This window comes from Falco peregrinus, chromosome 1 (genome assembly GCF_023634155.1).
Source record: "Falco peregrinus isolate bFalPer1 chromosome 1, bFalPer1.pri, whole genome shotgun sequence".
Taxonomy (NCBI): domain Eukaryota; kingdom Metazoa; phylum Chordata; class Aves; order Falconiformes; family Falconidae; genus Falco; species Falco peregrinus.
In genome coordinates this window covers 6,590,464-7,167,179 of record NC_073721.1, presented here as the reverse complement: position 1 = coordinate 7,167,179, position 576,716 = coordinate 6,590,464, and the positions used below count along the sequence as shown (strand labels likewise).

Here is a 576,716-nt window from a genome sequence, read left to right as displayed (position 1 = left end):
ACAACAACCTTCCAAGGTAACTTGGAAGGCACAGCAGGTTTCTAACATCTAAGCTCTTTCTCATTTTAAGAGCCACTATCTGAATAATTGGTAGGGAGGAGCTTGGCTGCTCTGAAATACAGGAACTTGGCTAAAGCGATGCCGTGAGCATAAAACAGCAGCAGATCCAATGCCCAGAACTTGAACTGAGACTGTTTGTTATTAGTTCACATCTGTATTGCATGACCACGTCTGGTCCTGGTCCTTCTGGGACGAACTTTAATCTTTCAAACAAGACAGGGAATGACAAAGGTGGTTGGAAGGAGCTGAAGTAAGACTAAAAGTAACTGACATAGTCAGGGACTTGTGTCCCTCTGAAAATCCATGGCACCTACTGTGGGACTTGGATACTTCGGAAAAAACACTTGGGCAACCTGCAGCTTTGGTCAGGCACAGGCATTTGCATTCACTGAAGCCTCTTTCCGTCCTTGCAAGCGATGAGGAAGGTTCCCCAGTGGGTGCGCACCAACCGGCTGCCTTCTGCGTGCGCCGGGGCGAGGGCAGGGAGCGCTGAGAGCCAGGCAAGCAGCACACACAGGTCTGCCAGGAGAGATCACTCCCACGATGGTCAGCTCAAGAGAAGGGCTGGGAGCCCCAGAAGGCAGGGACGGAGACCAGCGGGCTACTGCCCGGTCTCACGCGCTTGTCCTGACTGGTCTCTGCCTCCTCCCCCCGCTTGCAGGCAGAAGGCAATGGACCTGAAGAATTTCCCCTGAAAAACCTCAATACTCATGTGACAGCTGGAGCTTCTTATCTCATTGCAAGCCTGGCTCCAGCAGCACTCGTTACTCTTAATGAAGTCGTCCAAGCTGGCCACACTGAGGCAGGGTTTGCTACGGAGCAAATGCTTGGGGAGAGCACAGTGTGTGCCAGCTCCTTGCACGCGCTGACCCATCCCCGAGGCAGGCAGCCCTGCCGGCCTGGAGGTCGCACTCCTGCAGCAGGTGAAGCGCTGGAGTGGAAGAGGTTTGGCCCTGGCATCGGGGAACCAGATTCCATCTTTGATGAATACGGCCATAGCTTACCGCGCGAGTCTTAGGCTGTCTTCAGCCGGAAGGCATGGAGCTTTTCAGGAAAGCTTTTTAGGGGAGTAAGGCATTTTTCCAAGGTTGGAGGGTGGACCTCTGCCTCTTTTTGGCGAGCTGTGCCCATGTCACCAGAGCTGAGCACCGTGCCGCTTTCTCAGCGGGAAAAGGCATTCCAGGAGTCAGAGGGATAATGAGAGTGGCAGGGCTGAAGGAAACCGAGGCAAGGGAAGGTGGCCTTCTGGTGGTGCAGGTGCGAGAGATGGGGACCTTGTCAGGTTGCCACCTTTCCCGTTGCCATGCCAGTGCCAAATCCCTCGTGCCAAGCATAACAGGCAACAGCAGGGCAACGCTTCTAACCCACGTGCAGCAGGAAGTGGAGCATCGGGCTTGACAAGGGGACAAGAAGATAAAGATGAGTTTTGTTTTCTTGTAGTCGACACGCAGGCATCACATAACCTTAGTCATACCAAGGCTAGGTAACTGACTTGCCAGGTTTAATGTTTCAGGTCACATCAGGGAATAGTTTTACAAGCAGATGTAAAGATCCTCCTTTGGAGTGGGCATCACTCAAGGTCAGAGTCAGCAAATCCTCCCCTAAAAATAGACTCTCGTTGCAAAGTTGGTAAGATTTCTTTTGTCGTTCTTTGTGCCATACTTCACAGGACCGAGCTGCCTCGAGCACCCACCTAAGCTTACAGGTAAGGCTAAGCAATGCACGTTTTCTGCTGTACCTGTGCTCCTTTTTCTTGCTTTTATAACCTAGTTTAGTAAGCTAAACTAGGGAGAGGACTGAGAGCTGGCAAACTTTCTAAGGTAACTAATAACTTCATAAACTTGTTGCAGAGGAGTTAAAAAAAAAAAGCTGAAAATACTGCAGAGTCAAAAAGGGTTTTGGAAGTATAATTTTTAAATTTCAATTTTAAATTTCTTTAATAAATCGGTCATGTTACAGAAGTGACTTTATAAAACAGGAAATGGGGTACCATAACTGTATTCACCTGAGAGATAAATTCCATTTAAAAGTTAGGAACAGAAATAGAAAAAACGAAAAGCAGTTTTTCAAGCTTTTGTAACATCCGTCCCAGAATATTTTGCTTGTTCTTTGGTAACTGCTCCACCATCCAGTCAAATCTAACTTTCCCAGCTGAATTGCAGTTCTCTCAGATGATGCAGTGTTTTAAGTTTCTTTGGGCACTCTCATAATATTTAATGAAATCTCAGCTTAATCTGTTTTAAATTAACCAGTTCAGTCAACAATAAAGAATGAGGGCAAAAATAAGTTTTTAAAAAGTCATCAGTGGCTTAGAAATTCATTGAAATAGCTGGTTAGTTTTGAATAGTCACAGCAGGAGGGTCTGGGAAATAATTGCACAGATGCTATGATTCTTCTGGTTTTAAACTGTTTAAAGACGAATGCATTGGATGAACTATTTTACAGTCCCTGAACGCTTCCAGCGTAAGAATGCAGGGTGAAATACAGGGACTGGAGTAAGTGGCAGTTTTCGGTGGACGCTAAGACAGGAATAAGAAACACAGGGTTGTGTTATTCTTCACTTAAATACACTGCAGGTACCCCGGGGGGGTCCAGTTTTGGATGTACAACACTGGTTAATTTTTTAGGGCTCCTTTAGAGAAAGGTTTTTTTCAGACTTACTCCTCCCTCCCCCTCCTAAGAGGTATCTGTACTAAATTTTTTTCATCTAGTGTTAGGGGAAAAGAAACACCCAAACCTACCACGCAGGGAACCTTTGCAGCACTGTCCCTCACTGCAGCACCCTGGGGTGCAACAAGTAACCCGAGTTACACGGGAAAGCACAGAGCTCTTCATGGTTATTGCCAGTGTCTGAAGCCAGAGCCAAATGTCACGCGGATGGCGTATCAGGGAGCACCATTTAAAATTAATTTAGTTAAATCATCTGACAAAGCAAGCTTTTGTTACCGCAGCTAACCAACCCTCAGCTCAACTGATGTACTTTTGAGTCATTAAAAACTTAGAAACCAAAGCACTGTTTAGCCTCCCCCCGCAAGCGCACACACTGCGCTCCAGACAGCACAGGCACCGGCTTCTGCAAAGAGAACTTTCCAGTTTATAAAACCACCCTCTGCTTAGTCATACTCAAAAACGGGTAAGTACTTTTTCACCCTGAAGGGAGGAATGTACCTGGCATGCTGGCTGGAAATGGAAGAACAGAACATTTCCAGAGGATTCAGGAACTTGCTCAATAGATCATCCCTCACTATTTCTGAAGACCCTCAGTCATGAGATCTGACTTTTGTCTGCCCTGGGCACCGGGAGAGCGCTTACCTGCAGACAGGCTACTATGCTGGATTCAAGCCTTTTGCACATTTTTTTGAAAGTGTAGGAGAACTGGTGCCCTCCATCCTTGCCTGCTCTCCGGTGCTTCCCTCTCTTGCAGACACTCGTTACAGACACCGTTTCTCCATGAAGGTTTTGGATAAGGTAGTTATTAAACTTAAAGAAGTAAATAAAAGCATTATTTTTGCAGTTGTCTGGAAGCCAGGCAGGTCTCAGGTTTGGACCACCTGGAAGGCAGACGTTCTTTGATTTCAGCGGTGCTGAATTCTACCTGATAAATAAAAACATTCAAATAAGTCAGCTCTCCATACATCAGAGAATGGGACTCTTTGCTCAGTAACATGCATTTCGTGCACAAAAATAATTTCTTAATCATAATTTATTCTACTTTTTTGTTCTTTCAAATCTAGTGTTCACGGCAGTAGATAAATTCAGTCCCCAGACCGGGTCAAACCACTGACTAATTTCAAGGGCACCGTGTTTATCTCCTGCTGCACTAGTGTGGGCATAAAGTCTACTGGAAACATCATTATTTCTGTAGACTTCTCAGGAAAGGCCCAGAGCCCACAGATAGATGGTCCACTTTGGTTATTTTCTTTCCCTCCCTTTGCATCTTTGAAAAAAAACACAACCCAAATCCCCTGAAACCAACCTTCAGATATCACAGCCCCGCTCCTTTTTCAGAGCTGTCATGAGGGAAGAGGCAGGAAGCAAACTCTGAAAGCATCAAAACAGGAATAAGATTAAAATCTGCCTCCACATTTACAAACAGGTTGTATATTTAGGTGCTTGCTGGATGCTGCAAACCTTCAATTCCCAGCTAAGCCAGAAAAATTTGGGATTGCTTGGTATTTTCAGGGAGAAGGAGCTTTTAGACCACCGAGTACAAACCCGAGGCTGGTACACTTGTGCACAGCAAATTAAATTTAATAAAGCCAACATCAAAAGCCCCACTAGCACAGGTGATTGATGACATATGGGCTGGGAGAACTCCCAAGAGCAGAAAACATGGGTGGTAAAGAATTTAAACTATTCTACTATATAAATATGGACAGAAGCGGGCAGAAAGGCAAGCAAGCCCTCTGTGCCCTCCGTCAGGCAGGACAGAACAGCTAACAGGATTACAGTTGTTCCTTCTGAAGGAAGGAGCAAGGAAAATTGTCTTCTGTCTCCATTTTTCTTCCCACCTTTTATTTGGTTAGCCTGTCTCGTTGCATGTTTGTACCAACACCGTTGGGCTCTGACCTGATTGGGGATTTGCAGCTTCAGGCACACAAACACAGCTACAAACTGGCAGCCAGAGCCAACACGCCTGGGACAACAGCGGTGATGGAGGGACCCCCGGCCAGGGAGGGTGCAGAAAAGGTGGGGAGAGGGTACATAGGTCCTTGCAAAGGACAAGGGCAAATGCAATCCTTCTCTGTGTGGGTCTGCTTTTTTCTTTTTTTCTTTTTTTTTTTTTTTTTAAACCTCTACAGCTGACTGGATCTTAACTCCCAGGCATAAATCTTGCCAAACTTTGGCATCTTTATACACAGCACTAAGGCTTGCACAGCACACTGAGCTCAAAATATTAAGAAACATAGTATTTTAATGTAGATCACGACTTGGAGCTTTCAAAGTACTCGGAAGCTTCCACTACAACTGGAAAACCAGCATTAGAGATGGCACCACCGCTGAAGCTCTGACACTCGCCTCTAGACGCGAGTCTCAGTGTTTTCCCCCGTCTGTGGGATCACCAAACCGTAGAGCTCACGACTGATGTTTCCAAAAGCATTAACTAACCTCCTACAAATTTTGGGGTGGGGGAAGACACATCCCTCCAGCTGAACACATCTGAAAATGGGCCACTATGTTCTGTGGCTTCCCAGGGCTTGCCTGGAAATTTTGGATTAATTTGAGTAGTTCAAGGGACTCGGCACAAGGTGCAGAAAGGAAATCCTTCCCTGCTGTATCACCGCTGCAGCCATGGACTGTTGTTCGCTCTCCGAATTAAACAGCAGATAGGCTGGCAGATTTTCCTTCCCCCCTACCCTCTGCACTTTCTTTCCTCCCTCCCTGTTTTGTTAAAAATAAAATGAAAAAGCTGAAGAGGTCTGTAAGAAATTCCATTTGGCAGCTGTAGAGTGGATAGCGAACATAAAGAAGAGATTCCTTTGCTGTGCCTAACGCATGCTGCTTATCCAAATTAGCCACACAATTACTTCTATCAATGCAAAAATAGTTTAATGTTTTTTTTCTAGTGCACAGCACTTGAGAACGACTTAAAATGCAGTGTAATTTGCCACAGTGTTATGTCCTGAAGTGGCTCGCTAATGAAAAGAGGATTAACTCTCCATTATTCTGAATTACCATTTTGTGAAATCACTAACAATATTTTCATTTATATACATATAACCCAAGGGGGAGAAATATTCCAGCCAACCAAGTGATTAACAAATAAAATTCATTAGATAACATGCACTTTGGTCTTATTTATGAAGAGAAAGATTAGGGTATAAAAATGCAGATGACTGAATTTTTATCATCCTTGTTCTGATAATGCACTGAAGCCCACGACAGTGTAACGGGTGGGCTGGGCAGCGGAGCGTTACAGGCGCCCGCTGGGCTGGGAAGCGGCGCCCGCAGGACGCCAGGCCGGGCAGGGGGAACCCCACAGGCCCCAGCAGGGCCTGGGCACAGGGGAAGAGCAGGATGATGTCCCTGCCACGCCGGGAGGGAACTCGCGGCCCCAACGCAGGGCTCTGCTCCACACGACGCCCCGAAGCCGTGCTCAGACCTCCCCGCTGAGAACTTCCCTGGGACAAGGGCAGCTCCCGCTGGCTGGGTCCCCCTTCCTCCCTGCCCCGTGCCCCAGGGCTGCCCCGGGGTAAGCAGGGTGTGGAGTCCCTTGGGCGAAGGGCACGAGGGCCGTCCCTGCTCCAGGGTGCTTTCCCACCACGGAGCGACCGCCGGGCTGGTGCAGGGAAGCCACAGCGGCACCTCCATCAGCCTGCGCAAACTGGCCTGGGAGGCAGAGCAGTCGGCCCCAAGGCAGCACGGCGCGGGCTGGCAGCCTGCTCAACCAGCCTGTGCAGCGGCTGAGCGCCCTGCCAGGGATGCCCTGCCCTCCCCAGAGCCTGCAGAAGGGATCCCAGCTTTCCCTGCCTGCGCTTCCGCTAGGCCGTCAGCCTTACAGCCGCAACAGCATTAAGAACAACCACCAAAACTAGTAATGAAAAAAAAATATCCAATCCGCTTTTAATTTTTTAATCTAAGAGAGCAGGGCAGGCCTAGGAAACAGTCCTCCCTCAGCTCCATTTGGTGTGCTCTGAACGCTCCGTAAAAGATGAGGTTAGACATCTTTGGTTTCCGGAAAGACATGAGCCTTTCCGTCCTTCTCCCCCAACCAAATGCTTCACGGCAATTAATTCCAGAGCTCAAGTAGCAAACCAGCCCCCTTTCCCCCCTTCCCCTCCTCCTAGTTAAACTCTATTACTTCTTACTTAGTCTAGAGTCAAATCCAAAATACCTATTTTAGAGGAATTTCAACTGACGCTTTCCTGTGCTCTAATTCAATTTAAAAATCCCTGCAGCAGATAACATTGGCAAGGCATGAAAGAACATAGCTCGCTTGAAAGTTCAGGGAGCACATGGCTTCCCAGGACAGACAGAAATGAGTATTTCTCGGCAGTGGTCTAACTTTCAGAGTGCTAACCAAGCTTCACACCGAGGTGGTGTTACCGCACCACAATCGATCACGTGCAGATGCAACTGCCCTGTTCTGATGCCTGCAGTCTACACGCAGGAGCAGCAGTGTAACAAATCAGCGCGCTGAGGCCACCGAGCATGATAACCCCCTGCATTGCTTTCTCTTCTTCATTTCCTCCCCTCCCATTTCACGGAGCCATGAATAGAAGCGCAGTCAATCCTTCAGCATCAAGGCACCAGGCTCTTGGTTAAGATCATTCCTTACTGGACAAAAAGCAGTTCTTACCGAGTTCTAGATAACAGCCTATTTGCTCCAGAAGTCAGACTGCGTTAGATTTCTGTCTCTGATGGTTTTAACATTATCTACGCTGCTGAGTCCGCATATGGAATTAGCATAATTCTGGCACGGGAAGGAACAAGGCTCTCCCAGGGAATGGCTGCAGGGGGCACAGAGATGGGACTTGGTGCTACTCAGAGGCACGCAAGCCCGAGCCCAGGGTAAATTGGCTAGAGGCTGGAATTCTCAGAGCCCTTTACAAATCTCAGCAGAGGACCACTTAGCTAAACATCATCATCACATTTTAGGAAGCTTGGCTGAAAGATAGATCTTCTTGCCAGTGAAAGCAAGCCAATTTTTGAACAAAGGTGTACGCATGCCAAACAGAAACCGACTCCACAATCTTGCCTAGCTTTGGAGCTGGAAAACGGGAATCATTTTGCTTTCTCAAGTTTTGCGGAGAAACAGAACATGACAGGCACAAAGAGCCCAAACTGAAGAAACAAACCCCGTGGGTACACAGGATGTCAGTGAAAAATGGTCATCCTGCTTTCCGGAGAGCTCTGCAACAGCTGCATGAAGGCATTAGCCAGATTTTTGTAATTACAAGGACACAAACGTCACCAGTGGCCAACACAAAAAAATTGTGGGAATCACTACAGGATGTGTTGCCTGCAAGAAAGGTGGATTTTTGGCAGGCTCTACTCGCACACTTCATATCAAGCCCAACTCCACCTCCTCTTGTTACAAGTCTCTATCAGAGCTGCAAGGTTCAACTTCTCCCTTCAAGGGGGATGAGAGATGGGAGCAACCACTGACCTGAGACATCAGGGACCCCAGCAGGAGACACAAGACAGACCCAGCAGGGAGATGGAGCCGACAAAGCCTGCAGCAGAAGACTGGCACCATGGAAAAAAGGGAAACTTGTTTCAGAGGACAAGAGGGGAAGGCCGTCAAGCGACAACTGGCAACAGGGTAAACAGGAGGTCAGGCACGTGGCCAGCCCCAGATTCTAGTTCCTACAGGTCTACTGCAGCGTAAAGATCAGCCGCACAAGTGGTTTGACTTCCTACTGACAACTTGCAGAACACAACCTGCCTGGCCTTCAGAAACGTGCACATCCACAAAAGAAAAACGAAAGAGACACTGTAACACCCATGTCCCCCAGAATAATCCTTCTCCAACACCGCACCTGGACCTGTGACATGAGTATTTGGTAGTGTGCAGTTTCTGCTCTTAACTTGGACTGAAAAGCTCTCATCGACACCTTTATTGCTTGTCAGCCACTCCCTTGTTTCTTCTGCACTCAGAATACATGGATGTGCTGTACCTTAGCTCTCCCCCTGCAAAGTTTTCTTCAAGTAATCAAAAAAAATAAAGTAAAAAAATAATCCGAAACACCCTTGAGCTAACCACACCCAGCACTGCCCATGTGGGGACACCAGCTGCCTCCCTGGCAGGACAGCGCGGTGCCACACCTGAGCGAAGGAGCACAGCGTCGCGCTTGCAGCTGTACTGCACCTGCAGCGGCTGGTACGGTTGCTGCTGCTGCTGCAAGGGTTTCTCCATCACATGTATTTCAAGGGGCTCATCCCTGGGATACTTCACCTGCAGGGGATCAGGAAAGGTAAACACAGATGCAAAAATCCCACCTATCCAAGAGATAAGAACATTCTTGCAAACCCAGAGTTACCTGCCACGTCCTAAGGCAGTGCCTTCATAAAGGCATGGACTGGGGATGCGTGGAGACTCAGGTTAGTCTCTGGCCTTTAACTTCCCTCACCAGCTTTGCCAAAAGCCCAGGCTCTGAGCTCCCACTGCTCCCGGGGCCAGTGCCCAGCTCCCAGGTAAGGCACAGCCTTGGGGAAGTGTGGGAGGAGGGAGATCACCTAACTGGGCTGCAGCTGTTGACCTCAGAGCTGAGAGGCAAACGCTCCAGGGCAAAGCCTCCATCAGGACAGCAGCTGAGAAAAAAATCACAGCAAGCAGGAGAGAATCTGGAGCTTCGAGAGATCTGTAAAGCTGACACCAAAGGGTGCAATACTAACAGAGAGCTCAAAACACAGAGGACGTCAAGGTTGTCAGTTCTAAGCAACACAGCTCTGACAGCATGGCTGAGCTAACGTTACTCTGATTTTAGCCACAAGATAACATTACTCCATTGCTCCCTTCTCTGTGTTCATCAGTACTTCTTCCTACCCACTTGGTATGTGTGCACCTAGGTTAAAACAAAAAAACCAAACCCCAAGCCAAGGAAGTCCTTGAGCCCCTCCTGGCTAAAAATATGGAGTCGATCAGTCAGTAGTGCTGCAAAAAAGGCAAACTCTCATTCCTGGAAAAAGCCCATGAGGCTCAGTGTGCAGGGCTGCGCTAAGATATAAAACAGGTACCCCCAGCATTCACCTGAATGGACATGTTTAATTTCCATGTGTTGCTGAGGAAAAAAATAATCATCACATAAAAGAGAAGCCTTTAGGAGATTCACCATTAACAATAAAGAAACATCTTATATTTCCCCCACTCAGTTCCCCTAGCCACTCTAGATCCCTTGGATTGTGCTGCCAGACCTACCAAATCCTTACCAGTGGATTTTCCAGGAAACTAAGTTCCCAGTGGAGACCAAACTGCAGTGGTCACAAACCTGTGGCTTTTGTTCCCGTTGCTAGTGAGCTCATCCAACAAAATATTCCTCGCCTAGTTCAGGGGAGGCAGAAATCCAGGTGCAAGTCTGTGGCTCCCACCGAGCAGGTACATTCACCTCATCTCATTCCCGAGCCCCATCACACCTGGCCAGTGCTGCTCCCCATGTCCCACAACTGGAGAAGAAGTCGCTTGCTTTGTGCTTCCTCGGGTTAACATTCTTTTTTTGGTTGCATTCCAGTTCCTTGGACATCCTGAGCGCACTACTCCATGGACAAGATGTCATCAGCAGATTTGAACGCTGGGAAGAAAAATGCATACACAGCAATCAAAGTAGATCCTGAGGAGGATTACTGTACCCCAGGTGCATTTGAATTGGAGCGACTCTTCTGGAAAGGATGCCCAAAGTACACTCACGTCAATGAAGTCTGGCCCAACCTCTACATTGGAGATGAGTAAGTGTACATTGCACCTCTCTACACAGCAGATAAGCGTACATTGCACCTCTCTACACAGCAGATGAGTAAGTGTACGTAGTGTATCTTTTCTACACAGAAGATAACTAAGCTGTACTAAGTAAGCTCACCAACACAGCAAGGTGTTTCTTTCTTCCTCCTACCCACTTGTTAGTATTTAGCAGTGATGATGAGGTTTGTTGAGCTACTGACAGATGACAGAGTACAACAGAGCAATCAGAGCCTGGCGTGGCCTGCAAAGATAGAGGTGCACACACATAAAGATATATTGGTGATAAAGATACTCTTGAGTGCAGCGGGGTCTGCTGCTACAGACTGAGTAACAGGAGCAGTTGTGGCACCAGAGTAAGCTGCAGAGGGTGAAGCTAGTCGTGATCTATTTTTAAATGGCTCATTTCAAGGAGTAGCTTGTCATTTATCTTGAAGTGAAAGTCCTTCCACAGCTACGCTGACAGAAAGGCATGGCCTCGACGTGCCGGACCGCAGCCTAGATTGTTTAATCTTAAAACTTAATTCTCATCAAGCGACTGCAGGGACAGCTCAAGCTGCAGCAGTATTTCTGCATTCCCAAGCCTCTGCTTGTGTACGTGGAATACTCCCCATCTCCAAACCGCTCAAGAGATTAAAACAAACAGAACCCTGTGGAAGGCAAAGCAGCACAGACGTGTCTCGCTGATGAGACCAAGTGTGATTTGGAAACAAACCAAACCCACAAACCAGACTTCGCACCGCTGAGCACAGGACTGAACTAGACACAGCCCATTCTGACAAGCAGAGATGAGTGCTGCAGCAGGGAGACAAGCCACCAGAAAATCCCCCAGCCCCAACCCCGAGCAGAGCAAGAAAGCTTTTCTTACCCCTTAGGCATTATTGGTCCACTTCCCATTTTCCTCTACACCCCGCACTAACATGACATTTATTTTACATCATCACTGTAAGGCACAAGCAGGAGCCCCACTGGCTCCAAAGTTCTCAATAATTTTTTAAAAGGTCCTAAAATTCATCTGTTGCCAGCTTATAAAAAAGGAAAGATATACAGCCTCGAAAGTTACAAGACTCCTAATATCATCGACCAATTACTTCTGTGGCGCCAGAGGCAACAGAAAGACACATAAGACTTCTGGGCTTTAACCAAGCGGGGGCTCCTACTTTAAGAGACAGAAATAAAAAAAAAATAAAATAAAATATTAAGCCATGGGAAAAGCCTGGCCAAATGACTCAGGAACAAATTAAAAGGGGGTTGAGCTGTCCTCTCCCCATCCTATCCTGCCCCTCTTGTTAGATTTTCAAACTCAAGACTCTGTGTAAAGAACAACCTCTTCTGGCATTTATTTGCTCCTTCCCCGTCCAGAATCACCAGCAAAATTAATGTGAATGAAGCCCTTGAGAGAATTTCCCTCGCAGCTCTGTGATGAAGTTGCAGCTCTGCCCTCAAGCAAAGGGACCTGAGGAGACAGCAGGTCTTCAGGCAGCCAGTCTCCAAGCCCAGGACCACCAGCCCCCAACTCTCTCCTGTATGGGTCCCTGCAGCAGTGGCTTGCTCCACCTTGCAACTGCAATCGGTGCTCGGAGGTGCAACTCTGCACGCACACACATGCCCGCGCTAGCACAAACTAACCGGAGGAACAGAAAAGCAGGCTCCTGGAGAGGTACCTGCAGCTGCATCCACTTACGCTGGGCAGCAGGTTTCTGCAGGGGACTGCTCGGCAAATCAGGAGGGAAAAGCAATGGCGCTTCAAGGGAAACGGGTTCCCCACATGACTGGGACAAGAGAACAAGAAAGCCGATGAAGAAGCAAAAAGATGTTAAGGAGCAGGTGGCGGGTGAACAGAAGTAAAACTTCACCAGAAAATGGGGCTCCCTGAAAGAGAACAACTATGGTCAGCTGGGTAAGGGCCAACTCAACACCCAGTAGCAGAAAATCTGAGATGAGAACTGGTCTACAGGCAAGGTGCAGCTTTCATCGCCAGAACTGAAATCTGATTTGAGGCAGGCAAAGTCCAGGGACCTCTATATCCTCCCTCAGCCAGCTCCACATCTTACTTCTGACCAGCAGCTTCCCCCTTCAGTGTGGCAGGGTTTTTTAGTAGTTTTATTTTAAGATCTTGCTGTAGCACTGGTCGCCAAAGAGCTGCCATGGAGACGTGAACAGATGTTGGGTGCATTTGCATCCTTAGCCATGCTAAATTAAGGTTGATCTTGAAAGAATTTAGTGGAGCTCATCAACAAAAATCAGCGAACACACACATGCAGAGTTTATCTTCAGAGCCTTTACATCTGTGCTTCATTCCTGCCTCCTGCATTTACAAGGTTAACAGGACTTGTGACTGCTTATGGAAATGCTAATTAATTACCCTGACTACGTAACCACATCTTCCTTCTAATGCAATACAGGCTATCAAGGAGCCCTGTGAGGCCACTCAATCCTTTTGTTACAAGGCTTTGCTGCAGATGTTGCCCAGAGGCAATGAAATCTCCATGAGCCTGTCAGGCCCAGAATAATCAAAGCCTCAAAATATAACATGCTGTGTTCAGCTCCAATTGAAATTTTCCTCCAGCAAGTTCCAAGGACTTTTAAAGACCAGACACTGGAACTCGTAGGAGACAGCCCAGTGATAGGAATAAAACATGCTTTGCCAAGATTTTGATTCATCTGCTAGCAGGATTAGTGCTTGCGTGTATCCTCCTCACATCTAGACGTCTTCTAAAGGGGTAGAAAGCGGCTTTGCCTTGCTCCCTTCTCTCTCTGGTCACCAGGTTACTTGCACGGGCAGTTTTGCTGCCTAATCCCAAGCCTGCCTGGCTCACTGCAACCACAGGGAAAACCTCGGCCAGTTGCACAGCTTGTAGTTTGCAGCTCTTCAGTGATCGCCTTATTACCTGAGATGCTGCTCACGGTTCCACATTTCTAAATTTCAAAGAATATTTCAGCTGAAGACAAAGGCCTCCCAAGATTTTGCTTTCCTCTTAACCGTCCTCTAGCTGTCATTAGGATTTAAGGCCTGGTCACAACTTCAGACCTTTCTGTGTTCCCAAACTACTCCCAGAGAAAACCAAGTCCTCTAGAGCTTAATACCTTACAGGTTAAATACAAAATGTAATTTTCTGGATATGCAGCTGAACTGAGCATGCACTTCAAGGTCTGTGCTTGCCCCAGCTGAGCCCCAGGGCTTACGGTCTTGAGAACTAGCACAGGTGAAGTTCAACAAGACACAAGAGTAACTCAAGCCTACACACTGGAGTGTATGATAATTAAAATATGTAACTAAACCTTAAATACATGCCAAACTAAACCTCATTCTCTACTTTTCCCTTGCTCCAGAAAAAAACAAGACGGTATGGCTTTTTCCAGGTAGCTAAGCAGAACGACAATTTATACTAATGTAGAAGAAAACAGATGGGACTCACTCAGGGTAGAAAATAGTTACCTCCCACTCTTTAGTATTATGAACTCCTAGGATCTACACCAGTATTATTCATACAGAAATAGGAGCGTATGCGGATTCAGATTATAACAACACTCTTGAGGACAAGGTTTCAACTCCGTTAGTATGAGAACCTGCCAATTGTAACAACAGTTTTAACAATCCAGAAAATCGGATCTGTAACACCGGACCATAAACCTCTTATGGCAGCAACGGTTTCCAAGACAAGTAACACTTCCCCACGCAATGCCACCTCTGCCTACAGGATTTCTAACGCTGCGAGCGACCAAAACCAAGAGCAGGAACTGACCGATGACACCACAGGCGTTTGGTGCCTTCACCGTACAGAGAGCAGAGAGGCATTCCCTGCATCCAGGTTGTATCACTTACAAAACCAACATCCACCGTTCTGGGTGAGAGGAAAATGGACTCATAAATCTTTCTCTACCGTGTACGATCAAGATCCTATTCAGTCTTTTCCATGGTACCTCAAAATTCTTGTAACTCATGCTGAACAGGAGGCATCCACAGAAATGGAGCAACACCTCAGAAGGAAAAGGGGATACAATGCTACACTATCTCTAGACTCCCTCAGTGCTGGAGTTGCTGAAGGAAACTGGGTCAGTATTATTGGAAATTCGCAACATCTCTCCTCAGAAGGGAGAACTGCCAGATTTTCTTAAGAAAGTGTCAGTATTGCCTATATTCAAGGAAGCTTCTTACTGCCACTGACCATCTGGTAAATTATCATCCTGCATCGATCATTCCTTCAGCGTTTAAGAAAATGGAAAAGTTTGAGAGAGACTATTCTTCTAGTTACACGTTGCCTCAGATTTCCCCGAGTTTTGTCTATGTGGGTCATGTCAATCTGTGGCTTTAACAGTCCATACTGAAACATGTTTGCATCGCTCAACCTTTGCATGAAGCTTCAGAGACGTGGCTCTGCCAGGGAGTTTACAAGCATACCAGTTGTCTGGTTAACCGGTACCAGCTGTAAGGCGCTGACTTACCCATGGAGGAAGCTGCTCTGCCCGCAGCCTCCCAAGGCATTTTGGTGGATTACTTCCCTTCCTTCAGATGCACTTGGCTTTTCATTGTGAGCCACCTTCTCTTCCCTTTGTTAGCTGTTCTTAGTACACTTAATGCCTGACGTGGAGGCGCAGGCTGCAGTGCCTACAAGCTGCTTTTCCTGCGCTTCAGCTCCATCGGTTTGGGCAACTTCCCGATGAAAGCAGCTGGGACTAATGCTTGCTACAACAGTATATTTGAAATGAGAGAGAAGGGATTTGGTACGCCACAGACAGCAACTTGAAAGGAAGGATTTTCTTTCGTGTTACAGCTACTTACATTGTTGCTTCCAGAAGAAGGCAGAGTTTGCTGCAGCACCTGCTTTTAATCCTATGAATCTTAGCTTTAAAACTGACAGGCACAGTTAAAGCCTTGGACCAGCCCTTAACTTGCCCTTGCACAACCCGAGATGTAAATAGCCTTTTGGGAACCGACTGAAAACAGATGACATTTTTGTTTGGGTCCGTTCTCCCTCTTGGTGGTAGTCTGTTATTATCGATATATCCCTGCGTGAAGAGATTTTTATCTCCAATTTTCACCATTTCGGTGGCATTCCCATATCAAAGTACTCCCCCTTGCCTCAGAACTTTAAAAACATGTTTATGAGTCCATCTGTCCTACAGTAAATGCAGGGTCTGATTCAGCAAAGCACCGAGCTTTTGCTTAACATGTTCTGCTGTAGAGAGGAGGACTTCTGGGTATGCTTAACTTTTAGCATATGTTTATGTGCTCCGAACTGAAGAGCTGATAGTTTTACACGGGACCAATCTGCCCAGTTCATCTCCTACTAAACTGAATTACACTGAAATTTTCACTGCCACCTCCCAGTGCCACACTTCACCTTCTCTGCACAGGAACACATTCCAGGCACAGACTGGAGACCACAGTTGCACCGTGTAAAGGGAAATCAAATGCTAATAGCACAGATGGTGGAGATTTGCAATTGTTTTTGTTTTGTGTGAGTCGTCAAATGTTTATGGCTTCACCTACACTGGCATTTGTAGCCAACTCTTCTTCACAATGGCTACTTAAAATTCAACCATAATCACAAAAATGAAAATATTAATTGCAATGTATTGGGAAACAGCAGCAGCCAAAAAGAGGGAAGAGAGGAATACTGTTAGAGCTTGACTATTAAACTCTGTAGTGAGCCAATTGCAAGGGAAAAAAAATCTGTGCCATTTCTAGCTGAAAGTGAACTAGAAATAAGAGTTATAAATCCTCCAGTAAGGTAGATGATTCATATACCCCTGAATGATCCTATGCTATTAGTCACCTCAACAAATTGGATGTTTAGAGATATTTATGCTTGATTTATTCCTTCCTTTCATCTGAAATACTGATACCTCAGGCACAGTAAAAACTGCAAGGAAGACCAAAAGCATTCCCCTCGCCTTGGGACATGACCAGGAGTATCCATGCATGCTGAAACCCCAAAAAATTAAGACTCTGATTAAAGTAAACAGATAATGAGGGATGCTTCTGCTATGGCATCTACATTAGCGATTCAACTGAGGTCAGAAAGCAAGGCAGTCCTTCACACAAAGCCAGAGTTCACTGATGGCTAAAGCCAGTCCAAGCCAACCAGTATTTGATCAAAGTACGAGGTAAAAAGGTGGCTGATGGGAGCGAAAAAGAAAAGAAAAGCCCAAGTATGACAAGTACTGGTCCAGCTGGGCTGTCTGCCTAGCTTTTGGGGAAAGATTTTATAAGGGAGGTGTGGGTGGGGGGTGGGGGTCGGGGGGAAGGGCAATTTTTGAAAGAACAGTAGAGATTTTTTGTGAAAACACAGTTAGCAAGTGCAAGACTAGGGGGAGAGAACAGAGAAAGAGCATGCCTGCTTTCTAACCTCCATACCAAGTCTGAAACCAAGCACTTTTGCTCGAGTGTCATTTCAGTTTTATTCAGAAGATGCAGATGCTAAAGGCAGGCACCTCTTGCAATCCAGTGAATCCATTTTGTATTGCACAGTAACTGCTTCCTCCGATGTCTGCACAACATTATGTACTAGAAACCCTGGGAAAAACCTTCCATAAATAATACTGTCCAGGTACCTGCTGGAAGGAAGGTACTTGACATCCTCGTTACAGATGACGTGCAATAGCTCAGCCTGCAGATGCACAAGCCACACACCCACAGGACCTCCACTGACCCTGCTCCACTTAGCCAGGGCAAACGTTTTAGGTCTTGGTTCAGCTAAGCAGCTTCTACAACACCTACGCACAGCACAGTCTGAGTATCTATTCCAGTGAAAATGTCACGATCTTAACAGATTTGAGTGTTTAACGCTGAGCATTCATTTCTGTAAATTTTCCAGATTAGCAATGTCAGTAGAAAATGTGCAACCATATTATAAAGAAAAACATTACATTGGGCAAAGTTACACTCTAACAGGCCAAGGGCAAAAACATGGCTAATGCCAACTGTGAGGCAAAATGAACACCTAACTGTCTTGGCTTGAATTGATTAAATAAAAATGAGAACTATTAATTCCATTCTGGGCCTGAAATTCACAGCACGAAGCTACAGGCGAGACTGGGAGGTAAAGGGGGAAGGTCCCAGGAGCTTGGCCAGACTGAGCTGATTGCTCATGCAGTAACTTAGTGAAAGTTATCCCTTCTTTCAGAATACCTATCAAAATGCTTGGGCCACCGAATATTTAAAAAAAAAAATAATAAAAGAAGATCAAAAGACATAGAACAAGACTGTAAGCGTGACCATCAGAAACAAACGCATTAGTTGCACCCACTGTGTCAAAAGGCAATCTCCTGAGAACCTAATCAAGGCGACAGGAAACCTGGATTTCAGATGAATGTGTGTCAGATGTTAATGACTGTCATGCGACCTATTGTTTGACATGGCCCTTGCTTGGAACAACTTCATCATTTAATTCAAATGCTATTTATTAGCCTGAGCAGTGCTTGCAACAGCTGACAACTAGTAGTATCCACAGCCTGTCAAAAGCCTTATTTTTCCTCCAGCCCCAACTACACTGCTGTCCTACTCACTATTCAGCATACAGGGGTTCCAGTTGAGCCCAAGATCTCTGACCTGAAACCGTCAGTCTTCCATGGTTGTTGGATACGTGCTTTGGGCCAAGTCTGTTAAATGGAAAATGCTTTCCTCTGTCCCAGCATCCGGGAGGCAGAAGAAAATAACGACTATTTGAAAGCAGAATCTGTAGTTCACCTTAAGCACATCAAAACCAAAAGTAAGTAATTACTCATTGCACCTTTACTCTTTGGCCAGGACATTTAATCTGGTTTTCCTAAGTACTTTTAATTACTTATTTTTTAAGTACTTTTGAGGTACTTTTAAGTACTGGCCATCCTTACAATCCAGAACTGAAGTGCCTGAGCTGGTGAAGTGTGTGGAGTTTATGCACCTGAAAAGAATCCTAAGGCACACATCTCCTAAAAGGAGGGAGAAGAACCCAAGCTTTTCTAGGTGAATCGCTGCCACAGGAATACAACGGGAAGAAGCGAGCATTATTTAACACGCGGTGAAGGTGGCGAGTCACAGCACCACCAGCAAGATGCTGCCGCTTCTCTGTCCTTCAGCACACATCACCACACTAACTGGGAGTTTTTATTTACTTTTCAAATCACCACATAGGAGACTTGGGACATCATTTCATGGCAAAAATGCCAGTAGGGTCAAGACATCATGCCTGTTCAGAAAGGAATTTTCTGCAGGGAGGAATACCTACTCAGAACAGCTAATTGTCATGAGCTTAATTTAAAGATGAGTGAGCATAAGCAGGACCTTCGGCACCCATACCCAGCTAAACTCTCGCATCACTATGTTCTTGACCGCTCAAAGGGGGATTCTGACTTCGGCAGCAGCTGGGAAGGTGGAGCCAACCTCAAGCTATTCTGAGCTGTCAACCACTAGAATTTATGAAACACAACAGGTAGCCCACGCTGTCCTGTGTGACAGCAGCTGCATTTACACATTGAAATGTTCAGGAAACATTCATGGAGAGAGGTATTTTTGGCTGGAAAAAGCTGTTGCACATCATGCACTAATTATGGAAGCAGTAGTTATGTGCAAATACATTAACAGAATAAAGCCTGCACAGTTTTTTGCAAAAAGCTCGGTACCAGCTAGGCACTAATGAAACCCGACAGCTTTTCCAGAACAAAACTTCTCAAAACTAAAAGCCTTCTGTAATGGAACAACAAAAAGTTTCTACATGCCTGTCCACAAACTCTGCGCTTTTGAGGCATTTCAAGCCATCAGCAAGTGCTACGTGTGTATTGGGCACACAAAAAACTAGGATTTTTCTCTCCTATCTGACTTCTCTTGTCCAAGGGAACAGAGGACAAGAATAAATTAAGAGTATTTGTCTAAATATATGACTTTCAGCTTTCACTGAAGGCTAATATCCTATTTCCATATCTAGTTCTTTTTGCTTTAGATCTCTGTTTTAACCAAACATGACAGCAAAAGGAAACCTGATAGGGAGTTGTGATCACAGAAGGGTGATTTTTTTTTTTAATTTTTTTTTTATTTTTAAAAATAAAAATAGAGAAAAAAACCTCAGTAACTTCTTTTAGGGATGAAAAGCTTCTTTTTGAATCCCAGATGAACTTAGCACTCACATATCACTGACTCTTTTATTACTTCTGCAATATCAATTGATGGGACAGAAGGGGAAAGCAGCATTCACGGGTCCTATTTCAAGTTCTGCCACTTATTTGCTTTTATGACTTTAAATAATTCATTCTATTTCTTTCTGTATCTCAAGTTTCTTCTTGTACAAGATGGATAGAAGCCAGTATGCCTACTTTACAAAGGCACCAGGAAAATAAATTAATTTTTAAGGTGCTCTAAGGACCTGGGAGAGATAGTTACGAACTCCAGAAGGATCATTCACTCTGAATGACAGTATCTTAAGATCTTCACAATGGTAAATGATGCATTTTTGAAGCATTATCAGTTTCATTAACATTTAGAACACACCAAATCAGAGATTTTTTTTTTCCTGGCTTGCTGAGTGAGAAGCTTCTTCACTTACATGACAGCTCTTGTTTTAACAGGAAAACTGCATTAGATCGCTACAGCCTTGAGAAGGCGGGCTTCACCCACATCCTCAACGCAGCCCATGGTCAGCGGAACGTGGACACAGGACCAGAATACTATCACGACATGACTGTGGAGTACTATGGAGTGGAAGCGGACGATCTCCCCACTTTCAAGCTCAGCCAGTTCTTTTACTCAGCTTCTAAATTCATTGATAATGCACTTCAGGATGAAAGAAGTAAGGAGGGTGCTGAAAATGGGTAAAAACAGTACAGTATTTACCTGACTATAAGCTAGTTCCATGGCATTCAACCTGGTGGGAATGAAAGAAGTCCAATACCATTTAACAAAGAATATGAAACTAGTAACAGGGAACTAGTTTAAGAGAAGGTAGTCATGTAACTAGGACCATTCTCGCTGCAGAGCTAGTACCAGTCCGAGAGCCCCTTACCCAGCGCTGACAGAAGTCCACATTGCAGCTTGCATTAAGGTCTCTCATCAGATAGAGATTTTTTTGTTGTTTTGACTCCTTTGTAAACACATCAGAGACAACTGGACACTGCAGAAGTTCCACGAATTAGCTGTCTTTTCCTCAAATTAGTCCCCATTAAGAAAGGTTTAATGAATATTGGTTGCATAGTGGTGGGAGTGGAACCCGAGTGCTCTGCAGAGATTCCAGGCTGTAACTCCACAGCTTCGTGCTTTGCAGCACTCAATCCACTCTACGAACAAAATCCATCTTCCCACCTGGCCATCAGATCTACCCCAAGCTGTAAAATTTCTCTCTGTGCCATCTTCCAAGCAGCAGCGGACCCACACAACTTAGAGCTGAGGTCTAGAAACATTTCATTAAAGCCTTTGTAATTTCTCAGCTTGATTACTACAATTCATTATTTGCTGACCTCCAGCAGCGTTCCATCAGAAAGCTTTACACTGATGTGAAGTGCTACAAGCCTAAGCCTCACACAGGCTTTCAGTACTACTCCTACTCCATCCCCACACAACTGTTTTTTTATCGTTTTGTTTTCTGTTTTTGTTGTTTTGGTTTTTGTTGTTGTTGTTTTTTGGGGTTTTGTTTTTTTTTTAACAACAACAAAAGAAATCTCTACAGGGTATTTTACTGGAAACCAGCAGAGAAACTTTTACTGGAAACCAGCAGAGAAACTTAACTTTCCTGCTGACCTATAAAGACCTTAATATCAGAGGGTCACATATAGAGTTTCCAGCCTCATGTCAGCTTCTGTTCCTGGCTGTTTAGCTCAGCTGTAGCCAGCTACTGCCTGGCTTGCCCCCAGTAGCCAGCCAGATCTTTATAACTTTATCCTTTCAGCAAGAAGAGTCTACAGCGACAGTCCCTTCCCTCGTTCAGGAAAAAGTCTTGAAAGCAGTTTGGTTTTAAAAATCAAAGTCCTAATAGCAGGCGAAACTGCTTGAGGAGCTCACGTGCTTGGAAGAAAGGAACCTGGCATTTCAAAAAAGTCTGTCTGAAGCACTGCCTTTGGGCAGGAGCGGATAGCTAACACGCACCCTGTCTAGCCACGGCTGGGGGCCAGGGGCCACAGCCAGACTGCAGGAGCTGAAGTAAGAAATGCAGACTTCCTCACTCCTACCACCCGCCCGTTCCTGCAAGACCTTTGCTGTACTGAGGTAAAGAACCAAGCACAAGGGAAGCAGCACAGGCAAGGAAAACACCTTGCATCCCAATAAATACTGGGGCAGGGAAAGAGGAGACAGGGGTGGGGGTATTCACCTTTTCTTTCCAAAATCACATCAAAGTCCAGGAAGTTCTGAGACTGTATCAAGCACCAGTCCAGCACTCAAACACAAGAGCACAAAGAGCCACTGGATGAACTTCTACAAAACAAAAAAAATCTGCATTTACGTAGATACTACCAACTGCAATCATTTCAGTAGCTGCGTGCTGCCTGCCACGTTCACACAGTTTCTACACAAAATAGATAGGATCTTTTCTGGTGGAGATCAATAAAAAAAAAGAATGTTCTATAATGCCCATGAAGAAAAAGAGCAAGCTCTTAACTTTCTCATGGAGCAAAATAACACTAAATGTACATCTCCGATCCCAGCCAAAGATATGCATAAAGGCACATCTGAATGGCCCCTGAAAAGATGGAGGCTGAATGCATGACAACGGCTTTCCACTATGCATTTGTAGAACCACAGGATGACTCCAGAAGCTGAAGAGCAGACTGAAGACTCTTACACTCACAGAAGACTAGGAACAAGTAACTAGTGCTTTCCTCCAAAGATATAAATGCAGTATTTATGAATACACAGCTAGTGTAGAAAGGTGCTCTGTGTTTCAAGTGCCTAATGGAAGGCCTGTTCTGGCATTTTCCTGACAAAGAGCATCCAGATTCCTGCACAGCAGTTGATAGCGAGTGACAGAGTAGTTACCTCCAGTGGTAATAACAGGGCACTTCGGTATAGGATGCTAAATGCTTCTGATGAGTAACACAATTACAGTCATTTGCTACTTTGCATTAGAACCCAGCCAATGCAAAGTGAGGGAAAAGGGGAAAAAGAAAAAAAAACTTTCTACTTTTGTAAACAGAACGTATGTATTATTGAATTTAATTGGGCTGTATGACACCGCCTGGGGTGTGACCTTCAGCCACCCAAGTGATCAGATCACTGAATAGATTGATGTCTTCACCCAAAGCTCTCTGCTGGGAAGATGCTCAGCAGTCAATGTTATGGAAACAAGTTGTCATGCCCATGAAGAAGCCTCTTTCTGCTACAGGCCAGAAAGCTTGGCAATTTGGATGCTGTCAAAGTAAGTCCTAACAGGGTAATTCTGACAACCACTGAAACCACCTTTGTGATAGCCAAGAAACTCCCTGATCAGAGCAGGATTTGCAGAGTTTAAGCATGGGCAGATGGACTTCAGAACAGTGAAAGCAGCTCAGTTATAAGTTTTAGAGGCAAACTCAAACTGTTCACAATTATGCATGCTATCACCCAAAACATGCAATTCAGACCATAGGACAGCTTAAATTTTAAGTCAGTGAGGCTTGATTCACCTGAAGGAAGACAGTATTTTAAGAGGTTTTTAAGCTCCCTATTATGCTGTGGCTTTAGTAATCATTCCCTTGGTGTCTTAGTTCCTCGGAACGTAAAATAGAGGGGAATAGCATTTTGCTTTCCTGTGAACATGTAATGGGAAAAAATACACTGAAGATGGAGATAAAAAAGGCAATGTGGGAAGAAACACGTGGGACAAAGACTCTAGGCATTTGACCAAAGACACATTCATCACTCCGTGTGACTCTGGAAAGGGGACTGCTGAATCTAGACAGATTTCCAAGAAACACAAACCCAAGCTGAATGACCAGAACAGTTTAGGGACCTGTCACCACTGAGCAGACCTCTGGCTCTGTGCACCGGTATTTTTTATTCAGCCACAGCTTGAAGGATGTAAGCAGTCAGAATCAAAGAGCAGACTCCCTCTTGGGGAAAGGTTCAGACTGGTCCTCAGGTCAGAACTGAAGAGACTACAAAATAGTACAGAGGGGACGTGGCTCTGCAGAATAGTACCCGTGTTTTGCTCTAACAGTCACTCACATCTTGACTATTCACACCCAGGAAAGGACAGACGTCGTTTTACTACAACCAGGGGGCATTTCAGCAAATTGTATGGCCATTTCTCGCCTTTGTTAACACAAAATGAAAGTGTACATTTTCTCCTAGATCCCCTGCATTTGCCACCCACACAAAGCAAAGCCTTCCTTGTCCTATCATGTATTTTATCACCTCAACAGCAACCCATTTACAAGGTGGGAAGCTCTAAAGAGAAGCATGAAGGGCTGAACAAATGAGAGTTTCCATCCGTTTCAAATATTTGCAGTAATAATAGAAGGGATTATCATTTTCCAGGAGAGGAAGAAGCACTTTTAGTTATCAGAGAGACTGGAATTTTGCCAAGATGCCTCTAAGACTATCTGCTGGGATTAGGATGCAGACTGTAGCCATTAATCCTCTACTGTTGGCAATTCTTGATGCATCCATTACACAGCAATGCTGCTTGTGCCAAGACATCCTCTTGTGCCTGGAAGCAAAGGAGTTAATCGGCAGGAGCCATAGCTTTGCACCCAACACTTCTCACTAGGCATAGCTGACAGAGATAAACTATTATTGGCCCTGATAGGATTTTTTTTTTTTTTCCTGTGGCAATTCAGCTTAGCAGGGTGTTAGAGAGAGTGCTCCAAATCTACTTCCTTCAGCAGTTCAACCCTTTGTGAGACCCCCTCAAGGGCTCCGAATCATTTTTGGAAATCTTCTGAAGTGTTTCAAAACCTGTCAATCAGACCTGAACCCACTTACTGTTCTCTTCCTCCACCTCCCCCCGACACAGCAAATGGGGAAGGTTCCACTTTGGCTTACGTCCTTGCTAGTACCTGAAGCCAAGGACTATCTGCCTATGAAAGTCCAAAGTTAAACCAAGCGATGTCACAAAGCTAAATCTTGAGGCACATTTATTCACAGATGAAAACTATTAGCAAAGACTCTGCGTTCACAGCATACGAGGCAGGCCACTACTGCGAGGAGATGATCATATAAAACATGCAGGGAGGCGGTGCTGAAATGTTACTTTCATTCAACACAACAGGGTAAGGGTGACAAGCCAGTTTTCTGTAGAAGCTTTTCTACAGTTTAATAGTTGGTTTCTTTCTATCCTTCCTGTTATATGCCTGTTAACTTCTGTGGCCTTTCTTATCCTCTGTCCTCAAAAATATCACCGAGCCTTAAAAACCCTTGTTAGCTCTAATTTACAAATCAAGTATTTGGGCATCAAGTGATGCAATCTAGATCTTGAAGGACATTACTGTCAGAACAAAAAATAATCACATTCTGTTAGTTTTTCTGTCTAGCTAGTAGACCCGAGAAAGACACCTCTGTGCATCCCATTTCTCCCCACGGAAAGGCAGTCCGACAGCAGACCCAACCTCCCACACCCTTGTGCTCTGATTGCTATGCCCAAACACAGAATTACATACGTGCTGCTGGTGAGGCACATACAATCAGGCTGCAGCGGAACTTGCTACACTACCTCATGCAAGGCTACAGCCCCCAGGCCTTCTCTGCAACCTTTGTACACAAACAGTACAAAGATACCTGGTTTAGGATTAAATGGGTAATGTCCAGTGTCGATAGCGTTCAGCCACTGCAACAAGATTTACACCTGGAAAAAGATGGGCGTTACAAAAATGCTGGTATGGGTAGTCAGACTGCCAAACAGAGCTGGGGCACTGCAGAAACCCTCACTGTCAAAAAAAGAAACTCCCCAGCATCATCTCTGCGTCATTTCTCTTTGTTTCCACAGACAAGGTTCTGGTTCACTGTGCTATGGGCCGCAGCCGCTCAGCCACATTGGTCTTGGCTTACCTGATGATTTACAAGAACATGACAGTAGTGGATGCCATTGAGCAAGTATCAAGACATCGATGCATCTTGCCAAACCGGGGCTTCTTGAAGCAGCTCAGAGAACTGGACAAAGCGTTGGCACTGCAGAGGAGGAACACCAAAAACAGCCTACCATCTCATGACGAGGAGAACAGCACCACGATCTAGTGTTGTTCCTGGCAGGGTTGCGCTACTGGAAAAGAAACCCCCAAAACAGGAGTGGAGGGGAAAAGTGTAGTTAATTACAGTCACAAAGATCATTTCTTATTTGGAAGAAAAAACAAAGTAATTTCAAATGCTGTCAAGATGAGAAAGAAGGGAAACAAAATTTAAAACCCATCTCCTTATAATGTTCCAGCCTTAGCAGAATTCTTTGTTACACATCAACAAATAAATGTTACCCTCTACAAAATTTTTTTCAGCACGAAAGCAAACACAACTTAAAGAAACCCTCTTCTAGCTGAGTACCCACAAAATCCTGATCCTAATACAAGCACATGACTTTTAAAAGAGCAGAGCTAGGCATTCCTGAAGAAATTTTGCAGGAAAAACACCAAGATGGTGGCAGCACAAATTAATCACGTTTAGTCCCAGAGTCCTGAAGGATTTTGCAGGAGTTTGCCTTTTTGTGTTGTTTCCTGGTATCTCCATTTCTTCTTTCACAATAATGACCCAGAGCAGCACAGCGTTCAGAGATCCTTCAGAGGAGGATCAACTACCCAGCCATCACCATGGACTTTGCAGCAGACCATGCAAACCAGAAACAAAGCAAGACCCTTGGAGAAGGTCAGATGCCTAAGCAGCTATAATGCACAACAATTCAAGGAGATACATACACATGACATTTTAACAGTTTCAGTTTTAACTTGTTTTTCCTAAATGCTTCAACTGCCTGAATTTTAAAAAGGTCCTAGACATACAGTATCCAAGTCAATTTACTAGTCCACACAAAAAATAAAAAAGGACTGAGAAAATAATTTATTGTGACTGTTTTCCTGCACTTGGAAAAACTAACAGAACAATAAACGAGAAAAAAAAAAGGATGTCCTTTACATTGCCAAGAGGGAGTTCAACACTGAACTTGTGCAGCCCTGATAGCCTGTTAACTCATCACAGATTAGAACCAGTTCCAATGAGATTTTAGTTTTGATTAAAAAAGCAAGAGACACAGGTGAAGCCTTTAAGAAAGTAATAACCTCACTGTGAGCTGCCTAACTAGGAGAAAGCTGCTGCTGTGCTTCCAGAATCCACCGTTTATATTTACCGGTACCGAATGATTCTTCCTTTTGCAGCTTTAGTCACCTTAATACATTACTGTGTTCCAGTACAGTTGCCAATAATTGCATTTGTTGACAGAAGTAGTCCAAATACAGAAGTGGGGACACTCCATCTACTGTTCTGCCTAAACGTACGGAATTTACTTTATTTGATACAAATTATCAGTTACTGTGTTTTGACACAATGAGAGTTTTGCCACCTCAGCAGTATTTGACATTCTTAAAATATATCGTGGAGGAGGATCACAATTAAGCCTTGTTTACCTTTTCTGCATCTATGAAAAGGTCAAGTCAACACCCTCCACACTGGAATTTTGCCTCATTCAATGTATCAGGTAAAGCTATATACTGCCTCAGTGGCTGAGAGGGACAACCTAGCCACTAAGAGCAGGGAAGAGTTCTCTTAGTCTTTACCAGCTGACAAAGACTTTGTAACTCTGGTGCAGTGGACTGCACAAGGCTCGGATACTTAAAAAACAGAAAAAAAGAACAAACACAGGGCAGAAATGTGCCACTGAGAACTGCGAGTATACACTACAAATCAGATTTGAGCACAACTTGAAACCATATTTTGTAATGTTAACAGCTCTTTACAGACTTAGCATCTCTAGTGTGAAGGTTTTCCTACTCCCTTCACTTTCTTTTGGGCCCCAAAACCCAGTAAATCATTCCTCTCCAAACAGTAACCCTAGCCAAGGCTGCTGGCACCGTTAAGGCAACGCTTTTGACTTATTTGTATTTATCTGTATAATAAATATCTTATCTTCAAATTCTCAGACACAGCAGAACATAACAAACACAACGAGACTACTGTTGTAAGACAAATCAGACATCACAATGTGAACATTATTCATGACAGATACACAAACTCCAAGACTTAGAGCAAATTAAACATTCCTACACCTGGATTCGAAAAAAAGCCACCCCCAGCCCACACACACACCCCCAGAAATGAAAGGGAAACTCAAAGAAAGTCATTTGAGATTTCACAAATTAGCAGTCACAATTTGGGTTTAAAAAGTAAAAAAATAAATAAATTTGGATGGGGTCCCTCAATTCTTTCCACCTACTCCCACAGACCTCCAAACGCAGCTTTTAGAGCACCTTGCTGCCTGCTGCTATTTAATTCACAACCCAGAGAGGGTACAGCTCTCCTGGCCTTGTGCCTGACCAAGCTGCCCTTCAGACACACAGCCCCTGCTCCTTCATTTACTCCGACGGAGAAAGCTGAACTTTGTCACTTCTATGGCAGCAGGGTTCCTTAGCATTAGCCTTACAGACAGGCATTCTGTACCCAATGATACGCTGAAATACAGCGAATACCTACCAGGATTTCCCTCAGTCAAGTTACAGGTTATTTTCTGTCTTGTATCTTGTATGATGGTTTGATAACTGCTGTAACTGGAGGAGGATTTGTAGCTGATTTACATGCAGAATTGTATTCAAACAAGGTCTTCTGGGGCCTGGAGATGGGTATTTCTTTTGCAGTCTGAGACGTGCAAATACACAGGAAAAATTTTCATTTCCTGAGGCCCAGCTGCTGTTGGTGGAGACTGACAGAGCTTTCAAACAGCTGCCTCCCAGCTACTGATAGAAAGCAAAATACTAGAAACCTTAAGTAGTTTCCACTCATTTTGTCCTGCATCGGAGATTAGGAAACCGGCACATGGCAACACTGACATAGCGGCAGAAGAATACATCAACCGTTTCCAAAGGACAGGATTCCAGGCTGCTCAAACTAGAAGCTGCTGTTCTTGGGTAAATAGCACAACACTGATTTCTCGAGAATCAAACCAACAGAACCCTGTATTCCAGTGTTCCTACATGCTTGAAGGTCTTAAACATGCTTTAATTCAGCTTATTTATACTTATTTAGTAGCTGGGAAAATAAACTACCAAGAATTTAAATTCTCAACTAAAGTTACGATAAAGCCAAAACTGTAATCCTACCTTGTATCTTCTTATGAGCTCCCTCTCTACTCCACAAAGCTCAAGACAACTTTCGATCAATGCACAGCCCAGAGCTTCACCATAGAAGAGTTGACCTCTATGACTATGTAGGTCATACACAATGCTGGAAATACACGGTTTTAATACAGAGAACTATTTAAAGGGAAGAAGAAGAATAAACAGTCATAGGTCATTACTACAGTGGTCAGCTGGCTGGCTGCTCAAGGGGTCGGTCCCTACGGGACAGGCTGCATTAGGATCACCCGCACAGCGGTACAGATAGTTACCAGGCCCATTCTTCCTATTTTACCACACGCTATATAAATGGAATTTGTTTCCGTCAGCTAGCCTGCCTGATGGGACAAACTGAAGAGCTGATAAAACTGAAAGACATAGACAGTGATCTAACATGAAAGTTTTACACATTTGGAAGCCCTCTGTTTCTGCTCCTATCACACTCCTCCTTACAAAGTTAGTTAAAAAATAGGTTTTATTTTGACCACTGCTTGGAGATCAGGTAGCCAGAGTGCAGCACCACTTACCCTTCTTGCCTTTGCTAGAGGGCTAGAGTGCAGCTTTCAGGAGTACTGTCATTCGGCAGCTTCCAAGCGAAGTAGGTTCTGCTCCAAGGACTAGTATCTTCCCTAGAACCAGGTCCTGCCTGAAGCACCCTGCTGGTACAGCTATGCCAATTAAGCAATTCTGAAGTGAACATACTTCTTATTTACTTCCCAGCTTTTCTCCCTATGATTGTCCCAGGATTAAGTAGATTAAATCAGAAAAAGCAAGAGTTCTGGAACATGTAGCTACCACAAAGTGGGCAACTTGCAGGTTGCTAATGGCTCGCTAACAAGCCTTAGCAGCACCAGCTTCACCAACAAGCCAGGTCTGCAAGCAACATACACGCAGATTAATGCAATTTTATTTCCTTCTTGCAAATAAATCACTAGTGGTATGGAGTATTCTACTTGTCAAACCAAGTAAGACTGCACGGGCAGGGAAACCTGCATTTCACAAGAATCATCTATTGCAACTCTGAAGAATTCTTTGGAGAGATTTAAAGAAAGAACTAATTCTCAGCTGGGATGGTGCTAGAGCACACAGTCAAAGCTGACACTGCAAAGGGCACGGAGTACACAGAACAGGTTCATGTGTCAAGGAATTAAGACAGCTGCCTTATAAGACAGAAATTTTAGTGCAGTAATGCAATTCACAGCTAAATAGTCACTATGGGAAAAGATTCAGGAGAGGCATTTGTCCTGAAAAGAATTCAGTTCTGAAATAAATTTAAAAAAATAATAATAATTGGAAACTCGCCTCTTGTGCACACACACCACATCATTTTCTGCCCAACTTTTAGTCTGTATATTGCAAATACAGCATTTTAGCAATATGCTGGAGTCGGGACGATCTGTTTCAGGTTAGCACATACTGAAATGGGAAGAAGGTCTGATTTGCCCGTATGGTACAGGCTTGGAAACCTGAAACTAAACAGCAGTGGATAAAGACCCAGGTGTCTTTTTTGCTGACTGTAAACACACACAAATGAAAACTCAAATAACATGGCGCTACTTTGAGATACAATTATTCAACTAAGACACAAGGTCCTTGTCATACACACTCGAAGACTGCACGTTAACTGTGTTGAGTTCAACTTTCCTTTTCCTAAGCATAAAAAAAGGTGACAGCGACTTTGTGAAGATGAACACACATACAATTTTAAGTACTATGAATACTCTCTGCCTTCAAAAAAGCAAATTTGACAGTCCAAGTCCATGAACAAAGATCCTCATTAGACTGTGCTCTCCTTATCGAGCATTCTGAACTCCTGTAAGTTCAAGAATTATCATTTGACCAGCAGTTTTAGCTCCCGTTCAGGTCCACTATTTTAGACTGCTGCCCCACCACGTAAACCAGAACAGGTTATGCACATGCATCTGTAGCATCAATTTCTTGATTTGGCAACACCACACACTTTAAGGGCTTTATTTAAATGAAGACACATTTCTCTGACTTCTGAGCACATAAAATATCACCTATAAAACTGCTTTATATACTGCAACAGGGACATAGGAGTTTTCACTCAAGATGACCAATCCCTTCACATTAGCTAGCAAGTTTCCTGCAGTGTCAGTGGGCTAGAGGGGGGATTCAGTGGTAGCATTCACATCAGAAGTGTTTTGAAAAATTCTTGCAAGGATTTTTTCTGGTGCAGATTCACTCACATCCAATTTAAACTCGGTCCACTCAAGAGCTCCACATATCAACAGCCTTCTCAATTTTTACAGGCCTTCTATTGATAAATTAGAGGTGTTCATATATGAGTGTTTGTGTGCACACATATACATGCATATACACAGGACTCTGAGGTTCAACACAAGATCTGCATTGTCTTGTAACCCAGCAACAGTGACAAAGGAAGAGATTACAATTCTATCATTAAGATACAGTTCAAACACCACGTCTGTTACTGTCATATACCCTCTTACATATATATTAACACTTTCTATAGGAAAGAAGTTTCATACATTAAATATTGACAACCTTGTAATGTATTAAATACATATTTATTCAATATTTTATTAAGATTATTAAAAAAAATAATCTTAGATACTCTTTATTTTCACAAGGTGTATGCAATTATGATGAGTAACCTACACTTAGGCTCTAACAGCCTAATCCAAACCCCATCAACTTTAATGGGCTTTAGATCGAGCATGTGAGAGCACTGTAACAAACACTGTTTCAGGAGGTAATTCCCATGCAACATCAAACTATGACAAGACACAAGAGGCTAAAAATGGCTCATCATAATTTATTTTATGTTAAAATGTACAGCTTGGGGGGGGTGTTTTTTGCAGTTTTTATTTTTGTTTCTTGGGTGGGTTTTTTGTGGGTTTTTTTGTGTGGTTTTATTCTTTTAAGTGACTGACTAAAAAGATAACAGATAAATACAAGAGTGTCACTGGGTCCTATTTTTACATGTATCAAGCCTCTTCTGTTCGGCCCTTACAGTCACTCTGTACAGGTACAAAGGCTACAAAAAAGGAAGCAATATAAACAGACACAAATAACTTTTGCCTTTTTACATGCGATCTGTAAGCTTAGTTTGAGCTATTCACACGCTACTGCTCTATTTTTTCCCTTAAAAAATAACTCCAATATTTTATAAAGATAGAAAAATCTACAGATGGAATGAAAATGTAAAGTTAGAGGCATTTCCATAAAATAGCAACTTTACACCAAATTCACTACTATTTTTTTTTTAAATCCTGCCAAGTATTTGGACATATATGAAAATGTTTCAAAACTTGACAAATAAACACTGAGATGTTTCAATCAACAAAAAACCGTAACAGTATTTATAAAACAGAAAGCTGCCTTTTTTCCTACCCCAGCCCCAAAGAAACTGGTCACAAAAATGGAAAAGAGTCTCAACTTTACACTAAACATACAGCAATAAAACCCTTTGAACTAACCAAAATGTGAATAGCTTTCTCAGCTTTTTTTATTATTTTTTACAAGTTTCATAATTAACAAAAATATAGTTCTGTTTTTTTTTTTTTACCCCTCAAACTAGGGTAACCTAATCAAGGCAAAAAAATTAAGAAATGGCTTACTGTTAAGCACAACACTTGTACAGTACTACAAAATGCACTGTCACTAACAAAGACATTAGCGGCATGCAGAAGTGTCACCTTCAGAAACAAAATAATACAATAAAAGAACTGCTAAAAGGCATTTACATGTGGGGAAAGGAGAGAGAAAAAAGCTCACGATCCAGTACTGTCTGATAGATTTGGAGTCTATTTATCCACATTTTTAATGGGAGCAGGCACATAAAATGGCTCTGAACCATCAGCTGCTGTGTAATTGCAGTTCAAAGAAAGAGTTCTTCCTTTCCAGAGAACTTCAAGCTCAATGAAATAAACAAAAAAATGGAAAACCACCTAATTCCCCCCAAAAGAAGTTAAATCCCACAAAGTTAAAAAAACCAAAATAAAACAAAAAACAAAACAAGAAATAAAGAAAAAAGAAAAACTTGTATAAGGCTTTCTGCTGCATACAGCTTTTAAATGGTGCCAACAAATGTTTTTGCATTCACACCAATTGCTGGTTTTGAAATCGTACTCTCCGAAAGATATTTGTGCAGGTCAATCCAATACGCCAGTTTGGTAGTCCGTCTCTCCAAAGGGCCTACCTTCTCATGTAGGATCCATTAAGAGACTGTTTAGACATGCCTGTATTCATGTAGCCATGATGCCCCGGAGGAGTGTACATCATGTTACTGTGGGGTGCTGTCTGCATTGGTTGCTGTGCATATGGCTGAGTTCCCATCATCCCCATCTGCATCTGCATAGGGTACTGGGGCGTTTGATTCATATACCCATGATTACTGTGGTATCCACTATTCATCATTGGCTGGGACATACTATAACCATTCATAGCATTAAGGGTATTCATATTCATGTTCACGGAATTGACATTATAAGCTGGGGCTGGCATCAAATTTACACTCATGTTCATACCACGTTGCATCGTTAAGGTCCGCGCGGGCCCTTGCATGGCCACAGTCTGTGAAGCACGCCCATAAATTTGTGGCTGATGGGCTGCGGCAGCAGGTGGCAGAGGCGTGGATTTGGTTCTTACAGAAACATGACCTTTGCTGGCCATTTGAGTCTGCAGTCTTTGGGTGTGGGATATGCCAATATTAGATGAAGTCATATTACGCTGCAAAAGGGGAGGTGGCAAATTCATGGGAGGAGGAGTAAGGTTGGGGGGAGGGGTCATGGTAGCCTGTGCTTGGGGTCCTCCAGGAACAGCGTGTGGAGACTGAGAAAGCTGAACAAGCCCTGTATTACTTAAGGGGGTGGACAAAGAGGCACTGTTTGCATAGGAAGTTACAGCAGCTGAATGGCTGTAAGGCAAAGAATGATCCATAAGCGTGTTAGTTAACTGTTGCAGTTTGGCAAGGCTGAAGGTGGCAGATGGCTGTGAGTAATGCCCCGCTCCGAATTCACTCTGCCCCATTCTTTCATATAATCCGATGTTGGCATTGCCAGTCTCGGGGATTTCAGTCAACTGCATAGGTGGTGTAAAATTAGTGGCCATGCTGCACTGGGATAACTGTTGGTTGCTGCTTGGAGGCCTTTCAACAACACAACCTTGGGGAGATTTTACGTTACAAGTGGGAGGAGAACTGATGTTTGTTTGTTGCATCATACTGCAGCTTCCATTAATGCTAGACATCTGCTGTGTCACTGCACAGCTACTCTGCGTTAGGTTACTAGATGTAAGGCTACTGTACGAGCAACTGTTTTGAGAAGAATTGTTCCCACAGATACTACTACCCATTGTGGAATCGTAACTGCTTGGGTTTTCGTAGTTTTCCGTTGTGCTCTCGATGCTCCCCAAGTCACTAAAGCCACTGTCCACAACTTGTTGCGAATGATCAGAAACTGAAGGAACATCCATCATTGGGCTGGTCTCCATGTTCTGCAGAGACGGCACCGAAATGGCACTTTGATCTGGGCTGATCTGAGCATAGCTGTTCTCTAATGGAGCAACATTTGGGCTATTCACAGAACGAACCGACTGGCTGGGATGAGAGTGCACGGATGAAACTGGGCTACTGTGGTCAGATTGCTGACAATCATCCAGTGTGGTCATTTGGGGACTTTGGTCATTATGGGCATAGTTTTGCAAACTTCTACAGGCCTCTTGAGTCTCTGCACAGTCCTGAAACGTATCTTCATGCTCACTTGATTCTTGAGTTAGAGACTGTACCGCTTGGACCGTTTCTGAATCAATTTCCATGGTCTCAGTACTCTCTCCCTTGAAATCGGAATGTAATTCTTCACCACCTTTTTGGTCCTGGTTGTTATCGGTATGATCATCATCAGATTCAGGCACTGGGTCTGAATCTGTAGCAAGTTCTTTCTGGTCACTGTCACACTCGTGAGCTGCAAGGTCAACACCACAGCCCATTAAGTCCTCCTGATTTGAATTACCAGTTTGAACATTTACGTCTAAAAAAGACTGCTGTGTTTCCAGCATTTCTTTGAAAGCTTCACCAGGCAATTCCTCTTTCTCCACTTCTGTTGAACCCATGTGGCTATCGTCTTCATCGTCTGCATCATGATCCTCATTGCGAGACGGTTCTTCATCCTCCTCCTCCTCTTCCTCCTGATCATCCAAATGCATGGACTCCTCTTTTTGCAGGAACACCTCTTCTGCTTTGTCTTTTTCTTGGTCTTTTGCATTGATTCCACCTTCTTCTACATTCCTTTCTTCTTCCCCAGCTTTCGTCAGATCATTTTCCTGTTTTTCAAAGTGTTCACTGGGTAGATGCCGAGGTTCAGGTTCGGCCTCTTTTACTTCATTATCTGGTGGTGGTAATACTTCAACTGGCTCTTTAACCTCTTCCTCCGTAACAGCAGGAACTGAGCAGGGCTTGTCTTCAGCTACTTCTTTTTGCTCCTCCACCAGCACCTGATAGTCAGGCTCCATAGGAGTCTCAGGTGGAGTGTATAAATTAAGCTTAAAGCCAGGTTTTCTTTCCTTGCTTTGCCTCCATTTAGACGGACCACGCTTAACTCCTTTGGGCCAACCCTGCTTACTCTTTAAAGGTTCAAGATTGTCTTTAGTGCTGTCTTCCAACACAGCTACATCCTCTGTGTTATCTTTGGGAGGCAATAAATAGAGACAAAGGAAAGTCTTAGCTTGCACAAACTAATCAATATTTTCAAACATCAACCCAAAAGTAATACATGAACTCAAAATGCATCAAGAAACTCTGGAACAAGAGCTCTAAACACATCTCAAACCACAAGAGAATGACACACTGCCTACAGCTCAAACACACTTACACAAACACGTAAAGTTCCCCTTGTTCGGTGCCTCTCAACAGTGACCATCAGAGCCACCATCTATACTCTAGAAGAATCCCAGACATTTAAATCATCTGGCATGTAAACTACAGTGAAAATATTGCCCAAGTATTTGATTATCAACCTTTCTTTTTAGAATAGAATCGCTTTATATAGACATCGATTTAATGCATATTCATCTTCTGTGACAGTAATAACCCATGAGAGCCTGGAGTTTCCCATTTGATCATTCTGGAGGACAAGGCATCATCATGCTTTAGTACCAACACTGAAAAAAAGGTGGTTCATACTAGTATCTTCTCAGGGGCAGCATATCATGATACAGCTCACAACACATGGCAACAGGCAAATGATAATTGAAATTCAACACAAGATGGGTCAGAACACTAAATTAATCCATTGACTATAAAGAACCACCCAAACACACTCACTCCTCTCCTCTCCTTTGTTCCCAGATACCACTTACATATACACCAGAAAAAGGGAGAACTCTCAGGATGTAACATGCTGCACTTGGGAGCGTAATGGCTACAGCGATAGTCCTTGGCCAAGTTCTGCCTCTCACTGTAGCGCTGTAACACTCTTACAGTTGACTGATGTGATGACATGGTCCGTGGACAAAGACACAATACCAGTTTAGTTAAAGCAGTGCAAACCTGACCACTGGGGCACAGCTGGAACACTGAATTTTCTACCATTAGTTTAATTAATTTCTGTTAAGAGGCAGGAAAAAGTGGTAATAGTCTAATGTACTGTGCACTGGTTTGTAACAGCACCGGTATTTGTAAGCATGGTTGCACTAGTCACACAAAAGCTGTTTAAAATAGAAAACAGCGCATGAACCCTCTACTGAGGATCACAAAAATTAATCTTCCCATGCAATTATGAAAATACTAAAATAATACCCACTGGCTTCTTAGAGAAAATATATAGACCTGAGAATCCAGCCATTCATTCTGGAATTAAAACTTTAAAGTGTAATTTGAGAGCCAGGAGGTCAAGGGATGAGCATACGTTCAGAACAGCTTATTAATAGTTTCACTATCCATCCATTAGCTTTTCTGCCAGGAAATACCCTTGAAATCAAACTAGATAAGCAGCTTTGAAAGAACACAGTTAAAACCATCCCTCCTTTGTGGAGAAAAAATTAGGGACCCTAGCACTGAGGACATACTGTGCCTCAGAAACAAACATTTCCATGAATTACCAACAATGCTGAAAGAGATCTGTGTAAATCCAATCTTACTTTTTGCTTGCACCCTTTACCAAAGGTACAATACCAATATTGGAGAATACTCCAGTGATACTCTTGCTCGGTTGAGTATGAAATGCCCTGTTGCAGGGACATAAAAGTTGGTTTTGGCAACATGAGAAGGACTGCAGCGCTTCAGACCAGAAAACATTTGTTTTCTGAATAGAAAAACCAGATTATAATATTAATAGGTGGGGAATAACCAGTGAAGTAAACACAACAGAAACAACAACAACAGGAAGTACCTGAATCCACCACTAAATTCTAATAAACTACGTGAGATTAATGGTTCTGATAGCACCTCTAAGCAGACAGCATTGTTAAGATCATAAGGTTCTAAGACCAAAATGGCTAAATAAGTCTTGTTAAAAATTTCCAGATTTGTGTCAAAACTAAATGCTTCCTTTGAAGGTCACCCAACAATTAATGTTGTGAAGATAAAAGAACACTTTCAGCTTACTTGTACAATTGTCATCACTCCGATAACAGCTAATATCTTTCTCCTCCTTGTTTTGCTCTCGCTCTTCCTCCTCCTCTTTCTCCTGTTTCTGCTGCCCAGGTTGATATTCAAAAGCTTTTCTAATCACAGGCTTCAAGTCATCATCTTCCCCATCCATCTCACAGGTCGGTTCCAGCTGTGGCATGGGACGCTCTTCATCAGAGTTATCAAATGGCTCATTCAACACCTCTGTTGTTTCTGAAATGGTCTCTGTTGTAACACTGCTATTAATCCTTCTGCGTTTACGGCCCCTTTTCTTTTTCAGTATGAAAGGTCTCTGAAAAATAATGCCACAAATCTAACTTTTACTACATTCCTGTTTGTTAGCTGACTCTGGACAGACGTAAAAAAATTTCTGTAAAGCAAGTACACAATAATCTATTTACTCAATTAAAAAAAAAATATACCTTACCTTGATTCAAATTCAAATATAGACAAAATCTAAAAGTAAAATGTTTAAACAGTTAAAATCGGCACGTATGTATACATGCACACAAATCTTTCTGTAGGTGAAAGTTAAGACTAGAGTTTTCTTCACGTTGTAGTGACTTTTACCTTCTGTCATATCATATTCATAGCAATATTATGTAAGTTGTACTTACACATTTTTCCTTCGTGGGTTTATAACTCCCCAACCACCTTCACAAGTATCAAAGTTTATTCTTCTACATTTCTCGTTACTGCTATTTTAGAAATAGTATGTATACAGAAAAATAGGTAACAGCAAAGGAAGTGCACTTTAAGCTTTACATGGGTCTCCGCAATACACTAAAAGAATCCTACAGTTGGCTGCTATGAAGAAATATCTACTCCAACAGTTTATATTTCTTTTATTAGGCATTCTCACAGTTTTCTAGTTACTTTTCAAGTTTGCTCACCTAAAGTATAAGCAAAGGGACACTCCAGTTCCCTAATTCTCACCAGATACACCTAAACACATGTGCTAAGGTGATGGCTTTAAAATTTTGGGATGCTTAGTTTACTAACTTACACCATTCATAGAGCTGATTTTTCAGTAAAATTAAGAATTACGTAAACATTGCAATCACCAGAATTTAACATTTAAATCTCTTGACAATTAGAAGAATATGGGTTAAAAACTTCCTAGTTTGCTTTAACAGCATTTGCTTTTGAAAAACAGTATACTCCTTTTTCCTATATTAAGAACAAGAAAAAGGCAAACCCCACAAGCGGGACTCCATCTTAAAATGAGAAAAGGAAGAACCATTAAAATATTGAACCAATACCAATGCCAAACAGCAGAGGGCAATCACTAGTTTCAAAATTAACAGGAAATTCTGATTTTTTGTATCACCAGCATTTTAAGAGTTCTGTGAAAAATCCAGAAGATAAAAAAATTGGACAGAGGGTGGAAAAAGCAGACAGGCAAGTGTTCTGTGTCCAAACAGTACAGAAAGGATTAAAACAGTCTACCATACATTTATATAAACCCCCCAGATTGTTATTTCGATAATAGCGATTTGATTTAAATCAGAGAGGAATGGCTATAAACAAAACCATTCAAGTAACACACCTTTCTTTTTATGGCCAGCGACTGTGGCTTTGTCAGCCGGGGAGGCGAACTCTGCTGATTCTCATCCCCGCCATCCTCCTCGCTGCTTTCCTTAGATTGCTCTGTGGATTGCCCTCGCTCCCCCACCACCGCCACACTTTCTGGAGATCGCAAATATTTATTTTTAGATTGTACTTTTGCAGGTGATTGCCTACTATTACTTCTCGTGGAGAATATTTCTTGCTCTTCCTTTTCCCAGCAGCTAGCTTGTTCCATCAGACGCTCAGCCTGAAGGGTTGAGGTTAAAATAATGGGTCACTGAAACAGCATTTACTTAGCCATATCCTTTACATTCAGCTAAAAAGTTACAATAAGTCAACCCTGATTAGCACTGCTGGCTAACCTAGCAACAACATTTCAGCTGAATCATCTAGTAGCTCCTTTACAACAGTTAGTATAACAAACCAAAGAAGATTGCATTTCATGGGATATTTAGCACTATTAATGATGCAGCGAATTGATTTAAGTCCTTTAGCACTACATTACATGCCCACTGACATGGATCACTTTGAGCAAGTTCATAACACAAAGAATCGATTGACACCGCAGCCCCTGAGCTCTGCACCAAATTTGATCTGATTACATGCTCTTCGACTACCTCGAGAGTGATAAATACAGCTCCATGACAAGTGAGTCCCGTTTTAAGTTCTCATATTCATCCCCCCAAAGTTACCATGTCTTACTGCACAGCTTCCAAAAATTGTGCTTTACAGTAATATCAGTACCCTCTGCCGTTAAGCAGGGGTCAAAGTTAAAACTGCTCTATTTAAGACAGCCTAACATTAAATATTCACAGTGATGAAATCCAAAGGAAGGGAAATTCAGAAGAAGTTTCTGCTCTTACCTCCTTTTCTGCTTCTCTCTCTTCTTCAGAAACCGCAGCATTAGAAACTAACAAAGGAGTCCATCTCAAGCTTTCGGGATCTACTTCATTGATACGCGGATTTGCTTTCAGTTTCTCCATATGACTTGAAATCAGCTTTTCCCTTCTAATAATTACAAATCTACAATCCAATAAATAGTAATTTATTTTAGAAAGTGGTCATCTAAAACAGCTTTCCTACAGTTCGAATGCTTTTGCGCAATAACCTCTGAAAATGGATGGGTAAATAAATGGATACATCAAATTCAAAGTATCAGCTGACACACACAGATAACATGCTTACACTACTGACCGTTTACTAAGGGGAAGTAAGGAAACAACAGTTTACGCAGTGAAAGCTCAATACTGAGTATCACTAGGGCAACAGAGGAAAGTAACAGTTGTATAGTTGACTGCTCTAAACCCATGCAAGAGATCTACTGTTGGTATTTCAGCCACTGCCAGAACAATTTCCAATTTTAATATGACATACAAGCATAAATAGCGAAAACTGTGGATCATCAAGTAAAGAGGGAGAAAATCATTAATATTACAACTGAAGATAGATGAAACATTGGTTTTCTAATGGAGCATAAAAGCGTACCTTAGTCTTATGCTGATGCAGTAGAAAACAACTTTCTAATTACTATGAAAAGAAGTAGCATGTCTAAAGTAGATAAAGAAAGAATGTAATAGCCGAGTATGCTAATATACTAGCGCATAGACCACCAAAGTCCCCTGTTACAAAGCACTATACAGTAACAACCAAAAATATGTTGTTTATTTAGCAAGGATTTCAAACGCTGTAAAGAGTCAGGCAGGTTAAGTGACAACACTGCTTTTCACTGAGAAAATGCTTTTAAAAAAAATCAGATATAGGTGAACCCTTTTCACAGAATTGTGACTAACTCCTACTTCACTACATGTAAGAAAAATGAACAAAATGTAGGAAATCTTAAGAAGCCACACCCGATTCCCAAGTTAAGTGTCTGGTGGGAATTTCAAAGATAGGATTTCTTTTCCTGGCTCAACCACTGACCCTCTGGATGCCTTTGGCCAGGCCAGTTCATGTCCCTGACTACACTTTATACATGAGAAAAAACTAACGGACCTTGTTCATAAGGTATTTTGCATTCTGTAGATGAACAAAAAAATATGTTATTTTGTAACTGGGTGTCAGTATTCAGGGCCTATAATAGTTTGTGACAGGGCAGAAGCTGCATGTAAGTAATGAACACATATTTGATTCTTCCTTAAAATGCATTTGTCCCATCAAGTTGTCCATAAATAAGCATCCCAGTAAGTTAGAAGTTTTAATGCAATGACAGCATTCCTCTTACTCCTAACACTATCCTGTAAAGCCAGTCTCCTTTTTGAAGGCTTGCATTTTTACCAGTTCAAAACTTAGTAGTTTTGAATACTAGTGCTTGATGTACGTACAGCTTACTGAGGCTGAGCTGTTCCTGATCTTAATTTTATTTTTTGGCAACCTGCTGTTTGTAAAGGCAGTTGTGCTTAATTATAAAGTTTGTATGATTGGAATATCCAGTAAGAATTAAGAAGCTCTTTAGAAACACAAATACCATTGAAAGTCATTTATAGCATTTTACAGAAGGAAGAAAGAATAAGTGCCACACAACAAAACCAAACCACTTAAAATCTAAAGTATCTATCAAGATCATTAAGAAAGAAGATATTCACCAAATGAAACTCACCTTTCCGGTGCACTAATTTTCAACACCGTTTGTAACATTAACCAGAAACTTGCATTCCCAGTACCTTGGGCAGGAGAACTTGATGTAGAGCTGCTGTGATCCCATGGCTTGTGTGAGTTCAGTAATGATTGCAAAAGAGGGTGTCGGAAGAGAGACTGCCACCCACGACCCCAAATTTCTCCCTCACTGGTATGCAAAGCAATAGTCGGGAACTGTACTTACGGAAGATGATACTGAATGAAACAAAATTCTTCACTGAAAATGTTTCAAGCTGGCTGCACCCTTCTAATAATCACTAACATGAAAGAGGATCCAAGACACCACCATTTGTTTGGGGAGAAAACCTCTTTATGTAAGACCCCATTAACAAGACCCAGCTGTACTGACTCAGTATGATGATTATCATTCATTTTCCAGTCAATTTTACACAGACATTTTCCACATCAACTGCTTTGTAAGTAAAGAAAATGTTTTGTCTTAGTATTTTTAATTTATCTTTTTTTAAAAAAATAGATTCACTGACCTATCTTCTCTTTTATCTATCATGCTATGTTGCTGCAGGGTTGTGGCAATATCATGTGGACACATTCCAGTAGCTCGACTCATTCCTTTGATGCTGATTTGTTTTTCATGGTGGCAGTTAAGATATTCTAATATGACACTTTTCCAGTAAGCCAAGTATGAGAGACGACCCAGATCAGACAATGGCTTTTCAGGAGATCCTGCTTGACCCTCTCTTCTAGAAAGTAAATAGCCTAGAAGAAAAAGAAACAGAATACCTTACTGAGGTAACAAAACTAAAGAACTTGAACTACCCCTTAAGAAAGCTGATATTAACGGACAGGATCAGCATGACTGACTGCATTATTGGTAACTCTTGCAATTAGAGAAATCCTTTCCACAGAAGAGAACTGTTTTCATAGTGGCATAGAAATTAAAACCTTGAAAGAGACTCAGATGTGATGAGATTCAAACATTGACCAACCCCCCCCTCCTAATCCTAAAGCAAGGAGGAAATAATAAGCCAACACATTTCACAACAGGTCTCATCATCCATGGTCTCACTTAGAACTACAACTGTCCAGCCTTTTGAGAAACATTTATACCTGAGTTATATCACTGAAGCTAAGAATTTTCAGAAGAATCTCAAGAGGAAGTGTCATGGGTAAAATCAGTTAAGTCATTTTTCTTCAAGAAGCCCCAGGTGACATCAGTTTCTGATTAAAGAGTTAGTTGTTGTATTTCAGAGGTGACATAATTCACAAGTGGAATTACTAGGAGAATTACATAGCAGAAATAATTAAAAAATAATCTCCCTTAATTCACATTTAAGAATATTCACAGAATTCCAGTCTGCAGTCTTCAAGACAGTAACCGATCAGCTACTATACAATACACTACCCTCATTTGATATTCTGTGTATGTTTTAAGTCCTTTTTAACTCTCTTCAGCTTTAAGAAGCTTTCACAATTTCAAGTAGAACCCATCTGCTTGGCAGTAACAGAAGTCTGGGTTTTGCCACCATTAAAACAATGCAGGATAAAAAAAAAAAAAAAACATAACACAATTAATAAAACTTATCCTTTCACAGTAATTCATCCCTCCATGATAAATATTCTGCACTGTGCCTTTACCAACACTAGCAAAACACAAGCCTTGAACATCAGACTTACAAAAATGCTATTCCACCACAAGCATGGACATCATGCTTATAGAATTACATTACTCTGTCATTTGGAATCCATCAACATATGCAGTTTTTTTCCCCTTCCAATATTTTTTTTTTTCCAAGTTGGAAAATCCCTCCTTTTATTTTTCAAAGACTGCTTTAAAACATATCTGGTACAGCCACGTCACATTTGCTAAACAAATCCTCCTGACTTCTTCACATAGTTTCTCCTAATCAAGTTAGCTATAAATTAAAAGCATATGATTAACATCCAGCTTTGAGCGAAGCAGTGGCTGTTTCCTTATTTTCTTGTATGTCTACCATATACAAACGGTATACACACAGACATCTAGTTTTGTTATAAATACAAACACTTGAAATGCACACACACATACATACCTGCATATTTACTCAGTCTGCAACAACGGTCCTCCCTTTTTTGGGGGCAATACAAAAGGTCCACAACAGAATTTGGAAAATACATATGCACTGGTCATCGTAACTAACCTCCAGTTTGCATCAAAATGTTTACACAGAAAAGCAGACTTCCTACTGCATTTCAGGCGATCAATAACACCACAGATACTGAAGTCAGTAGCGTACCCTTCATTGTTATCAGCACGATTTATAATAAAATGCCAGAACTTCAGGAGGAATACCTTCCCACATCTGCCTACTACCACACAGCGCACAGATGCCTACGTAAAAGCCTGCCTGGTACTACTCAGTACATAAATTTATTCTGTTTTAAAGAAAAACTACCTTAAAAATTAAGAAAACAAAAATGTGTTAACATTTGAAGCTGCAGCATGTTAGATTTTTTTTTATAACTAGATGATACATCTTAGTACTTAGGATTAAGATCTATCAAAAACACTTACTTACTAAATATTGACAGGAAAAGCCAAACTTCACAATCAAAACCACACTGCATCCCGAATCGTTTGAAGGTAAAGAACTACTGTTTCACTTCCAACTGCACAAAGATGATCTATAGTGCATAGCCTATTCTGCATAATTTTAGACAAAGCTTCACTTGTACCAAGAAAGAATTTTGAATGAGCTTGTTTAAAACATATAAAGACAAGTTTTACACCAAGATGTCACTGCCGATAGAAAAACATGCAAAACGGTAGCAGTGCAGGTAGGGATACAAGTCTCAACGCAAGAAAAGAGAGGGAGAACAACCTAGATTTTTAAAAATAAATCTATGAGAGAACTTACAGTTGCTTTAAGTAACTTGACAGTTTAACCTACCAACTTCACAATAAAGAAAACTTTGGCACTAACAGAAAGCATTTGTAGGCTCTTTGCAAGACCCGGATTTCATTCTTGTATTTCACTATACTTTGTAATTACTTTGTCAAGAAGTCTTCCTCCTCTTCCATTTTCCTCATACATAAACAGGGTTGTTAATAATATAACTATACTTTCTTGCTAATCATCTTATGAGGCTTAGTAAGAATCCACTATCAAGAGTTTGGAATCAGTTAGGCAACCACATGTAGCTTTAGTTTTACTAGTATATCCTTGCTCATCAGATACTTCCAGTGGCTGGGGACTTTGAGACAAGTTCTTAGTGGTCATTTCCACAGATTTTTACTCTACATGAAAGCAGTGAAACTTCACCTGCGTGGCAACTGCATCTGTCAGTATTCTTAACGCACCCTACAACATAACCTATGCTTATCCAAAATACTCACATTCTACAGGTTCAAAAATGTAAATCAAAGGTAACAGTCTCCGTTACATGTAACGAGCACTGAATGGAAAGTTTCTCTTAACAGATTCTGTGATTTGAATGACATCTATTAAATTAAACTTACCAAAGAGACGCCAAATAATTGATCTAAGTTGCAGGTAAATAAAAAACACTGATCTTGGTAGTTCGTGTATCTATCCTGAAGCATCTGAAATGAGTACAATATGCCCCTGTTAAACAGATACCTCCAGTGTCATTGTGTCTACCTAATCTTAATAACGGACAGCCTCAAAGTGGAAACTTGAAAGAAACTTTCTTAAAACTATAACCCCTGATATCAGACTATGAACATCAGTAACATTCAGAGAACAAAGTACAGCTCCTCTCCACCCCCCCACCCCCTCCGACAGTCAGACATGACTAGTATGTTACACAAAAACCCACCCACAACAAAATATAAGACCTAATCTAGAAGAACAAAGAGTTGTCTATTTTATCTTCTGGGCATATGAGTGATGGTATCACAAAATTAAACAGCCAAATACGATTAATGATTTCTATTTCTGGCATTATCTGCAGCCTTTATAGTGAAGCAACATGGCACATGTGACTTGCAGCCTTTGATTTTTGTCATGCAAACCTCCCCAGGACCACTAAGGTTTTATCTTCAAGATTTAAAACAATTAGAAGAAATTCAATTTGAGAAAGGGGAAGTTAATATGAAGATACATATATTTTTATGCCTTCAACACAATTTTAGGAGGTAATCAGACGTTAAAACATACATTTAAAGAAATTAACTCGTGCTGTATCTTGTTTTAATCTATAGCATTCCTAGTCTGTAACTCCCCTGAAATAGCTACAGCAGAGCCCACAACATACTATTGTTAAAACAGTAACTTTAATACATCCATGTCAGTCTCCAGAAACCGACAAGTTAGTTAACTACTGGTTTTGTTATGCTCAGTTCTGTCTCTCAAAACAAATTAAACAGCATGAGATCAGGAGTCCAGTTTGACAGTAGCATGTTCTGACAGTGGTCAACATAAAAATCCAAGGGACAGACTAAAACCAGGCAACCATCTTGTGAAACTCCCATGCAAACAAAATTCCTCTGGCTCTCTCCAAACAAATGGAACCCGCCAGATGCGTATCAGCCTTCCACTTCTGGCATTTTCTAATAACTTTGTAGGATTTGTTAAGTATCACTGTCTTTTGCAAGCAGCACAGAGTCCATCTTCCTCCTCCATTCACTGCACTCACTTATGTGTCCACTAGTGCTGCTCTTTATTGTCATGCCCACTAATATGCCTGGTACTGACATGAAGTGAACCTACTTGTCTCTCCCCAAAAATCTTCTAAAAATTGGGATCATATCAGCCCCCTTTCAGTCCTATGGCACAAAAGCAGTGTTACGCATACTTCAAGTTTCAAACTGCCATAAGCAGCTATTTCATTATTGTCTCTTTTTATCTCCAAATGCCCGAGACACATCCTTCTTTCCTTGCCAGATACACTTCCAAACTTCACTACTTCAGCTTTCTAACATTAAATGTTAATCAATCCACAGTTTCCAATAAGGCAGATGATACAATTTAGCTTGAGACAGTTGAATTGAATGTTGTTAACTAAGGAAGGAAGAGAGACTTGTCCCTTTGCTTTTAACATGGTAGCCACAGCGGGCTAGCCCTCACAGGTTTAAGACAGGTGCAGATTACAGAGGCCGGTATCAGAGGCAGAAGCAGCAAAGACACTAAACAAATTAACTGGTATACTGAGAAAGACCCAAGTGAACAAACTAGAATTGACAAAAGGAAATTAAATTAAGTTTGAAGATCTTCTTTAAGGACTCTTGAATGACAGAACTTGTGTGCTCTCTACACATGCTTTATATCCCATGGCAACTAAATAAATCTATTTATCATTTCATTTCTGATGAATGGTCGAAGAAAAAAGTTCTAAAGAAGTTCAGATTCTTTGAGTCTGTTTAATACTGACCACAACCATTAAAAAGCTATTTGGTTTTCAAGTAAGCCGAGTAATTTAACTTAAGTAAACCACCAAACCAAAAATCCCAGTCCTGTCCTCCCTTCCCTCCAGTCCATTTGTGACCTGGATGTAGGTGTCTGAATTACACTTGTCTGTATCCACACAAGAGTGCATGGCCACACTGTGGCTCAGTTACACACAGAAGTAACTATGTGTGGTAGGCATATTACACAAGACTGAACGAACACTTCATTAGTGGTTTCCTATTCACCTGAGAGGCAAGAGAACTTCGCTAATATGAAGGTTCTGAACAAGTATTTTTGCTATAATTACATTTACTATTTCTATTTTAAAAAAAAACATTATATTCTGGAACAATCCTAGAAATGCTATACTGTGCTGGTTTCAGCTGGGATAGAGTTAATTTTCTTCTTCGTAGCTGTTGCAGTGCTGTGCTTTGGATTTGGTGTGAGAACAATGTTAGTAATACACTGATGTTTTTAGTTGTTGCTGGTGATGTTTCTACTAAATCAAGGACTTTTTGGTTTCTTGGGCCCTGCCAGCAACAGGGCTGGAAGGGCACGGGAAACTGGGAGGGCACAGAGCCAGGACAGGTGACCTGAACTAGCCAAAGGGATATTCTGCACCATATGACATCATGCTGAGTACATAAACTGGGGGAAGAAGAAGGAAGGGGGACACATCTGACATTATAGCATTTGTCTTCCCGAGTAACTGCTACACGTGATGGAGCCCTGCTTTCCTGGGGATGGCTGAAGACCTGCTTGCCGATGGGAAGTAGTGAATGAGTTGCTTGTTTTGCTTTGCTTGCATGCATGGCTTTTGCTTTACCTATCAAATTGTTCTCATCTCAACCCTTGAGTTTTACATTCCGTTCCGATACTCCTCCCCATCCCTCTGGGTGAGGGGGAGTGAGCGAGCAGCTGTGAGGTGCTTGGTTGCTGGCCAGGGTTAAACCACGAGAGTTTTTGGCACCCAATGTGGGGCTTGAAGGGTTCGAGGTAACAACAGATTTGATTGGAACATGCTAGGTAACATTTATAGCTGTTATTGCTGTTTAGCTATGAAGGGATAGGTTTCTGTGCTTACCATGGGGCTTGCTTGCCTTACTGTATATTCGTCTAGTGCTTGTTAGTGGCTGCCTCTTGCCTTTGCTGCTCACTGTACTGCTTATCATCTTACTGTGCTGTGCCCGGGAACATTCTGATAACAGCCATGGCGATGCGGCGGGGCTGGCAGGTGGCCAGCGCATGGCTGCTGTTCCTGTGCTGCTGTACTGGACAGGCTGGAACTCCAGTGTGAACTCGAGTCAAAGGGACTGTGACCTGTGGATGAGTCCACATAGGAGCAGAACACCCCAAAGCCCCTGTGGCCATGAATAAGCTCATGCCCAAGCAGGTGTATATTGGAGCGTCTGTGGTCATGGGTGTCTGTGCTGCAGCAGGTATGCCTCTGAAGGGATTGTGGCCCAAGGACAAGTCTACGCTGCAGCAGGTACACCTCGAAGCATCTCTGGCTGCGCATGAGGCCGTGCTGGAGCACCTCAAAGTGTATGGCCATGGATAAGCCCGTGACAGATCAGGTACGGCCCTGAAGGGATTGTGGCCAGGGATAAGGCCGTGCTGGAGCTGATTTACCTCTGAAGGGACAGTGGCTGTGGATAAGGCCATGCTGGACCAGGGCTATGGTCATGGCCCATGGATAAGGCCATGTTGGAACAGGTGCACCTCGAAGTGACTGTGGCTGTCACAGCAAAACAAAAAAGCAAACTTAAAACGGTTCCAAACTTGTTCAAGCCTTGCCTGCACAGAAAGCCCATTTTAAAAACAGGTTTCAACTCACAAACAGGAATGACATCGCTTATAACAACTGTCAGGTTGTCAGTTCTCACAGAGTCATGAAACAGCTACTGAGCTGCTACAACATACAGCATGTCATAATAAGGTAAACTGTCACCAGCTTCAGTTCGCCTACGAGACATGTCATCTGTATGTACTGGCATTCAGCAGCTCAGTTGTAAATGGCTTAACCGCCTGTGAATCAAGGAGAAGACAGAAAACAAAGACAGAAGCACTGTTGCCATTCTAAGGGACACGCTTGGTCTCTAGCCATGTACTAAGGCCACTGCAATCAAATTAATTTGCCAAAATTGCCGTCAACGCACAACTAAACTCCGTTTTATCTTTCTGGACCTGTTCAGCTACACTAACAACAGAAACACATCGCCAATCCAATAAATAGGTTTGAAGAAAGCTGCCAGCGTTGCATACCACATCATCAAGTCCAGGTCAAAATGCACCTATGCAACACAGTTCTTAAAATGACAGCCTGCTGACAGCATTTCACTTCCAAACTTCCTGAAGTTTACTTTCAAATAAGTTCTCCTACCACGAGCCAATCTAATGCTAACAGCGTAAGTTTCAGAAGACAGCATATGTAGTAGTATTTGTAGACAAAAGTTATACAGATCCAGAACCATCTCGGTGTTTGTTACATGAACTTATACAAAGCCAAATGCTCTATCATCTTTCTCATATCACGATGATACAAATCCATTTATTTCACCCATTGTTGTGGTTGTCCACTCTCCCTTGTCCTTTTTGAAGATGCACATAACATTTGCCACCTTTCAGTTTGAGGATGCTCCCCAATTGCCATTACTTCTCAAAGATGATAATGAGAGCTCTCGCAACCATGTCAGCCAGTTCCCTTGTGTGAATCTCACCTGGTCCTATGAGTCTGTGCATGTCCGTTTTACTTAAGTACTCTGTAACTTGATCTTCCTCTACCATGGATGGCATCTCTCTCTGCTCCTTAATTTCTGCCACACCTGAGAACAGGCCCTGTCAGTGAAAGCCAAGGCAAAGAAAGTACTGAGTACCTCAGATCCCTTCCGAGATCCCGACCGCGCCCCCATGCTGTCACACGATGCCTACTCCATTCAGCAGCAGGGCGATGTTCTGCTTACTCTTCCTATGGCTGTCCACATACTTGTAAGAGCTCTCCTCTTACTCTCCACATCCCTCACTTTCAACTCCAACCAAACTTTGGCTTAATTCCATTCCTGCACATGCGGGCAATACCAGTGCCTTTGGCAGACTTTGTTTTTGCTCAGATCAGGAGGTTCTCCTAGCAGCCTTACTGTCGTGCCGGCTATCTTCATTAACATTAGAACGAGTCTCTTCCACAGTTTTGAGGAAACTGTCTCTGGAGAACGACATGTACCACGCTGTTCTGCCCTTCACAGCAGCCCCTAACAGGACACCACTTACTAGTTCTCTAAACAAGGTAAAATTCTGGGCTTTAGTCTGCTAGTTGCCCTCCTCACTTCCCTCAGGATCTGAAACCCTACTATCTCATACATGCTACAGCCTGGGCTGCCACAGCCTGGGCTGCCACTGACTGTTACCTGCCCGACCGATTCCTCTTTAGTTTCAAGAAGCAGATCCAGCAGAGCATTTGCCCTAGCTAGTCATTCCAAAATCTGTGTCAAAATATTGTCCCAAACACTCTGCAGCAATCCGCTGGATTATTGCTTTTACCCTGCTATGCTTCCCCCTCCCAGCACGGTGTTTCCAAGTAGTTCTTGAGAACAAGGGCCTTCCACTAGCTGATGTCATCCACCTGTTTGGAAGGTTCATCCTCTTCCCTTTTTGATCAGGTTGTCTATAACAAATGCCCACCACAGTACTCAGGATTGCTGATGTGTCCTCTGATTCCGAGGCATACGGATGTGACAGGCCTATCACCCTTCCCCTAGCAGAGCTCCATGCTTCCAAGTCATTCCCTTGTACAGAGCACAACCTCCACTCCTTGGCTTCCCTGCCCTGTCCTTCCTGAAGAGACTATTATCCATCTACTGCAGCAGCCCAGCCTTCTGAGCTACCCCACTGCATCTCTGTAACCCCAACGAGATGACAGCTCTATGACAGAGCACAGTCTTCTAATTCCTCCTCTCTCTTCAGGACTTGAGCAACTGGAATAGTGGGATCTCAAATGCAGTGCGAGAGGGCCCCCCCTTCCTTGTCCACCCCAATCATATTGTCTCTTGCAAAACCCACTCTCCAAGAAGCTCAAGACCTGGATGGCTGCTTAGTCCCCTAGAAGTTCTGTCCAAGTTAGTTTCTGATGTGCCAGTGCAGCCATTCCAGCTGGTGCCTGTGACACATCACCATCATGGTTGTATCAACTCCAAACAGCTCTCTGGACCTTCAGTTCTGGGCCAACTGTTCCATTCAACTGCCAGGTTTGCATGTCTTGGTCACTGGTGCCACCCATGGGTTTGCTAAATCAGAAGCTGGACATAAGTCTATGCCTCACTTCAAGACTTCCTACTTGACAAGCAACTTCACCTGCTGTCTTTCAGCTTCCAAATATAGTTCAGTCACCTTCCGACATAAGGATCCATCTACATGCTCCCTCCCATGCTGTGCTCCAAAATATTCACGCTGAATTAGGAACCAAGTTAGTTGTACACAAACTTATTTCTCCTTAACCACTATCACACGGTTCTAAAAAAATGCAGTTCCATTTCCTACCATTTAGTATGAATAATGCTCAGTACAAGAAGCTAACATAAATATTCTATCATATCTTACAGTTTACTGAGTTTACAGCAAAAGTCACTGCATTTGTTATGTTTTTTCTACTGTTACAAAAAAGTGGGAAAAAGTATTTTAAACAAGTATGGGTCTCCATTAACTGTTAAGATAGACAATTTTAAGAAGCCTCACCAAGAAGCAAATGTATTCTCTTACTATTTAGGATTCATCTTGGAGAGCACTTCTATGATCTTCTGTCCAGACAAAGGCTGGGGAACATTCAACACTTTTGTGTTTTCTGCATTAACATTGTAGATGTGTTTCTGCCCATTTTAAATACTGTTTTCCTATCAGGCAGTACTATATCCAGTATGAATATGCCCACTAAAGTATAAAAACTTGCAGCTGTTTAAATAACATGACAAACTCAGAGGTATTCCAACCAATCACTTGGGCCAGAACAATTACATAATAAACAGGAACATCTGGACCTCAAACGCACGGTGCATCTCAGCACCAGCTCTACAGATTAACTGCACTGCAAATCAGAGCAACAACACATGCCTTTAAGCATTTGGATCCTATCGGTTATTCAGCTCATCACGTTACGCACTTAAGCAATCAGCAATGAAGTCCCCTGCTCTGGTCTTACCTGCCAGTGAAGTCAGATCAAACGCATCACGACCAACCAGAGCTGCTGGAGGACAGCAGAGGGAGAGGAACAGTGTACTGATGTCATGAAAATGGGAGTCAAATAGGAGTAGGTTGCTTAGATCATAACAACAGGTTTTAGTCTACTGATCTTTCCCCAATCTTAGACTGAAAGAAGCCTTCGCAGCAGAAGTCCATTTAGAAACATACACGCTACACCAGTAAAATGAAAAAATAACACTGTGTTAGCATTCTGGACTTCAGTCTCATTTGCAAGGACAATAGCTTTCCCTCATGCATTGTATAGCTTCAGCCTGTCAGCCTCAGGTCCACAGTTACGCCTGCATAGCACAATCACACATATAAACGTTTACATACACTTCCACACGTAGCAAAAGCATCCCAACACCACCGAAGTAACTCTCACACAGGAGACAGAATCAAGTTACTTATGAAAGCTTTCCAGATACTCCTATAAAAGATGCCAATGCACTGCTGAAAACCCGGAGCAGACAAGAGAGCCATAACAAAAATCAGACTACTGCCAGAAGTTGGAAACAGCTTGAGATCTACTCCTCAGAGGCCCCTAGTCATAAAATGGAGCCTTTCTGAAAGTCGTAAGCAGACTGCCCTTATGTAATCAGCACTGTTCAACTCCTATTTATATTTTGTTAATATCTGTGTCAGAAGAAAATGGATTCATGAGAATCTATCCAGAACAAAAGAAGCAACCAGTGAACTATTTGCCCTTGCACGTTTCGAGTCCTTTTCGGTCTCCTTAAAGGCCAGCCCCCACAAATGAATTACCAGACTCAGACAGATGGAATCAAACACTTCTCCATTAAACTTTGTTTTGCTTGAAACATAACCAAGTAAAATACGTCCCTTAATATGGAAAGGAAGAACTCCTAAGTTTTCATGCAACGTTCTGTATCAAACCAGAGATCTGAAAGAACAGCAAGTGCTAGTAACTGTTCTTATAATACACCAGTATCTAAAGTGAAGAGATTTCCTCAAACCAACATTTTGAGTTACCCTAAGGGACTTCATTTTGTCTTATAAAACATCAAATACTTTGTTTTGAAATTATATGAACAAGATTTGAAGACACACGTTCAAAAGGGTAGTCAGAAAAATCCATACAGCTGAGTACTCAGACAGGACAGCTCAATGCAGTTCAGTCAGCTCAGCATTCCAAGTTCAGAGGTATGACCACGAGTGGAAGGCAAAAATAGGTAAGGTGAAAGCGTGAGCTTATTAAGACCTAAGACTCCTAAAACGATAATTCATGTTACCGTTTTTTCCATAACTATTCTGCGTGCCTCTGAACTGTTCTTATCTATGTCAATGGAAGGAAGGTCAAAGATAGAGGACCCTGAACAGGTGTTAGTACCCTCTTTGAAAGCACTTTTCAGGCAGCTTCAAAGGACCCCAATGCCAAGATCCACACAAACACTACAAAAAAAAGACAGACTAGCTGTAACTTGAGATGCTTAGATCAGTGAACAACCTGCTACATTCTCTTTTCTTCTTTGTCTGGTTAAAGAAAAGCTTTCTTCGTGATGAACAGAGTAAGCCAAAGATTCTCTCATTATTGTTACAAGAAATAATGACAGCTCTCATTCCTCTCCACATCCTCAAGTAAACTCAACACAGGGGGGCCAAAACCTTTAGTGCCTTTATGGAAGGCTTCACAGAAGAGGTTACAGCTAAACAAATGCCCTTCATGAAGGGAAGGAAAGGTAAAGATGACTGCATTACAGTCAGACCAACAAAAGGCACCCTTTGAGTGAATTAATTGGCTAACACTTATTTTACCTGTGCCAGTTGCCAGTAAACCCCTTGAGTGGAGGTTCTGTGTACAAAGTGGACTACTTATAAGCCAAGTGAAAGCATAAGCAAGAGAAAAGAAACTGAAGTACCCTTAAAAGCAAGACGTGCACACACAGAGGGCATCAGTCCTGACTACCAACTGGATGAATAAATTTGTCAGTAGGTTAAGTAGTTCAAAAGTTCATTAACAAGGTTGGTTTGTTCTCCGTTTTATAAGCAATGTTTTAAGTTATGACTTCACTTACATATTTTAATTATTAAACAAAGGATACTGAACAGTAAATTGTTTATACAACTAAGAGTTGAATGAATTTCCTTTACTAATTGCCATTACCTTCTGGTGCTTAATGTTGACAGCACATGAATACCATTGTTAGAAATATATCAAAAATACTCATTAGAAAATACTACCTGTTTGCCTCCTTATAAACCCTATGTTCTCTAACAAGCCTCAACTTCCTCCCCTGTCAAGACTTCAATTGACAAGAGAGGAAGATGGACCTGCGAGGCTATACCTGACGTAACAAGTAAACTGAATACAGCCAGAACCTTTACAGAGCACTGAGGCCAACCAGCACAGACAGATGGCATCCACACCACCAAGCCCCCTCTCAGCTAGAGTGTTAACCTGGCTGTTAACGTAATTCTCCAAGATTCATGGCTCAGGCAGATTGTTACCACACTTGGAAAGCGAGAGATGCCCTGGACCAAAACTGCATCAGGGATGCTTTTAACAGTTTTACAGTAGACAACCAGAGCCCAAGTGCTTTTCCTATCGTTGTTTTGTTCATACCTACGAGGGATAGGCCAGTAGTACTAAAGAACATGAACAAAAGGTAAGTGGGGAGTCAGTACTGAGAAGTCAAAAGCCCCACCTAGGAAATAATTGAAAATACTGTATTTGTTCAGGTAAGTAGTCACAACACACATACTCTGTTGCATCAACTGAAGATGCAAACTGTGTTTGTCTTGAGCGAGCAGCAAAATGTCATTGCAGCTCATATGCTCTATTAAGGCATGCTGTAGAACAAGGAATTAACCAAGTGCTATTTAGAAGAAAGAATCAACAGGATGAAGGAGATTATTAGGGAATCTCACGGTGATACCTGGTGAGCCAGCAGATACAGAAACAGAGTGATGAAAAAGCATGCATTATCTACCAAACACTGAACACAAAAAACCACCTATTACAGCACTCTTTAAAAAGCTAAGGCCAAGACATGGCAATCTGCTAAATACCTACTGTTAACTCAAAAGAGCAGGAAAAAAAAAAAAATCTTTACAAGAAGGTAGAAATGCCTGATAAAAATGATGGCACTGGAAAAGACAGACACCTCTTAAGAAAGCCACAAGGTCACTTCATTGAGGTGAGGCATCCCACTGTGCCTCAACAACAGGGTGACAGGCTACAAAATACCCACTTTGGTCACTGACTTGCTGCAACAGAACTACGCTCTGCAGCCAGAAGTAGAAAATCCTGATTGTTAAAGATGCATGACTTAATTAAAATCTGTTTTCAGCCACCAGTCTTCAGCAGATGGCTTCTCCTGTTCACTAATGCCCTGTAAAGACAGCTTTGTCCAACAAACATTTGTTTTCATTGTTACCATCCCTGGCCTTGCCTTTTAGCTATTTTCAGTGCTATCTGAAATAAGATGCTCTTCAGTTAAAACAGTCTTAGCTTCTGTATCTGAAGTGACATGCCTGCTTTCTTTTGCGGTTCTGATAAATGCACAGTGTCTTGCAGCTATATAAAAGTGATGCCAAGAAATCCCAAGAGGCTGATTTTCTTGGAATAATCTTAAGTCAACAAAGCTTGATTCAAAATCCATCTTTATTCCCCCCTCATCTAAATCTCAGCTTGACAGAATGCTCCTTACTACTTATTTAGGAGAGGCCAAACTCATGCCTTCAGGTCAGCAACATAATCAATCATCAAGAAAAGAACATAAAATAAGCAGCAGCATTTAGGCTCCCTCACAAATTCACAGCTCCCACAGACACACGCTTCCAACTCCCTCTTAAAGGAAAAAAAGAGAAAAAAGGCAGGTAATTCAACCCTTCATTTGGACACAACACATCCGTGAAAACACCAACAAAACTGACCAGAAGACTGACACAGTGTTCTGTACTGGGGTACACAGGTCAGTCGGTAGTTTAAAAAAAAAACAAAACAAACAACAACAAAAAACCAAAACAACCAAACAAAAACCCCCAACCAACCAGAATGATTCAATATGGACCACCACAGATAATAAACGACACAGGCTTATTTTATAGAGATCCTTAGATTTGTGGTGTTGACTTCACAAGTGCAGTCTGAGAATACATTTTTCCAATAAAGCCTATTAAAAAAAAATCCTATTCCTTTACACCCTCAGCCTCTCATTTTCACCCTGCTTGCCACACCCTCAGCAGTAGCCAAATCATTCTTTCAGGACTCTAATGTGAAAAAGGGAATGCTAAAATGCTTTTGGTTAAGATAAATTTTATCTTAAAAAAACAAATGGTACCACTTCACCTCCATCTCAATTCTGTTCACAGAGCATAGCATAAATGTAAACATGTTGGGTTTTTTTTAAAGTGTGTTTATTCCTAGATTGTAGTTCTGCTATATTTCAGTATTTGTAACAGCAAACTGTAAAATATCTTAACAACAGGCTTTGGAAGAGAACAGCATAAGGGCTGTTTACAGAAAGAGTTCACCATTCCACAGACACCCGAATTTTTTGAATGTTATTTCTATTTCATATCCATATTTGATTATAAGTACTTCTAATTTAAAAGAATTCCCTCTGATTTTCTTCAAGTAGGTTTTTGAAAACATTACTTTCAGACAAAGCATTATTTCCCACGACCAGATTAAGGGATTTAGACTATCAATTCTATATAAACACACACCAAAGCAGTAGATCCAACCACTTAGAGCCTGTTGCAGCTTGGGCCTAGCTCTGAACAGCAGGCAGGTACCAGAAGTGGTTCCCAGTAGTTCCATAAGCATACCACAAGCCACAACTTACATGCCATATAAGTGAACACACAGATATACTCCATTACAGCATCCACCCTTACCTTTTCTTTTTTTCCTAGTCTGCTTTGGTTTTCCAACGTTAAATTTATGAATTATTATAAAGAATGCAAGTTCCCTCAGTTCAAGGTTGTGTCTTCTTTCCAGCTGAATACAGATTTTTACATCAGTTCTCCTTGTTACTACAAGGCTACTTTACACAAGCTAAGGCTACGCAGCAAAGAAATTGTGTGAACTCATCATAATGAAGAGGAAACCGATACAATTTGCTACCTTTTCCAAGGCTCTTCCTTTCCTGATACACTAGTTCCCCAGAGCCACTGTGAAAACTTCAGGTGGCATTTTTTTCTCTATTCCACCACTTAATTCCATTACATTACTCGTATTTTTTTTTTAAAGTTACTTGTCTTCAAAACAGGGATGACATTTTCTCAAATGCTAGTATCATCTATCAGCCATAAATTACCTAAATGACAGGCCATGTGTTATTCATCACTAGTTTCAAGTTTTGTTCAGCCTGGTTTTGGGGGATAACTGCACAAACATGGTGGTTCACCAGAAGCCACTGCTTTACAGGTTTCCACAGAGGAGTAACCTAATTTGCTGTTAAACCAGAAAGCCTAGAAACACTGCAGCAGGAAAATAGGTAAAAGTTATGAAATCAATCTTCTGGCACAGCAATGTTTCCAAGCCTTCCTAATACACCAAAGCACCACAAAGCCAGTGTGGAAGACTGATTTGGAAGAGCAACTTGCTGTCCAAACTGCTACTTGCCATGGAAAGCCGAACCCTGACTCCTTCCGAAGACAATGCAAAAATCCAACACACAGTAACGGATATGAGTGAGAAAACTAGGCCCAAAATTGTGTAAAGGAGATGCTTTTTTTTCAATTAAAGAAAAAAACACACAACAAAACAACACTTTTTGTCTCTATCAGAAGATAGCGCTTTTAAAGTATTGGAGCCACGAACTGGTTTAAAGTAACTAGGTGATCCTAGAAGAGAAAATGCTTTTCGAATTGAGCATATTTAGAAATCAGCGGTTTTATTTTTGAACTGTATTCATGTTTTTCTTCAACCTTAGCAGAAGCCAAACCTCCTCCCTTTCACAGAAAAACTGATTTTACAGGCTAGACCAAGTCTTTACCAAATCTGTAGGGAGAACAAATTTGCACTACGGACCAGAAGAAAATCTCGTACTCATGAGTCTCCTTAAACTTTGTCTGAAGACTATCCTAGGTTTCATGCAATGCAGTTTTCTCAGCTTGTTTCAAAACTCTCTCAAAACTACTGGTACTAGGAAATAAATGAAGTGCCCTCATTCCCATCAGCACAGGTTTGTGTCACCTGCCAATGCTTGTGGGTCAGCTTTTATGCCCCAAGTAATCCTGTGGACTTAATCCACAAGATTACCACTTCTGCATGACTGATCCCTAAGCAATGAAGATCTTCCACATTTCCACAGAGATCTTCTGAAACAAGTACAAACTGGAAGAATTCAAGAAGGCACTTTGCAAATGTATCCCTCCTTTTTTGCCTATTCACTACCCCATCACCATCCCTTATTCTCAATGGAAGCCGCATACAAGATCGGGACATGATCTGGGTTTAACTAACACCTTTGAGGACATCTGTCCTTACCCCCCCCCCCCCCACCCACTTCCAGCCCAGAACTGACTCAGCTTTTGCACATAAAAGCCCTTAAACGATTGCAGATGGGCAAGTGATTGTAGGAATTTGCAGGGGAGAAGACTGGACTGGAACAACCAAGTTCAAAGAAACAAGCTGTAGTTCCAGATCTTCAATCAAGCTTTTCAAAGCTGTAAATGGCAAATGAATACTCCACCCCACCAAATTTTGTTCACAAGCCTTTGCTGAGCCATCTCCTACTGAGAAGCAATGTAGGCTAATGAATGTTGCCACTAACCTAACTGACTTTGAGCTAGAAAGTGGGTATCTCTCTCTGTTACTGATTTATAAATACTTGGTAATGGTGCTGACCCCCTTTATCAATTGCTCTGATGCTTACTCATGAAAAGTATTTAGGAGGAAAGACATAACTCTTCATTAACAGTTTATTTTCCCTTTACTTGTACAGCCAACATTTTACTCCTCTCATCCCTTGGAAACTTGCCTTCCCTGGGGTTATACATCAGCTGTTGCACGAGTGCTGCCACTGCTGGTACTCTGCTGCTTCTGCAAATCAGGACTTGCAGATTTACTCACCCATTTGAACAGAGCAAGAAAAAAATACTTGACCAAGGAACAGGTATTAGATTTGGGGAAATGAGCTAACAAGGACATTCAACAAAGCCATTTTTCCTACAGCAGAACACAACTTCTCAAGTAAGACAAATTCTGTTTGTTTCTTCCACTCACAGACTTGAATTGACCTTCCCCATCATGGTCTCCTGACTAAAACAGTAAAAATTAAAATAAAATAAATAAATAAATAAAAAGGCTGAGCTACACATCCTGAAAGGAATCGGGGGTTAGTTCAAGCTAATGGGGCTGCACCGACTTTTGCAAAGACACAGACAAGTGAAACAAAAAAACCCCCAGACAATTAGGATCCAAGCATCATTAAAACACATTTCCTCTCTCAAGGAAGAATAATCATTTCACAATGACAGATAAACCAAATGAAAAGAAGGAATTCTGAAGGGCAGGAAGAAAGTGCTACAATCAATTGGACCAGGAAAACCCTCAAGATAGATAACAAAAGGCTATCAGGGGCTTTGCTCCTCTGCATTGAGCCCAGTTGTCACTGTGATGCAAATGAACCATCAACATACTAGCCAGCAGTTTGAAAGGTTTATCCTAATATTGTCACACGCAGTTTTTTTCCTCCAGCTGCTGCTAGGCCTCCAGCATGGCGTTTGCAATCCAGTAAGCAGAAGTATGGGGACTGGGCTGAGATGAGCTTTGTGAGGAAGTGAGAATTCCAAGATGGCTTTACACTTACAAATATGAAATACTGCAGTATTACATTCCAGTAATACTGAACTCTCTATTAAATATGCCAAATAAAGAAATACTAATATGTTCTGGCATGGCAGCCTAATGACTAGAAATAAAGCATATGAAGATTTTAAGCTTTGTGAGAGCTCAAATCAAGAAAGTAAAGAAAAACTTATCTCTGATTTATTTCTGGATCAAAATAAGCTGGAGTCTACTTGTCCAAATCTTAATTTACGGCAAATACAAAAACCTGATGCACAAGTCAATTATTCTCCCTCAGGTACAACCCTGCAATCACAATCCAGTCAACCTCACATAACGCAAGAAGAACAAGGAAATGCAAACCAAACAAAGAGCCCCAACCCAAGAAGTTTGGCAAGAATTACCAGTCCTGTAAAAGACAGGAAAGTAAAAATATAACAAGGAAATTAAGACCCTTATTCATTTGCAGGAACTGCTTTTGTATATTCAGGTACACTCCAAGTAAAAATTAGGTTCTCTATATGAAAGATCAGATTGTAATAAAATAATATTTAACAAAGCATACTCAGTGTAAACAAAATGAAGACTTTCATATAAACTACTTTGTCTTCAGTATGACCTGCTTCTAGAAAATAAAACAGGTTAAACTGATTTGATCTTGAAACAAATTAAGTGAAATGAAGGACTATCAAGTCTGCAATTTTACATATCAACAGTTTCACCATCTGATAAATATTTACAAGTAAACGTCTCGTCTTCTCATTTTTTAACAGCTCAACAAGTTTCTATCAAACTCTTAACTTCTCTACAAAAAAAAAATATATCTTTCAAGGCTTTAATAGACAGAATAGATACAGACACAAGTATTGTTTTTAAAAACAACATTTCTATTTAAATGACCAATGACATACAGAAAACTACATATAAAAAAATCTGCTGAAGATGATCAGACTAAGAACTCTGGCATTTTTCAGCATGCTTTCTTCTCACAAAAGTTAAAGTACACTTCCTAAATATCTTTTTTCCACATGTGAAGTTATAGATTCCTGTAGAGACAGACCTTACACAAAGCTTTATGTTGGCGTCTACAGAATAAGTAGTAACAGCATTATCAGTTTCTATTTGAAATATAGAGAAGTTTAAATGTAGTTTGCAAAGAGTTAAATTGAAAAAAAATTCAATGGTCAGAAAACATACCTATTTTTCTTTTAGCAGAATAATTTATTTTCTCTTGCAAGTTATAGGGATGACCACATAGACTCATCTGTACAGGTTAAGTTGGTTCAATACAAAAGAATGCATCACAATATGAACAAACAAATGCATTTCACTTACCGAAAAAGCAGCATATTCTGTACCACAAACTACATTTTCATGAGACTGCTGACAAAGCAGAAGTTGTGTAGTGGCTTAAGGCTACGTTCTTTCCAGCCTTTCTAACTGTCAAATGTCTAGATACAGACAAAGTAACGTGAGCAGTCCGCTGCTTGCACACAGTTCTTGAGACCTTCCCTTTTGTGGTTTTTAACTATCATTTTCTGAAAATTACTTGCTCAGAAACATTTTTATTATTTCAGTCTAAACACTGTTCTAGTTACAGTTATAAAAAAGGCAAGTACCAGCGACCACTTCACAGAATTTAAGATAGAGCAGTTCAGATGTGTTACCTGCATAACAAAGACTTAACATGCAGAGCATGAAATTTATCATCCAATAACTTAATGAGAACATGACAGTCTAGATAGTTTAAAATATTTGTTGCCAGTAACACTATGATAAACTTGCTCTGTTCAAGTTTAGAATAGTAACTGGGGTTTTGTTGTATCCCATCTTCCCAGGCCAGTTATCAGGAGGAGACCGCAAGTGAACAAAATGGGTGAAGTACAAGAAGATGGTACTCAGTCAACTGCAAACCAGGAGGTAGAAATGCAAATAAAATTTGAAGGGGGGGAAAAAAGTAGATAACTGATTTTGAAGGGTTTTTTTTTGTGCAAAGACAGATTTTGTGCTCACTAATCCAGATCAGGCTATGGCTGCCTCATTTAATGGCATTCAGCCTCCATCCTGCAAAAGGATATAAATACAAGCCACAAAAAGAGGCCTTGCAAGTTTTACCTTCTTTTCTACACCTAGGCAAAACCAGCCACAAGCAGTTCTCTCTCACTACCTTTCATTTAGTTTGCACTTCCTTCTCGCTACAGAGCCAGAATTTCTCAGTCATCTCTTGGTTCCTTATTCTGCTGGAAACTCAGACAGTCCCATACCAGTTAGTTAAGGGAACCTCTGTCCAGAAAACAAAGGGAAAGAAAGGTACGGAAGGGCTGACTGCACTCACAAAGCGGGCAGTCTGTTAGCTACAGTGAAACTAAAGCTGGTCTCCGGACCATGCCCAGCACGCATACAGCTGTGCCTGTATCTGCAAAGAGGAAAGACGAAGAGTAGCACCAGACAAGCTTCAAGCTAAGGATACCATTAGATCATGTTGCAAGTTATTGCAGAAATGCTAATGATTTGAACAATCCAATGTGCTTCTTTTCCCAGAACAGTAAGCGGGACAGAACACCCTACTGATTTTTTCCAGATTAAGTACCACATGGCACAGTGACAGAGCATAGTTCCAGAGACACAACATACTCATATGCAGACCTTCTGTGGAATCCACAGGTTTCACAGCCACATCATCAGTTCTGAAGACACAACTATCACAAACTCAACTAAAGTTTGTTGAGAGTGCTTTTTTTGAAAGACATCGCAGAGTAACAAACAAAAAGCCCAGAAGTACTTACCAGCTGCGCTCAGTAAAACCTCCCCATCTCTTTTTGCAAGAAGAGATCCTAATCCTAAAACAGGTCCAATTTCAACCTAAGCAAGCTTAAAGTTCACTCCACAGTTCCACAATATGCAGTACTTCTCACTGCCTTTCCTATAAGCTTGCAGAAGGCACACAATGGAACAGCTGTTGCGTTCTGCTCCAGCTACATTTCAATGGTGCATTAAGTGGTCCGCAACCATCATTACCTAACTCACAGGAGTATAGCAAGGTCTGTTTATGAAGCCAAGCAATGATGAGACATACTAAGTATCCTTACGAACTCTAGCATAGCCAAGGTGGGTAGAACACACTACAAGACACAGAATTTGCGAACTCCACAGTTACTAATTACTGTCTTTGTCCTGCCATTATACTACAATGCGTTATTATTTGCATTTTAATGTTCTTGCATACACCTTCAGGGCAGAAATCCTACTGTCTTAACTATCTCTATTGTCATGTGATTCTACAGCACTTTAAAAAAACCCATAGGTAATAGTGAAGCCTAACCACATAAAACAGAAACTAATTCCTTATCTCCCCTCTAAATTACAGTAGAAAGCTGGATTCAGTAGTACTGAGGACACTGATCTGAGAGTTCCTTTAGACATTTTTGTCTGGAGTTTCATTGCAGCTTAAAGATTTGGGGAATAACAAATCTATATTTAAACTAGTGTGCCTGAACTTTCTAACAGGTCAGACAACTCAGCAAAATAAAGCAGCAAGTACATATGCAGCCATGAGCACCTACGCTTGTCTCTGGTAACAATTTCCACAAAGAAAGTGATGAACTTCAAGACAAAAACCACGATACATTCCTTCTATGTGGCAATTCTTCAGCTAAAACAGTTTTTTAGCTAAAAGAAGATATAAGTTAGAATATTAGAATGTAGAGAATGCCTTGGACTAACACCTTCTTAGCTATAATCACAAATAATTGCCTCTTCTTATACTAATGAGCAAAGCAAAGTGGAAAGTAATTTAGACAATTCATTCAGGATAATAGCTTTGTGAGCTGGTATTACTGCTGAGAGATTCATTCTCAATTTCCTCGAGTACAATAACAGAGCAGCAGTAAGTTTTTCACTTCAAGGAGCTTTTCTATCCTACATAAATATAAACAGAAATTCCATTATCTATTGATAAAAACGACAAAGCAAGTTAAATAAAGTTTCATATGCTACAATTTCTTGTAACAGCCATCAGCTCCTTGGATCACAAGTGTAAATAAAACACTTCACTTACTGAAATCAATGAGAAACCTTCCAAATCCTTGCCTTTGGTACTGGGGCATGATCATTATGCAGGAGACATTGTACTTCTGCTGGCAAAGCTTTTCCTGTGGGAAGGAGAAACAGATCAAGTATGTCAAAGCACTGCTGAAGTGGGCAACTGCCTGCACCTGCCACTGTCCTTGTAAAATATCCCAATAAGGTGAACAGATGCATGGGGTCAATACCAAAGTCAAATAATTCCATGTTCATATTTAATTATAAGGAGGAATTATCAAACATAACAGTCAAGATTTTTCTAAATTAGTGAACTACTCAGCATCTTATTGTCCAAACAGCATAATGAAGTTCAAGTGCTGCAAAGGAGGACAGGAAGAAGAGGGAAATATTTTCATGCTTCACTGACAATTCTGTCAAGGATATGAAAGTGGAAAGTAATATCCATACACACAGTGAAGTTGTATTTTCTGCAACTGCTACACTAAGCGCCTGCCAGTTCCCATCTTTGTCTTCTCTGTCAATGAATCTGGAGTCAGGCTGGAAGGGAAGAACCCCATACCCATAGAACTAAGCAGTTGCTACTTGAAGCATACTAACTTTTTCAAAGCTGAAGGCTTCTCACCTGGATCCAAATCAAGGCAGAACACTCAGAAGCCAGAGCTCTTTCAGACAGAATGCAGTCATATAACATACAGGCAACGAAGGCAAATATTACACTGATTGTTTAAGACAACAGAAGGGAAAAACTAAATTAGGAAAGCTGTTCTAACAATGTAAGGTTATAGGTTTCTTTCAGATTTATTGATGAAAGGAAGAGCCTTCGAGTCTTGTTACCTTTAACAGATTACACACACAGAAAAACAACCCCAAAATCAGCACAAGATAGTTTTGAGCAAGATCAAATAAATCAACCAAAAATATCCAGGTCAGCACAACTGACAAGAAGTTGTGGCAAGCACGTATATAGTTCAAGACACCTCCTATCACTTCAGCCTCCACACATAAGATGGCACTGACAGCATCACATTCCAGTATGTTCGTTTCCAAACATTTCTCCAGCTCTGAGAGAGAGCAGATACCAAAGCTGTTATTTCCCAAGGTCTCTTAGTTTCCACAGCACGGTGAAGTATTTTCTCTGTACAGGCTTCCCAAACTCTCAAGACTGCTGCTAACATGAAGTTCACATCCTGGCAACGTATTTGTAATCAAGGAAGAAAAGCCAGAGCATTTCTGCCAGCAAGAGCATACACCTTCAAAAAAACAACAACAAAACAACCAAACCAGGAAGGGGACAGGACAACACCTGCAACTGAGTAAATAATTTGAGATGAAGCTGAGGTTTTTTCTCCCAAAGTTTAGATAACTAAAACATTTATGATCATCAAGTCTGACAAACAGACTGGCCAGAAGCAACAGGGGCGAAGCAGGGGAAGCAAATGCATCCTTGCTGAAAGAAGGAACAAACAGCAAGAGACACACACCTTAACATGTGCAGTATCTTAAATACATCTAGAAAATACTTGCTTATATAAGAATGGACGCATTTGTATGCCACAAAAGCTTCTGACTGACATAAAAGACAAAGCAAATTGTACCTACACATGTCACTGTTACTTTAATCCCAGGAAGGCTCACATGTTAGAAGGAATTGGTCACACCCCCAAGAGATGCCTGCGTAATATGCAGGTACTCTGACAAGATTTTTAGACTTCAAGACAGTATCTTCATACGAATCACTTCTTAAAGAAAGAAGATCATATAGGTGATAGGAGGTGGTGATACTAGGGGCAAGTAGTACTGAATTTCTGACTAATTGTATCAATTCATCACATTTCTTACGGACAATATTTGGAATCTTTTCCTGTTGCAGGCACATCTAATACTCGAACATTATTTTTGGTCATCTTTGTCCACATCCGTATTATTTTTGTCTATAGCAGCCACCTATTGCTTCAAAAATCACAGCCAAACCCGAACCAATAAACATCCACCAAAAAACATAAAGGCAGCATCCACTATAAAGTTAGGCAATGCATTCTTACATGCTCTGCAATGAGTAACCAATTAGATCAGATCGTACACAAGAAATGAACACAGCTGGCCTTTTATGGCTAAATAGCCAGCCTGAACTCCTAGCAGTAAACCCATGAAAACACATCACCACTTCAAGTAGCTAGCACTTTTAGAAGTTAGACTTGCTATATATACTATTGCAAAAATGATGGGGGGGGGGGGGGGGGGGGGGGGGGGCGCAAAGATTTAACTTTCAACTGAAACCACAAGACACTTACCTTTTTCCCAATTCTCCCCATCCCGCTGGCAGGGGGAGTGAGCAAGCAGCTGGAGAAGTTTAGTTGCTAGCTGGGGTTAAACCACAACACAAACAAACCAACCAAAAACTAAACCAAAAAACCCCAAACCAACAAAACTAAACCCCAGTGCTTGGTGCTGCAAGTGCATGAAATTTCTCAATTTGCATCACTCTTTGAGACAAGAAAGTATGAGTGTATCTGATCTGAGACAATGCACACTGTATTTGAGATTTACAGAGATGATTTCAAGCTCCAGAACTGTTTTTCTTTGCTGTTGGCACAGGTATTAAGGACAGCGGGAAGTTACAAATGATTTAAAGAAACCCAACAAAAACAAACACTTTTTTTTTTTTACCTTAGAGAAATATCCAACTAAATGGCAGCCTTTCTCATCATTTTTTGTAAGGACATAGAAGAGGAATGGTTCAACATCGTAATATAATGTTTTGTGGTCCAGAAAGAGCTTAGCTAACAAACACAGATTCTGACAATAAATTTTGCTCACATTTCCATCAACCTAGAAAGCAAGACAGATGCAGTTACTTCCAATGTCTCAAACATGTTAGGACAAAACAACGTATTGAATCAATGTTATCATAGAAGGAAAACATCATCAATATGGCGTTACATTAAAAAAAACAAACCCAAAACCAAACACCACATTAGGGTTCGGAAGAGAAATGCCCTAGCTTGTTAAATAAAAGTTCTCCAGTTTTAGTACCGATTACTGTGCATTTGTATGTACCCTCTGAGTATCCAGTTTTACCAAACAAAGTAACTTCACCTTTTAATTTTCAAGTTACACTTACCTCTTTCACTTCATTCCAGGAATGAAAATGAATATGACACAGACAACAATAATGTACTAGTTAAAACTACAATAAACTGTAGTTTGCTAGAAGGCAGTGGTGTACAACAATCAAAAAAACCCAACAAAAAAATCAAGTGTGCTATGCTGAATCCTTAAGGTGTAAGGCCAATGAATGAGTTGCCAATTACCTATCAATCACAGCAATGTTTTAGATAAATCAGACAAGATAAAATGTCTATGCCAGACTAAACGCTATCGAGTAAGAGAAGTGAATTTTCAGGCTAAGTACTACAATTAGTCTAGGTATGTTATATGAGTGTAAAGAGTCAAGCTGTGACTCAGCTACAGAAAAGCCAGACAGATGCAGATTTCCTAGATCAATTAGTTACTCCATGAAAGGGAAGGCTCAGTCAAAGGCAACAGCATTTTTAAATAATCTTCTTAATGGAAAGGTTTGCTTGTGCTGACGTTCTTTGATAAAGTCACTAGCTGTATTTCATTCACACAGCCAGCCATATGGTACGCACGCTGTGCAGAGAAAGAAGCCATATTCTGTTCTAATTTGGTTTTAGTAAAAATCCTACTTACAAATCTGAGTAAAACCCAACCTTTGGGATATACTTAAGAGATTTCAAGGTGACTTCTGTAATATAGTTGAATTATCTGGATTAAAGAAAAAAACATTTAATGGACAGCTATTGCTTCTAAAGGTATCAGAATAAACTTGCATACAGCACTTGAGATCCCATCAAATACATTAAACTGTCATAGAACTCACTCCACAGTCCAGATGCTTTTTATTCCTTGTAACACCTATTAGTAAGCATGGAAATTAAATGCTAATATTAACCAAGCAGAAATCATCACTAAGTAAGCCATAACCCCCAAATTATGTAAGCTTTTTCAGTAAGAATGCTTGTATAGAAATGTAAAAAACTTAAATGCCAGGCAAACACAGCTTGTTCATCAGTTTTAGATATGACAAGAGGAGAAAAAAGGAAAACAAGAAAAAAAATAAAGAGGGTCTGCAAGTTCAAAAGCAAGTATCTGTCAAAAGCTCCTTGACTACAGCATAGTAGTAAACTATGTCGAAGTCTTCTCTCAAGTCTGTCAAAAGTCATGCTCTGGGCAGAGGTACATACATCTTAAATGCCAAACTCATTTCTATTTCTCTCAAAACAGAAAGCATGAAGGAAACCACAACCCCTTCATTCTGCCTAACAGAAAATGGGTGAACAAAATTCCTGAAATTATCTATCAGGAAGGATATCAACTGATGAGTAAGTTTCTCAACTGATGAGTAAGTTTCTCAGTTACCAGAGCAACAACTGACATTAACATTTGAAATAATAAATAAAATAAAAAAAAAAACCACACCACTTTATTTCAGAAGTTTTAACCTAAGTGCTTACTGGAGCACCTAAAACAGAGAAAGAGAATAAGAGCAGCAGAGAAAGAATCAGGACATTGCCTTCACATGCACTTTGTCTTCCATGTGTTTTTTGTCAATCCCCCACCTCCTCACTCCCTTTCCCAGAGCTTTACTCAAAAAAAAAAAGTTTTTATTCACTTGTTGGCAGTAGCTAATGAAAATAAACTAGAAAGCAGGATTTGCCTATTGAATGCTGCATAGTTCTTAACACCCGCTAGTAGAGAAAACATAAGACATTTTGGACCGACCAGGACAATTTGTTTTCTTGAATAGGAAGAGAGTTAAGTCTGTTTACATCTTAAGCTTTTTGCTGGCAGATCTATGATCTTCATAAAAACTGCCCAAGTCAGGAAGGAAGCAATCTTGACGCAGATAGCTATTTTTTAATAGCACAAAACCAAAAACATGGGAACCAAATATTAAGATCTTGTTCTAATTTAAGGACTTCAAGACTGCATCTACCATTGTTTGAACAGATAATGGCAATGGCCAAGCACAATAGACACTTATACAATATGAAAACACATGTTCAGGTAGAAGCTATACCTGCAATTAAGAAGTTAACAATATACACATCTGAATTTTGCTGTTGAGTAACAGCCTCAAAAGAAATCCTGCAGTCTCTTCTGTTAATGCAGTTGGTAACAACTTGTGAGAAACAGGAACGTGGAGGTTAATGTATAGCTTTAGTCACTACAGCAATGCTATCTGAAACAGAATTCTATTGTCCAGGATGCCTTTAAAACATCAAACTTTAAAAGAAGTTGTCTCCCAAGAGAATAGTTTTGATTATAAAAGACGACATATCCACAAGCTCAACTCCAGGCTTTATAAATGAGAAGCAGTGCATTCTGGCCGAAGTTGGGACTGAACCTCTGCCACTGAGCCAGCATGTTTCAGGGAAAGTTTTTCAAGCATCCAAAAGCAAGGTAAAAGCACTTAGTAGCTAAATTTGTATTTTTAGAACAATACAGAATAAACTGCTTTGCTTGGTTTTCTACATTGGAAGCATCTACAGATCAATTAGTATTGTCCCTACACCCAAGACACTCAAATGTAAATGGGTGCAAGACATACTTTTCCTGAGAAGGGAAAGGCAATCCAGTCAAAGGGCTTCCACTGCAATCCTCATTTAAGATACATGTTATGCAAGTATCTTAAGAGGCTGGCTAATGCATGAAGTACAAGTAAAGATAGTAAGAATCGTGAGACAATGTGGCAGGGTGGAACAGGACAGGGAAGATGGACTTGGTTTTGCAGTATAAGAACAATCTCCAAGGAAGTATTTAAGTATGTTAAAGTTTTCAATAGTTCTACAACTTGTCTGTATTATCTGCAAACTGGTTACTTTCAGAAATTTACATTTTTGATATACCTACCTCAAATACTGAAAGGTCATTTCTTCTGTAGATTTCATTGGCTGGGGGATGAAACCAGCCACATTTCTCTGAGTGCCTTAACAAAATGTTTTTACTTTTCATGTATTTAAGACAGAATTCACACAGGTAAAGCTTTGGTAATCTGTATGAAAATTAGAAAGATATTTTATACTAAAAATTTGTTAAATTCCATAAACAAAACAGTTGCCACAAAGTGAAAGGCCCTCCCCATTTAAACATAAGGTACCATAAGTAAATGCTGCTTTAGTTTAAACAAATAAGTATCACATTGGAGTGCATGACTAAACATAACACACGTCAGCCATTAGAAAAGGCAGGCACCATCAGAATTAATCAATCACAGTGAACCTAATTCAACAGACTCGGACTGTGGTCAGCTGTTTGTGGTCCAGCCTCCAGCAGACCCCAGTTACTTCCTGCTTCCCACATTCCCCCTAAGCTTTTGCTGTGGTTTCCAGTATGCTGGAGTCATACCTCAAATTTTACCTTTCTTCTTCCAGTGAAAAGAGGCACACAGCAGCATATAGGGAATCTCCTTCCCTTTAGTTTTCCTTACTTTGTATGTGGGGAAGGTTGGGAGACAATTTTTCTTTCCACTGTCTTCTGTGTATGTGGGTGGGACAGCAAACTGCAGAAGGATCGTACCCTGTCACCTCCACCTCAACGATCACTTCACTTGACCACAGAAGCCCATCCTAACAGTTTCTGTTTAGGCAAATCATCTCCCTTCCACACATCTCCACAACAAAGACGGCTGTACTCATCTGGGGAGGATTCAGTTCAGACTACATACAAGTAACCCACAAGCCCTGTGCAAGACAATGCTGACAGGTGTTCCATGTACCAGAAACCACTCTTTTCCAGTTAATTTTATGGCTATTTACCTTCATTTCTAAACTACTGAAGCAGTGGAAGACTGCTGCAGAAAGCAGTCAACCAAGTTTTACAGCAGAGGAGAATATTTATCTGCTCTGAAGCTACTGGCACATCCTGGGATCATGCTGGGATCACTGTCCTGGTTTACACTACTCCAGAATTTTAAGGAAGTTTATCAACAGCACAAAAAGTAGCTTGTTCCAAGATGTAATCCCACTACACTCAGAGCCAAGAACCACACTGCCTCATACAGATGCCATCCTGCTGTTGCCTCATACTAATAATTATCCATCACTACGCCTTTATCTGGCATTAATTTACTTGATGGAAAAGGAAACTTTTTAAAAATATGATCTAAATTGAGGGAATGAAAAAGAAACTGAAATAAAATATTAACACTTTAAAAGCAGTGGTACTAAGAGGAAACAGAAATGCTCTATACACTTTTGTTATCCCTTGATTTTTATACTACCAATTCACAACATATCCCTTATTCGCACTGCATAAAGATGACCGTATCTAGGAATGAGAGGGAAAGAGAGAAAATGCAGTTTACAATAACGCTGCTCAAAGGTATTTTGGAACAGACCACATAATTTGGTTGCTTCTTACTATAGTAGTAGAGCTTGATAAACATACAGTTCTCGAAAATCTCCACGTGGGCCAAGGATCCAATGAATGTGTAAAACATGTATTTTCAGTAAACGCAAAGATCAGCAGAGATCTGCTGAGCACACACACTAGTTTCATGCTCTCTGCCTGACTCCAAGGTGCACCCCAGCAAAGGTGGCCAGAAACAAGATGCTGTTGCCACATCTTGCTCACTTTGACTTTATTTATCTAGCATGTTCAAACTTCTCCCTGGTCCCTAGAAAAAGGAGGTTAATGAATTCTGGATGACAAACAAGATTAATTCTCTGAATGGCCAGAAGTTCGACATACCTGGTTGCAAAGGTTTAAAAAAAACCAAACAAAACCCCTAACAAAAGAAAAAAAAAACCACAACACAAACACAAAAACCAAAACCCCCCAAATAAACAAGAAGAAACAAAACCATGCCAACACACTGCAAGATTACGTTCATGCAGGACTAGGAAAAATCAGTCTTTTTAATGCACCTTTGATTAGAATTAGGGAGAAGAAAAAAGACACACAAATCCTTGTTCTTACTTATAATTACAAAAGCATATTTACTTTTAAAAGTTTAAGTTATAAACAGTTACATGAATACAAAAATTAATTATCACATTAGAAAAAAATCCCACTATGTACTGCAATCCTGACAACTCACTACCTTGCATATTCCTGTGGGTAAGGTGAAGAATACCAGGTCTGGATCTCGTATTTTCCAAACTCAATCACTGATGGGTATCGCCCACTTGTTTCACCAGTGTTTTTACACCCGATTTTCTGTCAGGTGCAATAAAAACAAAGTACTAGTTATAGAAAAAGTAAAAGGAAAGTTAGCTTTACATCATCAATTTCACCCAGTGAAGGTGTGAGAAACATGAAGTATTCAAAGCAGTTGCTTAAGTTTTCCAACCTGGACAGATGACAGTGTCTGTGAACAGTCAAACAGTTAAAATTTCCTTCAAGATACCAAGCAACTGAACATGAAGTTGAGTGAGCAATGCTTAAAAGTACGTGCATACATATAGGTGGTGCACGGCCCAGCCATGTAAGAGGCATAACCACCTCAGTTCCTTTTTTTCCCACGTCTCCTTTACAGTTCTGGTTCAAACTCAAAGCTGTCCTTTTGTCAAGACCATGAGAGAGAATCCATCAGCAGAACCCTTCCAGAGTCCTTGGAATTTATCTCTTAACAGTCAACAGTACACTAACACACATTGATCTCTGCTATTGTACTGAAGTGGAGCTGATAAGAGAAGGACTACTGGACTTTAAAGGGCTGGCAAAACTCAAAAAAAGGAAAGGAGGGAGTAACTTCAATGCCACAAATTTTAGAAATCTTACTACCTAACTTTTTTGGACTGCGTATGAAAGACAAAGAAAGGATGAGGTGGGAACCATTTCCACTACCCAGCAGAAGTACAAATTAATAATGAAGTTCAATCTTTAAACTTGGTTTGAGTTTGTTGGTTAACACTCTCTAAATTGAAACTATAAAAAGGTCACCACATCGACCCATAGCAAGTAATGCCAGCTCTTGTACACTAAACCTGAAAAAAATTAAGTTAATTCCATTACGGGAAAAAAGTACAACATGTATTCATTTATGATGCAATTTTAAGAACACATCAGTTGAAACATTACATACATCTCCCTTCTGACCCAGGTTCTCAAAGACACCAGCTGTTCATTTCATAGACACAGAAAAGCCTAAGTGTCTTTTTGCTATAAGAAAATTCAGCTCCCACATCCAACTTCCTAAAAACCCCCTAACAGAAAAAGCTCAGTCTCCACAAGCTTTAGATCACCACTGCATACCTTAAAGAACAGCATTAACACCAGCTCATATAAACACTTTTCGTCAGATTCAGCTCAAATATTTTCATTGCTAGAAAAATCTATGGTATTTAAACTCAAAGTGCATTAAATCATTGGGCAAAATGAAGTTATGAACTCTCTAAACCCAGCTTCCCAATAAACAGTATTTGCTGGGACAGACTTAACTTCTCACAGTGGCTGCTTTATGTACAGAGGAAAATCATCAGGCACAGTCTTACCAGCCAGCATCCTCTCAGCCCTGACCACGATGTCATCTACGCTTAATCTCTGTGCTTAATCAGTGGTAGCCCTGTGTCCAAAATGCCTAAGTGTATCTCTCACAACCTATCACGAGCGTCACTTATCTGACCCATTCCAGCGTGATGCCTCGTCTCCTATCTACAAGAATCGAACTGTATATATAGTGTCTTCCAAATTAAATTCACAGCAGGCATGACACATTAGCTCAAAAGAAGGATATTCAAAATGAAGATGAATAGACTTATGAAAGTGAACCGAGTGTTTATGTACAAAAATAACTACATTTTATGCAACATGGTTCTTACCTCCAGGGAAAGCTCTCGAGCCTGTTTAAACACTTCCAAATCCTCCTGTGTAACAGTGTCCTTGCTTCCCACCAGAAATACATCCGTATTTTCTTGTTTGATGCTTAGTTTGATTTCAGTATCTGTTATTTAAAACCAGCAAAAAGTTTATTCACAGACATGAAGGTTACACGTGCCTTACCAAAGTGATACTCCTAAATCGAATTGTAGCAACTATAGCTGTCATGAGTCCCCATTTTAACTAAATTTGGGATTACTAAGTAACAGAAATGAAACCTTCCCCCCTTCTTGTTTTGTAGTTTGCTGTTTGCATGAGCTATTTTAGGTACTTGCTTTTGCCTGTCTGTATAAGCCTTTAGAGTCCAGTTCTACTAAATTAGGTTTGAACCTCATGAAATGGAGTATATTCTATCACTAGAACTATGCCATCTGATAAATTCCAGTACGCTCTACAAGGTAAAAATAAAAATAAGAGAAAAAAAAGTTGCCCTTTAAAGCTGGAGGCCAATGCTAAGCTAAGTCTACATTCAAACATTTATAAATATATTTTTTCTTAAGTAAAAGTAATTATAAAGAAGGTAGTTCACAGCAGTACAGATCAAGTGTTGTGGAGACTGTAGCAGGATGGAATTGTTCATGAAAAAGCAATGGAGCAGAGGGAAATGAATTGAAATGCCCACCATTATAAGCACTGACAGCACACAATCATGACGACAGCACTACTGCCAGAGAAAGGGCAGGGGAAGAACAAGGAAGTAGCATGAAAAGTGGCTACTCATGCGGTACTACACAGCCATAAGCAACATCATGAAGGCATTTGGGGCTCCTAGTGTCACTACAGATGCAAAAAATAATAAATAGGTGGTGTGGTATTAGTCAGAAAAAACATTTTGGAGATTTAGTCAGCATTAGATAAAAGGTCAAAGTTTTGTTGCTTTTGTATGAAAGTGAAGTAAGAACAAGAGAAATAGCTAAGACCTATGTGACAATATTAAGAACTTTGGTTTTGGACGGGACGCAGGTTGGGTTGGCGCTTTGACCTTTGCTTACCATCATCCTGATCAGGTTTAATCCTTCCGTCTGCCAAGCTCCCCTTCCCTGGTGAGGGGGGTCCCCATCTGAGGGGTCACTTTATACTTTAATCTGCCTAGAATCCTGTGCTTTTTAAGGAAAGTTGTTCTCTTGAAGTGAGCAATTGCTTTAAAAGCATGTCCTCTAGACACACCCCATCCAGAGGTACAGGCATGAGAAACAAACCTACTCCTAACCTCTTTTTTTCCATAGAAATGGCTATTAGATTTTGACATGGAAGATAATTCTGGTTTACGACGCAAACGCTTGGGTGGTGCATAGCTTGGGTGTCCCTTTTTTCGAGACTGTCCCTGAGCAGTATAGATATGAGAAAGTCCATCAAAGAGTCCCTTTAGCTGACTGTTATTAGGAAGGCTACTAAAAGAGGGTACACTTGACTGACTGCAAGAACTTTGGGGAGAGTTAGAAGAAGTGGAAGTGCTGGATTTTTGCAAACTGGGGCTCTGACCAGAGATGGGGGTTGGGGGTAGAAGTGAAGAAGGTGGAGGTTTTAGCTTTTGTGTGGTACCTGTAGCCAACACAAGAGAAGTGCATGATTGTTTCTGAGAGACCTTTTTCCTTGGACGATAGTGCTTTGAAAAGTCTATTATTTCACCTCGTGATCTGCGACCATCAGGTGATGGTGTAAAGAACTTAGTAAGGCCATCAATGAGCCCTTTGGTTTTCTTGTTAACTTTAAGTGTAGAGGCAGATATGTAGGTGGAGGTGGTGGTGATTTTGGTGGTGGCACCAGGCCGAGTGGGGTCTGTAACAGGCAATCTGCTGCTTGAATCCTTCACAGATGCAGCATGACCAGATGAAGGTGTGGTACAGACTTTAGTCTTTTGACCCCTACCAGGTGACCCCCTTCCTGTGAATGCATTCACGGATCCTTCATCACTGGTTACAGACCTATGCAAAAATTTGGAAAATAAAAGTCAGTATTAAAAATCTGTAACTACCGCCAAATAGTACTACAGTTTATACAAGTTACTTATGCCACTGTACTTAATCTTTAAAGACATACACACTTTGGAAATACATTTCACACTGACATAACATTCAACTACTTTTTTCCCACCTTTTTCTTTTCAGCCCCCTGCCCGCCCGCCTGCCCGCCCCCCTCCCCCCTTTTCTGTAAAAGATAGTCCACAGTCCATACAAACAGAAGCAGCTGCGATAGCAACATCTCACAAGTATACAGCTTCCCCACCTACTTTTGGGCACGACAAACGCATGCCTCTTTGGAGAAAACCATCAGCGTGCTGTCTGAGTACAATAACTATTCCATCACCTCAGAGGTTATTGTACACACAAAGGAGATGCGCATATTCAGGGTTAATAAATTACTGCATATCAAACCACTTCAGACTACGTTTGCTTAAACTGTAGAGAAAGTCTATTAGTCCTTTAAAGCAATACAATCATTTTAAAGATACTACTAATTTTTCCATACTCTGGCTGGGTTATGTATGTCAACACTAGTAGTAAAAATTACCACCAAAGACCTAAAAGCGAAATGAGGTAGTTTATGAAGAGCATTAGAACAAAGCCAAAGAAATAAACTCTTTTCTTTAGAAATTGTAACAATTGCAGAAACAAAAATAGCAAAGGAAAGGAAAGAGCAAAACTGTAAGACCAAGCGGTGTTTGTAGAAAAACCATAAACCTATCAGGCCTAACACAGAAGGTGTTAAGAAGGAAGAGTGGTGAACGTCATTTAAATACCAGGAAGAAAAAAGGCATGCTGAAAGCCAACACTTGTGACAGCAGAAGTACAGGTTTCACTGGTCACTAATGACCCAAGGGAGAAGCAACACTGAAGGATACGCTGAAGAGTGGTATATTGTAAGCATGTATGGACAGAACATTTAAAACTACTTGCAGTAAAAGAAATGGGTATCGCGAGGCACGATCAAATTGCAAATCCAAACAAAGCTATATTGTTGCATCAAATGCTCCCATTCCCTTTTCCATCCTGCTCTTTGAAGTTTGCTTATTGACTTTGCAGTGGAAAGTTTTCTTCCACAGATTTTGCCTTCTTAATTGAGATGCTGAAGTAATTAATTCCAACAGGTTACTTCTAATTAGAGACTGAACAGCCTGGGGCTACCATCTGGTTTACTGAACTCCAAGGGCCCACCAGTTTAAGAACTAGCCCCTTTTCCACTCACACATCCTTAAATTTGGTTACCTCCTAGAAGGCCACAAAACCAAAAATTTCTAAGTCTTTTGAACCCTTTAGTGCCATAAACTTATGTCCATCACAAGACATATTCTCACTACCAGATGTAGTAATCACCATCACTGCCAGAGGCCAACACACACATGGTTTTAGTTAATTCTACACAGTAATTTGCCTGTGAAGGGCTTCCTACAGATGGTCAACAGTCAAAAAATTATTCCAGTACTACTGGACACATTTCCTCTGTACTACACAAAAAGAACTAAGTGGCATTAGCTAACCTTCCTGTATTTCATGTGGCCACACACTTTTATGTGTATGATGCTGTTGTCTTCTGTACCCCACGATCACTTTTAAATAGGATTCCATGAGGAAGAGTATCTTCTCTTATCCCATCGCCTACCTACTATTTTTCCAAAACAAAAATCACTTCATTTTATATAGACATTTAAATGACAGAAATGTGCCCACAGTATTGTAAATATTTATTATATAAAGAGCCCACACACCTATTACTATTCTAACATGCTCATGTGGCTCCCGTGCTACAAAGAATATAATTGGTTTTATAAACTTCATAAAAATATTCATAATCATAATCCAATGCTAAGAGAACTTCTGCATCCTTTAGTGTGACATTTATTTTAAAAGTTGTGGATCAAAATCCCATTAGAAAAATGCAACAGTAAAACCCTCACTACCTTTCCAACCTTTGTTTTACACGTATGAGGAAGGAGGATACGCAGAATTACTGTGTCACACAGATATTCCTGCTAAATTCACTGTGGGAACCCAAATTAGGGACATGTTTTTAGGAGAAGTACAATGGTAGTACTGTGTTAGAACCCTAACCTCCACTGGAAGGCTTAGGGGTTTCCAAAGGGGTAAAACCAGAGGTTTAGCTAGAGATACAGGGAATATTTTTATTATGCACGCACAATGATATATAGGAAATTCAGCTAAAACACTGAAAGTTGTATGGCTATTTCAATTACTTTCAAATGCCTAAGTCACTTAGTCAGGAGGAGAATGGAGAAGTAAAAGAATGTTTCACCCACTCTTCCTTTACCAGTGAGCTCTCACGAGCCACTACAACTACATCTTTTACTTTCATGCAGAGCCACACCTCATTCTTGTCCTGTACTAGAGCTTGTACCTTGTCCTAGAGCAACATACGCTGAACTTTAAGACAAGGTCCAAAAAAGCAAGAGAGAGAGGGGAAAGAGGATGCAGCAAGCTGCACAGCACCAGGTATATCAACTTGACTAGTGTGCTGCACTCCAGTAGTGCAAATATGGGGGTTTTCCTTCTCTTCTTATATGTTGCCTCCACTAGCTCCAAAAATTCTCATTTTGCAAAATGCGAAGTTTTACACCAGCTACTGTGCAACTCTGAAGCATACCAAACACATGCTTAGACTACAGAGAATAATGGTTGGGTAACAGCCACATGACAGAATGAGAAGTAGATAAAGCTGGAAAGCTTTTCAGCTGCTGAGTTGACATGGCCAAACAGATAGTTAAACAGGAAAAGAAAGGCATATGTGGATAGGAACATGTGATGGAGGGCAACATGCTACTGGAGTTAACACAGAATCTGCTCCTGTTTTAACACTCAGTGTAAGGTCAACTTGGTATTTGAATGCTACTTAAACAATCCTCTAACCAAGCCTTAACATGTCCAACTACAGTGTTCCATGGAAAGACAGATGCCAGAAGAATTACAGGACTCTCTTGTCTTATATAAACACATTCCTGAGAAGCAAGAGGAATTGCAACCTCTTTCCCTAGTAACCAGTGGCAGCTTAACAGCAGAACTCAAGGAATACTTTTTTTCGAGTACCACCGAGACCAGAACTTTTGTAGTACTTGCACAGTTTGCTTTTTGGAATGGATTTTGTGAGCTGATACTAACTAATAAAGTCTTTTTTATGCAACTTTTGAACAGGTCTTCGAGCAGAACAGTCTCCTGAAGTTGTATACAAGTAACTCGCTATTATCGAGTAAAGGTAGCTGCGGCGTATGTTACCATACAGACTTCTATTTGCATCTGCTATAGATACAAGTTCTGTTAAAAAATTATGGCATCTAGAAAATTAAGTTACAGGAGTTTTTTCATCACCTTCTGACATGACACAGAAAGCATTCACTATAATTAAGAAGTTATTGACCATTGGGCTGAAAGGGATATACTAGAAAACGCATCTCCTACTTTCCCCAACTTGAAATACAGTTAAAACTGTAGTTAAACCTGCATCAACTCTTATTTGACAATGGTCTCAGAAACATTAAAAACAATTCAAGAGAAACCTACAACATTCGTTGCTTTAGTTTATTTTTCGGTCGTCCAATAGGCTTTGCATATCGTCGCCTTATTTGGGCAGCTTTCTCATGAAGTAGCTTTCTCCCTTTCTTCTTTGGTCTACAGACCTGGCAAATCCACATCCCTACATAAAAGAAAAAAAAAAGTTTAATTGTACACAGTTTGTTTAATTGGTATCACAGGTGTCTACCAAGATACATGACCAATACACAAGGTCAACAAGTTATGAACAGGAGATAGAGAAGGTGAAGTGGACAGAGAAAAGTGATCCATTTCTACCCATGTTTTGAAATTTTTGAAAGCAAAATGCTCATGGCAAGTGGGGGGAGGCAACAAGGATCACAGAAAAAATTGTGATCAAACAGGTTCTTAGAAGAATTCCTGTTCTAGCTTGTTCCTCCTTGTACTACCTAGATCTTTCTTCAGACACAATTAAGATTGTTGTGGGGGGGAAGGGGGGAATTACATGTGGGTTACACAGCAATCTAGGCTACAGTGTGCTACACAAAACACCAAATCACATCTAGATATCTTTGCTTTAATGTAGAACAACTTATTTGGCATCCTTTTAATTTTAGGTGACCATGTCTGAACACTTCATTTATTCTAGATAAGGCTAGGGATTTTGGAGGGGGGAAGGCTGAAAAACCTTTAGTGTAACTTTAGGATTAAATAGAGAAAGCCATAAAGATGTGAGAGCAGAAGTGAGGAGTGCTATGTATCAAAAATTTATAGAGATCAGAAAACCTGAAAACACAGGTGTTTTGTTTGTTTGCCTGTTATTTTAAATTACTCTTACAAAAGGCATGAAGCAGCAGGCTCTTTCACCCACTCTAAGGATTTCTTTGTCCGTGCATATACACCAAACATTTTACAGACTTCGTAAAACTTCATCTTCAATAAACTGGTCAACAGCTCAATACACAGTGAATTCATCTGGTCAACTAACCACAGACATTTACTATTTTCCTGAGAAAGAAAATATCTCAAGTAAAGAAAAATAACACTGGCTTTGACATGATTGAAATAATAATGTTTACCAACGCAAAAAAAAAAAAAAAACCAAAAAAAAACAAACAGCATGCTCAAGACCTTTTGGTCACTTAGTGTATGAAAAGACTGTGAAGGAAAGTATTTTCATTGAATGGATTTTTATTATCACCTTTTGGCATTCTGGAAAGTGGTGGGTCACAGCACTCCATGTGGAACCCTCTATCACAGGAGTCGCAAAAAAGCATGTTATCCTGAAGGGAGGCAAAGGGAGAAGGGGGGAGGAAGAGGAGAAAACACACTTAATACAGCATTGCTTTAAGTTGTACATCAGTGATTTGTATTTGGATACGTGCTAAGTGCAAAGCTACAGTAAACAAAGAAAAGTCACGTAACATTCAACAATCTAACTTACTGCATTTTTGCCTTGGATCCTACATGCACTGCATGTCTTGCATTCAATACACTGCCATCTTAAGGCCTTCACATTTGTTGTTAACTCAGGACAGAATTTCAAACATGATGGATGTCCTAAAAAAGCCAAAATATTTAAAGCTTGAGATAAGATTGGCAAGATTGACCAAGTTCAACAGGACGTTACCAGCACCACCACAACCATGCGAGCACCAGCTGTTTTTAGCACTTTGGAACACATTATTTAACTTATCTACTTCATACAAAGATACAAAATAACTGCCGTAAAACTCACTTATGAAGACGGGTAGAAAGTTGACTTCTACTCTAACTGACACCTGTGAATGGTCTACACAAGCACCTGAAATGGAATTTTTATTTTCAATAGTAATTTCCACAGCATATTAAACTGCCATTTGTTCTGAAATTTTTTTTTCAAAAAAGTTGATCCCACTCTCCTTCCATAGCAGCGCAACATAAACAGAGGAAATCTTTAGATAAAACAGTGTTATATTTTCTATACATATGAAGTGTCTACCAGAGAAACTTAACAGTCAAACTATACGAATTTTTCATTCCAACTTATTTAATTCTATACAAACAACAATTTCAGAGCAGTAAAAAGGAGGAAAAAAAGAAAAAAAAAAGGGAAGCTGGCAACTGGCACAAGAAAAACTTGCTGCAAAGGAAGATTTAAAACAACGTAAGGGAGAGTAGCTGAGCTACCACCTCCATGAAACTATGTTTTATTCCCTGGCAGGACCATCCTCTTTTCATGGTAGCCCAGAAGGCCTACGTAGCTTTTCCAATTAATGCAAGAGAGCAGACAACCGAACACATGCAACACCTTAAGCAATACTGGCAGTGATTTTTCACATCTTCAACAACCTCAATACAGCTTACCTGTAATCCAGAAAAGAGAAAAGCACTGCTAAATAGGAAGGGATAAACCTTCCCAGGGAAACACTTTTTACCAGTACTATATTCAGAGATTATCAATAACATGAACCCACAAGCTGTCAGAGGGATAAGAATCCCTGATGCCATGCTGCACTTATAGATGGCTGCAGAGATGTGATGCACATGAAGGATGCTTTCTTCTCACTGTCACTCAGGATATGTGCCTTCTTCTAGGTAATGGCCTAACCATGGCGATTCACACTTTCTCCATCTGCTGTTTCTCAGTTCAAGACTGAGCTAAACCATCCCAAAGAATACAGGCTAACCCATGAGCATTTGCTATGAGCATGAGCTCTTCTGAGGCATGAATGGCGAAGACGACCAACATAAAAGCCACCTCAGTAAGTAGAAACTTCAGATTTTATTTCTGTTTATTTTGTGTACCCAAGGCTTTAATCCACTTTTTGTTGGACTTTAAAAGACAACTTAAATTGTGTAAACATAGCATATTCTCAAAATAAAATGCAGGAATGTGATCTATTAGTAAAGAACAATCAATAAAATTGAAAGAGTAATGTCAAAACCAAATACATTGGAGAAACATTGACATTTGATTCCTAATATACAATTTAAGACAATATTTTTGTGGTTAAAACCAACTATGCACTTAAAGTGACAAACATATTCTTTAACTGCATAGTTGAGTTCAATGCTACACTGATCCCTTCAATGAAGCTTAACAAGTGCTTCGTTTAAAAAATACATGCTAAGAAATAAGAAAAAAGCTCTCTAGAGTGGCTGACATTAATAATCAATATCACAGAAAGACTTATTTCATCAACCATGATTTAACAACTATATTAACACATTAAAGTGCAATCATACACCAATTACCTCCATATAAGCACATTTAATTCCCGTTATCTACCCTGCACAGAAGCGATTTACTTCAAGTAGCAAGTAATTTGTCATTTAAGTTGTTGACTTTTACTTTGCCTTAAGTAAATAACTAAGAAGTATAAACATAAGAAACACCCATTCTCAAGGCTTGGTAACTATGCACCATTTAGGTCTAACAGGGGTTACTTTATTTCTCTGTCATCCACCAACGTAACATTGCTCATTCAAGCAACCCCACAGCTAAATACATTTGTTAATATCCTTAAGTGTTAGATTTTATTACCTGAGAAAAAAATAAAGGAAAAAATAATCCATTGGTACTAAATACGAAGATTCTACCTGCAACTCCAAGTCCTTGAGCCACAAGTAACTAAAGGCTGGAAGAGTACAAATGGTAGTCATCGCTATGCATTTGCCATGCTCTTTTACTGTCATTTAGGTATGCACTAGCAGAGACAGCACAGAAATGTTCAGATTTCAATATACCATACAGTATTGTTCTTTAACATTGTGTAATACACTCAATTTTGGACATAAATCAACATAAGTGCAAACATAACAGTAACAAGTAGAGAGTAACGTCTACCAGACATGAAGTGGTGAATCAACACTGGTTTCACTTTTAAAAGGGACTCTTTTTAACTGCTTTTGTAGTTTAACAGATTTCTGTAGTCAGTTAAATTGAGTCTCTGTGACCTTCAGTGATTTTACAGCTAGTTTCTTTAAATTTGAAAGAGCTGTAGAGGGAAAGCATGTTTCTGGCTTCAAAATTCGCACTATTTCAGCTCTAACTGATCTAAACTGAAATCAAGAAGTTACTATCTTCTCCATATCCAGAAGCTGGTGCATCTGCCAAGAGGTTTTCAACACTTGATCAGACTCCAGTTTGAAGTGTTTCAGATGGTAATTTCTCCCGGTTCAATCACTTGACTTTCATTTAAACCTCAGCAGCATCAATATTTTAATGTAGCACACACATTTAACAGATCATTGGAAATTCAGACCTTTGAAAACTGGCACTTTCCAACACGAGTATATATAGCCTTACTTTAAAATAAAGCTATTAAAAATTAAACACTTGGAAATTCATTCCTATCCATCCCAGTAAGAAAATGTTAAAAGTTTGTGATACATTGATCTGGCAGAAATAGTTGAGATCAGGAAGTTAAACCGGAATGTCTCACTCCTTTTTCACCGAATGCAACTCCTTTTATCTGCCCACTTTTGTTTCTTCATTGCAAATTTGGGTCTTGTATATTCTTCAAAAAGTTTGACAAAACAACTAGGTTGTTGTTTTTTTTTAACTACAAGTATTGTATCAGTGACAACAATTACATACAATGCTAAAATTAGATATGCCAATATCTCCAGTTATTTTAAACTTTGATACAAGTGTTGGGTACTAATGTGTAAGACAGTTCACAAAAAAACCTTTGTGCTCGATGACCTTTTAGGCAGAAAGCATTATTTATTTAGGGTAACTTTAGCTATAAGCAGTGAGGATCACTGCACCTACCTTGGGCACATAGCAGGTTTTTCCACCTGTGGGTTTCTTAGCAGTTAATTTCATGCAACTAGCCAACATCCTTCCACAGACTGCAATTAAGGCAATTCCCATATTCCCTTATTCTTAAAGCATACCCTAAATCTCATTTATAAAGCAATCTCTGCACAGTCCTTCCCAAATGTTTTCTGACCCTATTCCTCTTGACCTGAGGACCTGAGTCCGCTGTCTTTGTTCTGCTTTCCTGCCCCCCCATCCAATTTTCATCAGTAACCTTCTTGTCTTCTCAGCCTAACATACTATTAGTTTGAAAGGACAGTAACCACAGGTATTCTTAGTTTTAGCTGTTTTTTCCCCTTTTTTAAAACATCTATTACAGTTCCTCAGTAACTCAACATTTTTTTAATCCTCTAAAACTTCAACTCCCTTTTAAAATCTGTCAGCAGCAGCTCTTAAAATTGCTTCTGCACCACTCAATTGGCAAAACAGAAGTAGAGTTCAGTTCCAGTTCTCAAGTCTACTTACTGACTTTTCAAAATCAAAAGGTAGGGGAAAGGGGGGTGGGGGGTGGCGGGTGCAGGGAGGGGAGGGGAGCGGGATGGGATGTCAGACGGACAGACAAGGGATGGACATCAACCTACCAAAAAAAAAACCCCAACCCAACAAACAAACAAAAAAAAAAAAAACCACACAAAAAACAAACAAGGAGAGTGTTTGCTTTTGTAATAGGATTTGTTTTCTCACATCTGACATCCCTCATCTTACTCCTTTAGAAAATACCCTGTGCAACATGACACAGCGGTCCATTTCCACCACTCAAATACATTAACCATCCAAATGCCACAAAATACAAGCAGTACCAATGACATTTCCATCTATCCAGATAGTTTCTGCTTTCAGAATGCAGAGGCGTTACCTGAAGAGACACAAGCAACTCACACAGAAACGTTAAGGAGAGCAGACGTGCCAGTAGTGGGCACTGCAATTTAATCTCTGATCAACTGAACAATATACTTGAACACACAATTTCTCTTATGTTTTGTTAGACAGCAAGACCAGCTTTGAGATTCACTGCTATGTGCAAAATCACAAATCCAATTACAATAAACCTCCACTTGAGTGAGGTTTTGTTATTTATAACTTGCACTGAGATTGGTTTTTATTTTAGTGTAGGCATCAGTAGCTAAAGTTTAACCATCCAGCAATCCGATTGGCAGTCTCAACATTTCATTCTTTTTATCTAATACATCTGAGGAACTAATTAAAGATAATTTAGTCTTAATGAGGCAGAGAGAATGTATCAGTGTTAATTCAAATGGAAGCTGATCCATGAAAGTCAAGACTTGCAGTTCTAAAGCATCTTAGACATACCAGGGGATTATTACACAACAGAAAAATAGCTGATATCTAAGCTCACCTGATTTATGTAAACTCTGCATACTAAATTCTAGCCAAACACAAATCCTATTAAATATCCAAATACTAGAATGCATACTGGAAAATACAGTCAATCTGTAAGCCATTGAAGGAAGACAGTTTAAAGTCTATGGGGTTTGGTTTTGCACACTGGGGTGAAAAAGCCACTTCCTTACTTCACCGTTTAATCATTTGCTTGAATATACTAAAAAACCAATACACTGGTTAAAATACAAAGTATCTGTCTGGGGCGACAGATTCAGAAGCACACAATCAAGAGCATATCCTGATTAACTGAAGACACATTTGTGATCCGCATCGTTTTGCTTTTACTCCAGTACTTAGGCAGCTATCACCATACCCAAGACAGACTATCTTCAGCACACCTACAAAACGATAACACACGTGGACTCTGAAGGCAAAGACATCAGAACAGTATTTTCACTTCCAGCCTTCTCAGAAGCAGCACTGACTTACACGGACCCTACTGTTTCTCTACTCACTTCCCTCCTGAGCACTTCCCTCTTCTTCATTCTGGCATATAAATTGGTACAGCTCTGCAGTGAACTGGACTGGGAAACCTATCAGACTTGTCTTTCCGATCAGACTTGTCTTTCAACCACATTTGTCCCTCAATCCAGTTTATATGTGACCAGGTGCCACCACAATGGGGTAGCAGCAAGCAGCTGGATGGTGCAGCTTGTGACTTTAAGCAGCGCTGGTATTTCATCTCTGAGCTGGGATGGGATGGTCTACATCACAAAGCTTTACCAGAAGTACTTCCCAATGTAGCTGTAAGCTTATGGAAGCAAAAGTCTTCTTACTGGCGCAGCTAAACAAAAGCAGTCCACTCACCTGACAAACTACACTAACCAAATAATTCCTCTTCCAGCATAATGTTATTTTCCACAGGGGATTTTTTCAGAATAGCTAAACTGATCATTTTCACATCCAGAATGCTACAGCTGCGCCAAACAAAAGCTTTATGGCATGGAGTTGCTGAAGAGATCCGCCCAAGTTTTTTAGCCAAATCCCTCTGAAAATCAGGAATAACCTAGGCCAAGAATACGTTTGGTATCATCCATACACAAACACTGCACAAAGCAACAGCATGCATACAGTACGTTAGAGTATAGTCGTTTTCCAAATTAACCTAGTTGCTCACTTTAAGGGAAGCACCTGCTTTCAGAACAGCCACACAGAATCTGCAAGAACTGCTGCAACACACAGGAGCAAGGTCATATATACATATGTATATATGATCAGTAGAGAATCGCTCTCTTGTGCCTGACAAGTAGCAGGTGCCTAACAGCTTTACTATGTTATTTGAAATACTATTCAAATTCCCACCTGAGTAACAAAATAATTTTATTTAAAAAAAATGAATTGGATACATAAGACAGGCCAACAGCAAAGGCTGCTACACAGTCTTTATTATGATGATTATTTCTCAGCTTCCGAAATGTTGCAAATCCGTGCAAGTAAAATTCTTGACCATCATTTGATGTCACAAGGCAGAACTGAGTTTTCAGATCAAACACAGATCCCAAACAGTAACAGAATACCTGTATTTTACAAGTGTGGTGCCCCTATTAATCTACTCAGCAGATCTATACTTTTGGCATAAAGGTGAATTCACCTATCTCATTCATGGCTACTGAGATGACAAAATTTTAGTTAAAAAACATAGTTCCATCCCCCACTTTGTTTCAGTTCTCAATCTATGTCTAAAGAGAGGATGACATTAAGAAATCTAAAACAGTTTTAATACCTTACACCCAAACTTAAACAGAAACATTTCTAGTATTTAAAAAGTCAGCCAACTTACCGCTGCTGCCACAGTCTGCACAAGATAACAGCTCTTCTGGTTTTTTTTCACGATTTGACTCTTTCGTTCCCAAACAAAAGCTACATATCGGGATGGGATCAGCTCGTGGCTAGATTTAAAAATAAATAAGACAGAGTTAGCTAGGGGGGAAAAAAAGCCTCAGTGATCTTTTCTTTCACTTTTACCTGACATTTTGTTGTACCAGGTATTAAGACATACATCCATTTTACTAACTCTAGAATAACAAAAATTATTATCTTATTTCATAAATGTTAACTTGGCCCATAATAAACAACCTTGTGTACTAATCCATGTAACCCTCTCCAAGACTAGTGGTTCACAAACATGAGGCAAAGTAAGAACTTAGGATACTATTCTTGAAGACACAACTTTGACTCCAGAACACAATCACTTGTTCTTCAAGATGCAGTAGTGCTCAAAGATTAAGATGCAAACTGGTCTTTATTATACATCAGTATATAGCTCCTGTCCACAAGAAAACAGGAACTTTTACAAAGACTCTCAAACATAAGACATACTTTTATTACTTTTCCATCCAACACAACTCACATCTGAGAAAATATGCCATTTTAGGATAACATTCAACAGATTAACAGTTATCCTTTCCAGTCTGATGGGTCCCATCAGCTATGACACATAAACAGAATAAAAAACCATGCAATTTTTTCGAAGTCTGGAACCAAGACACAGAACCTTTTTCAAAGACTTAAGAATGGATACAAGTTTACTTCCTGATCCTCCTCATCTGCTATGTGACAAACTATCAGAACAAATACACCAAAGCAGTTTCTGCAGTTTTAGAGCTTTCATGTTACCTGCATCATCCAAAGGCTTCATGTATTAATGGCTACACAGAAGTTTACCTGTAAACAGATCTGAAACCAACAGAATGATACACAACTCTTGCTTCAAGTGGGATACTTTTACCTTCCCAGACTAGCTTCTAGCAGCTAGCACCGCAACAACTCAAAAATTACCAGCTTTTCCACAAATCCATGGTTTCCAGATTCAGCTAAGCAATGCCATTAATTTTCTGTATCAGAGTAATTATTTGTTGGTTTCACCTTCAATTTTTACATTTCCAGGCTATGTCACAAAAGCTGACAGACTGTCTTCACTTGACCTAATTAATCTGTGTCTCATTACAGTTCTGGGAAGTAGGGAATGCTTGTTTTTAAGGGTATTCTTGACAAGGCATCAGTTCCATGGAGATATGCCCTTATACCTCAACACAATGCAATACAGAAATACTGAAACTAGGTTTACTTTATTAAGCTTCAGGATCATCTTAAATCAGGTAGCAGATTCCAAAGAATACTGACACCAGCAAGGTAAAGTTGCCCTACCCAGACAAGAGGAGCACATGTATCCTCACCCTAGCCTACAAGAACTTCCCATATAAACATAGCCTGAGGCATAGTACTTTCTCTGAAAGCTTAGCCTTCAGAAGGTCTGCTCGCTGTTCATCTCTTCACAATCCAGTTATCGGGACATTGACGTACTCTTATACCCCAAAGAATATACATAGAAGATGACCAGAGACTAATACTTTTTGCAAGTGTGGAGATGTTTGTTCTCTTCCATAAACTACAGAAGGGAACCGCACTATTGCCTTCTTGTAACTAAGAGGAGCAAACATCATCTGCGGTCCTTAGTCCTATTAAAACCACCATTATGGATTATATGGACAGCTGAAATATTGAATTACTATCTGGACAAAAGTAATTGTTGAAATTATAAAACTGGCAGTTCTCCTATTTAGTCATGCTGCAAAAATTTTTTTAAAAAATTACTGATATTCTTTGACTGTTTTGGCAGGACAGCATTGAACGAGATCAATGTTTCTACAGGTGGGAAAGGACATGCCAACTACTTGCAGAATTCTTCACCGGCAAGTTAAAAACAATGCATATAGAAATAAAAGAGAACGTGTTACTTACTCATCTTGCCAGTAAGATATCGTAATTCAATGTATCCGTTCCATCATTATACTTTTAAACAGACTTGTATTTGGAGCAAAGTGATATTAAAAAAAATAAACTACACCAATCATCATCATCATCAGGAAAATGGCCCAGAGCTACCCGAACACAACTGTTCACTTGCAGCATCTTGTGGACACTTCTTAACTGCTACTTAAAATTTAATACAGATAATTTTAAAAGGAAGATTAGTCTTTTAGTGGAATCCAGTAGAAAAATCTCCTCTTGACAACCATACCATTCTCTCTCTCTTTGATATAACAGTGCTTTAGCCACTTCAGAAAGGGTTTGCACTGATAAATAATTTACAAAACATCACATATCATTCAAATCCAGGTCCGCAATCTCATTTATCTTTCCAGGATTCTTTTTTTTCTTGCTCTAGGAAAAGACATGGCCATTAGCCAACATTCATTTAGTTCCCTATTTCAACCCCCACCCACCCCCCACCCCCCCCCCTTTTTTTTTTTTTTTTAAACGGAAGGTAAAATAAAGGACAAAGGTTGTTGGCAGTTCAGGGCTACAAAGACTGATGTTCCCATACCAAACCTAATAATAGAAATCTTGCAAATCCTATCACTTCACACACAAGTTTTCAAAAAACTTACAGGCTCCAGTATATATTTTGAAGCCATTTACATTAATAACTATATTACTGAGTCTGATCTCTGAGCTACTGAAAGTTAAATACACATTCTTGTCAGCTCAGTAAACAAAATATAGTTTCATATTGCTTTAGCTTGCACAGTCAAAGCAAAACTATATTCATACTGGTAGTATTATTTCTGGCTTACAACTGCCTCAACTAGGATAAATTAGGTGGGGTTTGGGTTGGTTTTCTTCTGTTTTCTTGGGGGTGTTTTTGTTTGGTTGGGGGTTTTTTGTTTGTTTGTTTGGATTTTTTTGGTTGGTTGGTTTGTTTTTTTGACTGGGTCAGAATACAATCCAAACAGAAATGCATCTCCTACCTGTGTATCGTTTCTTAATCACTCGTGTATCTTCTGAAGTATAGCAATAAAGTACTGAAATATAGCAATGATTAGTCACCAGGAAGGTTAAATCCATTTCACCTCTTACAGAACTAGTACGGCCAGTTATTCAACACTGCAGTATTTTCTACCAGAAAAACTAGAAATATTTTTCTTGTTATTCAACCTCAGTTTAAAAGGAAAATAATTTTTTCATTTAATATTAATTACATTGATTTACAAAAAGTTTAAAAGATACAGCTTCCGCTCTGTCACTGAAGACAGTATGTTACCGGATCAATGTTATTCAGACCTATTATTTCTTCAATAGGCCTAATCAATGAGAAGAATGGTTCTTTGCTTTAATTTTGGGTAGAAGGTAAATTACAACTTTCAAAAGGGTATACTTTTCAAGGTCACTAGAATTTGTACAACCAAATTTAAAAGGCTGCCCTGTTCACATAACTGTATTTCCAATTGTAGTAAGGCAAATTTGCAGAAAATTCATACCTTACGCCAACATGCAGTTGCATCAAATAACTGAAGCATCACAAAAAGCAGTCAAGAAATAGGCTTTAAAAAAAATTATTATACATTGTAGAACAATAACAGACCATCAACTCAGCACCTGTAAAGCTGTTTTTTAACTCCCAATTAGAAATTAAGCAATACTTATTTAAGCATCATACGTCCAACTATCATAATCAATCCTTTAAAAGATCATACATTTAACCATCACAATGCATCAATCCTCTAAACAGCATTAAAACCAAGAACCACATCACAGTATTTTTACTGCCATGAGTAATTCTGGCTCAGAAACCCTTGTGATGCACACACTGTGATCATCTGCCCAAGTTTACATCCTCAGTTTCCTACACGAAGTAGGAAAGAAAGGATTATGTTGTAAAATATCGAATATCATTAGTTCTAAACAGACTGTATTAGTTTACGCTGACAGTTTGGTAGGAGATACCTATTTACTCCTGCTACTCACGTAGCACAAATGTTAAACCAGACATTATTTTTAACATTCACAATAGGAAGTCTCAAATGTATCTCCCCTTCCCTTCAGGCAAAAATGCAGAGGCCAGGTTATTCCTATAAACAACCACCGACTGCAGCTGATCAGAACACTGTCATAAATGCTGCGTGAACCAGAAAAGCTATGCAGGTACATCATCAAGAGACTGGCTTACTAAAACGAGTATCACAGGCTATTTGGCAGGCCCCAGTCAGTGTCTCTGCTTTAGGCATTATATAAACCCATGCTCTGATCTCATAAATGCACCACCTTCCTAAAAAGGCCACTGAAAAGATAAAGGAAGAAGCAAGGTCTTCTGCTCAGTTGTGGTATACCACATAGCCTACAATTTTTTTGTGCTGCACAAAAGACCCCACGAAACAACCAAATTATTGGAACAAGTATCATGTTCAACTGCCTGTCATTAAAGCATATAGAAAGACTGAAGACCATCAGATGTCCGGGTCTGAAAGTGACTGCCTTTTATTGGGAGGGCAATGCACATCTATTAATGATTTCACCTCAGCATGCCTATATAACCTCAACCTGAGTGATGACAGAAGGAAGATATCTGAGCTGTTACCCCACCATGTAAAGTAGGAATGCACAAACAGCAGAATAAATCATGGGATCAGGGGCGGGCGGGGTGGCAGGCAAGGGGAGACTGCAGGTTGGTGCAGTAGGTGAGGTGGAGAAAGGTAACATCACAGCTCATCCTCCTGCATGCTTTTGACACACAGTAGAAAAAAGTAAGGAAGAGCAACCACCCGCATAACAAAGGAAAAAAGAAAATGCATGAGTGACATCATTCAACCATAAAGAATCTAAAATATCATCCAAGTTTAACATCTGGCAGAGCAGAAAGACCAGGAATTAAAGAGCAGAGATTAGTGTTTCCAGATTTGGGTTACTGCAGCAATTGGGGGGGGAAGCCTACCCAAGGAATACTGTGAGGTTTTCAGGCCTAAGAAGGATGCTAGCCCCATGTCCACCGACTGGTAAGGACTCAGAGTGCCAAAGATGTCAGTGGAACACTGGATGCTACAGCAAAACCTTACCTTAAAAATTTTGTTCTTCCCCTACACCCCAATCTTTATGTTAGAATAAGCACCCCCCCAAATGTAATTTCACAACATTTACAGTTTTACACCCATTTTAGACAATAATTGCTAATGTTTATCCTAACACTTAAGACTGCTTTCACTGAAAATTAAATGAAAATGTGCACACTGTATTTTGATTATAGTGTCATTGTTTCAGTCACTTCAGAAAACGACAAGAAAAACCATGCTTAGTAAGTTTGTCCTACAGAGAAAGACTTGGTAAATAACAAAAAATACTGGTTTTGGCAACTTCAGGAAGTATTTGGTCATTGAACAAAAAAAACCAAACACACACACACCATAACAAACAACCACAAATTTCAACTACGTAGCAAAGTTTACAAGTTCTCAAAGATTAGGGACCCGCTATCGGCACTGCTTTCTCACAGTCTTCATGCATACTCAAACCCTGAGATTGGTCCACACAAAAATCATACTAATTTAGAAACAACAACATAGTCTTAGTATTTGGATACACTACAGCAGTTGCCATATTGAAGCAAAGACTTAGAAGTAATTTATGCAACCAGTAAATTATGTTGTTTATTTTAATGAATCACAACTATCTATTCTGAGAAACTAACAGGTTTTGCTACTGCGTAAAATGAACCCTTGGTAAAAATTCAGCTGGACTTCTGTTACCTTGTGCCAGAATTTGTCTCAAAACTCTGGTCCAAACATCACAATTTTTTCCTACTGTAGTTTCTGTGCTTGTGGAATTTACATGCTCATCTGACTACAGTTACCATTCCCATGAAACTCTTAAAGCATTTAGCACGTTCTAACATCCCAACCCCAAAAAAGTCATATTGTTAAGTCCTGAGAAGTCTTTTTTCAGTATGCCAAGTTACCTACAACTGTAAATCTCACTGAAAGCAAGAGATTACTATTTGCATTGCTATAGCACTCTGAGGCTTTAAACAGATTGTCTGAAAACTGTTCGGCATTAGCTGTGTACACACAATTATGGTTTCATTTCATTTCATTTCAAAAGAAATGAAAAGTTTCATGCACAGTCCCAAGAAACTTAAGTTTGAAAAGTAACCCAAAACCCTCAACTATTTACACTTGCAACTGTGTCTCAATGCCTTTTCACAAACATCTCACTATCCTCTGACAACTTGCTGGAAGACACATCCTTATGCATGATGCACAAATATTACATCTCTATTATCCTATGAATACAAGCAGCATGCAAGTAATTTCAGGGTTAACAGGGTACAGAGACAATTTTTAATGAAAACAGAAATTGCCATGTCCTTCACTAGGGATCCACTGTTCTGGTCCCAAACTTCAGACTACTTCAATTACTTAACTATTTAGAGCCTTAGAGGGGACAGAGACAGCAAGCTTGCTTTCTCAGAACACTTACATTTTCACAAAGCACATTCATGGGCTATCTACTTTTTCTTTTTTCTTTTCTTTTTAACCATCACACTGTATTTGAAAAAAAGGAAGTCTTTGGACAAGAACTACCACCAGTAGCATCTCTAAATACTGTGTTTTAAAAATTAGTATTGAAAACCAAAAACTGAGTAAGCCACAGGTCCGACTTCTAGACTCAGCTACTGAAGCAGTTGCTTTTGGCCATGGGCAAGGCAAGGTATTATGAGTGCTTTCAGCTGAAATCCCCCTACTCCAACCATTCTGTGGGTGAACGAAAAAAAGTTTACTCTCCACATCTAAAAACCACCACCATTTTTCAGAAACTAGTTATTATAAGGTAATCTGAACTTTGATTTTAAGACAGCTTATTATTGACAAATGTCCAAGAGATCCCGTGTTAGCTCTACAGTACTGCATAGGTATCACATGGTAAAAAGTATACACCGATTCAAAATAATGGTAAAAACATGCTGACAGGTTGTTACTGCAGAAGCGTGAAAACATCAGTCCTGCTACAAACCTTAACGTAGCACCTAGACACTCAGAGAGCACAAAGCAAAAGCCAGCTCAAGGGCAGTTCTGAGAAGACAGTCCAAGGTACAAAATACTTGCCTTTTCCTTCCCAGCCTCAAAAATATGGTCAAGCCTACAATGCAAACTTGCATGTTTAAAATACTCTGGGAGAGAAATTTCTAACTAGCTCTTACAGGAAAATACATCATCTGTCTCCCTGGACCTGATGCATCCCACTTGAACACAGCTCTCCACATCCTTTTGTGTGCCTTAGTATTAACCTCATCAGTCAACAAGCATCACTACAGCTGATGGAACTCAACAGACAAAAAGCTAAACTGCATCTTCATAAAGGAGCACTGTAATGAGGAAGATGTACAACATAGCACAAGCTACTGGACAGGTTTCTCAATACAGTTTCCATTTTTAAATTCTGAAAGAAGCATTCCTGCTCCCTCTTCCAAACTGGGAAACAATACAACCTAGAATAAAGGAGCTCACAACTATTGCTTCAAACTTCAAAAGTCTCTTTTCCTTGCAATACAGAAAAGACAATAAAAGTTAAATTCTATTTCAGATTAAAGACTTTTTTCATTTCACATAATATACAAGATATTAGAACAAAACCAAAACTAATTTCTTTTTACTGAAGTTGCTTCAGCTGTACTCAAACCAACTATGATTAGTGCTCTGCGTAGTGTATGTTAACACAAAATGCAGGGAAGAAACAACTCTCAACAAAACAGTCACAAAAACCCCTACAGAAAGACATGTACGTGCGCATACACGTACCTTTTCTGGAAAGGTGTTTATATTAATTTGCCCTTGTCCTCTTCATAAACTTCACATAAAACATGAATGCAGGTTGGCTTATTTGCAATATATAGCCACTGAAATTTTTTTAAAAATCCACTTTCCGTTGAAAAACCAGCACCCAAATAAAAGGATACATCTCCTGGAGAAGGGTTCAAAGCACCAACTCAGAAACATAGATAAGTCTCCCAGTCCTCTGGAGGCTCAGCCTTCATTTTTAATAGAATAAATCTTAAAGCCTCTACGCACAGAGGGGAGGCTTTCAAATCATAATCCAAGTTTAACAGACACACAAGACTATCGCACACAACCTAAAACCACCACTTTGGATATGCGTAGGCCCTGCTATCATTTAAAAAGTTACTGAATTTGTATACTTCACGTATTTAAATTGTATCCCTTCTGTGATCTTTTGTCAATTCCTATGGTAGTACTATAGGAGAAAGAAGGCTCTTCCCTCCTAAATGGGAGTGAGGTTTTTTTTTTTGTGTGTGTGAGTTTCCTGCTTCGGTACTGCACCTGGGACTAAACAATTAAAAGCATTTTATTCATCTTTCCATTACTGTAGCAGTAAGAGTATTTTTAAAATAATAAAAGGAGTCCTGTAAATAAAGCTATTAATATAACTGGGCTATGAATCCTATCCACAAGTCCCCCTTTCTGCATTCTCCACTGTGAGATGAGAGCCCAAATGCAGATCCTGCCCCTACGGGGTACTTAGGCTTACCAGCCAAGTTACAAGTAGCTCAAGCTGTAAAGACATCCTATATACACTGCAGTTTTCTACATATAGCTTCCGGTAATGCTGATGACCATCACCTGCATTGTGCAAATCTAACCTTGGGCCAAGCAGTCTTCAGACTTCTTGAAACTATCTCTTCGGTTTTGAAGTGAAAAGACCAAGAGAAGAGGCGGGGTGGGGCAGTGAGAGAGAACTTAGTATTCTTCAGCTGTGTTATGATAACCTGTGACAATATGTTCTCTTCAGGGATACACATTTAGAAGTTGTCTCTATCAAACAGATGAGACTGAGACAACCATGCACCATCCGTACTGCATGTAGACAATGCTCCCCAGTTCCACATTCAGCTCCTACTGGGTTTGCTTCCTTCTTTCACCTTCTGCAAAGTACCCTTGGGAAATTAATTCAAACTGTGTTTTTAAGTCAGATTTTATATAAAGGTAACTCAAATCAATTTTCTTTACACTTACAGTGTAAAAAAACCCTGATGTCTTCAGAGTCACCCAAAGCGGTATTTCAGAAACAGTTAAAATTAGGAGGGGTCCTAAAAGAAAAAGTGTTTCTTTTAAAATCCAAACTTCATCCTTTCTGTTCCCTTACTTGCCTACTATGAGACCAGCAAACGGTTCAAATAGCTTGAACTCCAGGTGGGTCTTTTTTTGTTTGTTTGTTTGAGCTTTTCATGTTTGGTGGTTTGTTTTTTTTTTTTGTTTTGTTGTTTTTTTTTCCTTTTGGTTTGAGGTTTTTTTCTTAAACTAAATTCTTCTGGCATGCAGTACAACCTCAGGTGTACCAACAACAGGCTTGCTTTTCTTCATTCCCTCTCTGAATTTGCTCCTTGGCTCCCAAGAACAAACTGAAATCACTACTGCAGATCTAACCAAATAGATTATACCTAAAGTTGCGTTACTCCTTACATAGCAGCCACTAGTCGAAGCATGAAGTCATTTTCCAGGTGATACCTTTACCGTCTATGTAGCTCAAATTCTTCTTTTTCAAAAGTAATAAAGAGTTTTCACTCTTCGTACCTCCCTCAAAACTCACCCCCTTAAATCCCTCTAGACGTCTTAAGAGCACCATACATTTCTGTTACTCGCCATGCACTATCTTTGTCACAAAAAACAATGCACTTAGACCTTATAACAATTACTTATCATTAGCAACCTCACCATGATCTCATCTTCTATACCATCAACAATGCCACCCATTGTGTTTGACACAGTTAAAAAATACACCTCATCCATATCATTAGTCTGTAACCCTTCCCAGAATCTCACCTTTAAGTATACTTTTAGGCATTCACTCAGAGGTAAACTTAATTTCTACAACCATGACCATCACTTGCTTCTTATTTTCACATTTTCTTCCTCTATCTCAGTTTCTTCATTTGCTTAGGAGATTCCCAAACTTTTTGGCATGGAATACATGGTTTTTTGTCACATGTACATATTGTTCTTTGAGTAGGGCTGCACTTCTTAACTCCAAATTCTACCTGTTAACTGCATTGCAGCTAGGATGAAGCAGGTGACATGTAATCACAAGCAGGTAAGCAGTGGTGCAATTCACAGACCATAATCCCATGGGCATGTCCATTTTTACATTCTTTGGGCAAAAGTGTTGCTTTTAAGCAAATTAAACAAACTCCAGTATGAAAAGCACACACTTTGTTGCCATAATATTATGTTTACTCAGATGTTTGTATATATGCCTATTTTTTTCTCATAACTTATTACCAAAGTCATCCAACATAAATGCGTTATAGCATGTTTACAGTGTGGCACAGGATAATTATTAGTTGTCTTGATGCTAATTGCTCAGGGAAAATGTTTAATTGCATATTAAATTGATCATATGCATATTTTATTTAGTTTACTCTTTGGGGAAAGTTTACTGTCAGCACTATCTAGATTTGAGCAGTGCTATACTAAATATAGAAGTAGGGCTTTGTGAGACTGGACTACTGTCCAAAATGCAATTTTATATAAAAAGAGCAGAGCCCTGTTCTACTTCAAGATGAAGCAGATGAATTTCTGCACAAAGTCAAGAAATATCCTGCCTAGTTGCCTTACATACCTGAAGGGAAAAAATATTAGGACCAAAAGCAAAATGATTAAGGCTACAAACTCCAGAACCTGATATGGGATTACAAGAGAACTACTAGTTTAGATTTCTTCCACTAATGCAATTAGGAAATGGAAGCTTTAAAGAGTGTGCTATGTTTGGGGTTTGTTGGTTGTGTTTTGGGGGGGTTTGTTTGTTGTTTTTTTTGAAGGACTTCATTTTGACACAGATACGTATAACTTGACATCCTTCTGCTCAAACTATTATTTTAAAAGCAGATGTAATACAAATAATGTCACTGCAAATAACACAGTTACTTGTCTTACTGAGGCCTAAGTAGCAGAGAACCAACAGAGCTAAACACCTATATTCCTACGGGCAACAAGTGATAGCAGCTAGGCCATCGGCCTTTCTGTTGCTGAGTCACTGCTTTTTGTTCAGTAAAAACACTGGCACTAACATACTATACCAGGTGCTACAGAGGAATACAAGTAACAAAAAACTATTTTTCATGCATGTACTTATTTTAAAATACACAGTCAGTTCTGGTCTCCTTTCTGAAGGGGAAGAAACCTGGACAAATAGCTGATTAAATGTTAACAGTGTCATTCCCCTGCTCCAACAGGAACTGAACTTCATTCCTGAGAGAAGTGGTTTAGTCAACAGCCAAGACACTGAAATTGCTTACAGGCGTTTACCTTTACAAGCCATCCCTCATGACACAATGCCGCTGAAAATCTGCGATTCATAAAATACGCTGTATGTATTTTATACAAGACCTACAACAGCAGTTTTTAACTTGATCAAGTGCTGAAATCCATGGCAGAGGGGTAATAAAGGTGAACAGGCAAAGTAGCCCTATACTCCAAGGAGTTACCCAAGAGGCTGGCATTTCAAACAAATGAAACAGAGATTGCTCTATTAGTCCCTGCTTTTTTATATGTATAAGTAATGTTCAATATTGACATACTGTGAAGAAATGACCTCCTCAATCAAAAAGTAATTCTGTAATTAAAAACCCAGACCACTGTAGTTCATTTTACAAATACAGTAAAATTATCTCTATTAGAATATAATAAAGCACTGTTACCTAGCCATGCTACATAAACCAGAGCTCAGAACAAAATCAGTATTTCACAGAAGACCAGCTTTTCTTAGCAAGTTTTCAAGCAGGCCTATTAAAGAAAGTTAAATAGAAGGCTCTCTTGAAGGCTTGAGATTTGCCTTCAACTATTATATTTAAGCCAGGGGGTGTGGGGATGCAGGTGGTCCGGGACAGAAATTACTGCAGCAACTTGTATTGCAAGGCTTCTGGAAACAAATCTAGTCAGGGTCTCAAACCTGGGTTTTAGTCTGTCTTCTACATTATTTCAAAGTCTGTAGTATCAATCAAAGCGCATGAAGTCCAAGAGGCCATTCTCTGTCCTACCAATAACATTAAATTGCCATACTGCTCAAGTAAAGTATATGACTCCTAGCATCAGAAGTCATTACAACAGAAGAAAGGGATAGGAGAAGGGTCATAGCAAAATTCATTCAGCCAGCAGCTTGTTTACTGTAATTTTGTGAGGGATTTTTAAACAGTGCTTGAAGGTGATTATGCTCTGCCTCAAAAAAAGGCAGCTGTATCGCTGATAGCCTGCAGAAGGTGCTAAGAAACCTCCACTTCAACAAAAAGGCATAGCTGAAGGAAAGAATGTATTGAAAAAAACATCACTTTGCAAATCCATCCAACAATACTATTGGACCATGCCCAAGTCTGAAATTGAAGTCTGCCAGCATCAGCCTCCCTCCAAGACCGACAGGATTATTTAATGTAGCAGGAAGTTGTTCCTGTTCACTTCCATTCAGTAACAGAACTTATGAAATAACCTGTGCCTACAGCATCCACAGTTAAGGGCCACTGTCTATGATAACAAAAGTCTTATCTGTAATACTCAAAACTATTTCCACTGCAAGTTTTCTTGTGAAGTGCAACCACAAAAACACTTTCTCTGATGTAATTCCAAGTAAGTGCAAAGCATGGCTGGGACATGACACACCGATAAACTCATGTAAGACATACTTGCAGGAATCCACTTAACGAGAAGATTTCCTGCGCAGAAATTTTTCCCTGCCTCTTCCTTGACAAACAGGAGAAAATGCAATATCCCAATGGAAACAGAGAAGCAGCCTAACAAAAGCTACCCTGTATAAGTCACTGAACAGTCTTCAGGACTCAACTAACCTCTAAAGCCAAGGGACAAGTCAACAAGTAAGACAATTTTTCACTTCGTGCACTCATGAAGTGCAGCTGGTTTAGCACCAGGAAATAAATACAACAAAAATCTCACTGGGTCCTCTTACAAGGAAGCCTGCAGTTCTGATCCCTACAGACTCTGCCTGTTTTCAGCTCCCTTACAGGCTAGCGTGAGAAAATCATCTCCCTTAACCAGACAGAAGTAGCAAGTAGACAGTGGATCCTGAGGCATAAGCAAGATCGGCTACACCACTGTTTCTTAGCAGTCTAAATCAAAGCATTATTTACAGTTCTCATCCTTCGGTGACTTAACTCTCCAGTATTTATTTGCAATGCTTACAACTAAACTTCTATGCTTATAGCATAAGAAAGAATGCTATCAATTTAGTGAAAATGAGCAGTTACATGCGGCTTTTTTAACAGCAAAGCTAATTTAAATGAGTAATTACACTTAGGATGAGCACAGTATCTCCCTCAGTTCTGCAAAAAGCAAGCATTTGTGAAACGTCAATTAGGCAATGCAAATCAGAATTTTGGAAAAGTGTAGAAAAGGTTTTGAAAACCACTTGTCTAAAGCACAACACTTCAATAATAGCCTATAAAGATTTCTATATAACCCAACCCACAGAAGGGGCCCATTCTCTGTATCTCTACCTTGATACTGACAATATAACCTAAGCACCTTCATCACTAACAAGAAGCCTCGTTAACAAGTCAACATCTGTAAGATTAAACATCTACACCTTGGAATTTCTGGGACATAAATTAACTGTACCGGACAGATTTCTTTGAAACAGGAACAGGAACTAAAACAAAAAAAACCAAATACACAAGGAAAAAAACCCAACACAGACACCCCACACACCCCCCAAAAAAAAAACAAACCCAAAAATCTCCCTGCAGTATAAGTTGTACAGAAAGTACTATCCAGACTTAAAATTCTGGTTGAGATCTGGACTCCACTGCTATCTGAGAGCTGTGCCACTGATGTCAATGGAGTTTGGATATAACATATAATTCCCCCGTTTTTTAACTTCTGGCAAGATTTTCTTTGAATATGCCATTTAAAGGGTGCTCAGCTTTAAGCAAACTACTATAAATTTTACTATTTGGGAAATAAGACATATTTGCAGCCCAAGCTAGTTTCCTTTAAAGTTTATTTGAACCTAAATGCAAGGTTCACATTAACTGACCAATAAAAAAGACATATATTTCATGTTCCAAATGTAATCAAGTCGTGTACATAGTACTTAATCCAAAGCACTCTAACGTTACTTGATCTGACCAGAGTACCTCCTACCACTGCCAAATAAATAAAAAGTATGATCTGGTTATTCCACACACACTAAAATAGTTCCATGATAGGCTAATTAATCATGAACATAACTTTTCAGACATTACATAATTTCACACAGACTTGCTTGTAGCTCCTGCCAAAAAAACCAACAATTTGTATGCGAAATAAATCTGCACTTGAGGAGAGATGACAGTGACAAAACATGACGAGAGGAAGAAAGAGAGGGGGAGAAAGGAAGGGGAAAGTATTAATATCACACAAAAAACCCTGTATAATTTTATTACTGAAAACACAGCAAAGCTTAAAAGCCAAAATACATGAATCAAGTGAACCCAGCAATCAAAAGTAACTTTTCACTCTTTTTTTTTTTTTTTTTTTAATTAAATTACAGACTATGGCTTGAAATGATGTTTGATAAAACTTCAGAAACACAAATCTAAATCACGCAGCTTGTTCTGTGACACTTACCTGAGATCAGGAATCTCCTAATAACAGTGGGTTTATTTCTCACCTGGGATAGATCTAGTAGTGCACAGATAACTCTTATATTTCATCAAAAGTTTCAGATTTACAGTTCCAACCTGCCAATAAGTTTATGTGATTAGTTCGAATTATATGTTAAAAATATACACAAAGAAAGTTAGATACCAAGAAAGCCAAAAAACAACTTTTCCCTGCAACATATTTTTAATCCCCCTTGTAGGCCCCTCTGATAATGCATTTAAAACCCAAATGGCCAAGGCACTTGAACTGATAACATAATGACCATGAAGGCAGATAGAAGGGGCAGGGGGGCATCAAACCGATATTCCAGAATCATTAATTTCAATTCCTCCAAGGGTGTACAGCAGCTACCTAGTTACTTACACCACAACGCAGACATGCAAACATGGGACTCTGCTCCATGACACACAAAACCCCCACAAAGCAAAGTTATGAAACAGCTATATATTACCATGTACATTTGTACAGTGACCAGCTTGCTTTCTTTCATTAAAAAAGAGGGATAGGGGTGGGCACATGCATCATGCATGTGGAAGAGAACATGTTTCCAGTCATTCAGGATATCCGTAAAGGTGTTATATTTCTACTACTCTTACATGGTGTATCTTCGATTACACAGAGAGAACAGCACCATTCTTGGGTGCTGGCTGGGAGACTTGAAGGCTGTACAACATCTGCCTGGTTCCGATGCAGGAATTCCACAATATGTTCATCAAGTGAGTTGAGAGCAGGCAGAAAGACCAAGTACTTCTGCATCACAAGTACTATTTTCTCTACAGAAAGAACACTTAAAATGTTACTGGCCACTCAGTATGGATTTCAGTTAATATACACTGAGTTTGTTTAGCAAAATCACAACGTGCGTACTAAGGAACAAAGTAATGCATTCTGAAGAGGATTTTCCTTGAAAGACAAGTCAAGTCATGAACTATTATCACAGAATCACAAAATGGCTTGGGTTGGAAAGGACCTCCAAGACTATCTTGTTCCAGCCCCCCTGCCATGGGCAGGGACACCTTCCACTAGACCAGGTTGCCCAAAGCCCCGTCCAGCCTGGCCTTGAGCACTGCCAGGGATGGGGCACCCACAGCTGCTCTGGGCAGCCTGGGCCAGTCCCACACCACCCTCACAGGGAAGAATTTCTTCCTAATATTTAATCTAAATCTACCCTCTCTCAGCTTAAAGCGATACCCCTTTGTCCCCTTGCTACATGCCCTTGTAAAAAACCCCTTGCCAGCTTTCTTGTAGGCCCCCTTTAGGTATCAGAAGGCTGCTATAAGGTCTCCCTAGAGCAGTCCCTCCGCCAGGCTGAACCCTCAAGCTCTAAGCTGTCCTCATATGTTCAGGCTATATAAGCCCAAGTTTATGACATTAGCTTACGCAGCCCATTTCTCTTAAATGCTTTTAAAGTTACATTATACCTGAGAAAACAAATTTGCACTTGTAAAATATCTGTAAGATAATAGTTATCACTGCTGCTGTTTGGCAAAGTTAATGAGCTTGTGGTAACAGATGTCTTTGCAATTTCTCTGCTACATACTAAATTCCTAGTGACAGCAACCCATTTTCTTCTGCTGGGGAAATTCATGGGTTGTAGTTCTGCTGCTACTGACTACTTAACACAGCTCTCCTTCTATCCTCCGTGCTGTCCATCAATGAATCAATAAAAATACAGTTAAAATGCACCCACGAAGAACACCATGACTGCAGTCACTCTAGCTTCTGCTTTCATAGTGGGAGCAACAGTCCCTTCTTTCCTGGTTACAGCAGAGTAAGAAAACTTACTCCTACACACACAGCAACAAAACTCACCTCATCCTGAAAGAGTCAGGATTTTCTACTGTTAAAAAGGCTCTCAAAAGTTCTCTCTTCAAATCCTCGATCAGCGACAGCCCACACAACCTTCAGATTTATGTACCTTTTAATTATATCATTGCAATTTAATGATTCTGTATTCATATGAGCACAATTACAAGTTTGACAGTTTATCACTAAAATAAAGTTTCTTGTTCAAAGTGTGCTGGAAAAGACTGATGAGAACCTCATTACGTATTATATCCTATTCCCTTTGCCACCTTAAAAATAAGACAAAGAACAACTCCATACCAAAAGCCACCAGTAGAGAAAACAGCAGCTGTAAGCCAAATTTGCCATTAATACCATGATTCTGCAAGTACTTCCTAACATCTTCCCTCCCCCAAAACTCAGAAGAAAAAAGTTGCACTGTAACATCCCCAAAACATCTCATAATTTATGTTGATCTTTCATGCATTCACAATATGAAATGCTGTCTTAGGGGTCAGAATGGATGACAGGGTAAAGGAAAAATGGATACAACCAGGTATGTTTTACATAAAAACCCAACTGTAAAGAAAAAACACTTAAAGGCCTGCAAAATTTAAGTTTAAACTAAAAATGCATGAATTTCTGCATCTCTGCAAAATAAAATTTTAAAACCACCACCAAAAAACTACACACATGTCATAAAGAAAACACCATCTATTCCTTCACAACTACTACAGATAATACCCACAGGTACAGAAGGAACTAGAAAAAATAGGACATCTGGCAAATTCATATTTTTTACTGTTGTATCTTGTCATCTCTCTCCATTACAACTGCAGGAGAAAGGATATTGAAAGAGTCTTTTTCTACATTCTAAGACTTTGTTTCCTGGGAGAAAGTGATGTTCTCCTGCCCATAATCCTAGCTAATCACACAGTATAGTCACTACTCCAGCACTGCCTTCTAGGAAAAAATCAAGACCTTCACAAAGACACCTGCCCTCCTCATTAGAATTCACAGAACCTGCTGATGCAGCATCCCCTAGAGCAGGGGTCCTCAAACTTTTTAACCAGGGGGCCGGCGCGCGGATGAAGTGGCAGGCAGTCATCTGTGGCTGCTTGGTTTCCCCCCCAAACCCCCGGCGGGGGGGTTGGGGGGGGGGTCTGTAAATACCAGGTGCCGGATTAAGGACCCTGGAGGGCCCTATCTGGCCCACAGGCCATAGTTTGAGAAGCCCTGATCTATAGCATCTGCACCACTTGGCGGGGCAAGGTGGAGTGGAAGTAGAATGCCATACTGAAGCTATCACCTTAGGCACAAGGTATTCCCCATACAGATCTACACAGCCTCCTGGAACCATTTTCTCCTAAGTTCACTGTCTTTCCCCAGAATATTTCTGTGCAATCATCTCTGTCAAAGTAGAAAGAACTTCTATGGCGTGGCCAGAGGAGGAAACAAATTCACAGTAAAAAATAAATTTGTGTCAAGTCAGACATCAGGGAAACATGGTAAACCAGTATCAAGAGTCCTGAACACTGCCAAGGATGGATGTTCAACCAGTCTGGGCAACCTCCTAAACTTTTTCAGAAATAAATCCTTTCTGCTATCACAAGCACATTCTCTAAAACCTTGAAACTTCTGAATTCAAACAGAAATAAGAATCATACGTAACCTATCAGCAAATGGATCACGATGGTACCACCCAACAGAGCTGCATAAGATGTCAGAGCCATTGCTGCAACTTTTGTTTGTTCAGGGGCATAAATTTATTGCTGCACTAGTTAATCCTCCATTCCGCCACTTAACTGTATTTCCACTACAATACTAAATAATGTACCAGAGCATTTTTACAAGCTTTCTCAAAGTCCCACTTAATTGAAAGCATCTGAATTAAGCTAGAAACAGCTGTCAGAATACTAATTCAATGAAGAGATTCAGCTTCTGGTTTGGACTGTGATTTCACTCCCTTCACAGTGTCTTTGGATAGCTGATCATAGTATCACTGTTTAAAAAAAAATAAAAAAGAAGAAGAAAATGTTGCTTATAGAACTTGATGACTGTTCTCTCCTTTTCTAGCAATACTTAAATGCCACTGAAGAGAATCCAGCACCTCGGAACTCTGACCCTGTCCCTTGAACTGGGGATGAATATGCAGCTGGACTATAGTTCTGCATGCAGAGGGTGTTAATGAGCCATGGTTGGCTGAGAAACATATCCTCTAAATGATACGTGACCGGGAGCTGGGGGGGGGGGGGGGGGGGGGGGGGGGGGGGGGAAGGAAAAAAAGAGAAGCCTACAGCACAGTTAGTCAAAAAGTGTCAGCGGGGGGGGGGGGGGGGGGGGGGGAGAGAGAGAGAAAGAAAAAAAGAGAGAGAAGCCTACAGCACAGTTAGTCAAAAAGTGTCAGCTCTGAGAAAGTAACATAAGATTTTCATATTAAATTCATTCCAAGCAATGGTTACACCAAGAACTTTGCACCTTCAAGATTTTAAGTTTCCAGAGACAGAGAGAACCTCCTCCCCATCCCAAACCCTCAAGTACACAGGAGACAAAGTGAGAAGACTGTGCAGTAACAGTTAAAGTGAAGAATTTCTGGAATACCTGCAATATGAAGCAGTTTAGAAGTGCTCTAATGCAGCAGAGAACATGCATTCATCTGTACCTGATCTGCTCAGAGATCAAAGCAAGCATAATTTCTCTGAGAAAACTTTACTATTTGCCCTAGATGTCAGTTTACTATTTTAAAGCAATTCTAAAGCAATTCTATTCTTAAGACAACACATCCCAAAACATTCAAAATGTTCAAAAAGCTATTCATAGTTTTAGACTATCCCACCTTGGTTCACAGCAAAAAAAATGTAGTACCTTTCTTAAACTAAGCCTTCCGCTCATTCAGATATATCTGGAAGAAATAAGGGTGATGCCTTCATTTTATTTCCGTTTGATCACCTGACAACCAAACCCTCTCACTTACTTGTAAGAATAGATGCCCATTAGGTAAGCATAGAAGCTGTATGGACTGTTTAAGTTCATAAAGAAAAATCAATAAAAACACATGGGCATACAAATGGCGGGCACAGGGACACACCGTTTGGTTTTGAGCACGGCAGGGGAAATGGAATTTCTCAGTGTCCCCAAAACAAGTTCCTGGGCCCAAAAATCATCCAGCATTTGTCAACTACAGTGACACATAGTCTCAGCATACACAGTTTATGTGGACAGAAGCACTCCAATTTAGCTTATGCTACTTCAGCAAATGAAGTAACTAAAGCCAGAAAGAGCATTTCTGCGTAGCAATGAACATGTACAATAGTCTTAAGCCCATTAGACATGTTTTTGAAAACAAACTTGCCATTGAAACTGTTCTTTAAAACAGCATGCACCTCTTAACACAGACCTCCCCACTGTGTGAAAGGACCTTCTCCAAAATTTAGATCATAAAAAAAAGGTTTTGTCTATACATTTACATCGTGAACTATGTGTAATACATGTTGAGAGCATTAAGTGCATCAGTATTTTCTTCTATATGCTTTACCCATCTCTTCTAAGAGGGAAAAGCATAAAAAGGAGCTTCAACGAAAGTACTGAAGTCTTGTGTATATTGTTTTGCCTTCTGAACAGTTTAAGGTTACACCTTTCCCCATAGTTCCTCACTATAGTAGCTCTGCAAAAGGAAGAGCACGCCACAGCTGCAAACTCGTACCACTGCTAAGCACCAGTAATCCAATCACAAATCAAAAGTTACAATACTTAATGATGCTAGAAATAAGACAGATGAACGACTTCTGTGAACGTGCAGGCTTAAATTATACCAAATTGACCTAGTGTAATGTTACTTTAAATCCCCCAACTACATAAAACAAATTGTGTTGGAGCAAGAACATATACAACAGGCAACAGAACTGGTTTATATCCAAATTAGCAGGGAGGCAGAGGGAGAGGGGGAAATGTGCACACAGGTGCATACATGCAAAATTTAAATATAAGTCAAATAAGGAGGCAACTGACTGATACAACCAGGTCCCACTACAGTACCACCACAATTTTGATACTGACAACAACTGTAGCCAAATACTTAAACCAATTTGCCATGTCTAGCTTTTCAATTAAAGACACAATCACCAGATCACAAGAAGCGTATAAAGCAAGACTAGTAAGTGTATTCAAGATCAGCAAACAGTCATACTTTAGCAGAAAACTGGAGGGAGAAGATATGCAAAAGGGGGAGTGTCCCCATCAAGATTAACCTTCCTGGAAGACTATTAGATCTGACTGCTGTTAAAAGAGCAGTAGAAAAATACACTGAGAGGAAACAGCGTCAGAACATACTGCAGGACAGGAATGATACTGAAATCACTGTCACCTCTACAGCTTAGTACCGTTAGTTTCTGTATGAAGCTACTAAAGCATACAGCTAAAGTAAGGAGGATTAAGTCTAACAGAAATACAACTCTCCCCAAAATAAGCCACTGATAAAATGGCAAGATGTGTCTCCTGGATACATCTTTAAGTAACAGTTCACAGCGAAGAAACTTTCAACTTAACATGGGATCCCCTCACTCACCAAAAAGAAAAATAAATGAATCACAAGTGATAGTGTGAGCCATGTTTAATGCTTGGGCTTATGAAGAACATCTCCATTTGGAAAAGTTCTTACCCATGGTTATTATGGCTTCCTGGAAGACGTAAACATACCTGAAGTAGTAAAATGGGTGTTACCACTAATTAGCTATCATTACCTTCTGTTTCTTTATTTCTTATTATACTTAAAAGGCATACTGGTCAGAAAGCAATGCAAAACTAATAGTAAAAGTATGTTTTTAATATAAACTTTTATGACTATTGGGAGGGGATATTTTTGTAAACACATAAATAAACTTAGCATGTCACAAAGAAACAGAAGTCAATTGTGAAAATATGGGACCGAGTTGTTATGTACCCTGATCCTGGATACAAGCATGCAGTAAACCTATGGACCTTTCATACTTACAATCAAGTGTCTAAGAATTGATTGCAAAAGTAAATGTAAAGCAGCTTTTTATGAAAAAAAAAAAAACAAAAAAAACCCCACACAACTTTGAGAACCCAAATAAATGCACAAGTGTGTTAGACTATATCATTCACCACCTTTTTTCTAGACCTATTTCTCCCACCATTTTTACTTTCACTGTCAAAACCAAGTTGTTCTTTTTTGCAAATGAAAAATTCTAACAGTTTAAATTAAAGCATTGAAATTACAATCTTATCAGGAAATGCAACAGATTGTTGCATTTATTTGGTCTGGTCATCCTTACTGGTAGCTGTTTCATCAGGGTAAAAGGACCAGTGACAGGCAGATACAGAACACAATCATCCTGTGCAACTAAACCAGGTGAGTGCTCACGTCTGTAACTGCTCAGTTCTGGCAAGCAATGAAGTTGGTGCAGTAAGGTCCTGGTATGGTCCAGCTGATGAAATTCAAATCCCCTTCTCCAGCTGCCAACAGAAACAGGTATGACCAACATTTGCTTCATTAGCCTACTACCCTATAATTTTGCACGCTACGGTTTGTGGTCCCCCCCTCTTCCTCTTTCCACTTTCTATCCATAAAAGGAGGCAGGTAGATTTTGGTTTCCCTTCAATTTACTACCCTAACATCTAGAGTGACCTCAGTTTTGCTGGATTTGTCAGAGAAGAGTAATGCCTTTCTGGCAATATATGCAGGAGTACATATTACAAAGTCATCTGCTTTCCAAACAAGCCACTGAAATCAAACATACGCCATAATCAAACCACTTTCAACTGCTCAGATCAAAAACCTCTTCCCCAATTTTTAGCTTGTGCCTTGAGCTTTGGGCTAGCCTCTCTTTAGTTGTGTTGTAATAGCTATCAGATCTCCTACACTAAGGACCATTTGAATTTTTCAAGAAAACAGATACAAGCTGAAACAAAGGATCCTTCACCAGTTGCGTAGATTTATCTCTAACAAACACAACCTGCCCAAATAAGTTACAATGCCGAAAATGCAAGACTGCAACATTCTTGTAGGAGAGGGTCCTGACTTGTAATATCTTGAAGAAGCCCCTACTCCCAAATCAACAACAACAAAGTATATCCTACCACTAGCTGACTTGATTTGTTGGAAGAATATATAATGTGAGAAGGGTGGGGGTTTTGTTTTTTTTCTGGTTGGTTGTTTTTTCATTAAAAAAAGAAAACAAACCACCAGCAGATTATAAACCTGTTTTCTTCAAAATAACTACCCTATCTCTAAAGCTCATGCACTTAGACAACCCAACCACTTCAGAGACAGATGTTTTAGGGGGGCAGGAAAGGCAAAAGTAGACAGGAAAGGAAGATGGGTTTCAGCATTTCTGAAAAGCTGACCTGCAATCTGTTCTGCCAATAGGATTTCTTAGTGTAAATTACAGGTGACATTTATTTGGAAAAGGCTCTGTGGACCACACTGAACAAAGACATTTAGATCTCCACATTCAATCTTTCCATGCTGTCTTTATAGAAGTGTGGGCAACTGTAGCTTTACGGAAGTAGAAAATAAGTACGCAGTGCAAGAAAAAGAAAGCCTCTTAATCCTATCCCCTAGTACTGCAACCCTATGAACTGGTGAGCTGTAGGGGTAACAAGCAGTCAAGAGCACAGTGTTGCAAGCACAACCTTCTGAGATGTGGTCACCCCTCACCGAGCTAAATCACATCAGATTCCAGGCTGAACAAGCACCAGTGACACTCAGGTAGCCAGGTGCAGCCATTCACCACTACTGCTGCCAAAACATACGCTAAGCAATAAAACAGTGGCATTCAGTCCTCGCCTTAACCAAAATGTATCAAATGCCGCCTGCGGAAAAGGGTCCTCCCATCCCATATTCCACATGTCTGTTCCATTCCTTAAACAAGCTATGTGAGAAGCATCCACCCCAAAGAGAAAGATTAAGAGTGCAAAACTCAAAGCAGACACAAATCCCAGAAAACACCAGCAATGCCATCTCATTCATCCAAAGCCTGGTAATATCCAAGAATCAGGAGATCAGTGTTGGAAGAGTCGCTTCAAAAGTTAACCCCCCAATATCCCAAGATCCTTCATTTCAGAAAAATACAGAAAACGTTAACCTTCCAAGGAAAAAGTAACCCGGTTCAGATAGCTTTAGATGTAAAAGAGGGATGACATGGGGACAGGGAGATGGGACTTAAATATGAATTACTGACAGAGGCTGCAAAACATATACATGTTTGTTTGCGTAGCTCAGTTCCAAACATAACCACCAATCAGGCACCAAAATACTGGAAGTGTAACACCCCCACCCTCCATCATCAGTGAAGATCTCTGCATTACTTACCGTGCCCCAGACTAGACAGAGAGTGCAACTATTTTGGGAATTAGAGAGAGGAGACATATGTCCTTTCACCATTATTTACATCTGTTGTACAGAAAGATCTGTTTCATATTTATTAGTTGTATTTAATTTAGTGGAGATCTATATAATAATACATCTATTTCTAAAGTATCATTAGCCTATTATTAACTACACACAAAAACAGTATTGGATTCCCCCCACGCCACCTCCCCCCAGCAATACTTCACTTGATACTCATTCATCTCCAGGATTATCATATAACTACCAGTTTAAAGCTGGATCAATGTTTTTTCACTTCACTGAACAACCTAATCAATAGCAACAAGGACATTCTGCTGTCAAAAGCAAACCGCTGCTCATGCTGCTAGTCCCCCCTGGGCTTGGTGTTACAGAACCATGTTAGACGGATCCTACCACGCAGCACTCAATGTGACACTGATCACTCTGTAGGCACAGTGCAGGGTATCGATACAAGCTACACAGCTAAATCAACACAGCTAATTGCTTGCATCTTCAGAAAAATGAAGCTGTAGTCATGACAAACAAGTTGTAGAATTATTTGCACCTCCTACCGAAGAAACTAACCTAGTCCAGTTCCTGGTGTAACTACATATGCATATATTTATTTTTCAGGAAGGCAAAGCAAATGCAGAAGCTTACAACAAAATAATGCAAGCACATTTCTCTAATCAGAACTACATAAGTAAGCTTTTGAATTTTTCATTCCAACCACTGGAAAGAGCACCACCCTTTTTACAACCCTCCACCTTCCGGAGAGCTCTGCAAATCAAAAATATCACTGTATGCTTTTCAGAGAAGAATCATGTTTTGTACTTGTATTACACAAGTTCGAAGAGGATGGGGGAGCTGTATATACAAGAGATTCCAAGGGTAATCTCTTAATACATGCCAAACAGTGTAACCAAAGCAAAATCCACTCACTGGGCTGTCTATTTTGTATTCAGTCTGCCTGTAGCCAAAAAAAAGAGCAGCTTTCATTTGACTCTTGGATCATCCTACTAAATAAAATTAAGCAATGCCTGGCTTTGATGCAACTAACGTTAAGGTACACAAATGGAAAAATGTGTTTCTTGAAACCAGTTTTGTGTAATGGGAACAAGATGGGAGACGACAGAAAGGCCAGAGACATCACACCAAAGAAATGGAAGTATTTTTCCTCACTATGTCTGGCTATCCTAGCAGGCTAATTCTACAGCCTATGCAAAGGGACAGAATACGCAGACCCTTTGTTTAAACAAGATCATGAAATCTGCATCTGTTGCTATAAAAGAAAAAAACAACACTCACAGATTTCCTGTTTTATTTTATGCTATGAAATATCCCTTAAACCCATGAGATTTTTAAAGTAGTTTCATAATAACAAAGTTAGCTTAACCTCAAGTCTTGGACCTTTATGAACAGTTCATTTCCCAGAACAACACATCTAGTGAAATCTGGCTTCTGACTGGATTACCTAGCTTGTATTTCCTTCATGACCTCCTCATCTCCAAATTCTCAGACTACATCCCTCATCCCCAGCACTCCTCCTCCTCTCCCTCTCTATTGACCCTGGGTATCCAGCTTACCCAGAAGGAACATATGACACATCTAGTCCTGTATCATACATGAATTATTTAGCTGACTACTAACTCTACCATTATCTGAAATACCAACAAAGATTTAAATAGAGCTGTCCTTCCTTTTCCTTCAGCAGTAATGCTTCCACAGGCATTTCCTTGCCACTGTCAATTTCCATAAAACCTACTTGTCATTTTTGGTTGAGTACAAGCTATTTGAAACTGGCCATTAAGTTAAACTTGACTGAGACATCTGACTACAGCTGCATTGCAACTGCAACTTTTTTTTTTGTTTGTTTTTTTGTTTTGCTAAGATGTAGGAAAGCAGAAAGAAAACCAGCAAGCAGATAAGCTTGCCAAACATACCATTTTCCCCCTCACAGAAATTTTAGGTCCAGTATTTTTCTTCTCCTGTATATTGGGCCAGCCTCACCTTAAGCATCTTTACCGATTCTAGCAGTATATATCCAAGATGAATGTATTTCAAAGCACTGTTGAAAGACGCATAGAAACTACAGACTTCCCATCCAAACAAAACCTGTCAATCTGCTATAACACTGTAATTGCTTTTCCCTCCCCCCGCCTCTTCTCCTCAGACCCAACTACACCCAGAATTATCAAGCTGTCAATTTTTAGATGTAGTTAATCTAACTTTTAATAACCACAAGATAAAGGAAGTACATAATGAACATTCTGGCCAACAGCAGCATTCATATACTACAAGGCACATAAAGATGTGGCCTAGAAGCTTCTTGAGATTTTCACAGCAATCCAATCTGCCCACACACTTAACTCCCAAGGAAATGTTTAATACTTTAGTGTCACATCTTCATGAACTACAAGCTCGTTTTGAGAGACTGAAGCCTGTGTTCCCCCTTTTGTTAGATTCAAAAAATAACCAGCAACAAGCAGTCTGAAAACTCATAGAACATCCATTTTGAAAAGATAAATTAGATCTTGAGACTAGTCTGTTCTGGTGGTTTGGGATTGGGCAAAGCTGAGTGGTGGTTCAATCACATCCAAATCAAGTAAGACTAAGTTCAAGCCTCTCTCCTTCTACTAGCAAAATCAATTGCTACACAATACGTGTATCTGCCAACAGTGCACCCTACCTCTACACATCTTGGGTCTAAGCAGCAGCCACACCTGTCACCAAGCCAAGCAGCAGTTAAGAGGCTGCCACCTGCCAAGCCCCAGGTCCTACCAAGAAAATGAGACAACAGAAGCAGCCTACCAGCTTGACTTCAGACACATTCTAAGAAATCAAAACAGGGGTGACTGTGTTAAAGGGCAATACCTTCATCTATTTCCCATGCTACAGGAAATCAACAGCCCAGACTCTCAGCTGAAACTTGCAAGACCACAAAAAATCACACTGATTTAAGTCTAAAATGAACACCTGTTCATGAAGAACTGGACCGAGACTCCCTGTCATTTACATTAGCCTGCAAGCAGCCAAGATAGCCTCCCACAACAAAGGGCCTGAAACATATTTCAAATAGTCACTTGGAGGTGAAAAGCATCACATCACCAACCTTCTAGGCTAGAACCAAAAAACAACCTGACAAAATGCTGTCAGCTAACATTTCAACAGCCGAAGTAGAATCTGAAGATCCACAAAGACACAGACTGAAAATGAAGACAAAGTCTTGCCACAGATTCCCAGCACTAACACAGAGTTGACAGCTGCTTCCCATCACCGGTGTTCTGATACTCATGCTAGAGTTTTAGTAGAAATGCAAGCTTTAGAAGCAGCAGGCTACTGCACAAAACAATAGTGATGACAGCTCAGAGCAGCAAACTCAAGACTGACAAATCATTACCAAGCTCTCAAACCACAGAAGTAGTTAAAAATCCCTTAACACAAGGTGTCAATAAAGTAACTATTAGATGAAAGAACACTTATTTTAGAATTTGTTTTACTTTCTCCACCCACGTAAGTCAAAGACCACCCACAACTAGCTATGCTTCAGTGAAGTTTAGCAGAACTCTCAACAGCTATTTCCTTTTAATGTCTCTGAAAAAATTGACGATTGAAGAAATCACAATGTGCTGGATCTACTCTGGGGCATCAGTCAGTTTTAGCACAATTCTCTGTAACACATGGTCAAGCTCACCCTGATCCATTGCTTGACTCCAGAACAGAAGTGCTGAATGCATGCATCCATACATATCATGTTTATCAACTACATCCCAGGAATATGAAGAAAGCCATCACATCCTACATTAATGTAAATTTGATTACATTAAAACTGGAATCATCTTACTGAGCTTGAGAATAAGGCACGTTTTGCTAGAGTGAGAAAAAGGCTTTTAATGAATGATTATTTTGTTTGGCATTGCGAGGCATGTTTTTTACAACATGTGGTAGCTTTCTGTGAGTATATGCAGTCCTTGCCTGTATGTACTTTCAAATTATATTAATACTCTTTTAGCAACAACCATGTGATATTTTATAACAACACTGTAGCAAAATTAAGTGTTGCTGTATTTCAGAATTAAAATGATTTCTAATTAATTCTCATTTTACTACTGTGTTTTAGTAATTTCAGAGTTTAAATAGTTAAAATAACATGCTTAACCTAGAGAAGCAAGAGAAAGAAACTGTCAGCAGATCTGATGGCAAATCTTAACAGCAGCACAGTTCTGCCCAGTCTTTAAGTCTGACAATTTTTTTAAGCCTTAGAATATACACACAGAATGAGACACGTGGATCCTGATGGTGTAACTATCCAAGTTTCTGTACTTCGACTTCTTCCATTTTTCTTGTTAACTGGCAGTTCCTTGTCATTCGTCTCTTAAAATCCTTATACATGCTACAGGTAATGCTCAACCTATGCCTATAATTATCTCCAGTTTTACTCAGACTACCCACAGACGGCTTTATTTATTTTTTTGAAGGGATTCGAAAACGTGTTAGATACACCTTAAAAACAAACAAGCAAACCTCTGTGGAAGTGTAAGCAAAGCAGAAAACATGGAGGGGTCGGGACACACTATAACACCCACGTACATGTACACTACAGAGTATTTCTCTATGTTTGACCTAAACGTTGCTGTAGAATTTGAACCAACATGTAAGCCCAATTCCTTTGGAAAAATGAGACCAGAAAAAACAAAGTGTTCAGTATATGCAAGACATATTTAGTAGAACAAGATGGACAGTTTTACATCTCTCATTTCATTCCTAGTTTGGTGATTAAATCTCACAAGTGGGAACAACTCCCGTCTTAGGACCCCCTCCCTCAATATTACATAGCCCACTTCACTTTAGACCCCAGACACCATGCTGAAAACTAATCTGATGCTCACTGGTTATCTTTCTTCTACTCCACTGCCACCACTTTTCACAAAAGCTTAGCTATTTCAGTGACACTTGTCCATAAACATTGTGTCCTGGGTCCCACTGTTTTGAGAAACATGCCAAAGTTTAGACATATTTCTGCAGGCACAAGCAGGGGGGGGGGGGGGGGGCAGAAAAAAAGCATTCCATTTGCCTTAAACTGATGCAAGTTCTACTGATTTTACCGAGGCCAAACCAACATATACCATTTGATAAACAGCTCCCTAACCCTAAGAAAAGTTCTGGCAAGAGACGAGCTACAGTATAGTGATTGCCAGGGACGTGTCACGAGAGAATGCCGGAAGACATCTGAAGAAAGTAGCTCTCTTCTGGAACCCCTTCTTTAACTATAATCTAGGACTAGCAACTGTCATACAAAACTTATTTTGTTATTTATTTCATTTTTATTACTTCATCTGATCAAAAATCTTTTTAAGAGCAGATAGGAAGTTTTTCTCCACTGCAATAAAAAGCAGTCCTGGCCAAGAAAGGATTTGCCCATTAGCCACACTATCTCCACAAAGACAGCAGCCTTATTAAATTACAACTGTTTGAACAAGGTCAAGCACTCAGGGTTTAATTCAAAGCGTTTCCAGGTATAATGCTGTCAGGTCAACTTAAACAAGCCAACAGAGGCTTTGAGCTTGATTAAATATTAAAACAGAATCTTTCACATCTGTTTTTACCCAAGGATGAAATTACTGTACATCACTTCAACCAGCTCATTAATACACTAAACACATATCTTGCCTCAAAAGGTTACAGGAATACCAATGCTTTCAGAGTGCCTGCAGTGAAACCTACACAACTCAGCTAGAAGTGAGGTCATTGCATACTTTAGCAGGATGTCAATATTTCTTTATAAATGTGAGAGGTAATCAGTTAGACACAGATACATTTTAAATTAAAAGATGGGAGCCTCCAGTGAAGCTAAATCAGTTGCCTTTGATCTGAACCTTTTAATCACTCATCTCATTTTCTTTGATAGATAACTTGATAACAGACGTGGAACAAAGTTTGATCCAACAGTAATTATTTTTCAAACTCGAGGGCTGTCATGTCCAACTAGAAATCTGCTTTTTTGAAAAAATTTGCACATCACAATTTTTAATTGAAACATAAAAAGGTCTATCAGGATCATCTATTTCAACACCTATCATTTCTAATGATACTTTGATGCTGTGTTAGGGTAGGGGAGAAGAGAATGCATTTGAGAATACAACTTTCTTGACAATGATAAATACACTGTATTAACTACTCCACACGGCATCTGCTGCCCTTTAAAACACAACCAAAAAATAGATACTCCTCTAGCATTATCTTTGCATGAGACAGGAGACATTAGTCAAATCATGTTTCCTGACTGCAATCCATAAAATACACAGAGACAAATGAAAGTCATCTATTTAGAGCAACAGATGTACAAGACAGGACTTGGAAGGCAAGCAGTGGGAATTGTTTTGTGTCTAAACTATGCTTATCCCAGATGAGAAAATGGTCTGTAAATTTGTACACACTGAAATTGAACCTAAACATCTTATCACTTGCAAGAGAAAATAAAAACCCTAGCTAGTGAGTTTGCCACAAAACACTCAAACTTAGCCCTAACAGCACTTTCTTAGGCCAGGGAAGGGGGAATATGGATGCTTGAATATGGATGGTCTTACATAACAAAGAGGAGAAACCCACTTAAAAACACTTCTGAATGCCCTAGCATTTCTTCCAAGAGTCAGAACTATGCATTTTAAGCACTGGTAGTTAATAAGGCATGAGACAATTTGCTTAAGACAAAATAAAATTCCAATACAATACAGTCTTCTTACCACCCACTAATTTACACTTGAACAATATAATCAACTAGACCAAACTATGCTTAATGTAAAGTCAATAAATTCCCTTTTGGCTGTTGACACAAAAACCTACTGGGAATTAAACACTTGAGGAAATTAATCATTATAACACTCTGGCTCAATGCACATCTATATTGAAATAATTTGGTCTCTAATTCACTTTATTTGTAGTTGGGTTTAAAGCAGTAAATTTGATAGAAGCAGGCCTCATTAAACTGATCCAGTTCAAACTGCCTTTCATTAAGCTTGGTATATTTGAACAAAGTCAAAAAACCCAATTCATTTCCTTTAAAACAATTGTGCATTATAAAGTAACCCAAACCAACCAAGACCATTAATACTTAATACAATAAAGGCATTTACATTTGATCTGAGCAAAAGCCAACATTAACGATCTATTTGCCTTCAATACATTTTCTTGAGGCACAGAGACACTCCTCTTACCAACTGCAGAAACTCACATTGACAAATAGCAAGACTACCAAAACAAAGTCTCTAGAAGGCCAGGCTGTTATGACAACCTCCCAGCTTGCTGTTTTAAGAGTTGAATCTAATTTTTTTAACACAGATGGGGTTTAGCATTGTGTCTCCCAGACTTAGCTGGCTTGGAAATCAACAGCAGCAAGTGGCTTGTGCAAAGCCACTTTGGAAGACATCACATCCACGGGCTGAGGAAACTTGTGTAGAGTCACTTGACTGCACAAAAGTGACAGACGCAGCTAAGAGAACTATACCAGCACTCCTCTCTTACATGAATTCAAAAGCAGCAGTAACTCTGCAGAAAGTGGTAGCAATCACAGCTCCATAAATAGGTGCCAGGACACACCAAACAGTTCAGCAGTCTGGGCCTGTCTCCAGCTCTAAGTCTTTATTTACCCCAGTCTATTCTTCCACAACAGGGCACGATGGTCACTGTGTATTTTATTATCACATGAGCCCCGACACCTGCATAATGCAGTATGAAAACCTCCGGCACAATAGAGATAGCTAACACTAAATATGTGCTTGAAGATGCATGCAGTAACTCAAGGGCATAATGTTGATCACTTCTACACACATTTACCTTCCTACTCTGTTCCAGTTTAAGAGACAAGGCAGGCAGTACACCACGCAAAGGGACTGCTTGCTCTCAGATAGGCACTCAAGCAAAACCCTGGATTATAGGAGTAAACTGATTTATCCAGTGAAGATTTACATTCTCTCAAAGTGCACACACATCATCTTCTTCAGCTAGATTAAATCTCTGATGTGATTTCAAGAGGTGAAGTTCGTAAGTTTATCTTCCCAAGACAATGCCGTGTCCTGTCCCATCCCCCCTGCTTTCACTACACATAGTTTATGCCTCCACATCCTCTTGGAAGCAGGCACATGCACCCATATAATTTCGGGCCTTAATATGAGAAACAGTTCAACTGCATTGTAAATAGCAGTCACATGTTAGACTAGGTGGGAAGGAAGAGAAGGATAACCTAGCACAAAATACAACAGTATTCTTAGCAATTAAGAAAAAGCAAAAAACCCCACTCACCCTGAGCCGTTATGAAAAGGTTTTCCCATTCTTCAAAACAAACAACTACTACTATCCATAGCTAATTCAGTCATGCTATTTTCAAACCAATCCCAGTTACCACTACAAGGCAGGCAATGAAATTAGTCTACATGAGAAAGTACAGGACACCACAAGTAACAAAGGTGTGCTACAACATCCCAGCGGGCAGAATCCCCTCAAAAATAAATCTTGATCCTTGCAACTTTATAGCACAGTTTTCAAGAACTATCTGTAAAGTAGTCTACACAACAGCAAGCTGCTGCTTTACAGACTGAAGGCAGACACCACCTTTCCACCCTTACTACTCATCTCCCTTGTAGTTGTAACTGGAACAGAAAGGACATTGGCTCCTCCATGCCGTTTGCATGTCAGCAGCAACAGCACTGCCTATGGGGAACTTAAGAGATCAGACCGTTACAAACATGGCACACAGAAGACACCTAATGAACTCTGGCTGTTGATACTGATAAAGTAAAGAGTTCGAGGGAAACAAGAAATCAGCAGAAGATTCATGAAATTATGTGTCTTGATAAACTTGTCCTTGCCTGAACAGACATAGCCAATAGGAATTAGCGCTGTAGTTCAGACAAGACAAGTATACTGGTTAGAACTGCTTTTTGGTTTGAATGACGGCCTTGAAGACACTGTGCACGCTTCGAGGAACAAGCTAAGAAGTTCAACATAGAAGAAGGCTTTGAGCCTTCATCTTTAAGGCCCTCAATAAAGACCACCAGCAGAGAGCACGCAGGCCCAAGGAGGAGCAGCTGTGTTCCGGGAAATATTCTACTCCTATAACTACGTATGTCCTTCCCATGGATATGTTTATGCTATATAAATTCCTAGTAAAGTGCGCAGTTGGTGTGCGTGTTAGGAGGAGCGATCTCCCCCACACCCAGTGCTGAATAAACAAATACCTGCTTAATAGTCACTTCGGCTATCGAGTAATTTTTTCAGAACTTTCCTGGTATCACTATCACCAAGCCAGGCTGGTAGTAGGAAGTCTTCTGGCAGGAAATTAGGTTTGGAATTTAAGGTCTTTAAGATGGACCAGAAAACCAAGGACCAGCTCTGGAAGAAATATAAAAATATCTCAATGCTTAATTTTTCAATAAGGAGAACTCAGTAAATGCAAAACTTTACTGCAAAAACTAAATTGGAAGGTGAAGAAAAAGCAGCAGTTAAGCTCATGATCAGAGCTTGTTACTTAGGATCCTTAGGTGTTAGAAAATGACAAGTCTGGAAGTTCTCAGATGTTTGCACAGCATCAGCTAATTCTCTATCACTTTAACCAGCAGAATACTTCAGGTGTTCCAGGTAAACATGTAACTTCACAAATTATGAATATTAGACTGAAAGAAAGAGGAAAAGACATAAGTAGTTTGTAGTCTTCATAACCTTTAACCCCTCGTAAGACTTAGTCTGGTATAGTTTTGCAGGTCTGAGTTTTGAACTTGGATTCAAGCACCTAGAAATCTTTGCCCACCTCCAAAAACAGACATCCTAACACAGTTATTTGACCACCACTTACACCATAAATGAGCACTAAGGAAGTGTGATAAGAACTTAAGGAATGGTCTTTGCATTAAGACAAAAAGAAGAATCCATAATCACCTGAATGGCTGTCCTACTGTGCTTCTCCCACTCCTCACATGACTTTCTCATAAAACTATCTCACTGGTGAGTAACACACTGACACTACAGATTCCAGGACAATTTTCCTTGTGATTTCAGAAGCCCATCAACACATCAGTAACAAAAGTGTGGTTTATTGCAATGGGACATGGTGCCATGCCATTTGTTACAGCAACCCTACATCTTTTGGCCCAAGCATCTGCAGCTGGCTGCAGCTATCACTAAGTTACTCAACTAACTTGAAAAGACAAGTGAAAAATCAACAACACTGAATGGCTGCCAGTACCTGCAGAAAGGAAGCTGCTTTCAATGATAAATGTCACCATTACAAAGTTAACAGTACACAGAGCATTTCCTTCTTTCACTTTTCTTTCATTGCCTGTAGTCATTTTTCCCTTCCATCCTCACTGAATTTTGTACCCTATTTTTCTGTTTTTAAAATCAAAATCTGTCAGCCTTCACAAGACAACAAGGTTGCTACATCACTGTATAAATGAGGATGATGCAAATAATACATTTATATACAATACATGTATATTCCTGTACGAATACAACATATGTGTAAAAATAGAGTACCCCAAGGCACACAGAAATCACTTCTCAGAAGAAAAAAGAAAAAAAAAAATCTCTTCCCTGGAAGCTGTTTATAACAGTTATTTGCATCAATTCCTGAATCGCAACTGCTAAGTAGCACTAGAATGTAAAAATCACACTCCTACAGTTTTCTCCTCTTGAGATTTACAGTTAAATTACAAGAAAAATACTTCCTGGTTAAATTGCACAGATAATGCAATACAGCTTTTATCAAACCAATAAATATGTTATAATACACAAGCCTCTGGCCCTAAGAGACTTCCTTCTTCAGGTGCTGGCAGTTTATAAATTAGCTCATTTGTAGCATAGAAAAAGCTTCGTAATTAGTACCTAGTTCATCATTAAAACCTTGCATTCACTGTATGATGTCACAGACTAATGAGTCTGGCTCTCATTTACACACTCTATTTTCTGGCATCTCAGTACAGTCGATCCCATTATTTCCTATATACTTGACCAACTTCAACAGCTGCAATTCTTCTCTTGTAAATACAGAACATATTGCACAAGACAGGATCATAGTTATCACTCTTAAAATAATTCTACATAACGTACAGTTTACGTTTGACAAGGCTTAAGATGCTTTGCCCTGCAGCCAGCAAAAGTTTGATTTAAAAAGCACTGTACGGTAATTAGATTTAAACCACAGAATTACTTAAAGTACCACACTCATTGACTGGTAGAGCTTCTACTGCAATAGATTAGACTCATTACTTATGAGACTGAAAAGCAGCGCAAGATTCACTTACCTCCTATACTAGAAATTAATATATTTACTTCTGATTACAGCAGTGAAAGAGACATGCAAATAGAAATTTGGCATGTCCAGCCACGCCATCCAGATACTTGTCCTAGCTGACTCAAATCTCAGTTAGCAACCAACATGCTAAATCCTCCTAAATCCTTCTGCAAAAAACTGGAATTCACGTTCTTAGAATTTCTTCTAGCCAAACAGCTGGAAATGGCAACCCCTGTAAGCATAGGCATGGAAGACAATGGACAATTCAGTAAGTATTTCATTTGAAATAGCCATGAGAAATCCTAACATTTTTTATCTACTTCTTGGTCTCGGAGAGAAAGATTTTGCAGAAGACCTGAAAAAATACCCATATCTTGTTTAGCATAAAAGGTCTGAAAGCCAAGAAGCCCTTTCTTATTAGCCCTCAACAAATGTCACAGAATGGTCTTCAATGAATCAAAGGAGAAAGCAGTAGTAGAAAAGACAGGACTCAACAGCCTGCAACTGCACTGTACAGTACCCTTCATCCCTAACAAAGCAACAAGGAAAGCATCTTTTTGAAATCTAAGTTTGTATACTATCATGCATACACACAGCAGACAAACTTTCATATGAAGGTAGTATCCACCTCCCCACCCCTCCCTTATTTTTTGCATGAAAAGTAAACAACACTCCATTTGTGGTTTCTCTGCATCTTACCTGTAATTTGAAGGACAACACTGGCTAACTGCATAATACAGCTTTTTCTTGCATACTTTTAAGGTTTTGTTAGTACTGTTTTCATAACACATTTCCATGACTGCTTAGAATTTCAGATAATCTGAAGTATTTTATTTTGTATTACTAGGAACAATGACAACAGCAAAAAAACCCAACCACCACCCCCCAAAAAAAACCCACCACAAACAAAAAGCAACAAAGCTTCCTCCTGTTAGGAAGCAAAAGACTCTGCCTTTTAGTTGCTGCACTTTCAACACGTGTCACTTGTCAACCCTCACAGCCAGCACAGAAAAACCTAACAGCATTTAGGACATTTTCCTCCAGAGAGGACATATTTTAGAAAGGATAACACTCTAGACAAATGTCTCCAGAAATTTTCACAGGTAGGTGCCCATCAGTACTGATGGCAGATGAAAAGGTGTCTCTAGCATCTGCTGGTACGGTTGCGTTGTCTGAAGCATCATTCAAATTAAGCTATATAATCCATGGGGAAAGGAAAAAAAGAGAGGAGGGAAGATTCCACCTCAAAACCTGTACACCACACTTAAGTTTTGATTGGCATTCCTGTTTTACACCATTAAAGATACTTTGGGTTTTCACCCCGTAAAAGAATGGCGATACTTAAAAGTCACTACGGATCTTGCACATAAAAATCTGTACTGAACAAATTTGGCAAGTCTTCAAAATCAAGGCAGACACCTCACCCAGTTCTACAGCATGGCCACATGATATAACTGAGCTCTGTAGCCAAGCACCTTTTTCTTCTGGCCCAATGTTTCATCATTGAACATAAATGATTTTATCATTTATTGATGTATTAATTATGACACATTTGTGTTAATCTCCTAAAACAAAACAAAAAACCAACAAAAAAAGCAAACCTGCAGCAAAGTCTCAGAAGAACAGTATTTTTATTATATGGCATTACAGTTGCAGCATGGTCTAATTTGAGAAAGAAAATTACCTTTGTGGTAGAACATTAGGCACAAACCAGGAAGTTTTTAGCACTCCACTAAAGAGATTTGGGGTCTTTTTTTCAAGACAGAGATTCAAACAAGACAACCTGAAGAGAAATTCAATCTTCAGACATGGATACAGCAGCTAGGGAGGCTAGTCTTCAGACGCCTGTAATCAGTGACCACAAAATGAATTCCAAGTATTTAACCAGCATTCATTAGTTAGGATTATATATGGATAAAGCTGACGATAACAGCTTGGTACTCTATAAAGAGATATTACTTTATAACTTGTTACATTCTGGAAATGAGTTAGGATCTTCTTAAATCAAGTAAATAATTTCAGACATTAAACAGAAAAAACTACAGTTCTACAGAAGTGCTTCTGCAGGACAGATCAGGCTACTCAATTCTGAGTAATGTTCTATTAACAAAATTCCATCTTTTTTATTTGCTGGCAGATCAGCTCTCTGCTATACTCTAGGCAAAAACCTTTGCATCCTCAAACAAAATACTTGCTTGACACCTCTCAAGACAGAATCTTCTCTCTTAAATCAGAATAATAAAGCATTAGGCCCTTAACAAATACCCCAAAAAACCACAAACACACACACCTACCCTGTATCTTCACTGCATCCATCTGGCCTTTTGATTCTACTATAATGGATTAACTATTTAACTTAGTCACAATTTAATCCAGTAATAACTGGATTAATATAACATAATATAAAATAACACAAGATAACCCTATTCTAAAGTTTCACCTGTGATACTACTGCTGCAGACCCCGCAGCACAAAATACCATAGACAAGACTCATCAGTCCCTTCCCAAAGCTTTGGAAACTTAAGCACCGCCTTAAGCCTGCATTTGCTAGTCAGTTCTACTCTAGACAAGAAATACATACATTGTAGTCAGGGCCTCAGGCCAGCTTTTTTTTTTCCCCCCTAAGCTGTGTAAACTGACAGTGGCAGGCAGGTAGGTGGGTGGGAGAAGATAGTCTTGATGAAATAGAAAGGCGAGAAAAATATTTTTTTCCTCCTTCAGCAGATGTAAAGTCCAACACTTACCACGTATGTTTCCCATTTCCCAAAATTATTAAGCTAAATATTAAAATATTTAACTCCATAAAAGAACCTAATAAAGATTATGACATGACAGGAAACAGCATGAACTATAGTGTGTCCTATACCACAATGGTAAACTCACATCATAGTTGGCTTTTTCCTTCCCCTAATTATGAGCAGTGAAACCACAAAACCCATGCTAAGATCTTATCAGTTAAGGTCCCCTCATGGGCAAAGTTCAGAAACAGCTGCATGAAGAAATGAACACTGCTCAGCTTGAAGTTTCTGAAGTAGCCACAAATTTAGAAGAAAAAGAATGAAATCTGTCCGTCTTGACACAGTATCTGGGCCTCGTCTATCACTTATGCTATTTGTATTAGTGACTTCCTAATTAGCATTCAGGAGAAGCATTCAAAGTGACTCAAAAGTAACAAAACCCCCCACATTATACTATTTTCACTGATGCTCATAGCACCTCAGAAGTATGGAGTCTGAATACAAACTGGTAATTTGGGCAAAAGAACCCTGAGAATTTAGCTAAACTGTATGGAGTGTGAACAGATTTATATAGATTATACATTACTGCCTCCCACTTTCGTAACAGGATGCTTCTTAGTACTTCCATGGAACCTGCTAATCAAGTATTTACTATAGCTTTTCCCTCAAGCTCTACACTGATGAGGCTAAACAACAATCCCCAAAAAAGTCTTCAAGGCCCTTCTAAGTCAACATAAAAAGCATGTTTTAAAGAATAAACCAAAATGCCCCCCTACATTTTGCTATTGTTTTCACTAAGTGGGTTATCTGTTCTAGATTGTGCTGCTCTCAGAAAAGCCTCAAAAATACTTGGCATCCTGCACCTAGGAAACAGAAAGCCAGGCATACAGCATAAATACCAAACCTGTCTTCTGCGGTAATAGCAATGGAAGGAACAGGTGCTGACAGCAAGCATAAACTGTATCAAATAGACCTGTGATGGAATTCAGTAGATCTACTATGAAAAATATTTTTGTTGACTAAATATTACCATTTTGTGAATACAAATGAGTTAAAAGGGCAAATAAACCACAAACATTACTTTCTCGTAATACTACTTTAAAAAAGCAAAACTGGTATTTTTACTTCTATGTAAAAGTCAACATCTTAACAGGCTACAGAAGAATGACAGATTAATATAGCCCTTTAAAAGCAATAGCTGCTGTCTTAGTTTGCAATGCAGTTCCAAGTCGTGCTTCCCTGTTGCTGTTTTGCTTGTACCAAAACATATGTCCTTGTACCTCAGCTAGTATCAGCCACAATTAAGAATTTAATTACCCTCTCTTACTGGCTTTATAGTCTAACAGCCTGTTTTCAATAAAGAGTGATCTAACAAGGTAATATGCAATACTCCCTGTAATACCTCCTCCTGGTGAAACTCCTTCCAAGTAAACTTTTCAAATTTAATATTAAAGTCGGTTTCTTTCTCCAACTGCAGCATTTTTCAATACTTTGTTAAAAAGCTGCCTACTACTCCAAAGTATCCTTTACGACAAGACTGAAAAAGACCGGAGGTGAATGTGACCGCTAGATTACACAACCAAGTAAAAACTTCCTAAATTCTAACACAGGTTTGCCCAATACTTATCTGTTCTATTTTTGGCCACATTATAGCACCAGCAAGAAACAACAGTGCTGTACCCAAGGCTGCGCCATAAGCTGTCATTTTGAGCTCCGATACTAGAAGCTGGTACTTTTGAAGCTATCACGCAGCCTGCACATCTTCATCCTTGCCCCCAAAGAGGCCACACTCCCTCACAACTAAAAGATACCACTGCAGGAGCTATTATATTTTGGTCTGGTTTGCCTGAAGAAGCCATTACTAATCAATCCACCTTAGACACCCACTATATTCTAGGAAAGGTTGCTAACAAATGAATGGCTTGATTTTCACATATACTATTAAGCAATAGTTAGTTCTAACATTGGGACAAATCAGATAGATGCTAAGCAGACCACTTTTTAAAGCTATTTCTCTATGACCGTACCTCAGATTTTTATACCCTATGAACATGATTAACTTCCATAACATGAACCAGGTCACAAAAGAAGCCTGTCAGATACTTAACAGAAATGGAGGGGAATTCTTGGAAATGTACTGGAATTAGATGGCAAGATTTCAGTAAACTAGAAGGGGGTGGGATGGGGAAGGATCTATAAAGAATTCCATTATGTACAAGAGAAGAGCGACTTCCTCAGTCTGAGAAGCTATCTCAAGCATTGATGATGGAATATATTCCTTCTAAGCGTTAACAATGTATTCAGAAATGGAAACCAATTTGATTATAAGGGCAAACATACATTGGGGGTAATCAAACCAATATGAAGCCGCTTCCTTTTTTCTGTAATTCCCAAGAGATATCCTATGACTGTGGCATTTTTACAGCAGGGAAAACATTTCAGCTCCCAGGCTTCCTGCAAAGATTTCTTCAGATTATCATATGCCCATCTTATTACAGTTTTATTTAACAAATATAAATCATTCAGCCTAAAAAAAGATTCATTTCTGAATTCCGTATTTCAAATACTGATTTTTTAGTCAGCTTTTTCACTGTAATCCTGGCATCAAAATAAGACTTTCTAGTTTTTGAACAAAGTAGTTTAAACAGAAACAGCCCAACAACACCCCTAGAAACTGCATGGAAGATGGGCAACTATTTATTGGCAGAAGTCAAATCAGCATGTATGATCTGGGTTGAGGGGAAGCTTAAGAACCCATTAAAGCATTACATACTTCATAGAAAAAAACGGCCATGCTTTCAAGAATGAAGTCAAAGAATGATGCAGCTCAGGGAAGATGAACGTCAACTGAATACTAGAAACATCGTCTCCTCTAAGGTACATTAGACAGTGACCCTTAAACACAGACCCTAAAACTCTGAGCCCTCTCCTCTTTACCTCTTACCCTGGAAAAGAGGTACTGTAAGCACCACACACAGCTACTTCAGAGTTATTTCTAAAACTTGCTGACAGGGCCACAGTGCCTTGAGAAAGCAGCTCTCCAGCAAACCCTTTAAGTCCTCAATCCATTACTACAGAGTAACAGAACAGAGTGTATTACCCCCTTCTGTACAGCGCAGTTTATAAGTATACCCCCTTAGGTACAGCTGCTATAACAATACCTTATTCTAGTCATATTTTAACCACTGTATTTCCAAAGCAATAGAATTATTCTCAAAAAAACCACACCCACTTTTTGGATACTTACAAAACAGAATTATCTTGGACAAAACTATACAGATCTGAAGGCCTTAACTGTTTCCCCCACCCCAAAGTCTGTAAACACTGCCTACAGAAGTGTTTTCTCCTTCTGCAGTCCATATAATTAAAGCTTAACCTGGGGAATGCTTCAATTCCTTCCTCAATCCCTTTCCAAAATTGTTCCAAAACCTAAGTATTTCGCTTAAATCCTCAAAACAGTCTTTAATAAAAGCAAACTAATTAAAACCCTAATTCTGCCTACTAATTTGTTTTCAAAAGGGCAGGGAAACAAGTTCACAAACAAGTTTTAACTAGGTGTTTATACACAGCCACCCACCCCCCAACAGATGAGTTGCACACTCACAAGTGTAAACCAAACATAGATTAACAGATGTATTTATGAACTTTACAATCATCAGATTGCTTAAACTTTTTGAGGCATGTCTCATCAATAAACTATGAACTAGTTTTAAGTGATATTTGCCACATGAGTTCTTATTAAGTCAGACTTGCCAGGGTGGGGGGAGACACACCAAAAACACTCCACCACACCGTAACAAAACACAACCCAAAACTAATATAAAAAGCAGGCAGAAACAAGAGTTACCTCCCTTTGCACCACTTTAAGAAAGGTAGGAGGGAGTGAAGTAGGAGGGAGGAAAAAACAGTTCTTTGCAACCTACTTCCAAAGTTTTAAAATATCAATCAGCACGTGGTGGCAACAAAGTTGGAGAATATAGTTTAGTCAAAATGTTGAAGATACTGTCTCACTGGATTGCCCTGATTACTAACACACCAATGGTAGTATTAAATAAAAAATTTCTTGCAGTGGTCCAACGCTCAGTACCTGGAACATGACTAAATACCCTTTAGCATAATCTTTGTATTCACTAAATCCAGAATTCAACAGTCGAGCAGCTGCTCAGTGCCTGGTCTGCAGAATTCAATGAACTACAAAAGGTTACCTTAATTCAATGAGATAATCAGCACACATTTACCCACTACCAAGAGTTTTCCAACCATCTGCAAGGCGGCAGAGCTAACTGCCTATAAAACAACTGGTAGCATGCTGACTTGTCCTCACATCCCTCATGTCAATGAAAATTTCTCTCTTAGCAACAGCTAAAAAGAAGCTGAACTTCCAGAAATATTTCAGATGCATCATGAGCCAACAATTTCTTCTTCAAAAATGATTTTGATTGCTACTGATCTCCAAACAGATGTCTACTCTAATTAGCAAAATCTATTAAATACATACTTAAAAAAAAAAAAAAAGAAAATAAAAAAGTCCAGTTGTCATGGCTTAAGAAAGCAGTAACAATGGGAGCCATTATAGCTGTGCACATAAAAGACAAAAGCTAACCTTAAAGCTGCTGGCCTTGCAATGTATCAGTTAACAGTGAAGTAAACAAAATACATATGTTGTGGGGAGAGGGAAAAAATTGCTATTAAGGCTGTCGTCATAAATTGAAAGGTAGGGCACAAGTCTGCTAAAAACAAAGTATTTTTGAGAGGAAAAGCAAAATAAGAGATTAAAATTTAAAACCACTTTAGCTACCTAAACTATTTTAGGATTCCCTTCCCTGCTACAAAGGGGTGAGAGTTGCTTCTGTTCTCTCTTCCAATTAATAACACCAAAATTTTAATGTCTTAACCGACTCTTATGTTAAAATAAAAAAATTTAAGGCATCAAGCTTTACAATTAAATTCCATATAAAATGTCTATAGAAAACTAGAAATTAACTTGTTTTAGCAAAACTGACTTGCAATAGCAAAATATGAAGCAAATCAGAATTTTACAACAAGACAGAAGTCAGGAAAGGGGAAAAAGCTTGTCCTCAGCTGTAGTAGTAGCTCTTCCCTAGAAACCAAATCTTTCAGAGGTCTCTTCAAACTGTATCCAAACACAATATTGTCAAAGCAGCAACATAAATAATTAGATTTTATGTTAGCAGACTATGGGCAGTTTTTAGAACTACATACAGAAAACTGAATATGACATGTTCACACAGTAAAGCCTGGACATCCACCTTTTTTTTTTTTTCTTTTTTTCCTCTCCTTGGGCAGAGCAGAGCTGCCAGCTGTCAAAGTCATTTTCTCAATTAAAGTCAACTCCAGCAGTTTTATTAACATTAAAAAAAAAATCCATTTCTTTTCTAGTCTAACTTTGAAAATTATCAAAACCTTTTCCATACAGGCTCAAAGTGCCTCACGAACCTGTTGAAAACATTTCCAAAGAAGGCAAAGATATCTATGAGAAAGAGGTACCAAACAAATTCCAGTACACCCTTCTCCCATGTCTAGTATCTTCTAGGAGGCATAAACCAAAACCTGTCAATCCTGGGTTAAATAGCAGCCACATTTATGTGCTCAATTTCACAGCCAGAATTGAGGTACCATCTTGAATTTAGAGTGGTATAGGGGGAGATTCCTCTAGTGGCTTATTATTCAAAATAAAAGACTCCTACCATCATTCATCTCACGTTCAGATCAGAAAAAACTTCTGAAACTACTGAAAAGCTGAAAATATGCTTGCAAGATGAGCAGCTACTCACTGGTTTTTAAACACCATGCACAAATGCTTAAAGTGAAAACTGCCCATTGCCACATAAATGCCAAATGGCAAAGCCCACAACAGAACTCATGTTTTCAGATTCCTAGTTCTTCAATAGATTTCAATGAATATGAAGCAGAAGGACTAGCTAAAGCCAGGACTTTTATTTATTAAACAGCTACTGCATTACAAGTTTTATCCAGGGTAAAATATCTTCAACTTTTAATCACAAGAGAGTAAAGTTAAAGGCATAGATGTAATGAGTAGGAATTGCTTGACTATAATGGCACCTGTCACCTTTACAAATGTAGTAGTTGAAAATTTGTTTCAAGAACACCCAGAACCATTAAAAGACATAAGTACCAATAATTTCCTTCCTCAAGAGTATGGCAGTCAAGCATGTCAGGGAACTCAACAAGAGGAATTTGACAGTGTGAGCTCCGATACTTTTTCCATGTAGTTAAACATACGCATACACAAATACAGTAACAGACGATTCTGTATGCACGTACCTAACCTGACAGTCTACCCTGTGAGTAGTTTTCTCTAGTAATTTCTTTATTGATTTATCTCTAATTTTTTGACCTTCAGAAAACATCTGCAACATCTGAATAAAAGCTTGCTTTGCTAAATCAGCAGAATGTGTGCCAAACATGTCAAAATAAATAGAAATTGGGTTTGCTGTACATTTTTCCAATATTAAAGCAACATTAATATGTAAAACAGCTTTAAGTTTTCAGTGACATTCACTTTCCAAAAATGCATAAAAAGAGAAGAGAGCTGGCCAGTTCAAGGCAGAGCAAGAATATTCAGATCAGAAAATACCATGTTTACATATAACCCCATTGTTTATTATGTAGTCCCCCATGTAAAGATTTCTAAACTGACTAATGACCAAATACTTACTCGCAGAAGTCAGTACACTGTCCTTTTCCTCTACCAGTAACACATTCTTGTTAGCCTGACTTCTACAGCAGGTATATTAAGTGTTCAGAGGACAAAAGAGAAGAAGCAGAAAATGAAAGCTGAGTATCTTTTAAATTTGGAACAGAAAGGAGAGATACAGCAGCCTTTATAAGCATAGAACTTCTTAACTAACTACTATTAAGTTCAGTGACTGTAACAGAGGTTACTTTGGTCCCAAGAAATTTAGGCTCAAACACTGCCTTTTTCATCACCTTTTAACCGTATTTTTGTATAAACCCCTTGTTAACTACTCCCCGTTATCCACCAGTCCTAAGCACTTCAGAGAATTCCACAGCACTTGCAACACAGGCCTTACTCACGTTTTTACAGATGAATATTAAGGACAACAGTTCCCCAAGCTTTAGCAGGTAAGGTATCCACGCAACATAAATGGTGAAACTTAAATGCAGCCTAGCAAGCTTCAGACCCAGTCTTCTGGGTCTGGTATATCAATCTAATAGTTCAGTGACTAAGTTCTTATTTTTTCCAGATTTCAGGGAGTCCCAAGAAAGCAGAAACCAGGATGCTCACTATTTTTACAGCAACACACACAAAATGCACTTATGAAAGAAACTTTAACAACAAAACCCAAAAATAAACCACACTGATTTTTCCAGCAATGGTTTCCTCAGTTAAAGCTTCCATCCCTCTTAAAACTCCTTTAGCTTACATTATTTGATGCAGCTATCTGCAAGTCTTTGTCTTTAGTGTCTTGCATAAAAAACCTATACTTTCTGTTTTACTGGCCAACTATTAGAAGAAGCAGACAAACCTTCGTGTTTAAATAGAATACTCTAGGTGGGCTGAGACCTCTGCAGCATGTACCCTGACCTACCACTGAAAGCAAGACCAGACTCAGACTTTCCCTCAGGTTGTTCAGGACCTGGCCTAGTCAAGCTCTGACCACCTCTGAGGATGGAGATTTCACAGCCACTTCAAGCCCCTGTTCCATGTCTCTCCATCCTCACTATAAAGGATTTTCTCCTTCATCTATCTGGAACAGGGGTCCTCAAACTTTTTAACCAGGGGGCCGGTGCGCTGATTAAGTGGCAGGCAGCCATCTGTGGCTGCTTGGTTTCCCCCCCAAACCCCCGGCGGGGGGTGGGGGTGTCTGTAAATACCGGGGGCCGGATTGAGGACCCTGGGGGGCCGTATCCAGCCTGGGGGCCGTAGTTTGAGGACCCCTGATCTGTAATTTCCCTTGCTGCAATTTGTGTCAGTTAGCTCTCATCCTTTTGCCACCTGAGAAATAGCAGTCCCTATTTTCACTATAATCACCCAATAGAGAGTGCTGAAAGAGCTCCTTTACTACAGCAGTCCCATGCAGAGACAAAAAAAAAAATAAAATCATTTTACACATTTATTATAACTTTGACTACTCCTTTCTTGTAACTACTTATTCGTTAGTTAAGAACTATGTGTACTCAATGTCTAAAACACAGGTGCCACTGACATTTGTCTCTTATTGAGCCAAATGCAAACACTGCTAGTTAATGTTGCCAAGGATACATGGACATTACATCAAAATTAATTCCTAAAGCTAGTCAGTAATTTTTTCTTTTTTAAATGGTGAAAAAGAGCTGTGAAACTGAAGCCAACTTCAAAACACCAGAGGTGATAAAATGAAATGCTGGAGAGCATGTGGAAAATGTGTGGCAAACTTATCACACCTTATGCTAGCCCCCACTTCTACTAAGGATTCTTCCTGGATGAGGAAACATCAGCTGTGCCTCCCAGACAACTTTGCTGAGATCATCCACAGCTTTTCTCCTGTGCCAGAGTCCTGCTTGTAATTAAAAACAGAGGTCTCAAGCCTACTCCACCTAGCACTGCATTAGCTAGTAACTGATGGGCTGTACCACCACAACCACTACAGAAATAAATAGGACACTGTCCCTTCTACTGCCAAACACTTCAGAAAACAGAAATCCCTGTGCATGGCTATCTGTCACTGCAGAGACAAGACACAGGAGCTGACAATTTACAACCCTGCAGTTTCCCTCCCCACAAGGACTCTTCCCTTATGTAACACCTCTACCATGCAACCTGAAGTCACAATCTGCACAAACCTAGAACTAAATGCAGCAGCTCTCGAGTTGCCTACACAGACATTTCTTTTAACAGTTCACACCATTTGTATCGTAAGAAGGCTGCCTGTGCCTGCAAATTTCAGATTTTAAGCTCTTCTGCAAGAATCTGAAGAGGAAAAAAAAACCACAAGCAACATGGAAAAACCTAAGTGACACCAGTTATAATTTCCCCCAATGAGGGGGGATCTAAGCAGACAGGGAAAAACAACACACACACACACAAGTAATTTTGCAACCAAAGGAAATCATACTATTTTGGGACTTGGTTTGTCTCTTATCAGGTAACCACAAAGGACAGCAATGGATCTGTCAGCTAAGTGGTGCCTGATTTAAGTGGCACTTGATGCGAGTCATCCTCAGAATTCTACAGCCACAATCTGAGCCCTAATAGTGTTCTTCCAGCACACTTCAGCAACTTCCTGCATTTGGTTCCAGGCCTACAGTCCTGACGTGAAACAGGTCCTCACAGTCATAGGAACTACGGGACTGTCCTTATGCCCAGGCAAATATAGTCCTGAATACAGGGAAGAGAGTTGCCCATTGAAAGAAGTAGCTAATAGGACCATAAATGAATGCAAAGTTTTAAAGACAACTTTTACACCAATTGAGTCATTCTTTTCTCAATGCCAACTTGAAATTCTTTCAGAAGTGATAGTCTTTCGCCATTTCCAACCACCGAACTGGAAAACTATGGTTGAGCTGTACCTGCGGATTTTTCTCACTGTCCTGATTTGGGGGGGAAAAAAAAAATAAAATAAAATCATCTGTTAAACAATAGCAGACAACCTCAACTGCAAGTTATCAAGGTTTTTCATCACTTGTTTTATAACAAAGTTCCTGCAACAACAAGAAACAATATCGAGTTGTTACCACATTTCAACTGCCACGGAAAAAACACACCCAAGAGTCAAGACTATCATTATTACTGAATATAGAAGAGGAAAGAGACTTAAGACAGGTAAGGATACAGCACTGAGAAAATATGCAAGGTAGCTCTCCTTATATTTAAGGCAGACTTCTGGTATTTCTATATTCTAGAAGTAATCTTCACAAAGGCGATATCCATGTACTGATTAGTTAAAATCCATTAACCTTTGAGGAAAAACGTGAAGAGTAAAACCTCTAACTGTAGTTTAGGAATCAAACATCACTCGAAGTTAAGACAGAAGAGTTTACAGAAAATCGCACAGATGAACTAACACAAACATAACTGCTGGAACTACACAGAATTTCTTTTAACTCCTTGCTGTCAGTTTCAATGTAGGACTCATCACAGTACATCACATCAATTAATTCTAAAGAGAAACTACCAAAAGAATCAAATTTGAGCAAGCCTTAGGATTTAATAGCTCATAGGGTAGTGTTTGGAATTACTCCTTGAAGTAAACAAGAATCACAAGTACATCATGCAGAACTGTGTTCCAATATATCTGGCTTGGGGAAAAAAGGATGAGTAGGGTCTTCCCTGATGGATCTCTAAGAAACAGCAAACCAATGACCTGTTTGCAGAAACAAAGTCAGTGACATCAGAAATTGGAACTTAACCTCTCCCCCCCACCCCACGTTACAAAGGAGCAAACCAATCTAACTCAGAAAATGGAAGTTTTTAATCTTCCTCCCCCCATACAATTCAAGAAAACTTCTACAAGCATGCTTCTTGGTTTGACCCTAACATGCTGAATCATAGAATACAAAAAAAGCCCGCAAAGCTTGATAAATCTATCTACAATGGTATGAACTGCTTCTCCACAATATGGGATGACAAGAGTCTTCCACTTCACTTTTAAATGCTCAGAAGATAGTGTAAGTCATTCTTGAATTTCTGGTAAGCTCCAGTATCTCAACTGTGAATAGGATCCATTTCCAAGTGCTCAGTTTGCTTATACATCGAGTTGGTACTTTCAGCATTTCAGAAGCTACAGGGACAGCAGAGAAATGAGACAGAACAGCAGCATCTAGCAATGATCCCAGAACTTCATGGGCCAAGAGCTACACACATAGAGATGTGGGTCACCCTTCCAAGGAAATAAAGCTATCTTGAGAACCAAGATTGTGTGGAGCACAAACAAGAGAGTTACCATTTGTCAAGTAATGCTAACATTCCTCAGTCTTTTGTCACCATGAAGATGTTATGAAGGAAAAAACACCAGCTGTCTCTAAAGACAACAGTATTTTATGAGTTGACAAAGCTCAAACCTAGATTTCATTCTTCTTTCTGCATACCCCTGTCTACAGTCTCTTCAACTGTAGCAGTGCAGACACTTTCTTACAGAAACTTACCTATCACTGCATTTCGGTGCTCAGACTCACCCTTAGGAGCACAGACTCCACATAAAGCCAGCTCCAAAATTAGGCATTATGAATATCCCCTTCCATGTAAAACAGTAAGATACACCATGTAGCACTTCCTTTCTGCCTGACTTCTCTGTTTCTGCTCAGTGGAAAGTCTAGAGACCAGAGGGAACAAGGTAGAGCAAGCAAAGAATTATCAGCCAACAGTCTCTTGTTGCCTACCCACAGGAAGGCAGGAAGCTGAAAAACTGAGCAGGGGAGGAGCCTGGATGCCAAAAAAGCAATTCTCTATAGATTGGCCCTTTGCCTGAAAGACAGAAGGAGGAACACCCAGTGTCTGCACTGGCACAAGCTACATACCAGAAAACTGAAACTCAACTCATGCCAAGTTACACTTTGAAGAGCTAAATGTACGTAGGCCAGTGAAAACAAAATTAGATAGGAGTTCAGAGTATGAAAAATTAATAAAACAAGTTTGGTTTTGCATGAAAGTCAGCTTAGAAAGACAAACTGAAAGTGAAAGGGGGATTAATAAAAATTTTCATGCCAAGAATCAGATGGAAACAACTATTAATACAGTTGCTGAGCTGTTCATGAGAGCATTCAGGAAAACCAAGAAAATGTTGCATGGATCAAATCACATCCATTTGCACTGCATCTTTCGAAGTACACTTTAAGTAGTAATTATTCTGAACATAGCAAAGATGTAACTACCAAGATACACTACACATTCCCACAGCCATGACAATGGCCGCTGCGTCATCACCTTTTAAAGCTGGATTTATCCTTTTAATTTATCTTTTTAAAAAATAAGTAAATAAAGAGCCGTCTACAGCCTACAAACATCTGCTTCTTTGGGTTTACAGTCACATGGCATTTGTGTTCAGGACATGGCTAACTCCTAAGACCTAGCAGGTTTCATGCAGTTCCCAAACTGCAGAACCTTCCCAGTGCTGGTACAAGTGACAAGTAAAACAAGGAACACCACAGTGCACATGTGCACCCAAGGCATGCAGAAAACATCACCAACATTGCCATTCTACAACTGACACCATTAAAGACAAATTAAACACCCATTTAAAGACTAACGGTAACTTTTAAGTATCACTTTACTGCTGCACTTCCAGAAGCGTATTTTAATGTATCAAAGCTTATCAAAAAGCTAAGTATCACTCAACATGTTCAGGTTGATTTTCCTTGCTGTTCACACCCTTCCCTATGCTACCAGTTTTTACACTGCATTTTCTGATTAACAGACTCATACAGCCCTTTTCAGAAGATGCTGGGTGAGAGAAGGTGTGAAGCTCAAGAGAGAAGATATCTATGTAAGACACTGAACATAAGGAAGAACACATAAGAGCAGTTAAATTGTTAAAACTAACTATGCAGCGCAATATAGTGAAGTGCACAAAACCAAACCACTGAGCAACAAATTTCCTTCTTTTTCTGCTTTCTTGTACATATGGGTTTTGGTTTTTATTTGCAGGAAAGAAAAAAGACTACAAGCCTTCATCCTTAAGGACACCGCTGTTTTTTGTTTCCCCCTTCATTGTTAAGGCAACTCCGTGTCTGGCTGGAGACTAGTCCTTTAACACATGGATTTAACACTTTAGAACAGGCATATCTTGAAGTGCTTCGATTTCAAGTTACCTGTACACATCAGGTAAGTATCTACCTTAATGTAGTCACCAGAATATTTAGGATAATTGAGATGTCCTTTTGAAATGCAATTTATAATACTCCCTACGCTTTATATGATGTACGGCCTAGACACCGTACAGCTGATGACAGCTACTGACTTTCCAATGGAATCTGTCCTTCCTACGAGCCTTCTGCTGGCACCTCTTCATACAGAAGTGAACGAGCAACGCTCCACACACTAGGGAGCGCAAAGGGGTGGAGGAAGAGAAGATTTCAACAGCTGTGCTGTATACTTACTCTTCCTGTAACTTGCAGCTGACACACCTTTGCCCAAATTCAGAAGAGTCATATAACACTTGAAGGAAACTTATCATTTTTGCACAAATGCTTCCTTCCAGGGCTAGGGATAATAGGAGGTAATACGGCAACACAAGCTGTAACTTGCTTGTTATATTGCTGTAACTAACTGCAGCTATTTCTACATCTAATGAAACAAGAGGACTATACCTAGTACCATTGGATCACCCAGTTAACACAAAGACAAAAAAACCAGCTCCGTGACATCATCACCAAGAGGAAAATTTAGCACTTCCAGCTCCCTGTTCCACCTAAGTATTTCATCAAACACAAAGCACTCAACAAACACCCCTGTAACATAGTCAAGGCTCCACGACAGTGAAACTTAACTTCAGTGGTACTGCACTGTAATAGTAGCTACCCTCTCAGTGTACTAGACACTCTGATGCCTTGGCGGAGGTGGGGGAGAAGGCGGCGGCGTGGAGAGGGAAAACACCTAAGAACACACACACAAAACACCCCAAAACCAAACCAGCCACAAACACACACACACTGGCAGTACTATATCTCTTCTTGTCACCTTCTACTGACTTGGAAAGAAATGTTCAGAGTCTGTGTTTGGTACTGTAAGTGTAAAAGTTCAGACTGCCAAAGAGAGAGCTCTGATGCGCTTCTGATGCACTGAATCTTTCAACTGTCTAATCTTGATGAGATGTTAATTATGCATTAAAAAGTCAAAATTACTCAAACTTCCGCAGTCATCTAAACAGATTTCTGCACATCCTCCTGTTCTTTCTCCTCAAGAAAAGTCAACAGAAGAGATACTTGAACTTCATTTCTAGTAATTAAAAACAAAAAAACCTCCAAACAAACAAAAAGATCCACCCAAACAAGAAAAGCAGCTCTTACTTGTGCTAGCTATATAAACAGCCAAAGAAACTTTAAAATACACCAGTTCCTTCAAAGAATGGCCATTCCTGTGACATGCCAGTTGGCTACATTTTATTGTATAAAATACAGTATTAAAGTCTTGACATGCCCCACACTGCCACTTAAATACTTCTAGTAAAAACAGCCTAACAGTTTTCCTTCAGTGTCGCTGTTCTTCATGAATTACCATTAATTTCAAACAAACAGGCAGTCACATCCCAATAATAGACACAATATGTACAGTTACTTTCAGAACTATCCTCAAAGTTTATTTAAAGCTATACAGCTTGAAGACCAGCAAAAATCCCATGTTTAAACCAAGTCTCTATATATTTGCTCAGATACCTGCACCACAACTAAGCAGCGTGCTACCCTGACATGCTCCTAGTGATCTGCCAGCCTCACATCAAAACTATTCGTCAGGAAAAACGTGTACGTCCAACAGTTTTTAAAACACGCAAGTCACATTGCTAATTTTAAGGCACCCAAATGAAAGCTTATCTCTTGCCAAAGCACTTGCTAGAGAACAGATTTGTTTGGCTAACTTCTAAAAGACAGATTTATCCTTATACCAGTGTTTTAGTATAGCAGTAACGGCTTTTCCAGTACCGTGACCCAACTAACATTCCTTGCTATGGATGCCAGTCCCAGTAGGTAGCCTAACAAGCAAGATTTTTGTTTCCACAAAATTCACAAGAAGCATCACAATACTAAACTATTTTGGTTGCTCAGTCCTCCAGCCTTCAATTTATTCATGTCACTAGAGTATCAGAATCACAGAAGAATCCCTGAAAGTACTTATACAGCTTTATTGCTACAAGTATTTAAATCTTTAGTGAACGGCTACAGCAGTAATCGCACAGCAAGCAACGCTTATGAATTCCATTCTGATTGAGTGTGAAGCTCCATGCATCTTTCAAATACCCAAGAAGTCCAACTTGACAGAAATAAATATCCACGCATAAAAGCAATCATATTTAACTTACATTTAGAGAAGCTCACAAAAATCAACCTACAGCTACCACCATTTGTAGCATCACCTCTAAGAGTTCCACAAACAACTGTTCATGTTGACTTCACTAAGTATTTCTAACACAAGCACTTTCTACTCTGCACCCTCCAGCACCTTACAATCAGCTGAAGGAAAAAAGGCGATTGAAAACCATCCTGCAGTTTGTAGTAGGAGACATTAATGCCAACCCAACAATTGCAAAGTTGTCTGGGTTATCCCATGCCAAAGAACTGCCACCAAACTTTAGCACTGGGAATTGAATAAAAAACAGGAGGGGGAAAAAAAAAAAAAAAGATGAAAAACAAACCACCAACTTAAAAATATTCCAAGTAACCCAATTCAAGTAGAACAGGTAGCTTCCCTGCTTCCCCACCTCCACCCCCAAGTACACTGAAAATTCAAAACACACTTCCCCATACTAAGTGGGGAATGATCAAAGAAAGCCTACAGACATGTCTTTGACACTACCCTTTCATAAACAACACACTAATTGACACCCCCTTCTCCCTCAAGGCTTAAACCCTGTGAATAATTAACCTGGAAACAAGGCCCACTAGTAAAAAAAAAACCCATGTGGGAACTCCAACCAAACTGAAACAGGAGGAAGATTCTGCAGTTTAGATCAATTTGTCAGTCTGACACCTTCACTTGTACTCCTAGAATATTACATTAACTCCAGTTCCTATTAACTGTAGTTTGAAATTACGTATCTACACATAACTGTCTTTAAAAATAAGTCTAACAGTTTTAAATGTTCAAAAGTGTTCAAACTGCAAGAAAATTAGTATGTTCAGGCGTAAAATGAAGGTAAAAGGCCACAACAAGATCATGCTGAAGATTTCAGCAACATCAGTCTGCCAGGCAAGACACAACAATCTCACACCTAGAGGAGCACATATAGCTGCGCTCTTCCCTGCTGCTCTGTTTATCTACAGAAAATCCAAAGAGCAAACTATCCAACACAGAGTGGCGGGACATAGGGAGCTAAGTAAACTTCCTTTACCAGAACAGATTCTGCATGGATCTTTGGTATGCATCCTCACTGATACATATTTACACAGGTAAATAAAGAACAAGAAGAATCACTGGTTTTGCATTAGATAAATAAATAAACAAGAATAATTTTTACATTACTACATTCACTTTCATTTTTCAGACTTACCTGGTCTTTTTCATGGGGTAGAAGGCTGACAGGTGGAAGAGAAGCTGGGAAAGTGCTGGAGTATTTTGGAGCTCCTTTGCTTTCCAAACTGCCATAGTTAACTCTATACTGAGGTCCATCCTTCAGTAATCTCCCATTGTTCACAGCACGTTTGGCTCCCAGGCGCAACCTCTGCTGAAAAGCAGGATTGTTGAAAATATTTGCTAGGTCATTTTGACTTCTCAAATACTTTTCTATGTTTTTCAGGGAGGAGCCATTTGGTTCCTGAAGCCCTTCAATCGCTCTTCTCAAGAGTTTATTCCAATCCACATTACGAAGCTCATTACAAGCTCCTCTAGATCCCTTAACAGATTTAGGAATAGTGCCAGGTTTAACAGATGAAAACCGTCCAGGATTATCTGGGTCCTTGTAGGATGCAAGGCCTTTGTTGGTGACTTTAAGAATAGAACCATCTTGAACACTAAGTTCCAACTGTTCTGAAACAGTCTTCTTATCTAATCCATGAGAAGCACAAACAGCATGACATATTCTCTCTTCAGAAGGCCTTTGCTTTTGCTTTTTAACTTTTTGTATAGCTTCAAGAATCCACTCCGTATAAAGAGGGTTGGCAAGTTTTACCATGGTTGACCAGTAATTGTTTCCAGCCAAGGGTTACCCATAGAGGTTCCTCCTTATCCTTTTAGCAGATCTTTCAGAGGTTGTTCACACCTCAAACATAAACCAAAGGACTCCACACACTGCTTGGATGCATCTCAAAAATATCCATCCTGAGGAGTCCAAAAAGGCAGGGAAATATCTGCCAACTGAAACTTCCAATTACTTTACCGCTATGGAAAGGTAGAAAGGATTCATTTCTGAAGATACTGGTACATCCTTACAAGACAGTTTGTTGCAACCTTTAAAAAAGAGAAAAAGAAGAGGCAGGGAGAGAATACAGTTAACACTGAAGTACGAAAAAGAAACTGAATGCATTCAGACATACATTCACGCTATAGATGTTGCAGTATGCAAAAATCTTTGTGAGATTATATGAAACATTCGCCAATTCCCACCCCACACCAAACAAGTAACTGTAGAATACTTCCACTTTGCATAACCCTTTAGTGGATTTAGTTTTCCTAAAATCTATCACCCCCAAACTTAACCTACTACTGCCTTGTGGGACAACTTCCATTCAGCCAGAGATCTAAAATGTTCTCTAAAACAAACAAACAGACCTACAAATAAATTCTAAATCCACTACTATAGGAAAATTACTATCTGCACAGATTATACACACACAAACCAAAACAAAAAACTAAAAACCACACACCCCAAAAACAAACCCCAAATGAATAAACCAAAATATCAGAACCAAGTTACTAGTATCACATCCTTCATTAATACCTAGGTACCCTACAGTACAGGAAGGAATCACAAAGGCACTTCTCATTCTTAAGGCGTGCAGTAGAGGCACACATTTTTTATACAAACTTCAGAACTGAAATGAAAATAAGTAACAGGAGGCATTTTCACATAAATACACTGTCAGCATGAAGACATATAAGACATCACATTGACAAAATACACTTTGGCAACTACAGTTTAACAAATAATTTTCTTTACTTATTACGGAATATATTACTCCAATAGAAAATTCAGTGGATACAAAAACTTTTTCTAAGAAACCTGAAAGAACATCCTGATTAGGAGTTTGTTCATTTTACAAGACGATGTATTTATTTGTTTTTCTTCCTTCCCATATAAAAGCCACACAGCTTAAACTAAGACAGTAGTCACTGAATGAATAAATATGTTTGAGGTATTAGTTTTCTCTGCCATTATATGCAAGGGAGTACTTCTGAAGACATGAACAGAATTGTATAATCACTTCAAACAAAAGTAAGTAAAAACTGGAAGAGGGAAGTGTTTGTTATCAATAAATGGGTTGTCCTGTAAAGTAGAAAATTCACCAGCTTCACAGCAAAACCTAAAACTGAGTTAATCTGAAACTACATTTATAAAGCTATGGCAAGCAGCCTGTAACTAACAATAATAGATATGATTACACAAGTCTTGGACCTCATGTTTATTCAAGTCATCTTGCATTCGAATCATGTTTAAAACTTGAGTAAATTATAAATAGGGAAAAAAACCCTGAATTGATTCAGCAAACTAAATTATTTTCAACTTGTTAAAAAGATTCCTCTGCAAGTGTGAAGAGTATTAAAAAACCAAACAACCAACCTTTCGGTCCCACACCTTCTCCTCACTCTACCCCCTCAAAAATCTCTTTAAATATAAACTCCAGATCATGTTTCACATGTTATTGTATCTACAGAAGATGATTAGTAACAAAAAAGAAGCTGGTTACTGGTGAAAATAAATTATTCTATACCCAAATAGCAGAAATGATTAATCAATTCATTTTATGAATACGTCATTCTTTAGGTTTGACTGAAGCTTAAGCACTTACAGATTTATAAATATGTAAGTTCAACTGACTGCCAGAATGAAAAGACACACTCCTGATACAAATGCAGGGCGTGAAAGTTTAATTGTTTCTCATACTGAACCCTATTGACCTACATAGATTGGATTCTGTGTCTTGCTTCCGTCTGTACTCATGCAAGTTATATTTGATAACAGTTCTGTGTGTTTCAAGTATTTGTAATAAAACAATAACTTGTTCTGTAAACACACATTTTAATTTAATCCAGCTAGCAAAAGCCATTCTTCCCCTAACAGAATTGTTTATATTCACTGTTTTCAGATAATTCCAAAATAACACTGTAGCTGCAAAATGCAGACAAGTATAGGGAAGAAAAAAAAGTTTCCATGGTATGATGAATCCTACAAATCCTCTCACAACTCTTGACGCTGAAAACATGATAGAACAAAAAGGAGAAGTCTATATATAGTTGAGGTTCACTCACCTTGAGACTATTTTATACACTCTCCCTATGAATTTGGAAGATCTCTGCAGCTACATATAAAGACCCAGATTCCTAGAAAGCTACTTTAAAAGTTACTTAGTCAGGCCATTCTGCTATGAGTCTTCATGAAGATAGTCAGTACTTAACTAAATGCTGAACATTTGCTGAGTCAGACATACTCACCTCATTTTTAAACCTACTGCAGTACTGTTGTATTAAATTTCATACAAGCAACCACATCACTACCATGAAATTCCAGAACACACAGTGCAGGGTCTGTTCCAAGCACCTGAACACTGATGAACATTTCTGTGTAAATGCTATATAACTTGTGGGTTGCAGGAATTTTTATTGGCCACTGACTGTGGCAAAAGGTGAGCATAAACCTGTATTTTCATGTAGCGTCTGCTGCTTGGGGTACAGGAATTTTACAGCAATATACATTCAGAACTACATTTTTACTTATTTACTTAAAACTCCCTGCGTGTAATACAGCCTCCTGCATACTTGCGCCTACTAAATCAACACAAGCTGAGAGTATCAGCAGAAGCACAGTTTCCAACACACAGGACAGGATATTTCAAAAGGAAAATCAAGACACCTTAAATTCACTGCTTCCAACAGAATCTTATGTTCCTTCTGCTTTAGGAAACCACAGAAGGTTCATCTGATCCAATTTCAGTTGTTTTACCACAAGCTACAATCTCTTGTTATTCTGCCACTCTGATTGCCTAGGTACTTGAAGCGTAGCACCCCCGACCTCCACAACCACTGTGACAAGGTCTACAAGGTCTACCATATGCAAGATTCAGAACAACCTCTTAATAACAAACGTCTTTGGCAGCAATATAACTGATCCAGGCCTTTCATAAAACAAGTGAGGGCAGATTGATTCATGATTGGCAATACACCAATATATGCATATACATGCTAAGTGACTGGACAAAGACAAAACAAACTGCTTTACAAACAAACTTTCCAGATTCAACACAAGAGGACACATGGAAGTTCAGAATGACATTCAGGTTTCTAAGTTTAGAACTTAATTTCACCAAAACCAGAAAAAGGTGGTCATACATCCTTTAGTATAAGCAGTATGCTGCTTGCCCAAACAGTTTTTGAAGAAATAGCAATTTTTAAGAGGTATTATAAATTAGTAGCAGGCACTCATACCTATTTATTAATTTTCATCCCTTGTAATTAAATAACTTTTAATCCAACCCTCAACAGTACCCTTCCAATCACAGAGTAGATTTTCCAGACTGTTAAGTGCACAGGACCACTTCCAAATTTTATGACAACAGTCATTAAGCTTCTATGTCACATTTCAGCTTCTACACTCTACAGTATCTTATTTTGAAAGTAAGAACATCTGAGAAAGTTTGATTGCACTGTATCACTAACCAAACCTTTTAACAAGTTTGCTACTGAAGAGCTGCATAACATAGGCATTTAGAGGGTTAAGTACCATACACTACCTTTAAAATGTGAAAAGCCATCTCTAGTCAAGGCTTGTCCCTTTACCTAAGTCATAAATTATCAGATAAATACAAAGAAGTTGCAAAATTGAAGCTTGGGATTTAGAATGAATGCAAATATGTCCTCTATAAAGCATGCACCTATTGTACAGCTGATTCTAATTAAAGAATGCACTGACTGAACATGTCAATCTTAGGTGTCATCAGTAATCCTATAATCCTGTAATAAGGTCTTTTTTAGACTGAACTAGTATCTGGAATTATTTCCAAGTGATCCAGACTGTGAAAACAAGCTGTGTAGTCAGAAAGACACACACACACACAAAAATAATCACCTACTCTTCCCCTCCCCCCGAGAAACAAAACTAAGTGATTACAAGTTTATAAAAACAAGTATCCAAAAGCATTTCAAAAAATACAATCTAGTCTCTTTTTTTTTTTTTTTGAGAAATTAATGAAAAAATTGCTTTGGCCATCTTAAACACAGTTAAACTTTTAAAACCTCAACCTGAGGTTACAACCACTACCAAAAAAATAAAAGGGGGGTGGGGGGGCAGAAAGACAGCAACCCGTGCAACCTGCTGGTGACCTGTAAAGCACAATCTCATTCTGCTCCCTCCTACCTGCTCTGCACACACTCAGAAGCAGCAGCAGCAGGCCAGCTCTCTGCTGCAGCATCAGGGTCAGGTAAGGATTGCAGCAGAGGAGGAGGAAGAAGCCTGCCATTGCTTTCAGTAAGCTTTTTGCCATTTTTCTTTCCTCCAAGCATTACTTCGAGTTCCTCAGCTAATCAACTCTGTATTCCACCCCCATCTCAATTAATGATGCGAAAGAGGCAAGATAATTTGTTTCCCCATCGCAAAATACGCACACCTACAAAGAGAAAAGAGAGAAAGCAGATCCTGGCAAGGACTTCCAGCACACATGACACTCCTAAAATCACTCACATCATGAAGCCAGCTATTGTATTAGCCTTTATACAACATCCAGTTTTCAACTGGAACAAGATAGAGCAATGACACTTGCACACTCTTTAAACAGACAGATGAGGAGACACAGTAACTTCAGCAAAAGACTTGGGGATGTGGGGAGTAAGAGCAGTACACGCAAATCCAACCAACGATGCGCACGCGCTCTGTGATACCCCGCAAGCTAGTTTTAAGATCATAGGCTAAAAAGCAGTTCACAACATGACAGCAGCAAGCACCACCAGAGGAAACAGCATCAACACAACGTGACACCAGCAAAATCACCCAAATTCACCCTTCCCACCCTCTTCCCTGGAAGTTCTGAGCACTTTAAAATACGGTACTGGAGAACAAAAAGGAGCATGGGAAGGTAATATTCGCTGCCAGCACTTAACCTGGGAAGAGGGTTCCACTGAAAACATTTCTTCTTGAGAAAGTGATTTACAGCAGAAGGGGTATCTGTTTGCTTTTTGCAGAGTGGGTTAATTTCAACGCTCAGTGACAGAATGCAAAAGGTGAGGTCTGGGTGAAGAAAACACGATACGAACATCGCTTCCAAAACGTGGCTTGAGAGGCTTGAATATCCCCCCCCCCCCCCAACTTGCTTAAAAATTTTTGCAGTATACCCAAGCCACGGCGATTCGCAACACGCCTAGCGCCCAGCGCCAAGGCATTGTTGTATCTGACAGGGCCGAGCCAGGGCTGCCTTCTGAACACCCCAAGCCTTATTCTGGGGTTTCTCATTCCCAATGCAAAACCCCCAAGCCCACAGGCTCCGCTCCCCGGGGCACGGCGACCCCGCAGGACGGCGTGCACCTGCACCCACCGCACGGGGATGGCAGGCGGGCGGTGCCAGGGGCAGCGCCCCCGCCGGTCCCCCCGGTCCCCCTCGCCGTGCCGGCGGGAGGCAGGCTGCGAGCCGCCCGCCCCCCCCCCCCCCCCTCCCCGGTACCACTCACCTCCGCGGGACCGGGGCCGCGGGGGGAGGAGCCTCCTCCAGGCGCCGCAGCGGCTCCCCCTGCTGCCGGCTCTTCCCCTGCTCCCGCTGCCGGGCTGCGCCGAGGCGGCTGCCCTCACTGCCGCTCTGCCCCGCTGCCGGCGGCCGCCGCGACTCCCCCTACCGCCGCGGCTCGGCTTGCCTCACCTACGCCGCCATTTTGTTTCGCCCTGTTGTACTTAACGTGAATCCGACATGACACTGATTACAGCCCAATGGAGTCTCATTAAAATCTTACCTACCCTCGCGCCCCGCCCACCGGCGCCCGCCATTGGGCCGCCCTGCACACGCCGCTCCGCGCTCACAGGCCGCGGGCCCGCGTCCGTCATCCGCCCATACCAGCCTTGTTCCGCCCAGCAACCGGCCCGGGGCTCCCATTGGAAGGCAGGGTGAGTCAATCACGAGGCACGCCCCTTCCCTCCACGCTCAACTCCGCCTGCCCGCGAAAACGGGCGGTGCCGCCGGCTGCCATTGGCAGCCTCCGCCGCCACACAACCCGCCCGGCCCGCCCACCCGCCCGCCACAGCCCGGCCCGCCTCATTGCTGGGCCTCCGACGCTCGCCATTGGTCACCCGCCACAAGTGGAGGCGAGCGTTCGCGCAAGGCCGCCCTCCCGTTGGCTACCACTGCCGTCCGTCAGGGTGTCCCACCCCCCCCCCCCGGCTCCCCCCCTCCGGCCTCGCTACCCTCCCCCACCCGCCGCCGCCCCACCCGCTCCTGAAGTTTGTTCGAGAGGGTGATCGCTAGCGAGAGCTACCGGCGGCGGCCGCCCGAGCCGGCCCGGCAGGGCGGGCGGGCCCGCGACACACACTAACAAGCAACCTTTAAATCCTGCGCGTCACGCGCGTGCCTCCGATCCTGCCGCTCGGCCGGGCGGGCGAGATGGAACAGCGTGCTCCCAGCGTAACCCTCCCAAGGTGCCTGGCACTGGCAGCCGCTTATCGCGCACACGCACCCCCCCACACCGCGCTGGGAAGGAGGGAGGGAAGGAGGGGGTGGGAACGGGGACAGCGACAATGACTCCCGGCTCTAACAGCCACATGCAGGTCCCCGCAAGTTTCGCCATGCGAAGCCCAGGGACTTCTCTGTCAGCCCGTCTGCGAAGGAACAATTGCCGCCTCAGAAAGACAGGGTGGGAGCATGCAACACAAAAACCTCAGCCATCCCCTGCCTCCCTCCCTCCGCCGCTCCATTCCCCCCTCTCCCCACCCCATCCAGCCCAGCCATCACCTCCTGCTGCTGCTCCCCCTCCCCTGCAAAACGCACAGCATTGCAATGCATTTACCAAGCGCAAGTGTCTGCAAACACGTGCATCAGCCTCCAATGCAAAAGGGAGAGAAAAAAAAAAAAGTACCCAGCCTAGTGACAAGCCCCCTGCGCTGAGAGAGGGGAGGGAAACGGGGTTATTATGGCAAATTGCAGCCTGTCACCCGACGCAAAACAAAACCCATCGCATGCTCCCTATAACCCCCCCACATAAACTCCTGGGAATCTAACCTCCGATGCAGGTTTCCCCCCTTTGCTTGCAATGACCTCCTTTCTCTGCCTGTGTGTGTTTCTGCAGCAGCGGTTCCTGCGGAATGTGCTGCCCCTGAAACGCGATCGCGGCTCCTCTCTCTCTCTCTCTCTCTCTCTCCTTCTCTGTCTCTCGCTCGCTCTCTCGCTCTCTCTCCTGGCTGCAAGCAGAGCCAGGAACACAACAACACAGCCTCCCCCCACCCCCTTCCCCAAACACATACACACTGAAGAGCCCCAGCCAGGAGAGCCAGACGAGCCGGGGAGGGGGTGGAGGGAATCCCCAGCCAGCGGATTGATTGCACCAGTTACCTTCTCCAAGCCCCTTCGCAAGGGGGGGGGGGGGGGGGGGGGGGGGGGGAAGAGAAGGGGGGGTGGAAGATGAATACAGAGAGAATACCTTGTCTCCCTTCCTCCTCCTCCTGCTCCGCGCGGCTCCTCTTCTCACTCCAAAATACTAAAAGGTGGACGGGCAGATCAGACACAAGCGTTCAGCTCGCGGCGGGGGAGAGGCGGGGGAGGGGAGCCACACGAACAATTATCATTAATTTAGAAATTAAAACAGAAAACCCACCCCAGACCTCCAGCCTTCGCGATGGAGAGCGGACGCAGATTGCGAGGACTGGTGCTAAGACACAGGACCTGATAACAGCTAATTGAAAGGTTAATCTACATAGGCTGTGACAGAAGAGGTCCCTCCCCACTTTTTTTATCTGCTGTTGGCAAGTGGGAAATTGAGCTCCCCCCACCTTTTTCCCTTAAAAAAAAAAAAAAAAAAAAAAAAAAAAAAAGAAGAGGGAAAGAAAGGGGTGAAGAAAAAAAAAAAGGCAATAAAGTTTGGGGGGAGGCGCGTCCCCTTGGCGGCGGCGTGGGGCTGAGGGACGGGGCGCGCGGGTGGCCGTTGCGGGGCGCGTTGGGCGGGAAGGCGGCCTGAGGGGAAGTGGTCACCGCCGCGCCCGGGGGGCCTCCCGCCGGCCCCGGGGGGCTGGCTTGGGCTTTTCCTCTCATGTGGGGCCATTTAAAACGTTTCGATGGAAGAACCACCGCAGGCAGGCTCTGGGAAATCTTTCCTGAAGGGCTTGGAGCCGTAGTTCCTCGGTCCCGAGGAAGAGGGCTGTGTCTGAGGCAACCATAATTAGTCTGAGGGATGAAAGGAGGAGGGTGAACAAATTACAGATGTCTTCCCGTTGAGTTTGCTGTAAATGTAACAAGACGTTGTGAGGGATATATTTTAAAGGACAAGGTGATAACATGCAGGGACTTAAAGTTTGTTTAAGCGTTTTTGCCATGCTGCCGAAGGCCGCTTGCCATGTCAAAGTTTTGGGTTTTCTCAGCTGTGGCTAGCAAATGCCACTTCTCATCAACGCATGGCGTGCCAAAATGCCATAGGGTATATACCAGAGGGTACCACACAAGGGAGGGAAAGGTAATTACCTACCTAAGCATCTACTCAAGCAATCACTAGCTAAGCACCCCCGTCTCCCCAAACCATGACCCACCTCAGAGGTCTCCGAGGCATTCCCTTTTCCATGTCTTGTGGGGGACGTGTTGCTGTTAGGTGCCTGTCTGCAGAGTTTTCAAAAAATATCTGGTCCCAAAGAAGAAAAGATAAAATTAAAAGAAAAAAAAAAAAAGTAATATTCTCCTTTTAGAGTGGGTGGAAAATGACCTTCTACAATAAATTAAGAAGGTCTTTTCCAGATCATGTACTGCATACAGACCAGCAAGTGAACAAAGTTTCTTTAATAAAATACTAAGCGTTAAGGTTTAGTGCAACTTTTTCAGAGTCAGTTGCTGGAGATACTGTATAAGGAAGCTCTTCGGTGATGTTTCAGAGTACTGTAAAATTGAATGACCTACTTACCAAAAGCTACTGGGTGAAAATAATATTCCAGCATGTCTCTACCATACCATACCTGTTGACTGAGGCTTTAGTCTTAGCTGCCAGATGCAGCCTTTTAATCATAGAGTGAGAAATTGAAATGTGTAGTGACCTAATATTTGTTGGAGAATCCTTCAGGGTTCATGCATTATTCAGGACTTGGCTGTGATTGAAAATATTTTTTAAATTATTGGAAACAATATAAATCATTACAGCACAATTTGGACCAGAGCATCACATTTGCAACACTATTCCAAAAGCTGTGTCAACATTTCCATTATAAACTTTTTCTTTTCCTCTTTCCCGGAAATTTCCAACTTGGTTGGGGTAAAAACAGAAAAATAATCTCTTGAAACTGAAACTTGGCATGGCCACATCCCAGTTCAGGAAAAAAAAAAAAAACACTGGAGAAAACTCGCAGTCGGTTTGGCCATTTTGAAATTACGAGTGTGCTGAAGATATAAGTAATAGCACAGAGAAAAACCATAAAAGCCTCTGGTCCGAATACTTTCATTCCTTCTTCTTAATTTAATTCTTTTCCTAAAAATAAATTTTACAAGACAGTACGTCATTGGGTGTTGCGTTCCAGTTTTTAACATATTCAAGAACTTTTTGTTTGAAGAGAGATTCCTATGGATCTTGACATTTACAGGTCTACTTAACACTATGTAAACTGTGAAGTTAAGCACATGAACCTCTTTATACATGAATCATCCTCCAGCGAACTTAGATCCACTACCACTGTCAATTACATTATTTCCCAAAATAATGACTTCAAAAGAATTGCATCATGAATTTAGGGCGGTTCACTTTGAGACAGCGCATGTTACCCAGACAAGCCATAAGTACCTGAAACACTTTGGATCTAATTGAGAATGTCTAACATGTTGCGTGCATTTTGGTTTGTGATCTAGATAAGAAATGTTTCTGGTTTATCATATGAAAAAAGCCAAACAGCTACATTAAAAACATCCATGGAAAAGTTATAAGCCCATCAAGGAAGTTAGTGTTAAGCAGTAAAATTCACACTTTAGCATGTTCTTCTACTGTCAGACTTTGGGGGGTTTACTCTGCCATAACCACTACAAGCCTGGTGAAGTACAATAGTTAAATTGCCCCTGAGCAGTAACAGGTGCCTCGTCACCCACACGTTGAATAGACCCATTCCACCTGCTAAAAAGATGTGCCTGATATTTAAAAAAAAAAAGTGTCTAAAATCGAACCTACTTTCTCTCATCTGCTCTTAGAAGTACTATGGACCAGATCGCTCTGTTCCATTAATTTCCTTGCTTTAATTATAGTTTAAATACCATCTTTAAAGGACTTTTTTCCCCCTGTGAAAAAATATATTCGGTTGCACATATATGTTGTAGTGTATGTAGTAATGATATCCTTCTCTCCAGAAGTCCTTAGGTTTATTCTAAAATTGCATGTATGGTTGCTATTTCTGGACCACAAGTGAGAGAAAGCAAGAAGTTAAGGACTGAGCATGGTCTGAGTTAAATTCAGTTCTCAAAAATCAAAATCTTAAAACTGCTATATGTATAGCAGTGGTGTAAGACGAGCTGGAGACTACTGCTTAAATGAAGCCCAGCCATATGCAGCCCAAATTCAGCAGTATACAAAAAAGAATGCTAAATTGGAGTTTGAACACTCATTTGAAATCAGTGAGAAAATTCTTGTGCATGAAATTACTGCCACACATAAGAATAAGAATTTCCCTGTGAGGGCTTTAATCGCTGGTGCAGTTCCGTTGGAAGTAGTGAGGCTGTTACATATTTAGAAACAATTATGTAGTTGTCCATGTTGGTATGGTGACAGATCCCTATTTATCTTTGGAGCTGCTAGAGGGTGAAGTCTTGACCCCCGTTAAAGTCTGCCAAAATTTCCTATGGCTTCAACAAAGCCAGGGTATTCCTTCTATTATTACCATACATAACCACATGTATGTGGCTACCGTCACCTGGAAATTGCCTCCCCTGGCATAGGCTGTTGAAAGAAGTGACCCTGGGGAGAAGCGTTATCCTAAGAGTGCAGCGCATTTCTTCCCAGCCTCTGGTGCTGTCCCGAGCACATCCCTGCTGATGAGCTGAACGCATATATCCTTTACCAACACCACCTCCTCTGCTTAGCTCACCTGCCGTGGGTTCAGCAGCTTCCCATAACCCTAACCTTCAACCTCATTTTCCTTCTGCATTAAAAGAGCCTTTTCCTTTTTTCCTTGTTTTGTTTTGCTTTTGTATTGTTATTTAATCTGAAAGATTAATCTGTGTAACTAAGTCTACCCCTCTGAATACAAATGGAATCTTTCTTGGTTTACGTATGTGTGCACTGCTGCACACAACAGAGCATCACTGCCCAATTTAAGCACTATTAATAAATACAAATATAGATTATATTAATATATACATGCATATCTTTATACACACACAGAAACACACAAAGTGAATAACCTGTGGGCATATTTTCTGATCATTTGCTGTCGCATCTATTACATTCAATAAAATTGCGCAATAGTATAAAATAGTCTCCTGCTGCCACCTTACTGATTTGGGGGCTTTTAAATTCCTGAAGTGAACAGATTATAAAGCAAGCGCTGTAACAGCCTCAAATCAGGAGTTGTAATTGGCATAATACTGTAATTTGGAAATAAATGTTTGTGGTAGATCAGCTGTCATCCCACAGGGATGGAGACAGTGACTTTTTATAATAAATCCCACATGTTCCATTCTACTCTGGCAAATATACCGCACTGCTATATCAAAGCACTTTACAATCCTTAATTAATTAGTTCCTATAAGAGCTCTGTTAGGTGAATGGATATTATTTTTTCTGTTCTCCAACCAGAGATACAGAGCATAGAGCAAAGCACTTAGAAGAGCATGCCAGCTCAAGGAAGAATCTGGCCACCTGAGTTCCAAGGGCCCTGCTCTAGCCACGGGAGATCCGCTGATAGAGTAGCAGTGCTAATCATGGAGAAGAAACTAGTGGCCTGCTAACGCATATTTGAAACCTTAGCAGGAGCATATCTTTTTCCTGCATTAACTATTATACCTGTTAAAGCAGCAACAGGCTGAATAGAATTTAGGAGTGCAAAGGAAAAGGCTAAAGGTAAAGCAGAAAAAACCCAGGTGTCTTTTACACGTGATAGTATCCTATAAGATGGTGTCTTTCATATACACAGTATCTCCCAATACTGCGTACAGAGGTTCTATTTGTACACCCAAGAGAAAGGATTAGTAAGTGATTAATAGATGCTTTAATAAATGGTAATCAATTGCCATGAGTCCGATGGGTCAATAGGGTTTTTGGTAACAATAGCTCATCATCCTCTGAATAATGCTACCGATATATTTAAACTTTATACATTTTACATAGAAACACCTGCTAATCTTGTGTTAAACCTCACAAATGGAATCTTAATATAAAGTGTGACTCAAAACAAATTTGCTGGAGAAAAAAGGATTAGCGCCTAGGCTCCACAGTAAATTGTTAGTTATAGCTGTACTGGATTTAAATTTCTCCTTTTGCCATGTAAAACGCACTGATATGACAGGAAGCATTTTGCTGCTGTGTGCACGAGTAGTGTTTTCTAGGCTGATCCCAAGAGGAAGGCCCGGGATATTGCAGGACTCTATATCAACCAGCATCACTGAACCTGATGCAGCTTCATGTTTTTATACACATTTACGGTAATACTTGCTGAGGGCAGCTGATGAGATGAAGGATGGAATTGAAAATGAGTAAAAATCAGTTTGCTCAAAGCTAGTTAAAGCTGCCATAATCAGGGGCTGCTCAGGTCCTTCTTGCTACTGTCCTGCTGCCATTAGTTAGGTTAGGTGAAAGGGGAGGATGCTGGTGTTTGCAGGAGCCATTTTAACACCTCAGCTTGTCTTTGTGAGCTTTAAAGTAATTAACTCTCCAATCATTATCGTTTGACTTTGTCGACAGGTTTAGGTTTCCCTCCCGCTGTTCCCTTTGGGGATATTGGGTTGTCACTTCATGAGAGGGGGGGATTCTTTTTAGAGTGCACACAAAATCCCTTTCACAGTTTCCCAACAGCTTTCTGTGCTCTCCAAACTGCTGGAATACTCTCTCACTCTCTGTTTTGATGAATATTACTTTTATAACTTTCTCCAGATCCAACTGGACAAGAAGGAGAGGGGGGGAAACCTCTCCAAAAAGCCTGGCATCACACTTGCTGAGCCCTTCAGATGAAAAAAGGGCCATCCTGATTACTTAGAAGCCAATAAAAGAGACTGCAAAGGCAGTTTTGCTAAATAAGGTTACTTTGAGCCTCCAAAGGATCCTGACAGTCCTTAATGTAACTGAACAAATTCTCACAACTTCCAACTGTGATGTGGGTGTACTACATTCTAGTTCAGTTTTAGCTGGGGGAAAATTTCCAGACTTGAAGTTGTTGGCAGTCTTTTATTGGTCAAACATTGCCAAGAAACATGGAGAGAAAGGGGGAGGGAAAGAGCTTGACCATATTTTTGTTAATCCCGTTCTCATCCAGTTTCCACTACATTTTTTAAAACCTTATTAATAAGCTGAAGAAATTGAAATAACTGGAGATGCTGTTACACCAGCCACATCATTTGGAGACTATTCTGATGCTGCCCAACCCCTGATGTGCGACAGCACTAGACAAGCAGCCAGAGCTATAAGAAATATGATCAAAAAGCACACCCACCTCATTTCAGATTCAACAGACAGTGAAACCCCTCACCTTCTGCAGAGCTGGTTGGAGCACCTTCCCCTTTCAACTTCTGCTCAGCATCTCCTGGCACACCCACCTTCTCATAAAGAATGGGAGTTTGGGAAATAGCCCATGTGACAAAGCAGCTGTGAATTTGCTGAGCCCAGGCTTAGGAGAACCTTAGGGCTGGTCTGTATAGTTTGGAAGTGGAGCAACCTCCACTCCAGACTTCTCCTTCTGCAGCTCAAACCAAGAGGAGTTGGGCTGGTCTCAAGGACCAAACTGCTAGCTCCAGCTGGGGTTTCAGCTAGGCCTGTATGATGTTTTCTTTACTTTCTTTGTTGGCGGCATTAGTTGAGAGGTTCCCTTGCTAAATAAAGCTCTGGCTGCACAAACGATTTATTTCAGTCACTTCTCATAGCTGTTGGTGCTAGAGCAACTCTACCTCTGTTAGCTAGGCTAGGAGGCCTGTCAGAGTCAGGTGGCAATATACCACATAATTTCAAATACCCTTTCAGAAACCTTTAGATTTGCTCAACACTGCTTTAAACATAGCTAGCGGTTTGCTTGTATTAGGGCTCCCGACCTGACTAACTCTGGTTGTTAGATTATTATCATGCACAGTAGGATTTTGTATTAAATATCCTTTAGGGAGGAAAATCTGAGCAGAAAGGGAGTTGGGGGGCAGGAGAGACTTGGTTTTTTGTGTCAGGTAATATGAGATGTGAAGTAGTAGCTAGGAAGAGCCGAGGTAATAATGTATCAGTGCTGGAAACATGAAGTATCTTCTTCATACACATTGAACTACACAAACTGTCTCCTCAGTGATACATGGGATAGGTAGTTGGTGATTTATCAAGATGCCAGGGAAGGAGTTGCATTATCCAGCATAACGAAGCCCTTGGTTTATTTCATAAAAAAAAAAAAAAAAAAAAAAAGAGAGAGAGAAAAAAAGAAAAAAAAAGAAAAAAAAAAAGGAGGGAAGTTCTACCTCTCAGCTGATGGCAGGACCTGGGCAAGCAGTGAGATTGTCAGAATTGTTTCCTTAGCACCGGCCAGAACCCCCCTGTTATCCTGATATTATTCCCCTTTGTTATTCGATATCCCACAGTGCCAGCTAAGTCAGGAGTTGTCACACTCCTCACTGGTGCAGCAGGATACAAAATAGCTGGGGGTGGGGAGGAAGACTGGAATGGCTAGGAGGTGGAAGGGAAAAGGCCTTTATTTTTGTGAAAACAGTAGCACCAGCTGCATCCTGCAAGTCGCTAAATTAGCCAGTCAGTTGTTTTTCTTTTAATTTTTGTGTGAATTCAAGAATAGGTTGTGGATGTCTTGGCAACTCATGAATGAGGCTCTTTATGAAAGAATTCACCTTGCAGAGGGGCTGCTGTCAGATGCACAAGCCTCTTTCCATTAATTAAGCTGCAGAACATCCCCTCTTCCCCCCCCCCCCCCCCCCCATTCCTCTCAACGCCTGGATAATCAGACCCTGTGTCTTTCCATAACATCCACCGCTGTCTCTCTTGCTCCTCACAGTATTTCACCCACTCTGTTAATTCTGGGCTGCCAGATTTCCTTTCCACCCGCCCCCCAATCTTTTTAACACAGCTTATTGCTGGTAAGTGAGATATCATGTCGCCTGAGCTAAGGTGAATATTCTGCTCCACCGCAACCAGTAGCATTCTTTATGCATTATTTTCAGCTGAAAGGTGGCCTAAGAGCAAAGTTGGATATTTTCAAAAGCTCAGCTGGGAGTTAATCAACTCATATTGTTTTTCCACAGGAGCTGGGTGCTTAACTCGCATCCATGAGTCATCCCCTGGATTGTCACTTGTTTACAGGCAAGCAGCCCCACAGAAGGTGCAAAGAACTTTCAGACACCCTAGAAATGACCTGCCATTAAAAGTGTATAAGCTAAACTGTATCGGGTTAGGGAGTGATTACAGATGTAATTATGCCTGAACAGACAGTCTGGGGAGAGGAGGTGGGTAGTACCAAGAACCTCAATCAATCCTCACTCACCTTTGCTGTGGTCTGAACAAGATGTGTGTGACTGCAACTGAATAGCCTTGAAGTTTTCAGTGGGGATACTCATGCGTGCATTTATGAAGTTATACACCTGCTTCAGGGAATAATCCCAAATCCTTTAAAACCAGTGAAAGGTTTCTACTGACTGATGAGCTCACTATCATAGCTTAAGTGTTTCCATGTTTGGGCTTAATTTTGTATGGCTCATTTAAAATCCCAGTCATTAGGAATAAAAAAAAAAAAAAAAAAAGTATATGGTTTTAATGACAGACTTTTAAAAATGATCTGTTCATTTTCCTTCACTTCCAAGTAATGCTGAACATTAATTTCCTGCAAATGAAGCAATCTGAAGCAGAGTGCACAAAATAATTAATCTTTGGGAACTCTGGACTAAATTAAAATAATTTAAAGTTAAATAAAGAGCTCATCTGTGGCCTCAATGCTCTTTCTGGGAAGCAAGGGGTACGTAAAAAAAAAATCAAAAAGATAGCACATAGCAAATTATCTAACAGGAAAGGAATCTACAAATATATGTAATAAATTCCCACATTACATCATAAAAATAACTTTCTCACAAATGCTGTCATTGCAAATGCCAAGACACATAGGAGACCATTCAATTAGCAGTTGAACTGAATAAGCAAATTGGAAATTATTTATATTGGAAATATGTATTTCTAATTTGGGGGCTCGCTGGCATTTTTTTTTAGAGACCATCAAATTGTCTCTTATACTACAGGTTTTCCTTATGCTAAGAATTGGATGTGGTAGAATTTGAAATACAATTTACGTTGTAAACTTGTGGAGGTAGAAATTCTCTTTATGAGTGCAGGCAGCATCTCAAAGAATGAGCATTTACAATAAACTCAGTGTTTTTATTAGCAAATGTTGACTTTTTAATCCAACACCATAATTTGGTAAAAATTAAAACATAAACATAGTTGAATAGTTATCTGTAAACTGAGAACATTCAGGAATATAAGAAAAATAATTCCATCTTCATTAGATCTAGGAAAAGTAAGCCTGACCTTTTTTTATATATACATAATTTGTCATCTCTTCTGAAAATCAGGCCCTGAATTTCTGTGCCTACACGTAGCCATTTCAGGAACGACAGTAAATAAGCTATTTTTATTTACATTCTGCAGAGGGAATCTGTAAAAATAAATCATTAATGTTTGTAAAATAGCAGTGACATCCTCACAGAGAAATTATACACATTAACAACATACTCCTAAAACCCAGGAACTTCCAATAGAGCATTCTCGTTCACATCCCTTTGCCCACTCAGCCTACATGTCCTTTGTTTCTTTCAGCGTTTCACTTGCCTTTTTTTTTTTAAAAAAACATCTTTCCTTGGCTTCAGACCCACAGCTATCCAGAGCTATCAGAGCAAATAGTCTAATGGAAAATAATATGGCTGAAGAGATTAAATACAATAGTGGGCAGCAGGATCTCTTGAGTTTTAAATACATGGTGCTGTTTCTAGTCTTGCTGAAAGCACTTTGCTGCAGTTTTCTTGTTTGTTAAATAGGAAAAACATTAACCTGTCTCTTGTTGAAGCAGAGCTGGAGTTCAGAAATGCTCCTGTCTGTATAAATGCTGGGGATTATTAGAAAGAACATGTTCAGCTTGGGAAGGGGTTTCTGAATATAGTGACAGACCCACTCAATTTCAATTGCTGCATATGAGGTTTTTTTCCTATTATAACAATTAACCTCTTAGAAAAGAATTATCACGGAGTTTACGTGTTGACTCTATAGATATTGGATAATTGCTTTAAAAAGAATCATCTATAGTCCAGGAAATTACATTTCTCCTTTTGCTTCTAAAATTACAAACTTCTGACTTCCCAGCTGGTAACGCAAGCAATCAAAATTGGGTCTCTTGAGTGCAGTTGCACGACACACATGAACAACAATCTCATTTCATAAAGAATTAACCCACAGGCTGCCACGTTAACCGGCTCCAATTCCTGCTGCAAAGCCCATCTGGTCTGAGCACCGTAGATCCCACTTTGCATAGGTAGCAATGTACTGGTCAAGTAAGAGCAAACCTCGGAGCCCTGCCTGAACACAGCTCCCTGACAGAGGGAAGGAGTTGGGAACGAAGCACCAAACTGCAACTCAGAAGCTCCGGCTTCATTTCCCATCTTTCTTACAGACTTCCTACCAGTAAGTCACTTAACCTCCAAGAGTTTCATCTTCTGTTATAGAGAGACAGTAATACCTCCTTTGACCGTCTTTTTTAATCTAGAGTAGAAAGAAAGTGACATTACCCCCCTGCCTAATCTCAGCTAAGACATCTAGGCACTACTGTGATTCTAATCAGTAACAGCATTAAACACTGTTTAAACAGAAGGGCCTACTTCAATTTGAAATTTCCTTGATTTTACCTAGTTAAAATTCTCTTTGCAATTTATCTGATTTTTTTTTTCTTCTTCTTTTTGAGAGAAGGTAGGAGAAAAGGACTTAATGGTTCTGGGTTGATGATTTAGTTATTTAAATGCTCCAAGTATAGGATCATAGAAAGAAAGCAGAGAACGTAGATCCAAATGAAGAAAAGCTGGCAAATTTAACTTCTTTCAGTGGGCTTGCTCCCTGAAATGCGTTCTTTAGATTTAAAGATGACCCGCAAATGAAAGTCCAGAATAAATGTGTAACTCAGTTGTGCACTTTTCTCAGTGAGCTACCTTAAAGCGACCTGGGTGGAGTTTTCCTCAACACCTCCCCAGCGTTTCACAGAAAACCCACCTGAAAGCAGCAAGGTGTTTATTCCTGATGTTCAGTCTTTCTCTACTGGGTTTTAAGCCATTGCAACCCTAATTATAGTCCTAAATCAGTTCTTCTCCTTTATTAGTGTTTACTGCAAATGGTTATCTGGGGTAAGCAATTGCCATATTCCTCACCAGTAACCAATTAAGCAACCTGCAGCATCTTATTCTTAGCCTTCTGTTTGGAAATACTTTTTAGCTGAAAGATTCAAACAAACACCAGCACATTCAGTTGTGCCAAAGACCGCTATTCAGCTACGCCATCCAGGCTGGAGAAAGGTTATTCATACGGTCAAAGACTGACTTCGCTGGCACATGTACATGTTTGTATTTGAAATTTCTAGATTGACAGCCCTTCAAAACCAATTGCCTTCTCTTGGGACAGGAACATGAACCTTTATTTCTCTTAGATTTGAGAACTGACACCACTGTGATCTCCATCATGAGGCTAGCAGTATTAAGTGCGTTGTTCTTTACAGACAGGACTGACTGCTGGAGTTGAATGACTACATGTTGACCTTGAGGGAGCTGCGGGGGTGTGTGTTTGTTTGTTTTTAAAATTCATCTCCTCCATGTTGTGGGGAAAGAAGCTTTTAGACGTTACATGATCCATGTGGATTTGAACAACAGTGGATTTCAGCAGCATCTTACGCTTTTGAACACAGCTTTATGAACTGTTGAGGCTTAGTACAGTTTGGCTTTTTTTTTAGATCAAAGGATGTGACAGGCCACAAAGTGAGCAGTGAAGAAATAAAACCATCCCCCATACACACCAAGGAGCCCCACTACATACCAGATTCCCCTGACAAAGGTGTCTTTAGCACGAGTCCAGAAAATTGACACTCCAAACTGCACATATACTTCCAAGACAGACAAGCATCTGCCAGGGACAAAACTCATCTTCTCTCATGATGGAGCACAGCAGTCACTGCAAGTTCAGAGAAAAGGGAGGCTGTGTGTGATGTGGTGCTGAACTGAAGGGCATCAGGAAAACTGAGAAAGAGCTGAGCCTGGCAGGTTCCTCAGGGCTTGTGCCTCCAGGCCATGGTTCTGCTTCTGCTCTACCTGGTCCCTTGCTGCAATGCTGGGCAGAAGTAGCCTGCCACCTGTTCTAGGTACAAGGCTTCTCTGGTGCATGGGGAGCCTTATGGCTGTATTTAAGAAAACAGAATTATCATCTTCCGCTGCTAGACAGATTTAAAACCCAAAAAGGACTGAGGTTCTCGGAACCACATGTATAATTTTAAAATCCCTAATGAAACTCCAAAGGTCCTGAGTCCAATTCAGAGACAAATTGGAGCACTTGTGACAGAGACAGATAAGTTACATCCATTCATGGAAAGAAAAACAATTTTATGATCATGCAACTGAATTGTTTCTAATTAATTCATGATCTATATTTCATACTGCTGAAGCAGGGTCTGAGACACACTAGGAAAAATCCTTCATGTGGCACATCCTAATGGTGCAAGGGTGCTGAGTCACTGATTCCATTATTAACAAGTTTTCTTGAGTCTGTAACTCATCTCTTAATTTTATTCTCTTGTTCCTGGATGCACATAATGAGTTGTTAGTACAGCATCAGGGAGCAAGAAGGGTCAGTTTCCCCCTGTGGCCCAGGAGCCAAGGGGTATCCCAGGGCGAGCAGCGAGGGAGCAGGGTAGGGCAGACCCCAAGATCAGGGCCAGGTTTAACCAGAAGTCAAACTCACCGGGCAATTTTGTGGTGATGAGGCAGGTCTGAGGTCAAGCCAGGCAGTTGATCCACAAGTCAGGATCTGTACTGGGTATAGCGATGAGCAGGCAGGTCCATGGTGATGAGACAGGGCCAGAGTCAAGGTCAAGCTGGGAAGTTAGCCTGTGGGCTGGATAAATGGGGGCCCATGGCCAGGCACAGGTGTTGCTGCAGCTGAGACAGAAACCAGCGCTCCTGCTACAAAGCCTAGGGCTGAGCTGAACTGGGGCTCCTGGGCAGGGGTGGGCTAGTAAGGAGGCCCCCAGTGGGGCTGCTCAGGGCCATTAATGCTGATATGCCCAGATATATAGATGCACTGTGTTTTCAAGCTTTCTTTATAAAACGCCATGAAAAGCGCTATACATTTGCCTGCCACACAGAGCAGGACTTTAATGTTACACCAATAATAATCTGATCCTACAAACCCTTGTATATGTCATTGAGATCTTATTACAGCCTGGGTAAGAGGATGCTGGGTGCTTGCACTGATGAGGCTATTTCAGTATGATAAGCTGCACTAAGTGGGCTCAGTTTTGCATCAGTGGAGTGTATTTGCATATTGCACTGCCAGGGAAAAGAAAACCTTCCATACTGCAAGAGTTTGCCATGCACAAAAATGCCACTGCAAACATCTGAGTACGTGAGCAGTTCCAGTGAAGGCAATACTCCGTGAAAGGGCTGTGTTGGTGCTAGCAAGGCTAAATTAAAGGGCCTGTGACATTTCCAGTAGTCTGGATGCTCACTGGAAAACTCATCCATATACTCTCAGGACTTTTTGCAATATCCATCACCTTTTGATTTACAAAATTGCACATGGAAAAGGAGTGGCAAATATTTTTTGCCATAGGAACTTGAATGGTCTGTTGGAAGAATCATTATTAGAACCATCCTAAAGTCCAGCCAAACATTCCTGTTCCCTTTCACTTCATACCTGGATATACACCTTGCTGTTGAAAGTTACCCATATTTTCATTCTGTACAACACCACTTTTTTCTCTACCAACTGCTGATTTCTGATTTTTTTATTTCAGATTTTTTTCCATATCATATGTTTTTAAATCAGATAGAAGAAGCCAAAATGTATCTTATATCTATGTTGCACTTTGCAGTTGTGTCTTAAAATTCTTCCATAGGTCCAACACAATCTTATCCCTAAATGAATACAATAATTTTAGGCCAGGACCCTGAAGAGCTGCCACCACATTTAAAAATCTAAGACAATGACTTTTATATTGAAACCCAAATGACTTGATAGCTATATAAAACCATAGACACATGCCCATACATGCATATGCACACATACTTTTTGCGCAGTGATATGTTAGAATGGGTTTATATATAGGCTATTAAAATAATGTAAATGAACAGAACAAAGCGGATTACCAGGAAAAAGTGCAGGAACAAGATTAAGACCAAAATTGCAATCCCCAAGTAAATTGAGAAGAGAGTTGTAACACGAATAATTTCATTCTGCTCCTACCCTGTTTGTGCTCACTAATCTATCTACACCAGAGATTTGGGGGAGGGGGTGGAGATCCTAAGGCTCCAGGATTGTTTCTCCAACCAGATTCAGGCTGGGTCTTGTTTGGTTGGAGTGGAAACGTACCTTTTGCAACAGCTGCTGAGTCTGAACAAGAGGCTCGCCACATCCGCTCAAACAGCAGCTCTGACAGAGATACTGAAGTGGGGAAGTCCTTTAGGCGCATGTCGCACCCTGGAATTTAAGCAGAACCTCCACAAGAAACTGATAGCCTGGTACTACTGCTCGTCTCTCCCTAGGCCATCCTGCAAATGGAGCTGACAGCATGGACCTTCTTCCGGGAAGCGGGATGCAGTGTAGCAGGGCAGTGCTGGCGCAGAACGAAGCCTCACCTTCAGGCAAATCGGTGGGAAGGAATTAATAAAAAAAGTTACCCATAAAATCAGAATGCAACAGTAACAAAAATGAAAGTGATTGTAAATTGTGTTAATGCATGGATAATTCATGTAGAAAACAGAATAAGAGAGAAGGTGCACAAAACATTGCTTTGGTGAATGGTGTAGAAAAACCTGTCAGCAACAGATGTCAAATATATCCTTTGTAGCTTCACTGAGGTATTTTGCAATGAAACAATCAAAACAAATATGCAGATCCCAATTATGGGACAAGAATCTTCTTGTAGTTCAGTACGAGGAGTTCCCTGGCAGTTTGCTTTGCAACACTCCGTTTTTGTGCTGTGCTGGGACTGGCTGAGGACTCAGAGCCCAAGTGAGACCCCAGTCCAGCTCCTAGGTGAGTTTATGCAGCTTTGAGAGTACAGGAGCAGCTCTGTACCCCCACTACATGGGTGCAGTGAAATTGTTTTCCCATTTAAACTGTGCACATACAGAAAGAGTTTGGTGTGCTTTTTTTTTAAAAAAAAGTAATTCTTGTTCAGCTGTAACAACGTGCTTCATTTCTGGCTGTTCAGCTTCTGTGGTTTAATATTTATGACTCTGCACCTTAGACTTCCCAGGTGGTCATCCACCTCACATTGTGCTTAGGGCCAGGGTCCTCTCCATCCACCAGAATGTTCACCGGCAGGTGCTGAGTAGCTTCATGATTTCCTCAGACTCCATAGGGTTAGAAAAACCATTTGCTGGACCACCAGGCAACAAGCAGCAGTTATATCTGGCAAGCCTAAATCCAAAAGGGAAGATTATGGCTTTTAAAACCATCAGGGAGCATTCCACATCTCATAGCAACTTTCTGACTTATTCCTCCATGCCTCAAGCAAGAGCAAACACAGAAAGACGAGGGCTGTCTCAGGGCCCTGAGAGCATCCCCCCTCCTGGCTGTTTGGCTGCCTGGGCTCAGGGCCAGCTTGGAGCTAACGCAGCCGAGAGCTGCCCCACCTCCTTCGCTGGCCTTGGACGCGGCGCTGCCGGGAGGCCTCAGCCAGGGCTGATAGCGCTTCCTGCGGGACCTGCTTTTAAGCTAAGCCCCTTCCATTTGGCCCCCATCCGAGATGAAGCTCCTGTTGTGTCGCAGCCGTGCCCATCCCTGGCTTTGGGCCCACTGCTCTGGATCTAGACCGTGACCTGCAGCTGACTTCCAGCCTGATTCCAGACCTGCCTTTCCACCACGAAGCTGCCCGGGGCTCACTGGGCTGCACCTGACCCTCCTCACCCTCACCGGAGCCGCCTTGCTTGCCTCACGTGGTGGCTGCGGGACTGGTGAGAATGCCGCCCTGCCAGCTGCGTTCCTGTTCTCAGCTCCCAGCTCACCTTCCCCTGCAGAGAGCCAGTTCTTGCTGCTCCCTGACAGGCTGTTCCTCTCCAAATCTCCACAGCTTTTAAAGACTGATGATCTCAGCAAAAATGTCAACCCATTTTCCTTCGCAGAAGAACAAAAATGGTGGATTCAGCCAGGAATCAAACCTACCACTTACACTACTGAACCACAGGAGAAAAACTGATAGTCTGACATTGTTTCCCCTCCCTCAGCAATAAGAGGACAGGGTTAGAAACTTTGGGAACTCTTTTTCTTAGTTGTCTAGTTTTTTTATACCCAAATTATAGAGACATCTTGGAAATAAATGCCATTAATTCACAAGTAGAAGAACGCAGCTCCTGGGAGTAGCAGCACTTACAATTCTTGGAGTCCAATGCATCTTTCAGTTAAGTGTCCTTCCAACCCCAGCTGCAATCTGTATTGCACTGGCCCTGCAAAGAGTATCACTGCGTCAGCAAGTTTCATGAGGCTGAAAAAAGACAAAAAACTTCTCTTTGAACAGTAAGTCAGAGGGAGTCTAGGGAAACCATGGTCAACATGTCAGGATGATCTTTTTGCTCTTCCCCTGCTTTACTTTCACACCTTCCTCCCCTCACCCCGGGTGATTTTGCTGGAGGATTGGGCCCTGCTCCTGGGAGAAGTCTTTTTGTGCCTATTGCTAAGGTCCTGCAGCAGCTGCTCAGACCTTTTCCTACGACTGTGTTGTGATGCAGTCATGATTTTACCACAGAAGTGGTGTTCGCCTGCCACGAACCCCAAAGAGTTCAACACTGATTAGGAAGGAAGGCTGGCTGGCTGGCAGGCAGCATGACTGAATAAGCCTGGTTTCCTTAGGAACCTAGCCTAAAAGAGCGAGAAAGTAAGAGCATGTGTGTTCTGGTAGGCAGTGAATAATCCATTAAAACTCTTAATTAAAAATTTAAACATGTGTCTGCTAATTACATCACCCTTCTCCTGCCCTCAAAAAGCAGCAAATGAGCATGGTTGCACACCTGCCTGTGTGTTAGGATGCTGCTCACTTGCTCAGCAACCCAAATACCAGCTCAGGTAGCAGCTGCCATTGTAAAACATTCTAAGGAAGAGCGATGACAAATATTTTCTTTTTGATTATGAATGGCAAAACCGGTCACAGCAATCCTACGGCATGCCCTGGGTTTGTCGGTGGTTTTTGTATACATGTGCTGATACTATTAGTTCTCGTCTCTCAGACAAGGCTATTTTAGGGCCAGCAATGCAGAGTCTGCTGAGCAGCCACTTGTAGACCTGTGGAAAGAGACGGGATAAATGGTTTAAATAGTAGGCTGTAAGGATATGAAAATGAACACGGACATTGTAAATTCAGAAGCTGCAGAGAAAGGTCTGCTAAGGCTCTAGACCCTCAGGAGATTCCCAGTCCCGCAGGGATAGTGGGTGCACCCCATTTGGAGCACACGTGGGGTGAGGAGCCTCAGCACAGTAAGGGGACATCCTCCGATTAACTGCTGTCCACGCAAATGGGCACTCACAGAAAATGAAACTTGCTTCTGCCTCCATAAGTTACCCTGCAGTGAATCTCCTCCAGTACACGCAGCCCCCTCAGCTGCTCCGAGCTGGCTGGGTTGCAGCCACTTGACATCGGGCCACAGCCTCTGAGTTGGGAAGGCTGTTTTATTCACTGCCTGGAGGAGTAGGATCATGTTCAACATTGCTGTTGTTATTTATTGCAGTCATGAATTTGGCAGGAATTAACCAAATTCTGGCAGGTAGCGTCTGTCTCTGTACATTAGCATAACTGTGCTGAGCTACAGTGGGTACACTGGGTGAAAAATCAATTCCCTGACTTTTGGCTCCCATCAAACCAGGCGGGGGCCAGAGCAGGAGGGCACATGTGTCTGCTGGCACAGACCTGGTCACTCTTACCAGACGTTTAGCCAGTATGCTCTCCTCCAGACCTGTCTCTACGCCATGGTCCTACCACAGCCTGCTGAACCTCTCGGGAAAGGGTCCCACTGGGATGTGGGTTTGTTTCCTTGGGGGCGTTTAGAGCCCTACTGGTACTGGTCAGGGCCTTCTCCAGCTCAACCTAGAAAGGACTCAACAAGAAACAGTAAGAAACTCTGAACCCCTAAACCCCGACACCATGCACCACTAGCAAAGCGCTGCCTCAAGGCTGTGAATAGCCCTGGGTGATTATCTTTAAAGTGGTATTTTAATGCATTCACTTACTGTTTTCGAGCTTCACGGGTGATGTCTTGAGATGACATACTGGAGAAGGCTTCATTATCCTCAGGGGTACGGGCAAAGAGACGCCTGCCCGACTGCTGAGATGCCCCATGTTGAGGTCACAGCCATCTAAAGTGGCCAGAGCCGGGTAATTCAGCTCGGGGGCTGCCAGAATCACTGAATGATTTTTCATGTGAGGTGAAGCATCTGTTCACGCTGGGTAAAGAAACTGGTCCTTCAAAGAAATGGTTATTTGTTAAAATCTGAAGTATCTGTAGAGTTTAGGATGCCATATGGTGAACCTAGGGGCATATGAAATCCCAAGCAAGGCCACGAGGTTAATCAGCTCTAGTCAGGGGTATCTGGCCTCATCAGGGAGGAGGGGAGCCCGGATCTGAAGTTCAAAAATTGGCTTGTCTTTGTAGGGTGTCAGCTCCCAGTCCCAGGGCTTGGTCACTCCTTGAAATCCCAAGCTCATCTCTGCTCCTTCTGCCTTTTCCTGTCTCACCAGGAGGGTGACGGGAGCATCAGTGCTTTCCTGGTAGGGCCCTGCTGTACTGCACTGCCCTGCTACATGGGGGTCACGGTCAGTACGCTGCGAGGAGAGAGTGGTTTGCCTCGAGGTGGCTGTCGGACGTGCACTTATCTTCCTCCAGTAAATGACCACAGGTCACTCTCATGGGTAACATCCCTGAGCTTTCTATATGGTTTTTGCCCACCAGCAAGACTGCAGGGGCCAAGCTGCTGCGGACAGGCTGATGCACTTACCATGGGATGTACTCTCCAGCCCAGACTGGATGGTACGAAGCGAGGCAGTGCGGTGGGGTGAGCTGGGGCGCATGGTCACAGGGTCTGGGTTTCTGTGAGTTAGTGTCACGACCCTCTGTGCTGCAGTGGTGGTGGAGAAGCCCCCAAGGCTTACGCCAAATCCTGTTCAAGCTGGGAGTGGGAGGATGCACCCACAGCTGGGCTCCCCAGGCAAAGCTCAAATCCTTCTCATTTGCGTAAACAATGGGTGCATTTAATCCAGAAACAGTAGCAACCAAAAAGTCTTCCCACTAAGTAGCAGGATCATCCACCACTTGGGAGCAGCTAGAACTATTTACAAAATGTTTTCATACCTCTGCAAGGTAGAGGCTGTGTATTTCTGACTGTGGAGCAGAAGGCAATCCTATAATAACACCTCATTTTTACCAATCATTCCAAATTATTCACATGAAAGATCCCGCTTTCTCTCTTGGACTTTAATGAAGCTCCTGTTGAACCAATTATTCACTAGCTATTCATGTATTGTCAGAAAGGAAATCGCAGAAGCTTTGTCATTTGGAATAAGATTTGATTGGCATGGCACATGGCTTTGGGGTGGGTTTTCTTCTTCTCCTTTTTTGCTTTAAAGCCATAGCCTTTAGGTGGCAATTTCCACTGCTATAATCTGATGGAAAGTGATAAAACGCATCAGACTGCAGTACTCAAATGAGAAAACGCTCCAGATTAGTAGGAATATAATTATGTTTTTCATGACATTGATTTTTTATTTTCTAACTGATAAAAGTAAACAACTGGGGGGGGGGGGGGGGGAGTGCCGAAAAACAACATTTAGACTTTAGTGAGATAATTAACTCAGCAATTAAACATATTTTGTATTCAGCATTTGTCCTCCATAGCACACAGCATATGTGACGTTTGTCCTTTATTCAAATTCTTGCTTCTTGCAATCTTTTTTGTCAGCAGGAGTGGCAGCCGGCAAGAGTCCTGCAGGAAGGCCCACTTCTGTGGTGCTCTGCTTTTAAAGATGAATATTCACAGCTATGGTTTGGAAGGGAAGAGCCAGCCAAAAAGAATCATTAAGCTGAGCTAAATGAGCAGAATCAAAAGGCGAGAGACCTGTGCAACAGGCATTTGTATCTGTTTTCTTCTTGCCAGTAGTGTTTGGAGGGGACGTAAACCAAGCCCCTTGTGACCCCTACTCCCACGTGTACTACTCAACTACTCAATCTAGCGACAATATGGGGCTGCAACGTCAAACGCCCTGTGCTCTGCTCCCATGCGATATCACAGCATCAGGATGGGCTAGTACATAGGCAGGATATATCTGCCTGTAATTTAATATCTATTAAAAGAACAAGAATTAAAGCCAATTAAAGAAGCTAGTCCTTTGGTAGGGCTGCCTGCTGGTCCAACAGGGTTGATTTCTCGCTACAGTGTGAAACGTGGCAAGAGGCACAAGCAATGATGGATCATTAGGAATCTCACTGGCCTTTTTAGCACAGAGCAGTTCTTCCATCATCCGTTCAGCGAAGAGTGAGTGAGTTTCAGGGAAGCTGCCTGTCTCAGAAGGTATGAACCACAGTACTGGAGAGATGTCCTCCACATCAATGCCCCATCTTCATCTCTTTTAGAAAAATGAGGCCATTAGGAAAAAGTTACAAGTCTGGGATAAATAAAACATGCTACTTGTGACTTTATAGCCAGGATTAAGAGGGACAAGGAAACCCTCCATCAGGCAGGGGTGTGCAGATACGTCATGCCAAGGATGATGCAGTACTGCATGTCAACCCAAACTGTGAAGCTGTAGCTGGTATTGTGCAAGTTAATACCCAAGCACACTACCATTGATCATTTTTCTTTGAGACAACAATATGTGAGGCTTCTTTTCAGGGCAGAACCCTAAGCCTCAGGGAAACTCAAATATCTTCCTACTCTGTGAGACTCCCATGGCCCAATTTAAGCTGCTGCTGTTGCGGCTGCTGCTGCTGCTGCTGTCGGGGTTGAAGGGCTAACTTCTGAGCTGGCATAATAAATTTCTATAGTAAACATACTATGACAAGTCATTCCAAATTAATTTCTTCCTTTCCCAAGCTGAATTTGCCAGGTTATGCGCTAAAATCTTTTTTCTTGCTTTGTCCTGAAACACTGTGGTGCATAATAAACATCAAGCCTCATGAGGCTGTTTTACCGCTGATTTTCGGCAAAGCAATGTATCATGTATGTATTCACGATACTTACAAATCACCACGTATCTGGAGCACAACCTTCCCTAAATCCAGGGTGTTCATCTTGTGAAATCTGTGGCCATTTACGGAATGCAGAAGTTGCGCTGATAAATGCTTTTCACTATCAGACATAAAATGTGTTTGCTATTGTACTGACCTTGGGAGATGAATAGGAAAGTGCTTTGTCCTTACCCTGCAAGACAGCCACAGCAGCTGGCTATGCTGTAGGACAGGCCAGACTAAAATAGGTCTGTGCGTGTGATAGCTTGATAGAACCCTGGAAATTCTGCAAGTGATTTGAGGACCATTCAGGATATCCCTGAAAATGAATCCCAAAGTTGGATCAATGATTTAATTTCTAATTCAATGATCTGCAGATATGACAACAACCTGATTTTTGGGAAGACCCGTTGTGATTGGTAACTGCCTCACCCCTTAAAAGCCCCCAGGCCTACTCTTCTTAAGAAGAGACCTGGGGCAGGAGATGTGTTTGCGGGGAAATACTTCAGGAGAGAGATAAATCCTATGGAAAGAAAAGGTTGTGTAGGAAGCACTGCCCAAACAGCAGATGAGCAATGGGATTTTGTGCAGTATCTACCACAAGGATTAATGTGAAGAGGAGAGATTAGAAGAATCGGCATTAACTTGCAATCCAAATAATTTTAAGAAACTGAGATCAAGGTAATTTAAACACGAGTCATTTTGCTGATGGTCACACTTTTTGTTGCTTTATATGCCTGTTCGTTATCTCTTTTCCCCACTCTTGCCTTTCTGTGGAAAGTGTGATACCAACAAAGGGAAAAGGCCGGGGGAAGAGCGGTCCCCCTCTCTGCTCCGCTTTAGATGGCTAACAGCCTTAGGGGACTGGGTCCCATCCTACCTTCTCTCCAGAGCCAGCAGAGCTGCCTGCGGAGTGTTTCAGGGGCTGTTGCTCAGCTCCCTGCTCTAACCTGTCCTCCGGAGGCACCATCTGCAGGGAGCCTGGAGAGCATGGCCGCCTAATCGCATCTCTTCGGTACCTATCACCACAGAAGAACAGCCAGCAAATACATAGGGGAAGAGAGAATGTGACCCTATATACCCCTAAATACCCCCAAGGACCCCAAAAGTAGGTGCGTTCAAAACAGAGCAATTTTTAAGTACAGTGAAGCGTTACTTCTAGCATGGATATAAAAAGTAATATTTAGAATGAGACGTGATTTTCAAGGTGAATCTATTTCTTGACATATTCTCTCACATGCTGCTATTATTCAGAGTAATGCTTCTTTCAGGGCAGTGTTTTACACCAACGTTAGCATTTCCATGGCACCACAGGCAGCGAGGCCTTCAAAGCACACAGCTTCCCTCACACCCAGTTTAGGAGCTCTTCCATTTTTTTACACATTTACGTTGCGCCACTGACTTGAGATATTTGATCCAGAATAAGGATAATGCTTTTGCTTTTCTTCCTTCCAGCCTGTACTCAGCCTCCTTTACAAACATCGCTGGGGAGTCACAGGGCCGTGGGAGGCAGAAAGCCCAGCCAAGGCTCGCCTGTGAGCACCTGGCAAAGCTGGGACTAGAAGACAGACGTCCTCGATCCTTCTCTCATTTGAGAAGCAGCTCAGGTCGACATGGCTCTCAACTTTGGAGATGATCTGCCTGCTAAACTACAGCACATTTATGATTTGCGGGTTTCTAGTCTGACTTGGCTTCATTTTTTAACTTTTCATTTTCTTTTTAGGGAACCAAACTGTTCACTGGGTTTGGCAGCTGACGGCTATTAACTGTCACACTCCAATAACCAAGGGATAGTTAGAACCGCATTAAATATTTGCACTGTGCAGCAAGGCTATACTTCATCTCGGTACACATGAATCCCATGCTCTTTTCACACTGAAGAAAACCCACCTTATTGCTATTCAAATCTATCTGTCTGTCTCTCTTCCTATACTGTCATTACGCATGCAAGGCCTGTCAGTGCCATTGACACAAAAAACCCCTCTCGCTTTATGCCAACACCAGTGACACCTGAAAAAAAACCCCCAAGACACAAAAGAATTACTGCTTTTAACAATTTTGCTTATTTGGCCTTTGTTTGCCAGTAAGGCCGCCTATTCCACATCTTTATAGGAGTATTCCTCCTGCCCTGCAAGGGTGCATGTTTTCTCTCACGGGAACATCTTATAGATAATTCTGTATGAGAAGTGGGTTTCGGTAACTGAGGCTTGTCCATTTTGTACGTCCCTGGTTAAATTGCAAAGCTTTGTTTTGAGCGTAGTTTTTTCCCCTCGTCATCTTAACTGCCATTTTGAGCCTAATCTTTTAGGAAATACCCTACATAGGCGCTCCTTGTGGTCTGCTTTTAAAAAGCAAAATTTATTTTGGCCTCTGCAGGAAGCATTTAAAGCACATAATGAATAATGTTTGACACAGGAGTCAGTTAGCAGTCATTTCAGATTAATAACACTCCTCAGAAAAAAACCTTGCAGGGGATTAGAGCAAGGGAAAGATGCTTAGGCAATAACCTCTGAGCCAGTTGGTTGCTGAACTATTCACAATAGACATAACTATCTCCGAAGGTCTTAAGTGTGAGAATTATCTCCGGGAAGAGAACAATGAGTTAGTGAGATATAAAACAATAGGCTCATGCTCTAATACAGGCAGTTAGCACCGCACATGTTCTCTGCTCGTTTAATCTGCAATACTTTCAGACAGTAGCAGTTGGTGCCCAAATTAAGACTTCCTCTCTCCCTTTGATCTTATGTAAAAACTAATGAATTGTATAATCTCCAACACCTCTGAAATCCCGCTGGTTAAAGGGAAACTATCCCTACCTTTCCCATGCCTGTCTCAATTCACTAAATGGGAGCTATATTTAACAGCAGGCCAATCACATGATCACTGAAAAGGAACAGCACAAGGATCTGTAATCCTAATGCTCTGGAGCTGTGATTGCTGTAAATCCTTTGCAGAATGATTTCCTTTAAATCCCAAACATGTCATCACACTTTTAATTAACATTTCTTTATGAAAACTGTGGATAAGACCCTTTAAATTAAAGATTGTTCCCAGACTTGTCATCTTAAAACAGTGTGCGTTTCTATTGTCATTTTCATGTGGCATATTTTACTTTACTTTCTCAGTAAAGCTTTTCCTCTTTCCTTTCCCCTCCTTTGCCTTCCCTGCCTTAACCCTCGGAACAAGTAGTAACAGCTAGCACTGTTTTTAAGGGTAAACAAATAGCTTTGAATTAGTTCATGTACAAAAGGGAAATTCCAGATAACCAAAAGACTAGCAATGAGTACAGACGCAGATGTGGCCGGCAGTGCCCTACTTGAATTCTCACCACCTTCACCTCTCGAGTTTGCCACCTAACTGAGCTTACCATCTTCTTTACGGGGGGAAGGAGATTGAGGGAGGAAAGCCATCTGCCCAAAGTAACAAAGTGGATCGCCTGCAGAAACAGAAACACAACCTTTATTTCCCAGTTCCCAGCTCTTAATTCTTCTTGGCTATTTAGCATGCGGCTTTCCAAGCACTGGGCCTGCTTCCTTGCCTGTTGACCTCAGCAGCATTGCCACCCACTGACGTGGCACTAAAACGAGCCCCAAAGGCACGATGCTGGGCACAGGAGATGCAGTCTTTTTGCCAGCAAAAGGGAAAAGTTTTACCTGAGTGAGGGCAACGTGTTCGCCCGGTGGCCAGTGGAAAATGGATTTCTAGTACTTGTTTTCCTGAAAGTAACCCAGGTGAGAACTCTGGGTTTGAATGATGGCTTAAGCTCAGCGACAGACTCACTTCAGTTATCCCATCTGGGATTTGAGACAGTGGCACATGTCACTGGCAGACAACTCTTTCAATGACATTTCTCAGGAAGGCCAGTTTTCTAACATGCCTCTGTGTGGAACGACCTGGTAGAGGACCAAAGAGAGAGGCAGAATATTTATGAGGGAGAATATTAAGGATGGCACCATTATCCATTATATAGATAAAACCCCCCTTCATCAGTGAGAAGCAGGAAAGAAATACAGACCTTGAAAAGAGACCAGAACAAAATCGTCAGGCAATTTGACAGCACAATTTGAAATTATTTAGCCTGATTTGGCAGTACGTTTCTAAGTATCTATATATCATCCCAGAATATCCATTGACAGACACTGGAGAAATAATGAATGGCTAAATAGAGCGGGTCAGACTCTGACACCCTTCCATGAATTGGATAGTAGTTTATTCCTCAGCTACTCCCACTGGCTTCACATTACGCCTTGTAGCTGACACTCGGAGCCACATGTCAGGAGCCCAAGCTCACCAGGCACGTCAGTGGAGGAGCTCAGAACAGAACCTCTGACTTGACTGTCTCGCATCCTGAACTGAAAACAAGGAACAGCCCAGAGAAAGGAGGAAAAAAGAACCCCTCACTATGTTATAACTACCTTCCTTTACATAGCCTCCCTTCCTTTACAGTAGTTATGCTGTCTTGTAGTTTCATTGGTATGGTAAAGAATGTTTACCTATTTATGTTCTGTTTTAAATGGGCCGCCATTATCTGGCCAGGACGTTGACAAAGTTGTTTCAAAAGGAATGGAAAGTGTCAGGGATGCAGAGCAACGGGAACAGCAAATTCAACTACTCGACCATTGGGTTTTTCCTTACTGACAACCAAATCCATGCAGTAAGTGTGGCGTGGCATATGTGACCATACATTAAAAGCAGGGACTGCAACACATCCTTCCTCGGCCTATCAGCTTTTCTTGATTAAAAAGTATCGCATGGATACATCAAGTTAAAGAATTAAAAATTAATCACGAGATGTAAAAAGTAACATTCTTCTGGTCAACCTGTAAAGCCTGAGGACCACGCACACTGTAGCCTCAGCTTTGTTCGCTGTTCCATTTTCACCCCAATACATTCATTCCTGAGAAATGTGAAGTCCAAAGCTCTTTTGAGAGCAGCACTACGAAGAAACAAGTTTATTTGCACAAAGCTGTTCGTGAATAGGTGCACAGGCAGACAAGGCCTGTACCGGCAGCCTCTTTCAGATAGAGGCTGTGAGCCCGAGCCCTCCAAGAACAGATCGTACTTACAATGCAGAGACGTGCTTGCGACGATGGCCCCACGAGGACTTCCAGAGGTGGCAGGTTTGAAGCTCCCTGATGTACTTGCAGGGGTCCCACCAGGTGACCTCTAAGATGACAGAGCCTGTTGTCCAATATATCAGAGTGGATGCTGGGCCAAACAAGGGCATTGGGATCACAGACTTCATTTCTCCCCACACTCTTTGCAAAGCACAAACTGCAATAACAACATTCAGTCTCTCTGCATCCCTTGTTCCACGCTACGCAGTGAAGTGCACCGACTTAACATCCTCTGATGAACCCTAGCCATTAATTTTTCATCTCTCCTGTGGTACACACCCCAAGCTGATGTTCCTTCCCATCCTTACAGCTGAGATCACCCTTGAACACCTCCCCATACACTGAAAGCCACGTATAAAATGTTGAGATCTAGCACGCACTGTGGGTTACGCACCCGCTTCCCGCTCCCATTTCAATATGGTACACAGAGGAAAGCCGGACACACACCAATACAAAACCAGGGGTTACTGTATCACAATTTTTTATTTATCAGTATCAAATTACATAGCAAAGTAATGAATGCAGTGTCAGATCACCTCTTTGAATACTGTAAATACAAACAAAATCCACCATACTGCTCAATTATCCAAAGTAAATTAAAAGTTTAAAAATGTGCGTTTCAGAGATTCTGTTTGGCATATCCTGTCAATATAGCCTGCATAAATATTTCTGTACCTCATTTTCAGTATGTGTACCTTAACTAAACACAGCCTCTAGAAAGCTCACGTGGAGGAGAGAGGATCTGTCCCTGTGGTTATGTCCATCATCAGCTTGTGCACCTGCCCCGAAATCACTGGCTCACCTGATGGCTGGCGGTGGCTGTACCTGGGGTGGCCAGACTCCGCTCTCACACGGTGCCAGACCCAAAGCTACTGGTGTCAGTGCGAGACGACTGAATGCACGACAGCAGCTGTGGATCACGTCCCTCAATTACTGACAAGACAACTGCTGGCTTTCGTGGAAGCTGGGCTGGATCTGATGGCCAGATCTTGTACGCTCAAATACGTAAGGAAACTCTGGGGACATTTACGCTGCTCTTTACACTAGTGTGACTCCGCTACGTAGAAAGAACAATTCCTGGTTTATAATGTTACGTGACAAATGAAGTCAGGTCTGTTGATCTCAGGTTAAGTTGGGTAGGGTTTGGCCACAGCTGGATACAAACTAGGTAACTCAACAGAAGTATTTTAAAGGTGTTAATCAGCAGTGTCATTTACGTGGGGCTTCCTTATAAACTGTGTAAATAGAACAATTTTTCCTGATGGATGAGACAATAAGCTTCAAATTAGCACTGTTTCCAAAAGTTAAGACTACTGAGACATTGTAGTGGTATGAAAAGGAAAACACCATGGAAATATATATTTTGTTTAGAATACAATGAACAGAAGTACAGAAGCGTTGATGCAGGTAATAGGAAAGGTGAGGAAAGGGAAGGAGGAAAAATTTAGGCAGCAATCCCACGGCAACATGGGAGTTACTCTTGATCCCTCTGAATCACCACTATCAGTGGAAGTCAGGCTTCTCTGGGAAGGTGCAACCTGAACGCTTGATAATTACGCTGGCTGCGTAATGTCCAGCCCGGATGCACTCGGTCACCGGCCGGTCATAGACAAGCTGTGAGAGAAAGCCTATGGAACAAAGCGAGAGAGAAAGAGAAGAAAATGGTTAGATTAGTTTTTTTGAAAGTACCGGTTTGTCACAAGGCAAAGCACTGACACACTGGCCCAGCTGTACGTACACAAGTAGCCCGGCTAGTTGAAATTCAGTATGGCGCTCCAGTGACCTGCTGAGTTGGAGTGCTGCTGCTGCTATTTCTACCTGAAGTCTCCATTTGGCAGCTTCAGGTAAACTAAAGACTATTGAGACTGATCTGTATTAGTGCCCTCAACATGACTTCACCAGAGTTCTTGCTCTCCTCTTTTCCAGAGCGACCCCCTCATTCCTCAAATACCATTCTGAAAACAAATAAGCGGTTTTCCCTGCCGAAGGGAGCTCCTTCTGTTCCTGCCGGCTACAGCGACAGCCCCACGCTGCTGTCACTCCGCAAGCTTGTCTCAAAAAAAGAGAAAGGCACATAACACAAAACGTTTTCTATATCCACAGTTACAGGTGTTCACAAGGAAAAGGTGAGAAATTTTTACCTGTTGAGGAAAGGCAGGTGACATCTGTTCCCCTTGATTACGTGACATTTAACCCAAGTTCAGAAACAAACGGGCACCTCTTAGCACGGTCAGGCACCCACGGAAACAGCAAACCGGACGGAGAACCAAGCGGGGCGCAGAATCGGGGCACCCTGTTCACTGCCTCGGCTAGCACAGCCGCGGAGCATGGCTTCGAGAAGCAGCAGCCCCTGGGAGCCGAGTGTTTTGAGAACCACAGCGCCTCTTTAAATGAATATAAGCAGAGAGTCCTAAGAAGGTACTTGAAAAAGTACAAGTGGCAGCAGAAATGTTACGGATTGAGTCCCTCACTTCGGAAATATTTTGTCTTGGCTGAAACTATTGTGATTGAAAGAATGACAGAAGTTATGGTAGAAGTGAAAAACGTATTTTAAACTTAGAAAAATTTTTCAGGATGTGAAAAGTAAACTTAGTATCTTATAATTTCAAAGTCCACTCTGTCCTTCTAGGGGTAATATTTTATGCACTTTTATCCTGTTTTTAATATGTTTCAGATGTGTCTCTCTTCCTCATCCAATCACAGAAGGCAAGGGAGACATGCCCAGGAAAATCAGAACTGTAGCAAGCTGAAACATGTCCCTTTCAAAGCTTTCTTCCTCCATTTCAAGGTCCTGTGTCACGCTCTGACAGGCCCTGGGCCTTGGCGTGGTCTTGACACCGCGTCTTACGTAAGTACCGTGTAGCTCATCGGTACCAGTTCCTGACAAATTGCAAATTTTGATCTGAAGATGACACGTTTGGCTAGCCGGCTTTCAGATACACTTTCTCTGCTCAGCTTGGTTACTACTGGAACAAAGACTTGACATTACGTTGTGGTGTGGGCACCTGGTAACGGGAGCACATGAACCTGTGCTCCTTCTCTAAATACTTCCTTTTGTGGCACATGAGAGGGTATTTTTAGAAGACGATAAAAATATTCTATACTATGCAATAATGTCTGCTCCTTGAAGATTAAAAAATCATGTAAAACATGAAAAATAAGGTTAGGTCAATGAAGGACAATACTGGTGAGCAAATGACCCTATTTTCATGAATTACCAAGATCTGTCTTGGCTTCTCGGTCACAACTGAGAGTGAAAAGAAGCCTCCTTGATGTATAGTTTTCTCTAAGCTGCACCGAATGGGAGAGGAGTTTGAAACTCCTAGATCTATAAAATCAAACACTTTTCATTGGATTAGGGGGGCCACAGAAAGCAGGCATGTTAGCTGACAACTAGGAAAAAACTCATACGTTTCCGACATCGATACTTTTCCAGAGAACTACGTATTAGCTGGAATTTCACAGACACTGACTGACACTAGCTGGGAAAAAATGAGTGCTTCACCAACAGTAAGTCCACAAGCACAAGTGAAGAAGACAGGAGCTCTCAGCGTACAGAGACGAGAGTCTGCAACAGGAAGAAACTGCTGTGAGCGCTATCACTGATGGCAGTCAGGGGATGACAGACAACACAACTGCGGCAGGATGGTCCAGCTGTAATAGCTGGGTAACAGCTGAGAAATTCAAACAGCATGCCTGGCAGAAATCAGACGATTTCTGAGTAAGGAGATGAAAATGGTCTGCTCTCCATTAAATTAACATGCATTCTTAGGAGAAACTTTCTTGGATACGTGGAGAATGTCAATCATTAAATTTAAGCTGCCTGGGAGGCAGCAGCTTGCCAATGTGCTTCTGGGTGGTTAAAACCTGAGAGCAAGTTGTAACCGTATGTAAAATGAGGCTGTTAAGCCAGGCCATTTCTGATTCAGTAAGTATCGGAGATGCACTGGGCAGGCCTCCAATGGCAAACACCAGGCTAGGCTTTGTGCAGAGCATGAATTCAGCGAGGGGTTTATACATGAAGGAACAACTGTCCTCTAAGTTTTATGATCAAGGCATCAAACATACACAGAGATGAGAAAATCCAAGGAGCAAAGGACCATAAAACATGAATTATTTTTCAACACCAGTTAGACCAAGACTGTCACTACCCCTCAGGCTCACAGTAGTTTCGAGCTGGTATCTATTTTTTTTCTTCAGTGGAGCTACTCCTTATTTATTCTGATCTAAGTGGAAGCAGAATCAGGTGAAAAAACATCCTGTTCTAATTGGGGATAGAAATGAGAGATTTCTATGATTTCAGAGTGGTGGAGAAATGACGTTAAGTACAGCTGTCATATATGAGAGATGCAGAAACCGCAGTGGGGAGTTTGCCCTCAAACCATTCTCGTCTGTTGAGTTTCTCTTAAAAGGTATGTGTTCCGTAGATGAAAGAGGAGTAGCAGTATCTGACACAATATCGCATTGAGTGACAATACAAACACACACATCACAAACACGGAACTACATCACATACCAAGACGAGGCACTTGGCAAAGCGGAACCCGAGGGAACACCAGGAAGCACTGTTGTTTGAGCAGAGCAACAAAGAGCTCCATCGGGTTGGCTGCCTTAGCTGCAGAATGTTCTTTTTAGTTAACGCATAAAAAGCAGCCTGGTCAGAATATAACTCAGAGCTTGCCTCCTCCGATGGATAAGGTTCTGTGATGCAAACCCCATGAGTCATACTCTCAAGGCATGGATTCAGATCGTTGAGTTCCAGCTGAAGAAGTTACTGCCCCATCTGTTTTTCCCCATCCTTCTTCGCTGCTTGTATAACCTGATACTCCGTCAAAACGAAGCAGATCAGTTTCAACGGTAAGCTGTGGAACAGCAGATCTCTGCTAACCCAGCCGATTTCAACTGAAGTGGGTTCGTGAGCACTCCAGCAGCTCTCCCAGCGAGCGCGGCGGTGGAGGGGAGGTGATAAGCAGTTGAAGGCTGTAAGCTCTTTAAGGTGCCATGACTGGAAATGCAAGAAGATAAGCGAACATGGCTTCAGACTCACTTCACACTCCTCCTACAATTTCACAGACAGAAAGGGCAGGATTGATCTCTGATCCTGTAGCACGGGCCTGGGATCACACAGCTGGATCATCCCAGCACATACTGAAGTAGCTCAGCAACTATTTTAACTTCTGCCACGGCCTGAGCTCGTCCCTGGCTATCACTGGAATGGAGTGCACAAAGTGGTGGCATAACCTGGCCACACAAAACAACTTCACTTCGAATATTTTACCAAAAAAACTTCAGGCAATATCGTCTACTGTCTCCTAACTGCAGCTATTCAGCACCAGCATTTTGGCACTGCTGGAGCCGTGGCCGGTGTTAGGCGCGTTGAAGCGCTCTCTTCGCGCCAGAACACAAAGGCAAGACCCAAACCCGAGGCTTTCCCACTTGTCTGCCTCCTGCCCTGACATCCAAAGCGTTTATCATTTCTGGGGGACGGGAAGCAGCAGTCGTCGGATGCCTGGGAGGCCACTGTCCTGTCATCGGCCATCTCGGTAAGCTCTCGGAGCAGACTGCGATGCTTTTTGTCCCTCACAGGCACAGGCAGCCAAGTAACCCCCTTGTACGCAGTCACGGTAAGAACGTCTTTGGAACTGTGTCCAATTCATCCCACTTATCTTCCTAGAAAGCAAAGACAACTTTGCTTCAAAAGCTGCTTTAAACCTTAGAGTGGTACAAAACGTATTTGCATTCCCAGATGATAGAAGTGATTATAACACACCAACAGCTATTTTCGGCCCATAATTATTTCTTTTCTGCTCAGTAGAGAAAACCATCTCAGCAATCACTTTGCTCTGAAAAGTGTGCCTGAAATAATTGAGCGTTAATCTTTATTATCTCCAGCTTCCTTACTACACATGCTCAAAGACAACATCTACAATTGTTAGGTCTGCAAACAGAATGAGGGACAGAAAAGCCAAGTTGCTTTCTTCCTTTTTGTGCTCACCACGAATGAAAAGTTCTGTAAGCCAAGTGCCAGAAGTGGTGCTTGAGCCTTGAAATCCAGACCCAACCCGGGGCCCTTGCTGCAACCAGCTTGGATCTCTTTGGGGATGTCAGCCCCAGCCTGAAAAGACACGGCGAGACAGCCCACCGGCTGGCACAAAAGGTGGTGTCTTTACTTTGTTACTGCCAGGAGCTGAGTAGCACTTCAAAAATGATTAAAGGAGAACCACGCTCATATCCTTGTGGCCAGCAAAACAGACATCTCTGTCACCGAAACCAGGGATTTCTTTGAAAGTTTTGTTTCCAGACTATCGGTGGCAATTGGGAACGAACGCCTAGTGCTACTGCAGTTGGATGGGAATGTGGGAGTCCGATCGCAGAGATTTTAAAACAGTTCTGGTCTGCTTCAATAATGGTTTAACAACACTTAAAAACAGCTCATATTGAAGCCAAATGTTTCATTTCAAATTGTACACTTGACAATTAATTTTAATGACTGTTAATTACTAATGCTGGCTGGAAATCCGTTTATAGCCTCCGACACCCAGCTCCCCCACTACTCGTCTTTCTGCAGTTTCTCTCATGCTTCCAACCTTTATAAAACGCCCAGGGCAAAATTAATGTATTTCTTTACATGCAAGTGAGAAAAGCAGAAAAAAAGCAATTATCAAAGGCATTAATTATAAACAGTTACAAGCCGATCCTGAGTCAGAGCCCCTCACGACCTTTCTGCGCAGGATGCTCGCAGACAATCCTCCTCTCCCAGCTGAACCCTGAAGCACCTGGTGTCACCCACTCTAGCCAGGCCACTCACCAGCAGAGTCCTCCCAGCCACAGAAAGGATCACCAACAGCTGAGCTGTCTCCTCTTTTTTGTATTTGAAGTTTCTACAGCTTCATTTGCGAACTGTCTGTTTTCCAGCAGTGTTACTCCACCATGGGGGACAGCTGCAAGCCCCTTCTCATGCTCCCGTTTGTATAGAGCATTTATCACAGTTGCTCGAGCGCTCATCTATTTTTACGTGATCCCACTAGCTTTCAGGCCAGCAGTGTGGGAAGATGCTGCTTTCAAGAAACACTACGCTAGCAATTGAAAGCCTTGTTGCCGGTATGACTGAGGCTTTTTTGGATGCCGTTTAGCACCGTTGGAGCGGGTTAGTGTTGTGGTAGCACGAGTCTGGTCAGTGGTAATCAGGTGGTTTGCAGCGCTGGTGCCAAGAGCCAACCAGCCAACCTAGATTTTGTAAAAGATGTTGGCATCGGATGATTCTGCAATATAGTCACTGAACAACCGTACGTCAACGTGCTGAGGTTTCTCCTTTTTTAATTTTGTGGCAGATGGTGGATATTACAGCCAAGAACTGTGGTAAGCCAGAGGCCCTGCCCATTGCTATCAAACCAAATGCTGGCTATTCTAAATGGAAACGTTTGTGATTAAGGGTGGGATTTGGCTTCTGTTTTCATGTATTTTGGCACCGTGGTCTGACACATTAGACTTACAGTATATAAGACAAATTAAATGTAAGCATCTTCAAATACATTACACTTCTTTCAACCTTCACACACCTTCGCGCTTTCTCTCTCAAAATACAGCGTAAGAATTATTCCACGCAAGCACATGTATGTTATTAACTACAAATGTGTATGTGTACAAACAAGTGTCTGTCCCTCTCTTTTAAAATGAAATGGCTCTGTGCTTCTGTGGAACTGCCGTGCCAGGCTAATTACAAGGGAGAGAAAAAAGGTTAGCAACCCTTTCAGAAAAAGTCATTTAAGATGTATATCTAACAAGTGGCAACCTTGAAATCTCACTCTCACTGAAAAGAACATTAGAAAACCCTTCCCGACTATACCACTGGAGGAAAGTTTTAATAAAAACTAATTAAACTACAAAAATCTCAAGTGGTTAACTGATTTTAGGGGCTAAATTTCTGGCAATTCTAATTATCCTCTTGTGGTTTCACTTAGTGTTTCACAACCATGACAGATGACAATGAAAAACTGCAGTTAAATTCATCCTCCCTGACACCATGCTAAGCACTAGCTTCTCCCTCTCCAAGTAAAATCAATACCATGTTTGAGTAAACACGTTTACAGCTTTATTAGGATGTCTCGCTTGTTCTGTAACAGCTACTTGAAGCTGTGGTAACAAATCGACTCAACTCAGTTAAACCTAGAGAGCTGAGTAAGAGGCTCATCGATAAGGTTGTTATAAAAATAAACTGCAGGAGATCAGAAAGCTGGAACAAACAGCCTGGTAAATGTCAATATTTTTACTTCCAGAGAATGACAAAACCATGAGATCATGAATAAAAGGTTTTGGAAGTCTATATTTACTTTCTTTATAAAATGGTCACGTGCTATGTGCATTTCACTGTCCATGTGCAAACCTCTTACACACATTTCTTACTTACTGATCACCAGCATGAATACTAAACGAAGTATGTTTTCCGGAAAAGCTGTTAGTATTGGTATTGCTGTCCCTGTCCCTGTCCCTGTCCCTATCCCTCTCCCTCTCCCTCTTGTTTTCTTTATATTTATGGACATATTCGGAATGCATTGAATTTCTGTAAGGATCACTCAGATGGGTGTACATCTTCCTTAGTCTGAGGTGATACAGTCATTTATGGACACATGCAAATAACACAACGTTGCACTTACTAGGCAACTATGAATAAGTGAAAGGAGTGTTTCCACTTCAGCAGCCTTTTCCTGGGATGGAGAGGAGGTGTCCAATACACAAAGCAAAAAAGAGTTCAGACTCCAACGCTTTAAACCATGACACCTGGAAAATGTTAATGAAGGATTCCTGCAAAAATGTGACAATGAAAAAAAATGAAATAAAACTCCACTACAACCCAGTTACTCCATTAGGAATCAGTTACTCAAGGCTGAATAATTTTATGGCATTGCACAGCTGATTACCACTCCTTGGACCTACGGGGCCAGCTCCCTTCAGCTCACAGAACAAGGTGCCATCATGTTTCCCAAGGCCCGTAGAGGTGCTCGGGCCCATCACAGACCCTCCCCAAGGAAAACCAGCAGTCTCTGTTTTTTGACGCCTTTGCGCCAGCCGGAACGGTGGCTGTACCCTGCAGCTGTTTGGTCCTGAAGGCTGTGCAGGGGACGGAGAAGCCTGAGCTCCTGCCCTGAAGCCTGCTGAGGCTGACGGGACCTTCCCCGTCGCCGGCCTGTGCCCTGAGTCAGCACCAGCCCCCGCCGCGCGGTGACCGCTTGAAGCCGGAGGAGACCCTGCAGGGTTTCATCCTGCGACACCCTCCACGTTACCCAGCCTCAGCGGACTCTATTGATAACCTGTTGCGTATCGCCTCTGGTGACTCCCCACCCATCTTACTGCCTGAGCAAAGAACAATTTCAGCCTATCATACGCTCCACAGAAGATGTGATGGAGGAAACCGATAACAAAGTTGTAACTTCTGATGGCTTGGTCCTATTTTTCATTTTTAAGCCCACGAGACGAACTTTGGGAAATTCCCTTTTGGATCAGAATCTGGTGGCTTTGGGCTTGTCTCCAACAAGCAGGATCAGGGGAAAACATTTGATTAAAGAAAAAAAAATAACAAACTACCCTCCAAGCTTACAAGGAATATTCAAGGTGCTGTATATGCCAACCCAAATAAGAGTATTTTCCTTGGAAGCGGCTTCTCCAACTGTCTGAAAAGAATTCTTTCCAGGCTGATATTTCTCTTTGTTTTTCCTAAAAACATTTCCTAGAAGTGTTCTTCAAAAGCTAAAATTCTCCTTAGCCATTTTTGAGACAGCCAAATGAAATAAGCTTTCTTTTATTAGGACCTAAGGAAATTTCTGGAGCCTCAAAACAGATCTCTTGTATGACATTAGATGGCACAGATTACTACACCTACTGCTTGGGATAAGAGCAAGAGAATGTTACCAATTTAATGCAGAAATAATGAAGTTCTAAGCATGACAAAATGGAATACTATGTACTATCATCTATTCAGTTTTTAACATTTATTCAAAAAGGCAACGTGAACGTAACCTCCTAGCTGAGATTCACAGGCCCGAGGACTAGGAGATGTGAAGTTGTGTTTGCACAGGAGCCACCGTCTCTCAGTAAGGTTTTATTTGCAGGTGTGTCCCCACACGATCAGGCCGGCAGTATGCAAAGGGAACCAAAAAGTGACCCCCAACGCAGTGGGAACACAGCAGTTGGGCAGCCTACGAATTCCTTGACTTCTGTGGGCTGAAACAGCCTACCCCGGCATTATATTCATAATGCTCCTATCTTAATACAGTGGCATTTAATATCTTTTGCCTCTTTAAATATCTGTTACAGTCCTGGACCGATACTAATCATTTACTGATGATGAGTAACACAACATCCCTTTAAGTAGAGTTGGAGATCAGCCTCAAGCCCACCTACAGGCACCGCTACCACCACTGCCTTCAGCCAGGACCATGTTTGTTCTTTCACGCCTGTTTTGTTGCATCCTTGCCATCCTCCTGCTTCCAGCAGGAGCCCATTTCAGTGGCGGGGGCAGGTGAACAAATTATGGGAGGCATCACCCTCCTATTATACGGCGGAGGCAGCTGCAGGTGTGCGAGGATCCCGCTAGCTCACACCGCAGCCCGAGCAGTACCGCCGTGGCCACTGCGTCAGTCCCCACAGCACCACACCAAGTCATAGCAGATGTGACATAGATAACATATTTTGGTGTGTTTTCCTATTTCACTGTGTGTTGTTGTATCTCCTGTGAATACAGCATCAGCTTAATCTGACACATCATTTCTTAGGGGACTATATCCTGCCCTGATTCCCAGGGGAATGTTCTTGATGATCCAATCTGACTAGTGCCTCTGTCTCTACTCAGAATACATTAAAATAACACAAAAATATTACCAACAGTCTGCGAGCAAGGTAATAATAACTCATTAAAGTCGTTTCTAACCTTCCACATGAACATTTTCTTTATCGTTACATGATTTTCTAACACATGACACATTAACATAAAATGAAATGTTATGAGGATAGGGATAGTAGGCATGACAAAGTATTTTAAACGGTGATGATTTGCTTTGAGGCGTTAAGTCAATTTGTAATTGTCCCATAGCTATTACAGCAAAAATTGGAACTTTATAATTGGTTTTGAAAATCTATTTTTAACACAGTAGGTTTGTTTTTTTAAAAGGTCCGCAACCTATCTGACGTTTATTTCTCAGAATGCCCATCCAGAATTTATGGCGAGGTAAATTAGGCCTTTTAAAACCCAATTTTGCAAAATATTAATCCTCTTGCTGCGTACTGAGGCTCCCTTAACACTGACGGTGTCACTGACAGGCACAGAGACACAGCAGCTAGAAGGATCAGGTCCTGCTTCAGTCTAATTAGAAACTTCTGAGGGTTTTTAATTCCATACACTGATCCTTTTAAATGGATGTCTCACTTCTATGTGCTATTTAAAACGCATGTACACTAATGTTTTGCCTTATGTGAATTCTACTGTGTATTCTTCTGGATTGCCTTTAAATCATATAGGCGAAGAAGTGGGCTACCATATTTAAGTTACTGTATTTTGATAAAAAATACCTATGTAATAAAATTAAGATGAACATTTAGAAACCAAGAGAAGGGCAGCAACCGAAACAAACCAGTTAAACCCGAATGGATCACAATTAAATTATGCTTGGACAGCACTTGCTACTAGTTTTAAGTATAATGCCAGCACAGAAATTTCCAAAGACATAATTATGGAATTATGAATGGGAATTGGTAAAAAGTGAAGCAGGGACTGAACAAGAAAACAGGAATATTCCATGTTTTTCTTGAGTGATACCTACTTTTATGTTTTTGTTTAAGTAGCTGCAATTCAAACTGTGGCAAATTTCTAAATGGTGCCAGTAGTGATGCTGAAGTTGCTAGCGACTGGCTATGCTATTGATCAGAGTAACGATGGGCCTCCAGCTGAGCCTGAGAAAAATCAGCTAGAAACACAGAACCTGGTAATTCTCTAGTTTGTAGAAGGTCAGTTACAGAGATAATGTGGCCATCTAATAGCCCAGGTTTCGACGTGATGTTTATCTGAGAGAGGTACGAATGCCACCAGAACGCAGGGGCGGTAAGTCATGACCACGCTGACAAGCCATCCCCTCGCAAGCTGAGATTGATGCCCTATCTGCTGCTCAGCTATTAGACTCATGTATGCTGTTTATAAAACAGGAGCATTAAAGATGGGCAAAACGGGCTGTCAGTCAAAATGCTGATGACATTAAGAAGGTATTTTTATTTCAAAGCTTCATATCTCATCAGCCATGATGTCGGTAACAACAGGGCTGCTCAGAGGCAATTAGCCACCCATGTTGCGTAAATGAAGACTATGAGAGTGCTGACTCCGGCTCTAACACTTATCTTTACTTCTGAGAAAAGACAGAACAATTTGAAGTAGCATCCCCTTGTCTCTTCGCTTGGGAAGATAAATTTTGTAGCAAAAATCAGCCTTAACAAGTCACACGCACATACATATTTAATTGGTATCACAAAAAAAAAAAAAAAAAAAAAAGCTTCACGCCCAGCTGGCAAACAAAACTGCACCTCAGAGCTCCGGTGTTATCAGAAGGCAGCACTTCACAGCAGTGACACTTTACCCACTGTATTTCTCTTTATCAAACGTGATTAGAAAATGATGACAACTTCCCAAGGTATCTTAAACAAGTATAAAAAACCTTATACACATTAAAGACCACTGCAAGTGGATTAAGTAGCTTCTGATATCACACTCCTGCTGTTCAGTAAAGAATGGTTTGGTGTTCCTTGAACTCCTATTACAACAAATCTAGAATGTTTTAGGGGTGGTGAGTACTGGAGGGAGGGCAGCCCTTACAACAAAGGTTCATACAGAGATGAAAACACAACAAATAAGAGGAATATTTCATTTGGCTGCAATGTTTTTAGCAAAAACAGGTTCTTCCGCAATCTTAAAGAGCTCTATAAATCCATTATGGAACTTCCTTCTTAACAGAGTCACAAGCTCACTCGTAATTTAGTATTCTGACAAACCATCCAAATCACCTCTCTCTGCTGAAGGCATTATCAGATCTTTTTGGCACGTTCAGTGCTCCTGGTACAGCCATACAGCAACTAGCCCTAACAACTTAGTTCATTTCTCACGTGCCCACACACCTCCATCCACATTAATTCCTTCCCATGAAGCACACACAGCACAAATTAGACAAAGCCACGAACACAGCCCATCTTCGCCCCGTACCAGATCTATTGTGAGAAGATGGTGTTCCCATTGTACAAGCTTCATTGTTTTAAATTCACTCAGCTTCTACTCTCTAGCCACCAGCATTGCCCTCTGAGGATGACTGAAGCTGGATTTTCTGAGGAGCCAGAAATGGCACCTGGGAACCTGATTCCTGTAGGATTAGACCTCACAGGACCACAGCGCAATTTAGCTTGGGAGGGACCCCTGGAGCTCCCTTGCTTCAGCCGTGGCTTACAGCAGGGCCAACTCAGATCATGTGAAATCCCACCCAGATGATTTTTTTATTTTAAAGATTCTTGGATTCCTTCCATAAACGCCAGATTCTGTAGAACAACAGCGTAAGAATTATTACACTGGATTCGATTCTGCTTCCATTTTTATCAATAGTATATACGTTGAAATCCACTGGCTTCAGTCAAGGTATTCCAAAGTTAAACCAGCGTTGGAAAACAGAAACGGAGCTTTTTTAAAAAAAGGTTTCTGAGTCAAACTTTTAATAGCAGAGGAGTAACGCTGAGACATTATTCTCTGCACTATGGGTTCTCCGCAAACCTGTATTTATGTTTCTTGAGCTGTGTTTTTATAAACATACATCTACCGGTATGTGTAATATATGCAAAGAATGTTTCACATCAAGGGTAATATTTTAACACTGCAATAACGTTGAAGTATATGAGGTATACCAACTACTACTAAGCTCTGAAATCAAAGCTAGATGTCACCCTATAGAAAATCATTTGCGTTTACCTCATGAAAACAGGCTAAAATTTGAACAATGTGACGACCTTCAGGCAAACTCTGAGGCGTCCAAGCTCTTTATCTAATTTGTAGAGGCGTTTAGATTAAGATGGAAAAACGATGTTTAGAATTAACCTCTACATTAAAGATGAGGGAACGGCTTTATTGAGCCAGTGTGGCAACAAAAACAGAAGGAGGGAAGTATCCGCAGTAAGCCCTGTGGTCTCTGAAGGGAAGATAAGGAAGCCATGACCACAGTCACGCAAGGACACGTATAAAGGAGGACAACTCCTCTCTTCTGTCGCTGTCCCTGCCTTCTATCGCAGTAGTCCTCTGCTAGCTGAGACAGCAGTTGGCCATCTCGTAAGATTCACACTAGGCTTCACATGAGAGGGAGAAGGGCTTATTCCCTCAGTATGTGCACTGGAATAATTCTGAACGTAGCCTTCAAACTGTAGCTAGCAGCTTTGCGAAATTCCCTGGTACATGAGAGCCGCCAGCGTCATTTTTAAACTGACAGGTGGTTTGTGCCGTTGACTTCAGCTTTGATACTGACAGAGGCAAACTGCGATCGGCTCGTATTTGGCACCAGATAATGCTTAATGAAGAACTCCTTCTATCTCAGGATTTCTTTTCCCTGAGAACGGTGTAACATCTTTATAGCATGGTGATAAGTAATAGATACTTGCCACGATCATTCTGTCACTGCTTCATCAGGCTGCTTTAAAATGATTTGTGGTTACATTTCATACTCTAGTACTTTCATGCGGTATATGACTAAATCATAGCAGATTACTACGTCAATATATTTATATTGACAGAACCTGAAGCAGCATTGATTTTACACCTTCCCCTATTCATTCATTATGAAGTCTCTGCCCAGTTCCACAGAGTAGGCAGATTCTAGGGGAGAGATTTTGCAGGGAACAATGGCAGTAACTATCACAAAAGATGCTTATTGTTTTCATTAGTTACGGTGGCAATGACAACAGGGAGTCCGAACAGAAGGCAGAGCTACTGTGGCTAAAGAGAGCAGGACAGCATAAAGCTGAGATGGTAAAACTGTCCATATTTCCATCTACTCATTGCCATTAAATATGCTTTGGTTACCATTAATGCAAAGGTTCAAAACTGGGGCTGACCAGTAATAAATGGATGTAACCTAACAGGTACTAGAGTTTCCCCCGAACTCTACAAACAAAGGCTATATAACTCCATTAGGAGGACTCCTGTGACACAAGCCATGTCAGCAAAGCTCAAGTGATTTGTCAATGTCATCAGAACCCAGAGGTGGAATTACAACTTTAATTTACGGGTATTTCAGGGATTTCTAACCAAAAAAATCTGTGTTACCCCTGAAATCCACAAGAGGTGCTGAGATGCTCCAGCGTAAATTGTTACTGCTTAAACTTCTAAACAGTGGCAGTGGTGCTGGAAAGCAATAAAGGCACAACTCTGCTGGTATGGTTTAGAGAAGTGTTTTTACCATAAAGATACCTGCAGCAACCTTAAAACCCAGTTTCTCATTCACGCATTGCACCAGCCTGAGTGGCAGATGACTTGATGCCTGCAGTAAGAGGCAAGAAACCCAGAGATAGTCCTGGCGCCAACTTAATAAAAACACATTTCAGCTGAAGAATGCAGTTTATTTCTTGCTGCTCGCTGTTGGACTGAGCTAGCTCTCCTTGGAGGCCAGCAGCTTCACGCTCAGAAATGTTGAACTCATGAATCAACTCACAGAGTTACAAACGCCCAGAAACTTTGTGTCTTTAAACTTTTTCATGTCTTTTAAGGTTTCGAGACCTTCAGTAGTTAGATAGGTTCTAGAAAAAACAACCCAACAGATTTCTTATTTTCCACTTTCACATGGAGAAACACATGAGGAGTGATTTGCCAAGTTGGCATAATTGTCGAGACGGAATTTCCTTACAATCTGTGAGTTCTACCTCTGGAAGAGAGTGCTGCCGTGAAAGACCTTTCAAAATATGATAGTGTCTCACAAACCTGAAGGAAAAATAAATCCTGCTCAGCGGGGTTAGTTCTCATGATATCCCACATTCCCCCCTCAGCCAAGACATTTGCTCCAACAAAACCACTGCTCAGTCACGTTAATATACCGGTCCCAGACAAGTATGGGAACCTTTGCCATGGTAGTCTTGTTCTCTGCTGTTTGAATAAGGGCACTATGTTTCCAGGAGATTATATTATAACACTGAGTGCATTTTTTTAGTTAAGGGATGAATTTTGCAACATTTTACTATGAGGACACGAAAATGAAAACGTTACAGGTACTGTTGCCTAGGTAGTAACAACTTGATAAAAACCTCAATCAAAGAAGGAAGCTAGAAAAACACTGAAGGGAATATAACCTTCCCATTACAAAAATTCTGTCAGGAAAGTAATGCTGCGTCTGGCTCAATGCTAGAATCGACAGAAGATACACGGGTTGAGCAGCATCACCAGTGGTACGGCACAGGGCTTTCTGGTCAGGAGACAATAAAGAACTTTTCCTGTTGCAAATACGTACTTTGAAAACACATGAAAAGTGTGATATAGATAAAATACAGACATTTCCCCCAAATGAAACACAGACCAAATCAAAGCCTACCTAGTCCAGTATCCCATTTCCTACATATGGGAAGGAAAATGAAATGACTCCATGAAGAAGGAAACCACAGTATATAAGACTAGAATCAGCTGCGTATCTAGACTGTTACGACTCCCAAACCTCCCATCTGGACTAAACTCAGGAAAATCTTTCTCTGAGGAGAATAAACGACCAATTTATTATTTATGGGGTGACAGAGGAGAACGAAGATATCTCAGAAGCTAATGGAAGAGCTATGGATATTGTAAAGCTCATGTAGCTTTGAGTCACAGCAGAGAGAAATATGGTGCAAAGAGAAGCGAAGCCCCCGCGCTGACCCCAGGTAAGGGTCTAACTGCAGCGAGGCTTCAGCCAGATTGGCAACTGCTGAGCCAGCTTCCATCACGGCGGGGAACACCGCGGGGGCCCTTCGCTTCCCTGGAGCGGGGGCAGATCCGCACAATGCCACGCTACCCCCGGCCGCACTGCGCTGGCCGCCACTCCGAGGGCAGCTGGGGGCTCAGTGCTGTTTGGGGGAACCGAGGAAAACAACATATGTCCATACAAACAGCGATGCAGGACGTCTGCTGGGATCACCCCAAATACACTGAAGCCTGCTGCATCCCCACGTTATCTCAGCAGACTCAGAACGACAAAAGGCACTTGTTCTCTTAGAAGACTTCTCTTCTTTCCTTCCTTCCCAACAGAGTTTGGCATTTTCCACATCATTTTTCCCCTCGGAGAAGGGAATCTCACAACTGATCCAAGACCAGCCTGACCTCCTCACGCTGCTGGTGGAAGGCAGAATAGTCTCTGATGTGGCTTCTATCAGCCTTTCCGTTCTGGAATAATTAAGTAAATTCAACGTCTTTGCCCTTCTACAGAAAACCAGCAGCTATGGCAGCACCAGGGAAAAGGACATCATTTTAAGAGGAAGGGTTATGAGAGTCCAAGCAGTCCTTAAAGCCTGATTATTCAGTCACAATAGTCTTCCTGCAGCTAAACTAAGAAAGAATAAAAGTAGGATTACTGAAAAAAAAAAAAAAAGAAAAAAAAAAAAAGGTCCTGATTTCAAAAAGCCTAAAGTCTGAAGAACTCGGAATAAACACAACCCGAGCTGAACATGGCAAGCAGGTGAAAAGCTGCGTCCGGCTGAGGCAGGGCTTGGCTGGGGTCTACACAGCTCGGCTGGGGTCTACACTGCCCTCCTGGGCCCTCCGCAGCATGCTTCTATCTGCAGGGTCTGAAAACAACGTAGGAACGATCTTTTCTTTTCATGGGAACAGCAGCTTACTGGCACAGCTGATACACAGAGCACACATACACAAGGACAAGCACTTGAAGAAGATCTTATTTATGTTCTAGTCACTGTTACTTACCGGTTCAAATTCAGTCGTTTGTGATTTAGGCACAATAGAGAGTGACAAGCGTGCACTAAAAGGTATATGGACAGTATGACCCATCGTGTTTTCCTCTACTTCTGTCCTTTTTGATTCACAACAGCACCGAAGGAATGAGTAATAACATTCCTATTTTCAGCCAAATTTAAGCATATACTGAAAATTTACCATTGGTTTAAGTGATGTATTAAGTAAGGACGGAATTACTCACATGCTTAAGGTTAAGCTCATGTTGACTAGTTTCTTGAAGAGGGACACAATTCTGAAGCTTTAATTTGGTAACACGCTGCTTGTTATCCCCTTCATAACTGCAAGACCGAGCCCTGCAATTCTATTTATAAAGTCTCTTTGGTAATGTTTCCAGTAAATTAGTGACTAATGGAGCTCCTTACAGCTACTGCGTACTGGATATTAGAGCCTTCAGGACGCAATAGTGCATCACAGAGCTACATGTATGAAGGTTACAATGAATGACAGAACTTTTGGATTAGATTGGGTTTTGGCTTATATTGAATAATTTTTTAAAACAGGCATAGACATAACATCCTCTTTTTTCCTTAGAGCTTGTGCCAAAAAAAAAAATAGTAAATTTGCAAATGGATATTAAGCATTGCCAGATATTTTCTGGGTTTGTTTTAACAAATTAACCCTTCGTGTTCTTTTCTGATGCCCAAATAATTGTATTGGAAGCAGATGTTCTACCAAAATTGACATGATCAGAAGACATTATGCTCACTTATTAACATACTGTTTAATATTCACTACAACCTGTTTTAAAGAACAACAATGTGTTAACATTTAAGCCAGGAGGGATTTCTGTACACTATATAGTGCTTGATGCAGCTTGTTTATGCAACAGTCTGACAGATACAATTAATCTCATGAAAACAACCAGAGTATGACATTATTTTTAAAGTAATAGAATACACACTTTCCCTTTGAAAATCAGAACTTAATTAAATCATATAACTTCACGATGAAGAGAAAAGCTCTAAAAGAATGAAGCTCATTCTGAAGGACAGTCGAATGAAAAAATGGTAGGTTTCATACTGAGAGAATAACAGGATAAGCTCCAAACAAGAGAAAAAAGTAAGAAATACCTCCAACAAACGCATCTCCAGCTCCATTGGTATCCACAATTTCACTCTGATCACTCACCAACACAGGGAAAGTAGTTACTTCATTTTCTGTAGTGGAAAAGGAGAATAAAACGTGAGTTACATGGAAGTACAACTTTGAAAAACACAACAAACAGTGAAAATCAAAACAGTTCAGAACTGGAGCTCTGACTTCGAACACAATAATTGGAATAACGATAGATTTGGCTTATAATTCTGTCTGTATTTACTGCATAGGGATACGGGGACACATTTGGTCAAGCTATTTGTTGTGGATGCTTTCATTCCTTTTCATTATCTCCTAATATTAAGGGCAAGAGAAAAGAAGTAAACCAGAAGGAACAACATAAAAACACCTGGACAAGATTAAGAAAAATCCATCCTGCCAAAACCAGTGCTTCCTTTTAGTTGCAGAGCAGTGATGCAGCCTCCAGAATGGCCAGTCCAGGCCTCCAAAAGTTCAACAGAAATTGCTGCACTGTAAAAACCAAATTGCACGTGAACTAATTGAAATATAGCTGTGAAGTAAAAAGCAGGAACTAGTGTAAATCAAAATGCTCTCAAATGACACCTTTGAAAAAACCCCATAATGTAAGGAGCCTTGCAACTTGCCATCTGACTAGATTTGGTTTCAAGATTTCAATGACTTCACTCTCTTCCTTAGCATTTTTTTTTTTTTTTTTTAGTATTTTCTTCTCTGCAGCTCCCTGCCCTCTACTGGCACTTGTTAAACCTATTGCAATAGGTGGATACTCAGCATCCTCACCTCCAATTCACTGCCACACCACAGTTCAACATAATTACACCACTTAGGTATGATAACTTTAGAGTTCTAGGGTTATAAATTTAATATATGCCACTAATTAATCAGCTATGGCTTTCCAGGTGGTAATGTCATAATGACGTGATAAAAATATAATTACCACCTTGTCACAATACCTTGTTAAAGTGTAAATTACCCCTGTAACAGAGCCAATGGAAGTTCTGCCTCTGGTAGTCAGTATGCATTAAACTGTCTCAGAGCAAACAGATTGTCCTTTGGCAGACAGCAGGAATTAAAAAAAGGGGAGGGGGAAGAAAAGCCTGTCAACCAGCGAAAATGGAAACTATCAGGGCCATTTTCTTTTAATTTTTGGTAAAGACGGAAACAAAATGGGAAATAGATCCTCCAGTAGCTGCAAGCTGGAGAGGAGCAGTTTCTTCACTGTCCAGCAACAGCGTAGATCATAAAAATCACTCTGACAGTGACGTACACGGTAGCAAACAAGGAAACCTAGTTTGGGAGGCATATAAAGAATTCACAGCCTCAAATCAGGCAAGTCTGTGTATGCTGCAGAGGTACCAGAAGGATCCTGGTTTCTGTGAAATGCAGTGTATCAGCTCTACTGCTCTTCACCATCTGCTACTAAGTGAACCAGGCAGATATAATGATGCTGCCTCCAGAGGGAACTGTTGGCTGGCCCACCAGGAGGGGAGGGGAGGGGAGGGGAGCATTAGCAACAACCATCCATGAGAGGCAAAGGAAAAAGGGTAATGAAAAACCTAAGATGAATATTCCAATTAAAGAACAGGTTTCAGTCCATTCTCAGTGCATCCTACTCTCTATCCTGTTAAGAAAGCTATTTAGAAACGTGCTTCAGTGCTGTGTTGTGCTCTTAAGATAGTCTTCAAGAGCAATGTTTTTTAGTAATTTTAACAGGATTCATTTGAATTGGAAATCAAGAAAGAGAGGTCTTACATTAAAGTCTGCCAGATGAGCAGAGTGTATTCATCCATTTCAGAAGAAGGTGTATGTATGATTTGCTCTAGATAATACTAAAACAATGAACAAAGTGAGAGCTCTGTTGAAGACACGTTTGTAACCAACGAACCTGCTTCCTTCCCAAGCGTGCACGGGCACACACAGATGTTCCACGTTAAATACACAGCAGACGCTTGCATATGCATACAAATGGATGTGTTTGGGCACAGAGAGTGAGTAACGCACAGGCGTTACATTTTGAATTCTGGAAATGGGGCTTGGCATCTAGTAAGACTCTGTTCAAGCAAACTATCACAAATGAAAGTTCTCACCATCATCTTTCTTCCTTTTTCCCCTCCTCTGTCTTGATTCCTTCCCTCAGCTCCCTCTAGTACTTGCAGGTAAGTATTGCACTATAAGCTCTTATTCCAGTCTTTCTGCAGTAGATGTAATTGGAATTGCATTAGTCCAAACCCCCAAATAACACTGAGGAATCCGGCTGGTATGAGAACAATTTTTTTTTTTTTTTTTTTTTCTATCCTGGTCACAGTTCTGTCTCTCTGCCTGGGTCACACACTCTGCCTCTGTAACTTCATATATTTTCAAGAGGAGAAATAATGTCACATTTTGAAGTACTGAAGTGTCAGAAGAAGCCAGCATGGCTTTGGAGCACATACCACATTACAGAGATAATACCACCTGCACGCATCCAATAGGCAAATTATTCTTCTTTAACCTTAGGAGAACTTCTGCTAGCATAGTAGAGTCTACTGAGCTATAATTAATAAAAACACGTATTGAAAGGTACACAAAGTAATACCAAGTGGGTTTTTTTTTTTTCTTTCCTTCATGATAAATAAAGTCAGTTAGGATCAAAGCTGCCATTAAATTACCTTGTTATGTCTGTGTACTAGCATAGAAATAGCTAACATCTCTTACTGATCTGTGTTTTGTTAAACTAGGCACAACAAGGTGAATCAAGATGAAGCAGAAGTCTCCATTCTGAATATCCTTGCTTTTGTGACTTGAAAGTTGCTTTAACTTCATTTTTTGGGTGTGATCCGTTATGTTATAAAACTCCCAAACCCATCACAGCGAACAGAGGGACACCCTGGCTAAGTGCACTGGCCATCGGCGGCCTTGCTCTTCAGTCAGTTCTGATTTCATTTAGCATTCTGAGTGCTTATGAAATAAAGAATAATTACATAAGTGTTTTGAAGTCCAAGTGCTGATCCTCTGGGCATAAAATCCAGTGTTCTGTTTTAAGCAACAAATATCTTCTACAGTAAACACCCTGGGATACAACACATTCCACTTGGATATCGTTTCCTGGAAGCCCAGAACTGTGAGTGCAAACTGCAACAAGGTGTCTCTAATTAGGGAATTTTTAGTAATGAGCAGTAAGGAAATCTAAGTTTGGGAGTTTGATTCAACTCTTCATGATTTTACATTGGTGAGGAACTCAACTGTTTCAGCATGATACAGAAATAATCAAAATCAAACATTTATGTGGTGATTTCGTAGGTTGAAGACAATGTCCACAGATAAATCAGAAGGAATTAACTCATTGATAAATTTAGTTATTGTTGATCTGTCACATTATGTACCTAAAGATGTGAAATCTATCTTTATTTTCTGCAGGCAAAAATATGCGCTAGCATATCTAGCTATAGACGCTTTTGTAGGTAAAACAGTCCGGAGAGATAGTAATTGGAGAGCAATATTAACTGAAAAAACAGTGTTCCTTCCATTCTAAAACATTTCAGCTCCCAAATGAATACAAGCCCATTTCACGACGTTAACTGAAACAATTGAACTCTGATGATAGCTGCAAATACTACAGGTCTGTCTTTAAACCAAATCAGAATCACAGACTACACGTCTACTCTTAGTACAGTAATAAACACCAGCAAGCAATCATTACATCCAATTAGGCTGAGTACTTTCCTTAACTGGGTCATTTACCAGTCTCTCTTGCTCTTAAAAGTAGATTAAATGTGTAAACTTACATTTAATTACCTGTAACAGAACTCTTATGGGCAACATGTTGGAGTGTCCTTAATTTTGTATTAAAATAAAATAAAAGGAAGGAGGGAGTCCTAAAATATATACAAAAAGGTCTAGCTATTTCCTCAAATAATCTTTTGATCCACGGGCTAGTAGTGGTCGTACAGATGCTTACAAGATGGAGACACATTCATGTTCCTTTTGTGAGCTTTAACTTGTAAAAAAAGGAACAACTGTGAAACAGAATTCTGTCCCATCTCCTCCCCACCCCCATCCTCTCTAATTTTCTTTAGATCAGGGGCCAAAAACAGATAAAAGGAAAGGAGGGGGAAAGGAGGGGAAAAGAAAAAAAAAAAAGAGGCAGGAAGAACTTAACAGAACGTGGAAACCTGAAGAACTGAAAACCTATAAATGTCTCCGGGCAGCTATAAGGTATAAGCTATAAGAAGTAATGAGAAAAGTATTTGAAACAAGGCCACGTCGGCCCACCCGACTCTGAGCGCTTCCCTCTCTCCAGGAGAGCCTACAGGCTCTAAGCCTCTGCACCTTCTTCAGCACGTTAATATATCCTTGAAAATCGTGAGGCTAACAGAACTTTCTCCTGTCTCCCAACAGCAGAACATGCTGTGGCCGTACCCGACACAGGCGGCCCAGCGCGGCCGCCACGCTCCCGGCCTGCTGAGGGCACCGCGGGCAGGCACTGCGCCGAGCCCCCGTCCAGGCCCTGGCGGCTCCCAGCACGACGCATTCCAGGGCTGGCAGCTCCGACCCAACCTGGCGGCTGTAAGCAAACAGAAGGAGCCCTGCACTCCCAGGCCGGGACGCTCAGGCGGCCGAGCACCCCAGCCCGCCGGTGCTCGCTGCGCCCCTGTGAAGGTCGCCTGGCTGCGCTCCCTCTCCTCCGTCCCTCTCCTCCGTCCCTCTCCTCCCGGGCGCTGCTGGGCCTGCTGCTGGAGCCAGGCCGGCCTTGCCACAAAGATCAGGAACCACACCCGTGCCAGTCACTGGGGTGAAACAGTATGAGGAGTGAGACGCAAGTCGGCCACGCGCTTTGGGATTTTTCTAATTTGAGTATTTTAATACTGTGCAGCAAACGATGCTGTATTCTGATGAATTCAACATGTAGCCAAAAAAACTTTATAACTAGTAATGTAGAAGAAGTTAAGCTTTCATTGGTACAATAATGCTACCCTAAACAAGTTATAGAGTAGTTGTCACTGATAATGCATTTCTCTGCCTATGGTATGATACAATTAATACGAATATTAGTATATTTCCATAATAGAAGACTCAAGTAGTGCAATCAGGCTAAAATTCTCTTTGCAGCTTGCTAAGCAGAAGTTAAGTCCACATAGCTGCACTGGCCAGGGTGCAAAGTACTGTCCCTCAGAGACAGCTGGTTTGTTTTCAGGAGAAACGGAGAAAGAATATGATGCCGAAGACTTCAAATCTTCTGTGGCTCTACTCATGGTCCTATAGGCATCTGCAGGGGAAATGACAGTGTGCAGACCCCGTTTTCCCTCTCTCCTAAGAGGTGACATTAACCCAAAGATGTTCAGTGAGACTTGCCTCCCCTTTACAGCTCCCCTGGGACACACACCGTCCCATCATCTAGCCAAGGCGCTTTTTATTCAGAAGTCACACTCACTGCATCTCACTGAAGCGTGACTCACAGGATTAGAGCTAACAGGGGAACGAAAGTTCCTCCAAAGGAACTTGTACACTCATACACAGCAACGCTTAGCAATGATGTAAAATTAAACAGTTTTTGCACCCAGCGTACTTCCTCTGAACCTGCGCCTGATTCCGTCTCCACTCGTGTTAATTCCACACCACTCCTTTGAAATAACTCTTGATTTATACCAGCATGAGATCAGACTCAGAACTCTGTATCTAGTTACAACAAGTGTAAAAAATGTAACAGTATCAACTAATGACTCGTCAAGAGCTTTGACAAGCCCAAATGTGTTTTGCTTACTTTATAGGTGTGAGACCGGCTTAAACGTCAGTATTTTCTATATCATCACTGCCACTGCCACATGTTGAAGCTCTACTTTATTTCTCATATTAAATAATTTTGTTTGCACCAGTAAGCAAAACGCTATGACTGTGTGTAAACGATGGGGAAGCAAGAGGTCAACAGCAAATACTAGTATTGCTTCAGTGTGGTGCTAATGTAACATTTTTTTTCTTGTGTATATGTGTGTGTGTGTATATACATGCAGACATATATGGAAAAACTGCCCTAAAGAACAAGCTGCTGAATTTTTCTGGCATGTGTCACAATGTTTAAGGTTTAGAATGGCAATGAACTCTGTTGAAAAAGCCTTTCCGAGCACACAAGAGTATTGCCATTTGCCCGCTAGGCACAGATTGCAGAGGGAGCTGAAACTGCGCCCGCTGAACTGCCAGGATCCGCGCTCCTGTAGCTTGGCATGGCTGCAGAAGGCATAGAGTTCAGAGCGAAATCCTCCTCCCCTGATCTCTGGCTGGACCAGGAAAGGGGTTGAGGACTCGGAAAAGGTGACGGGTGTGAAGTCACAGGTGCCAAAATTATGCGAGGCTTCCGCAGTTTCACTGATCCAACGCAATGACTGTCTTGGAATTACTTTGAAGAGCGCAGATCCAAATCAGTCCTGAAGACAGTCGAGATGGGTTACAATAAGCAAAACCCATGAATTGTATGATCCCAGTCTCCGTCGAGAGCATGCCCTGCCACAGCGAGCCGCGCCTCACCAGTCACAGCACAGGGAGACACAAACCAAGACCTGGCCTTGGACATCAGCAAATACAAATTTCTCTTCCTGCACCGTCAATCCTGCATGCTTTGGGTTTTGGCCACTGAACGTCGTATTTCATCCTTCCATGTGAAAAAAGAACCCAACCCCCCAACAAGACCATCATTTTTTGAGCTATATATGGGATTGGGAAACACAAACACGTGTATTTCCATCCATAAATGGGTAGCTCAAGAACTGAAAAGCCACATCAGTGGTGACAGGTGGAATGTCAGTGTTTTAACGTAAAGAATACATCACATGTGTATGTTCGAGTCACACCGACATGGATGTTCTAGGTCATGCATGCTCTTCAACCTTGTGAAACTTGGCTATGGGGACTGCGCAAAACCGAAGCATCCTGCAGCTTCAAAAGCAGAGCATGCGCTTCACTTACTGTTTGCGCTGACCCACACGCCAGCAGTGCCTGTGTGGTTGCTCTCCATTTCATGGTATTCTGCAGATATATTTTAAACCACTGCATAGCTGGACCATCAAAAGACTGTCCTGTGGGAAAGCTTTCTGACAAATATCAATCTGAGATCAGGTCTAAGCAGTTCCTACCCAAAAGCTTATTGGGGCATTGGCCAAAAAGAAAAAAAAAAAAAAAAAAAAAAAAGGAGAGAAAAAAGCATAATTTGGTTTTGTATTGTACTGTATTTAGAAACTGTATTATGCCTCACATTTTTTATACATTAAGCATATTGCCCTAGCGGGGCAAATACACCTGTCAAAACTTGCAAGCTTTCTTAGCTATACCTCAGTTTCAGAGTGGTGAACACAGAAATCACATCATTTAAATAAATGCCATGTTACATGACAGCTTTGTTTATGCTACATGATAATCTGAGAAGCATGGGTTGTCAGTGGAGGCAGGAAGGGGCCCAAGGCACTTCTATTTTACTTGAGCATCAGTAAGACTGAAAAGAGAAGGAGTGAGCATTAGGTCACTACCGAGCAGTTCTGAAGGAGCTTTTTCTTCTGGGAGAATTTATATTTAGTTTCATAAATAAAACCAGTCCATCGGACTGAGAGAGACAGCCTTCCCTAGAAACATTACTAAAAATAAGTTAATGTATATATAGATATATTCCTCCTTTTTAAAAAAATAATTAATTGGATGCTAGTTGGACATTGCTGAGGTAGATATACCATAGAAACTCTACAGCATTGCCTTGAAATATTCATATTACACGTAGAAATTTTAATTTTTCATCCTTTTAACTCAGAGCTCAGCTCTAGAACTTTTACAATTATCTTTTTCTTCTCATGCTTTATTTGTACATTCTGTGTTGCCTTTAATTAAGACCTCCCTAGACTACTTATTTATTTTTGAAGAATGAAACATGCTTGCTAAATGAATTTTCCCAGGCTTCTGCAGGTGTTAAATCTATTAGAAGATGTCACTGCAGTGGAGGCTGAAATTTGTTCTAATCTCAATGGGAAAATATTCTGCTCTTAAAACACCAGTTAAAACCAAAGTACCTCCACTGTTTTTAGTGGAATTCTTTAAGTCTTAGTTATGCCAGTCCAGAAAGAGAATTTGGCCTAAAATGAAGTTTATTCCCCCCCTACATTAGCTGCAGATAATTTCTGAGATAATTAAACACCCCAAACTATAATCTCTGTAGTATCATTTAATCACTTTCGAAGTATTACCGAACCACTGCTGTAAGCAGGACGGTCAATCTGCTACCTTTTAAAATAATGTCACATACATTTTAATGTCAATTACACAACCCTGAATTTATACAATTATTGACTGCATAGTGAATTACATTCATTTGGATACGGCTCCTATAATAGCGGTTTTGACAAACAGTTTCCATCAAGAGCTGCTGAATCGTATGTTTGTGTACCAAGCCCTTTAAAGCACGGCAGCAGCACGCAGGCACTTACAGAGGCGACACAACAGGCTCTGCGGGGCATGCGCTGTCACTGAAAGTAAACCCCAGCGCTATAAAAACCGGCTGCTTGACAAAACCGCAATAACTAACCTAGCAGGGAAAGGAAAAATTTCCAGCCTCTCTCCCTCTGTGGAACCTTGTCACTCGCCCGTCACTCTCAGTTACCTTTCTTTAAATTTGTATTTCTCTACCATTACACTGCTGAATCATTCAGCTTTACATTATTCCAACCTAAACACCAAAACACCACATTGATCTTTTTTTCGGAAACAAGACATCCTTTTAGAATGAATGAAACTTCAGTTGGCATGTACAGCCAAGTTCAACTTGTGATGTTTTAAACCTAATTTGTATTCTCGTATTGTCAAGGTGACCACCAAGATATCTATCAGAATGAAAAAAAATTAAAAAAAAAAAAAAAAAAAAAAAGAAAAAAGATTCCTGCTCTGAAGAGTTTCCAGTCTGAGAAGCAAGGCTGGTAAGCAAGTAAATAGGTTTGTATAAATAAAATGTGGACACTCTACTGATATAGTTAGGAAAAGTTATGAAGAAAGGTAAGAACAGATGCTGCTTTGAAAACCAGATGGTATGCAGGGAAAAGCTCTGGTTAGCCTACAGATCGACATCATTTGAACTGCAACTTAAAAATGTGGAAAAAACCTGGGAACATGCTTGTTACTGGTTCCTTTTAGAACCATTTTGGTATAAAAGGTATACTTAATGGTTATCCGGGCATTGCCTGCTTTTTTGCCTTCTTTTCCTAGAGGAAATAAATCCAGGTAAAAAAAAAATAAATAAAAATTTAAGACCTTCAATTTAATGTTTTTGAAGAAAAACTTTCCTTTTTTTTAAGGAAACAAAATTAACTGTAACTCTCAACTTGCCAAACTTCTACTTGCACCAAGCTTTTACTCCTCTTTGCTGCTTACTGTCCTCCAGCCTCTCCCCCGCCCCCGCTGCCCGCTGAGTCCCACTCATTAGAGTTATGACTGAGGTATCTACGGGTGACCTACGGAGGCTGCTTGTAGCCAACCAATCTAGCACAACTTGGATTTTTATGCCAACAAAAACTTAGAAGGCTTCATTCTTTGTCCATAAAAATACAAATCTGATGCAATAGCTGCTACTCGGCAGCAGCAGGGGTGGGAGCAGAGGGTGCAGGAGGGAACAAAGCTGCTCGGGAGCAGACGCACGCTCAGGACAGGTTTTTCTGCTCAATGCGCTTGTCAAACCCAACCTTTGAGCCCCAAGTATTTTACTCATTCAGTCTCTTCTTTTTCTGATTTTTATTTCTTAAATGCCTGTACATTTTGCACGTTCAGGCTGAAATTGGAAGAGTGGCGCTTTCCCCCTGGAGCTCTAACCTTCCACTGAGGTCTCCAGCTCCCTCGTAGCCAAAGCCAGGAACACATCAGTGCTCCCAGTCCCCGAGAAGAGGAGGGCTGGCACTCCCCCGCCAAATTCTTGGATTTCAGCAAAGGTGGTGCTCCAGCCCCAGCCCATCCCTAGCCATCTGGCTTGGCCATGAAGAACAAAAACTGATTTCTCTTTATCATCAATTTCTAACGTATTTTAATTTCTGTGTCCATTTCTCTAAGCCATTTCAGACCACAGCTTCACACGCTCTCACCCTCTAGACCAGTGCAAGGACTACTCCAGAAACCAATGTGCAACACACAACCCATATGAACATCTAACCTGCTTTACTTTCTTCCTCCAAACATCTGCTCTGCTTGCACAGGCAAGGACTGCTTTATGGTGTTCGCATTCTACTTTTCATAACAAAACAACTGTGCCTTAAGTTTTGAAATGTTTAAGCTGCTTAGTGCACCAGGAAATCCAAAACACATCTTCAGGTTTTTTTTTTATATTTGGTTTGGCCAAATATAAAAACGTCAGTGCAAAAAGCAGATACTTGCACTGCATGATGCAACAGAGATTAAAGGAACATGGCATTTTTAGCACTTTACTAACTACAGTATTTAACTTCTCACAAATGGATTTTCATATTTTTGTAGTAATTTACAGTGTGCAATAGGTATTGTAATCTAATCCACTATGATTGCATAATTTTTGACCAACTTGCTGTTGATAAATATATGCAAGTATTAGGTTATTAAATTTTTTACAATTAAATGGCTAAGAAAGCTGTTTATTGCCTTCCGTTATACCCTCTGTTAATAAGATCGTTGTTGCAGATGTTCGCGTATGCTGCATTGATGTTTAATGGTGCATGATGCTCTAGGTGGTTCCCATAACCTTGCTTTGTCTACTATGAGCTGACTCAATTGATATGATAATAGAGAAAAGAGGTCTGAAACAAGCTGGGCTGTACTGGCACAATTTGCATAACCTTTAAATTTGCCATCATTTGATGGCCAACTGCTTCTAAAAATTCTTATTCAGTTGTCAGCAACAATATCCTGTACAAACAGCATTCTGCAGTTGGACAGGTGGGGAGGGAAGAGAGGGCAGGCATCATTTACTGCACTTTTATATTCTATCAGGAAATGTACTTATTATCGAATTTATAAAGCCAACAATTTGCCATAGAGTTCTGCGGTTTCATTCGTGATCAATTGCTATTAGCCACAATGCGTAGCCTGGCATCTTTTCAGGTTCACAGTACAATATCACAGCGCTGGATTACAAGGGACATAAATATCTGGTTCCATAGGCTCCTCTCTGGATTTTGCTCTGACTGCTGGTCGCCGGGGCAGGCAGAGGAATCGCGGCGGGTTAGGCGGGCGGTGGGGGGCACGGGGCAGCAGGCGACAGCAAACTGGAGCAGCCTGAGCAGCCTCCCAAACTTGAAATCTGATTGTGGAGGACTCCGTGTGTTCTTTTAAAACAAACATTAGTATTATATCATTCAGTAGGCTTAGCCAAAACCCAAATACAAAAATAGTTCGTGTTTACTGTACTCACTAAATCTGCCGTCTGTATATACTCTAAGTCAGGTCTGCTTACTTTACTGACTATTATTCATAACAAAGAAAACAGCTACGGTGAAAGCAAGCCGGCACCTACTTTCATTCTTCCATTCAAATGGGATCAACTACAGAAACGATGTTTTTGTGGGATACAGAGGTTTGGATCTAAACTGTCACTTCTTACTCTCTATCACGCTCAGGTGTGTCAAGGCAAGGTCCTTTGTGTGTGAGAATGCGCACAGGCTCCTCTCCAGATACTGCCTTTAAACAATTTCCACTTTGCTTTATCTGTAAAAACTACTGCGGACATCACAGAGTCAAACAGATCATAAAATCTCACAATTCCACTTTCAGACAATTAACCATTTCCGAGAACTCCAATTCACTCCCCTCTCCCCACACAGCGCTAACTCTAGATGGTTTGTTGTGTTACACAAAATGATCCTAAATCCCCAATTCCAGGCAAAACAGGACCCGTCCAGAACTCCTTTCTGCTCACTTTTTCCACCAGCCAGCATCTCTGCCCTGTCCCCCCCGGGGCTAAGGATCTGCCCTCCATTCTGCCACCTACCTCCCAATACTTCTATTGCCTGCAACTGGACGCTACAGCAGAGAAACTTCTAATCCAAGGGTCAGTTCCTGCAGTTAATTTTCACCCAGGGTCACCATACATACCCACATTTTACTCTCCTTCCATTCTGTGCAATTATTTTACAATGCCTATTTGAGCAGGTGAAGATTAAAGGCTTGAAAACCTAAGTTCCATCATTTACGGCCAAAGCATGACACGGATAGCTACAATTTAAACTTTTCTACAATGTTCATTCAACTGTAATCACAAGATGGGAAATAAAATGTCTAAATTAAAGATGAGAGGCTACCAGAGTCTGTAGGGCACCTTCTGAGGAGAGATTCTGCTGTTCAAACTTGTCTGTGATGGTTTGTTATGAAGTGAACTGCTGCCTCTTAAAAAAAGGCAACACTGCAAAAATAACGGAAAAAAGACCTTCTACAGAAGATGTTCTGCCTAGGTGCCAGTGGTCAAAGGGTCCAGTTCTTTATGCACCTCGTTTGTAACAGACAACAAAGAAGATACCTTCAGGTAAAATGTGTTATCAAATCTTTCAGCATACGTGAATTTTGCTTTTTGTATAACCCCCAGGTCGACTACAAAAACTGAACTGGAAACCGCAGACAAGGTACAACAGACAAAAAGACACACGGATCAGTATAAACCATTAATATTCATGAATGTCTTAAGTTCTCCATGGCCATAATCGATATCCAATGAAGTTAATGAGATCTTTCCATTGATTTAAAAAGACACTGGGTTAAGCCTCAGAGAAAATAATATCACGTTCTAGGCGAGCACTCCAGCTGGTAACATGTACTTTGATAAGTTGCTACCCTCCCATCCAGAATTTCAACCGTGAACAAAAGACTTCTTATTTAAAATTGGTTTTGCAAAATGAGCAATACACCATTAGAAAACTCAATACGGAGCATTTAATATCTTGAATTGAAGAGCAGTCATGGCCACAGTAGTTACTTGCGATGTTAACGCCAATATGAGACCCATAAATAAGGCAATCATTATTTATTTAAAAAGGAAATGAAAAAAAGGGGGAAAAAAAAGCCTTAATGTGTCATCCTCCCAAAAGGTTGAGATTTTGTTTTGTTTTAACTTTGAGCCCTTAGAAAGCAGTGCTTCAAACTCTTATGTCTTCTAACACATCTAAGCCCATCCAATAGATTTAATCACTGATAACTAGAGTTATAAGTTCAAACTGGCCTTGACCTTGGGCAGTATGACATTATCTGAAAACCATTAATGGTCTGAAACTAAAGGAAAAGCTCATTAATAAAAGCAAAACCATACAAAGGTACAAAGGCAAAGAAAAAAGGGGGGGGGGGAGAAAAATAAGGAAGTTTTATTAAAAGTATTGATCATGACCTAGGGCACTACAGACATTGATCTTCCCACATCTCCACAGGAAAAAAAGTGTTAAGCCAACAAATTATTGATCCATTATGAAACCTGCTGAACAAGCCATACATTTAATTTCTTACCATGAAAAAAATCATCACACCAAATTAGGGTAAAGAGAAAATATATTTCTTAAAAATGATTGGTAAAAAAATTACTATCTGATTAATTTCATAAAATAACCACCCTGTTAGTACGATTTGAACCTAAGGGTTGGAGGTAAGAAGCCTACGCACTGTGACCCTTTAACGCATGGGTTTCAGACTGCAACTCATTAAAGTATATGCTTTGAAGGAGAGCTGGGTAGCGCCCAGTACTGAATATTGCAGCAACACAGAACGCATGCACGGACAGGGACAATGCTGAACTTGAAACTTAAAAGCATAAATGTAATGAGAAGTTTACAGGATAATTATTTTATTTGAAACAGAACGTTGTGGGTTTGGATTTTCATCGGTTGGTTCAAAAAGTCAGAAAGATACGTTTAGACCGACTTAACATCGTAGCTGCAAAACCAGTTGCTGAAAAACTAACAGCCACCAGAATGTCACGTTCAGCGTATGTGGAGAGGGGTAGGTGTCATTTTCAGAAAACAGGGGATCACCTTGACAGAGCTGCATGGGAGAAGCACAGGCTGAATTTGGAAGGCTGTCATCAGCTCCAGTGCTCCCCAGTTACTGAACGACCCATCCTGCTCTCTCACCATTCTTTTAATATAGTTTATGGTAAAATTGGTGGTTTTCAGCATATGAGATGTCAGAAATCCCTTCCCTCTGATAGCATATTCCTGGCTCTGTCCCCTTATTCCTTGCTTTTTGCTTTGCAGACATAATTCTACAGTATTACAGCTGATCCTGGAGCAAACTTCCCTCCAACTTTGGAACTACGGTCTTTGCTGCTAGATGGAAGTTCAAAATAAAACTGTCATGTTTTATGCCTTGGAGTGAGGATCCACAGCCACTTCAGCCACTGTAGCTTGCAGATACTAGAGCCTCATCCTTGCCTCCTTCTACTGCAAATGCTGTGTCCTCTCCTCCCATGCTGGCACCAGTATGGACCCTGCAATGAGCTGGTCCAGAGCTCAGCCCCTCACCAGGGCAGGTTCCTGCCGCTCTATGTGCACTGCCAAACCGGTTCCCTGTGCCAGCAGAGCAGTGCTGACAGGCTGGGAGAAAAGTAGGGGATGGAAATGCTTGTCCCAAGCAGAGCCAGAGATTCCTGCTTTTTCTATCAGTTCAGAACTGCCAGGGCCCCAAGCCTCAGTCTCTCGTGCTCCGAGGACTACACAGCCTTAGAATGAATACAGTGACTCCTTGTTCCTTCCATGACTGCCCAGAACAGTAGGGGTCTGCCTTGGTAACCAGGAGGCTTAATTACCATAATTTGGTCTTCTCAGGATTGCTGTTAGGTAGTTCTGTTCCTTCATGGCTTGAGCAAACCAAGCAATATTGTGCCGATGTAATTGTTTCTGGACAAACCACCTCACAGCTCAGGTCACCAGTAAAATGGTATCAGCTTCGAAGTATTACAGCCATGCATACAGGAGGCATCAGACATTTATGATAAATTAATTCTGTGTGGATGCTCTAAGTGAGGAATATCATCACAGGGAAGGTCTCCTTTCAAAAAAAAAAAAAAAAAAAAAGAAAAAAGAAAAGAACAAAAAACCCCACCCAAAAAAGCTACGGTGTACTAAGGTACTTTCTTTCCTGACGTGATGCCCATTTGGGGTTTAAGGACACCTGAATTGCTATCTTACTGTAAACTCATTCAGTGTTGCTCTCCGGTCTGCAGTGGTTGATGCGGTGGCCTCACTGCGATGCCCTGCCCAGGTCCAGCCCTGCCGCTAGCTGCGCACCCCCGCCGGGGGCACCTCCAGGCTATGGACCCCACCTCCCGGGGGTGCTCGTCATGTGGTGTGTGCCATGTTCTTGTGATGCCTTCAGATTCACTTGGGATAGGAAAACCAAAAGTTGAGCGTGAAGAACTGCAAAAGTGTCTCACATTAACGGGCTATAAAAGTCTTTGTCAGTCAATGTGGAAAAAGGTGCACATGCAAGAAACAATTCTAGCTTTCAATACAGAGAGTGGGCTCTACTAAGTTAATACTAAGTTAATACTAAGTTAATACACACCATAAAGAATATTTGAAATTACAACAGATAATTCCATGAAAATACCGTATCAATCATCAGTGCCAGCCAGAAAAGCAAATAAAATGTTAGGAATTAGTAAGAAAGAAATACAGAACAAAGGAAAAAACAAAATTAAAACACTTTGTAAACTTCTCAAGCATGTGCAAGTTGACCATTCTCGTCCCCCATTCACAAATTGCATAGGAGACCTACAAAACTGCGCAGGGGAGGGTGGCCCAAGGGCGTCGGAATTACGGATCAAACAGAGAACAAGTAAACAGAACAGGAAAAGAGTCTGGAAAACAGACCAGTGAAGGAGAGATAAGCAGGAGTTCTGCAAAATCAGAAGTATCAGTACACGGTGTACGGAATGACGGGGCCCTGGCCGTGCACAGCAGGAGGGAGACAGCCAGTAACATTCCTAAGTGGCTGAATCCAAACAAAGAAGGGGAGGTATTTCTTTATGTAATATACAGTCTGTGACACACTATCACAAGACATTACATACGGTAAACCCCTATTTTTGACTATTAAGCACAAAGACAACACCTCTAGCTCAGAAATTCCCCAGCTACAGCTCACTGGAAGCTAGGAGAGTGTAACACGGGAGTATCACTACAGATTTGTCCTGGTTTCATCCTGCTCCACAAGCACCCACTGCTGCACCCTGCTCTGACACCAGCTTAGAGACACCTTTGCCCTGCCTCAGCCCTGCCCTGTGCTGCCTCTCCAACATCACGTAATCGCTGCTACCTAAAGCAATGGATGTGTGTATGAAGCGTGACACCTCCGAGGACTCTTTTCAGAATTACGGTACAAAACCTGACTCCTTAAAGCTATGTATTGGTACCTGAGAAAAAAATGTAGCAATTCTTCCCCTTAAGAGGAAATTATGGGCAGTATTAAGGAATGGGATAGGGACCTGTATTAATTGTCCTTCAACAAACATGCATTTTTCATAGCTTAAAGGGGTAATTTTTCCTCAGAATGCCAGAATGGAAATTCATTCTAGCACCTGAAATACAAGCTAGGTTCAATAACAGGCACAGTTTTGCCTTGAAAATTCCTTATTACTAGTGATTATACATGAAAAGGGGATTTCCCAGCCTCACTCTCTCCGTTTGTGGCCTAAACTGGTGCGTTAACGCACTAGACGTGAAAAGACATCCTCTTCTTAAATCAACATGAAATTGCTGAAAACACACACACATCACATACAGACATACATCGATTTACTTATACGTCTATGCATTCTCTGAGATGCAACAGTCGATACACTTTTAAGTGCAGTCGCGATACCAGCATTCAGGAATTAGGTTTTAATAATGTGTTTCAGCTGTCTAATAAAATGCTCAGGCCTCCTCTCCCACACAGCATGAAAACATGAATGGTCTCAGTTACAAAAAGGTATTACCAGCTTTGCTATTCATTAATCCCTATCATCAAATGTTCATTATTAATTTAGGTTTTGTGGCTTCCTAAGTCACAACTAAACTAAAAATAATTCTGTTGGGCTTTCTGGCTCATTTCTTATGCTATTAGGAGACTAAAATTTCAATTTTTCTAAATCCATTTTTGTTTTTTAAACTTTTCTTTCTGTTTCTGAATATAAATGAATAGGAGTGAATGTGTGCAATCCTGTGAAAAATATGAGCATACTATAATATAACCCAACTACTATTTCTCCAGGTCCAAGACATTACTTTTGTTTGTGTAAACACTTAGGAAGGCTGGCTGAGAAAAAGCTAGTCAAAGCTTTCTTGTCTGGAAGGCTAAGCTCGAAAGCTGTAAGGAGAAAGAAAAATAACACTTTTTCTTGCTTCTTAGAGGAGAGCACACAATACTCAGTAACTTGAGAGAAAGAGAAGCTGCAAACAGGCCCACCATAAAATGTCAGCGGTGTCAATAGTAATAAATACTTCCGTGTTTTATAGATAGGCTTACAAGGTAACATGCTGGTCTATGATTGCAGCACAACCTGACAAAGAAAACCTACTGACCTCTGTTTAGAGCCAGTCGTATGCTTGAATATCACTCCTTTTCATTCCCCCCAAAAGTATACAGAGTCACGCCATGATGATTTGAGAACAGCTCTTAAAATCTTTCCAGTTTCCACAATTTTGACAACCCTTCCAAAACAAATGGTTTATAAACTCTGCTTAAAAATTTAAGATCCAACCTACCCTTGCAAAGTAGAAGAAGCTTAATCATTCATAAAAACATACTATTGTTGGTCGTTATTTTCATTTAGGTCAGGTTTTGGTTCTATCCAAACATAAAAACTTTTTATTTATGAACATATCCGCACATATTACCTTAAGCACGGCCATGCTGGGTGCAGCGACACCCATTTAGCTCGGTATCCTCTTTCAGGTAGAGGCAAACGCCTACTGTCACTCCAACATCAAAAGCTGGGTAGGTAGGCTCTAAAATTCCACAACCTTGCAAGATTTATTGTGACATATTCGTTTGGCTACAGGGCACATGCTGTTTAATTTATGGAACAGATTAAAAAACAAGCAGAAATTCACAAAACTGTTTCACTAAGTACTATGTGGTAGGTGCACTAAGACGTCGTTCAGACGGACCTTTCCAATTTTACCACATTTGCCAGCACTGCTAACTCATCTGTTGAGTTATCTCAGGTAATGTACCCCCAAAACTGAAGAAGATGTAAGTGGTTAGTAAGCCCTAACTGAGGTGGCTTTAATGCTTGACTCCTTAAAAAAAAATAATCATTTTTTAGTGTCATATTCTAACAAATGAGGTTACTACAAATGCATCCTTAACAGAGGTGGTCTTGCAAACACTGGGGGGAAAAAGAATGGAAAATTCTATGTTCACGCCTGAACATGCCAGATTTCATCATTCATAACTTGAAAAATGCTGAAGTGATTTTCTTTAAATTTGGATTGTTTTTCTTTCCTCTATTAAAGCTATAAAACAAGCCAAGTTTAAAGTTTGTAGCTTCAGCTGTTTTTGAATTATGCAAATATTTCAATATAAAAGTATGTTTTTCCATTGCTGAACTGATTTTGCTCAGACTTTCCGAAGATTTCCCTTTGGGCCAAGACCAGTCATAAAATGTATCTGACTAAGAGTAATTTGTTTAAAAATGTTATGAGCAACCCTGTAAAAGGGGTAGCTTTCACAGCATTTGATTCTGACAAATGTTACAGCACACATATAGATATGACATATATGTTCTTGCCAGAGCTTGTGATTTTTGGTGCTTTTCTTAAAAGCTCCAGCTGCCGAACTCAGAGGATTGCATGTGTTCATTAGCTCTCTGCTTTCCCCGCATATGTATTTTTTGTGGTTACAGAAAGAAGTACTGAAACATGAAATGAATGTATCCCATAAGCCCAAGAACCCTCCGTCAAATCCGGACCTCAGGCCTGGGAAGAGGGGTATGATGGCACAGGGCTGTGGTGGTGGGGCCAGAGTCTTGATCGCCAAGTGATTCCCAGTATGGATGAGGAGCATCCGCACGAGGAATCAACCCAACACTGTCTGTCAAATATACTTTGCTGGTGAGCAAGTCCGTAGATCCTATTTTCAGTTACCAGTCCCCTTCCCAAAGCATAACCATAACCCTCTGCCCTGAAAGGTTTTGGCACAGGTGTCTTTCACAGGTTACTTTTTCCAAGAAAGTTTCATCAAAATTCAGTCACATGGGGAACCAACGTTAAGAGAAAATGACAACAGTTTTTGTCAATGCTAATTCTTATGGTCACTGAGATGATCCAATGCCTTCAAGTTCTGCTGTAAAAAGATGAAATTTGACATAATTGAAAAATGCACCTCAGGCTGCCCAGAGAGGTGGTGGAAGCCCCATCCCAGGAAACGTTCCAGGCCAGGTGGGACGGGGCTCTGAGCAGCCTGATCCAGTTGAAGATGTCCCTGCTCGTGGCAGAGGGGCTGGACTCGATGGCCTTTAAAGGTCCCTTCCAACCCGAACCATTCCATGATTCTATGACAAGAGGAGGAAAACTTCACAGAACAATCACTTACACATGGTCTGTGCAGCCTTATTAGAAGCTGACAGTTAATCTAGTCAACATTTCATCTGCCACAGCTCCTGTGTGCCAATCCTAACCACTCCTTTCCCTCCCCACGGAACATGCCGATCACGCTCCGCTTGAACTTGAAGTTGCCTCTTCCTTGCAATGATTCCTACTGACAGAGAACAGGAAGGAAGGGGAGAGAAAAGGGGCCTTGGGGCTGGAGGACTGTGATGGAGGAGATCTGAACAGACAGTAGAAAGACCCAACGTGCTCCATGATAATTAAGAGAGAGAAATTTTTCCTCTGAAAACACCAAGACTTCAGACAGCCAAGGAAAGGGGACTGACAAACAGGCACGGCTTAGGCTGGGATTGCTGACGCGGTTACTGCGTCCCGCCGTGTCTGCGATGCGCTCCAGCCGCAGGGACCTCTGAAGCTGCTTGTCAGTCCGTGCCCGAGTGCCTACGGCTCGTGCCCGTTCAAGGTGAGCCGCCGCTGGCTGGGGGGGCACTGAACCAACACTGCCAACTGCAGCACCCCGTAAGATGACGGAACACCTCTGCAGTATGGCCAGGCCAGATTTTTGGAAGAAGCAGATGTTTTAGCTGTCTCAGTCTAAGCTCTCTCTTGTATGTAAGAGCTATATTGTCAGAACTTTTTGGTCAATCTTTCTTTCCTTTTGGTAAGAAAGCACCTTTCTGTCCTACGCTCTACACCTCAAATACCTGGTGATACTTCCATTCTCTGTAATGTCCAGGAATCAACAACTGTTACCACAGTCTTCTCCAGCTGTATCTGGCCTTCTTCAACCCACCAGTAATTAAAAAAAGCACAAAAAAAGCACAAAAAAAAGCACCAACTCCACATCTAATTTCCAGCACACATAATCCTGTGCCCTTTCATGAATGAGCTGGCAACCTGCAAACAACCTCTTTTAGCCATCTTATTTCCTCTCCCTCCAGCCAGAGCTGTATCAAAGTGTATCCCCTCATTATCTCTACTACCTGATGCCCCTCCAACCTACACATAACTCACCCAAGAGGCGCACTCCTCCTCCCGCTACCCAGCCCCACAGCAACCTTGTCCCGGACAGCCTGCAGAGGCTCTGGCAGAGGAAGCGGGGCTGTGTTGAGGATGCTCCTGCAGCCTCAGCGCTGCCTACCTACCTCATCTGGCCAGGCACGAAGGGAAGGAGGGGGCGGCCACCCGGCTGTGCCTCTGCCCAGGGTGCAGCCCAACCCAAGCCGTTCACTTCTACTGCTGCGGGCCGCAGTAACGGTGCTCCGTGCTGCTGCTGGGGAGCGGAAACCTTTCCAGGGGGAAAATGGGGAAGGGCAGCAGGAACAAAAGGCAGAAAACCCCATAAAGGCCAACTTCACCTTGGAGTCTTTCGCTCCAAGACCTGTAAGCTCCAGCTACACCCGGCACTCTTTCAGACATAAACTAAGACCACTGGAACATGTGATCTGCCCAACAGCCGATGAAGGATGGTTAAAGGCAGCAGCAGAAGACAGAGCAGAGTCCTTTGCCTGGTTACCGATCCCCTCTGGTTGAATCACTACTGACAGAAATGTCTTCCAACTAATAAGCATGTTGTTGTTGTTGTTGTTATTATTATTATTATTAACCTGGACAAAATATAAAGCAGAAGGTACAAACAAGCTGACTTTGCAAATCCTATTTTAATCTAGGCACAAATTCTTCAAGACCATAACGTTTCCTCAGACAGGCAGGATAAACAATTACACACAGCCTGCTTTTTACAAAAATGTATTCCTCTTCCATGCCTTACAGAAAGGAAATAAATTTTATACTGGTAACTACTCCTAAACGCAGTAATTCTTCCCAAGACGAAGAATTTAGAAACTTTTTACACCTTCCACGGCAAGTTCCAAAGCACAACTAGATCTAATTAGTGCTGAAATAAGCGCGTTAGCACTACTCTATGCCATTCTGTGGTATCATCATTTGCTATATTAAGGGACACTTTTTCCTTCTTCCAGTATTATTTTAATGTGAGGAGGTGGGAAAAAGATGATCCACACAAAAAGAAGGAAAAAGGGGGAAAACAATAACAAATTGGTACCTCTTTCGAGAATTGCCCCACAGGCCAAACATTTTTATGTTCTTAATCATTATTAAATGACTTAACATGACACACAGAGCCTGGCGAATGATTGCATCCTGACATGAGAACGAATTACAAATGAAATGAAAGATCAAGCTGTATTAGAGGACTGCCTCTGGGAAATGAAAATCTTTAATTCTCTTTTATTATTGACATTTATTTGGCTGCCATGAATAACAACATAGCAAAGAGATTCAGCTATGCTTGTGCACTGAATAGCTTATCCCACGGCTCAAAACTGCCTTAACATTTATCATGTTTGCTTTTGTAGCTGACACCATTGCATACACTCTCTATCCATCTTGCATTTATCATGCACATAAAGTGCATTCTCTAATTTAAGTTCATTTCAGAGCGAACAAACAGCTAAGATTAGCAAGTGTCAGTCCTCAAATAAGCTCCCAGTTGTAAAAATATCAAAGAAGGGATTAATGGATTTGTTAACAACTCCAGTTTGAAGAATAAAATAAGTACACAGTGAAAATTAAATAAGAGCACAGGAGGGTTACATATAAGATTTAGGTTTACTACCGTTATTACTCGCTCATGTATAAAAACATTTTTATACTGCTATTTTTCAGCCAACTGTACAATACTCCAGTGGAGTGCCTCCATATGGGCCGTTCACGTAACGCAGTAACTTTCTGGAAGCCACACTTCCATCGTTATTCAGTGAGATAAACATACGCAGCTCTCAATGACTGCTTTCTATTTCCTTTTAACCAGTTTGTAGCTACCATAACAGGAGAAGCGGCAAACCATCGGAGGAATCATTCACACTGCTGCTGAGGATGATCTATAGAGCTGTGACATACCTACTTAGCGCCCAGCCCTGAAGCCACAGTCTGAAGCCAATTCTGATTTTTGAGGCAAGTATCGTATGAGTAAGCACCGGTCCCTCAGGTGCAGAGCTTCCTCAACTCCACTTGATTTCCAAAGGAGGAATTCAGCCCTGACTAATAACTTACCTCGCGAAGGAATGAGCGACTGAAATGGCTTGCCACCGCACATGTTTTTAATAGCTTTATTTAGTCTAGAAGCAGAGGTGGACAGAATTAAAGGGACCATCAAAAGGTAGGCAGTCATGTTTATAACGCTTAAATCTGTGCATCGTACATCATCGCTTCAGACAGCCCAAACTACTTGTATCCCTGCTAGAACACCTTTTTCCCACGTACTCCTTTGAGAATAGAAGAGCAGACGGCTGAGAAAAGCTAAAGCGAGACTTTCTGCTCAAAGCAAAAAAGCCTGGAAATGCACTTAGTACTGGATTTCACTTCCTCCTCTTCACAAATGTTTAAATATACTGTGCTGTTGCACAGCTGTTCTCAGCAGGCATAGCATGTTCCTGTTTGCAGCAAAGATGGCTACACAGATAAAATCTCAAGCCATAAAAATCTGAGTAAAACCAACTGGATCAATATTTGAGATCTATGTTATACAAAAAAAAGAACTTAAGATGTTCAGAACTAAATTCCCAGGCATTCCTGTGCAATAGTCACTTCTTAAATACAGAACCTTAAAACAATTAAAAGCACAACAGATGAGGAACGTGGACTAACATCACAAGGCAAATGCTCCGACTACCACGGAACGGTTAAAATTTGTAAATCCGCAACTTGTAATTGATTAACTGGAATATTTACAGTGAGCGACGATGGAGGTTTGAAAAATATACCTGTAGCCATGACAGTGTCATCCTTCCCCTGGGTAAAAACTACGATTCGTTGCCTTTTAGTGTTCGCCTTTGGCAGGGCTTGTGTCTTGCGGGCTATCTCCTTAATGTCTTCGGTCTGTTAACAGCGAGAAAGAAAATTCTTGTTACCAGCATACCAGAGTGGTGAGAGATTAGAACTTTATTAGCAGATCAGAGAATCATTTTCTTACAGCTAGGTAGAAAACTGAGTTTATTGCCAGCAGAGGAAGATTTTTAGAAGGAGGAATACTTGACTCACCTAAGGGTTTATGCAGTACTATGAGACCATTCTTTTTAATCTTGATAATGATAGTTCAGCTATTCCAATTGCTGCAAAACTAACAAAGGAATTACAGAGCATTTCCTAATGAGCAATTAGTGGTTTTCTTTGCTGATGACTGGATTCTAACCTTACCTATCATAGAATTAAAAATAAAATTGGTAAGAGAATACTTTGGATAAACTCTGGGCCTGATTTTCATCCAATTTAGCCAGGTTTTAGAATACTATAATCCCTCTGATTTCAGCAGGATTACAAATACTGTTCTTCTAAGTCCCCTGCAGCACCTGACGTCAGCGGTAAGCTGCCCGCACCGTGCATCCTGTGCAGGGTGCGGAGCCCAGGCGAGTGCGCTCCGTGCTCACCGTGCTCCGTGCCACATGGGAAAGCCAAGGCTGGAAGGTACATTCAGTGGGGCACAGAACATCCCCGCTCTTCTGAAGTAAGGCTAAGAGGCAAAAATGTCAGGCACCTTTGCTTTAAAGGGGCTCTATCCATGCACCGTGGTGCACGTAGCCAGGAACAGAGACACGGCACGCTGAGCCAAGCCTCCCATCCACCCAATGTCCCTGACAGCAACAAGTCCCAACCGTTTAATTCGATGCAAGAAACTCTAGGGGCACAACTCGTCACGGGAATGTTATCCTCTCTGTTCTCATAGTTGCCCTGTGATATGAAACGCAAGGACTTTTGATTTCTAATTTACTGAAGTTTTCAATCTAATCTAAATATAGGTATTTCTGTTATTTGTATCAGCATCAAACCCTCTTATAATGCTATGTGGGAAGCTTTTGGTCTCAGATTCATCTCAAGTCAGGAAGTTCTACAGATGTGGCATTTGTAAACCTATTTCTTGCCATCATTTTTAATTTTTTGTTTTTTCTTTTTTTAACATTAGGAAAGTGAGAAAGACTGTAATTATTCTCTCTGCTACTTACTATGTCCCACTTTATTCATACCTGTGTTAAATAACACCACACTTTTTTTCCCCAGTTTGCTCTTGCGTACAAGCAACTGTAATGAAACATAGCTGATCTGGTGAGGGCGTAGCACTGAATGTATGAAAACATAACAATATTTTCTGCATCTTTTTGTGTCCTGCTCGTTATGAATCCCAACTAATTTTTTAACACAACTGCATAATGAATAGAGTTCATTTATAAAGCTGTCCAGAGTGGTTTCAAGTCATTTACCAGAGCTGTTACGATTAATTTATATTACTAATAAATTGATTTTTACCTTCCGACATCAGCATATAGTGTTAGTGTGAAACCCAGGTACGGCACGTGCCATTTTGACTGCAGCTGCCGATTTTAACACGAGATTGATTATTTTGCATCAGCAGGTCAGTTAAGCACTTCAAGAACTATAATCTGCACACCATTCAGTCCTGGTTACTTGCTCATTTTTGATAATTTTGTTGATCTTCAAGCACTTCACCTTTCTTATGGACAGAGAATATGCCTGGGCTGTGTATTTACCAGTATCAATTTATGTGAACGTTATCTAGCTCTTCTGCAATACTCTCTAGCCTCCCTTTAACTTCCCCCCCAGCGCTGGCAGTCAGTGAGCCCCTTGATTTATGCACATTTGCTAAACAGGAAAATGATTTCCCCTTACTTATTGGTCTCTTTACCGCTTTCTAAAATTCTCTCATGCCTTTTGTTTCCACATATTACACTCCCATTCGTGATATTTCTTCCTTCCTCCTGCTCAGTCTGTTACTGCAGCTTCTAGAAGGCAACACCTTCCACCAGGGAAGGAAGAGAAAAACCCTGAACCCCTCTGCATGGACTGAGGACAGCAAACAGGGGCCATCTCACCCCGAATTCTCAAAAGGTGAGGAGTCCCTTAAAGATGCTTGAGGAAAAAAAAAATAAATTAAATCGCTGCTCTTTTCTTTGGAAATGATTTTTTTAAAAAAAAAAGATTTCCGAATAGCAGGTATCAGCTGGTGGCACAAGCTGTTGAACAGGGGACGGATGGAGAATTACAGCCCTCCAGCTCACTAATATGTAGGCTTCTGAAGGTTAACCTAAATTCTGAACTATTTCAGGCCTTGATAATTAAAAGATCCATGAACTAGAAAATGCAATAAAGCATCACGGAGATCAAAGGAAACAGCAGCGAGGTGTTTAGTTTTTGCTAAGTAGGAAGTGGCTACTAGTGACTTTATTAAGCACATTTACAGTGGAGCAAAGCTGGCACTGAAATCAAAGAGCTTGAAGATATTTGTGCAATGTATTTACATGGACTTTGAATTTTAAAAGGAAAACGATGATGTTATAATAGGAGAAAATGGCACAATCAAGAGATGATTTCTTCAGTTTAAGGAAGAATAAAGATGAACTTATATGAGGGAAAGAGGACCCTGAGGGAAAAGATGAGTAAAGAATGATGGTAAAGGATGAAATAGTGAAAGAAGGTAGAAAGTACATATGTTTTCAGGAAGAAGTGAATATATAACGAGCATATAAAAGTAGAAGGAAGGTGTTTAGAGGGAAAAAGGCAATTTTTTAAAAAGCAGAAATTTCAAAACAGAGTGATTTGGAGACTCGCATCTGATTGTGCAGGCTTTAAAAGTAACTGAAGAGCATCTTCTGTGAGAATTAACTTGGCCATTTTTAGCCAAAATCACTTTCTAGACTAGAATTACTCAAAGGAAGAGAATAAAATAGAGCCTATCTAGCAGAAGAGCTGCAACCTTAGTGTTGAGGAGGCTTTAACTTTTCCACAATGTATCTCCCCACCTTACCGTCACGTTGTATTTTGATGGTACAAATGTGACGTTTTAAAATATGTCAATATTTATGTAAATAAATGCTAGGATGTAAACATTTACAGCTTAAGACCACAGAGAACTATGGCCCTCATTTCATTGTCAGGCAAATATCATGAAATGTTGTCACCTCCTGTTTCTGTTCAGAATACACATAGTATTTTCAAATAGCTGTAATGAGTAAAGATTTGTTATGCACTGACTCGCACTTGCACACTTACTGAGACTTTCCTATACACATCCTGTATCTACAGACACGGCTGAATGCACCAGTTTGTGGTCCTAAAGCCTCTATAACATGTCCCAGATTCACAGGATGCTCACACATACCCAATTATGTACTTAAGTCTGATTTAACAAATCCGGCATACGAATCTCACAAAAGCATGATTTGCCTATTGATGCTGCACCTGAAAAACCTTGCCTGTGGCATTCATTCCAGCAGGTGTAAAGAGCATACATCAGCTATCCCAGGAGCAGACAGAGGTATGTGAAAAAACTGCATACAATTAAAACTGCTGCTCAAACTATGCCGCCGGATCTTTGCCTGCACACAGGTCCGCACCAGCTGGGATGAGCGCAGCCCTGACCTAAACAAGCACAAATCCACTGAGAACAGCCGACCTCGGCACTGCACCTCGTTAACTTCAAGACCCAAATCTGGCCCAGGGTACCAAAACTCTGTGATATGGTTCCCCAACCAATACCTACTTAGGAGAAGACCTCTGCCTCCAACAGGAAAGATTATTTTGCGTGGCAGCTGCTGCTAACCCCTTCAATGCTTGCTGTCCCGTTACCTTCATCACAGCGCTTGGGCTGGCAGACAGAATCAAACCCTAAGTTTTATGTTGACGGAGGATTTAGTTTTCCTAATTCTCACATGGAACAAACAGCGAGTTGCCATTTTGTAAAAATAAACCCCCATAAACCTTTGTCCTGGCAATTTTGTTTTTTGAAATGTATTACAAACACCCAGTTAAACCAGACTGACAACCGTTCTACCACTTCAAGGGGAGCCAAGTCCAAGGCCTTCCCTGGGATGAAAACTGTGACTATTACAATGGATTACTGAGACAACTGCAACATACAATTAGGATGAAGCACTGCCTTCACAGTCAGTGAATTTACTATTTATTTAATGGTTTTAAAATGTCATGGAACATGAAATTCACAAAAAAGAAAACACCGATGCACTCCAGGAAGAGACTGCATCAGAAGTAATGTTCTACTTTTGATTATTACAGGTAAGCGTTGGTCAGGAGATAAAATGAAGGAAACAATGGTCTTCAAATATCATGATTGATTTTACAAAAATACCTTGTATCTCTACAAAGTTCAATGGAAAACTGACTCCTGGGCAAGGTGAACCACCAAAATAAAAATTCCTTTGAATGCGGTTTCTCTTACAAAGAAAAACCCAGGTTTGTGTCATGGAAGTGTGTTCTTCTTCCTATGACAAGATTTTATTTCTTCAGAAAAGGTGTATTTTTTCCTGAGGTTGACTTGATTGTAATTTTTTTTTTTTTTTTTTTACCTTCCCCCAGAAATTGTTTCAGATATACTTAAGTCTGTCCATGTTTAAAAGATGCATCTAGTCCATGCATACTGGAAGGTAGAAAAGCAGATGATTTAAGTAAAAGAAAAAAAAAAAAGCAGCTAGTCACAACTGATTCTCTATGCTAAATAATTTCTGATTGTTTTTGTTAAAAAATAAAATTCTTTCCAGGCTGTGATTCAAATTCAGCTACCAGCAACTTTTCATCACTTCCAGGATAACTATCCTCTTGATTTGTGCCCTGGTCACTTGAGTCCTTTCCTTTCCTCTTCCACGTTTTGCCAGTTTTCTCTTCTCAATATAAATCACAAAATCAATTACACAAGCTTTGAGAATTGCTGGAAATTTTTCTTGTTTTTAATTGAAAGGCTAATTGAAGCTCTAAGTTTTTTCATAAGATTATTAGTAGTGTGATTTTTTTTTTTATGCCTCCACAGCACAATGGGAAAACAAGACTGTGGCCACTTATCAAGTTTTACACATCTCTGTCAGTAAACTTGACATGGGAGTTGTTGCCAAGCAAGGGGATAATAAGAGATAAGATCATAATCATTGTGCACTTTACTGATACGCTGTAATCAAATGTGGCAGATTTAGGATGTTCAGAAGGAACTGTGCTAAAACCTCTAAGCAAGCACTAATGGAAAGGTTAATACGATGGTAGTTAGCAGACACCAGCAAAAGCAGTTTGTCACTAGAGCTGAATTTAAACCAGGCACATTCAAAGTCTGTAGCTCAAGGGGGCAATAAAAATATAGAATGGGTAGACTTAATACACTACTTCCTTTCTTTTTTATTGTCTAGCTACCAGAGGGTACCAATAATTTGTTATGCTTCATATTATATTTGGAGGCATCTGTGAAATTCATTCATTTGATAGAATAAACTCAAAGTGTATTTTTATGCTAACAATACAGATTATACAAATGAAAATTGACAGTGATAAAAAGTCTGGATTTCCACAAAGCAGCCACATGAATTTGGGAAACATAAAATGAAATGGGACAGCCCACAGTTTTAATATCTAAAACACTGATGGCATTGATGTACCTGCTGGTGTAGGGTTCTAAAGAAATCTAAATTGTAGAACAAAAGCTGTCAGTCTTTCCCTCTTTTTTTTTTTTTTTTTTTTTTTTCATGTGCAACCATCCACACACAAAAGTGGCACGTTCTTACAGCGATGCGGTTTGAATTGCGCGGCTTCTATTATTTATGCAAAATAGGTGTTGAGCAGTCAAACTCCTATCTATTCTTATACGCCGCAAACAAATCAATTATGGTGGGTCCTATTCCTGTGGAAAAAACCACCATGTAAAAGGCTTCATGTGTGTGCAGTTCTGCAATTCAGATTTCAGTAAGATCACTTACTCTCTGCAAAATTAGCACCACCATTGTCACATTAATTATAGTATTTAAAAGCTGCCTATTTGAATCCAGCATTACAGACCAATAGCTGATAGCTCTCCAGATGAAGTTATCCCAGTGTAGCCAATGGGAGATGCTATTCAAACAAATACCTCCAGAAGACGAAATCAAAAGCTCTGAAAAATCACTGCAAAATCAACAGCGTTTACTTCAAGAAAGTAGAGGACCATACATTTTTAGAGCACAGATGGAAAACACCAACTCCAATATGTTTTGAAACACAAATTCCACGCCACCCCTTCTAAAAGAAGCTGTTCGTAGCGGCACGGTTTACATTAATCAGTACCTAACAATTTTATATACAACCTTGCTAAAATTCATTTGCATAACGATAATCCGCATATGGCAGGGTTTAAGTTCTTTAAGCGGTGTTCTATTCCACTATTTAGTCTTGCTTCACCACTGCTTCGGCAGCGAATCCTTACGGAGCGTAATGCAGCTAATGAGGTAGCTTTTTAACTGAACAAACTGACAGGTCCCATATCTGCAGAGGCAGCTTGAAACCGTGCCCAACCTCTCGGCTTCCCAAGAGGCTTTTCAAAATTCAATAAATAACATCTGTAGGCGATGTTGGGTGCAGACCTAGCAGAGTGCGTCATAACACTGAGCTGGCAGAACAAAGAAACCATGACGACTGCCAAGTTTCCATGGCAACCGCTGCGAGGCTTGGAGAGTATAATAGCACATCAATCATTGTCCAAAAGAACTTCATTATCAGCAAGAAAAAAACCCTTTAGGATCTGTTTAGTGTGCAATTGTGGGTTAACTCACCTCAAAGCCTTGCTCTCTAGCAAAAGTGGCAGCTTCCTGAAATAATAAAAAAAGAACAGTTAATTATAAAGTGCTAGATAATGAAGAAATAACACATTTTGAAACTCATTCAGCCAGTTTTCCTTTTACACGATTATCTCAATATACCCATATACAGTTGTTCAATTCTGATAGTCGCACCAAACGCTTCCCCCTCCTTCCCTCAAGCCCAACAACAGTACGAAGTCAACACATTTCACAAGTTCAAATAAGGAAGGTACAGTATGGTTTTTTTCCAGGCAAGGAAAGTTACTTCTGGAGACAGGACTCTGACTAGGAAACCACTACTTCATATCCAAATATCCCTCAGACATGTTTTCAACTGAAACTGTATCGTAGCTCCATTTACGTACGGCGCTTCACGGGACACAGGTTAGCGAGCCATTTTAAAAGAAAACATTTTGTCATCTACAGCGCGTTAGAAAAACAGGATCACAAAATGTGTTCAAACCCTTGTGGTGGAATCAGATGAGCGTTTTAAAATACTCTGATGTCTTAATCACTGCTTTAGGCAATTTAACTATGTTCTTTTCCTGAAAGAACCGAGGCAACATCAGGGTATCAGAATGTCCTCATTTCTTATTTATATTAATCGGAGCAATTAAAATCTGTTTTGAGACAAAAGCAAGGAGACAGTAGACAATAGCGATGTTTCCGCCCTACTCGCTGTCTACCTTAACGCTGCAAATATGGGAGAAAACCCTCAAAGTCTTCACGGTTTAACTCACCATTCTTCCAGATTATCTTTGCCAAGTGACATTAATAGAAGGGTAAGTCTGGAGCCCAAACGGCGAGTTGATCCAGCTAAACAAAACCAACCACCGTGTCAAACCACGCAAGTTCGGTGTCCCTACGACAGCCTGCAGAAAATACACACTTGCGGACCTACACGATCCGCCAGTCTGGGGGCAACAGAGGAATCTGAAGTGGGTACAGTTGATTATAACAACAGTAAGTTGAGGTTAATAAAATGTGATAAGCTGAAAAGCACAACTCCTCAGGCTGCTTCGCTGCAGAAGCATAAGGCTGGCCGGGTTAGCCTTAGCTGATGTTGACAGAAAAACTGAATCATGGTCCTGACAATTGGGTGCGGGCAAGGTTAGCCACTTTGACAATTTACTTACAATTGAATTCCTTCTTGTACATCACACAGTCAATGACATTTGCTAGCCTGGCTGTCAAGAAGGAGTGTAGGGTTCAAAGATATCATGCAGTGTTTTCCTAAACCAGCATGTGATTAACAAAGCCGACGCTCGTCTGAAAAAAGGAGCCTGCAAGTTTCCACTCTGAAGTGATGCGCTTACAATGAACTGCAACACAATCGGGGGAGCCTCAAATGGGACCGGGTCACCGAAAAAAACCCAACCCAACCCCAAAAAAAGAGAAATAAGGGAGCAATAAAGGGGCAGAGAATAAGAAGACGGACTAAAAATTACACAGCGTAGCTAGACTACTTCTTCAACCTCAGGTTTTGGGTCGCGCAGTTGAAGTCGGAAGTTACACTGATCCGTCCTAAGTGGATTTCTTTAATGTCCCAATGCAGCAGGACATTAACATCTGTGCTAAACTATTGTTTGGCCAGGAAACTGGACACCAAGTACATGAAATAAAAATTATTCCAGTTAAGTCGTGTTTCCTTACATGGGAGACTTTCAAGAGAATTAATCTTAATTTTCTGTACTGGAGCACCCATGCATTGCACATGTGGTTTGAAACACCCGGCCCTTCCACAAGAAAGGATAAATGATTGCACATTTGTTAAAAAGTATCTCGTCTTCGGATTTTCCTGTCAGAACGTCATCTTTTAGCCTGGTCTGCTGCCTGGCTACATGAATAATGGTCGCTAGCGTACAATCATAGATTTTCCTGCAGTTGACCTCTAATCTAAGGGTGTCTGAACGCGCCAAAGAACAACAGCAATCTTAATTTTCTCCTCTCCTATCAACTGAACCTCCCAGTAACTCCCGAGCAGCTTCTCTCTGTAAGGACCGTGCCCCTCCAGCCCCCTATGACCAGCCTCTCTCGGCATCTCATCCCTCTAAGAATTAAGGCCCTTCTAGTAAAAAAAGATAACAAAGCTCCAAACGTGCATTTGGAGACTACGGTTTGGTGTTTGCAAAATGGTGAGAAATGTGAGAGGCAGGCCCTGAACGCCAGGGACAGTTCAAAGTAAATTAACCAGATAAAAGCGATGAGAACCTTTTAGTATCTATTCACAATAACAGTGAGAACAGGAAACAAGCAGAACCCATCTGTGCAGCCCTAGGGCACCTCACACTGAGCTTCACGTCTCTAATAAAGTAGTCAGGTTAAAATCTAAGTGGCTGTAACATGTGGGGACTGCTAGGGTTACAGCGGCCAGCCAGGGCGTTCCCCGATGCAGGTGATCATCAGTATGATAATCACTGTATTTACAGGCTTTCCATTTTACATCTGACATTGGAAATCACGAAGAAGGAGGGATTAAGGAAATAAACAACCTACACAGAAGCTTTAGCGCTCCCCAGAGAATGCAGCATTTTCATTCATGCGTGACGTGCGACAACAGCAAAGCAAAACAGCGACAGAACAGGATTTTCTTAGGAGGCTTCATTTCAGGAATTCTTCCAATTTTGATAAACTTTAGACATTATTCATTCATTCATTCATTACTCCAACTCAGCATTTTCATTATTGTCTGCAAGAGAACAGATTGCATAAAACCCCCTCCCCCACCTCTTTACTCTTTCATACTAAAGATATTAAAAACTCACGGTCTTTTTTCTATATAGTCTTTTTACTAACCGCAACGGTGAATTTAAGGCCGTACCACCTGAAGTAGAAATGGGGTTTGGTTTTGGTTCTGAAACCTTACTTGGCTCACGCAGTTTGGCGAGGGGAACACCTAAGTACAGTCACGCTGAAAAATCCCTGTGAGCAGCGTTACTTAATGGGAGTAACACAATGTCACCAAAGTTAACACACACCCTCTCTTTGCACAACAGTGAGCAGTTTACACAGGAAAGCGAGATAAATTAAAGAGAGAACAATAAAAGAAGACAACTTCTGCTAGTGCTGGCCTTGCTCTGATGTTTGAACTCGCTCGCTAGCTGAAATCTATTGCCATTCTTGCATGTATTTTATTGCTGCTGGAGCCCCAGCATTTAGTAAATGGCGCTGTTTATAATCTACGTTGGGGCTAATTATAACAGGTCTTGTTAAAATTCTGGGCCCTTTTATCTCCAGTGATACAAACTATTTGTTTAGAAGTAAACAGAAACACACCCTCCAAACACAAAATCTATTCGCATCTACATTCCAAGAAGTATTTGTTAGCCCCCTGCGTTAAAAAGAATTTTATGATTATAGTTAAGATGGCTCAACTTCAATGACTGTACGTTCCCTTTGCCACAGCACACAGAAGGCACACTATATATTAAATGTTCTTGACACATCCAATTTTTTTTTTTTTGGTTGATTCCAAGGTTTTACGATGACTTGATCAAATTACAGCCAAAATGGTAACAACATGCACGTTGGGTTAAAATTAATTCATGTAGGCCATCATAAAACTCACGCGGTCGCATTAAACAGCATTTAAAACCACGTATTGCCAAAATTAACTGACAAAGACTGTTTCAAAAGCACTGCCAGCAGTATTATCTACAATACGTATTTTAACGGTTACACAGAAAAAAAGGAGCACTGTAAACTAGATTTGCATTTCATTGCTGAAATCAACATTATCTCATAAAGAAATGATAAAACAGCAGGACAGCAATGATACCACTGCACACTTAATGCATTTCCCGTAATTACGCAAGAAAGCAAATGCAGGGGACACTGCAGCTAATCCCTCCCCTGCCATCCTCCTTGGTAGAGGAAACATCTCACAGAATAACCTAAACTCCCATATCGCAGTGCTACCCTCTGCAGCTCTCTCTAATGCTCCGTTTTGCCTCGGGGGAGAAAAAAACCCCACAACGAACCACCACCTCCCACCCCCCACTGGATGTGATCCATTTTTTTAAATTGAGAGATTACTGGCAGGTTCGTGGGGAGTTTCTATTGTGACAACCGTAAACTTGCTGACCCACCTACCCCAAACAAGCCCACACCAAGCCCTATTCACAATTTCAGGGGTAGCCCCTCTTCCCGTGCTGCTGGTGCAGGCCGGCCGGCGAGGCGCTGGGAGCTCAGCCCGGCACGCACACGCAGCACGGGCAGCCGTGCTGGAAGGTCCCTGGGGCACAGCGCGGTGCAGAGCGCGGAACGCCAGCAAGGAACAAACCAGACAGCTTGAGGGGACCCACTCAGTGAGCAGCAGTAAACGCCCACGAGGGCCCTCCACTTAGGGTCCGCATTTGGTGGAACCGTTCCTACCGGTGCCAGCCATGCCTGATTATAACTTGAATAGCACTTCCACCACTGCACCTTACAAGACTTTTTTAACTGCTAAAATCTTCTAAAAAAATCAATCTGAGACATTTCCTTCCTTTCATACATTTCAGAAGCAATTGTGAGTTTTCTGCCATGTACACTGTTTCCCTGAACACATTAAAGTCTACAGTTATCTCACTCATAACTCCCTTTTTCTTTGGTATCGTCACCCAGTGCTATCCATCCCACCCCTGAGCTCATCTCCAGTCCTGGCATAACCTGGTGTTCTTTGTACCCTCTCTGGCTTTTCTACAGATTGCCTTGTTTGCGGCGGCAACAGTTAGTTTCACTGATCTTCTCTAGCAGTAAACCCCTGCTGTCCAAGTGAAATGAGCGACAACAAAGTCAAGCAAGCAAATAGGGAAAAAGAGAAGACTTCCTTGGAAGCGATGCACACTGGTATCTACATCTTCGTTCTGTAGAAGGCTGACTCAAATAATCAAAGTTTTTAGTATCGTTTTATATCGACAGTCTCCTTCCTCAGAGATAGGTGCCCACGGTTTGTATTCCTGAAACAGGCATTTTTAGCTATGATTCCCTAAAGGACAGTATACCTTTAAAACTTCTAAAAACAAAACAAACCAACCACAATCAATCAAAAATGCGTGTATTATTTGTCTCGCTGCACTATAGAGCCATGAAAGTCTTTTGCTTTACTATAATATAATTATTAACACTTGTAGCTCAGCTTTCCTTAGGCAGGCACACCCGTCCTTCCTGCCATCTTTCCCTTTCCCTGACAAAGAGCCTCCTTATAAAATTCTGTGCTTTCAGAGCTATACCCTTAGTTTTATATACTCCATAGGCATGAGAGTACCAGAACTGCTGATGTCAGCAGTTGCTGTTGTGCCCAGCAATTCTGCATATGGGCCAATAAAAGACACCTTTTGCTAAAATTTCCCTCCTGTTTTGTCAGAAGGTAAGTCATGCCAAATGACGTACCAAGATGGCCACGTGCCCTTCTTTTGGTATTTCTTTCAAAAAACACCGGTCACACTGTGGGAGCTAAGCTCGTGTTTAAGCAGTGGGGCTAGTGAGCTGCGCCGTGCCGTGCTTTCCACTCTTCCAGCTCCAGGCCAGCTTACACTAAATGTGACCCTGGAAATGCAGCTTAAGGCACAGACAGGACAATGAATTTTCAGCCCGTGTCTTTGCATTATGACAAAGACGACGTACATACACCCACTAAGTTCATGACACAGTCGGTGGGGTGTTCTTATACCCAACCCAAGCATTTCATGCAGCCCACAAGCACACAGCAATACGATCTGTCTTTATACCGCTCTTCCCTGTAGATGCTACACAAAGCCAAACTCAGTTACACCTGATTTTATCGCCCATCCCAGCTTCAAGTGAGAAAATAACCGATGCCCATATATACATGCACACGCACGTAACAGCAGACCCACAGTTCCTAACATGACAACAGCACGTGAGAACTATAATTACTCTCACGCTACGCAAATAGGGGTGACGTCAAAGCTGTGGTAATGACAATCATGACCTACCAAAGAGATCAGAGGTAGATGCTGCCGTAGACTACCCGATGATCAGTTGAAAACATGATTTCAACAAATGGCCGCTTTTATTCTGTTATTTAAAATGAATGGATGCAAAGTCTACAGGACATAGTTCCAGCTGGATCACTTAACCTTTAGTGGTAACAGTACATTTATTGTGGTTAGCGGTAAGATACATATGTTCCTCTTCAATTCAGCGCTAAAGAGTTATTAACGGTTACTCTAACTACTGTAGTTTGTCCCATCCAGCCTTTTATGTCATTGCAGCCTGATTTAGACAGGCATTACTGTAAGGTCAACTATTACTACATTTCACTGTGTAAAAGCAATACAAGCTCATATGCCTTTATTAAAAAATGGTCATTTATAAAGACATTCAGGGCTCAGGAAGCCAAAGGGATTTTATCCCTCCTCTTCTTGCTTTTCTCTCCCCCAGAGATAGTTGCTTTCACATGGGTCGTACGAGAGTTTGAGAAACAGGAGTCAAAAGAACCATCAGCAAATTTCCTGAAACAAACGTCTATCTGCTGAAACTCTGCTACAGCAGACAAAGTTGGAGCTATGCTTGGGGATGTGTCACACGACTGTAATGCTTCAATATTATCTCCCTTTGACAAGCACAGAAGACTAATCCTTGATGCGGTCAGCAGCGCACACCTGTTCACATTCCCGGAGATCAATAAAAGCGGGCACAGAACGGACAGGCCCCGCAAACAGCTTGAGAATCAACATCCAGAATCAGCAGCATCTGAGCAAGTATCTACCCCTTGCTGGTTATTACTGAAGAAAGCACAGCTGGCATTAATTGGATGGGCAGATTATCATAAGGGAACATAGAGGTGTTTTCTTCCCTCTTTCCTTTTCCCATGAGCAGTGCCAGACCTCAAAACTGCTTTTCTTCATAAAGGATAGCAAGAGTTCGTATCATATCCTAAAATATTATTTCAGCTTGCTCCAGTAATACTAAAGATACTGATAAATGTATCGACACTGCCTTCACCCAGTAGGTGAAAATAGAAAATAATGATAATCAGTTCGAGTGAATAATCAGAACAAGTATAAATACCATATGGGGTTAAAGTTGTAACGTTCAGAGGGGGTTCTGGCAGAGCACCAGAGGGTTTTGTCTGAAAAAGCCTAGTGTGAAAAGAATTGAGAAAGAAATGTGTTTCCTGTTCTGCTTGGGTTCACCCCGGACCGTCTGTATCACGTACAATTCATTAATATTCAAGTTATTTATTCTCCTATTCAGGTTATTACCAGAATTATAGTTCCTGCTAGAATCTTCTATGGAAAAAATCACCCTGAGTCAGAGCTTAATGCCATTACAGGGTCTGCAACAGCTGCGGCAGTGATATGCCTCTGAGCCATTTTGAAATTTTATGATGGATAAAGCGCTATTACTTATATCTCTAGCTTACATCCTCACCTAAAGAACTGAACTACCTACGATTCTGTATGGGCAGCTCTCCTCACGTATCATAAGCACCAAATGAGTGAACGACACTTCCTTACACCGCCTCTCTATACAAACGCGTCCGTCTCGACCTTTACAATAGATGCATCACGTTCAGAAGAGAAGGAGAAGACCCCTTCCTTAAACATCACTGAATCAGAACATCATAAAAATGAAAACAAAGATCTTAAAATTAATTTAATAGCTAGAAGATAAGAACTTTATACAGATATAAAAATAAAAGATGTGTGGGCTCTTTTGAAGTCTTTAATACTGCTTATGGTATGCTCTTAGTGCTAACTTTCTGGCTGAAGGACGACAAACAGAAATAAAAGATTGCCTCATTTTCAACAAGGCCTTCTATGATTGCAACCACTCAGACCAGCCTCAAATCACTGACAAGATATTCTTGTCTAGCAATTTCAGATGGAGAGAATAATCAGATACTGTGCTAGAAGTGCTGGGATCCAGCAGGACTTGTCTCCAGTCCAGCTGAAAGGGTAACACGTTTTTAGCAGTGAAATTGAGTTGTTTTATATACTTTGTTTGGTATGATGTCATGTGCAGCCATTTAGAATTATAACTAAGGCTATGGTACGGGGAACCCTGTAAAGAGCAATCATCGCCTAACACTCCTCGTGTGCTAGGCTTGCACCGATTGTTAACTCCAGCAAGGAAATAAAATGGCTTACTGCAGCCTCTGGCAGTACCACCAACTTTTTAACTGACCTTACTACTACACTTTTTACCCTTTCCATGAAGTTTGAACTCAGTTGACTTAAAGATTCTTATCAGAGTTTGTCGTGCTGTTCAATGCTAATTCAATGATGCAGTTATCTATGTCCAAGATAGGAACATTCAAGATTTTGAATTTTTTTCTGGTATTTTCAGTTTTAGCTACTGCAGCTACTTTATGGAAGGAAAAACCTAGTTCTCAGTCTCTGCTAGTGGCTCTCTCTCACAACATGGTCATTGCATGGAAACCCAAATTTTCAACCTGCCCACAGTTAGGTCAGTGTGGTCCTGACTGTGGAACACGAGCTCCAGTTCCAGATGTGACTAAGGCATTGTTTATCACCTTGGACAAGTTGCTAATTTCTTGCGTGATTTTTTTTCGAATCTATAGAAGTTAGAATTTACCTGCTTCTGACCATTAAGTGTTTGAGGATGAGTGTTTCTTGGTATATTTGCTCCTTATCTAAGGGAAGCCAACCTGAACCTGGGATGGATTAAGACAGGGCAGAGACTGAGAGAAAAGTAATGAAATTAGAGGGATCATGATTTGCAACACATTTGAAAGAGGTGTTAAAAAAAATAATATCACAAAGTAGTTGAGGTCAGAAGGGGTCTCAGAACTTCATCTAGTCCAACCCCACTCCTCAAGTGGGGCCATCTAAGGCAGGCTGCCCAGGACTGTTGGGCTTTGCGTATCTCCAAGGCTGGAGACTCCACCGCCTCCCTGGGAATTCTGTTCCAGCATTCGACCACCCTCACAGGAAAGGCTTTTTCTTATGTTTAAGCGGAACGTCCTGTAGTTGCATTTGTACTTGTTGCCTCTTGTCCTGTGCCTGGACACTCCTGCGAAGAGCCTGGCTCCCACCTCTCTTTAAGTATTTGTATTTGTTGATAAGATCTCCCTAAGCCTCCTCTTCTGGAGGTGCTCAGTCATCTCATACGACAGATGCTCCAAACCCTCAGCCATCTTTGTGGCCCTTCGCTGGTATCACCCCAGTAAGTCTAGGTCTTCCTCATGCTGGGGAGCCCACAGCTGGGCCCAGCACTCCAGAGCCATCTCACCAGTTCCGAGTAGGGGGAAAGGATCACAGCCCTCCATCGGCCAGCAGTGCTCCTCCCTAATGCAGCCCAGGATGCTGTCAGCAGCCTTTGCTGTGAGGGCACGGTGCTGGCTGGAATCCATCCTTTTTTCTACTGGGATCCCGAGGTCATCTTCCACAAAGCTGCTTTCCAGCCAGCTGGTTCCCAGCCTGTCCTGGGACCAACATTCCTCCCCAGGTAAGAGGGCTGTCCGTTCTCATTTGCTGAACTTCCCAAGATTCCCATCATCCGATTTCTCCAGGCTGTCAAGGTCTTTGAAATTTGGTGTTATACTTTGCATTAAAATAGCAGCTACTGACTGCAGGCATGGGATAAAATCCATGCCAGGGCTAGGCAGACAGGGGAAGAATCTTTCAAAGACTTACTGATATATGCAGAAAAGTCAGATGACTGTTAGGATGGAAAAGAAACAGCTAAAGAAACCAAGCAACTAGCCACAGCCACACAGCAGGTGAGGACAGTCGTGAACTACAAATGAAGCGGAACAAGCGGCTCTGACAAATTAGCAGTATCTCTCAGAGACTCGGAAGACTCCTCCATCCAGCTTCAGCGGGCCAAAGCACTGCTAGAATGAGCACAGCACACGGAGGATGAAAAATACATGGAAGCCCATTAATGTCTTGACCACTGAACTTCACCTAAATATTTCACGTAGGTTATAATATGTTTGGCAGTAGACATTCATTCAAATTATCTATAACCAACTGCTTCATGCATTCAAATCACTCTCATTCTGTTATAATTGCTTTTTTCTTTAAAAATGGGCTCAGGCAAAAAGATCATGACTATCCTACTGGTTGGTTTTGTTACTATACTTTCACGCAGGGAAGTTAAATTTTTCAAGAAGTGGGGTTCAGAAGTCCTACGACAGAAAGCAAACCATAAGCCTTCTCAGCACTACTTTCTACTTTTAAGACACCATACTCAACAAAAAAAGGAAAATGATAAAGACTAAGATGCCAAAAAGAACATAAAATGATGTATGAATATGCATGAACTCCTATAGAAAAAAAATGCAAGATTAAATGATGTAATTATGGAAAATTGCATTCCTGCATCAAAGATCGGTAATCTTTCATCTAATACATAACAACATAATTATGACAACAACTTATTTATTAAAAGTGCTATGCATTATTACATGGGTGTGTGCAAGCCCCTTTCTTTCAGTGTGATCATTTGCTCTAAGGTGCACTGGATATGCAGCAGTAATACTGATAAGAAGCTGAATCCATAGTGGGTTTCACTGTCAGGCATTTGCCCACCCTGTTAAATCAACTTTATGTACACACGCACACGCACACACACACACACACACACATATATATGCACACATACACAAGACCTTCCCAAATGCATACATCGCTCCTGACAAAACAAAGGTGATCTCCCTCTCTGAAACCTTCTGTATTTCCATCTTCTACATGCACTCGGCTCTCCGAACCCTTCCTGGTTACACCAGTGGTTTTCACAAGCATTTTAAATCTCTAGACCTCTTAACTAGGGAAAAAACTCCACGTGCCTGCAAAAGAATCACAGCCACTAAACCACCACAACTTAATGGCATGTTCAAGTTTTCTGAGGGCTTTTAGGTTATGAAGACCTACAGCTATTGCTTGAAATACACCGGTCACATCACCTTTCACCTCCAACAGTACCGATGTATCTTTTTGTTACTATGAAGCAACTTTACCCTGTTAATATAGTTGCAATGAATTATTATCTATCCTCTCTTAAAATATCATTTGATACATTCACTAGTTATAAAATATTAAAGCACAAATACATTTTTCTTATCGTGTAATGACTGAGGTTGTTAAACCATTTGCTATATACTATTGCTCTTCAGTTTGTAAATTCACAGAGGTAACTTTTAAAGCCAAGCTGAAAGGTGAAATCTGGACTTGGTCCACACAGAAGACAAATGAAAAATTTGGTCTATGTCTGAATAAAAGCAAACTTTGAGTTTCAACTGTGCTCTTTTTATAGGAGCAGTTCTCTCAGTTCTCTAAATCTCTGCTAAGCAAGGACACTCTCGTAGTGGCACCAGTTGTGTATTCTAAAGGATCATAAAAACGTATCAGAGTTTTCAAGCAGTAACGTTTTACAGATTTTGTACGTAAGCATACAAAGAGCTAACCATCTCTGATTCTACCACACACACATTCTCCATGTACTCCCAGGCTCACAGAACGTTTTTTAATCCCAAGCTGTACTTCAAAACAGAACCTCTACTTCAGTGTCTTTAAAATGCTCCATTTATTTTAGGATTTGCCTCACAATTATTTTTTAATTAACTGAGATAACAGACTGACATTATATTTTAATACACATTTCTGTATTTGTTAACCATTACTATATCCCCAGTATATGCTAGCATACTGCAAATGAACCTGAAATTGCACCTGATACGTTTCTTATTTTATTACATGACAAATGTAAGATTGCAAATTATTCTGAAGCTGAAATTAGTAGTCATAGTAATAGTAGTAGTAATTCAGCTTTGGACAGGTTATTTTTAGCTAAGTACTTGCTCAAGCCCTTCGCCACAGATTTCTCACACCTCCTGAGTGCTTAGAAGTGTAAATAATATGTTTTTTTTCCTCTGCTTGTAGCATTATATTTGTGTTTAAATACAACAGAAGTTATTTCAAGCTATTTAGTTTGCCTCACACTTTCCAACACAAAGAATCCCTGTGATTTCTTCCAAGACGCCGTGTCTCTTCCATTTTACGCAAAATTTCAAACGAGCTGTAGGGTCAAAGCAGCGCTGTTCTTTTGTTCAGAGTACATTCTGATTTGGGCTCTTGAAAATTTACTTCTTTCTCTTACATTACTAATAAATTTTTTTGGCCAAATACCAGACAACAAATGAATGGGAACATTCTAAAAACAGTAGTGCTATGCTTTCAGAGCGAAAGTAGTGGCAATAACAGCACACCAGATGCTGCATTGGAAGTTGGTTTTTTTTTTTTTTTTTTCTTTTTTAAAGACAGCTATTTAGGGATTTGGGGAAATGAAGAAAAAAATAGACTAGGACCTCTGAAAAGTGGCACAAATTTGTAGAACCTCCTCGGTCTGAGGTTTGCTTTTCCTAAGAGCTAGGAAGAATGTAGTGCTCACATAACGTAGTAAAATCTAATTATGTTATAAACAACAAGCCAGAACACATATTCAGCACTAGCGGACATGTATACGTCTTCTAATTCCTTGTCTCTCGTTAAGATTTTTACATCATACGCTCTCCTCTTTCAGTTAAGCTAATCAAGCCTTCCGAATTATACTTCAAAAAGTCACATGTGACATCCCCCATGCCATGTTTTGAAAACCACCATGCTCTAAAAGGCATTTTGATCGTTGGTTTAGACCATGAAAACAAAGTTTATTTGGAGCCTGGCTGGCGTACATGACAAGCAGTGAACAGTTTGCAGAGGATACTGTGCTAAAAGTGTCACTTTTTAAAAATAATATTGAAGCAGTTCTTTACAAACATGGCACTTGTCCAAAGCACATATGGAACATTAAATATAACCATAAAATTTTATGCACCAGATTTGACCAAGGTCTTGAGCTCTAATTTATGTTTTCTCCGTTTTGCTGGAAAACTAGCTGCATTTGATAAAGCTACTTCATAAGGACTCTATTCTGCTAACATTTAAACATCACACATCTGGACTTGGAAAAAGATTCTGAGTGAAAGAGCCAACTAATGCAGATCTTATTTACATTATGTGCAATTACTCTTGTGTCATGAATCTCCCTGGGATATCAGAATATGCTGAGGACACCCAAGGAATACAAACTTCATATCAAAGTGCAAAAGCCTGGGTGTTTCTGTCCCTATCAACCAGCTCGGTACACACTATCACGTAAGCAAAGGAATGGTATTTTCTAATACCACTGCATTTCATTTTTATTAATTATTTGTATGTAATTAGAGCTGCCCTCTGTGTCTGAGGATCTCTGTTTGGATTGTTTTCCTCTCACAACTCGCTCACTGCAGCCAAGGGAACTAAGTGATGGCAGTTGCAACACTCAATTCAGTTACATAAACACATCTTCCTTGCCAGATTCCCCTGCAGTGTTCCCATTTCATGAAATAAGTCTCTAGCATTTAGTAATGTACTGTACCAGCCAGTTTCTTTTCATGTCACAAAAAATTAGGTCCTCTGCTCCTGGCAGCAGAGCAGCACGTGTGTGAGCATCACACGCATGGAATCCACCCCAGACAGGGTGGCTGCACCAGCAAGAGGACAGAGAAGAAATACAATTCTTGAGCAGATACAGAGCAAGAACTGCGTGTCAGGTTTTAGTAGGAGAAAGACAGCCTTCATCCAGAAATCAAGGCAGATTTATTCCCAAGTCTGTTGGCGGTGCCAGCAAATGCGAGTGTATGTTATACCGTCAACCACATACAAGAGGCACGTGCTTCTGCACTGAGCCAGTAGAGAAGCCACTCTGGCCAGACCGTTCCTGTAGGTGTAAATGGAGTTAGCTTTTTAACACCACAGCTGGAACAAACACACTCTTGACTTTGAAAGCAGGGAGACATCGAGTGACCTAATCTATCTGAGAGACGCCCAGCTGCAGGGAGAGGGGGCTCGCCGGGCACAGCTCCCCGCGTTCCTGCCCATCAATGGGAAGCAGGGCGGACAGACGCCACTGCCTCGCTGGAGCTACCCCTTACCGCCGAGGGGTCGCTGCTGAAGGCCATCTGGTAAATTATACAGGGACTAGTATGTCTGTGCAGAGGTCAGAGGCGACCTAAGTGTTTGGGCACGTTTCCGTCAGGCAGCGGAGCATCGCAGAGGTCTCAGCACTGCCCGAGCCAGTAAGCCGGGCGGTCACACAGCTCAACGCGCCCCGGGAGCGCAGCACTCACACCGACACGCCGAGCCGCCTGGCTCTGCCGGCCACCCCTCCAGCGCCAGCTCATGGCGCCCTGACTGAGGGGTACACCTGGGCTCCGGAAGGATTAGTCACAAATTCCACTTGCTGCCTAGATAAACACAAACATACTGAGGATTTCTTCCTAAGAAAAACACACAGGAGAATGGAGAGAATCTAAATAAAAACTGAAGCAATTAGAATTACTTATTAATGACTACTAATTAAAACACCACGAAAGAGGCTTTTTTGGATCCTTTTACACAATTCGCAGTCAACATGGAAGTCAAGAAAAGTTGCCGCCTTGCTACTTTAGGACTTCATGTCCCTCCAGAGGCCTGTGATCACGTTTAGAGAGTCTAAACGGTGGCATCGCTATATAAAGCTGGAATCTGAATCTCCACCCTCCAGGTCAAGGACTTAGGGAGGCTAGATCAAACCTCCCAGCTACGGTAACCTCCCAGCTCTTCTCTACAGCTCACACAGACGAACTCAACACCTAACAGCACCGGGTCCACTCCCCCACCCAGCCAAGTGAGGCTCCTTCTCTGCGGGAAGAATTCTGACACCGCACGGCACGAGGAAGAGATAACCATTATGTGAACGTGGATCAGTTTTACTTTTGTCTCTTCACGTGGAATCGTTAATGGCTGGCTCCACAGGTTGACATGCTTGTCCAGTAATGCCCACGCCTTGCTCCTCTTTAGTTAAACACATTCCCAAAGGTAAAACAGGAACAAACCACTCCTGTTCTAGCATAAGATTGTCCACATAACGGACACACTACAAATCTGAATTAAAGCCATTGTGCTTCCAATAACGTGCTACGTCAGCGCAGGTCAATTTTCCTGAGCAGACAAGTAACTTTTAAATGAGAACCACTGGAACAGCGGATTAAGTCTGCAGTTGCACAACTTGCTTTTCTTCAAATATCTGTACTCACAACTGTTATATGTATTCAGGTTATCTCATATGTCAACACATGAGAAAACACAACTCAGCTCTAAGGAGGAGAAGTGTGGATCTGTGGGTAAAAGCCTTTCCGTCTTTTACTTGCCTGCTGTCTCAAGTCATATCGGGGTAGCCCACCACTGTTCCAGTGGTTAATGCTGATTTAGGAAATCTAGTACTTGGCTTCTCAGTTCTTTGGAGTTAGTGAGCTGCACCCCGAGGTACAGAAGGTCACTACCTAAACTCTTTGTAAATCCCCCATTTCTGAAGTAGAAGCAGCAGCAGGGAAAAACCACACCGCTTTCTGCGATGCTATTTTATATACCATTAACAAGCTGCAAATAGCCAAAAGATGGCTTTGTTTATGAGTTCACACCTAAAATCAGAGAAAATGTCTTCCTGAATACCACACGTTATTTTCCTGGAATACTGCACCTAAGTACCAATGTTCCACAGAAGACTAAAGGTTAAGTATATACTAGTGGAATCTCTGCTGACAGGAGGCAGTGAAGCTTTTCTTTCAGCTTAGTGGCAAAGGATTTACAATACTAAGGATGCTAGCAACCCGAGATCCACTTGCGCCAATTAGCTTTGCACCATGAAGTGTTCTGTAAATCAATGTGTTACTGTTTGTTTAGAGATGTGTGTGACACCCTCAACTTCTACTTCCTGTACTTGTGCAGAAAATAATCACAGTTCAGGTGGCACATGTGTATTTTGTATTTCAGAACTAGCAAAGAGATCTGGTGACATGGTCATTGCTATGGTAACTATACTTTCGTAGCGAACACTGAAGTAAATAGGTACATAAAACATGCATAAGTTGTCACTATGTAAGTTACTGCTGCCCTAGAGCTGCAATAATTTGCTTCCTTTAAAATCATTAAATCTAGCCATAAATACTTGGTATCTCGCAGTGTCCTATTCTTTCAGTAGGGTGACGAGGCTCCTCCTATGTAATATAGTGCAAACACACAAGGAGATTGATTTATCAAGTAAGGAACTTTTTGGAGAAGTAATTTATTGGCCTGGAAGTAGCAAAGTATGAACAGACTTCTGGTCTGCATGAAGGAAACGACTCCCAGGCCCTGATGCACTGAAGCAAGGTCGAGCTGCTGGGGAAGGTTTGGAAGGCTAAGGAAATGTCTCCATCTCTGGGAAACACAGAGCTGTTGCCAGGTAGAGAGCTCCACCTGGTCTTCTCAAGTCCTCCCCTTACTCTTTGTCTCCTCCTCTCCTCAAACAATCCACCGGCGGCTGAGATGTGGAATTAGAAAAGAACAGGCTGGACCCTGCCTCCTTCAGCAAACAGTAGTCACAGGCAGAGAGGTGTGGGTCTCTCCACGCTCCGCTCTTGCCCGTAAGGAACGCTTCGCTTCGGGAGGCGCTCCTTGTGCCCCAGCTGAGCCGTACAGCGCAACGGTTACGCCTTTCACCCACACGCTTCTTCCGCAACAGTTCAACACGGGCTTCTCCCACACAGTGATGATGAACCGATACTGGGAGAAGGAAAGCGTGGCTGCCTTCCAGTTCAGCCAGGGACTGCGACCCTGCTGAGCAGACAGCCAAAAGGAGCAGACTGCCCATGGCACAACCGCAGGGAAGGCACCGGTGGGTCACGTGGATGCCTTGGGGTTGTTTCCTTGGGTTAGGCAACGTGTATGGCTTGGACGCCTCATGGTTCTGAAAGCGAGGGGCTAGCGTTTTGTGACAGCTGCGTGATATCATCCTATCACATGGATCAGGGTGGCCATGGGGACTGGAAGGCCTACACAGTTATCACCAATGGGGGAGGTATGGCTGAGTAAGTCCTTCATAGAACATATAGCAATATATGTCCAGTGCCTGGACAATCATCAGGAGACACCTTTGTAAACTAAAGAATCCAGCTGCTGCAAGGAGGAAAAAAAGGTGGTAATTATATTTCATGTATGATGCGAAAGCATCCACCTTAATGTATCATTGATGTTCCGGTCACATCTCTAACACCAATATTAAGTTCTGTTTTCCACTTAAAGCAGAGATTTGACCCCCGTTTACTGTGAGAAATATTATATCAAAACCTTGCATGCTTTGAATGTACTTTCTGAGAGCGCACAAGTTTTTTATGAATCCATTGGCAACTAGGTCCTTTACCAGATACCAACACTGGCTGTATCCCAAAGGATTTAACAAATATGTCATAAGTAATTATCACTTGAAATTTGACATTCAGGCTATATTTAAAGATGGAAATTTAAACAAACTATTGATGATTGTTTTATCTAATTATATCTAGAAGGATTACAGCAGCACAGGTAGCTCTAATATGGGATTATTAAAATGCTAGTTACCTGTCAGCCCTTGTCTAATGTTTTTATATCATTTTAGCGGTGAGTAAGAAGCTCAAGGACCGTGTTTTGGTTTCTTTATTCTAGATTGACTACCTCAAACTAACATCCCTGCTTAAAAATCATGTGGCCACACCTTCTTGGGCCTTTTCTTTAAAATATCGCCCACGTCTCTGCTGCTTTAGCTCCACTGTGCAGAGGGAACCTGAGACAGAAGCTACAAGTCTGAAAAGGGGGAGAAGAGGGAACAAGATCTCCATCTTCCTCTGACAGTAAATTCCTAGATACACTCAGGCTGTAATGGGCAACTTCACATTAATATAACTCTGCAAATCACCACCTTATGGGTCTGGTTCATCAGTAATTCTCTCATTTCATTATCCGCTCTGCTGATAGAAAAGGCCCACAAGTACAGGTTAACAGGCTGGTGCACTGTGCCTGTTTTTGTTATGCTGTTACGTTTGTGAACCTGTTCTTAAGCGTCAGCATCAATACAAAATGATTTAAGGTTGATACTACTTGAAAAAAACAGATTTTTTGCATAGCTGTGTAATCCTCATGTTTCCTGTTTGGAGTCCACAGACGATGCTTTGAAAAAGCCCTAATAATAATAATAGTAATGGACAACTAAAATTTACATCAGGGCAATCCAGAGTTAAAAGCAGGGTATGAACCCATAACGTTGGTACTAAGAATTGCAAGTATGCTGTAAGTATTCTGAAATCCGTAAGCGTGAATATAATCTCAGGAAACTCAGGGTTAAGTTTATACTGAAAAAAATCCAATCACATTAAGATGTAAGATAGACAAGCAAGTTACTCTTACATTAACTCCTACCTGTGATGATACTATGAACGAAAACATACATGACAAAAGTCCCACGTCCTGAAAACATACTTCCCAGCTAATCCAGTACCACCAACGCTAAAATATTTAAGTCATCACAATGGTTATTACATAGCTTTACTACAGGGTACCCTATGATTACTGTTCTCAACAGTAGGACTGAGACGACACCTCCCTGTGACACAGCTCTTTCATGGCTCTTTTGTGCTGACAGAGGACCGAGTTAACAAAAAGCAACCTACTTCTCACAAATCTTGCAACACACAATCCCTGCTGCCACGTTAAAGACTGATGTGACAATACAGGGAAGCCCAGCCTCCTCTCCCTTTGCTCTCCTGCACAAGGCTGAGGCATAACACGGTTAATAATGAGGATGCAGTCTTAGCCCACACTCTTTCACTCTGTTCTGCTAGAATTCAACAGTTGTTTTAAAACATGGGGACTACTATTAAAAGTTGCTGGAAGTATTCATGCAGAAAGCTGAAAAGATTGACAGTGAATTTTTTTACTTATATAGCAAAGACTAATTTGTATTTTACGCTGTTTCAGCAGTCTTTGACTGTTTTCTTCAAAATCACTGGCTCAGTGGCACCATATGGAGCATGTTGAACTTAAGATACCAAGAATGTGTCCAAGATATATCTCACTCCAGTGTGTTAAAACATTCCACCCTGCAGCTGTCATTATAGGAATATAATTCATACCCTAAAGTTTAAAGAAAAACAGTGTAGCTTACTATGCTTACAAAAATACAAGGTTTTTTTGGTTCCAAGTAATGGTCAGTAAATGGAGAACAGTTAATCTTAAATACTGCTTTCTTAAATATTTATAATTTTAACTGATCCTGAACTGCTTTAATTCTCCATGATATTTCAGAATGAAAAAAACCAACATGAGATACAAAAGAATTGCTAAAAAAAAAATATCTATAGTGAAGGGACTCGCATATCTGGACTTAGCATAGTCCATTATTACTTTTTCCTTCTCCATTGACTGAATTTCTTTTAAAAATTGATATATGAGATTACAGGGGAAAAAAACTTATCTACATTTCTGGTAATGGCAGCAAGCAAGTGTATGATCAATGTTAGGACATCTCACCTCTGGTCATTACTTCTCCAGCCTTTCGTTTGTTATCTCTGTTGAAACTAAGTTCTCTGGCCAGGACATGCCTCTCAGTCTGTTTTGTACGGGGTATAGTACACCGAACACCTCTCCTATACAGTTTACCACTGTAGTAAGAAGGGTGGGAGACAGATAAGGGAAAAGAACATGTGATGGTTTCTTAGAAAAGGTGTCTTAGGATGGACACATTACTCAAATGGTCGGTTTGCAAGCTAGTAATACAAGTTGCCTTAGTAAAGGATCCACAAAACCATTTTAACATGCCAACCCATCATATATTTTGTATATGACATGTTTCAGAGGAAAACTGTTTTATAGAATCTAAAAATTTTATTGATACAATTTTTCATATACCTTTGTCTGCAAAGTCAGGAAGTTGTATGAGGCTCAGGGGAAAATGTTTTAGAAACCTTCTAAGGTTATCCCATAATAGCTTATTGATAAATGGTGAACTCGTATGTAAGGCTTAATATCCTGGAGGCCTTCAAGGGCAGGCCGCACGTTCTGTGCGCCTGGCTGGCACGCTGGGGGTCTCCCCTCCACAGTCCCGTCCGCCTGCCACCTCCAGCCGCCACAGGCCCCAGGGCATCGCTGCAGGCCCGAACGCCGTCCCCCCAAGTCTCCAGGCAGTGTAACGCAAGGGGGCATTTCATACCGGCAGGCAGAACACGGAGCAGGAACAGGGGAGGAGATTTCAAGGGGTGGTTTATGACAAGATGGCTCATTGGAGTAGTTCAGAGCACAGAAGCTGGCTCTGGTGAGAAAGAACAGTAACTATGCTGAGTAATAAGTACTACTGAAGACCTTGTTATGCTTTCCACATAGCTGAGACAGGCAACATAAGATCCATAGGAGTGTTTGTAAAATGTGGAATTAAAATAGGACAACATCGCACAGTTACACCAAGTTTGCACCCCAGGCTGTTGCTGGGTATGATGTGTTCGATTCCAGAAAAATGGAATGCAAGAAATACACTAGAAAAAAAAAAACAACACCAACAAACGTAGTTAAGGAAATGTTATGAAGAGGTAGGCAACAGAACTTGTTATGATCTTGATTTAAATTAGTAACATGGTTTGGACAGATTATTATAGACAAACTTAGTTATATTTCAAACAGTTTACAGAATGAGTTGGATATATTTCAAATCTCCTTTTGGGAATTTTATCTACACAAAATACAATTTTTCTTACTTGTTACTGTGAACAAGGATTTATTGCAAAAAGTCTGATTAACGGATGAACAAAACGGTAGCACATAAAGCAGCTGTTCAATTCTAATTAAAAAAAATTAATCTAAAAACTTTCCACATGCTGTATAAATTGTAAAATGAGAGAGTTCTAATTATCTGGCTAATCTTTTCTTGAAAAAAATATCTTCGTGCAATAACCACAGGACTGGCCATAATGGATCAGACTAGCAATCTATCTAGTCCAGGACCCAGAAAAAAAGTTATAAATAAAACGGAAAGTTTACAGAATATTTCAGCTTCCTTTAAACTCTCATTAAAGAGTTGGCTTTTACCCTGGAAAATAAGTGGTAATGGATATTTACTGTGGATAGCATTACTGTCTAATTATCCAATTCTCCCCAAGCCCCTAACACTCAAGACCATTCCTGTACCATAGAACATACAGCTTTTGAAACAGAAAAAATTAGGGGGGGGATTGCTTTGTGTTTCATTACATAAGATACTATACTACAAACTGTTACCTTGAACAGCCGTACGAAAGAATGTCTGCATAATTTACTCCTGAATGAAACATCTTCCTGGTGTGGTAACATTCCTGATTAAACCCATTACATATTCTTCTCTCACTCCAGATTGATCTAAATGCTCTCCAAAGCAACCAACTTCTGTTAATTTATGTTGCGGTATTCTATCCAGTGCAATTCGAAGTTCCAAACAACAAGAAACTTTTGCCCAAGAATAGCTGAGGTGAAGATTGGTTAAAAGGAGGTAATTGACATTTAAAAGTCCTAAATAAAATGTCCCAAAAAGCCAACTCCAATGGAAGAGGTGCAGAATGAATAGGTATGATTTGAATAAAATCTGCTGCAAGGAAGACCCCTCCCAAAAAAACCCAACTTAATATCTTTGTTGTAAATGAAAAGATAACTTTGGGACGACTTACATTGTCACTTCCATGCCAACTTAAAAATTAACCCAAGAACACAGCTGAAGATGATGTTAGCTTGCTCTACCTGAAAAATATAGGTGTATAACTCCTCCTGGGACACAAAGTTCTTGTCTGAGATACCAAAGAAGCTCAACTGCAAGTAGGTTAATAGGGACTCCTGAAACCTATGGTTTCCATGGTGTACTCTAAATACTGGGTCCACCTCCCACCAGTGCTACCCTTTAGAACACTCATATGTGGTGTCCACCCACCTCTCAGATAACCCGTGTTCAGAGATGGGCTACCACTGGCCAGCAGGAGGCTATGCGCTTCTGAAGTTCTTTTCACCAGTTTGGATTCTAGAAGCAACGAATTTGGTTCCAGATGATGACTGTTCTTTTTTGAGCGGCTAGATTCAGTAGTTTGACTCATTATCGTAATTCGCATACACGAAGATGCAGCTCCATCCAAATCTGGCATTTACTTTGATGTTCAAATCAAATGCATCGTGTTTGGCAACTCTATGTGCAGAATTTAAATTGACTGATCCATTTATCTGAAACTGGTATGTGTCCAAGACCACTCACAGATATTTCTACTGGTCTAGTAGAAATTCCAATGAGAGGAAAAAGACATGTTAATCACTGCTGCTCCAGAATGACACGTACATTAAATACGGTGTGTGTTAAGACCACCTGACTGCCCATCCATACATGCCACACACGTTTCAAAAAAGGTTATGAAAAAAATTCAGGTGAACTGATTGTGAAAGACACCTGCAGCTCCACGAAATTTCACATATTTTTCTAGCTGCAGGAAGGTTCTCCTTTCAGAGCAATCAGAACTGCCCCAGCAACACAATTTATGGCTACAACTTCATTTCTGATGAAAATTCCAGGTCTTTTAAAAAAGAAAGAATGTCGCACAGCCTGGAGAGGTTGAAGGTCTGACTAGACAAGATAAAAATGCCCAGGTCTCTCCGAGCAGAGGCTCCAGAGCAGAAAGACTTTGTTAAGACAGATCCTGAAGAGGACCCAATTCTGGAGGTCTCTTACCAGCCAGGAACCAAAGATACCGCTAACAGCCTGGTCCCTCAGAACTACAAACCCAGCATCCTTCAGAAGGACAGCCACAAACAGAGACAAGCATGCTGCTGACTGGCACCTGCAGGCTGGCTGGGACTCAAGGGACAGTAACATCAAGATCAAGAGGCAAAATTTCTCAATAAAAAACCCGAGCTTCCCCTGAATCAAGATCCACCAAACTTCAGCATCAGAAACATGTAAAATAAAAGTTCTAAGTCCAGAAATATCTGGGATATCCCCCAACAGCCTATTCAACTAGCAGGGCTGTACCTTGGTAACAGCAGAACAGCTTGACAAGTATCACTAAGGACAGATCAGCTGGGGATCCTAAGGGTCTTCCATTGGAACGTGTACCGCTTTCCCACTGCTTTCAAGTGAGCTTCCCAAACGCTAAAGGTTTTAGCTTATGGAGAAAGACCCGTGGCCTTCCTGGGCAGGGAGAACCTGCCCTCCAAGACCTGGACCAACCGGCAGCAGATGCTGCTGGCTGCCTCCTGGGTGAGGGTGGTGGCAAATCTCTCCATTTGCTGCGGCTGGGAAGAAGAAACTTTGCTTGTGAAACCGCCTCCTCCAAATGAAAAAACTCGAGGATGAAGAATAATACAACTGTTGAATTTCAGGTTCAGAGTAGGGGGTCCCCCTCTACACAGCTAGAAGCATAACCAAGAAAGAGATTTATATATTTCAAAAATTCTGCCGTCCCAGCCGTCAGACTGCTGTAGTTCTTTCCCTCAGAGGAAACCTCCTTCACCTGGAACCTACTCCAGCGTGGAAAGCACACCGACTCACATTTCCCTAGCGTGACCCCCACGCTGCTGGGTTTGACGTGGAATACGAGGTGTCAAATGAAGGTCTGAGGACTTAATCAGCAACACTTTGACATTGTTACTGATCACATATGTGTTGGCAGTACTTTCACTGAAGGTTTAGTGGAACATTTCTGTGGAGAATTGAAAAATAAAAAGTCTAATGACCAGGAGAGATGAGTTCCATTCACTTAGAACGGAAACCTACACACAAAAGCTATGTCTCCATATTGCTTCCCTGGGAGGCCAATATTGAAACAAATGGTATTGTGAGTCAGAATATGACCACTAAACCTCAAAATATAGCTTAAGGAGACACTTTCATGTGGCTGCAAAATTATCACCCCAAGGCTGCTGTTTATAAATGAGGCCAGGTTTTGGAGCTCAATTAATACCTTTGGGAAAACCACGGATGCTTTTATCTATCTTTCAGGTATTTTAGGTACACTGCAACTGTATTTTTTTCTACTCCTTTTCCAAGCTCCTTTCCTAACTTTTTGACAACTTCTTGAAAAATTATTTGAAAATTACAGAATATTTTTGCAACCTTTACATACATTTATGACCCAATGCATATGCTTCATAATATAGTGTACATTTAGCTTTCCTTTTAACGCCACTTAGAGGAGGGACAAATTATATTTTAATTGTATAATTAGTAAGTTTAATCAATGAAAAAGCTGAGTATTATGAATTCTAATGTCTTAGAATAAACTCTAAATCTAATTAAAATTTAAATACACATTTTAATCAGTAACAGTTCAGAATAAGCCAGTGCTAACCACCTTCAACATATATGTCAATGCACGAAGGAAAAATCTTTTTGCGTTGTTGACGTAGATACAGCACCTTTTCAGTAGTCTTAAGGAAACATCAGTGGGTTACATTTATTACAAAATCTTCAAACAGCAGGAATCCCAATGACAGAAGAATTTATAACTAGTTGGAAAGGAGAGGTTTCAAATGCCAAGTTATTCTCTTTGTTGAAGAAAGTCAGAAAAATGAAACTACTTGATTTGTAATCAGATGTGAAAATATCTTGACAGAATAAAAAATATTATTTGAGCTATATAAGCAGGGTGAAGGAAGGTGTTGATAGACAAAGATAACATGAGAAAAGAGACGAGGTTGAAACTGTAATTTTGAAAAAATAGTGCTATGTAATAGTACAGAAAAATATGTTAACATAATATATTGCTAATTTATTCCCAAACCCCCAAACTATGTTTTCAAGATCATTTTCTTACATAGCTTTAAAAACAAAAATCAAAAGCTGTCCTAATGGAGTTTCAACTTACTTGCATTTAAGTATGCTTTCACATTTTGTATGTATTTTTCTTAAGCAGCTTCAGTATTAAAATTACTGCTAAACCGTTTGCACTCATAGAGGCTGAAAAACACATCTACTTTTAGTCTGTGCATTTATTATGTTATATTGCTTCCTTTCTCGAAAAATTTCGTTTAGAGCAGTGTAGTTCAGAGCAGCCTCCAGACCTCTGCAATACATAATTGCAGCGTTTTGAACATCAGATTTACTACCAGCTCCTTGACTATCCTTCCCTTTCCTCCTCTTTCAAGAACCCTTTGTTCCGGCACAGATTTATAAACACAGGAAGCACCAATACACACTCCTTAGGCAAATACAAGCTCTTTCATATAAAAACTTCTGTCCAAGAACTTTATTGCTAACACCTGAACTTATCCACGGCATAGTAGCATTCAACTAAATACCTGCTGATAAAATTATATTGAGTGGCTGCATATGTAACATGTCAGAACTAAAAAGGATGTTGCTGTAAATATTATACAACAGAAATAAAATCTTTAAGGCACGCTACGTCCCCAACTGTTTCTTTGCTATATTGCTTGGGAGACCCTAACAATATAGACCGGTTAGAGCAGATGAAAGAGAGAGGTTATCAGGCTTTCTCTTCCCAAGTCCTCTGTAGCACCATGTATCACCCTCTCATCTGGTCAGATCTTAGTGACGTGTTGCCCTGGGAAGCTGGATTGACTCAGTGCTCCAACAGTAATCTAGCCCTCAGAACTCACTCTTGCTGGGGACATAAAATTGCTAAATCTGACTAAAGGGGGCAGGTGAGACTGTGTGATAAGGGCAGGTGAGAGAGGTCCACATCGGCTCAGGTTGAGATGTTATCCGTGGGGATAACATGGCACAGCAGCCTTACAATTCACTGTAAGGACTGTAACAGGGGGAGAATGCTCAGCAGATGTTGGCATAAAAGGCTTTAGTGTGATCTAAGGATGCTCTGAATCAGAAACCGGCTACACCGGCCCCAAACAGAGCTTGAAATGCGGAGTCACTGAATAGACCTTAGCTGGACTGCAAAACAAAGCCTTCATTGAAACCTATGTATGTTACCTGCACTGCTAGCTGCAAATACCTCTGTGAAAAGTGCTCCGGATTTACACTGATTTAAAGACGTTCTTGTGAGCATTTCTGTCTCCCGTTCTTCTAGTTCTTATCAGCTGTATAACTATATGTTATTCATATTCTTATTTTTTCAGCTCTTACATTATATATTTGCATTATATTATGTATTACACACTTTTGCCCTAGTACTCTGATTATTGAGAATGCGTCTGCAGTTCACCTTTAGAAGGCTTTCAGAGACATACGTTAATATTACACAGAAAACTGAATGCCAAATGCTGCAGGTCTTTCCCTCCAGACAGCTGAGTTTTATCCTAAATATATCCTGCAGCTGACATAGGAAGAAGAAAAAAAGTTAGACCTCGATTTTGCTTGTTCCTGGCCCTGCTCTTGCTCTATGACCTTGGGCAAATAACCTCTCCATTGTCCACCTGTGAAACAGAGACAGGACTACACACCCACCTTATTGGTTTATTCTGAGCTTTAATGTTTAGGAAGTGTTATGAGACGCTCTGGGAAGTGCTACGAAGTGAAAAGGGTTATCAATCATCGTCTCCACAACACAAGCTGCTGAAACGCAGGGAAATCTGCCTTCCCTGCTCACAGGACGTGTTCCTGCTTGTGCTGCGCTCTCTCCAGAATTCGCAATCTGAGAAGTATCTCAACACTGCATAGCATAAGGAAGGATAAATATCCTTAAGCATTCTGAGAGACTACCAGAAAATATTTTTAGTTTGAAGAAGCGAAGCCTGTCGGAAAGTATAAACTTCTCTCCTAAATACCTGCTTATTTTCCGTAACAGGAAAAAAGAAGGCCAGTTTTGAGACAGGATTTCCAAATCGCTTCAATAGCTAGACATTAGTCGAAAGCAGTACTAAATACAAATCTAAATACTTGGCTCTCAATTGTCCTTTCATTCATAATGTACTAGGTAAACTATACTAAAATAATTACTTGCTTATTACTCATGAATTTCAGCGCAGCAGCTGAGACAATGTAGATAAATAAGATGATTAATTGAGACAGAATGAATCACAATAAAATATGTTGTTGTATAAGGTATGATTAACTCCACAGTGATTCATATCATTTCAGATAACAGGGCTTTTATCAAAGACGGCTGCAAGGTTGGGAAATGATTTAAAAGCATTTTCTCTTAGAGGGCCACTGCAGTTCACAAGGGACAGGGAGGGGGGGAAGGAGAGGAGAGAGGGCAAAGCAGATTCAGTGTCTGCAGCTGAAATAGCCTTGGGCTGTTTCAGCATCCTTCCCACGGCACACCTTTACAACATGCCATTGACATTATCAACCTCTCTTGTGCTAGAGACTCTCTCATTTTTCAGTCGGACACAATTTATTCGATATTCCAATATTGAGAAAGTGAATTCTATGAATTAAGCAGCAATATTACAGTGCCATAGCTTTCCTGTAATTGAAAACACAACACCTGCACCAGGAAGTGTGCGTCAAAATTCTACAAAGACAACAAAGAACATTTACCTTTCCTCCATTCAGAATTACAATTTTTTAATTCCCAGGCTCCCTACAAAGACTTTGCAGAAATCTTAAATATAGCATTTATAAAAAGAAATTGCTGTTTACTGCAGTTTAGAAAAGCAAACAGCAGCAGCAGCTGACCTTATAAACCTCTACCCGTTAAAACAGAAGAGGAGATGAGACGTCTCCTTACAAAATTTTTCCCCATGTGTATTTAATAAACTGGGTCAGAATACCTGACTATGATTTTTAACTGAACTGCAGACTCCCTGTAGGGGACTGTGCAAACCTCAGCCTCTCACTCAGCCTACGAAACGAAGATAATTATCCTCACCTGTGGGGCAGGTTTCTGAGGACTTCTGAAAGCGTAAGCAAGCAGAAAATACTGGCATACAAATTTGCAACGCAAAACACTGACACCCAACTTGATTTCATTTATGATGATTAATGTTTCTGAAAACTTAACTCAAAATGACCACAGGTAGAAGCCAAAGGCTGAACTCACAAGGAAGAGAGTTTGAAAACCACCGCTGCCTGACAATAACCCCTCAACGTGGACCAGGTCCGGTACGCTAAAAAGGCAGAATCAAGGGCTCTTAAGGGCTCTTTACATAACACACAGGCAAGTCACTACAGTAAAACCAGCCTCTTCAAGACACTCAGTTTCAAAGACAATCTGGTACTTGCCTTCTACTAATAATTTCAAACATTCAAAAATGATTTAAAAAGCTTATTTGAAAATAATTCAAACAGAAACATCGACTGGGTGATATTTATGGCACGGCCAGCCACCCTTTGCTATGTTCCTTACTTCCTGGCCCCACCTGATCCAGAAGAGCAGACTGAAATGTTTGTCTCCCTTTATTTATTGAAAGTCAAACTGCATTTCTCTTCTTCCACGCAGCAACCTACATCTGCCACCTGTTAACTCCTGCCTCTTACCTCTTAATCGCTTCCTCAGACTCAGCCAATTCACTAGTGCAAAAGAACACTCAGGTAGTGTGGAAAACCATCCGCTAGGTCTACAAACGGGAGCAATTACATCAGTGTAAATTCCAAGATGCCATTATGAAGGCACAGTAGTTTAAAAAGAATCACCAGGAGGCTCATTTATCTCACAAAAGTGATTATGTCTCATTCCAGGTTCTTGTGAGCTGTGGGCAGATTGCTAAGCCTGCAGGTATCAGTCTGGTCCCAGGTGATCACCCAGCAGAGGAGATTTGCAGGTGGGAATGAAGGCTGTCCACAGTGTTGTATCTTACCGTAATGTATCAAAGTACACGGAGTGGAAGCTGTTTACAAACATGCGTTAGAGGATACAGAAAGGGAATAGACCAATTTGTTTGGCAACTGGCATTTAGATGTAAAACCTAGTGTGCTGAACACAGTTTTATGCCAGAAAACTTGGCAGCATTTCCATTCACTCCCCAGGTTAAAATAAGCATACAACTACAGACTGACTGCAAGTTCCAAATCAGGGGCATGTTAACCACTGTTATCAGGTTTTGATTTACTGGTTTTCCTCACCATTATTGAGAATTTTCCATGTCATTAAGGAGACCCGCCTCTATAACGGCCTATTAAGGTTCTTAAAGGCTGTGTCCTAACCACACGTATTTGTAGGAGTGTCTGTGTTAGCGTTCAAGACCTCACTTGAAAATAATTTAAATTAAGGAGGCACCATTTTGGTATACCTGTAAGACGAAAAGATGACAAGGCCCATCTGATATCTTATTACATACAAAGGCACCCGTCTTTTTAAAGCTCAGGATTCCTAACTCCAGAACCCCCACTAGAGCTACTGCCACTGCTTTTTAAAACATAGAAGTCTTTCACCCAACCTTCTTTCTTTTCAGCACATTTGCTGTCACATCGGTATCAATTTCCTGACGAGCTTGCAGAAGCATCTGTCTTTGCAGAACTTCAGCTTACAATCCTGTAATTAATTTGTTCAGAGACTGGGTGTTTAGAAGTAACAGCTCTTTACACTAGAGAGAAAGAGGATCTAATTTCCAAGAATAATTGCTATCTTACTTTTCTTTATTATATTCGTGCTTTAAAGAAAGCCACGATTTCTCTTCCACATAACCTCTTCAGCTTTTACTGATCACTGTACACTGTAAGAGATATTGTTTGGCTTTTACTGTAAAGCAATAGCTAAGGAGCTCAGCACGTCTGTAATTCTGAAGTTTCTATATTCTAAAATTTCTCAGCAACATCCTGCCTACACGTAGGAAGAGAACCCCGAAGATCTTTAACACATCAGTATCTTAATAAATACTCCTCTGAGTCACGGATGACTGCCATATGCAGTGATGAGTCATATGAAAGCTTTTTAGTGTCCCTTGAATTGTGAAGACCTCCACGACAAGAACTGCCATCCCGCTGCGTGTCCCAACCTACAGGCTGCCCCCCCCAGAAGCAGCTCCTTCCCCAAGGAGCTGCCACTGTAACCCACATCTGGGCAGACTGGAAACCAGGTTCGGATTCCGTGCCCGTTATTGACTTTGATGGGCCAGGCACATCGGAAACATCAGGCTTTAGCCTGTCTGGGAAAGAAATATATGCAAATTTAGTCTCATTTACTTGCCTAGTATAATTGCTGTGCAGGAAACATTCTACAATTCTGTGTAGAGATGTAATTTCAAAAGCTTTCCCTCCTTTGACCATTCTCTTACTGAAAGTTACTTTGAGTTGTAAAATATGTATTCTAAGGTGAGCTTTTACAGACAAATTAAGCAGCAACTTGTGACAAAGCAGTTATCATCAGGAGATAATTGACCTTATTTGAGAGTTAAGCATCCTGAGGCAAAGTAGAGTGTGCTTAATCCTGGCAGGTTAATTATCCAGTGATTATGGTAGCTTGGAAGGTATTATTGCTAAGAACCATTTGCAAAATGACACTATTAAAAAAACCTTAATTTAATAAAAATTAAAAGCAATGACAATAATCAAGTTCTCCAGTCATGTATTGCTAGATAATGACTGCAGAACGGCCCTAATTGGTTAGCAGCAACGAACATATAATTATTCGGATTCTGAATGCTCTGTACTAAATTTATTATATGAAGTACAGTTAATAGGTATCAAAAATCCAAGACAAGATGTTTGGTTAGTTATAGGAGGGATTTAAACAAATGGTCAAAACACCAGTGGTCACCGAGCTAATGCTGAAAGCGGTATGTGTACTGAGTTGTTACAGCATTCGGTGTCTCCACTGCCACCAAGGGTATGCTGGCATTTACATTCTAAACTAGAACATATATTCCGAGAGGTTTATAACTTGCCCATTTTAATTACCATCTGGCTGAAACTTGAAATAACCCATCTCCATTCAGATGTAAATTTTTAAGTAGAAGATGTAATTTAAAATCACTTTGCCAATTGTTTTAGTTTAGGAATGGCAGCAATTTGGAATTTTGCTGCTCTTGGATGTTTTTGTATTACTCAAAAAATAAACAGCTCAGTGCTTAACAATAAAATTGTATTGGTCTACAATATGGAGTGAAGATAAATACAGGGAAGAATAAAAATTGCGTTTAAGAGTATTGTTTGTACTAATAGAGTAACAACCACATCACTTAATATGCCTTGCTTATATGTTAACTTTTGCCCTTTCAGTATTTAACTAAACTAGAAAAACTGATGGAGAATTTAGCAAAAAGGAAATCACAATCAACAAATTGGTGCTGGCTAGCTGAAATGGTTCATTGCCCATCAAGGCGCACATAAACACAAAAAAATCCTGAATGTATTTGTAGATGAAATGAGTATGGGAGATAAAAAAAATCATCAAAGGAGGAAGCTACTGGAAGACAGGACATGTCAGAATGAGCTTGTCTGAGTTTTGCAGCTACTCTTTACCAGAAACCATATGCAGAGAGCAGAAATACTGACAATCACAAGATACAGCAGCTACTAAAAACTAGAATTACACTGTGCCAAGAGTGTGGTTTCAAGTCACATAGAAAGACAAGAGAAGAAACCACTGCAAATAGCATTTCAACAACTCAAAAGTAGCAACAGCCAGCTTATATACCAGAAAGCAGGGACTAAAAAATGACCAGGGTCATAAGCAACAAACTATAAGATGCTGGTACTCTGAAGTGTGTGTGTGTATGTATATACGTATATGTGTATATATATGTACGTATAGATATATGTCTCTATCTCATACTGCCAAGTTTAAGATTATTACTTCAGTTTAAATAATATCTTGTCTCCTGAAAGACACTAAATTTTTTCAAAACTTAATACACAGAAAACCAGGGGAGTCTTTCAACTTTAATACACACAACAGTCCTCTAGAATATTTTATGACAGCAGGTGAATAATACCATAGCAAACTGAAATGGCAGGGAAAATTTAGGTAGTCCGAATAGAATTTCTAAAAATGGAACGTTGCCACTATGGTGGACAATTGTTTGTAAAGTGTGCAAATATAGAATAAGTAACAACCTACGTTTTATCTTCTGACGAACAGCACCTGTGAACCGCTGTGATCTGAATTCTCCTAATAGGTTAATGGGGCAATTACATAAAAGACCAGCACGGTTTAATCCCTGGAGTTGCTATGAAGCCCTTCCACCCGAACATTCACTAGATTTGGTATTACTTCATTTGTGAAATCCGACAAGATTTTTTTGTGTGGAGCTTATACTGCTATTAAACCAAAATATGCAGTAGCATCTTTGTGGAAGGCAGAACAAAAGGTAACAATTGGAAATAGCAACAAAATGCCTGGAAAATACTCCTTCCATATTGTCAACTATACTTAAAAAGGTTTTCCTTATCCTACTGCATCTAAAAACATTGCAATTTTCTTCACTTTAAAACCACTATTTTTTTTTTTTTTTTTTGTCATCTTCAAAGTCCTGTATCTGTAACAATGCTAGCCCCCAACGTGGACGTGGGGACAACAGTAGAAAAACTGACTTGTGTTGGTGCAACTCCCTGTGTCACTATCAGGAACAATCACTGACAGGACCAAGTCGCTCTTCCATAGTTTTCCTGTACCAATGTAGTTAACCTGAGAGACAAGCCCACACTTCATTTAGGTGTGTCATACTTTCCAAGGCTTTTTAAAACCTTTTTCTGCTGAGCAAACCAATAAATATTTAAGAGCAGTTTCTGAAGAGGACAAAAAAGAAAAAGTAACAGCACTACAGTGAGTGAAATATGAATTCGTTTGGTCTATTACCATGGACTTCCAGGCAGAATTTCATGCAATCTGTTTGCCAACTGTTGCATAGCAAAGATAATCCTTCCTTAGATGGACTGCCAGTCCACCTACCATAAAATCAATGAGAACCTTCTAAACCAATTAACCATTTCTTAGTTTTCTCCTCCCACTTCTCCCTAAAGAGTCGTCTTCATCAGAAAATGCTATTAACAGCAGCAGTACGGGTACAGAAACAAGTTCCAGAACCTCAGCAGCTTCGCCGTAACCCTTCATATGTTTTCTTCCAGCAGAGACTTAGCTTCTGGGCGGGTACATCATGCATGCAGACAGCTAGAACAATGCAGCCAGCGTGCTGGGTTGTTTCCTCTTTTAACTTACAGTAATTTGTTCATGTCTCTACACTAGAACAAGTGAGTTGTAAACCTCTAACAAGTCAAGTTACATCTTTGGCATCTACTGAAATATCACAGCCCCCTGACTGTGGGTTCCATTGTCTAGGGACGCTTCACGTGGTCAGTCTCCCTCTGTAAGTAAGGGAGAACCAGCAAGCAGGCTCCTAGACACAAACAGCCAGGTGCAAGAGATACAGATACTGCAGTTGCTTTTGTAAGACTCACCGTCTCGTTTCCAAAAAGGACATCGACGTAAGGCATGACTTTCATCATAGGCTCTTTGTAGAACTGGCTAATAAACGGCGCAGAAAGATTCAAGCTGAAGATCTTGTTGTTTGCAGAAGCCTGAGCAGCCACTTTTAATACTGCTTCTGGTGACACCGTCAGGAAGAACCCCTGCAAGCATCCAAAGAAATCAATGTACGTTACCAATTCCGTATGAGGAACCACAAGAAGCACGCTGCTTCTAAGTCGCCTCCCCAAACCCACCTTTGTCACATGCATGCACAGGTAAAAACTGGAAATACTGCCTTTCCATTAAGGTATTATGGAGGTGATGAAGAATCTACACATGCCTATAATCACAACCTTCCAAAATGAAACATAACTCCCCTCCTCTGCATTCCACGCAGTACACTTTCCCAGGGCAGCTAAAACTAATGTTTGTATTTTAAAAGGTGATATAATTCTAAATGCCCCAGTTAGACTGTGATGCTTACTTCCAAAACCCAGTATGATGGGTCTATATGCAGCTAGGAGATCAATGAAATCCCTTGCCTGAAAAATGGTTACCTTGTTTATTATAAACATGTTGAGTATGCCGTCATTGTAGTAGGCGTTACTGTTTCGGACAATCCTAGGGGTTTTCACGTTTCCGCGCACAGATTTTATTTCTCCCCCTCCCAAAAGTATCGCTCTTTACTCTGAATATGAACATTCAAGTATCAACTGTGAAACAGAACATTGCAACAAACTCATCCAGAAATGACTTTGCCTATTAAATTGCGAATGGTGATTTCAACCCTGTATGAAGAACAGTTCCAGGCTGCCGTTCGGAATTTAGCATTGCAGACTGTTACCTCGACCGCACGTGTTCCAAGAGTTATGTAAAGATCCCGTCCAGTTTCATTACTCTACTAATTAGACAAAGGCTTAGTCTTTACACTAATTAAACAAATCTTGTATGTTTCATTTCTATAATGCTAAAAGCAATTTTACAAACTCTTCTCAAACTCAGTGAATAACAGTAATTTTCAAGCAAGAGCAGCAAGTGTTATATTTAAAGCAAGAGATAATGTCTAAGGCACAGTAACAAACAACTTTGAGGGGGGTCTGATAAATAAAACACCATCTCAGTCCTATCTGTAACATCACCACCATGACACTCTAAAAGGTATAATAGCGAAACAGTGTTATTTTCCAGTTCTTATCCATATTATTATGTCTTTGGATCACAGAATAGCTGTATTTTTATCCTGCATGCTTCAGCTAACAGCTCACCTTAGGCATTCTACTGGAAAAAATGACATAATGAAGAGCCTACAGATTAAAGACTACTTAGAAAGTCTTCCTATTTCTTTCTCCATACTCCACACTCTCCAGTCTGACAAATACATGATTGATTTCAAAATCTGGGCACGATTTGCTACATGACGTTAAAAGTCCAAAGGGCACAAGAATGCTTTGCATCTTGTGGAGTTACTCAGTACCTTGAACGACTGGAAGCCTGTAAACATCCAAGCTTCTTTGCTATTTTTACATTCTGACGAATTAAAATGAACAGTTTATATAACATCTCGTCTCCATAGCAATCTCTACCATCTTTTAGTTTTTTGTTTAATGAACAGAGTTGGATTTTTGTAAAAAACTGTTCCAAACACAAAATAAAAACCTTTCAAGGCTAACATGTTGCCAGCTGTGGATAAATCACAGATTGCTGTACAGTGGTCTACGTAAACAGTAACCTGGTCAAATAATTAGGCTTCTTACCAATTTTAGGCTGAAAATTTCATCTGAACTAAAATACATCTGATTGTAATTTAAGGTACAGAACACTATCCCCGTGAGATCTCACTCAGGCCTGCATCCAACTCCCTTTTCCTTGGAAAGGCAACATAAAAGTACTGAGAGGCAAATAGGAGAGCTTGCTTTTCAGATCCTGCAAAATACAGGCCAGGAACTCTCACAGGCTCGAGCTCCGTCTTCTGTGTTTCCTAAAAATGACTTTTGCCATTAAATTGCATTCTTCCAAGAGGTTTTTCATATTTTTATTTCAATAACTATTTGACATTACAACATCTAGAAATTAAGAGCGGTGTGTATGAGAACTCTTCGCCAACTATAACATTTCTTAGGAAAAAAAAAAAACAGTTACAGCAATAAAAAAAATATTGTAGCAGTACGACTCACACAGTGGAATTAACAACGTAGGAAGAAAATGTATAAAATCTGAACTGAACAGATTTGGGTTTGAAGAAACCTAATTAGACACACACCGCCCCCCACCCCCCCCCTTAAGTATTTACACTGAGTTTGTCTCCATTTTGAGTAGAATTCCAATTACAGCTATGGCCGGTCCAGTTAGATGAACCCAGCTTCCTAAATTTGAATTACAACCAGATAAGCCACAGACCACGCCACTGCAGCACGTTACGGTCTTGTACAGGAACAAACTGCCCTAAACCAAACAGGTTTTCTTCTGTCTCACCGGGGTTCACAACGAAGCCACTCACTGGCTTCCTTAGAACCACAGCCTTGCGGCTGCCACCGCTTTTGGTGCAGACGATGTATGCAACGGAATGCCCAAGTTCACTGCTCCCACCTACTCCAACAGCTAACCGTTAGCCAGCATGAGCTTCGAGTCTGAGACTACGTCTATGTCGGTGTCGCTGCTATAAAAGGCTTTGTCTTTCACTAGGAAGAAATTCTGCTCCCGCTAACAAGAAGGTTAAGAGGCCCCTCAGAAGATATTTTATACCCACCTACACACCTCGGTCTACTTCTGAGAGTTTTGGAAACCTTTTTACCCTCAAAACCCAAAGGTAACTTAAAACAACTACGAGGAAAGTATCTGTAATCAAAGGATGAGACTGTTAATATACAGAAATTCCAATAGCCCAGGAAGCTTCCGTTGCACGCAAAATTTAATTATTGCATATGTATCTATCTTTGTGAGAAAGCATTGTACGTACAAGGACATATGATAATCGGACAGCGCAGCCAAAGAAAGGCAGCAATATTGTACTAAGAAAACCTATTAAACATGAAAGGCTATCAGACATAGTAGCAGCACGCAGTATTCCTTTGGCATGCACTGATTGAGACCGAGTACACCAGATGCTACTGCTCCACGATGTGCCACTCTCTGCTGCTGCTCAAAACGTAATGAGCCTGTTTTCTGTGCCAGGAGGAAGGTACCACTGCACCACAAGCCAGCGAGCAAGGCTAAACACACGCATACACTAGAAAAATAGGGTGATAAGACTCCCCTATTTACATGCATGTTTGTATGTATACATGCACAAAACACAATGATCCTTTTCTTGCACACTGTGAACAGTCCTTCTGTTTAAATACAGTCCTTTGGTGGAGAAAAATGTTTTCCTTGTGGGAGAAAAGAGAAACAAAAAAGGAAGAAGAAAGGAAAACATTTGTGTATTGCAGACACTTGGCTACGAGAGATACAGTAGCTTGTTTGTAACTTAAGGAGCTTTTAAAATTCAGTATTAAGATGCACACGAAAGCAATAGACAGTCAAGAGGTAACATTAATTTCACTTTTACAATATGCAGGAATTCTTTGATGAACCTTTTAAAATACGCCACAGTGCTGTCAATATAGGATAGCATTTTGCACTCCAGTCTTTTTTTTTTTTTTCCTAATAGCACTACCAGAAGGATTTGGTGGGCTTATACACAAGCCATTTCTCCTTGCAAGTCACCTCTCTCATTTTTTTTTCACACGCAGACCAAAAAGGTTTCTTCTGACCTACACTAAACTCATACCACACTCACTACAGCAGATGTGTGGGCAGCAAATTCAGGGTGTCAAAAGTGCCAGCAGCACAGAATTAGAGTGCTGAAGGATCTCGTGAAGTCAGAACAGCTCTGGCTTTGGTGATAGTAATACAGTAATTCTGTATAGGGCGCTCTCTCCAAACTGAGAAACCTTGCCATCATTTATTTGCTCACATAAAATAACATGCTTGCGCCGAATTCATCTGGATCACCCACCTGTAATGTCTGCACAACGATGATAAAGATTTTTTTTTAAGCCAGGGAGTATTTCCTTAAAGCCTAAACTGAAATCTGTGACCTAGTATACATTCAGGCAAATCCAGGCAGAGATGGTAACAAACAGCTTTTCAATTTTGGATTTAATATTGTTTAATAGCACAGAAGCAATGTTTGCATAGGAATATACAGAAATAATAAAAATTAGGATTGCTTTCACACCTACTAGCCACTAAAATGCATTTGCCCTCTCTTCCTTCGAGCTCTCCCTCTTTCCTTGCCACTCCCATTTGCAGAGTGGTTTGCATGAAATAACTTTATCATGTGAGTGACAGGATTTTGAACCATGGTATTCTGAGCTGATTTTGAAATGCCATTTGGTAACAATGTAAAATCAATAAATCGCAAGTGTGAATCAAAATATTTAACTTTCAGAAAACACATATATAACAGTCTGCTGCCATTTGAGACAAATTATATTCTGCCAACATGAAAGGAACACATCATTTAATCCAAAATTATTTTATAGCAAGCATTTACAAAAAAATGCAATTATGACGATATCACACTCTCATCCATCTAAAGGGTGGAATTTTTCAGGCACATAGGAAGTTTGACAGTTACGTAGTGACAGTCCTGATAAATACTGTGATTCAGTAAAGCCCTACAGAAATCATCTAACTTCAAGTACGCTGGCAGTTCCAGTAAAAGAGCGAGACTGCAGAGGTGCCAAGAGAACTTGCTCTGTTAAATGACAGACATAACCAAGTCAGAGCTTTTGGACCTGGTTAAGTTTCCTGCGTTCTGTACACAAAGAGAACTTCAAGCCACGCACTTGGGCAGAAGAGGCTTCCCTCAGCTCTGCTCTGCCGGCAGCCTCATCTGCTGCCGTCTAGCAGCAATACCAGGGCTTGGAAGGAGCGAGGCTGCAACACATGGCAGCTCTTGGGCTGGAGAATGAACCTCTAGGTAACCGCTCCAGCCAGAAGAACTTACACAAGGCTTCCAGGTGCCCTTACAACCAGAAGAGACGGAAAAACTTTTGTCTTCTACCCTCTGAACCGCACGGAGCACAGATTGGGAGCAGTCCCATATCCCACCCACTGTGAGACAAGGCAATGAAATCATCTTCCTGCAGAACAGGAACCAGAAGGAATCTTCTTGGAACATTACAGCAAAAGCTCTTCATCTGTCTTAGTACTTATGCGAGTTTAAAAGAGCAGGGAAGAATTTAAAAGCTATCTTTAACGCTGAAATATCTGAGCACAATACTTGGAATGTGCAACACCATCAAGCTAGCAGACTTACGGAGCCCGTACCTCTTCTTCCGAGTTTTGAGCATTTACGCTTGCAACCTGTTCCCGCTTGGAATTACTCACCAAATTATTTTTCTTACTGAGATATGACAGACTACTATCCAATGAGAGAGATACTAAAATACAATGTGAAAAAAAAAAAGTCTAGTAGTAATTAAACCCCCACAAATTAAATCAACAACACAACCTTTATTAACGAAGGTGCTTGTCCTCTAAGTAATTTTTTACTTTCCCTAGGAAGGCCAAAAGTTCTATGTAACTATCCACTTGGGAAATGTTCGGTCTGTAAATATATATATATACACACACACACATACATACATATATATATATATAAAAATATATATATATATATACCTGAATGTTATTTTTATGTATGTACCTGCTCTTCATGCAATAGGTCATTTAGGAACTTAGAAAGTACCTACACAGTATCAATTGAATTCTGAAACCGTATTTTATCTTGTAGTGATCAGCAAGTGGTTACTTAACGAAACAAAACCCGCTGCTTTTCATCCAGTTCCTACTGGAGACAGTTGTTTTAAATCAGGAAGCAAGGACAGCAAGAATGCAACAGTTTCTCTGAGTAATTGTTTTGGCTTGTTCCTGTATGCATTGTTTATTTTTATGAAAGTATTGCTTTATAACTGGAAAATGACTAAGCTGTAAACTATTGTTTTATCATTCAGAGTGGCCAGTGTTTCTGTTTTTGATAAAAGCCAAGTTTCAAACAGTTTTCAGTAACATAGGAAAAACCTAACTGTCAGTAAAAGTGCTTATATTGACCGTGACATTTTCCTCTACGACGGTGCCAACATGTCAGGAGAGGATTGCTTTCAAACTTGAACAGCTTCTTTGTTGCTGAAGTGAACTCTGATTGCTGCCATATTAGTATCTATCAGATTAAACCAGTAGCAGATAACCTCCAATATCTGACATTAAATCTCAAAGAAAATAATTATTTTCTGCATATATTACAATTTCTTTTTAATTTTAAACAATTTGAAAATCTTTTCCAGTTCCGATTACTATTGATTAACTTAAGCACTCCCCAGGAAGTTCTTCCAAGCCACATTTAAGACAAAATAATTGTGTGCCCGCACTTCGGAAATGTATACTCGCAGTGTCTAGATGAGAACTTGATCAATGAGGTGGAGGTGTAAACGAGAACAGTAATGGACCTAGCTTTGGTGCAGGGAAATGTTACCCCAGGAAAAAAAATAAATTAAAAAAAAACCTTCCTATTTCCCTGGAAACTACAAAGTTGGTTAAACTCACTCTGGCAAGATGAATTAAGATCTCAAGATGATGGTTTGACACAGCTCCTTAAAGTCTGCCCCTCTGTGAGGAAGCCAAAAAAAATAATCTATATGCTTTCTGAAGTTCAGCACAGTTTTACGTGAGTTTATCAAGCTCAGGGAGCAAGGTGTCTATTTTCATTTATACTGACTTTATAACAAAATTTTGAAGGAAGTACTAAACATCATCTGGGAGACAGGAGCCTAGAGGTTTTATTATTTTGATTAATAATTCAACCTTTTTTGCCTCTGTTTACCCACTTGCAAAATAGTTATAATGATAAATACACCTCCATTGGCAGAACCAGTGGGAGGTTTAATTACTTAACATTACTGAAATGACTGAAATTCCGTGTTGAAAGGTATTATAAAGTACAGGCGATTACCATCAATAAAATATAAGCTGCAAATCAAACGTGCTATGTTAAAGAGCAAGCCACTTCATTTCTCCTAGTATCCCCAAACCACTTTTCCACACTTCTTCTTCATTGAAAACCAATTCAATCCTTACTGAGCAAGCAAAGCATCTTAAACTATTTGTTAAATTTTTGATTAAAGAGAGAAAGTTTCTTTCATCTTTCATACTTCTAAAATAGCTCTTATATCAAAATCAGGTTTGTCTAACACATCTATTTATATGATGACAATGTTGTGTTTAGACCAAAAAGTAGACTCAGACATACCAATTACTGTCTAATGAAACAACAACCAGAAGTCTAAAAATTAGCAATTATATTATTTATGATGTTTGGATTGATTTTCAATCTTAATTCTCACAATTTTGTGCGCAATCCCTGGGTCCCTGTCCTGGCAAATAAGCATTTTAGTAAGTATAGAATAAGGTATGGTTAATTCGGGCCCTCAATGTCTGTGCAACACTTGCTTTTTTGTGTATGGCTAGTTCCATTAATATAATTTGGCATCTCATTAATTATGAAAACATCAACCATATGTTGAATTCATTCAAGTTCGTTGTGTACATAATATTTACAGTATATTAGTAAATTGAGAGAAACTATGTAACTACAAATGCATAGAGATTTTCTAATTCTCTAGACAGTTAATCCTCAGTTTGAAAGCTCTGTAAGCAAACACTTAAAACAAGCCTATTCCTTGCTTATTCAAATAGCCTTGAACAAGAACAGAACAAATATGACTATCTTTTTAATTAAATGTGCTTGTATCACTACAATGTTTATCGATAGAGGTAAAACACTGAAAAGACTGAAGCAATGACTGACCATCGATGTATTAGTAGCTCATCACCACTGACTGATGGATGTCAAAAGATGCTGTAAAAATGCAGGTTCTTTGATATGACTGTACAAAGTCTTGTGGAGAACCGTTCAAAACTTGCTTATCGGTACTGCTTACTTAAGATTTTTTTGTTTTAATATTCCATGGCCTGAGAACCATAAAAATTCTGCCGCTATGTACATGCAAGAGATTTTTTTGGTTACGTGACAATGCACACAAATACTGTGACTTTTGGAGCGGAGGGGGAACCTAATTTGGGTTTCCCCTGCTGTGTTTATAAACAGTAGTTCCCATGTTAAGAAAAAAAAAAAAAAAAAAAAAAAAAATTCCTTACCAACCTCCTGCTCTATAGTAGTATATAGTGCTATACCTGTGCCCTCGGAGTGTCAGGATCCCCAGGTGATGCACGGGAATGTGGCTGTTGCATAATATAAACACATACAGAAAAGGAGTCCCATGCCATGAAAAATCAGTCACCTCCAGCATGACTTCCATACCTTACGGATTTCCCTGTCAACAATGTGGTCACGCTATGAAAGGTTTCACTTAAATTCAGGTTAGAAAATAGATATCAGGTGTAATAAAACATAGGTATGTTTTCCCCTAAGCACTCTCATACTGAAACACTTAAGCAGAAACCTTTATTCCCTCCCCCGACTACCTTTGAGATCTTGTATATTATAAGAACATAGCAGCATGGGGATTAAATATTAATCAAAGTCATTACCATCATCGTTAGAACATATTTCAAGAGCTCCAAAGAAAGAGCATATTATTTCCCTAATAAAGATCCTATCATCAGAAAGACTACACTGATACTGTAGCATGGTAGGTATAAAGAGAAAAAAACAAAATGATCAAGAGGTAACACAAAAGATTTCTGAAGCTTATTGCGGTATTCATATGCTAACTCATCCTTTAACGGCGCCTGTTTAAGTAAAGCAGACTCACCACGGGCTAAACAGAGCACAGAAGCAGACAGTCTATTTACAAATTGTAATTTTGTTGGAGGAAAAAAAAACCCAAAACCCACAACAAAAAAAACCCCAAGGATCCAAACTCCATAAATTGTATCCACGAAAATCCCGAGCAGCTCTAAAGCTTCAGTGGAGATCTGAAGTCATTTGGTGTGCAACACGGCTGCCCACGGCGCAGCCAGCGCACCTCAGACTGACACTGCTCACGGGATGACTTCTTTGCGTTGAAGTAATGACAAGTTTTATGGAATAATAGAACATTTGCTATTTGCAAATTAAGGTGTAAATGATTAATAAAACAACTACCCTTTCCCACTGCCCAAGGTATATGGCTGGCGGATTTTAAACAGCCTATGTATCCTTACGATATATTTAATTTAATGTATAAGCACCACTATTGGATTAAGTGCATAGTAAAATAAAATGCTCAGAAGAACTAAAAAAGTAATTGGCAAAATAATAAAGGATGTATTTCTTTTAGTTTCTGGCTTACCAAGTCTAAAAGTAAGTGCATTAACGTTTCCTTTTAAATATCACTCTTCTCACAGCTCGAGCTCCAGAACCACAGTTCCAAAAAAACTTCTTTCACAGCAAATGTAACATTTACTATGAACGTGCAATTAGGTCCTAATCGCTTGGATTAATTACCACATCAGGTTTTACAATAAAGCATTTATTGCTCACACTTCCACACATTAAAATTAATTATTTAAAAGAACATTAATGTTATTGCTTGGCCTCTTAATTTTCATTATATAAAGGCCATTGCATGACTTCGCTTCTGAACACACAAATAAATGAGGGTCACGACCTATGCTAATTCTAATAATTATTAAGAAATATAGTTGAAATGTGGACAGTTGTTATATTCTAAACAAAGATATTTTCACTTAAATTAATTTGGGTAATAATAATTGTCTGTAGAACACTTTGGCTACAACGAACCATATAAATGCTTAACATTAATTATTATGGGCTGAATGAGTACTTCCTTCAAATTCAAAGCAGGGGCAGGGGCAAACACCTCTAGCTATTAGCTTTTTAGAGCCAAATAATACTTACTTTAAGTTTCTGTTTCTAATGAACTCACACCTCAGAAGCCCAGTTTTAATAGCAGGACCACTGCTGTAACCTGGGAGAGCAGCGTTGGACTTTTACTCCCAGATCTCACGATAACATTGGGTTATCGTGGGAGCAGCCAGTTTCAGTAGGGGCTTCAATTTGCACTGCTGCTCAAGATGCTCGAATACTCTAAATCATAGAATCACAAGCGGTTTGGGTTGGAAAGGACCTCAAGGACCATCTCGTCCCACCCCCGTGCCCCGGGCAGGGCCCCCTCCCCCCAGCCCAGGCTGCTCCCAGCCCCATCCAGCCTGGCCTTGAGCCCTGCCAGGGATGGGGCACCCACAGCTGCTCTGGGCAGCCTGGGCCAGCGCCTCGCCGCCCTCACGGGGAACAATTTCTGCCTCACAGCTCATCTGCATCTCCCCTCTTTGCAGCAATTTTCAAGTAGAGCAGTATTCAAAATATTCAGAAGAAAATGAAAAATTTGAAAATGAAGTAAGTTTTAATTTTCTACTGAATATTTTCCATAGTTCTCTACTTGAAAATAATGCCACTCCTGTCACGTTATTTGCCCACATTCACAGAAAATCAGACCACAACTACAAGAAATATGACTGAACACACATTTTTTTTCCATTTAAAATGTGTGGCATTTTTAAGAACAGACTTAGATCAATAAAAGATCAAGCTAGGTGGTCAGCCTATGGCAGAGAACTAACCTTTCTAGATGCAGAGTACCTCTCTGTTTTCACATAAAATGATGCCAAGAACAGCAAACCCCTCAGACTTCTTGAGCAAATATCTATTTGCTCCCTAAATGCGTGGCGTGGCCCGTGACAACACCCCTTTAGCCACCTCAGAAGCAGAATGTCCCCACGCAGTTTCTCAGTCTTCATCGGCAGGTACCCACGTTCAACGGGGTACGAGCCCCTTCCGTGGGTGTTCAGGTGGCGTACAGCTTCCGATCGGAACGCTTGCCAATCACTCCATTAAACATGCTAGCACTGGCAATGGAACTCAGGAAACACTGCACGCGGCTGCGCACATGTAGACATCGTGACGTAATTTTTGATGGTAGGAGTATTTGCTACCCATTTGAGAAATACTGTGTAATGTCACACCTTTTCTTCCCTGCAACAACAGAAACATATGGGCAGTATTTTCTAGTTAACATATGCCAGACAAATGGATTTCATAAGCTTTCGTGTAAATGAGAATTTATAGTTCCAAATCAAGTTACAGATTAAGAAAAACACAGCAGAACAAAAATAACAATTAAGAAAATCACTGGTAACTGGTAATTAGTGACTTCTTCGCTTAAGCCTCCAAAACTGTTACTTTAAGAAAACGAAGTTACATTGAAGGAGATACTTCCAAGGTGGCAATTCTAGTTTTGGAAGACAGGCCTAACCCCTTGAACCGACTGACATCTCGTATTTGTTAGTGCCCAAATTAGTTTGTCTGGTTTAATTGAATTTGCTTATTCTTGAAATGTTGAAGTGTATAGGGAAAAAGAAGAGAGACTGATACAAGTCAGTATTCTGAAAAAAAATTGCATTTAAAATTATATAATTCAAACAGTTTTTGAAACTCACGAGTTTTGTAACATTCTAAGAAATTTCATGTGGAAAAAGAATTTTCACAACAGGGGTCAAACATTACAATATCCTTAGAATATTCCAAACAACTGAACATAAAGCAACTACGCAAACTTCGAATTTGCTCTGACAAATCTCTGGTGGTCCATTCCAACCTGAATTATGCTGGAATTCTGTGATATAGACTAGATCCGCGCATATTTGAGAAACATGGACAAAAAGTAGGTGGACAAAGCATATAACCTCTGATGTTCTATCAGCTCCTAAGAGAGTATTTCAGAGCAGAGCATCCCAGATACTGCATACACCCCTAACGATCCTGTAAGAAATCAGCTATTTTACCCTGAAATAAACACCACAAAAGGTATATGCATGCAAATGAACCATGTAAATGCATCAAAAGTAGAATAACACCTTAGAGATTAAGGTCCTCCTGCAGCCCGTCAACTTCACGTGGAGCTTCCCTGAATTCCAAATTATCAAGTCAATGAGGTCTTAATAATGCCTATAGCCCTACACGTAGACAGTCCTTTGGATAGGAATGAGCTCCGCTACAAGATTATTAATTATGAAAAAATGTTCCCTGCTCTTTTTTGCCCTTTACTTGAATCTCTGCCCATCCAATTTGTGTCCTTGAAAATAGAGAGAATAAGAAAAATAGATACTAAAGCTATCATTATGTACTTAACAGTGTTAACTTGTGTGCTAATTTATACGCTATAACCACCATTTTCTAGACTAGAATATCGATGAATAACCTTGACATATTGGACACATATACATAAAGACAAATGAAAGCGCTCCTTTTTAAATCAGTATTTAAGCACACGTTTTAGTACTTCTATAGGAAAAGGAAGTTGGGATCTCTCAAAATCACCTCCTCAGTTCTGAGAGTTTAAATCCATTCCTTATGCTAAATAAACATAATTTCTACCTCTTTAACTGCCAAACTAGAACATTCTGGAACTGCATAATAAATAACCCAATTCTAGGAAATGAGAATTCTTGGTCCATGTTGAAGTAGAACGCAGCATGTGTTCCTCAAAGCAAACGTGGAAAGTCTCCGTCTTGAGTTTTTGATATATTCTTATATTTCTGTATCAATGACGTCCCTTCGTTCACAGGAAAGCCCGATGATATGGTATTTACTGGAGCTTGCTCTCTCTTCAAAACAGCTCGCTACGGAAATCAAGGATTTTCTTTGCAATCCTGTCCCTGCAACGCCTCCTATCAACATCTATGGCCCGAGCCAGTCAAGGAGTCTCTAAGAAACCAAAGCCTGGCAGAGTAGTACCAAACACTTCAAAAATGACAGGGAAAGAAAGCCATGACGGTACCTCCAAACCAGAGTTCAGAAGCCACAGATAAATATTTCACATTTCTTCACCTGTCCGATACCTAGAGCTCTAATTTTCTTCAGGAAGGGCAGTGGAGACACACACCAGCCGTTTCCACAAAACTCTCCCTGGCGAGCAGTATCTCTATGACACTACTTTGAACATCTGCAAAACAAAATCAAGCTTAAGCAGCTCCCTTCTGAAACAGATGTTTCAATACTGCAATAAATCACGGGACAACATATTCCCCTCTCCAACAGTCACATTTATCCGTAGTAATAATTGCTGTTAATCAAAGGGTTAAGTAGTTAGTAGTGACATGAACAACAACAAAAAAAATTACTTGACAGGATTCCACCCTCATTCCAATCTCTACCAAAGCGTCAAACGTAATTATAAATTTTCACCAAAGATGTCAGATTCTTATGTTAATCTTTGCACAATCTGACATTGCCATTCTTCAACTTTTATAGATGTGAACAGTTATCACTTTGTTTGTATGTCACCACAGACAACATAATCAATAGTTTTCATATCTTTCTGTTCATACTTTCTGTTAAAATGAATTTTGTGAGCGCTACTTACTTTTGTTCCACTATGAAACTTGTTACTGCTTGAATAGAGAGTACTTAATCTCAACAATAAACATTATAATGTATGATAAAGCAGTTGGAGAAAAAAAAAGGTTCAACAATTTTTTCCAGTCCCCATTTTAACATAATCTGTCCTTATCAAATTAATATCTAACAACAGTGACACAAAAGCAACACAATGGACGGCTTTGTTCACTTTAGATGTACTAATTTGAAGCACAAACTGCCTTTCACTCCTTTTCCTTTTCTGCTCTGTATTTCTGTAGTAAGGAAATCTTTACTCCATGAAACTCAATGCAAAAAGAATTTATAACTGGAAATAACTGGTTTACAAAATATTACCTGTCCTCATCAATAATTTCAACAGAATCCACAAACAAAGGGATGGCTTTTTTAATTGTTTCCATACCCAAAGAGCCACCAGGCAGCCTGGAGAGGCATTCCCTCTTCATCTGAGTGACAGGTCAAGTGCCACACAGGCACATTCAGCTCTTCATGCAGTTCTACAGCAAAACTCCTCCAGCTCGGAGCACAACCAGCACAGCTGCTCCATACTGGGAAGAGAGACTGATAGATTTTCATAAGAGTTGCAAATGACACTTGTTGAAAAAATGTTTATTGTAGGGTAGTGGCTCCTGTGAAGGTGAACTGGACCCTTAATGTGTCTGCTTGTATTCCTATTCTCTATGGATGCTATGAAGCACTGAAATTTTTTTAAAAAAGTTATTTTTAAAAAAATCAGTCAGCAGGGCACAAAATTGAAATGTGAAGAGGCAAATAAATTTCTTGCTGACGCAGGCTTTACATTAGCTTTTACAAATGAGCACCACTGTGCCACCAGCGAAACTGGTCCCGATTTTGAAATGTTTGCTGTACTTGAGTTGAGAAATTGACTTTCTTGACATACCGTCTGATGGGAAGTTTCCCTTCTGGGCACCAAAACAGACAAAACTGCTCCAATGGAAAGAACTTATTCTGAATATGATGATTTAGCGTATGTTTTAGGCTCTAGCTTGACCTAATAAGTACTTGAGACTGTTAATACCCAACAAGAGTCAAGGTTTTCTATTGCCAGCACCCAGATGATTTCTTCCAGTGCCAACCAGAACCCGTTAAGAGTCTGCTTCATCCACACCTCCCTAGCTCAAAACTGATAGATATAATCATAGGAGAGTATGTTTATGTCACCTAACTGCTAGGTTTTGCCAGAGGTAATTACTGTTACTTATGAGAAACTGCAGCTGTGGTTTAGGGAAATTACGTGACTCCTCCTTGAATGAGAGCCTCAGACCTGTGAAGCCACGCACTTCGCTTGGGAAATCCAGCGGTACTGAAGCCCGGCCTCACACATTTATCCTCTGCACAGTAATACCATGGGATGGTTCAGGCTGCTGAAAAAGCAGATTTCAGAGAACGGGTTGTGGCACTTTGGCATAGGGGTAAGGAACAGCATCTGACATGTCTTCGGACCCTATTTACTCCTGACAAATTGCATTCAGATGCGTAGGAGCTGCAGAAGCCTTCCTGTGAAGGTGGCTTTTCTGACATCCACTCTCTACAACCACGATTGCTTATATCTCACGTACCCTGCTGTACCCCTGTCCACTCTCATCTCAGAGCAAAGGAACTTCAGAATATTCACTGTGAATAACAGTCCTTGGAAAACCTTCAACAATTTCAAGACTGTATGATACATTTTGGAATTATAGATATTTAATAGCGCTGATGACTAGCAATTTTCCACAATTACCATCATAATCATTCTATGTTCTGAGAAGAGGATACAGATGACAACGAGCTGTTTGAAAAACTAAACTTTTATAAAACATCCTCTGAATGTCTGGCATTTTCATACAGTAATACTTTGTCTGCTCTTCTGACTGCCTGTTACAATTTTGTATTTGGCCTTTGGATTTCTTCTTACGGCAAGAGTCTGTTCTGAGGAGAGCTGTACCTTGCTTTTTTACTACAGTGAATTATGTATCTATTCAGAGATAGTGCTCTCCCAAATCAACATCCAAGCCTGTTAAAACGGTCTGCCAGTATACTGTGAAGATCTGGGAAATGGCACACCCTCACAAATGCCAGATGTAATTCTGCCCACAAGAAAAGTCAGATGGATTCCTCCAATAAATTCCTACTTCTTTTGTCTGCCTCTTGGTTGATATATGATACCACTGCAGATGTATCCAATTTTATTAAAATTTGTCCCTTCAGCTCCATTCCAAAAGGAGAATTTTCAAATTTACCCTGAGTTTGTGCACATTTTGCATTATGTTGCTCCTGAGCTGAAACCCATGCTGAAGGTTTATTTCCTTTAGTTCAGCCAGGTCCGTATCTGGTCAGTCTTCTGTGTTTGTGATTGAAAAAAACAGCTGTATTTCACTAAAAGTGCTTGGATATTTGGGCTCCCATCTCAGTAAGTTCTTCAGTTAGTGCTGAAACTGGAATTATTATGTCCGCTTTGGCTGAGTTTGAAAATCATCACAACTAGCAGCACAGTTCAAACACCAAAACCTCCCACAGGACTACATGCAAGCCACAAAGATCTTATCACCGCTAGGTCTTCAAATCCGAGCATAGCTTTGCTAAGTAACTGTAAGAATAACACCCTTGAGTATTTGTAGCTTTATAGCAAAAGCTTTTCCTAAATGAGTGGCTAATAATGTACTTTAAGGAGATACTGGTAAATCTATACTTAAAGATGTCACTTAATTCCTCCCCTCTGAAGACATACGTAACATTACAAAGCATAGAGGAAACTCACCCAGTTAAAAGCCAACACAGTTGTCTATAGTCTTCCCTGAATTTGATATTAATCAATTTCTGAACTATTCCGAAAACCACATGTCCTAAACCTCCTCACATAGTAGAGAAGTATCCACTGGAAAGTTAAAAAAAGTAGCAATTCAAAGTAATTTTTAAAAGGCTGTTGGAGTGAATGTTCACCATGCATTTAAGCACAATTATTTACAAATAGTTATACATGCTGACAAAACAGCTGCAGTTGCTACACATTCAAGATTTTCCTAAAGGGACACAGTCAAAATCTGTTGAATTGGGAAGCATTAAGACTTTATACTGAGGTAATACTCAACAACCTTGCACTGAATTACTCATACGTTTCAGGACTGATGAAATAACTCCACACAAATAAATCCACAGAACACAATGCAGGTATACAAACATGCTGTTTGTTCTGCACTGCTTCATGTACAGACACCGAGCTTCTAATTGAACTTGTCTTTGTGTAGTATTACTACACCACAGAAAAGAGGGTGTTTTGTTTCTAAACCCGACATTTTTGGCATTATGCCCAAACTGCTCTGAATTCTGATGACAGTGCCCACAGACAGTCATCCTCCCGTTCCCAGTCACTCATTCTGTTAGCGGTGTTTGCAGACACTGACGACGTAGCACATCCTTTGTGGCAAGGTTTGTATTCCACTTTCTTCCTCCTCGTCTGAAGATATTACAGTTCAATTCTATTCACATTTAAGGGAACACAAAGAGTGTAAAAGTTAGTGTTGCTCACTGGGAGATACTTTTCTGCTTCGAGACACAGAAGGGAAAAATACTGTGTGCGAAACAGGGAGATGAATTTTAATGCAAGTGTGAAAATGAACTGGGGTAACTTGTCACTGTGGTGTCACAGCTGGTCCTGCGACAGATGAGCCTTAGTCTGCATATAGAAAGAATATACACTAAAATCTTTATTAATAGGAAGTATTAATTACTTCAAGATGATAACACACCTTGGATCTAAATCAGATGCTGCTCAAGGGCACACTGGGGATAACTAAGTATTGTTATTACGAGTGTGTCTCTCACATGAAAAAAATACAGGAAAGACTCTACACATTTCAGTTCTCGCACAAAACTATCCAAAAGCATATTTGGGGCTTTCCGTAGAAACAGAAAACCCTCTAAAAGGGGCCTTTAAAGTTGGAAGAATCAGCAAATTTAATCTATCCACTTTCTTTTGACCTTTAAACCTGACCTGAAAAAAGTGTTCAGCAACATAAATTTGATCTCTAAAGGCCTGCTGCAGATCTCATTTTCTGCTGTTTTTCCATGAGGCATTTATGGGACTTGCTGGTGTTACAGGGGACTAGTAAAACGTCGAAGTAATCCTGCAGTTCCTGTGTATGAATTCAGCTTTTCCCTATGAGATGACAACATTTTTTTTTTTCCCCTGCCAAGGCTTTTTCAGATACTGGGAGTATAAGACTAATACCATAGGTGTGATGTTATTTTTTTTTTTCATTTGGTAACATTAACCAGATCTAGCAGTTCAAGTGTTGAAACAAAAGAATTCTTTTCTGAGCCAATAAGGTGGCTTGGTGCACATCTGCACTAATTGAAATCACAGCATGGCTTTTCAGGATAGGAATTGCATCCAAAGCATACAGAGGATTTGAAGATCTCGGTTGTGTGTTTGTACATTCTCTTAAGTACAGAGGAAACCAGCTGCTTCCATTTATGAACTGCACTGATACATGTGCCTCGACGTACCAATGACATAATGTGCAACTTCGCAAGCTAAAGATTTGCCAACTGTTTTAACAAGGAAAAGGAAAGAATGGATATAGGAGACAAGACAATGGAAAAGAATTTGTGATAAAGATAGCTAATTTTCAAGTAGCACATTCTATAAATTATGCTGTAATTCACAAGGATTAGAGTTAGATGATAAAAATATGATAAAAATAACAGGTTATTACATCATCCTCTCTTTCATCCACTGATAATGTCCCTCGATTCTTTCCAAGTTCCCTTCTCCTATCTTTTTGGCTATTGCACAGGTTTTCCAACATAGGCCATCAACTTCCAAATCAAATTCACTTTCCCCTCCTTTTATACTACAGTAAACTTGGAAGCAAATTTGCATCACAGAGGTGTGATCCAGGCTTCTACAAAATTCTTCCCAACTCTGAAAACTGAAGTACCTGTTTTCTCTTCATTAATCACCTTACAGCAGAATTGATCACCTTCTCCTTTCTGAAGTGGTGTTCTTCTCTTGACTTTCATAACCTTTCCCTTTTTTTTTTTTTTTTTTGATGCTCTTACCTCTTTAACAACTCCTTCAGCACATCTTTTGAAAGAGCCTCCTCAATGCTACTGAACATGGCTCTACAGGTTGGTTTAAGATAGGTTTACACCACCTCTAGCTGTAGCCAATTTCCAGGTAATCATTAGCAAACACAAATTTAAGCTGATAGTAGAAGGACCTTTCTCTCTAAACTCCCCAGCTCCTGAGTTACTCTGTTCAAGCTGACACCCACACTTTCAAAACACATTCTCAATTCAAATATTTTTTTAGGACTTCTATTCTTCTCATAGTTTCTGCATAACATCTCCTTTACCTTTTAGTGATGCAGCTTAAACTGAGCAGACGTTACATTATTCCAACTGGCCTTGAAAAGAAATAATTTCCAGTCCTTATCTAATCGGATCATTTTCCATTCATCCCCTCCTTGACTGCATCAGGTCTCCAGTACTGGGCTCCTCTTCCAGGCTTTCATACCCACCTTACACCAGATTACTTGTGAGCAGGCACCACTTGCACCTTCACTTTCAAACCTATTAGCTATCTGCTTTGATCCTGTTCTGTCCCACAAGCAGGTGAAGTGCTTCCCATAAACTTCTCCTTTCCCAGTTCAGCTAGAAAACTTTTTACGTCGAAGATTCTGGGACCCTCAGACCAACATCACTGCTACGTTCTTTTTCCTATGTGCCTTCCCTGCTGCACGCTCTGCAACAGGAAATGTGTCTTTGAGTAGCACCCCAACGGGGCCTGCGTCTGTCATTAAGGCACTACAATAATGGGATGAAAAAAGGCAAAGTTAAATTTGTGTGACAGGTTATAGAGAAGGTTCCAGGGACGGCGAGAGGAGAGAGAGAGAGAAGGGTTTTGACTGTGTTTTTACTGCATGCATATTCATGTAACACTGACCAAAGTCAGTCCTGTCCATGCTCTGCAGTTAGTAAAACAACAGAAGAAATACGGGGCAGGGAGGAACAGTTCTAATTCTTTTGTTAAACAGCAAATATAGAATCAGTCATTACTGATTGGTAATTTGATCCTGGAAAATCACAAATTCATTCCCATTCAGGAATTAAATACTGCACAGAAGAGGGCTGTATAACAAAGGCAATTCGGATCCTGACATTATCCCAGGAGAAGTAAAATTTGGTTCAGTCAATGACTGAATTTCAGTGTCAACACAAGAAAAATAAGATTGTGGCCACATACGATAATATGTGTTCCTTTGAAAAAAAAAAAATTCATATAATTAAAGGTGCTAGTTTCCACATCAAATTCCACTTTGGATGTGGTTAAATTCCAGCTTGGTTAAGTATTTCCTGTCTATTTAATTTCATCCTGTAGATCCAGCTGCACATAGTTATTCCACACTTCCTGTCCTAAACTATCACATAGTGCTGTTGTGAGTCATTGAGCAGCTTCATTCCTTTTGAGTCTTTATATGATGTATCAATTATGTCATCTAGAAAGTGCTTTGAGACTGCCTGAGAAGTTACCAGAGATGTCAGGTTATATCCCTAAGAAATAGCACATTGTGCAAACTTTTAAAACCCCCAGCTCCTACAAGGTAATATAAATCTACTAAGAATTGGTAGATTTTGGCAAAATATGCAGAGTCCACTAAAAAAAATACAAGCCAAAGAAAGTAATTCTAGAACACAGTTTTCAGAAAAGTTACTTTATTTGCTCATAAATAGGCTGCAGTTTCTATGGTGGCATTAGAGGAGAGGAAAACAAAAAGAATGAAAAAAAGAAAATTTTAGAAATAATTATACAAAACTAAAAAGCTGATAAATGTGTTTTTCTGTATTTCTTCTCCTTCACTTCTTTGCATTAAATAAAAAGTAGGTGACAAAAACAGAAGTATGCCCTGTCAATCACTCAGTAATACCCTAGCACTTTAAAAGCTCACAAAGGACCAGAGAAACCAACTCCTCAAATAACACCTGGTCTAAAAGCCTTAAAAGCATTTAAAAACACTGATCAATATATAAAACTGAACCATATATAAACCCCAAAGGGAACCAAGTCACTTTTATTCTACAGTCAGAGGTAGAAATGGAAGTCCCTGATTGTCAAAGGACTTCTTGCCAGCTCTTGCAAATGTGGTAAACCTAGGTTGTAGCCACTTACTTTTTTTGATATGGGCTTCAGTCAGATAATACAGTATCAATTGTTCATGTTATTGGTCTATTCCCTCAATCAGTCGTGACAACTAAAGCCTCTGTGAACTGAATGCAGAAACCAGGATTCTTTGAGAAGCAGAATAGCATAAGCCATTCTTTAAAAGCCTCCTGTTGTTACATGCAGGGGAAAGAAAAAGAAACAATGCTCTAGCCATGAACACCCAACACTCAAGACCACGACCAGAACTATTGGTGTTCCCAAGTGTTCTCCCCGGGTGCCTCCAACACGCAGTTCTTCCCTGGTCACCAGCACCGAGTCTATGTGTGAAACAAGAAAAAGGTTTCTGGAGAACAAGAACGTGTTGTCCACGTGGGTAAGCAAGGCAACAACACATCTAACCAAATGCTGGTACAACGCCCATCCGTGCAGGAGATATCCCACAACCCTTCCGTCGTTTACAGCCTGAGTAACAACCAGGATAATTTTCCTGAAGATGGCCCCAACTCCCACCGCTGTAACCCCCCACTTTTGATTCTACACCTGGGCGTTAGGCCCAAACTCCTGCAGCCTGTTTGTTCAGGCCGGGTGGACAGGGAAGCGACGTCCATTCTTGCAAAGAAGCTGCATCACCTGAGCCTCCGCGCTACAGCCGTGACCGGACAGATTCACTGGAGCTCAATTACCAATGAGGCAATTTCAGAGGAAAATAAATAAATAAATAAATAAATAATAGCCTCTGTACCACACTGATAAGTAAACTGCTATACCTGCATCAATTGGCTGCCTCAACCTTCTGCGTTGCAGAGGCTGCCAGAGCTTTTCCAGAGAGGTCCTCGGTGTAACCCTCCCGGGCCACACAACCCGCCGATCGGCACGTGGCGCTCGTGGCAAGGACAAACGGCGTGGATTTAACTTCGGCAGAATGCCTCCACCCGACATCCATTGTTTATTCAAAGGAATAACTCCTCAGTATATATACGACCAGCTATGAACCTAGCTCTGGTCCAGACAGGCCCCTGGGCATCACCATAAGTATTCTGCAGGAAAGTCCTACATAAATGAACGTGAGTTGGTAGCTACCGCTTTCCCTGGTTAACCAACAGATAGCAACAGCGAACTACTATTTCCAGCCTCATCCTATAGAGCTTACAACAAAGTTCATCTACACAGCGCTGCCATTACTCAAGAAACTCAGTTGTAATACTGCTTTTCTCTGGCACTGTCAGCCAACCTAGATTTTGTCATTAAAATGGTTTGACCCAAATTTATGTTCTTACACAAGGCGGTGCTCGCTGCATCTGAAAACCAAGATAAACAAACAAGACTGGTGCATTGCTGGCCACGATACCACGTTTCACAAGGCAAAGGGACCAGCCCATCTTCTACCAATAGCAGGGACACGTCAGAGAGACAGACCGCGTTCGTGCCATAGAGCATTCAACGTCTGCAAAGCCTTGCTGAAATTCCTTCAGCACGTTTCAGACTAATGACCCACACTACTGGTAGCGCTATTGGTTTTCCAGTGCAGAGCAATGCTGCTATGCAGCGAACAGCTTCCCTTGACTTACTTTATACAAATTACAAGTTGCTCTGGAGAAATGGTAACAGCAAGCTAAATAAATGTGATTTCTTTCTTCCATTTACTCTTCTGTCGATCATAGCACTTGATTACCAATAAAGTTTCTCCGCTTTTGAGTGAGGAGGAATTAAGGGAGTGTAATACCAGCAAAAGTTGAAAACATGTAAATACATGTGAATGAATCCATGAATGCAGAAAAACCTGGACCCACAGAGACACAAACAGAGAGACACCAGTTAAGCTGTTTTCACATTCAAACTCAAATAAGTTTTACTGTAACAGAGACATAATGTTTTACAACAGTGTAACTTGAAATAAAGTTTACTTTATTCTTTCTAAACTTACTTGCTGATGTAGGGAAACACGACCAAACAATGAGTCTCCGTTTAGCAGTGGAAACACACAAATGATATTTGCTTTTTTATTAAAATAACATGTGAAAGATGTATTACAGATTGAACTTCCTTTTGGAAACTTTAGCTGCCCTGGGAGACAACACAGCCTATAATATTTCTTACTAAGAATATCCATAATAGTTTTGGAAAGGTCTTAAAATACAATCTAAAATATGCATGAAATACATGTTTTTCCCTGAGTTTTTTCCCTGTCTTTTCTTCATGAGCTCTAAAATGCCAATTTTAATTTTTTAATATTTAATTCAATCCAGTTAGTCTTTTCACCCTTTGCCTTGTAGAACTTAGGAGAGAAAGGTTGAAAAGTTAAAGAAAGGGGGAATTCATCTAATTAAAATGAAATGTTTTAATGATGTTATGAAACCACTCAGAGCAATGTTTTAGATTTGCTCCTGCTGTTGTTTGAAGCTGTGGTGTTAAAAATGCCCTGGTTAGAGTTACAGACTGTTCTAAAAAACTGTGAGGAATTTATGTAGGATTTAAAACAGACACATGCTTTTAAAGTCGAGAACCTTCAAATACTACAGCTAATCCACACAATAATTCAACAACCAACCCATGCTCAAATTCCTAACAGATACCATATGCAACCTGTAATAAAAACTGCATCAAGGTATTCCAAGCAATGGGATAATTTCATTTTCCACTTAAGAGCCCTATTTACTTTTAATTAACAAACTATTATAAGGTGCATGAAAACTATTCCACCATTTTGCATACAATGCTCATACTGAAATGGGTCCTAAAGATATTTTACTGTCTAAACAGCCTGGGTTATTAATTAGGTGCAAACCAATAAAATTTGCTATCACTTATCTAAATATACTTGACAACCCTATACCACAATGATACTTACTGCCTTTACCTTTTCTGTAGCTACAACTAAAAGAAAGATAGGACAAAGTGGCACATCTGATTCAGAAGGAGCATAGGTATAAGTTAAAAAGCAAGCAGAGGAGCAGCCTCCAGAGTTCAAAGCCATATAACTTGTAACAGACAACGGTGCTTTGACAATGTAGGAAGAAAATGTAAGGATACAGTAAACCTAACTGTCTTTACATTTTCCTACACACGTTTTCATTCTAACATCCCCTCTCTTAACGTCCTCCACTTCCCTGAGGATTACCAGTCTTACGGATTTGGACCTTCTCACAGCAAAAACTGTGGTAATGAAGCTGGACCCAAATTCCTGCAGTATTTAAAAAACATATATATATAAATTTACTTCATACAGATAACAGGACACAATTCCTCTTTTGCCTGTCTTTTTGGTTAAGCAATATATTTAGTTGGTTAAATAATTAGGCCATTGCTAAATGTGAAGATTTTTCAAATGTGAATCTAATTAGCCTAAGTAAAGTAGGTATTTCATGGGAAATTATTTTTTTGCCTTCAAGGAGATGATTCTACATTCAGTGAAATTGTGTCATCTTATTAACACTCAGCTTGTCCGGTGTAGGTCCTGAATGATTTACTCTTGTACTCTGTTCCAAATTACAGATTCAGTAGCCACTAAATACTAGCAGTCTTTACCAAGATGCCCAGGATTTGTATTAAAACGCTTTCACCATAGAAGAAAAAACTTGAGAGTGTTAATATAGAAAAAAAAAGTTCAATAAACCGTCCTATTATGTCAAATGAACTTTTTCTTCAAATGACTGAATGAATGGTTTAATATCACGATGCGAACATGATGCTCTCGAGTGATGATATTCAACTTCAAATCAATGGAGTCCCTAACTGTTGACAGCCACAAGCTATCAGGATACCACAGAAAACAAGACACTTTCTTCCACCACTCCTGAAATATTTAAGGACTATCTGACCACTGTCTGACACTGGGTATTTGGCTAGGTGGATTTCTGCCCTGATCTACTACGACAGATTTTTGTTTTGCAGATATGAGCAGTTGGAAAGATTTTAACATATTCTTGGGCATAGTAGCCTTTTACTATATGAATGGATTATAACTCAACGTAGTGTTTCTGTGTAATAAACACCGCATGCACTAAACGAAGTATTTAAACTCTTCCATAAAACACCAAGATCTTATAGCAGTAATTCCTAAAGAGAAAATAACAAGATGACAATACAACTCCAGAGAGCAAAAAAATCACGCATTGTCCACACAAAGTAATCCTAGTATCTGTCAACAACACAGAATCCCGCTTACGAGAGCACGGGGAAAAAAGCAAGGAAGTTTAGCAAATACACCACATGGCAAAAAAAGCATTTACTCTGATTAAATCACTTCATTCTGTGCCCTGAATTTTGGGTGCTCACTATTTCTACTTCTGACCTGCCACATTGAACAATTCACACAGCTTTTTTGGACTGTAGAGTATCATCTCCTCTGTACTAACACAACTTATTAGTGTTCACTGAGTGGAAGCATGATCAGTCCATCTTGACAAGTCTGGTGTTCACACTTAAATTATCTGGCACATAATGCTGTGCTTCAGCTGTGGCTTTCCTTTCCAATAAGTTTGCTGCTTTCAGGTTTACATTAATCCGGTCTGAAACGGCGAATACAACTATTAACAAAAAAGCGTGGTATGCCATCATAAACTGACATGGACATACTTCTGTCTGATACAGTTAAACAGATTCATTTAGATTTATAGCATTTTTAACAGTCTGTTATAAGCAGATGCATGCTTGTGATTTGGGCCAACCAGCTGCGAGAACAGCTCCAAAATCACGAGTTGGGAAAGTTATATTACGGCAACGCTGAGCCCAAGTTAGTTAGTAAGTGCATCTCAGCAAAAAGGTACATTAAGACAGGCTCAGTGGTGTAGAGAATATGGTCTTTGAACACATCGGAACGTGGCACAATAAACTTGCATCTGCTTGGAGTACAAAGGGCGAACGTGTGTCTGCTTACTCGGGCAGATATTCCTTTTGTTCGCTGGAGATTATGGATAATGGACGATAATCGGTAGTTCTATAGTGCACATTTAGCATTTTTCATCATTATGCACTCAGCTTCTCCACCCCTTAACACCCCCTGCAATCAAAGAATCTTCCTCAAGTCGCAGAATGCAAAGCTCCCAAGATGAGGAAAAGCCACCATCAAAACCACCCCACATAACCTCAGCTCTGTTATTCTGCATAGTCAATATTATCATCATTACCACATGTGAAAAGCTTTCTCAGGTCTTTAAGTGAAACAGCCAGTCACTTCACGGGATCACTTCCTCATTTAGTGTAGGGGGGGAATTTGGTATGTAGTTTCTGTTGTGATTTTTGCCTATAAAATTCAAAAAACTTTTTGCATAATTTCATACATCACCGGCTATAGTTACTTGACTTTTATGAATGTCATTGCTCCCTTTATAAAGTATAAGATGTCTCAGTACTCCATTAAAACCTTGCAAGGTGAAGCTGTCTGAAATCATAGCATATGCTCATTTTTCAACAAGAAATTCCACCATTTTCTCTCACTCAGGCATCATTACACTCTTTAAAGAATCGTTTAACTTTTACCACAGAACTCAATCTTTATTCTCCATCTCATTGACAATGTATTTACCTGTGTAACAGCTACAAGAAGTTAGAAGTAAACATCCTCAGCCCATTCGCCCCAAAATGACAGAACACATCCCTCACTGTTCTCCACAAAGGGATTTTTGCAGTTCCAGCTCTATGTGACCGTCACTTTCTTGGTTTCCCCCCACAGATCCTGTTTTCTTTCCAAGGAAACTGGATTCCTTACCTAGGCGTCAAAAGAAGTTCAGTAATTCCCTCTTTGCATGAGATTGTATAATGAGATTACCTAGTATTTCCAACTCGCATGACACTACTTGAAGATCTGCATAAGCAGCTAAAGACACTATGAAACTGCGTAGCCTTTCTGACTTGTCTAGTATTTAAAGATGTCACTCCTTTATTTATGGCCTGTTAAATCAAAGAAAAAAACCCAACTTCTGAGCCTCTATAAAATGATTTCTGGATTAAATAATACTGCTGTAATACATGTAAATCCGAAAATATCTCTGGAACAGTCTAGTAAGAAAAAACCTCTCTGAACAAAAATTATTCAAAACAAAATGCACAATCAACCCTCACCCCAACACTGGATTAATTTCATACCATATAATGACATAAATGTATTTAGAAAGTTTCCATAACTATTGTTAAAGTTCATCAAGCCTCATTATCTTTATATTAAAAGAAAGCTAATTAGTTTTCAAAGTCCAAAATAGAATTAAAATTTTCTTATTCTTACAAATTAAACATTCCAATTAAAGTATTTCTAAATTGTTGCCTAATTCTCAGTTTGAAAGCTGTGGGTTTTATGCATATATAAACTACTCAATAAAATGGTGCTTTGTCTTTCTCTTGAAGTTTTTTTATGAACAGATGAAGCAAAAATATCATAAAATGATGAAGTAATTTCTAAAACCAAAATTATTGACTTCAACTGAAATGCTTTCTAAAGGTTTTTAATTGCCCTAAATTTGTGAAAAACTACCCAGGAGATCAACAAATTCATATCAATGAACTGCATTATACTATTGAGAGAACCCTTGGCCTCAAGCCAGGGAGAACAAATAGAAAAGACCATTTTCACTTGGCTGCAAATTATCAAAAAGCTAAGAGAAAGCTATGGAGTTAAAGTGACATGTTTGTATGGTGGGAAAAAGATCAAATATTGATCGTCCAAGCTGAGGTAATTAGAGCGGTTGTCAAGGAGATGGGATGCGTGTCGTTAGCCCTACAGAAATGCATCTTTGTTTTATATTGAGTGAATTAGCTGTTCAGCAGTTGGCAGTGATTTTTTTTCTTTTCTTTCTTTAAAAGGATATACACCATTCAGTAGTAACATATTCCTGTAATTCATTTTTTTTTTTTTTTAAATAAACATCTACAAATACACTTTAAAAGCTTATTCTAAATATTGGAAGTTGTTCTCCGTTGACTTTTAGGGATATTTTGTAAAATGGAGTTGTTAAACATGCCTCTTCCTTTGCTCCAAGGCTTATACCAGTGTAAAAGACCAGACTGTAAAAGGAGAGAAAGATGCACGGCGTGGAACTGAAGTGCCTGCTGTTTTATTGAAACTCTTCAGCCTCGCCCTAGGTAGTAAGTCCTTGCAGATTAATGTCAGTCCACTGGGGACTGGAAGCTCACACCACCACGGACACCACAGAGACCCATCTGCTGGAGCTGGTGCCACTCATGCATTTCATTGCGCCGCTCGCCGGGCAGCCTGGCCCGTGCCGCGGAGGTCTCTGCCTGCCGCCCCGCTCCTCCAGCAACGGCAGCCCAGAAGACCTCGGGCTGACAGCCGCATCTTCTGCTGCAGCTCACGCTGCGTCAGCAATCTGCCTGCGACACTGAGCAAATGAGCGTCAGAGCAAAACATGGCATCTTCTAGAAATACGTGACTCTGTGATGTCACCAGGCTCCCTGGCAAGACACGGACCCAACGGCGTTATCCCTGCAAATTGGATATACCTCGGTCATAAAATCTACATCCGTATCAACAAGCAAAATCATTACTGATAGGACACGTAGCCTTTGTGACAACTAGGAACACGGGGACTGCATGTGTCAAGTCTAATCTCCGTGCACAAAGAAGTGGTGTTTCTGAGAGGCATTTACTGAATATTTTTACCTACCAGACTAGTGGCACAACCCCCCCACCCCCCAGCCCAAAAAACCTACATCAGTTCCCCAAATGAGAACATAAAGGTGATGTAAAAGACCTCAATCCACAACTGTAAAGCGCCCCTGGGAAAAAAAACCTCATCTGACACCTAAGAACTTGTATCAGGAACTTAATTTCTATCTCAGGAATTCCTCTTCAGTGCCATGCAACTATTTAAGTGCTTTCATAGTTCCAGTTATATGACAGTTATCAGTTGCGTATAGTTTTGTCAGGCTTTCTGTTTGGGCCAAAATTTGTCAGTGCAGGATGTCCTCTTTAAGCCACAATAATAATCTTTCCAGGAAATATGAAGCCGCCCAAATGAAAGGATGGCATGCATTACCTCTGACTTGAATTCTGTTCTCCACAGGATGACAAACACGGGAGGACTATGCTTTATCCTAACGTGCTGCTAAATCACTTTTAAAACAGTAAAGCTTGAGAGAAATGAATTTTGATCAAGCCCAGCAATCTTTTTTTCCATGGAGAAAGTCATCCCTACAGTGCTACCTTGCAGACATTGCTCTCACAAACATCTGGTCTGGAAACCGCAGAGTCCACCAAACAGCCACCTTCCAGCACGACACTGAACAAAGCCTCGTTTCCTTACCATGATGATCCCAGATATTTTTTTTCCCAACTACTTACCACCACTTTAAAGCTTCAGCAGTAAGCACTCATGACAGTTTTCTTCTTATAGCAGTACATTTTCATATTGTTTTCAAAAATTTTGAATTTTTCTTGTAAAGAAAAAACATAACACAGCTGCTCAGTCCACCAATAAAAACCCTCAGCATATTAAAATCCATAATGAAATAGCTTGTCTTTACTGCTCTGCCATGTGGTTAGTTTATTCCACGTAATTCAATAAAAAGAACTAGCTTTAAAAGAAGCAGGCCGGGTACTGGAGTTGCTCCTTTTTCACAAGTCTCTGGTCCTTTTAAGCAGAATTGTACAGAATGCACAAACCTTTTGCTTCCTTTGGTCATTTACTCTTCCGTACACAGAAGCAGATTCCTGGAATTCCTATTTCCTGGAAAAGGAACTCATTATAGACACTTAGTTGGAATACTACCCTTCTTATGAAAGACAAACGAAGGAAAAGCCTGAGCCAAGCACAATATTCCACCACAGTCTCGATGCCACGGGGCTCCATAACATGGCAATGCTTTATGAAGACCTCCTAAGCAATTAGACCTGAGACTGAGGGACTAGCAGCCATCAGGCTGCATATTCTCTCGAAATACTTAAGTGTCTATTTCACATTTGCATTCCTGCCATATCCAAACTGAGAAAATAATTTTTCATTCTTTCTGCCATTAGAATTTGGTTGAAATTACAATGGTGTCAAAGTAAAAGCTATCCTTCAGATTATGAAAAACTGCCCAAAACATGTCCTTGTTCAGATCGTTACAACATTTCATTCCCTTACCGCATATAGAAAGACATATTTCTCATTTATAATTAGAGTAACAACTTCTCCAGTTGCTCTTAATGGAACCCCAGATTTGAACCACCACACAAATTGAAAGAAACACAACTCAAAAGACCAAGCACACTACTAACCCAATAACCATGGAGTGCAGTGCTGATATTCCACTTTCTTATATCACAGATTTGGTCGATACTCGTCATGTATAACAGTGCAATGACTCAGGGCAGCCGTGTCCTGCTGAGGCAGTATTTGTACGCAGTATACTATTAGGTGGTAGTTATGCTTAAAAAAAAGACATCAACATTGTCCGAGAGGTGCCACATGGTGGTAAAAGAGCGATATCACAAAGAATATTCTACGGGTACTGTTACTTGAATGTTGAAAGACGCTGAATTTTTCATGTAAGCAACTGCATATTTACTATATTGCCATCTTGATCAGTGATTAAAGTATACTTGTCAGAACACATGAATAGGAGATATATTTAAAATATCTTCATTTATTATGTTTGTTTACTTGCTTAATCCAAAACCTGATCATATTGACTTATTAGTGAAGCGAAGAGTTTCAATTGCACAGTAAATACCACACATTGTGTTTGGCATAATCAGACCTTTATATCTGCACAGTATTTCTGTTTCAGTACCACGACTGAAATTATGATTCCTCTTAAAACAGAAGTCAATTTCTGGCCAAGAAAAATGTTGTTTCAATAACAAGCAGCTCTTTTACTTACTACAGACACATGGCAGTTGGCCTCTGAATAGGAACAAGAAAAGGGCAGAATTTTCCTCTTCGTGTCCGGCTCACAAGAGCAGACCTTAAAACTTCTGTCTTGAAAACTGCATCAAGCTCACAAATCTCTCAAAGAAGAAAGCCCAGCAATGGGCTCTAACTCCATCTGCTTAATAGCAAGGACAGTTCAACAGTTGCAGAAGATAAATCATAAGATGGCATGCACTGCCCTTTAGTGGTTGTGGAAATCCTCACCCATAAGTACACACAGCAACTAGTTTATTACAAAGAGCAACACACCGTACTTTGCCTGTCTGGAAAAATACCACGACATTTTCCCCAAAGCTAAAGGTAACAGTAGCTTGCATACCTCAACAGCATGAGAACTATTCGTCTTGTTTCAATGTAACAAACACTTCAACAGGAAAGGAGGTTTGGGGGACATGTTGTCCAAACGTGCCACGGTTTGTGACTGATGGAACTGCACAGCAGGGTAAGAAAGGAGTAGGCTTGAGGAGACAGGAGAAGGGAAAAGCTGAAAATGGAGAAAAGCAAACTCTTTTGTAACAATGGCGATGCTCCCTAAGGATTTTTAAGAACACAAGCCGGGCAGGCATGTGGGATACTACCTACCTACTTTGGAAGCTACTACTGGTGACCGTCAGTATTACCAGGCACACAAGTAGCTCTGAATACTGAACCCTTAAACTTTTCTTCGGATTTACTAAAATTTTCATTTAGATAACTTCACATTAGTTTTCCCTCTCATGCCTTCAGAAGGCCTGCGATAATTGCTATCTGACTGCCACAGAATCGGTAATGCTCCAGCATTCCTCCACAGTTACTTCGCGTACCACTCCCAGTTCCAAAACTGCAGCTATTGCAGAAAACAGCAGTGTGAACTCTCAAAGACCTGATCTATGCTGACTTTAATATTGTCTACAGGCCAACAGTTGTCACTGAATTCCTTAGATTACTGTGAAAAACTGGAAATTTGGACAGAAGTTTAAAGCTCATTTGAGAGAAACACTGTCATTTCTAGGCTAGTAATAGTGTGAAATAAATTTTGCTTTAATTTTAAGATCTGCTATGGATTAGCTGGCCAGTTATGACTGTCAGGTATTTTTTGTCTTCTACATCTTCATAATTTTTCAAAAGTGTACTGAAATGCTCTAACAGAAGAGCTATACTATTATAACTTAACTGATGTATCACGCACAGTCAATTTTCAGCTCTGAAAATGAGAGCTTTTACATTAGTTATCCAACAAACTAATCTCTAGGACCACAGAATTTATGCCTAAAGTCTCTCATTAACCTTGCACGTGATGAATGAATGAATGTCATCCTGTAGTTCCCTCAAAGCTGCAATGAAATAATTTTTACTGTGGAAATCATAGGTGAACTACACATGTGGCCTGTTGGCCCTGGAAATACCAAAATTAGCACCAGCTCCAAACTTAAAGTATGTTGCAGGTACAGATCATAGAACTGCTGCACCTTCCTGGTGATTTTTGTATTTCAATAATGAGCACTTTGTCCCAGTACATTTCTTCTGCCTTTATCTTAACAGTAAAACTACTCAGCACTTCACAGACCACCACAAAGAAGAGCCATGAAAAGACAAAAGTATATCACATGGAGTTTTCCACTGGAAAAAAAGAGGAGTGGAGAAGCAATTTGTGTGTCATACCAAGTTAGTGCTGGGCAGTAAGTATTTTCTTATCGTACTATTAAGTTGCCATGCAGTTCAAAATATCGGCACTTTTATTCCTGTTATTTCTTATCGTGTAAATAGGTGCAGATCTGCACTCAAAGTCTTTGCAAAAACATTTCTTGCTCACTCTGCGACTATGCAGACTGTGACACAAATTCATAGTCCCTGTTAGGGACCTGTCATCTGATTTCTTTTGGTATTTCCACACATGCCCAGATTCTTATTACACAGTGATTTTGTAATGCTGAGTCAAGAAGGACCTTCCACAGTATTTATTGAGTTTGGTAAAAAAATGGTATACACTGAGAATCCAGTGGGAACTGAAAATGATGAACTGGTACAGCCACCACTGCTACATGTCCTGCCAGGAAAAGACCAAGTGATAAGAAAACCTTCAAATTAGTCTTGCATCCCATCGTGACTGGAACACTAGAAAATGTTTTAACTTCATAGAATCATAGAATAGAATCACAGACTCGTTTGGGTTGGAAAGGACCTCGAAGCCCACCCAAGTCCCACCCCGTGCCCCGGGCAGGGCCCCCTCCCCCCAGCCCAGGCTGCTCCCAGCCCCATCCAGCCTGGCCTTGAGCACTGCCAGGGATGGGGCACCCACAGCTGCTCTGGGCAGCCTGGGCCAGCGCCTCGCCGCCCTCACGGGGAACGATTTCTGCCTCACAGCTCATCTGCATCTCCCCTCTTTCAGCTTAAAGCCATTATTGTCCTTGTCCTTTTGCTATACGTCCTTGTAGAAATGTCCTTTCTCCAGCTTTCTTGTAGGCCCATTCATTATGTTAAAAATTCTGTTCTAAACCTACGTTGCCACAGTACCTTTCTTAGGTATCTAGTATATGCCACCAAAACGAAAGGCAGTTTTACAGTCTTTTCCCAAAGGAAAAGATGTATCCCTTGTTTATAACAGATAAACATTTAGATCTTTACAAAACTTGGATTTTTGCTAGTTCTCTCCTGTACAAAAATTCCTTTTGGACGTTACAGAGAAAGGATTGAGACTTTGTTAACAGCATAGCCTTACTCAAAGATCTAAGGGAAGCTTGGTTGCTTTTCCCTCTTTTAACATCTTCAGTAAGATAATTAGCAGAATCAGCCTAGTGGGAAGCAGAACAATCTTCATGCATTAACAGGCCATTGACCGGCAGATAAAGTAAAAAGGTAAGATAGCATGGCTAATTAGTCTTGAAAACCTGCATCTTGAAAACCATTATTACTTAAAATAGGTATTGGTACTTCTTAAAAAGTAACACATTTAGTTATTTTGACTATTTTCTCAGAGGTACCACAGTGAGGCTGGATTCATCCTGTTTAAACTCTGCAAAACCCTGCAATCACAGTGTCCTATTGGATAGAGCACTTTGTGAAACTGAGGGAGACAGCTGGGAATACTGGGTAGAAAGGTCTTTGGCGGAAATTACTTAATGAATCTGGGCCATGACATCCAGTGGAGAATTTGGAGCATCTAAAGAATACCAAGGAGTTAAAATTATATAAGCTTTAACTTAGTACGGGCTGCTTTCCAAAAAGCATGACTTCCAATACTTGAGCATGCAAGCCAGATTTCATTCCTGGCTCTCTCTCATAGTGCTGTAATAGTTTAATTCAGTTGCATTAGAGATTCTCATCTGCTATTAAGAAAAAGAGCTAGAACAATACAAGTGTTTTATAAACTGCAGCAAAATTAATTTGCAATTGATGAGACACAGTAAAATCAGCAGTGTCCTGCAGCAATTCTGCATCTGTGTTGGCTTTTTGCATGTTCTGTTGGCTGCTGAAAAAACCCCCATCATTGATAAAAGACACTTTTTTTTTTTTAGTTACATGTTATATATTAATATGATTTTTATTATCTTCATCTTAAGTAGTATGCTTTAAGGCTAGTCGTGTGACCAGGAAAATAAGTTTGCACTGACTTTCTGTATCAGTACTTTAAAGTCTGGGAATACCAAATCTAACCTTCTCCGGAGTAAACATATCCCGAGATAAAAACTGATGTTACTTCTCATGTCTGAAAAATGTTTTTCAAAATAGCAATTTCACTTCTATTACAGTCAAGAAAAATCTGAAATTACAGGCAAAAAAGGTGAACTATATAAAGTAAATTTGAGCCTGGTATCTTTAGCAACAACAAAGTTTGAGACTGTGAGGGATTCCAGCCAGAAAAGACAGATTTATCTCTGTGTAACTGTGTACCTCTATACTCTTGCTTACATGGCTGATATATGTTGTGTTCAGAAACTATCACACAATCATCTCCTCTTAGTCTTAGGACAGCAAAGCAGAACTTTGTTTTTTAATAATGTTACATATAATTGGATTCATACAGAACATTTTCTTGGAAGATGCCCCTAACTTCTTCAGAAATATAATTCATCGTTTCCTTTCTGAACACATCACAATAATAACAGGGACCGATGGGACCCATGGGTATATCACATATATATAACTACCAGCAAATATAAATGAAAATACTTGGCTGAAGCAGTTATCCCTGGGGTAAACTGTCAACGACAAGGGAAATAATACTAATACTTTGTGCTTATAACAGAAGCTGAGATGGTATCACAAGTGTTACTGAATTAAACCAACCAGCAAGCTTCCAAGCCAAGGTTCTGCAAAACATTGGAATTGCACAACCAGGAATCAAGGCCTTTTTCATGGCTCCAGACTCGGTATTTTCATCTCCAGTACAAACTTCCTCTCATTTCCTCTCCTCTCCTAATAGTCCTGGATAGAACCGTTACATTTTGCAATTAAGAGAAGACTCACATTAACTACTTGCTTCCAGCTTTGTCACCCTTCTCAACTTTCTCTCACTGAATATTCAGTCATATTAAAAGCATCAATATCACGCCCGCACTGTTCGGAGAGAACTTGGTATACGCATTGAGAAATACAGTGAAATAATTATCGTTTTGGTAAAGTGGATCATAAGCTTTACTACTACAAAGCGATGGCCATCCTGAAGAGGAAAAACATTTTATAGAAATGTTTAGAACTCTCAAATATCAAAACGGGCTTGTGCAAAATGCATTACTTTATGACATAATTTAGAAAATTAGGGTTTAGAACTGTAAAAATTGCCTGTATTTCCAGCCCTCATGCCTCCAGTGAGAACTTTACAAGTAACACAGTAGCGATCTCCTGAGTCAGCAAAGATCCTTGCCCACCAGCTCTGCTCTGAAAACTTCCACCTTCATCGAGAGCTGCCTGAAACGTCATTACTGCAGCTAATGTCATTCCTGATCCTTTTAGATGAAACCCCTAGAGAATGTGCTTGAATTTAAAGAAAATGTGTGAAATGGAGATAATTCTCCTTCACTTTGGGAGGTTTTCTTCCTCCCAACAAAAAGCCACCTTATTCTTTCTCAATTTGCTTACTAAGTGACCTTAACACAGCACTTTTATCCTAGAAAAGTGTTCAAACATTCAGACAATGAAGTTCAGGAATTCCATTGAGATTCACATCCATCCACAAAGCAAGTTAACGATAATTTACAGAGGAAGAGAAACAAACTGCAATATCTTTTTGCATTCCAAGACCACTGTGTGCCTCGATTTCCCTGAACAGTTCAGAGCCGTGCCTAGATGGCCCTTGCTGTGCTGTTATGATGATACCTGGGAGGAACTGGAACTAGTCAGCTACCAACACGAAAGCCCATCTGATACCACAGTGGCAAGAACAGCAAACCTTTCGTGAATGCTGGGACATTGTTAGCATCCAGCAATGCAAAGCTGATAAAATGTTTCTACTTAAACCAGCCAGCATTATTTTTTCATAAGAGCAACCTAAGGGTATACTAATAAGCTAAGCATTTTAGTGATGAGGTAAGAGGCAGAGGGCAAACAAGCGTGGGTAAAACATCTTCTGGCTGCTTTTTCACTTGCATGGCACTTTCTCTTACCTACTCTACAAAGTGAGCCCAGAGATACTAACTGAAAACGACCGAGGAACATGGTTTGAAAAAACGCTGTTGAGTAAGAATTGAAGTGCTTGCCATTCTTAGAAAACTGAGTAGGAATAAATAACATCTATAAATGACCGGATTTCCCGCCCCCCCCCCCCCCCCCCCTTTTTTTTTTTTTTAAGCAAAACCCAAAAAACTAGTGGGCACTCAAGTCATCTGCCTCTAAAGGATGAAGAATTTAATTTATAGTTCTAAGAAACTGCAGTTTTTTTCAATTGCATTTTAGTAGCTTAAGCCACTAAACCAGTTCCTTATGTGTAGAACAATAATGGTCTGATTTTTCTGAAGTTAAATAAGACTTTGTCCAGCTTTCAATGGGACAGAAACAGACTGTGAGGCACACTGAGTATAATCACTTTTAACACAAAGATAAAATGCACACAGCTTTTATCTGTTCTCTTAGGGATCTGTACATAAATAGACAACAATTTGCCAAACACACACCAGGATTACTTTTTTCTTATTCATTTAGAAATGTACCAAACTGAAAAAAAGAATATACGAACGTACTTATGAGCAAACAGTATTATCTACCTTTGCTAAAAAGGGGCTGCTGTTTCTGAATCCGTTTTACATTCTCTTTCTTAACCTGAAAACACACAGGAAGAATTACAGCACAGAATTTCCTCATGCGAATACACAACTAAGGTGGGAGATCCCCACCCCCTCCCATCCCCAACCGCAAGTTTCATTCATTCTTAGACTGAGTGAAAGGAGCAGGTTACAATGACAGAGTCAATTCATTTTAGTCAATCTAATGATAATTACTGTGCAATCATCACTTATTTACAAACACGTAAATGCTTGCTTTAGTTGCAGAATTAATCATAAAACACATAAGGTATTTAATATTGTAATTAAGTATAGATTTATTAATGACACATAACACTTGTAACTAATTAATGCACACAGTTAATCATTAAGTGTCTTGCTAAGTGCTTATTAGGGTGTCTCTATCCACGGACAGCTGATATTTCCCTTTGTCATCTGCCTGATATCTTCACATTTCAAGACAGCAAGGAACATAAAGGGTAAGACCTCTTGAGTAAATTATTTTGTATCAGGAGTGTTACCTCAGATTTCATCGTGCTGCTGCTCTACAATTGAGAAACAGCCCAACAGCTCCTGTCTTGGAATGCTTGCAATCTAATAATTCAAAATCTCAAAAGCAGGAAGCTCTGCAAGACCCAGATAACTTGTACTTCGGGTGAGAATATACATGGTTTTTTCTTCTCTATAGTCATTTGCATACAAAAGCAGTTCTTTCTTAATGACTAAGCCTTTTATTGATTAAGGAAATTTCCTCTGCACCGGAAATGTGCACTACCTCAAGAAACCGGAAGTTTGCAACTCACCTACACTTGACACACACAGAATTTAAGGTGGTTGTGCAGCCTGGGCAGGCGGGCTGCTGTTCCTTAGTAATATAATTTTATTATTTATTCACATTGTGGTAATGTTGAAAGTCTCTGATCTAGATCACAACTCAGTCATAGTACAGGTGATTCATACATAAAGGTTGACTCAATTCCTACCCTAAAATACTAACTTTAGAAAATATGCAAGCGAATAAGATATAAGGCACAAGCAAAGTAATTAAGATCACAGACAACCTTCCTCTTAGTTACCTGCTATTTTTATACTCCCCGTGAATTCCCTATCGCCTTTCCATTTCCTTCTCAGCTGCCACTGATAAATAACTTAACAATTATGTCTTTCTCCATTTCATGTTTTACAAGGAAAAAGAAAGAAAGAAACCTACTGCACCGAATCAAAACTGCTCAGCTCCCTTGGTAGAGCATTCCTCCAAAGAATAGCTGTACAAATCTCCCACAGATTTTTAGTGGCTCCAGCTACCTCCTCCTGTTCAAGGAGGAGTGATGGCTACTGTCATGTATGCTCCAGTCGGTCATTCAAAACCATGGAGTTAAGGCAGCTGTTGTTCCTGGTGTCTTCTGACCATAGGCTACCCAGGGAACATTCCCCTGCCTTGCCTCTGCGGGGCTCATCCTCCTCCCCTAAAAGTTGTTTAGGGGATATACTTCTTTGTTATAAAATGGATTTTTTTGAATGTTTTGTAAGCATCAGTTTCCTCACCATGAACGTTTTCAGTGTGATTTCATATTTAAACTTGAAAAGGTACTCTCCGTATTGCTTGCTTCATCTTTCCCCCTCTCCTTGCTCCGGATTGGTTCGCAAGTCTCCTCTTTCTGCCTTTATTAAATCATTAGCCAACATCTATAAAACAGTAGAAAAATCTGGAAACAGAAAACAAAGTTCACTGATTGGGAACACAAAAATACCCTGATATAAGTGGATACAGACGCTGATGTATCCATTGGCTCTGAAACCTGCACACACGACAGGGCTTTGTTTAAACACGCTTTTCTGTAATAGCCATACAAAAGTAGCAAGTGTCCTCATGAGCTAATTCCGCTAGCGAGGGAAGCCTTCGCTAGTATTTTAAACTATCAGACAGAAATTTATAAGAGATGCATCACATATCCTCTACCAACTGCAGAAAACTTGATTCTAACCTATTCAGATGATTTTATCTTATTTACGAGATGAATACTTCTGTAAGTTTTCCAGATGTTTCACTTAAATCAGTGATATGTTTTTATCGGCAAGCTGAATGAGATGCAGCTGTTTAGTATGTTTCAGTAGGTATGTGTTTTTATATTTAAAAAAAATAAATTTCCATTAATATGGTATATATCCTATAATATTTTGTATACTTTGTCATGAAGGGAACTTCCACTACCACGAGAATAAATAAGAATAAATGCTAGAATAAATCTTAGTGTTATTAATGTGTAATTTATATGACAGTAGCTACATGATAGATGTCCAGAGCATCTGAGATCAAAACACTGAATCAGTCATGAGCACATGCATGTCATTATCTTAAGAGAAACAGTATGCTCCTTTTCTACTTCTAAAGAAATGATTCAAATTTCAATCCAACAATGTAAAATTTTACTGGAAAATCATTAAGCTGTTTTCTCACCATGAGACAAAACCAGCATCATGAATATCTATCAAGAATTAATTTCTGTGGTGCTGTGTTTTTTTGGTGTTTGGTTTTTTTAAATAAAAAAACCTCAACCCTCATGATTAGCCAAGGCTAACACATGCCTAAAATCACTGTGTTCAAATTGTCCAGAGAAGTTTGCCTTGACCTCAAACCTTGCAGAAATAAATACATATATACTTACCTGCCTCTTAGAAAACAGGACGTAAACGGATTGTGAGCAGCGCAACATAAACACACATACAATAATAAAGGCACCACAGACAAAAAACATGTTAAAACTTTCTAGCAGAAAGCAGGGAATGTGTGAAGTACAAAAGATAGTTTTCGTCTTTTAAAGGAAGGAACGCATACTTGTGGGACTAGCACACTGATCTCTCTCACCATCTGCAATGTCCCTGCCCAATGCCAACAAAAGATAGCATCAGATGAGCAACAGGCACCCATCAAGGCTCTTTGCCATGCCCACATGATTCGGAATCTTTGAGCTGAGTCAGGACAATAAATGAAACAGGACTGGAATTACATGGTCGATAGTTAAAGACACTAGGACTAATAAAAATGGCAAGCCCAGCAAGTAATAACTTCACATATACAGACAATTCTACCAAAGTAACATGCATTAAAACACGCCTTACTCACAGTTTCGGAGATGCTGTCTCACTTTGAACTAGAGTAGGTATCTTTTGGAATAACATGTATAAAGGCAAGCCATGGGGGCTAGATGTTCACCTGGGGACTTTATCTGTATTCTTGCGAACTTTTCAAAATGAGTCCAGGGTACCCCAAATAATTTTTAATTCAATAACAATAGTGGTGCAATGAAAGAAGAATGCTGGTAATAATAGAGAAAAAGAAATTATTTTTTGTATAACCCATTCAAAGCTGAGTGATATGTTGCTGTTAAAGTGAAACATCTGCAGTTCATTTTGGATTTTAGCTTTCTTGTGCTAAAGATTTTTCCAATCATCTTTGTTGGCAAGAGCTGAGGTGCAATATATACTGCTTGAATTAGTGTTACTAATTGTACTTACTCTGCAAAAATAGATATTCCACTCCAACTGAAGCTCTGCTGGATGAAATAACGGGACTTTCATAAATGGCAGTCTGCAGCTCTCCAGTAAGCAGTTGGTTTGTATTTTCCCACATCAGCTGAGCATCAGGTGTTCAACATCCATATTACTCTGCCAGAACTTTTCCTTCCCACAGCTCTGTCTTAGCAAACTTATTACTTCCACCAAAACCAAAGGCAAAAGCAGCAAATGGAAATAAGGAGCAGCACAGTTGCTCTTATCAACTCTATACCCAAGAAAAGTCTCTCTGTAGAATAACAATTCTTTACAAATCTTTTAATGTTTCAGCACATTCTGGAAACCAAGCCACAGCTTCGAATACTGAGCATAAGAGTAGCTATACTTGTTCAGCTGAAGATCAGTCCAGTCCAGTGTCCTGCCTCTAATAACGGCCCCGAGTGGAAGCACGCAGGGAAAACAAAGAACAAGGCATGCATTTTTCACACTTTCCCTCTGTAATCTTTCAGCCTCCAACTGTTTCCAGCTCAGTGTTTCCTGAGCATGCTGTAGTTTGTCTTATCAGGCAAACTCAGCGGATGGATCTCAGTGGATCTTCCTAGAACTTGTCTTGGAAGAACACTTTTTGCATCTACAACCACCTTTGCATGGTGTGCCACTTGCCTACTGCCGGTATTTGTTTTGAAACTGGCTTCTGCTAGCTTGACAAAGTAACAGTTCAGTCTCACCTTGGAAGAGACAGCGAGCAGTTGATGCTAATGCACCCTCTCACACCGCGAGCAATTTTTTCAGCTCCTGTAGTTTCCCCCTTCCAATTGTTTTTTTTTTCCCAGCAAGAGTCCTATGGCCCTCATACAGAAGCCATTCTTTATCTTTGCTTCTCTTATTGCCTTTCTCTGAACTTTTTACCAGTTCTTCTACAGCCTTTTCGAACGGACGGCACCAGAACTATAAGCATTATCCAAGGGGTGGACTTCTTGGATGACTTCACGATGTTTTCTCTTTTGTGCCTTGTTCTCTAGTCCTTGCTTTACAATTCCTAACGTTTGGGTTATTTTGGGTTGGTTTTTGTTTTGTGGTCCACGAAGCCAGATGAGAACTGTTCCAAGTACCCTCTACTTCCCCTGCACCAAACTTACAACATGGGTGTCTGGTCCTCTGCTTGGTTTTGCTTTGAAAACTGCTCCTATTGCTTCCTCCCCAACGTAGACATAGCTGCATCACTTGGATAACCCTCACCCACATCTGCAGAGTCCTTCAAACACCTCAGGTTGGACTTCCCTTTGCAGAATCCATACCGACTTCTCCCAAGCAGACTCTGTTTAGCCAGGCACTCGTTAAATCTACTTTATTACAGTCTACTAAATTTGCCTGGTAAAATCCATGCCTGTAATTCCTAGAAGCTTCAGGGATTGCTTGAGCAACAGGATTAGCTCTAATAACCTAAAATAAAATGTTTAAATATTTGCTAGGCAAAATACTAATTCAAGAGATTCCTTTCTGTATGATTAGAATCCTCAGACAATGTTTTCTAAAACACATACTCCTTTTTTCAATGACAGGAGATTATAGAGATGTTTCTATCTTGGTCTTACATACAAGGCACCTCCGTAATAGATACGGTCGCCAATCAAACCAACAGAAAATATTTTTGTACTTGAAGCACATTTTCCCTTTCAACTTTCTGCTCCCCAAATTACTTGTTCTTTTACATTTTTAAAGTAGGCATATGACTAAATTAATACAAACATTCATTACAGGTGTGAAGAGAGTCATATACGCTTCTACATCAACATTCAGGCAGGGAACCATTTACCTGGTTTGGGTGGAGAGCTGGCTGCATACAGCAGTGACACAGCTGTGCCAGTGCCTTGCTGCCATGTCAGCATCTACCTGCTTCCATGTGCCTAACGGGATGAGATCTTCTGTGCGCACTGCTATCATCGGACTTTTATTTCCATTAAGCTCTCAACGGAGGCTCTTGCAGTCTAATTTTACATATGTTTTGTGTTAAGTCACATTTGCAATTACCCAGGTTATCCCCACCTCCTCATTACTCCTCATTACATTATTATAATTGAGAGTTGACTAATTGAAACCATAGGTGCAGTTTAAGCACAAGACATACTTTTTCTGTAATAACACACAATTCCCCCTTCCTTCCTCCAAGGACACCATAGGAAATTCACAGCCAATGCTCTGCAGTAGAAAACTTTTAAATATTGATCACATGCAAAAAAATCTGCTGATAAGTAGAGGACTCATCATTTTCCTTCCCTTAACCTCCTTATTCCTCAAAACATCAAAAAGACAGACATTTGACAGACAGACTAAAGACACAATCCCATCTCAGGAAGGCACCATACAGGAGATACAGCAGAGAAGGGACATCTACCTTTGCACCTCACATAATTTTTCACTTTCCCAGGGGATGGGTGAGAGCGTTTCAACATATGCCAGAGCAGTGCTAATTGCAGCTCTAACGCATGGTGGTTACCTTCTTTCAACAGCTGTTCTACAGCACAGAAAACAGAGTTGAAAGTGCTCCATCCTTTCATGCCCAGATGCTCCCATCCCCTCCCCCAGCAGACTTCCAGGCTGCAGTTTGGGAAAACTGCGGGGGGAAAGTGGCTCAAGGGGCGTGTTACATTGCCTTTGAAGCTGAAGATCTACTGCAGAATGAATGCACCACTACAGACCTGCCTTAACAGACACTGCATCAATAAAGGCAATTCCAATTTTATAAGTAATTAAAAGAAAGTGCCAAACCCCCCAAAACAATGTGTAATTTTTATCTTATTATGTCAAGTAGTAAAAGGAAAAAAAAATTCTAATTATAACACCATCTACCCACATTTAAATAAAAGTATATTTTTATAATTAAGTAGCACGTTAATGTCTTGGAAGTCCAAAATAATAACGCACAAGCATTATTATTCCAATGGTCTTGGAAGCAGGGGTCAATAAATACACCTCACATAAATCTTTTCTTCTTTATTAAAAATGTAAATGTGATTTAGACCAAGTTAGGCCACAATTACTTGCACACTTTTATTATCAGCGGTGCTAGGGCAAGTAGTTCCTAACCCCCACCTCCCCAGTTGCTCATTAATATCCTTATACCACAGTCAGTTTTATGGGAGAACTGTTTGTGGGGTTGCTAGGAGACTAGCCTAAAAAAAAAACAAACCACAAACTTCTCCCCCCCCCCCCCCCCCCCTTTTTTTTTTTTCCCCTTTCTTTCACTCAGGTTGGTTCCATGCTGCAATTCAGAGTGCAGCCCAATAGATTACAATAGCAGACAAGCGAAGACACGAAGGACAGTGAGAACACGCTTGGGTACACCACCCTCCACAAGAGACGTACAGACATCCTTGCCTGAAATTTTTTCAGATACAGAGATCTGAAAACACTGCTGTCTTATTTATCTTTAAGACTATATCGTCTGTCATGGAAATGTAGTAAGCGCTCTAAAAATAATGAATTTGCACATAGTTATACAACCACATTGAAGCATCTAGCAATTTATTTTTTTTTTCCAAATGAGAAAATGGATTGGGGCAGAATTCATAGCTTAAGGCCTGAAGGTGTAAGAGAACTAGCCCAGGTGGGCCCAGACATTTTTCTGGAACAAACCCCGTACGGCATTTGGCGACAGCCACGGCAGCCTGGCTCGGCCGCACATGCCTGCACGTCCCTTTCAGCCAGCAGACTTTCAAGCCCAGCGGATCCTCAGGGCAATCCAGCTGCCCTAGCTGCACCCCAGCCACGGGCTCAGGCTTCGCCCCCCCTGAAAATGATTCAGACTCAGAATCCTGATGTTTCCTTCTAGACTTGCTTCTTAACAGTGTTCCTTTAGAGTTTCAAGTCACTCTTGGGGATTCCTGTAACCTTGAGTATTTCTGGCTCATTTGGCCCTCGCATCCCCAGCTTTTTTGATGCTACCAGAAACCCGTTCCAGCTGCCATGGCACACAGCTGCCTTAGGCAGGTCTGTCCCTGCTGGCTGGACCAGTTTAGGTTCCTACAGGCAAACCAAGGACAACGCTGCTTCCCAAGAGGTCAGCAAGGAAAAAAAAATATGTAAAACTTCCCAGTCCTCAAGAGCTCACATACCAGAATCTATTCATTACACATGAAGTAGAAGTTACGGTTGTATTAACACAGAAAAGACCAGTGAGTCCAGTTTATCCCTGGCTTTCAAGAGGGAGCAAACACGGAGATGAACGTTCACCTGGGGAGATGACACCTAAACACAGCCACTGGAACTGGGGTGGGGAAGAGGTGCCCTGTGAGATGTCACACAGCTCCCACAGTCTGACACAGACGTGCCGATGCAGTCTGTTCAGGTACATACTTGGAATACAGTCAAAGCTTTCAGCTGACACTAGTTTTTATGGACAAGTTTAAGTATTACCTTCAAACTACCTCTTTGTAACGTAAATACGAACAAAATCTTAAACACTGTAGAAGGCAGCTTTACAAATAAAACATCGGATTAACCGTGCTCACAGGCACCACTGAAGCCATAAAGAAAACAGCCGCTCCAGCCAGAGCTGTAAAACTACTTTGTAATTCTGAAATTAGCACTATCTTGTACTTAGGACATACTTGCCCACTATATTATTTTACAACTAGTTTTCCCTGTTCCCTCAGGTACCAGTAGCTTTCCAGATAAATTAGCTTATAATATGTTATGGGAACATTGTTATTTCGGGTCAACATTTTCAATATGAACTCATTGTCTCCATGAAGCAAAGAAATATTATAATCCATTAATATCTCTTTCAACGAAAAGGATGGAATCTTCCCCTGGTTAGGCTGATAAACACTTTGGTGTCAAAACTAAGCCTCTTTATCATGATAACCCAGAGTAATGGTCTGCTGCTCCAGGCACTTTATCTACTTTACAGATGAAAAATCAGTTCTACTTTCATGGAATTAGATTAATGCCATAACAGGAAATACTTCTGGGGCTGAACTTGCTTCATGCCTTCAAAGCTGGCTGTAAATTTAAAATACTTCCTGAACTCAAAAGATAAGACAGGAGAGAAGGAAAAAGAAAAACAGTGGAGTGACCCTCTTTCTGAAGAAAAATATTGCTTCCTGAAAAAGCTGTCGAAAGCTACTTGCTAAGGGCATTGTGCTCCAGAAGGCCCAGGGCAAGTCTGGTTTAGTTGAACATGAGGATTCTGGGTATATATCAGACACTTGCCATAAATCTGTTCCTTCTGTAATCCTCTCTGATAAACTTTTCTTTTTTTAGTCATCTTACTTGGCAAAAGCCAAAGTAATAACTTTCTCAGCTTTTACCAAATACAAAACAGCTTGCTATTTTATGTACAGTATTTTTCAAGGATTACAGTTTTGCAAACTTTGAAAAATGCTGACCCCAAGCCTTGAAATTGAATTTCAACTCTGAAAATGGACAACGAGCAGCAAAATCTGTAACACCTTTATATATTAAATAGCCTTACAATAAAAGATGTAAGGCATTCTTAGGAGTAATTTCACATTTATAGTATCAGAACCTGGAGTCTGACGCAAAATATTACCCTAAAGCCAGACTTCAGGGAATTCTGTGGTAAGCGTGTCAGGACAGGGAAAGTTTTCTTTAGGTCCCTTTTCCAAATGATATATACTAAGGAATCACTTGTTTTTTCATGTGGTATCATTTAAATGCACGGAATATCACATTGCTAGAAACTCAGGATCAAGTATCTTCGCAAATTTTACAATTAAGTACAGAATAACAATAACATTTACATAGTCAGAGCTTGGAGCCAGAGCATCTGAGGAAGATAATGTATGTGATTTCTACCCATTTGTCTCTTGACTAGAACAAGAGTTATACCTACTTGGGCCAACATTTTATGGATCATGTAATCCCTTTTACCTTTTATGTTTGCTGCACTCAGTACATTCCAGCAGTTGGAGGAAAAAAACAAACAAAACCAAACAATAAGAAAGCACTTACTGTCTTGCCTCCCTGTTCAGACTTCACCTCCCTAATATTACTAGCCCAAAGAACTAGCCCAAAGATGCCCGGGTTTAAGCACCACGGCACCGTTCACTTGCTCATGAAGCAAAACTGCTACTTGGAAACAGTAAACAGGAAAGGACGTTTACTGACCAGCCCAAAAAGGTTAGTCAGCCACCTCTGGTAAGCGTTCATGTTCAGGCTTCCACGCTACACGTCAAGAGCTGCATGCTACTTCTGAATGTCAACTTTACTCCCACGCTTAGACAGGTAAATAACAAGCCCATCCTGAAATCACCATCAGCCTTCATAGATCGTATCAGATCCACAAGATGCATAGCCTGCAGCTCTCTACTCATCTCTAAGCACCAATTTAACCAGTAGGAATAACTACAGAGGTTTGCTAAAGATGAGTGGGAGGTGAGAGAATGCTGTGAAAAGGGCATATAAGTAATGCAACCAATGGAATTTTATGACAGAACTGTGTCAAGCATGCATTTACACATTTCTGAGAAATCAGCTTGAAGCTGAAACACGCACGTAGTTGTTTAAATGTTCAGGAAGACTGTAACAAACCAGATGCTTTTTTTAGTAGATTTTAACTGAGCTGCTCACAAATTATAATTGGATACATTATTCCGCTAGTTCTTTCTGTAATACAGGACTGCAAACTGAAATAAACCAGCACCGCAGCAGGATCTACCATCTAGACAACAATTCCACCTTTGACCTTACAGTACGTTCAAAGTCCACGAAACAAAGAAAAAATACCCCTCAAAAGTCTATTTCAAGGTCTCCTCACTATGAATTGTACCCTAAACGCCCATTATTTCCCTCACATGTGAAATACATTCCTAATAGGCAGTTCTCTGAGATTTTCTGGAAGAACTGCATTATCACTACCAATATTCTTTTTGCTTACGAGTCTTCAGGATCAAGTTCATTTTCCTGAACACCTAATGACACAGCAGAAACATACCGCAATTCACAGACAAACAAGCTTAGCACCAGGGAAATGTGGTATTTCAGACTGGCCTTACTCAAGTAAGATACTACTTTTAAAAATTACATTTAAAAAAAACCTACTCAAATTGTCTTGTGCACCAGCTGCCCTGTAAGGAGTTGTAGGTACATGGGACCGGTTAACGCCACAACAGGACTACCTGCTTCTAGGATAAAGCAATCTTGCTGAACACCACATTGCTGGCATTTAATACCTTTAAATACTGATTGATGAAGATGGTTAGACAGAACCAAGGCTTTAGTCCTGTATGTGGTTTTCCCATCAATGTTTTACTCATAAGACACATGGAAGCCACAGATTCAAAGGGAAAATGTACCATCATTTTCTGCTGCATACTCATCTGGGCAGCCTTATGGAGCAGAATATAATCTTGTCCACTAATGTCTACAGAAATATTTTAGAGCGATGTATTAAATAGTAAGGGAATCGACCTCACTTAATAGAAAGTTACATTAAGAAAAATTAACAGTGTACTCTTCTAGTAAATGGTAAATATATGAAAAAGCTAGTTACTACCAAAATAAGGTAGAATATTACAGTAACAAAAAAGGATAGCAATAGTAAGAAATATAAGCTAACTGGTAGACTAATTTTCTTTGGTGTTTTTTTTTTCAGTAGGTTTTGGGTTGGGTTTGTTGTTTTTTTTTTTTGAGGGATGGATTTGTTTTATTTTATGGAAGACACACTGAGTGTGAGTCCCTGCATTTTCTACGAGTAGATATGTCAGCTTTGACAAGCTGGGTTCCTACAGTAGGCGATCATCATGCTCTGGGACACTGGTATGGGATGCCAGTGCTCCAGAAGCATCAAGTTTCCACAGAATTCTCTGCAAAGTTACAGACAGCATCAACCCCCTTTCTCTACTTTCACAACACTTCCTCGCAGTCAGTCATCTGTCAGCTTTCTCTTTCTTCCTGCAGCACAGACATGATCTTGCTACTATGGGCCAAAGACTACGCATGGAAACTCTGTGAGTACACAGGCTGTAGGTCACTTGAATGAAGAAGCATTTGGATCTTCTGTACAGAAAAATATGAATGAAAGATACCATGACGCTAAAAGGCACATTTGAAGAATCCACTCATTTGTTTTATCAGTGTTAAAAGCATCATTATGAAAGAATTAAGCTCCTTTGTGAAATGGATCCATCATGTAGAAACTTCAGTGGGAGACTTTAGCCTTATCAATTATTCACATGTAAAGGAAATTTTTATAAATTAACATCGCTCCTGTCAGAATGTTGTTATATTTGCATGTGTTTAACAAAATGTTGCCTTCTTCCACCTACACTCCCTAGAAATAGAGCAAACATTTCAGTCTTTTTGTAAAAAAAAAAAAAAAAAAAAAAAAAGGAAAGCCACAGAAATACTGTTCTCCTAAATTCAAACCCTCACTTTATTAAAGGGAGGCATTTCAAGTCTGAGTAAAAGCTGTATCTTTTCCTTCTTAAATCTTTCACTGTGAAGTTTATTACTTCAATTATCGTAATACATCAAGTCTAGAGTAAGACAAGATCCATAAGCAGAACATGTGATCGCGACAGGCACCAGCTGTAACGCTCATTCATCTACTGGTGTCTGTATTTGTTACAAAAGGGGTGGAAGACTTCACTTGAGTGAGCTCAAACAATCCTTTTCTGTCCCACCCGGATACCACATCAATATCCACTTTTGTGAGAGACTAGTCTTCCAGAAAATATTTGTTTTAAAAGAAGAGAACTGGAATACTCAATTTGTTTGGTAAATTTAAGAAATATTCCTCAGATTTTTCCCCTGAGAACACGTACTCGGTATTGATGAGCAGGCTTGTTGCCTTACAAACAGTGACTCAGAGGAAAAAATACATATTCTTGAGGTGGCAACAGCGTTAGTGCTAACCATTAGCCCTTTTTGTGGACAGATTTGATTTTTTTTTTTACATTTCAGAGTTCAATTTGAAGTATGGACATTATCTTTTGGGGTGTTGTCCTGGGGGTGGTAACCTACTGGGGAAGGAGAAGACAGTCAGCTGGATGTATTTTGCCACAGCAAACCCTGTTATGACCCAATACACAATGAAATCCAAGCTAGAACAACTCAGTTCCTGCTAATGTAAATACTCCAAACATGGATGCTGACAAGGTCCATGGCAAGACCTCCAATTCTTTGCCACAGACAATTATGTACCCCAAAAGAACAGATTAGCTTTAACGTAACTGCTTAGGAAACACGGGATAGCGATTTAGCGTACTGATTTAGGCTAAGCCTGGGACAAGCCCCAGGAACCTCCATGTCGCACACGAGATACAGCTATGCCAAGGCACACGTAATAAACAAAGTGCTATTTTGCACACTGTGTGTCCATCCTCACTTGAGGTAAGCGAATTTCTGTGCATCAACTTGAGCTGAGTAAACCCAACTAGCTCTGTAGCGTAAACGTACGTGATGTCCCCGCATCGTAACACAGGGCCCTTTCATGGAGCATTCCCAATCTGAGTGCAAATATTCTACGTTAAAATTTATTACTGCCAGGCTCTGTGTGTAAAATTACTACCAGGTTATACTGACAAATGTATTCCTGAAATTCAAGAACAGACATAAAGAAGGTGGGAATGTTTTTTTGGGGCAAACCAGATTATCAGCTCCCTACAGAAAGAAAAAAAAAGAAAAAAAATCTAGAAAAGGATCTCAGAAAGTCAGGGTAAAACACCTGGACCATTTATACTGTGGTGCCACTAAGACCTTATCCAAAGAAAAATAAACGAAATTAAATGATATCTGAAAGCAAACAAGCCCTTTCAAAGCCTGGGCAGAAATATAGCCCATTCATACTTCACAAAACCCATATTCAAACTATTTAAGAAACTATCAATACTGCAAAAAAAGCCTGCCACAGGCACCACCGCACACCCACGCGGTCCTCCCCCACTTCCCACTACTTTCTTTTTAAAGTATTTGTGGATAACTTTGTTAGGCTTACCTATAAAACTGACCTTACACAGCGTTAGTGGTCCGCACAACAGCCTGTAGGAACATGAATGCTGCTATGAGAACATGCAGTGATGTGTAAGGCCGATTTTACACCCTCATTTTGAGCTGAGCTACTGGCTCTTGCCAGGGTTAGGTGCAGGAGCGCATCACTGTGATAAAATTCTTTCCGGGACATTACTGATTCTTTGCAAATCAACTGACTGTTCTGGCCATGTGTAGCAACCTGCATTTTATTACTACCAAGTTTTGTTTTGGTGAGGGGGAGAGATTTGATGTTTTGTTTGGTTTGGAGGGTTTTTTTTTTTTTTTGTTTGCTTCTTATTTTCTTAAATAGAACTTACAGGTACTCGATATTCAATTATCTTCGGGTTTTTTAAGCAGCACAAGTTTACACTCTAGGGAGAAAGTATACATACCCATGTATGCAACTCTGTGAGTTGCCTAAACAACGTAAAACAAAACAACAAAACATTTTTTTTAAAAAAAGTATTGCATGCCAGTTAAAATATGCAGTGAAATCACATAAGCAACATGTATTCTCCTTTTCTTCGCGTGCAATTTTCAACTTCACAAAACCTAATCGATCTAGATACCACTTACAAAAGAGCAAACTGATCCCTGGGAAGCATTCCATCTTTCTTCAGCCTTCCATCAACCTGCCCTCTTCTTCACCGTCTGCACCAAACCAGCCGTACAGACTCAAGTACTCTGTCAACTGTTTCATTTTGTCTTTACTCTCCCAGAATCTAGGTGCCCGATATTTTTTTCTTGTATCTTTTAATCTCTAATTCTCCATCACTAGACTATTAATACAATTCCATCCCAGGTCTTCCAAAACCATTCAATTGAGTAAAGAAAGGCTTTCTGTTTTAATATCAGGGGCTGGAACTAGGCAAAAAAAAAATTACATTCCCTCAAGGTTTACCTTTGAGAAAAACTCACTGCTCAGCAACTACAAAAAAAGCAACGACAAAGTCCATATTAAGTTTAGGAAATAATTCTGAATAAATTACAATCATACATCCTTAACTGAAATGCAGTGTTCAGCTCTTGGCAGCCAGAAGGAGGTCTCCATGACCTCAGGCACACCCAGTGTATGGGAAGAGAGTAAGACAACCAGGGCTATGAAATTTAGAACCAGGATGCCACAAACATGTGAAACCCAAGTATTACTCACAAAATTAAGAGATACTATGTTTAATGTAAGATTGAAAAAAAGGAAGGATAAAGTTACTAAGAGAAAATCAAAATCTATACACACGTGCTCTATTTGGGTTTCTCCACAGTGGAAAATGAATTTAAGTAAGACAGCTTGTAATACAGTGTGTACTCCGCAGTAACTTTTGGAAAAGCTGTACTTGGAGCTTATCTGTGTTTTTAGTTTGAAAGTCCATCTTGCAGCACCTTCAACACACACAGTGTAATAGCAGAGCAACAACCATGCCGTACTCACCGTTTCCCAGTTTCTGCAGTCAAGCCTTAGGACTCAAACCTTTGCACGCATTAGATATTCCACGTCAGAAGTCGGATGTGTTTCCTCACAACGATCCCGCACTAATGAGATCCGTATGGGGTCAGCCTGGCATTCTACATCCACATCGCTGCCCACTCCACGTCGGCCATCTCACGTGAACGTAGCCTTTCTAGAACCAACAGCTAGCTTCTGCTGTCAGCAAGGGCACAGAGAACAACGGCTCGGTATCTCTCATGCTATCGGGACTAAAGGACGTCACGTTAAACTACCAGGTGGCAAGTTAAAAAACCCAACTTCACATAAAACCAAACAAAAAATTTCATAGGTAAACTGGTGAAGGGTATTGTTGCAGGACTTGCTGAACTTCTGCGTTTGTGGTGTATTATTTACATTTACTTGGCAAAATTTCATGAACCTCAAGAACCTGAGCAACATGCTACCACCTTTGCCTGAGGAAGACCTTGAGCTGCAGGTTACTGCGAGTTGCGAGAGTATTTTGTGCACATTTCCCTATACCATGGCCATGATCTCCTACTCTTCCCTTCGCACTCATTGGACTATCAGCTTGCTCTCCCAAGAGTTGTTCTTATTTTGTCCAACAGTTTTATTTCTCATTTACATTTCTCTTTTTTTATTCTGCTGAAGGAAATACTTTAAAGAAAACAAACAGTATCCAAATTCTAGTTTCATACATGTTAAAATATCTAGAGTGACACAAGAGGAGTTTCTTTAAATCGACGTCATTGATTTAAAGCAAATGGAGGGGATGAGGTTAATTCTTTGTTTTGAACTTAAGAGGAAAAATCAATGACAATAACTTTGACCAATCCATGCTTGAACAATTGTATTAAACAACCTCCCTATAACTTTGGAAAGCACCTTAAACTACCAAGAGCAACCAGAGGGCAAAGTACTGCTAAACAAAGCATTGCTCAAAGTAGCTCAACTCCCATTCAGTTAAAACCAACTGTCGACAGTCCTGCCACGCCGCCGGAGCAGCACGGCCATCTCTGAACGCAGACTTACCCAGCTGCTTTCAAAGCCAGTCATACAGTTACCAACACAGGCAAAACCAGCTTTGAAAGTAATTGTCAACGTTGTGCATTTCATAGCAAGTTAAGCAGTTTTCTTCATTTCTCTCATGTACACCACTTCTTGGGAGAATTCACTTAAATCCACAGGAATTTCACTAAATCTAAATCCATTTTGACAAAGAAGCAACTTGAAAGTATGCTCAATTTTGCATTTGGCTTGATAGTATCTGAAAATTTATTTTCTGAAATGAAATTACCTTTTCTGCCTTCTTTTTTTTAGCATTATCTTGCTTAAGTCAGATGACAAGCTACCTTTTTATTAAAAAAGGAACCCACTGTAACACTGACATTAAAAATTCAAATGCGTGTTATGAACATATGTTCAATATAATCTTGTTAAAATTTCAATTTGTAGGTATACAGTATAGTTAACATAACGCATCAAATATTTGGGTGGTCTTACTAGCATATAACAATCTCTTATAAAAATCTGTGAGGTGTATTACAAAAACATGAGTAAAACTGGAGAAAAATTACACTTAGATTTACTGCTACATTTGAACCACCAACCATACGCACTCACATCAGTGCAAGGGAAATCAACCACCACCAGTCTGGGACTCTTAACAGCCAGCAGTCACTGAACTGCAACCACATATGTCTGGAGAAAATGATTTATTTGCTTTATTGTGCCTAACGAATGCTATCCTTTCAGGAAAACCACACTGTAAACCAAATGGGGTATCCCACATCCTAACAAAGCATCTTAAATATGTTAAATAAAAATACAAGCAGCGTTACCTACAGTGCACCAAAGTCCTTCACAACACGCTCTTTGTCCCTCATCATTTAATTTCCTTCTATATTGTGAGGAAGAAGTCGCACCTCCTATGTATGACAACAACTGCAGACTGTACAGTTACTGCTCTTCAGACGATTGAGGAGGTCCATGACTCAGTTTTAAAGGCCCACATGACTGTGGGCTACCAAATCCTGCAGCTCCTCAGCAGGAGAGATTCTGAGAACAAACCCACAAATTTTTATATTTTACACCAAATTACAGTAAGCAACAGAAATCTTCCATGTGGCACAAACAAATTAAGCTATAAAATAAGAGACAAAGTATAGAGAACATTATCATGAAGAAGGTTGAGGTCTAAGGAGATTTTAAAAAAAAGCATTTCTCCCTGGAGACCAAACCAACCACCTTTGCAGCATAAATCCTCTGCTTCCACACACTTGAAATTCAGGATTTTCTTGCCAACATGGCAGAAATCTTTTTAATGTGGCAAGCAAGAGGGAACAAAGATGACAGAAGAATGAAATCCAATTTTTCTGGCCCATTATTACCAAAGCAGCAGAGAGTATTTTGGGGCCGAGGGATCTGTGGTGTTCCATTATTTGAAACATTACGCCAAACGAGGCTACACAGAATAAAACAAAGACAGATCAACCATATGTGTGTCCTTTTATACTGCATTTTAGACAAAAAGTACTTGGTATCAGACATTAGAAGCTAATAGCTTTTAGAAAAGAAACAAACTATAAGGTTCAATATAAAAAATTATACTGAGAAATTCTGGGAAATCTGTCTTCTCATCAGACATTTTGGTAATAAAAAAACCTTTATGGCAATTACAAAGCAAAATGAGTCAATAATAATTCTTCACATCTGGGTAGAACTGGGTAGTTTATTAGAATCAATTCTCAACCTTTCGTGGCTCTTGTGACAATAAACACCACTGACATGGAAGATGAACCCACGATGTTTCACAGGAATTCTAATAGCTCTTCATTCTTTTTAAACAAGAGAGTTTAATTTAGGAATTGCTTTTACGCCTGCCCTAAAACTTCTTACTCCTTTGTCATATTGGGCAAATATTAACTCCTCCTGATTTGCACAGGGCTTATTTTTGAACCATCACCCATTTCAGGGCAATCATCGTTTCTGAGCATTGCTAGGCAAACTTATCAGTGAAGGCAAACAGAACTCCAAGCAAATATTACTCATGTAGAATTTACAGCTAACAAGCTTTATGCATTTCATCAAAACTTCCACATTTAGCCAGAGCTCTTCAACTTGAAGAGGATATAAACACATTCTAGATTTAGCCCCCAAATCTGTACAGTATTGTCTCTAAGATTTTGCCTAATTCATAACGCAAATTTTTAGTTTATTGATGTCATAGTAAGTATTTAATCTTACTTCAATTAAAACAATAAAGGCACATATGCAAAACATAAGGGTATGCACAATGTCACTGGTTTTTCTTTTTATTTAGCTGTGGGCTACTGTTGCCCTTCTGGTACAGAGGAGTCACTCCGCAACACTGATTTTTTGCCAGTGGCCCTATCAACAAAAAAAGGTTCATACTATCTCAATACCCCTTCTCTTGTTGTACTAAAACCAGAAATTAATTTGCGTTGGACATTTTGAATTGGCAAAACCAAGAGCACGCATATGCTACCGCAGGGGCATGTACACTCCGTAATATTAAAACAAGAAAAACGAAAGCAAAGTAGTCTGAAGAGTCTTCCAGGTACCAGTGGAAGCAGCTTCCATCAGTTCCAAATAAAGCTACGTACTTTCTATTAATTTAAAACTAAAATTTACCTACTGGTAAAATTATAAAAATCGAAAACTTACCTGAATTGTAACTATAGGACAATGTAGAGTTGTCGAACTCGTGCAACATTAAGTAGTGTCTATTTACAATAAAATGTAGGTGACTACTTTTAACATTACAACACACGTGGTACTAACACGAATGGGAAGACAAGACGACTGAACTTAGATTTTTGGAAAAAACCCTCTTACTGGCTGTAACAGTACTGTTCTGTTATTGTTAGGAGAAGGAGAAAATTACTTTCAAAATCCCAGCTGATGCAGCAGTTGGATATGCACAAATACATTTATGTTATGAGTAGAAAGGAGGAAGCAAGAGCAAAGCCTAAGGTTTGCTACTCTAACTGGGCTGAAATGAGGAGAATGGGGGGAAATGTGGCAGTGCTCTTCCTTCCCGCCTGTATGCCACTCAGCACCAAAACATCCCACACTCCGTCAAATGGTATGAATTATTCTCCCAAATGGGGAAACAAAAGGAGCCAAGGATATCTCTGACTCCAGATTAAATACATGTTGACTGTAATTCAATTACAGCTTTTTAGCTACTATAGCTGTTTATAGCTTTCAGATTAGAAAACAGAATTCATGTCCTGGGTAGCATGCTAGGTGTTGCCTTCTATGTGTGAAAGTCTAAACCCACCCTTGAATTTTCTACTTACTTACGTATTATTACATTGTACAGTCAGACCTAAAAATTTTGCCTTCAGGGCAGATATTAACTGTACTAACCAACTTTTTCTAGTTAGTAATGCAGGCGTAGATAATTACAGCTTAACGAAATTCATTTTCAAATCTAAACCCAATAGCTCAACACTGTGGAAAACCCCATAAATGCTCTGCCATGGTTCACAAATGTGTGAGCTATAATTAATATTATCGCATTTTTTTCTGAAAATAAACCATCAAACCATGTGATTTCTTTTTATGCAAAAGAGTAACAGATGCAATGCTATAACATGCCCAGGAGCATTTTTTTCTAAATGCCTAAAGATTTCTACTTTTCTTTTTCACCTCTCACACTTTTGTCTGACTTTTCATTATTGTTCTCATTTTTCTTCCCTCCACTAGGTCAAAAATCAAGAACGAGAGGTGCAAGCCACGAATCGTTTGAACTTAAAAGCTGCAACAGTAAATCATCAGCTCAAAGTTCCTCCTAGTCCAGTATCACATCCCAACAGCAGCCACAAGTGGATGTCTAGACAAGAGGAAAACAAGAGGAGCACATACAATACTCTTCCAGCTGCCAACCGTTTTCAGCTTCAAGAATTTCCTACAGAGCTGCAGTTGCAGAAATACCCAAGTACTCTGCTGATACTCTTCGCTGTCAGGTCAGTGGTGACACGACTGCTAGAGATATGAAAATCAGCAGATGCGGTCAGATTATCTAGTCATTGGTAAGCTGACCTCCAGAGTTACAGCAGTCTCAAGTTCTTTGGTCACAGGATTCCTGCATACCCTTCTAAAGTGATTTTGCTGCTGTACCCCTATCCTCTACCCTATGATATCACTTCATCAACAGAGCAGCCAGTACTCATTTATTTTAAAAACAAAATGGAGATCAACTATTCTTACAGATGAGATCACTTCAACCTAGTGCTGGAGAGGGGGAAGTAAGAAAAAAAAACCCAACAAAAAACTATTTTAGCAAACAGGTATCTCCAAAAGACAGCAGCATGCCTGTAATTCTACATTCTATAAAACAGGATCTTGGGTTAGGGAGCATGACTGAAGTTTAATATAAAATTGATGTGCTAGACGGACTGAATAAAGCAGCCAGTGTGCCTCCAATTACAGGGGTTTTTTAATACCCTTTTCTGATACTTATCTACTAAATGATAATATTGAATGTTTTCTGTTGTTCCTTTTACCATTGTATGACACTTGTACCAACTCTGCAACTGGGCAGATTACTATGTGGACATATTTGCTCAAAAGAAAAAGATGACACCTGCTTTCAATTCTGCTGACATAATTTTATCATTGTAGTGATAAAACTAAGAACTTATTAAATTCATATTCTGAGGGTCGGGGGCTTTGTAACAGAAAGAAGTTCAATGCTTTTGAAATAATTAGAATCTGATGATTTTATTTAACGTATTTACTGTATGAGCGTTCAAACATTTGATTCTGCTGCAATACAAGATTCCATATAGGAGGCCATTCTAAAAAAATTTCACATTTTCTGTTTCCCTTCCATGAACCACACTTTACACTTCTGCTGTTACTGAGAAATGCATTAAAGGCAAGTCACATGATTTCCCTCATGTCAACAAATGATGGCTCAATTAGGCAGATAAGAATCTACAGCCCTCAGCAGAAACTCTCTTCAGCCCATTCTCAGCAGTATGAAGAAGCACTTAGGGACAGCACTACTTCTGGGGAATGAATACTTGCTACCCTTTATACACAGATGCTTATTGAAAATTTCTCTTTTTCTTCAAAGAAAATTGCATCTTTCATGTTGTTGAAAATTTCCAATCACTTATACTTCCTAAATTTTTTTCTGGATTCAGCTACAGCTCATGATTGAAATCAGTAAAATGGTGAGGAATTTTAATTTTAGCACACTGCTCTAGTAATTCTAAATCACCTCTTGGTAATAAGGTGTCAACACATAAATGAATAAGAACTCTCAAGTTTTGACTCCAGTCCTCAAAAGAGAGGGAAATTCATACGTAAGGATGAAATTCATTCTTACCTTACTTTGCCGTGATCAAGTGTCTTAAGAACTCCATACACAAAGAGTGCTAATGATAGCAAGTCCAGCTATAAATACCAATATTCTCCTGGGTGCGCTCAGTGGATGAAAAGTTTGTTTCTGCTTCACTCCAGTTACTCACACCATCCTCCGTGTCCACTACCTGCCATTGTTTTGCTGAATTTCGTAATTTCAACCCCACTGCTAAGAGAAATTATTAAAAATACTGTGGTCTCTCACTTCAGGCTATGCAGAGCAAGCGAGACAGAATATTCAGTACCTCCCTTCTTTCTCCCATTTCTTCAATTTGTCTTGTTCTTCAAGATTTTATGACTCTTTATAATGCTTCGCCTTTACTTTTTCACAAAACACCTCAATGTTGTTCAGCACCAATTATACTCCATATGGTCTTAAAAAGACATGTTCAGAGGCATATGCTGAGGCATATTTCATGCTAAATACTGTTAACTGCTGTTCCCCACCATTTTCAAATTTGCAGGAAAGTATTGTTATATTGCATCTGGCAATAGCATTGCTGGCAAAAAAATATTAGCAGCAGTGGCATTCCGCAGAACAACTTCAGTAACTTCAGCATAAAAAGTGGTAACAAGACACATCTCATCTACAGCTCTTCCAAGGGCTAGACACCATTATCCACGTACTATGTGTGGGAAACCTTGTGACTGAGGAAGGGCTTTGCAGTTATCTATGAATTATAAGGGCTGACTATGCTGATATTTATGGTGAATATTATGGCCAGGTATTTATTAAATTACTTTGCCTGAGCAGCTACATTCTTTAGAAACATGAAAAAACCCACATGGTCCTTAACCAACATAGTCCTGCCAATAAAAAACTTTGGTGCGAGTACAATTCGTCTGGGAAGCATAAGAGCATTGCTGCTGGTATAGCAGCTGTTGTAAACTGTCTGCACATTAGGCTGCTTATGCCAGAGAGAAGTGTAAATCCCCAGGAGGGTTTGCCACAGCAGCTGCATCAGCAAAATCCTTCTATTGTGGACAAAAATCTAAGTGCCCTTAGCTTTTAAGTCAAACCTTTGCAAGGATTAGTACCGGTGGTTTTATCTTGTTCATATTGCTGAAACGATGATTCATTAGTCAAACCCTACTTGCTACCATGAGGGTCTGGACATGCCTTAGAAATAGCATCTACCTCTGTATCTCCAACTTAGAATTTTTTTCTAAAACAGCACTCATTACTAATTCAGAGAACTTAGAATTTCCTCAAGTATTCTATCTTTAATTAAAGGAAGAAGAAACAAAAAAAGGAGGATCATCTTTCTTTTGACCAACCCGGACCATCCAAAGCGCATCCACCAAGCAGGTGACCCAGCGCACTGCTGACTGAGCGTTAGCCCTGAGACTAGAAGGATTAAAGCCATACCACAAACCTGCGCACCCCTGTCTTTAAGGCACAGCTCTGTTCTCTAAAAAGAGACTTGGAAAACACCACAAAGGTCTCAACTAACGCAGATGTGCCCCGATTAAGGGGAAAGGTCTTTTCCCATGTTACAATCCAGGATCTGTCTTATCTCCCATAGCCTCTTTCGAATGAACTTCCAGAGCCTGTTTTTCAAATCAGTCAATTCCTGTTTCAGATAGACCCAATTACAAACCAGGCTGGTGGGACACAGCCCTTCTGCCTCCTTAAGGGCTAGAGAATCTAGCCCAAAGTTGTAAAAAGCCCAATCTGCGAGGCATACTATTAACACGTGCGTTACCACTGAAAACCTGTGCAGAAGCACTTCTGCAAAATACTTTTTTCACTCAAAGTACACAACTGCTAAGCGCAACGCAGGATGCAAATTCACTTGACACATATTTTTTAGGATACCGATCGGTTATGCCGTAAAAATATTTTTACTTTTTAAAATGGTAACTGTTACTTGTAGACTCAAAAAGTAGCCTTCAGGTTCGTGCCCGGCTTGCAACCCCCGCTGTTTCAAAACATCTGTAGTCAACAGTGCAGATGAGCGCCATTCAGCACACTTCAGTTTCTGAGCCAGGAGGAAGCATATAGGAATCCCCTTGCGCTACACATATATATTTTACCATTCTACGATTTCAGTGCAAACGTTACTGGCTTTGAAGGAACAAGCACAAACGTGATCATTTCAGAGTGCTCCTTTTAAAGCAAATCATTAACCGTAACTTCTTGAAAGAAAAATAATTTTGTATTTAAGCAACCGCACCATCCCTATTACATACGTAAACTGTAAACGAAACTTCAGACCAAGTAGCGGCCTACTATAAATAGCTTAACTTGGCTTTCAAGTTACACACATGCACAGAGTTTTTGCTGTTAAAAAAATTAACCTTCACGTAAAACAGAGCACAATTGCTGTGATATTTATATGCGGTTCTCAATGTAGCAGTTGATGAGATAGACACAGCGAATACACATTCCAGGGTTATGCAGACTACAGCATCTCCACGTGTTAATGAACCAAGCCCCTTCAGAAGGAAGGTGGAACCCCAAGTTTCCGTCAGCTGTACACAGAGTGATGACCACCAATTTATTACAAATTTGGGTAGTCAGCATCCAAACAGGTAAGTTACCTCAAATGAGAAATATTCACAAATGTCAAGTTTTAGTCTTCAGAACAGTCTTAAATTAATGATTCTCTTTAAACCTAATCAGAGAAGCACTGAAATGAAAAAAGAGTCAAGACAGAACCAATACTGTTTCAGTCAGAGCCCCTAACTCCTCGATTTGCTGGTGCTTTAGTTTTGAGATTTTGCTCTAACAAAGTTGACATGGTAACAGACAAAATTCTGTGCTCTCAAAGAGAGCATCTAATAAAGACTGACATGCAAGAGGACCTGCAGAAAAAATTTCCCTTCAAATTGACTCATCTCACCCCGCAGAGTATGAAGGCTTCCCTTTTTAATTTACATTTAAATAGTGTCTTAAGGCTGCCCAGACTTTACATATGATTTGAGACTCAGGGTCCCCAAAGGCAGAGGCATCTGGGAGCAGAGGTCTCGGCAGCGGTCTGTGGGCGGCACGGCGGGTCCCCGGCCCCAGTGGCAGAGCTGGCCGGCGAGCGCCTCGTCTCCCCGCTCCCCGCTCTGCTACAAAACCCCACTCAGCCTCCACGGACAAGTAGCTTGCAACCAAGAGCATTTCAGCAGATTTACCAATTCTACTAATGAAATTAAAGCATGCCCTTACCCCTCTTCTTCTCCCTCCCTAAAAAGATATATATTTTAAAAAGGGTAACGCAATCACAACCATTATGTCAATTAAAATTTAAATGCTGAGTTTATCTCTGTAGGTATCTGTCAAACGCAAAGCGCACACAACATCTTTGGAGTAATAATGATGTTTTATCATTTTAATAACAAACACTTTGAAAAAAATCCCTAAAGTGTACCAGTTGGGGTGGTCTGAATTAACAGTAGCTTGATAGCCCAAGGGTAGCAAAAATAGATTGAGCTACCAAATTTCATAGTAGTTATAGCAGCTGTCTTCTTGCCTCAGGGAACCTGGGTATTTAACAAAGCAGACAGCTTGGCATTGGCATCTGATTAGTAGTGTGGGTATTGTTGGACAGAATACGCGCAGTTCTATTGTTTCACTGTTTGATTAGGAATTTGGAGAGCTATGGCATCATTTAGCTTTTATAGCTAGCTTCTGCATGTTCACTTACAGGTACTATGAGAAGATATTTTCTCATTTATCACTTGCTGCAAGTAGGGAATATCGTCTTGAGCACGATCAATGAAACATGACAGGATTTAAATGTCAGGGTCAGTTGCCTCCCCGCTTCTGTGCCAAAATTTTGTTGAACCAACTGCACAAGTTTTTCTAATTGGGGAGAAAAGTGAATAAGGTGAAACCCTGTTCCTCCCTTAACACACGATACAAATTACTCAGAATTTAAAATCATTTTAAAATGTCGTTTATTCCAGTTTAACTTTACACGGGGAAATTTCTCTTCACAAAAGAAGTCTCAGAGAAAATACAGCTGTTGGGGTTTCTGGAAGAGGGGGATCGATTTTTATTTTTCTAATCCCACAGTAAACCTGACAATTTGGGTAACCACTGGGGGTAAGAGAATCTTCGGTTCAAACCCGATCTGCTCAATGGTAAAAATCTTAGTTAACATGCTTTATCTAAAAAGGCTTGATCTTGGGGAATAACCTTAGCACAAACAACAATATTACTCTGAGGTTTGCGTTTGAACTTCATACAGCCAAAAAGACCCCCCACGTGGCTCTTCTCTCTTTCATTCTTTAAGTATACATCACAAATTATTGGTGCTTGTTGGCAGAGTTCAAATCACTGAACTCATTGCAAATAGTCTACTTCAGCTAGAAGTACATTCTTTTACTCTATCAAATCCATCTGAGGTAATAAGACTTGATGTTTTATTCAACAGAGCTGAGGAAAATTGTTGCACAATAGGTTAATTCAAAATGGCAGCATAGAAAATGCATCTGTCAGTGGGGATCAAATTACAGGGCAAGCTCCTCTCAATGCTTAGAAAAACAAGTCTGCAGTTCTACAGATTATGTGCATGTGTGTGTTTAAAGGGGTGGGAAAGGAGCTAAATATCTGAGCTAACCTCCAATTAAAGTCAATCATAAAAACAGCCAATTTAATGAGGACGGATTTCTTTGGGTAATTATAACACCAACCACTTTTTTTCTCCCTCTCTTTTAAATCTGTAATTCTGCCTTCTTGTTATTGCTTGCTTTGTCATTAATCGCCTCAGGAACTTGATTTCCTAGCAACAGACTCTGCCACCAAACATTTGGCTCCCGTTCAACATTTTCTTTGTGAAAAATGGCACTGCTATTGCCGCCTGGCTGTTGCAGCTAGACTGGCTGTGTAAGTGCTCTAATAATGCATTCTTCTAAAAAACACCCCCCACACACCAAAAAAAAAAAATAAAAATCACATGATAAAAGGAGCGATGACTGAGCTTTGCTAATTACTGCGCTGAAGAAGCCTATCTGCAATTTAAAGGCTACTAGGGTAGGAGGAGAATGACAGGAAAGGAAACGTGTATATTCTTCACATAAATAAATGTAATTTATAACATAGAGGTGAACGTTTAGAAACAGATATTTTTACGATGTTACATTTTCATTAATTTTAAATTACGGAAAAAGGAGATTAGAATCTTTCTGGAAAGTTGATGATGTGTTTTTCTGCATAAAGTACAAAGCGTTCACTTTCAAAGAACGATATCTTGACGATCAAACTTTGCAAAAAATAAGACAAAAAAGTTTCGAATTCACTTTTCTACATGAGTTACTTGAGAAAACACTGGCAAAATTGTCTATGCCTGATAAGTTATACCTGAAATAGCAGCATAATACATGCCACATCATAAATACATCACAGCATGATGTAACGCACGCTGGTACTTACTAGACAAAGCTCTTTTTTGCACGTTGATAAAAGAAATAAAGCTGTAAATTCCTGTATTTACGAGAGAGAAAGTACTTTTGCCATATTCATTTTGGAAGCGAGTCAACGGCAGATTTGCTAACTGGTTAGATAGCGAGTCTATCATCTCCCCACAACAAATGGGTCACGCTTCAGCCCAACCCCCAGAACACCCAGTGCCTCAGGATGGTGGCTTCCAGGACGATGACCTTGTCCCAGGCCAGCAAAAAAGACCACAACTAACTGTTGCTAACTGCAGCTTCTTCTGGATGGTTAAGACATTCAGAATGGTCTTTTCCTGGCCATAAAATCTATTCGTTACTGCGAGAAAGAGTTCTGCATGTCCAGTGGCATACATGCTGACACCAGAGCGCTATGGCAAGAGTTATCAATGCCAAAAAAAGCTCTTTCAGAGTTATTCAAACAAATGCCTTTTTTAGGGGGTATTTTGATTCCTACCAGTGTCTATGTCTCTCGTTTTGCATGGTGCACACACAGACCTAGCACATCTCAAAGCAAAAAAAGCTATCACAATACATTGTAAATTATCATAGTCATCATAGCAGTAAATTACAATAAAAATGCCTTCATTGAATATGCCTCTGAAAGGAGGAGACAGCACAAAAGAAATTTCATTTATACTTACATTGTTATAATAATCAGCGTTTTTTCTCAAGCAGAATGGCCAAACCCCATGTAAAATACTGTAGAATGTTATTTAAGCTTTGCTACACATTGCTGACATCAAGCTTATGTTTTGACAGATTCATGTTGAAACCAGATAATTCCGCCATCAAGCCCACTACACCACCACAGTATCTCTCTGCTTCGACAAGCACTTAGGCATTAAAAGAAAATAAATATAGAAGTATCACAGTAGTTGTTGAAATGTACCAGGGTGGTTGGACTTTTAAAAGCTTCTCCTTCAGCAGACCGGTGTTCATGGGGTTCATCATGGCATGCCACAACACATGGCATTTCCCACTCGAAACTCAACCTAAGACCAGAATACCTGCTCTTGATGAGAGCTGTCACGAACACCAAAATAAATTACACTTGCCATTACCTTTGTAAACACAGAAGAGATGCTGATGGTGGTGGATGTAATTTAACTGCGGGCTAACAAATTTTAAAAGTATTAGAAAATTCTATACTTAATGTGGTACAACTGAAGAGCATCGCCACTGAGAAATTTCTATCATTTGCTACCTGGAAGCAGGAGAAGGGAATGGTTTAAACTTTTATGGATTGTGAAACAACAACAGCCCATGCAAAGCTGACTGAGTGAAAGTGTTACCTACTCTGAAGATAAAAGGTTGTATGGCAATACTGAAAGTGAGCAACCCAAAATTCAGCTGCACACAAATAGGTCTGAGCGCTACAAAAAAGCTTCATTGTTCCTCTACTTTCTACCTACAACAGGTAGCACAGGAGTTGAAGCTTTCAGGCACTGTAAATACAAAAAGCAAATATACAAGATCACGATGCATAAAGTACAGCGTAAAAATGGTCCCACATCTCTTTAATGAACACAGAAAAGCAGGAGCATCAGCAATGCCGTACCTGTATGAAACAGCTAGGCAAGGAGTCTACATTGATACTCATGAGAAAAAAAACTTTGAGAGGCATCACTTCTAACACCAGCTTTTTAAGTACACAAACTATATCCACAAAACACAAATTCAAATATCGTCCCTGAACAACAATGTACTACTCTCCTTTGTACAGAAAAGAGACAAGCTTTTTATTAAAGGAAGATCTGCTCGTGCTTTGGGAGCTGCTTAACTGATCCCTTCTAAGCTAAGATTCCAGTTACTTACTGGGAGAGAACCTAACAGCACTCGGTGCTGCCACTTCATGTGCTTCGTAAAGGAAAGTATTTAAGAAAAAAGAAAAAAACCTCCAAAGCACAGAAAGAACTATCAATAACACATTTATTACTTCAGCACCAAGATAAAACCAGCATCAAACAACAGTGTTTCACTCGCCTAATGCCTCCAACTGCAAACATTAAATCAAGGCAGGTGCTGGACTAAAAGACAAATCGAGTAAAGCTAAGTAACTGGCAAAGGTAAGGATGGCTAACTGGTACACAGGAAAATACACACCTGTGAAGCACCAAACTTGTGGCAAGAATGTTCCAATACAGGCAAAAAGATAAAATTCAGCTGTCTATGAGCAAGCAGTATCAGTTGTCACAGAGTTAAGTTTTCACAAGGTTAAGTGCAGCTTTTAATGAGGAAAGCATCTTCTCCTTTTCCATTTTCTTCTCATTATGAAAGGACAAGTGCAAAATTCCTTACCACACAGGTGCTCAAACAACAACTAAAATTCTCTGCAGTTTTTCTGCTCTCTTAAGCAACTGTTATCAGCAGATTATTTTTGTTATTCAAAAACATTCACAATAAAAATATATTTGAATTCCAGGCCTTATTAGGATATGATAATTAATAGCGATATACTATAAGTTGCATTAAAAATGTTGAAACGTTTGTGTGCAACGTAAACTGAGTAGCAGCAGCTCTCAGATTTCAGCTGGCACTGAAGACACCGATGATCTTAAAAATCCCACCACAGAACACAACCCAAAGACCTCATAGCCCAATACATGTTATGGAATTCTTAGAGATGTTTACATAAGTAAAGTACTACCATTACTTTACTAAATGTCTCTGCAAATCATACAAGCAAGGTGCGCAAATATGGAGTTTTACCACCTGAGTTTCTAAGATGTGACTGTAGCACTTAAGAATTTTAAAATGCAACTCCTGACAAATCACAGATTCACAGAAAAAAAGAAGAAAAAAAAAAAAAAAGAAAAACCACATACACACACAACACACACAACTTAAGGTTATTTTCATGTCAGGTTGTGTTCCATTCACAATTTCAGAGACAATAAGACAACATTTAATGTTATCATAACTCTCAACTTATTCTGAAGTAAGGGAAATGTCTGAGGAAGAGACATTTTCTAGCCCCAGTAGGAACGAAATAAAATCCCTCACAGTGAATTCTAATCAGACACCAGCAGCACAGCTAGCTGATCCACAGCGAAATGAATATGACAGACTGGAAGATATGATGCCAATGGTTGAAATTACTGCAAGTATATGAATTACATCTGGAGAAGGAAAAGAAATTGCATAGAGTTTGACAGTACATGTAATCTACCTTAAATGATACAAAGTCGAGTCATTTTAAAGGATTAAAATACACCTTTAAAGTTTACCATCTTTGAGAAAGCTGGGGCAGCCTCTGTAATTTGCTTCTATTTGCGATTTACAGGGTCCTATTCTTTGCTAATCTTTCTCCAATTTGTCTGCCGGATCTGATTACCAGATGGCTAAAATAAACGTATTGTGTTCATTCATGGTAACAGAAGTTGTCTTTAAGGGTTCTGTCATGGCTTCGCTATCTTTTCCTTTGTACCTACTCCTCCCTCTGTGAATTGATTAGATTTCAGAGCTAAGTTTCATCTGAGGGCCATTCTGCTGAATGCTGCATTGAAAAGCATATTATCTACTCTAGGAAGCACATAGAGATGACCACAGGATATCACAGACCTGTCCTAAAGCAACAACTGCCTCACTCTGCCAAGAAAATTGATTGTTTGATAATCTCAAGGCACGGATTTCCAGAATAAGTATCTGTCCCTAACATACATTCTAATGCAACCCAAGAAATAGGTGGAAGTGAGCAAGTGAAAAGCAGCATATGCACAGCACAAAGCCAGGGGAGGTAAACAAGACTAAAGCAAAGACAGACAGGTACGCAAATTCATGACTCCGAGAGCTACCCTGTACCACAGGAGTGGTAACTGTTCACTACATGGCTTTGGTTACTCTGGTAAACCGCTACAAACTTGCAAGTAAAGAAGCTAAATGAAAGAAAAGGGTATGAATGCGTTGTAGTGTGAAGAAATGGGTACGGTTCTACATATTGTCTCCTTAAGTAAAGTTATACACGCAATCTGTAATCTGAAGTGGTGACGCCATCCTAGAAATCTCTTCAATGAACCCATCCTTCAGTGCTTTTGCTACCGGTGTAAACCAGGTTCTTTACCCAACAGAACTCCTGCAATCAGATGTTCCCCTGATCTGAACTCCATTTTGCAACTATCTAATACGATCTATTAGCACTTCAGTGTTATTTATTCATCCATTAACATATGCACATCTTGGGTTTTATTTTCAGTTTAGTACAGTAATTCCCTCGTCTCCCAGTCAAAGCTTGTATGTTGTACAACTGGCATCCAAAGAACAGCTTTTAATATATATGAAAACCAGTGTAGTGAATCACCTAGTCAAAATTTAAGCGATCAAACCGACTGAACACAGAAGAGTGGTTTCAGAACTAAAATAAGATGAAGGCTGTATCTTAAAAAGCCCAAACCTGCTTTTTATCTTGCAGGGTTTCTCACTTTTCCTGAAGCATCTCCACTAAGTTTAATTTTTCTAAATTGTATATTGGAAGTTTTGTTGGTGGAATTATATATAAGCATGGTAAAATAAATGAAAAACCTCCAAAACTTAGTGCAGTATAGCTTTTGGTAACAGGAGTCATTCTTCTTCCTTATTTAAACTATACTCTTGGCCTTTCAATATTTTTTGAGCCAACAGCATTAATTCCTAAGCATGGCATTTGGAACAGACTGAGATATAATTATCAGAAAATAAAAAACTCCAAACACCAGCAAAAAAAAAAAAAGAAAAAAAAAAGAAAAGAAACAAATATGAGTAGACAATACACCTATGTATTTTTTTTAACCACAGCATAAACATATGGTCATAGCGGTGGGAGTATTTTCTTTGTATACAGAGAAGGTTGTAAGGATTTTTTGACAGTTACAAAGGGGCAGTCTTGGCCGTACAGAAAGATCAATAACAACCATGTAAAGCCTACAGCAGTGCACACTAACAGGCTGTAGGAAACATTAACACTAGCTAAAAGAAATAACTGTATTTTCAATGAACTTGTTCCTCCTGGATAATCAATTTTTTACACTTCTTACCAGCTGTTCCCACATAGCTCAGGTAGCGGAATGGAAGCAGCTGTCATACAGAATCCATATATTACATGCATGTTATGAGGTTTTCATCTGTCATAGATGTTTTTTGTTCACTAATTTTGATCAGTCGTATCAACTTGAGAGCAAGAAGGAAACAAATTCACCACTTCTATTTAGGCAAGATTTAATCTACACAAATACGCTAATCTGGCTTGATTCATTCTGGATGGTAAAATAAAGAATACTAATTGTGAATCTACTAATGCCCCATCCTCAAAACCCCTTTATTCCAGAAGTAAAATTTCATCATTAAAATCAGTTTGCCCCACCGCCCACATTCAAGAGATTTGTCACAATCATTGTTTCTGAAATATTGAGTTATAAGGTGCCGTAGTAATTACTATGGAATAAATAGCAATTAAGATTGTTCACACAAATAAGCTCAAACTGTTTGCAGTGAATAATTATGCTAATAGTGTTTTTCTACATAATTTGTGCATCCTTCACAACAATTTACTAGAAAATGTGAAATGTAAATTTGATGCACTACTACAAAAGCTCTGAAAATGTTTAGTTCTTACGATTTTATCCCACTAATTTAAGAAAGCACACAACTAAAACATACTTCTGCATTTGTACATTTAAATCCGAAGAAATCAAACTAGGCTGAAACTGAAGCAGTCATTTTCTTTCATTGTATTCCTATGAAATCATCCTAAACCATACACAGCAGACATGCACATTGCTTGAACCTCGCAATGTATAACAGAAAGTTTAGCAGTTTGAAAGAAGCTGAACTTACTGCTATATAGTAAACTTTGGCCTTTTCCACCAACTTCCAGTTCTTTTCCAAATCAAGATGCTTTTCCTTCTTATAGCAATTAGCAGCAGCGAGGTTAGCTACAAGAGACCTGAAAGTGATTAAAAACCAGGTATTAGATCCTCTTTAACTAACATGACTGCAAATTTCTCACAAACAACATTTCTCAAAGGTCATCAAAGATACTAATGAACATAAAAACAACTAAGAGCACCATACAAGACATACTTTGTCTGACCATTTCATAATAATATTTAAATAATACATTTAAAATAATACATTTAAAATCATACATTAAATACAACTTAAATTTAAACCACACATGAACACACTATGTAGTTCATGTAACCTATCATTATTATACTGTTCACATGCCTTCATTTGCTTAGAATCAACCTTTGCTGCATTTTGTGATCAACTCCCTCTGTACAGCATAGCATCTGCAGATTTCACTAGAACTCTTCCAAGTACCTCACACCGCAAGGGAAATAGCCACTCCAGTTTACCTTCTGAAAACTGTTTTCCCTCACTAGAACCAAGAAGTTTTCCAAAGAAGAGTTGATTATTTAATAAAGGGGTGGTTTGCAAGTTTTCTTCCCCCCGTTGGGTTCCTATTTTCCTTTAGCAAATGACAAAGGGTTGCATTGCTACTTTTAGATGATGAATTGTTAAAAAAGAAAACCAACAACAAAAAAAACCTCAAAACAACAAACCCCAAAACCCCAACCAACAAACCAACTTCGTTTTTGGTTTTACTGGAAAACTACCAGAAACCCATTTGTACTTCATTCTTTCCTAATAAGTTACAACACAAGCCATGGGACACAACTTCCATTAGCAAGAACAAAAATACTTGTATCCCGTTTACTTCGTGACATGTAAGATACATTCTACTTGAAATCCTCCTCTTCAGCCGTTCAGTTCAGCCTTACGAAACACACAAGTTGCAGATGTACTCCTAAAAACAGGTTGTAAAAAGATGGCTATGCACTAGCTCTCCACTCTGGCTATCATGACCAAATCCTTCCTATGTAATTATATTATGAGAATGTTTAATAACATCCAATATTTAGAGAAAGGGCTGTGGGGAAACAGACATTTCCATGTGGGCATACAGAGTTTTAAATTTGATTTTCAAGCTTTAGTAGTCATAGGATGCACCTTTAACGTTAACACACCACAGTTTTGTGATATTTAATTACCTTAGCCATGTAAATAATGTGTAATTACACATAAAAAATATGGCTATTGAAAACTTTTACCTTCTGCAGCGTGCATACAATTCATCTGGTAAGTATCATCCTTTTCCATATAAATGCCACTACAATTCCGAGACAATGGGTCAGAGTGAATTGCTGATCTGCTTCTACTTAGTTATGCTTCTCCTCCAGACCAAGACCATGTACAGGTGTTTGGAGGAAAGTGAACTAGGGATTCCTGAAAACTCATTGTACCTCAGAACAGCATCTTTCCTCTATCACCATCTTCCTTTATCCTATTCAATGAAAACCAAACAATACCCCAAAAGAATCTCTTAAGACGACAGCAACGAAGTCTCCCTGTAAACTTCTTGAAGCGCTCGTCATGGACAATCCCTTAAGGTAAACTCATCAAGAATATAAAAATTAACACAAAAAATTAAGACTAATTTTTTCCATATGTATCCAAATACATAGCACAGTTCTGTGTCATTTCACCCCAGGAATGTTCTTGGGGCTCATCTCTTAAATTTTAAAGCCAATGAGAACAAATGTAAATTTGGAAAATTTAATAGATAAATAAATAACTAAAAATTTAAAAACAAACAGACCAAGCCTCTGTGGCAGTACAAGTAACAGGGCAAGAAGTTTCACTCTTGATAAATATTATCATTTCAATGACAATAAATCCACCAGAGAACAAAGCAAATCCAAGAATGACATGTGCATAACTGTGGTAATTTTCTGCAAGCTGAACTGAAAAAGCAAATTAAATCTTTCAGTTTTGGCAAACCCCGAAATATCCATCAAGGACCTCGGTGGAAAAATCTTGCCTGTCTATGTATGTTGCTGAGTGAAAAGCAATTATGTTCCAGAAAACTAAGCAAAGACTCTCTGTATGCTTCCTTTCACTTACCACATGCCCCTGAAACTGTAAACCTGGCTCTCTGTGACTACATCCAACTGTAGAGATGCTCTGCACATGATGTGTAATAAAAGATTGTTGCAGTGAAGACAAAGCCCTGAGCTTTTCCCAATTAAAACTGTAAAGTCTAACAGCACCGAGTTCAACATGTGGGACACAGCGAAGGTAGATGTTTTTTCAATGGAATAGGGTAATTGGAGACAGGCAGAACGCTTCAAATCAAGCAGCTTAACGGACAGACTGTGCATGTGGTTACTGCTGAACAGACTGCACAAATCAAAGTCACAGATTATGATGGAGTGTAGGTACTACTTCAGAGTTCAATCATGTGTTAGCATTTTCTTGAAAAGCTCTGAGAAAACACAGTGTATTAGTATTGCTGAACTAGAGTGGTGATCACAAATTAGCTCAGAACCCTTTCCTGCAAAACATTAGACAAACTTAGCAGAAACAAGAAACATCCACATCAGCGCATCTGCAACAAATATACACAGCCACTTACCGGGAAACCAGGAGTGCTATTAGCCAGCTCCTCCAAATGAGACAAGAAAGCTGAATTACCTGAATAAGGAAGTTAGCACGTACCTCAATTGGGACGAGATTAATCAATAGTTATCAACTGGGGCCAGGCAGAAGTGATTCTTACAAAAATAGAAAATGTTGAAAACCAAGAGACAATCAGAGGGTGATTAAAGATAAACTTGATCTCACTAGAAGAGGGGGTGTTGTGTGATAAAGCCTTAAGCAGCAACCATCAGACTTTTTTTTCGTCTTCCATCTCCCAAGAAGGGAATTAAGTCTCTTGTACTCCCTGCACACTCTCAAGCATGTCCTAAAACAGCAGCTGAGATGAAGCCACTGCCTCTAGTATTTGAGCAAACATCTGACATGAAGAGAGAAAAGTTTTATGTTAGCAAACCAAATGCTAAATAAGTTAAAAGTACTTGCAGACATTTTTGTGAATAAATTTACCTAAACTTTTAAACTCCATTGAGATGCATGGCAACAATGCATGTATTTTTCCTAAATTTGTGATATATGTCTGTTGACAGTCTTGACTTCAGTTTCCCATCAGGTCATCTAGGAAATGATGATTGCTACAGGATGCGGACACAGACACTCTGTGACTGAAGAAAGAATCACAGAGCAGAAACATCTTTATTGCTTGTCTTCTCTTTGAAAAACTGAATACAGATCCTGGAGATGAAGGGGGAAGTCTGCAGACATAATTAATGTCACAACTCCAGATGAAGACGAATGAACTTCCTTCCTCCACTATGTACATTCATTCCTGAGAGTAAGACATTATGTATGACATTAAATTGGGAGGGACAGGTTGATAAGCTGGAGGACAGGGCTGTCTGTCATTCAGTGCATCTTCAACAGCCTGGAGAATTGGGCTGGCAGAAGACTTGAAGGCAAATGCAAAGTCACACAACTAGGATGGATTGACTCCCATGCAACAACCTAGGCTGAATGCTGACAGGGTACAACACAGCTTTGCAGAAAAGGGCCTGGAGGCACTGGTGGACCAGGCCTGGAACACCAATCAGCAGTGCACCCACACAGAGAAGGTTAACCACATTCCAGTCTACACAAGCAAGCATGCAGCCAGCAGGACAAAGGAACTTATATATTCAGAACAGAGGTTTCCCTCTGCTCTGGTCTCCAGACCTCATCTGGAGTTCTGTGTCCAGCTTTGAGCTTTCCATTACAAGGAAGACACTGACATAATGCAGGGAGTCCAGCACTGGGCCATGAAGATTACTACGGGGCTGGAACACTTAAAAACTGAAGAAAAGCTTGGATGAGCCTGAAGAAGAGGTACCTAACGGGAGATCTTCTTGCTGTCCTCAGATATCCAGCGACAGAAGATAGGGCCAGACTCTTCTTGGACACAAGAAGGAACACCACAAGCTGGAAGAAGGAAAATTCCAGCCGGGTGCTGTCAAAAGAATTTCTCCCATGAAGAGTGGTCAAACACTGGAACAGGTTGCCCAAAGAGGTTGTGCAACCCCCATCCTTGGAGATATTCAAATCCCAGCTGGACATAATCTGATCTACCTTCACAGCTGGCCCTGCTTTCTGAAGGGGTTTGGACCAGATGTCTGCTCCAACTGAGATTTTTTTAGCCTTCTACATGTTATACGCAAAATTCTGCCCTCCCCAGCTCTCAGTTAAGCTCATGTTGCTGTCTATCGCCTTTTCTAATTCTACCCAACAGATTCGCCAGCTTCTCTAGAAGTTTGGTGTGGATTTTAATTATGGGACTGCTATCCTACCTTAAATTCTACTAACTCTTGACACTGCTTTGAAAGGGAAAGAGCAGTTCCCCACGATCAGTGGCACTGAAAGCCATAGAGGAAAGCCAAAAAGGATACTGACAGATCTCTTGCTCTTGTTCAGAGCCCAAAAGAAAATAATTCTTCAGGGTAAACAATATCATTTTCATTATTGTTCCGATATCTAATGCCAGAAAATTTAGATGTTGGCAGAAATAAGGGAGGGCTGGTGTGTGCTGGTAACATTTCGAGATTAAGGCAGACCTTTTTTTGGTTTTGAAACCTTTAAAAAATTGTCAGGAGGTAACCAGCAAAGAAATAGTATGTAAGCTCAAGTCTTGTGGGTGGAGGGAGAAAGAAGAAAGCAAAGGGCCATGCTGACATTGTGTCAAGATAAGTGTCTATTGTCTTTATTACCTCTTTCTGAAATTCTTATTTTTATTCATTTTATTACAATACCCCAAATAAATCACTCTATAAATGGGTTCTTCCTTACGGAATGCTCTGAAACTCTACAAAGGAACACAAAGACCATTGTTCATAGTCTACAAATGTAAGAAAAGTTGAATAGAGTTCTGGAGAAGTCACTTTTTTTTTATATAGCAAAGATCATCTAAAAGAAGTAGCAAATGAAAACATGAAAGACAGAACTCAGAAGTTTTTAAGACATAGACATACAGACACAGTTATTAGATGAAATTTACAACTACAACAGCAAAACAAACAAAAAAGAAACACACACTTTTTTTTTTCTTCCTCATGTATAAAATCGTATTAACCCTTTCCATCAGGCTGTATACCGACACCTATCTTTTTTAAACACATTATTACCTTAAGTATATTCCTCATTTGGCAATCAAGTATATGCCTTTCATGCCAATCGGCTTTCACGTAGGCTGTATAAATATATTTGTTAACCAGCTTTTGTCTCCCTCATATTTTTCTCTCTCCAGAGCAAGTGGAAGCTATGAAGTTCAGAAAGTAGCAGGATATTATTACCTCAGACTTTTCTGCCAGTTCTCTAAAAGTATATTAATATTACCCAGTCCCAAGCTATAAGCCAGGCAGTTCTATGCCATTTCAAATTAGTACTACTATTTTCTTTATCATTCTAATCACAACTTTTCAAGGCCAAATATTCCAAACAAATTAGGCTCCACACATATGCCAACTGCATTTGTATCTTCAGAAAATATCAAAAGCCCCTGACCTGTTATCACTAGTGATGCAGGCAGCACAGGTTCCTGTTGGTTCTTCACTCTGCTCATAGTAATGGGCATCCACATGAGCCTCCTCAGCCTTCTTCTTTAAGATCTCTCCAAATTTGTCTTTGCCAATGCACCCAAAGAAAGTTGCAGCTTTGTAAGGGCTCTGAATCATCCACTGCAGATTGACAGGAAAAGAAGAAAAACAACAAAACCCCACAAAGTTAGCATGCTTGGTACATTATTTTTTGCCTTTTTCTTCTCTTCACTCACTGTATTTAAATCTGCATTTACAAAGCACTGTGACATCTAGAACACTTCTATGCCTGAAGTAAAAAACATCTGGTAAGTCAAGGGAGGGAAGGCCAGCAAAGAATAAAAAAAAAAAATTACCCTTAATGATACCACTGAGTGTTCAATATCTAACGTAAAACTTAGATGCACATACTTCACTATCAAATAGCTTAGTATGTTTTTACAAGGTACTTCAAAAGGAGTTCCCTTGCTCAAAGGAGATGCCCCATCACTTACATTTAATCAAGCAACATATGGTATCTGTAAAGAAAATCTGTAGAAAAGACCAAAAAAAAAACCAAACCTCTCCAACATCCAAACCCACCACAGAGACAGCACATAAATGAAACAATCTCAGAAAATCTGAGAAAGCTAAGAAGAAACATTGTGCAACATTCACATATATATATAAACTAAAGGGTACTGAAAATAACCATTTGTGTCTACCATTTAATTATATGCAAAAATTACATTGTTAAATCACGCACGAAAATATTTATCTCCAACTTTATTAAGAGCAGTTCCATCACTTGTACTGAAAAGGAGGAGCGTAGCTGCGCAATGCTGCTAAGGTGCCAGGTTATGTCATAAAGCTCCTCTTTTATTAATACAAAATAGCTATCATTCAACTGTTAATGTAACTCCATTTTGTACTAAGTTAAAAACCAGCATTTAGCAGCAACACAAAATCAAGAGTGAAGTAAAGAAATACATGTGAAGAAACAATCACAGGCCCTGCTCTGCTGGTGGTGAGTCAACCAACTGAAGTCATTATAATTCACTCTAATTACAGTCAGAAAGCTTATCCACTCAATCTATACTATGAATTAAAGGCTACATCAATTTACTGCCATACTAAAACCCTACTTATAATTGTTTCCTAATCAAGATTTAAATAAACGATAATGTCTCCATTACAAAGCAGCATTAGTGGTAGCTGCGGGTTGTAGAAAGGTCAAGTAACTGAGTTGCAAATACATGCTTAGTCACATCTTTATTACTTCCAGCTTTGGAGGAGAAGGGGAAAAGGAAAAAAAAAAAATAGAAGTCTTTAGTCATGTAGAAGTCTTCGTTAATAAGACAAACGTGGACAAAAGTTACGGGCCTCTTTCTTGTAGCAATTTCATATATATAAACTTTAAGGACAAAAAAGATTGTGTTGTCAGATGGTGGCAGCGTTCAATCTCTCTCATTCATAAAATGTCCACTAGGTATGCCCTGCTAATCTATTCCACATCACTCTAAATTAATTTATATTAAGAAAACCCTAACGAGAATTATCTATATAATTGTATTTTACAAGCATTTGCACATACACAATACACATTTACACGGTGTTCATTTAAGGTGTCTAAGGAACCATAATCTTTTCTATTTGGAGGTATGGTTAAGTAGAACAGATTATTTCGCAAGACTAAAGATGTGACCTCCTATAACCAAATACGGAACAGATTTCCACACTGATAAGAACAGAAATACCTGAAGCCTTGTGTCCCATGTTGAAAAGCGCGCCTTACTCTCACAACTAACAAGAATTAAGAGATCACTACAAACAGCATTTATTAAAGCATCGAATTCTAACAATTCTTCAAATACATAAGACTTCGAACTGCACCTTGGGCTTACAACATTTTATCAAATGACATAACTTTTCCATCCTTTATATATCAAGTCTGACAACATTTGGAGCAGAAGTAAGTAATATTTCACACACATCTCAGAGAAAAGAATTTCTGTTCAAGTATCACAGTTTTGGCTATTGGCAGCAGCTCAGTTTGAATTCAGATGTGATACATGCCATATCTAACTGTCACAATCCTTACTTTAAATGTAAGTAAAGTTAGTCTTGAGAATCAAAAGTCATGATCTCGGATCTGTTGAGATGATCCTCTGTGTATCATGCAGACCGCTTCCGCCACAGGCAGCGGTTCTGCTCATACTCGTGATTAGTCAAAACACAGCTGTTGTACCGTGGGGGAATATTCCCACTATACAGATGTTCAAATGAGAAGAATATCTAAGTTAAGCTTACTGAAAAGTAGTTCAGCAGTGTTTCTGGAAAGATCCTCTCATCGCAGATCTCCAGTTACAAATACCCCCAGCTTCTTGGAATTATCTCCCCGCATTCCCACAATAATGGTGGCGAGGTGTTGCTAGTCGCAGAACTCCTTCAAACTGTTCCTCCTTTCCTCAGCTGAAAAGCTACATGTTAGTCAAGGCAAAAACCAGACACCACATTACACACTTGATGAAACTGCAGCGCAGAAACATCTCTGCGGCGTACCACGGAAGCTGTGCCTAGCGGAATGAGTCACAGCAGGCATTTTTTGCATACGTGTGAACAAACAAGGGACAAAACAACATCTTTAAGGTAGACTCTGGAGCACCTGTTTTAAAATTTCACCCTGGATTGAAGCTTAATTTTGAATAACCTGATACGGAGAAAACAGGTTTCTATGGGCTACTTCACACAGGGCTGTTATTAGCCCCATTTTGGCTAACGCGCTCTGAACGGGCGGGGTGTCAGTCCACAAGGTATTTATCACCATCAAACAGCCATGCGGTATCGTATCCAATATCAAATGAAGGCCAATAACACACTGCAGACGTTAACGCCAGGTATATGGCTGTATAAGCTGCAAATTCATTTTATAGATTTATGTGGAATACAAGATTTAATTGAATGAAAAAGACTCTAGACAGAAACGGAAAATGACCCAGCACAGCAGGCACTGGCATAATGAGTTAATTACCTAGGGTTTGGCTAGGCAGCGCGGCAGCTATTAGCTAACGGTATTGACAGTCTGGTCAGGAGAGGTTGGCACCTGGCCACACCATGAATCCTCACCACCCCCCAAGGGAATCTGAGGCTGTTAACGGCCCAAAGACAGAAGTGTCAAACGTAGGAACCTTTCACGAAGGAACAAGACAGCCTCAGGAGTGGGATACCACAAAGGAAATTCAAAATACAGAGCGGTTTGTGAAAGCTAATGTGTTTTGCCATCCTAAAGTTTTCTTCTGTCAACACAGTCTGGACATCAGGTACACACAAGGACAGGCCCTGACCTTTTCAGCTAGGGTAAGCAGTGTGACAGAGGAAGGAGAACAGCAAACAGAACACCTTGCAGTTGCTCTCTGGAGTTACCCAGGTTGCATTTCCCTTACGTTTTTGTTGTATGCACCCTGGTAAACTAAAAGCAAGTATTAACTAAAAAAAAAAAAAAAAAATTCTGGTCTTTGCACAACTCTGTCTTAAAATCAAGCTGACTTCAAATGAGCGCAATCTAATACCAGATTACCCTACCCCCACAGGAACATTATTCCTTATGACCAAATACCAAAATATGACCACTTCCAAAAGAGGCTGGCACTGTGGCCACTCAAGGATACACCGGGGAGCGACAGAATGCTTCGTTCCTCATTTTCAAGAGGCTAACTTGGGCTCACAGTAGTAGCAGTTATCTGTCCAAGTGTTTTTTCATGCTCAGAGTTAACAAGGGTGAACTCTTTGGCACGCTTTAGCGATCACAGAAGTGTAAGAATCTTTGTGTTCCAGGGAGTGGGTGGCAACTGCAGAGAACAGCGTCCTCTTTTCTTGCAAGATGTTGAGATGCTAAGAAAACTGGGTAACAAGTAAAGCTTCTGAAGACTCAACTGTCACTTTGTGAGACTGTTTGGAGTTAACTATGCCCCACTCTCACACATCCTCAGACTCGACGATGCGGTACACCTATTTCCCTCTTCTGTCTGATTAGGAAACGGCTTTGGAAACAACCTTTCCTCGGAGTTACAGAAGCACTTCTGGAAGCACTTCTTCCAACACTAGAAGGGACTTGACTTTGATTGACTACTCACAATGCTGTCTTTTGAGAACGATATTCAAGACGAGATGACAGAGCTGCCTGAATGGTCCCTTACACCCAAAAAATAAGAAAACGGCCCTTCCTACTGTGTGAAAGAAAATCAGTGGTCCTAAAGAATTGAAGAAAGAAAGGGAGAGAACTGAGTTCTTTGACTTGTATTTCCCAAGCTTATCCTATTTAGCTTGAGAATGCCATGCTTCTGCCACAGGGGCAGAGTCCAACACCCCGTATCGCAACACTTGATCTGCATTCAAAGCTTTTCTTTGCTGTTCCTGCAAAGTTCACTGTAAAGGAGGATGTCTACTTGAAAGCAGCAAAACTAAATAGTTGATCTAATTTACCTCAATCTCCAGCTGCAAAGACACTTGCCCTGCAAAAGGAGAGTTTGCCATTGCTGGGTCTCAGTGCACAATCCTGGAAGACTTAAAAAGAAATATCACACTGACGAAGCTTAAGTCAGCTTTATAGCCCTCGGACTGAAACAAAGATCCTTCAGAAATTATTTCTTTTTACTCTGACTCTACGCTTTGCTTTAAGTGCCACTGTTAACTGGATAATGTCAATAAGCAGAACAAGGAGGCCGATGAAGACACTCACTATCAGTCCCACAGTGCTCCCCACCTGAACTCCTTTGCTCCCGCGTCCTTTTCTAAAGCTGCAGCCAGCAGTGCATTTCCACATCTGTCAGTCGTCTTAAACTAACAATTCCAATGCATATGGAGCTCTCCTTAGACTGACATACCTTCTGCACATAGGAGTTTTCAGCTTGTAGACTTGAATCCTAACTGCTTCGGAACTGACAACACAACAGGAAGCATTATGCCCCTTCACAGTGAAGGATCTTCAAAACTCATTAACACTGAATGCAGACATCTGAAATACATCTGAAGTGCGTTATTTGAAGCTGGACTCTTCTCTGCATGATCTGTCAAATCTGATCGTATTTTAAATTGCAGCTCACAGAGGAGAGGACTCCAAAGATCTAAAATTAGCTAAGACTTAACATGCCTGCTAAAATCTAAAGTAAACAATGTTAGCAACAACTCATGAAGCATTCCTTCTAGTAAATCAGAACAGAAATGGCTTCTTTGTATACAGTGCTATTTGAAGTACCTCTTACTTTTATATTCTGAATTTTAGAATGAGTACGTAAGCTTTTCAGGAGGTTTCACCAGTCTGTTGTACCCCTAAGGCATGTCCCATCACCAATTACATACACAGTCCATTAAAAACCTCTTACGGATATTTTCTTGGAATAATTTAGATGCTAGAAGTAAATAAATCACAAATCACACCTCATCTCAGAAAACCAGATAAAATAAGAAAAAGCGGGATCAAAACCTAAATCATTGCAAATATATATATATATAAAAACCATGAAAAATTCACAATATGCAAGACAGTCCTAAGAAAAGATATTAGTGTCACTGTTCCAAGTGAGCTCACTTATTTCTTGTGAATGATGTGACACGCCTCAAGCACAACTGGAATGTAATATTCTGTTAGCATTACACATACTATATCATTTAAAATCCCTACCGCGGTGGGTTAACCCCAGCTAGCAGCTAAGACCCCACCCACTCACTCCCTCAATCCTCCCTCCCAGGGGGATGGGGGAGAAAACTGGAAGACTGAGAAAAATAACGCATGGGTGCGAAGGCAATCATTCGCCACCTCCCACCAGCAGACTGATGCCCACCAGTCTCCGAGCCATGGCTACCTCGAAAAAAACTCCTCCTCCCTCCCTGCCCCCAGCAGTTTTATTGCTGACAATACTCCATACGGCCTGGGCTATCTCTTCGGTCAGTTGGGGTGAGCTGTCCTGGCTGTGTCCCTCCCAGCCCTTCCCACCCCGTAGCCTACTTGCTGGCTCAGCAAAGCCAAAAACCAGAGGTGGCCTTGATGCTGCGCAAGCACTGTTCAGCAAGAGCTAAAACACTCTGTCTTCAACAACACTGTTTTGGTGACGAACCTAAAACACAGCACCATATGGGCTGCTCTGAAGAAAATTAACTCCATCCCAAGCAGACCCGGGTTACCTACTCCAGAATCGTTGTTATGAGAATACAGCATCGAGATCCTGGAAAACAGATGAGTTTGTTTTGGTTTGTACCAACACAATTGCTGTCTTTTTTCCTTTTTCTTTTTTCATTGATCAGCGTTGAAAGATTGCAACAGCTATTATCACATAATGGCCACATAAGAAAAAAATGGAAAAGGAAAAAATAAGCTTATCTTTATAAAAGCAGGCTTGCAAAAAGGAGCCCCATGTCCTGTATAGCAGTTCTTTCACCATTAGCTGAAGCTGCCAAATCTTGCATGAGGAAGTGATATTGTTAAAATACATGACAACACCCTCAAGCAACTTCCAGTCAAATGAGATAAAAGTGATAATATTTTTTAAAGGAAAAGACTAGCTAAAGCCTTGCACTGAGACCAATATATCTAGATCTTACCAGGATTTGGTTCAACATGTACTATCCAAATCTCTGCACAGGAACATCTTACTAGTTTTAGTGTGGCACCACAAATTGCATTTCACTATAACTTTTCAAATTAAGATGTCTATCAAAACGTTAATCATCCAGAAGCACTACTTCGTTCACATTTAAAAATACAAAGCTAACAAACTGCCTCTCCACAAAATCTTTAATCCAAATAACTATTTTCAGTGCTGCTATTCTTTTGTATTCTGTTTCCTATTCTTTCCTTCTTGCTCTTCATCTGCTTGTCCACTGTTTTATTTTTAGTCTTGTTTGTAAGCTTCTTGCTGTACAAGGAAATACAAGCATTATTTTCTGTCATTAAACATGTAGTAGCCATATTCCGAAGTTGCAATGCAGCCAAGAACTAGCACTCTCTTTTAATGTACCCTTTAAATACTGGTCAGTCTAGGCACCTAATTCCAATAGCCCTTACTCCATCATCTTATCCTGTACTTAGAATGCTACGTTTCTCCCTCAAATATCTGAAGCGCTGCAGTCTCTCTTCTGAAGTTCAACATGTGTAATCTGAGGCCCAAGGCAGACATCTCCTGCAAGACCTTACCAGGCATGTAACTGAGATCGCAGCCAGCCTTGTGTCCCTTCCCCACCTGAAGCGCAGAACCCAAGCCATCAACCACCTCCTCGTTATGTGATCTGATGTGTCAGTCCCTTTCCCCTTCCACAACATTAATGCAGTCCCTTCTCAAAACCAGCTAAAAGATGACACCTACAAAACAGGGCTGGTCACACCAGTTCTTCATCGTTCAGAGGACAGTTCCATGAAGGGTATCAGAACAGTAAGAATTCCAGGTTTACTTGTGATTCTCCTACAGCTGTTTCAGTGTATACTAGTTAAGAAATTTAGTAGTATTATAGAACTGTGTACGAGGAGGTAAGGTTTAAAGAGTGTCTTTATCGGCAAAAGAACTCAGAGACGTTAACCTCCTTGCTGAACAGCATGCGTGAAACATGGCAAAGTGGCAAATACAACACAAAGAAGTCTTGTTACTCTGTGGCTCGGAGCCATGGTGTTAGGCTGTTAATGGAAGCATATTAACAACATGAAAATGGAACATCGTACTTGGGTACGGTGAGCCAGACTCCCTGGGCAACCGTACACCACTGTTACCCATGCCTCTGCCTGCTCTACCTGTAAAGACTTAGCACTCACTTCACTGAGATAAAGCAAAGACTGATAAGTGTTTTAAAAATGCCTTAAAATTCTCCAGTGTAAAACACTGTATATGTGTTTAAGTACTAGCCTGTAAGTGAGTTGATGTTGTTGCAAAGTGACATTTCAGGCTATTTTGGATATGATTTTGCATATCTATAACCTTACAACAAATCTTCCTTTTCAAAATGCATGCACATGTCACTCTCACTCCCCTGCTAGATGATGTGGAGTCTCAATGAATACACCCACACTCGGAATGACAGAGGGAAAAAATCCACAAGTGAAGAGACTTCTTTCATTGTCTGGCAGCACAGAATTCATAAAGCACAAACTGTAAACAGCTGCCTATCAGCTTTTATCAGCAATAGTATCAGAAACAGATGGCAAAGGTCAAGTCAAAGTTTATTGACAATGATGAACTTTGACAGCCTCTATTAAATTACTTCTTCCTTTAAGGTGTATGTGATCAAAGCAGCAGAGAGATTTTCACTCAGTCACATAACAAGCTATTTGTTGAGATTGAAACATCTGGTCAATATCTTCTAACACTGCAATTTCATGCACAGTTAGCAATAGGGTACATCTCTTCTCCTTACAGGGTCCATAAGGGTGGCACATATGGCCGATCATTTAATTCGAAAAGGTTTCAATTCCAAGTATTACATACAATTGTCTCTATGCTTTATCGTATTTTAAGTCTACCTACCATCGTTTTCCATCATCACTGCTGTCTGCTCTACTCTTTGCTATAAAAGCCCACAAATATGACAGAGCACTTAAAGCTTAACAGCTTTTGACTACCGGAGTTAGAAAGCAGTTAAGGCAAGGGAGTTTTTGAAGTGGCAGGTCTTCATCTATCTGTTGTCAAGAATTCCCAATGCATTAAACTATTTACCAAAGCTCTAGTAACACAGATTATCATTCTTGCTGTAATAGCAAACCCTTCATTTATGAGGCATGCCCAAACAATCAGAGATCACACCTCACTAATTTATGACCTGGTATACATTTTACAAACATAACACACCGCATACATTATATTTCAAGTGAACGTGTGATAATTCCAAGAATTTGATTAATTAAATCCTATCTCTCAAGCTGAAACAGCAAGACGACACAAAATGTGATCTATCCCAAATGCTGAGAAATGTCTGTCTTCAAAATTATGCATTTATGTTGCCACAGCAACAAGTAGTGGATAATGTGACATGTACTTCACCCTTCCATTTCTAAATACCTATCGTTTTGGTCAAAAGAGAAAGGAAGGCTAGTCGCAAACATGCTTACAGAAAGAATTTTCAGTTACTATTAAATAACCTCAATTTTTACTCATTTAACAGTTGATTTCCAGATCTCATTCCCAGACTGGCTGCCTCTAAGTAGTATCTGAACCTTTAATGTTTACCTAGCAGTTGTAGGAAGACAGGACTCAAATTCCTCAATGTAATTACACTTCATGCCCAGATGCTGCACCAAAGGCATAACAAAGGGGCAGGCAGGGAATGGAGAAGGTAGATAATCTCCATGTAGGAAAAAAAAAAAAATATCTACAAAATGCTTGAGCAAAGGCATCCCTCAGATGTCACCAAAGATGCTTGGGCTTTTCTGGAGTGTGTTGATTTTCAGTACTATGGCATTTATCCACTAGTACCTCACTGTTCTGAGGAAATGGGATATGTAACCCACATTTATACAATCAGAATTGCCCACTAGAAACTATTAGGCTTCATATAAATGTCAAGGTATGACTTGCAGGTAACAGAACACATTTACAGATTGTAAACACCAGCCTAAACAAAGCAAACAATCAACTGAAGAAAGCTACTAATCAGCTGCCATTTAGCACCAACAGCATTGGTGCAGAAATTCAGTAGTTCGCCAGATTCTAACTGCTTTTTGATAGGAGTGTGAAGGAGGAAATGTTCCAGGAGCTCCAAACAAGTTCAGAAGTGATGGGATTAGCACTATAAATCAGCAATCTTTTTTCAAAGAGACCCACAACCACCCCACCCAGTTGCAAAGGCTGTAACTTCAGCCTAAACTTTATTGTATGTGTACAGCGAGGCTTATAGGATTGTGGTGGGACATTCCACCTAAGCTGACAAGAACTTTGTTTCTTCCAGATTTAATAAAGCAGTTTGTCCAGAAGATAGAAGAACAACAGAAGTTGTTTTTTTTTTTTTTTTTTTTAAAAAAAAAAACCAACCAAAAAATCTGGTGTCTCTCCTCTAACTTCAAGGTTTTCCCTCACTAAACTAGGAGCCCTCCAAATGACCGAGACATAACTTTGGAAAGGTGTTCTTAGGCTTTGAGTTGACCCCAGTAGGAACTACCATTTCAGGGTTGGCCTCTCCCAAGTGTTATCTCATATACTCCATTCACAGTTCCACATGGAAATGTTCCCCCTCTAACGTTCAATATTCTTAAGTAATAATACATCTTCTAAAGGAAGAAAAATGTGAACCAACTGACAAATGACTGCCTTAGTGCAGGCAAGTCTCTGGGTTACTCAGGTGTGACTTCCAACTGCGTTCAGCGGGAAATGCTCAACGTCCACCCAAGACTGTGACAGGCACACAGGCTAGGCTGAGATTCCAGGGAAAAACTGGATCGCCAGTGTGCATGCGAACAATGACTTGGAGGAGAACTCATACATGCTTTCACAAAATAACAAAAGTAATTGCCGTAGTCCTCCCAACAGAAAGTACTCACTGACTCGAAACTATGATGTTTCATGTTACTGAAACAAATCTATTATTTTGCTTTATTGCTGTGTGTCTAAACATTGGTGCCTTACCTTTAACAGTTTAAAAAGGACCAAGAAACTTCAGATAAAGAATATACTTCCACATTTCTAAATTATCTATCATCTTCCTATTCCAGTGTCAATTAGATATAAAATAAATACAGGATATTAGCTGCATGAGAAAGACTTACTGCTTATTGTTTCTTGCTTATTATCATCAAGAAGCCCGGACAAACAGCTGTTGCATGTGCATTTGACCAGTTCATGGGCAGAGGATGTTCCACAGGTCTCAAAGCTGGCAGTCCCTGTGCACGTGCCCAGGAATCCCCCTGCTCCCCCACGGAGAGCCGGACGCAGCCAGGCCGGCCCGCAGGAGCCCAGGCAGGGAGCAGCAGTGCCGTACCGGGCACACCGCGCGGCTCCCGCTCCCTTCTCCCCTCCGGCACTGCGGGGATGGACATTTCGTAGCCCAGTGTAGCCAAGGACTTCTTCAAGGCCCTGTGCCTGATACAGTACGCTCTTCCTTCGCAGTAGTTAATAGCATTCACTGACATAAAGAGATTTATTTTTTATTCTATTGACCAATAACTGAATGGCAACAACCTAATTTTTCCTACTTCTTCACTTATGAAGCATATGAATACTGTATTGTATTTGCTTCCGCCCACAAGAATCACTTTTCCCCTTGCCAGTTTCATCCGTAAAGCCTTTAGATTTGCTGTGGTGGGACAAGCAATACCTTTGTCAAAATAATTTAAGGCAGCTCCTACCTGCCATAAACTGAAAAGACACTCCATTCAGATTCTCAAGATACTAAACAAAAAAGCAACATACAATTATTTATTGTAGTTTTTGTTTACTTTTAAACTGATGTACTCCTTCCTTCATGGTAATTTCTCTATTTCATTGTAACCAAGTTTTGTGGGTTTTGGCTTGAGGTTTTTTTTAACAAAATGACAGAAGTCACATGTAATTATGTGCAGTTGAAAGCAGTGCTTGGCACTACCTGAATTTCTTGGCGCACAGCTCAAACGCTCTAGTAAGTTCAAATAATTTTCACAGAACAGATAATTTAGACACCAACTCCTGTGTGCTTCTGAAAAAGAACTGCAAATTTCTCTTAAATTTGTTTTTTTCTGAATTCAATCGTGGCTAAGATGCTCAACACTTGACTCCCATGATCAGCTCAGCCTCAGCGCTAACTCCCTGACCTATTTTGGCAAGAGTGGAAGGCAAGGAAAACCGTACATTTACTAGAATGCTTGGTTTGATTCAAAAAAGAATCAACTCTTTTAGTGCTGGTTTCAAAACCCACAGGATCGGACCTGATGAACCTTATCTTATCTTTCATACAATGGGAAGTATGCTTTTTAAACTCTAAAATAAAAAATTAACAGAAAGGAGAAATACATTCATGAAACACTAAGGAGACCCACCACTGCTAAACTCTAATAGTTAGGGCAAGATCATCTATGTCAAGGATTAACATCCAGTGCAGGAGGCAAAGAGTTTAAAGGAAACAATGTCTCATCTGCATTAAAGCATGTGCAACAATAAAATGCCAAATTTTGAAAACCAGCTATTTATGAAACAAAATACAGAGTACTGTGTCTTTCCTTTTTTCCCCATGAACATGGCAAACCAAGAATAAATTATAACTGGAATTCCTGTACAGATAATCTATAGTGATTTGCTTTTAAAAATAATAAATAGAACTAAACTTTCAAAGTATGTTTTCATTACAGCCACTATCCCAATATTCAAGTTGCAGGAACAACTCCCTGAGCATTTCACTTGAGGATTCAGCTTTGCTGAAGATCAGGTAAATTGCCTGTCAAATCACTCAAATACATAAACCACTAAGTGATCACAAGTGACCCTCACAAAAACTTCATTTAGCAATAGGCATTCCAGTCATTTCAGTTTTATGATCCTACTGGTAACAAGATCCTTCAAATATGGACAACAAAAGCATCTCTAAAAATGAGGTTATTTTCTACCCTCCAAATTCACAGAATGTCAGATTTTCTCATTGACTTTTTTCTGTACTTTGGAATGGATACTATCAATGGAGATTGTACTGTAAGGTGAAATGCCAATTCACAATTTAGTTTTGAAAGGCAAGAGGTGGAAAAGCTACCACTGAAGAAAGGAAAAAGAAATATCCAGAAAGAACTGTTTTTCAAAACATACTCTAGGACCTTTTTCTTCCTACTAGCATCATAAACAATAACTGTTCTAAAAAAAATAGATGTACAAAACTAAATGAAAAATCTCGTGGCCAAAATTTGGTGTCATACTCTCTGGCCCTGCAACATGTCTGTCAACGGATAGTAAGTGCTATTAAAGGAGACAAAAATCTTCAGCTGATACACTGGGTATACAGTAACTTTATTAATTGTTATCAAGTCTGATTTTTTCCCTCATGGGTAATTCCAAATATCCAGAATTATCTGCTTTTCTTAATAAAAATCTGCCCTAAAATATCTCCATCCGAGCACATATAATAGTCCATTTACTTTTCAAAGAAATATTTTTATGTATGCTTTATAGAAGATGATGTAAAACAGTCTAAGCAATAATGTAATTCAACAGTCTCTGTTGTTTCCCGCTCAGGGGCATTCACCGCTGCCAGCAGTATCAGGCAAGCTCACAACCCCGTGTCTTGCTTGCACTGGCTGCAGGATATGCTAATTGTGAACCCTGAAGATCCAACGTATTAGACAACATATACTTAACCTGAAACCCTAACTTCATATGTGCTAATTCATTTGGAACAAAAATTATCATATTATTACTTCCATATTTTGTATAATCATTTTCTGTACAGCACAAAATCCATCATATTAAGAGTGCACACATATAAATGTATTTAAATTAACAGCTAAGGAAAACCAGAACCAAGTGTTTTCAAACTACAAGTATCTTGGGATATTTTCCTTCTCAGAAAGATGACAACTGCAACATAATTTTAAGGAATCTTTCTGGAGTTTTGGGGTATTGCCATTATTGTTAGCTGTTCTACTAATGTTAATTACATCATTACATGATTTCCCATGGATAACAACTTGTAATTCCATCTACTTACTCTCTATAGAGGCAGAGGAACACAGCAGATTAGGAGGCTGTCAAGATGATAAAATGACATCAAATGCAAATTTGTATTTGTAATACAGCATGCAAGATTTGGAAATGCTACTTAAAAAGAAGCAGCAAACTAGCTTCAGGCACTGAATGTATGCTTCAGGCAGTGAATGTATGAAAAAATGAAAAAATGCTAACGCTAGAATATCTGAAGCAACAAAAGATTCTACATAAACTTCATCAAAAGCAGAATTTGTCAATAAATCAGTTGAGAGATAAGGATGAGTATCAATATTAATTTAATTTTATTTAAATATTAGACTAGTCATAACCGGTATAACACCATTTCTCTTGATGCAAAAGCTAACAAGTAATGATATGAAAGGTTAACTCATTAGTCCTTATTTTTCATTTTCCAGAACAAATTCCTAAGCGCTTCAGATACTTTTAATCGAAAAGCCAATTTTCTGCTCATATTTTTATTGATGGAACCTGACTGGTATCAGTGGGATTATACCAGTTTGGATTAAAAGACAATTTATTCCTATTAATTGTAGTAAATTGGTAGTTGTTATTCATAGTGTATGACTACTCAAGACTAAGTCATCGGGATACAAATACATTGCTCTATTAGTGGACTGTGAGGACATTCATTAGTAACTGTAAAGCAATATGAAAGTGAACAGACCAGATCAGTGCTGGACACTTAGGAAAATCCTGCCTACGCATATAATTCAAAGCCAACGTCACCACTTTCTATTCCTAAGGAAATACCAACACATTTCCTTCTACCACTTTAGGTAGAAAAGCTACTTCTATAAAACCAAAACAACTTAATATTAAAAAATAAAAGCAAGCTGAAATTAAGTTGGAATATCCAGGCGTTAACAAAAATTATTTCTGCAGATCCCTTATTTTAACCGTTGAAAGCATTCATCCCTTTATTAACATGACATAACCACACTCTGAAAAATGCTGTAGAGATTTGATATGCTATCCCAAATATTATTTATTTAATTGAAACTAACAAGGGATTTTGTTTGTTTGTTAGTTAATATTCTTACTGTGTCAATGTGATTACGCTTACTTTAAGACAGTCTGAAACAGGACTGGACAAATTGTTACTGAAGGCTAAAAGCAGCCTGCTTCTGGCCCATAGCAGCAGGCCACCTTCGTAGATACTCAGGTTTGTAACACATACATTCCATATTCACACTTCATTGTACCACGTCCCTACGTACAGGGGTTGCCCTGCAGATACATGGTGAGAGATGGCCAGGACGGGTTCTCTCTCTAAGGTCTCGCTCTCTAGGGAGAAGGTATGGATTATGTACCGCCACTTCATCACATCGTCTGACTGGGGGCTAGGTACCATCACTGCTGTTGCTTTTATAATTTTTATTTACCCTTTCTTTTGCTATTTTCAGTTTTACTGTTATTTTCCAGAAAGCAAATGCAGCTGTCATGCAAGGACAGACTGTTTTTTGAGAGGCTGAAATCTATTATGCTCTAAGTTTCACAATGAAGGAAATTTCAAGGGAGCAATACCACAATCATCAACTTCTCAGAGGGCCTGACAAGCATTTACAACTTTACACTTAAATGTAAATGTAAATTTAAATTTACAATTTAAATTCAGCCTAATAAGCCTAATATTTCTACTGATAAAATGCAACATGGTAATAAGATTCTTCATTTTCAGACCTCTCCAGTTTTCTCCTGGAAGTGCACATCCACTTACATTTTTCACCATATGGATTCCATATAGCAGACAAGAATTTTCCTTCCTCATTCTGTTTCTATAGACGACTTTACAAGTCCTTGATTACTTTTAGATCACTTGAATACCCACGGACAAACGCAAGGCAAATAACAAGCAGTAGCTTTCTTCAAAGGGTAAGTTAGATCTGAACCCAAACGCAGTCAGTTCATATCGACAACTCCAGTAGCTGCTCCTATTCCACCACCCCCCCAAACCCAATAAAAATCACAAAGGACGCTAGTATTACCAGCTTACAGCCAAGCTTTGTTAACAGACCCGCATGCCATGCCTGCTGCGTCTAAATCCACATTTATCAATTCTTCAGGCTGCTCCCTCCAAGAGGGGAAATAATTGCCATATTGAGGATCCCGTCTAGATTCAGCGATACAAAAAGCTCACCCTTTAACCACAATGATTTTGATGAGTGGTCTCTCCGCAACTGAGCCTCAGCACCAGCGTACCATCTTCTAGAGCTTTTTACACACAAAACAAAATGAACAACTTATTTTCAGAAATGTAGTTGTTGAAATCCTAGTCTAACCCAGCATTTTAACATTTTGGGAACTTTATCATGACAAATGTAGGAGAACAATGTTGTTACAGTCGTTCCTTCAATTAAATATGACTTACAGTATGATTGTGTCACCTTTTCCTTTTTAAAAAAATAAATTCCTCCACCAAAAGTCAAAAGTAGCATTCTTAAGTATAGGAACTGTACCTAACTTCCTTGCTAATCCATCATCCATTTGAACAATTGCTGAAGTCTGAACAAAAGATAACAGTGCTAAAAAAAAAAAAGAGCGCTAGAGATACATCAAAACGGGTATCTTGGACTGTTTGGGAATGAGGGTTTAAAAAGATAATAACTCTACAGCTCTGTCACCTGCATCTTCAGAAGATGTTAATGTAGGAAGCTGTAAAAATTATTTTAACCCTGACCTTACCAGAGATCACACACACAGCACTCCAGGTGTTACAAGATTAAGCTAACCTCCCCCTCAAAAACAGCCCCCAAATCCGCAACACTAGTACAAAAGTCTGTTTATTCCCAAAATGCTTTAGACTCCTTAAGTAAGAAACAAAACAAACCCCCCAAAACCCCCAACTCCAATAAATCAAACACAAAACCCCTCTTAAATTGTTACTAAACTGTCAGTCCACACCACTGCCAGACTGTACATACCAAACTTGGGATTAGCAAGACTGCATTCCTGTACACTGAGTAAGAACTAAAACAGAGAACAGAAAACTCAGAGAGAATGCTACAGCACAGCAGAAAATTCTGACAACTGGCAGTGGGCAATGATGGATCCCACTTAGGCAGTATTAATAACTTCCATCAAGTATGTAGAAATCAGCTGATTTATGGAATTCAGAGTTTAATGCTGCAAATGAAATTTCTACTAAGAGACAAATCCAGCATTTCGGTAAGGTGTAAACTATCTTAAAATAAGAAAGCAATTATAACTACACTACGTATATGACTGAGCATTATACTGTCATTCAGCATTTGATTTTGTCACTTTAACAGCTTAAATACTTGTCGAGATGTACCTTCTTCATTGGAATACACATCTATTGTAGAACACACTCTTTATGGCAGGATAGTACTTTTTGCTTGCTTACAAGCATGTCACCAGAAGACCACACTCACTTAGCTGACTTCCCCAGGAAAAATTCTACTTTTCTGCCTGGGAGTGTACATCAGCCAAAAACTTGCCACTGTAGCTACTTGCAAAGCAGCCACAAATTGTTCTCCCTTGACCAACCTATTATACCAAGACCAGGCCTCCTTGAATTGTAGTAATGAAACAAATGTACCTGGAAGAAAACCGAGCTATTGTCACTAGAACACGGGTAACATTTATGCAGCCATTCACAATAAATTGTTCCCAGTTATGCATATAAAGCCTTGCTGCTTCCATCAGAACACATGAAACTACTGTCTTCAGCATACCCCTAGAGACTGGAAGGTTAGCATCGATAAGCCATTTTCCATTTGTATATTTTGTACTGAACTCCAGTGAAAGCCTAAAATTCGGTTCAGAAAGGATGGCAGCTAATAAACCACTTGAACATTTACTTCAATATACTGTGTCATACCAAAACAAAACAAAGATTTTGCTTGCCCGAAATTGGCTAAATAATATTAATCTAAACCAAGCAATAAATACTACATCTGCAAAAAGTACTATCTGTACAGCGAACAGTATTATCTGAAGACAATGTCTACCACAAGGCTCAGTAAAGATGGAATTGCAACTAGTGTTTGGAAAACAAAATGATTTCTTCCAAATATGCACTCTGAGATCCAGATCACTCAGTGAAATCTTCTAGACGCGCACTAAGAGGAGCTCCAATTATCTGCAGCCTTCCATAAAAACTGTAGTGTTGTATCATACTGTATTTAAAAGAATATATATATATATCTATCTTTTAAAGCTATCCTTATCTACAAGCCTGATTTTTTCAGACCATCACAACTCACTCAAGAAGGCATTCACATGTTTGAATTTCAGACACTACTTAAGGTAACAGATACATGGTAGAGAGAACAGCAGGTTACAAAATTTTTCAGAACCACCAGAACAAGTGGATTAGTTTCTGTTCCATAGTCAGGCCTGCAACAGAGCCACAGAAGAAAAAACCTTAAGAACTTCAACTACCCGTAACTACCTGATTCAACATAGAAAGAACGGAAAAAATGAACACAACGCTATTGACACCAAATGAAGCAGCAGAATACATAACTCCATTGTTCTCTTAACTAGTTCTCAAACTATTTCAGTGAGTACTTCATGTGGTTACTATAACCATGTTAGTTGTCAAAACAGCTGGCAGAAATCAGATTTTTCTTTATAAGCAAACTTCAGTAAAGTTCTCATTTCACCTTATTTAATTGCAGAAAGAAAATAGGTCCCTTTTACATCTCACAGAATCAGCAACAAAATTTTGCTTTTTTGTCATGCTATACATTCCACCATAATTGTGCAGCAAGTATCCAAAATCAGCTGATCTTCTAATAGTTCTGCCTTGGCAAATCAATAGGTGTCCGTCCACATAGTACAAAGCAAACCAGTACATTACTCGAACACTTTTTTGACTTAAATGATCACATTTCAGTAACCAACAAACCAAACACAGCTCAATGAATTATCTCACCGCATTATGAAGTTACTCTTCTCTTGACATTTATCACAGTGATAATCAACTCTTTTAGATACAGAGGACACAGTCTGCAGGCAGGTGTGAACATGCCTTGATAACACACTGCACTTCCCGACCCCAGCACCGACAACCTGGGTGCTTCACTGAACTATTTAGTCACACCGGAGAGAACTCTGAGTGGGGACAGTTATCATTACTGCTAGGACCTACTTCTGTTTGTTTAAACAGCTCTTCAGTTTGAGGGTTATACAGACAAACAATGAAGAGGAGATTTTTTTTTCTTAAATTCGAATGTGTTAAGATGATGCAACCTGTAAGTATAAAGAATAGGAAAATATTATACGACGGGACAAAAGTTCCAGGTGGGTGGATCTGCAGTTTTAAGGACCAAATCAACAGTGCAGTGTACAAACAGAACAAGGTCTTGAGGAAGAGGTGGAAATCGGGAAGGGGAAGAAGCCACAATGGTCTACAATCCAAAAAGAACAAGGAGTAGATTACAATGTTATAATGTTCTACACACTAAAATTCAGTGTCAAACTTGTAAATGTATTTATTTAACTCGGCTGATAAGAGTTTATCTGCAACTATCTTTTCTTCTTAATCTGCAATTTATGCTGTCTTTTCATGAATTTATTATTTCTTCAACCTAGAATATTGGACAGAAAAAATATAAGTTGTATAGAGGGTGAAAAACTGTGGCTTTAGGTTTCTTGAATTTCAGTTTTCATTTTTAAATACTTCATAAATACTCTGATACCCATGTTCAATTTGACAGCTACAGTTTGTATAATCCAAACTCAAGTTATTTTTACAACACTGAATAGAAAATCGGATTCTTTCAGCTACAAAAGAAAAGTTTCTTTGAAAGACTGCCAAAAATACTTTTATAGCTGATATGTAGCTGACACATTAACCTGCTAAATGTTTGTGGAAGTACTAATGACTAAGCAAGGGATATCAAAGACAGTGGATAAAAGAACAAACAGCTGCCAGTACTTGGCATTCCATTCTGCTATCGTGGCTAATATGATTGGCAAAGGAAGTTACACCTACTTTATAATAATAATAATACATTTGGCAGAGACTTCCAGATGGAAGTATTCCAACACTTGGTTTTCCAAAAGGTGTTGTATGATTCATTATAAAGATCAAAAAAACCCACAACACTACTACTGCAACTGAATATGGCAAAGAATTATAAAAATAACGCATCCAGATCAACAGTCTTCTGAGATACATAATCAGTATTATTTTCACACTGATAGGGTTTTTACTATCATGGGATTGTGATGCAGTTGAAAGTGTTCAGTTACATATATATATGTGTGTGTGTGTGTGTGTCAAATCGACTTGGTGCTGAACATGTTACTGACGCTTTTCAGATACTATGCTATCATAAGAAACCAATTTTAAATAATCCATTCTACTTTAGCAATAATAGGAAATATTAAAGATTTCAGTTAACCATCCACTGAAGAAGCACGGAAATGAACATTTAAAAGCTACTTACAGATCTGAAAATCCCCTGAAAGATCCTAAGTTGCATAAAAATCAGTAAAACTTGGGACTTTCTAAATCACTTCTACTGTTAGTCTAGTAATTATTCTACTACACTAAAGTGTAAAATGGAACTCTATGTGCTCTTGATGATCAATACTTATAGTTTGTGTTAATTTTTACCCAGTATGCCAATCTTTATTATATCTTTACTTATATCTTCAATATTTGACAGATTTTGAGTACTGATTCTAAACTGTTACAAAGTGATCTAAAAAAATAGTGGTTTCAGAATATGTAGAATGTTGCAAAACAGTTAATTACAGAATCACTATTATGATGATAACAGATGTCATCATAAAACAGAAAAAAATTAAGTAAAAAATGACCTTAAATCCACTGGGGTTATCAAAGAGACTAAATTAATCTGATATAACTGGTTTAAGACAACAGGGCAACATAAGTACAAAAGACACACAATGACCATTCAAATAATACAAGGAGTTTGTTTTTGGCAGGTAAATTCAAACTACATTTTTTCCCACAAAAATCTTATTTCAAAAATTAAAGTTTTAAATCTTAAAAGTATTACTTTAAAAATCTGAAAACACTACCTCAACATGCTGTCACAAAGTTCACAAAATAAAGCTTCCTTAAGTCTTTCTTTGTGGAAATTATAATGCGAATGAGCATCTGGAAATACTATCTTCAGTCTTTTCGTCTGACTTGCAATATAAATAGAATCACAATATCATAAATATTTAAGTAAATGAATAAACAAACTAAAACTCCCAGGGCAAAAAATTGTTTCGTGTACTTAATTCTCAATACCTTCCTGTTAGGAAGCATGAGTCTAGGGATCTGTTACCCACAAAAGCACTATCATCCCAATGTGCTTAATTAGCGCTTGATTGAGACCAGACAGGAGAGTAATAATGAGCTACATATATTTATTCTACTTAAGTGTTTGTACCGTGCATGTTTACTAATGTAAAAATTGATAAAATGATAATTCATGTTCAAACACGAGGCACCAAAGGAAACGGGAGACAGCTTTACTCCTTGTTGAACACACCAAAGGAAATGAGTCAATCCCTCTTTTCATTAAGAAAGATGGCCAGGCTGCTCTTGGAAAAGAAAGAAGCACAGCGCGTTTAGAGCAAAGGGCTTAATTTGGTGTCTCTGGAAGACTTCACAGGGTACACTAACAATCACTCATCTTCATGGGAAAAGTTGGCCGAGAGGAATCTGATGTGCAGGTCTATGCGATGCAGTAGAGGGATTGTCAGCAACTCCCCATCACTCACCTTATCTTACTCCAGCCTTGGCTGCACAATCCCACGTGCCTACCTCACACCAGCTCCAGCAGGGGCTTCCTGGGCTTCTCCCACAGGAGCAGCAACCACTTTATGGGTATGTGTTTGCGTAACGCTGGTTCATGACAGTGTGCCCACCGGCTGCCAGAAGTTTGCTTTCCTGCCAGTTTTCACCTGCACTTGCACTGGGTGGAAAGCAAGTTTTGCAAAAAAAATCATGGAGGTCATAGCAGACAAGACATGACCCAGCAAATGCACCCCTGCAAGAAAGACTTGTTACCAGCTCCTGGGGCTGCATTAGAAAGAAGACTGCCAGCAGGTCAAGGGAAGCGATCGCTCCCCTCTACTCAGTGGGACATACTGGACTCAGTCCAGTGAAGGGCCACTAAGATGATCAGGGGATCAGCACATCTGTCATGAGCAGAGGCAAAGACAGCAGGGACCGTTAAGCCAGGAGGAGGTTCAGTGAAAGTCTTACCACGATGTATAAATCTGTGATGGGAAGGAGCAAGGAAGACAGCCAAGCTCTTCACAGTGGTGCCCCGTGACAGGACAAGAGGCAAGAGGCACAAATTAAGATATAGGAAATCCAAATCAAGCATAAGGAAAACACTTTTTTACTGTGAAAAGCTGGCACGGGTTTCCCAGGAGCCTATGGAGACTCCATCCTTGGAGATCCTAAAAACCTGGCAGTCCACAGCACTGTGCTCTAGCCGACCCTGCTTTGAGGAGGGGCGCTGGACTGGGGGGGCTGTCAGCCCTCAGCAATGCTGCAATTCTGTGCGAACACAAAATGGCCCTTGACTCTTGTTTGACACAAACATGGAAGCACATTACCCAGGAGAAAAACAGGACAGAAATCACAGTATTATTTACTTTGGAACAGCTTTTCATGAAAAGTAGAGGAGCACAGAAAACCAATCAGATGGTTTTTAGTTGAAGCCGACAAATCTGTGAAGGGGAGTACAAGACATAATTGCCAGCTTCAGGTCTTTCTCTTCAAAGGGAAAGATAACTTCATACCTCACATTTGAAGCTACCACGAGCTAATATGTACACAATCGAGCATTTGTTATTACAGTCTCCACAAACATGCAACAATCGTTCAGCAGCCCCAACCGTAGTGAATCCTGTCCTGTATTAAATGAAACATTGTCTTCAGGCAATTACGAGTTTTACATTTACATAGCACGCTAAGTTGTGTTTCTTTAAGCAAAATTAATTTTAGCTAATGAGTGTTTCCAAAAGAAAGAACAAGTTGTACATAGTCTGTGTCTCATGTGACATCTTTGATCTCAGTCGGACAACTTACAAAGCCTCCAGAAACCAAATTACTTATAAGTGCTCATATTAAGTAATTGTGACTAGGGTCACTAAAGTACCTTTAGCCCTTAAAATATTTCAAGATAAAAAAATGTAAATTAACACGCTTTGATAAGTAATGAAAATACTGATGACTTCTACCAGCTTGAAAGAAACCAAAACCAGCCAACCCTCACCCCCCAACCACCACATAAAAACAATAACAACAAAAATAAAAATAAAATAAAAATGCCCACAAAAACACCAAAGGCCAAAATTTCTGTTACGATTTTTTAAATGTCTGCATTTCATATGGACTTCTGCAATTAAAGATAAAACCCTGAACTAATAAGCAAGCACTTAAAGACAGTAATTTTCAAACCTAAACCTGCAAAAGCTGTAACATTCAGAGCAGGCTATGTCACTTCTCCTTCCTGACCTCCAGGTCTCAAGATCAGTGTATGTGAGAAGTCTATCTTTTATCAACTGTAATCCAAAGCAACTTCAGTGCCCTGCCAACCATGGCATATCACATAACTTCTGAGCAATTGATTTCATGGCAACAAGCAATAAAGCAAACTAATAAACAAACATTCAAAATCTACACAAATTGAGGTTTTATTTTATTTTTTATATTTCTGACAGGTTAACAAGTTATCGATCTAGTGTATGACTAATAAAGGATGCATCAAAGAATTTATTGGACGGAATACTAACTACTAGTCATTACAAAATCTGTTTCATGCACATGAGAAGTTTTCTACATACTGCAGTTTAAAACTACTGAAATACATTTGAATACAGTAGTCTATTCTGCTTTCTCATTTGGCAGTTTTAAACTGCTATCACTAGATTTCCTCTCTTGTAAACAGCAGCTGTCTGCACAATACATAACATTGCACTGTAATTATTTTGGAAGGCAGGATTTTCTTACACATGACTTAGAAAGTTGACCTATATTGGCATCCACCGTATGCTTTTTGTTGGCTTTTGTAAGTCACCCTACTTCAGGCAGCCTAAGGAAGTGTAGGACCAACCACCACAAAGTTAAATAAGTATTTCAAGTTGCTACTTTATCACAGTGCCCTCCCAGACAGCTTTTACTATCCCCTGATCTTACAAAACATAAACACCACAAACTAAAAATCCCACTTCCCAATCCTCATAACACTTACGGATTCTGACCCATCTGATCCCGAAACTACAAGTAACCAATCAGTTTCTGAAATGCCTGCTGTGGCATCTCTGTGCTTATTGTATCTGACTTTAAAATTTTGATAGAACACTTAAAAAAAATATGCTGAAGTATCTACTATAATGTATGTTTCCAAGGAGAATAAATGGATACTCTAGTTACAGATGATGCGTTATTTATTCTTGCTAAATCAGAGCGATACTTCTGCCAAATACTTCATTTCATAACATCCTGCATGGAAACATGTCAAAAAAGCAGATATATAATAGATATAAGCCAAACCGCACTGCGAGTGAGGAAAAAAAAAAAGGACCTTGGGGAAAAAGAGCCATATTTAACTGCTAAGCCGCCATGGGACAACTATATTTCACTTGAACTGATAACACCAGAAACATCTTTTTTGACAACTCACATTTAGAAACTGTCAGTTCGTGTGTCTAGCAATCTTTCATCTCTGTAACAATTCTTTGTAGCCACATTTTCAATCCTTAAAAGAAGGAAGCAACTTAACTTTTAAGAATGTTTTTCTTCACTAGAAATAGTTTCTTGTCAGCGTTTCTTCAGTGTGAATAAAGACTGATGAAAATTTTCAAGTCTATGAGCCTAAATCACTGAAGTTAGGCATAAAATATACTGGCTTCCAAGTTCAACAGTACTAGATAACTCCAACTTCTACTGATATTGATTAGAGATGAAATATTGAATGTCTACTGTGAAACCGAGGTGCTCAGTGGCTCTGACTGTTTCTGTGTGAACATTTAACCAAAAGAGAACAAGAAATCTTTCATGAGAAGCTCCTGTTCTCACATATGGTATAATCTATGCTATTTTCTGACAGAGCTGAAATTGGCTATACCAATCTCTCATTTTCCAGCAGGACAGAGGATTTTAAGAACTGGGATCACAAAATTCAATCATCACCTAAATATATTCATGCTCTTCCAGCTTCACTGTTATAGAGTTGCATCACAGGGGCATGTAAGAATCATTTTATACCCAAAATACATCTAAAATTCCAAATACAACCTCAGATGTTTTCTCAGATCTACAGAGGCCTAAATGGTTCAGAAGACAGTAAAGAAATGAAGACAGGAAGAAGGGTTCAATGGCAGAAATCCCCTTGTACGCTGCTGCAGACACTTAAAAAATGTAACAAACCAAAAGCTACACATCTCTAAGAAAACTACTTCAGGCAGAATCTGGGAAGGCCAAGAGAAAAGACAAGAGAAGCCAGCGCAGTGCTAGCCAGCAGGCTGCCTGTTTGTCAGTCACCCGTTGTGCGTAAACATGCACCTCCATGACGCCACAGGCCTTTTCCTACACACGCCTGCAGTGGAATCCAGCATGACACCTTTCTGGGGTATGCCACCCAGGGCTGTTCTTTGAAATTGTAATAATCATCATTTCTCCAAAACAGGTGGTCAGTATTGTAAAAATCACCAAACCGCTGAAAAAAAGTAGTCAAGTCAAATTGACTTGAACCTACTGTGAATCTAAATTCCTTTTCACTTAAAGAACTGAAATCAGCAAGCCAACCCCCCTGTGTTTTAAAAATTTTCTGTGACATCAGGTAACTACAAGCAGAATTAATACTGAAAAAACATTTATTCTTTAAGAACCTTCAGAATTAGTTCCTTTTTTGGCAAACGCACAGCATTAAAACCACAGCGTCTCTTTCAGTAGCCCTGCGGGCTCCCTACCCTTCACATTTTAACATGCAGTGCATAAGAGAAAAAGTTAAGTGAGCCTCGGCTCACTTCAGTTCCTCCGCCCTGCAAATATCTGATAAGCTACTTATCATCCAGCCTCAGCACTTCTAATGATTAAGACAAAAGTACATAAAAACAAAATAAAGAGATTAAATATACTGCACTTAATCAGTTTTATCTGTAGGAGAGTCATATTACAAGACAGAAAATCAGACAGATTTCCTATACGCAGAAATAGATATATCAGTATTTTATTTTTTTTCTCAACTGGGACATGAAAAACATTGGTTTTGGAAGAATAGAAGAAATAACAGTTACCCTGACCTGTATGCAATGCTCTCAAATAACATGTAATTTTATTGCCTTTGGAATGTTAGTTAAGAAACAAAATTGATAGAAAGCAAGTAAAAACGGCATGCCACTGTCATAGTTTTTGACTGAATTACCAATAACGCACACACTGAGAAAGACTGGTGTTGAAAAATTACTGCCTGCTAAAATGGATTTAGTACAAACCAGAACACATAGCATAAAAGAAAATTGATCACTACTTACAGAGTGCTATAAATGAACACAGCGCTTTACAGATAAACATTAACAGGGTTCCTTCCCCTTAAAAGCGTGTAATTGAACTCAGATGGGATACTCTGAATGACAATTAAGGTTTGTGAAAATGAGCAGAGGCATTGTTATTGCAAAGATGAATATAGAAAGAAACAACAGAGACTTGCATAGTCCCTGCTTGATTTCCTGCAAAAGCTGTAATTCACACACTGCTATTGTTCTGATGGCTGTATGGATTTGTTCAAAGGAAAGATTACATACCTATAATTTAAAAGGTGGCAATTGACTATTAGAACGATCGGATTTGATGTTCCTTTTATTAAAACAGAACACTTAAAATATAAGAATTCTGTAATCGATGTGGTTCACTGCTTGGAGTGTGACATTATTTTTTATCTCAGGACAAATGAAGATAGTTATAGCATGCATTTTGTACAGCTTCTGGTTGTGGTGGAACAGGCTGAAAGCTGTTTGACACAGCCAAGGAGATCAATATAGATGAGATGACAAATGACCACCAGCTGTGTAGAGTACAACACAAATGCAATACACAAAAACCAGAAGCGAAACAATCAGAAATAAATGACATCAAGTAGGAAACTGAAAGCGCCTTTGTCAGAAGACAGTTTTAGTATTGTTTTCTCAAGGGTCCGGAAACAGTTCACAGATTAATTCAGAGAATGGAACTCTATGTGAAAGTTTAGAAGTAACCCATAATAGGACAGCTGGGGATATTCTTCTGGCAGCATTGTAAAATTAACAAGATCAAGAGCCAGGTGAGCGAGGTAATAGGCACTCCAAAAGACAAGCTAGGAACACTTTGATGCAGATGCTGCAGTTGAGAAAAATTACACCAGATACTTTTTATAGCTTTAGTAACTTAAAGCTACTTCCTATTCCAGCATGTATTCAGAACACATCTGAGCACAAAGAATACAGGTGATGATCACAGACTAATAAATTCCCTAAGGAGGGATAAATTCAGATTCCTTGAAGAGTCAGATACTAGACTGGGAAGAAAACTTTGAGTGAGCAAATGACCTGCTTGTTAATACGCATGATCACACCTAAAGAAACCCCCCAACATACTCTAAGGTGTGAGAGAAGAAACATAAAGCGTAAGTAAATGCAGAACCATCAAATCAACAAAACGGGCTTGAGCAACAGAGTAGTCGTTTGAGAAATACTTGAATAAAAGCTGGTTTGGTGTGTGTTTGGGGGTTGCTGGCTGGGGTTTGGTTTTTTGTTTTGGGGTTTTTTTTTTGACAAACAGGAAAAGCACTTGAGATAATTAAGCAAGAAAAGAAATACTCAAAAAGCAACAGAAAATACTACTTGTTTTCTGGTCAAATTAATTTAATTTACAAGCTAATGTTTAGGTACCCACAGTGTCAAGAGAGATGTAAAAGTTATCTGAAAAGTTTTCAGACACTTAATAACAAAGTGTTCTTAACCACATATTCAAATGTTGAGTTTCAAACGTTATTCCTGGACACAAAGGGAAAGCTACCTATTTTTAAACATCCTCAATTCTTGTGCATGAGATCTGAGAAAAGGTGTCCACCCACATGTAACAATATCACCGTGCACAAGAGCTATCTGACTGCTGGAAAGGAAAAAGAACGCTGCTGTGGGATCACCCAAAAATCTGCAGTGTTGTCACTGATGACACAGAAGGTGAAAATTATTTATACCGTTATAAAACTTAGTCAACAGACCTCCTGTTAATTGTTTACATAATTTCACAAGGCTAACTTTCCCCCCTAATTTCCAAAAGAAAAGTACTGCAAATTTTTTGGTCAAAAATTGAACATATGTATGTATGTATGAAGAGAAGCAACAAGAAATTACCTATAGTTACCTTAAATTAAAATACAAATAGTATTCCATACTTCATCTGTCAGAACAAAGGAACATCTGAATGGGGTGGCAGGGGACAAACTCAAACCTGTAAGATGAGGCAGCTAATATTTTTACAGTGCACCTTCATAAGTATTTATTCTGTTGGTGAGAGCTTATCTGTTTCTGTAAAAGCTTCTGGGTTTGCAACTAGGAATTTGATGCCATGAGATGCATGTTTAACTCTATGAACGGGAAAAAATAAAACTGTAGAGCAGAAGCAAATCTGCATTATTGAAACATGAGACTATAAGAGCAATGTTCTCAACTTCTGGAACATCTTAACACTCAGTACAGCATCTAAACATCAAATCTCATTAGTGCTGTTGCTTTAAGCCTTTTCAGCTGAAGTAGATCCTGCAATAACACAAAAATTGAGGAAAAGTTGGAATGCTATTTTAATAGGATTTTTAGTAACCCAGATTATAAAGAATAGAAAGCAGACTTTCAAGAAGTGACTCTGAGGTGCTGCTATACCAGTAATATTATTCATTTACTTGAGAGAGGAAAACACATTTTTTGGCCAGACTACATTGTCTTATCTCACCATAGAATTTCAACCATAACCTGAAGTAATTCCTCCAATGCACAACTGCAATATAGTCCTTAAAAAAAAAACAACCTAAAACACCACAAAAAGATTGAAGCAAGTATGAATAATTTGTTCTTCTGACAAAATGCAGTGGCAGGCTGGTAGAAATTTAACCATTTGGGGATTAAAAACTAGTTAATACACAACAGTGATGAAATCAATGCTGGCATTTACAATGTTTTGATAGTCTTGCTGTTTCTTTTTGAAAAGAAAACTTTAAACGTGAGCAAGTTTTCACCGAGTTTTACATAGAATAACTGAACAGAATACAGTATTTTGCTAGCAGCAAATCACTAAGACAAAGAAGCGCACTGAAATTAACTACTGAGAACAATATATATATTTAGGGGGGATGTGCATTGAAAGTGTCATTTCCTTATGCTATTTAAACAAGTGATAAAAGCAGGCTAAACATTTCAGCTTCATTCATAGAATCTGTTTTACAGCACGTTACATCAAGTGAATCTAAATCTATCTCTTAATTGTAGCAGATGCAAAATTAGTGAAAGCTCATCCCTTACTTATTACAGGACTGCCCTCATGTTCATAAATACTGGCTTCAAGTGACAGTTATATTATGCAAAATTCTCAGTTGTAAGAATCCTGATAGAAGCCTCACTGTTTTTATTGGGTAATAAAATGCAAGTCACTCTAGTGGAACCTTTAGAAGAAATTTCTTTAATATGTCATTAACACTACCTCATAAACTAAACTGTTGATTTGGAAAGGCTACGAGGAAATCTGCACACATTTCCTGCTGGACAATTTGCACCTACGAATGCAGCAATAAGGCTGACAATAATAAATTCATCAATCTTTTTTAACCTAAGATGTTTCAGACAACCATATTCCAAATTGAAAGGCAAAAATAACAAGAAGCTAAAGTCATTTTATCACACAAGCTTAAAGACATTGATGCTGGAAAACCATGACTGTTTCTAAACCTGAGGACACACAGTGGAAGAAACCTAGTCTCAGTTCATTAATATTACACTGTGAGATTACACAAATAGAAATAAGCAGAGTTTAATGAGAGTCCGAGACAGTGGAGCTATCTGAACAGCTTCCTCCTGCAAAGCTTAGATCAGCTTCACGGTTTTTTTCCCCAACTGCATCATGCTCAGAACAACTCTTGCAAGACTAAGCGGCAGCTGGACAGGCTTTGCCTGTTCCAGGTAAGCTCCGGAGACACTGGGAAATGTACAATGAAGTATCAATGAATTCACTGCAATCACGATGGACTCTGAACCATGACTTCCATGAGTATAGCTTCCGTAAGGAATGCTCCCGTGGTTTAAAACTGGGATGTTGCCTAACACAAGGACCTCCTTCTTGGAAATTTTGAATATGAGAAGTGTAGCTTATCCATTCCAGTTCAAGAACAATTTTCTCAGCTTAAAAATAGTCTTTTAAAATAGCTACACAAAGCATCTGTATCTACATGTCATTAGAAGTAAATAATTAAAAAAAAAAAATCAATGAAGAGCATTTTAATCTCTTAGCAACTGGATTTGTATACTATTCAGAAAATCGACATCTGCATCTCAAAAAACCCAGATTTTGTTATTCCTCCCAAAACCTTATTGTTCATACTTTTATCTGTATGATGCCTGATTAATATTGGTAAGAAATAGGAAGCTGCAGATTTAAACAATTTTTCACTTATGTGCTACAAGGAAAACAGTGGGAATACTTTTTTTTTAAAAAAACCAAACAAACCACAACTACTTTATAGTATGACTTCTCCTGTTCCAATACCAAAACCACCACACTGGACAGACTACTCAGGAAATTTAATTTCTAGAAGTAACGTCACCTTCAGCTTCAGTTGAATGCTGAATTTTGCTGTACTAGCTGGATTATCGATGATAATACCATCTATAGGGCTATGCATTTTCTGCCTCTACAGCCTCTCCCATCTGAAGCTTAACACACTGGTGTAGTATTACCAATTTCTGTCAACATACTTGCCAGTACACCTTGTATTATTATCTTATACATGGTTATAAAACTTTTAGATCTGAAAAAACACTAGTTTCCCCAAATGACTATAATAATTGTACCTTTTTTTTTTTACTCTTCTCCAACAATTTCTCAAGTTCTCCTTAAAACCGTTAAAATGAAATAGGAAGTGTATTTTTATGAAACTTTAAAACAAACTCTCCATAGTTTGCATAGCCTAATTAAAAAAGAAAAAAAAAACATTTCAAAACAAGTTACTTGTAATTTTTATACACACACAGTTACAGGAACACAGAAAAACAGCCCCCTCCATGCATGCACATACACGCACAAAGCAAGCCAGAAGCTCTATTTGGGCCTCTAGCTTCCAATTTTTGAAGCACCTCCAATACCTCCTAAATGATTTACTGCATATATAACAGCCCACTCAATATATTGAATTTGATATACCATTTATTATACATATTTACTTGTTTTATGCTGATAGTGAATCAATAAAGCAGAGTCTGTATTCACTGTAATGTGCAATTCAGTTTGCACCGTGGTTATTTCTGTACACAATGTCATGGCCATGATAGCTTAACGATTTTAAATCATTTTCCCAGCTGGATACCACAGACTTTTCGCCTTCTCAAAAAAAGTGCATTGCATACCCACTTAATACACACTGGTAAATGTGCATTAAATCTGAAAGTCTTCCTCTATTTATCAATATTAATATTGAGTTTAACATACAGAAAAAATACCCTGTGAATAACTATGCGACTCCTGAAAACAAACATAAAACCAAAACACCGTCACGGTGATGGAGACTGTGTTCCCCTCAAAGTATATCTTTACATTTTTATGGCCCAGATCCCACCATTTTGCAATTCTTGCTGCTAATACAGCTGGTTATAGTAACTGAAAATATTCTGCCATCTTGCAATTAAGAAACTACCAAATATTAGGACATGTTAATAACTCTCTCTCATTACCACATTAGAAATCATTATTGTCACCACACAGTATAATGTAATGCTGGATTAATATAGTGGAAAATTGCTAATCATATAATAACATTTCAATGGTTTTACTACATTAGCAAAACTGATTAAGAATAAAGTGCAAATAATAAATAAGACACAATATTAGAAGTAAGGAGAAAACGACAAGCAAAATGACAGCACTGAGAATGCTGCTGTACCCAATAACATAAATATCAATTATGTTACGCTTCTGGCTAGAATTTAAAATACTTTAGAGTTGCTGATACACAGCACTTTTGGAAATCAGATCTATTCTTCTATGTCTTAAATAAACCAAAAAAATTGTTATGGCTTTTTCTAATTGCAGTGGAATTCGCAACCAAATGGGAATTATTTTAAAGGTTGTAAGCTATCTACAGTTTTAACTTCTGTTAAATTGTACACATTCTAAGCACTACATTATAGTAAGAAAGCTAGCAGGTAATTTCAAGTTTCAGCTAGAAAATAACTGTATAATTTTAAATAACCCCCTGTAGCACATTCAGATATTACACATTTGACTTAGTATGCATGAAATGGAAAATACCAACAGGATCCAATTTCTGTTAACATCCAAATAGTTTTTTTCTGAGGACTTTCAAGCAACCACAATCACTACTTTTAATTCAAAACATCCTTTTTGTAGCATGCAAGTTCCAAAATGCATGATATGAGATTACAATACAAAAGCCTATCCCTTTTATCTGGCTTAATTTTGCATACTTTTTCAAAATATGAAAGAGTTGTTATAAATTAATTCATCAGTTATTTCAATATTTTAAACAGTGCGTATGACTTCAAAACCAGTTAACAGCATATATACAGATGCTTTGGTAATTTCTTTTGATATAAAAGAATGCAAAACAGAACCGTAACACAACTTTTACTAATTCTAGCAAGTCTACTGCAACTCAGTTTAGTTCACATTTATTTTGCAAGTCTAATCTGACTTAAGTATAAACATAACCTCAACAGATTTTTAAAGATCGTCACAGGACGCTGCTTTAGACCTTTATTCAAGTGTTGAAATAACATTGCAAAATGTTTTCTTTTCTAACTCACAGACAATAACTCTAAGTCAATTAAAGTGAAATTTTGATAACCCCTTGCTTACAGAGTCTCTCTGCTAGATTTATTAAATTACATTAATTAGGTACATTTCCACTTACAGTACCTATACTGTACTTCACTATGCACCTCAGTCTTGGCAGTCCAGACAAGTTTTTGGCACTCAGTCACTGTTACAAGTTCACTCCAGCTCCACAGAATGCCAATTCTATATTGCTTCCCATTGTTAAGGAACTCTCTCTTCTCACTTGGTTTTTAATTAGGCAAGAAAGCAGACCATGAATGCAGTAGATCGGGAACTTCATTTAATTGCACTGAAGATTTCTCTTTTAAGAAGTACTGTCTCCCTGAAACCAAGGCATAGTGCAGAAAGGTATCTGTATTTGAGAAGACTTGCTGGGGAAGGTTGCTGGCAATGAAAATGCATTTCTTTGTCAGAGACACAGATCTGAACTACACCCAAGAGTTTTGTTGCAGATCACCAAACTAGGGTGTTGAGAAATGGCAAAGCACATTCTGAGCACAGGTGTTCTGAACCCCAGTGATGGCATGGACTACTTCAGTATTCCTGGGACTGACTACTGCTTATACTTTTTAATTTCTTTCTTATCTTGTAAAATTTGGCTCAGTTGGTAAAGGCTCTAGAAATCTTTGTGTTTCATAGGAAGGAAAGAGTATTTGCTGAGAAAGGCATAGCTGAGAGCATGAAGAGTCACAAAACACCAGTGAAACTTCATTTTATGACACAGGGTAAGAAAAAGCTTCTTCCTGAAATCCACAGAGACACAGTCTTGCTCTAGTAAACATCAACACTAGGTCCTTCAAAGTCTGAATACATTTAGGACTTACACCCAGGTCGGGAAGTATGACGTTTTATATTGATAGAAAACCCTGAGAAATACACAGGGAGGAGTAACAGGAAAACACTTTTCTAAAGAATCAAACCCTGCATTTGTCAGCTCCTAGTTCCCAACTTTGAAGTTCTATTCTTGTAATGCCTAAATTAAGAAGATTGAAATACATAAAAAGCTACCTAAAAATTCCTTAAAAGGGGCTTCTGAAGTAAACCTAACTTCAAATTTCAATGTTATTAGGAGATGATATTTAAAATTTTAGGTTCCAGTTCATTTTCAGAATGAGACATTTAAATGATCATTTACCCTGCATTTCAGCATCATCACCATGCCAGTTCTACTCTTAAATAAGAAAAAAAAAAATAAAACCCTTAAGTCTCTAAAACTGAAAAAACTTGCCCTGACATTCATCATGTTAAGCTATATTACTAGCAGAAGTGTAATATCTGCTGACTAGGACTCACAACTTCCTTCATGAAAGACCGGAGTAATGAAAAATCAGCATCTGATCAAGGTGGCTCGCATTTTGGCATGGAGTTTTACAGTTTATGGATTTTTTATCTGAAGTACAATCCCAAACCAACATTTTTGTTAAGAATGAGGTGATAGTTCCTGAAAATCACAGGAACGAGGGAAGACTTGATAGCAGGTGCATAACAACTCATTTATTCTTACAACACATATTTGTAAACCAATCATTTTCCATTTATTCAGATAAAATCAACCACTTAAAAAGTATTGACATAATAAAATTCCCTGCATCCTGAAAAATAATTTTCCTTTTTTACTATGTATTGGTCCCAGTGGAAATTTAAGAGTTTCTGCAGATGCTGACTTGCTGCAATTCAAAAACATTGCCTCAAATCCAGCTTACCCATACAGTCCCCCAAATATCACTGCTTTTAAATTAGAGGCTTAATAGATCCAGAAATTATTTTGGCATACAGAAGACTGCGTTTTCAACTTACACAAAGGAGATACGATACAACCCCACCCCCACCCATCCCCAACTTGGAACAGGCATTAACGTCCTGAGTTTACCCAAAAAAGCAAAGGTATCCTAGCTGGAAGCCCCACCTTCGTTGTGAGGTGTCTAGATAACGCACCACACGCCACTGATGTGAAACTGTTACAACACCTAGACATTACACACTAGGCTGAGGAGAGCAAGTAGGTCCACACTGGAAATCTTACATGAGTTCAAGACGTTTTTTTATTTCCTATTAGAGAAAACACCAACAGTTTTGAAAGTGAAGATAGAAATAGATGTGAATAAAAACATGAAACACTTTTGTTCTATCAAGTAAGAAACCTTAACCTCTAAGCACACACAAGAGTTGCTACTATGATTAAATAATTATGCTCCAGTATCAGGAATAATACCAGTTGATGGTGTTACGCCTGCTTAAGTAAGGTGAATGCCAAGGCCAGGCACATTTTTAAGGAATTTTGCAGGGTTGTGGACCAATCCGAACTGTAAAGCTTTTTCTTTCTAAGAGGTTCTTGCAAGTGTTTGAGAGCAAAGTTATTTCTACAGTAAAAGCTCACTTTTCTCATCTAGCACTTCCTTGATCAGAAATTTCTAGGTGCACATGCAACTTGATTTACTGAGACAGGTACAGAATGAGACTTAAAAAGGTCAAAACAAAAAAGTAGATAAAACAGAACTGCCTGATGGCATTCTACCAAAGATGCTCCACTTCCCCAGCAACAACTATTTTTATCTCCTAGCCTGACTGTACAGCTAAATATTCCTAACGGCACAAAAAAACCAAAACCAACACAAAGCAAAAAAACAAACAAACAAAAAAAACCCAAAAACAAAAACCCCAAACAAACCCCAAACCCCTCACTTTTATTTTCCCCTCAGCTGTCTTGTCTGAACTCTTTACTATGTTTATCTTGCTTTACACTTAAATCTGTAGTTATTTTACTCCACAGAAAGCAAGAAATGAAATGGCCATTATCATAAATAGTTACTGAAAAGGCATCAACATTCATGAAAATGGAAGAGTAAAAAAAGATCATAAAAGTCTGGAATACAAAACAGCGTGATAAAAAGCGCTGAAGCAAATAAACACAAAGGTATAATAATGGGTTCTCAGTTTTGCATACTGCTTCTTCCTATTCAGCCACTATTCATGAAAGCAGAAGCGCACACCGCTGCTTTTCTCATCCCAATACCTCTTAATGTATTTCATTCCTGCAAATTAAAACCTGGGCATAACTACTAGCAGGAATTATGCTAGTAGTTCCATATACATACATGTGCTTCAGTATAAGTCGGCTGAAGTGACCACCACTGGAGGTTCTGCACCAGAAGTTTCTAATACATAGCAACTGGTTATCTCCTCCTTCCCACATACCACTAGAACCCCAGAGAAATACATTTCATTGAAATAGAGTTACAATATTTGACTTCACAATTAACGCAGTTAGTAACCGTTTCATATAACATACTTCAATCTAGAAATTCAGGCCAAAAGATGCCACTGGCTAATTTGTGAAAGGTTCTAGAATGTGCCTTTATCAATGAAGACTATGTATGCAGTGCCACACAGAGCTCTCAAGAGCAGTAATTTCCATCAGATACTGACACACTGGAATAGGGTAGGAAAAGAGAGGTTATCAGAAATGATTTCTTATTTCTGATACAATTTTGAATAAAGGCCATAGGCCAAAGCAAGTCAAGCCATTACTTTAGACCCCGAGGACTCATGCCAACTTCTTAACTCAGAGTTCCCCTCTGGTAGAGGGGCTGCACATGAAAATAATCACTCTTTGCAATTCAAGTATTTATGGCCACATGTAACTATGGTATATCCATACAAAATGTAAATCACACATTCTTGTATCCATCCTGGATTTATTGTCACCTCTGAAAGTCTGCAGGTGATTCAGAAGGCAGTAGGATCTGAGGTCACTAATCTCCCTTGGAAGAAATTTTCTGTGGGCTGATCATCAGGAAAAGTCTAGGCCATGTTCAGAAATGATATAAAATGCTCATAAAGTTTGACTTGACTCATTTGTCCTCTGTTAGGATGCATAAGTTATACCAATAAATTACTTCCTTCTATCTCGAAGTTTGACTATTTCTTTCCAGATTCTGCAGCTGCTATGTTTAATATCTCCCCTGTTTCTGAAGAGGACAGCTCTTGTGAGAGATCTTTCCTGCTAAAGGAGACACGGTCCCCCAGGTAGTCCAGTCAGCTTTGATATTTAGTACCATGCCCAGGAGCCAGTTTCAGTATGTAATGGAGAGCAACAGTAGTTTAGAACTGAAGCCTTCATCTCAAGCTTAGGTTGCTGTATTCTGGACCAGGCAGCGTTATTTTAAGCCTTAGGTATTTTCCAGGTACATGACTGTTAAAGTAAACAAGCATGCAAGTCTCAAAGGTAAGATCTGTATCTGTCAGTATAACAGCACAGACTTGTAGTCAATAAAAAGCAACTTCTAAAAGCTCTCTCCTAGACTGAAGAAGATCATAAGCTGCACATCATTTTTAACAAACTGCAATATTTTAAGCACTAACTTCTAGCAAAGGTTTCATCTTTCCATTGGTATCACTTCTGCACTGACGAAGTTCTGTCCCAATATATTGCTTCTCATTTATGTTCAGATTTCTAAGAAGCTTTCAGATGATGCTCCGTGCACTGACTTAAAGGAAACACACAATTATTTCATGTCTGCATACTGGCAACATTTGATAACCCCCTGGGGTTTCACGTGAATTCTAACTACCATGGAGAAGAAAACAAGAGGTCTGAAAAACCGCGTACAAGACAGCTCACACAACAAAGATGTCAATTCCCGTAATATATCATTACCAAACTTAGTTTGGTATCACTGCTACTGACAGTAACAACAACATTTGGATCCCTGAGCTGTGAGCCAAATAAATAATGAACATGACTGTGCAAAGACTGTCTCCATTTCTTCTTTCATTACTCCTCCGATTACACCCCCTAATTAATATTAGCACTGTTAAAATGAATCCTTACCAACATTCAAACTCAATCTAATGGAAAGGCAAAGCAAAACATATCCACAACAATTGCAGAAGATGGGCATTTTTTTGGAATTGTCCTCCAATCTGCTGCTGAAACAAATCCCTCATAAGTGAATAGCTGTCATACAGGGAGAAAGATAAAGAAGCATCAAGTGCTTTTCATCTTAATTTTTCCTTTATATTTGAATTCTATTTTGTAACTGTATGTTCTAAAAAAAAAAAAAGGAAAAAAAAGGCACTGCTGGTCTCCTTAAAAAAAAAAGGATGCACGTGTCTACAATTCAAGCGTGATCCTGTAGAACAGGCTCGACCCTATGTCCTACCACAACACTCCCAAACACGCTCCAAGAACAAAGCAATAAAGCAACAGTTTTGAAATTAATTATAAGGTACTCTTCCATAAGGACAGCGGGTCACAATACTTGGCAGAGCAAGCAGCACCTGACAAATCTTGTATTCATGAAAAACCAAGTACTAATCAAAAAGCCATCAGCTCTTCCTAAGCAGACTGTAAAAATAAAGAAGGAAAGCTTCTAGTGTACAGCACCCTGCCCTTGCACTCTGGGTCCCTCTGTGATAAGAGGAGAGGTATTTCTACCTTCCTGACAATAACCTGGAGCAGCTCCCTCGGAAAAAGGGACGCTTCCTTCTTAAGTTCAGAATGGGGATAACAGTAAGGAAAAGCAACAAGAAAGCTAGAGAATAAGGGAAGACTACAGAATCCTAAGCGGTACAGAGAGTTTCTGTTAGAGACCAAATCCAAAGCAAACACTTGCAGAGACCTGGGGGTGAAAAGGCCATTGCATGGAGTTTGTATCGGAAGCTATCAGAAGTTCCCAAACTAGCAAGCAAAACCATTAAAACATTGGCCTGTAAAGAACAGAACAGGGTGGGATTTGTTTTAAAACATTTTTATTTAATCTGCCTCACCCATGTGATTTTAAATCATAGTTTTAGAACTAGGAATATTTGGCATCTTTTGCATGCTCACAAAAAAAAAAAAAAAGCAGCAAGGAAGGGGGCTGTGGAAAAAGGAAGAGGTCATTTCTTGTTAGGCCAGACACACCATAAAAGAGAAGTTCAACTTCAATGGTCAGGCAGCAGTTCAGAGCATGAGTTAGAAACAAAGTTTTTGTGTCTTTGGTTGAACAGAAGATTTATTTTTTGTTGCTAGTCAAAACCCTGCTTTCAACTAAAAACATCCTGAAGACCAGACACTTCTTATGATGCTAGTAAAATGAGAAAAATCCGACAAGGACACAGGTCAGATGATGGGCAAATTCTCCCCCTCCTGCTACACCTTCTGGAAAAGATCAAAGAATAATTAAAACTCACCTTGATGGGACTAACAAAATAGTTCATCCATGTGTTTCAAAGAATGGATGGGGAAAATGAGAAGATGTAAAAGACAAACAGAGAACCCAAAATCCCATCTCACTCCATGTTGCAGTGAAAGAAAATAATTACCTGATACATGTTCTCGTTTGCTTGACTTGGAACATACTCAACTACTATACTTCAATATTTTTAATGAAGCATGCCGTGCCATTCTCCATTTTACAAGTGAAGCTGCTTTGGAATTTAATTATCAACCTTTCCACTGATTCTAAAATTTAACTTGTTCACAATATTTAACAAAAGGAAACGTGGATATCAAGCCTGTGCTGCCTCACCAACTGCTGCATCCAACTTCTTTTATTTGTTAAAAAACATTGGAGCTATTGACACAGGGGTCTCACGAACAGGTAACTTCATATGACCAGGGCAGCTACTTTTTAAGTACCCTACTTCTCAGGATCTTTAAACCTTTGAACCATATGTCAGAGTGAAATAAAATACCATCAAAAATCCGTCATACACAGAAGCTCACTTTTTTTTTATTTGCATATATATTCTGTATGTGTACAGCTTGGATTTTAAAACAGAAACCTACTTTATTTTTAGCAGGGCAGCTTTGAGTCATCTAGTCTAAAATTCTAGCACAGTTAGATTGTCACAGAAAAATCACACTTGGTCTACTTCACAGCAGCATTCCCAGCATAACGCTCAAATTTACATTATGTATGTAAATTCTAAAACTGTCATTGCTACAGCTTTTAAAATCATGTTAGTTCTTGTGAAAAAAATGTATTTGTCATACCTAAAGCCATCATGCATCCCTACCAGAAACTGGGTAGCAAAAAGAGAACATTTTCCTTGCATTCCTGCCAGCTTTCCCTTATTTTGTGACCCACCAGTCCTGGCTCATGCTAGATCACACTCTGGATCCTAGACCATGTTTAGTGCAAAAACAAGGCATGCAGTTTCTTACAGAGCCACTGCAAAGCATTTGAGAAGTAGATATATCTTCATCAATAGCGATGGCAAAACTGGATAGATTGCCCAGTTTAGAGGGTCATGGACTAACACGTAATAAAAAAAAAAAGCATTTTTTCTTTTAAAAAAAGATTCTTTTGAAGAATCTATGTAACTGAATATACAAATATTCAGACAAATGTTTATTTGAGACTAATTATTTGAGCATAATTCCTTTGACTTTGGTAGATGTGCTTTCCCTCACTTCTGTATGTCAAGACTCCTTCAAATCAATGACTCCCACTTCATTTTACTCTCTGGAACTGGTTCCTTCCGAGAAGGGAACAGAATGTAAAAGTTATTACAGGACTCCAGAACATCTCAAAGACCTGTCTCCTATGGGCACTAACACTGGACAACTGAACACACAATAACGTTTCAAAACAACTTTGAAAACCAGACTGTTAACGTATTGTAAAGCACGTAACTTTTTAAAAAAATGCTACTAATGCTATAATAATTCAGTTTAATGTTAAGGTATAATTATAACATGAGCGCATTCCTGCAGTGCTAACTTCTTTGCATTTTGAATATTTCAATTCAATCAAGTTTTGAACATAATGTCTGAAAAAGTTTCACAGTGACTTAAACAGGCAATCCTTAAACTTCTGGATTTGGTCTATCAAATGCATTACTATTTTTTCTCATTAATAAAAAAGAGGAGGGAGAAGAGATTGTTATAAGCAGCAGTATTTAACAAATTTTCACATCAGTTTTAAAAGGTAATACATATCACCACATTATCAAGATATCTGCACTCCACATATGACAACTGTTAGTAAAACTAAGTTGGGGATACAAGTTCTTCAGTTACTGTGATTAGACTAACGCTGAATATTGGACTACCTTGCTATTATCGTTACCTGCATTCATAAGCTGACGATGCAATAATCTTAGATCCAATTCACTCTCACAACAGGGCAGGAGCCCTTACAGACATAGCTGGACACCACTGATAACCATCCAGAGAGATTTCTGTAATGTGTGTCCTCTACAGAAGAAGAGCTGAATTTCTGGGCTCTCATCTAGGCACAGAGCTCCGATTTATGAGCAGGAACAGACTCTCATAGCAGACCTTAGTGGTGTTTAATCAGCAGGCTACCAATCCTTTTCCCAGGAACCCATGCCCTCATCACAGGAACAATTCAGTTGCTCGTGACATATCTGCTCAGCTACCACAACTGACAGCCTGGTAAATTGGAAAAAAAACCCTACCCAACAACGACACAAAACCCAACAACAACCACCCCCCAAAAAACCAAAGAGCACCTGTTTTCTCTTAGGATTTTGACCTGCAGGTTGCAGTCATTCAGCAGCTGTTACAGAACTGGCTGACCCATCTCGAGACCATAGCTGAGAGCTGCTGAGGCCACACAAGTTCGCTTTTTTGATCAGTCACATCCACTGCAGTCTCAACATGTACACAAAGTATTTTAAAAACTTGAACGACTCATAGTAACAATATTAAATAATTATGTAAACAAGTTTTCCTCTTTGCTTCATTAAGATTACTGTAGACTACGGAATTAATCCATAGTCACGCAAAATTTTTCCACATAAGATGTATGTAAAAGGCAGAAAATTCCAGCTCACCTCAGAGTCCCAGTGAGCTCTGAAAAATTGTCTTTAAAAAAAATAAAATAATTTTATTTTATGTACAAACAAAGAATATGAGCTCACTGTGATTCCATGTTGTATTTTTAGAAGACAAACTAACCAGCTTAATTAATCCTACAGCACATTTGTACCACTGTAACAACAGTGAAAGACAGACTTGTGTTCTTGGGGTTTACAAATATATCTCAACACACTATTGCTACCATTTACAGAACAAGAGTAATTAATTTTCTTGTATTAACTTATTTGTCAGACTGTAATGTCATGAAAAAACTCAGTATAATTGGTGCAGTCATTTCACTTTACGAAGATATCTGAATTTAACTCTTCTTACACCGACTAACATGTAATATAAAGTGTATCTTCTATTCAAAAATACTTTGCAATTCTAAAGTGCCTGCATCTAACTCTTGAAGATGTCTTAGCAAATCAGAGCAGCCTTCTCATTAGAAAAAAAGAAAATATAAAACTGTATGTGGAAGAAAACAAGCGCACTTGTTTTGTTTCCTAGGGCAAATATATAGCGATTTGGGGAAAAGAAATGCAAAAATACTTGAAACATTGTTCAGTTGGTCCCCAGAGCACAAGTCTTACGAGGAGCAGCTGAGGGAACTGCAGTTCTTTACCCTGGAGAAAAGGAGGCTCAGGGGGACCTTATTGCTCTCTACAACTATTTGAAAGGAGGCTGTGGTGAGGTAGGAGTCTGTCTCTTCTCCCAGGTAACAATCAACAGGACCAGAGGAAATGACCTCCAGTTGTGTCCCAGGAGGTTTACATTGGCTATTAGAAAAAAAGTGCTTCCTGGAAAGGGTGGCCAAGCACTGGCACAGGCTGCCCAGGGAGGCAGTGGAGTCACCATCCCTGGAGGTATCTAAAACATGCACAGATGCGGCACTTAGGGACATGGGTTAGTGGTGGGCTTGGCAGCCCTGGGCTAGCCATCGGACTTGATGGGTCTTTTGCAACCTAAATGTTTCTCTGATTTTCTGATTCTCTGGTTCTATGATACTGTGGCATGTGTGAGGATGGGGGAAGAGTCTACAGTAGATACCGTGAATAGCTAGGGAAAGTATGCAAAGCCTAGCTATTGCGCGTGCAGGACCCTTCCTCCACTCGCAAGTGAAAACCACCTCAGAGTTAAAAGCAACGTGCAAGCACGGTATTTGAAGTGAATACAAAAATGTCAGCTTTCAATGCTTTACCAGTTACAACACAATAAGAGACTAAGTGGAGCTGCTTCATATGTGTTTGTGCTTTAATATATCCAGAGTATAAAAGAGGTGTATTTTTCCTTTAAGGTCTTGTCATCGCTTTGAACAGACCTCCAGCACCATGGAGTAAATATTCTGGTAAATCTCCTACAGTTGTTTAAGACGGTAACAGGCCAAATCCATCCAAATACTGTTTTGAAGCAAGAGTAACTAAACTGTGAAACAACACATCAGTAAGGTCAAATTTTGGAAAGTTCTTTTCTTAAAAACACAGTACACACATATACCAATAATAAGAATACCTAACAGGCCAACTCTAATGGGTCAGGGTGCAAGTCAGCTACTGATGGCGTAATCCTAGGACAAGCCTCCCCTACCGAGAATTCACTGCATTTTCCCCTATCCTTTCTTTGAACCGAATAGCAGATAACGCCAGTCACTGCAAAGGCCAGTGGAACAGAGCCTGCTGATGTGATTGGTAAGGCAGTCCCACAGGTTCCTTTGAAACCATGGTCACGTTCCTAAAAGAAAAAGAAACCACCACTGTACTTCCTAATGAACCCATCAACTTAGCAGTCCTTACCCTTTCACATTCTTAAAAAGACTAGGTAAATTCCTACATTAAATGTCTGTTCTGATAAACCACTATTATCTCCACCACACACAAAGAGGAAAATGGACTCATTTTCTATATGGCTACAATACAAGTTAGCAGCAAAGTTAAATTCAGAACTCTGAAGTACAAAACCAGACATACGTGCCCTTGGATGCAGCACAAGTTATTGAAAGAGAGAAAAGAATGGTTTTAGGCAACGAACCTGAGAATATATGTAATAAATGTGCAAGGAAGTTACACTAATATATTTAAACTTTCTGAGGAAAGCACTAGGTCTCCAGAAATAGTATATTATAAAACCTGCATAGAGTTCTTAGCTAAGAGCAAAATTGTCAGCGGCCTTGTTGAGGGAAGAAAATTTTTTAAAAAAGTACACTTTCAACAGGAAGTATTCTAGAGATGTGCAAGAAACTCCTGTAACTTGGCATTTCAGATTTCCAGGGCAATTAACTCCCCACTGTATCACATCACTTAACACTAATTAATTGCTAAAGATGTAGTTATGTAACTTACTGAGCTGCTAAGGATAAAACAACTCCTGAGCTCCCAAGACTTGAGTGGCATGCCAAATTAATATCAATGAGGCACAGGGATTTCGCCTCTCTTCTGAGATTGCCAAATCAAGCAGTCATTCTCCTTCCAGTGTCAACTAATGGGAACAAGTCAAGTAAACGCCAGTCAACTGCTGGAGTGCCTCAGCCCACCGCGGCACGGACAGCCTCACGGAGCGAAGGGCTCTGAGCAAGTCCTATCGTCGCTCTGCGTACAAAAAGGTCAGAGGGTTCACAGCATGGCACACTTGGAACCGGGTCCCCTCAGTGTGGCTCCCTGATACCTCCAGCTGTTTATTTCTTCAGGATAAATCCCAGCCTGCACCAACTACTGTATTACCTAGGAACATCTTTATTTTCAGGATAAGTATAAATCAGGGCATGTGTTAATTAATTCCACTCATATACAGCATGGCTTATGACTTACAGGTGGCATTGGCTTGGGGAAAACAAAACCAAAAAACAATGAAGTTTGAGTCCTCTGACCCGGCTGGATATTAGCTTAGGGACAGAGCCCAAATCCCTTTGTTGCCTTTGAAAAAAACTAACAAATTTTTTACAGCTCCAAAAAATGGTGCTAACATAGCGAAACAGGCATGGAAGCTGAGTCAAGCAGCAGGCAGCTGAATTGCACTCCCAGGAACAGCCAACTGCTACCATTTATATAGTGCCTTCTGATTCCATGTGGGTGACTGATGTTTGATTACTCTGGAATATGGAAACAGTTTTTAATCATTTAAATAAATTACAATTTTGGATGGATGAACAGAGGCTGCATATGCACTCTGAAGCTCACTCAAAAAATACTGAGGAGAGAGTTTCAAGGTTCTGTCTGGATGAATTTAGGGGGAATGTGATCGTTCAACTCTTTTTACTGTTCTTCTAAAGGGCTTTAGATATGACATATTGCAAAGGCATTCTTCCCACAATCCTATTGATGTTGCTGGCTAGGGACAAAACCTGAAAAAACTAAGTGGATATGGTTCTGGTGCCTCAAACAGGCAAGTCCACTCAATTCCATACCGAAGCAATACACATGAGGGCATTTGTCTTGCAGTGCTTAACAGTTACCATCTGTCTCACAACACACTGCTGCAGACTAACAAAGGTGTAACCGCAACTGACTCATTTTCAAGAGGACAAATGTAGGGACCTGGCACGGGAGAATCTGAAAAAAGGCCACAGGCTCTTTGGAGCTTCATTTTCTGACCATCCTGATGTTTGTTACAAACTCTATTCCCAGGCCTATGAATATACACAGTGCTGTACACAGTTATTCCCGGTATGCAACCGGTACCAGTGTGCAGAAAAAGGCGTCACTATCGGTGACCTTGAAAAGGTAGGTCGTCCAGCACACTGCTGCATCATTGACTTTGAACGTCTGACTCATAGCCACAGAAGCAATGCATGGACCTCCTTCACAAGCACAAAAAAGCTTGAGAAGTACCCAGCTTTGTAACCTGGGGGAAATTTGCTTAAAATTTTGGAGAGTTTGCCATAATGACAAAGTGGTTTTGTTGCCTTTTTGAGCTGTTCCAGGTAGCTCTCAATAAGGCCTTGCAATTGATCTTAGGTTAGGCAGCAGAGTAAAAGGTCTAGCAATCTTCCCTAAGACTTTCAAAAAAATCTAGGCAGCTCTCAAACATTACAGAATTTCCCAGATATCTGTACCAATCGGCTTCAGCATTACACCAATTTCACAAGTTGCCTCAATAATTCTGAAGAGGAAAGGCTGGCTGTTCTGTCAGAAGCACGGCCACATCAGTGCAGTGTTTGACATAGGCTAATTTGGAACCACACATGAATGACAGAGTGCGCTTAAGAGAATCACTTAGGAAACCAATGCCACTGGGATGTGACGCTGTCTACCGTGACACTGTCAATGGGACATCATCTTCACAGTAGTGGAAATAGCCATGACTGTATCACCAGAAAGACAAACTGAAACAACGATTTTTGTCAGCACCAAGGCATATTTTGCTACTCTTTTGCCAAGTGCAACTCTCACTCATTAGGACTGGCCATAGCACTGGGGATAAATGTTTAAGAGATCCAGTTTAGTGGCTAGTAGCGTACAAAGTTTAGCAAGATACAGATAAGAATAATTTAGCTCTAAGTCCTAATTCTCTCTGTCTTACTTTCTTTTACACTGAATAGGTTTGAGAAGCAGGGATGTGCACTCGCAGGACAGCACATGGTGCCAGCATGGTCACAGACAGGAGACCACGCTGGTGGAATGCTACACCCGTGCGGCATGGCAGAACTATGCAGGAGCTGCCACAGAAGGAAACGCATCCCTCAGGATTGTTTTCTGGCAGAGAAGGTGAGCTATACTCCTAGATTTGTTAGACCATAACAAACAGAAAGTGTTTTAGAGATCTTTTTCATACTTTTTTCTTGAAAGCTGGATTGAACTATTGAAAATATTGGAAACACATGTTAGCTGGGGCCACCAAGCCCATCTCTGAGTAGGGGGATGTAATGAAGCTGCTTAAGAAATATCAAGCATAAGGCCAAAACTAACTCAGAGGAATGTAACATTCCAACCCAAACGGTTCGGAGAGCACAGAGCCTACCTCTTTTGACATAAGTGACCTACATCCTTCTGGTCAACAGAAAGATATAGAGCTAAATGTTCTCTGCTTCACTAAGGAGGAGGAAGAAGCTGTTTAGAGAATTTGCTTGCACCTTCTGGGAGCCCTATTGCAGAAACAGTCTTTGGAGAACTCTATTTGTGGCATAAGTGAGTTCAAGTACACAATAAATAGAACAGAGAACACTTCTAGTTGATGGCATGATGGATTCCTAAAACCATGACAGCTCCCGCAAAGTTGCGCCCCCGTCACACAATTGAGAGTATGCTTGGGGTGACCTCACTGATAACTTCATCATTACCTCTCTCCCAGTTATGCATATCCGATACATTCTGAGGCTTGATTCCCAACCAAGCCTTTCTTCCTGCTATGCCTCAGTCTAATCAATTGTATAGGACTAATCCAGGTATTTACAGAAATGAAGAAAAGATTAAATTCATTTGTTATATGCCCGTTTATCTAGTATGATACAAAAGTGAGGAGGAAATCGCTAAATGACTGAACACTCGAGCTAATGTGTGATGAACTTTGTACATTACTTACAATAAGTAATGTTTAGCCAAGGGTACTACTTTGCAAATACATACAAACTTAATTTTAAAAGCATGGAAGCAGTTGCAATGAAGCTAGTTATATGTTTACAAGAGTATAGCCTATATTCTTTTAAAAAAATGCAGTTCTGCCTCCAACTATTTTTTCATAGATAGATTTTTAATTTTACACACTATTTTTGGATTAAGCATGGCATGACCCAGTAGACACATATGTTTAATATAAACCCAAGGTTTGACTAATTACTCACATAACAAATAGTGGAGATTTAAAACACATCGAAGCCTTCAGCACATATCATTTTTTATAAACAAGCATGAGTCTGTTCATTTTTCAAAATTAAATTTTTCAAACTTGTCAGTTGATTAGAATGCTAAAAAGCACAATCACTTTGGATTAACAGATCAAGTTAATCATCACTGAAGAATAAAAATTGGGATGAAGTTACAAGCCTTAGAAATATAGGCTGATACTGGTAAAGTGACACACTTCCCTGATGTACAGAAGACTCAAACTCAAATGCTCAACATAATTTAGCATCCTATTATTCTCTCTTAGTGTTATACCTCATTTAAAAGTCATTCAAATCAACACGCTATTAAGAGTAAATAATCACACTAATTTAAAACCAAGCTTCTTTAAAAGTACCTAACAACTGTATGTAGACTTTCTGCAAAAAAAGTTGCAGAACCACAGAAAACCAAGAGCTTACAAAGAAATCAGGGAGTCATTATGATTTTCTGAGGTGGGTATTATAAAAACATTATTGTGAATTCCCAAGAGTATCTATATGAAAGCTTCCTGAGAATTTTAACTTATGTTTTCCCCTTATCTGCCAGTGCTACAAATTCAACTTGAAATGTGCCAAGCTACATTCTTCCAAGTTCACACAGCATCACTAGTAATAAAATGTGTGTAATGAGAATTTCACAATTCTTCTGAGGAAGAACAAACAATAGTATACAGCACGCCCTAACTGCTAAGTTGGATCCACAGCAATAGCGGAATTATGAGAATGAAAATCAGCTATTAAGGAACTGCGCATAAACCAAAAGCACCCATTCTTGGGATGAAGAATGTGGCAATCCTTATATGCACTTCCAGAAAAACAAGAATGTGCAGTTTGTTGCCAAGGTTGTGTTGTTTAAAATCCAGTTTATAAATTCTATCCAGTTAGACTCGAAATCCAGCACCTGAGTTAGAAAGATAAAATTCAAAAGATTACTACTTGCAGTTATAACCTCAGCACTCCAATGTCAAAATAAACACTGACAAAAACCATGCAAATATGGCCTGGTTAGCAATACTTGCCCTGTCTACACATTGAAGTTACTTGTTTTAAAGTAACAAGCCCTATTAAAAGATTCAGATTATTTTTTCCTTCCAGATCAATGTCTGTTGTCAGACAGGCACACTCTTAATTAAAATTACTGAGGGAAGCTGATAAGTAGTAAAATACTGTCTTCACAAATCTGAATTTAGTTTGTTGGCAGAACTCTAAAACAATACATTATTTATGAACTGCATGCAGTTACATGTATGCATATTTTACAGATTTAATATAATGGATCCAATCATTTGGAGGGATTGCAAGAGCTCAGATTAAAGCAAGATGTCACATATCATATTAGATACAAAGCCAAAATTTAATGAGACAAGTAAAGGTCAGAGCAGCACACTGCAGTTTCCATTTGATAGCCACACTCTTCTTGTTCTTAAGCAAGCATTATAACTTCAATTTTAAACACAAATCAAAACTAAAAGTTAGTGTAAAAGGATAAACCTAATGCCAAGATCACCAAAGCAAACAGGAAAGTTCAACTTCAGTTTCCTTTCTAGAACCTAAAGGATTGCAATTCAGTTCATCATCTCTAGTCCTCACTTTCTTAAGTATTATCAAGCAATTTTCAGTGAATAACGCCTGGTTAATTACAGCTTGATCCAGCAAAGTTATTAACAGTCCCTACTGGTGGCTTAAGGAAAAAAACAAAAAAAACCAACCAAAAAAAAACCCCAACCAAAAAAAAGGACAAACTGTGGCTAACAGTAACATACCACCCCTGGAAGCCTATTGCCTGCATTTTTACCGATAATCTGGACTCCAACTGCTTTCTGTGTTGTACTGCACTCAGGGCAGCCCTTTACCACTATTCCTCCTCCCCTCTCCCCATTCTTTACGGTCTGTCTCTACCTTTCCACTCAATATTTCAGTAAGACTTCTCCTTAAGGCCTTAAAAGTACTCAATCTTTTCTGGTTAGCCATCTTGTCTTTTCCAGGTGAACAAATTTACACCCAAGAAAGATCAGATGGACATAGAAAAGCAGATTGGTCAGGAAGAAACAAGGACAGGACAGTGAGGGATGAAGAATCAGAGCAACATCAGGATTTTTATACTTTTTTTTTTTTTTAATTTCCAGAGTACTTATTTCCCATCCTCTCAGTTTTGTCTTTTCCCTCACATGCTTTTTGGTCTCCACTTTCTTCACTTCTGTCTTTATTCTTCTGCTAATATGAATTAGTATTTCCAAGATGTAATTTGCTGTTAATTTCAACTCATTAAGGAATGACTAAACTGCAACCTCATTTATTTCATGCTTTCCATTTTTATGCCCATTACTGTCATTTCTAGAATACATCAATCACTTTGCCACCCTCTACCCCCCCTTCACCATAACAAGTGTTGGGTCAAGCCAAAAGAATTTTGACTTTCTCACTCTTTACAGATCAGTATATGTTCAAACAACTTCAGAATCCCAGAGACCTTGAACGTAAACATCTATCTCACTGGCTTTAGTTCTGCTCTTCATTACTTTTATATTGCCCTTGGTACTCCCTTTCACCATTGTCAGGTATTTTTTAAAAAAATATTATTGTACTTATAAAAACACTTACATAACGCACTTCAGAAAATAAGTGTGCTAGTTTTGGCCGGGTGTGATATTTCTGGGTTTCTGCCCCTTCATCATTTATCTTCCATGCTCTCAATTCTTATTCTAACAGTCTTCTCTATTTCTTTTGCAACAGAACAGTTTCTCATTTGCTCCCTCCTTTCCTTCTACAGAGCTTTCATTCTAATGTATGTTTTCACTTCACTTCTGTATGTCATTTTGCAAAAACGTGCCTTCTCCATTGTACATCAGAAGCATTTCTAAAAAAAAAAACCAACCAAAACAACCTTTCTGTTGTCTCTGATCTGTCCAGATCTTTTTCTGACCCTGCTGAGACACCCTGTCCTCAGCTCCCACTTTGGGCAGGCAACATTCAGCTTTTTGATTCTCAAAATGCTCTCCAACCATCATTCACTCCTGCAGTGTGAACACACACTCTACTTCAGCTCTGCTGCAAGACAACATTGAAAAAATACCAAGATTCCCTTTAGTGTCTTACCTGCCAAATCCTTCCTTCAAGGCTGTTCTTCAGATCTTCCCTTTTTGTTAACACACTAGGAAAAAAAATACCTAATTCTATGCTTCACAGCTTGACAGCAATACTGGTTAATTATTTGTGAACTTCTAAATTCTTCATCTCCTTAGTTGATGCTGCTTTAAATTTTCATTCCAAGTTTTCTTCATAATTCAGAGCTTCTTCCTATTGCCTCTTTCTGTGATTAACATCTCAAATATCTCACACATGATAAATACAGTATTTGTAACACTCCTTCCCCCCCCCCCCCCCCCCCCCCTTTTTGTTTGTTTTGTTTAAGAAGCTAGCTTATCCTTTTCAGGAACAGAGAGCATCTTTCTTGAATAGCTCTCACTATCTTTACAGATACAAAAAAATATCCATAATATATGACTATGTACACCAGAAGCGATCATCACCATACATGCAAGCAAGCATATGATGGTTTCATTTTTCCTTTTTAAACACATTATATACTGTGAGTTTCCCCACCCATTTTGCCTTTGGGTATTTTTGTTCAACAGTGTTGCCTTTCTGACCCTTAAAGCAGCAGACTATTTGTAACAAACAATTCAATGACGATTGGAGCTGCTCCTTAAATTCTTTCTTTTTTTTTATTCCTATCATTTTTACTAATTGCTCTCCAATTTTCCTACCACACTCCTTAAGAATATTATTCCTGCTCAGAAATGAACTTCTAAAACAGCAATTGCCAGACTTCAGAGGCCATTTGTTCATTTCCAGCCACTCTACACAGCTGTATTCCACTGCCATCAGGCTTCCAAGGATTCTTTTTTTATCATGCCATTATTTCTCATCAACTTCCAAACAGCTGAACTAAACTTCTTTAGTTTACCTCTCAGTTTTTAGCATACTTCAAGTTTTTCCCATAAAGTAACAGAAGCTGAAAAAATAAGAGCTGTATTCTTAGGATTTCTTCCCCACATGTCTTCTTGCAAAGAATCCACATCCACTTCGAATGTGGCTATCTCAGAGCTCTGAAATTCATTGGTCCTTTACTTCTCAACCACCAGTCAGGCTTCCTGAATCTGACTTTGCTACTTCCCATTACTTTCAACAAATAAAGATACATTTAAATTATTCAGATCTAAGATTACTTACACACTCATTCTCTCCAATAAGCCAATGAATATTGCTGCAAAAATTCTTCCAGAATGTCTAGTTTAATTTTTGGTTACATTTAAACTATTTTTTCTTATCCTCACATTTTTTTCTTCTGCTAAAGTTTCTTTTAAAATACCCAGAATTGTCTGGGTTTTTTTCTTCCCGCTCTCTCTCACCCTCCCATCTCTGGTTTTAAAGCCTCTTAGTGATGTTATGTTATTCATGCACAACTGTTTGAAGTTTCAATCTTGTTTGAGACAAAAACTAAGAGATGACAACCCTTCTGGAGACAAATACAATTCCAGATGGCAACTGGAGCTGAATGAGCTCCCAACTCAGAGCCAAGGTAAAGGAAAAGTTCACTGACAAAACCCAATTGGTCTAAGAAAGGAGCGCTGACACTGAAACCCCTACATTTCATTGATTTAAGTTTCATCTGTTTTCATTGACTTATATAAGTTCTGGGTATTTCATAGAAGAATTCATTAACAAGACCCGGACTGATAAGTTCAGAGAGCTAAGTATGAGGCACAGTTTACTAATAAATTATTAGCTGATGCCAAAGAGGTCACTTCAAAGAAAGCTGGAAACAAAATCCTAGGCTCTTCGAGTACTTCGAAATTTAGAAACTCTGATTTTACCAAATGCATTTCCTACTAAGACATCCTCAATCTAGATGCAGGAATGGAAGTAGACTTTCATGCCTCTGAATTAATTCACAGTTGCCGAACTCCATCCAGAATGTCGACCTCTAATCAGCTGTCACGGAAAAGACAGCACCTCTACACCAGCCCCACAGGTTAAGCAACAGTCATACTGACACAGCAAGAACCCATTAACTTCAGCTCTCCTGATGCGGAGGGTTTGGTTTTTTTTTTTTAAGTATCAGAAGCAAAAAAATTGGCTTGACCACATCGTAAAAAAGACAAACACCAACCAAACCAAAAAGCTCTGAAAGCTGTCTGTATTTAAAAAACATAACCCTTTATGAATTAGAATGGTATGTACACTTTAAACACATGCAACTTAGATTTCTCTTTGTTGTCAAATATTTTTATCAGAAATATTTTCAAGACATTTGTGGTTTCAGAAAATGAACACCTTAGTAAAGAAGCAGCAACTATTTTATACCAAGGAGCAACAATTATTACTATAATGAATTCTTCCTTTTTATTGGCAGGGCAACCTTTGTTAAATTGAAACTTAATTTATTCCAAATGTGCATTTAATGCTATCTGGCAGTAAGTTTTAATTATATAGGAAGTTTGGAGGTTTATAAGCTTTTTGTTAATGATCCTGGCTTATTAATACAGTTTGTATATTTTTATTTATAGGATTTGTACATCTGTCACATCTAAAAATACATACACAGAAACATGCTTAAGAGTACTGTTACAAAAGCCTGCTTCAGTTATAGAAAAGCTCATATACCTGAAACCCCATTCATCATTACTGTAGCCAGAAACATTACCCTAGTATTAAAAAAAAGTTTTACATTACAATTGCTAATGGACAAACTTTCAAGGTCTTACAGAAGAAATGTGGTTAGAATCAGAGAATGACGCAGGGACCTCTGCAGGTCTCTAGTCCAACCACCACTCAAAGCACGGCCAGCCTCAAATTTAGATCCCGTCACCCAAAGAGACTCACCCTGGTAAGATGCAAAAATCTCCAAGCACAGAGATTCAGCAACTTCTCTGTTTAACCATTCTTACCGTAACTTTTTTCTCCTCCCTGGAAGACTCTTAACACCAGCTAGGGATCCTGTCCTTGCCTCTTATCCTTCTGCCGTAACCTTTGACAAAAGCCTGGCCCAGTCTTCCTTAAAACCCTCCTTTTCACTCCTAGGTACACTGTAGTTGTAACTATAACCTTAACAGAAAGCGTGGGAGAAGAATAAAGAGCACAACTTCAAAATAAATCATGTCAAAAAAACCAAGCATAGGCTAAGCAACAGAATCACCCACTCAGTAGTGCTCATGACAAATACAGACAGTACAGAGCATGAAGTTGATTCAAACTCAACACTACAAATTATCAATAATTCTTTTTAAGGAAGAACAAACCTGGGCCACTTTAACGGAATTTTGAGTTGAACCACCAGCATGATATTCTACTTTGAACTTTTTCACAAGTTCTTCAAATCTGTTAAAAAAAAAGTTGAAGAAAAAAGTTAAAACTCTACAATTTATTTTTTTTTTCAAATGCAGACATGAACATCAGAAGTAGATGACAACATGTTATTTGAAAAGAAGAAATTCAGATACACTAGCTGTTACACATGGTGCAAGCTGAGAACATCTATTCAGATTTTGTCCAAATTACAAAGCAAAGTGTGACGTCAACTGGAATCCTTCACCTTAAAGTTGAAAGGGGAGTAAGTAACTGGGAAAACCCATTATCTGAAGGATTAGTTTGATTGAAATTAACTGTTTACATTGATAAAATACATACTTGAAGAAAAATTATACCAATAAAGACATTCAGATACTTACTCCAACTCATTAAAGCTAGAAACAGAATGTAAAATTAAGTGAGAAGATTGAGGAGATCTGGTGTCTATTTCAAAATTAACTTGACCCAAACAACGGTGCTACGTTTTAAGTTTTCATATGAAACAGTACGTTTTGAAAGGTGAAGAACTTCTATGAAAAAATCTACTAGTATCTGGGAAAATCTGATAACAGAAAAGCCAAGCGTTTCTAGATGAGCTTTCAAATCCTTCAAGTCATACTACTACGAAAACATAGCATTTTCTGATGACATGCAGTAGTACATTATTACATTTGAAGGTTAAAACAAGTACTTAATTTTAACAGAAGTATCTACCCTCACATTTCAGGTCAAACTTTAGGGTTAAGACCCAGATATAAGACATTCTTCCTTGTGTAGGATAATGTTTGGCATCTCTGATGACAGTACCCCAACAGCTTAAGACCCGGCGTTCCCTCCAGCCACAGGCTGCAGAAAAGGGCAGTATCACACAACAGGCGACGAGAACGAGGAGGGGTGAAGGCTGCGAGGAGGCTGCGCACAAGTACTGCATCGTGCCTTTAAGTTCTAAGCACACGTCAAAATGAGTGGGTTGAACAGCAGGATTAATAACCTCAAAAGACATTATATTCAGAAGGACGGACTCCAGCAGGCAAGTTAAAATGTTTACTGTAAAATATGTTTGCACATTTGAGGCTCAAAATGACCTCAAGGTCAACCCTAATTAATAGCAAAGACTTGCCCTTAAGGTCTATTAACTTTAGATGTTTACCTTTAACAAATGAAGCTTGCCCAGTCAGATGTATTTCGACATATTTTATTTACCTTTAGCATCTTCTAAAAGATGATTGACACAACTTTATTTTAGACATGGTGAAAAATGAACACTATCTGCTGCCTTACCCTTCTCTCCCCTTCACAGCCCCAGTCTCCTTGTAGTACATGAACAACTGCTTTGAGGATAGATTTGTCAAATAATGACTAGTTTGTTTAAAAGGTTTTGATTTTCAAGACCGTGTTACTAATAAGAGCATTTTTATTTCTGCAGTACTTTTCATTTAATAACGAGCTACTCACCTTAGCAAACTACCTATGGGCAGACAATTAGAAAGAAGCAAGAACTAAATTACTACATGTGCTTTTCACAGTTATACACACTACTAATTATCCACCAATTCCATGTCAAGCAATTGAAACCTCAAATGATAGCAAGTAGCTGAGAGTGGGGAAAAAAATAACCAAAAGCAACAGGTCTCCTCACAATTGCTTCTCAAGCAGAGACATACAAACTGTCATAAACCAATTAAGTATTTGGCAACATTTTTTTTCTTTAATGGACATGTTACCTTTTCAATCAATTTGAGTGTGTACTGCCCAAATCATATGGTTATTTTTTTATTCTTGTATATCTACATGGATACCGATATTTTAATTCCTTTGCCTAAAGACCTTTGATGTTTCTCGGCCCATATTATTTAATGGCATGTTAAACCTTGTGAAGTTAAGATACTGTAGTTCATCACCTATGTTAGCTCTAAATCTGGATGAGTATGTGTTTAAATACTGATCTGGTGGTTTGAATGATAAAATAGGTGGTATTTGAATTTTGGGAAAAAAGTTGGAAACAACCTTGAAATACTGTCTGCATTATGAAGATTTCAAGGTGACAGCTATGTAACCTCAGAAATAATCCGAACAAATTACTTGACAATTACTTGACAGAATAAGACAAGCAATGGCAATAGACTTTCACTATTTCACACTGAACACTAGAAGACCTAACTTATTTTCTTTGAATTAAGATAATAAACTCCACACCTCCAAAGTTCTCTTACAGAAAACAGAAAAAGAGCTTGTACAAATGAAAGTAATTTTTGCTAGTCATTTTCTATGACACATCAAAAGGATGATATAAATTGCATGTTGTTTTAATTCACAAGAGCCTGAAAACCAAGTTGTATCAAGAATGACCTCAAAATAAAGAGTGCCAATAGCTTTTTATCTTAAGATGATGAACAGTTAGATGGACATTTTTCAAAATGTCAGCAGATGGCACACGCAGTGTAGGAACACTGACTTTGTCACTGTCTGCCATATGTCTGACCTGCAAAGAGAAGACACTACCATCCTAGCATGCCTCAAACGTGGTATTTGCTTTTGCAAAACTCTCTATTTTAAGGAAGTTCAACCACAGAAACTGCTCTGAGGCCTGGGCATGCTAAACAGAGCTTCTGTGTATGCTTCAGGACTAAGCTGTTATCACACTTTGGATAATTCAAGAAAATTAGAACCTTATGAGCAAGACTGATTAATATTTTTGTTTCACGTTCCGCAATTGTTGGCCTTTCTCTGAGTATTTTTTAAGGCTGTGCTGTATCTGAGAACTGTGACCTTTCTCCTGACCTAGCAATATACCATTACCTTAAATAACGGAATAATAAATCCCACTATCAGCACCATATAGAGGGGCCCCTATTTTTGGTACGATGAATTTGTTCACCACATTACAGCATATTTTAACAAAAACAAGTTTGCATTTGCAGCAGCATATGTTTTCAGCTGTGATCCTGCTGATCAACTCTAGCACTGACCAAAGAGGGTATGTTAATGTTTTGCTCAATTATACTAAAGGCAATAACACTTGTCAGTTGCTTTCTTTTTCCCCCCTCCCCTTTTTAAAAAAAGGGTTGACTCCTTATTGAACTTGATACTTGAAGGTGAGCCTTTTCAGTAGCTTCACTTTTGACAGAATTAATGGCTATCAGAATAAAACAGAAAGGGGTAATGGAAGAAGCTACTATATAAAGAATACAAACAAGAATGACAATAATGTTTTTATGGTTTTGGGTTGGTTTTTTTAAACAAAATACACCTCGTTACATGACAGGAGGTAGAGGCTTATTTTTTAGAGGCACAGACTCCTCTCACGTATGCCACACCGTTACCTCAAACGGGAGAGCACTGTTAGCATTTCCCCCCAGTATTATCACTGCTGACAATTTCACCACCCTGTTTGTCACTCAAACCATTCATAACATAAGCATCACTACGCATCTCCTCTGTACCAAACGATGTTTAAACCTTACACTGTTCTTCCTCGTAGCACATCTTAAAAAGCACAATTTACTGTGCTATACAGATCCCTGCAAAGCACTACGCTGCTGAACATACCATCCTTCATTTGGTACATTCAGATTTACAACAGCCTCTGGGCACAAAGCAGTCAATAAAACCACCTTTTCTCTCACTAACCCATGGTATCATCCAATGTCCAGTTACTAGAATTTTCCATGAAAATTAGCAAATCTGCTTTTAATCTTCCATCAAACTATCTTTCAGCATAACATCTACAGAAAGTCATCAGCAAGGCTGTGCGATTTCCCAAGGCTATTCTCCAGCCTAACGACTGGGGCAACTCTCTCCTGGATCAATACCCATCTCTCATAACTCACTTTTACACACAAAATCTGAGGCTTTTTGGAGCTGGGACTATCTTGTTCTACATTACAGAGCAACAAGTACAGCCATGTTTGGCTCACCATGGTTTCAAAACCAAACTGACAACAAAAATAAGCACATAAAACACTCCCTAAAACTGAAGGCAGACAACGTAAGGCAATGGAGCTAGAGAAAGGAAAACTAACGCAATTCAAGTAATGCTGTTAAGTTTTTAGACACAATTTATATTGGACTACAAAGTAACTCCTGAAGAGCAAAATGGCCACAGAATATACCCAACATTTAGCTGTCTTATATAGAGCGCACACCACGAAAATACACTTCTGACGCATTTGTCAGAAGCTACTTATCTGCACCAAGTAGAGAAAGGTAATCTCTTGTTTTTCAGCAGGGTGTGTTGCCCTGGATATCTTTTGATGTATCTGCTTATTACCCAAGATGCACTCAATAGCATACATCAGCAGGGAGCTACACTTTAAAAAAATCAGCTGCCAAAAACAGCTAGAGAGGAGAGAAAAAATTATTTTTGCCCTTTTTGCTTTTGTATGCCAGATATTGACAGCCAGAATGTAAGACAAAAATCTGGTTATTTTGTACCATAATATTAGAGCATTTCCAACGGATTGTACATTTTTGTTTGGTGTTATAAAAATCTGTGAAAACACTAAGACAGGAACCTCTTAATCAACAAAAGGTTGCTAACCGCACATGAGGCTGTAACTTCTTTTTCTTTGGAAGGAAGTTGGGGCTGGGCAGGCAGCCTTTGTTGATACCCCTAGAGAGGATGGCAGACTAGGATTTGGTATGTTTTCCAGCTACTGGATGAATTTTAATTAGATTTTAATTACAAATCATAATTAATGGTGATTCTGACACCTTTCCTAGATATTTATTTTTACTTGCAAGAACTAGTCATATTAAGACACGACAATAGCTTAAGTGTTCAGCTGTGAGGAGAACCAGACTAATACACTGGCAGTTAGATGTCTGATCCATTTAATTGCTGTTTTTTACACCTACCTAAGTCTTCAAATTAAGTAACCTGTGTCAGAATATCTATGAAATCACTCCATAAATTACAGAAAAAAACGCACCACCCATGAGGAGACAGTGAGCATCGTATCATATAACCTGTTTTAATAATACTAAAAGCTCAGTAACACTACCAAAAGAAATACCAAATGTTATTCCTTTTTTTTTTTTTTTTTTTTTTTTAAATACCCTCAAGGAATAAATCAACACAAACAACTAAATAATGCCAAACCTCCATCCTGATTGTTTCACAGGGCACGGCAGAAGTAGTTATGCATACATCTGGACAAGCCTGTCATCTGTCACATTCTCAGTTTCATCGCAGCCTGGGCCGGTGCCAGAACAAGGCAGGCAGCCACACCACCAGGCAGATGGGGCACACGTTGGAGGGAGACGGCCTCCCCAGGTCAGCGTTAGCAGGCAAGCTGAAGCCCTCAGAATTTGTTCCTAAGTAAAATCTAGTTCAGATTTAAGGAAAACCCGTAGTCTCAAGATGCAAACGTTATAATTAAAGCACAGGGTATTATTTTGCAACAGAAGTAAAAGGGGAAATACTTTAGGACAAAACCCGTGTGTTAGAAGAAAAGTAATTCATATTTTTAGCTCTGAAGGTGTACCTAATTTACCTAAATTGTACAACTTTGTGTTCAAAGTTCAAGCCCTAGAAAGGGTAGTTATATATATGAACTACTTCATCCCTAGTCTTTGACATATAACCAATTAAGATTGAGATGCAGATATAATTGGTTGTTCTTACTTAAAATTGGGACCCCAAAGAGCAAAAATACTGCCTTTTAGAAGGTACACTCACAGAGGTACAGGAGAAAACTTTTAACAGCTGCTTGGCAATGACTGACTTTATGCAGAGCTAGCTCTTCTCCTTATTAGCTTGGCACAGAATTAAAGAGTTGGGAAAGGGTAGGGGAGTAGAGGGGAAGAATGAAACATGCTAAAAAGGAAGTATTGGAGACAGGTTAGCAGTACAGACGTAACACAACAGAAAGCTAAATGTGTTAGGAATATGATTGCTACAATTTAATACAGCACATTATCATATTTTTCCTCTTTTATTTACTAGAGTTCAGAAAGCAGTGACTCTCCGTGGAAGTATTTACTGCTACAAACCAGAATTTCACATCAAGTATTTTCCTAATCACCTCATCCAAACAAACAGCAAATGAGAAAAGCCAATAATTCCAACCAGGTTAGGATTATGAGTACCAAATGTTAATATATGAAAGAAGGAAAAAAATGCATAAGCAAATTGCAAGATTCATAGCTTTGAAATATTTTACCACAAGTGAGGTTGAAAAAAAAAAAAATGCACTTAAATGTCAGTTTGATAAAAGCCAAAAGAACATTTTCCACATGTGTTTGCATTTAGGCATATTGAAACAAGATGGAAAAAGTAACAGTCATTCAAATGTAAGGTTAAAACATCAGCTCTTAAGGATCATGATTTAAAGAAATTTCTCAAAGTAATTTTTTTTCTTTCCTCAGCAAAGAGTCAAGCAAATTTACGCAAGTGTTCTTGAAAAGCCCCCTTTATTCCGGATTATCTGGTTGTCTTCCTCCCCTACATTATCTCAAAAACGTACAAGATAACACTCAGAAGCACTGCCCACCACAAGGCAAGTATTTCTGTCGATATTCTGAAATGCTGTAGGAAAATGAGGAGGAAAACTATACCACTAGATTATTAAGAGATTACATTTCTGATTCTAACTGTCACTAAACAGTACAAATATATATATACACATTATATATACACAGAGTACCTTCACAAACTGTAAAATCAGTGTATTACGACTACTATAGTATAGGTCAAGATGACTAAAATTTCTCTATTAAATTTCTACTAAAAACATTTGAAAGTTTCACTTGAGGATAGATATTCAGAGATACCATTAGAGAATTCCTGTCAGTTCAGTAATTGACTACAAGCTTACAGTTTCCTCCCACTGTCTTTTTGGGAGAAGATCTTCCAAAAGATCAGCTAAGACTCAAAAATTCTGCAGACACCTCTAGGGATTTGCCCCAATAATTTTTCTTGAAAATCACCATAACCAGAAATAGCTCCCTGCCCTTATGCAAAGCCAGTAAGGATGAAAAGACATTGCAGGCAGGCAAAACTACAAGCCATTTACCTTCTTCATTCCTGGATGCACCAAAATATGTTCTGGAGCAGTAAGGAACAAGGTCATTTCCTTTGTTATTTCTCAGCAGTATTACAAAAACATTTACACTTGCTCCTGATGTTCTCAGTATACATTTGGCAGCTTGCATACAACAATACTACTTCCAAAAAACTTGTCATTATCTGTTTGCTTCTCATAAGTAGCATGGGAAGAATACATGCTTTCTGAGAAGTAACAGTAATTTTTTTGTGTATAAATTTCCTCGCTAACTAACCAATGAAATGGCAAGTGGTTTATTTTATTAGGAAGTAGTACACTTCTTAACCCTTTGAACATCAATAATCTTGTCTATCCTACAATAAAAATGCAGGAACACTGACTGGTTTTGAAAATAATACAAGGTTTACAAAATTAAAAGCAAATTAGAGATCATAATGCTAATTATGCAACAATCATGTGAAGCTGCAATAGATGCTTCCCACTTGGCACAGTCGAAACCAGGTGTTAACTGTCAATAAACCTTTAGTGAATGCTAATCAAAACTGCTGTTTCACAAGCATCAACTTACTCCAGCTCACATCAAAGTGAAAATTTGTTTAACTTAATATTTGCCAAGAATATTTTAATATTAAAAGTATTCAGTCAGCAAGAGATCTTAGGCCTTATCTGTGCTACGATTTAGATTATCTAAAGCTGTAGTACAAATCATATTAAGTTGCCTGTAAAAAAAGAGCTAAGAAAAAAAAAAAAAAAAGATGTATGGACACTCAGACCTGACAGAGAAAAATACTTTATTGTAGTAACTTTACAATTTGTGCTTTTATCTATAAACACAGAGCAGTAAAAAAAAAGTTAACCAAGTTGCAAAGTTTGAGCTCTAATTCAGAGTTGATAAAGTATTACGAAGTTCTGCAGAGCTACTCCAAAACTAAACTATCATCTAATTGTTTCCATTCATCACTCGGATTAAGAAGCATTTTATCTGCCTAATTTGTCTATTAACAAAGTCCAAAACAATAGTGGCAGTTGTTAACCACAATCTAAATCAATTTTTTGTTCGTACAGTAATATAAATGGTTCATGTCAATTTGACTATACTACTGAAACATCCATTTTTCTTCACCTCTTGTGTTATTCTACATTCTTTTACATCAGTAACCAGTGAGTAAATTTAAACCAAAAAAATATTCTAAATACACAAAGATCTTTAAGTAGACCAAGATGACAGTATAAAGCCACTCTAATCTCCTATTAACATGCAGTGAACTATAATAATTTTCCTCATGAACAAATAAAGAGTGCAGAAAACCCTGCTTTAAGCACAACCGACAGTAAATACCAAGATTTCCATTTTAGTTCTATGTAACTTCCCTGCTTCTCAAGACAGCTCTGTCTTGAATATCCTGTAAGACAGTCACCTACTGATACTGAGTAATAACATTAATTTCGATACCTCAGAAACACAGGCAATATTTCTTACCGCAAGCACACAAGCATACTCATAAATATATTTCCTTTTTTAAGCTCTTGATAAGTGATGCACCCGCATCTTCATTTTCATTAGGTGGTACTGGAAATTACAGAAGGAATCAACTCTTTTATTATCAATATCTTCGGATACTTGAGGGGGAAAAAAAAGATATTTAAGAGAGAAGGAACCAAAACTGTTCAGAATAGATAACACGGAAACACATTACTTTCACTTTTGGAAAACACCAAAACCTAGGTCTCCTACAAGTAAGAGAATTTACACTGGTGGGATGACACCCAAGGACTGGATAATAGAATACAGTGCTCCCTGAAAAGATGCATGAATTGCCTACTAAGGAGACAGTTACCGGACCATCTATAGAGTCAGTATATTCAAACTACCCATAAACAATTGAGATGAGGATTTGGAAGCTGTCTAACCACAGCAACCTCATGTTTAGGAAAAGTTAATTCTGTCTGCTAAAACACAGGGTAAGCTTTCCCATGCAAACTTCCATGCTACTGAAGTTAAATTGATTCTGATACTTACACTAGCTTATTTATAGGTTTCTCAAGTGTTTTGACCACAACACTATTGTTGGCAATGTAGGTATATGACAAATTGTAAGATATGCCAAAATGTAAAATATTTATCTCGAAAAAACCCAGTGTAAACCCTGTGGGTTACTTAGGAGCAGCACACACTAGTAGTATCAGAATCATTACATGGTTTTGGTTTAAAGCATTTTGTACCGTGACTAGAGCAATATGAGAAAATGGGTTAAAACACTACAGGTTGAAGGGTTAACAGGTACTAATATGCAAAAATACTTATTTGAACGAGGTAAGGTAAACGTTCTCTTTTAACTCAATACTCCATGATAATTGAAAAAACCAAACCCAAACAGCTAAATAACCAACGGAAAGTAAAAATTATTAGCTCTAAAGGAAACATCCTCTTCCTACAAAACAGAAAGACCTCTTCAGACTTGCAATGTGCTTCGCAAGAGGAAGGTATGGAAACAAAAGAAGGAAAAGGTATAAATTGTAAGTGTCAGTAGAAGTACCAAAGGAGACAAAAAGACTTGACACTGATGCTGTTCTTTAGATTATTTCTTTTATAGAATAGCATTTGGGGGTCTTTTTTTTCCCCCTGTCTTTCATATACTTCTCCCTAAATTTTTACATTTTTTTTTTTGTAAATGAATCATCTGCACTACCAAATTCTGGAATTTCAACAATACAAAAATGAAGCAACTAGATTAACAACTTTGATCAAGTACTCTTACATTAAATTTCTAACTTGAGTGGTAATATTTTCAGCTGCAAAACAAAGCCTCCTGTGTTATAACAGCACAAAACCTTCAAACCTTGAGGGAAAAGGTCAAAGAAGAGACTATAAATTGCACACAGAAAGAACAACAACAAAATTAAAATATAGTCCTCAGTAGGGACCAAAACAAAGATGCTGGATAACGCTTAAAAATAATACACTGAATGTCGATGAATTTGGGGTTCTCTCAAGGACGCAAGCCTCATATAGGTCTTATCTACTTAGGAATATTTTCAGAAGATTCCTAGAGCTAGGTAAACTATTTGGATTTCAGGGAGTGAACGATGTTCTGAATTAGGAAGCAACTACGTATTATTCTCTATCTGTAAAAGGTGACTGTCTTCAATTAACCTTCTTTTTTGAAAATGTTTCGCTATTATACCATTACTAGGCTCTTAATCAGTCTTCCACTTTTTGAGCTTTTCGTATACATAATACAATAATAATAATAATAATAATAATAATAGTGAGTGCATGCTTATTCTTACAGGGAGATAAGTCTCCATTTGAACATATTTTCTAGTTGAAGCTTTAGTTACTTGGCGGAATGTCTCCTGCAGAGATTAGCCTATTATTATTTGCTACAGACCTTCTCTGAAAGCAAGAAGCCCATTTTCTCCAGATGACTCATTAACAAGCACGACAGAATGAAGTGTTCCAGCCTGAAATGCCAACAGCTAAAAATAACTCATCCCACAGCCTATGACAATTCAGTCCATCTCTTCACTCCATAGGCAAAAATCTGAGAGGGTCACCTTTTTGGGGGAAAAAAATTAGCATATGCAATGAAGGGCAGGGCACGGACAGCATCACCACCAAAAAAAAAAAATCCCCAAACCACCCCGACAACACCAGACACACCCAAAAATCACAAGTTACAGAAAAGCTGCAAGGAAATAGTACTGCATAAATCATTTCAAAAAGGAACTTTCCAAGCAGCACTAAAAGGCTAATAACACAGCAGAACAACAACTCGTGGATTTAAAGGAAAAATCCAAACATTTGACTAAAATATGACAACACTGAGAGCATCTCTCTGACACATTGGTCATTTTGACTTCTCCTGTCTGCACACACCCTGCCGCTACAACGCTACCAGGACATGTTTAGTGATACCCTGTGTTAGCCTTCATGCTATTATTAAGAAGCTTATGGTCAGCTGTTAAGTTTCACTGAATCACACCAGCTCTTTTGCTCCACAAAACTCCTAAAAAGCAGCATTTTGTGCACGAAAATTTATCTCCCCTCCTAAGAAGGTTGCAATGAAAGAGGATTAAACTTATCTTCTTAACCTCACCCCTGCAAAAACTACGGGGGAGGGGAATTTCATTGGACTTTATGAAGTATAGAAATACATTGACTGGGAAATTACAGAATCATGGAATGGTTCGGGTTGCAAGGGACCTTAAAGGCCATCAAGTCCAGCCCCTCTGCCACGAGCAGGGACATCTTCAACTGGATCAGGCTGCTCAGAGCCCCGTCCCACCTCGCCTGGAACATTTCCCGGGATGGGGCATCCACCACCTCTCTGGGCAGCCTGTGCTGGTGTTTCACCACCCTCACTGTGAAACATTTCTTCGTTGTATCTAGTCTAAATCTACCCTTTCAGTTTAAAACCATTACCCTTTGTCCTTTCACAGGCCCTGCTAAAATGTTTTCCCCACATCTTTCTTACAAGCCCCTTTTAGGTACTGGAAGGACACAATCAAGCCACGCTGGAGCCTTCGCTTCTCTACGCTGAGCAACCCCAACTCTCTGAGACTTTCCTCATAGGAGAGGTGTTCCATCCTTCTCATTATTTTTGTGGGCCGCCTCTGGACCCACTCCAACAGGTCCACATCTCTCCTGCACTGAGGGCCCCAGAGCTAGTCACAGCACTGCAGGAGGGTCTCACCCAAGTGGAGCAGAGGGACAGAATCATCTCCCTCAACCTGCTGGCCACGCTGCTTTTGATGGGGTCCAGGATACAGTTGGCTTTCTGGGCTGTGAGCGCACACTGCCCGCTCATGTCCAGTTTTTCACCCGCCAGTACTCCCAAGTCCTTCTCCACAGGGCTGCACTGAATCCGTTCTCCACTCAGTCTGTATTAATAACGTGGGTTGCCCCGACCGAGGTGCAGGACCCTGCACTTGGCCTTGTTGAACCTCATGAGGTTCACACGGGCCCACTTCTCAATGTGGAAAAACCCATGTGGGAACTGAGCAGCTACCAACCACTAAAAGTGAATTTCTGTGTCTGAAGAGCTGTTGGAACAAAACACCAGTGCACAAGCAACTGGTAGTTAACTGTCACACAGTGACCCTTAATTTGTTATCAAAGTCTTCTTCACAAATTCTGAAGTAAAAATTGAAGAAACTGAGTTTAGTCAAGAAAGGAAACGTCTAGAAACAAGATGGACAGTTGAATGTTGACTCTTACAAAGAAACCAAACATTTCTTCATAGCCCTTGCAGGCAGGAAGAAATTGGCTTAACTAAGACTCAGACTATACATTACAGAAAGCTCACCACAGGGAGTTAGACACCCTCCACAGAGGGGAGACAATCTCCTTCACTCCTTTTGAGAGCAGTTAGACAAACATTTAGATATCCCAGCTACATACGTTTAGCATGGTGCTGTATGACGGACTTGAGGCTCATACCAGCCCTCCATGTCTATTATTAAAAGCACAGAAGAAAACTGAATGGCATTTCCTCAGTTTTCTCATTTCTAGGTTTAACATTCCTTTAGTCTCCTACACTTGTCACGAAAGCGCCCGCAGGAGAGAAATCAACACACAAGGAGATTGCAAAGGAGCTCACTGCACAGTTTTTGACAAAAGCAAAAAAGTCAACAACTCATTTCATTTCAAATGTAATCTTTCACATTAAGGTCACAAAAGATAAAGAATACGCAGCTGTTCAAGAAATCAGGCAATTGTAATGAAGTTCCATAGAAACGCAAAGCAATCACAACCACTTCTCCAAGTGGTATGATCACTTCTTTAACTCTCCTTTTCACAAGTAAATAAATCTTTTACAAACATAAATAAAAAAACCCCAAACAAACGATACTCAACACTCTAGCTAAATCTCCTGTTGGGGAGTGGGAAAAAGGGAAACACATGTAAATACCAAAACAAACCCCAAACACACATCTTTTTGTAGAATCTGTAGACATTCCAGTATCGAGCATGATGAGAATTATACAAGAGCTCACAAAGACTGGAAAAATAGCTCAAAGAGCAATTTTGAATATCTAGACAAGACCAGAATGAAAGAGTTTCATGGGCAAGTCTGAACGCCCTGAGATTGATATGACAGCAATTTAGAAAACATTTTTTTAAGAAGACATCAAGACTCTACTCTGAGTGATGTACAGGCATGCATGAAGTAAAAGTATTCCTAAAAGAATAAAGGACCCTGACCTAAATGTTACTGCTCACGTGTAAGATCAGTCAGGTTGAAAACTCTCAATGTTATGATCGTTCTCTGCTCCTCCTGATAGAGGTGGTGAACATCATCGTGCCAGGGTGAAAATCAACAGTACGAACACTGTAAGCAGCTTTCGTCCTCATCACCTTGAAAGGGAAACAGTGAGAAACTGAAAGTGGTACAGAGAAAAGCAGCAGGCATAATTAAAGTAATGGAAATGCTTTCACATTAATGAAGACAACCAGGACACAGTCTGGAGGAGTCAACTATGCAGAGAATCAGGATCTTTTAATTTGTCAGTAGAATAGGTTGTGATTATTCAGATCATCTCAGAATATAAGAGATAAAGGGCTTAAAAGAACCAAGCTAGTGACAGATGCCAAAGATAGAAAAGAACATATACTTCTGCAAGACGTACTCTGAAGCTATGGCACTCTTTCCTTCGCAGATCATGAATGTCCGATGCATATTGGAATCAAGAAATTACTGGATAAGTCAATGGAAAAAACACCTAACAAAATTTATTTGGTAAGAAAGAATACCCCCTGCCCCCACGTCATACCATCTCCATGTCACAAACTGTCTAAACATTACTTGCTGGAAGCTGGGAGAACATTCAGCACAAATCTAGAAATTCCACCATCTTTGCTTTACTTCACAGCCCTTCCCTCCAGTCTCAAATACTAGTAATTAGGCCTCTGAACTGACTGGATATGACTAACTATGTTCTCACGTAATACCAAGCAGAGGTACGTGAACCGTTTCAGCTGTAGCCCTTGTCACCGTGACACTGCTTTTGCCGTCAGGAAGACTTGAGCAGAGTATTACACTTACAGTAGCGCAGCTGCACGACTTGCAAAAACATGTTTGGCCCTTATGTCAGAGGCTGGCCGGTGACTTTCGCCACGTTACAGCAATGCTACCCAATTCACACACACTTCCAAGTATATTCCTCTGTAGCACATGTAGTCCTGTGGGATGATCCACAGAGAGCACTACTGAGTGGAGAGCTTAAAGAAAGCATCTGTACCTAACAGAAGATGCTGGGTGACTCCCCTTTGAATCCGAATATGCCGTTTGGTAGGTGAACACTTGTAGGGGAGCTTGCCTTTGCTCACAGACAAAGCCTACCCTTTTTCTAGCAGGAGCTCCTGACTTTGTCTCACCATAGGAAGAATGTCTCTAATTGTGTAAAACTATTTCTCTCTCCAATCTTTACTCACTGATTATACTGTAAAAAAAGTTTATATAAAAAACCACCTCCCTCCAAACCTTTTCTGAGATTAGAAAAGAAAAAAAAAAAAAAAAGGTTGATAACACACTCATCCTGACTCTCTAGCCAAGAACGACTACTGGTAGCGAGAACATTAAAACTTTACACACGAAACATGCTCTTATTTGTATCAAGATCATATACAAGTGAATAGGAATGCAAATGCATCTGATCAAAGGACAAGTTGAACTGAAGCAACCTGTAATGTTTGCCTTTTTGTATGCCATGTAATCCTTTGAGCACAAAATTTCAACTAAGGTGGACTAAGACCAACAATTAAACCAACTATATACCTTTTATTTCAATCCCTAAAGATTTAGGCTTTTAAAAAAACACGTTCTAAGCAGGTTATTACAAAAGTCACAGTGAAAAAAATTCAAAATTAGAGTTTTCAGTTTTAATAAATAGTTTGATATCATGGTGAACTCTAATTTGTTTGCTTGAACAGGGTCTTTTCCTAGTGGGTAGGAACAAAGCAGCTTTGAGTTACAAACAATGCCCTGCAGTCAGAAAAACTCATGAGGTATTAATTTACAGTTTCATCTGTGATCAGTTAAACTGTATGTGAAATCTTAAACATCTTTTTAAAAAAAAACACACTGCAAATAGCTCAATAAGGTATTTTTTCAACAGTGCCTTAACAAAAACCATACAATATTAACTACTATTGTCAAAACAGAGCCAAATGCAAGTTGTGTTTAATGCCTGCATTCTAGTAACCAAACAATACTGAGAGATCTGATCCTTCAAGAATATCTAAGGAGCTGACACACAAGTAACAAATATGGTCTCCAAACCTGCTTTGCTCTGATTCTTAGCTCAAAGAAGAAGAAAAGTAATGATAAAAAATCCCACCCAAGTATCAGGAAAAAAGCACCTATGTCTACGTATATATAAAACATGTATTATATGTAGCAAAATACATACACGTTTTTGCTACAGTGTCTATATCTATCTATACATAACAAGAGATGGCAGCTTATGCTCTTACATCCCTGCTCTCTTCTTCCTCTGGTTTAGAAGCGACTATGGTGTGGCTTTGAGCCAATCTAGAAAGGCACAACGATATTTGCAGGACTTGCTTTTGAGGGAGACAACTTAGCAGCGATATGTAATTGTGGTCAACTGCGAATAGTGGGAACATCTGGAACACTTAAACCTCTCAAAACATATTTATATTGCTAATATGCATTTATTTCTAAACAGTAACTTTTCGTAACTGTTAAATTAACTTTCAGTATTTGCTGAGGACTGAATTAGTTTTACAAAACTTTAGCAAAGATTTTCATTAATAGGTTCTCATTTGTTAGAGAGGGAAATTATAATGTTAAGCTTTAAACAGAAGTCCATTATGAACAATGTACATGAATGTAGAACACTTGAAAACACAGGGAAACTTTTGCAGCAGTTGTAAAAGTAGCCAACATTCTTCCCATGTTTAGAAATACTTGTTTTTAGAAGTCTAAGACTTTAAACCATCAGTCCCAAAAGTTTTCACAAAAGTTTTTCACTTCACTATAGAACCAGGCACAGAAGTACATAAACTTCTTTACTACATAAACATAGATCGTAGGAAGTTAGCATAGATCATGACTTAACTATTGCATCTATATCCCACAGATGTAACTCCTACTGTGGAAATGACAGAGCACTTGCTACTTGCCAATGACCTGCAATGAGAGCTACTGGAGCGCTGTACAGAATACTGTCATGCACAGTGGCACAGACCTAAGAGCACCAGTGTAAGGTATGCGTGTGTACATGCTTTTTTTTTTTTAAAAAAAAAAAAACAACCTCCTGAAAGAGCTAGTTATGTAGTGTGAACATAATTACACCATTATAAATTATTATGACCTCATTAATGAAATACAGTAATTTGATTTTCATTCATGAGGTTTTCTCCACTTCTAACTCCGTTCTTTTACTAATTAGTAGCAGAGTCAAAATCATTCATTAATATATACGTACCGCATTTTGAGACAACAGCTAATATTACACAATTATTAGATGTCTCACAATTCAAGCATTACATATGTGTAACTACAAAAAAAAAAAGGAAAAAATGAACTTAAAAGTCATTTCAGTTAATTTCCGTTTCCTGGATTTCAGACTCTGGATTTCTCAGTTGACGGATCTATTCCAATGTGAAGACAGTTGAACTTCAAGCAAAACTGCTTAAGTTTCAAATTAGAACACAATGCAAAATGGGTTTGTTCACAAGAGAGTGCTATACAAAACACATGAAACCAATAATGATGCACAAAATCTTTATGTTAAAATCACACAAGTGACAAACACATGGAAGCTAGAAAAAGCTGGAAATAAGACTTTGGCTCATTCTTGTGTGCGCTGCTTTCTATTTTACCTTCCCATTAAGCTTGTGGCCCTACACCTTCTATATACACCACTTATGAAGACAGAATTATTGACTTTCTCAGCAGTATTATGTGATATACATTTCTATAGTGAAGCACTTTTATTCAAGCATAAATGAACACATTTTCATAGAATCACACTGAGATTAAAAGTATAACTATCCACTTCCTGTGGAATCAAAGGTTAAAAAAAAAAATACTGATTTTGAGTGTTCAGCTTGTTAGGCTTAGGACCTGTTTTCTCCGTATTCACGTTTATCTAGTACCCAATATGTTAAAAGTACAACTTCCATTACTCAAAGTTTATGTACTCAGCACGTTAAGACCACAAGTTAAATACTTAGGGGGAAAATAATAATAATAAAAAAACCACCTGTGAAAGTTAGAAAATTTAGACAGAAGACGAGAATACCATCTTCCAGGAGATTATTCAACCTACTGTAAAGGAACCCTGTCTTCACTTTCTACTCTCTCTCTATTTATTAATCTTCACATATCCCGTCTTCCACAATGTATGATGCTCTATAGACAAGGGCAACTTTCCCTTACACATTCACCATTCTAGTCACATTGTGCTCTGAGCAGTTCCACATTAAAAACAGTGTATGGCCACATTGCCAAAGACCACGACCAGAGATGCATGCTTGTTATCAAGACTGAAGAATTTAAGACAATCACACAGCTAATGGTTATTGTCACCTTAGTGGAGATGGCAATAACTGCCTGTATTAATGTTGTTTTATGTTAAAATTGACCAACAAGGCAGAACACTTAAATCAGTTTCAGAGATACCAATTAGGCATATCCACACTGAAAATACTGCCAAGAGTAAACTCTTATGTTTCATGAACAACCAGCACATTGTTATTGGAACTGGTATTTGACTGCATATTTATTGGCTTAACTTATAGAGAGGACAAGTATTTCCCCAAAACAGAAATACAAGATATCACCAAAGACACATCCTGGACATGAAATGAAGTATGCAATATCTAGAGACATTTCAAAACCAGTTTTTTCCTCCACAGTTCTGTTTCAGATCCTACAACAGGGAAGTTAAACTTGGCTGGCAAAGATTATTAAGCTAAATCAAGCCTTTATAAATTAAAAGAGCTCTGAAAGGCTGCCCTGCAAATCTCCTACAACAGTCAACTGAAGCTGCCGCTTGTCTTCTGAGCACAATTTTTTTTTTTTTTTTTACATGCTCTGTAGGTTTAGGACAGGAATGTGACAGCAATGGCAATGACAGACAACCATCAATGCATCACATACAAGCCTTGAATTAAGATTCTGGAAAACAAATAAGTAATAAGTGTATTTCCCCAAGTCTTTATTGCAAACAATCTGGAGTTAAGAATTTTTAAGTATGCATTCCTTCAGATGAAATCTTGAACATGGACAGACCAAGAGTATATATAGCAAAAGAAAATAAATGCTCAACATGATCTCTTTGTACCTGAACAGACAAAACCACAAAACGTTCTTTTTTGTTCCATTTCTTTGTTAAGATGCATGTTGTCCAGAACATCAAGCTTGCTTGCTGATAGTGACGATTTTCCACATGTTCTCAAACTGCTGTTTTTCTGAAGTAGTAGTATTTTTCCACAACTTAATTGTCCTGCGTTTTCTCGGGCAAAAATATCTACAAACTTATCACACTTTCCTCCAAGTAATAAAATTCAACTTGATTTAGTATTCAGTTTCGTTTCTACCCAGTATCTCATTTTATGAAATACCTATTGAAGTCCCTTATTCCCCTTCAACCTTTTTTAGTTACAGTAAACTATTTCCAAGAGGAGTTGGTTTTGTTTTTTTAAGTGACCTCATCTGCAGACCTTGTCTTCTTTTGTTTGCTGGGCTGCATCTTTCCTATTTGTAGTAAATTAGTAAAAAATTAGTCTGGTTAATGTTTCCATTTGTGAGCACTTTTGGAAACCTTATTAGCTTTGTGTGGCATCTGTATTTTTGAAGTCAACTGCACTCTACAACTCAAACTTTCAGAGAGTCTCCAGGTGGCAAATTTCAGGCATTCCTAGGCCTTTCAAGGGGAGAGGGAAAACGCAGATGCAGCCAGCCTTCTCGCACGCGCGGCTGTGTAGGAAACAGTCGTCCCAGTGCTAAGAGCAGCAGGTAGGTTGAACTTCTACAAAGAGTTATACGTGGGTAAAGCTTTTAGAAGTCTGAACAGAACAACATCTACTTGGCCACTAGCTTCTACTGTTCTACCACCAAGGGCACTGCAACTTTTGGCAAATTTAATTTACAACTAATTATTTAAATAACATTAGAAGTGAGACAATTGACTATATTAGATAATTAGGTATAGCATTCAGAACAACCACCATGATCTGCTTAAATGTATTATATTATCAGTGGTTTCGGCTCATAACAATAATCTGCTGACAAAGAACAAACTAGTTTCAGTTATACTTCCCCAAGGAAAAAGTAATTTTTTGTAAGACATTATTGTTAAGACAGTATTTATGTATACTGTTTGGCATCGCGACTTCCTTTATTTCCCCCTATTTGAATGCACCAATTTTTTTGGTTAATACAGTAATTCTGTTGTATTAAATCTGAACCTGATTAATGATGCACTGTATCAAGCTAAGTAGAATTAAATTAGTGTATAATTGATTAGTGTGTAATTGGAGCAGAGCTGTAGATTTACCAACTTTAATTAGGATGGCTTATTACAGATAATTTACGTTATCATAATATAAAACAGAAAACAGAAGTACTCGGCTCATCAAAAAGCTTAAGATCAGGTGGACAGCCTCACAGATTAAAAAGGCGTACAAACTAATGCCTTGCAAAGTTCTTTAAGACAAGTAAATCATAACAAGCTAAAGTCCTTTAAAGAAAGGCAAATTGCTGATTAACCTTTTACCCTGGATTTCCTAAGCAATTAGACTGTTCATACTCATTTACTATAACAGACCATTCTGATAGAAGCGGCTAAATCTACAGTGCTGCTACAATTAAACATCAAATCCTTTTAGTCAGTATGCAATATTACCAGAGAGAATAGGAAGATGATTACTACTTTTAGAAATTAAAAAAAACCCACCCCCGAAACAAAAAAAAAACCCCACAACCCCCCCAAAAAGACAAAAAAACCCAACCCAAACCCATTTAAGATTCAAGCGTCCAAAGCATATGCATTTACTGAAGCAGCAGAAGAATATAAGCAGCAGCAACTCTGCTACCAGACCTCATCCGTATTTTCTTAATACTCCTTTCAATGGTAACTCCAGCCTAGACAGACGGAAGAACTGCACATTCCCCTGAGTATACTGCCACAGTAATTATGTTCATTATCTTGCATGCTAACAACAAAGATACAATAATCTACCAGTGAATAATTCATAGATTGTCAGGTCCCTCTATGATGTTCATTACTAATGGTACTACTTAGAGTGTAAGTTAGAATGCAATTTTTTAAAAGATGCATTTACTACATAAACGAAATCTTTGAGTCAAGTTGTTTTTACCTTCTTAACCGTTAATGAATATAGCAACTAGTAGAAACGTTTTTTTAAAAATTATGTTCTTATCTATTTAAATGAATACCAAGCAGGGAAAGTGAAATGGTTAGTAGGCAACTTTACAGATAAACATAAATCATGATTTTTAAGAGCTTAAACCTTATTGTTTTAACTGTAAATTAACAACAAACGAAGAGTCAAAAAGCTTTAAATAACAATCACTGGTCCTCCCCACCCCCTGCCTCAGTGAATGCTTGCATTATTTACTACCGAGATTAAAACGTCTTTCCACTGGTTTTATCTAAATATTTGCCATCTTTCTTGAAGAATCCGAACAAAATCAAATTTAAGCAAACACAATAATATAACTTATTTGCCTACTATTATCGATAATCACAGTATTTTTCCATTATCAGAACTAAATTCAATATATCTATACCGAAGATTTTGCCTCCCATTTTCACTTGCTTTTACAGTTTTCTTTCATTACATATGCTGAGTTTAACTAGGAAGAGTTAAAGTGAGGGCATCTTAATCCATTTCAAAAAATTGTTTCAGGTTTAGAACTGCCATAACTTGCCTCACCACCCACACATATTACTCGCTTCTCTGAACCAATGTATTTAGCTTCAACAGCTTCAAAACAGTAAGCTAAAAACTCTTCCTTCCCCCCCTTCATCTCCGCCCTCCCCACCACCACCACTCTCCTCAGACTCTGTACTGGCCACTCCTGAATATTTTTATAAGCTACGAGTTTATCTAGTTTAGACATGGTTTTCACTCGTACAGCTTAGCACCAGCATTGCTCTCTGCATACACAAGGTATTAAGATCATGATGAAATTCCATTGTAACAATCAAATTGATCGTAATGTTCCTATTTACTTTTCGCACACTTACTATGAGCGCTTTCAGCAAATCCATTCACACTAAACACACAAAATCAGTTTTCTGTTTAAGATACTCATTAATAACTATCCATTATTGCATGGGTTTCATTAGCCCATGCAACAAACACGATTTTGGCAAAATGAAACACCAAAATGATGAGACTGATAAGTAGTTAGTTCAAAGCATACGCATCACCAGTACTCTTCAGCATCAAGAAAATATTTACTTGAATTAACTGGTTCTCAGGCTCTCCTCATAAATTTCCAGGACCAGAAATGGAGGATGCTATTCTGCACGCCTCCAGGCGGCTCAGCCCTATGAATCCTCTAGTCTCAGTAAGACACAATAATATTAACATTAGCATGAGCCCCCCATAAGGAACAGGACATTGCCAAATCCCAGAGCCTATTTTTTGCAGTGTTGAGTCTAAGACAAGTAAGAAAAAGCTCAGTACCAAGACGTTAAAATTCAGTTGTACATGGAAATTAAGTTTAAAGTTTATGAGGACTCTGTGGATCAGAGGTCACAACTTACAGGAACAAATGAATATATTTGTTCTTAACTATTAACCGATTACCTGAGGAGACAGAATTAATTGCCTCAAGTGGTTAAAAATACTCTATAACAGAACAGTGTTTCTATAACATCGTACACACTTGGTAATCTGCTATTTCCATTGCTTCAAGACTGCTATGGTCTAAGTTTGGGCAATTTCACCGTTTGATTCAAAACACAAACAGCGTGTATTTCAACACAGCCTAACTGTATTTGCTGGCTCCACAAAACTAGCCACAGGATTAACAGTTTACCCAGAATAGTGCCACCAGTTGTAAAGGTTTAGAAACAACAGAAGAGTTCAAATCTTACTTTCACATGCTTGGCACAACTGTTGCTTCTTAGGGTAATTTCAGTATCTGACACCTTTTCAAACTTTCCAGTATGCTAAACTTCTGAATTTTCCTAATCAGCATCTTCTTCTGAATATATTATGCTAGTGTAGCATCTCATTCATTACAATTGTAAAAGCCTTTTATTTAGAAGGTTTTTATTAAATACGCACAACGCTTGCCAAGCAAAGCTTCAAAGCCTACTAAACAGAGAAGGTAAAGAAATGCAATTGTTAAAAACGTGACAGTATGTGGAGACACATTTTAACAAAAAAACCAGCAATATGCAGGTATATTTGATTTTCAATGGGTTACACTGAAATTATTCCCTGAACAAACTGTGATAGCCCTTTTACTTCTTTCCCAGCACTGCCACCACTCCGTTATCTACTTTATTATACAAGTACTCATGCTCCAGTTGGTCTCTAAATAAATCATCCTCCCATAAGTAAGAGAAACCAGTTCCATTCTTAAATTATGAAATTTAGATCAATTTTCTGGCACTTTAAATCAATGTAACTAATGGTCCAATTTCAAATCAATTTGATGCATGTAATTTACAATAAGCATGCACGTCCTTCCTCTGAAAGGCTAACAAATGATTTTTACAACGTCCTCACAAAGATTACCATAGGAATTTAAACAAGTTAAGAGCAGTCAGCTATAAGATTTTTAAAATAAACAAAAAACTCCTACCAAAAACAAACAAAAATCATGCATGTCTCCACCTCCGAACCCCCTTGAAACTGAACCCACATGCGGCACATACAAGGTCAAAAGGCTGCTCTTCACCACAGTGATCCAAACGTACTATCAACCCCTCTCATCCACCAAAGAAGGTTTTTCATGCTTGCTCTACTGACAATTTGACACATTGGTACTTCTTCCAGAAGTTTAGGAACTTCTGTTACTAAGCTTCGTCAGGAAGTTAGGAGAGAGATTTCTCTCTCACTCAACAGTGACACAATAACAACACTCAACAGAAATCGAAGCTCACTGTTAAGTTAAGATATGGGTAGGCATACAAAAAACCAAAAACCCTTTCAGTCTAAGGAATACAGTCACCCGGAAACTTTTAAAGCCTATACACCAGAAAATCAGGCCTTAGTCCAGATGCTCAAGTCTGACTTCAAAACAGAAGTCACAAAACCAAGTCCAAAGGAACAGGTGAGCAGTCCATCAGTACAAAAAATCTGAAGTTTAATTAAGAGGCTGTTAGGTAAGTAAAAAATAAAACCTACATCTCAGAGAAGACAGGAGATGCATAATCTAAAAACTTCCTTCTCCCCTCTTGAAACTGTCATGTATGTCAAGAGTTTGAAGGGCTGCAAGTCCCAGGCAAGGCTGCTTATTTCACTCAGCTTGGGTGGTACAAACAGAACTATTGTATTTCTTTCTTTTGCTACTCCCACTGATTTTTTTCCACATTCCACTGCTATTTAATATCTATGAACTTTGCTTTACTTAATTGATTTTTGGAAGCAGCAATTACTCTGACAGCTAAGTAGCGCAAATTAAATTAAAAATACAAATGACACAAAAAACACCCCTGCAGTGATATTAGTCTCTGTAACAACAGTTTGTGCTATTGCTTCCATGGCAGGTAAGCCTGAAATCTCCATTACATGTGCTGTTTTTAAAAACATATTCTGCAAAGGCACTTATTTTTCAGTAACTCTAGTGATAGCCAGCCTTGCTCTCCAGTTATTAAAGGCAGTACTCTTCAATTATTACAGGCAGCAAAATGTCACTCAATGACATGAACAGAAATACAAACCAATACAAGACTATATGGACCGTTTGAATTCAAGTACAATCTTCTCCATAGCTGTAGGCAGTCACAGATAATCCACACTGGCCACAAAACATACACTTTACGGACCAAAAGCCACACCAGGATACCTTCCTGCTAATGCTAGCCTGAACTGTACCCTAACAAAAATACCAGGTTTGCCACAGATGGGGTGGAAGAGGAGGAGAAAAAATAAAAACTAATAATCAACAAAAAAAATGTTAGAGAAAAAAGGTATTAAAAATGTCTTAAGTTCTTGCAGCATTAAGAAATGCATCAGATGACTCAGGGGACTCTACCATGTCCCAGAAGACAGAAGAAAGTGAAAATCAAAGCAGACCTGCGCTCAAAAAGTTCATGTGTAACTCAGCCCACATGCAGTGAACCATTCATAAAACTTCAGTTCATGAACTTGACACGCCTGACAGGCACAGAATGTATTTTAATGCCACTAGAAGCACAGCACACTTTTCCTCAAATCCTGGTGCACCAGCATTACCACTACCATTGCCTCCAACAGGTCTAAGAAACATACATGCAAAACCAAGTTACGCACATGATGGGAAAGTCTCTCCTAGTTACTGCATGCAAGCAGGCAAATTCCTAAAGGACTGGAGGAATGCAACAAAAAATATAATTGAAACATAAAATTTCACGTAAGCTAACAGTACATCCCACAAGTTTTCCCTAGAGACTAGTAAACTGATATTGCTCACTTCCAGGAAAAAACAAAAAGCACAGGTACTCCCTCAGCTGTACCTTCAAGGCTAAAAGCAGAACTTACCTTGAACTGCAGAATGGGGAGCAACCAGCTATTACTACTCCAGACTCGAGTTTATGAAGAGCAAAAAAAATCTTAACTGTATGGAAACAAACCTAAACAAAAAAGCAAGCATGACCAGCAGCCAGTACACACATTCTAATCCAGTGCTGTTTTTTCTCTTATCTTCACATCCCATATCGCTGGTTATTCTTTTCCAAGAACAGTGGTGAACCCTTCCCCATGTCTTCACTTGTTTATATTCTTCAAAGAAGATAAAAGCTTCCTATAGACATTAACCACTACAAGCTTATCAGCAGCAGTTCCGTATTTGAAAGGTTTACAGTGCCATAACTATGCAGACAGCTCAATGAGTAGTGCATTGCCCCAGGAAATCCCAAGTCTAAAAATAATTTCAAGCTTGTATATATGGAGCCAATAGTACAGCCAGACAATTAGGTGGTTTTCGGAGTAGGCATGCACCATACAAGTATTTTAGGGCACCTGTCAGACTAGCTCGTGCCCACTCCCATAGCCTCAGTGCTCAGCAGTTGGGGCACCTAAGGTATGCTCCTCCCGGAACACGCTTTCTTTTTTGTTTTGCCCCAAAAGAATTCAGTTCATGTGCTTGGACATCACTCTACAATGGGAAGCCAAGTGCACTAAGCAGGGACAGTTGGAAGATGCAATTCAAAAGCTGAGGAAATCCAAACTAGACACTAACATAAGTGCATCTATGGAACACATTAGTTCAATCTGCCCAGACCTTAGTTAAGCACCTAGCTTAGCTAAATGTCTTTTCATCAAAGGCTAATACCCTGCTGTGTTTTTAGGATTATATAGAATATTCGTCTTCCCAACTAATATTCCCGTATGTAAATCCAATGCGTCAGTTTAATTAAGCACCCTTCATTTATGTATTAACACTGACTGTCTTAGATAACCTACAGTCAACTTGAAGCAAAAGAAGTGGCATTGACATGAACAGGGCTGATTTTCAGAGCTGTAGTAACTAACTGTATCACAGGTAGCATTACACCTTAGACAACCATGACATTGACTCTTCTCCCAAAAACACGGGCATCATCTCGTCTTCCCACAGCAAAATAAATACACAGAGGAGAGCAGGCTGCAGCAGGGACTGCCCCCAAGGTACACTACTTGGAGTAAATGACTTGCCACCCTACCAGCACCAGCAAGGGTGAGGCTAAGGGCACTTTGCATCCTTTAAGGCCAAGCCCATACAGTCCCTTTCCACACCTACACTTGCACAATGAAAGACCAGAAAGAAAAAGAGAGTCCATAAAATGAATGCTGCTTTCTGCTAAGAGAAACTGAAACATGAAGTACAATTTGGAAAGCAGTAAACACACTCCTTGGACTAACAGAAATTTGCATATCAACATATAATACACAAAAAATAGTAATTTTAGATTGTTTAGCTATTCATATAATACTTACTTGCAAACAATTCTTCAAGATAAGCACCAGTTTGAAGTCTGCACTTAATATGATCAAATGTTCTTCATTAGGATCAAAGTTCATCCAATTCAACAAAGTTGTTTTAAATAATGCCAAGTATTCAGAAACAAGTCATGATGTAATATGAGAAATTTACATAATGCATTCCCTCTCATTGCGGCTTTAGGGGTTTAATGCAAAATTTAACATCTGCATATGCTTTCCCCTGCCCCAGTTCATTAAGGACTTAACAAGGAAAAATAATTTGTTTCACAATCTTCAAGATACTGCTCACAGGATTTTCATTCCTTCATCCAACCAGCTTACCTATTTCAGCATGCTTCATTTTAGATCAGTTTGCATCTCTTCAGCTTCCAGATTGGTTTCATCATGGTTTGCTTCTCTTTTATACTAAAAACCCCTCTCCAACACTCTGCGTTTCCTCCCTATCAAGATACTTGTAGGCTGTTGTCATGTCTGGGACAACATCTCCAACACTGAAGTTTTTACACCAGTAGAAGAGGACGGCATATGAAGCAAGCTGTTTCTGGCAGAACCCCAAGGTTTTCACACTCTTCTACTTGTGCATGCCTCTCCCCACAGTGAACGGCTGAGCTCCCACAGACAGGAACCAGTCAGAGCACGACTGAAACGGGACAGCTCTAGCACCTCAGCTTTCAGAAGGAGTTGAACAACAGGCTAACAAATGAAAGCCAGCTTACACATATAACTCAACTGCAGTATGAAGAATAGATGAAGAATCCAGGAGATAGATATATATATATATATCTCTATCAAAAGACAGCAGAAGCACATTATAAAAGGCCAGTTTTCCCTCTCCTTAAAATGCATCTAATTAAGGATTCTCACTCCTACAAGACAAAGTTTGAATAGTGTCTCAGGACAGAAGGGAGAGCAAAGAAGTAACATGGGGCACTAAGGGCACTAATGCCTAACCCTGACTTCTAACTCCTTTTACATAAAAGAACAGATTTAAAAAAAAAAAAAAAAAAAAGACTGTTAGGAAAAAAGGTTAAAATAAATTGGAAAAAAGAGTTGGAGAAGACACTTCCAATAATCAGAGAAGATTCATGAATCTACACTAAGAAGATACTGGACCCAAAACCATGAGGCCTGAACAGATGGTATCTTTAAAGAAATCTCCTTTATTTATCAAATGGAACTGGATGCTCTGAAACAATATCTTTTTTATGAAATCTATCACGACTACTGTACATTATAAATTTTAAGACAGACATATGCTACTACTGCATCTTGGTTGTTGAACACCCTATCTATATTCACAATCACACTGACTAAAACATGAGTTTGTGATGTGTTACCTCATTACAGTCAGAGAATGAATCTCTAGTAATAAGAATTTAAGTGAGACAGACCTATGACACACTGAACATGAGACTTCCATGTGGGACTGTATCTAGGATTTCATACTCCTTCAGACAAGGGATAGTTCTGTTTAGCTATTTCATATAGAAGTCTGAGGGCATAGTAGCAGTCACATCATAGAACATAATCACTCTTTCACATGCAGACCCAAAAATGAAAAAGAAAAACCCTGAAAAACTGAGGTGTATCTGGAATCATGTATCTAGCTACACTGATTCATAAATTTCATTCCAGTTAGAAACTTTTTTTGTAGTGATAGTTCCTTTTTGGTTCTGTCACATAACACGAAGAATTTTAAAAACTCTACAGATACATAGTAACAGGGGGAGCTGACAAGTGAGAAACTATTTTATGGTGACCCTACAAGAACATGTAAAACAAGGTATGATTAATGAAATCATCAAATATATTGATCAAATTTCATTAAAAACTCACACAGACACAACACTGTACAACAAACACTACACAGAAGACTTCCCATCTTCAACTACAAGAAGACAGGTTCTTGTGGGTATTTGGTCTTGTAGATTGTCTCCTTTTGACCCAGGCAGATGGACACAAACAAAAACGCAGTATTTTTTTTTCCATTTCTGAGTTTTGAAACACATCATCTTCAGGTGCTCAAAAGACGAAGAAACAAAACTATATCACAGTAAAAGGAGTCACCCAGCTTACATTGCTGTGCCTTTAGATGCAAAAAGAGTAACGTTGGTTAAGATCTTTACGTCCTTTTAAGAATTTTAGGTCTTTTTGAATGCCAAAGGATTTTAAGAAACTTAAACGCAGAGTGGAAATTTGAAAAAAGTACCAGTATCTTTAGGTATCTGCTTGTATCAAGCAGCAACAGTCACATATTCTACTAAAAATACTTATAAACATTTCTACCAGCTGACATGCAGAGAACTGAGCAAAAGGGGATTTTCAACTAGAATTAAATCTCTTCATCTTCTCAACCCTCAATGCAAAAGAAATTGACCCATTAATTCAAAATCCTTTTAGATTATGTCTCTGACATACTTAGCCTTTGGATCGCTTTTCAACTTCTACCACCCCAACATGTCTATACACAGACAGCCCATTTCAAGCGTATTGCACAGCTTTCGGCCCAACACACACTTCGGGTGGGAGGCCTTCTGTGGAGTGTTTACTGGACAGTGTCATGCCTGTGTGAGTTATTAAACAAATTTCATTAATATATTTCAATTTCATTGATCATACTTTGGTTTACATCTTTTTGTAGGGTCACTATAATGACATAGTAACTATTAAATAATTGCACTGAAAGAAAAAGACTGAAATCTACACCTGTAAGAACAGCAACTTTGGAACAGGCTGTCTGACAAGAACAAAAAATTATATTTAAAAAGCAGCTACTTTTATCTTAGAACAGTAGAAGTAATAAAATGGAAAGTTATAACTCCAGGACAGATGTAGCATACATAGCATAAACAAACTAAGGTCTTCCAGGTGCATATGGGAGCAAGCAAACAGCTTCCTATTTCAGTAAGTAACGAGCACATCCAAGTAGCCTCTTGAAAGATCTATCTGCTGAATGTAAAACTGCTTCTTGATCAAAGAAACAGGGAAGACCGGTTTCTTAAGGAAGCATATTCTGTAGTTCCTACACCAACAGCCTTACTTCTCTGTCATGTTCCTCAAGTCCCACCACAGTACCCTCTCACCCTCATCTTCTCCCACCTCCTTCAACCTAGCTATCTGGCCGGTGAAAAAGGGGGGGCCCTCCTGATTTGGGGTTCCCTGCATCGTGACTGACTGGGTAGTATACCCATAGGCTGTTCCAGCCAACAAGGCATGATGCTGCTGGGAGCAAATGATGTCCAAGTTCCACCCATCTTTCCCTCCACGGGACTCTCTTCTTTATCAAACCACTAACTTGCTTGAAACCTGAAGTAACTTACTACCCTACACTTTTTTGCTGCGCTGTCAAATACGGTTATGATACTGCCCACTGAGCTTAAGAACTATTAGAAGACAGACACAGTATAGCTCAATAGATCAAAGAGATAGGCTACAAATACACAAGATGGTGTCTTGCCAGATCTTATAATTTCTTCTGAACTCAGGACTGACAGCACCAATCGTTTTCTAAGGTTCCAGGGATATTTTTTCCCCCCTTCCTCTCCTCCCCCAGGCCTGTTAAAAACAAAAGATTACTCCAACTGCTCTAGACAACTCAAAATACATGAAAGAATAAAAAGGAGAGCAAGCATACACACAAAAAAACCCATTTTTAAACCAGCTTATAGGAATATTGGAACATGTTTCCAATTGTTTATAGCATATTCAAAGATGCATTTCAAAAATTTCTAAAGCCATTTTAGCTCTCAAATCTCTGCCTTATCAAACTGCAATCTAAAAGATGGTGCACCTTTTCAAGTAGTTATTTACTTCTTGAAATGCAAATTTATAAGAAGAATTCATTTTCTCCCCCCTCAAAAAACGTGAAGGGCTTTCAAAAGCTGATTTACCTTCTCATTTATACAGGGTAATGCAGTATATTTGCATAAAACAGTCAAAACTTTTTTTTTTTTTTAATGTAATAGGTAGCTAACTATGTAACCCCTGCCGTTTTAAAAGACAGTCCCCTTGTTAGGAAACCGTTCAAAGTGACAATTTCAGTAACTCAGCATCTCTTTCTGGATGATTAGATGTATTATGAATATGCAGATTTCACAGAGCTGATTGGCTCAAATATATCCCATTCCTCAAGAACATTACCTTCCATAAAAACAACTGTATTACCAAACGGCAGACTCTCATCCAAACTTGTATTACACATCCATCTGCAAAGCTCACATACAGATCACACCAGATGGAATTACCTCTGCCCAACCTCTCTGAAGGAACAGGTCATGGATGACTTTTCCTTTTGGTACTGTGACCTGTGCACATAAGATTTTCTTGCAGCAGATCTTTACAAAATCTTTGGGGAGGACAGGGGTGGAGATTTCATGCCGTCCACATTGTCACAGAAGGCAAGTTAAATAACATAACAATAGCACCATCCAGTGGCAATATCTTCCTTTAAGAAATTCATTACTTGCATCACTTACAGTGATCCTGCTGAAGCAACTGTAAAACAACTAAGTAGTATATTTCCACTTCTAATCAGTTTTTTGACCAGCCAGCATCCCAAGAATATAGGTATGTTGGTGGGAAATGCAGTACTAGCAAAGACTCGGAAAAGAGGAACTACACATTAAAATAATTGTGCAAAAACAATACTGAATTTAAGTATCACTTATATGATTCTGTGACTCGTAATATTTACAAGATCTGTAATGTAAGTTACTCCAGTGCTGAAATCCTACAAATATACTTACTGAAGGTTGAAAATCCTTTTTTCCTTAACACCAGCTCCTTACAGCTTTTCAGGCAGAAAACGATGAAGTGTCTTCTCAGTATATACTCTAAAAAGAACCCAAAGAGAAAAACAAAATTCCCCACTCCCCCCGCCAAAAAAAACCCCAAACAACTGTTCTCTGAGTATTTTACGCCTGCTCATTCCTCCCTCTATTTTTTTTTTATTCATACTGAATTAAGTTTCTCCCTTTATTCATTCGGTTGATATCTTATTTCCTCAGAAAACAGAATATTCCATATTTTCAGGTACCAGGACAGTGACCTCTACTCACGGTAAGCACCTGTGGCAGAGAAGAAAGGAGTCATGAGAGAAAATAAAGGGAAAAAAGGCCACTGCATAGTAATTGCCATCTCCAGTAACTAATAGGACAGGAATAGAGAAAGAAAGAACTGTTTTTTGAGACATTTGTGGGGTGTTTTTCTCTTAGAGATAATAAAACAGAGAGTCACACAGTTTTAATAGTTCACTGTCCAACCCTTGATACAGACACATCCTTCTGAGTTTGGAAAGAATCTCACACATTACATCAACCAGTAACACATGTATTTGGACAACTACAATGGCACAATTTTCCTCTTCTTTGTCCAGTGGGATGTTCACACACGGGGAGTTTTCAAGAAAGCTACCATTTCAAAACATTCTTATAGCTGCTGCTGGGATTATAACCCCAAAGTTTTTTTTAATAATTCAGAAATATGGGTAGGACTGCGCCAACAGAAGGGAATGGTAGGCTTATTCACTGTTGCACACAGACACATTTCACGGTTGCTGAATGCTAGCAATGTGTGCTGAAGGGATCACCTACTTTAGAAAAGTTAAGTGAGTTCAGAAGCAAATTAGAGTAGCCGTCTCAGCTTTCACCAAATCTGCAAGATATCTTGTCACTACAGTTTAAACACAGTGTTAACTATGGTGGTTGTGTACCTTGTTTAAATATTCACTTTCAACTTAAAGCACTCCACGTTTTTGCACTAACACTGAATTTCCCCAAATGCTTTTTCCAATACAGTAGAAGACTGTGATTCTATCTTCTAATCTTTGATAGCCCAACAGAAGACCTGCACACACCCTGCTAACCTAAAGCTAGGACAAGCAGGATAGGAGAATGCATGTGTATTCAGTTTATGCAGATATTAAAAATAACTGTAATGAAATAATACCTTTATATTCTCACTGTCTGTAGCTCTGTTGTTACTTCCCTTCCAATCAGAGCCAGCTACATCAGTTAAAAAGACAAGGCCAGGCCAGGCCACATGTACTGGGGGCAGGGTGCTTAAGATGCTTAAGTGGCACAGGGAGTTTATCGCCATCACTTCCCACACCCTCCTGCACCAGCCTGAATAATGTATATTGGTTTCAGCTGCTCGGCAGAGACACTGGCATCTGCAGCTGCAACTGCACCAGCTGACTCATGTGACCAGAAGGTACCACTGAATCCCTTGCAGCAGCTGCACTCCATCTGTGATCACCGGTTTGGGGACAGAAGCCGCAGTGTGTGTCAGTCGCTGTTTCCACGTCTTGTAAAGCAAGGTCATCTGATCACACAGCCAGCATGGTATTAGGGCAGGAGACTCCCTTCAGAAAAAGCAGATGGCTCGGTGGTTAAGGCACACAGCTTCTGAATTTGCAGCAAGTTTCCCATGCAATTTGGAGTCAGCTACATTCCCTGTTCGCTTTGGCCACAAATCCATAAAATCACAATCTTATCTAACAGAAACCTTCAAGAACAAATCAATTTAGATGTCCGAGACCCATATACGATGATTACTGAGCTATATAAGTATGTAGATCAGAAGATGAGATATTTCCTGGCAAGTCTTCAATGCTATTCACAATCAGTAAGAAAGCAAGTCAGCTTTAGACTAAAACACAAACTTATCTCCCTGCATATGTAAAACTGTATATCCATACTGGACATACATACTTACACTGCTAAGCAGGATCTTCTAGACGTCCTGATTAAATCAGACTGCCAACTTTAAGTTATCTCTCCCATTACACTACTAAAATGGCTTAACTCTCAATATTTTCCTCACCCTACAGTCTACCCTGCCTGCTCTACATTTTTGCTTGTAGGGGCACAGAGGTGCACAGAACCTTACCTTAGCAAATACATATGCACATTTGCTTTCCATATGGCCTTGTCCTGCCAGTCCTGCACTGTTCTGGCTCCCCAGGTCAGAACCACTGCCTTTTTCCCATCCCGTTCCTGTGCATTCTGTAATCTAACCAACTCCCTCTTCACTGATCTTTCTCCACTGGTAGTTGACTTATGGGCATTCATTCTGTTTCACCCTGCAAGCCCTCTGTCACTTCATGCCCTATCAGCAGATTCAATGCAAAGGGAAACTTCTGTAATGAGACAGAACTGCCAGATTTTGTACCATGATTTCTAGTAACAGGAAGGCTTATCCAGAAAACCTGCTTCAGATGTACAAAGAACCGTTCTTCACAAGTTATATACAACTTTGATCACTTTGATTTGAAAACGATGACAAACCGCCTTCAACTCACGGTCTCCTGCTTACCAGGAAGCAAAAAAGAACAATCCACTCCCAACAACATGAACTAGCAGCTACTCCAAAACACCCATTTTCAATTCTCTGAAGCTACATTAGAAATCTGAGTCATGAACACTTCAGGGAATTAAACATGCAACATTATTTTGTTGTTCTTTCATGCAGTGTATCTTGAGGACTTCTGAGGGTCAATTATCTGAATTGTTTAAAGTATCTACTTTCTTTTCCAGAATTCATTCCTTTGCAGGGTGGGACATGACACAGACACACGGGCACAGGGCAAGTCAATCACATTTGAATAGGAGTTAATTAGTAATACAGTTACTCTTGACCTAGATCCTAAACATATGAAGTAATAAATGTTGTAAATTTAATTTTATTAGTCTTATTTCTTAATTAATCTGAATGTCAATAAAACTAGTTCTTAGTTCTAAGGCATACCAACCAGCATCTCCAAAGTGAACAGGAAAATGAAAATTTTAAGACAAATATTTATGATTCCAATACTACTTCTCAGAATACTGCACTCTGTCAGCCTTGAGTTTAATGTGTTTTATTTTGATGCCTTACTACATACAGCAAGGCCACAGCTGGAAGAGCGCATTTCATTTTTGGCAACACACCTCATGAAGTACCTAAAACAACTGGAGGGAGGCCGGAGAAAAGCAGTGAAATTGGGAAGAAGTCGAGATGATGTGAGCTGCAGCTAGAGAGGTATCCTGCATTCTCCAGCCTACAGATGAGGAGAAAAGGACAGACTTGAGCACATGAAAATAAAACCAACAGGAAGGGAATCACCCGTTCTCTGTCAATGCAGCACAGGACAGCTAATAGAACTAACCTGTATTCAGAACAGATTAAAACCTAGATTTAGCGTGGGGAGGGGGAACTTTTCAGTGGCAATGAAGCTGCACACCAACAGAGATCATGTATTAAGATTTCACTGTCTCCACATGACACCTTACTATTTCCAAAGGCCTTTAGAGGAGGCTAGACAAATACCTGCCAGGAATGACAAAGATGCATCTCCAGCCGGATTAGAGGAATGAAACTAAATGATCTCTTGAGGTCTCTTTTTAAAGTTCTATGAAAGGGAAGCCAATTAATGGACAGCTACTAAATTATTTTCACACAAGCCATTTAATCTGCTCTGATAAATGATCAACTCCTTTAAAATAGCAGAATCTACTATACTGAGTGCTAATTAGCACTCTTGGGGTTAAGCTTAACCCAGAAAAGACTGAACGGACAACAGAGATATTATTCTTTCAGTTGCTGATAATAAAAAATATAATAAGCTGTATAGTTTATCTGGGGTGCTTACATCTGTAAATGAGGGTACTTTTGAAGCTAAATTAGTGAAGAGAACGATGTTGCATTAGCAGCTTTGGAAATGGAGTATCTAATATATTCATGTGTTTTTTACAATAGTGTAACAAGCAGGACATTGGTTGAATTTCTCCAACAATTCAGTTCTAAAGTCTCACTAAAGATCTTGAATGAGAAAATTGAAGTCTCAGTACTGGAAAAATGTATACTGTGTTATTCATTAAAAGGGCACAAATGTCCAAGAACAATAGGACTATACCACAGTACATCTCATTACCTGATTAGTTTAGGAAAAATGGTGGCATTATATCCTGACTATGTCTTTTATAGAATTATGAAGAAGCAATGAATTACCTGCATTATGCATTTAAACAAACACACACACAGGTGCCTCCACCCAGTAAATTCTATTTTTAAAATTCTAAGAGTTCACAAAAGCCTGAAGCTGTTAAAAAAAAAAAATCAAATGAAAGACATCTGCATTTAAAAAATTCAGTTACAGTGTATCTTCTGTTAAGTAGATTTTTTCATTAAAATGCAAAAATTTTGAAAGCTTAAATTCTCCATCTACTCTTAGGACTATCCAAAAACTGAGCATGAACTAAATAACGAATACTTTTACTTTCTCTTGCATTGGCCAGCTTTTAACCATACCAGCAACATATGCAAATGATTTTAAAGAACTATACCTCAACCACATCATGTCAGTAACAAAATAAAACAAAACAGCACAAAACAAAACTGAGTTTAGAGAAGAGACTATTAAACTATCATTCCACGTTTTGCAACTTTACCTATATAATCTGTTAACACAGTAATCTGAATATCCAATACCTCTGTGGTCTGCATTACAAACAAAACCCACAACATGTGCTTGCTGTACTTGCGTGCATCCTACCTCAAGCTCAAACCGTGCACATAAGTGACGTACAACAAAATATGTATTTCTTATTTTGACTGCTTTTAAATAGTCTCTATGAAAATAGCAAGCCTCCTCATCTCAAGCTTGTAAGGAATTAAGACGACAGCAGCTCACTGCCAAGTACTGTAAAGTGGTTAAAAGCTTTCGACATTTTACATCTTTTACTGTAGTCTTCAATTAACTGCCATAAAGCTAGCTACGCAAGGCACCACCCTGCGGCAAAGCCAGTACTGACAGCATGTCCCTTTTCTGGGGCTTTCAAACACTGCCACAATTTCAACAACTTTGTGTATTTAAAAAGGGTTTCTGCCAAGATAAGATTCTCTGAAGATTCTCTTCCACACACTCATTATTTATGAAAATAATGAAATTTATTTAAGTACATAAAATGCCTGAGTAGGTATTTCTGAATCTAGTGCTGTCTCCAGAGGACTGTGAGCAAAATACCTAAGTACAGTGAAAGAATGGAATAAAAATCCCATGTTAAGTTTAACTCTCATTCTATCTCTAAGAATACCTCAAGCTGCAAGACACACTGCAAGAGCGGTATACACTAATTACACTGATGCCTTAAAACCATCCGACAGCAATATTTTTATATACACCTTCTCTTTCTGAAGGAGACACTAAGACAGACAGTGTGTCTTCCATGCTAATAAAAAGACCAATCAGTCATTTCTAAATTTTAGAAAATCTCTAGTTTAGTGCTACATTGCATAACAAATATTCTAAAGACAGATTTCATCCAATTGCAAATTGTGCACTTCTGTGCAACCAAGACGTAGAAATCTTTCCAGCTCTCTTAACTAAGGAATAGCAATCCCAGAAGATTTTGCATGCTCTGCAGCTTAAGATCGCATCTTTACTGTAAGTACGTACCTCATCTTCTATCTGAAAGAAATCAATACAGGGACAGAAATATGCAGCACTATGGAAAAATTAGTCTACGTATTCAAATCTCAGTCTTCAAATACATCAGTGGTCGCACCAGTCACGTCAGTACTGTATCAGCACGGCACTCTGTGCATACCTGGGGTCAATGCAAAATACAGTTACCACCATTTTCCACACCATTTTTTAATTTGTTGTGAAATAAGGAAAGTGTAAAGAGAAGTCCTCCTTCTGGAAAATCATGCCTCGCTGACTGCCCAAACTGTGTTTATTGAAACACAAACCCCATGGGGACAAGGGGGTGCAACTACTTTGTGCTGTTTGTGACTCCTTTGCCATGAACACTCAGCGAGCGACAAGCTGGAACCCTTTACAGGAGTTCAGAATGCTTGAACCTTGTAAATCCGAGCATACCATTTAGTGCTGCAGGTTAACTGCTCAGACTGTGCTTGAGGGTTATTTCAGGAATAGGCAGCAAAAGCAAAACTGTATTTCCTTGCTTTAAACAAAGCATGTAGAGCACATGTTAAGTAACAGTAACAGCTAGCAGACAGAGCAAGAGTAACTCCTCTTACTAGCTCACTGCATAGAAGAGCTAGGCAGGTCCACATGAAACCATCACCACTCCTGCATAAATTTTCAGTGTAAGAAATGATTATGAAAGATCAATTTAACTCAATATCTAATACTGTGAGAGCTCCTGAAAGCTCTCAAACTTGAGCTGGAATTATAGTTTGAAATATTCCAAAACATCTTTCTCTTAGAGGAGCTTTTGCTATCTCTGCTGTACCACTTATAAAGTGGCAGTAATAATCAAAGTAGATGACACAGCTACTTGAAAAACATCTCTTGAAGACAAGAGAAAAAAAACTCATGTATGAGATTAAGTCACATAAGAACAATGCTACAGAAGAAAAACAAGTCTGACACTAGGAACTTCATAACTTGATTGAAGCCAAGGGAAGTTGCATTCCTCTAGCAGCTGTTTTTAGACCTTTTGGTTTTGAGTTCTCATATGTCACACATGCAAATTATTTTGGATTCTCCATTGGCTTTCACACCCATCCTTCTCTTTCTCCTCCAGCTCTCCTCCTTCCCACTATCATGGAAGTGTTGCATCAGTCTCAGATAAGCAGCTCAGGCTACAAAACCACTGTCTCCAGGGTAACTCAAGCCTTGTTCTTACCTGCCATCTATAGAAAAAAAACTTCTCATAATAGCTATTTTATACCAAATAACTACTGTGTCATGTAAGAACGAATCAACACTAATTTCCAAGAGCTGCTTAACAATAAGAATTATTTTAACAGAGCCTATAAAGCTACATCCTAAAGTCTTGCTTTAATGTATTATATGTACAAAATAACTTAAGCAGAGGGAGAAGGCTTTATTACAATAGTGTACTGATGTCTAAGAACAAATTATAAGTATTGATCCAATATATTTACCAGCCTAAGTAACCTGCAGATTGATTATTTCATATCATCAATAGCAGGATGCAAAATTAAATTACAAAACTTACGTAACACTAATTTTTATATTTTAGACATTGTATGCGATGTACATACATTGTATACAATTTGTTGCAATGCACATACATTGTATACAAAATAACACTTGCAATTCTTAATTTAAACTTTAGGCAGATGTAGAGAGTGCTTCAATCAAAGAAGAAGTATTTCTACTATAATTTAGTTTCTTAATTTCTGCAAATTCTATGCAGAATTGTCTGAATTTCATGTGATGATTTCTGTAAAGCTAATTTGCATTGGTGCTATATTCAGAAGAATTGAGTGGGTGGTGGGCAGGCGGAGAACCAAAAGAAAAAGTAGAGGGAGAAAACTGTAACAGAAATTCCATAGCTAACTGTAAATCCTTCTTTTTGTACGAGTCAAGCCTTTTTATATACCACAGAAGTGCTACAACAAATTTTAGAGAAATCAAACTGCAATTTAAAATAATTTCTACAGAGGGAGCCAACAACCCAAGGAAGGGGATTAATAAAACACACTCAAGATCAGCACAGAGTTCCTCCCAACCGTCAATCCCTTTCATTACATGTTTTTTACAATATCCACGGCACATCATGCAGATTCTTACTCCAGAGAATTCCCAGGCATTTAATGAAAGTTTACTTAAAGAAATGCCTGATTATGTATCATAGAACAATCGTTGTCAATATACAACAGAATTTATATTTACTTTGGGAAAAGGTGGCGATTTAAGAGACTGATCATTCTGCATTATTTATTCATTAAAATGAGTAGGTTAGAATTGCTACAAATTGAAACTTCTAAAAGTATCATATTTTGTAAAAATTAATATCAATTCCATAGTAGATATTTTTACTGAAGTTTTCATACAAACCTCTACACCAGGAAACTGGCTAGTATGATAACTTGGTCTAAAAAACGAGGAGGAAATCTAAAATAAAAGTGTGTAAAGATGAGAGCTGGCAAACTTTTTCATAAAGCTAGGCACCTCATTATAGCCATAAGAGTTTTCCACATTATGTTTCATACTGTGTACTAATCCAAGCAAATGCAATTGCAAGTGAGGTATATTATATGAAGTAACTCAACAGCTTTCAGACACCTGTGTCAGGTTTCGGCATCACCCCAACTGTACAAACCATCTATGTTGTCAGCGTATGTTGAACAGGCCGCCAAAAGATTTAAAGCTTAGTATTTTTAACATTTTAGTATATCTTCCGCCCCAAACAATTTTCTACCCTCTTTTTTTTTAGGCTTGTGAGGGAACCAGGTGGGTAAAAAACCCACACAGCTATTTTACAAAGACTACACGCCAACGGGACACTGACTCCTAAAGGCGACACACACGCTGGATTTTTCAGTTAGTGAAGATCAGCTGCCCCCTCTAGCGGCACAATCCTGCAGTTCGGCTGCTCCCAGCATCACTAGACGAGACAAGTTTATGTTTGGGCGTTTTTTGGTCCCCAGCATTCACCTCCCGCTGCATGTCGAGCCAGCAATAAGGCATGCTTACACAGTACGTGGGTTTGGCTCCAGTCCCTTAGCTTTTGCACTTGAATAGTGTGATATATATATATATATCTCGTGATTTACACATGGTAACCTGCCTAAAACAAGGCAACTCCACTACAGCGTTCCCACAAATAGGTTCAAATCCCTTCTGCATCCTCTGGCTTACTAATGTACCTAGACTACTTCTAAACCCCTACTGTAAATTTCTCTACTGTCTCCCAAGCATCACACAGACCCTTTGTAATCCCTAAACAGCCCTACTACGCCTCCAAGAGTCACCTTTCCAGTAATCACTTGTATACATCGTGGCTAAGCAAAACTATGAGACACGCAGAAAAAGCTCAGATGTTACAGATAATTCAGACTGCATCGGTCACCCAAACAGCTGTTCTCAAGCTTAAAATTCCCACTCTCCATTGTTCAGTTTCACCATGAGAAAGTACTCACATAGCAAGTATGCAGCCAAGAATAAAAGATTCAAATAAACTCCTCTCAGCAAACCTGCAGCAGAGCAACACGTCTGCCCTCGCTTCTGACCGCAAACACATCAAACAGCTGACTGAAGGAAGCCAATATTTATCTTCCTCTTTCTTACTTCATGGCCTTTATCTCTGTACACATACATGAAAGCAGAGGTGGCTGTGGGGCACAGAATTGCTGCCACAATTTCCTACATTCTCCTTCAACTAACTTCCAAAAATTTCAGTGTTCCATCATGGCCAAAACCACTCAAACAGTTTATAAAACTGTACAATCAATACTCAAAGCTGTATTAAAACAAGTGTCCTGAAGCTTCACTCACAAACTCAGTAGGACCACTAAACTCCCAACAATGCTTTTAAGACTCACAACGAATATATTTCAGTTGCCTATTCATGCAAGCTAGTTAAGCTACCGAAATTTTGCTAACAGCCCACATTTTAGTAAACCAGAATATTACTAACCCCCCCCGCCAACACCTCTGCCAACGCTGCTCTACACAGTGAAAACAGACTCTGTACTGGGCATTAGGTAAACAAATGAAGTGCGTCTTCTTCAGCATCAAGACAGCTTAGATCATACCTCATCACTTGCTGCAGCTAGCCTGAATTTCTACTCCTCAAATTTTTGATGTGGAACCACAATAGTAAAAAAATCAGCCTAGGCAACAACACATGTGCACACATACACACAAGTCCACACTTGGTTAGTATGACCTTCGGTTAAAGTCATTCAGTCCAAGTCTGAGATTTACAAGTAGCAGCAACTCTTGTAAAAGGACTATTTGAAGGTTCAGGAGAAATATTTCTGTTTTTCTCTGCGTTTATATTTATCCTTCTCAGGAGGAGAAAAAAACCCACATGCAACATTAAGGCCTCACCAACCTTACCATGTCCAAGTTTCCCCAGCAATCTTGCAGGATGAAATTCTTTTTTTCCTCTCCTCAAAGTTACAGGGGATTAGCTGGGTTGGGGGAAGAGGGAAACAGCTCCAGGACATCTCTGTAGCCACAAACACATGCTTACCTTGTGAAACACCTGGGTAAACGGAAGATACTACTGTTCCCCCATCTTTGTCATTCTCACTGCAGAATAACAAACTCACCAGTGAAAACAAATACGATTGCTCATCTGATTCACTACTACATTGGCATGCTTAGCTTGATCATCAGTTAACTGATCTGCTAATTTTACTTTGAAGAAGGCTAAGGAGCCTCCACACATTCCATTCCCTGGCTGAGCCGCAGGACAGTAACGTCCACCTCGTCGGCATTCAGGAGTTTATTAGGGCAGGAGGGGTAGGTATTCCCAGTTGAATGCTGGAACTTACAACTTTAGCACTAGCAAATTCCTTTCAGATATGAAAAGTACACACTAATGAAAAGATGATTTTAAAAGGCTGCTACAGTTAAAGTGAATTGGAAGCTGGGGGGGGGGGGGGGGGGGGAAGTCATCTTTCATACCTTCGCTCTCAAAATAGAAGTACGATGCCGTGCCTGTAAACCAACTCCAGTCTGTCTCAGTGGCTGTACTTACCTCTCCAGATAGCTAAGATTCAAGGACAAAAGGATCCAGCCAAGTCAGGCTGTAACTGGCCTAATTACCTTTTGAGATAAGGCTTTCATTACTGATCAAACTTAGATTTTTATGGAGAGCAGCTACACAGAAGCAATGTCTAAGAAACTGAGGGACATCTGACAGCCAGATCATTGTGATACTATAAGATGAAGAATGCCAAAAGAAGTCTTTTCTTTACTCGGTAAGTCAATATAAAAGCTGTTGGCATTTCAAAGACTGGAAGACAAAGTATTTTAAGCAGGGGTATTTTGCCACAGAACAGGAATACAAGTAGTCTAACTTTGTTTGTATTTGACTTAAAACATTAGGACAGGTTTGAGAGAATGCCTTATTTACAGGGGCATTGAACCCAAGAATAACCAAATCAGTGACGATTACTAGTTGTAAATTGTCTTGCATCCTTCCCCAGAATTGGCTTTTCTTTTAAATATGAAAGCTTATTAAGTATCAGAAAAGGATAGTTAAGGATCAAATAATTAATCTGTAAGTTAAATCAGGGAATTTAGCTTGAAGGACTGAAAGTGCTCTGAGGTTCAATATTGACCATTTAATCTGTTCCATACTGTATGTTAACATGGTCCAAGAAGAGCACACAGTGTATTAGAAAAGTTCAAAAGGTCTCTCCTGAAACAACGTGACAGTGACCTATGAGAATTCTTCCCCAGTCAAGTATCCAGCAGCATTCAAGATGCCAAGTTCAATGGCAAAAGCGTGTTCAAACTCTTTCATTATAACTAACGGCATACAAATCATCTCAGGTGCTACTGCAGCGATAACAATGAAAAACCAAAAGAAAGGTTTCTGTTGCAGCTGATGCATGTAAATCTTAAGTTTTACTGAATTTTCTTTTATTTAAAGTTCAGTCTTCCATTTAAGTGACTAGGCTGTAAATGTATCAGTAACCAATATACAAATAATATGCAACATACTTAAAATAAAAAGCTCAAACAGGATTTTAGTATGTTTAAACTACTTCAAATGAAATAACTCACGTCAAAAGGTTCAGTTTAACCAGTATCTGTTGTGCAAATAAAGCTTCTGTACACAGTACAACTTGTACTGTCCAAAACACAGACCTGTATGCCATTTCATTCGTGTTTAACCCCTCAACATGCCAGTACTTCTAATACTTCTAGCTTACTTCTTTCAAAAGGGGTTAATAGTAATTCATTGGGTTAACCATAATTATGCTATCCACAAGTATATCATAAGAGAGCGTGCTCTACATAAAAAAAATAATCAATCTTATCTGCTGATCAAAGGCAACTGTTGTTGCCTGTCTTGCCTGGAGGTCAAACAGTTTTAATGTCACTGGGACATTACCGTGATGTACCAAATGTAAGCTTAATGTCTATTTCCATCCCCTGAAAGAAAGGAAATTTTATTTGGCTAGTAATTCAATCACTAAGTTTTAATTCCTTTGGAAAAAGAACTATTTGTGAAAAGCCTCATTACCAGAAACAGCCAAGCTTTTAACATGGGAAAACCTGACAGCTATATATATATAAATTCATCTGAAACTATTACCTCATCTTACACATGGATAACCTGTTAAGTCTTTTGGACTTACTATGAAATAATGCAAAATAATGCTAGTGTAATAATGGAAACAAACAATAATGTACAAAAGCTGAAAGTTAGGGGGAAAAAAAAAAAAAAGGTGTTTTTCTTTTAACTAAGCATGCCTATGTATAAAAAAGGGACCAAAATCCCCACTGCCTCTATCTTAGAAGGAAGAAATGTGAAAGTAATCCTAAAAATCTATACTTTATTTGGAAATATGACTTTTATATAAATATTCCACTAGTCATCATGGAGAAGATACTGAATAAAATTATGTAAGGGCTGACAAGTGAAGCTTTTTCTGCAGTCTTTCATACCAACTATCCTTAAAAAAAACCAGTTACATAATACAGATCTGAGGAATGGCAAAGAGGACATTCGTGTAGAACATTCTTCAGGCAGCTCATAGAGAACAGTGAGTGAACAAGGCAAAAAGACAACTGGAGCTCATGCTCCAGAGTATAGCTCTTCAGCCAGTGGTATTTATGTACAGGAATTAAAACCAGCAGTAATGAAAGAGCCTATTACTTGACATAATAAAGAACTTTAAGAACAAGAGAATTTTGAAACTAAATTCTGAAATAAGAAATAATATAGTACTGCATCCATGTAAACTATGCCTACACATACAAGCAGGCAGGAATGTTCCAATTATGCCATGTCCTATTTAGCAAGTACTATTCTTTTGCTTAATATATTAACTCTTGATTGAATTAATTAGTCATCACAGAAAGCATACCAAGCTCTGAAAAGTCCTCTCCACTTCAAAACATGTATACAGTTCAAAAGTCAGTAAAAGTTGGAGAACTTCAGTATCTGTTTTAACCGTAACTAGAAAAAAACCAAAACCCTAAGGTTTCACAAGCAGGCATACAAACTCAGAACACCCCTCCCTATTATCTATATAATATGCAGACAATACCTACCAGTCTTTTTACTTTGTATTTTCCCAAAAGAAACGCCTATGCACAGTACCCAGCATTTGCTTTCAACTCAGTTGAAGAGCTTTTTTATTTTAGTACATAGTGTGCCAAAATAAAAATTAAAGGTTATTTTGCCTGAACATCTAAAAATCAGATCAATTTTGAATGTCAAGCTTTTTTGGTTTGTGCATATCTTTAATGAAGGAGCGTAATAATTGAATATGCTGTTACTGCAATGTTTGATTAAGCTTCTCTATGGCTACTTCTCCTGCAAGACAAAAGAATGATCCATTCAACAATGGATCATGTTTTTTCCCCAGGAACAAAGGTTTTTAAGCTACAAACTCAGAGTAGTCAAAACAAGCACAATTTCAGTGTAACTGACAGGGACCTAGTGACCCTTAGCTACATTCCACACCCAACTGTGTTGATGAAAATTTGCTAAGGTGGGAATGGCCGTGATATCACATGAGTAGGCAAATTAAAATCACAAGTCAACAGTGAACCTGAAAAAAAATAAAAAACTTCCTTTTCATTTCTGCCAGATATAAACAAAGATCTCACTTATACAGACATACTGCAGGCAGGCAGTAGAACTAGGATGAGTACTGAGACACTTCAATTGCATGCGTACCACCTGCAGTTAGGAATTTTTTTTAAACAAATTAACGAAAAAAATTAATATTTTTTTGAAACTTTCAGACAAGTTGTCTAATTTATAGCAGACATTACTAAAGAACAGAAGCTATTTATGAAGACACAATTTTTGCTTCAGGTTTTCAATATTGAGATACATATGTACATAGAAAAAAAGAACATATAACATGCATGTATATCAGTAAAAAAGAACTTACAATTCTTTGTGCTTCTCCTCTGCCAAAATTTGGTCATTTGGCTTCAGCCCATACCTTGGAAGAAAAAAAACCAACAAAACAAAGTAGTTATTCTTTTGATAATGTAACCATAAAATGTAGTTTTATTGTTTCAAACTGGCAAATTAATAAACTATGTAATATTTCTTGATTCAGGTACCTCAGGAATTGCACAGACAGCAACAAAGTTTAACAATTTTTTTAGAAAAGCAAACTTCACATCACACAGAATCTTGCTTTATATTATGGCTTCAGATTACATCAGATCCTTTGGCTTGCTATATATCCAAAGTCATTGCACTTCATACCATAGTAAACTGTACACTGATCTCAATTTGGATCTGACCAAACATGACAGTGAGGAATACAATGTGAACACTAAAACTGTCTGTAGTGTTTCTCCCTGTACCAAATAAAACTATTCCAAGCTATACCAGAAATATTCTATAGAAAAAAACAGAAGTAAAATACTGTAACCACAGGCTGTCGAGGAAAATTTCTGCAGTCCATGCAGGCAACCTCTGATGAAAGCGAGAAGCTTGAGAGTAAGACAAGTTGTTTGCTAGCTTTACCTAACAGACAACAGAAGAGGTTGCCTACACTGTCTGAACCAGAAGAGGAACCCAGGCTCCCCCAGCACAGGCTACTACTAGTTGTGCTGCAGGCCACACCATCACTTGCTTTGGAAAGCCTTAAAGAAGCGACCTCATTTTTGTTCTACCACCAAGCAAAAGCTTTCACCATCTCAAAATATTCCACAGATCTAACTGTTATGGTTTTCTGTGGGGTTTGGGGTTTTTCTCTGGTTGATTGGTTTGTAAGACAGTCAGCGGTAAGGTAAGCGGCTAAGAGTCAAGTGTGCATTTGACAACTCTGCAAACAGCTAACTGCTCACGCTGCAGAAGGCTCCCACTGTTCCTTTGTCCTCGCTCCAGTCAGCTACAGAACCGTAAATTACTACTCCTGAGGAAAGATTCTGGTCACCAACCAACTCAGTCACGCTATCCTGTAAATTGATTTTTTGTTTCAAAAGAACAAATAAAATGCATGTTCACTATTCCTTCCAGCATTTTCTTATGATACTCAGAAACTTGTTTTTTTTCAGCGTCCATTTAAAATGCAAGCGTCAACACCGGACACATTCTCAAGCTCACTAGTGCTGCATTCAAACATACAAGACACTGACTGACTGACCCATTTTTTTCTTGTTTACATCTGCAGAGACTGCCTTAGGTTATGTGCCATAGTGTCATGCTGACTTGCATCCACTTACCCCTTTGCTGCTAAATCCCTCATGTAGTCACTTCTAATCAAGATACCGTGGGGTTCATCCACACATTCTCCTAAAAGCAGGGTTTGCATTTGACTCTTACAGCAAAGAGACTATACTGTAACACACCGTTCAACAACAGATTCAGGTCACTTTAATTGCCAAGTCATCTTCATAGTTTACCATCCTATCAGTCTTTAACCCACTAATTTTAACTTTTGTGATCTTAACGCTTACTTCCAAATCAATTTTTTCTGTACTGAACTGAACGCTATCAGACTTTTTCTTTAATGAAAAAGGGTCTTAGTTCAATACCAGTTTCCTGATAATGCTGCTACACCTCCCCAATATCTTTGTTTGCCATGTCTTAATAAGCATTTTATTGATAGCAAATACTTATATATAAAAGAAAAAGCAAAGAGCTACCAGGAAATTCTCAAGGAAACATCTTTCAGGAGTTAATGGACACTAACTCCTTTTATGCAACCTGCAATCTTACTTAAAATTACATCAGGTCATTTGTTAAAAGGATCTGCCTGTCATAGGCAGATATACCCTTGCCTAATATGCAATCCATTTTGTAAGTGGAGATCGTTTTGCCAACTAAAAAAAAAAAATATACCCGCATAAAGTCACAACCATTCTTCACTAAAAATAACACTGCATGCTTTTCCTCTGACCAGAAATCAGACTACTTCAGCTAGAACTGAATACAAGTTTATCTGCTGAAGATAAAGAAATAGTATCCATACTTAAGCTTCCAAGTACGGAAGCATATATTCCAAGTATACCAAGCTCAAGCTTCCAGATTCCTTGTTCCTTCATTTTTTGTTTTTGGTTTTGTTTTTGGTTTTGTTTTTTGTTTTTTTTTTTTTTTTTTTTTTTTTTTTATAAACCACAATTGACACCCCCCCCCCCCCCCCCCCAGTTATTTAGAGGAAAAAACCCAAACAAAAGCCTCCACTACTTAAGACTAGGAAGTCAGCCACCACGCAAACAGTGTAACATAGTGGGGAATTCTGTGTAACAGATGTGTGATTTTCACATGGGGTATGTTACTGGCATACCATGGAGGGGTGCAGGAGGGACACAGTTGCTATGCCTGAGGTTTGCAGAACGGTTCGTTTGGTGGACCTCAGCTTACCTAATCTTTTTCACCACCACCCTTTTCTCTGACCACGAACACGGCATTTTTCAAATATTCTTCCTTGACCCCTAAAGATACTGCTTTGATAGCAAGTTGTCAAAGAAGATTTCCCACAACGGGAACGTGCCTGTAGAGGTCAAACTTTATTAGTACTCTATGCATCAAGACAGGATGTGTATTGTGTTTCATTCACAGCTGCTGAAGCATTTAATAAATTTAAACGTGCAGCTAGCACTTTGAACAGCTTACATAATATTTCCCAACATGTGTTTCGTAGGAAAGATTGATAAGCACCAGTTGGCTCTTCCCAACTGATAAAGGTTAGATTTGGGAGAATTTCTCTTAAAAATATAGTAGGAACCAAGGACAGTAAGTGCAAAATAGAAGCTAAGGACACAGTCAAAAAAAATTAAAATAAGGACATTCAAAGCTGTCTAAGCAACCAGAACAACATACTGTACATGTATTACACATTTACACAGCTAGTATTAAACTAGTAAGTAGGACAGAAACAAATATGCGATGTTAGTGGGCAAAGGAACAAAAGTGACCACAACTTCACTTTTTTTTCCTCTTTTCTGCCCTGTGAAATGCAAACTTACACACACCCTGGAACATTAAATAATGATTATTCTTTTCAACTATCCAGTACCAAACTGATACAGTTTCAAAACGTTAACAGTCTCTTCATCACTGCTCAAGATCCTATTTCAAAAAATGGAGCTAAGAATGCAAACATCCAAAAGTCTGCAGCAAGGCTGTACGCGTCAAAACAAACTATAGCAAGTACATTTCCAAAACGCTACCTTTAAACACTTTGCTATGTCCCTCACAGACATTTAATCTACTGGAAGAGCAGCCAATGTTCCAGGCACCCCCTTCAAAATGGCAGCTGCACACCATCATGAAGACGGACAGAAGCAGCACCCCAACCGCAGCAGTTAATCACACTGCACAGCGGCGTATTTCCACCAAACCCGTGCAGCTGCCTGCCCCGATAGGCACACCCAGCCGCCGAGCATCACAGCTGACAGCTTCTGACACTCCTGTGGGCTCGGATTGTACCTTGAGTAAAACTGCCACTTTTGGAAGACAGCAGCTCTCTCCCCAAATTCAGTTCCTTATGGAATTTCTTAAGCCACAACATCTTTGTCTGACCTCTAGATGTCATTGTATCATAGTCACTCCAACATACGCTGTTCTGATCAAAGCTCAAGTGACCCAGCTGCATACAGGAGCTAACAGAGATCATTACCCTGCCATCCATCCTCTAACCACAGTTTAAATGAGAAGTTTCGCACTGCTTTACAGTACTCTTTTCAGCGTGGAGTCTTTTTTTAAACAGTATTCTTTCCAACCCCGTTACAAAAAGGCACGTTTAGGCGTTTAACTTACCAGGACAAACGAGCAAGCTAATCCTCCTATGTTTCATCAAGAAACAAAGACCCAACTCCAATTCACACTCTGGAAAAGCACCTCTCTGTCCTTTGACTACAATAGGGTATAGTGATACAGGATGCCTCAATTAGCCTGCTGAGTAAGCGGATTTGAATGCCTCCCATTAGTGTCTAATTCCAGAACATTAACAAACTGCGGATATATTTCCATGAGAACACTCTTGAAAGAACTGAATTTTAAAGGATGGTTTCAACTTTCCAAACAAAACTACCCCGAACCCTCCCAGTCCCAGTCTTTTTTCCTCTTTCGTTTACTGTAACAAATAACTCCACCAGAACTCAGACCTGAACTTCACGTCACATTCTTCCTTCCCAATTGGTTGTGTTTCCAGAACCAAATTTGGTGTATGTGCAAATACATACATATCAAACTTCGCCCCTGAAACATTAATTATAAATTCACAACTACGTTAATCTTAAATATTTTCCCTTTACACAAGCTTGAAAATAAAGTAGCACAGATCCAAACTGAAAAATTATTGCAAGCATTCTGAGGACAGACACTATACAGCCAGAATAGTGTTAAGGAAATTTGGCAGTATGTACAGCTAAATATATTTTAAAAAAATGTTAGGGCCACTTGGAAAAGTTTCACTGTGTGTAAAACAGCTAGAGGTACAACTCTGATCACCACATTCTCTTTGGTTACAGCGCTACATGGGAAAAAAATAAAATACGAAGAACACATACTCGTTTCCTCTTCATGTATACGACAACACTAGCATTCACTGACAAGTTTATCATCTCAATTTTGATTTTTTTTGCGTTTATATTAAATGTTTGCTTTTCATTTTTTAAGCATACTATAACCTGTGTAAGTTCAGCTCTGGCTTGTGAAATGCATTTTAAAGGTCCTTCTGAAACAGTAATCCTACAACTCAACGCTTTTTTACTTCCCAGCTCCTAATAGGAAAGAACATGAAAATTTAAGTACTTTGAGTGTAGTCAGCATTTTCACAGTAACACTTTTAATGTGAAAAACAGACATAAGGCACAGTTCCCTTCAGGCACCATCCAATTTAACAAAGCCTTAACCAAATTAAAAAGAAAACACAGCCTACGCTAAATATGTACTGGTGAAAAACTCCTAATGAATATCAAGTTCAGATCTGCTCTATGAACAAGTGTTTCCTGAAAAGCTGGTAAAACTCACCTTGTCCTAAGACTCAGAATAAAAACTGGTGATGAGCAAACAGCTTTAAAAAAATGGCAATAGATCTTCATAGCTTCAAAACTCATTCACCTTCCAAAATTTCTGACTTGAATACACCCCCCTAAGCAAAAACTTACACAGAAATTAAAAGGTAAAAATTGCACTGATATCAAACTAAAAATCAGCACAGACGTTATACACTGCTGCTTGGGCCAGAAGAGCAAAAACAAAATCACCATTATGCACACTACCCAGAAACAAAGAGGTACAAAAAACTGTATATGTGTCAGAGTGACATTTTCATGAGTATTGTCAAGAATACTTGTGAAGGAACAAGATGCTAAGAATTTTTTTGCATTAACCACCAATGTGAACTGTTTCAGTGATACGAAGTTGCAACAGTAAAGCACCCTTGGTCACTCTAAACACATCTGTGCAGACACTCCGCTGCCTTGTTTGATGTACAAATAAATATGAACTTTTTGCCACAGTACATAGCTCTGACTAACCTTGCTCCCCTTTCAATGCACTTGGGCTTTGCTATTCCATAAGCTTATTGTACTTGACATGCCTTACTGCAGTTACTGTTTGAAGCATTTCCCACACTGATTAAAAATGGAACATATGAAATGGTAGATTTCCAACATGTTCTCTGAACTTTGCAGAAAAGTCATCAAAAAAAGGAAGAGAACGTGACCGCTCCATCAGAGACCTAAAGCATGTTGATTGTATCAAGTGGACAAGACAAGCGGAATTTATGCTCTACTAGGCTACGCTTCATCCATAAAAGAAAAGACCTTTTAAGACAAGAGCTCTGTAGAAGCCTTTCTTCATAAATTTTCAACGAAGCCATTAAGAAACCTTAAGGACTTCAGCATAGCCTTCTCTACTTCAGATTAATCTAAAGTTTCCATAAGAATGATTCAGCAATTATGTTGCTTCAACTTTCAAGTGATGTTAAGGCTACTTTGACTGTTCTAAGAAAAGAAATGCAGCCCTTTTTCTGTTGTTTTTTTCTTAATTATTAATTTTGTAAAAACTAGGACAACCAGCCTGTGGGACATCGGTGCTCACATGTCCTTTTTCAGACTGTACTGACAGCTTTCCACCAAACGCAGTTAACACGTCCCACAAGATCTTTCAGGTCAGAAACACAACAGCCATGTGTGAACCTGCTACAACAGTGCATCCTCATCAGCATTTACAGACCAATGCACACAGCGAGCCCAGCAGAAGCTCCCAAATACTTCTAACACATCAGATTTATGGGGGATGGGTATGGAAGGTCAGCCTGCTTCTCAACTTCCATCTGCAAATTATCAGACAGAATGAGTAATGCTGCCATAGCCACTAACTCCATTTCTTCTGACTTGATCTATACAGAGATCAAAAGGCACTAAGTGAACTGCTTTTCCTGCTGTAGTGAAATACTACTTAAAGCAAGGCAGTATTTCTCAATTTTTGACAAGGCTACAGTTGCTCAGAAATTTCAGTCAAATCTAACGTAGCCTTAACTCCTCCGACTAGCCTAGTAATCTTTTCCATGGACACAAATATGGAGTGCAAATACCATGTCTTGTATTCACTTAGATCATTACTTTAAGCTTTCTAAGCCAGATTCTAGGGGTTCTGCATTTTCTAAATCAAGATGAAAACAAAAAAGCCACAACCCAGTCCACACCTTATGTGTAAATTCAGCAGCTAAATTAATCATAGACCAGATGCAACCAGCTAAACTGAAACTAAAGTTTTGTGTAATGGCATATACATGCATCATTGTCCAAATATTTGTTTTAAGGCTTTTTTCCCTTCCATTAAAGAAAAAAACCCAAACAACCAAACAGTAAAGGGCTTTGATTCATATCCTGAAAGTCTCAGTCCCTTGCCTGACTTGCAGCACTGCTTTTATTCTGCCAGCTAACACATTTGCTTTTTCATTTTTTCCGTAAATTCCTCCATTGCTTTGCTATAGTCTCCCACCTTCACCATCTGAAAGGCACGCCATGCTCCCCATTCCCTCAGAATTTCTCTCTCCTATTCCGTAACAGGCCCACTGGTGTCCCCCCACCTTTTCATATTCTTTCTTGGCCTCAAATTGACAGCAAAACAGGGACCCCTTCTACATTAGTTTCTGGTTTTAATGACAGCTGATCATCATTTATGGTTACTCTAGGATGACCGTGTACAACTTGGACAATTTTAGAAAAATTCCTTACTGAGTAGACACTGCTTTGTTGACAAATACAAAATGCAAGTACAGAATCTCTTCCTTGAAAAACTGAAAGATTAAAAAGGAATCGTATGACAGCAACACAGTCCCAAAGAAAGCCTGCTTCCAAAAAATCTAAGTTTTGCAATAGTCCACTCCATACCAACAAAAGATGAAACTGCCTAAAAGACTCTTCAGACATTCCTTTAGGAAAGTACTACAGCTGTGAGAAAATGTGCATCTCGGATGGACTTCAGCATGGATCAGCGCTAGACCCAACACTATGCCACACATTTAGGAGTGATCCAGAGTTAAGTACAGTAGCTACTGCTGAAAGCCACAGATGACATCGGACTGGCAAGGGTATGTAACGACAATAAACCTTTCTAGCAGACAGTAAGATGAACCCATTCAAACGGTAACTTCAAAATACAGCCACATGCAGAGCCAAGTAGGTAAATAAGAAGAATAAAAATAGGGGCAGGGGTAAAGGCAGCCCACAGAGTAGTCACTTTTAAGGGGGGGAACCAAGTGTCACAATCTGCAACTAACTCAACCTGACCTTTCAACTTCAGTGTTTGACTTAAGACACCAATGAACTACTTTAATACAGAAACAGGAAAGAGCAAACAAAACAAAAATGAGAAAAAAAAACCTCAGAGTGAGCAGTCAGCCTTATTATTTGATCCCCCTTCCATTTTTAAACAGAAAAACTTGTAGCTAAAACATTTAGTTTGGGAAGAAGAAATGTAGGTAGGAGTAAAGCACACACTAGTGTTAGTGGGAGAGAGACATGAAAAAATAACAACAAGGTTAAGAAACTTCTATCTGAAGACTGCTGAAAAGAAATTACTTCATGGTTCACAAAAACAAAAAAAATCAAGTCCAATTAGGGAAAGAGCGTGTAGTATTGTCCTGGCAGAGAATTACACTGCCTAACAAAACCAAAGCATCTGCTTAAGGAAAAGTTTAAGCGCAGTTCAAACCACAGAGCTGGGCCAGTTCATTTATTACAAAACCTCCAGATTTTAAACACTGCTACTGGAATAGAACTGTCAGGGCTGCAAGAGTGAAGGACCACCTTGGAACCCATAGAGGAACTTCTGGTGTTTTCTTTTTTACCCAGTTATTAGTACCCAGTTCCTGCATACTAGCATGACTGGAGTCTTATTTGGCTACATCCCATCCCTATGCAAACCTTTGTCTTTCAGAAAACATAACTTGGAATTTCTGGGTGAAAGGGATCCCAAAAATATTTGCAGAAATATTATTTTACCACAATACTCATTATGAAAGATGGATTTAAATTTCAACACAGATTTAACTTAAAATTACACTCCTGAAACCTAGAAGAAAAAAAGAATACAGTTACTGATGTCATGAATTAGAAGCATTTTGTTTTCCCAATTTCTTGCACAGATACGATCACTAATTTAAATATAAACATTACTAGGTATAGTTTCTCTAGTGTTTATTTCTTTGCAGTTCCCCTGACACCTCTTGATCAACATTTTCCTAAATAGCTGTTTCTAAATTATTCAGTGTAATAAGATAGACTCCCTACAGATAATATGGTTGGAAATCAAGACTTTAATCAGCTATTAATATTGTAAGACAGATTTAAAAGGCTTTTGAAATCGAAGTCAAAACAATAATAGGTTTAAATGATTAGAAGGGATTAAGAAAGCCAGGAAAGTTCAAAGCCTGTTAATCACCAGACTGTAGAAAACTATGATCATTTAATAGGGTCAGCTCTGTCACTCTGGGTTTAAGCATATAGTGGTGGACTTGTCAAAACAGTTAACTACAAACCAGTGAGCTAAAAATTTAAGACACCTAAACACTTCCAGCATACAGCTAAAGATAAACATTTTTTTCAGTAAGAGTTTCTGAAATACCTGAATGCAAGCACCTTTTAAAAAGCTTTACATACTCTGTACATTTTTGGGGGAAATTGGTACTCTGAATTTTATACTCATTACACTGGTAGAAATATACTTGGTTGGCCTTGATTAACTTCATCAAGGAATAAAATACTAAATTTGTGCAGAACTATAGGCAGTTCTGCTTACAAGTGAACTCTATTCTTTTGATATTATTCCTTTGAGTCTTCAACAGTTAAACCATTACTTTAGCCATACCAGTCATTTCACGTCATTTGTTTTGAAATCATAACCTATATTTTACATACCGATTTTCTTCAACCAGAAATAAGCATTAGTTTGTAGTTGAATTCATTCTGAGAATGAACACAAACCAGCTTTTACAACCTTGCATTGAAGTTCCATTTGCACAGAAACCAAAAAAGCCCAACAACACTAACAGGTACATAATCTGAAAAAGTAATCAACTGAATGGTTCCTGTTCCCTTCCTAGTTATCCATAATGACTTGCTATTATCACTTGAAAATTTATTATTCAGACCACATTCTACCGCAGATCCTGACAGCACTAGTACTGAAAACCCCCGAATACCTCCTTGCTGCATAAGGAGCTTTGCTTTGAGAAGGAAATTGGAACAAAATATCATTTGGTGAAGGCAGGGCAGTGTGGTTATGCATGTGACCCTGAGATTCTCCTGCCTAGACTTATAGATTATTTTACTGATTTCTTCTAAATAAAGTCTCTCTGTGTGCAATATATGAATAGCACTGTCAGCTGCTCAACCGAGCTTCTTGATGCTTGAAAATGAATCCTTCATCTCCTTCTTCTAAGAAGGCTGATTTGCAAAACTATGTGCTTTAGGTGTCAGGAAGAAGTTCAATGGGCTCTACTTCTACAATAAAATACAGGTTAATGTTTTGGACAAAACTAATGAAGGCAGTAATGTTACACTGATGCAAACATAACACAGCCGCCTTATGCTCCATCAACACACAACATTTCATAATTGAATTAAGACTTTGTCTCCATGCTCAATCTGTTCCAACTCTATCTCCAAAAGAAGGAAATGAAAACAGATTTTCTAAAATGCAATTATTTCAGTATCTCCAGTACAAAGAAAGAAATGCCACATCAATAAAAGCTAATTAACACACAGCAAAAGACAATTATTGTCCACCAAAGAACTCTTAAACCACAAAGTCAGACCAGAATATTACCTTTAAGCAATAAAATCCTCCAAAAGGAGGATACTGGAAGTGCTGAGGCTGTATTGAATCTTCATTGATGTTAAATACTTTATCGTCTTAAAAAATCCTAAGAATTGACCTTTTCATCATTCAGAGGGACAAAGAAAGAGACCAGTGTATCATATTTAATGCAAAATGCATTGCTTCATTTAGAAATCATAATGAAACTAACAGCAAACCTTACATATCAGCTCAAGTTTTTCTTATTTCCTTAAAAAAATAAAGTTTAGGGTGTATCGGATTTTCCTGTTGCACAACTTTATGGGTGTCTTTGTGTTTGTGACAGGCTATGCAGTAAAGTATCGACTCCATACTACTATTGCAACCTAAACAAGTCTTGATGCTGCCTAAAAGCTCAATCTCTTCCAGTACCTGTCTCTGCACCTGCGCACTTGTTACAGGACGGTTCAGCTTACAGAAACTTTCAGAGAGGATTGTCAGGGAGCTCATGTGCCTTAATTTGTCTCCTCTAAAAATTATTTTTAACACTGACTAGAGCCAACAGCAAGCTACAGACAAGTGTTGCAGCTACTATGAAATTCCAGCCATGCTGAAAGAACTTACCGAAGCCACTGAAAGCATTAGCTTTATTGGAAAAAAATTAGCGTACAGAAAATGGCAGAAAATGTTTCTTTACTGAAAGTTTCAATTTCATCCGAAAATATGAAGGAGCAATACCAAGATGGAGACTCAGGGAAGAGCTCTTGAGAGATAAACTCCTTGGTCTGCTACCACTACAGAATCAAGAGAATGAGTCATGCGGAGAACAGCAATTACTGCTTCTGGGAAGAACCATTCCTCCCTTTTGCCTCTAGTCATAGCCACTGTTTTGTATCTTAACCCTTCACCCACTGCTGCAGCTGCAACATCAAGCCCAGGCATCCAAGTATCTGGCAGAAGAAAAAGGGATGGAGGTATTCGGACAGTTCCCATCATTCACAGCCCAGAAGGGCTTCACGCTTTGGCTGAATAACAGTTTTACCCAAGGGCTGGTTGTAGAAAAAGGTGTTACGAGCATTTCCAATTTTGTGAGTCAGTAGAAACGTAAAATTCTATATCCTCGTATTTTTTAAAGTTGCCAGGCTTCTTTTATTAATTTTTAATCCCAATTTGCATACAAAAGTTGAAACGTCCCACTTTTGAAAACAAGTCAGGTACACCTCAGCTGTTCTTGGCTAAAGCTGGAAGTTGTAGTTGGTGCTTTCAAAACAATAAAAAGCTAGCAGTTACTGAAGTGACTGAATTTGGTATTTCAATGATGGAATCTGTTGAAACAACTCTACAGCTTGCCTTTAACTTATATAGGCTAGCCATATCCCTAGCACAAAAGCAGTCAGGGATTTTGCACAGGCTAACTTTTGCAAAGGTGGCAATATTAGCTCTTTTTTCACAGCCCCCTTAAGAAAATAGCTACTTCCCAGCCCACAGCCCTCTCAAATGTGATTTCCAGCAAATGAGCTTGTGGAATTGCAATCCAGATTAAGAATACTACAGACACTGAAACTGAAACCATATCTAATAAAGATATACAACCAAACGCTTTACCTAATGTAAACCAGCTAACAGGCATGTTCTCTTTAGTACTCTAGTTGTTGTTTAATAGTCCCGTATGTAACATCACAAGCACAATTCACAAACGAAATAGCTTCCATGAAATACAGTGAAACACACTCTTGCAAAAATGAAGTTACAGCAATGAGATTTGGAGGAAGGTCTTCCATCTCTTTTCCACACTGCAACTCTACAAAACAGGCTCCCTAGAGACATGAGATTCTGGAACACTTTGCCTCTTCTACTGGAAGGCTGGGGAAAAATTAGTATTAGAAACTGAAAAATTTACATAGTAACTGCAATTCTTGTCTTGAAAAAGAACAGATATAAGTATGCTAGCTTGAAGCCACATAAAGGACCAGGATTAAAACATCTGCATTACTACCCTTTTTGTTTTCCTTTTAACTTAATATCCATAGTTGGAACCGCATGCCACGTTTACTTGGAGGGGCTGGGCGCTGAATCTGGTCATAGTTTGCACTTCTCACAAAGAAAGATGACTGTATACTTCCCAAGTAGAGTGTTAGCATAAACTTACAGTGATCTTTATTGCTTACCTTCCTACCAGTGAGAAGCTCCTGTTGCCTAAGAAGAATAAAACCCAGCCTCAACACTTAGAAATAACTAGCCTCAACAATACAAGGGTTGAAAAAAACATCTGTGGTAATGTTTGTGTTTCTATAACTTCTTGCTACTGTGCACTTGTTACAGCTTGTCATACTAGGCAGTCGTATTTTCCCCTTTACATTTTATCAAATGCATCTCAGATACTTGCGCTGAAACTTAATCACTTTTGCTGTCACTTCACAACAAGGAAATAAATGCAAGAAAAAAAAATTAAAATCAGTGGAGTAAGCCAGAAAAATAATCACCAAAAATTGTTTAGCCATAGCTCCCTTGTCTTCATGTAGTAAGACAGACATAAACACACAAGTTTAAAGTAGAACTAAAAAAAATGAAGATAATTTACATGTTATTTTATTTCATGTAACTTGCAAAGCAACAGAGCTTTTCCGAGTGCAATATTTGAGTTGTCTTAAAAGATATAGCATTGCTTTATAGACTTGTGTCACAGGTTCAGAGTAATAATCTAATAGCTAGCAGGACACACAGCACAGACATCTACACCATGATGATGAACTCTTAATTGAATCCCATGGTAATTAAAAAAAAACAAACAACCACACCACACAACACTCACTGAAATATTATATTATGCTATTAAAGAAGGGAATCAAGGATTTGTGAAATTAAAGATCTTTGTCTCCAGCTCTGCATTTAAACTGAACTTGTCAGGGCACTACAGGCTTCAGGACATCCTGAAGTCTACAGCACAGACTTGGTCTCCAGTAACTTGGAGTATTGATGGTTTTGCCCTGACAAAAATGAAGTGAAATAGCACTCAGACAGCTGGTTTCCTCTTCTCCAGCCCTTGACTAAGCCAAAACAAGAACACCAGTAATTAAGAGGAAGACAGGCTGCCTCCGCCCTCTCCCTGTGGCTACAGCAGAGGCCACAGGTCCAACACTCCAGAAAGCAACAAGACGAGAAGAGGCAAAGCACAGAGCAGGCCTGGACGTGGTTAGGTGACGTAGTACCAGGGATTTACAGAAGCACAACCACCTCAGAACTTCAGTCACAGGTAACAGTAACACAGACGTGGTCCTTGCACATTGTTCAGGAACAGCAAGTTACTAAAAAGAAATGTTAAAAGGTAGCATTTAATTTCAAAAGGAAGGACAGAATCTCTGTCATCTTGATACACCTAACTTCGGAAGAAAAGCCACTGAATTGCAAATTGCCTGACCTGAATGAAGCAAAAACTATCAAGTAAGAATGAGCATTGTAATTTTCTTAAATACCTAATTTTTTAAAACTGAAGTTTTTAAAAAGCTGAAGGTATTCCAACCACTTCAGAAAAGCTATCATTAAAAGGCCATCTTTTCCAAGAGATAACAAATCAATTTCATCTACAGTAAAAAAAACCCAACACCAGAACATAACAAACAATTTGTTTGACTGGACTTTTCTTCAATGCATGAGTGATCAAACTGTTTCACTGTATTACTATAGTAGCTAGGAAAAAAAAAACCTCAAGCCTTTCCTATGCTGATGGGAATTTTGGTTTGGAAAAGCAGCACGGGAATGGAAAACAATAGTAAGATTGCATCTTATTATCTTGTAATCAAAGAGAACACCTGCAACCATACCCGAAACATGAATCACCATTTTTATATACTGTATCTTAAGTAAAAACCAATCTTGTAATTGTACACTCAGGAAACTCTAAGATGACAAGTTTTTCAATACAAACAGCAAGCACCACTTCCAAACACAAAGTTTTACCATCTAGTTTTGGATCGATTCCAGTTCTCTGCTGATAAACCCAGCTTTTTCCACCAAAGACACTTTCAGCAAGGGTCTTTTCCTTTAATATTATTGCCTAGTTAAAAAGAGGCACTTACTTAATTCATAGAGCTCTAAGTTCCTTGTTTGCATTGAAAAGGCAAATGGAACCCAGTATCTCATCATTTGCCTTGTAATACAACACCCAAAGCTGCATTAAACAAATTTGTACTTGGTAGTGAAGAGAAAATACAAAATAAGCTCTCTGTGTGTCAGTCTGTCATGTGTCTCAAAGTTACTCTATAGAAAACAACAACTAGACATGTCCTATTAACATGTATTAAATTAGCAAGTTTTCTGAAGTGGAAAAACTAAAAAAATGAAGTTATGATTACTAGGCAAGCATTTAAGAAAGTGAAAACTCACAATAAAGAGAAGAGATAACAAGGAGTGGAATATTTCCTATTTATGAACATCTTGGGTCCTATTTTACAGGCAAGTAAGTAGTTGCAAACTCTCCTATAATCATTGCTCAAGCTCAGCATACCCTGAGAACATCACAGCTCCTCATGCAAAACTGTCATTCAATAGGTAGATTTTTTAATTTGCCTTTTCCAAATTGAGCTTCGCTAAACCTTTCACTCATTTAAACTACACAATTTAACTAAACACACTAGAAGAAATAATCAGGTTTGTAGAAAGCTCTAATTATGTTGTCAGGAATGCTACCAAATTCGTAGGTACACTAGTACCGAGAGAACCTTTAAGACAGCCATCATTAGCCCTAAGTTTTTTCCAAGCAAACACTGAAGTTTTTCTAATTTACCAGCAGTCAGATGATGCAATTTGGCTGAACAGTTTCAGCAATGTTCTATGTTCAGACTCTGAGATAAGCTAAATTGACTTCTGCAGGTACAGCTCAAAAACACAAGGTAATAATGAAACCCTCAGGCTTTCAGCTTCTCTGCCAAATAAGCCTGTACAAGAGATACTTTTATATGCAGTCTTTCACAAGGATTACTGTTGGATACATGATATCATACAGCAAGCTCTCTTCTAAAAAACAAACAACAAAAGAAGTGTAAATATTCAGGGACAAGTTTTAAAATTATTACTATGTACTTTTCATACATTCAGCACTGTACCAACAGGTAATGCAATCCCCAAGTTGAAGAAATATGAAAAACTATTAACCTGTCCCAAAGGGTTGATGAAGCACACAGAGTCAAAGTAAACACGTTAGTGAAACTGAAAAATACGTAAGTTAGGGGTGATCCCCCTCTTCAATCTGGCAGCAAAGTCCATACGTGCGGCTTGGGCATTCTTTGATTCTGAAGCCCCCCAGTACAGAATAGCCACTTGTCTTTCTCAGTTTTCAAGCTCACTCCAGCACATGGTTTTGGGGAAGGGCTTGCTTTGCACTGAAGCCTTAAGACTGTGTTGAAACCCAAGTTTGACAAACAGACAAGGAACCACTTCCGATTATGTAAAAACTGTTCAAAGCCTTAGCTGCCTTATAAGAGCTAATGGCATGAGTGGTGCTTTGGGGTTTGGTTTTTTTTTTTTTTTTTTTTTTTTTGTTTGTTTGTTTGTTTGGTTTGGTTTTGGGTTTTTTTTGGGGGGGGGTGGTGGGTTTGTTTTTTTTTTTTTTGCTATGTAGAGTTACAAAGGCTTGTGTTAGACACAAGCAAAGATAAACTGAAAACGCTGAGAATAACACATGGTAGAATGGCTAAAAGCACAGTTATACAGACCAACCTAAATTTAATGCAAACAAGCAGTTGTTTTTCATTTCAGCTGCTTCTCAAACCTCTTCCTCATTTATCATATGAATTCTCACAAGGGTGGACAAAAAAAATCAATTATGTACATCATCTGCACTTGCATCACAGCAAGCACTAAAGCAGCCTCACACAAGGAAGTTTAATTTACCAGGTGTCACCATTGCTCTATTAGTAAAGTTTGTGCTTAACTAATCCATTACCCTCCACCCTCCAGAAGTATTCTGCAGTGAAGAAAGGCAGAGAATGCCCAGGCATCTTGGGATCTTCAGTAATGACCCAACCACTTTCCATGCTGCAGATAAGTTGGTAGCACACTGCAGGAGATCCGTATCCGTATTCGTGAAATTACAGATTAAAATGACAACACCTCTTCCCTCAGTGTGCTGGTATTCTCTTTTCACACATTAACCATCACCACCACGCCAAAACACGCTTTGAAGACCCTGTTCATTCTTCCTCTACCATTTCTTCAAATCTGTTTTTCCAGTGAAGAGTAAAAAGAATATAAACCCATTTCTTGATTTCGTGGTTTACAGACAGTTTGTATTTATGAGTGTCACTGAGAAAGCAGGGCAGAGAACTAAGGAGCAGATGATCCAGGGAATGAAAGCTACTAAATACTACAGAATTTCACTAAGCACCTTCAATAAGCTTGTGCAAAGACTGCCACAGACCCTGATTTTATGGAGAGCAGGAAAGACAAGGCAAAAAAAAAAACACCAAACAAAAACCAAACCACACCAAACAAACACACACACAAAATCTAACCACACAAGCGGGGGGGGGGGGGGGGGGGGGGAAGACTTTGCTGCTTTAACAACCAGCAAGTAATCAAAAAGCAAGTTGTAATCCTGGACAGTGACGGTAATTTAAAAATAACAAATCAGTCTAGAGGTGACAAATATAATGGAATTCGGCATCCAGACTAGTAAACACACCACACTTCATAAGATCATGGCTCTGGTCAAAAGCCCAGAAAAAAAGTGAAATAAAGCAATAAGCATCCTTAACTTTAATGTGATTAAGAGGACATATATCATAATTTGCCCTATACACCACTCAAGTTTTAAGAGCATGGGCTGAAAGATCTTCACACGATTATACAGGTGCGGGCAATTACAAATACTTTCCTCACCTTCCCACTAGCTAATTAGGGAAGACAAGGTTTTCACATATATAGAAGTTCCAAGACTAGCATAATAACTCTGTCAACATCAATTTGTCAATAATGATTCTCTCCACCCCCTCAAGTCATGCAGTCATAGACCCAATTGCTGGACAACAGCAAGAGATTTATCCATTCTGTGAACACACACTTCTCAACCACCAGATGTGCGCTTAAGGTGAGGAGTCATGACCAGATCTCTACAGCCTAAAAATTAACTGTAGTTAGATAATTGTCAAAAACTAAGTATTTGCAAAACAGAGTGCTCTAGGGGGAGCACTGAAACTGATGCCATCTCCCAACTTTTAACAGCAGGACACTGGAATATTTATAGGAGTCAGCAGTACTGAGTTTCTATGGAGTCCTAAAACATCATAACTATAATAATCCAAGTTTCTTTGGCCACCTTATTAGAGTTTAATATTCATAGTGCAGATAAAGTTATTCTTAAATTCCTGTTACAGACTCTGTAGGTAAAGGAATCATTTCTGTTAAATGCCACAGATAGAACAGATTACACCACAAGCTTTAATGAATACCTGTTAGCAAGGTTACTTTCACAGATTAGCATAGCTATAGTTAGCAATTCACCCACAAAGCATCAATCCTTTCTCTATTCTTTCCCCTCCCACCCATAAAAAGCTGCTCTTTGAGCAAGTATCTATATGTTAGAAAAATTAAACAAAAACCAAAAATAAATAGTTAGGCAAATTAAAAGGAGACACACACACACAAAAAAAGGCATTTCAGATATTTCTTTCATGCAGATATTCAGAAAAATCCAAGGTCATCCAATGGATTAGATTTACTTCAAGACTGCTCCCCAACTCTGTGTACAGAAACTGAAGTGGGTTTGGGTATCACCAGCTTTCAACAGTGCCATCAACACTGCTAACACTTTTTCACATTGTCTCCCCCCGAAAACATAACTACCCGACAGAGGCCAAAGCTTCTCTGGCTCAGGTAATGCCAGACTGCTAACATGGTCTGAAAAGCTCAGATGGGCACAGTGGAGTTCTGTTGTGACACAAATTAAGACCACCTCTCCTAGCAATAGTCTAGGAAAGACTTAAAGCTTTCCAAAACTTGCCAAGAGACCAAAAGACTTCAGAGCCCAGATTAAACAAAAATACACCTTAAAAGAAAGGTGACAGTGCTAACAATCCAAGCCAAAAATACCCACCCAACCCTCCAACACTGCTCATTTCCTCAAATCAGTATTACATGACAGCAAGGCGTTCCAAATCTGCCTGGGGTAGGACTGCATTATGTATTTGTTTTCAGATTTATTTATAATATGGATTGTATGCCATTTAAACACTGTTAAAAGGACCACCTGAGACTTCCTACACAATCTTACGCTGCTTCCATTTGCATTTTCTTAATAGAAGTTACTAAAGTGATCTAGTTACAGCACTCATGTTAATACTCTCATTTCACTAACAATATACATTGATTAAACTTGCAACATTAAGTCCTCTATTCTGAACAAAGGTTTTTACTCTTAAAATCGGTTATAGAAGAGAGGACGGCAAACTAACAGAAACAGTGGAAAAAAATTACATGTATAAAACTCTTTGGGTTTTCACCTCAACTCTTTCTTCATTTTACAAAGCTACCTTCTCAAGTCAGAGCCCAGCGGGCCTGATGGCTCCGTTAAACATGCCCATCCACTCGAAGAGGTGAGACACAGGCTCCAGAGTTATTTGATCACTGCCAAGTTACCAAGCGCCGACACTACGTTGCTAGAGATGAATACACATCTTGTTTGACAAGAAAAAACACAGAGACTAGGCTGGTATGATTGACAATTTCTCTGTCAAATGCTTCACAGTCCTGAAATATCTATGTTCTTGCACCTCTCTACAGCATTTGAATAGATAACTTTATTCTAATAGTTGTTTTACAGCTAGGTTTGCTATTTTGTCTCCCTTCACAAGCTGAGTAAGCGTGGGATTCGATACTCATTTCAGTAAGTATTGCAAAAAGGTAGTTGGACTTAAGAGTAGAAATGTGCTTGTCTGTTAAATGGAATACTATGAATACACTCACTAATACAGAGCTAGAAATAAAGTCAGGTACCTGTGACGATGGTAGACAAACCATCTTCTCAGTTTTGACGTTATTACCAGAGCTATCACACCATCAGCAGGTCCTTTGTGAAACTGTTGTTGGAGGACTGTTTATTGCTTTAAATAACGCAACACTCCACAAAGGCATTTTGGCAGTAAAGAAATGCTCACAGAGCATATGCTGTTCCAGGAGATCATTTAACTTGTCTGACAGGACTCAAGTCTGAGTACATAAGACTTCTCATTTTTTAATTAAATTACATTCTGCAGAGCACATCAGGTCCAGTGAAAAGTGCGATGCCCTCCTACAGGATTTCACTGCTGCAATATAGATTCCACCACCTCTTTTACAAGAAACATATATAAGAATTAATTGGAGGGTACTGTTGGGTTGGGGGCATTACTTATGTTCACAGTCTGGTTTTCAAGTTATTTCAGTAGAAACATTAGGCAGAGAATTTATCAGAATAATTTACTCTTTCAGAAATTGAGTCTATGTCTTGAGTGTTCGTAGTTACAGATGTTTGAGATGGATATACTCCAGTGCCTCCTTGTCTTTTGCCTCCAACCTCTAATATTCAGGCTCTGACTTAAAACACACCTTTAGATAAAACATCCACCACAAAACAAATTATTGCTATTATTAGAAGTTTCAGAACAAAATATTTGTGGCTGACAGTACACATTCACAAATAAAAACTCTGCACCTGTTATTTGGCAACGTGAAACTTATTCTTGATTTAGCATTCCCCTTAATAACTAAAAGAAAGATTATAGAAAAAAAACACTTCAAGAATTAAACAAAGAATTGTGAGCACTCTGAAATGAAATCAATTTACTGATCACTTGCAAGCAAGAGAAACAAAGCAGCAAAAACTGGAAGAAAGTGAGCTCATGCAGAAGGATTTAAAAAAGCAACTCTATTTTACACCTCTTGAAAAGACACATCTAAGCTGCTCCGAGAACAAGCAAGTTTAATGCCAACAGGAATTAGTGATACAGTTGTACAGACCGTAGCATAACAACTAGGCTTAAGCAAGATAACAGACCACATGATAAGAAGTGGTCCTGTTCTTGACTGATAAATTGGATTATTAAAAAAAAAAAGGGAACTTCCCTTGATGTGTTACAGAAATGGCTTATTTGCCCCAAAGTCATCACTAAAGAAAAAGAGCGCTGTAACAGTACATCAAAAGTAGCACATAAATATTCATACAAGAGCTACCTACATCTCGCTGACACTGATGATTGCTTCCAATTAAAGGCTAGCAAAGACAGCATGAAGAGACTAGAATAAACAATTGCTAGAAAACAATAAATACCAAAGCCACATTAAAACATTGACACTGCCACCACAGCTTCATACAGCTAGAACAATCAAACGACTTGATACAATGTTGGCTTCTTTCAGCATAAGGCCAGTATCCCACTAAGATCAGCACCAACTCAGCATTACACAAGCAGGTAGTCTTCCGTTTATTTGTAGGCGTCACAAATAGGAAACAAAACTGACATAAAAAAAAAAAAGAAATCAAGACTTACTTGTCAAGGAAGTCTTTGTCCACAACTGCACAGATATCAAGCAGAGGATTTCCCATTCCAAACAGGACATTTTCACTGTAAGAGAATCAATTATTTCAAGTTAGCTTAGTATTAGTTTATTGTTCCCAATATAATACATTGCAGACTTTTTTTTATTAAGAAGATGATGTTTCCTTGAATACAGCTAATGAACAAAGATACACATTTTGCCCAGCGCAGCAGTCACATGTAGGCCTGGCATATAATAGACAGAGAGTCAAATTCAAGTGAAGTATCATTCTACAATAATCTTCTTTGGTCAATATACAGACTGCAAGCAGTCAGGAACATATAAAGGTATATATTCTGTAAGCTATCATTCACTCAGATAAAGAATTAGAGCTCCATGCCACATTCTGTAGTTTTAAAGGATTGCATTCAAGTTATAATACCAGATTTTAGACAGGGGGAGCATCAGACCAGGTTATAAGAATTTCACTGAACAGACTTAGTTGCTGGGTTTACTCTGCTACTGACCAATAATTAACAACATAAGTCTGTTTCAGTAAATTGAAAATAAGTGACTATGGATTCTGCATTCTCAGCCACCTTAAACAGCATAGCCACCTACTGATAATAATGTATGTACTCGTTAATAAATTTGAAATTCATTGCCATTACTTTTGTCACATAAAACCCAGACATCAGAGATACTGTAAACAGCTGGAAGAGCTAGCTTTAAGGTCTTTTTCAGATTCATTCAGAAACCATGTGTTACGTTTTCCTGAACAGCATGTGCTTGGGTGATAATGCAGTGATACCAAAGGATTAGTTAGGTGGCCTAGTGTCAAGTAGGAGTGAATGCAGCTGTTGTTGAAGGCTGCCTAAAACCTATCTAAACCCATCACATTCCTTCCTAAGCTAACACCTGCTGCCTCCAACTGGCAAGGCAAGCCCCTGCTCTAGCCACCAAAGGTAGCTTCAGTATGACCACCAAATACGCCTCCCTCTTTTCTATGTCTCTATCAAGTATTTGCAGAGAAAGCATATTCCCTGTCTCTTCATCCCCTCAAAAGTACTACTGTTACACTGCACTTGGATCCAAAGTTTAGCTGCAGTTTATCCAAAGCTGCAGAACGGTGGCAGCTGAATCTCACAGTGAGCGAGTTTCCAACTGTTCTGGCCCACTTAAAGCAAGATAAATGTTTTAGAAACTCGGTATCTGTCTGCTAAATGACAGATTTCCTTAATTTCTACTCAGCAGGATAAGAAAAAGAGAACACAAAGCAGAAAGGAGAGGATACAGGAACAATCTCATTAATTGTGTCCAACAGAGGTTGGAGACTCATTCACTTACTTCCTCTCGCAACTGCTATGAAAAACTCCTAGCTAAAAAATACTCAAATTTGAAGCGACTTGCCAAATGTAACTTCTCCCTCCCTACGATGCCACATTAGCCTCAGTTAAATGCTAAGTTCTGAAGTCCGGAAAAGAATACGTGGAAAACATGATTAATAACCTTGATACTGAGAGACAGCAAACCATGTTTTAAGTATCCTATTTTTTGTTGTAGCTTTACAGTTGGGCCTTTACAGCCCATATCACTGGATGTGAAAGGTGGAAGGCACTGCTTTTTGAAGATGGAGCCAGAAACCCAGCTTGCTTTAACTAAAATAAGCAACATTCGTAAAAAACTGTAAGACTCACTACACACTTTTGTCAGTGTGAAAAGAAGTACCAGTTCTTCTAGACAGCATAACCGTAAGTTCTATCTAGCTAGAAGAAGACTGAGAGACAGATGACAGTAAAGACAACATAAGGATAAGGGGAACTGTAGCTGGAGCCCCAGGACAGGACATTCCCTCCATTTTAAAAACTAAGTATGGGTTTGGTTGTATTGCAGGACAATGAATGAACAAGTCAGAATGTTAAAAGTGCTGAACACAGGTTTGTCCCAAATGACATGCTCCTGTACTTGATGTTTAGCAGACGTGCACATACTGAAGTTCTACATATCAGTAATTTTACACCTACACTTAAGGGAAAAAAATGCCTATCATGGATAACTTCTGTAAGACAAGTATCAGCACTTAAGTGTACAGCGTGCCAGAAAAGAGCAGCTGTACTTCAAAAACCTCTCTGAAATACAGCTGACATGTTGAGGTTACTACCTACGAGGAAGCTACCTTGTTCAACAGAAAAGCAACACAGAAACTACCAAACAATTAACAAGCTGTGGGCTGCAGAACATACTGGTTAACAAACCTGAAGCAGGACAAGGGCAACTTTGTACTGGTTTAGCGTGCAGAGAAGCTCCATCAAGCCAGTAACATGCATACAAACTCCTAACACGTCAGCAGCAACAGGAACTAGAACCTTCAGTGCTCTTTAACCCAGGCAGCTCTTTATATCACATACAGGTCCTCTTCCATCCCCAAGCCTTCTTTGTCCCTCAGTATTCTGTAATCACCCCTGTTCAAGTAGGGTGCCATCTGGGATGGGAAGCTTTAGAAGCCAAGGCAGCTATCACTAGACTAGTAAATGTATGTTCAGAAATATTCCCCCAAAACTTCTGGGCAAAGTCTTCCCAATTCAGCATAGTTGTTTCTCACAAACAAGTGTAGGATAGCAGAACTTGAACAGCTTTTCAATCAAATAAAACTTTGAGTACATCAACTGTTTGATTTCTATGAAGTACACAGGTTATAACACTCAACATACTTTTGCAAATAATCTAAATACATGAGCTAATATATACTACTAATAGCTTGCCTTTTGTTTACAATTAACCTGTATTTCTACGTTTCTGTTGTTTCAGCTAGATGCTTGAATTAAGTAAGTCCCAAGGTACTAGAACTTCCATGCTTAAAACCAGATATTAAAATGCCACTGGCAAAAAGGGAGAAAAATCCATACACTCCATTTGTACTGGAGATCACAGTTGTGTCATTCCTTAACTAACTCCGCATTTGGTAAATGGCAAGAGATTTTTTATACTTTTCCCCCCAAGCCAAATATTTTTAAAATTCCACAAGTTTAAGCAGTCATTTAAGATCACCACTATGATCAGTGATTTCTAACACAAGCTTTGTGCACCACAATCTGGATAGTCCAGTGTTTCTAGTTTTTAAGATGTGACTGTGTAAACCCTTAGCATCTTCAACCTGATTAACCCCACACTGGCTACACTTCAGTGCAGCATATCTTCTTGAGAGGCTGCCAAGTACCTGCACTGTTAACACTACTGAGTTTTTTTGGAGCACAACACGAGCTATGGCAGTTCAGTTACTTGGCTACAGTTTGTTCCTCTGTAAAAATTTAAAGAAAAAAAAAATCACATATAGTCTGTAAAGCCACATATTGTAAAAGCATAGAATTAAATGTAATATTTAGGATCCTGGAGAATTCTAAATTTGTAAGTCTCTAGAGCAAGAAACTGAGATATTAAACTGCTACATTCTCACCAAGTTTAACACTTTCAGCATTACATATGAACCTTACTGGCCTCATGTTTGCTGTTCAGTCACGCTGGACACCTGCACTGATTAAAATTTCATGGATTACTTCCAATCAACTAGACTTAAAACATCGTGAGGAAGCACAAATAGTTTCCTGAAATGTGAGATTTCATAATACATAGGTTATCTGGGAAATACATCTTTGCAAGAGACACAGAGCAAACACCTCTGTACTCCACTGCCTCTCTGACTCTCCCCTGTCCCTTCTCCTGCACAGGAGTTCTGGCATCTAATCATCCCAGAAGGATGTTCTTGCTTAACTCAACAAACCTACTACAAAAGAATATTTGGCTCAGCTCTTAAAGAGCCAAGTGACAACTCCTCCACCTCCACAAATTAAGGGCATATAATTGACTCTACACAGTCACTGTGTATATATGTGCACATGCATATACAGTACATGAAAAGTATATATACTGTTTGTATATATATGTAAGTACTAAATAAGAATATGATGCTCATGCAAATCTCAAACTTGTTTGGACACAGAAATAAGCTGTCCACCTAGCAGGCAAATCAGCAACGATGACGCCTTACTTGACAGAAAGCTGGGATATACATCACATTTGCAATCTAAACTCTTGACAACAAGCAATATATTTTATGAGCTTGTCATTTAACTTCAGACTAGATGAAGAGCAAGTTGTAATTACAAGTTGAAGCCACGTAATTCATTAAATATAAATAAATCTTCACCTGCTAATTATGGCATTTTGTTTGGAGATTTCCAAGATGATTGTTTTTTCACAAATAGCCAGTCTTTCACATATGACTCTTACCACGACTTGTAGAAGTAATGAAATTAAACCAAACTGGATGAAAACAAAACAAAAACCCCACACCTGTACTAAACTACCCTTCAATTATTTTTAAGTAGTCAACAAATCAACTGTACCTGGATGATCTGGAAAGCTGTGTCCACTATCATGGTAATACATTACTAATGCCCTACTGTTGCAGGCATTTTTAAAAATATGATCCTGTTTCAAGTTGGTGGCTGAACATTAGCAGTGCTGCATCTAGCTATCACACAATATTGTCAACACCCCATGCTGCTGTGCACTTCTGTAGAAGGGTAACATCAAAATATCAGTGAAAGCATGTTATTAGTTACTGGCACAAAGACAGAGGAATATTTTGAGCCTTTGGATACTGGCAAATCTTGCTAAAAAAAAAAATAGATCCATTATTTCATAAAAACCACATCATTTTTTTCCTGTTAATTGCTGCAAAATTTTTCTGAACTACATTAACAGTGACTAATAGTGAAGGAAGCCAAGTTGAAAATTTCACCTTTCTTATTGCTGTGTAATAGCCTCATACTGCTGTGCAGCTGTAACGTACACTTAATACTAAGTTCTTGTGAGAAGACATTTTACAGTCAGAAAGCCTTAATAAAGCACGATTGGGGCATTTTGGTGTCCCAATTGCATGGCAGTCTGCTGTATGCCTAGTCTTCCATTTACAAATATATGACACAGTTTCGTAATCTAAAATGTTAGTATTTTTATAGGGTTTGATTATGCCCTTAAAAGTAAGGCCAAACAAGGCATATCCTAAGCCTGTTCAGTATATTAATTTCAGCCACAAAGAAACATAGTTAAACTCCACAGCACACAAAATTTTCATTATCAGAAATCTTTTATACACGTAGTTAAAATAGGAATAGTACCAGACCCGTGGCATTCAAATAGCCATAACCTCTCCACTAAGAACACTAGTCTCTCATCCCACGCACCTATGCGACATGAGTAAGATAGCATTTACTGTTAACCATAACCTGTCTGACACAAAGCACCCCAGAACTATTACTCCATGATTCGAGGGTTCAGCCAATTTCCCTCGCATCACTCGTCAGCGAATGACTTCAGCATGCTGACAGACCTTAAACACGCGAGTAGCCGGCAGGGCTCCCTCACGCATTTTCCTTACCTAGGTCTTAAGTAAAGGCAGTATTTGGCTAAGTATTTACACGCTGACTTAGAGGAGTATCTTCCGTGGAGACTCCATTCATTATAAAACTTTCATAGCCTTCTAGCGTGACACACTCACAGGTTCCAGCCTCGATGCCGAGCCTGAAAGCCGTGGCCTTACGTAAGAAAGGCAGCTGCCCGGAAAAAACAAAGAACTGTTCCAGCACCCCCAGCTCCTCACGCAGCGGTGCCGGCTCCACATGCTCCCGCAGTGAAACGCTGCTGCCATCTCAAAGGGTCACCAGAACCAGCCAACACCTGACACAGGGCGCGCTGAGGGCGAGGGGAGATGGCAGCGCTGCCTGGAGCCATCGCTGCGCTCCGAGCCGGCGGGTTTAGGCGTTTCTCTGGCAGCTGAGGGACCCATCAAAGTAACTGCGTAACGTAGGTCACCTGCCCACTTTACGCGGCCACTCCATCTTAAGATGGGGTGTTTTAGGAGGGCAAACTGGTCATAAGAACGCCTTTCGCTAAAAGCTAGGGGTTCGCCACTCCTCAGCTGTCCCTGACAAACTGGCCCCGCCGCAGTCCCGCCAGACTGCTCAGAGCCTCACCTGTTCTTACCACCCTGCTCCTCAGCACTGCGGGTGCATCTCACATGAAGTCCCAGTCGGGGCACGCCGCTGCAAGGCTCCCGGGCGGCCAACGGAGCGCCGGCACCCCGCAGCGGGGGCTGCCCGCCCGCGCCCCGCCGCCACCTCCGACGGCAGCACGGCCGCCGAGCGACGACCCCTCACGGAACCCCCGGCCGCCGCCCCGCGCCTCAGCGCTCCCGCCCGGGCAGGACCGGGTCGCCCACCTGCCCGCCAGAAATAAACTCCGGGCGGGCCCCGCCGGGCTGAAGGGCCGGGGAGGGAGGGGGGAAGCCCGCTCGCCCCGTGGGCGCGCAGCTGGCGGGCAGCCGCAAAGCCGAGCGGCGGCGGAGGGAGGGGACGAAGCCGTGCTACCCCGCAGCCTTACCACACGGCTGGGGAAGGAGGGAAGAGCCGAGCGCCGGCGGCGTACCGAGAGCCCCCGCCCCACCGGCGGGAGCGCATCACCCCCCGCTCGCCCCCTTCCCCCGGGGCGCCGGGCCGGGCTGCGGGCAGCCGCGCGCCGGGGCTCGGCGTTACCTGAGGGTGGGCATGGCTTCCCCGCCCGGCCGCGGCGGAGCCCCGCTGCGCTGCCCGAGCGTCGCCTCTCCGCCCGACCCAGCCGCGACTGACCCGCCGGCCACGGCTCGAGCGACCCACCCGCGCGCCACCGCCCCGCCCCGCCCGCGTGCCGCCATTGGCTAAGCGGCCGGCGGGGGCGGGCCGGGGCGGCGGGGCGCGGGGAGCCCGGGCGAGGCAGCGGCGGCGGCGGCGGGGCGCTGGCGGCCCCGCGGCCCGGTTCGGCAGCTCACGGTACCGAGCGGCGCCGCCCGGCCGGGCGCCTTGGCCGCCATCTTGGGTACGGGCAGCGAGCACGCGCCGCCCACACACCTCCTCCTGTCACCTCCCTCCCGCGGACCCAGGAGGTAATTACGGTCAGTAATTAGGAAAAAAAAAATAAAAATTAAAAAGAAATGTTTCAACGAGGCAGCGGTGAGGTGCGGCGCGCTCGCCGCGCTGCCCACATTAAAGATGGCCCGCGGAGCCCCGCTCAGCTGTCACAGGGCCGGGGGAGTTGCTGCGCTCCCCGGCCGCCCTCCCGCCGCCACACGCGGGTTTGACCCACTCGACCGGAACGCCGTTTCACTCTTTTTAAAAATTATTTTTATTTTATTTATTTTGTGCCTTGGCTTAGATCTTAACGCCGCCCCAGGTGACCCTGCCCCCCGCGCAGCCGCCCCCCACGCAGCCGCCCCCCGCGGCCGCTCCGCAGCGCGGAGCGCAGCCCCCTCACGGCGGTGCCGGCGCACCGGGCGCCCCCCGCCTGGCGGGGTCCAGAACGCCGAGCCGCCGGAGCTGGGGTGCGGGGGCCGCGCCGCGCTCCCACCTGCACCGGGCTGCCCGCTGCCCGGCGCGCCCGTGTCCGGCACCGCCCGCCCCCCGCTCCGCCCGCCCTGCCCGCGCAGGCTCCGCGCTTACTGCGCTCACTTACCAGCGCCAGAAACACTGATTCATGAAACCGATGTCAGAAGAGGTTGGTTTTGCCAAAAGTGAATCCCACGTTTTTCTGTTAAGTACCGTTGTGTCACCTCTCGTTAAATATTTCAACTTTTCCACCTCCTAACCATGTGGTCATTAGCCCTGGCATCCCTCCCTTCCCACCTACAAAGGGGAATATCATACTCGGAAAAATTTGAGGTGAGCTTTTAAACTATTTCTGATTTTGGGGTGTGTCAGCAGAGACGATGCCAAAATTTGAGATGTTCACGATGCTCAAGGACCTATAGTGTCACATGAGGACAACGGGAATATTTACCTTCCGTACCTGATGCAGGGCAAACTTCCTAGGTTTTCTGAAGTGGGCATTCAAAAATTGTTCGCCGCATACAAAATTATCATTATTAAAGTGCATCGGGGTTCTTGAAGAGTCAAACTAACTGGAGTGGGAAGCACATCCATCCCCTTACTGCTGCAACACACAGAACAACAGGTCCCCAAATCCCAATGGAGGATTTTGAACCCTAATAAAATCTAAACACTATATTTGAATATATAACAGCCCTATCCTCCCCTCCATATTGAACAATAGATTGTTCCTAGTTTAACAATTTCAGTGCCTAATAGCCAAACCTCTGTTTTGTAACTGAAAATGGGGGGGAATCCTATCACAGGCAAATATAACAATAGTAGTAACACAGCTTGGTCTTGTTGCTCCCATCGTTGTATTTTAAACATTAAAAACATTTTTTTAAAACACCAAGTTGCCGATTCCCTCTTAAATAATTGCCTAGCTTTAACAGGCACATAGGAATACATAAAAGAAAATAGATAATAATACATTAACATGATTTATATTTGCAGTAATTTGTAACATACAACTGCATATTATAAATATTACACTACAGAGTCCAAATGAGGTGCCATCAAATGTTTCTAACTTTTTACTAGTTCAGCAAGATAGGGCCAAAAGAGTGTTTTTATAGATTTTTTTTTCTAAAAAACAGCCTTTCATTAAATAGTGTGCATGACATCTCAACAGCAGTTTTCAATAGCACTTCATAAACTTCCAACCATTCCCAAGTGCCCAGTCATCCTGCTTGCACTGTCACATACCCGCAGGTTCTACTGTTACTGACATCTTCGAGGCATCAGCTATCGCTATGGGGGTTTTGCTCATTTGCCAGAGAACTTCTAGACACCCTCACGCATATGTGGAGCAACACAAACCAGGGTATCCCTGGAAAAATGGTCATTTATCGCTCATGGTCACGGTCATCCAGAGATTAACTTTACAATGCTCGTACCGCAAGTTCGACTTGTAGTGACATCATGTATGCATTATGCAGCCAGCCTGAGTTTGCTCAGGCTCCCTGACACCTTCCGAACTTGCTCTGCTTGAGTGGGGCAGCTAACCTGTGCCTTCACATGTGTTTTGGCTTCAGAAATCCCTGAGAGAAATAAGGAATGCACAGCTTTTGCATCTAAAAATTTACAATACCTGACATACGACCTAGCTGCAATCTCTCTAAACTGCTCCTGTTACTACATGGGTCAGGAAAGAATCTTCATGACCATATGAGGTCCTCTACACATGATGACCAACTATTCCTCAGGCGATTTCACTTTAAACACATCCTTTCAAGCACGGTATGAATTAAAAATGAACTGTACCCCTACCTGATACAACAACAGGTAAGCATGTGAGAACTTTTTAAAATTGCACTTTATTGAAGCAATCCATGAAACTATACATTTTATACATTTGTAACGTGTATCCAAGATACAGGCAATTAGGCCTTGGCCTTGGACTAAGGTGTTACGCTTTTCTCCACAAATATTTGATATGAATCATCCAGTTTACAATACATGAACAAAAAGCTCTCCATTAACCCTCGTATTTTACTCAATTTCTCCAAAGTACAAAATTAAGGTTAATCTTAGATAAGCTGCCCACTCTTCTGTCTTTGCAAGACAGAAAGATGATCTTTTACATAACGGCCTCAGCAGACATTATAAAATGGGAATAGCAGGCAGGAAGTCCAGAAATTCTCTTTCAATAACAACATTTCGCAGAACTTGCATGTATTTTCTACTAGAACAGTGGTTGTTTCAAAAAATTTTCTGCAGAGAGTATTTCGTATTTTGCAACATAAAATAAGATGGGGGTTTTTATCTTGTCTGGACCTGGTAGCAAAGTGTTAAAAGGGGTTTTTTTATTATTTTAAAATTCCATAGCACAATCCCATTTCTTTTAATGCAGCTTCACAGACCACGCAGCTGCAAGAGCAAAGCCAAGTCTGTAAATCTGCTAAGTCTTCATCATATTGCAGACAGCTATACTTTTTTTTCTATCTTATTCTAGCCAAACAGCCTAGCCCTTGAGACAGTTACAACTGCTTTGTAGGACTGGATGTACAAGGGGAAAAAAACCCCAACACCACACCACAGAAATCTTTCACTGTATATGAAATCCCAAGGTAACATAAAGTCAGCAAGTAGCTTATATGATACCATATCCTTCAAGTGGGGAACAGCTTTGACTGCAGTCAAACAATCACTACAGAAATGATTACAGTTCAAAACGGAAAAAAACCCTTTCCCTTCACTGAATTCTGAGTAATACCCAAACGCTTCTCTCCTTCACACAAGAAAAGCTTTGATAATTATTATAGAAATTATTTTAGTATGTACATTGAAATTATTTAAGCAATTTATGCAAATAAAACATGAACAGCCTTGAGATAGTATAGCGTTCACATTGTATCTGCAAGTTCAATTTACTTTTTTTCAAGAAGATAAGGTTTTCCAGTACATTGCCAGCAAATACTAATGAACAACCTTCAGACAGCAACCCATTCCCTGCTTCTGAAACTGGTTTTGTGAAATATTTGCAGACCATGCCTGTGTAAGTAACTACTCAAACGCAATATCACAACCTTGAATCACAAGCCAGAGTTCTGCTTCAAACATTTTCACATGAAATACACCTCAGTAACAACAGAGTAAGCCAAGGTCTTGCTCTACAGAAAGCGCCTTTCACACTGTTGCATTGACACTGTATTCAACTACTTCTCCATTCACTCAACTCTCCTTTCTGGGCTTCTTCCTCATCTGTTTATAAGTAATATTAGTAGATGAGTAATTCTACACGGGCCTTTCATTAGCTGAAAAAGCAGGAACTCGCAAATCTCAGGGACAAAAAATAATCACGGACCTTCAAGGTTCATGATGAAATAGGCGTATTTGCACTGGCACCCCTCCCACAGGTAATCAAGCTTGCGAGCGGCTCTAGGGACAAGACTAGTCCTGTTGCCTTCGGGGAGGCAGCACACCAAGTCAGAGGCTGATGTCTCTGCAGGGTATCAGTCTGTGTAAACTGCCGTTGTTCGTCAATACGGCTCTTCTGGCCAGGCGGGCTGCAGGTGACACTAGTAAGGAAAGAGTCACCAGCCGTGCTCGTGGTCCAGAGCAGAAAAAGCCTTCCCACGACCTCCCCTCTCCTCAGGTTACACACTCCTTCCCCTAAAGCAAGGAATTACTTCTAATTAAAAAGACAAAAACACCCTAACAAGCTTCTCCAATACAAGAACACAAAACTGTGGAAGTACAACACACTATGCGAGAAATCCCACAGGGTTACATCAAAGGCCAGGTGAAGACATGTGTCAATCTAAACAGTAATTTGAGAGTTGCACATCTGAACAATGGAAATGAGCGCCTGCACTGTAACAGTGAGGTATTTTCCATGCAGCAATGGAAATTCCGGTTTTGGATATATTTCTGTCAACACAGCTTTGAAGGGAAAGTTGCTGCTCTTATAAATAAAGCAGATTTAACAAAGTCTGTTGCTAGTGTCTTCAAAAGCACTTGTTTCTCTGCTTTCCACAGGGGTCTAAATATCCACCTGAAGAAAAAGTCTATCACTTGTATTCTTCTGGGAGCAAACACAGCAAGGTGCTTCAGTTTCAGATCTTCCTTTGTACTAAGAGGCCATTAAGAGTACTGACATGGAAAAAGTTACCCATATTTGCAGATAGGAGAAACTGGAAAGTGAGAAAAGTATAAGCCATGAAGACAGAAACTGAAATGAATACAAATGGGGAGCAAGGTGAAATTGAAAAAAACTAAAAAGGCCAGAGATAATAAGAAAGAAAGAAAAATGATTTACTAAGTTCTAACCGAAAGCTTTGTCACAGCTAATTTAAATCCCTTCTTTCATTTGTAGAGAGCTGATGAAGGAATAAGCTAAATTAAAAGCCATCTTATTAAGAAAATTAAAAATACATGAAATTAGCAATATTTTTCACAGTCACCAGTATCAAGCTGTCTAAAATCTAGTGGAACAGTAATGACAAAGGACAGCTTTTGATAACAATTGCCCACAGACTGTTTGATAATTTATTCTGAGAAGGAAGAGATGTCTAATAGTAGCAGAAGAAGAGGACTATTGTACTTTGAACTTTCAGTGGAACTATTTGTCAAATTCAATGCTTACATTGTCTTCACGTAGATAAACTGATTTGTCCAAACAGCCAGCCACGTCATGACTATTCAATCAATACAGCAGCTGCAGAACAGCCAGAAGGCCATAATGCAGCAGAGGGGACTTCACAGTGGAGGACTTCACAAGTTCCTTCGTTTTTTCCTTCTGCACACACGCGTATTTCTATACAGACACGTACATGTAAGCTCAAACATTTCTACAGAGAATGTTCCAATTATTTTGTACCTGTACCAGTCTGTTAGCAGAAGCCTGGCTGCGGTTTTCACAGACTTCCAAGATGAAACCAAGCCAAATATGAAAGGACACAAATCCTTAGTAATTCCCCTCTAAAGCATCGTCTCATGATGTTTCTAGCAAGTTGATGCTACCACTCAGTGATGAGCCGTTTGTAGTTTTGCAAGCCTATTTTCTGTTCAAACAGTACAGTTTACACACACAATGATATTTCAGTTTCGCACAGCAGAGATGTAGTCAGAAGCCTGAAACAACGCAGCACGCATTTAACGGCCTTGCCTAAAGCCCGCTGGTTTTAGTGGGGATTTGCACCCGTCAATAAAGACAATGCAAAACCTGCCGCCCAGCAGATTAACGTCAGCACAACGGATTGTTGAGCTGGGAACACCAGTTTGGGTCTCCAGCTTTGTGTTCTGCTCACTGGGTGGCAAAAGCCGGCCATCCTATATTGCTTTCAAACAACTTTAGCTGAGCCTGGTCAGCTTTGCCCACCTCATGAGGGAGCAACATTTGCTTTCCTTTGGCTGAAGGGATCAAAAGGGACTTAAGAAAAAAAAAAAAAGAAAGATATACCCACAAAACCCCCCTGATGCCACTTTGAGAGAGAAAATGATAGAAAAAATATAGAGGAAGGAAATGATTGTTATTGTTGACAAGGTGCGGCTTATATTGAAGTGAAATTTAATTTTGATGTCATATTTTTTTTATTAAAATAGTTTTCTTGGTAGCCATGGGAAAGATTCCAGTTCATATTATATGAGGAATACGTAAGGTACAAGACCATCCTTGTCAATTCCGTTAGTCATGGTCTCCTGAAGAGGCTGGAGAGTCTCGGATCTAGATGCTGAGAACAAGGAATTCTCCTATAATTCTTGGCATAACAAATACAAAGTTATCATCTCTCAGAATTTTCAAGTGATATTGCTATCTCAAAATTTTCACTTCTTTTCTAATCTTTAAACTGTTTCCAATACTCCCGACCATACGTAGCAATGCTTTGCATTAACAACAGAACCTCATTACAAATACAACAAAGTCAAGGAACCTCAGCCATTCTGGTACCTTCCATGCTGGCTTTTAACACGGGACAAAGTCCCACAGCACCACTCAGCCAAACATGTTCTTGCTGTTACGTTCAAACGAGTGCAGAGGTCTGCCAAAAACAGTCCAACCACCCCACCCACTTCACGAGTCCAGCCTGCGACCCACAGCACACATTAACTTTATTCGATCACTTGTTTATTATGGCCTTTCTCCTCTTATGAAACAGAGCTGGAATCTAGTTGACACTTCACACTGAAATAATGTGAAACAGAGTACACAAGTTCTAACAACATTCCTCGTGTTTTAGCTATGATATCTTACAAAAGTAGTATTTTCAGTTTAATCAGTTGTTATCAGAGCACATCACCTGTCATTCCACTGTGAGCATCTCTTATATTTTTAACTCAGCGCTCCGATAAGGTTCTCAAATTTCTTATTTTTCATGTTTAGGCTTGAAGAAGGTAAAATGCAATCCTCTAATAAGCTGTATAAACAGAACCACTGCAATTGCCAGTTTCTTGCTCCACCTCGCTTTATGCCCACGGAAATAACTCTTGCTTTTTAATCACAACCTTGCGCTGCTGCCTGCCATTTCTTTGCTTACAGAGAGCTCAGTTACATTCTTCCTCTTCCACTATCTGCAACTGAGCTTGTCAACTATTATTAGACATGAAAAGTCACTCAGCTGCCAAAGGAGCAAGTACCTCGACTTTGACAAATTTAATAGGATTAGTTCTTTCAGTAAGGACATCAGTACTGAAAGGGATGTTCTCATCTCAGCGCTGAAGTACATCACTTTTATGCTATATTTGCCTGAGTTATTAGTTATGGCCAAGGTAATTTTGGACCTTTCAATCCTTACGTCATTAATCCTCTCCATATACTGAATACTTGGAAGGAGACAAGCTATCTTACAATTATATTCACGTCTGAATAATGCTGAGAAAACAAACGAGAAACTGCACCAACAAAAGCTCTGCTACAGCGCTCACGCTGACCGTGCTTCCTGCATTGGGAAACCTTCCATTTCTCTGCTGTGGCATTTCAAAATAAATGACTTGTCTCCGTGCAAGCCATCAGTCAGACGGGATTCAGTCAGGCAGATCGTACCGCGACCACATAAATAAGGAAGCATATAGCAAATGGCACAGATTATTTCTGTACAAAAACATCTACAAACATTCCACGTGTCCTGAAGAAAACGTGGCTGTCACGGAGGATTTTTAGAGAACTCGGTTCCTGTCTAAAGGGGGCAGAGAGCCCCTCGGGGGTATCACTCGGGGCTTTCAAGGGTTATTTTCCAGGAGGGAGAACACGGGGTGACACCCCCGGCTGCGCCTGAGCGCCGGCACCCGCAGGCAGCGTCCCGCTCCACGACCTGCACCAGCCCCGGCGCACTGCCGCGGGACCCCGGGCACCGGGACCCCAGGGTAGCTGGGCACCGGGACCCCAGGGTAGCTGGGCACCGGGACCCCCGCGGGCCCGTCTCCACGTGCGGCGGTTTGCCGGCGCGAGGGGAGCGCGGTCCCGCGGCGGGGGCCCACACGGCGGCGGCACGTGTGTTGTCCTCCACCGGGGGCGGCACGCGGTGACCCTTCGGTATCAGCAGGGGCTTCTTCATGAAGAAGACCCCCTTCCCGCCTCCCGTTACCTCAGTTGCTTCTGCTCCAGCTTGAGCTTCTTGGCTTGCGGCTCCCCCGCTGCCATCTTCGCGCTGGGCGGCGTGCGGCGCGCTCCGCTCACCTCAGCCCGCCCGCCGGCCCCGGCCCGCCCCGCCGGCCCCGCCACCGGGGGGCGGGAGCGACCGACCGCGCCGGGCGCCTGACGGGGAGGGAGGGGAGGCCGCGCCGCCCGCCGCTCCCTGCTCGGCCGTGCGCCGCCCGCCTAGCTGCGGGGCTTCCGCGCCCGGAGGCAGCCCCCGTCCCCTGCCCGCGGCCGAGGCCCAGGGCTGCCGGCGGGCGGCTGGCGGCGGCGGCGGGGCCGGCGGGCCTTGGCGGGGTGCAGGGGGGAGCGCCCGTTATTCGGCGCTCAGCGCAGGCAGCGCCCCGGCCGCCCGCGCCTCCGCCGGGGGGCGGCCCCGCGCGCTGCCGGGCCTCGCCGCCATCTTGGCCGCTGCCCCGGGAGCGGGACGGGCCGGGACGGGCCGAGCCGGGCCGGGGCGAGCGGGCCGCAGCGGGCCGGGGGAGGTATGTGGGGCGTGGGGCGGCTGAGGGAGGCCTCACCGGCGGGGAGTGGGTTTCCGTCGTCGGGGGAAGCGGCGGCAGGCGCGGTGGGGAGGGCCGCGGCAGCGGGTGGCGGACCCCCTCCCGGGGGGAGCCGCCTGTGCCCGACCCCGGCGGTTGGGGGCGGCTGGCGGCGGGCGGGGGTGACATTCCTGTCAGCAGGAGCGTGCCCCAGGAATCCCAGACTTCCCGTTTTACCGGCGTCCATTTCCGCTGTTCGGTGTCTATTTAAAATACCTATTATTTCCGTGTTCGAATAATAATAAAATATTTAAAGAAACCTGCGTTGCTGGGGGCATGTGGCGGGGCGCAGGCCCGGCAGCGCCTGTCAGGGCGGCGGGCAGAGCCCCCCCCCCCGCCGGCCGCCTCACGGAGGGGCCCGGAGCCGGGGCACCCGCCACAGGCCGCTCTCAAGCGACGAGCAGCGGGGGAAAGGAGCGATCGTGCACGGGGAGCCCCTTTGGTTCAATTAAGTTCCGATTCGGGGGCTGCCGGTGGAGGTTGGGTGGGAAACGTGAGGCGAAGCCTCGGGGCTGCGGGGGGGGCTGGCACCCCGCTCACCTCAGCCCTTCCTCAGCAGCACCGCTGCAAACATGGTCGCTCTGGTCGTGCTGTACTTGCTGAATTAGCAAGGGGACCTGGGAGTGTGGATTTGCATAATATGCACTAGAAATTAATCCGTTATCCCCCCCAGCATGTGCACCGCACATCGCTGCTGCCCTTCGGTGCCTAACGGGGTTTACTGAGTGGAGGTTGTCACTTCTTTTCTTTCGCTGCTAATCAGGTTTGAAGTAGCAATGCATTTGCCATCTTTTTGGTATGACAAACGATTTGTAGCTGTTAGATGCTGATCAAACTGGAGGAATAGCTTCGCCATTAAATGTAGCTGTTGTATAAAGAACCAGGCCAGAAAAATCATACTTGAAAATTCATGTTCATAGAAGGCAGGGTGCAGCATGGGAGAGGAAAAGCTATTTTGCAAGAAGAGCACAAGCAAATTAAATTGCTCTTGCAAGAGGTAAAATGATGGAAGCAGTGTTTTACAAAGGAACTGACTACGCCAACCATGAGAATGATTCAGCTGGCAGTTCCTAGCAGGTTTGAGTTGTACACAGCTTCTCATTTAAAAAAAAAAAAAAACCAAAACAAAACAAAACAAAAAAAAACCAAACAAAAAAAAAAACAACCCAAACCAACAAAAACCATTTGAGTGGTATTTCATTGGATTTAATCTGTGATGTTTTGGGTGCTATCTCAAAAACACAAGCAAATCTGGTTTTGGAGGAAAAAAAAGATAAACGGGACAAGCAGGTTCTTTTCCATCTGTGCACGTACCTGAAAATTCCTTGCAGATGGCGAATTAAAAATTAAGGCCACTGCACACACTGTGGTGCTTAATTTTGCTGTCCTTGTCCAGAAATGAGATTTCCTGTTGCGCAAAATAGCTATGCACCAGCTAAGTCCCAGTTACTCTTTCAGACAAAGCTCTCATTACAAGCAGTTCTGCGCTAGGAATCTTAAACAGAAACCTTGTCATGAGGATTCATGAAAGAGAAATTGAAGTCCTTGAGGTAGAGAGGTCTGAACAGCAGGTGACAAGTGGCAGCTGTACTTCATGGCTGTAATTACAGGAAGAAAACAAACTAAACCTTTTTAAAATGTTAAGTTCCTTCCACTTACTTCCCTTGTATTTTCTCCCAACTTACAGCTTTCCATATAACTTTCAAAACTTAGTTAATGCAGAGAAAATCACTCTAATTGTTTTAATGCTTATTCAACATAACGCACGAGAGGCTGCTTTTTTACAAACTTAGTAGAAGATTCTTTAAGACCTAGTATCCAGAAGCCTGATTTTATTCATATGGGATTGAAGAGGTAAAGAGTGCTGCTGTGCTCTCTTCTCATGGAAGAGAAGGGAGGTAAAAGTGGTTAGGTGCTGCCTTCTTACTATCTGTGTTTGGACTAGGTGTAGCAGAGTGCACACATGAGTAAGAGCTGTCATTTACAGCAGGGTTCCAGTGATACTGTTGGCTCTGATCAAGCATTTCAGTAGTGCGTGGCTCTTTGGCACTCTGCTTGTCCTTTCTGGAGCCTCAAGTGCCTCTTAAAATAGAGACTGCAAAGAAGAACGGTATAAAGCTGGTAGCACTGTCTCTCCAGTCCGTCAGACTTGCTGGAGCAGTGAATAAGGAGAGCACGATAGAAAGCATCTTCCCAAAGAACTATTGAGATGAGGCTTTTGTAGCCTATGATTGAATCCTGCTGCCTTGGCTGTGTAAAGTTCTCCATGGTTTGGCTGGAATACGAACCTAATTACCAGTCTGTTCATGAAAATCCCATTGACAGTAAATGCATGACAAGATACTCACCATACCTCTGTCCATTTGGCCATCTCAATCTATTCAGTACTGCTTTCAGAGAGTGGATTTCCTAAATGGCCCCTTTAGTCCTAAAGCAGCTGATTTAGTTGTAAATTGTGTTAGAAATGTTCCATCTTCATGTAAAAATTTAGTTTTAGCAATGAATTTTTGATTGTTTTGGTTGGTGTTTTTTTCCTAAGAAACTCTTGCTTTTTCAGCTTTTACAGTGAAGCTTTCTGTTCTTGCGGGTCCCGAAGGGAGCTGCAGTTATTCAGGATCTAACATTGTTCGATTATTCAGGCTCCAATATTGTTCCGTTGGCAAGAGATGGAACTATCTTGCCAGCAATTAGAGGATATATACTGGAACTACATTGAACAGAGGCGCCATGCAAATGTATTACAGGAAAGCTCATCAGTCAGTAGATGAAATGCTGCACAAATTCTTAAGCAGACTGTGAATGTTATTAGTAAAAGCATGGAGGAAGTTGGAAATTTTGTTACCAACACCAAATGCTGATGTAAGGCAACTGCAGAGTATTCTCAAAGGACTATTTCCTTTTAAAAACACAATCCCAGAAAGTTACTAACAGTGTTTTAAGTGAGAGTAAGGGTAGATAAATGTATACTGAGCATCTGGGAAGCGAAGTGCTTAGTCTTTAATAGGGATGATCTTGCTGATAAAATAGGCATCTCAGTAGTTGTACAGATAGAAGCACTTCATGGTGTTAAGTTACGGTTGATTTGATTAGGGGAGTTTTGTTTAACTAACAGAGAGGGACACCCGGCAGTTCTTAAGCAGAGTTGCAAAAATGTTTTCACTGTAATGTGCAGTTATGTATGCTGTGTGCATCTTATAAGCAAAAAGATTAGTGGTCTTGAGCAGCAGCAGTAAGATATGTTAACAGTGATAGGAGCCTTACAAAAACTTTGAAATTACAGCACATGCACATTTTAGTAAGATCGGAGACTTCCAGGTGTATTGGTTTTGCATCACAACTTCCAAGGTTGTGTCAGGTTGGTTCGGGCAGGTATACGGACATTCAAAGCTGCCGTGTTGGCCATCTTGAAATCGACGTTCAGGTGTTTGATAGGACTTCATGGGTTTGCTTTTTTAAGAGCTGGTGAATGGGGTTGGGGAGGTGGGGAGCAAAGGTGGTTTAGTTTTCCACATCTGTGGCATGTTTGTGTCACATCTTGAATTTATAGGAAAAAGCTAAACTACCAACCAGCTGGTTGTGACAAAAATACCAGTTTTAAAATAGAACTTCCTATTTTAGCTTATTTGTTTCTCCAGATTAAGTATTTGATTACTTCCCGTTCGCTTGTCACTAGTTTATTTCCGCAGATACCTAACAGAGGCTGAGAGAGTCCACCCCCACTAATCCTTCCACCCTTCAGAGCAGCTATGCCAAATGCAGGGAACATGGAAGCTATGGAATACTTTCCCAGTGATTGTCCCATTTTGAGCTGTTTTCAGTCATTATTACTAGCTCTAAAGGGCATTGCAGAGGTCAGTGATAAATTCCTCGCTTCCTGGTTTTCAGAACTTTGACTGTAACTCAGCTCAGTGTTATGGAAAAGCAGCTGGTAACGGTATTTCTGCATTAATTACATTTTAGAGTACTTAATCGTAGCTAAGGACAAGCATGTGCAATCAGTCTTTTTTCCCATGCTCTCAGCCTCTCCCTCTTGCCAGTGAGCTCCACTTCTGTCTTTTGAGCCTGCTGTGACTTTAGGCCAGATGTTTCTGTGCCAAGAGACTGAAAAAATAGTAGCATCGCAAAATCCAGATGTAGTCAAAAGAAAAGATGCAGGCTTGGAAACAGCATATTGAAGATGCCTGAATTAAAATATTTAGGTTTTTTCTGTCAGGAGTTCAAATTCTGGTAGGATGAAAATGACTGCAAAGAATCATGTGGAGTTCCTTGTGTCAGCAAGGATGGGATCTGTGAGAAGCAGCTGCCAAACCTCTGCTGGTCTGCTTGTTGCTGCAGTGCCCATCAGATGCCTTTCAGGCAGGCAGTGGTATGGAAGGCTGTTGGCCTCCTAAAGATGAGCTTGGATGGCTTGCTCTGGACTAAAGATGCAGGTGATAATCCATGGACGTCTTCAGTCTGCTTCTTAGGTAGGCCTAAAAGCAGAGAGCTGGGAGGCTGTCCTTTTGAAATATTCCTAGAAGGACACCTTCAGTATTTTACATAGAGTGGGTTTACGCTGCCACCTCGCCGTAGTGCGTGTGAATGCTGCTGCACAGGTACTCTCACGATTCATAAATTTTGGCAGTGTGATTTTGCTACTGTTTTTTTAAACTTACGAACTTTGATTCAAGACCTTTGCCCTCAAAGTGCTGCAGGTCTTAACATGCCTTGCTGTTTGGCCACAAGTATTAACTTGACCTATTGGTGTGAGGAATCTTACTGTTACTAGATTGATTTCTTATGTTCAGCATTTTTAAATCTTTTTTTCTTTGCAAATCTGATGTTCTGATGAGATAGAAGAAGGTAGGGTACTGAGAAATGGATTCAGGGATGTCTATGTGAAATTAAATCTCACACTCAGAAAGAGCAGGGAAATCTGCAGTATTGGGAGCACTGTCAGTATTTTTTTGCTAAATAATAGCTTATATAAGATATTTTTGTAGTATTGCTAGTTGTAAGATATCCAACATGAAACCCATCTTTAATTGGCTGGTGCCAGTTGATTGACAGTGTGCAGGATAAATCAAATTACTGTCTTGTGTATAACAGACCAATGTCCCCACTGCTACAGGAGCTGCTTTATTATGGTCAGTGCTGGGAAGCATACAAACTGAGCTGCCCATTGACTGATGGAGCAGGGCTCGCGCCCGTGCGTCTGCCTGCTTTGCACTTAAACTGCAAGGAGAGAGCTTCGATTTTCTAGAGTGCTTCAAATTAGCAGCACATCAGTGTTCTCTGCTAAAACTTGTGAGCGAGGAAAGGAGTATGTGAGGGGTTTTGAAGGGAACTCTTAATGCTAGAAGCAGAATAATTATCTATCATGGGAGATCCTGTATTCCCTGTCTTCCTACCCAGAAGACAGGGCAGGGAGCTAGGTGGGATTTTACTGTTCAGTTTCCACAGATCCTGTAAAGCTGTTACCTGCCAGGCATGGTCCCCTGGATCGGTTTGCTACAGCAGTTCACCAGGAGGCCACACAAACCTTGGCAGCTTGGGGCAGATGGATGAAAAGGCATGGTGGTCCAGCACTGCCACGCTTTCTGGCTACCCATGCCTGCCTCGATCATGGTCCAATATCCTAAGCGGGACTTGCCACAGAAGAAGAGACCGCCCTGCTAACAGAGCCATTTTGTGTGCCAGGAGCTTGCGGCAGGTGCAGTAGAACAAAGTGGCTGTATTCAGGCAGCAGTTACATGGGCCTGCTGCAGGGCTGCGCTTGTTAAAAGTATATCGTGACAAATGCACTCATTTCTGATCAATGGAAGCTGTGTGAGCGTTAACAGCAGGATAGCTGCTCGGGCTTAAAAATGCTGTTGCACCTCTCTAATAACACTTTGTCAAAGTATCGTCTGAAGCTGCCTGCAGTTTCCAGTGTATCTTCTCCCCAGCGGGTTGTAGATCCAGTCTGCTGGAAGTGGAGCCTTACTGGTGCTGCTTGTACTGTAACTCTCCTATGCAGCCTTGTGTGCATTTGCTAGGAATTGGGTCTTGCATTTGTTAACAGATATGCTATTGTAACCATATTAAAATGTACAGAGAACTATTCTAAGCTTTATAGCTGATCACCTTCATATGTTTGGGCTGCCTTGGTGTGGAACAATACTGACATTCAGTGGTTGATTATACTTGCCACCGTTGTGTGGCTATCCAGGAGATTTTTGGAGGGTTTTAATGTTCAGCAGTGGCTAAATTCAGAACATGGTAAGTTGAACTGGATTAAAGCAATTGTGTCAGATCTCCTTTATAAGAATGCTGTGCTTACAGTATTAAAGTTGTCCAATTTTTTAACAAACTAAATTAGAGATTAATTTGGTGTGGGAGACAGTGGAAATATCTGCAATAACACTTTGTAGCTTTATTTTATTTCCCACTTTTAAGCAAATTGGCAATTACAGTTTGCAAAAGAACTTCCTTTTATATGTAACCATAGTGGCTTAGTTGAATTTTTCTGTCCACATTTTGACTATTGATCTTTTTGTGTCTACCACCAAAGACAGCATGCTCTTAGCAGGAAGTATCCAAGATCTGGCAAGGCCTCAGTGAAGATGAGCACATTGCTGTCATGCATGTGAAGGAGCAGCTGGAGTTTAGAATTTGAAAAGCTGGATCTTGGCTCCGTTCCCACATCTGCTGACTTAGGTGGAGGGAAGTAGCCGACTAACTAAAGCTTCTTTAGTTGTCTTTTTTCACCTTCTCTGCTGAGCTTTGGGAGACGTACCTTTGTTTTGTCAAGATCTACAGGGCCAGACCACTTTTTCAGTGTTGGGAGGTGAGCCTAGTACTCTGGGCGGTCTGGCTTCAGACACAGCAACGAGAGCTCGCTCTGAATGGAGCTAAGTGCTTATTCCGGTATTCTGGAGTGAGGTTTAACCATACAGTGTTTGGACTTCTTAAAATCTCCGTGGGACTGGGCCATTTACATCTAGATGCTTCTGTGCCATCTTCACATTTTTGTGCCCGAGTTAACATCAGTGAAAGAGCAAATTCTCTCTGCTTTGTATGGCATGATCCTGACCAGATAGCCTAAGATTAATTAAAATTATGGTACGCTTTTGGTAGATGTATCTGGCTTCTCTTGGACCTGCAGAGTTGATGGTGGTCTTCCTGTTTCAAGGTATGGATGCCCAGTAACTGTTTGGTCTCATTCCAGCCACTTTTGAATTCCTCCAAAGGCTAATACGCTGCATTTCGGGATATCTCTGTTGCTCACATCAGCCCATTTCCACCACCTCCTCTGTGCCAGCTGTAGCACTCGGGCAATGTAATAACTTGGCATAAGGAAGCTGATCCGACCAAAAACTACTTTTTCTGGGCTGGACCAGTTTCCTAATATTGGTAATTGCAGAGCCACATAGTCTGCTGAGATCGGTACCTGGGAGGCAGAAGGGATGAACGGCCAGTGGCAGGGGCAGCTTCTCCAACTACAGAATGAATCTGTGCAGGGTGTAATTACCAGGTTACCTTTACCTAGAGCTGCCGGTGCTTGGGTTACAATTTGTTCTGTTTTCTAAGCCTGAGTTCAAACATGGACCTTATTTTTGTCAGAGGATGGTTATGTTGCAGGGCAATTAAAGCATTGTATCTGTCTCATGTAAAGGCTAAAGAGATAACCTGAAATCTGATAGCATTTGTCTCTTCTGTAGATGTGGAGAAAATAGTTTATTCATTTCATTTGAATCAACAACTTAGTTCACTTGCTGTCTCATTGAAAGTTGAGAAATAGACTGGGAATCAGTTTTACAAAAAAGGCAGATAAGCATCTTGTCCTGTGCATGAAATGAAGGATCAGTGGCTGAAGCATGTTATTTGTAAATCTTTAAAGATAGAAGAAAAACCAACGACTTCCTCATCTGCAGTTCATACTCCCCTTTTTCATGAGTGAGTTAGTTTTTAAGTGTAAAACATTTTCTGTAAACATATTTCCTGTGTGTCAAGCGCTTTTGAGGCAATTTTATTCATTAAGTCAGGTTTAAACTCCTAGTTCTATGTACTTCTAATGAATCCCAACCCTTTATCCAAGTGCAGCTTGGCATAGATCATAAGTAAAAGATCAATTAGCCAGCAAATAAAAACCACTTTTTTAGTTCAATAGCTGAAAGCCAACAAGCTAGAGTGTATCTTTAAGATAGTGCAATTCGTAGTTATATCTATAAACGTTATGCCGATTCCTCTGCCACATGAAACTTTACATATGTTACCCTTACATGTTGCCAAACATGTTTAAGTGAGTGCCAACTCACGGAAGTCAGCTTTTCTTTAAGAAATAATTACAAATACCAAATAGAGATGAAAGTGGAAATCAAGGGTGCTAGCTTCTTGCTTACATTGTGATACATGTTAGTGACTTAATCCACTGTGGAATAATTTTGTGGTGGAACATTCCTCTAAATAAAGAAAATGGAGTTTAAATAAAAGAGGAAAGCAGATCTTTTTCCTAAATTCGCAGCGCATGTTAATAAAGAATAACCATTGCGAGAAAGGCAATCTTGGAGAAGAAATAGTGTCAATCCTTATATCCTTTTGTTTATTTTAACTTATTTGAATGTGTTTCCAACAGAAAATGATCCACAGCCTGTTTCTTATAAACTGTTCTGGTGATATATTCTTGGAGAAGCACTGGAAGAGTGTTGTGAGCCAATCTGTGTGTGATTATTTCTTTGAAGCTCAGGAGAAAGCAATCGATGTTGAGAATGTGCCTCCTGTCATCTCAACACCACATCACTACCTCATCAGCATCTATCGGGATAAAATCTTCTTTGTGTCTGTCATACAGACAGAAGTGCCACCGCTCTTCGTAATTGAATTTCTGCACCGAGTAGCAGATACTTTCCAGGTGTGTTCACCATTAAATAATTTTAAAGTCAAAATAATTCCAAGGAAATTTTCGTCTTTTAAAGAAAGGTAATAAACCCTCCCGCCAGTGACTTTCCCCTTTGCAACTTTTAAGTCAAGCACTGGTTTATAGAATACAGAGGAAAAGATGGTGTATTTTGTGTATTCATTTGATTTATAGTTACCAGTGTACATGCACTAAAACCCAAATCCCACTTTGTAAATGCTGTCTGGTTTTCTGTAAGCTTTTGTACTGTTCATGTTATACAAATGAAAAGAAGGGGCATGCAGTCATGAAGCACTCTGTAGGGAGGAAAGAGCTGCGGAGCGTGCATTGGTTTTCAACCTATTTCACAGATACTGTACATAAAGGAACTTCTGTGAAGACTGAGCATTGCCAAAAGATAGTCTCCTTATTTACAAGTCTTCTAATTGAAGGTGTGCTGATGTTCACAAGTGGGAGAACCTTTGGGACATATATATTAGTAAACCAGATTACATTAATTTCACTGTTCATGCTCTCTTTATTTCTAATTAGATGATAAATGTAACCTTAACATATGATACCATACAACTATAGAAGTAGCTGGTCAGTTTAGGCACTAAAATTCCTTGATGTATTGGAGGGTTTCCGTAAGCAAAAAACCTGAACTTTTGCAACGCATTTTAACAGGAATAAAAATCCTCTCCTTTGTAATCTCTGATTTGTTTAGGACTACTTCGGCGAATGTTCTGAGACTGCAATTAAGGACAATGTAGTTATTGTGTATGAACTTCTAGAAGAAATGTTAGACAATGGCTTTCCACTGGCAACAGAATCTAACATATTGAAGGAGCTGATTAAGCCTCCCACAATTTTGCGCTCCGTTGTCAACTCCATCACAGGTATGAGAAGAAATAATTTTCAGTGCTGACTGGCTGCTTAAAAACAAAGCCCCAACGTGCCTCATAGCTAAAAAAAATAGTATCATATTGGTGTGAATCTGTAAGGTGAGGCCACTGTCCTGCCACTTCTCACAAGTAAGCGTTGAGTAAAAGCAACTTCTTCCTTATTTGCAGCTTATGTCTGGCCCCTTTGATATCCCCGATGGCACCGTCTGGTCCAGCCACAGCTGCTGAAGTCCCTCAGGAATAGCAGTTCCCAGTAAAGGCAGCACATACTGGAGACAGGTGTTCCAGGGTCGGTACAGAGCTAGCCCCAAGCTCTGAATAACTGAGGGGCATTGGAGAAGGTTATGTGTTTTGTAAGAAATCATTATAGAAAGGTATATAGCAGATATCTAATAAATCTTTGCTGTCTGGGAACAGATAGCACGAAGGGAAGCAAATTACATGTCTTCAACCTCTTCCCCACCCCCACCACCATCAGCATCCATCACTTTTGGAGCCAGTTTCAGGCTGTTGCAGATGGGTATGTCTTGCAGTGACAGGGCCACATGTCTGTCAGCTGAGCTGGTGGAATCTGCTTGGCTGGCAAGCAGGTGCGAGGGAGGTATGCCGTGAGGTGTCACACGGGGCCAGAGATACGCGGGGTCTTTGCCTGTCCGTTGTGGTAGAGAAGGGTTGTAGGTGGGCTGCAGGGCCACACAGGCGTGGTGCTCTAAGGAGCTGTCTTTGAGTTAGCACACGAGGTTTAATCTTTGAGTATAAACCTCATCAGTTTTAATTTCTGGGTTTTTTTGGTTTTCGGTTGGTTTTTTTTGTTTAAATGTGGTTTTGGATGGTAGGTAGTAGTTATACTTCTGAAAAATATCTGTGATGTTAATGGACTAGGTGCACCACTGTAAGGGGAATTAAGGCTCCTGAAGCCAAGGGCTGCACCATCAAATTCTCTTGTTTTATCTAAAGCCTTATTAGAATTACCCAGGAGCTTAAAGCACCTGCCTAGGCAGCCTGAGTCTTGTCACTATCAGCAGCTCAGCACTGAGCAGGTGGGAAATGGCAGCCTGAGAGCTCTCCCACCTACCTGGCCTGCAGTCCAGCCTGCGTACACCACTGCACCCTGTGAGGCTGCCGAGGGACACGAGGCACGGACACGGCAGCTGCTCCCCTTCAGCAATGCAGATGGAGTGAGAAAGTGGTTGCAACTCCTCCCCCATCTGTTATAGCACCAGGGTGGACTTTAGAGAGTTTTTCTGTATGAGTTATTTTGCTAGCTCAAAAGAATGAAAACTTGTGTTTCCTGCTTGCTAGGAGAGGGCCTACCCCACGAGTTGTGTAGGAACGATAACCACTGGCCATCAGCCTCTCAGTGAAGCTGTTTCACATAGCAGACATGCCACCACATTTGTGCTAAAGGGCACAAGCAAACGTGAGCTGCAGCCCTGTCCTGAAACCTACTTCTAGCAGAGGGAGCTGTTTCCACTATAGTGAGATTCGGAGATCAGTCACCTAAGCCACAGAAGATTATTTTTTTTTTTTTCCTTTTTAAAGAATCATCAGTTTACTTTAGAACAAGGTAGCTCAGGAAGCCCTTTTTTCACATTAAGTGGTATTAAGAACCAGGTGCTAAGGGTGACAGCAGTCATCACTGTTAAAGAGCCCAGAAGTTGAGCCCCAGGTCAGGATCAGGATCAGGCAGTAACAGGATCACCCACAGCTCAATGATTGCCAGGAAAGTCCATCATGATGAGACAGGTCCAGGCAGAAAGTCAAGTCTGCAGGCCAGAGTCTGGATCGATGAGACACAAGGTCAGGTGTACATGTGGCTGTTGTGTTGCTGGGAGGTAGCAATGGGTACCCGGGGTGAGAGCCTCCGCCTAATAGCTCCCAAACAGAGGGCAGGGAGACACCTTCCGAAGGCATCTTCCAGGTCTTACTCCCTAACATTTCCTAGCAGTAAATCAGCCCTGAAGGCGGACAGCTAAAACTCTTAGGACAGGGGTCCTCAAACTACGGCCCGTGGGCCAGACACGGCCCCCCAGGGTCCTCAATCCAGCCCCCGGTATTTACAGACACCCCCCCGCCCCCCGCCGGGGGTTTGGGGGGGAAACCAAGCAGCCGCAGATGACTGCCTGCCACTTAATCAGCGCGCCAGCCCCCTGTGTAAAAAGTGTGAGGACCCCTGTTTAGGAGAAGGGGAAAGCATGCTTGAGGCCCTCACAAGGAGCTGTGATGTCTTGAATGGTAGTGATGAAATCTTTTACAGGATCTAGCCCCATATCTCCTCCTACTCAAACCTCCTGGTCACCTGAGCCTTGTATTTTTGTATTATAGTCTAAAATGCCTAAATCTGACACATGCTCCAGGTGCATTCAGGTCACCTAATGAATGAAGTTTTAGTGGTCCAGGTTCTAGTTTGAAATTCGGGAGGGCACATCTTGCTTTGATTCTTAATTTTGGCAGTTGAAACATTCCTTTTGTAACTACTTACTGATTTTGAGTTCCTTTTCATTTTTAAGGCAGCAGTAATGTGGGTGACACCCTTCCCACTGGACAGCTGTCCAACATTCCTTGGCGCAGAGCAGGGGTAAAATACACAAACAACGAAGCCTATTTTGATGTCATTGAAGAAATTGATGCGATTATAGACAAATCAGGTAAGATGCCTTGCAAACATTTTTTTTTTTGTTGAATGTGTTTTACATTTAGCTGCTGATATTTAGAGCCAATACAGTCCAACTGCTTTTTTGCATGTGTTGTATATACATGAATCTATATCTTAAATATAAATACACCATTTAAAATGACATGCCCAAATATATTTCTTCAGTTCATCTTAAAATAGCAATATGCTTTAGGTTGCTTCAAGAACATCCGCAAGAAATACTCTGTACTTGGATGTTTTCCGTTTGTGTATTATCTCTTAAGAGATATACATGGAAAAAGTAGTTGAAGTTTTAAATAAGATCACAAAATTATCTTCCATTGTTGCTGCCAACAATTTACTGTAGTCCTCATAGGCCCTCCAGTGGGCAAGACAAAAGTTTTCATCAGTTTTCTTCTGACCTACAAGCCAGATGTTAAGCCTATATTAGCCATCTACGCTCCCTCAGTAGTCATCAAGGAGAGATGAACATTTCTGAGGCAGCAGTTCAGCTGTCCCATCTTAGATTTACAGGTAGACATGGCACTTAGGGACATGGTTTTGTTGTGGACTTGGCAGCGTTAGGTTTACAGTTGGACTCAACGTCCATGGTCTTTTCCAGCCTAAATGATTCTATGATAGCAAGACAAAATTGGTGCAAAATAGCTGCATAGTACTGTTTCCCTTACATAGAAACTGGACCCAGATGCTATGAAGCATAATATTAATAATCCTTTCTTTTATACCATGTAAATGAAACATGGTATCTTCAAATAGAAAAATCTTTAATCTGAGATTTAACTCTGAGGAGGAATCTGATAACTTTTGTGTAAATGTTGCCAGTGCCCAGAAGTAGAAAAAAAAGATCCAAGAAGAAAACTGCTACAGCATGGACAGGAGCCTGCTGTTTTACTTAGTACTGGGGCCATCCGCTAGAATAGCTGAAGGCTGAGTGAGAGCATTTTGTGGTGGTACAGGGCAGTAAGCAAATCTCTGATTTCTTCATTCATTGCTGGTGTTGTAGCAGTCATCAGTGTTGCTTTGGTTCCGTACACCAATTCGACAAATGCTTTGGCCACCGTTGAACTGGACAGTCATAAATAGCTATTGTGCATCTCTTACCTGTAGAAGAATGGCTGCAGAAGCATGGCCTTAGAATCTCTGAAGATCTGCACAATCCAGGCCTGGTATCAGAATAGGCCTGTAATCAGAATTGTACTGAAGTTGCTGTGCTGAAGTTAACAAGAAAGGTAGCCTTGAGCTATTCTTGAATCCTGAGACCAAGTAATTATGTTGTGCCAGCAGGCCGTGGCTGTAACAAGCTACAGCTGCTGGGAAAGCAGGTGCAGGGCCAACAAAGATAGGGACCGGTATGGGAAGATAGGGAGTAACAAACTACAAGGCTGAAGCACAGCAACACAATTAGCTACATGGATAGAATGCTTATTTTAGTTGTGATAATTAGGGGTGTGAGAACCGCGCGCATTTAGAGACTACTAACCAGTTATATTTCTGCTTTACGAATATGCATGTGTATCGGTTCTATATAAGTAGTGTTAGAAACTAATAAAGTTGAGCAAGATGCATAACTCATATTGAGCGTCTTCTTGACTCTGGCAAACCCTTCTTCCAACACTTACCCTCTCCATCTTGAAACTAAAAGAAGGTGGCAGCCACAGTCGGAACCCCCTGATGGCTGTGTTACTCTCCTAGCTCAACGGGATTCCCAGGAGTGGTACGAGTGCGTAGTCTGAGGAGTTATAGTCCAGACCATGTTTGTATTTCAAGCCTAATCAGTGCCCACTGAGCGTTTAAATTTCTTATTAAGGACCCACTGCAGTAGTAATAGCTACTCTTTTCTGCTCTGATCCCTTGGGGACTAGCAATGCAAGAATCTTTCTTCCTGACCTTGTCTAGGACTAAGAAGTAGGTAAAGTAGCTCCTCTAGAATAGGGGGGTTATTTTGTTTCATACAGGTATGGTTAACTGCTTTCATCTGAAATGGGTTCCCTTCTTTTCAGGCAAAGTATTAACCACAGTTTCTCCTTCCCCTTGGCTAGATCAGCAACAGTTTTTACATATCTTTTAAAGTAACCTTTGCTTGTAGGGCTAGTTAGTCCAGAGTCCTGCTCATGCCTTTCTGGCCTTATAAGGCATTTAAGAAAATGAGCCTTTCCTGGGTAAGACGCTTGGTATTCTTGCTTTGGGGCTTGTTTGAGTTTTTTTCCTATAGATTTATTTAACATCGAGATGAATACATAATCCCACTGTGAAGCCAGCAATGCTTGTGAAAGCCAAGGTTATCCGGAGCCTTACACCACACACAGACTTAATGTTTTGCTGTTGGCTGTTTTGATGTACTTCAACTTCCCTGCACCACTATACAGCTTGCTAGTTTTCTGGAGACAGGGGACAAGGGTGAAAGAAAGGAAGATGCAGAGCTTGCATATTCTGAAAATCTTATTTGCTTAGTGCTCTGGCAACCAGTTCAAGCACATCCAGTATAGGTCCTGTCTGACAGCTGGCATAGGCACAATTAGCTGATTTGGGACAAGCTGTTTGCTCTGGCTCGTGTTTCAGCAAGCTGCCCAGGCCACAGGTAACTGGAATGACCTTTGCTATCTGTGCTTGGTGTGTTCTTGAGTGTTGTGCAAATGTCATCTGTGTTCTCTAGGTGCACTTCACAACATTTGTTAGGCCCTTGATAATAAAGTTACGTGTCTGTCTTTTTTTCCCCCTGCAGGTTCCACAGTCTTTGCAGAAATCCAAGGTGTTATCGATTCATGTATTAAGCTCTCAGGAATGCCAGATCTTTCGCTTTCTTTCATGGTAAATTTAGCAAATATTTGGGAATTTCAAGTGCTCTGGATTCTTCTTAATGATCAGAGTTAAATGATTTCAAAAGTGCAATCACTGCTTCATGTGTCACACATATAAAAATAACAAGTTTTGTAGTGTACTGTAGAAGTTGCTGCACTACTCAGTAGTGGGAATGGCTTTTGTCTGTACAGAAAAATACACTCACAGGAGCTGCTGTACCAGGTCAGACCAGAAATCCATCTAGCTGAGTAACATGTCTCAGATAATGGCCAGGAATGATACTCGGGAGTCTAAGAAACAGGAATTGTGTAGAGTTCAGTAGCTAGTTCAAACCGCTGATACTCAATGAGGTTTCACTTACTGCTTTGCCACTACTTACAGAACCCACGGCTGCTGGACGACGTCAGCTTCCATCCATGTATTCGGTTCAAACGCTGGGAGTCTGAGAGAGTCCTTTCATTTATTCCTCCCGATGGGAATTTCAGGCTGATTTCCTACCGTGTCAGTTCACAGAAGTACGTTTCCGTTCAGACACGCCAGTTCTTCGGCTGTGCCACCTACCGCTTTCCACCTGAGCAACTACAGGTTTCTCCTTGTTATGGGAGACTTTGCCGTCATTGCCAAAATGCATCTCCTCAGGTTTTGTCTCAGCTGTTGCTCTGTCCCCACTACAACAAGAAAATGGTTTTTCAGTGAGCTGCTGATACTCGGCAATCGTTCTTCAATGGGATGAACCACACATGACAGTAATATAGGGCTGTTCATCCCTGGCAGTCATTGTTGCTGCTAGATGCTTTGTGGCTAATTCTCTGTATACATAGAGGACTCGCATCTTCATAAAAAGAATAAAGCAAAAAAGTCTAAACTGAATATTTGCAAACTAAGCCCGATTTGACTGATGGATGTTCTGAGAATTGGCTTAGTGAGATTACTTTAAAAGATAAACAGATGGAGGGAAAGAGATTAGGACAAGTGATTTGGAAGAGAATCTTTTTTTCCCTGTGATTCTCTACTAATAAAATCACTTCAACAATGATGTTGAAGAGCTGAGTATCAGTTTTCACTTTCAACACAAACTGGTTCTAACTTGAATACCTGCCAGAAACACAAGAACTGTTTATGAGAAAGAGATTTATTTTCCGGAGCAGAGAAGTAGCCAGGATGTATTCAGCTACTGTCTTCTCTTTTCAGCTTGGTGGCAATTCCTGTATATGTGAAGCACATGATCAGTTTTAAGGAAAATAGTTCTTCGGGAAGATTTGATGTTACCATTGGACCAAAACAGAATATGGGGAAAACAGTGGAAGGAGTTGTCATGACAGTTCACATGCCAAAGGCCGTACTCAATATGAACCTCACTGCTACACAAGGCAGCTATACATTTGACCCCGTTACTAAAGTAAGTCTTCAGTTTTCATTTATTTAAATATCTAAGATTACATCAGAACAAGCCATACCTATTGCAGAGCACTGGAGCACTGGAGCAGTGTTCCACATTTAGCAGAAAACTTTCCCTTCAGCCTATGTTTATGAGTTATCTCATATATCCCCTCATATATCATGAGTTATATCCCCTCCTTTCCCCTGCTCTTTCACTTCCCCTAATATTTCCCTTTAGTGGATGCAGCAGTATTTTGCTGCTGGTTTCAGCTGTGGTGTATTTTGCAATCTATGTTCTTTAAAATGCACTTATCTGGAGAAAATGCAGTAGACCTGAAAACAGGTAGCCAGAGAAAACAGGGAGCAGGAGATGAGAACAAAAACCTCTTCTGAAAGACCTGTCTGGAGACACACAGGAAGGAGAACAGGGGATCTGAAAAACCGTGTCTTAGGACTCCTGCTTTCTGGCCTCTGAGTTGGGGTTTGAGACCTCAGCCTTCTAAAGCTCCTGAAGCTTTTTAGTACCCAGGAGCTACTTCGCTGAAACGGAGTCGAGCCAAACTGTTCTTCTGGCTCTGACACCCTGTTCTGAGCTTTCTGCTGCCCTTGGAATATCTCAGTCAGCAATTGATGTGAATCGTAAGTGAAAGCTCTCCAAGTAATGTTTTGTTTCAAAAAGAACAGACCTTGATCTTGTATAAACAAAAACAACAAAAACACTTGAAGTCTCCTTTCCTCTTTCCAGAAATAAATTATACTGTGTTTTTATCAAGAGTTGGGATAACTAGGTGGATTGTAACTGCAAAAGTAGAAAGAACTGAAATTTTTCTGCATTTATCAACAATTTTCAGTTTACGATAAGAACAAAAAGAAACCTCTTGTGTGGATGAGTAAAGGGCCAACTTGGTTCCATGCGTCTTTAAAGTGTAAGAATCAATGAGAGCAAGTGACCCTTAGGAGAGTTAACTCCAGCTTAAACATCTCCTGTTGCCAAGTGCCTTGCTCCTGCCCTCCTCATTCTCGTGTGTTAAGTTCCTACGCCTCTTGTGCTGGGTACTCTCCTTGCCTCACAGATCTAGCTGACCCAATCTGACAGCAGGAACAACCACTGCTAACGAAGGGAACAAGATGTATTAAGCGCACAGACCAACTCAGCAACGCTGAGAGGGCAAAAGCTATGCAGGGGACGCAAAGCCACTGTACCTGCCACAGCCCTAACCACCCCTCTCCCTGCCAGTGGGGTCATTCTCAGGGCTACCAGGCCACACTGTGCCCAGCCTGCAAACAAAAAGCTTGATGGGAACTTGAGCTCAGAGGTTGTTTCCTAGAAAGCTGCTGCTACTCTTCTTTCTTTCCCGACAAGGTCTTAACGTGGGACGTGGGCAAAATTACCCCTCAGAAGCTACCAAACCTGAAGGGCATGGTGAACCTGCAGTCCGGAGCCCCCAAGCCAGAGGAGAATCCAAGTTTAAACATCCAGTTTAAGATACAACAGCTTGCAATTTCAGGTGAGTGGGCGTTATGTGAAATCGGTACTGACGGAATGAGTAGCAGCAGGAAATGAAGTAGGAAGCTGTTAAGTCTTTAAACTGGAGATGCTGGTTTAAAGTCAGCTGGGTCCAGAACAGTAAAGTCCGATTTACCCAGACCTAACAGTTACCCTTGCTGGGAGACTCCCTTACTGGGCATTGTGAATTCCCACTTGTTTTGCTCAAGAAAGACTGTGAGAAGTGTACAGAAGAATGTTTTTTTCTTTGTTGACTTCTGCATTAAACATGCAAATTTATCCTGTTAGTGAAGAGTGATGGATGATGATTTAGTGTGCTGCTCTTGACTCGCGTTAGCCTTCTACCACTAAATCCCTTTCTAGTGGTCAAAAAACTCCATTAATTTTAAAGAATTCCCTTCTTACTCTTTCCTTCTGGTGCTGGTAAGGTTTTCATCTTCAAAACAATCTGCAAGTAAAATCCGAATGAAGGCTGTAGGGTAACAGCAAAAGTAAATTTAGAGCAAACAAGGCCTGTCTGCAAACACTTAAATCACATGAGTTGTCCATGTGTAAAATGCTTGTGCAAGCAAGCTCGGCGGGGTTCAGACCCTAACAGCGAAGGCTCACGTTCAGAAAGCAGGAGGATGACTGAAGGCCCTAGATGAGAATTGCTGGTAGTATGCGTAGTACCTTTCCAGGCAGGTACCAGGCTGTGGTCCTTTTGCTTCCTAGACTGCTGAGTAAATGACAGTTAGTCCTTGTGTAAGAACAGAATCCTGCAGTTTCCTCTTAAACTTGCAACCCACTAGTTTAAATCTAGTGAAACACAGTGGATCCAGTGGCTGGATGCCTGTGAGAAGGCACGGGACAGCCTGAAACCGTAGGTATGAATAGCTGCTGGCATTCCTGGGTTAGTAGAGCGATTGTGGGTTTGTTTTTTTTTTGCTTTTAATTTGGTACTTGTTTCTGTCTTTTTCAGGACTGAAAGTGAATCGCCTAGACATGTACGGAGAAAAATACAAGCCTTTTAAAGGTGTCAAGTATATTACAAAAGCAGGAAAATTTCAGGTCAGGACATGAGAAGATGCTCAACTTCCAAGAGGAAATTCCCCTTAAAAAAAACTTGACAGCTTAGTGACTTATGTTGCTATTCATTAGGTGCCAATTAATTAATAGACACTGATTAGTTTGGGATCAAAGCATTTGTGCACAGCAGCTCTTCAAATGAAAGCATAGCTTAGTTTTTCTTAATATGGCTTTAAAATAAGGTACTTTTTTTCTAATACACCTTCACTCTTTTTTTACTGAATCGTTGTGCTGGTGAATAGTTTGATATAGGTGAGCCACAACACGTCACAAACACTACACTGCCAGTCAGATACCAAAGCCCAGAGGCCGAGCACAATACGAAGGCCAGACAGGCCACTGGAAAAGTCTTGCAGTGGCACGTTTTGCTGCTGCAGCCACCTGCAAAGAAAGCTCAGCCATTCCCACAGCCAGCTGCAAGCTGGCATTCCACAAAGCATTGTGTAACCCCATCAGAAATAGAGAGCAGCAGTGAGAGGGGCAGGGGTCCCCCACAGGGGCTGAGGACACAGCAAGAAAGCGCTTCTGATGAAGAAAAAAAAAATTCCTTGTTGTTTACAAGAAATCGCCTTTCTTAAGAAGCATTTGCCTTAATCAGCTTTCATTTGTGCCATCTGCAGATGAGCTGATAGAAATAACATTCTGCATTACATCTGGGAGGTGATTGTTGCTTCGGTAATCCACTTTCTTTCCATTCAATCTCGTCATTGCCATCATTTTTTAAGAATACAGTTGCAGAGAGTAAGATCTATTTTTTATGTGAAGCCTTTGCTTTGATTTAGGTGTTCCACTGGTTGGAGGTGGATGCCACCAGATTTGTGCCATGTGTACATTGGTGCGTAGCTTTTTAGACAGCACAGTAGAAGTGTCAAGTGTATTTAATGGTTGTGTGCTTTAATGTTATGAAATAAAGGGAACTCTGCTGCAAACACATCTTCTCTCGTGAAATCTTCGCGCTGTTACAAACTATTTGTGATGCTCTTGGGCAGGAGACATCTGATATGCAATTAAATGATGACTATTCCCTACATCTTTACTGAACTTGCTTACTGCGCAGCTGTTTGAAGCTTAGCAAGGGCACTCAGGAGCATGGCAGGTAAGCTCCCGTTCGTTTTTTTGATTTTTAAGTGGAGAATGGTTAATTGTTTAGATTCAGACATTCCGAAGGCACAATAGTGACGATGCAGAGCTGACTGAACTTCTCCTCATACACCAGTGTAAACCCGTAACCTCTGTAAAGCGGTACATGCTCCGCAGTACCTGTCAGGCTTCAAGCCGTACATTGGCCAGCCCACAGCAGGCTGAGGAACCCCAGTTCGGAATTCCTGAAGGACAGGTTCTGGAGAGCCTTTGTTTCCCCTAACCTGTTCAGCTTACAGGCTGATGAACAGGTGCTGCCTTTGCTTCAGATGGAAGAACAGGAACTGAAGTCATTCAGTAGTCAAAATTTCAAATACCGGGACAGATCCAGCCTGGAAAAAGGAGGGGGAGCCCATCTGAACCCTGACAAAGCCAGTAAGAAAAAAAAGGAGCATATATCCTGTCTTGGTAGCTTTGGTGACATCACTAGGGTAAACCTGGCCACAGCCAGCTATTCTGTATGTCTGCAATCACAGTAGATCAGTGTGGATAAAATAGCACATCTAAAAACCGGCGTATATAACACAGCCACGCGCTTGTACAGACACGACACCGGGTATTGAAAGCTGCCAGCCTTCTAGTCTACCTTTTTCAGCTGGAGAAACATTCGTCAAGTCATTACTCATCCTATGGTTCCACTCCATGTTTCAGCAAAATTAACAGTGATGTGACTACAAGTCTTGTCTTCAGGTGTGAAGGGTAACACCCCAAGCTGAAGCACAAGCAGCTGGAGCTGCTCCCTGCATGGGCAGCCTGGAAGTGCTGCAGGATCTTCCTTTAGAGCCAACGGAGAACAGAACGCGGTACCAGAACCGGCACCGACACCTCCCTTCAGTGCACTGCAGAGCGAGCCTTGTCACCCTCCGGGCACGCGCGCGCAAAGCTGCCGTCTCTGAGAAAGCTTTGGCCCCTGCTTCACAGACTGCCACCAAACACTACTGGCACCAAGAATTCCACTCACCTGGTAGGAAACCACCCTGGCCATGACGATGGGTTTTGTCCAGGAAACGGTGTTTGTTGGGAGGCTTGTAAGGGCTGCGGATGGGGCTGCTTTCTCCCGCAGCATCCCCGCAGGCTCTGGGCTGTCTCCTCAGAGGATGCAGCTCAATCCCCTGCAGTGCTGCTGGAGGGACACGGAGCCTTGCTGGCTGCCCCTGCCTTTGGGATAGGTGGAGGGAGACATCTCTGCACTTCCCCAAAGGACTCGAGGGAACACAACATGCCTGAGAATGAATTTGTCTTTATTTTCCAAAGAATGCCACTCCTACGTGTATACTTGGCATATATTCCCTCCGCACTTCGGAAAGGCCTCTGAGGTCATTGCAATGTCGTTTTTGCTGCTGGGGGTTCAATGTGGGCAAATACGAGCCTCATATTATCTTTGTTGAATGTGAAGTATTTGCTTATTTGCAAATACTCGGTTTAAAGAAAGGAAAATAAATGCAAAATTCTGTCTAACAATTCTTACCGTGATTCAGCTAAAAATCTGCCCTAGAAGACTGGTGAAATATGCTTTTTGGGGTCTAGGGCTCAACCAGTGATACAATATTTCCCAGGCTCCAGTGTCTTTTGTTTGTGGTGACGCAGCTCAAGGCGGACTGAAAAACACTATGTCTGCGTGGCTGTGTTTGGACAAAATGGCCTTTATCATTTATGCAAATTACTTATATATCTTAGACAGTGCGTGTGTCAGACCCTGATAGGTTTTCTGTGTTCTTCTTGCTTGCTGTTTGCTGTTGCTGTAGGTGGCCGTATGCTGCGGTTCTAAGTTCTTCACCTCCAGTTGACGTACCTGACAATTTGTGCCTGTCTTAAAGGTGCACGACTAAGTCTTTGAAGTCAACTGACTTGTCTGCAGACCTGCTGCAGACCCCGACAATTTCCCCTTTTTCTTTTTGAACAGCTAGTATCAGGTTTGCCGTGTGCTGCAGGGCCCTTGCAAACATGATGGTAACCCAGGCAATAGCAAACAAACAATATTGCCAGTTGAGTGAATTGATGCCAAAAAGGCTGACATTTTCGCAGATTTTGATAACATATTGCTGCAATGGGGCACCTAAAATCCGTGCAGCACATACCATCAGAATCCTCACAGCCATGTCCTTGAGCCAACAACAAAAAGCCAATAGTTGTTCTGTTTTGTATGCAATAGTGGCAAATTTGACTCACATTCTTAACTGCCTAACAAACAAGGTGATTTAACTCTTTAATGCTTTCCCTGCTGTTGCTCCGGATAAGAGAAGAACCTCTGCAATATGTTCCCATCAGCTCCATAAATCAACTACATCATTACATGCTTCATCCAAAGTTATATTGCCTTTAAGTGCATTATGCTCATCAACATGTTCAAATGTTGATTTATGCGTGTCATGGTCCCATCATAGCCTCCTGCTACGCTAGCATCTACATAAAAACAACTATCAACATTCAAAGTGCCAACAATATCAACTTCTTGTGGATTAACATTATACAGAGGTAATCAATTATCCCAGATATCAAGGCTTTCAGTAAGATTCTTCATTCCCCACATTCTTTGTCAAAATTGTACATTCACTTTTTTGCAACAATGTCTGCAAGTCAGTTTCAAGGAAGGGCACACCGAACAAGGACTGGTTCAGTAAGGAGACCACGCGTTAGTTGTTGGGTTGATTGGTGGCAGCAGCGCTCCCACGATCCGGCACACTAAGCTCAGGCCGCACACAGCCAGCAGGTATCCCATCGCGGACCTTCATCTGTAGAAACACGAGCATAACCTCTCCCCCAAGTTAACAATTCATGCGGTCCCGACCAATGCCTGGTACAAGGGTCTTTCATGCGTACTAAGACGCCTGCGTGCTTTTGCTGCTTGTCACCAATTGACACAAAGTGCCGCACAATGGTCGGCAGGTATTTTCAGAAAGGTCAAAACATAACATGCTTTCTCTTAATCATGCCTCTGAGGTCCTTCCCTTCATTCCCCCTTTTTTTTTTTTCAAGCTGGCGCTTAAGAGTACCATTCATGCGTTCAAGGATGGCTTGGCCTGTAGGGGAATACCAAATTTGTGGGAGATCCCCCACTGGGAAAGAAACTGACGGGCCTAGAACTACAGGCAGGTCCACAGACCGTTTTGATTTCAAGAGGGACACCGAGCACAGAAAAAGCACGTTGCCAGTGCCAAATGACGTCACGACTGGTCTCACCTGTGCGGGCAGTAGCAGTCATTGCAGTAGAATATGTATCTGTTGTAACATAGATATATTTTTGTCTGCTAAACTTGTAATGAGTTACATCTGTTCACCAAAGTTGTGAAGCTTGAAGGCCTCTAGGATTAACTCCATAACTGGGCACAGAAGTAACATTTTGACAGTCTGGAAGGCTGCAATAATACTGCGTGCAGCAGCCTGAGAGAGACCCTTTGGGCCAAATGGATGATACAAGGATCACCAGTTCTGATGATAGAATTGGTGGGCTAACACGGCTTGCTGGTGGACATCAGGAACAGGCACCGACAGAGCCACAGAAACTAGAGCATCAACTCTAGCATTGCCTTCAGTTATAAAACCGGGTAGGGAAGTATGGCTGTTAACATGCATAACGTAATACGGAGAATGGCATTTCCGAATCTCTTCCCAAACTGAAGTCAAAATTGCAAAAAGCTTGGGATTGTCGACTTGGCCAAGGACAGCCCTGTCTAACCTGGGAAGGGGGGCTGCCATATATGCCGAATCAGTAACAAGATTAAGAGGGCCTGGAAAGTATTGAAATGCCAAGGCCGCAGCCCATAACTCTACGACTTGCGGGGATCCTTCTTGATACACAGTTTGGGAATGCCATTGCCCATTTTTTTTTCCAAGTGACTGCAGCTTTTCCCGTTTTTCCCGACCCGTCTGTAAATACTGTGTCACCTTTGACTGGTCGTCTCTGACTTAGTTGCTGTGGCTGTAAAGTTAGATTTACAGTCATTTTCAAAAGTGGATGAGGTGGATGATGGTACTGAACTTGCCCTTGAAAACTGGCAAGAGCCACTTGAAGGACAGTAGAGTTTAGTAGCGCCCATTCAGCACAGAATTGTTGTACAGGGATAATCACAGTTGGTGGATCAACTCCAGTCAACTCTAAACACCTTTTTCGGATTTTTATGATCAAATCGGCAACAAGTTCATACCATTCAATAGCAGTTTTCTTAGGCTGCAAGGGCAAAAACAACCGTTCACACACATGCAGTGGATCTTCCCAAGCCTGATTCTACTGGGCCAACATAGCATAAGGGGAAGACCGGTCCATTAAAATAAAACCACTTAAAGGAAGCGTGGTATCTACACGGCACACATGTCGTGAAGAGATCAACTGTTCGATTTCTTTCACAAGTGTGAAGGCCGCAGGTGTTAAATACCTTGGGGCTAAAAGATCTGTGTCTCCTTTTAAAAGCTGCAAAATAGGTTGCATTTGTTCATTAGTAAGGCCTAAATAAGGCCGTAGCCAAATCAGCGTTCCTGCAAGTTTATGGACATCATTCAAAGTCTTTATGTCCAGTTTCAATTTGATAGGTTGTGGAGACACAGTTCTCTTCAGCACATTCATGCCCAGCTATTTCCAAGGCTCTTGTCTCTGAACATTTTCAGGAGCTACAACCAATCCAAACTCTGCTAAACTCTGGCATCCTTTTCAACTATGTTCAGCAGTTCTTTTGACGGTGCTGCTAGCAAAACGTCATCCATGTAATGATACCAGTAAACATCCTTGTATTTGTCTCTCACAGAGCTCAGGGCTGGGGCTACAAACCACTGACAAATGGTTGGCCAGTTTCTCATGCCCTGAGGCAGCACGGTCCAGTGGTAGTGTACTCGGAGCTATTTCTATTTGGTACTGTAAAAGCAAACTTTGCTTTGTCTTTTGGATCTAAAGGAATGGTAAAAAAATAATCTTTCAGATCAAGAACTAAAATGTCCCAGTCCATTGGTATCATGGTGGCAGACGGCAATCCTGGCTGTAAGGCCCCCATAGGGTCCATCACTGCGTTGACTTTACGCAGGTCATGCAACATTCGTCATTTAACACACTTCTTTTTTATCACAAATACAGGGGTGTTCCACGGGCTATGTGATTCTTCAGTGTGGCCCATGTCTAACTGTTCCTTAACTAACTCATGCAGGGCACGCAGCTTTTCCTGGGGCAGGGGGCTCTGACCTGCCCATACTGGTTTGTCGCTCAACCAAGTGAGGCCAAGGGGAGGCTGTTTTACTCCCTGCAGTACAGTGGCCCCAGTTAAAAATCCGTGGTGATACGAACTCCCCACTGTCCTAAACAATCTCGACCCCACAAAGTGAATGGTGGGGTGGCAACGTATGGGCGGACGGCGGCAGTCTGTCCTTCTTGTGTTTTGATCTGTATCGGTTTTACAGACAAGTAGCTAGTAGTCATGCCCCCCAGACCTACAACTCCCGCTGCGTTATTTACCAAAGCCCATTGAGGTGGCCAGTCCTTGCTCGGTGTGACAGTTACGTCTGCTCCGCTATCCAGAAGACCGCTCAACTTCACCTGTGCAGGAGTGCCTCCCGGTAATGCCAGAGTGCAGGTCAGGTTGGGTCCTTGTGAAGATAATTCTTGTGTCCAACACACTTGAGGTATTCCTGTGGAGCCGAATCCTTCATCACCCGCCACCTGGGCTCTGTTCAGGGAACACAACTCACAAAAAGCACAAGTTGAGCAAGGCGTGTATTTTTTGGAATTGTAACAGGAGGCACAGGTGTAGAAACTAGGGCACATACTTGACCTGTAAAGTCTGCATCAATAACACCAACATGGACTTGGATGCTTTGCAAAGTAGTAGTAGATCGACCTATGAGTAAGGCACTGAGGCCCTTACCTACTGGCCCCTGAGCGTTCAAAGGGACCTTACACACTCCATGGTTGGTCAGAGTTACTGATTCACTGGTGCATCCACCCATCCCTGCTGATCCCCGGGTCCTCCCTGGTAGTTGGTCACATTAGGCTGGCTAGTTGGTATGACAACCTGAGGTACTTGTGTCATCGCCCGCCTCCTTGCGCTCTCTTGAGTGTTTCCCTGGCATTGTAGGTGAAATCCTTCTTTATTGTAATGAGAATGACACTGTTTTGCAAAATGCCCTTTCTTTCCACAGCGGAAACAGGGAATTATCGCCGAGGACAGTTTAGGTCGTGGCGCATGTTGGTTTTTTGGAGGAGAAGTCCTGTTTACAGCGTCCTGACTTACCACAAGAATAACATTTCATTTGCATAGCAGCCATGACTGCTAGTTTGTGCTCCAAGGTACCTACCTTGGCGCAGGCTGGTAGCATAGTTTCTAAATTGGGTTCACCTGGCAATCCTTCTATTATTTTTTTACAATCAGCATTAGCACTACCTTTGGCTAACTGCTTTACTAGCATGTCACGCAGGTGAGGGTCAAACAGTCGAGAGGCAATAGCATGTTGCAATTTTTCCACAAATGGCAAAAATGGCTCTTTTGGACCTTGCTTATTTGTTGTATCACGCTGTTTTGGCTCCGCTAATCGTGCAGTTTTCAATATTGCTTGCACGCCTATATTTTGTACTTGATCTAATACTATGGTGGGGCACTGGGCCTGACCCGAGACCCATCGACAGAGCAGGCCCGTTACCAACCCGGGGATCGTATGGCGGAAGGTTTATATTGGGCAGCCCTTGCTGTTCCGCAGCTGTCCGCCAGGTGGCGGGGAAGACCGCTAGTTGCACGGGCCGGAACGTGACCCGCGCCAGCTGAGAGCTGTCAAAAGGAGCCGGAGCGCCCCCGGCGAGCAAGGCGACAACTGCACGCAGGAGGCGAATCCGCCCCGTGCTGGGAGGGAGGCTTCTCGCCAGCCCTGCGCTGCTCTCCGAGCGAATGGTGTGCGAACGTGAGGACCAGCGGCAGCCGCGCATTACAACAGGGTATGCGTGCGGCGCAGCGGTGGGAGTGGGAAGATCAAGCGCTCCGCCTACCTGTTCCACTAAATCCCAGTTGCCCTCTCCCAGCGCCCCGTCCCTACAGCCTGCCAAAATCGCCGCGGGTCGCGCGGCATTACCGTACCACTGGAACCCGGGTTTTACCACCTGCACCTGCCTCATCGCCTGGCGCAGCTGGGCATCGCTCCGGGCGCTCGGCATCTCCACCCTGCGCGGGCACGGGCGGAGCAGAGGGGGCGGAGCAGAGGGGGCGGGGGGAGGGGCTGAGCAGAGGGGGAGGGGCTGAGCAGAGGGAGCGGGGGGAGGGGCGGAGCAGAGGGGGCGGAGCAGAGGGAGCGGGGGGAGGGGCTGAGCAGAGGGGGAGGAGCAGAGGGGGCGGGGGGCGGGGCGGAGCACAGGGGCGGAGCAGAGGGGGCGGAGCAGAGGCGGTGGAGCAGAGGGGGCGGAGCAGCCGCAGGAGGCAGGAGTGTGGGCTGGCACAAATGTCGGGGCAGTCATGGGGGCTGGGGTCGGTCCGCCGAGGTTCCTGCTTGTCGTTCTCGTCCTCGGAATCGGTACCGAGTATAGGTCGATGCCGCTGGACAGATTTAGGGGATTCGGGGCATTGGGGAGTGGCGTCTGGTAAGGGGCACGGACTCTCCCCCTCCCCCACCCCCTCATCCTCTTGTCTGTGTCCTGGAGGGGGATACAGGGAGGTTTGAATGACACACCCTCATTCACATTTTGCTGACTTTGCAAGCCCCCACTCGCACCTTGATGATTTTTGAAGCCCCCTACAACATGTCTAAGCAGTCCCCGTGTAGGCAAAAGCCCCGACGCCTCTTGTGTCCCCTTTCTCCAGGGCTTTTGACAGTGTTGATCCTAAATTGTCCCAGGTCAGTACACTAAGAGTAATCATGGAGGATGCTTCTACTCCATGTGCTTTGGCCCACAATAACATATTTTTTCACCAGAGCCCATCTAAAGTAATTCCACGCTTCTCTAATACTCATTTCCACATTGATAGCACCATGGCATCTTCTTTAGATAACTTAGTCCCCATGCTGTCCCTGGTGGCTCACCTTACCGGTGCCAGTTCTCCCGGGATCCTGCAGCTGCTCGCTGCGCTACTCCGCTCCCCCAGGCTCAGCTCCCCAGCAACCCGCTGTCAGTCTCAGGATCGCTCCTGACACCCCTCACCGGGGTCACGTCGGCACAGACTCAGGGTCTCTTTTTGGTACCCTTTACTGGGATCACATCGGCACATCGGGGTCACCAAATGTAGTGACGCAGCTCAAGGCGGACTAAAAAACATTATGTCTGCGTGGCTGTGTTCGGACAAAATGACAAAATGGCCTTTATTTATGCAAATTACTTATATATCTTAAACAGTACGTGTGTCAGACCCTGATAGGTTTTCTGTGTTCTTCTTCTTGCTTGCTGTTTGCTGTTGCTGCAGGTGGCCGTATGCTGCGGTTCTAAGTTCCGGTTCTTCACCTCCTGTTATTTTATTTTATATATTATTTTATTTTATGTTATATATTTTATATATTTATTTATTTTATATGTTATTTTATTTTATATATTCACCTCCTGACAATTTGTGGCTGTCTTAAAGGTACATGCCTAAGTCTTTGAAGTCAACTAATTTGCCTGCAGAACCGCTGCAGACCCCGACAGCCTGCAGTGCTGCTGGAGGGACACGGAGCCTTGCTGGCTGCCCCTGCCTTTGGGATAGGTGGAGGGAGACATCTCTGCACTTCCCCAAAGGACTCGAGGGAACACAACACGCCTGAGAATGAATTTGTCTTTATTTTCCAAAGAATGCCACTCGTACGTGTATACTTGGCATATATTCCCTCCGCACTTCGGAAAGGCCTCTGAGGTCATTGCAATGTCGTTTTTGCTGCTGGGGGTTCAATGTGGGCAAATACGAGCCTCATATTATCTTTGTTGAATGTGAAGTATTTGCTTATTTGCAAATACTCGGTTTAAAGAAAGGAAAATAAATGCAAAATTCTGTCTAACAATTCTTACCGTGATTCAGCTAAAAAACTGCCCTAGAAGACTGGTGAAATATGCTTTTTGGGGTCTAGGGCTCAACCAGTGATATAATATATTTCCCAGGGTCCAGTGTCTTTTTTTAACATCAATAAAATTCCTACCAGGCTGATCTTGTCACCAATGTGCTAAATAGAGTTGTGTTTATTACATGTTTTTATTCTCAGTCTGAAGTTACTCAGTAGGAATCATTGCGTTCCTCGTCATGGAACCCCTCACTCCTGTTTTCCTCTAAATAGATACCAAATTAGTATAATTTTTGCAAACTTTGAGCTACATGTTGTATCCTCTGAATGTATAAAGAGAAAATTTTTTTGCAGGCAAAGAATTTGATAAATAGTTACTGTGAGGCTTTGTTTAAATTAAGAATCATGCCAAGTACAGAGATTAGAGCCCCATCAGTTGCTGTGTTTCTGAAAATGTTATTTGAACACCGTTTTCCTTCTAGTAGCTAATGATAATAAATTGGCTGCCAGTAGCAATCCTACCACCTGTTGAGCTTCATTTCTCATACCCTACTGCTGACAGCACAAACAGATCTAAACAGCTATAGCAAGTGATTCAAGAAAGAAACAAAGGAAACAAGGACACCTGTGTCCAGCCCTGCTGCGACTGAAACAAGAACAGATGACGGCTCAGGAGCACCGGGGAGATCTACACCCCGTTTAAGCATGGAGCCAGCACGTTTGGGCAAGAAGTGATCTTGGAAGACAACAGCGATCAGCACTTCTATGCAGAATAGTAGGTATACGGTACAATGTTCAGCTGTTTGATGACAGATTTTCCTTTTGAACATCAGCATTTCTGCATTAGCCGTTAGAAAAGCAGGAAGTACACTTCATTAAAGCATCAGTATTTACCAGGCTACTGAGTTTGGCTTAGAACATTACCCGTGCTAGCTAACAGTCTCTATTCTCAGCATGGAAAATGCCCACCTGGCATATTTAGCTATTAAAAGGAGTAATTATTAATCCCTGAAGGCAGCTAATACAATTTGGTTTATTTTTAAATGCAAGGTATATGTTTGTTCATAGAAATCCCTGGTCATTGCTTTACTAGGACAGATGATTAAAGGCCAAAGATAGCAATATGTATAAATCTCTTTCCTGTATCCATATATAAAAAACAGTCTCTAAGATGGTGCAGTTTACATAGCTTACAGAAGAAGGACAAAATCAGTAAGTGGAACAAACTGAAACATTGATACATATCACTATGGCATCACTACCGCAAAAAAGGTTAGATGTCTAAATTCTTAATACTAACTCTAATGAGTTTATCTTGAAAAATATAGTATTTTCTTTTCTGGTTCCCCTCTAAAGACTAAAAAACCTGGGTTTGTACAGTTCTATAAATTCATAGTTACAAAGCTGAATACTGTTATATTTCCAAGCAATCAAAAATTTTTTGAGGGAAATCAGTCAAAAGTCCAATTTCTATTGTTATTTTCAAATTGCACATAAAGAACTGCCTGTAACAGCTTTAGTATGGCTGCCTGTCACTGCTATGATATGATACTGTTTTACAGCCAGAGTATGAACATACTGGAATACACAAGTTACTGTAGGTGTTGGGAGGCACTACGTAACGGTGTCTAGATCTGATCACAGTGTAGTCATTTGTTTTTGTAAGTCAAAGCCTTTGTTCAAAACCTGCTCCCATTTTCCCTATCAAGACAATGAACCAAAAGTAACAAACAATCTGCTTTTATCGTTACTATCAAAACTAGGTACATTTAATAATAGTGAAATGGATAAATTAAAATCTTACTCTTGAAGCTGAAAACAATTACAAAAATAAAAGCCCAGAGGAAGTAATGGCATTTGTGACTCCAAATTTGACTGTCAAATCCCTCAGTGAGAGATCATGATAGCTTTCCCACAGACCTTTGCTTTTTCATCTTCATATTATCTGTTTTCTATCATGCTGCTTATGACACCAAAGCCATGCAAAACTACTCTTTCTGTGGATGCCTTAATACTGACTTGGGACATCACAGCCACAACTGCATGGGGCACACGCACACTGTGCACTCCCCTCTTCAAAAGGTGAGCACACGGAATTACACAATTTGCAGGGACACAACTCAATCACAGGCTAAAAATCCAACAGTGAGGAGAAATGCAGCATCCGCTGTGAGATTTTTGATTCTTTGACTTTGAACTTTTTCAGTGTCAGGCTACATCCAGTTCTCATTAGTGTGGGGGAAAGTTATTTGGTACCGAGGAGACCTTCAATAAGGTCTATAAGATTTTGAAGGGAAGAGAGAGGTTGTTGTTGTGGGCCGTGTAATTTAGAGCCCAATAAAAAATCCAGGACTAAAAAAATTCACCTAAGGGAACGCAAACAGTGATTAAACTTAAGCAGACCTTTTCTGCTAAGTTATTAGGTAAATCAGGGATTAAACCCACCCGATCATTAGTATAGCTCAGCCACATAGGATATACTTAATAAGGAAAAGCAAAATCAAAGTGCAACTCCTTATTCTAAAGCAAAGTATTGAACCTGGTGGTTTCTTCTGAGATTTCTTCAGTCACACGGAGAGGATGCAGAGCCCATTAAAACATCTCAGAATTAAGGATTTGTGCTTCAAGCAGAGTTTGCTCCGAAGGCCTACATCTGATAATGTCTTTCAAAACAAGGTGAACTCTGTTCATCTGATTGATACTGGCCTCTATTAATTTCTGACTTCCTACATTTGGAGGGGAGGATACACGTGACCTTGGTATGGAAAAAGCTGAAGGCTCCAACTATTTAAAACCAGTACTTTGGCTCTTCTCTGGATATTTCGCTGTTCCTAGATGCCAGTCTTGCAGATTAGAAACAAATATACAGCGACATGTCCATTTAGAAAAGATGGTCTATCTTTAAACTATGTCCTCTCGAGGAGACCAGAATAGAAGTAGATGGCTAATATTTAGTGGTTCCAGGCTATTAATGTTGAAAACTACCTGTTCTGTATATATTTTAAACAGAGACTGAATTAAAAGCTCTGAAGCAGAGAGATGCTCACAGAAGCTTTGATTTCTTTAAGAAGTCCTTTAATAGCCTAGGCTTTTGTAATTTATTTTTTTTTAAAAAAATTCCTTCCTATTTGCTTACATCCTTTAAGACACTGATTCAAGAGGCCTGAGAGCTAAGTGTATTATGGAAACTGTAAGATAATCTTTCACTCTTCTGAGTGAAGGAATCACTTAGCATTGCTAAGTGAGGGAAGAAGAGGAAAAGAATCAAGTTCCTTCCAAGCCAGACATTGACTGTTTTGTCGGGTACACACAAAAGTTAAAGCTGTACTTCTTTGTATAGGCAGCTTGCATTGCTAAAGATGGATCTAATTTGTCAAAGCTCAAGTCTTGATCAAATTCTGAGGGAGCTCAGATTTAGAGCACGTATTTGACACCTTCCTTGGGTGTTGTTATTTTGGAAAGCATTTTCTTCAATCGCGAGAATAGGTAGCTTCTTCCATAAACAACTGCTCCTCTGTTTTTCCTATGTGCAAATTCAGTCTTGGCTTTTTTGACCCCTTTCTTGAAATTGTAGCTGCCTAATTTCTTTAAGTTCCCCTCATGTGAAATAAGAGATGGATTGAACTGGCTCTTGAGTCCTCTTACAGATTTGTTTTGTATAATTTAGAATTGGTTTATGGTTTTCTGGAATTCTCTGAATGTATTGGTAGGACTCACTGTCTTGCAGGTTCAGACTGTCGTAGCTTGAGATACGGAGTGAGATTCTGGTCTACAGGCAGCAGATTTACTCCTGAAACAAGATCAGCACTGGCATCATACAAGACTACTGGAAAAGAACAAAACCTCTTGAAGGGGCACATCAAATGCCTTTGAATGTTTAATGCCTCCATTTCAGTATATACTAATTTACACAGAAACAGTGCAGCCCTGAATAAAGAACAAACAGTAGAATTTCACCGTTCCATCAAATTCTTTTTGTAACCAAAGTTACCACTCTGTCTTGCATGCACTTTTATTGCAATCTGCTATCATGAGATACACCATCACCTTCTAACTTTTGCCCAGCTAATGAGCTAAGGCACGGGAAAAGAAAAAACTCGCATACTGGCAAAAGAAAACTAACTATGAGAAATGGTGCAGGGAGGTGGAAGGAGCTGCTGGACAGAGCCCAGGGCTGCTCAGCTGGAGCAAGGCTGTGAAAGAGGAAAAAACTGCCAGTTTCAGCCACCTTCAGTCGCTGGCCTTTCACAGTTGAGGATGACCCAGAATTAGGTGCATCCTGTGTAAAAGTGGTCTGTCTTCTAGATTCCAGCTTTATCTGTTGCCATGGTAATATTTCACTCCCCCCCGCCCCCAGTGGGAGACTGTGAATATTACTTTAGGATTTTATGGAGTGATGCTCCCTTTGCAGCCAAAGCAGCTCTAAACGACTGGGTTGGGTAAGGCAGAAAAATGGTAGCACCAATTTTCAGTTTTGTGTGACAGCAAGTTCTTTGATTTCAAACCATTTCTAGAAGCTGGTGTTATCTTTCTGAGTGTCCTTAGAGCTTCAAAGGTCACTACTATTATCAAAAGCATTTTCTTCAATTCTTTTTATCTTTTGCTGAGCTAGTGTTGGCCTCCTCTTCTGTGTTAGAAATTCCAGACTAGAAGTTAATTGGTAGTTATTGCACAGATGAGCTTAAAATATTAAAGCTTATTTCACTGGCTAACTTTGAAAAGGCACTTCCATATTCTTATGATACTTTTCCTCATAAATAATCCGAAGGGAGTGTTTTAAGCTCTACAGAAATCATTTGACACTCCCTGTCAAACTCTACTAACTCTACGTCAGGTTCTTACTTAGAAGCCATTCATTTTTATCGCACCAGCTTCGTATTTGCTTTAGTGACCTGAACATGAAAGGAATTCAGAACTATCTCTCAGCTGCTCAAGACTTCAAGGTTTTAATTGCTTTTGCAGTACCTGTCACCAAACTCAGCTAGCAGTGGCTCTGTTATGATTGTTCTCAACACTTTTGGGTCTACAAAAGCATGCAAGCAAGAAATCTTTTTGATACCGAAGGAATCAAAAAGCACATCTTAAATTTTTAAAACATGTGCCTTTCAAGTCCATTGAAATGAATGGCAATCCATCCAAGAGCTCTGATGAGTCAGGCCAGGCTGTTGTCTCCTAAGCACTTTCTTTGCTAGCTAGACATAGTAAACAAAAACTAATGAGCTATAATTAAAATCCCATTGTTTAATATGTATTACTTGGCAGAGATAGTTCTTGCTTTCAATTCAAAGTATGATTGTGTTCTGAAAAGTCACTCTCGGAGTGGAGCACTGGGAAATGGCATATTTATTTGTCACTTTACTCTTCCCAAATGAGTCTGCTCAGTTCATAAGCAAAACCGCATTTCTTCCGTCTTACCGCTTGCCCTGTGAACGGCATACGGCGAGTGAAATCTAAGCCATGTCCTTCACTGCCTGTGATTCATCATCGCTGAACATGATAAAGCCCAGAGAGATCACAGCTGAGATAAAAAATGCAAATGAAAGGTATGAATTAAATGAATAAATTAATGAATTAAAGATGTATCAGTGATTTGGAATGCAGCTTTCTACATTGACTTAAATTATCTTTCCGTCTGGTGTTTGGGAGCTAGCTGTGAAAGTGCTTATGCATGTACCTAATCTTCATGTTGAAAATATCCCTGTCAACAAGTGGAAGTCCCATCTAGTCTGATTATGCCAACTTTTGCATTTTCCACTCATTTTGAAAACTTTAGCTGTAGAATTGATGTTGTGGGAGGGTGGGAAGAAAAAAAAGAAGGAAAGAAAGAAGAAAAAAGGGGAAAAATATAAAAGAAATCCTCCTAATTCTGAAACTGTATGTACCTCACATTCACCTCGTTACCCAGTTGGCATTTCCTCTTCACACACTCTTGCTGAAGAACACAAATGTGGCCAAAGCAGCCGCATGTGGCTGGCGACCTGCTGCCCCTGGTGCCGAAGCTGCTGTGTTCACAAGCACCCTCACGGACCGGCTGAGCTCAGACCTTAAAAAGCACACTAAAATCTAGCTGAAAAAAAGGTCAGAAAGCATAACCAGAAGCAAGGAAATGTCACCAAGTGGATTTATTCCTGTTATGTCCTGCAGGGATTAGTTCTTAGGTCTTTAATCAATAAAAATGAAAATCATCAGTGACTGGTCCATAGGTTGAACAGGAGTAGGTATTTACACGATAACTCTGCTGTCATACTGTGGCTGGGACAGTTACCAAAGGGATGTCAGTGATGAGAATAAAAATTATTAACAGATAATTGCAACCAGAGTGGGTAGCCAAACTCCACAGGGAATTTATGAATATTCAATATGTGCTGAATGCCTGCACTGGAACCTGCACCCCTGCTGCTCTCACCTGCTCCTCCGCTCACCTGGCTTTTACCGTGACATGCAGATGCACACCAGAACTGGGAAAGCAGTGAAGAGTGAAAAATAAATTCCTGTGAAATAAGTTGCACTTAAATACATTCTTGCATTTCTTTGGATTGCAGATGGTTCTTTAAAGCAAAAATCTGAGTTTGGGGCAAAATTTGAGTTTGTTAATCCTTCATGTATATGAGCTCAATGGCAGGAAAAGTGTTGCAATGTAAAGAAAGACATAACAAATACTTGAAATTATTTCAAGTATCCATGACGCATCTGAGCATACACATCTGAGTCCTCTAGAGCACCGGTTTTGCTGACCGCTGCCGTTGCCAGTCCCCCAAGTGAGACTGTTCCTGTATCACCACAACAGTCCTCAGGATCACTTCAGGGCTGCTGGAATTACATAGTGAAAATGTTCATTTAGAAAATGTAGGGACCCACTCATTCATCACAGTAACTTTGGGTTTAAAATGAGCTACCTAAATGAAAAAAAGATAAATGCAAGGAGGAGAAAGAACCTGAGGGCAGTTTGTCAGCTCTTGCCTACCAATAAAACACTAAATTACGGAGCAAGGTAGGAGCAAGAAGGCAAACTGGGCATGCCAGGGGTTAATCACCTCTTTTAATCCTGACTCTGGATTAAACTCCAGCTGCTGGAGGGGGTCTGCCCCTCGAAGAGCCAGGAAAGGGAAGTTCAGCATCCCTGGACAGAGCAATTAAGTTTGGGTAGGAAAGAGGATTTATTAGTTTTTCACACTCAGAGTTATTAAAAGCTTCCAAGGACGGCACTGTCTAGCAGCCGGAAAGATGGGTTGTTTCCCCACCTCTGCCCTGGGCTGGGTGGAGGGGTCACTCCGGGGTTGGCCTCGCTCATCCCTGTGCTCAGGCATCAGCCCACGCCACCGTCACCCGCGGCCTCGGTGGCTCAGGAGCTGCTCTGCCTCTCCCCGAGCAGTGCAGAAACCCCGTCCTGCCCGGGAGGTCTGTGCATCCTCCTAACAAGAGCAATAGGTGTTCACCCACCGCGGGCGTTAAAAACTCCCTATATCACTCATGTCCACAATATTCCTCCAGATTCATCTTTAGGACCTCTGCAGAATTATGTTTGTACTTAACAGCGTTTGTGTTTTCTGTGCAGCCAGATTGAAGTTGAAGCAGTTGTAACGTTCACAGGACTTACAGCCCTGCTGTGTGTGCTAAAATTAACGAATAGCATTTGGGGCACTTTGCGAAAGAAGGACTAAATTAGGTTTTATGTATACATCTGTGCAAATAAAGGAAAAAAAAAAAAAACAAACCAACCACAAAACAAAATGAAGCAAGTCCCTAAGCTCTGAGATGAAAAGACACGTTAGAAGGTGCCAGCACCTGCAGTAACTGTCTGGGAGCACAGCCCTAGCCAATATGACATGATTTGCAATCCACCTCATGTATTGATGACAAGCACAAGGTAACTCGGGTCAGCTGCCATTTGCCTTTGGGTAGGCCCACGCACTCTACATTAACACCGATCGGCCGACCCAGGCGCAGTCTGTACCCTCAGAGCCGAGTGCGGAGCGGTTTGCTGATCAGATGGGGAGACAAAATTATGAGTTGTGAGAGCTTGGAGTAGCGTAACCATTCCGATCAAGCCTGAGGGCTTTCCCCCGCGTGCTGGAAACGTGTGTGCTGCTGAGCTCCCATGCCCTGCGAGGCATTGGGGGAGGAGGAAAGAACTGGAAATGAGGAAGCAAACGCCTGGTTTAAGAGAAATTCCTGAGAATCCGGTCACAACTACCTATGTGTCCGTTTTGTAAATGAATACTGTGCAGCATAAATCGGAGAAGGTGGAGCCTCCAGCTGGCTGTAGCAGCGTGATACCGATGGCTCTGGCACGTGTCTTAGTTTTGGACATAAGGCTGATTTTTCTTCAGGTTCTGTCACAACCGTGTTTTAGTTGCGCAGTGAAATACTGCGCTCTCTGTCAGACGGCGTTTTGCTCTGGGCTGGCATACTTTATCACTTACATTTTCCTTCCCTGAGAAGGAGCCCGCAGCCGCCGTGCCGAGTGGCAGCAGAGCGCTCGGGGAGGCGCCGCAGATACTGGCGAGGCATCATCTGTTCACTGGCAATGCCGCCACGGGAAAGCACGCGAGGAAAACCAACTCTTCAGTCATATTTCCTAATCTGGAGGGACAGGTGGGTGTGGGAAGTAATGAGAGCCTGTAATAGCCTTGGCTAGCCATCTGCCAGCGTTTTTATTTTCTCTGTGAAGTAGAGTGAATTTAGAAAAAAATTGTGCTGTTTGAAGAGCCAGTCAGGAAAATAGACTCCCAGGAGGAGACGGGATTTCTTCCCTCCCAAAAACGTTTGTAGGCATGGAGGTACGCTGTGTATGTGTATTTAAATGCACACACGTATGTATGTAAATTCTTCAGAAAATTGACAAAGGTCTCAAGAGTATGCTTGTCAGTAGTGTTGGGCTTTGGTGGGCTAAAGAGCCAGCCACAGAAAAATAGAAAAGGTTTGAAATGTGTCCTTTTTGCACACTGGAAAAATTAAAAGACATGTGGAGAGGAACTTAAAGCTGTTGATAAAAGGCTGTGTTTAAAATAACACTTGAGAAGCTACAAAATGAAGTATTCCAATTTTCAGAAATGGATGGGTAATACAGATATTATTTTGTGGCAATATAAATACATATATAAAAATAATATATAAATATTTATATATAAATAAATATAAATGCGTGGCATTACTGAGCCAAAGTCGGTCCCTGTGTAACGGTGAACATCAGTTTACTTTGAAGGCTGAGCTGCAGGAGGGCTCACTCTTTCAGCGCTGCTTATCGGTCCAGGTCTCCACTAACCTGCAGTTATGCAACTTCTAGCTCAAAGCTAGAATGAAATTGTTTGAGGAATCTTCGTGGAGCTGCTTTCATTTGGAAATAAAATATCCAGTGTGTTATGACCCTATGGTTCATTGTGCAGAACAACGACCCAAGGCTTGCCAGTTCTCTCATCGTGTTTCGTGATGCAAACGTTGAGCCAGGATTTCAAAAAAATTTTTCGTGTATCTGAGTGATGATAGATCAGTGAGAAATTTAATTGCTCTGATTAGCATAGGTTTAATGTGATTTCTGCTTCCAGGGGAGTGTTGGGCCAAGCATGGTCAGTGGGGTAAGCTCGCCCTGGGGTGGAGTCAGGTCACTGTGTTCTGGAGTCACTTCTGAGAAATTTGTAGATGCTACTCAGCAGAAATGAAGGTGTAAATTGGAGAACTTGATTGAAACTGGCTCTGCATTAGCTGGGGCTGTGGCCACAGCTGTACCCACCTCCTCCAGGTCAGAAACTGTTCTTCTGGAGAAGGACAGAGGAAGGAGATGGCCTGTGCCAGCAAAGTAGCTGAGTGAAGTTGTTTAGGTTTTTTTTGTTTGGTTTTTTTGTTTTGTTTTGGTGTTGTTTTTGTGTGTGTGTGTGTGTTTTTGCTTGTTTGGGTTTTTTTAACTGTTATTTGTCAGGTGCCAACTGAATTTTGTTCCCAGTGCTGGTGTCTTTTATGGATCTTTAGGCGGTTGAGTGTTGTATTTAAAGTGGGATATGGGTTTCAGTTAAAGGACTGTAGAAAAAGATCTCCCACTTCAGACATTATTACATTTGTAACCAGCCATTCTGGTTACTGCCCAATGCTATATGACTGCTGAATATGACCTACCCATCCCATACACTGGCTTGGTGAAGAGAATAAGGTGGTGATAGGGGCCAGCCACGAGTGAGGCAGCAAATGGTTGGTTTTAAAGAAATGATCAACAGCTGATAGTTTGTTTTGTTTCTTTAAATAACACTCATTCCAGGTTTATGAATAGTTATGCGGTAAGTGACATAGGACCTCTGTGCTAACGAATAATGGCTGTCATGGGGCAATAATTACCCTGTGGGGGATAGAAAAGCATGACTGCTTTACTGTAACATTGAACACTGACTAGTTTACAGACAGGCATTATCATATTAATCTTTTGGAGATCAATAACCACAAAGCAGAGCGCTTCTAGGATTTAGCAATGTCTAGAGGATGTGCCTTGGTTGGAAAAGGGCTAACAGATTAACAGGTGGACGTACCGCAGGCGGCAGAAGGAGCAAAAGCTGCCGTGCCCCAGCCTGACTCCGGTACCAAGTCATGGGTGACAATTATACTATCGATGGCTCAGCGCTGCCATTTCAGCTTTTCTGAAATGTCTATGGCACTAGACAGTTACATATCTTCCCCCTGCCAATTTGTGATTGTGACTTAATTGTTTCTTCTTACTGACGGTAAGTCTTGCGATCGGATTTTATAACTGCTGCCTAGTAGCATGGGTAGCTGCTGGCAGGTTTCTTGTCATAGAAACTCTTCAGTCTTTAGTAGTGCTACTAGTTTTGAGCAGAAGTTTGGGAGCGGTTGTTTCTATACTAGGGTCAAGTTAACTGCATGATTGGTCTTACTGCAGTACTAAAGGTGTTTCTACATTTATAGAGCTCAAGCTGTAATTCTAACGATAGATTTTTGCTTCCAAAAAGTTTTTATTTTCAGTACACAAGTGATAGAAAATAAATTAGAAAATTGTAAATTAAAATTCTTCCTTCTTGGAAAGAAGATGCTATGTATAGTAGATTTTAGACACACAGATCAGTCTTGATCTAGAAGCCTGAGAAAAACCTCTCTGGTAGCAGTTACATCCACAAAGATTTCATTCTATGATTAAACATTAGAAAATAAACAATCCCAAAGATTAAGATGAGTGCATAGGTTTCTTGGCTATTCATGATTTGCAGTACCGTGAATAAATGTTGCAAAGCTAGCCTCTAACTGTAGAAATCTCATTATATGAGACAACAAATCCTTATCTAAAGAATAGACGTGCCATGATTTCCACATGCACGGCAGGGCATTTTGGCATAATGGCTGAACTAAAATAGGAACTTAAGTTTAACAAGAATCCTGGATGTTGACTTGAGGTATTGCCTGCCTCAAGAAATATAAAGTACTCGTATTAAGTAACTACTTATACTTGATTTCATCCTTAAACTTTTTCTCAATGCTGAGAAAATGAGACAGGATTGATCACCCTAATGTAATTTCCACTTTTCGAGTTCTTACATTTTTTACTTTAAAGACATGGATTCTAAATTGAAGCGTCAAACTATTCAAAACATTCACTACATAAAAATCTTTTTGAACCATTGAAATGTAAGATGGACCAACGAAAAAAATAAAGTTGTCTAGGGTAGCTTCCCTACTGTGACTGCTTGCATGATTGCTTTGCATTGTTGTTCCACTAAGACTTCAGCAGATGGCGGAACAGGCAAGCTTGAAACACGGACTGCAAATTCCTGCACAAGTGTTTTTTGTCTGTTTTGTCAATTCAGAGATCTTTCATAACTGCTCCCCAGAAGGCTCTTACGCCATGATTACCCAACAGATGACAAAACTAGCTGGTCGCCATACGCCGGGCTGGTTGCAGGGATGAGCCCGTACGCTCCCCTTGGAAGCAGAGCTCCAGCAAGAGCCATCACTGACCTGGCTCCAGGACACAAAACAGTGCTCACCTATCCTGCAGGAAGCATCCACATTCCTTAATTTGGGGTTCTGATATCTCAATGTAAATATTTTGCCAATATATTTTCTCATGATATAAGGAGACGTTAAGCCAAATTTTGTCGGTAATTGCTAGAAACTCCAGCAACTTTTTGTTTCCAATTGTAATATTTTGCAAGTATCTGAGATTGCTGTGTATTTTCCTTTATCCAGATGTAAGAGGACAGCAAAACCCCCTGTTTGAATAAAAGTCAGCAGGTGACCACTCCAAATGCAGAAAAATCACTTATGAATTCAATATTTATATTAAAGCAGTTCTCAATGTGTTCACACCACAATGAGCACCCAAGTGGCTTAATGATTTGTTAATCACTTAAAACATGAATGCTGATGTTGGTCCTTATTTTTTATTTTAGTAATATGGAACTATGCTAGAATCCAGCTTCTTGCTCAGTAATGCTCCAAGAACAGAAGATATTAAATAAAAACACACCTCAAGTAACAAAGCAGTTTTCTAAGTTGTGATGTTTATGGCACAGGACCTCAGAAACTCAACCTTAAAATGTCTTGTTGGTGTAAACACTCTGTAAAGATTTGGCTTTTATACTTTCAATCTATCGTTTGCCTATTACAGGCTTGTTTTTACTGAATTCTCACTGCATTTCATTTATTTTTATAAACATTTTCTTATATACTAAACTGACATGCCTTTATGTCTGCATGCTGGGAACATCCGTATTTTAGCTCTTTGATGATCTTCTCTATATTTAATTTGTGTGCTTTTTCATATTTGATGCACTAATTGGCTTTTCACAGTCTGACTTTTCAACTCTGCATGACAGATCTTATTGCATTAAAACAATTTTTACCCTCTCCCATTCTCCAGCTTAGTATTTTTCCTTTTTATTAGTACTGTGCCATCCTCTTTGCTGTCAGCAATGTGTATACAGGTAGATGAAAACTGCTTCAAATTAACACCTCGCCCAACTCTTCCTACTCTGTGAAAGCTTTTTTAAAGACTAATTGGCGAAGCCTTTTAGCTTAGTTAAGTGTGCTATGTAGGTGCCTCTGTAGTTCTGCAGACTTACACCACCCCTCAGCCTGGCACTCTGACTGAAGCCACGGGTTAAAATCTGGAGTTTGGACAGTTAGGTGTGAAGCCATCCATCACTTACCTTGTGATCATCGTTAGTGCTGGCTTACGTATATCACCTGTCACAGGAGAAATGGTTTGCATCTGAAGTAAGTCAGCTGCCGAACTACAAGTAGGTTACTCTGAGTTCTCTCTGTCAGGGAGAGCTTTCGTCCCTTTAATGCTGTTAAATATGCAGCATGATCATTTGAACTCTGCAGATTGTTGAGCCTTCTCTACACGAGAGCAGACCCCTCTCCTGGATATTTGCTAGCAATAATTCATTAAATACTATCTTCTTGCCCATATCTACTGAGCAAATTCTCCTGCAGTCCAAAGAGAACATTGCGCAGGAGGTAACTGCTGCTAAAAAGAGAAAGAAAGCAGTAATGGTGCACGTGTTATAATCGAGTATCTATTCTCTCCTACAAAAAGAAAGAAAAAAGTGAAGGCGTTTATGTTTCATGCAGTATTTACTTCTCCAGTTTGGTCTTTTACCATCTTTTTACTCTTAAACCGCTTATTTCTTCAAAAAAAGTTGTCCAAAACGTGTATAAAGCAATAGCTCTTCTCTGAAAACTCTTCCCACCTGTACTTGTCTGAGCACCACACAGAGGAATCTCACCTGGGGAAGGGGCAGAAGGCATATGTCACTCAAGGAGGCCATACATGTTCAAAAGACACTTGCCTAGGACAGCTAGTTGCAATCGTGACTACCAATTTCCTACCGGTCGATAGTTATTGATGGCATAAGCCGTGGAGAGCGCCTGCCACCCGCTTGGCAGGGACATTCGCTACTTGTGTGTTCACGGACACGACTGAAGGGACAGACTGGCTGTGGGGAGCCTCATGGAAAGATGCCGACACCGTCGTCCCACCATGGCCCCAAAAGACTGTGCCATGCAGACAGGATGCCTAAACCTCTAGATTTAGGGGGTGCAATGGCCAGACATTGGTACAAGCAGGCTTTGGGCCTGCGGCAGTCAGGCCGTGTTTGAAGGGCCTAATCTGTTGTTACCGCTGGGAAGAGCTGGAGTGACACAAAGAAAAACAGGATTTGACATGGAATGATACCACAGTTTCTGTGTTATTAAACCTTTAACCTTCACCAAAGAAACTGATAAACATTTATCTTTTAAAAACTGTTTGTTCCAAATAACATAGCCTACTTGCATGACATTTGCTTGCACAGATTATTTGGACAGAGTACTCCGGGGCATCTGTTTTGCACTTCTCCTCTAATGCCTTATTTGTTTGAAATAAAAGCTGCAAAACGCCCCAAACAGCTAAAACCCACACCCTAAAAAATTTAATCCACCAGCCAGCATGGGAGAGAAGGTAACCAGCGTTATTAGCATTGTAAACTGCCTCTATGTGTAGTCCCTCACTGTGTGGTTGTTGTACCACAAAAGCCCACTCAGAATAAGATGATGGGGGGAAAAAAGCAATGCATGTATGAATCCATTTACTGACAGAGAAGGCAGATCAAGAAAAATTACGATGGGAAGCAGACTAGGAAACACTAAACCGTTTGGTTATCATCATCCTGTGAGCCAGATCCCTTTCAGAGATTGTTTTCTGGTCTGCATACAGGATACCATAAATTCAAATTTAAGAGAGATGAGAGCAAGTTTTTATACGCAGGCTACTTGTAATAATTTCCAGTGGCAAGCAGGACAAGTGCCATAGACATTTATTGCAGTTTTTGGTCTCCCTATTTTTGAAACTAGACTCCAGCTGCCCAGGAGCAGGTGGGATTGAGTAGTACCACCCTAGTGGAACAACTCAGAAGGTACTTTACACAAGAATCACACCTGAGAGGTACAGAGGAAGAGATTAAACAGGTTTTGGAGTCTTATCCATGAGAAAAATCTGGATTAGATCTGAAAGCAAAGATATTTTCACAAACATAGTGAGAAGCAGCTTGCTTTAAGCAGAAATGGAACTCTCAATTTTTTCCTTCTAAAAGCAAATATGTCATCTCTTACCAAGTACTTAAGACACTAACACTGATTTTGTTGCTTCTTTGTTTTAAGCAATATTCACAACACAAGCAAGATAGATTTTTACAAACCAAAATCTGGAAACACTGTGAGGAACAAATTCAGTGAAAGAAGGCCTCACATTTTTCTTTCAGAAGGAAAACTGACGAAAGAAAAATAGAAAGAGAAGAGACTTACTGATATTGCCTTAAAGGGCTAGAAAAGCCTTAAGAGTCACTAAATTATTGGAACTAGGCCACATTTATCTGAACCTTGTATCAGAAATAAGGTTGATATCTACTAAGGAAAAAATGCAATATATAAGTTCAGGGAAGCCAGATAAGATTGTGGAAAGCTACAATAAAGTTTCATCCATTCCCAAAGGAGTGTGAGAATATTAAAACCTAACAAGCTGCAATCTTTTTCATCACTTTTTAAAAGTGTTCCAATGTTTGATGATGACTGACAGCAAAGCAGGGACTCATTAGAGGTTGTGGAGGGGAGAGGGAAGAGGGAAAGGGAATCCACTTGCCCAAAGGTCAGTGTTTTTCACTTAGCAATTCAGAGAAGACAGTTTTGAGACAGTGCAGTCATGAAGTCAGTTTAGTCATGCACTGTGGCAAAATGATCATGAAAGACTAGTGAAAGTGAAAAGAAGTTCAAAATCATATGACTAAACTGGAATATATTTAATCTTTCAATATACGTACTTCTGTGCAATGCATTACTCTGTTTATTCAGCATGCTAAAATTATTTTTAATATAAGCAGCAGAGGCTGGGCTTTACAGAAGAAGACTTGGAGTCTGGATCTGTTTCCTTATAAAACGCTTTGTTAAAATCACACAGTAAACTAATTAGAAGATAAAATAGAGAAATACAGACCTTTGGTGTTTATTAGGCTTCCTGGATAGTCTAATTAATATTGCTAGATACCGTATCAGGATTAGTGACTAAGTGGCCAATTCAATTGAAAGCTGAATGGAAAAAAAAGAAGGCAACTGGAACCTCCATCACCCTGCTGGGATAAGGAGCCCGAGGGACTGAAATGAAAAAACTGGGGTGTTGGGCCATGGCATGTGAGTTTCATAGTGTGAATATCCATATCCCAGCTCTGGAAAGGTTTATTCACATACTGGGCACAGGAAGGGCGGGATGCTGGCTCTGAACACGACATCAGTACTTCCTCCACCTGCTGCTGTTTCTTTTTAAGCACCAACTTGGGAGTTTTGTCCTCATTGGTAGTTTAGAAGATAAAAATAGACAAGAGAAAGAAAAACAATTTTGCGAAACAGAGAGGACCGGTTTTACACACAATTTGAAAATCATGGATGCCTGTGGAGATAGAATGAAAAGCACATTGTCGCTGCTTGAAGCATGTGCCGTCACACCTTCCCCAACACCATGCGGGGTGCACTGCCCTCAGCCCCCCACATCGACCTGCCTCCCCCAGACCAGTACTCGCCTCTGCTCCCCAATTCCTCCCCCACCCACCCCCGGGACATCGTTTAGGGCACTCTTGCTGGGGCATCTGCTGGTGACCCACACAGCCGCGGGAAGGGTTTTTATTCTAGCTGCCAGTCCTGAGAGCAGGGTTTGCAGATGAGGGAGGGGTCGGTGGAAAGCACTCACGCTTTCCCTGTGGGTTTTCTATGTGAGTAATTAAGGATCAGTGTTGCTCAAAGCCTACACCAGCACATCCAGTGCATTGCACAACCGAGCATCACCAGCGGAGCTGCTCGTGGAGCTCTGATGGGTTCCAGGTGGAGCAGACACCAGTCGGTTATTTCAACAGGGCTAATGGGATTAAAGAGCAAAAAAACCTTCCCCCCTAAAGTAAACAGAACTGACAGGCTGAATAATAGGTAACTTTTAAGGCTACCTTTTAGATAGTTCAGCTGACAGAAATTTTACCCTGTTTGTTTCAAGTCAGAATCTTTTCCACTTACATTGAAGTAGCTGCTGATTTATGCAGCCAAGACGAAAGCTGGAGTTATGTGGCCTTACAAGGTAATCGCTTAAAAATATCTAACAGAAATATAACTGCTTGCTTAAAATAGACAAAATATGATCTCTTCAGCAAAAACATTCCTTCCGATATAACCATCAGTATATAAGTGCAAAGCAAGTTGTTGTTTCCATTCGTTCAAATGCAATATGAGATACAAAACAACTTTAGGCATGTTTCTCCACCACATTTATTTGGTTTGCTTTTATGTATTCATGACACTGCTGCACACAATTGTTGTAGATTCTCAGAAACCTTTCCACCATGCTTTCTTTGATACTTCAACCAATACTGGAAGCAAAATGGTCTGAATGACAAAACTAAGCATGTAAACCAGGCTGGGAACCTTGGCTTTAATACTAACCCACCTGGATTTTACCAGGCACTGTGCCATAGTCAAGAAAACTGTAAACTCAACATACCCCTGTCTGAAAGTGTCATAGTTTTAGGGAAATGTCTGTGTGCCGAATATATCATCAAATAGTTGAAACCAAAACTGTGCACATAAATGGTATTAATTTTCCTTTCCATATCCAGAAAAAAAGTTCAGTTGTTTAAAGATGAATTCTAGAAAAAGCCCTCAGGTTCCTTACATATGTGCAAATAGGTCACAATGTTACAGGTTGCTGTAAATATGGTTTTCAAACTCAAACGTGTCAAAAGTTCTTAAAAACTTCCTGGATGGCAAGGCTGGTGGTTTGGCTTGTTTTGTTTGTTTTTCAAACTTGTTATTCTAATGAATTTTGTACAGAAAAAAATATTTTTCCCAGAATATCTTGTACAGAGTAATTTAAAACTTTTTCTGTAGTTGAAGAATGAACTTGTTAAAGTTATTTCTAAACAAAGCAAAAATTGTAAAACTATTTCAGTGAAAAGTTTGCCTTAAAAAGTAATTTTCTGTTCCAAGAAGTAGAAAATGGGACCCACTTTGATTCTGTGAAATATAAAAGCAAAGCCTGCTGTAAGACTTCAGCTTTTTTTTTTTTTCTTTTTTCTTTTTGCAACTGTAAAAGAAGTGCTTAAAAAGTTATAATGAACCTTGTAACTCCGAACAATTTCAACCAAATGTCATTCACTTCAGGACGGACTCTGCCCTCACTTACATCTTAGTAAGCGTGTTGTAAGTTTTCAGTGAAATTGTTTCCAACGCTTTCAATTCCTAGTGATTGATGCTTGGAAAGGCTAACAGCTGATAGCATGACAAAAGAAATTGAAACCTAAATACCACCTTTGTTATGAGTTTTTATTCAAGAAAGCACTATGCCATTTTATGCCTGCTTCATTTTTTAACAGACTCGTTTGTGGGGATGTCAAAATCAAATTAAAGTCGCGGTGTGTCTGCCATGCCAAATACATTAATTCTTTTGAAACTGCTTTTTCAGTAATGATGCTATTCTTTCTCTTCTTTTTGAGGAAATGGGTGCTTTAGAAGGCAATGATGTGTGTTAGCAACAACTTTGTGAATACTTATTACTTTAGGCAACAGTTCCTCCTATTTATTGGTAAAAATAGAGAACAGCATTAGAATTTCATGGAGTTATTGCTACTGCTGCCTCAGTGCAGTGCAGTTATCCTTCAGTCTGTGGCATCAGAGCCTAGCAGGTTTTTTTTCCAGTGTAAAAGCCAGTATTTCTGAGAGGGAGCATAAGTGATATAGTAAATTTTATTCAAAAATATGGAATCAGTAAATATAAGGGACAAGACATCTGACGCAAGAAGAGCTTTTAATCCAGAAAACCAAAGCCAAATCAAAGTAATACAAAAAATATGTAATCTCTGAGACAGAAGGCATTTCCCCCTCAAACTTGTCACTCTGGTGCTTATCTTGTGTGCCAGACTTGCTGGTCAGGTGAAAGCTAGAAAGCAGTAATTAGCCCTGATTCCCAGCAGCTGATTTAAAGGTCTTGTAGGAAAGCAGAGAGGTAGGTAGTTGCCTGGAAGAAATAGGAAGCTCTAGACTGCTCTGGTTAAAAGAGGTTAGTGTCCTTATCTCTTAATATTTTCAGTTCATGGAAATAAAATAGTTTTTGAAGTGTTACTTGGAAGCTAGTGTGCTATTTGATGTCTTGCTGCTATGTGTGGCCGTGTTCTGTGTTGGGATGATCGCTGCACTTGTTCAGCTGGTGCTGGCCAGACCCTGGGAAAGGCTGCGTGTGGTTTGATGCCCTGAGTAATGCAGGGACCAGGGTGCATAGCTGTACTTCAGCTTTAATATCTGCAAAATACACTGGATGTAAATATTTTACAGTTAAATTTGCTGCTGTCTCGGGAAAGAGGGAATAAGTCTACAGGTAGAGGTACTGGGATGCTGCTGGGCTCTTTCCTGAGGGCCAGGACAGTCCGGGATGGGTATGCAGTTGAGGTGTGGGTATAGTTTAATCCTCTATGGACTTAGCTCTGCTGTTTTATCCGCCTCCTCTTTACTGTTCTCTCGCCTTATGAATGGAGCCGCTTTAGAAAACGTGGGTTCTCCACTTGCTTCACCTTGTGAAGGTTTTGGGAAATAAACATTAAGGTAAAACCCCCTAAGCCTCTCTTTGTGGCCAAATAGACACAAACAAAATACCAGGCAGAGCGACTAGTTCCCAGTTCAGTCCCCTGACTGGTATGGCACAGTGTGCTTCAGCTGCCTGGCATTACAGCCAAGGTGGGAGCTATGGGGGGAGCTGCTCTACAAGAGCAAACGCAAGGGATGGCTGATGTCTTTGTAAGAAATGTGTAAGTGCTACATCAGCTTTCTCTTTCACTGCTGTGTGGTTTGCGCATGCATGCTGTGCTATCCTTAGGGCATGGACCTGGGCTCCCAGCTCTGTGTAAGGTGTTCGGGCACTCACAGCTTTCTCTCTGTGCCATGCAGGTGGCCCTGGGTGGGTTCCTGTGATGGGCTGATACATTCCACCTGTTCTGGTTTCCATTTCAAGCCCAGAGGTGCTCCCTGGTTGCCAGCCACTGTGCCTTTCCACCTGAGTTACAAATTGGCAGTTCAAGTTTTGGATGTTTGGTGAGTAATGCAGTCTAACAGAAATACTACCTGCTTCCCCAGAGCTGACAGGATTTGCAAGGAAACATTTATCAGAACTGTTCTAAGCTTTCCGTCCTTTACTTGGTCTTCCTTAAGCATTGCATTAAAACAAGTAAGTGGCATGAGATGAAAGGTGATGAATTCCTTTAATTGCGAGGCTCTTTATAATAGGCTCCCTGGGGGCCCGTTGCACACCAGGGCTGCTGTTCCCCTCCTGGGTTCTGATGACCAGCACTTCTCTTTACAATGAAACCTTTTCATCTTTAGCTCTGCTAGTGCTTTGCAAACATCCATAACGTTTCACGGCGCTCAAGAGAACATAATTAGTGTCTCTTATCCAATTATAACTTGTGTAAAGGGAAAGCAAGGCACAGATAAAGGCAAGATGCCGTTGTTGCATGGACGCGTGGTGTCAGGACTGTGTAGCCAGTCCTGCCATGTCACGTAACCAGCTAGAAGCTATCTCTTGCCTTGCAGGGCAGCTCGCTCCTACTAGATTATAAAGCATATGTGGCTGATAAGGAAAATCTCATTCGAAGTCCTTTCCTGGGTTTAGCAATCACCAGTCTGTTGAGCTATTCGTACTTAGGCTGGATTTGTTCCGCTTATGGTTTAAAGTGTGCTTCCCAGCCCAGCTTTCCATAGTACTCGGCACCAGCAAGCAAGGAAAAAATGCTGATGCTATTCTGCAGGTAGTGAATCTAAATAAGACAACCTTATATGATGTGGTGGTAGGGAGAGACAAGAGGGACCTAATACAGCTGGCTTGCAGTTGGGCTCTCTCTTGTTAAAGCTTTTGAATAGCTCTTTGCTCTGTGTTTTGTGTTTGGTGCAGCTAGATGTGGCTGGTTAAAAGGCGCGGAGGCTGTGCTCCAGACGTTCACGTACAAAGAGCAGTCAGATCAATATCAATCTCTGCAGCCCGGTGCCGTTACAAAGGCTCGCAAGTGCACGTTGTTCAGCTGTGGTTGTGCCCGCAGTAGAGATCAGTGAGCTGAATGATGTTGTAGCTCCTGGGATGCTGCAATAGAGATACAGAGGGTGGCTGAGACGAATTTGCCACAATGAGTTACTTTTAATTAAGGTTCAAGAAAGACTGGAGAAGAAAAGGATCTCTAATGGCAATTAAACTAGTCTAATATAGTGCAAATAGTATTGTTGTGGTGTGCATTGTCTATTACTCAATGTTATGCTCCTGCTTGCAGTGGAAGTGGGGTGGGTTTGAGGCCACGGGGACGGGAGGGTTCTGTGCCCTGCAGCAGGGGCTTCAGCATGAACCGCAGCACACTGGCACCACAGAGAGTGCAGGAAATCAAAACTACTTGGTCTGGTACAGCTGGGATAATACTGATGACATTTCTGAACTAATTTTTTTATTACACTGTTTCATCTGAAGAATTGTTTCTATCTCTGCTTTCCTTTCTTTAATTTTACCTAAAAAACCCCTCAACACCCACCCACCTACCCAGCCAACCCAAAATAAAACAGCACTTGAGGTTTCTGGATCTTAAGTTCGTGGTGAAGTGCGATTGCTCTGTAATTACAAAGCCTGTGTCTGTGACTGGTGGTGTGTGATTATATCTCTATGAGGTAAAATACTTTAACTTGTCTTTCATTGGCTGATCACAAGGATATGAAATCTCTGTTAAAACATGCTGGCACTTCTGTGATTGTAAATACAGCAGTTAAATGCTAAGAAGCTTTATTGGGTCACAAAGGTGGTAAGAGGGAGAAGGAAATCAAGACGAACAGGTGAGGATGGCAGGAATTTTTAGAAGCATAGACAGCGAGTAACGGAGAAATCTGATGAGCCTGTTTGAGAAGCTGCAAGGGAATGGGTGCTTTTTGCTATTGTCTAGGCACCAAAATCAGGATAGCAGAAGAAAGAGGTTAAACTCCATGTTGTTGTTCCCGGATTGTTAAATCAATGCTGTGAGATTGTTTTTGGGAACTTTATGATGTCTTTTCCTTCCTTTTTTTTTTTTTTTTTTTTTACAAATGTGTATTAGTATTTCAGTAGAAGATATCTGAAGTCACTTCATCCCATTTACAAAAATATGAAAGTAATGGGCTGGATGGGGAAGAGAAAACATCCTTGTTGGTAACCTTGGTGTTAATAATGATGTCCTTTCTACATACAAGTACCACTGCAGCCTATTTTGTACAGGATATCTGACCTGGAGCCAGCAGTGATGATGAGGCTGGTAGAAGTGACTTTTATGTCAGTGACACGGAAGAGGTAAAGATCTTCTGTGACAGAAGGGAGTTGTCAGAGGATGGATACGGCCTGGGAAATCTGCAGCAATGTGTTGCATAAATAAAAAAAAATGCCTTTTTTTATTTAAGGAATGAGCAATGATGCCATATAAAGGAACAGGGTGGCTGGCCTGTGAGATGCAGGAGGGTGAAGAAGAGAAGGGGAAAAAGAGGCTGCTCTGGGACTGAAGGGTGACAATAGATGGGGATGGATCTTGTGGTGGGGAAGGGCCAGCCCTGCTGCTCCCTCACAAGGGGGGGAAGCAGCTGTAACCCTGCTGCAAGTGTGCAATAGAGCGGTCTGGCTTCTGCAGACTCACTGCTGGCACATCTGTGCCACAGCTGTTCCACAAGCCTCATAGCTTCCTCTCTAGAGAAGCAGGACAGGGAAGTGAGTGATAGCATCATGCTTTGCAGGAGAAAACGGAGCCCTGGCACGGTGTTTCTAACAGTGTTTAATGCTGGCTAAGCCTTCTTGCAGTCCACAAGCATTTTTTGAAGAGCTGAGGGAGGTCAGCTGTGAATACCCTACTTGACAGCAGCTGATAAAACTGGGGAATACTCCCTGGGACTGACTGGCATGTAAAACAGGGCTTGGCTGGTCTGTGCTTGCTCTCTTCACCGGCGTCATTGCACTGGACCTGCATGAGCAGGAACGCTGCTGTGGTCTGACAGCCCAGCAATGTCTGTGGTCAGGTAAATGACAATAGGAGCTGGCTTCGGACCTGGCTGTGTGGTGGAAGTACCTTTTAATTCTCACACCTGTCTGCTATTAAATGATTTTTTTTTAAAAAAAAAAAGCTCTTGAAATCTTTTAGTCATGTTTTCTCAGTGCTTTTGGCTTCCCAGTGAAGGGTAAAAGGCAGTTCATCATGAGGTTCTGTTGTTCTCAAGCTGTATCGCTATACAAAAAATCTGATAAGGGACTGGTCTTGGGATGTTTGCTGTACTCATAAGTTTGTTTTCACTGAAAAGAAATTAAGATTTAATGGCAGAATACATGACCTCAATTCTGTAGACAGTTTGTGGTGATGTACTTCTGTGCAGGTAACCAATTCTGGATCTAGTCCAGGTGATGGTAGGTTTTATGGCAACTGGTTGATAATTAATTGTACTTTAGGATTGGACTGCTATTTGTGAATGGCTTCTTGGTGGTTTGAAAAAGAGGAATAGCATCCTCTGTGAGTGCCAACTATCCAAATAAGAAATAAATATACCAGTTTTGACAGTGGTTCAGGCAAGGTTTGCCTGTTGGAGCTGGGGTGTAGTTTGAAATGATCAGTCTTGTTTACAGACAGATTGAACAATTCTATTACAGAGTCTAATGAGTTTAGTGAATTTTATTTAATCCCTGGAAAACTGTGATGCTTATATAGACTAGCATCTGTGCTTACATTGGTTAGAAAAAATTTATGAAGGCTATTAATGCTTTAAATCGCTGACTGGAATTAAGAGAAAAAACTAGCCCATAATGGCACATCCATGCTATGGGGTAATCGTGTCTATCAACCTTTCTCTGATCAAATGCAATTAAAGCTTGTATTAAAAAAAAAATTAAAAACCACACAATGACAGCAACTAATCCAAACTCCCCACACCTGTTTCTGGTTTATAAACTGTTCAAACCACAATTCTATAGAACTTTGGGGCAATTAGCAGTCCTAGGCAATATGCCTCCTTGCTTTATTTGGGGTACTGCTAACTACAATATTCAAACCGCAGGTATTAATGAGTTAGATGCATTTTGAGGCTGGTGAACCTCTGTGATCTCTCCATGCTCTGGAAATGCAAATAGGTGGTTTGTGCCTCCTTCGGGATACTGTATCCTATATATCCAGGGATCCTGTGTCATAAAGCATGATGGTATGGCAGTCTTGCTGTTCTTTGGATGACTGTGCTTTGTGCTGTGGTCTGATTTGGAACTTCTCACTAATGAGGGTAAAACTGTATAATTTTCTTTCTCTATACTAAATAGAGTGATCAGAAATTAAAGTTGTTGGTTTTCTGGGGGCTTTTTGTTGTTGCTGTGCAAGTTGTGTGTGTGTTTGGCTTTTAAGGTAACATCCTTGCATTTTCTATATTGGTATACTGGATACAATTATGTATTGCTTTTGTCTTTAATTTTCAAGTTGTCATTAAATGGAAGAATGACAGGCTTCTGAACATGAGAAAAATTACTTTATCTCTTAAATTGATTACCAGGAGACTGTATAAAGACTGAAAACCAATTTTATAAAGTAGGCACTCCAGATGGTTGAAGGTAGACTTGCGCATTCAAAACATTCCACATTATAATTGCAATACCATGCACGGAGCCTCATATTGATGCTTTGGGGAATTCACAGACGAGATGCCCTACAATCTGCTAGGAAGCATGATATTCACAGGGCTTATTGTTACAGAAAAAGCATAATGACTATTGAAGAAAACTAATTGCTGACAGTTTTTGAGCTGGCTTTGGTGCACGATACGTTTGTTCTGCCCTGTAGATCCTTGTTTCAAAAAATATTCAAAGTCCACACGCAAATAGCAACATATTACTCTAATCTTCATGGCGTTTATATACAATTTTCCTTAAATGACTCCAGGCTTCCTTTGTCTCTACAGGTGCTTAGTTGGCAATGTGATTCTTTCAAGGGTTCAATTTCAATGCAGCTCTGGCGAGATACCCTAGATTGTACAGCTCGGGTTCCAAACAAAATAAACTGATGAGAAAGGCTTTAAATACCATGCTTCAGCACTTCCTTATCTGCTTTCAGATGGCAGCAAGAGAACGTACTGGTCCCTTTCTCTGGGGTGGGTGGGGGGAAGCTCTGGGATGCTGCTCTCATCTGGGAGTCAAGGAAGAGCTGTAGTTCAGGGCTCTGACCCAGAAACACCTGCAAAAGAGAAGGGATTCCCCCAAACATCTGAGTTCCTGATCTCCAGTGGCCACTGTAGCACAGCTTTATTCACAGTATTTTCCCAATTCTTGTTTTGTCCTTCTCTTGCTGAGAAAAATCCAGCAGGCAATGTTCCATGGTTTGTTAAGCTGCCAATATGGCTCTCAAAACTTCAAACACCCTCTTCTAGCTGACTTAAAACATAACAATTGCAACGTAGCTGCAAAGAGCTCACCTGTGTATTGCAAATGAGGGGATTTTGTGTCATAGACCAGTTCCCCACATAAATGCTGCTGTATGATCTTCAGGCAACCCTGTGCAGAGATATGCAGAATAGCTACTGGCTGATAGTATTAGCAAGCCTATTTTTAGTTATAGATATAGAAAATTTTAGACTGGTGTTCAATAGCGTCTCCAGGAAGCAAGGGAATTCTGTAGGTTCTGTGAGGTGCTTTTGGAAGTGTGCTTCAAAGGCACCTGTGTGTTTTAATTTGTTCACATGTGCAGTCCTATCATTCATTCCTTGCACAGTGAAATGCTATTGCGTGTGAAGCCACTTACTGATCTTTGAACCATAGTCTTGGGGGAATACTGTGGTGACCAGCGAAGCGTGCCTGGTGAACAGAGGGCAGATAAGAATTGGAAGGTCATCAGTCTTTGAAGAGTTGTGAATGGGCACTGAAGTTGTATGAGAATTAAGCCTATAGACAAAGAGAAGTATGTTTGTAGTCATTGATTAGTTCTACCTGCTGCGGGTGGTTTTTGCTGATGAAAGAAGGAGACTTCTCTGGTCTTTTGATTTGATTGCATTGGTCTGGGCACTGAAGAAAGTCATGGTTGCCACTGGAATGTCTTCATCAGTGTGGAAAAAGACTGTGAGTACATAACTCATATATGAAACAGAAGCAATTGTGTTTGAAGTGACCGGAATGGAGCCTGGGCACTGTCTCCTGGGATCTGCAGGGTTCTGCCTGGGCTCAGGAAAGGAAACATTTTGGCCCAGTAGGGTGAGGAATGGATGAGAGCATGCAAAGCTGGGTGATTGCACAGGTGTGATGATGATTGGTATTAGAAATTTCTCCAGTGAATTATAATCATAGAATAATTTGGGTTGGAAGGGACATTATAAAGGTCATCTAGTCCCACTCCCCTGCCATAAGCAGGGACACCTTTCAACTAGACCAGGTTGCTAAAAGCCCCATCCAAACTGACCTTGAATGTCTCCAGGGACAGGGCATCTGTCACCTCTGAGCAGCCTTTGCCAGTGTTTCACAAAATAATCCTGACAGTGTAACTGTGTGCACATGCTCCTCTAAGTAAAATAAAGCAAAAAATGTAATAACAAGAAGTTTAGACCTTGGAGAAATTCTTTCTTTGCGTTACTAGTGTAGAGGCCAGATAATGTACCAGGCAGCACTTCCAACACAAATTTGTCAAAAGAATGAGTGTGGATTATAGAAATAAGGCTTATCAACCTCCTCTTGGCACCTGTTCTAATCCATCAGAGATCTTTGAAATTCAAATGTGTAAGCAACTCTTGAAACAAAATGATCACTGTTTCTTTCAGTCCCTATTTTAAAATTGTATGTGCCTGGTTGCAGGGAAAAACACAACAAAAGGTCTGAAAAATGTTAGCGATTTATGTGCTACTTTATTTAAGCAGCTCACGTCTGTGTGATGGGAGCATTTTAGTGCTGAAAATTGATTTCTGGACAAAACAGGGATCAAAGAGGTAAAAATTGGAACTGAAACCATGTTTTCTTCAGCAGCCAGACTTCAGACAAGCGTATGGTGGGAAGGCTTAGCAGCAGGCTGAGCTGTGGTTTGATGATGTGATAAACTTGCCTTTTCAGTCAGTGATGGGGGATCGAAAATGCTGTGACTGCATGACACAAAGCTCTGATCAGAGAGAACTTGCTATGAAGGTTGAAGCTCTGTTTAAAGAAATGTTTATGGATTAACTTAGTAGTGGGAAGGTTTTATGCCGTGTCAGAAGCTTTGTCAGTGGGCATAAATGCAACAAAGTAGCATGAAATTCAGGCTGTGCAGTCTGACTAACCAGAAGTACAATTCTGTGCCGGTGTTTGTACAGTTGGTGGTTCAGTAGTGCCCTGGCCATGGTATTGGTCACTGTGGAGAAATGTCCTAAATTCAGGTCCTTAAGAATCATGGGTAAAGAGCCTCTGTTTCCTGCACGCTACCAGAAAGGCATCGTGTTAAAGGTGTTTGCTGGTTTTGGGAGGATGCTAAGTAAGGGTGTTTGCTTTTGTTGTTGGGTTTCTTTTTATTTGTTTCATTGTTTTGATGTTTGGTGAGTGGTTGTGGTTTTGTGGTTTTTCTTTTTTCGTTTTTTTTTTTTTTTGAGAGATGTTTGCTATATTTGAGAGGAGACGCTTGTTTTCAGTGGGGATGCTTTTTTGAAGATGCTTCTGCCTTGACTTATAGCAAAGCTAAATGTACCTTTAAAAATCAAATGATTTATTCTCTATGAAATGACCTCTACAATTTCCAGAGAGGTTGCACATGACCCTTGCAAAGATTTCTTTATGTATTGCAGAGACTCTGTGATGTCACATATGATCTTTAAAGTAAGTTTTGGCATACTCCATTACAGTGGAGTTAATATATGAATGAAACAACAAATTTCTGTTGGAAACAAAGCTTTAGCTGACTTCTGGTTTCTGTTTAAATTGTAATATTGTACAATCAACTATTTTAGGTCAGTTATTTTATTAGTTGCATACAGTATGCTTGCACCACCCCCCCCACCCCCCCCTTTAACTACCACTTAAAATACCTAGTAAGAAGGCTTGAAGAACAAACTAAGGTTAAGTATAGAGTAATCCTCATCAGAGGCACATAAAATACTTCTGAAGTAACTGTGATGGTTCTATTGCAGATCCTGGGAACAATGGTGTTGAAGTACGGGGTTTTAATACTCATAAGAATTTGCTTGCGGAGATAAGAAACTGATCTCCATACAAAACTGAGGTTTTCATAAGAGATTTTCAAGACCTTTAATCAAAACTGTCTTGTTGGGTCTTGTAGATTACTTTTACAAAAGTTTTAATGTGTTACAGAGCATCCTTTTGGAAAAGTCATAATTTACTAAAAACTTAAATATAACGATAGTCTAATAGCCTTCAGTAGGTTCATAGGCTGTGATTATTACATCTGACCTTACAGAAAAGTAAGGAACATGCCTTTATGTCTATAATTCAGCATTGAACTTAAGGGGTTTTTTAATATCTATTCTTAATTTTACAACAGAAATCAGTGCAAAAATATCCACACCAACCTCATGTTATGACTCTGCTCATATATCTGCTAGTTTTGAAGAGCTAGGAATATTTGTTTGTGATATTAATATTAATCAAAGTTGCCTTCCCGATGCAACAAGCTTGAAGGAGAGGCTGCCTGCTTATTGCTGTAGAAAAAAAAATATTGGTTAGAGAAGAAAACCAAAGGCTGATAGATTGAAGAAAAAAAAGCCTAGAATAATGGCATTTATTAAATAAATTATATAGTTTGGTCAGCTGAATAAGGTAATAGTAGTGAGATGTACCTAGTCTTTGGCCTGTGGATTCATCATCCTAAGTTATGGTATGGGTGTAAGGAAAGTTGTCGGGACATTAAAAAATAATGACAAAACCTGGGATTAAAATTTTTTTAAAGTCTGTGGGTAGCAAAAAACAATCCACTACAGAAGGACTAGCAAATCTAATGTTAGTTGTCTTTGTCTCCTGTGAATCGAAGTACATCTAAAATTAATCAGATTCTAGTAAAAACCCTTCTAAAACAGCAGAACCTTTCCCCTCTAGCTCTCGCAGCTGAGGAAATATTTCCTTCATCCTCTGTCCTGAAAAAAGACCATACTCATACCCAACATCACAAATACTTTTGTTTATTTTGATTTTTATTTTGCATGTATCCAATTCCTGTTATGTCATGTGACTATATTAAAACAATGTTAATCAGATGGAGGCTGACCTCGGGTAAGCTCGCATGCGTTTCATTTCCTCTGCCCCGTTTACAGGCTCTTTATGACAAAAATAAAAAATCTCGAGTCTGGCAAATGCAAATAGTAGAGCATTGAAAAGATGCCCGGGGAGATTGCTGTTCTGGCAGACCCCCTGGGTTACCAAGTACTCTGCTCCGAGCACCCTGGCTGTAATTACAGCAGTGTTACGCAGCCTGAGAGGCTGCTTTTCCAAAAAGTCAGGGTAACAAAACATTTAGAGCTTAGCTCAATGCCAAGCGCAGTTCTTGGCAATTTCCCACAGCCTCAAGTGTCTAAGGACCCACTTCTTAAAGCCAGCTCTTAAGATTACTGTCAAACAAATGTGGCAGAGCATCAGTCTGCAGCTACCTATTTTCCAACCTTGTATGCATCAAACCAGTACTAGCACCTCTACCTTACACTGATATTAAGTAGAGTTTTTTTGTTTTCATCTTCCTCTTTCCGCTTTTATCCCTCTCAGATTGTACTTCTGTCTCTAGGTCTTGCCCTCCAGGTGGTGTTGATGGCTTGTAAGAGAAAATTAATGTATTTTAAGAACTTCTGAATCGGCAAATGCTGAGCTGGTATAAAGTTTAATGCTGGAAGATGGAAAGCTTGCCACAAAATGACCGATTGCTCAACACTCTTGCCTTCACTTTTTATACAATTACAACTATCGGATTTGGGAGGAGTGGAAAAAAGATGGGCTTCTCATGATTATGCTTGTCCCTTCGTAGCTTAGTTTAGTAATGCCACCAGTCAATATTGCAGTGCTGCCTGTGGAACTTGCTGAGCCCTGCCAGTGCCTTTTGCAGAATTTTGTGGTTTATTCCTGCTATGACTTGAAAAGAACTCTAGCATGATGTTTGTGTGTGGGAAACTTGTTTGCACATAGTCTTGCTCGAGACACACAGGATCATTATAAGAAGCACCAATTGTTGTTTATTAATTGAGTGAAGCTGATGGGTTACAGTACGTCTGGTTGCAGCATAAAAAGCTGGCAGTGTTACTGGTAGCCGAAGGTAACTCCTACCAGGCTAAAATAGAAAGGTGGCTTGTCAGAACAATGAGCTTCGGAGCTTTTTTCATACTGAAGTGATTAGATGGGTGCTTCTTTTCCCCACTTTATGTTCTGTTACCACTTGGGCATGTGCCTGGACCACATGCATGTTTCATTGGTGCAAATGGTGTTGTACAGCCCGTCAAGGGCTGGTCTTGGAGCACAGTGTTTTCCAGATTCCCCAGATGTGGTATCACTTGAAATTTCTGCACGATTAGAGAGGTTTAGAGGAAGAAAATGCCATTCCCACTAATGCTTAGTGGCTTCATGAGCCAAGTCTCTAAGGACATAAAACCCTGGCACATGAGAAGTCCCAGCAGCAGACTGGTTACTGGCTGTGTTTAATGTTTCTCTTAACTAGCATGATTAAAATATGCTGGAAACTTTCCCCACACCCCCCCCAGACATAATTTAGCCCTTCCTGTTTCTTCAGTGCTGTTATATCATGTTAGTTACCTGGAAAAGATGACATTTTTAGTGTGGGGAAGGAAAGGTGGAATACCGGTATGCTGAGTTAAGAAGGTATTTTTGCTCCTCTGCCATCTTCTTGGCTAAATTAAAGCTGGTAAGAATGTGAAGAGGTTCTCGGAGGGGATGGGGGGCAGTTCCTGTAAGAAATACTGGTGGGTTTTTTTTTTTTTTCGTTTAGGGAAAAGCTATTCAAACTATTTTGAACTTCACCGTGATTGGAGAGATTACTTTAAAGTTCTAGAGACTGAATGCTCACTATCCTTTTGTGTTTCCTCCTCTTAAACCCTTCAAAGAAAGATGTGGATGGGTGGTGTTGGGTTATTTTTGTTGTAGTTTGGGGCTTTCTTAAAATGTTTTGTTTTTAAAATCTCGGTTGGGCACCCATAATGCCTTGAAGTGGGACAATGAAGTGAGGGCACTGTTAATTATTCATGTTTTGCTCTTTGGTGTGCCCATTTGCTGAAACATTAACCGTAATTGCTTTCTTAGTCTTTTGCTGTGGCTTTGTATGAACAAATGTCAATAACCAAGCCACTTGGTGGGAGGCATAACTGCCACGCTTCAGAACAGTGTGCTGAGCGATCACAGAGGTGTTCCACCTCCCTCTGCTGCTGTGGGAGCCAGGCAGCCTAAGAAGATGCCCAGCCAGAGTCAGTTACAAGATTTCATGGGGAATTTCCAATGAAACTGTTGGCTAATCTCTACCCTCACTAGTTTATCAATGTCGTCTTAAATTGATTATTGTTGCTCCAGCCAGATTATGTCCAGATTAAGCACTTGTCTCTTATTACGTGTTATATCCAGCACCTTATGGAGGAAGGGTAGAAGCCAGTTTTCTTATCTAGGAGATCCTTATATTTAAAGTGTGTTTAGGAAATAATTTTTGTGTATGGATCAAGTAGCTAACACAGCTACCTCTGAAACCCTGTGCCTCCTAACAGCCTGCTGTATTCAACCACCACTTATGTGTTGTTCTGACAAATGTGATCAACTTTTCAGCTGTCCCTGCTCCTTATGAGAAAGGCACTGGCTTCTGCAGCCCTTGTAGAAAACCTATATGATCTGGTATCTCATGGTATTGGCTATCAAACAAATTCTAGAGGACTGACAGGAAACAGTCTACCTTCTGGGACTTCCGTGCTCTGCCTATGTTGTAGGTGACCCCAAAGCATAATCTATATGATCTGAGCTGTGTGGATTTGTCATACACAAAAAAAACCCCAACCAAACTCGCTTGTGCAAAGTGAAATATGGAAGACTTGGGGTTTTTTTAGGTGTCTTTTTTTTTTAATTAAAACAGAGCATCTCTTTATTTAAATTATTGATCTGAGAATTGCAAATTAATTTAAAGACTATGTTCAAAGAAATAATAGTCTTAGAATATACTTAGCATTAAAACTTTTTTTCCAGCTGCCTTTTAACTTTAAGGCAGATTTCAGATCTTAGGACTGAAAAGTTAAGAGAAAGTGCTGCTGAATGTTCCCTTAGAGGTGAACACCTCTTTCTGATAACTGGAACCCTTAATTTCAGGGTTTTCTGGTCAATTCACGTGATGCTTCAAGGCATGCATGTATGCATCTTTTTTCCTTTACTTTTGCAGAATCAGAGTTACACCCTTCTGATTAGAGTGAAAATGAGGCATCTCTGACGTTGAGGATGTCACCTTTTGGCTGCAAAAGAAAGGTCTTCAAAATGCCAGTCCTTCCAGACATACTCAGACTTGCTTCAAATTTGCATTGTGGACACTCTGAGTGACTATAAAATTTTGCTATAGTGTATCATTTCATAGGGTTTATACTCAAAACATTAATAAAGCATGTTTTGAGCCCAGGAAAAATGTTCTTGAATTAAGCTGCTTCCTGCTTTCCTACAGAGCGTTGATTTCACGTGTCATTGTGTCTCATGTATTGCTAGTAGGTGGAATTACAATAAAATCACTTACATATGGTACTTTGTGGGATGTAACATTTTAATCAAAAGAATTATGAGACATTTTGGGCCATGTCAAGCTGTCTGAGTGTTGGGAGTGTCATCTAGTTGTGTTGTTTCTCCCTCACCTGTGACCTAGTCCTTTATTTTTATATATATATAAACAGTTGCCTTTCTGTTTTGTAACAGTACAAATCTTGATTGATATGAAGCTGGCTAGAATCTGAAATCCCAGGTTAATCTGTATTTGTCTCCTCCTAAAGGCAAATGACTCCATTTAGCTGGCAGGCTTAACTGGTGTAAAGCTTGAGCGAAGAGTCTTAATCTGCTGAGTGGATGATCTTAATCCATTGTGTTTGGTAAGTGTGATATAACTCATGTGAAGCGTAACAATATTACTCGAGGCCAAGAAGTTACCGATGAGATTTTAAAAAAATTATTTATTGTGAAACGCTACTTCTAATACTATTTTTTTCACCTATCAGCCCAGTCCCATTGTCAGTCATGGATTTATAGCAATGGCAATTTTGGTCGGTATTTTGACATGCAAAATTAAACTGAAATAGTCTTCCTTGTTATGGTGGAGCAACTAGTGGTTACTCACTCGATTTCAGCTAAAGATATCTCCAAGCAGCTAAAGGAAAATGATGTATCTTTGTCAAGCTATTAAGAGAACGCTTTGGTAAAAACTTGCACTTGCATAAGTCTTCTTATATTTTTTTTTTTTACTGAGCAATTATAATTATTTTGTACTTGTTCAAAATGTTGGACTTCTTTCCCTGAAGCATATTCACTCCTGACTAACAAGTTTATTACTTCACAGTTTGGAGTGGTGTGTGCTTTAGCAACCTGCAGAATGCTTAATAGTTTCAGATGAGACAAAAACTCAAATTTTATGGCTTTTGAAGGTCATACCATATTGTATGTATCAACAATATATATAAACAGCCATAAAATGCAAATTCACTTTCTCCATTAAGCAAAATTTCCTATAATATAATACTACTTGTTTTTTTTTTGTACTTGGCTTCTGCTGAAAGCAGGTCTGTAAGATTTATTTCTGGACTAACTGAATTGGTGTGCATACTGGAGACATATCCTGAAGTAATTTATTCAATTTTTCTAAATCAAAGAGTTTAGGCTTACACCACTTAGCTTCCCAATTTGCATACTTATGTCAGGTAAAACATAATGACTTTTTTTTTAATTCCCCTGTAGTGAGGAGTAAAAGGATTTTTTTAATAACAGTGTGCAGGTTTTGTGTTTTAACTGAAATCCACTTTGCAATGATGGGCGGCTAAATCTTAAATTGTTGCAACAGCATGACACGATGCACTGTCTTCAATATTAGATTAGCAATTCAGATCTGCATGTGACACGGAAAAAATGTTCAAGTGTACTTGTGCTGTGTGCTGCTGGTATTAATGGACAAGTGTTGACTGGCATGTAATACTTCATGGACTAGAAGTACCCAGTCCAGAATATCTCTTTCATGCTGGTATTTTATCTTTCACATTTGCTGACTTAAAGTTTCTGCAGAGCTCACTGAAAAGATTTCCTATAACCCTAATAATATTTTTTAATTGACAATAACAACTGTGTGTTTTCTCCCAGAAACCTAGTTCTTTCCCCAACATATTTTTCTCTTTCCCAGAAAGAAAAGTGTCTGACGAGTTGCAGAGATCCTTGGAGAAAATGCATAATTATAACTTTTTTGCCTGAAGATGTACGATATGTTTTAGGAGCATTTTATCTCTCATTGAAATGATCTTCAGCTGCCTGAACTCGCATGACATAGCAGTCATATATCTTTTGATTTGAGACTTAAACTTTTTGAATAATTCTGGCCTGCAGGGTTATTTGTGAAGGCAATTGGAAGCTTTTCTGAACTATATGGCTGTCTTTTGTCAGGCCTTGCATTCAGAATTGTTCACTTGATTAAATTAGAATTAAATACATTATTTAGAATTTGCCTTAAAACAACTTGTGGTAAATTTTATTGTGTCTTGTGCTAGGATTTGTCTTGGCTTGTTATAAAAACCCCAATTAGCTTTTATCCTTTCATCAAAAGTTTGAAAGAAACGTAACTGCAAGCATAACTGGTTTCCTCTAACAAGAATGGTGTTATCTGTCTAAACCATGATTTTATTTCATACAAGTTGAAATTAACAATATCTTTTCATTTTCTTCTATAAATGAAACAAGGTTGTAAAGCTTTCATGTAGGTTTTGAGTTCAAAGGTAACTTGAGGGATTTGGGTACTTAGAGCAATTTGTTACACTGTGTGTCTCCCAGCTCTTAAACAAAATGCATAGGCAACCCTATGCGAGAGTTAATGAATGTAAACAAAAAAAGTGCCAGTGTTTCTATTCTGACTCAAGACTTCTGTTATAGAAAGAGCTGTCCCTGCTGCTCTTTGGGGAGCAGGGGAGAGGCAGGCAACTCTATTCTCTTGCTTTTTGAAATTCATAATATGACATGAAGGCGAATATGTGTTAATGATTGTGTGGTGCTTAGCTTAGTACTACAGTGTGAATTCAGTAAAAGTATCATATCCAATTATGACTCAAGGGGGGGAAAAAAAAAAGAACTTTGGAGGAAGCTTCTTTCTTTGAAACAGCTATTTTAAAGTCAGGCTTGTAATCTAAGGCATCTCTATAGACGATGAAAAGTGGTAGACCCCTGAGCAGTCAGTTCATCCTATCCAGAGATAAGGTGGGGTGAATCATCCTCTGGCTGTGCCTTTCTCCCTGGATTATTTGGGGGTGTGGGAGGAGGTGCCAGGGAAGACATAGCTCACACTGTCTTCAGACAGGTAAAACTAAGAGCAAGAGCATTTCAGCCTTAAAGTAAGCAGCTGCAGCTTGATGACTTCGGTGTAGTTTTTTCCTGTACCCATCACTCGCAAATCTGATATGCAGGTAAGATACAACACTAAGTATGTTGTGACTAGCATCATAATGTTTCCTCCCACAGCCGTTATTGAATTACTGAGTCTTTCTACCTCTGTTTCTGACTGCTGTCGGGGGGAGCAGTCTGCCTGCCATGATTGATGGCAGCTTTTTCCATCACCGCCGCCTTCTGATTTCATACTCCAGGCATGTCTAGATCAAATTTTATTATGAAAGATTCTTGCTTTGTGATTTCATTATACAGCTAGTGCAAGATGGAAGGACTAGAAGCATAAACACTTTTTGAAAGAAAGCAATATGTAGATTTCCAGATTCATGTTCTGAAATGCTCGCTGTCTGAGAGAAAAACACAATGCTTTAAGCAGAAGAAAGCAGTCAGGGAATTATAAGTTAAAGCCCTGGAGAACCCAGCTGAGGTCTCTGCCAGTACAAATAGGCAGTCAGAAAAATATCTGCCCTGCAGGGTTTTAGATTTATAGGCAAGACAGGCAAAGTGCATACTAGGAAGCAGGGGGTGGGGGGGAAAGCACAGAAGAATGTCTGAAGGGATGTGACATGCCAGTGACAGAACCAGCCGCAAGAAATGGATGGCTCTCAGACCCTTGTGCTGCTTGTTGCTGGGATGCCCAGAGCATCTGTTGTGTGTTTGGCAGGGCTGCTGGTCGTGACCTGGTCCCGGGTCCAGGCAGGCAGCGCACACTGTCCCAAAGCCTTGGCTTCTCAAAGCTGAAGGGCTTTTGTGGTGGGAAAGGAGCGGCCTGAAGCATCAGGGCATGGGCTGCAAGGTGCTTGTCTCTAGAATGGCCGAGTCCTGCAGACTCGCACCTTGCAGTATCTTAGAAATGCTGCTTAAGCAAACGGTGGGTGGTGATGAAGGGTATTCTCAGGCTGCGGTTTCTCACTACCTATTGGAAAGTCTTGTTTAAACAAAAGTATTTGCTGCTTATTATATGTCTGGTTCTCCCGCCTGCCTCCCCTTGTGCAGAAACGTGCCAGGTGCTGCCTTGCTCCTGGGCTTTGCCAGCTTTGCACACTCGCCCTCCAGAGCTGTGCTCCGTGTAGTTTTTCCATAAGCCTCGTGCAGCTGGATCAGAAATTCCAGCAAAGGAGATGGACTCAAGCAACAGAAGATGAAGCAGAGTAATATGAATTAAAATATAATGCAGCCTGGGATTTCTAAGGAGATTTAAAGTTGGCCAACTTTGTGTGAAATCCGACTGGGATTTAAAGCTGTGGCTCCTTACAGCTTTTTCAAAAGTCGTAACTTAAAAGGAAAGAACAAGAAATTTTAGAAACCAAGTGGCAAGAGTCCATTGTCCTGGTGGCCCAACACAGAAGGTTCCAGTCTGACCCCACCAAAGACACCAGGGCTCTGACCAAGGAGGTCAAACATCCTGCAAACAAACTGCAGACCAAAAGCAGGGCCAGGAACGTGACAGTGCCATGATGTGCCCAGCACCTTGGGTTCTGATTCTGTCACGTGCACAGCTCTGAACTAAGATACATGTGAAACTTGCTGATATAAATAAAACCAGGAACGTGTTTGGCATGTGCTCTCTAGGCCTCGGGGACTCAGGAAGGACAACGCAGAGCTCCTGTAACCTTGCAGGAGAGAGACTGGTGAAGAGGGTGGTGGAGGGCTTGTGATGAAAACCTGAGCCTTGCTACAAGGCTATGGTTGAGATGTGGAACCCAACCGCTGCTGCTGTTTTAACTTTCAGTGACCTGGGGGATATTTAATTCAACGACAGCTATTTTTGCTGAAATAAAGCCCAATAACATACATAGGGGTTTTTTTTTTGCTTTCTATACCATGGGAAATGGAGTATAGATGGCTTAGATGTATGCATTGCAAACATGTTAGACCCATCTTGTTTACTGTCAGTAAACGGCTTCCTCGTTAAAGGAGAATGGTGATTGATGACTAAAATTTTAGTTGACGTTGCCTTGCAAATAACAAATAGAATAGAGGAGCCTTGGCTACGATTCCAAATGTTTCTCTGAAGTCTAAGTGTTACCACTTAATGATGGTGATTATAAAATCATGTGAATAAGTCAGAGGAAATGATACCATGGTACAAAAAAAAAAAGCTACAAAGCACTGATCTAGTTATAATACAGAAGAAATGTATTCTTCTACCTATGAAACTGCCTCAGACTTGCCAGCTACATCAATTAAGCTGCCATTTGCACAGTGTGTGATGAAGATTTTGCTTATCTGAGCCAAAGCAATAATTTCTGCATACTCATTTCTTGTGTATGTTCATTATTTTTTCTATTTCATATTATTTTAAAATTTTTCCTCTACTTGTATTTTTTTCCTACCTAACCAGACTTCTACCTTAATTTCACTTTACATTTTTAAGAGCATAATAACTTGGCTTTACCCAGTCCTTCATCATGTCAGGAATAGCTAGAATAGGATCATTGCTCTTATCTGTTAAGAAACATCTTGTGCAAAGCTGTATGGAACAGCCTTATGATAATATTGTATCTTTAGGTTTAGGAGAACTTGTAAAGCCAAATAAATGTGTATCAAGTCTATTAATCACATGCCTCTGAACACTGCATCCTGCTGCGATGCCCCAGAGGCTTACAGTACTGTTAGAGTGTTACCTTACTATCCTGGGAGATGATTTAATCCTGTAAAGGAACATAACGTCTCAAATAAGCTAAAGACATCTAGCAGTTGGCCTATGAATGCATGTGTTGTTTCACTGAAGATAAGCAAATTTGTGTGAGCACTATTATGCTCCCCGTAAACCAGCAGCCCTTGCAGCCTGCTCTCAGGATATAATCACAGATGTAAGCTTGTTCTGCCATGCCGTTGTCTCGTGAGTGGGTTCTGTATGGTGAGAGACTGCCTCTGTACTTAACATGTAATTATGACAACCCACAAGATTTAAGGAAGCCATGAACAAGGTTTTTAAACATAAAAAAAAAACTTGTCCCTGTTTTATCCTTACATTTGCTTTCTACTCTGCAAACCATAGGAATCAAGGTCTTTTCGAGAGCCCCAAGACAGAAATTTTTCATTCCTTAAACAAAAGGAAGTGAGAATTCTTACACAGCAATCTGATTCAAACAATTGAGGCTTTTAGTTAAATAAATCTGTTCCTTAATCTTGTGATACAGCTATCATGGCATTTATCATGGCATTTAGAAATAGGCCTTTAATGACCCATTATCTCTCAACACTCTTAGACGTTGAATAAGAAGAGAATCAACGCATTGGCCTGACTACTAGACACCTATGACTGAATGAATCTGCCAACTAAAGACCTCATACATTCGCAAGGTTTATTTCTGCAGCTGAACTCACAGCTCATTTGCTTACTGCTCAAAGAAAAGGATGCAAAAGAAATAAATCTAGCTTTTCTTCTTTGTTTAAAGGACTCCTGGCTCGGTGACCAAGATGCATGTGGATTTCTTCCCAAATAGCAGTATTTAGGCACTGAGGTGTGACTGCCAGAATAACAGTATTCATATGACTAAATCACTTGAATATATTCTATTTTATGGAGATAAAATACCCATATTCATTTACTTAGTTTCAGTTTGCATGAGCTAGTGTTTTTCTTCCATTGCCAATCAGCAAAGCATACAAATAATGATATCAGTGCATGAAATTACCCTGACCAAGAAGAACAGTGCACAGTCTGTTGTAAAAAGAGACTGATTCCTTCCTTCCTTTTTATTTTTTTTTTAAGTTCCCTTTAAAATGAAATTCTATGAAGTATAAGGCACACAGGGCTTATTCACTTATTTGTGCTGGATAAGTGAATTCGGTGCTTGTGGGAGATGCCAGATGGGCTGCATGAGAGACAGGAGGTCTCTGTATTTCCACCAAGCAGCAGCAGTGTGCGCTTCCCAAATTATGCTGCCAAAGTGCCTTAGACCTGACCCATAGGTAAGAGGCTAATTTTGATACCACTTTAATCCGTAGCATCTTTGACACTGAGAAAGCTTTAATGCCCTGACTACTCCATTTCTTCCCGGTACGCTACTGCTCAGCATGTGTGTTTAGATACACTTCTGCTTCAACCATGCTTTGAGACAAACTTTGCTCTCCGGAAAACATACATGAATGATTATGCTGCTTGGGCTGCTAAAAAAACCCAGAAGGATAACACCATAATTCACTTCCCTTTGAACCATGGGTGGCTGAAAACAACGTGCATAAAATCTAGTGTTTCTGACCGCTTTTTCTGTTCACAGTGCTTTTATTAGTAAGCAAACAGATTAATCTCATAAACATGTTCTGTTGTAATCGGGTGCAGTAGGAAAGCAAAAACCCATGTTAATTTAAAACAGAAATTTCACCTTAGCTTCATAAAAACTTTCCACGAAAGAATATTCTTAATGACAGAATTTGTTGTGGATTGTAGAGGGTCATAGTAACAGCTGATTTCACTTTAAGCTGTATGCTAGTTTAACTAGTTCTCCAATTGTCACTTGAGAGAGCTTAACAAGTGTTGGTAAGATTGAGAACTGCACTGTATCTTCTTGAAAAATGTATGGATACGCATTTGCAATGATTCTGTTTTGTTGTGTATTTTGTGCTGTTGATTTCACAAAGCTTAACGTAGTGGATTTGGTGTTTTACACTAAGATTTGCTAAATTCATCTTGAGGATGAAGTGCCAATGTGAACACTTCTCAGGTTCTGCCTTGTGGTGGTCTTCATAATGTTTTTTAAGTTTGAAGGAAGATGACTTATTTGCGTATCTGAGCAGGAAAAAATCAGATTCATGGGGGAGACTGGAGCGGGACTTTATTTCATACAGGACAAAACTTGTAGTTACGTATTATTTTATCTGTTCCACAACATAAGACTTTTTGAACAACAGCAATATGACATTAATGACTACAGGTATTACAGTCCGAAGTTAACAGCTCTTCTTTCTGGAATATGTCTCCTTCATAACGTATAATGCATAATACACGAACCAACTATGGGTTGTTTACTAGCATTCCAAAAGGATTGTCCGCATCCATTTAGCAAGCTATCTGTTTGCAGCAAATTCGTTTTTTGGGGTTTTTTTGTTATAGCTAGTCAGAAAAAGTCAGTGTTCTTTGTGGGAACGTCTGAGATACGAATATGAAATACCACATTCTCCATCTTTGCTTTTTTTCCTTATGTAAAAGTATAATACCAAAATCCAAATACATATTTTTTCATCCAAAAGGAGTTTCAGTGAGTACTATCACCAAAGCATGAAGTGAAATGTAAAAGTTTTAACCAAAATAAAACATTAATTTGAGTGGAGGTTCTTACTAAAACTAATTTGATCCTAGTTTCCAAAACATATCAACCAAATGGGGTTCTCCAACAGACCTTTAGATCAGTAGAAATGGTGTGATTGCTGGATTTTTATTAAGCAAAAGTTATTTTGAGAGACATCTTATCTTGTCTTTAATGGCTTTTACTTCCTGGCATGCCACGTGCCTGCAGTTAGGCTGACGTGCAGCCTCCCCACCATATAACTGTGTGACCTGGATCAGGGTATGTGCAAGGGCAGTATCCATCACTTGATGGAGGTGGAGCTGCTGGCAAGATTTTGATGGCAGCATCCTGTCACCCAGATTTGTCCATTCACCTATATGCCCTGAGACCGCTCCAAGAAAATGATGCTAGCCACAGATGGGAGAGTTTAAGCATGTTTTCACCTTTACTGTTACCAGTGGTTGAGGAAAGGGGAGGTAAGGAATGGGAGCAATAGCTTGTTAGTGTTGTTCTGTTACAGTTAAGAGTGGCAGAGAATTTAAACTTTTTAACTGGACATTTCTGGAAAGGTGTGTTTAAAGTGAGGTGGTTTTCAGTACTAAAGACAGAAGTTTTGCCCCTACTTTAATAGCCTGGGGTGTGTGTGGTGGAAATCCAAAAGCTTTATTTCTTCCCTTCTAAATTTTTTTCCCACAGCAAAGTAAATTTCTTATTAGTCTTGAACAAATGTCTTTAGTGTCACAGATCAGACCTTTTGAGTACTGCCAGAAAAACAGAGCGCATATAGATACCCAGTGGACAACAGAGTAGCAGATCACAACTTTAACAAGAGGAGCAGAAGCTTCTTCCACTGGTGTGTTCTTAAAGATCATCTTTCACTGTGAACGCAGATCCAGTGAATCTGAAGCAGAGAAAAATCTGAGAAGAAAATAGTTAACGTAACCAGTGTCAGGTTTCTCTCTTCTGTATCATTTCTTTCACGTGCCTTCAGCTGTATTCAGCACTCAGGCGTGTGGTTTCCTGCAGTTTTGATCACCAGATACAGAATTTGGGGATAGCATTTTATTTCTTTGTTTGTGCCACTGTGCAATGCAATAAAACTCAGGCCTTCATACTGTAAAGAATGTTCTCCATCGGCATTTGCACATTGTCACCTGCAAACCTTGGCTGGTTCAGTGAGTATAGAAACCTGACTGTATTCAGAAGGGGTTAATCCTTTGCAGGCCACCGTGAGTGTTTTAGGTTTAAATTATTTTGTCTTCAGTGCACAAGCCCATATGAAATTATAGAAGCAAAGCAATATATTGACTGCCCTCTGAATACAGAGTTATTTTAAAAATAAGCTTCTACACGCAGGTGGCTTAGCCAGCAGAATCCAAATGACGGTGACTCCTTTACTCAGACTGTTGGGCCAATGTCTCGTACTAATGAAGTTACTTCTTTGTAGTTTGAAATACTGTGGAGGTGAATCCTAAAAATCGATGTTTTTCTTCAGACAAGAAGCAGAGAGTGTTAAATGTTCACCCTTCCTGCTGCTTAGTTTGGCGCTTCAGTTCTTTGTGTTAATTATTGTTTCAGTCTTGTTAATTGTTATTTCAGTCTTGCAAGGTCCTGAAGTTGCTGTTGGTTTGGTTACACAGAATAAAAGGGAGAGAAAGAACCATCCCTGAGATGCTCTTCTGTCTCTGTTCCCAGAGCAGAAAAAAAATTAAGCAGCGTGGGGGAATGGAAGTGAAAGGGCAGGAAAGGAGAAACGAGTGAGCACTGCTTGTCTCCCGAGGGGACCTGTTCAGAATTCTTCTGACAAAGTCCAATTTCATCCCAAAATGCCTGTTTGAACTTGAAATGTTTTGTTTTGAGGCATTGTGATCTCAAACACAGCTTCCAAGCCAAGGCAGAACTCTGCTTGCCAGAAAAAACCTTTGGCAATCCTTGGTGTATATCTCAGCATCTCTTCCTAGGGAGGTGGGTGGGCTTTTGGCTGAACAGAGCGTATCGGGGCTGGCTGGGGTGGAGTTAAGTTTCCCCATAACAGCTCTCATAGTGCTGTGCTTTGTATTGGCAGCTAGAAAGGCACTGATAACACCCAGCGGTTTTGGCTACTGCTGAGCAGTGCTGGCACAGCATCAGGGCTGTCCCTCCAGCCTTGCCCCCATCACCAGTGGTCTGGGGGTGGGCAAGATCTTGGGAGGGGGCATAGCGGGGAGAGCTGATCCAAAGGGATATTCCATACTGTATGATGTCTCCTCAGCAATAAAAGATAAGAGGAGGCATTTGTTATCACAATGTTTGTCCTCTGGAGCAACAGTTAAGTACAGAACCTCAGCTTCCTGGGAAGTGGCTGGATGCCACCTGCCAATGGGAAGTAGGGAATAAATCTTTTGTTTTCCTTTGCTTCTGTGCTCGACCCTTGCTTTTACTTTATTTAAACTGCCTTTAGCTTGACCCACGAGTGTTTCCCGCCCCCCCCCCCCCCCCCCTTATTTTTCTTCCTCTTCTGTCCTGCTTAGGAGGGCAATGATAGAGCAGCTTGGTGGGCACCTGGCATCCTGCCAAGGCCAACCTGCCACGCAGAAATTCTGAAGATGAGGGGGCTGGGAATCAATTTAACTGTGATTATAATGAAACTTTACAAATCCCTGAAGCTTCTGATTAACTGCAAGGCTGCTTCTCCTGCCTCACCTTGCCACCTTAAAGCCTGCATCATTAACACTGCATTCTCTAAGTATACGTACAGTGTGTTGGGAAGGAAGATTTAAGGAATGTGTTTCTGACAAAGGTGATATCTTGCAATGCTCCATACACATGTCAACTGACCTGTCCCCAGGAGGTGGTGGTGAGCTGGTGGGGCTGTGCTGCCCCAGGTACCAGGGCATGGACTAGTCCCTTTCAGGCAGACTCTGGGCACTCAGGTTTTAAGCCATGTATTTAACTGTGGAGCTAGCCAAAGGTTATGTGGCTAGCTCAAGCACATGCAAAATGATACTGGTGAAAATGGGAGCAGGGCTCAAGGCTCTGCTGCCTTAAAAGGAGCAGAGGCAAGAGCCTACAGCCTGCCATGATCATGAAGCTGTGGAGGATGATGTGATATGAGCTCTGATCCCAAACTGGGAACTGAATGGCTGCTAACACTGACTATGCCTGAAGAAAAACAAAAAAAACCAACCCCAGACCTACCTTATTTTATTTTCCAGGCAGCCCAAGCATGCATACAGACCATGGGTCTGAAGGTCAATGCCCACAGGCTCTGGATGGTCCATTTGGTAGGAAGTGGCAGCGTGGCTGCACCTCAGGGCTGCTCGGGGCAGGCTCTTCGTACATATGGCTCACAGCAATCATCACGGAGCAGAACTGGTCTCAGAGACACATGTTCAGTCTCCTCACTGACGACTCTGAGCCAAGAGCAGTGAGAATAAAGCATTGGCTCAGGGAGCTTTCCAAGAGGTGATGTAACTTTTCTCTCATCTGTCTTACACCAGCATCGTTATTTCTGTTGGTGCAGATTTATCAGCTGTGCAAGGCAATTTTCCCCTGGCATTAGTACGTGAGAAGCTGTAGATGAAGTGCCAGGGGAGCAGGTCGTTCCTCTGGTACAGCCCATGGAGTGTGCTGGGGGCTGGAAAGAGGCTGTGCCGTGGAGTGGAATGCGGGGGGGAATATGGCTGTTAGGGTTGCATCCTTGCATGGTCGCTGTGGGGCTGTAAATGAGATCAGCACCGAGTCAATCGGCAGGTGAGCCTGTGGAAAAACTCCCTTTATTCTCTTGGGGTTACGTGGATGACTGTAGTGAACTCTGCTCGCAAGAGCGCTGCAAGCATTCACTGCTTTAATGTGCAGGACGTGCTTTGGAGATGAAAATGACTGTGTAAATCCTGAGGCTGTTGATGATGACAGTACTAGTTTAGAAGACATTTCTAGTCACTCACGGTCTTTCCCAGAATTGAATAAAAACCCGAGAGAAATCAGAGACTTCTTTACTTGGGATAATGGACTAATTTTGCTTTATTGTTCTGTCAGGTTTTACCCTTCAATGTAGCTGCACTATAACTCTTAACTATAAGTACCACAACACCTAGAGCAGTAACAATTATTTACTCAGTTCCCACTAGATGCCTCTGTAATAGCTTCCGAGGATGGTGTTTCTCCCAAACCGTGGATGCTACCAGTATACACAAAATTGGGTCCTCAAAGCTGTGAAGCCTTCAGACTCTTGAAATGCCAGTTCCTTTGAATGCAGTGATTTTGTAGATGGGAGATGAGAATTTAACAGCAGGTTTTTACTGCTTTTTTGAGTAAGGTGTGACACACACACACACACACACACGGCTCTTTTGACTTCTACAGATCCTGTGGATGACGTGAAAACAGTCGGTATTTGGGTTTTTTTTTTATTTTGCCATTTTAATGTTGGTGGGTTTTTGTTAAACATCCCTGTGACTTTAGACAGTGTACTTCAAGTATCTGCATCTCCTCTCTTTAATCTGTATTATGGAGTTAGGACAGAGGAGGTTTAGTGAGTGCTTGATGCTGTGCTAATGAAATCATAAGCATATCTACTCATGTTATTTGAACTGGATTTTTTTTTTTTGGCTCTAAAGGCTGATGCGTTTAAACATTTTAAATATGCTGGATAACAATCCTACTAAACAGCTTAGCACTATACAAAATGGATCCCCAGATTATTTTCTACTCCACCAAATTTGTGTTTCAATTTACTAAAACATTAGAACAAATATAGTAGCTCTTACATTCTGAGGAATCAAAGAAATCCTCAGACTTCAATAAATTTCACTTAATTCAGCTTATAGTGACAGCTGTGTATTAACATGTTTAGAAATATATTTTAAAGGTTTGGAGAATAGCTTACAGACATTTTTTTAAAGCCATTCAAGCTTTCTTTTTCATGGCTTCTGCTCAACAAAACTCCTGGCTTTCTAGTAGGGCATGTTTGTTTGACAGTGACTAACTGTGTGCCTAAATTTATTTCCATCTCTGTTACACACAGTAATAAAGTATTTGCCAGGATGATCTGTCACCTGCCTTACTTTCTGTTCCTGGCATTCAGTTTTGCCTTCTGTTCTCCTTCACTCATGTCTCCAGTGTATGATCTATAGGTTGCTTGATGTCTCTGCTGATCACAGACGGGTCATGCACTTGGGTCCTGGGTCTGAACCCTCTCCAGGTTTAGAGAGATGTGAACTTTGAACTCTGTATTTCACAGACCCCAGTAAAAATCCATTGCTCTTGAGAGCCCAGGCCCTGAAACAAGCTTAGCAATCAGATTGACTCTATACCCATGAGCAGGGTCTGCTTTACTCTCTGCTTGCTTTCCTTTGAGACCTTGGAGACGCTCAGGCTTAGCATTGCTGACCCAGTACTATTAACAGATTTCCCTTATTTTGTGCCTCCTCTGGGCTTTTCACTTGACAGTAACTATGCCCAATAGAGAAGGAAGGTGCGAGTAGCAGCTTTCAGGCTACTTGTTGCAGGCAATTGCCGTGCAATAGTGTTTATGAGGCTTGAATGTCAAGCGTTTTAATAATCTCAGCTTGATTGAACAAGATTTAATTATTAACAAGGAGAAAGATGTTCCACAACCACAAGCCCCCCATGTGCATGAAGAGATATTGCTATTTTTATTCATTATCAGTTCTGTTTAGCATTCCAGTGTTTAAAGGCCAATGAAGAGACGGATCCCATTATGCCTAGCATAGAATTTTAAGAAAACAGATATTCCCTGCTGGTAGTCTAAGGCAAAGTGCCTCATGTCATGTTCTCGGTTGTTACACGTAACCAGAATATGGGTATCTGTGTTACTGCAATACCGGACTTTGCTAATACGTCTCAGAGGTGCTGGAGTCTGGTTTATGTCTGGTTTAATTTGGTTGTGTGGTTTTCTTCCAGCTCAGGGGATGTTCACGTATGCTGACAGAATGCACAGAAGAGGGTACCTCTACTCAGGACATGTAGAGAAGGTGATCAGGATCCATGATTCAGCCTAAGTCAATTTATTTATGACTTGTCTTCTGACCATGGCAGGGACCACGCTAGTAATAGTCCATCAACAAAGCAAGTACATCCTCAGAGAAAAGTTTTGCCAAGATCAATGGCAGAAAAAGCTTCCACAGATTATGTCAAGCAGCAATAATTGCTACAAGACTTGCTATAGTTTATACAGAAGTTCCTCAGTTGGTCCTGGCACCAGCTCCAAACCAGGATGTAAATAGTTTTTGTGACAAAGACAGGCTGGTGCAGCTTCTAAGAATGAAGCTTTTATAACTACAAGAAGGTTGATGCAGGAACAACAAAGCGTGCTGCAATATTGTACACAGTCATTTTATTAGTGGTGTTTTCCGGGGGCTGCCTGGAGTTAAAATTATATACCTGGAGAGGGCAAAGCTTCACACATTGCCAGCAACATACTGCTCGTTGTGGAAACAAATAACAATTGAGTTGAAAAAGGCATGTTTTCGCTGCAGCCGCTGCTGTCTCAGACAATGGAAGTATAACATGTTTTCAGTAATTACCCACTGCAGTTCATAATTACCCAACATACGCGGAGTGGTGGGAGTCTCCTCACAGAGCTCAGGAGAGTTTCCAGCAGAGGCAAGTCAATCGATAAAACCCAGCAGGAGAGATGGAAAACGGGCACAGCCCCTTCTCCACTGTGGTACTGGCCTGTGCTGTGCTGGACTCTGACTTGAAGACATTTTTGGGACTCCAGGAATTATGTAGCCACAGGAATGACTTAACACGTGGCTGTTTAAATGAAGATAAATTTCTGAATAGTTATCACTCCCTGCCCCGCCCCCTCCAAAATCCAGCAGACAGCTTTCAAATTACTTTGTATAATGAAAGGCAGACAGAGTGCCTCTTAGAGAACCATTGACCATTTCAATTGCTCGTCTCCTGCTACCTTTGTGTTTAAGAGACAGACAGATTTTTTCACCCCCCCGGTTTATGGCACATGTTTTTTTTTACTGAATCTCTTGTGCACAATGCTCAAATCAAAATAATCCCATATTTGAGTAGAGGGAGGAGTGGAACAGGGATGACAGCGAATAGAACCATCTTAACAATCTATCTGCCACAGCTCTCTAGTCATCTTGAAATATTAACATCTGTCTCCTTACCCAGCCATGTTTTGCTTTTGTATCTAAGCATTTTGCACAAAAGATTCTTGTGTGAAACAAAAGCAAGCTTAGTGCCATTACTGGGATTCACAACACACATACGCTGGTGGGCAGAATCAGTGAGCCTCTTGCTTCGTGTGAGGACCTCGCCTCCTTCTCTGCCTCCCGCTCAGTGTGAGTAACTGACCGAGATGGAGGCTGAGCTCGGGAGCAGACTTCTCCTGTTTGCTCTCTTTTCACCTATGGGCAAGTACAACGCCCTTGGTTTGGCTCTTCCAAGGCTTGGTACCATTTGGATAAATGTCTTTCCTCTTGTTGCTAATGCTGTTTTTCCACTGGGCCAATGCTGATGTGAGAAGTCATCGCTGGGGACTGCCCGCCTTAGGGGCAGCTCTGAAAAACAGCAAGTGAGGTTTTTATAGCAAGATCTTGAATTGTATTGTGCAGTCACTGTGAGACCAGTTCAAAGCATAAAACCAAGATAATGTGCTTTCAGCAGGCTGAGTTGGTGGCCAGCTGACCTGCTGGCCTTTTTGCTGTCCTTCTTGTGGTATCGGTCTTCATACCTGTGATGCAAAGTGGTTGGATTTAATTGACTGTATAAAGTCAATGTATATTGTAGGCTATTCTGCATGGCTTGAGACTTTTGCTTTTCATGGCTGTCAGTACAACCCAGCGGTCTCTTGCCTGTGTTCACTTACCTGCTGCTTCAGGCCAGTGCAAGCTCTGTGGGGCAGAGCCTTTCTTCTGGTATATATGTACCATCAGAGTTACAAAATTATAGTCTGTAACATGATAGAGTTCAGTTCTGCAATGAAGGCTTAAAGCACTATGGACTTAAATATTTTCTCTGTATTAAAGTTGTGGCAGGCATTTTACAAAATGTTACAAACCGCTTTTCTGAGGGGAAACCTGTAAGCTAATAAAAGTGCAGGAGTTGGCGTGTCAGCCACCCAAAAAGATAGGTGACAAGATGTGACAAAAGACATTTTAATATGCATCCATGGTAGTACTAAATGGGATGTGAGTTCTCCTATGAAGGGCACGAATCATAACAAAACTTCTTTTTAACCAGTTTAAGTGGCTAAGGACTTACACCTTGCACATCTGGCTAAAAAAATTTTTAAACTGTCTTTCCTTCAGTATCACACTGTATGATTTCTCTATTCTCTGTAGTGTCAGCCCTGAACATCTACATTTCACAGGCTCAGACAAATATCTTCATGTATTTTCCCAAGGTTTTGTCATTTTTCAGAGACCTTGTAAACGTCTACGCCTAGTTTATTGTGCTGTTTAAAACCTCTCTTCAAATCTCTCCTTTGTCCTCTTGTCTCATCGTTTTCTTTTTTTAATAACTTGTCATGGAATTTGGCTTTGAGACTGATAGGCAGTGAAAGAGATGGAAATAGGACCAAATAATATAGCTGCTGACTGCTTTTCTAGGAATAGCCCTAATTTTACTTGTAAAAATTCTTAAGTTTTGCTCCCAGTGGCAACATTTATTAAAGAAGTAACTAGATTCGGAATGCATCTGTTAAAAGCACAATTGCAGCACCAATGTTTTGGTTGGGTTTTTTTCTTAATATCTTTAGGTTTTTTGCTCTTCTCAAGTTGATCTTCATGACTGTTTTTATTTTAATCTAAATTTCCTATAGTTGCAGTCTTACTGCATCTAAAATAACAAGGTCTTATGTCAACAGCTGGACTCGGTATGTTGTGTGTACTTTTTGATTCCAGCAACGGTTTGGTCATTGGCATGCACTACCACTCGTAATGCTCATCATGTACGGGGAAACAGCTTTAGGGAACTGTTCATCAGCATTTCGGAAACATGAACTTCTTAAGCTTTTCTTTATCAGGAGGGTGGTTTGCAAAAAGTTCCACGTATTATTATTTGCACTGAAAAATGAGATGCTGTACACACCCTCTGGCCTGACATCATTTTATCAGTTTTCCTCTCCCTAAAAATTATTGCTGTTATCGCAGCAGGTGTAGCACCAGGTGGGAATGCTGGTACATGCCGGGGTGTTTAGTGGTAGCTGGAATTGCAAGCCCCCCGGCCACAGCGCCAGAGCTCTGGAGATGCTTGTGGCGGGAGTATTGTTCTGGACCAGGTTTTCAGTGCTCGTGTGAGAAGAGATTCAAGGTTGATGATATTTAGTGGAGACTGCATTTTTAGTGAGGCAGGTCCTCAAATGCTATAAACCAGCATAACTCTGCTAGTGAGGAGCTTGAATGTGAAATGTCATTCACTTTGCCTTTAAATACAGAAGTTAAACAATAAATATAACTCAGAATTATTCCTGTTCTAGTTTATTACCTATTTTTATTCTTCTATAAAGAACTATTTTTTTTAATACAGTCATTAATTTTGTCACTGTGGGACAAGGTGTACAACACGCACAATAAATCCCAGGCGGTAGGTGGTGGGAATCAATGAATAAACAAAAGAACAAAAGCAACTTGTAGAAAGCTGTAAAGTCTCCTGAATTCTGTGTGGAAATATCTTTTTTTTCTTCTGTTGTTTGCACTTTGTTATTTTTTTAGCTACAAAAGAAGTTTCAGCTTGATTGTACAACGTCACTTACCTCCTTTCACTTAATCCTTTAAACATTATAAAAAAAGCCATTAATATTAAATAATTTAAACTCAATATAGTTAACTAGCCTGAAGCATTTCAAATACTTTCTGGGAAGAGAGTATTTTCAATCCAGATTGGGGAAAGGGACAGTTTATGAGGCCCAGGGTTACTGTGCTCCTGCAGCTGGGAAGGTGGGTGACAGGGTATGTGATTGTGTGTTATTTTGTTGGTTTAAACTTGAGGTTGTTTTTGTTGTTGGTTTTTTTTGCGGCGGTCGTGGTGTGTTTTTGGGGTGTGTGGGGGTTTTTTTGTTTGTGGTGTTTTGGTTTTTTTGTTTTTTTGTTTTGTTTTGTTTTTTCTCTGGAGAGCTGTGGCTCTTTGTATCACTCTTCATAGCTGTGCAGATCTGGTCTGCCTTAAGGCAGCAATTTTCTGTTCTACAGAGAAATCCTGAGTAGCTTAAATGAGATGATAAATAAATACATTGGTTAGCCAGCTAAGATAAAAATTAGGTCTGCTGTTACACAATGTCTACCTCCCTGTATTTATAAAAATAAAGCAGAACCATTTCAAATCATTTTAGAATCCCTAAGGGAAGAAGAGGAATTTTTTTGGGAAAGGCAAATGCTTCAAGAGAAAATGTTATTTTCTTACAGTTTACTTGATCATAATTTACAGTGGTGACTACAAGTAAATTTCCAGATATTTAACAAGTAAATTTCCAGATATTTACTTTTAAGGTTCTGTACATAACTACTCTGATGAAAACATGACAAGAATCATTAAGATTGTGTCTCTTGTCAGAATTTGGGGAACTGAGGATGCAGTTTTCAAAAGTAGCTGAACCCCTGCCTGCTGGATTTTGGTGCAAGTATTTTATGAATATAAAGGCTGGATATCCAGCAAAAGACCAGACAGATGTCTAAATGCTTAAAAAGCCCAAGTGCCAAACAGCAGGAAAATAGGTTGGGCATGCAGTGGTATTAATCATCTCTACAGGTATCCAGGAGAGAAAATAAAAGTATTCAAGTGGGCTATTAGGCACGATGGCTGTGCATCTGCCACGTAAGCCCTTGGAGCACAGGGTAGGCACGCAGAACTCCAACAGTCTTCAAGCTTTGAAGACTTGGCAGCTTGCCCCCACGCCTCCCCAGCGGTTAGTTTAGCAGTCTTCAGTTAGTTCTCTTCCATTAACATGTCCAGGTTTTTCTTGAGCCGATGTGCAGTTTTTACTGGGAATCAAGTCAAGCAGCATGGGGGTTACTAGACTAGCTACAGGATCCATAAAGAAGCACCGCTATTTGTTCGGAGCTGGCCAGCTACTAGCTTGATTTGATGTCCCTAATTCTTATACTGAAGAGATTATGCACAAACAGCTCCTATTCTCTGACTCCATGGAATTTCAGATTTTGCATCCTTTAATTATATCTCCCCTGATCATTTCTACTGCAGGTTGAAAAGTCCTAGCCTGCTTAGCTGTTCCTTGTAAAGAAGCCTTACTGTGCCTTGGCTAGTCCCTTTTTCCCTTCTTAGTCACCTTTTACACTTCTACTAATAATAATAGGGAGGTGCAGAAAGATGCAGACATTTCTCTGAGATTAACATCTGAAATAATGCAGGTTTTTCTGGAAAATCTCACTCCTTTTGCTCATGCTTGGAAGCTCCTGCTACATTTGACACTGGCAGGTACTTGTCCGCCTCATGTATGCACCTCCCTGCAATAGTCTTGTAGGCTAATTACTGATTCCAAGGCAGAATATTCATTTATCTTCATATTGGCTATCATGGTCATATTGTCTGATTTCAGGGGCTTTATAGCCACTTCTCAGCAAGCCGTTTTCATGGATGACTGTTCATTAGGATCTGGATAGAGATGTCACTGTAGGACACTTTGTAATCCTGTATTTCCAAAAATAGAACTGATCAGTTTCAAACAGTGTTGGGACTTGGGGGTGTGTGTGAAACACACTCTTGGAAAAGCAGAAGGCCTTCTTAAAAATGCAAAGTATTTTTAGCACTATTTTGTTAAGGTGTGGGTAGGAGATACATGTATATGTTTTCTTCTCGGCTCCTAAAAAATACTGGCTCTGGGTCAATTTAACGTTTTAAATTGTATTTTCATTAAAATGGAAGATTACAAGTATATTTCATGAAATGTGTGATAGAGCTTTTTATTTTAATGTTTTGGAAAAGCTGTGTTGGTTTTCCCTTTATCTTTTTTTCAACACATTCAAGACCATTTCAGTTTTGCTACTGAAAAACGCCAAATGACATCACAACATCTTTTCTTTTTTCTTTGGGGTGATGGAAAAATTAAGGTGACTTTTTAAAAACAGCCTGCTTTTCAGTGCAGCGTTCTGATGAGCTTTTGTTTATCTTTAGTAGAGAACTTAAAATAATTGCAATCAGCCTTTGAACATCCAGGCTGACCAGGCGCTGTGATCTCGAGAAGCACAGAGGACCGAAGGATGTGCCTTAGGGGGAACGCTTGAGCTGTGCCTAATTCTGCATCTTCTGGATGGCTGTCTAATGCAGGAAGGAGCAGCAGTATACTTTCCAGCATTTTCTTCATGCAGTTCTCAGCAATTGTTCCCGCTATTCTTCTTGATAGCGCTCGCAGGGAGCCGAAGGACTGATTGAGCAGTGAGTTGCTCCAGGAGGGCAGCGCGAGGAGCTGCCGCAGGGGAGCTGCCGGCTTTTAGCTGGGCAGCGCTGACCCTGCTGACAATCAGTCCCTTTCACAGCCCCTCCGTTGCTTGTGTCAAAGTGTCAGACAAGGCACTCACAGCTGAATTGTATGATTTGCACTTCTAAAATGATCTCATCTTCTCCTCTTCTGCATCTTTATGTTCATTATGGCTTGCTTTTAAACCACAGGGCAGGTTAATGCAAGGTTCTAGCACAGCAAGCACTCTTTTTGGGGAGTTTTGTTCATAATTATTTTATCGGGACCACTGATTCTTCCCAGGGGAGCTTTTCAAGGAAATGGGTCACTTTTGGCTGAACTGTCATTACGAAAAGGTATCCCTGGTCTAGAATGAGCAGATGTTTAAGTGTGTCCACACAAATAAATGTCTTTTCATACACGAAGAAAGTAAAGGGGGTATCTCCTTAGGTTCTTGTCTCCTACTGAACTGAAATATGTAAATTTTGAAGGGAATTAGACTTATGAGAAGTGAACATCTGATGATATTCCATCAGAAATTCCTGTTTCCTGGACTGCTAAACTTCACTTGCTTTATTCACTAGATTTCTCTCTGCAGGGTGTAGCGTGAATAACAAACCTTAAATCCTGTCAATAGTGGTGTTTGGGGATGTGAGCTCCAGTGGAGCATCTGGACTGCTGCTGACACTGGTCTCAGTGTTAATACCCTTCTAGTACCAACGTGGAGTGAATCCAGTGTTGGCTTGTAATGACACCCTTCTACACTACCCAGCCATTTTGCAAAGCTCCACAAGCTGAATATTTAGCAAGGACTCATAGCTGAGTGCTTCTCTTACGACGGAGTTGAGAGGACAGTGATTTTTTTTCTGCAGAGCAAACAATAGTGGAGTTTCCCCAGTAAAACCTGTGGTTCTTTGCTGTATCTAGTTAGAGGAAGAAACAGAAGTTCGCAGTGCAGGCTCAGTGCCAGTCAGTTCTGACCTTGGCTTTCTAGCTCAGGATATGTTTAACTCTTTCTTTGCTAAACAGTTTAGTAGATTGTGCAGGTAAGTAGGCAGGTGCTGGGCCTCTAGAGCACCTCTCTTGCACAGTACTCTTCTTTTTCTCTTATGATCTGGGTAACGCCCCAGCTTCCTCACTTATTGAGTGACCACTCACCAGGCACAAGAAAAATACTCACCCACGCCTTTCTTAAGGCAGGTTACATTCAGCTTCATGCTATGGGAGGGTGACTGACTGCTGCTCACGCTTTCTGTCCTGAAAGATATCAACCCTGTTTGCCAGACTGTAAACCCCAGTGGTAAGCAAATATGAAGGATGAAGTTAGCTGAAATCACCTTGAATAATGGTGCTCCATAGAAATCACAGTTGGTGTCGCTCTTATGATAATAGAGTTGCATGCAGGGGTTGGGCTGTAATGAAGTTTTGTGCTGTAGACCAGGGAATCTGATGTAATCAGATTGATGGAACAAAATCAGATATTCCAGGGAGAGGCAATTAATCCTTCATTTAAGGACACTCAAATCAGCAAGACATCTCGTGTTAAAGATATAAATGAGTCTTTAATGTGGGCTTCATGATAGGTAACTCCTGCAGAGGCATCTATCAGCTGTATATAATGGTAATTTGCAACTCCCCGAGGAGTTGGAGACAACAGCTGACAATTTCTCAAGCTTTTGCTGCTGGTATTCACAGCAGGGTTAGCCTCTTGCTCAAGGAGTTGGCCTAGCCCTTTAGAAAATTGGTATCACACTAATTTTCTTCTTATGAAGAAAATAAAAAGTTGGTTTGAAGAAGGTAAAAGGTTGGTTCTAGGAAAGGATATGTTGGAAAACTCATTGTAGTGGTGTCTGACGTGTAACCCAGTAGGCTACCTTCAGGGCCTGGGCTTGGGGCTTTGGCATGAGGTTCCAAACAACTCACGTGGTGATGTCGGAGCTGCCTGAAGGCAGCTGTCTGGGAAATGGCAACTGTAAGGGGGTGGTTTAAATCCTGTCCTTTGTCCAATCTTCCCTGTTGCACTCGGCGCTTCAGGAGCGCACACCTCTAGAGAGCAAGACCAAGGTCCTCTTCTGAGAGCAGTTGTTTGGCCTGCATAACTAGTAGAACAGAACCAAAAAAAAAAGCTGGCATCTATTTTAAAACATTTTTCATAACACATATGCAGGAAGCACGTTTCCTGGGGCAGCACCCTCATCACTGTGACTTTGGCTAGTTGGAGTACAGGGGTATATACCTGCCTAGGTCACACTCCCAGCTGAGACTCTCCTGTTCTGATTTTTTTGTTATTGAAAGAACACAATAGTGAGAATAGGGCCTGTAAATAGAAAGGTTGGGAGTATTTACATGAAAGGGTCCTGAACCAAGAGGTCTCTTACTGGCTTTTGCCTTGTGAGTGCTAAATAAGACACCCCTGTGTCAGATGCCAGAACTTAGGTTTGCCTCTCTAGCATACAAAGCGCCTTAATTTCTCAGATATACCTGATCTCAAAGAGTCTCTTCCCTCAGAACCGTGGAGGTCTGCAGTCTGCACACCCTTGTCCCAGACAAGTCTGCAGCACCTGGCTCTTACATATCCCACTTGGAGATCTAGCACCAGCTTCTGCCCTCCGTGAGGTCTGGGAGCCAAGCTGAGGGGCTGGGCTGAGATTTTCTGAAAGCAAATCGGGCATCTTTACCTGGAGTCACACATGCATTTAGCTCTAAGGGACGGTGCTCTCTGCATCATTAAGACAAGGTTGTTACTAGCAAGTGTGTGCGCTAACGCTTGACTGAATAGCATATCTCTGTTCCAGAGTCATATGGAGTGCTTAATGTCCCCACCATAAGTTAATAGCCAGTCAGGATGCACAGCCTTTACATGAGCAACTGATGATGCATAATTTTGTCTTGCAGTGTACCATCTCCCCTGATTCCAGTAAGAGGTAGCTACTGGTATCCATTCATGGACCAATTTTGCCAGTCTTTTTTGAGAACTTTCTTCCAGGCGAATTCCATAATGCAATTGGCAATAACCCAAGCACCGGTCTTTTCTCTGCTGCTGGCCTCCCCACAGCAATCACACTGAACAGAGAAGTTACTCTGCCACATTTGCCTTGGGTAGCAGATACCCTCTTGGTCTGTGATCATCTGCAGGCAAGCAGAGTGCTGACCCTAACCCAGCCTCCAGAGCAGCATTTGAAGTAGGGGAAGTAATAGGAATTTCTCTCATCCATCTTCATCTTCCCGTTGGGAAACTCCTAAAGGGGCTCTGGAAATTGATTGCTAAAAACCTAAATTGGATAGAAAGTATAAATTACTCTGTGGTGCTGATTAGCATGAAAAAGGCTTCATTAATGTTTTCATGCACTGTACATCCAGCGGTAAATTAAACCTTGAAGGTCATTAGTCATAGTGCTGAGACTCTAATTGAACTTCTCCATTTCCCAGCAGACTTTGTCAACAGCCATCTCCCTTCTTCTCGACCTGAGTTTTTGACTCTCCCCAAAAGCAAGGTGCATGTTGCTGTGTATGCACATGGTCCTAAGGATGTGGGTAGTTACGGCTAAAAAGAGTCCCACTGGATGTGCGAATCTGAGCACATGGACAAATGTTTCCGTGAACAAGGGTCCTGTGAGATGCTGTGACAGGCTGGTGCAGGTTTCAGAAAGTTGGGTCAAGATGAATTGCACTGACTCTGTCTTGCTTTGAAAGGGATTAAGAAGAGGCAATTTCTTGCATCCTACTTGGACCTTCCTCAGAAGATGAATATTAAGCAAACATGGATTTTGTAATGAATTTTACTTTTTTTCTCTTTAATATATTAACTAAAGACTGTTACTGTTTCCACCCCTAAATGATGAAGAGGGATAAAGCTTTAAACTATTTCTACGTGCAGCTGGAAAAATTCCCAACCCCTTCACTTTATTTGCCTTGCTTATATCTAGAAAGTCATCCTTTCATGATTATAAAAGAAATGTCTCTTCTAATGCGGTCTCTGCTATTAGTTAGCTTTGCAGAAGTCAAGTCTTTGATATTAGAACATTTGAACTAATGTATAAGCCCATAAGCCTTGTGATCATCTATCCTTGATCAAATTGCCTCATAACTTTAATGCTGAAGCAGTAGCCTAAACAGTAAGGATGCAATTTTTTTCAGATATTAAGTGTGAGTGAAGATGTATTTTTGGTGTAGTTTTGGCTTCAATCTGTCTTAAGAAACAGATTTAATGCTTGTTAAGCCAAATCCAATAACAGTTCATTGGAGACAACTGAAAATAGTATTTGTTTTTGATTGTTGTTTAAAAAAAGGAAAAAAATTGTAGAAAAATAGTTTGCTGAAAAGTTTTACCCTCGTTTTGTTTTTAAGAAATGAACATTTTGTGCCCTTATTTTCCAAAAATCTTGAAAGAAAATAAACTATTTTTTTTAAGGTGTTTCAAACTTTGGTACCCTTTTTGTCTCATCATTACACATTTATAACTTTTCTAATACAAATATTTTCATGGAAATCCAGATTGGAGAAGTATTTTGTGAGGAAGTACTTACAAGGTTGAATAGATACACAGCTCCTATGGGGAACCCTGAAAAATGCTGTAGATAAACAACAGGTAGTAATGTCTTTGTAAAAGCTTCCCCTGCCCCCCCCCCCCCCCCCAAGACTTTCATAAATGATAATGGAAATACAGTGAAATATGGAAATACAGTGAAATATGGAAAGAAAACTCCTGTGATTTTCATAAATAATCACTTAAATCGCTGAAAAAGTATTAAAAATCTTAGTTGTAAATGTATTATTTCCAAGCTTACCAAAAAATCTACATCAAGCTTGTGGTTCAGCTAGGCAAATAGAAGAAGGGATGATCTGTTGGTTGTTTAACCAAAGAGAACTGCAAAAAAAAAAAAATTGCATGAAAACCATGGGCTTTTGTAGTAGGTTTCATTATTGAATGGTTTGTGAACTTTTATTTTTTTGTGGAAGGTAATTTTTTTCCTGAGCTTTTAGTTTTGCTGAGATTGGAACCTGTCATGTCCTTACCAACTCAACCAACCATTATGAAGCCTGTTTAACTAAAGAAAAAAAGAAAGTTAATACTTGCTGTCAGTTATACCTTTATAAAACCTAAAATCTATTAGCCTTGCTTATCTCTTTTTGCCCTCCTGATTTCTGTGCCGTGTTCTGGGGGCAATGTTGCTGCTGTGAGCTTCCAAGCCGCCCTCCTGCTGCTGGAGCACAGTGTGGAGCATGAAACGGTGCTGGGCGGCTGGTTTGCTCGGCGATGGGAGCCCCACAGGCAGCTCCCTGCCCCTTTGAAGACCAAACTGCTACCAGTTGGACCAGTCTGTTGCCTGGTGGGTGGTGAGTCCATCTTAATGTTTCCAAGATTCTCTCTGGGGAAAAAAGCATTTTGCAGGGTCGATCCAGGGATAGACTTTTCATTGTCTCTTAAGCAGACTGTGCAAATTAAAGATGTCTTTTGCTCTCTCTCTGCATAAGCACAATGGATTAGGTAGTTATTAATCAAGAAGTAGTAGATTACCTTATGAGCAGCCTCAATAGTAATATTTTTTCACAAAAAAGAAAAAAGAGGAAAATGACTTTTAAATGAAGCGTTGCGAGTGTGTAGACTTGGGCGTACTTATGGATCTGTGCCAGGAATTTCCAAGGATCCCTGAAGGCGTTAGGGCACAGTGTGACCCACATTGGTGAGAGAATGAGTCAGAGCTCCACACAGCATCCACAACCAATAAGACCAGCCTTGTGCATCGATTTTACAAGCAGTCACTGCAGGATCTCCATCACCATGATTATTACTGAGTGCAAAAGATTGATCTACTATCCTAGAAATGAATGAATAAAGTATGTAAATACAAATGTTCACCCCGACCCTTTCTTCACACTATAGTGCAATTACAAATAAATAAAAGTGAAGTCAGAGGAGGAATTTTGTCTGCAGTGTGTTAGTAAATCAAGTCTTTGAGACAAATTAAATTAAATATTTAGCATAGCTGCTTTATTTATAATGATTACACAGGCCTTCGTAACTATTAATGCTGGCTAACTTTTATACCTTTGTAGTTTATTCCTGACTTCATTACCCAGTCAGATCAAAGTCATGTATCTAGCTTCCTTGCAAAACACAGTTCATGTATTCCATGAAAAAAAAAAAAAATCCTCTTCTGGGTGGGGTGAATGTAATATCTCATGCTTAAGAGAAAAAAAAAAAAGGGGGGGGGGGGGAATCTTACTGTAGATCAATCTTTTTCTTTCCTTCCAGATTTCCTATACCATCAGACCTCCTCTGTTGTTGTTGGTCGTGACAGATATAATCAGTGTTTTGGAGAAAGGTGTTTGCTGTAGTGATGGACTAGGCATGTTCTGTGCAACGGGTATTCACTTAAAAGAAAACCCCAAGTTTTCTGTGTTATCGATAAAAATGCTGTCCTATTTCTTGTTCATTATCAATACGGAAAGTAAATTATCCTGGTTTTCTTTACAGTGTGATTTAATGTACTCAAGACCTTTATGATGTCTGTTTCAGTCTTTTCATCTCTAGATTAAGCAGTCCCAGTTCCTGAATAATTTGTTTTCACTGCAAAGGAATGTGCAGTAACTATATTGCATAATCATACCCACAGAACGTTATTCTGAAAGTATGTCTTAATATGCGTATGACAGATGATCAGATATGACAGGCTGTATGAAAAAGAAAGTAAGTATTAAATGGAACAGGAGAGAAACTAAAAATTACACTGTAGGGTATGAAACAATGTGTATACTGTTTGGAAATAACAGTAAAAAAAAAAACAAAAAAAGGGAGCGTGGGACTGGGATACCACCCTGTGTTTTGAGGAGCCTTACCCATCCAGCTAAAAAGGAGGGGATCTGTGATGTTCAGGAAGGTCAGGGATAATTCCAAAGATGCCACAGTTGCCAAAGGGTGACGGATAGATTGGTAGGATGCCTGTCAGAGACACCCAGACCTTTTATCAAGATGGTAAAGATATAATTAAGCCTTGAAGAAATTTTAAAGATGGAGCAAATAAACATTACAGAAATGGAACTAGGGTAAATTCTGCCTCTTTGGAGAGTGGAGACTGATTGACAATAACTCTGCTAAAAAATGTAAAATGGTGAAGTATCAGTGGCCTAATGACAGGAGCTGGCATGGGATTTGGAGAAAAGAACCCAGACTGGAGGGGAGAAAAATCCTAGAGAAGGAAAGATGGGCCGGGGTACCTCCCTGGGAGCCTGCCTGCGGTTTCTCCTTAATGAATAATAACCTCAGTTTACGAATCGTGCAGTGCTCTGCTGTTTCTGCTTGGAAGCTTTCATCTACTTTCTGTGACAGCTTTTGGGCACTTTCAGATATATTGGCAGGAAGGTATTCATACTATATTGGTTTGGGTGAAAAGGTATGAGACGGTACTGACTGCTGACTAATTCAGAACAGGAAGCAATGATGATTCATGAGTTTTATCAACCCAACAAAGAAGGAAAATGGGCTGAGGTGAACAGTGTGTGGGGCCAAAATGAACCCAATAGATAGTCAGCATGAAGTGATAACGACAGTTACACCCAGCATAGTCCCCTAGAAAAAAAGAAAAAAAAGTTTCACAGCAGTTTTGATAATTTTCCTGTAAACTCCAGTTCCTTTTCAGCAAAGTAAAAGTTGATTGTAAGAAAAACAAGAAACTACAGTTGCTTCTGAACACTATTAAGAGAAGACTTCAATTTCCTAGAGAACAGATAAACCAAGCATCAAAGTATAGCAACATGGCATTTATTTTTATTTCTTCATGTCACATTTTCATTGGATGCATCAGAGAAAGCAGCAGGCAGGCTGTTTTGGCTTTAATGTTTGAGAAATAGAAATAGATAATTCAACTTCAAGCAGATGTAAGATCAGCTTAAAAGATGCTGTTTTGGGGGAGCCAATAACGTCAGAAAATCAAGCATAGAAACCCCACATTTCAGTTTAACTGCTTTTCTTTGCTAGATCTCTTGAGGCTGCCAGCAGCAATTGCTTTGTAAACCAGAAAACAAAATGGTAATTGAAAATTCACTTAAAAATTCAGCTTTCAGAATAAAACCAGGTATACATATCCCAGAAAAGAGGTTATGCAAACCTAATGGATTATGTTAAGAAGAAAGAACTAGTGGGTGAGATTAATCAAAGTGAAAAGTGCTGAAGGAGCTTCATTGCATGTGTGAGAAATAAAGAATGTGTATTATTAGCAAGAAAAAAAAAAAAAAGAAAATCTAACCCAGAACTGGAGCAGAAACCTGAAAGCTTTAAAAGGGAAAGAAATGAAGACAGAGTCCTGTGCTGGTCCTGAGGCCATGTCCTTCCCCGAAGGAGTCACATTGTAGACTCCGTGCTTTCGGGGTTACCTGGTGTGCCCGGGGAGAGCCACAGGCTATATGGACCCAGCTGCTGGTGAGGATATGGTTTCATCTCTTCTCAGTCCCATAAATATGGAATTTATAGAATCACAGAGTCATTTAAGTTGGAAAAGACCTGTAAGATCGAGTCCAACTGTTAACCCGGCACTGCCAAGCCCACCGCTAACTCACATCCCCCAGCACCACATCTACACATCTTTTAAATACCTCCAGGGTTGGTGACCCCACCACCTCCCTGGGCAGCCTGTGCCAGAACCTGGCCACCCTATTGGTGAAAAGCTTTTTCCTGATACCCGACCTAAACCTCCCCTGGTGCATCTTGAGGCCATTTCCTCTTATCCTGTCCCTCATTATCTGGGAGACTGGCCCACTGCCATCTACAACCTCCTGTCAGGGAGCTGTAGGGAGTGATAAGGTCCCCTCTGAGCCCCCTTTTCTCCAGACCCTCTCCAGGAACCCCAGTTCCCTCTTCTTGCTCGTGTGTGATGCTGGGCAGGAGGCAGAAGAGGGGAAGGAGGACACCTTTCAATAACCTGCAAAGTGAAAACAAAAAAGCACCCAAACAAATAAAACCCAGTTCCCGCTCCCCAACCCCAGCCTGTGTCCATGTTTCTGTGATTCATGAATCGCTGTAAAAGATTAAGCCTACAGATATTTAAACCTGATCAAAATAAAAGCATGAACTTTCAGTAGTCCATGACTGTAGTACCACTGTCATCCGAAGAAGTGTTTCCATCAATGTTTCCTTTGCTTAAGAGTTTTCCTTGAAGCTGAATCCTTTTGTGTGAGGTCTCAAAGACTTGTTTTTCCTCATTTTAACCTTTGAAAAAGAGAAGACACATCTGCTTTGCTGAGATACGGGGCTTTTAGTACTTATGGCCTTAAAGCTTTCCCACTGCAACTCTCTCAGTGAAATAACGTGCAGGGTATAGAGAGAATAGAATGCAAGAATCTGTTCAGAGGAGAGATTGCCATGACGGTACTGCTAACGCGCATGTACATGCTATGAACACGTGACATACAGGTTTTCTCTTTAAAAGGTTTATCTTTCCAGCCTTCTAAGAAGGAAAGAGAAACTTCCAAATATAATCAAGTTTAGAGGTAGATATGGTGACTTTGTACTGTTACAAAACAGGTTAGTGTTTCAAATTATTAGGAAGGTGAGTAAATGATCTTTAAATAAGCTAATTATTTGTTTTCTTTTTAAGAGTTAATTCTGAATTTAGATTCCCAATTTAATTTTCTAGGATCTGCGCAAGACTGTAGATACCTGTTGCATTAAAGAAAGATGAATATCTCTTGTTTTCCACGCTGTACTAGAGCAGAGAGTTGTGTGGATGTGGTCCATCTCCCTAAGGACTAGTTCTAAGGTGGAAAAAGTTTAAAACAATAATCTGACTTGATTATTCTTATTCTTATTCTTTGGGCTTGCCTGTGTGTCTGCTTGAGGGGCAAAGGGCTGAACTGTTGATTCCAAGGTTCAATCACATAGCAGGATCATTTTGCTTTCCTTCCTTCAGATGTCTTGTCTGATCCAGACATTCTCTGTTACCAAGACCCCATGGCTGCTGAGAACCTTCCTTTAACAGTTTCACATTCAACTATATGAAAAGATAACCCATCCGTTAGCTATGATGTTGGCAAGTCCCCAAGCAGTAAATTCCCTTGACACACTCTAAAAGTCTAAATGCTAAGTAACTCATCCATTTTCAGAGTAGATTTTAATTCAGTTAATTAATTTGTAAAGCAATTGCATACTCATGTAAAGTCAGCATGCTTTGAGGAAACAACTAAATAACCAAATAGATTAAAAAAGTAGCTGCAAGGCACAAGTATGTTAAGTTTCCAGTTTTTAAAAGCTAACCTTACAAACACATAAACATTTTGTTAAATCATAGAGATTATAAAATTAAATGGATATGTTAAACCGATCATCTATGTTTCTTTGGAAAGTTTACATAAAGTAAATCAAATGACTGTTTCTACTAACCAAAAATGGCCTTGTTATATAGATTAGTAGACTCAATTCTTTGTTCACGCCACATTTACTACTATAAATCTGCCAACTGCAGCCTAACCACACCTGATTTATATGTGACATTGTGCCCTATTGTGCAGGCGCTGAACTCTGTTTTGAATGGGTCAGTAGTAGATCAATCCTGATTAACTTTGAACATTTCTCTTACGGATCTACTGCTCGTCGAGAGGTAATTCTGACTAGGTAGCATGACAGGGTCGTGTCACTGGCAGATCAGCCAGCCTGTTTACTTTCCTCCCTGGCTCCAGTATGGGATCAGAATACATGGGAGCATTTGCAGTGTAAGGCTGCAGGCATTTTAGTTCCTTTAGGCTTTAACTGCGACTGCCATTTAATTGCAATATATACATCTAATGTTAATAATGAGTAAAAATTATTAAGGTTTGATCTGTGGTATATTCACACAGCAGTTTTGTGGGTTTTGGTAGAATTATTCACATGAATAAAGAAATAGACTATAATGTTTGTTGAACTGAGGTCCGCACGGCACATTCTCAAAGGGGATACTTATCTGTTTCAATTCTGATTTCATTGGAATTGAAGACAAGGCAAACAGGTTCCACAAACATTATAAAGCCATTTCTTTAGGCTTAACATTTATAAAAGCTTATTTCTGAAAATGTATCATTGGTAGTTAAGGCATAATTAGAATGAAGTACTGCTGCTCTGTAGATATGGTAGAATTGGTTTAGCAAGCTGGTGTGCAGAAGGCATTTTGAGCTTCAGTAAGTTAAATCCATTTTTTCATTTAGGAAAATTAGCAGATAATTATGTTTAGTCCACTGCAGCTGTATAAGATCAACTTGTTGCAGGAGAAATCAGGCTGTATTGCAAGCAGCTTTGGCTCTTGAGCTGTGCAATTAGTTGCTATCGCTGCATTGGGTTATGAGGGAGCAGATCTGATTGTCATCATGAAATTCAGCTTATAAGACATACTGTGCGTTTGCCTCAGTTTTAGTGTATGGATAGCATGTCAATATGGTTGCATCCAGACTTTGCTGTACTTGTTTTGCCTGCGCCCCAAGTTCACGAAGGGACATTTGGCTCCAATCTGGAAGCCATACGGCACCAAACATATACATTTGTTTGCATTTGTCAGTATAGGCTTAACTTGCCAATCCCTTCCCCCTTCCCGCTAGTATCTGGTTTCCTGTGGGTAAATTGTTAGCATCTTCTGCATATTCATCTTAATTGGGAATTTGCATGTTGAGGATGTGAAGATGCACCAGCGACTCAATCGCTAGTCACTAGGGACAAGGGAAATCTCAGCCCTTGGCTACAACACTCAGCCAAGCTGCTCGCTTCTCTTGAGGTCAGTGTTTAATACATATGGTTGAACAAATGAAGTTTTCTGTCTTTTTCTATAAACCCCGTGGCAAATGTAAAGACATCATTCCAGGAGATGAATACCCTTAGGAATTCAGGCGGAAGCTTTTCTCATAACTCTTTGCAAAGGCTCAGTGAAATATTTATCTCGCTTCCTTGCCAATAATCCTGGTTTTGGCAATGCGCTCTAAAGGTGATTTAGAAAACACGGTAACTTTGTCTGTTAGCTGAAGAGAAGCACAAATATGTGAAAATGCGTATTTGTAAATGGAAAGTGAGTTGTGGTGATTTGTAGGTGGTTCCGAGCCCTTTGTGTATTTACTTTCTAACCAAGTAGGAGCTGCAGGTGGGGCGCGTGCTGTTCAACTCAAGCTCATTCAGTACACACATCATCGACTTTCTCTGGCTGCTCGTTCTAGCCAACTTTCACGGAAGCCAGAATATGAAGAATCATCTATTTTGACCTAGGGTTTTGTGTAAGTTATATTATTTTTCTCAGTCATTTGTATTATCCAGAGATTTGAGAGAGATAGCTAGTTTTACACCTAAAGGCGAGCTGGGGCTTCATGGTTTTTCTTTTTATCCCGGTTTACTATAATGGCCATCATTAAAAAAGCATGAAGCTGTTTTTTTGAAAGCTAAATGTGGGGGATTAACGTTGATAATATGGACTGTTTCAAAGTAGCAATTGACCTCTTGATCCTCACAGGCGACAGCAGGAAAAGCCAGTTTTATGAAAAGCTCCACTCCTAATACAGTTTACATGCATATGAAAAGTGGTATAATACTTCCTTAATGACAAATCAATGTAAAAAATTTAAAGGATTAGGATTTTAATTATGTACAGAAAATTATGTAATGTGCCATTGGATCAGATTATTTTGCTGGTCACAGCACTGCCATAGTATTTTGAATTTAGTAATATTAAAAGCAATTATTTTAGCTGTAGATATTTCTCGAAAGTTAATTTTCACCCAAAATACAGTTTGCTTTTTTTAGGAAAAGGTTATTTTAAAATAAAACCATTGATAAATGGGTCTGACAATACAGCAGACTATCCAAATTTTGTCCTGAATTTCCATTTTCAATGGATTTAAGACTTCTATGCTATAAAGATATATTTTTGATGGCAAAATATTTAAATGAAATATTTGCCTTAAATGTCAGTAGGTTATATGTAGCTAAGATTGTAAAATTATTCACAGCTTGAAAGAGACTGAGAAACAGTTCAATTTTTTTATTTTGTGTAGTCACAGGGACTGAATCTGTGAGTAAAATATGCACACAGATCAAGCTGAGATAGTGAATTTGAATGTGAATTAATTTGTAACTGTTTCATATAGCACCTTTAGATTATTTTCCACAAATAAGAATGAATGGTGTTTGAATCCACTTTGTTAAATATTATGTTAAATATAACAAAATAGTTCAAATTTGAGAAATCTCTGATATTCAAAAGTGTTACATTTGGCATACAAGGATGTACACAGAAGCATGTGAAGGGGCTATTATAATCTATGAGAAAAAAAAGAAAGAATTACAAATTATTTTTCACATGATGGAATCAATTAATTAAAATGGGATATGCTCCATACTTTCAGTCAGTCTGAAGCTATATTTCTTTCAGGTAAAAAAAACCAAGGACAAGGAGTACCCCATTCGCCCTCAGTTTGTTCTCTAATTTAGGCTGCAACTTTCCTTTGCAGATTTATTTAGTGTATTATGAAGTATTCTTCCAGTATATGTGTTGTGCATATTTTGTGTATGTAAAACCTGATATATGGAATATAGAATTAGATTATGACTTGCACTCAAGAGAAACGTTATGTACCTATGCCATAGATATGGTTATAGTACATGAAATAATACTATCCATCTGTAAATTAATTTGGTATATGCAGAGCAATTGAATATTGTCTAGAGTATGAAACATGATGTATAGGAAATACAATTCTAGTGTCAGTGCAGACACCACCAAGTTGGTCATTAACATTTCTGCACAGGAATTCTTGCATCCTTGCCTGATGTTTGTGGATGTAATTCCACATTCTTCCAGATGGTCTACATAGTCTGAAAATCTGGAACAATTTGTGCCCTTTAGTCATCAGCAGACAAATTTGCGAGATTGTTTTCCCAAAGGATTTTCTGTGACTAAGGTTTACAAAACTAACAGAATTCATTCATTAGATGCCGTGGGATGGGCTGTTTCTTCTGGTCTTCACGCGCAGAGATCCTGTGATGTGCAGTACTGCTCGCTCTTCCTCTTCTTTGCGTCTCCGTGTCCCCTTGGATAGGGTGCCTTTTGCCAAATGTTATCTGGTGGCGTCCAGCCATTGTGGCCTCTCACAAAACTGCCCCAGCCCTCGTGAGAGATTTCTGTTATGTAAGACTGGCAGGATCCGCCGAACCCCCAGCACAGACCACGGCATTTCAGAAGGTGGGATTTATGGCTTTTCCCCTCTGAGTCCACTTGCCCAGGCAGGGCGACTGCAGAGTGAATGGGTTTATGGTGGTCTGTGTCCTTCATAACCATGGGAAAAGCCAAGAGATTTCACTTTTCTTGTAGCCAAAAATAACTTTAAATCCCAGCGCAATATTGCATGTGAAAGATTTTATGTTCAGCGTTATGATGGTGCGAAGCATAGTAATACAGAATATTGTGATGGACAGCTGTAGATGATTATTTAAAATGTTTTTGTAATTAAATTGCCCATTTCATTAGCTTATAAATGTCTGCTACTCAGCATAACTAATAGGAATTTTATGGGGAATCAATTAGGCTGTGAAAGCATGTTCTCTAGCTCTTATGATCTGGAAAGACAAGAATTCAGGGACAGAAACAAAGGTTCTCATGTCTCTCAGAATTTGAACAAATTGTAAATCCGTTTCAGGGAGCTGATATGAACCTTAACCTTTTGTAGAAAAGCTGTTCAGAAAAAAACACACACCAAAACCAAAAACTTATATCAGCAAAGCCACACATTAAATAACATGAAATGGTTTGGATAGCATGACCTGAAGAAAGTAAACACATAGTTAGAATACTGGTGGGCTTGTGGCAATGGCTGAGAATAAGCAAAATGCTTTTGGAAATCTTAATGCTTAAACTAGAGTAACGGATACCTCGAATTCAACTGATTTGGTACTTGGGGTAGAAATGTGGGCGCCCAAATACACTTGGAAAATAGGCTGGAGTTTTGTGGAATTGCATAACTGCAACTTTATGGCTAAGCAGGTTTTTTGAAGTGTAGGACAGAGATGTAAGAGAATTTATAATTATGAATTAGTTCACAGTTCGTTAGAGCTTTGTAGGTAAATTGGCGGTGATGACAGGGAAAAGCTGACCACCTAAAGCCCACATTCTGGCAAGAAAACAATTCAGACAGATATAGGGTTCACTCTGTTTTTCAGTCCAAGTGAATTCTGTGGAATACTTCTGAAGTATAAAATTTAAGCACAGACTGATAGGATCATGATTTTGAGGATCTGAGCAGCCTGTCTGAGGCCTCTGAAATGGCAAAGGAGATTATTTTGAGACTTTAATTTTACTTCCACAGGGACTGGATTTTCTCAGCATCAGGGAATATTCTACGGACAGGATCCCCATGTTGTAACTTCTGCCTGTTTTATTTGTTGTAGTAGTTCCTTTCCTTTGGTTAAGACACGCTGCTCTGAGAGATTTTCTTTCTCCGTTGGATTTTGCACTGTAAATATCCATAATGTTGCTTTGCCAGGTTTTGACTTGCTGCCAGGACACAGAATGCACAAAAAGATGAAGTAGAAGAGCTTTCATTGAAATAACTAACCTGCCAGTCTCAGAAGTTAGCCCTTAAGTTATCTGGTGTTGAATATGCCTGGTAGGCTGGTATTACTAAATGCTACTTCTACTACAAAAGGCCATGTAAGAAAAGGTGTTTTACATTGTAATGATCCTTGATTTTTGTAACAGTAGCAGTAATAACAATAACAACAACAGTAACAATAGCAAAAATAAAAAAAAATGCACAAAGAATTTTTTTTTGGGGGGGGGGGGGGAGGGGAATGACACGTTCTCCGTGTCTGCAGTAGCTTTAGTGTTCTCACAGTTCAGACACTTTTGCTTGCTTCTTTTTTATGCCCCTATACATTATTATTTGAAGAGTGGTGCCAGGTCCTCATCATTTAGACCTTTTAAGATCTTACAATTGAGTAACTGGAAGTAAGTTAACAGCTATCTGACCTGTTCTGCATATACAATATCTGTACGATACCAAAGGCAGAAAACATTGCTGTTACTGACAAAGCCAAACAAAAAAGTCACAAAAGGTCAGCATATTTTTCTCAAGATCCTTCCAAAAGCCGTTGGAAGCAACCCAGGGAACAGGATGTGTAGCTGAATTTTTGTGGTTTTAATCTCTGGAAAACTTTAAGTGAAAGGATTGCCATTCTTTCCAAGAAAAAAAACATGATATAGGTGAGTGGAGCACTTTAGATAGTAACAAACCCCTGTTCCTTCTCTAGTTTATATTATGGGCAAACATAAACTTTTTTTCATTTATTATAATTATTGTAAAAATTTGCTTCTGCTCCTTTAATGCACCAGTGGATGAGGAGTTTTCTATTCATATGGTTGATCCAAAGATGACTTTCACCCATCCGCAGATACCTTGACCTGAAAACCAGCCAGAGCAGTCCCAAGGTGCCTCTAGTTTTGCCTGATCCCAGTTGCTCTCTGAATGCTGTCAGACCTCAAGGTCTGCTAAAAGCATGCTCCATCAGTGCCCTGCTTATCCCACGCTATGTAATCTGAATACATGGGGGGGAGCTGATGACCTGGAGATTTTATGGTATCCAGAAAACACATTTAGTTCTCATAACAAGGTTACAAGTTCATCAGGAAGGACTTCGATCTGCTTTTCATTTTAGTGCTATGACAGGGTTTTAGGTCCCATGGCCACTCTGATTCATGTATAAATACGTACTGCAAGTTGCAGTAGTTCTGTCCTTGTACCCTAGGGAGGATTTGTGTCTCTGAAGGGGACATGTTACTATGCTGGAGTGCAATGATGGCTCCTGAATCTGGTTTATTTCCACCAGTTTTGGTATTTCTAATTTATTCTCTTAAATGAGAATATGGGAACCAGATGGGGTCCAGAAAGTGGGGATCAGGTACTCAAAGCTAATTCCCATTGATGCATTCTTAAAGTCTTGGATGTTCTTTCACTTAATCTAGGTATGTAGGGCATTAAACTTAAAAGAAAATCTTGGAAGACACGGCTGTGTCTGTTAAGCTGCTATGCTACAAGTCCTGCTGTGCTTTGTAATGTGCTTTTTTTCATTCTGTAAAATCCCTTTAGACTTTTTTTTTTTCCTTCTTGAGTTTTTAAGGTTTTGTTAAATATGATTAAGGAATTATTAAGCCATTTATCCACCAGGTTTTGTTTGATTATCTGTAATTTGTGGCACATATTGGTAAGGGAGCGAGCATGCTCATTGATAGTGACAGACCTTGCATGTTTAGTATGCAATGTGTGCGCAGGCTTGCTCCTCTGGCAGAGCTGTTCACCATTTATTCCTTATAAAGACAGAATAAATACTTCAGTTTAATTCTCTAGGCTTCGATTTAGGCTTCTGGAGCATCAGGTGTCAAATGCACAAGTTGTATTAAATGAGTATTACCATGATGTGTTTGCTCAAAAGCTTTTCTAACTGGTGACTCCAGGCTTTCCAGGGGGGACTCAGACAAGAGCAGAAGTCACAAACCCACGGAATGGCTGGGTTGGAAGGCACCTCTGCAGGTCACCTAGACCCACTGCCCTACAACTGCAGGGCAGGTTGCTCAGGACCATGTTCAGTCACAGTTTGTGTATCTTCATAGACGGAGTCTCCGCAGCCTCTCTGGGCAACCTGTGCCACTGTTCACCACTGACAGTGAAAATACGTTTTCTGATCTTTAAGTGGTATTTCCTGTATTTCATATTTTTCCCATTGTCTCTTGCTGTCTCACTGGACCTCGGTGAGGACAGTCTGGGTCTGTCTTCTTTACTCCTTCCCATAGATAAAAGCAACGCTAAGCCACCTCTTCTCCATGCTGAACAGTCCCAGCTCTCTCAGCATCTCCTCATATCTCAGATGCTCTGATCCCTTCATAATGCTTGTGGCCCTTTGCTAGACTTGCTCCAGTCTGCCCATGTCTCTCTTGCCCTGGAAAGCCCAGAACTGGACACAGCACTCCAGATACATCTCACCAGCACTGAGTAGAGGCAAAGGTTCGCTTCCCTTGACCTGCTGCCAATGGTCTTCCTAATGCAGCCCAGGACGCTGTTGGCCACATTTGCTGCAAGGGCGCGTTGCTGGCTCACATTCAAGTTGTTGTCCATCAGGTCTTTCTCTGAAGAGCTGCTGTCCAGCCAGTCCCCAGTCTGTACTGGCACATGGGCTTAGGAGGTAAAAATGGACACAACAATATACATGAATGCAGACACCAATGTAAATTATATTTTGTCCATAAAAAGCTTTGTTTCAGCTACTGTCTGCAATGCAGCAACACTTAGCTTTTAATAACTTGTCTGAGTTTGCACATATACTCCAGCGTGGTACATTTTTTGTGTGCTATTCACCATCCTTCATTTTCCATTTCACACAGTAGCACCTGGTACTGTCGGTTCCCAGACCCCCCAGTATGAAATGGGATTGCTCATTGCTTTCTACCAGGCATTTCTTACCTTAAATATTGTTATTTTCCCCCCTTTCCTTTTCTGCCCTTTAAAATTTCCAGATTGCTATCAATTTCTGTATTCTGTATTTCATGTTTACCGGCTGCCTCCACTTTTAATTTGGTGTTTCTGCTAAGCAGAACACCCACCTTCTTTTGCCATAAACGTTTCATTTTCCAAAAGGTTTAACTCTTTTCCTTGCCTGAATTTTTTCTCATTGCTTTTTGTGACTCTGCACATAAGAATTTTGTTCTGAAGTTGGGAAGAAAGTTGAGGTGTTTCAGTGCAACATGGAGAAGCTAAGCTTTGGGTGGGATTTTATGGGGGAAAGCAGAGAAACAGCATACTGTCAAAAAAGTGGGGAAGAGAGGAAGTCACCCATGGGATACAGTTGCTTTTTAGAGGCTTTTCGTACTCTGAGCATATTACAGTGCCTTATAATGCCTGCTGTTGAACTCAGTGTCAGCAGTGCAGTGACCTGATGCAAACAGGACATCGATTTGGTATCGGTTTACACATCAAAGTTTGTTTTATTGGGAGAAGGATCTATGAAGGCTTGAAATGAGTGAGCAGCTCTTAGAAAGGTTATGAATGCTTTGCTGCAAGAGACTAACAAGCAAGGGAAGAAAGAGCAATTCACAGAGCCTTGCTTTCCACATCTCCCCCCTTTCATTGCCTCCCCAAAGGCCATGTAGGGTGAACAAAAATGTACTGTTGCTTGAGAACGACCTGGCAGCAGGGGGGAAACAAGTCAAACATTAGGTATTGGAAAGAAGTCTGAACCATACTGACTCCTAGAAATATTATTTCTAGGTTGATAGATTTTATATTCCATTAAATTCACATTGAACTTCTTTCTTGAGACTTCTGCACTTATCATCAGGCATCCCAAATACCAGGCTGCACAGTAGCAGATCTTAACATATTTTCTCTTTCCAAACCTTGGAGGGTAGCAACTGCTCTTCAAAGGCTATAGGACTATATGTTCAGCAAGCCAGCCGGTCTGGGAAAATGTCACTCGCCCGATTTCTGAACCTTTTGACCTTGCTGAACCAGAAAACGCAAGTCGGCAGCTTGAGATGAAATTTTTAATTAATTACTCTAAGTTAATTATTAAGCCCAAATTTATGCATGCACCGTATGTCTGGTTTGCAAGCCTGTGCACCTGCGGTGTGCGGGCAGGAGGAGGTCCGTAGTTCTGCTCCGAAGTCGGAAGAATGAGCTTGGGCAGCTCAAGCCAAGCCAGCCACGGCACCCCAGCATCAGGGCCACCCAGATGAGGCAGCGCCTTCTTGGCGCAGAGGCAAGCTCTTCATTCTCAGTTATTCGTGGTTGTTTCAGGATTCATTCTTTTGCTTTTATCTTTTTTTCTTTTCTTGGTTGGCTTTATTTTTAGTTTGGTTGTTTTTTTTTTAATCTTGTCTTTCCTGTTTTGGAACAAAGAGACGAAAGGGTGTTTTAAAATGTGAAAAATTTTGTGGGAACCCCCAAGCTAATGCTTTCTGTTTTTCTAGGGGGCAGACTTGGTTGTGTGTGGGAAATCCTAAAAATACAGGAAATATCATACATTTTGACAAAAGTGAAACAAAAAATCCTTTTGCACCTTCAAATTATATCAATATTGACATTTTCCAGTAGGAAACTTCTGTTGAAACAAAACATAGTCTTCTGAAATGATATTTGTTAATCAAAACCTGTCCTTTGTGATGAGACCTAGAAGGAACCTAGGAAGTTTCTCTCAGTTCTGGACAATGAAATTTTGTCTCCTGTTTGCTGCAGCCCCTTTTTTATAGCAAAAGGGATTTACTTTTGTTAATTTTTTTAACAAGTGCTTTTTCAGGGTCTTGCTGCTTTCCATGAGACATCCCTTTTTGAGAGGAGGTAATGACTGGTACTTGGCAACACTGCCTCAGGGTATTACAGTAGAAAACGGTCATATTGATAAGAAGAGGCTATTTCTAACCTCAAGTGATGATGTACATTAGGAACTGATATGAATAGCTAGAGAGTCACTTGCTTAGGTGGTGTTAAACTGGGGGTGGGGGAAACCCCAACCTTTGGAAAAATGTACAGCATATCCATTTGCCTGGAATACTTTATGTGGGAACAGAGAGTTATAGACCCCAACAACAGGAGGGTTAACCTAATGCAGGAGGTGGTCTAGGACAGGCTGGGTTGAAGATGGAGAGGAAGCATCATCCTGGACAGAGCTCTCCCTGGCAGAACTTGGGTTTAGCTGTAAATGGTGGATAATAATTATTGCTCATTTAGCTCAATGCACTGTTCTTGTGTTTAGTGCATGTTTACAAGGCACTGTGGGGATGAAAGCTATTATAAAAGTGCCAAATTTCATGATTAATTGTCATGATTAATTGGAGAGCTCGGTGGTGTTCACGGTGCACATCCTTTTTTAGGAAGACAGAGGGTGGGGGCTGGAAGTGGTGGCAGTTGCTGTTACAATGAAGGTGATGAACCATTGCAGAGCAGCAATTACTGCTTGCAAAGTGCTGTGAAAAGGCAAGTGTAAATCACTACTCCATCGCATGATTGCTATTATTTTAGTTTATTTATCAAGCAAGAGACATTGCAGGATTTATGGAGCAGATCCTTTGCACTGCTAACAGGTTTAATTACCACGATTTCACTTGTGTTAGACTGAGTTACACCAACTGAGATCCGTGTGGTTTGCTTTGCAGAAAATTGCTGTCTCTGTAGTAACATGCAAGGTATAATACTTGTTTACAGAAAAGGAGAAAGATTTTTTTTTTTTTTCCTATCTCATATATTTTGATGAGGAGAGTGACATTCAGTATTAGAAGTTAGTATCCTGGCACTCGGGTTAATTTGGCAGTAGGCTAAGAGCAGTTACAATGCTGAGGTTAAGGCATGGTATTTACTGTTTATTATGTTCCTAAACATGCAGACAGCATGCACAGATGAATCAACTTATTTTGTAAAGTGAAGCTGTATTAAGAGCAGATATGGAAACTAATGCATTTAATTAACCGTGAGATGAATTAATGAATGACAAAATGTTTGAATGATGTTTGAGATACAGGATACTAATTACTGTAAAAGGCACACTGTGGTTCTCAGTTAGGAAGAGTTCATTTTAAATGTTAAAACTGTATTTTCATTTTTAGACTGAACTATAACAAGTTTTGCAGTTCAGTGGGTGAAGAAAGGTGATCCTTGACTGGGCTTTAGAAAGGACATGTCAGTCTGCATCGTGAAACACACTGTTTCTACCTTGTTTTTAATTAGGTTGGCACTGAGCCTATATGTACGTACCTGAAAGAAGGTCTGTATCAAATGATATTTATTGCTTTTTATTTTTCCCCTGCAAAATCAGCATTCAGTTTGTTGCAGCTAGATAAAAAGTGAAAATATCATTTTGCCACTTAAAAATTTCTAAATCATTTAAGAGCTAACGTACTGTTAAGCACATTATTTAAAAAATGTAATTAGAATGAATTATTGTTCTCCCTCTGTCTTGAAGGTGGGAGAAAATTAGGTGGTGGAATGAAGATTTGACTTTCTGATTGTTTAATATTTTACAAGCTAGGGTATATCCAGAAGGAAAATCAAAATACAGATGTAGTACTGAGCTTTACTCCTTAAGTGAATTTCACTGTGTAACTTCAAATAGAAAGTTACTGAAATTTTATTCAATAAACCATTTATTTTAGCATGTGAAACCCCCCTACATTTAGAATTGTGTTGCTGAAGTAGGGTCCATTCCTTATTCAGGTCCCATGTCAGTGAAATATTGTTGAATTCTAGTAGAGAACACAAAGTGAAAGAACTTATCTGCATATTTTTATCATTGCTTTTAAAATTAATGAATACTGCTACCACAGATTCTGTGGTGGGGTGGTTTTTTTGCCTTTGTGGTGGTGTTTTTTTTTTATAATCATCTTCCCCTTCCCTGTTGGGAAGACCCAGTTTAGTCAACTGAGGAATCTTTCAGAGTGCTATTGATAAATCACACAGTAGAAAAAAGTGCAAATATTAGGGTTTAATTTTCTTATTTTCAGTGTTTCTTTTGCTTTGACATATATTTTGTGCTCATAAATTATAGAATAAGTAGAAGCAGCCAGACCACTGAAACCAAACCCAAAACGTATTTATTAAGCCTTGCATTTACCACTAAATTTAAAACAAGACAAATTTTGTCATCTTGTTTGAATTCTGACTGTGAAGACAAACTGAAATAAGGAACGCAGCTGTCAAACTGTAGCCATGAAGTAGAAAGTTGTGAAATTTTTGGTTTCAGCAGGAGTAGTAACAGTATCTGAATAATCGTTTCACTGTGTTCTGGCAGTTTTACTGCCGGCATCGAGGAAGTAGAGGACGATATAAAGCAAACCCATTTGAATCTGATGTTATACTGATAATAAAATCCCCACTAATTTTCACAGTACCATTATGCCTTTTTGGATGAGGAATCTATAGGGGTACAGGGCTACGCAGGAGGCTTTAGTTACGGTTTCTTCTCTCAACTTATCCCCTGTTGCTGAAAGTTGGGTCTTACTTCTGGGGAACTTGCTTTCAAGATGAAGATTGCAGTGGAAGAGGTCGCTGGGACCTGCCCTTTCCCCACCCTGTCTTCAGGACTTCTGCTGCATCTCAGCTTCTTCCCCCTGCTGCTCTGCTCCAGCTCCACAGATCCCCGACCCTTCACCGGGTGGGCAGCCGCACGCCCTCCCTGACGGTTTCCTGAGTCAGGGAGGATGGATGCTGGATGGTGAAGTGAGGTTTGCCTCCATCTCCTCTTCCTCTCAGCCTGGAGAATGGAGATTCTGAGTGAGCCCTGTGCCAAGCCAGGGTGGAGACCGAGGGAGGTGGGATGTGGATGCAGGGGGAAGGGGTGGCTGGACAAATACCGTGCGGGACAGCATAGAGAAAGGGCTGAGAGCAGTTTTGTAATATCGTGCTATTACTAATATTTGTGAACCGTGCTATCATATACTGTCAGACTGGCAATTTCCATGAAAGAAATTCTGGAATCTTAGAAAACATTGGGATCGCTTATTTTTTTGGTTGAATGCTTGTATATGTTTTCTTCCTGCAAAAGAGTATTCATAATCAGTTAATTTTGATGTAGGTGGGTGGATAGAATCAAGCAGGCCTATCTTTGGCCAAACACATTGGAATAGTGGGCGCAATTCTCCTTTGGGATGTTCTGATACGCATCTGGAAGGTGATGGTCTATATTCACATGTTCTCAAATTGTATGTCTGTAACTGAGATGTGGGGAAAAATAAACACTCCATGCTTGGAGATATTAAAAAAAACATCTGCACACGGTCCTGGGCAAATGCCTCTAGATGGCCATTTTTGAGCAGGGGGGGCTGGATGAAGATGGTCTCCAGAGGACGCTTCCAACCTCCGCAATTCTGTGATTCTGTGAAGGTCACCTTTTTTGGTGTTAGGTAAAGTATAGCTGCAGAGCGCTGAATTTAGCATAACCAAAATCTGCTGTAACATAAACAAAATCTGTTTCAACACCTTCTCGTTACTTATTGTTCTTGTACAAATGCAAATAAGACTCAAGATATGCAAATGCTAACTGTCATGTCACATCCTGATAGTGTGTACTCCATAGAATTATTTAGTTACGTTTATATAAACTGATTTGAGTAATTTAAACTGCCCAAGAGCTTTGAGACAGAATGATGTTTGTTGAACTTGAGGTGAACTGAACCTGGTTTTGGTACTGGAAAATTTGATAATTACTATTTTTCATATTCTGTTAATTGCAATAAATAGGAATGCAGTTTCCTTAAAAGTTTTTAGAAACAGAAGGTAGCTTTTCTTCGGCTGACAGAGCACTGAGCATGCCTGTGAGTACTTTTTCTTGCTTCCTAATACTAATTCTTGATAACAAGTTCTAATTCCTAAATTTCTTACTACTTTGTTATGTCCACTGCACATTCTTCATTTTCAGAAACAGATTGAATTACTGCTGGTAGAGTTTGTCGTGGTGTATATATTTTCGAGGTTAGCTCTTCGTGATATCTTCTGTGATGAAAGATACAGATACAGCTTGAAAGAAACCTTGTCAGCTGGTCCTTATCAGCAGCTTCTTGCTGTCTCTGCAGGGCTGACCTTGGAACGGCTGTGTTGCAGGGACACAAAAAAGTCACTTATCTTGCAATTATATTTACCTGTTTTTGAATGGACTGTTTTGTAAAGGCACTTCCAGTTGGGATGATTTTGACATTCACTTATAAGTCTCCCTGCTTTCACTTCAAATATATGCACCTAAGAAGTTAAAATGTCTCAACAGATGAACAGTACATTGATCAGCTGAACTGATGTCATCTATAGGGATGCCCACAGCCACAGTATGAATATGTGGGGTGAAAAAACACTTCACTGATCTGACATGATGAGATCTTGTGATCTTACGTGCTTATGTCATGTCACTCTTTCATCAGGGAGACTACAGTCCCTGCCAACACTAGCAAATTTAAACCTGGTTTACTAGTGGGTGGATATTGTTACAGTTTGGGCTCCATCTGTCTGTGTGAAATGAGTGAATGGGTCTTAGCAGAATTCCTCACTGGCAAATATTATTAAAAAAAATTGACTCATTTCACAGAAATTATCCCCTGTTGATTGTCTCAACAGAAAAGAACACATGAAAAATTAACTATCCTTTCCACCTCTAAAATGGTGCTTTTATGAGGAATCTAATGCAAATTGGCTGGGCAGTTAGGGATAACTTGTCCTGCAATTGCTTTTGAGATGCAAATTCTCCAAAATGGTTGAACCAGCAAGAAATAAATTTTCTCTGGCAACAAAATGATAGTAGTGGTGAAAAAAAAGAAGAACCACTCCCAAAATGCTGATGTTTATTAAACCAGGCTGCCAGTACCTTAACAATACCTACAGGGAAGCAGCGAGTGAACACACTGACCAAGAGAGATGCAAGTGACTTACTGCACTCCATTCTCTTCCCCAAACATCTTTTGGGTATTCTTGTTTGAAGGGTTATCAAGAGGAAATATGACTACTGAATGTAAGCCAGTATTTCTATTAAGTATACTACTCAAAATTCTCATTTACTGATGTTTCTAAATAGTCAATAATGTTACAAGCTGCATCTAAAGTGGAGGGCGAGTTCGCTTTATATCACTCTCCATATCGCTAATACGGATGCTCAGAAGACCTACTGGAGTACAGCACAGCTCCCTTCTTGCCTGTGGTTCCTCTCCATGCAAATGAAGGGCCAGAGATGGAGAAAGTTTGGTACATACCTGGACCTTGCAGTTGGTGTTTTACTAGATACTAGATCTGCGAACCTTCCACGTGTTTGAGGGATGCTGCTGGTTACTTGTTATTTCTAATGAAGTAACGTGGGTAGGGTAAATACAAAGATAGAGCTGACCTCGGAAATCTGCAGTCTAGAGGAGGGACTTTGCTGTAATGAGATAAAATTCCTTGCTTTCTTTTAGGTTTCATGGCAGCATTTTCTGACTTGATGGTTTATATTCTATTTGTTGTTTACCTATATGTGATAAATGAGTGTAAAAGTGCTTAATTTATTCCAAATTCATGTTTGTTTGTTGGGACAAGAAAAATGGTATCAACTATATGAATTTATTTCAAAATTAATGTGTTTTTTCTTTCTTACTAAAAACAGTGAAACAGTGTTTGGTAGGAATCTTTTTGGCCTTCAGGGTTTTCTTTTTTTCTTTGCAATCTTTATTACTTTAGCAGAACTGCTGC

At 40.4% G+C, this 576,716-nt stretch overlaps 4 protein-coding genes and 1 long non-coding RNA gene across 9 annotated transcripts; 2 read left to right on the top strand and 3 right to left on the bottom strand.

The window, feature by feature from the left end:
• The first annotated feature begins 10,235 nt into the window (after window positions 1-10,235).
• DUSP29 (dual specificity phosphatase 29) lies at window positions 10,236-26,363 on the top strand. The gene is made up of 3 exons (XM_005243531.4): window positions 10,236-10,446; window positions 20,003-20,223; window positions 25,327-26,363. The coding sequence occupies exons 1-3, from the start codon at window positions 10,262-10,264 to the stop codon at window positions 25,572-25,574; spliced, it is 654 nt and encodes a 217-aa protein (XP_005243588.1). The 5' UTR covers window positions 10,236-10,261; the 3' UTR covers window positions 25,575-26,363.
• Window positions 26,364-31,428: 5,065 nt separating this feature from the next.
• On the bottom strand, window positions 31,429-147,818 carry KAT6B (lysine acetyltransferase 6B). The gene is given in 18 exon segments (XM_055811236.1): window positions 31,429-35,316; window positions 37,236-37,551; window positions 38,809-39,075; window positions 39,692-39,851; window positions 41,948-42,179; window positions 63,859-63,952; window positions 66,513-66,674; window positions 69,780-69,921; window positions 71,971-72,086; window positions 73,691-73,812; window positions 74,741-74,798; window positions 74,800-75,673; window positions 79,259-79,391; window positions 80,430-80,511; window positions 80,673-80,788; window positions 87,220-87,328; window positions 141,216-142,111; window positions 147,536-147,818. Coding segments are annotated over 17 exon segments (6,090 nt in total). The 5' UTR covers window positions 141,837-142,111; window positions 147,536-147,818; the 3' UTR covers window positions 31,429-32,830.
• Window positions 147,819-176,236: 28,418 nt separating this feature from the next.
• Window positions 176,237-467,632, bottom strand: ADK (adenosine kinase). Of its 4 annotated transcripts, none has more exons than XM_055797270.1 (11): window positions 467,477-467,632; window positions 452,502-452,576; window positions 431,657-431,710; window positions 386,605-386,683; window positions 332,965-333,137; window positions 327,331-327,439; window positions 258,095-258,265; window positions 224,984-225,019; window positions 218,156-218,270; window positions 194,838-194,924; window positions 176,237-177,400 (listed from the first exon to the last, which is right to left on the bottom strand). In XM_055797270.1, exons 1-11 carry the CDS (start codon window positions 467,530-467,532, stop codon window positions 177,276-177,278), a joined length of 1,080 nt encoding a protein of 359 aa, XP_055653245.1. In that variant the 5' UTR covers window positions 467,533-467,632; the 3' UTR covers window positions 176,237-177,275. The 4 variants fall into 4 exon arrangements, with proteins under 4 accessions (XP_055653245.1, XP_055653250.1, XP_055653238.1 ...); XM_055797275.1 differs by lacking the exon at window positions 467,477-467,632 and adding an exon at window positions 460,036-460,122; XM_055797263.1 differs by lacking the exon at window positions 467,477-467,632 and adding an exon at window positions 459,084-459,236.
• Window positions 461,749-467,470, bottom strand: LOC114013896 (uncharacterized). Its single transcript, XR_008746034.1, has 2 exons — window positions 464,539-467,470; window positions 461,749-464,086 (listed from the first exon to the last, which is right to left on the bottom strand). It is a non-coding gene; the product is annotated as an uncharacterized LOC114013896 (long non-coding RNA).
• Window positions 467,633-467,765: 133 nt separating the features above from the next.
• Window positions 467,766-488,171, top strand: AP3M1 (adaptor related protein complex 3 subunit mu 1). 2 transcript variants are annotated; one of them, XM_055797242.1, is made up of 9 exons: window positions 467,766-468,011; window positions 476,665-476,940; window positions 477,653-477,824; window positions 480,341-480,478; window positions 483,209-483,294; window positions 483,667-483,800; window positions 484,477-484,684; window positions 486,029-486,173; window positions 487,134-488,171. In XM_055797242.1, exons 2-9 carry the CDS (start codon window positions 476,668-476,670, stop codon window positions 487,232-487,234), a joined length of 1,257 nt encoding a protein of 418 aa, XP_055653217.1. In that variant the 5' UTR covers window positions 467,766-468,011; window positions 476,665-476,667; the 3' UTR covers window positions 487,235-488,171. The 2 variants fall into 2 exon arrangements, with proteins under 2 accessions (XP_055653217.1, XP_055653228.1); XM_055797253.1 differs by lacking the exon at window positions 467,766-468,011 and adding an exon at window positions 475,167-475,221.
• Window positions 488,172-576,716: the final 88,545 nt, after the last annotated feature.

Coding starts and splice junctions, on each gene's coding strand:
- DUSP29 (XM_005243531.4), top strand. CDS start 10,262: ATGGACAAGATGTCATCAGCAGATTTGAACGCTGGGAAGAAAAATGCA. Junction 10,447..20,002: donor AACCTCTACATTGGAGATGA/GTAAGTGTACAT, acceptor TTGTTTTAACAG/GAAAACTGCATTAGATCGCT. Junction 20,224..25,326: donor TGCACTTCAGGATGAAAGAA/GTAAGGAGGGTG, acceptor TTGTTTCCACAG/ACAAGGTTCTGGTTCACTGT.
- ADK (XM_055797270.1), bottom strand. CDS start 467,532: ATGGCAGCGGGGGAGCCGCAAGCCAAGAAGCTCAAGCTGGAGCAGAAG. Junction 386,684..431,656: donor GAGGAGAAGCACAAAGAATT/GTAAGTTCTTTT, acceptor TTTTTTTAACAG/ATTTGAAGAACTTGTGAAAA. Junction 225,020..258,094: donor TCCTTTTTGGAAACGAGACG/GTGAGTCTTACA, acceptor TTATTATTTCAG/GAAGCTGCCACTTTTGCTAG.
- AP3M1 (XM_055797242.1), top strand. CDS start 476,668: ATGATCCACAGCCTGTTTCTTATAAACTGTTCTGGTGATATATTCTTG. Junction 476,941..477,652: donor GAGTAGCAGATACTTTCCAG/GTGTGTTCACCA, acceptor TGATTTGTTTAG/GACTACTTCGGCGAATGTTC. Junction 477,825..480,340: donor CGTTGTCAACTCCATCACAG/GTATGAGAAGAA, acceptor TTCATTTTTAAG/GCAGCAGTAATGTGGGTGAC.